Source organism: Drosophila obscura, unplaced genomic scaffold (assembly GCF_018151105.1).
Source record: "Drosophila obscura isolate BZ-5 IFL unplaced genomic scaffold, ASM1815110v1 contig_186, whole genome shotgun sequence".
NCBI classification, from domain to species: Eukaryota; Metazoa; Arthropoda; class Insecta; order Diptera; family Drosophilidae; genus Drosophila; species Drosophila obscura.
Window position 1 is genome coordinate 6,565,248 of NW_024542774.1, and position 521,766 is coordinate 7,087,013.

At 46.1% G+C, this 521,766-nt stretch overlaps 73 protein-coding genes, 3 long non-coding RNA genes and 3 other non-coding genes across 137 annotated transcripts; 42 read left to right on the forward strand and 37 right to left on the reverse strand.

The window, feature by feature from the left end:
• Positions 1-4,146: 4,146 nt before the first annotated feature.
• On the forward strand, positions 4,147-5,737 carry LOC111074025. The gene is made up of 5 exons (XM_022366646.2): positions 4,147-4,360; positions 4,425-4,505; positions 4,566-4,964; positions 5,020-5,327; positions 5,397-5,737. Exons 1-5 carry the CDS (start codon positions 4,287-4,289, stop codon positions 5,651-5,653), a joined length of 1,119 nt encoding a protein of 372 aa, XP_022222338.2. The 5' UTR covers positions 4,147-4,286; the 3' UTR covers positions 5,654-5,737.
• On the reverse strand, positions 5,685-6,265 carry LOC111074026. The gene is made up of 3 exons (XM_022366647.2): positions 6,038-6,265; positions 5,891-5,971; positions 5,685-5,814 (listed from the first exon to the last, which is right to left on the reverse strand). Exons 1-3 carry the CDS (start codon positions 6,138-6,140, stop codon positions 5,786-5,788), a joined length of 213 nt encoding a protein of 70 aa, XP_022222339.1. The 5' UTR covers positions 6,141-6,265; the 3' UTR covers positions 5,685-5,785.
• Positions 6,266-15,073: 8,808 nt separating this feature from the next.
• On the reverse strand, positions 15,074-16,877 carry LOC111074028 (facilitated trehalose transporter Tret1-like). Its single transcript, XM_022366649.2, has 4 exons — positions 16,731-16,877; positions 15,770-16,672; positions 15,431-15,716; positions 15,074-15,368 (listed from the first exon to the last, which is right to left on the reverse strand). The coding sequence occupies exons 1-4, from the start codon at positions 16,785-16,787 to the stop codon at positions 15,226-15,228; spliced, it is 1,389 nt and encodes a 462-aa protein (XP_022222341.1). The 5' UTR covers positions 16,788-16,877; the 3' UTR covers positions 15,074-15,225.
• Positions 16,878-17,985: 1,108 nt separating this feature from the next.
• On the forward strand, positions 17,986-19,475 carry LOC111074022 (glycerol-3-phosphate dehydrogenase [NAD(+)], cytoplasmic). The gene is made up of 6 exons (XM_022366644.2): positions 17,986-18,281; positions 18,336-18,731; positions 18,788-18,971; positions 19,028-19,181; positions 19,240-19,332; positions 19,392-19,475. Exons 1-6 carry the CDS (start codon positions 18,057-18,059, stop codon positions 19,420-19,422), a joined length of 1,083 nt encoding a protein of 360 aa, XP_022222336.1. The 5' UTR covers positions 17,986-18,056; the 3' UTR covers positions 19,423-19,475.
• A 543-nt stretch (positions 19,476-20,018) lies between these two features.
• Positions 20,019-21,682, forward strand: LOC111074023. The gene is made up of 3 exons (XR_002607774.2): positions 20,019-20,448; positions 20,523-21,105; positions 21,168-21,682. It is a non-coding gene; the product is annotated as an uncharacterized LOC111074023 (long non-coding RNA).
• A 674-nt stretch (positions 21,683-22,356) lies between these two features.
• Positions 22,357-24,642, forward strand: LOC111074021 (kinesin-like protein Klp59C). The gene has a single exon (XM_022366643.2). The coding sequence runs from the start codon at positions 22,553-22,555 to the stop codon at positions 24,530-24,532; it is 1,980 nt and encodes a 659-aa protein (XP_022222335.2). The 5' UTR covers positions 22,357-22,552; the 3' UTR covers positions 24,533-24,642.
• Positions 24,643-44,062: 19,420 nt separating this feature from the next.
• LOC111074067 (putative gustatory receptor 59d) lies at positions 44,063-45,304 on the forward strand. Its single transcript, XM_022366699.2, has 2 exons — positions 44,063-45,091; positions 45,152-45,304. Exons 1-2 carry the CDS (start codon positions 44,063-44,065, stop codon positions 45,302-45,304), a joined length of 1,182 nt encoding a protein of 393 aa, XP_022222391.2.
• Positions 45,305-45,450: 146 nt separating this feature from the next.
• Positions 45,451-46,685, forward strand: LOC111074046 (putative gustatory receptor 59c). The gene is made up of 2 exons (XM_041593177.1): positions 45,451-46,476; positions 46,533-46,685. Exons 1-2 carry the CDS (start codon positions 45,451-45,453, stop codon positions 46,683-46,685), a joined length of 1,179 nt encoding a protein of 392 aa, XP_041449111.1.
• A 7,875-nt stretch (positions 46,686-54,560) lies between these two features.
• LOC111074048 (paired mesoderm homeobox protein 2A) lies at positions 54,561-58,655 on the forward strand. The gene is made up of 3 exons (XM_022366671.2): positions 54,561-55,081; positions 57,744-57,937; positions 58,142-58,655. The coding sequence occupies exons 1-3, from the start codon at positions 54,814-54,816 to the stop codon at positions 58,478-58,480; spliced, it is 801 nt and encodes a 266-aa protein (XP_022222363.2). The 5' UTR covers positions 54,561-54,813; the 3' UTR covers positions 58,481-58,655.
• Positions 58,656-63,553: 4,898 nt separating this feature from the next.
• Positions 63,554-63,951, forward strand: LOC111074024 (glycine-rich RNA-binding protein 1). Its single transcript, XM_022366645.2, has one exon. It carries the CDS (start codon positions 63,600-63,602, stop codon positions 63,864-63,866), a length of 267 nt encoding a protein of 88 aa, XP_022222337.1. The 5' UTR covers positions 63,554-63,599; the 3' UTR covers positions 63,867-63,951.
• A 2,577-nt stretch (positions 63,952-66,528) lies between these two features.
• Positions 66,529-68,186, reverse strand: LOC111074031 (putative gustatory receptor 59b). Its single transcript, XM_041593050.1, has 3 exons — positions 68,007-68,186; positions 66,877-67,936; positions 66,529-66,812 (listed from the first exon to the last, which is right to left on the reverse strand). The coding sequence occupies exons 2-3, from the start codon at positions 67,810-67,812 to the stop codon at positions 66,633-66,635; spliced, it is 1,116 nt and encodes a 371-aa protein (XP_041448984.1). The 5' UTR covers positions 67,813-67,936; positions 68,007-68,186; the 3' UTR covers positions 66,529-66,632.
• LOC121404147 (putative gustatory receptor 59b) lies at positions 68,157-69,955 on the reverse strand. Its single transcript, XM_041593178.1, has 3 exons — positions 69,642-69,955; positions 68,369-69,011; positions 68,157-68,312 (listed from the first exon to the last, which is right to left on the reverse strand). The coding sequence occupies exons 1-3, from the start codon at positions 69,953-69,955 to the stop codon at positions 68,157-68,159; spliced, it is 1,113 nt and encodes a 370-aa protein (XP_041449112.1).
• LOC121404119 (putative gustatory receptor 59b) lies at positions 69,483-71,453 on the reverse strand. Its single transcript, XM_041592946.1, has 3 exons — positions 70,512-71,453; positions 70,150-70,455; positions 69,483-70,079 (listed from the first exon to the last, which is right to left on the reverse strand). Exons 1-2 carry the CDS (start codon positions 71,442-71,444, stop codon positions 70,300-70,302), a joined length of 1,089 nt encoding a protein of 362 aa, XP_041448880.1. The 5' UTR covers positions 71,445-71,453; the 3' UTR covers positions 69,483-70,079; positions 70,150-70,299.
• A 158-nt stretch (positions 71,454-71,611) lies between these two features.
• On the reverse strand, positions 71,612-73,622 carry LOC111074030 (putative gustatory receptor 59b). The gene is made up of 3 exons (XM_022366650.2): positions 73,040-73,622; positions 71,861-72,948; positions 71,612-71,796 (listed from the first exon to the last, which is right to left on the reverse strand). Exons 2-3 carry the CDS (start codon positions 72,803-72,805, stop codon positions 71,620-71,622), a joined length of 1,122 nt encoding a protein of 373 aa, XP_022222342.2. The 5' UTR covers positions 72,806-72,948; positions 73,040-73,622; the 3' UTR covers positions 71,612-71,619.
• Positions 73,623-73,805: 183 nt separating this feature from the next.
• LOC111074034 (protein arginine N-methyltransferase 7) lies at positions 73,806-76,323 on the forward strand. The gene is made up of 3 exons (XM_022366655.2): positions 73,806-75,692; positions 75,753-75,904; positions 75,968-76,323. The coding sequence occupies exons 1-3, from the start codon at positions 73,977-73,979 to the stop codon at positions 76,230-76,232; spliced, it is 2,133 nt and encodes a 710-aa protein (XP_022222347.2). The 5' UTR covers positions 73,806-73,976; the 3' UTR covers positions 76,233-76,323.
• On the reverse strand, positions 76,235-77,918 carry LOC111074035 (tektin-B1). The gene is made up of 3 exons (XM_022366656.2): positions 77,551-77,918; positions 77,058-77,489; positions 76,235-76,998 (listed from the first exon to the last, which is right to left on the reverse strand). Exons 1-3 carry the CDS (start codon positions 77,760-77,762, stop codon positions 76,341-76,343), a joined length of 1,302 nt encoding a protein of 433 aa, XP_022222348.1. The 5' UTR covers positions 77,763-77,918; the 3' UTR covers positions 76,235-76,340.
• An 881-nt stretch (positions 77,919-78,799) lies between these two features.
• LOC111074019 (rRNA 2'-O-methyltransferase fibrillarin) lies at positions 78,800-80,522 on the forward strand. Its single transcript, XM_022366640.2, has 3 exons — positions 78,800-78,919; positions 79,046-79,494; positions 79,764-80,522. The coding sequence occupies exons 1-3, from the start codon at positions 78,907-78,909 to the stop codon at positions 80,343-80,345; spliced, it is 1,044 nt and encodes a 347-aa protein (XP_022222332.2). The 5' UTR covers positions 78,800-78,906; the 3' UTR covers positions 80,346-80,522.
• Positions 80,523-80,618: 96 nt separating this feature from the next.
• Trnas-uga lies at positions 80,619-80,700 on the reverse strand. Its single transcript has one exon. It is a non-coding gene; the product is annotated as a tRNA-Ser (tRNA).
• A 376-nt stretch (positions 80,701-81,076) lies between these two features.
• On the forward strand, positions 81,077-81,158 carry Trnas-uga. The gene has a single exon. It is a non-coding gene; the product is annotated as a tRNA-Ser (tRNA).
• Positions 81,159-81,189: 31 nt separating this feature from the next.
• LOC111074042 (transmembrane protein 53) lies at positions 81,190-85,796 on the reverse strand. 2 transcript variants are annotated; one of them, XM_022366665.2, is made up of 5 exons: positions 85,697-85,796; positions 84,899-85,089; positions 84,584-84,777; positions 82,158-82,439; positions 81,190-82,075 (listed from the first exon to the last, which is right to left on the reverse strand). In XM_022366665.2, exons 2-5 carry the CDS (start codon positions 85,014-85,016, stop codon positions 81,485-81,487), a joined length of 1,185 nt encoding a protein of 394 aa, XP_022222357.2. In that variant the 5' UTR covers positions 85,017-85,089; positions 85,697-85,796; the 3' UTR covers positions 81,190-81,484. The 2 variants fall into 2 exon arrangements, with proteins under 2 accessions (XP_022222357.2, XP_041448989.1); XM_041593055.1 differs by lacking the exons at positions 84,584-84,777; positions 84,899-85,089 and having other exon boundaries at positions 85,697-85,714.
• Positions 85,797-92,270: 6,474 nt separating this feature from the next.
• On the forward strand, positions 92,271-97,426 carry LOC111074045 (putative inorganic phosphate cotransporter). The gene is made up of 4 exons (XM_022366668.2): positions 92,271-92,637; positions 95,376-95,572; positions 95,633-96,709; positions 96,770-97,426. The coding sequence occupies exons 1-4, from the start codon at positions 92,589-92,591 to the stop codon at positions 96,947-96,949; spliced, it is 1,503 nt and encodes a 500-aa protein (XP_022222360.1). The 5' UTR covers positions 92,271-92,588; the 3' UTR covers positions 96,950-97,426.
• Positions 97,427-98,895: 1,469 nt separating this feature from the next.
• Positions 98,896-100,877, forward strand: LOC111074018 (putative inorganic phosphate cotransporter). The gene is made up of 4 exons (XM_022366639.2): positions 98,896-99,044; positions 99,111-99,247; positions 99,304-100,401; positions 100,455-100,877. Exons 1-4 carry the CDS (start codon positions 98,984-98,986, stop codon positions 100,644-100,646), a joined length of 1,488 nt encoding a protein of 495 aa, XP_022222331.2. The 5' UTR covers positions 98,896-98,983; the 3' UTR covers positions 100,647-100,877.
• LOC111074016 (flocculation protein FLO11) lies at positions 100,870-114,318 on the reverse strand. Its single transcript, XM_022366637.2, is given in 7 exon segments — positions 100,870-102,382; positions 102,444-102,754; positions 102,812-102,988; positions 103,055-106,231; positions 106,234-106,578; positions 108,987-109,020; positions 113,590-114,318. Coding segments are annotated over 6 exon segments (4,908 nt in total). The 5' UTR covers positions 108,990-109,020; positions 113,590-114,318; the 3' UTR covers positions 100,870-101,487.
• Positions 114,319-120,697: 6,379 nt separating this feature from the next.
• On the forward strand, positions 120,698-122,051 carry LOC111074015 (probable 3-hydroxyisobutyrate dehydrogenase, mitochondrial). The gene is made up of 2 exons (XM_022366635.2): positions 120,698-120,806; positions 120,873-122,051. The coding sequence occupies exon 2, from the start codon at positions 120,875-120,877 to the stop codon at positions 121,847-121,849; it is 975 nt and encodes a 324-aa protein (XP_022222327.2). The 5' UTR covers positions 120,698-120,806; positions 120,873-120,874; the 3' UTR covers positions 121,850-122,051.
• A 1,799-nt stretch (positions 122,052-123,850) lies between these two features.
• Positions 123,851-130,547, reverse strand: LOC111074044 (multiple C2 and transmembrane domain-containing protein). 3 transcript variants are annotated; one of them, XM_041592968.1, is made up of 12 exons: positions 130,383-130,547; positions 129,117-129,796; positions 128,776-128,827; positions 128,343-128,485; positions 127,506-127,700; positions 126,102-126,253; positions 125,513-126,028; positions 125,097-125,456; positions 124,915-125,034; positions 124,645-124,848; positions 124,365-124,572; positions 123,851-124,302 (listed from the first exon to the last, which is right to left on the reverse strand). In XM_041592968.1, exons 1-12 carry the CDS (start codon positions 130,474-130,476, stop codon positions 124,222-124,224), a joined length of 2,805 nt encoding a protein of 934 aa, XP_041448902.1. In that variant the 5' UTR covers positions 130,477-130,547; the 3' UTR covers positions 123,851-124,221. The 3 variants fall into 3 exon arrangements, with proteins under 3 accessions (XP_041448902.1, XP_041448901.1, XP_041448903.1); XM_041592967.1 differs by having other exon boundaries at positions 128,776-128,884; XM_041592969.1 differs by lacking the exons at positions 127,506-127,700; positions 128,343-128,485; positions 128,776-128,827; positions 129,117-129,796; positions 130,383-130,547 and adding an exon at positions 126,336-126,514.
• Trnal-aag lies at positions 128,103-128,184 on the reverse strand. The gene has a single exon. It is a non-coding gene; the product is annotated as a tRNA-Leu (tRNA).
• A 6,082-nt stretch (positions 130,548-136,629) lies between the features above and the next one.
• On the forward strand, positions 136,630-140,874 carry LOC111074063 (flocculation protein FLO11). 8 transcript variants are annotated; one of them, XM_022366693.2, is made up of 9 exons: positions 136,630-136,875; positions 138,194-138,429; positions 138,482-138,831; positions 138,894-139,145; positions 139,207-139,372; positions 139,784-139,888; positions 140,021-140,350; positions 140,457-140,531; positions 140,588-140,874. In XM_022366693.2, exons 2-9 carry the CDS (start codon positions 138,207-138,209, stop codon positions 140,779-140,781), a joined length of 1,695 nt encoding a protein of 564 aa, XP_022222385.2. In that variant the 5' UTR covers positions 136,630-136,875; positions 138,194-138,206; the 3' UTR covers positions 140,782-140,874. The 8 variants fall into 8 exon arrangements, with proteins under 8 accessions (XP_022222385.2, XP_041449222.1, XP_041449223.1 ...); XM_041593288.1 differs by having other exon boundaries at positions 139,787-139,888; XM_041593289.1 differs by having other exon boundaries at positions 136,631-136,875; positions 140,021-140,277; positions 140,588-140,680.
• LOC111074061 (probable cytochrome P450 12b2, mitochondrial) lies at positions 140,381-142,996 on the reverse strand. Its single transcript, XM_022366692.2, has 6 exons — positions 142,801-142,996; positions 142,559-142,682; positions 142,253-142,499; positions 142,068-142,184; positions 141,581-142,007; positions 140,381-141,520 (listed from the first exon to the last, which is right to left on the reverse strand). Exons 1-6 carry the CDS (start codon positions 142,900-142,902, stop codon positions 140,918-140,920), a joined length of 1,620 nt encoding a protein of 539 aa, XP_022222384.2. The 5' UTR covers positions 142,903-142,996; the 3' UTR covers positions 140,381-140,917.
• A 542-nt stretch (positions 142,997-143,538) lies between these two features.
• Positions 143,539-181,604, reverse strand: LOC111074058 (heparan sulfate glucosamine 3-O-sulfotransferase 6). The gene is made up of 7 exons (XM_041593294.1): positions 180,529-181,604; positions 166,013-166,043; positions 149,600-150,014; positions 149,265-149,480; positions 147,072-147,478; positions 146,485-146,678; positions 143,539-146,413 (listed from the first exon to the last, which is right to left on the reverse strand). The coding sequence occupies exons 1-7, from the start codon at positions 180,578-180,580 to the stop codon at positions 146,190-146,192; spliced, it is 1,539 nt and encodes a 512-aa protein (XP_041449228.1). The 5' UTR covers positions 180,581-181,604; the 3' UTR covers positions 143,539-146,189.
• On the forward strand, positions 153,765-154,749 carry LOC111074065 (elongation of very long chain fatty acids protein F). Its single transcript, XM_022366695.2, has 3 exons — positions 153,765-153,850; positions 153,913-154,097; positions 154,165-154,749. Exons 1-3 carry the CDS (start codon positions 153,805-153,807, stop codon positions 154,723-154,725), a joined length of 792 nt encoding a protein of 263 aa, XP_022222387.2. The 5' UTR covers positions 153,765-153,804; the 3' UTR covers positions 154,726-154,749.
• Positions 155,017-156,226, forward strand: LOC111074064 (elongation of very long chain fatty acids protein F). Its single transcript, XM_022366694.2, has 3 exons — positions 155,017-155,100; positions 155,162-155,346; positions 155,409-156,226. The coding sequence occupies exons 1-3, from the start codon at positions 155,067-155,069 to the stop codon at positions 156,030-156,032; spliced, it is 843 nt and encodes a 280-aa protein (XP_022222386.2). The 5' UTR covers positions 155,017-155,066; the 3' UTR covers positions 156,033-156,226.
• LOC111074066 (probable salivary secreted peptide) lies at positions 160,056-160,691 on the reverse strand. 2 transcript variants are annotated; one of them, XM_022366698.2, is made up of 2 exons: positions 160,501-160,691; positions 160,056-160,436 (listed from the first exon to the last, which is right to left on the reverse strand). In XM_022366698.2, exons 1-2 carry the CDS (start codon positions 160,687-160,689, stop codon positions 160,266-160,268), a joined length of 360 nt encoding a protein of 119 aa, XP_022222390.1. In that variant the 5' UTR covers positions 160,690-160,691; the 3' UTR covers positions 160,056-160,265. The 2 variants fall into 2 exon arrangements, with proteins under 2 accessions (XP_022222390.1, XP_022222389.1); XM_022366697.2 differs by having other exon boundaries at positions 160,056-160,439.
• On the forward strand, positions 168,941-171,203 carry LOC111074059 (sodium-dependent nutrient amino acid transporter 1). Of its 3 annotated transcripts, XM_022366686.2 has the most exons (7): positions 168,948-169,532; positions 169,596-169,970; positions 170,039-170,228; positions 170,285-170,567; positions 170,650-170,826; positions 170,895-170,995; positions 171,083-171,203. In XM_022366686.2, exons 1-7 carry the CDS (start codon positions 169,060-169,062, stop codon positions 171,152-171,154), a joined length of 1,671 nt encoding a protein of 556 aa, XP_022222378.1. In that variant the 5' UTR covers positions 168,948-169,059; the 3' UTR covers positions 171,155-171,203. The 3 variants fall into 3 exon arrangements, with proteins under 3 accessions (XP_022222380.1, XP_022222379.1, XP_022222378.1); XM_022366687.2 differs by lacking the exons at positions 170,895-170,995; positions 171,083-171,203 and having other exon boundaries at positions 168,942-169,532; positions 170,039-170,233; positions 170,325-170,567; positions 170,650-170,742; XM_022366688.2 differs by lacking the exons at positions 170,650-170,826; positions 170,895-170,995; positions 171,083-171,203 and having other exon boundaries at positions 168,941-169,532; positions 170,325-170,514.
• A 6,139-nt stretch (positions 181,605-187,743) lies between the features above and the next one.
• Positions 187,744-188,167, reverse strand: LOC111074033. The gene is made up of 2 exons (XR_002607775.2): positions 187,902-188,167; positions 187,744-187,845 (listed from the first exon to the last, which is right to left on the reverse strand). It is a non-coding gene; the product is annotated as an uncharacterized LOC111074033 (long non-coding RNA).
• Positions 188,168-188,850: 683 nt separating this feature from the next.
• On the forward strand, positions 188,851-191,521 carry LOC111074036 (vacuolar protein sorting-associated protein 51 homolog). Its single transcript, XM_022366657.2, has 6 exons — positions 188,851-188,995; positions 189,048-189,799; positions 189,862-190,498; positions 190,552-191,076; positions 191,128-191,240; positions 191,297-191,521. Exons 1-6 carry the CDS (start codon positions 188,915-188,917, stop codon positions 191,403-191,405), a joined length of 2,217 nt encoding a protein of 738 aa, XP_022222349.2. The 5' UTR covers positions 188,851-188,914; the 3' UTR covers positions 191,406-191,521.
• Positions 191,422-193,747, reverse strand: LOC111074037 (transcription factor grauzone). Its single transcript, XM_022366658.2, has 4 exons — positions 193,564-193,747; positions 192,600-193,498; positions 192,313-192,507; positions 191,422-192,247 (listed from the first exon to the last, which is right to left on the reverse strand). The coding sequence occupies exons 1-4, from the start codon at positions 193,678-193,680 to the stop codon at positions 191,542-191,544; spliced, it is 1,917 nt and encodes a 638-aa protein (XP_022222350.2). The 5' UTR covers positions 193,681-193,747; the 3' UTR covers positions 191,422-191,541.
• Positions 193,748-194,203: 456 nt separating this feature from the next.
• Positions 194,204-211,823, reverse strand: LOC111074068 (serine/threonine-protein kinase SIK3). Of its 5 annotated transcripts, none has more exons than XM_022366701.2 (12): positions 211,515-211,823; positions 207,767-208,540; positions 200,528-200,863; positions 200,205-200,460; positions 199,517-200,130; positions 199,174-199,450; positions 198,863-199,106; positions 198,603-198,772; positions 197,844-198,098; positions 197,507-197,671; positions 196,232-197,382; positions 194,204-196,165 (listed from the first exon to the last, which is right to left on the reverse strand). In XM_022366701.2, the coding sequence occupies exons 2-12, from the start codon at positions 207,968-207,970 to the stop codon at positions 195,392-195,394; spliced, it is 4,446 nt and encodes a 1,481-aa protein (XP_022222393.2). In that variant the 5' UTR covers positions 207,971-208,540; positions 211,515-211,823; the 3' UTR covers positions 194,204-195,391. The 5 variants fall into 5 exon arrangements, with proteins under 5 accessions (XP_022222393.2, XP_022222394.2, XP_022222392.2 ...); XM_022366702.2 differs by having other exon boundaries at positions 197,507-197,662; positions 211,407-211,823; XM_022366700.2 differs by having other exon boundaries at positions 211,407-211,823.
• On the reverse strand, positions 203,165-204,071 carry LOC111074072. Its single transcript, XM_022366708.2, has one exon. It carries the CDS (start codon positions 203,934-203,936, stop codon positions 203,286-203,288), a length of 651 nt encoding a protein of 216 aa, XP_022222400.2. The 5' UTR covers positions 203,937-204,071; the 3' UTR covers positions 203,165-203,285.
• LOC111074073 lies at positions 204,812-208,469 on the forward strand. 2 transcript variants are annotated; one of them, XR_002607776.2, is made up of 4 exons: positions 204,812-204,922; positions 205,580-205,709; positions 206,557-206,933; positions 206,990-208,469. It is a non-coding gene; the product is annotated as an uncharacterized LOC111074073 (long non-coding RNA). The 2 variants fall into 2 exon arrangements; XR_005967755.1 differs by lacking the exon at positions 204,812-204,922 and having other exon boundaries at positions 205,503-205,709.
• Positions 211,824-212,107: 284 nt separating the features above from the next.
• Positions 212,108-215,172, forward strand: LOC111074070. Its single transcript, XM_022366706.2, has one exon. The coding sequence runs from the start codon at positions 212,589-212,591 to the stop codon at positions 214,923-214,925; it is 2,337 nt and encodes a 778-aa protein (XP_022222398.2). The 5' UTR covers positions 212,108-212,588; the 3' UTR covers positions 214,926-215,172.
• Positions 215,173-215,214: 42 nt separating this feature from the next.
• Positions 215,215-218,605, forward strand: LOC111074069. The gene is made up of 3 exons (XM_022366704.2): positions 215,215-216,983; positions 217,058-217,349; positions 217,418-218,605. The coding sequence occupies exons 1-3, from the start codon at positions 215,445-215,447 to the stop codon at positions 218,602-218,604; spliced, it is 3,018 nt and encodes a 1,005-aa protein (XP_022222396.2). The 5' UTR covers positions 215,215-215,444; the 3' UTR covers position 218,605.
• A 62-nt stretch (positions 218,606-218,667) lies between these two features.
• On the forward strand, positions 218,668-221,488 carry LOC111074071. Its single transcript, XM_022366707.2, has 2 exons — positions 218,668-219,916; positions 219,978-221,488. The coding sequence occupies exons 1-2, from the start codon at positions 218,668-218,670 to the stop codon at positions 221,306-221,308; spliced, it is 2,580 nt and encodes an 859-aa protein (XP_022222399.2). The 3' UTR covers positions 221,309-221,488.
• A 3,289-nt stretch (positions 221,489-224,777) lies between these two features.
• On the forward strand, positions 224,778-225,368 carry LOC111081691 (phenoloxidase-activating factor 3-like). The gene is made up of 3 exons (XM_022377823.2): positions 224,778-224,994; positions 225,073-225,118; positions 225,182-225,368. The coding sequence occupies exons 1-3, from the start codon at positions 224,787-224,789 to the stop codon at positions 225,366-225,368; spliced, it is 441 nt and encodes a 146-aa protein (XP_022233515.2). The 5' UTR covers positions 224,778-224,786.
• Positions 225,369-225,425: 57 nt separating this feature from the next.
• Positions 225,426-225,849, forward strand: LOC121404133 (serine protease grass-like). The gene has a single exon (XM_041593077.1). It carries the CDS (start codon positions 225,428-225,430, stop codon positions 225,836-225,838), a length of 411 nt encoding a protein of 136 aa, XP_041449011.1. The 5' UTR covers positions 225,426-225,427; the 3' UTR covers positions 225,839-225,849.
• A 1,649-nt stretch (positions 225,850-227,498) lies between these two features.
• On the forward strand, positions 227,499-234,163 carry LOC111074057 (ETS homologous factor). The gene is made up of 2 exons (XM_022366682.2): positions 227,499-228,113; positions 233,323-234,163. Exon 2 carries the CDS (start codon positions 233,347-233,349, stop codon positions 233,896-233,898), a length of 552 nt encoding a protein of 183 aa, XP_022222374.1. The 5' UTR covers positions 227,499-228,113; positions 233,323-233,346; the 3' UTR covers positions 233,899-234,163.
• Positions 234,164-240,906: 6,743 nt separating this feature from the next.
• On the forward strand, positions 240,907-241,480 carry LOC111074014. The gene is made up of 2 exons (XM_022366634.2): positions 240,907-241,318; positions 241,388-241,480. The coding sequence occupies exons 1-2, from the start codon at positions 241,033-241,035 to the stop codon at positions 241,465-241,467; spliced, it is 366 nt and encodes a 121-aa protein (XP_022222326.1). The 5' UTR covers positions 240,907-241,032; the 3' UTR covers positions 241,468-241,480.
• LOC111074012 (UBX domain-containing protein 6) lies at positions 241,439-243,137 on the forward strand. Its single transcript, XM_022366631.2, has 4 exons — positions 241,439-241,526; positions 241,585-242,607; positions 242,673-242,821; positions 242,888-243,137. The coding sequence occupies exons 1-4, from the start codon at positions 241,470-241,472 to the stop codon at positions 243,000-243,002; spliced, it is 1,344 nt and encodes a 447-aa protein (XP_022222323.2). The 5' UTR covers positions 241,439-241,469; the 3' UTR covers positions 243,003-243,137.
• A 153-nt stretch (positions 243,138-243,290) lies between these two features.
• On the forward strand, positions 243,291-260,376 carry LOC111074013 (protein N-terminal asparagine amidohydrolase). Of its 2 annotated transcripts, XM_022366633.2 has the most exons (7): positions 248,294-248,752; positions 258,345-258,710; positions 258,800-258,982; positions 259,040-259,248; positions 259,327-259,488; positions 259,560-259,673; positions 260,038-260,376. In XM_022366633.2, the coding sequence occupies exons 2-7, from the start codon at positions 258,458-258,460 to the stop codon at positions 260,047-260,049; spliced, it is 933 nt and encodes a 310-aa protein (XP_022222325.1). In that variant the 5' UTR covers positions 248,294-248,752; positions 258,345-258,457; the 3' UTR covers positions 260,050-260,376. The 2 variants fall into 2 exon arrangements, with proteins under 2 accessions (XP_022222324.1, XP_022222325.1); XM_022366632.2 differs by lacking the exon at positions 248,294-248,752 and adding an exon at positions 243,291-243,400 and having other exon boundaries at positions 259,560-260,376.
• Positions 260,377-261,565: 1,189 nt separating this feature from the next.
• On the forward strand, positions 261,566-270,596 carry LOC111074011 (maternal protein tudor). Its single transcript, XM_022366629.2, has 9 exons — positions 261,566-262,086; positions 262,333-262,734; positions 262,802-263,320; positions 263,386-264,174; positions 264,240-265,279; positions 265,345-266,186; positions 266,256-266,487; positions 266,555-266,754; positions 266,815-270,596. Exons 2-9 carry the CDS (start codon positions 262,357-262,359, stop codon positions 270,330-270,332), a joined length of 7,518 nt encoding a protein of 2,505 aa, XP_022222321.2. The 5' UTR covers positions 261,566-262,086; positions 262,333-262,356; the 3' UTR covers positions 270,333-270,596.
• A 1,303-nt stretch (positions 270,597-271,899) lies between these two features.
• Positions 271,900-278,154, forward strand: LOC111074020 (asporin). Its single transcript, XM_022366641.2, has 7 exons — positions 271,900-272,211; positions 276,265-276,459; positions 276,724-276,867; positions 276,934-277,138; positions 277,204-277,389; positions 277,501-277,656; positions 277,721-278,154. Exons 2-7 carry the CDS (start codon positions 276,268-276,270, stop codon positions 277,873-277,875), a joined length of 1,038 nt encoding a protein of 345 aa, XP_022222333.1. The 5' UTR covers positions 271,900-272,211; positions 276,265-276,267; the 3' UTR covers positions 277,876-278,154.
• A 605-nt stretch (positions 278,155-278,759) lies between these two features.
• LOC111074053 lies at positions 278,760-290,866 on the forward strand. The gene is made up of 3 exons (XM_022366679.2): positions 278,760-278,850; positions 289,092-290,339; positions 290,409-290,866. Exons 1-3 carry the CDS (start codon positions 278,844-278,846, stop codon positions 290,474-290,476), a joined length of 1,323 nt encoding a protein of 440 aa, XP_022222371.2. The 5' UTR covers positions 278,760-278,843; the 3' UTR covers positions 290,477-290,866.
• LOC111074050 (glycogenin-1) lies at positions 278,761-289,085 on the forward strand. 3 transcript variants are annotated; one of them, XM_022366677.2, is made up of 6 exons: positions 278,761-278,850; positions 282,701-283,011; positions 283,072-283,361; positions 283,445-283,625; positions 286,285-286,486; positions 288,101-289,085. In XM_022366677.2, the coding sequence occupies exons 1-6, from the start codon at positions 278,844-278,846 to the stop codon at positions 288,589-288,591; spliced, it is 1,482 nt and encodes a 493-aa protein (XP_022222369.2). In that variant the 5' UTR covers positions 278,761-278,843; the 3' UTR covers positions 288,592-289,085. The 3 variants fall into 3 exon arrangements, with proteins under 3 accessions (XP_022222369.2, XP_022222365.2, XP_041449205.1); XM_022366673.2 differs by lacking the exon at positions 288,101-289,085 and adding an exon at positions 284,905-285,486 and having other exon boundaries at positions 286,285-287,739; XM_041593271.1 differs by lacking the exon at positions 288,101-289,085 and having other exon boundaries at positions 286,285-287,739.
• LOC111074052 (UDP-glycosyltransferase UGT5) lies at positions 290,768-293,033 on the reverse strand. The gene is given in 5 exon segments (XM_022366678.2): positions 290,768-291,492; positions 291,495-291,530; positions 291,596-292,261; positions 292,322-292,571; positions 292,923-293,033. Coding segments are annotated over 5 exon segments (1,581 nt in total). The 5' UTR covers positions 292,926-293,033; the 3' UTR covers positions 290,768-290,866.
• A 284-nt stretch (positions 293,034-293,317) lies between these two features.
• LOC111074054 (UDP-glycosyltransferase UGT4) lies at positions 293,318-295,549 on the reverse strand. The gene is made up of 6 exons (XM_022366680.2): positions 295,441-295,549; positions 295,113-295,214; positions 294,894-295,052; positions 294,371-294,832; positions 293,836-294,314; positions 293,318-293,776 (listed from the first exon to the last, which is right to left on the reverse strand). Exons 2-6 carry the CDS (start codon positions 295,210-295,212, stop codon positions 293,387-293,389), a joined length of 1,590 nt encoding a protein of 529 aa, XP_022222372.2. The 5' UTR covers positions 295,213-295,214; positions 295,441-295,549; the 3' UTR covers positions 293,318-293,386.
• Positions 295,550-296,315: 766 nt separating this feature from the next.
• Positions 296,316-331,588, reverse strand: LOC111074032 (apoptosis-stimulating of p53 protein 1). Of its 3 annotated transcripts, none has more exons than XM_041593015.1 (7): positions 301,715-302,024; positions 301,141-301,408; positions 300,229-300,449; positions 299,948-300,168; positions 297,750-299,917; positions 297,484-297,686; positions 296,316-297,365 (listed from the first exon to the last, which is right to left on the reverse strand). In XM_041593015.1, exons 1-7 carry the CDS (start codon positions 301,874-301,876, stop codon positions 297,321-297,323), a joined length of 3,288 nt encoding a protein of 1,095 aa, XP_041448949.1. In that variant the 5' UTR covers positions 301,877-302,024; the 3' UTR covers positions 296,316-297,320. The 3 variants fall into 3 exon arrangements, with proteins under 3 accessions (XP_041448949.1, XP_041448948.1, XP_041448950.1); XM_041593016.1 differs by lacking the exon at positions 301,715-302,024 and adding exons at positions 317,016-317,076; positions 331,193-331,588 and having other exon boundaries at positions 296,317-297,365; positions 297,750-300,168; XM_041593014.1 differs by having other exon boundaries at positions 297,750-300,168; positions 301,715-302,134.
• Positions 331,589-337,009: 5,421 nt separating this feature from the next.
• Positions 337,010-360,714, forward strand: LOC111079301 (GTP-binding protein RAD). Of its 4 annotated transcripts, none has more exons than XM_041592775.1 (11): positions 337,010-337,645; positions 345,726-346,251; positions 350,634-350,790; positions 351,381-351,497; positions 355,433-355,750; positions 355,811-355,899; positions 358,006-358,186; positions 358,368-358,501; positions 358,742-358,846; positions 359,463-359,652; positions 359,711-360,714. In XM_041592775.1, the coding sequence occupies exons 2-10, from the start codon at positions 346,039-346,041 to the stop codon at positions 359,607-359,609; spliced, it is 1,461 nt and encodes a 486-aa protein (XP_041448709.1). In that variant the 5' UTR covers positions 337,010-337,645; positions 345,726-346,038; the 3' UTR covers positions 359,610-359,652; positions 359,711-360,714. The 4 variants fall into 4 exon arrangements, with proteins under 4 accessions (XP_041448709.1, XP_041448710.1, XP_022230116.2 ...); XM_041592776.1 differs by having other exon boundaries at positions 359,463-359,638; XM_022374424.2 differs by having other exon boundaries at positions 359,463-360,714.
• LOC111079302 lies at positions 346,667-348,034 on the reverse strand. Its single transcript, XM_022374426.2, has one exon. The coding sequence runs from the start codon at positions 347,974-347,976 to the stop codon at positions 346,945-346,947; it is 1,032 nt and encodes a 343-aa protein (XP_022230118.2). The 5' UTR covers positions 347,977-348,034; the 3' UTR covers positions 346,667-346,944.
• Positions 360,715-360,718: 4 nt separating the features above from the next.
• LOC111079303 lies at positions 360,719-361,336 on the reverse strand. 2 transcript variants are annotated; one of them, XM_022374427.2, is made up of 2 exons: positions 361,241-361,336; positions 360,719-361,177 (listed from the first exon to the last, which is right to left on the reverse strand). In XM_022374427.2, exons 1-2 carry the CDS (start codon positions 361,253-361,255, stop codon positions 360,851-360,853), a joined length of 342 nt encoding a protein of 113 aa, XP_022230119.2. In that variant the 5' UTR covers positions 361,256-361,336; the 3' UTR covers positions 360,719-360,850. The 2 variants fall into 2 exon arrangements, with proteins under 2 accessions (XP_022230119.2, XP_022230120.2); XM_022374428.2 differs by having other exon boundaries at positions 360,719-361,174; positions 361,241-361,326.
• Positions 361,337-363,075: 1,739 nt separating this feature from the next.
• LOC111079300 (glucose-6-phosphate exchanger SLC37A2) lies at positions 363,076-366,189 on the forward strand. Of its 4 annotated transcripts, none has more exons than XM_022374419.2 (8): positions 363,076-363,160; positions 363,836-364,052; positions 364,111-364,271; positions 364,328-364,893; positions 365,020-365,055; positions 365,178-365,394; positions 365,459-365,607; positions 365,675-366,189. In XM_022374419.2, the coding sequence occupies exons 2-8, from the start codon at positions 363,919-363,921 to the stop codon at positions 366,044-366,046; spliced, it is 1,635 nt and encodes a 544-aa protein (XP_022230111.1). In that variant the 5' UTR covers positions 363,076-363,160; positions 363,836-363,918; the 3' UTR covers positions 366,047-366,189. The 4 variants fall into 4 exon arrangements, with proteins under 4 accessions (XP_022230111.1, XP_022230112.1, XP_022230114.1 ...); XM_022374420.2 differs by lacking the exon at positions 363,076-363,160 and adding an exon at positions 363,173-363,772; XM_022374422.2 differs by lacking the exons at positions 363,076-363,160; positions 365,020-365,055 and having other exon boundaries at positions 363,173-364,052; positions 364,328-364,875.
• On the reverse strand, positions 366,062-371,331 carry LOC111079299 (probable multidrug resistance-associated protein lethal(2)03659). Its single transcript, XM_022374417.2, has 5 exons — positions 371,239-371,331; positions 370,492-370,722; positions 368,042-370,434; positions 367,025-367,973; positions 366,062-366,955 (listed from the first exon to the last, which is right to left on the reverse strand). The coding sequence occupies exons 1-5, from the start codon at positions 371,319-371,321 to the stop codon at positions 366,652-366,654; spliced, it is 3,960 nt and encodes a 1,319-aa protein (XP_022230109.2). The 5' UTR covers positions 371,322-371,331; the 3' UTR covers positions 366,062-366,651.
• Positions 371,332-372,080: 749 nt separating this feature from the next.
• Positions 372,081-373,061, reverse strand: LOC111082056 (ceramide-1-phosphate transfer protein). Its single transcript, XM_022378232.2, has 3 exons — positions 372,793-373,061; positions 372,511-372,728; positions 372,081-372,440 (listed from the first exon to the last, which is right to left on the reverse strand). Exons 1-3 carry the CDS (start codon positions 372,939-372,941, stop codon positions 372,145-372,147), a joined length of 663 nt encoding a protein of 220 aa, XP_022233924.1. The 5' UTR covers positions 372,942-373,061; the 3' UTR covers positions 372,081-372,144.
• Positions 372,962-374,250, reverse strand: LOC111079304 (SAGA-associated factor 29). The gene is made up of 4 exons (XM_022374429.2): positions 374,188-374,250; positions 373,897-374,125; positions 373,669-373,826; positions 372,962-373,602 (listed from the first exon to the last, which is right to left on the reverse strand). Exons 1-4 carry the CDS (start codon positions 374,224-374,226, stop codon positions 373,159-373,161), a joined length of 870 nt encoding a protein of 289 aa, XP_022230121.1. The 5' UTR covers positions 374,227-374,250; the 3' UTR covers positions 372,962-373,158.
• Positions 374,251-374,432: 182 nt separating this feature from the next.
• Positions 374,433-375,011, forward strand: LOC111079316 (60S ribosomal protein L29). Its single transcript, XM_022374463.2, has 3 exons — positions 374,433-374,450; positions 374,636-374,743; positions 374,813-375,011. Exons 2-3 carry the CDS (start codon positions 374,642-374,644, stop codon positions 374,939-374,941), a joined length of 231 nt encoding a protein of 76 aa, XP_022230155.1. The 5' UTR covers positions 374,433-374,450; positions 374,636-374,641; the 3' UTR covers positions 374,942-375,011.
• LOC111079315 (queuosine salvage protein) lies at positions 374,986-376,199 on the reverse strand. The gene is made up of 2 exons (XM_022374461.2): positions 375,869-376,199; positions 374,986-375,819 (listed from the first exon to the last, which is right to left on the reverse strand). The coding sequence occupies exons 1-2, from the start codon at positions 376,128-376,130 to the stop codon at positions 375,047-375,049; spliced, it is 1,035 nt and encodes a 344-aa protein (XP_022230153.2). The 5' UTR covers positions 376,131-376,199; the 3' UTR covers positions 374,986-375,046.
• Positions 376,200-376,663: 464 nt separating this feature from the next.
• On the forward strand, positions 376,664-392,023 carry LOC111079313 (kinase D-interacting substrate of 220 kDa). Of its 25 annotated transcripts, none has more exons than XM_022374454.2 (12): positions 376,664-377,232; positions 385,099-385,233; positions 385,298-385,495; positions 385,561-388,328; positions 388,390-388,568; positions 388,634-388,881; positions 388,942-389,112; positions 389,175-389,399; positions 389,546-389,575; positions 389,727-390,105; positions 391,119-391,409; positions 391,472-392,023. In XM_022374454.2, the coding sequence occupies exons 2-12, from the start codon at positions 385,123-385,125 to the stop codon at positions 391,657-391,659; spliced, it is 4,788 nt and encodes a 1,595-aa protein (XP_022230146.2). In that variant the 5' UTR covers positions 376,664-377,232; positions 385,099-385,122; the 3' UTR covers positions 391,660-392,023. The 25 variants fall into 25 exon arrangements, with proteins under 25 accessions (XP_022230146.2, XP_041449120.1, XP_041449126.1 ...); XM_041593186.1 differs by lacking the exon at positions 376,664-377,232 and adding an exon at positions 378,066-378,088; XM_041593185.1 differs by lacking the exon at positions 376,664-377,232 and adding an exon at positions 378,281-378,391.
• Positions 391,831-394,051, reverse strand: LOC111082202 (protein panoramix). Its single transcript, XM_022378382.2, has one exon. The coding sequence runs from the start codon at positions 393,969-393,971 to the stop codon at positions 392,040-392,042; it is 1,932 nt and encodes a 643-aa protein (XP_022234074.2). The 5' UTR covers positions 393,972-394,051; the 3' UTR covers positions 391,831-392,039.
• A 1,700-nt stretch (positions 394,052-395,751) lies between these two features.
• On the forward strand, positions 395,752-401,564 carry LOC111079317 (glycogen debranching enzyme). 2 transcript variants are annotated; one of them, XM_022374465.2, is made up of 8 exons: positions 395,752-395,922; positions 396,333-396,673; positions 396,743-397,100; positions 397,168-398,571; positions 398,632-399,487; positions 399,551-399,728; positions 399,792-399,961; positions 400,032-401,564. In XM_022374465.2, the coding sequence occupies exons 1-8, from the start codon at positions 395,857-395,859 to the stop codon at positions 401,351-401,353; spliced, it is 4,695 nt and encodes a 1,564-aa protein (XP_022230157.2). In that variant the 5' UTR covers positions 395,752-395,856; the 3' UTR covers positions 401,354-401,564. The 2 variants fall into 2 exon arrangements, with proteins under 2 accessions (XP_022230157.2, XP_022230158.2); XM_022374466.2 differs by lacking the exon at positions 395,752-395,922 and adding an exon at positions 396,132-396,226.
• Positions 401,415-402,154, reverse strand: LOC111079319. The gene is made up of 2 exons (XM_022374468.2): positions 401,955-402,154; positions 401,415-401,893 (listed from the first exon to the last, which is right to left on the reverse strand). Exons 1-2 carry the CDS (start codon positions 402,051-402,053, stop codon positions 401,597-401,599), a joined length of 396 nt encoding a protein of 131 aa, XP_022230160.2. The 5' UTR covers positions 402,054-402,154; the 3' UTR covers positions 401,415-401,596.
• A 110-nt stretch (positions 402,155-402,264) lies between these two features.
• LOC111079318 (putative sodium-coupled neutral amino acid transporter 10) lies at positions 402,265-405,450 on the reverse strand. Its single transcript, XM_022374467.2, has 5 exons — positions 405,146-405,450; positions 404,310-405,051; positions 404,102-404,250; positions 403,902-404,038; positions 402,265-403,839 (listed from the first exon to the last, which is right to left on the reverse strand). Exons 2-5 carry the CDS (start codon positions 404,921-404,923, stop codon positions 402,265-402,267), a joined length of 2,475 nt encoding a protein of 824 aa, XP_022230159.2. The 5' UTR covers positions 404,924-405,051; positions 405,146-405,450.
• A 361-nt stretch (positions 405,451-405,811) lies between these two features.
• Positions 405,812-406,756, forward strand: LOC111079310 (40S ribosomal protein S15). Its single transcript, XM_022374439.2, has 4 exons — positions 405,812-405,921; positions 406,116-406,204; positions 406,269-406,491; positions 406,560-406,756. The coding sequence occupies exons 1-4, from the start codon at positions 405,913-405,915 to the stop codon at positions 406,683-406,685; spliced, it is 447 nt and encodes a 148-aa protein (XP_022230131.1). The 5' UTR covers positions 405,812-405,912; the 3' UTR covers positions 406,686-406,756.
• A 76-nt stretch (positions 406,757-406,832) lies between these two features.
• Positions 406,833-410,954, reverse strand: LOC111079309 (serine/threonine-protein kinase SBK1). 2 transcript variants are annotated; one of them, XM_022374438.2, is made up of 7 exons: positions 409,798-410,954; positions 408,899-409,160; positions 408,742-408,841; positions 408,490-408,672; positions 407,949-408,435; positions 407,517-407,874; positions 406,833-407,092 (listed from the first exon to the last, which is right to left on the reverse strand). In XM_022374438.2, exons 1-7 carry the CDS (start codon positions 409,852-409,854, stop codon positions 406,923-406,925), a joined length of 1,617 nt encoding a protein of 538 aa, XP_022230130.2. In that variant the 5' UTR covers positions 409,855-410,954; the 3' UTR covers positions 406,833-406,922. The 2 variants fall into 2 exon arrangements, with proteins under 2 accessions (XP_022230130.2, XP_022230129.2); XM_022374437.2 differs by having other exon boundaries at positions 407,076-407,874; positions 409,798-409,984; positions 410,720-410,954.
• An 814-nt stretch (positions 410,955-411,768) lies between these two features.
• Positions 411,769-418,840, forward strand: LOC111079306 (sodium-dependent dopamine transporter). Its single transcript, XM_022374432.2, has 8 exons — positions 411,769-412,060; positions 412,941-413,206; positions 415,848-415,982; positions 416,046-416,200; positions 416,278-416,465; positions 416,525-416,902; positions 416,976-417,213; positions 417,277-418,840. Exons 2-8 carry the CDS (start codon positions 413,026-413,028, stop codon positions 417,904-417,906), a joined length of 1,905 nt encoding a protein of 634 aa, XP_022230124.1. The 5' UTR covers positions 411,769-412,060; positions 412,941-413,025; the 3' UTR covers positions 417,907-418,840.
• Positions 418,841-420,706: 1,866 nt separating this feature from the next.
• Positions 420,707-424,614, reverse strand: LOC111079307 (gamma-1-syntrophin). Of its 2 annotated transcripts, none has more exons than XM_022374433.2 (9): positions 424,555-424,614; positions 422,818-422,882; positions 422,596-422,745; positions 422,254-422,539; positions 421,846-422,195; positions 421,619-421,777; positions 421,319-421,543; positions 421,055-421,258; positions 420,707-420,992 (listed from the first exon to the last, which is right to left on the reverse strand). In XM_022374433.2, the coding sequence occupies exons 2-9, from the start codon at positions 422,875-422,877 to the stop codon at positions 420,882-420,884; spliced, it is 1,545 nt and encodes a 514-aa protein (XP_022230125.2). In that variant the 5' UTR covers positions 422,878-422,882; positions 424,555-424,614; the 3' UTR covers positions 420,707-420,881. The 2 variants fall into 2 exon arrangements, with proteins under 2 accessions (XP_022230125.2, XP_022230126.2); XM_022374434.2 differs by lacking the exon at positions 424,555-424,614 and adding an exon at positions 423,229-423,344.
• Positions 424,615-436,120: 11,506 nt separating this feature from the next.
• Positions 436,121-438,157, reverse strand: LOC111079312 (cytosol aminopeptidase). The gene has a single exon (XM_022374442.2). The coding sequence runs from the start codon at positions 437,971-437,973 to the stop codon at positions 436,390-436,392; it is 1,584 nt and encodes a 527-aa protein (XP_022230134.2). The 5' UTR covers positions 437,974-438,157; the 3' UTR covers positions 436,121-436,389.
• Positions 438,158-439,479: 1,322 nt separating this feature from the next.
• Positions 439,480-474,858, reverse strand: LOC111073852 (semaphorin-2A). Of its 2 annotated transcripts, none has more exons than XM_041592958.1 (15): positions 474,593-474,858; positions 471,211-471,406; positions 448,385-448,472; positions 447,977-448,028; positions 446,088-446,156; positions 444,846-444,953; positions 444,395-444,532; positions 444,199-444,331; positions 443,688-444,044; positions 442,795-443,023; positions 441,785-442,121; positions 441,546-441,709; positions 441,326-441,478; positions 441,138-441,246; positions 439,480-440,687 (listed from the first exon to the last, which is right to left on the reverse strand). In XM_041592958.1, the coding sequence occupies exons 2-15, from the start codon at positions 471,302-471,304 to the stop codon at positions 440,616-440,618; spliced, it is 2,103 nt and encodes a 700-aa protein (XP_041448892.1). In that variant the 5' UTR covers positions 471,305-471,406; positions 474,593-474,858; the 3' UTR covers positions 439,480-440,615. The 2 variants fall into 2 exon arrangements, with proteins under 2 accessions (XP_041448892.1, XP_041448891.1); XM_041592957.1 differs by lacking the exons at positions 471,211-471,406; positions 474,593-474,858 and adding exons at positions 457,679-458,130; positions 458,823-458,920.
• A 948-nt stretch (positions 474,859-475,806) lies between these two features.
• LOC111073850 (nucleolar protein dao-5) lies at positions 475,807-478,332 on the forward strand. Its single transcript, XM_022366390.2, has 2 exons — positions 475,807-476,083; positions 476,149-478,332. Exons 1-2 carry the CDS (start codon positions 475,899-475,901, stop codon positions 478,232-478,234), a joined length of 2,271 nt encoding a protein of 756 aa, XP_022222082.2. The 5' UTR covers positions 475,807-475,898; the 3' UTR covers positions 478,235-478,332.
• A 3,832-nt stretch (positions 478,333-482,164) lies between these two features.
• Positions 482,165-483,992, reverse strand: LOC111073856 (cytosol aminopeptidase). The gene has a single exon (XM_022366396.2). It carries the CDS (start codon positions 483,869-483,871, stop codon positions 482,270-482,272), a length of 1,602 nt encoding a protein of 533 aa, XP_022222088.2. The 5' UTR covers positions 483,872-483,992; the 3' UTR covers positions 482,165-482,269.
• Positions 483,993-486,116: 2,124 nt separating this feature from the next.
• LOC111073860 (serine protease grass-like) lies at positions 486,117-487,184 on the reverse strand. The gene is made up of 3 exons (XM_022366400.2): positions 486,914-487,184; positions 486,703-486,851; positions 486,117-486,635 (listed from the first exon to the last, which is right to left on the reverse strand). Exons 1-3 carry the CDS (start codon positions 487,156-487,158, stop codon positions 486,226-486,228), a joined length of 804 nt encoding a protein of 267 aa, XP_022222092.2. The 5' UTR covers positions 487,159-487,184; the 3' UTR covers positions 486,117-486,225.
• Positions 487,185-487,931: 747 nt separating this feature from the next.
• On the forward strand, positions 487,932-488,646 carry LOC111073867 (protein G12). Its single transcript, XM_022366413.2, has 2 exons — positions 487,932-488,465; positions 488,533-488,646. Exons 1-2 carry the CDS (start codon positions 487,932-487,934, stop codon positions 488,644-488,646), a joined length of 648 nt encoding a protein of 215 aa, XP_022222105.2.
• Positions 488,647-521,766: the final 33,120 nt, after the last annotated feature.

Sequence of the window (521,766 nt, forward strand, 5' to 3'; positions counted from 1 at the left end):
GTTTTGCTTCAAGTTGAAACCATGCCACCAGCAAGCCCCCAATTTCAACCCTTAAATTTGTTGGCAGTGCAGTACTTTGCCATGGCTTAAGCCCCAAAACCCACAGGAGAAGCAAGGGAAAGCAAGAAAAGAAAACTAGGAAAAACCAACAAAGTTTGGAAACGTGAAATGTTTTTGTGCTTTTCCCTTTCATGCATTCCCAAGGCAAAGTGCAGAGGCAGCAACAGCAACAGCAACAACATTAACATCAGAAGTGGAAGCACAAGCAGAAGGCGAATGAGAAGCCCAAGGAGACGGTAAATTGTCCTTTTAACTTCTTTCTCAGCTGCAACGCACAGCTCCGCTCCGCTCCTACCGTACTTTCACTTTACCGCACAGCAGCTTAAGGAGACAATGGGGCCAAGAGTATCTCCGGGCTTCCTCATTAGACCAACTAAAAATAATTAACATCCATTACCCAGATGAAAACTTTAACAGGATTTTCTCATCCCATTTCTTGGGGCATAGCATGCATGTGCGTGCGAATGCATCGGGGCTAATTTGATTGAAAGTTTCTGATCAAGTTTGTTGCTGCAAAGTCTCCACACATGCGAGTACAAGTCTGCCGCAAATCTGAGGCCACATCAAAGCGCACCCCAGTAGGCAAAAGTTGATGCAAATATACAGAGTGTGCCGTATGCCCCCCCGCACCAAAACCATGACCAAACCGTACTGAAACCCAAATCCCAACCCAAACTCAGACCAAGCCCAACCAATCCATTCAAATGTAAGCACAGAGAGGGTCAGGTCTCTCCTCCTAGCAAGATAAATTTGTTTGTTCACATTTTCGGGGCTGCATTATTGGATATCTGGGCTCCAACTTAACTAATTTTAAAGTTTTCCAAATGAGAGATCTCTGTGTATGTGTGGCAAGTTCTGCAAAAGTTTAGAGCGCAACTGATTTGGCTGGGTGGGCTCTGGGCCCTGTCTTCGTCTTCATCTTCCTTCTGCTGCTTCTTCATGGAATTAGTTGCAATTCTCAGCATCTGGGCAAATTTTACATATACTTGGAGACAAAGAGAGAGAGAGAGAGAGAGAGTGACAGAGAGAGAGAGATGGAGCAGGAAATTGTCCACAGCTGCTTGCGGTGGGGCATCATCATCATCAGGGATGACACTTTAAAGTTTACAAGTATTTTCCGAAGCAGGTTCACGGCTTGGTTAACAATTTGGTTAGCAATTCCTAATGAAATTGCAAATATTTATTATTAAAGTTAAATATTTTTAAAGTTTCCCTAGATTCAACTTCCATAGTTTCACGGCAAATAATTTACAGTGAAAAAGTATTTTGTGTTCCATTTTCGAGATCAAATTATGCACGCGAAATGGTATATTTTTCGTTAATATTCAGATCTGGATATCAATCAGATATTCCTGCTCCGTTCAGGAGTATGGTATAGAATCATCCTTTATAATATTTGCGACAATCGCATTCTGTGTAACGGTCAATACCTCGTAGTTCAGATAAAGCGATTGCAGCTTAATTTGTGATCAATGTAATTTAACCAGAAATGATTCCTTGAGGGAACAATCAACTCTTCAAAGCTATGAAGTACCCTTCACTGGGTCCAAATCTCTGTAGAGCATTCGAACTTCGTTAGTCCCCCTCCATTTAGCCACCTGTTATCCCTTCTCGCTGCTGCTTTATGGCAGTCAAAAGTTCTTACGTGTAGTTCGCTTTTTTTGCTCGCTGTTCTCACTGGACCTGTTACACATGCTGCCAGGAATATTGCCAGCCAAGCTAACAAATCCACCCCAAAGGTTTTGTTTCTTTCGTTCAGCGGTTCTTCTTTCGCTGGTTCATGTTGTTGATTACACTTTGGTCGGTCATAAATTTGTATCAGGGAGAGTGAGAACAGAACGAAACTCATACAGAAAGTTTGGCTACCAAACTCCTGTTTACTCAACCCCAGGGTCCTGCAGCCATATAAAAAGAGTGAAGGCGGAAAAGTTGGCCAACTGCAATTGAGACTTGGAAGGAAGAAGCGAAGCACAGAGAAGACACTTTATTCGCTACATATTATTGAATTTACATTAACTGCTTGAAATACCAAAAAAAAATACATAATATATAACAATGGGGGTCTTTGTGTACCATTCACTGCTGCTGCCAGTATATACATACATAAGCCCTGTATGGGGCATTGGAAATATTTTGTACCGGCAGTCAAACGGGGGGCTTTGGTCTGCCATAGTTACGAATTCTTGTGAATTTTTTTTTATATATTTCTCCATGAAGACCCGCATTTCCCAGTTTTGTATTCAATTAAAACTCTGTTTCTCTCGTTTATTTATTAGCAGAGTTTGTGTTTAAGATTGGAAATATGCTGGAAAGTAAATGATGTAAGGGCTTTGGTTTAAGTTTGCTCATCTGGGGGTCTACCGAAATTTACCTCCACCTGGCATTGTCCTCTGCAACAAGCTCCTGACAGGCAGCTCAATTTTATGGTTTGCATTTTTGGGGTACTGGATCGTAAACTCGTGGCGGAATGGGCTATCGTGGATGAGTTTGGGTTCTGGCCCTAGTTGATATATGGACATTGCTTCGTTACGGGCTAGTACTTTTCCAATTTGATTTGGGAACGGTCGTAGCCGCTAACCCTTCTCCTCATGTGTCATAAACTCTGGGGGGAACCTTTCAATATTTACACAAGCGTATACAAGGCTACCGTCCCCCAAAATAAAGAGCTGACGTAGGCTCCCCTTTCGTTCCGTTTCGTCTAGACATCTCGGTCCACCCACTGGTCCACAATTAAACCGCAGCGAGGCGAGGAATGGAATCCGTTTCTATGCTGCTTGCGGATTGAATTAGGGATCAAACAACAAGTTGTACCCGTGGCATGCCCTCGATTTCGGTCAGGTGGAAAATCTAATTTACAGCAAAACCTTTAAGGACCCTAACCACAGGACAACCTACATGCGGGGTCGAGTGTCTGCAAAGTTATGGCCTAATCGATGGGCGAAAATGGGCCTCAGCGTGTGGGGCAATGTCATTGCAATTAGATGCTCTGTGTGCTCCGCTCCCCACTGCACAAGTAACTTTGCGGAGAGCCAACCCAAATGGGGGTAGGGTAGGGGTACATCCTTGGATATCAGTTACTGGGTCAGCAAACATCATCATGAAGGGGTAGACCATAAATCTCATGGCAACCGCAGTCGCTCGTACTACTGCAATCAGGAGCGGAATCCCAATCTGAATCAGAAATCAGCAAGCAGTGCCAACTTGTCAGGGCCAATAGATAGATAGTGGGAAACTGGAAATGGCGTCAAGGGCGCCATAAATGAGAATTTCCGTTTCATTTCCGCCCGGTTTTGTTTGTGTGCGGCAGCCCATCTGTGTTCAGAATCTCTCTGTGTGTGTGTACTTGGGGTGTGTGTGTGTGTGCGGTTCATTTGTGGCACATAATGAGCAGGGAATGCCAATGCCTGCCTCGTGCCAAACAGAAAATGTCCCGCCATTATGTAGGTTATATTGATTTTCATTTAAAGCAGCTCTCGGACCACCTCCTAATGGCATTTTCGGTTTGCCAGCAAAATGTTGGAGAATTTATGGCAACTTGACCTCGGGCCACTGCCACAGCAACCACAACCCTTCGACATTGCTTCCTATTTTCATTTCGGTTGCCTTTTCCCCCATTTGTCAGCATTAGAACACAATTAGGGCCGAAAATGATGCAGTCAAGTCAAGGGCATCTCCCATGAGCCATTGAAATGTGCCTGCAAATATGGATCATATTGATTTGGCTCCGCTGTAGAGCCTCGCATACAATTCAATTAAATGCAGCTTTGCTGGAACTAAAATTGTTCGACTAGGGGGATATTTATTGGATCGCCAAGAATATCTGGCAAACAGGATGCACACATCCAGAAGGAGAGAGGCAGAGACACATTTGCCTCGTAAATTTGTGTTGCTCCGACGCGATAAGCGTGAAAACATGTTGATACAGAGAAAAGTCGCTGGCGACAGTAAATTATGTCCCCTAAATGGAGCCAACACACAATGCTGGCCAAGATATATATGGAAATAATCGTGTGTCCATAAATTATGGCCAATCGCCAGGAAAAGGAATCGCCCGAATCGCTTTCCCATTGTCATTTCTGTCAATTGCTACAAAACCCTGTCAGAGACAATCAACACTAAATTCAGTCATACAAATAACTACTCATGGAAACAGTATACAAAGATATATAGGTACTCTTATTCACCCAAAAGACACGCATTAGGGAGCAACTGAAACACTTAAGAATATGTTCTGGGACAGCAGTCGAGTGGCTCTCGGCACGCGAAGACAGACGGCAGGGATGCCTGGCACGGAGAGCTCGTAAGCACAAGTCCAATCCAAGTCGATCAGTCATTTGTATCAACTATAAGCTTTTCTATTCAAGGAACGATGAAGATGTCTTCATGGATACCGAGGGAGAGGAGGGTGTTTCGTCAAGCACAAAAATACCGGCAAAGCTGACGAGGTAAGGAAAGTCTTGCATATGTCATAGAGCATGGCCACAGTGCCTTGGGACTCCCCGCAGGACCTCGATGCTGCTACTGGACTACATACATTTCAAGTCTGCACGGACCATCCAGCGCCACTGGCGAGGCTGCCTCTGCCGCGAGACACTGAAAAAGCGTAACAAAGCGGCCACTACCATACAGCGCTGGTGGCGTGGCTTCTCGGTGCGAAAGAACTTTTTCAAGACCGTAGAGAAGATGCTGCAGAAGCGGATCGAGATGCGCTACAACCAAGCGGCCACCAAGATTCAGGCGTTGTTCCGTGGCTGGTGGATTCGTCACACGGTCCACGATATGTACAGCCTGCGCCAGATGCAGGTCTGTGCGGCCGAGGACCTTCTCAACTGTGTGGCCTTCAAGCTGCACCATTTGCTTCGCACCTACTCGATACCCGGCGTCTACTCGCTGAAGGATACAACGTGAGTGTAGATGTACATTAATAGATCCCTTCCGAAACTCTGTATCCGTCCGCAGATGCTTGTCGCGCGTGGAGAAGCTGCTGGCGAGTCTCAACTTTCGTTTCCACAACGGTCGCGTGCGGGCGTACATGGCCAAACGGAGCGCTGATGCCCATGTGGAGCGGGATCACTTTAAAAAGAGCAAACACCGGACAGAAGTTCCGTTTACTGGTCCCAACTTCCAGATTGTTTGTGCGCCCCAATGTGAGGGGGCGCTGCGCATGTCCAAAGACATGGACCGACGAATGTACAAGATCATTGAGATGTACGACAAGGCCCAAAGGGATGCTCACGTTCAAAAGTTCCACCAGAGCATAGCCGGAAGTGAGTTGAAACACGGTATCACTAATTAATTTCTAAATTGTATGAGCATTCTCTTTTTTGCGATTGCAGAGAAACGTCTCAAGGTCTTGAAGGAGAAATTGAAGCTTCTTGAAAAGAATAAGCGGGACTTTTGTGGCGATGTCATTGCTAGCATGCGTCGCTGGAAGATACTGGGCGGCAGGCGGCTATCCGTCGACAATAATATCTTCCAGAATCCCCAGAATCTGGAGAAGTTCCTCCACGAGATATCCGACCTTGTCGAAGAGATCGAAAGCGTTTCCTGCCATTGCAAGCCACCAGCTCTGGACAAGATCGTTTGTCGCTAAATGATGCCCCAAAAAAAAAATAGCAAAGCAATTATACAAATTTTATATAAAGAGCTTTATTAGCTATAAAATTTAATCTGCCAAAGTTTTGTGTCACAGCATGATCCATGTTTTCTTCTCGGAACAAATCCTTTAGGCAAAAATGGCCCTAAAGCAATCAACTTTTTGTTGAACAGAAAATCGAATAATTAAATATTATGCCTCAGAGAATATTAGGGCTAGTTCTCGCACACTTACCAAATATATTGCCAAAGAAGCGAAGGAGTACTGATGGAAATGCTGGCCTATCCGGATTAATCAATCTCTCAGTCATTTCATCTATTTAAAAGAAGAATATCTCTGTATGATTTCTACTGAGAGAATTCTCAGATCGTCCCCCCTTACCAAGGTTCTCGCAATCCAAACGCTCATTGTTCATGTTAAGATTGTTTTCCCCGCCAATTGGTGGCGGTACGGTTTCCGCATCCCGAGCATCTGGATCTGCCATTTTGCTGTACTTAAAATTTAGCTCTCAAAAATATTATTACAAAATACAAAGAATTTGTTTTTATTATTTTTTTTTTTTGGATTTTCTAGAAACTTTGAACAGTCCTGGCTGATGGAGCTGGAAATACTGACTGAATTTGATTGAAAAGACAAATAGTTTTGCTAGGCCTGTTGGGATTTAATCAATTTATTTAAACATTTATTTACCTATAGACAAACATAAGCCCTTTGGCAATGAACCATCTACGGTTTTAAAATTGTACTTTTTGTTTCTGCAATGCCAAGCAGTATATGTATGTACATACATACATACATAAATATACATAAATGTATGTTTAGTGCTTTCGGGCTGTCTCCCCTAAGCTTTAACTCCAGTTCCACCTCTGCCACAGATGCGAATTACGAGCTTTGGCCACGATTTATGCTGAAAACTTTTCAGTACAGAGAAACATGTAAATGCTGAAAAGAAAAGCCAAATGTGAGTATGCTGTTAGGGGGGGACTTCTTTCTTTTCTTAGGGGCTTGTCCCTGAACAGGCATAAATTAAAAGGCCAGTTGCTGTTGCTTTTAATTAGGCACTGAGACTTGGCATTCTATACGTATGCCAGTGACTGTCCAAATAATTCTCTGGCTAGGACATCAAAACAGAGCCCCACTCACAATCACAGACACAGCTGGAGATTTTGTTAATTGTATTGCCTGCCTGCCTCATCATCATCAGCCTCCTCAGATATGCAATTAGAGGACAAACGAAAAATGTGTCCCGGTCAGGTCCTGTCATCGTCGCCGTGGGACAAACACATACATACGTATATATATTCGGATTTCTTAGAATATATGTACAAACGAAATTAACCATATTCATCAAGCGTACAACTAAATGCAGCATTTTTGGCCGCTAATGACGAGACGATGTCGTCGCCTTGAATGATACTCGTACTGCCACGGCGCCCCAGGCTCTTTATCACTCGGTTAATTACTTATGCTGATTCTCCCTCCTCTGGCTGCTGTGACCTGTGCCTCTGCATCCTTGTGGTTAACTGTGTCAACGAATTTCGGTTTAGTTTGCGGCTGTCATGTCTGGACTCTCGCTCGACATGCTTCCCAGGGCATAATTATAATGAAGCTCGTTGCTGGCCAGCAGGTAAGATGTCAGTTTTATTGTTGACTTAAATCTGTAATATTTTCCCAGGAGTTTTTTCTACTGAGCAACAAACTGGTGGAAACATCTCAACTGACCAACAACAAACTGGTTGAAATTTTGCTGAAGAGTACAGAAATTATTGCTGAAGCGGCAGTCAAAAATTAAATGTGGAAAAGTAGAAAGCAGAAAACGCTGAAGAGATAAATTTTGTTCAGATCGAATAATTTTTCTTCAGTATAATTATATAATTTCTACTTATATACAATATACATACACATCTATTACTTATACACGTAGTTACAAGATTAATATGAGTACTAAAAAAAAGAGTTCCACAGATGCTTCTTTCCACACTCATATCATTCAGATTTTTTTTCTTTTTTAAATATCTAAAAACAGAATAAAATTTAATAAAAAAAAAAATAAAAAAATCAGTATAAATTAAGCTTATTAAAAACTTTGGCAACAAAACTGTTCAACAAATTTGCCAAGCTCAAAAAGCGAAGAAGAAACTTTTCAATATTTTTTCCCCTCTGTTTTCTGTTTTTTCAGCTATGCGCAGAGGCTTTTGGCAAATCACAAGCTGATTTGCAAACATTTCTGTGGATGCTGTGCTTTGGGTTGGACGGGGGTAGTGCTAGCCATTGAAATGATGTAACCAAACGGAAATGGATTGGCCGAAACAAAAGTTGCATGGCCAACAAATTCACTTTCTGCTCAGTTTTAATGCATTGTGTGCGGCTCTTCGGGCCACAAAATTTATTCTTTTTTCCGCTACTTAATTAAATGTGTTAAGAGTAAAGTTGGCTTAAAAACGGGCCAAAACTTTTAGCTGGCCAAGATAGTTTTGACAGATTTCGAGGATGCTCTTTTTTTTTTTTGTACCGACTTACGAAGGACACAAGAGTGGGGCCGGCTAGGGATGACATTTAGCTTTGGCTTTGCATAATTTATAAACAGTTTCGTTTTCGTGTTTATTTTGTTGGTAAAATGTAGTGCAAAGTGGAGGCTTTTCCATGGTCCATTTAATGGTTTGCCTTCTAATGAGGTTACTTGGCAACTCTGGGGCGTTTGCATATGTCGTGTGTCTATTGCAGGACCCTTTTCATGGACGAACTCGTACGTGAGTGGGTGTGTGGCAGTAACCACACAACAAGGCGTCTCCAATGTTGCCTTTCAAATTAATTAGAAGTTTTGCGGTGGGGCCGAAGGCAATGTTGCAAAGTTGTATCTGCCCCTTCATTGACATCATCATTATCATCATCAGCAGCGTTTTTGATGGCAACCGACTAGGCCGCAAAATGGTTTTTGGCCAACAATGAAATCTGAGTTGTAATTGCCGACACACAAACATATAATTAACTTAATAATAAGATGAGCACAGATATGTATGTCTTTTGAGATTTTCTTGTGGGCTGGACTGCCATTTGGCTGCTGTTAACGGCATCTGTAATTGCCTTTGATATGCTGCGGAACACTTATTCGAGTGTACAATTTTCAATTAATGTTGGGAAAATGTTTGGTGAGAGGCGGGGTCGCCACACACAGATACTCGTCGCACTTGTACACTCCACCCACACCCTCGGTTGACTTTTGTTGAGCGGTGTAAAAGTTTTTTAATTTATTGGCCATAAATTCAACAACATTTTGCCATCATTGGCACCTGCCCTGAACAACAAAAGTATCGCAGGAAACACGGGAACATTAAGTATTTTTCTGCTTTCTAGATTGGACTGAAAAAAAAAGTTAATTACTCATGCAAACCCAAGGGACAGTTTTGGGTTGGTGAATAAAAACTGTTTTATGACTGTACTGTGAAAATTCATATGGAAAGTGCTGATGGACAGATCTCTGGAACCAACAGTAGAAAAAGCAATTGATGTGGTTTTGAATTTGTAGGAAAAGGGATTACAGTTTTTCCACTTTATAGATTTACGCACACGAATGCTGAAACTTTTCTAAATCTACTAAATATTACAATTTGTGCTGCTAGTGATGTACCGTCCCTGAAAAATAAATAAATATTTATAAGAGTTTCCAAGAAAATAGACAAAAAAATGCAAACTAATAAACAATGCCTTCGATGGGGTCATGGTCATCGTGGGGTAAAAAAGAGAAAGAAACATCGATAGAAAGGCCATAATGGAGCACAAGTAAGAGGAAAAAGGAGAAGCATCCCGGCGCGCAGAAGACAAAGAGCCACCGATTAACATTTATTGGGTCTGAACTTTAATTTGCCTTTTTGGCAGAGATCTCAGCTTAGGTTTCAGTTTCGCATTGGTCTCACCTCGCTGGCCTTTTGGCCATTTGACATTCGAACTGTTGTTAGATTTATGGGATTGCCAGCGTCGATTAGTTGGTCGTAAATCTCCACCGTTTGCTTATGGTCAGCATCGTGGCCGTTGAGCTGATTTGCCTGGTGACCCCAAACATGTGCATGTGTGTGTGTGTGTGGCGCAGGGATACGCATTGTCCGGCAGAGTTATCTCTCATCTCTCTTGCTTCACCCACAACCAATGCTATGGCTACAGTTCCAGCTCCTGCTCCTGCTCCTACGACAGCTTACAAATTTACGAGTCATGCCTGGAATAATTTTTCGACCAACCCTGTTTCGTTCTCCATCAATGCACCATTAACAGCTTAACTCATTTTAAATGAAATCTGCGTTAAGCACAATACAAATATCTGAATAGTAGCCAGAGAGGGAAAACGAACGAGAGAATGAAAGAGAGTTGGAGCAGAGCTACTGCAGGGCTCCTAATTTGCAAAGTTTTTCCGCTCTCTGAACTTTAACCCTGCCGCAGGTGTTAAAAATGATTTGCAAAATGTAAAACTTTTCGTTATAAATTCCCAGTCATATATAACTAACAAACAACAAAAAAAAAAAAAATGAGCCACGCTTCGCTAAAGAAGTTAAAATTGCTTAAGTTTTATGCACATTTTTGTTGGGAATTTGTTGTTGTTGTGAAATATGCAGAAAGTTGAATCAAACTAAAGGAAATCGCCCTGTCCTAAGTTGTATTTTGTAGTTTTCAAGGGAATTTTTAAAATAAATTCATAGTAAATATATCACATTAGTAAGAGTTAAGAGGGAAAGTAACTAGCAGTAACATTACAAAAAAAATAATATGATTTGAATAAACTTTCAGATGGATTGGATTCCTTTAGGTTCCATTTGAATCGTTTGTGGAAACAGATCAAGCAAGCGGGAAGGATATAGAAAAGCCATAACGGCACACGCTCACAATCCAACAAAGACGTGCCAAAAATAACGAATGAATGACCCTTTCTTTGACACAGAAATGGATAATTTTGGAAACTTTCTAAACAAAAGCAACACAATTCACGTGCAAAATATTTGCATTATTCCTGAGAGTCCTAACCGCCGCTCGGCATAAATCTTATCTGTCGTGGACCACGTGTACACGAGCCACATTACTGTGAATGTGCGAACGCCCACGCCATGGCATAGATACATAAATTTAGTGCACGAAATATTTAAAGTCTATTTGTTAGAGCAAACGTAAAGGTAAAACCAGCGGAAAAAAGCGCACACACGGTGCAGCGGAATAAACTCCGAAACCGCTCACACAAACACAGTTCCACCCGCGCGATGGGCACAAATGAGACCATAAGATACCCCCCGTTGGTGGGGGAAGAGAGGGAGGCGCTATGCTTGAGAGTGCATGTGGCTACCACAGACCTTTCTTGATTTATCTGAACTTTAGGACAATCCAGCACCGATAGGTAATTCCGTTTCTTCAATCTGCAAAACGTATTTGCACGAATTCAATGTACCCCGACTAATAAACGAGTACAGGGCATCAGAGAGGAACTAACATTGCCATAAATGGTGGATTGGTAGCGGGGGGAATGAGCGGGCAAAAGCAAACCTCAAAAGCGCCACCAACGATTTAACAACTGACTTCTTGGGAACTAAGCAAACATGCAAACGCATGCACGTGGGTGCCAAAGAGGAAACGTAAAGCAAAGAGCGGACAAGTGAGTGTGCGACGCGTCTAGTTATCCGCCAATTAGATACCCACTACTAAAATTGGATTATACCATATTTTTGGAATTTAGTACAATTTGTATACTATTTTGATATATATCGATACGTGTTAGATACTGGCTATGCAACTACGTACATATATCCATAAAGGTACGTAAATAAATTAAAGTTTTTAGTGCATTTCCAATTCATTTGCTTGTTGCACTCACTCGCACGAGTCAAGCATACTCACTGTGCTCTATGAGGTACATTGTATAAAGAGCAAAAGAGCATACTGCTGCATTTCACTCTCTTTTTGTGCTTTGTGAACATTCCTCTCTTTTCTCATGCAGTACTTACACATGCAGTCCACTTTGCTGTTTTTTTTTTATATTCAACAATTTATACATACATATATGTACATACCCGTATGTATGTATGTATATTGCAGAAATAGGTTTGCTCATTCAAACATTTAGCGAATTGAACAATTTAGAAGGGGCATGGCAGGGTAAGGGGTTAAAGAGTTGTCTGCGGCTTTGATTGATTAACATTTGCTTAGCTTAATATTTATGCAAATGGAGCTGTCCGAGCCGTGCAATGTGACCGTGATGTTATGAAAACAGTGCCTGCAAACAGTAAGTGGATGAAAGAGTTTCTGCACAGTGGGCCAGTGAGCCATAGAGGCAGCAAGAATCGAGTTTGATTAGTATGATTTTATTAAAATGTAATTTCTGGCATTTCTTCGTTTTCAACAAATTCAGAGAATATATAATCTTAATCCGTTTGATATCGATAGGATATTCCTGAGCATAGCGCTTTGTGGCATACTGCAAAATTATTTTGTAGGTGCTATCTGGCGCACACACAAAAAATTGGCATATTTATCCTCTCATGCAATATTGACGTTTTCCCTGGCTCAGGCCGAAGATTAACTGCAGACACTGTCTGCAGCCTGCCACACCATTTCCCGGCGGTTCTGCTCTACGGCCATATGCACGGCACGTATTCGAATTTGAATTATGGCTGCTGCGCCGCACAGCCATGGACGGGACACACACACATGCCAGAAGTCAGACGATGTCGGAGAGGAAAAAATAAATAAATATAAGAGTATAAGCCCCCCGACATTCGGGGGGCGAATATCTCGTATGAGCATTCCGCCATCCACCGAGTTTCATTCATTTCGTTTCTAGTGAGTGTCGTGGCTAAGAAATCCGCTTTGAGAAATCCTCACTGATACGCAAATTAGACAGAAACGGCCACGCCCACTAATCATGGAGCTAAGGCGTGCGTCAAGGCGGAAATTGCGAGCCGATTAAATTGGCAATCAACTGAAAAGGCATCAGAAGAGAGGAGGGAGCAGCAGCACTAGCAGCGGCAGCACCACTGCTGGTGGGTGTCGGTAGGATGATTTTCATCCAACGAAAGGACTGGCTGGCTGCCTCTGTCATCTTTTCTGCCAGCAAAATGGCATAATTACATGTAACTAGCCGAAAAAGTTTACATTTACGAGCCAGGGGGGGCTGTTACCTGGATATTTCCACCGTGTAGGGTGTGTGGAGTGTGGGACTAAGCCATCAACCAAGCGGGCGCTATTTATGTCGCCATCAACGTTGCGCAAAAAAGGAGACACACAGTGTAGCAGGAAAGAAGTAGGCGGGAACAGCAGGGCCGGAAAGGATGAGTGAGATTGAGAGTGTGGAAAGGGGGACGTCGGTGAGTTTTTTGAAAGGCAAATGGCTGTGTTGACACAGTTTCCCTGTTCCCCCAGCTGGTTTCTGAATCCCAACTGCCGTCATGGCCCACAGAAGAATATTCTCGAATGTTGCTTTATGCAAAATTACTACTAAAAAATGGCGGTAAAGTCCTTGAAATGATGGAATAGAGAAAACAGTGAGAATTTCAGGAATTTCCTGAATAATGCTAAAGATTTTAAAGAGAACCGAGAGAGAGGAGTACAGGAAAACTCTCCCAGAGATAAAGAGAAAAGTGTAAAGTGAGAAACTATCTTGAGCGAGTGAGCTGTGGAGAGGACCTCTTATTGACCACAAGGCAATCTGAGGAGTAACCAAACCAAGTTAAGTTCTTTGGGCTTACTTCTCTCTATTTTTTTCACTCCTACTATCAAGGCTATCCAGGCAGCTGCTGAGCATGAAAATAAGGATAAGGATGAACAGAAAAAGTAGCAATTGATGTTGACCTTTTCGCACTTTGACCGTTCTTGCTACCCGCCACAAAGTACGGGTAGGGGTGGCAGAGCGAACTCTCTGATTGCAATTGACCTCGAGAGTCCCGACTCGCCAACTCGTTTGCCCCCCCCCCCAGCTGACGGACAGGCAAACAGACGAAACGGCCAAGCTCATCCAGACACCATCTGGGCATATTTTAATTACCATTTAGGCAAACATTAAAAAAAACCAAAGGGAGGGAGAGAGAGAGATGGAAACCAAAGGAAACATTAAAAGCAAACTGCAGAGGCGCCATAGCCACTGCCCTGATCCTTGACCCTGGTCTGTCTGCTTTCAACTTTCCTACACAAATGGGGTGGATGCGGCAATGTTGTTGGAATATTAATTCGACTTTGGTTCATATTTGAGGAGCTTAATGAACTCGAATCCTGGAGAAATCTACTTAATCAGCCTCAAAGACTATACTCAATCAATGTAGGGCGTGGGGTTGGGGGCAGGGAAAGTAAAGTAAAGAAAACAAAACTTTTTTAGTGCCGCATCTTTTCTCTTTCTGTTTCTCTCCCTTGATATTTGTTTATTCTTTGAACTTCTCCAATTAAAAGTAAATATTGTGAGTAGTTTATCTTGATTTCATTCAGGCCGGGCCAAGCCCAAAACAAACCCGAACCCGTCAATGCCATGAGGTGCCGTGCAGTCTCTGAACACTGTTCTACCGACTCCCCGTTTGCATAGTTTGCCGTATCATCCACCTCCTCGACCAACTTTCTGCCATCGGACGACCGGGAACGACCTCCTCGCTTGCATTTCGCACGCAATCTGGGCAGCAGTAGTATATAGCTAAGGCTTCGCCATTTCCACTCTGAAAAGCTTTCGCTTTGTATCCGCATCTGTATCTGATTTCCACTTGAATCCAGCCAACTCCTCCGGCTCCAACTTTTGGCCGAAACTTTGCTTTGCGCGTAATTTAATGCCTTTAAAAGCGGCGACGATACCCCAAAGAACCTACCTTCCATTTAATGGTAGCTCTATTCTTTTCATCCTTCTGAAGCAGCAGTGAGTACCAGTACATCCATTTGGTGGAAATAGTTAGTCGAAAGTCTTGACATATGATGAAATTCTAAGAAAAAAGATTTATATAGTTTTAATTAAAGTTGCAGTGGCAGAAGCGTTGCACGATGCTCTGTCGAGAATCCTTAGAATATATATCCTTCGATTTCGGTACTCAAACAGAGCCATACAGTTTGTTCTACTTCAATCTAATTGTGTTAGCTCGAGAAAAAGTAAGTTATTTTCAAGTTAAAGCAAAGTGAGAGTGAAAACATTGTCTAAGCCAAAAGTTTAGCCACTATTTCGGCACATCTTCTCCCACACTTGTACAATTGCCTCGCAGACACTCGGAATCACGTTTGCAGCTAGCAAAAATATGGAATAATTTTATTTACGCCTCAACTTTGTAGCCACAAAATCATATGAGTAACTGCCACATAAAAGTGGGAAGAAGGTGAACCCAAGCTGCCGCCGTAAGGTGCAGAAACGGGAAAAGCATAAAGACTCGTGGTAAAAACTTTATGTGCACATCCCAGAGACGATTCCAAACAACTGCCAGAGTTAAGTTTACTTTATTTGGCAGCACAAAAAAAGGTGGAAAATTCCAGCAGCATTGAAATAATAAAAACCGAAATTAATGCTGAATGGGAAATTTTTCTGAATATATGTAGGTATGTAAGTATGTGTATGTATATGAATTTATTTTTGGCATCTATTCCTTCCCTCCAGTCAGCTCTGCCTCGATTTGCTCCAGGGACTTGCCCTTGGTTTCGGGCACAAAGAAAATGACAAATACCATGGCTATAATGCAGCACACACAATATACGGAAAAGGCGCCATAGCTATTGATCAGAGCTGAGGGAGAACACATTATACAACACATATATAGCACACTCATGATGCAAGAAAAGACTCACAGATCATGTCCACAAACGTTTTGGTGACTATAAAGGTGCACAGCCAATTAAAAGCGGTGGCCACAGAGGCAGCCGGAGCACGGACACTGGCTGGCATTATCTCGCCCATCATTAGCCAGGGAATGGGTCCGAAGCCCACGGAGAAGCCGAGCACATATAGCCCGGCGGCCAAGAGCGGCAGCCAGCCCACACCGGAGAGATCCCAGCCCTTGTGCTTGCCAAGAAAGTAAATGGCCAGCGTGAGCAAAGTGAAGATCATGGTCGTGTCGGAGATGTAGAGCAGGACCTGAAAGAAATTCAGTAGAAAGTTAAGAGAAAATCGGGCATCACAGATCTCACCTTGCGTCCAACTCGATCGATGACAGCTGTGGCTATTAGAGTGGCCACAAAGTTGACCACGCCCACAATGACCGTGGCAATGGCTGGCTCGATGGTGGAGCCGGCGTCCAAAAAGATCTGCTGAGTGTAGAAGATCACCACATTGATGCCGCTCATCTGCTGGAACAGCATCAGGCCGAGTGATATGAGAATGGGCTTGCGGTTGCGCTTCTTGAACATGTCCCCGTACGTGCTCTTGGCATTGGCAGTCTCGCCCTGGGTGCTGGCCAGCTCCTTCATCTCTCCATCGACGTCGGCGTTCTTGCCACGCAGCCAGGCGAGCGACTTTTGGGCTTGCTCGGTCTTGCCGCGCGACAACAGGTAGCGCGGTGTCTCCGGCACGAACAGCATCAGGATGATGAAGGGAATGCAGAAAATTGCACCAGCGAAGGCCAGAAGGTACCAGTTGAGGAAGGAACCAAAGGCGTAGCAGAGCAGCAGGCCCCCGTTTCCCAGCAGGGTTGGCATCAATCCCAGAGTTCCGCGCACCTTTGGATGCAATGTCTCGCCCAGATAGACGGGCAGGACCATGGTGGCCAAGCCCACGGCCAGGCCGCAGAAAGCGCGACCCGCCAGCACCATGCCGATAACCGTGGCAAAGCCGATCAGCAGCCAGCCAATAATGAACGGTGGAGCCGTGATCATAATTGTCCACTTCCGGCCAATATACATGATCAGTAGGCCGCCCAGAATGCCGCCCACAAGGCAGGCCAGCGGCATGAGGCCACCCACCCAGGACTCTTGCTGCGGAGTGATGAGGAACTTGCCATCCTTGCCCTTCATGGAGGGCAAGGCCGGAGAGGTGTAAGCACCACAGAAACCCGTGCAGAAGGAGCACAAGGATACGGACACGGCAACGAGCAGCTGCAGCACGAAACCGATGAGCTTTCCAAGTTGGTTATATTCTCAAAGACGCACGTACCTGTGTCCAGGTGAAGTATTTCGGTTTTTCTTCCTTGGCATCTTCCTTGGGCGGCATGTTGAAAGTCTGTCAGTGTTTGTGATACTATATAGGAGTTACTTCTGGAATGTTTGTGTCTGGTTTTGAAATGAGGGATTGAAATTGCTTTGAAAGTATTCCCAATGCAACTAGTATTCCCCCTAAAACAGAACATACAATTTTCGACCGAGAAATACAGCTAAAGATATGACCAGCAAATGGCCGTACACAATTTCGGAACGCTTGTGTGGCTGCTCTTTAAAGTGTTGCCGTGCATTTCCATTGCGACGGCCCACTTGACTGCAGCAACCTTGGTCCACTCCATTCGCATTCGCATTCGAGGGACGAGTTTCCATTGTTTTGTCTCCTCGCCATTGTTTTGAGTCGGGGCCTTCGTTTGGCCTTTGCCTCGGCGGCGGCTCATTAAAAATTCCATTTTCATTTTGCCCATCATCCATTTTGATTTCATAGTCGAGTGGATGGCGCTGGGTGGGCTTGGATTGGATTGGGTGGCACTCGCAGTCGTAGTATTTGGAATTGGATTGGCGGCCAGGACTATAAACTACGGTTCCCAGACTGCGCGACTGAGCGTCGCGCACAATTTTCAAGTGTTTGCTTTCTTTCACATTGATTTCGCTGAAACTTTCACTTTGGCTTTCGCCCTTTGGCATTTCAACGCTGGCAATTTCATATTTTTTATTTATACTATATTTCCCTCAGTTTTCTCCACTTACTGAGAACGCCAGCGTAATTAAAAAATAAATACGAGAATTATAAAAATTCCCGATATATATTTCGCCGCAAATATGAATGAACGCATGGATCTCCATGGATCCGGATGGGCCAACGAACTGGCCGCAGTGGTTCAGAACTGCGTAGTGCCGGAGGGAGATGGTGGCTGAAACAGTTGCCACAGTTAATTATTTGCCCGAACAGTTTGGCGAACGTGACGTATGCGTACTTTTTTTCACCCCACGAACGCTTCACTGATGAATTGTTTGCCCAGCACTCAATCAATATATGTATGCCAACCAACCATACATAGCATATGTAACAATCTGCGTACCACGTGCTATATGCGTGTGCCTCTCCCTATTTGCTCTCGTTTATCCATAAATATATTTATGCATTCACTTTTAAGGTCAACAAAGCTTACGCTTGGTTACCCATGGGTTTGAATAAAAATTAAACTACAAAACTGTTTAATTTGTACTTAACTACGAGGACATCATAGATACCTAAGACTCTAAAATCAATTTAATAACACAATAGTAATAAATCCAATTAGTACACTTTCCAGATTATAGAATGGCCGATAAGATAGCGACATGCATCATTGGATCTGGCAATTGGGCCACGACCATAGCCCGTAATGTCGGCAGGAATGTGGCCGCAATGTCGAACACAATGGAACCGAAGGTCTTCATGTATGTGTACGAGGAAATGGTCGACGGTCGAAAGCTTACAGACATCATCAACACTACCCACATAAATGTGAAGTACATGCCGGACTTTGAGCTGCCACCAAATATTGTAAGATCCAGTTGATCCATTAGAGTCTTCGATCTCGTAGAACTCTTTTTTCAGGTGGCTGTGGATGATATTGTGACTGCTGCTAGGGATTCCGATATTCTGATATTTGCCATACCCCCGACCTTCGTGAGCAGCTGCTGCAAGACCCTGTTGGGCAAGGTGAAGCCCACGGCCCATGCCGTCTCTCTGATCAAAGGATTCGAGCGGGGAGAAGATGGACAGATCATACTGATCTCTCAGATCATCATGCGCCAGTTGAAGGTTTCCTGCTCCGTTATGGTGGGCTGCAATTTGGCCCACGAGATAGCCAATGATAACTTTGCCGAAGGCACTGTGGGATGTCGGGATCAGAAGTACTACCGCGTGCTTCGTGACATTTTCAAGTCGCCCACGTTTCGAGTGGTGGTCACCGAAGATGCTGACTGTGTGGAGATCTGCTCTACTCTAAGGGTAAATAGGTTTGCTTCCTCAAATTGCTTTGACTTTGAATTATCCCATACGAGTAGAACATAATTGCATTTGCTGCCGGGTGCTCCGATGGCATGGAACTGAATGAGAACACCAAGGCGGGCATCATTCGTAGGGGCTTCCTGGAGATGCTGCAGTTTGTTGATGTCTTCTATCCGGGCTGTCGCATGGGCACCTTCTTTGAGGCATGCGGCATATCCGATCTGGTCACTAGCTGTTATGGTAATTGCTTTCCTTATGCAGAACCATAAATCAAGCTAAAGAAGTGTTCTCTTTAGCCAATCGTAACCGGAAGCTGGCCGAGGCCTTTGTGAGAACTGGAAAACCTCTGAGCGAACTCGAGCATATACTCATATCAGGCCACGAGCCCTTGGGTCCAGTCACTGCCGAATTGGTTCACATTATACTCAAGAAAAAGGGACTGGTGGATAAGTGCGTGCGCGAACCTTTTATTGTCATTTTGTGATGAGTTTCACCTCCTTGTTGACAGATTTCCACTATTCACAACTGTCTATAAGATCTGCATGGGAGATCTACCGCTGACGCGACTCGTGGAGTCGTTGTGTCAGGCCAGCGAGGACATGTAAGACATTCATATTCGTATTGGTGTTTAAGCCAAGCTAAATTTGTATTCCATTGCAGCTTCCATCCGCAACACACTTTCCAGCTTTGAAGGCTGTTTATCCGCATATGTTTCAGCCGTTTAAAATAAACCAAAATAGAACAGAACCAACAGCAATTTGCTTTATTGTTTTTTATTATTATGTGAAATGGGGCATATAAAGCCTTGGTTATATTTGCCCGGCGAATCCCGGCAAATGCAGAACTCAATATTCAAACAAAGCCCCTCGACATCTGCATTGTATTGTGCGTCTTTTCTTTCTGCAGTTCAAGTGTTCCTTTTGCGGAGAGTGCACTCCATTGAATGCACCAACGCTCCGAGCACTTGTTGGACTGTTCTGTTCTGATGACTCGTACAACGGAAATCACTTCAACCAGGGACTCGTTGCGGCTTTGTGTGTGTCCTGGCTGAATGGGAGGCAGAGTGGCGTTGCTTTCTTATTGTTTCTCGTTTCTCAACTATACATACACCAGTTTTTCCATTCTTCGTCTCGATATGGTATTGTACTGCAGTTGAAGTGCTCCCCAATCGAAATTGAGGAAATGGGAGCAACCACTGGAGGACTTGTCAAGCCACCCCTGCCCCAAAGCTAAGCCATATGTTTTTAGGGTTCAATCAACTCCAGACATTCGGTCTCCTATTGAATTTAAATCAAACTATCATAGAGAATTCAGTTGAGTTTAGATTTCAACCGAGCAACAGGAATATTCTAAAAATGTTCTCAAACGGATTCCACATTCTTTTGGGGTGCGCCGCTGTGATCTTCTGCATTTCCATCGTCTGGAAGATGACCGAACCGAAAAATGAAATCGATGTTATTGATTCAAATATGATACTGAAGAAGGCCAAGCACATAATGTGTGAGACTTTGAACTACTTTTGGGAGGATCAGTGTCCAAAGGCACCGGAAACCTGGTTCGAGCGCCACATCGTTGGAAAGTTTCGAATGCTGTTTTATAAGGAAAATTAATATTTTATTACAAGTCAATTCACAAATCCCCGAAAAATCTACAATCAACATTACACAAGGACAATTAAACAGAATAAAATCCTGATGCTCAACTCAACAAAGTCATAGTACATATCCCTAGATTAATCCACTGTTTGATTGTTATTCAATGCATTTTTTATGCAATTCATTTATTTTCTAGCTTTTCCAATTTCTGGCGGCATAATTAAATGGAAATGACAAAGGATTAGCGCGTGGTCTGATTGCATGCGGATCATATAAGGGGATTAGCAGAAATGTCAAAATTGCTCAATTTGATTATGCCACCGAACACCATTTAAGCCATGCTGATGGCCATGCTATTTTATTTGATTACATTGTTGCCGTCAGCTATAGCTATGCTATTATTTAATTGCTTTTTTTTCCAACTGCTAATAGATTTTGAATATACAAATAGCATAAATTAATAACTTAACAGCAAGAGGTTCTTAGAAGGAGGACTACAAAGGCTAAAAACGCACAGGTTCATGGTTGGACCAACAGAAATCCCACATTTCCCCTTAAACACAGCACTAAAAATTGTTTAATTTCTGACTTTCATTAAATATCTGACAAGTCAAATTTTAGTTTAAAATTCCCACTGAATATATTCTACGGCTAGAACATCAAGCCAGAGCACCAATTAAAATGTGCCCCATTATGCGTTGCCACTGACTGCCTGAAAGATACAAACTTTTAAATGGGAATAAAATTTTGCGCAGATTTATTTGAAATTTCATTTTCTAGTAAAAACTTGCAAATATTCCCCACATTCCAATTGCTTTATTAGTTCGTTTTACAATTTCAGTTTTGGGGCGGACACGGTGCAAATATGGAGCTTACGTGCGGCAGATGCAAGCAAATGCAAAATTGGTAGCTAAAAATGGAAATGAAATTCCACAAACTGTCTGGCTGTGGAGCGACGGTCCGGATTGCCGCTAGCTAAACAAATATGCCAGTGCCCGGGGCCAGGGCAAATAGAACTAGCCCGGAGCGCAGTCAGTCGGACATGGAAACCCGATGAAAATTTGCATATCAGACGGCAACCAGAGGTGCTACTCGTACCTTATTTGACCATTTATTGTTGCATTATAGGCTGGAGCTCTGGCCTAAAGCCTGGCTTTTGCCTCTTTCGTAGTTTCTTTTTTGCTGATAATTACACGGTAAATTTGGCAAAGTGTGACGCCAAATAGCAAACAAGATGCCAGTGAAGACGACTGAAACAAGTTGCACGTACATCTGTATGTGTATATGTATGTATTCGTGCCTACGCACACTGGCAGTGGCAGAAACAGATAGACGCACGCTTTGTGCCACAGTTACACCTTCCCCGAAATGAGACAGGGAATACAGAGAGCAAGAGAGAGACAGAGAGGGAGAGAGAGAGATAGAGCGAAGTGCAAGCACTTCAAAAAATAAATAACAATTTGGTACGTTACACACGTTTCGTCTCGGCTTATGCAAACGTATCTGTATCTTGTTCCCACTCTATCTCTACCACTGTATGTGTGTGTGTGTGTGCCTAAAAGAATACTACATTTCATTTCGTGTTGAACATGGCCAAAAGCCACCCCACCCCCCATCGCACCGCACCACACCAATCGCTGTGCAAACAGCACCCCAACGAATGGCAGTGGCAGTGGTGGCGCATTGTTGATTTGGTTATTGTGGCTGTCAGCTGTCTTGTTTGCCCTCAAATTGAACAAATAGCTTAAACAATCTCGGTATCGTAAAAGATTCCACCACTTAGCCCATATTTCCTATCTTACATATATTTGCCATTGTCTTACAAGGTCTTAAGTTATAGAACGTCCTAATCAGCATTGAGACTTATTTGTCACTCAATTTGCCACATCAGGTGGTCACCTTATAGCGAACTTAATTAAACAGAACCATCCGGAAACATGGAAACAACAATCTGTCACAAACAGACAGAATGTTGAAGGTAAAGGTGAGGGTGAGTATAACAAGTTGTGGGGTGGCCTTTTTCCTTCATCAACACTCTATCGAAATGTTAGTCGTATCCGTTTTTAAAATATTCGAAACACCTCCATTCCTAAAAAATTTAAATGTTCCATAGTTTTTATTAAATTAGCAGTATACTCACATATAAAATTCTGTTGTAGAAATCACAGACCAAGCCAGAAACATATCGTGCATCTCATCCCATTCGGAATCTCTTCTGGCGGCCACATGGATGTGCTCTCTATAACGCAGAAGGTGCTCGTACGCCGTACGGATGGACGGGTCCATCAGGCGAGTATCATCAAGCTGGATGGCGGCATCAACAACTCTGTGACCGTGGAGTGGCCCGAGGGCGATTGTACGCGAGGCAAGGAGATTGCACTGAGCCAGATTATCGAATTGAATCCGGATATCTTTGCGGTACAGCGAAAAGGGCACATGGCAGGAACAGGAACAGGAATGGTGTCCATTCCGCCCAGAGCTACCACAGTGAGCGCTACCAGAATGTGGAACATCCTGATGCAACGTCTGCCGGCTGGCAGCTCACCGATTTCCATGCGCCGTCTGAAGGTGGGAAGTGCCACGCCCAGGCAGCGGTCGCCCAGCCGGCAGGAGCGGCATCAGCAGCGGGAAGTTCGGGGCGGATCTGATCGATGTGACTCCAACTGGGACACTGCCAGGATGATTCGCTTTTATCGAATGCAGATGGAGAGCCGGCCGCTGGAGGATCTGGGCTTTCCGGGACCCCTCAAGCGGCACGGTATCGTGGTGTGTGTGCGAAAGCGCCCCCTTAGCCGGAAGGAGCTGGCCGAGCGCGAGCTGGACGTGATCAGCATGCCCCGTGCGGACATGCTGGTGGCGCACTCGCCGCGCCGGCACGTGAACCTTGTGCGATTCCTTGAGAACCACAACTTCCGCTTCGACTATACCTTCGACGAGGCCTGCTCGAACGCCACCGTCTACAACTACACTGCCCGCCCCCTGATCCGGCACATCTTCGAAGGCGGAATGGCCACGTGCTTCGCTTACGGCCAGACCGGGAGCGGCAAGACCCACACCATGGGGGGAGAGTTCACGGGAAAGCAGCAGAACGGAATGGACGGCATCTATGCGAGGGCGGCCGCCGATGTGTTCAGCACTTTGCAGGAGCCGTCGAATGCCAGCCTGGGACTGAAGGTGGCCTGCAGCTTTTTCGAGATCTACGGATCGCGGATCTACGACCTGTTGACACCGGGCAAGGAGCAGCTTCGCGTCCTCGAGGATGGCCACCAGCAGGTCCAGGTGGTGGGTCTCGCCGAGAGGCCAGCGTGCAGCACCGCCGATGTCCTGGCGCTTCTAGAGCTGGGCAACTGTGCACGCACCTCGGGCCAGACCTCGGCCAACTCCAAGTCCTCTCGCTCCCACGCCATATTCCAGATTGTTCTGCGTACCGTCGAGACGTACCGTCTGCATGGAAAGCTATCGCTGATCGATCTGGCGGGGAACGAGCGGGGGGCGGACAACTCCAGTGCGGATCGCAGGACCCGCCTGGAAGGCGCCGAGATCAACAAGTCCCTGCTGGTGCTCAAGGAGTGCATCAGGGCCCTGGGTCGCCAAGCGGCCCACATTCCATTTCGCGGCTGCAAGCTAACCCAGGTGCTGCGCGACTCCTTCATCGGAAAGAAGGTAAAGACCTGCATGATAGCGACGATCTCGCCGGGTCTGCGCTGCGTGGAGCACACACTGAACACCCTCCGCTATGCGGATCGGGTCAAGGAGCTCACGGCGCAGACCGTGTCCCCAAAGCGTTTGGTGCGATCCAATTCGTTGGAGGCTGCCACGTCCATGTCGGGTACCAGCCTGCCAATGAATTCCCTGCCGGATATCATCAGTCCGATCCATGCTTCGCAATCGCTGACCAATCTGGAATGGTTTGTCTCCTCCACATCCCTACGGGACGCGGAAAACCACTCGGGCCGAACGACCCGAACACGTCGATCCTTGGATATGGATACTCTGACCTACTGCCAAAATCCCAAAGAGAACAGAAGACCCGAACGGGAACAGTTTAATCCTCTTACTTTATCGGAACCGGTACTGGAACCGGTACTGGAATCGGTACTGGAACCGGAGGTGAACCGAAGGAACTTGGACGTATTCCAAAATGCCTCGGTGCTGATGGCCAAAGCCATGGACTTGGTCAACAAGTCCCATGGGCACGATCCATAAAACATGATTTCTACAACACACACAAATCCATCTATCTAATAATGGATCTGAATAAACAGTATCAATGGGAGTTCAATCTTTAAATAAGACTCGAATTTCTCTGAGAACCCTACATTAGAGTAGTTTTTTTTTGTTTACCTTTAAGGTATTTCCGTATTACCCACACTTTCGGCTACATTCTTCGTTGAGTTGTGCGCCAACCAATGCTGCAGCGTCTAAACCTACATACTGGTACGTTTCCATCAACATTTTCCCATGCTAAACTTGAACTAAGAGCAAATCTTTTCCGCATAGTTGCGCACTAAGCCAAAAACTTACTTTTTCCTTTGAGTTTTTCTCTTGGTCTTTTTCTTGTTTTTTGCGTACGCATATCTGCTTGGTGGAGACGGGAAGTGGCTCCTTTGACAGCTGTCAATATACAATATTGGGGATTATGTTGGTGCAAAGACACGTCTTACCACAAAGCTTTGTGTCAATATATTAAATTATGGCTTACTTCGGCTTTGCCCTAATTCCCAGCCTTCTCTCTCTCTCTCTCTCTCTCTTTCTCTGCCCACTTTCACTTTCATTTTCCTTTTTGGTTCTTTCTTTCTATATCTGCGTTGACTTTTTGGCTTTTTTTTCGCGTAAATCCCCTTCAGAAATGCCTAAGGGCACAATGAATATGGTTGAAACAGGCAAATTTGCTTTATTCCAAAACGTTTCACATTAATTGAAAAATTGAAAAAAGTATTTGAATAACAGTTTTCCGCATGAATTAAATTTAAAATCGATAATGGAGACAGAAAAACTTGACTTGAAATATATATACATATTAACTAAAATAGAAACTAGTTAAGAGCTACATATTTTGGGACTCTGCTGTGAGTTTTGATTTCGCACTCGATTCGTTGACAAATGTTTGGCATCTTCTGCGGCTGGCTGTCAACGATTTAATGTTTGCAATTTAATTTCAAGAGTCTGTCGGCTCTCGCATCGTTAATCAAAAGCGTCTTTAATCTTATGTCAAGTTATGTAAATAAACAATTACGAGCATTTATGTGTGCACACTCGCACACCCACACCCACACCGAGCACTGGCACACACAAGAGCACAAATTTTGCGGCTTAAAGTTAATTCATTTCGCAAGTGTTTACCTAACCCTGGCATTAAAACAGCTAGTGAGATGGCGTGCACGCCATACGCGCACGAATACGAATACAAATACGAACAGCTCCACATGGTCCTTTCTTATGTGCCATTAGCAGTGCTACCTAAATAAGTAAGTAAGCAAATTCGATAGGCATAGGCACATATATACTATGTGTGTGTATATATGGAGACACAAGAAAGGAGAAGACAGAGCAAACAAAACCGGAAGGAAGCGAGCTCAGAATCAGTCAAGTGCAAACATTTCAATTTGGGTAAACTGATAAGTCGCATTAATGTAAACTTAACGTGGGATAAACAGCGACCGCAAAAAAGGAACGATAACTCAAACACATCTCTTGATTGAAAGCTTTAAGCAGCCGTAAGACGCTGGTATCCTTCCGATGCCATCCACCCCACCCCCTACATATCGATTACTTTGCGTCTAATGCACTTTGCAACTCCAGGACTGCAAGGGTAGAGCTCTCTCTCCCCCTCTCTCTTTCTCTCTCTCGCAACTAGTTGAACTTTAACCGAAACTGTTTTCCACAAAAGTATCTGAGGAAAAACTTTGCTGGCGGCGGGTAGTACGAGCAGCGCAGTATTAATGGAAGGCAGGGAATAGCAGAGCTTCAGCTTGAATTGTGGGTGGAAATCGAGCTGCTCAGCTTGGGGGCGAAATATTAATAAAATATAGGAAACAAAATATCCAAGAAATAGCAAAGGCAAAGATAAAAATAAAAATATTTTAATGTTCAGGAATTAATTTTGTATGTACATTAAATTCATGCTGGATTTGCTCGCTGTAACCTTATTAACCGATAAAACATACATGTGGGAATCGAACATTGTTTCAACAAATAAAAATGTGTTCGAATGAGTGGCTTAAGCACTCCTTTGGCACTTCCCCTCCACTTCCGGCAATCCCTCATTTTGCTGGATGTACGAGTATGTATGTACATATATTTTCAATGATAATTGTCCTGCTCGGACTTTGTCGTTGTCATTGTCCGGCCAATAAATTGTTGGCAGCTGCATGTTTGTTAAGCCCCACCCAAAGCCCCCCCACCATAAGCTCTATCGGTTCTGTTTGCCTCCTGGCTATTGGTTGAGTGGGCAGCGGACACTGGACAACACTGAGTCATGTCCGTATCCTGTCTGGTCCTGTGCTGTCCCTTCTGTCGACGCTTCAACTGTTGTACTGAGCTCAGGGCGAGTTGTTTATGTTGCGAATTACGGTTTCAGTTAAAACAATTATTTTTTGAATGCGAGCTTATAAATAAGATTTTCGTCTTTTCGAATGCATTGCGCTGTGAAGAAATCAATTACGGAATGCATTTGTTTCAGCTTTAATTTGAAATTTAAAATTCCATTACTTGGTGAGCCATAAAAGGCCTCGCTTAAAGCCTCTTACAATAATTGAAATGTCCTTGTTTAAGCCCTTCCAGTGGCGTCTTCCTCATCCCTTAATCCACGGTAGGTGCCGTCGTCCAGCTGAGTCGGCAAAGGGGCGTTGCCTTTTGTCTTAACCCAAATTGTTCGCCATTAAGCCGTCAAGTGCTAAACATGCAAGCGATTCTCAATTCAGTTCTCCTTCGCTCTGCCTGTTTATTTCTCTCGTTCTTCTTCTCCCGTTCGCGTGCCACAGTATGGAAAACGTCAGAGAGAAATGTGCAAAGATAAAAACGAACTTTGCATATTTACAAACACTGTCAGACGTGGGTTAAAGTCCATTAAAAAATGGTGTGAGATGAACAGGCAACAGGGAAAAGAGTGTTCATGGAAAGGGTTTAATTTCAATTTTCATTTGCACATTTTTTCAATGCCCTTAGAGAGGGTATAGAGGCAACTTTATGAAATGGGTTACAAGCAGTTTGAAAAGTTATTCATTCCATTCTTAGGCTGATTAAATCCCATTCCATTGATATCCTTAGGTATCTTAAAGTACATCCTTTGATATCAAACAAGCATATATTCTTGATCGGATTATATGACAATGACAATGAGGATATTATCATTCCTCTGGCCATACAGCAAAGTGCAAATGTGAGAGAAATAAGAAGCGAAAGAGCAGCAAACTGTGACTGCTGTGCCACGGGGGCATGGCATGGCATGCCTGCAACAGCCACTATAGTCGCGGACTCGTATCGCCCCGAAGAACTTGACAAACATCAAGCTGGTTGCACTGCACTGCCACCATGTCCTTGCAAGCACACACACATACATACATGTCTGTGCATGCGTGCGCGCTAGTGTGCTTGTGTTTGTCACGCTAACCTCAAAATTGCCGCCAACAATTTAACAAGCAGACGTTGTGTGTGAAAAATATGTCAAACAGAAGGCGAAGGCGGTTGGTGGTGGCGGTGGTGATGTTGGTGGAATTTTGTTCCTCTCTTTTTTGGCCAGCTTTTATACGAAAATTGCGTTAGCACACAACACACACACAGACATGAGGCAGCAAGGACGCAAGGACACTCAGACATGTCCCCATAGTCGAATTACCAACATAAAAAGTGGCTAACAGACACACACACACACACACACACTTACTGACACGTCGACACCCATACTACACCCAGGGTAGGGCAAAAATTCTCCCAGCCACGTTTTGAATTATGCATGTCTGCCACACATGACTCGAATCCCTCGCTCCTCTTCTCTCTCTCCCTCTCTCACTCCCTCTCACTCTGTCCTACTCTGTGCCACGAAGAAAAATATACATATTCACCAAAAAATAAAATGACAAAAATATGCAAACGGGAGAAGGCCCAAACTATTCGTGGCACCAGATCCTGGAGTTGAACCAGAGTGGGGTTCAGCGAAGCAGGAAGGATGTGTTTGGATATTATGGTATCCCAACCTCATAATGACTGACTCCCAGACTCCTTTTCGGCATTCGACTGCGGCTCCAACTTTGATTGTCTATATGTCCAGAGGTAAGTGCAGCTAATGGACCTCGCTCTTGGCCCTCACAAGCCATAGAAGGAAGCTCATTACAAAGTCAATTAGGGGCACATCTCCGCAGGAGTATCTCAAACTGAAAATCTCATTTAGTTAGCATCATTTATGGGTCCCAAATGAGGAAGACTTGGTTCCAGCAAGTCCAAGGGATGGATCGATTTCCCAAACAAATCACTTTTCCAAGAGATCAAGTCCCATTCCATACGACTACATAAGTGAATAAATGATACAAATTGGTTACCAATCAATAGACAGTACGACTTTAACAAGCCCATTATGTCACATTTGATGGCCTAAGTACCCCCGCCACCCAGTTGCAAATACACTCCTACTTCTAGGACACAGAGGGAGGGCAGGGCAGTGGAAAAGCAGCAGTCAGAAAACAGTAATTAAATGGAAAACGCACTCAAAAAGTCAGCCGAGTCAAGGCACTCCTCTCCTGGCTTTGAGGCACAATCGCGTGACTTTGAGGTCGCCCCTACCCATCGAACACTCACCGAATATACCCACAAGCAGGTATACTCGAGCGCTGCTCAAGTATGAATTTCAGTGTGCGAGTATATTCTTGATTTCTTTTTATAATTTTAATTTGTAGCAACCTTGGCCCAAACGATGGCCTTGAGAGGGGCCTGTGTCTGGAACTTGAGTTGATTTTGTGCTTCCTGTTTGCTGTTGAATAATAAATTCAGTTATTGATTTCCTCCCCAAAAAATGAGCACGAAAATAAGCCAGAAAATTAAACTCAAACCGGAACCGGATGATGGGATGATGGGATGACGGGATGACGGCGCCCACAGACTGTGAAACTTTATAGACTCGTTTGGAGTGCTAAAAATGTACTGCCCATCTGGGAGGCTGCTAGAGTAAAGTTCTTTGGTTTACTTTATGATCTTTGCACTTGTTGTTTTCACTCCCTAAGAACAACATCATTTTGGCCAAACAACAATCAACTGCTGGCCATTCGCCACTGCCCCCCATTTAAGGGGATATTCATGTGTCAGTTGAGAGGAAAAGTGTTGGCAGGAAGGAAAACTTATTTTCCGTTTGTCAAAATGTAATAAAGTGCAAACAGCAGCAAAAAATAATCTGAACACATAGAACTAAGCAAAAGTTTTTCCTCTTTGTGCATACATACATGTACATCATATAGATGTATGTATGTGTTGGCTGGCTCTCCACAGAGACCCATTGTTTTATTACTGTTCACCCTTTCTTAGAGGGCGATGACTACTTGAACTTGGCATTGACATGGCGTGAACAGCACAAGTCCATGGGGGAAATTTTATCTTATCAACGGAAGAGCATAAAACTTTTCCTTCCCGACTTCTTCCAGTCTGTTGTATCGTTAAAGTGTCCACAGTCCGCAAGTACAATTAAAGCTATTATTATATGTTTAATTAAGCCAAAACTTTTGTATCTGGATTCGGTTTATGGATGAATCCAGGATAGATCCAAAAAAGGCATCTTCTGCCGGTTGCACAAAACTTTAAGAACTTTCTTTCTAATTTTGTTTGTTGTATTTTCCCATTGGGACAAATATCAATTTGGCCTTTAATTTAATACACTCCCTCCTAGACATACGCTTTGGTAATGATGGGCGTGGCAGTGTCTGGCTGCCGGCACTCCAAATACCCCAGATATGTATATAATATATACGATACACCCTCAAAAAAAAAAAACAGTATATTTCTTCAATTGATTTTGATTGTTTTCCCCCCAAGGGCAGGACCCCGAAGAAGGCAAAAATTGTATTGATTTATTTGTCGAAATTTTGCCTCTCTTTGGGGAAATTTCGTATATTTGAACTATAGTCTTTGTTAGTATATTGGTGTAGATATATGTATGTAGAAAGCCCGCAGCCAAGTTAAAAACTAAATATTTTTCCTCCATAGAGTTTTCCGTTATCCATTTTATTTCATTTCATTTTCGACAGACTGTGGTCCACGAAATGGGAAAACAAAATTGAAGGAAAGCTTTTGATGATAGCACGAATAGAAGATACCTCTGGTTCTATGGCTGCAGATGTCTACCTCTGGTAATCTACGAGGCTACAATATACCCTCTATTCTCAAAATAACGGGTATAACAATTTCACTCAGAAGCGAAAAGAAGCAAGTGGGTTGGCAAAGGTTAACAGCAACTTATGCAAATGCCTTATGCAACGAAGGATATCCCCCAATTCACGCTGTACCCCCTCCCTCCCCGTCCCAACGCTTTTCTCTCAGAGAATGAGAGAAGCCAAGTCAAATAGAAGAGCAAAATAAAGCGAACTTTTTGTTAGTTTGGTTTAAGTACCGTGGAAAAGGTTGTGGGGAGGGAGGTCAGTTCTGCTTGACTCTTCTCTCGGGCTGCCCCTGGCTGCCCTTTGTTTCCCAGGGAAATACACACAGAATGGCATTTTAGTTGGTTCAAATAACTCAAATGGCTGCAGACAAAAAGGAGAAAAATATTTCCCTCATTTGCATTTTACAAGAAGTTTTCCCAACGGCTGTTAAATGGTATGAGGGTGGTTCTTTGGCAGTGGGGAAAATATGGCTAACAGTTAACCACACATTCCTTAATCTCCCATCTGCTGCAATGAATCTTTGCGCCCTCTCCACTGTCTTTGCTCTTTTAAGTGCGAGAGTCGAGCCAATTTGTGGCCACTAATTCGGCATCTGAATAGTCACTTGAAAGAGAGCTGCTCAAAGAGAAAGCGAATTCTTTCAGGAAAATGAGGACCCCGAAGAGTGAGAGACCACTAGGAGAAGTGTACTCGTACTTTGGTAGACTTTTAACGATGTCATTGCAATAAACTTGAGGCTTCTCAACCTCATACTTCTTCGTATTCTTCCCATTCGTTCCACCATTTTCCAGACCCCCCATTCCACCCGCATTTCCTTTATCAATTACGCTACCATTTTTTTAATGATTTCGACTGCAGTTTTGTTTGGTTTGGGTCCAGCAGAATTCTTGGTTTCGTTCCCTTGCCCTGATTTTCTTTCTTTTCTTTCGTGCTTTTGCGCTTTTCTTTTGCTGACAAGTGCACATTTTTCTTGGCTCTAACCAGCCTTCTCTCCACTCTACCCCCACTCCCAGTTTTATTGCCCAAGAAAAGCGCAAACTTTATGCAGAAGCACAGGGCTCAAAGAAAAATAAAAAGTTTGAAGAAACAGGAAGCGGAAGGGAAATAAATATTTGTATTTTTTTTTTTTTTCATATAGAAAAAAGTTGCAGAATGCACTTTTTTGCTGTAAAATGTTCTTTGCCATTTTCCTCCCATTCCTCTTCTTATTGGATCTTCAAATAAGTTTGAGTTGAAAATTTTCCTAATAATTAGTTGGCAAATATTATTAATTATCTTCGTTTTAGGTCTGCACGAAAATTAATCGAACTAATTGCATGAATATTTTCTCTGGCAGCATTTAATTCTGACAATTTAAGAAGAGGAAGTCTTTTAAATCGTTTTTGTAGTACACTTTTAAATATGCATTGAAAACCATGAGTTCTGTTTCCTTTGATGTAGTCTTTCTATGAGACCTGTTCTCCTTTTCCCCCATTGCTCTCGGCTTCCTCTTTTTCCCCCAATTTCTTTCTCTTTTAGATTTATGTTCTAGTTTTTTCTCAAAGTCCTCATGGGGCTTATCGCATGGCGATGATCTGATATGATAAATCCCACCTCAAATATGAAACGTATTCAGGGAAAAGGACTTTGCGCTGCGTCTGACTTGAATACACATTGCCTGACTGTCCGTCTGTTTGACTGTATTTTTCTGAGTGTGTACAGTGTATGCCACTACGTATGCTTGTGTGTCTGTATGTGCAACTTGTTGCAAATGCTTATCAATTAATAAAAATCATTGCCTACTTTTCTGCGTTTTGGCTTCGTCCGCTTTGCCCGGCCTTCCTCGAGGGAATTTTTCGCCTTGGGTGTGCGAATACTCTAGTTAAACAAGGGTATAATGGCTTTTGGATAATCAGGTATATATATATAACAGACAATTACAGTCATAACTATGTTTAATATAAAACGTTTGAGTCCTTAACTATCTTTAACTTTACCTCGGCTAATAGAGTATTGCCCCAATCGGTTAGGTTCTTCTTCCTTCATTAACCATTCCCTCTACATTTGGAATTCTTATTTATGGTGAGCATTTGGCTTAATCCACCATCATTTATACCAATTTGCGGCCAAATAGTTGCCATATGTGAACCATCTGGGAGGCGCTTAGGCAGCGAGTAGGCGGCCTTAGAGGACCAGACCCAGAGCTTAAGCAACAGTCGGTGGTCTTTGATGAGGCGCCAGCTCTTAAGCGGAATTGTCAGTGATTTATGCCGAGATATTTACTGATTTCTATCCAGAGACTCCTTTCAGTGCCTTTTCGAAAGGTTTGTCAACAAAACTTGATACATTTTCAACTCATCTTTAATACGAGTAAGAATATATCCCATTAAAACGCTCCCTCATTTTTAATTTATGAACTTGACTTTCGGCATGATTGCTTTTCAATTAGCGCAAAACGAATAAAACAATAATGAATCTCATAAATCATACAATAATGAAACAAACGTGGAGAATTTAATACGTTGCCTATAATTGTATGGACATATTAAATAATTTCCGATTGTAAACTGCTGGCAAACACACAAAGGCCAACGGCCATAAATTATGGCAAAAAATTAAATATTACCGCAGAGAAGGTCAGCCATAGGTAACAACCGTTTTTAATTATCAAAGGAAAATTATAGAAAAAAAACGGTTAGGCTAATCATTCAATTAACTAAAAATTCATTTAAATTAAGTATTTACGAACATTTATGAAGTATTATCCAAATAACAAACAGAACCCATACGGGAAACAGGTAAATCAACTCATTTTGTTGGGCATTCGATTACGTAAAATGAAAATATTTTATGCGACAGCGCATACTTCCACCAAGTGTTTTCAGAGTAGAGTATACAAAACACATTGATTTTTGATGGATTTTCGTGTATTTTTTTGTATGGTTCACTGGGCGTGTGTGCTCTGATAGAAACTCCAATCGTATAGCTGACAAAAGATTTATAAAATAGAATAGAAACGCTGAAAGCTGGGGGAGAAAAATTAACTTTAAATTTTCGTCGAGATTCTGAAATGCAAATAAAGCGGCAGGGAAAGTGCTTAAAGGACTTTCAGCAACTAATTCACTTGGAGAGGTCGTAAAAAGGGGAAATGGAATAAATTAATAAGGCACACACAAAAACCCCAGATCTGACCAGCTGTTGTCCAGACTTCGAGGCCTTCGAGGCGTTTCCTTTCTTTTTCCGAGTGTCCCACTTGGAGTCCGGAGGCGTAATTAATAAAGTTATTACCAAGAGCGAAGGGACCAGAACCAGGACCATACTGTATACAGGATACAGCTTACATGTGGACACCATTAACTTGTTATTATGGTCGGTCTTCGCTTCTCTGTTCGCTCACAGGCCTACAGGTTGTGGAGTCCGACTTTATTGGCAAACTTATTAGTGCCCGTGGTTTTTGGGTAATTGGCAACTGCATTCGCCGCTTCGGTACACAGATAAACTCACGGACGAGTAGTGATTGCAATTTGTCAGAGCGTACACTTAACGGAGAACCATGTGAAGCTGTTCATGGATACGTTTTCGATGGGAAAGCTTTTGGATTTCTAGCTAATTTGGTTATTTCATTGACAGGATAGCATCCTGCAACAGCCTTTCATCTTCCGTTCATATTATGAGAAATTAGACTACTTATGAGAAGCTCAAAGAACACATTTTTTTTGGCTACAGTTCAAACATAAATTTCTAAACGGATTCGATAAGTTTATCCAAATTGAACCTAAATATTAGCTTGCCCAGTGCCTAAATTCTCAATCATTGTCTGAGAAAGCAGTGTGAGAACGTCACCCAAAAAATGCTTCCCAATAACAGTCCAATGATCATATTACGAATACAAGGAAAGCCACACACAAAAACACCCGCAGGCCATTCCACAACCAAGTCAATTTTTGAATATTTTTTCTATTGACGGCAATGGATATGGGTTGATCTACCCACACATGAATACGCTCAAAAAACCCACACAGATACACACACACACACATATGCATCTGTATGAGTATGTTCATTACAAGCGCCTACGCAAATGACATTTGTTCACTGACAAGCTAATAGAGCTTATTGAAAAATGATTGCATACTTTTCGGCGACACCAAATAGCACCACAAAAAGGGATGAGACACACCACACCAACACACGCACACACACGAATCTGTAGAGACAGTCAGAAGCTATATCTGCTATAATGATTTATGCTGCCACATTCCATTTATTGCACATAATTCGTGGTAAGCTCCCACTACCCAGTGTACAGGGCCAGCCCAGGTCCCCCTGAGGCATTCATTTATCTTAGCATTTGGTGAATAATCGAATACAATTTTTTAGTGTCGCTTAAATAATATTTATTTACAGTGAGCGCCAAAAGCATAGCATGGCACGTAGTTCACCTAGCCCAAAGCAGGCGAAGCAGGCGCCCGCCCACCCCACAAAGTGCTAATGTGAACGGTGAGCAGTGCGGTGGGGTGTGGCCACAGAGAGAGGTGGGTGCGTAGGTAGGCAGGCCAGGGGCCGAGGCAGACTTGTCGTTAACATATTGTGGCATATTTATTTTCTTTCATGCCGTCCACATTCACGTTGCACGTCAAATTCGCCAAGCTAGTCGACACAGAAAAAAAAAAACGCTTGGAGCAAGAGAGAGCAATAGAAAGTTGTAAAAGGATAGAACGAGACAGCATGAATGAGAGTAAAAGGAAGGAAAACAGTCGAAGTAAACGAATTCCTTTCGTACGTGCCTGACATTTCATTGTTTTCGTTGCGGAAGAGAGAGCTCCGTCGGAATGTGGTGCGGGGAAGAGGGCAGAGGCAAAAGGCAGGTGTGCATGGAAGGGGAAAGGTAGGTGGAAGGATGGCAAGTGCGGATCGGAGGTGGATTCCGGATTCCGGATGGCGGGACGGGACGGGACGGGACGGGACCCACGCACCATCATTGTCGGAGCAACCTTCAAATGTCGCCTCAAAACTGAGTCGATGTCGATACAAGTTTCGAAATTGTTGCCGTTCTCTGCAGTTTCCGATACTCTAACGGAATGTGAGGTATACTGGTATTTGAGGATTCCTCAACCCCTGGCTTCTTCAATCATTACAATATATTTTTGCGTGCGAGAGTTTCTAACCAGAGATCGTTACAAGTTTCTTCTTCCATCATTCCCAGTAAGGGTATGAGAACATTAAAGAATTTACCTTTCCAACCCGAAAATGTTGATGCCGCTCTCCATTTTCTTGTGCTGGTAGGGTTCTATGTGTGTTAATAATAATACTCAATGTGTGCATGTGTATCCATGTATACGTATCTTATTCGTCGCTATCGCAATGTAGCATGTCAATTTATTTGTCAAAGAGAAAAATAAGGCAGGTAAAATTGTAAGCGGAGCAAAGGAGAAAAAGCAATATCTAAAACATAAAACCGTCAAAGATACGACACGATGAAGACGCTGGAGAAAGGGGAAGAAAAAAAACAGACTTAGAGACATAGAATAGAGGGGATGAAGCCAAAGAGGAAGACGGAAAAGACGAATTCACAGAAGGAGGAAGAAAACAATGACAGCCTCAAGTTGTTTTCCATTGAGGTGGCGCTGTATGCGTGTGTGTCTCTGCATAACTATGTGCATGTATGTATGTATGTGTGGAAGTCTATACTTCGTTACGTCTGTGTAGCAGCTTTAAGCACTCGAGGGCGATGCCTGGCAGCAAAGGTAATCGATATTTATAGTTATGGAAATCGCAACAAGGCTGGCTAGAGAAAGAGCAAGAGACTGATGCGGAAAGGGATCAAAATAGAGTGAAAAAAGAGCAAAGAGAACGAGAAAACGGAAAAAGTGTTTTGGGGGAAATCGACCATTGGTTGAACATCACGTTTGTCCAAAGATAAGAAATAATATCGTACGTTGCCCTGAAAATATACACACTTTCACCCATTAAGTGTTGCCTGTTACCTTTCCTTCCCCAATATGTTTCTCCCTTCTATCTCAATTTTTAAAGCATAGCTTAAAGCCAATACACTCGCAGTGATGAGATACAGATGGAGGAAGAGTGTGGCTGTGCCCTAAAATTAATTTGTGGGAGCAAAAGTTGTGTCATGTCATAAACATGTTGGACAGTTCTATTAATAGCTTTGGCCGGGATATAAACAGTAGACAAGCGGTTAGATACATACTCGTACATACGTATGTATGTATGTACATCTGCAAGTGAGACATAAAACAGAATAATTGACGCATAACCTTTGCCTGAACTGAACAGACGAAGGAGGTGCCTGTGGTCTGGTTGGAGCTGTTTGTTTGGCTGATTGGATGATTCCCCTGATGGAAGAATACATATTTACAGCAACTTTTCACGACTGTCAAGCGAAGTATCTGAGCATATAATTTGGGCAACGAATAATGGGCAAGCATTCAAGGAAGAAAACAAATCAAAGTATACCAAATGATATTCTCTTATATCTCAAAAGGATATAAGCGCAATTCAATTATTCATTGCGTATGTTCGATGAGGACTATTAAATTTGAAGTAAGTTATGAAAATGGAACAACACTGTGCCCCTCTTCCTACCCCTTTGCCACTATACTCATACCACTAGCAAGAAATAATTGGTACTCTGCATTTTTATAAGCTCTTTCCGTACAATTGAGTGGATCACTTTACTCAGTGAACATTCTTCTTGTGAGTGCGCTCACTTAACGCATTTTTCTTTTCTCTCATGCTGCGCTGCATTATTGACAGCTTATTAAATTGATTTCATTTAGGACTTGGCAAACATGTCATGCTGCATCGTCATCATCGACATCACCATCAGCAGGAGCAGCATCAGGAGAAACATCAGGCCAACAGCAGAGCACGAACAAGTTTTGTCTTTGCAAAGGCTCCTCCCCCTTCCTCGAATAGGAGCTGAGCCCCAACCAGCCACCACGCTCTTTGTCAAGCAGTTGCTGACTTTTTATTGCGTGTCTCTCCATATCCACACAGTTCCGTTGCCACATCCCCCACCTTCCCTTAGCAGCGTGTGTGAGAGTGCCCCAAGTTAAGTGCTCATAAAATATTTGTAAATGTTTGAGCTGAAGCCAGAGAACGGGAGAAGAAAAAACTAACCGAGAACGTTTTAAAGCATACTTATGAGCCTCGTCGACTCGGGGGCCTGTCAATTTTCCTGAATCCTAATGCTGTCAATTAGGGCGTTCTAAATTGTTAAGCACTTCCCCAACACTCCGCCCAAAAACCATTCCACGAAAAACAATGATCCCATGAGCCGGCACAAAACTCACTTTCAAAACCAACTTGGCCACAAAAACCGTAAATTTGTTTCTCCTTTTTATTCATTCTGGATTATGGTTGAGGTGGTGCGTGTGTGCTGGTATACAGGGAATATATGTATATATATGCAGAAAGCTCTAGAGCAGAACTTTAACTTTTTTGGGGGGTGGGGCAAAGTATAAAACAAATTCATTAGCTCGACAGAGCACATCATCTATTTTTTGGTCTTCTCTCAAATATCACATCACAAAAGTTTCCCTACTAAAGGAAATAGTTAGTAAAGTGCATCAAAGAGAGGGTCGATTATGTTGTCGAGGGTGAAGGAAGGCGGTTGCAGGATATTAAAAAATGAAAAAAGAGCTAACAGATGTGGGAATCGTGGTGGCAAAACTTTAATTCAAATAGTTACATATATTTAAGGTATCTCGGCTAAGAAAAAATGATGATTTTGCTAGAAATCAGATTAAGATCTGACTCTAAGTCTCACATACAACTGAAAGCGCACCACTGAACCGAACCGTCAACACTAGCACCGCTAACAATCAAACATTCGATGACCTAAGGTCAATCGCATTGCCCAGTATAACGAGCTGACAACTGCAGATGGTTGCCTCTAATAAGCTTCCCATTACGGAAACCCATCAGAGCAAACTCTAGACCAGTGTGCAATTCCGGGGCCATCACCTGGTGCTGGATGGTAAGTGGGTGGATTGAAGGATGTGCACACGCTTGTGGACAGGAGAACTATTCAATCGGTACCAATCGCCAGACAAGCAAATTTCGTTAAAATCCCATCATAAAAACACAAGAAACACTCCGCAAATCCAAACACTGTAAAAATACAACATTTGGGTCACTTTTCTTTTCTCCTCGTTTATGTTTGTTTTTTTTTCCAGTAAACCCGTGCTTTTTTTTGGTCCATCGTGGGGTTTTGGTCTCAGTTTATTTTATGGCAGCTTTCAAAGTTTTTACTCATTGCCGTGGCTGTCGAGACTCATAGCGGTTCGGGATGGAAGGGTATGGATAGGGATGGCAGGGAGGTGATGGGACAGCTGGAGCCAAGAGCCACAAGCAAGTCTCTGCAAGGAGTTCCAGCTCCTGAGGTGGCAATAAAATAAATGGCAGCACTTTCGGTTTTACACACACACACCCGTACCCTGCTCTCTGCCCGTAACCTCGAAAAAAAAAAAAGGCAATTTGGAAAGGTGGAAACGTGGAAACGTGGAAAAGCGGAGTCTGCAATGGCCATATATCAAAAGGCGAAAGAGTAAAGCACATAAAACCAGCAAAACTAAACGAACGTGAGATGTAGAGAGAGATCGGACAGACTCTGAGAAAATGGTGGGGAGTTGGGAAATGGAAGATGGAGAGAGATTTGCTGGCAAGTTGGTTAGCGGCAAATATTTGTGGTATTTTCAGTTGGCCACTGAGTGGTTTATGACTTGTCCGCTCGCCTCCTCCGTTGCTTGGCTACCAAATCAGACACCACTCTGGGATATTTTGGACAAGCTCTTCACCTTGGGTGGGTCGCTCAGGTGAAACGCTTGAGATGAATGCTCCATCTCCATTGTTCAGAGAGTATTGACAATGTTGTTTAGTCAGAGAAAAGCAGAGTAAGGAGAAAATGTAATTTCGGAAGGGATTGCCAAAAGCTTTAAAGCAAATCCCTGCGAAAAAAAAGAGCCCTAAGGAAGCTGGTGACATGAAAAATGAATTGCAAGCCACCAACAAAAAAAAAAAGAAAAGGCAAGTTTTAATTTTACCAAGCACTGACACACACACAGAGAGCCAGAGACACATGTGGAGTCATCGTCTCGCCAGCGTAAAAATATGTGAAAAATGAACGGAAATGCCGCAACGACAGGGCGGAAATGAAAAATGCACACATGTATGTATGTATGTATGGTTGTATGGTTGTGTGCATGAATGAATGCCAGAAAAATGGCGGCCGCAGCACCCGACGAACTCAAATCAAAAACCAATGCGAAAGAGTGTGCGAAGCCAAGTCAGTCAATGGAAAAGTCAGCCCAGAAAGTACATTGTAATTAATGATGAGGCAGAAAGCAAAAGATGGAATCTCAATGTGAATATATAAATAGCATGTGGCGGAAGGGCAGGAAGCGGATGGAAGGGACTTCCAAAGAGACCAAAACCCATGTCGAAGCCACTTACAGAAAACCTTTATATATATATATACTCCTACACTTGAGCAGAGACAAGCCTCCAGGCACTGGCTCTTTGCAACCAACACCTTTCACTGAAGGCAATGGCTAGCAGAATTTTCAACATTTTCCGCATTCAATTTAATTGAAAATCCATGTTCACACATAGTTTATGGCTAAACAAAGCCTATTACATTAATTTCACACCACCACAAACCAGGTGGCAAGGTCAGAACTCGAACAGAATGGCTACCGAACGACAAAAGGGTTCCAATGCCCAGCAAAGACTGACAGACAAAATTCGAATCGAAAAACTCCCAACACACACACACACACACACATACAGACACAGGCAGACATCCGCCAACACCTACACAGATACTCGAAAGCCACTCAGTCAGGTGTTAAAACTAATTTACGACAATTTGACCAACAAACAACAAAAGTTTCCAGGAGGACGAGAAATAGAAAGAGTGGTCCGAGTGCTCCGCATATTTCACACGATGCCTGAAAAGGGTCCACAGAGCCACATCCTTCACACTGGCCACAAAAGCATCGCAAATCGAACAGAAGCCGTGTCCGGACAAAAACTCGAGGACAACTCGAGCCCAAGTCTAACCACAACTTGATCCTATTTGGCCTGTGAATTTTGCTTAACACTGACTGCCTTTCTTTGCTTTTTGCATTGCTTTAACCACAAAACATATGGACTTGAATACTGATTCATACTGATTCTATAGCCTTCATTTTTCTACACTAAAAGAGGAGATGTGTGTTTTAAAGGGAAATTAATCAGGCACACACACACAAAGGGATTAGGTCCACACAAATTATACAACAAAAAGTGCAATTCATTGTACTGAATTCTGTGGAGTCATTTTTGGATAATTAGCATGTAATTAAAGCAGACACGCCTCCAGGGGGAAAGAGCTTCGTGATAGGCTATGTGGTGTCGGCTAATGATGATGAAGTAACCAGTCAGCTAATGCATATAAAACTGCGAATACTCGTGTACGAGAATGCTTAACAGTGTTTTGATATCTGTATATTTTGGCCGAATTCACAAAACAACCTGAAAAACCTTGCAGGTTTTCTTCCTAGCAATATTTCCTAAAAGAATGAAAAAGGATTTGCATTCCAATATCCCCATTCAAAGGTAATTCTACTCAAAGCTGAACTAGTACCAAAGCAAAGATAAACTCTTTGATGATCTCCCAAGCAGGAACTCCAATCTCCAGTCAATGATTAACGAAATCTATGCCCATGCCCATATTCATTCATTTACCTTCATTCATTTAATGAATTACCAAAACCCAATTCAAACATTGCAAAGGGAAAAAAAAGGAAGGGAAACCAGCACAGAAGAGAAGAGTCCGTGGCAAAGGCAAATGGAAAGTCATTATGGTACACATTTGGCCTAATGAGATTTTTTTATGGCGCTGCCAGGGAGGGAAACCCGATGCTGAAGGGATAGCCACACGCAAACGTCTTCTTAATTATTCACAATGAACGAATATGCCAGTAAGGTGAGAAAAGTAGACATTTTGACACCTTTATAGCCCAATAAATTGGACCAGAAGCAAAGAACCAAGAGCCACGGGCACGCCAGTTCATTAGAAACTCACACGGGAGACTTTGATATCGCTCTTGATTACATTCAGCACCACCACTCAAGATGTCGAAGCCACTCGAACCCACCTCGAGAGATGGCAGCGGGGGGTGGAGCCCCCAGCCGACTAAGCTGTGGGCACGTAGAGTTTACAATTACCAAAGCTTTGGACTCGTTAGTGCCTGAATAGTTGTAAAAGCAACGGCCAGACAGAGGTCCTTCCACTGCATCCACCTACACAGGGGATTCGGGTAGCATGCCATTAGTGGGGGATCCTTGGTTTCCGCCATCGTAGTAGTCCCCTTCGATGTCGACGTCTGCTTATGAATAATGTTTTAATTTTCAGCCAAGCGAATTTGCCAACGTTCTTCCTTGGTGCTTGGTCCTCGGTCCTCGGTCGTCCTTCGGCCTTCGCTTAGGGGGCTCTCGGCACGCAATTGCATGTCAAGTGCATATGATTCCCGCACAGAGTCTACTGCCAGTCCCCTCACCACCACTCCACTACACTCGACTCGACTCCCGACTAATATGCGAAAATTATGGGTTGTAATGTAAGAGGCACTTTTGCTTCATTTTTTTTAATGACATCCAACAAACGCGACATGTTCCCTCACCCACACAAACAGCGACATTTTCCTTTACCCACCCCAAAAAACGGTGAAGTGTGTGTAGGATGCGGCTGATGGTGATTAGGAGGTAGTTTTGAGCACCAGCGCGAGGACAAACATTAGAAACTGTCGCCATTTATATTAATTAATATCGTCTGTTACAGGGAATACAACTTTCGAGATGACTTCGGCAACTTTAAGCGAATGACAGAGACTCGGGTGGCAGACAGCAAAGTTTGATAAATGTCAAGCAGGGAAGCTAGAGCTTTTCGAGGAAAATGTTTCAACTGTATACACATTGAACGTGGAATGTCTGAGAAATGCTTTAAAGTCTATAATAAATAATTACACTGGCTGGTATCTATGCATCATATGACTCTGCTCATGTTCCGATTCCCTGATATAATAACGGAACAATCCTTAATCAACGGGCGTGTATGCATTCTCATTCTCATTCTCATGCAATGCATTGCAATGGCTGATGCTCCCCGCAACTATGCAACACTTTCTGGTTGAGTGCTGCATTGGATTTCCATGCAATCAGAAACCATTTTGAGTCCGCATCCGTTTCCTGTTTTTGCATGACAGTCCCATTTGTGAGATGCGAGTGCGTGTGTATGGTTTTTTTTGGAATTTGATTTGTTGCCTAAATTCACAACATTTTTGACACCCGCCATGCGCGAAATTGCGTTGTTGTTGCAGTTGTCACATTTTTTCAAATTTTTTTTTTTTTTTTGTTTTTGCCATTTGACAGCATGACAAATGCAAAACTATAAAAATTCATTCGAATTTCCCAGCCTGGTGATGTGACCATAATAAATTGAAATTAAAGACCCGGTTGGCGGATGCTTTCGATGATATTTAAAGCCAGACACTGACACTGAGCGTCACTTGCATTTTTGGTTGGATGGCTCTTCGCACTTGGGCAAGACTCTTGAGACATCGCTGACATCAGCCACAGATGATGACCTGAGGGGCTTGCTCTCGCTTTCTTACGCTGTGTTTGACATGCACTTGAGAACGGGGAGTGACGAGTGCATGTCGAAGTTTCAGTTTCAGTTATGTATGCCTTTTAGAGGGTTATACCTATACCTCGCTGCTGTGCTGCTATGCTGCTAAAAATAAGTGTTGAGTAAACATTCTACGGGCATAGAATTTCGCTGGTGCAACATCAGCAGCATCCTCCCTATCCTCCCTCCCTATATCGTTGCTGACATCTTTGTCCTCTCGAAACAGGGCCATGTTTATCAAGCTATGTACTGTGGAATCAAACTGCAAACAAGAAGGCACCACAAGATGTTTAACACTCTGCACAGACATTCGCCCAGAGGGTAGGTCATGTGGGTACCACAATCCATTTGGGGTTGGGACAGTGCCATAGGGGGGAGTATAATGGAACCTATGGAAAAATAGTTTTTCAATGAAATGATATGCTGTCACGAAGTTGTCCTTATTTATTTTGTATGACTATAGCGTCGCATCGGGGCTACAATCATTACACCCAGATAAGCGTCTCCATTTGCCCAGCTACGCGTACTATCCAATGGATACCCCTAGGGCCGAGGCCTAAACTCATTCAATAAATTGACTGATTCCAGATAGTCAGCTTTCATCAGTTCCCCCTAATGCATCACAGCCAAACATCAGTTCATTAGGCTCCGCGCAAAAGGTCAGTGCCAGTCCCAACAAAACCAATTGCTTTTTAGTGTTTCGCAATGCCTGACATGGTGAAATGGTTTGTGCGCATCAGCTACGTGTATGGACGCCTAACCGGTATTCTCAACTTTGAGATCGATTTAAAGACGGGTAGAACGCGGATCACTAGAAAAGCCACCATCTATTCAGCATGTGCAAACGTGTGCTTGATGTCCTTACTGGCGCACCACTTTTGGCGAAGCAATGGCATGGCAGCGCTGTGGTCAAATGTCAGTTCGCTGCATGAAAGTGTCTTCATGCTTGTCTCTTGGATGCGCGTCTCCTGTGCGTTAGCGGCCATGGCAAGTCGCTGGCATCATCGTCGTCGGTACATGCGACTCATCAGCTCCTTTCGGTGCCTGTTCCTAAAGAATCCCGAGGTTATGCGGCTCTGTCGCCGTGGCTTCGTCTGCAAATGCTGTTTGGCCATTGTGGCCGAGAGCATGCAATTTCTGTTGGCCATCTTGATGATGTGGGATAAGCGGACGTTCTCATTGCTCCTTGGCATCTGGGGTGTGATGACCGTGACAGCAATCATCAATGTAATTATTACACAGTATTTCTTTGCCCTGGGGAATGCGCGGGGCCACTACATACTCATCAATCGGAAGCTTCGAGAGGTGCTCGCCGAGGCCCAGTCCCTGGGGCCCAAGCGTAACCGTCGAAACGGGGTCTTTGTCACGAAATGCTGCTTCCTGGCCGATCGATTGGATGAAATCGCCCAAACCCAATCCGAATTACAGGCGCTGATCGAGCGCATGTCGAAGATCTATGAGCTACAGGTCCTATGCCTGTGCATCACCTATTACCTGACCTCCGTGGCAAACGGCTACATATTGTTTAGCATCTACAAGTACAAAAACATGACACAGAACTGGTCCAAGCTGGGATTGCTGGCGGGCGCTGTTTTCTTTGTTTTTTACTACGCCGATTGCTTAATAAACGCCTACAATGTCTTCTACCTGGTGGAAGCCCATCAGGAGATGCACAAGCTTCTGGATCAGCGAAATCTCTTTCGGTGGGGTCTGGACGAGCGACTGGAGTCAGCTGTAAGTCCAGCCTTGAGTGCTGACACTAACCATCCTGTCCTGACCTTCGTTTGCTTTCAGTTTGATAGCTTCGAGCTGAGCCTGGCCCGAAAACCACTGAATCTTCAATGTTTTGGCCTCTTTCAATTGAATCGCTCCTCTGCATATGACGTGGGCAGTTCCATATTAATCAACTCTGTACTTCTCATCCAATACGATATGCAGAACTATTGAATAAACCATTTGTGTGCCCTCTGATGCAATTAATCGTCAGCCCATTATCCTGCACCCCTAGGGCATATGGGCATGGTATTGATTAGACTGCCTGCCAGGCCGCCATAGCTGTGACTCCTCCATCGAGTCGCCGTTAGTTGTGCGATATGGCTGACATCGTTTGGATAGTTCAGCGCTTTGTCTACCTCTATGGTCGAATCGTGGGAGTGTTCAACTTTGAAGTGGACTCTCGAACAGGCCGAGCGATGATTACCCGCAGGGCCACGATCCAGGCGCTGGTGCACAATATCTGTCTGATTGGTCTGCTGTTGTTCCAGCTCCTTCACGACGGTACATTATTGGCCCTGAACAGGGCCAAACACCTGGAGGAGTACGTGTTCCTGCTGGTGACTGCGGTGCGCCAATGGGCAGTTCTGTTCACGTTGGTCAGTCGATGGCGATACCGAAGCGAAATTCTGCGCATTTGGAATCGATTAGCCCGTACGATTCAAGAGAGGCCTGAAATGATACCGCTATATCGTCGTGAGATATTGCTTAAGTTTATATTCACCTTCATGTCGGACTCTATGCACATGATATTGGACCTGGGCGCGCTTCGCCAGAAGCTCAGTCCGGCTCTGGCCTTCAAGTTGATGGTCTGGTGCATGTACACATCCATATTCAATATGATCGTGGCCCAGTATTTCATAGCCATGCTGCAAGTCAAGGCTCACTATACAATGATTAAGCGGGAACTCCGTGAGCTGATGAGGGAGACCCAGACCCTCTGTGGCAGCACCAAACGTCGGGGCGGAGTGTTTATGACCAGATGCTGCGACTTGTCCGATCGGCTGGACAGGATAGCAGAGACACAGTCCGAGCTGAAGGCCCTGGTCGAAAGCATGTCGCAGATATTCCAGATACAGAGCTTCAGCATGACCATCGTCTACTATCTCTCCACCATGGGCACCATTTACTTCGCCTTCTGCACGCTTAGGTACAACACCTCCGGACTGGGCGCCACAAACTGGGGACTGCTGCTGATCGTCGTCTCCACCGTCTTCTTCTATGCGGACAACTTCATGACTATCTTTATTGGATTCACTGTACAGGATTCCAATGCAGAGATAATGAAAATACTGGAGGAGCGGACACTGTTTGGCGAGGAATTGGATGAACGCCTGGAGGCCTCGGTGGGTTTTTGGTTTTTTATCTGAAATTAACCTTAAAATGTAATTTCCCTTTGCAGTTTGAGAGCTTCCAACTGCAGCTGGCACAAGATCCTCTAGAATTCTCTGTTATGGGTCTCTTTAAGATGGAACGAGGCCGCGTTATGGCCATTTCAAACTCTCTTATAACCCATTCCATTCTACTGATTCAATGGGAACTGCAGAACAATTAAATCCTGCTAAAATCAAAACGTAAAATGGGATAGTTCGATGTTCGCACAATGTATGAGAGTGGAAGGAACGAATGTCCACTTCTGGGCTGGGCACTTTATCTGCATTTGAGAGAGTGATTGCACCAATGGAATGTGTAATTGTGGCCAAAGCAAAACCGATGGGATAATGGTCGTTTCATGCACTGCCCGAGGGGACAGATATCGGTCTCGCAGTAGTGGGTAATGGAAATTGGCTGGCCGGGGTTCCTTTGTATCGCCAATTGCCAGGCATTTATAAGTCGCCTGGAAACTTCGCCACAACTAGAACGATTCGACAGACAGTGACAAATCCAGTGACAGCATCAATGCTTTGTCGCAAGACGGGCAAAATAAACGAGCTTCCATTCAATTTGCCCTCGCAGTCCCATCCGCTTAGCATAAGTCGCAATTTAATCCGTCTCCCGACAGCCGGGGCACAATATGCAGCGCCAACATCGGGACAGGCAGCAAGAGAACGAGATGGACAGACAGACAGACAGACAGACAGACACATAGTCAGATACATAGATGGAGAAACGGATGGAACTAGAGCCATTTTAGCATAATGCATTGCCAGTTGCTGCTGCTGCTGCTGCTGCTACTCCTCTCCAAGCTCTCGACAGCTAAAACTAACAGCATCGGAGAGGAAACACTTGATGTGGGAATGCGAATGGAAATGGGAAATGGGAAGGATGGTTAGGTTAACAATGAAACATTCTTAGCATCAATGGAGTTTATCGATTGAACAGGAATCAAATTGGCATATTGCATGCACAGAATGCACAGAAGATGGCTGTGGCAATTGAAGTACATACAAATATATATATGTAGATAAATATATGCTTCAAATGGGTTTTATTCCATTAAGATATGTATGTAGACAGATCTTTTGGATATCCCCAGAATACAAGAGCTCCTTATTATACGCTCCTTCTGCTTCGAGGATATAAAAACCAAATCTTAGGACTGCTCAAATGTGGCCTCCAATGCAGATAATTTCGTAAAAAAAAGAAAGAAAGAAAAAAAATAACATTTTCGCGGCTCAGAGGAATCTGTATCCCGCCACAGCTAACACAATTCTCGGCTAACCATAACTTACAAAATATGCAAAGGAGGAGAGGCTCAAAAATTCATAGGAAATCCCACAGCAGCAGAGCACAGAGACAGCAGCAGCACCAGCACCAGCAGCAAAAGCAGCAGCGGAACAGCACGAAAAAATGAAAATTAAATTGAATTTTCAAACGCCACGCTCATAAATCCAAATGCCAACGCAAACGGAAATGCAGCCGAAAAAGGAAAAAATTTTGTAGTTTACTTTTGCCGCAGGCCAGGCCAGGCCCCAGTTACCAGCTTCCACAGCAGCGAAATTGTGCTCAAACATACTCGGAATCATAAATATTTGATTTTCTTACATTTTTACAACATCTCTCGGCGATGTCGGATGTCTGTCTGGCAGCAGAATCTGTGGCTGGGTCTCGGGCAAAATTGATAAGTTTTCAATGATTACGCTGCGAGATTGATATAATTTGTGTGCAATTTCGCAGCAATTGGCAAATGTCGCGTACGTGAGCCATAAGATGACATTTCGTTTGCCTTGAGACGAACTAAATTGACAATCAGAATTAAACTGGGAAATATTAAGTTTTCAGCGAAAAATATTTGATACCAGCCCCTCCACCGCATTTTCAAATAAAAAAGAATGTACATGAGCTATCCCTCAGAGTGCTCAAAACTAACTTTCGTAAGGGTTTTATCAAGAGGCTCAAGGTTAGTTCTTAATCTGTAATGATGTGCTCTATAAGGTGAGTAGGATTTCGCCACTTGGATGGGTTTTGAGCTCATGTGCTCATATGTTCTCACATGTTACGGGTCTCGTAAACACTCTTTATGGACTTTAAAATTTATGCTTTGTGTACACACTGCTGGTTGGATGCTTTCCTCGTACATTAATCGTATGCACTGTACTCGTATTTGTGGATATGTTGCGGTCTTTTTTGTTTTTGGCGTGTGAACTGCATTTTATGAATTTTTTATGGCTTTTAATGTACAGTGTACACTGTACACACACCTGGCGCCATCTAACGCTCACTTCGGGCAGCCCAACGACACTTGGGCGCATGGACATTCAGGGCAGGGACGGTGGTATTACGTATGGGCCATAAAAAGCAACAAGAAGATATAGGGAAAGAACAACACACCTTTTATATGGTCGCCCATAAAGCTGTGCGCCCCGAAATCTGCTCACGCTTCTGGACCGTATTTCATCTCGACCTGCTCTAATCCATCGCCGTGTGGCTTTTCGCCAAGGTATCCAAGGAATCCCTTGCATGAAATACGAGGTATCCCAAGGATCGCAGCAAAAAACTTTTCCCTTGATTTATGTCCTTCACTCTGTGTGTAACTTCGGGCTATGAGCAGCACACCCACTCATTAATTTTTGGGCCTGCATCCAGCGGAGTCGGTTATTGTGCGAGTACATGTATGGATGGCTTCATTCTGAACGGAGCTCGAAGTGAATTTTAAAATAATGAGCCTGTCTGCCTCTGTCCACTACAACTGGTGGTCGCAATCTTATTTATCAATGTGACAGCTGCACTGGCAATGCAGCTCTGAAGTGCAACTCAGCCGTGTGACGGGGCAGGACGGAGTCCACGGAAGAGATAAGCACAGATCCATTCATATTTTCATGGAATACCCTTCAAGAATAAGATTATTCTTTGATATTCGGATGAGTGTTGCGCAGACCAATATTTGAAGAGACTTCAAATCTTCTTCCTTTTTAGAAGTTCAACCATGATTTTTTCCAAAGACCTGCCTTTTCTTTAGAAGAAATAATAGCTTTACCTTCAAAAGAATCTATATCTGAGAGCTTCACGCCATTTTATACATTACGGTAATTCCATTTCCAGCCTTTGCTACGACACTTCTCCCTGCAAAACTTGGACCAAATCAAATGAAATGGATTGATTTAAGGCCTAACACAGCTAACATGTTTGCAAGGACAACAGTGACATCCACTAATGGGGCAGAGGGATAGAGAGATTGGTATGGCAACGGAATCACTTTCGCTGTTTTGTTTTGTTTTGTTTTCAATTTCCATTCGAGTTCGTTTGCCGAACTCCGTCCTTTTTGTCGTTGTGATAAGGCACTGGAAGCTCTAATTGCATCTGATTGCAGTGACAGTTTTTCCTACCAACTGACAGCTGCAGAAGACGGATGCAGAGGACGATGAGCAGCCCGTTCTGGGCTGGGCTGGGCTGGCTCTGAGTACCCGTACATCCGTTTCGCATCCGTTGATTTTCAATTCGCGTAATTTCTTTCTTGCTTGTTTGCTTGGAAGCACTGCAGAAGCACAGTGCAATGCTCATCCGGGTAAAATCGTGAGTGAAATTTAAATGGCGCTGACTGTGCAACTCACTGAGCGACAACTGTACAACGATAATACAATACAGCGGAGTGCTCGATTGAAAATGTTCAATCAACAAAATGTCATTTCTCACGAACAATTTGTCGAAAGTGATTCGCAAGAAATTATTGAAATTCGATGAGAGCTTATACGCGTACAGGAAACATCATTAAGACTGTTCCATTATGGTACATATTTCGACAACAGTTTTCATTCCTCGAAAATTAAAACAATTCTTTTTACTGCTTTACCTTTTAAGCTCGTTGCGCTGGCATCCAATTAGAGGTCTACGAAGCAATCCATTTTTCAGTTGCAAGCAATTTTTACCCATAAATTCGGGCCGAACGGAAGCGCACAGCACGTATGGATAATGTGGCAGAAGGAGGGCGGGGCATGTGGTTTAGTGACCACATTTTGTGGTATTTTTCGTCTTCTGTGGTTGGTTTTTTGATCCCTCTATCACACTCACTCTCTCTCTCTCTATGCTGCTGCATGCAACACGATAACATGATTACAATTCCTAGCACAAAGTTCATACCAACTGATGAACGAACACAGATACGAATCGGCAAGGTCCTGGAGGCATTCACTAGGACGAACGACCGAAAATACTAATTTAAATGCATTAAGCAGATGAAAAGTTGGGCAAACGAACGCAATGGCCCAGCCGAACAATTGGCAAACCATTTCGGGGCCAGTAATCTGTTTCAATCACAGCTGAATAAATATTCAATGGAGAGGCCGAGAAGTGAGTGAAGTGTGGACCAGAGAACAGAACAAAATTTCAATGTTTGGCATAAAAAAATGCATGAATTATGCAAACCATTTAAGAGGGAAACAAGAAGTAAAAATCGAAAATTACTCAACATTTTGGCGTTAGTCAAAGCTTTGAAAAATTGATGCCGCAAACTGACCCGACTTCCTTGCTGGGCATACGTTCTATGTTCGTCTTTGTGTAAGTGTCTAAATGGACATCTGACCGGGAATGCGGCCTGGAGGAGGGGAGGCCCGAAGCTCTCTCAACAAGGCTTTAAAAACTTGGCCCTTCTCCTGGCCACCCGACGCCACTTGCTACTCTGGGGTATAAGATATTCATGCATTTTGTATGGTGGCAGAGAGAAAAAATCGGAAGCTAGGGAAGCAGAAAGTGCACGTTACCAGGCCTATGTCATATTAAAAGTCAAGAAGCTTTTGCGTGCCGTAATTAATGTAAATCCCCCTTTACATTGCCATACCCTACCGACCGATTTTCAGCTCGGGAGTGACAAGTTGGTTGAAAAGTTTATAACGGGCAGCACAGCCATAATTATTTTTAGCTTTAGTTCCGATTCCAGTCCTCAAACTTTAGCACTGAGATAAATATTTTAGTATTTATATTGTGTCCGCCAGATAGTTGTCCCGAATAATAAACTATCATTAGAAGAACGAAAATCACCTAAGGGGTAACAAATCCTTAGATTAGAATACAAAACAATATTGAACCTCCGAACAGTACTCGCTACTAGGTATCACAATAGTCCACACCATTCAGCCTGCCATTCGGTGCTGCCCACCACAGAGCGCCTGTCAACCTTCTTCTCCTGTATGCACCCTGTAATTGATTTTCTGTTTACGCAATGGCCCTAAAAATTGGGCCGTGGGCAGCCGAAAATGTGTAGTAGGCGTGGCAAATCAGGCAAAAGTTACGCCTGTCTAATGCTTCCTGTTCTTTCTTTATATTATATTTCATTTGCCGTCAACTGTTGTGCCTGCTGATACCCACAGACATTCGTGGACGTCACACGACAAAACTAAGAACTAAAAGCATAATTGATAGATACCCTGTAAATGCTAGAGTTATTTCACCAGCGGCTCAAATTAAATGACTGAGATTAGTCAAACTTTGAAAATACTCTGAATACTTTAGCTATTTCAGTCGATTTCCTTTATTTCAACATGACCTGCTACGCTCGACCCTCTAGTGGGTACCACAAAAGTTCCCATACTATATACAACTTTTGTGATATTTTTGCCGGGCGGAAAGGAAGAGCGACGAGACTGAAGCTCAGAGAGAGCGACTTCTCCAGAGGGGCAGGAAGTCCGACAGAGCGGGGCACATGCCAACACTTGTTTTCTGTTAAGTGATTTAGGCAAAACTTTTGCACCCCTTGTAGCCCTTTGCGGAGCAACGCCCCCGCCCCAGCCCTCTCTCTGATACTGTCAGAGAGCGTGTGCCATTCGTGTCTGGCATTTTGGGCTTAGACGACACCCTTGACACAGACGAGGGACAGGGACAGGGACAGGAACAGGGACTGGGATGCATGACGGTGCTGTAGCTCTTTGATATTCCAATGGCTGGTTGTGCGGTTCGGTTCCGGTTCGACGTCGGTTTGGTAATATTCTGAAATACATCGGAAATGTTTTACAAAACTTTCGCGATGGCAGCAACAAAAAGAACAACATTTTAAACGGTTGCCACATAATCGCCGTCAAGTGAAATTCATTTTCTCGACAAACAACATGAACTTCAAAGGAACTTTGGCAAATCTCCTGCACTCAGAGCTGCTCAAAGGAAATTGAAATTGTTAAATGTGTGCTGGCAACTAGGAGAGCTGTCAGTCTGGTTAAGCCAATCTCATGAATGATGTACGACTGATGTACTATAGGTTGCAATTGCCTGAAAATATGGCAGTACACCAAACCATCAATGCCACATATGTATATACATATATGTATGTACTTACATATTTATCACATAATAATCGACATTACCTGAGCTCATCCTGGTCCCACTACGAGCCTGACAAGTTTAGTTACTTTCCCGCTATCTGACAACATTAAAACTGTCTCCTCAAATTCTGACTTGCCAGAAGAATTTCACCGGCAGAAAGTTTGCCCGGGTAACCATATTACACGGATAACACCCGCAGAACACCAGCACCACGCGAGAAATGCTTCGTGACAAAGAATTCCAACGAAAAGCGAAAGAATAAAGTGGTAGCAGAGCAGCAGTGCAGCAACTGCAAAGCGAGGGAAAATTGAGCCAGGGAAGAAAAACGTTTGCGGGTTACATAGAGTAAAGCGTAGCGAGTAGAGAAAACTTTGAAGTTTTATTAAAAATACACGCCGCAACATTCCTCAAGAACTTTTCGCACACGAAAACGTGAGATAATTTAGTAGAAGCGAACCGGACGAGTCTGAGTCCTGCTCCTGCTTCTGCTCCTGCTGCTGTAGCAGGTGGGGAACATAGCCGAAAACCAGCAGCGAAGTGTCAAGTAGTTTGGTTAAACTTTTGTGACAGCTCAATTTGGAAAGGAAAATGTATGTAAGCATTTTCTCCAAGCCCAACTAAAGTGAGAGTACGCCAACAATATTAGAATATTAATAGCGTGCTTATGCCTGGTCGACTAATGAGCATGAGTTTGGGTTTTTTTTTTGGGTAGTTGCGGGTTTAGTTAGGTCTAGAATAAAACCTTGTCATGAAAATAGTGGATTAAAGTCATACATTTTTCGTGATGGCATAGTTAAGGTCACAAACATTTGGAAAATTAACCAAACTGATTGGAATCATGACATGTATGTTTTAGAGCTCAATCCATGGTACATATTTATATTGAATATGCGTACATACGAGTACACCGCCATCGATAACTGGAAGCAAACAGATTGATTGACAGAAACGCAAAACCCGATGGAGACACCTATCGAGGTATAGACAACACGCAGCTGAACAATCCCAAGGATCCAGAGACATGCACTTAGCTAAGCAGTTCCATCCTGCCTTCCGACTGTCAGCATGGCATCCTTATCCATCCACTCGCCTCGGGCAAAATTAACAACATGTTGTGGTTATGGAAATTAGCTCTGGAAAGATGACAAACATTGTGCGTGCCAAGATTTATGCCCTGTTGTTGCACAAACTACTTCAGATGCACATCCTGTGCTCCTGAATGAGGGCACCAGAACCCGCACCAGCACCCGCACCAGCACCAGCACCAGCACCGAAACTGAAACTGGAGCAACGCCACAACACATGGTCGGTCGGTCGGTGGCTGTGTTGACAGCCAGGACAATGGGAGCTGTGTGGACAAACCCTTCGGCTAATTGGTATTTATTGCTACTTAAATGCCCAAAACTTGTTGCTACTTTTCACCTCGTATTTCAAACAATTTTCCACATACTCGTGCATCATACACCACCGACGATGCACCGGCAACGCCCCCAAAATGTCGGATACGCAATGGAAGAGAGCGAAAGGCAAGACACATCGACCAATGGTAGATCTGTGGCGGCTATAATTAGGCGCAGTCAGAACGAGAGCAAAGATCTAGCAGACATATGTTTCGTGTTCTTAAGATCTTGGGATCGTTGGATCGTTGAGCGAGGCCAGGCAAGGCGAGCGCACACTCTTTCGATTTTGAGGCTAATTTCAGTGGGCACACGACTTTGGCACGGTTTAGTATCGTCGCGACAATTATCGTAATTAACTCGTTTATGTGTTGTGTGCTAATCCAATTACCAAGTTCGCGCAGGATGCCCCCAATCTTGGCGAGCGCAAATACAGGAATTTAATTCAATCATCGCTCAATTGGCTCTGACAACTGAAGAATTCAGTTTGACCTTAAAATTCAATTGAATTCCCCTAACCAATATCAATCTGCAATTAGTCGAAAGTGTTTCTGCAAATTGATTGAAAAGTGAAAGTCCGAATTCCATTCGTTAGCCATGTTGAACTATCAGCCACAATTGCACTCGCTGCCCGTCGGCACAAACAGCAATTTCTACTACGGCCCGACGGGATCACATGCCCTGACATCCGCCGGTGAATCCTATCCATCGCACAATCTCGATGCTGAGGACAAACTCCACGACCGCGCTGGCACTGCCAGGGATCTGGACAAAATGCATCGATTCTCGGTGGATAATCTCATCGAACTGAAGCACGATGCCTATGCCAAGGGCAAGCTTTCCATGGAAATCAGTAACAATTACGGTGAGTCGAAGTTCTATATTGAGTTTCGGATACATAAAAGATCGGTGAAAGAAGTTCTGGTCATCTTTGTGTAATCTGCTTTTCAATAAAATAAATCTCTTGAGCTTATCTTTGTAAAATTTCTCCAGACGTAAACTCTGCGGGACTTCCACATAATGCACCTTAAACCGATTCATAGTTATGTTCGTTAAACTTTAAGTGGATGACATTTGCCACAATTCCCTCATGTTACCTATATATCTATGTAGATATGTGTGTGGCAAAGGTGTTTGCCGCAGAAATCCAGGCAGGTATTCTACTTGTGAGACTTAACGCGAGTGTTCGGCCTAATTCATAAATGATAAATTAATTTGCGCTGCCAGCTGAGAGGCTGTGACTTTATGACGTTAACCACACAAGTGCATAATCATAGCTACATATAAATGCATACATACATACATACATACATACATATATATCTTTATAAATATTCGTACTACTTGAATGTGTGGTTTTTTGGGCTGTGCTGTGCGTGCTGTGTGGACCACTCATGGATGACAATTAGGTGCCAGATGTGGGCGACATTTGCACATCTATGCCTCACAATGTCATCTTCATGCACTTTTTCAGCTGCGGTTGTGTGCACTCGTACACCTCCATGCAACCCACAATCAAAACTGTCAGCATATTGCCTGTTGTCATATTCAGCATGATATACACTGAAAACCTAGTGAAATTGCTCTTATGGAACACAAACTAAAAAAAAGCGCGAAACTCTTCCAATTTGTAACCAATTCTCATAAACTTTTTTCTTTCTTTTCCCTCACTCTGCTGGATGGTGTTCTCTTTCGTTTCTTTTTTGTTGTGGCAGAGGAAACATTTCCGAGCCGACAACACTTCAACATTGTCAACATGACAAAACGTAATCAAAGCTGACATGATATTCCCTCAGTGGCCGCATGCCTTTGAAGCGGTCCGAGGACGGATCCGGGTACGGGCAGGCTGTTCCCCTCCCACCGCACGACGGCAGTGGCAGCGGCAGCGGCCACGACTATAATTTCCAAGTGGAGCATATAAAACGCCAGGGCCCGATGTACCGATGTAACCATTCCCAGACGGAGCACGCACCCAGCGTTCTGTTCTGTTCGCTCTGCGTTTATTTTCGTCGCTCCATTGGATTTTAACATGATGCCGCTCTCATCCCTAGTTCAGTACCCCTCTCTCTACATACACATATGTAGTATATCTCCCAGGGAAATCTGATTGAGGTTTCCCTTTCGATTTGTTGGTTTTTTATTAAGCTGCAACTGTTTTTTATCGCTCGTTGGCAATTCAAATTAAAGATCTTCCTCCCATCGCTCACACTCCCCAGGGACATGGGTTGCTGCTGTGCATTTGTCTTTCGGTGGTTTTCACTTACTTGGTATGGTTTGGTTTGGTTCGGTGGAGTACTCCAGGCTGATCTACGATGCATTCCCAACTTTGTGGACAGCTTTGCTGACAAATTGAGACAAATGGCGTGGGTAGGAGCAGTACTCTGGATGTTGATGGGGACAGTCATGACGGTGGGCCACCCTGAAGCAAGAACAAGACCTGGCTGGCTACGAACTGGAAATCAGGAGAAATCAGCAGATTCGAAGAGAGTGAATAGATCCTAAGGTTTCCATAGATAGAAGAGAGTAAGGCCAAAGCATATACATATGTAGTATATGTAGTATATATTGTCCATGGAGACAAACGATTAATAAGCAATTATTATGAATTATCAATTTCTAAAATAGATCACTTCTATTGATTATCATTTCATTAACACTCTCTGGTCAGAAGAAAATGAATAGCCTTTAAAATCCGAATATATCCAACAATTTCAATTATCAAACGGAAAAATGTATGGCACATAAATAGTTTTCCATTATCTACAGCTTATATGTTAATTTTACTGTGCCAAATAATTATTCCTTTGAGGAATATGAACCGTTTCTGTATAAAGTCATGCCAGACGCTTGCATCGTGTGTCGGCGGCGCCTTGCCCAATTATAACCAGAATAGATTTTTTCAATAGAAAGAGAATTATATTTCGTAAAACGATTTCCAAAAGAAAGAAAATTCAATGGAAAATCAATTAACGGTAGCCCATAGAGAGCTAGAGAGCTAGAGAGCTCGCTTACGACCGCTTAATGTCACAATTTCACTTTAATTAATAGATCGTAAATTTGTTAGCTCTTGTTGGTTGGATTGTCGGGCAGGGACAGGCGCAGGGGCAGGAGACCAACGTGAAAATTAGTATACAGCTGTCCGCCGATGTCGTCAAAAGATATTTTATGGTTCATGCCATTTGTTTATGACCCCCACATCTCTCCCCATCCGACCATCCGCCCATCATTGCTATAGCTGCCCCCATGGCCGACAACGAACCCAGCACCCCCCAGCCAAAGGATCAAACGGAATGCAAAATTTTATGTGTTTTCGACAACCCATAAAAGTAACGAAATTTCTTGGCTGGGGCTGGGGCTGCTGCCAAATTAATTGATATCCGTTGGCACTTATCGATTATTTACGACGCGCCCCTGCATTCGTCCGTCCGTTAGCCGGATTTTGCATTCACCTCCAGCCCAAAACCCTAAACTAAATAAGAAAATTCATTCATTTAATGGCTTCTTGATTGCACTCCCTTCCGTTGCAGGCGGTGGCGGCCCCAGTGGTTGCACCAGCAATCTCTCGACGGGACACTCGAGGAAACCGCGACGGAATCGTACCACCTTCAGTTCTGCCCAGCTAACGGCCCTGGAGAAGGTGTTCGAGAGAACCCACTATCCGGATGCGTTTGTGCGCGAGGAGCTGGCCACCAAGGTGCATCTGAGCGAGGCACGAGTGCAGGTGAGAGAAACTGAAGAGAGCCCTAAGATTAGGCGACTTTTTAGCCATTTAGAGATTTGGCAATGCTATGGATAATGTCAAAGCCTAATAACCATTAGTAGACTATCAGACATCGCCATACTTTAAGTTTACTCTACCGATAGCCCCCCATCATTCATTGACTAGCTCTTTAGTACTAATAAAACTTTGAACACCTGCTTTTAGGTCTGGTTTCAGAATCGCCGTGCCAAATTCCGACGCAACGAACGTAGCGTGGGCGCCCGCCCGCTGCTGGACAATGCACCCCAACTGGTGCCAGCGCCCCTCAGCAATAACATGCACAAATATGCGAATTTGAGCCACCCACCGCCACCACCACCACCGCCCGGGGCATATGCCCTAAACTTTGCGCCGCTGGAGCTGCGCTCGTGCCAGAACTACACGAACTGCTACGCAGGATTCGGTGCGAATCCTTCGAACGGCAACGGAATGTGCTCCTTTTTTGGGGCCACCAACTATTGTGTGGCAGCCAACTATGCCAAGAATGCTTATCCGCCGCTGTGATGACGACAGCGATTACGATGGCAATGGCAGACGTTTAATGGGCCCCATGAGGTTACTTTGTGCACTCACATGTGTGTATTTCAATTAGCTAAATTGCATTAATGTTTAAAAATGTATTAAAAAATAACATATTCACCTACCTGACTAATATTTATATTTATACGATGCCAAATGAGATGTGACATACTGAAGAGAACTAAAATATACACATATAAAAGATTCTAAGAAACTGTTCGTTGATGTTTCCATTGGGGAATACTTTAAAGATATGAGTTTAGTTTTAATTAAGCTTTAGGAGCTGTTATGACTACTCCGGCTTAACCTCTCAATCCCTCGCGGAAATTCTGTTAATTGCAGGACACTTTAAAATTAATTATTCAGCAATTGTTATCGTCTATTATTGGCATTCCTTATTTATCGTGCATTAATATTGAATAGCCTGTTTCAAGCTTTAAGCACTCCACTTTAATTTGTACAGATATCCATATCATTCGTTGGTTTCAAGGCTACATTTTGACTGCACGCAATACCATCATCCTTTGTGCACTTTGGACGGAATTCCTCATCCTGTTGAGCTACAGGCAATTTACTCCTACTCAATATGCAAAAGTTTTCCATTTATTAAACTGTCAGTGGCGTATGTAATTGACATGGCTTATTTAATTATTTACTTAGTAATATGATTTAATTAAATATGTATATCCACAGGAACACACACACAAGACCGAGACCAACTCAAGGGTTATGTTCATATCTGTGTGTGTGTGTGTGTGTGTGTGTGCTTGTGATTTTTCACCCGCATGTGTTAATTTGTTTAATAAAACTTAATTAAAGTCAAAACAAATAAGCAGACGAGGAGCAACAGAGATACCACCCTCACCCACACAAACACAGACAATGGGCAAGGGAGAGAGTCAGGAAAACATTGTGGAAAAGCCACAAACGTTGGCATGGCGTAGCCGCAATCAAAGTAGATTAAGATTGCGGGCAAGCCGGTCTTTCGCCGCAATTAAAAAAGACAGATTGGCAGCACAAATAAAATACAGTACCATAGAATGAGCACTGCGTTGCATTGTGTAGCTCAAGGATCCAAGGAAAAATACTCAACACGAGCGCATTCCCAATAGTCATGGAGGAAAACTCAAAAGGACATCCAACAGAGGCAGCAAGTGGTGGCAGATTCCCATCCATTCCAGGCATCCAGTGGGAGATACCCATACCCACACCCACACCCATCCCCATCCATTGCTGCTAGATGGAAAAGGTTAACAAGTATGTAATATATTTAAATGCAAATAAAAATTCCCCTTTTATCCGCAGGCCAAACATGACAGAGCCAAACAAGCCGGGAGCGGTGAACAACAGTGGAAAATGCAAATTAACATTCGGAATGTGGAATCGTTTCTGAGACTAATTTGCATAAAGCGATGGGGGCACTCAGAGCGTAAAACATTTTTACAATATTTACCAAATTGCAATAATGTTTGAGGAGCAGGAAGAGCAGAAACAGCAGGAACGGGAGCGTTGGAAAAATGCGTTTTGTCCTTCTGCGATGCGGCAAATTGTTGCCGAGAAGGACGACATTTGCTGACAGGCAAACATGTTGCAGAAGTGCTTCGCTCCACAAAAGAGAACACACAAATTTATGGGCCAACACACACAGAAAGACGGCAGGAATGGAACACACACACACACACACTGTAGAGAGGAGCGTCCTGTCAAATCAAATGGCAAACGGAAATGCCAGAGCAATGAGTATGGAGCTATGTGAATATCTGCTCGGCTCCATTCTCCAGCAGCCTCAAAGATACGGCATTCATTGCATACAGCACTCACCTGAAGGACCAATTCGGAATATCTTGAATTGGACAGCCCAGTTGGTGTACATAAATCGAGGTAATATTTCAAAGAAACCAATTTTGGCTAGAGTTGATTAAACAGTTTTTTTTTAATCCTGCCCTTTCTAAAATTGTTAATTTCTTTTTTTGCTGAAGGTTCCTTTTGAAATTGGATTTACTTACCTTAACCAGAGTTTAGCCACAGCTAAATCCCTATGTATTCCTAGTAAATTCCTCCATTTATCACCTAACTAACCATATTTCAATATCAACATATAAACAAAATTTCCCTACAATGCCACGCGTTGGAATCTCCAGTGTCGTGCTCTATAATTAGGTGATAATTTTTGCCTCTGTTAAAAAGCAATTATTTATAAGGAGAGGAAACTAATGAATGAGAGCTCCGCACAGATGCTTCTACACGCATCCAATGGTAAGGTCCCCTCTCACAAATGTGGCACACACACATGACACAAGGGCAACATTGTCAGATGAAAGGGAAACGCGATGCGATCGTTGACACAGGGCCAGAGACGATGGAAGTGGAGATCTCAATGACAGCTTCTTAAGTTCCATGCCGACACAGGAAAAAGATTTGTGTACTGACAGCATCTTTAGGTTTGAGTACTGTCAAAATATGTCACAATTTGATGGATACATTTCATGGGGCATTTAAAAAGGGGGAATATTTATTTCATTCCTAGCGCCAATGCAGGACCACAACAATCAGAAACAGAGCCGCAGCAATTACCACCAGAATATTCGAACTAAGCGCCAATCCACAGCCCGTTTTGAGCTTATTCAAAACTATCTCTATATTGGCGAAATATAAGGCCGAAAATTTGTTGGGACCAACTCTTGTTTTTGTACAATGTTCGACCAGCTCGTCCACCATTCGGAATGCATAGTTCACACAAACCAGATGACTGTGCCCGATTACAATTATCCGTGTCATACCATTGGTATCGGTGCATTCGAATTCCTGCATGGACTTGATCCTGAGGCTCTGACAGAACATGACCTCCTTGCTACGAAAGACAGCAAGAAAGTCGTCGCGTTCGATCTCTGATTGAAATACCGCATAGGGCTCACCAATGGCAACCAGCCTGCCACCATATCGGATCAGTGCATCCGTCGGATAGCTGCCACTGCAGATTAAGTTCCACATTCCGGAGAGAATTTTATTGCAACGATATGTAATGGTGTCATAGTGGCTAACCAACATTCTGGAATCCTTCTTCATGTTTTGTCTATAAATTGTATGATTATCTACGTAGAATTTTAGTTTTTTAGTTAATCCAATGTCAAACTGTCGAGATATTTGAGAGGAGAATCGAGTATTGGAAATTATTGATTACACTAGCACCGCCGGACCGCCAGTGGGGCTATGGTTGGCCGACGACCAGGCCGCCAACAGAACGCGGGAACGCATTGAAAGAAAGCGCAGCAGAAGTTGATGCCAAACACTTTGTGATTTAGCTACCGTCTGGGAATATAACATTGAAAGAAAATGTGTGGGGTATTACGACAGGTTGTACATTTGGTACCGCGCGTTCCGCCATTGGCAGTTGGGCCCGCCGCCCAAAAGGTTTTTGTCCCAATTTAGGTTTGGTTAACGAATTTAGCCCAAGTCTCCCAAGAATGGCGTACCTAAACCGCCAAACGCACCTATACACAAAAAAATGAGGCCATTATCGCCCGGTTTAATGCAAACGTAAACCCCAACCGCCGCCAGCGGTAGCTGTAATCACAAAGTGGGGCACTAGCTGTACCAAAGCAAAGTCACAACCAGCGTAATCAGTATGGAAACCGCCTTGAAAAAAAAAAAAATCCAAAAACGAAAAAACCATTCTTAAAAATTTAAAGCCCCTACATCAGAAAGTCGGTTTGGATCCTGGGAAAAAAAGTCCATTGCGGTAGTGTTATTGATCTGGAAAATACCCGAAATCGAACCGAATTATACGCCATGATCTACCACAAGTTCAAAAGATTCGAGTCATTTTTATTAAAGTTTTCAGGTATAAGATGTGATTCACAGCAATGAGCTAATTTGAGAACGTCTAAAAGGGTGACAATCAATAAACTGATCATACAATAGGGAACAGGTTTATCAACCGGAATGGCTGGAATGGCAAACAAAAGCAATTCTCTATTTACAAAACGTCTTCAAACTTTCCAAGATGTTGAATTGGAATAGAATATAACCAGAAGATGAGTATACCAAGGTCAGGTTATTGACTTTACTAAAATTATTTTGAATATGTACACAATCGAAGGTGTTGATGTGGTTTCAGATGCTACAAATCAATTATAATTATTATTATATTTCAATTCGAATTGTATCATGTGTGAATCCCACTAAAAACCCACTCCAAAAAGTGGTTTTCAGAGAGTGAAGCGAAAAGCTAAAGAAAGATGACAACTTCGAGTATATATGGAAGAAAAGTGAAATCTTCGAGTAGATGAAACAGTAAATGCCATCTCCTGGGATACTCGTATATAATCAATCAGAAGATCCGACACTCATAAATATCATGTAAGCATGCAAAATACGTACATATTTGCCAATTTATTTAGTTAAACAAAATACAAATGATAGAAACACACGTAAACATTTAATATTTGCGCATAAAAATGCCATTATCCAGGCTAGACAATCAATTTCAAGGGATGTCGCTGTCCAAAATCGAAGCATTAGATGCCGAGAGCGATTCGAATAGAAACCTCATTAATGACCGGCTCGATTAGCATAATGTATAATAAATACAAATAAATACGATACAAAAGTGTGTGTTGCGTGTGACTAAGCCGAATGTGATAGCCGAAAAACAATGCCAAATGAAATTTTATACATATAATTATAACAGACAATATATCGCATACATATTTGTATTTTTATTTGTATTTGGATTTTATTGTACGCTAATACACAAGCTGCAGAACACAAAGCGAATCGGACCGAGTGATTCCCAAAATCCCACAATAAAAACGCGTGAATTTGTTTCTGTTTTGCCGAACGCTCTGGTAAAGGTTAGACCACAAACGGGTCCAATCACAGACCCCAGGGGGATTGATTACGCTCGCGCGGAGTTTGCCAAATCATATTTTGTTTTCGTTTTTGGCCGCTGTCTCACACCTGTCGCCTCTCGGCCAACTTCTCTCGGTCAGTCTCCAGAACCAGCCAAGCGGGTTGTTGAACCAAAAATCCGTTCATATAATAGGCCGTACAGCTCGGAGACAACGACAGTTTCAAACGCAAAGATCTAAGCTAAGCACGCAAAATGAAAGCAGCCATCGTGTTCGTAGTTGTTATTTTCGCGCTCCTTAGTGTCCTGGAGGCGATGCCGTCCCCTCAGTTTGGTGGCTACGGTGGCTATCCCGGCGGTTATGGTGGCTATGGAGGCTTTGGAGGCGGCGGATTTCCTGGTGGCTTTGGCGGATACGGCGGTGGATATCCCGGCGGCTATGGTGGTCAGCGTTTCGGCGGTGCCAGTGCCTCATCATCGGCATCTGCATCGGCCGGCGGCAATTACGGCTTCTACGGCTAAGGAGCTCTCCTTACTACCTTTAAAGTAAAATCAAATTATTATTTATGATTAATAAACAAAGTTTAGCCATTTCTGTAACTCCAAAGATGCTGTTGTTTTCTCCTTATGTAGTTTAAAGTATCTGAGAAATTCCCCTTCCGAATGGGTGTCAACTTTAGTGAACTTTTAGACCAATTGAAGAAGGGCTCAAAACTTTCACTTTGCCAAGTCCCCACATTCAAATGTCTCACAGCTGTGCCATCCATTCGGCTGAACTATACGACAAATAAGTCGCTGCAGCATCTCCTTCTCGGTTTCTCTATCTACTCGTGTACCTCTTTTCATTCTGAAGTGCTATGCCTTCTCCTGTGGCATCGAACTTGGTGCACCGACTTTGCGGCATCATTAAAAAGTTTTGAGCTGCCATCTTTAGGAGAGCTGTGCTTCAGCCGAGCTGACTTTTGGTCGCCATACACGTCCATTGGGCGCACACATCTCAAAAATGTGGCCTTCATATTGTTATTTTTTCCAATTTATGTCCTCCGGCACAGCGAACGAGAGGGCGACAGATAAAGAGTGATGGAGAGAGCCATGGCAGAGAAGACAAGAAATGCTGAATAGCAGAAGCTTCTCTCCCTGTTGGCGTTGACTCAAAGATGCATTGATGGCAAAGGCTGTAACTGCCACTGCCACTTGGTCTGGCTCTGTGTCTAGGTCTGGCCCGCGTCCTGCTCCGCGCCTGTGCTTGTGCCTGGCCTGCCACTAGCCATTCAATGTCGCGGCTCTGGCATTGATGTGTTCACGACGTGGTGGCATCCATTGTGTTGGGTCGCCCCATTGCACAATGCCCTGTGCATTCTTTGGCCCCCATTCAAGTGGCTCGTATGCAAGACATTGGCCACAGACTGATGCCGGCCATTGAAAAGCATAATATAATAACGCGTTTACGTCCTTTCAGCCATTTTTATGATGACCGGATCCGTGATGCTGTCCGAGGCTGTGCAATGGAAAAGCCCAGAGTAATGATGACCAGGCCAGACCAGGCTAGGATATGTGTCCGGCAGATATCTCCCATAAGGAATTTCATTTCAAGAAACAGTCAAACTCAGTAAGGAACTGTATAGTCACAAATAACTTCAGAAATATTTGCTGGAAATTGCACAGCTCTGAGCCAGCTATTTGATCCAATTTGAAAGCTCTTTGGCACTCCTGGTCATGCAACGAATACTCAATCGGAATTCATAAGCGATCGAAATGATTTCTGCCCAAATCAAACAATTTTCAAATCCATCCCGAAACGCCTGCTCGCATTGACAATGGCAAATCAAAGATTCTTTTGGCAACACGTAAAGGGCGGCACCGACAGCGCGCGCCCGGGATGGAAATGAAGTGCAAAATGTTCGCCTAAAATATGTCAATCGGAATGTAAGTCATTGCGTAATTTGCATTTTGAGCAAATCTGCTTCAATTGAATTTGTCAATTCCCCGCACTACGCCACTGCCACAGCCACTCACTCTGCCTGTGGCCCTGTGCCTGTCCCTGTCCCTGTCCCTTCCCGATTGTCATTCGATTGTTTCTGTTGCTGGCAACACGTGAGTTATGGCGATGATTTTGACAATTGCCGGAGCGGCGGGACACGCCCTCCTACCCGCCGGCGGAACGAGCAGCAGCCGCATCCGTTACGTGCATGTTTGTTGCTCGATTCGGGAAACAGAAACTGCGCTGGCATAATAAATCTTGCCCCTTGTTATCCAGCATAATTGTGTTGACGTGTCTCGATGCCAATTCAAATCATGTTAATATGTATCTCCACCGTACAGATACAGATTCATTCATCATTATACTTTAGATATGTTTTCTGTGTTTGCAAAATAATTCAATACTTTATTATAAACAGATTCCCTAAGAAAGGATTACATTTAAATACCAAGCAAAGTCGGATTATGCTTCTTTTTTTTTGGAAATTTAATTCGCTCATGGCTGAACAAGTTTTCACATCACCTTTAATCCGTATACAATCCGTATGTGTGCATGTCTGTATTTGTAGCCGCTTGTTTTTAAAATCAGATTTGTTTTATAAACCGATTGCAAAAGGAAATTGCATAACTCGACTATAAATTGCAGAGACAGAAGTGAAGCAGCGTTCGTTGTGCGAAACTTCGATACACGTTTTGCCGGGCGAAAGGAATTAGATTTGCATTCAGCATTCAGGGTTTTGTAAAAACCAAATTTATTGCGAAAATTATGTTTTGATTTATTTCATTTCATTTTATTTACGAGTATGCACCCCGATGCTCACCCTGGCAGTCACCTGCTGCCAGCTCCAGCTCCAGCTCCAGTAGCAGCAGCAGCAGCAGCTCAACTAAGTTGTGTACGGGTGCCAGAGAAGGGGGTTTCCGTGTTTATGACACAACTTTCATCACGTACGAGTACGTAGAGCAGATGTGCATACGCCAAAAAGTATGTGTGCAACAGCAGAACGTGATTTCGTTTTAAATTCATCTCTGAGTGCTGTCAAAGCAGAATTTATTTGCTGAACGCATTCATTTGGAAATTATCGAGCAGGAAATTATTGGCTCTTGCAGCGGCACACATTTTGCTCTGGTTGTTGTTCAAATATTGGCCGCAAGCGGTTCAAATGTGTGCATACCGAATACGGTTAAAAAAAGCCAGTACCTTGGCCCAGCCAAAACCAATGAAGAAGGTTGCCAGTGCTAGTTGCTATATTAGCTTAAGTTTAGGATGTAAAATAGAACATTAAATGAACCATAAAATAATATGAGTATTTATGCTTTTTGTTGCTTTTCGGCTTTGCCGGACATCATCAGATGGTACTGCAGGAGCACTACAGAGTGGCATAGGATAGCTGCCATCATGTCGAGCCACTGTTTTCGATTGGCTCGGAAGAGACCGCAAACCTTCCAATTAAGATGCATGCTGTTCTGGTAGATCACATACGAACTCAGCTGTAAATTAAATAGAAATTTTATAGGTGGTGTCAGAGGGGTCAGGATTGGTTTTTGGAAGTACCTCGTCGGACATGACGCCCTCGCTAACGGTGTCCTTTGGCATGCTCTGGTACTCAGTCACCAAATCACATATATAGTCCGTCATAAAAAAGTCCACCGTCCGTATGCAATAGAAAACACTAAAGTATTTAACAAATAGAGGACCTGGGTCAGTAACCGAGTACATAGCTGCTGTGTAGCTAGTGATCACAGAGAATGTAACATAGTCTAAGCGGGTGGCTAACATCTGGCAACCGCATATCCTGTTTATCTTGTGCGCTGTCCGGCTGAGGCTGGCGTGAATAGACCACAGACTACGCAGCTCCTCGGTGTACCCGGGTGTGAGCGGTGACCGTGTGGAGATGAGCTCCTCCAGTTGCTGGTTCACAAAATCAAATCCTCGTGCAATTTGCCAGAGCGACACAAAGTATAAGTGCGGGGACGAAATCAAAATAATATAGCCATAGTAAATTAGAATTGAGTCGAGCATCATGGAGTAGTCGTCTTCAAACAGAAAGATTTCCAGACAATAGCACAGGCACAGATACGACATAGTAAAGGTCTTCATATAGAACAGCCTCCGAAGCTTCGAGTTCGTCTTCTTTTGGGTTCGGCCCATCTCGCCGTTTAGTTTAACAATCAATTTGTGTAGCTCCATCAGCATGCTGTCCCGGTAGCCACGCCAGATCAAAGTGTGAACGATGACAGCATAGTTTACCGCATAAAGAACGTAAGGAGTAATCCACATGAATCGGGGCAGCCAGAAGCACAACGAAACTGAGTAAGCCAAACGTGAAAGTGGCAAAGGCAGCATTGTCACCGTGAAGACGTTGACGATCATCGCGTAAATCCTGGCTATTCGGGTTTGAATAAATCTATTATCGACCAGCCTGTAGGATGTCAAGCCAATGAGCATGGCGAACCATTGGAAGATATCCAGCTGCAAAAGTCTCCTCATTGTCCTGTCCCGTACGAACTGTTCTGTTTGGGCCTCCTCGTGCAACTGAATTGCTGCAATTCCCTCCAGTAGTGTGTATTATGTAGGAGCAATTAGCTAATTATAGTTATCTTACAATCAGTCGCTGAATTGATAAAAATAAACAGATTAACACGTTATGGCTATGTTGACGAAGCCAGTGGGGTTCCACTTACCTCCTGATATCCACCAATGTTAGAAAGCTTTCAGCAATTTCCAATCGTGCAAAATTATATTTTATAAAATTCTCTTAAGGTATTGGACGGTTTCAAGCAAATGTGAGAACAATACTTAATATTATAGAAAAGAACATTATCTCCTGTCTATTAATTTCTTATAACCAGATGGAACTGTAGGAGCATTATATAGTAATACAAAATGCTGCTAATCGTTTCGAACCATAGACTTCGATTCTCTTGATAGAGACCACAAGTCCGAAGCTGTAGCTTGCAGCTGCTCACATACGTCACATAGGAGTTGATCTGCGGTAAAGAATTCTCTATAAATAAATTCTCACAAATAAATTCAATCTGCATACCTCTTTCGACCAGTATTTCTCGGTCCAGGCATGTTTTGGTGAGCTCTGGTAGTGCATGGCCAAGTCGCTCACATGGTCGATCAAATACGAGTCCACGCAACGGATCCAATACGAGACGGCGCCAAACACTACCCATAAAACATTCGTATCAGCGTGGAAGCTAAAGAACGTTCCCCAGTAGGCATTGATAACGCCGAAAATAAAGTTATCGAAGCGAAATGCTAACATCTGGACCCCATAGATCTTGTTGATCCTGAGCACTGTTCTGGTCATGGCAGCATGAAGCGACCAAAGATTTCTTAGTTCCTTCAAATCAATGGGTGTGGATGCCATGATGTCGTCCAACCGTTGGTTGACAAAGTCAAAGCCACGGGCTATGTGCCAAAGTGCCAAAAAGTAGCCCATGGGCACAACTTCCAGGATGTTGAGAACATTACTCAGAAATATAATTTGAGCTGTTGTCTTCCAAGTCAATTCGGCGCCAGAGTGAAATTGGAATACGCAAATAGTCAAGCACATGAAAGCCGCCGTGAAGAATTTCAGGTAGAAGGGCAGTAGGAGGGAACGTTTGAGCCTCTGTTTTCCATTGCGCTTTTCCTCGCGCAGTAACTTGGTGAGTAGGGGCTGTACCTCCTTCAGGGCTCTGTCCCGAAAACCGCGCGATAATACCGAATAGAACACGACCGCATAAGCAACCAGGTATCGCACTTGAAAGGTAATCAAAATTAGCTTTGGATAGGACTGACCGTCCTGAAACCCATGCCGTGCCTCCCAAAGGAGTGGTAGAGTCAGCGCGAGGGTAGCAATATTCACGACCAGTGCATAGCATCTCGAGAAAAATGTCTGCTTGAAGGTTGAGTCCACGAATCGATTCGAAGTTATGCCAATAGCCAGAGCATAGCCGAAATATAATTGAATTAGCGAATCGGACATGACCGGGTGCTCTGTCCGCCAGTGTCAAAGCTCAACTGAGTTACCGTTGCTTATTTAGTTAACTAAAATAAAGTGCTCTGTGCGATGGTAGGCCTAGTGATGATGTTCAATTGATTCGTATCTGGAATTCGTAGCAATCACTAAGTGGATAAATAGAATCGTGTATTATTATTATTACAATTTGTATTGTTTTGCTATTGTAGCAGACATCGTCAGATGGAACTGCAGGAGCATTGCGGAGTGGCATATGATAGCTCCCATCATGCAGAGCCACTTTTTTCGATTGGTTCGATTGATGATGGCGTGAATAGACCACAGACTACGCAGCTCCTCGGTTTACCCGGGTGTGAGCGGTGCCCGTGTGGGAATGAGCTCCTCCAGTTGCTGGTCCTCCAGGATGACAGCATAGTTTACCGCATAAAGAACGTAAGGAGTAATCCACATGAATCGGGGCAGCCAGAAGCACAACGAAACTGAGTAAGCCAAACGTGAAAGTGGCAAAGGCAGCATTGTCACCGTGAAGACGTTGACGATCATCGCGTAAGTCCTGGCTATTCGGGTTTGAATAAATCTATTATCGACCAGCCTGTAGGATGTCAAGCCAATGAGCATGGCGAACCATTGGAAGATATCCAGCTGCAAAAGTCTCCTCATTGTCCTGTCCCGTACGAACTGTTCTGTTTGGGCCTCCTCGTGCAACTGAATTGCTGCAATTCCCTCCAGTAGTGTGTATTATGTAGGAGCAATTAGCTAATTATAGTTATCTTACAATCAGTCGCTGAATTGATAAAAATAAACAGATTAACACGTTATGGCTATGTTGACGAAGCCATTGGGGTCCCACTTACCTCCTGATATCCACCAATGTTAGAAAGCTTTCAGCAATTTCCAATCGTGCAAAATTATATTTTATAAAATTCTCTTAAGGTATTGGACGGTTTCAAGAAAATGTGAGAACAATACTTAATATTATAGAAAAGAACATTATCTCCTGTCTATTAATTTTTTATAACCAGATGGAACTGTAGGAGCATTATATAGTAATACAAAATGCTGCTAATCGTTTCGAACCATAGACTTCGATTCTCTTGATAGAGACCACAAGTCCGAAGCTGTAGCTTGCAGCTGCTCACATACGTCACATAGGAGTTGATCTGCGGTAAAGAATTCTCTATAAATAAATTCTCACAAATAAATTCAATCTGCATACCTCTTTCGACCAGTATTTCTCGGTCCAGGCATGTTTTGGTGAGCTCTGGTAGTGCATGGCCAAGTCGCTCACATGGTCGATCAAATACGAGTCCACGCAACGGATCCAATACGAGACGGAGCCAAACACTACCCATAAAAAATTCGTGTCGGCGTGGAAGCTGAAGAACGTTCCCCAGTAGGCATTGATAACGCCGAAAATAAAGTTATCGAAGCGAAATGCTAACATCTGGACCCCATAGATCTTGTTGATCCTGAGCACTGTTCTGGTCATGGCAGCATGAAGCGACCAAAGATTTCTTAGTTCCTTCAAATCAATGGGTGTGGATGCCATGATGTCGTCCAACCGTTGGTTGACAAAGTCAAAGCCACGGGCTATGTGCCAAAGGGCCAAAAAGTAGCCCATGGGCACAACTTCCAGGATGTTGAGAACATTACTCAGAAATATAATTCGAGCTGTTGTCTTCCAAGTCAATTCGACGCCAGAGCCAAATTGGAATACGAAAATAGTCAAGCACATGAAAGCCGCCGTGAAGAATTTCAGGTAGAAGGGCAGTAGGAGGGAACGTTTGAGCCTCCGTTTTCCATTGCGCTTTTCCTCGCGCAATAACTTGGTGAGTAGGGGCTGTACCTCCTTTAGGGCTCTGTCCCGAAAACCGCGCGACAATACCGAATAGAACACGACCGCATAAGCAACCAGGTAACGTACTTGAAAGGTAATCAAAATTAGCTTTGGATAGGACTGACCGTCCTGAAACCCATTCCGTGATTCCCAAAAGAGAGGTGGAGTCAGCACGAGGGTAGCGATATTCACGACCAGTGCATAGCATCTCGAGAAAAATGTCTGCTTGAAGGTTGAGTCCACGAATCGATTCGAAGTTATGCCAATAGCCAGAGCATAGCCGAAATATAATTGAATTAGCGAATCGGACATGACCAGGTGCTCTGTCCGCCAGTGTCGAAGCTCAACTGAATTCCCGTTGCGTATTTAGTTAACTAAAATAAAGTGCTCTGTTCGATGGTAGGTCTAGTGATGATGTTCAATTGATTCGTATCTGGAATTCGTAGCAATTAATCATTAAGTGGATAGATAGAATCGTGTATTATTATTATTTGTTTTGTTTTGCTATTGTAGCAGACATCGTCAGATGGAACTGCAGGAGCATTACGGAGTGGCATATGATAGCTCCCATCATGCTTAGCCACTGTTTTCGATTGGCTCGGAAGAGACCGCAAACCTTCAAATTAAGATGCATGCTGTTCTGGTAGATCACAAACGAACTCAGCTGTAAATTAAATGGAAATTTTATAGGTGGTGTCCGAGGGGTCAGGATTAGTTTTTGGAAGTACCTCGTCGGACATGACGCCCTCGCTAACGGTGTCCTTCGGCATGCTCTGGTACTCAGTCACCAAATCACATATATAGTCGGTGATAAAAAAGTCCACCGTCCGTATCCAATAGATTAGGCCTCCAAAACATTTTTGATATAAGTGCGTGGGTTGACTGCGCGAGTAAATCGCTCCAATGTAGCCATTGATTACAGTGAAGGTAATATAATCGAGACGGGAGGCTAACATCTGACGACCGTAGATCCTGTTTATCTTGTTCGCTGTCCGGCTGAGGATGGCGTGAATAGACCAGAGACAACGCAGCTCCTCGGTGTACCCGGGTGTGAGCGGTGCCCGTGTGGAGATGAGCTCCTCCAGTTGCTGGTTCACAAAATCATATCCTCGAGCAATTTGCCAGAGTGACACAAAGTATAAGTGTGTGGTGGCAATCAGGATGTTATAGCCATTGTTAATTAAAATGGCGCTCATCTTCATGGTAAAAGTAACGTTGTCGGTGAACAGGAACGTTCCCAAAAAATAGCTCAGGCATAGAAACGTCATAGTTAAGGTCTTTATATAGAACAGCCTCCGAAGCTTCGAATTGATCTGCTTTCCGGCTCGCCTACTCTCGCGGTTCAATTTAACAGTCAAATGGTGTAGCTCCATCAGTATGCTGTCCCGATGACAGCGCGAGAACAGAGTTTGGACGATGACCGCGTAATTCACCGCATAAAGGACGAAAGGAGTGATCCACATAAACTTCGGCAGCCAGACATCCACGGAAATAAATTTGGCCGCGCCTATAAGAGCCACAGGCAGCATTGTCACTGTGATGACGTTGGCGATCAACGTGTACACTCTGGTTAGCCGGGTTTGAATAAATCTATCATCGACCAGCCTGTAGGATGTCAAACCAATGAGAACGCCAAACCACAGGAAGATATCCAGCAGAAAAAGTCGCCGCATTGTCCTTTTCCGAATGAACTGTTCTATTTGGGCCTCCACGTGCAACTGGATTGCTGCAATTCCCTCCAGTAGGGTGTATTATGTAGGAACAATTAGCTAATTATTGTTTTGAAGATTCGAAGATTCCGATTATGAATTGATCACTTTCACACAAATATGAAGGTAAAGCAAAATAAATAAAAGGGTAGACGATCAAAACAAACAGATTAACACTTTATGGCTATGTTTACTTACCAAGCATGTGTGGCCTGTTTACCCTTGCAGGTATGCACATACATATGTACATATATATGAATAGTCAGGTAATTGATATATCCAACACCAGCAGAAAGCTAAAATGAACAGCTACCTGTTCTGCATATATACTCGATGCATTATGAAGCCGAACATCACTCGCATCAGGACGCCCGCCAAACCTACACCACGCAATGGATAGTTCTTTGTCGTATCTGCCCGTAAATCCCGCTTGTATAGTCCTATTTGTTCTAGGCATTGCAATTCTGGATTATATGGTTAATTGTTGGCTTGAACTTAACCGAAACACTGCTTCCATAGTGCCAACCGCCACTAATGGCAACAAAAACAGTTTCAACAGGTGTTTGGCAAGAACATGTGACGACGAGACTCCGATAGGACGCAATTGCGGCCTGAGACACCTTCAACTGCGCCATCGCGTCAAACTGATGGCAGGAGTTAAGCGGCGACTCGACCAGGACTTCTAAGATAACTTAAGAGTAATTTAAACATAAAATAGTATTAATCTTCATAATAAAATTGTACAAATACACCTCAATGACTCTATTTTGAATTTAACTATCGGGTTCATCGTAACGCTGTCATGCATGCGATATTTCGACATAGGCAGTGCTACCACATAGCTTGATTTTTAATGTAGATGGCATCGCTGAGAGAACAGCTGTTGCTAGTGCTGCCTATTTTTAAACGGAAAAAAGCTGTTGGACAAACGACAAAAACAGCTAAAAATTACAGAAAAAAATTAAAAAAAAAGGGTGTAGACCAATTTTATAGCAACAATTTATTTAGCAGTGTTTTTACATTTCCAGAGTTCCCGCATGGCGAACAATTTCTCACACAACTGGTCTTCAAAAACAGCCAGATTTGCGGGAAAAAAGCGGATTCGGCAGCACTGGCTGGTGCCTGTCGCGTTTTAATGTTCAAGAATTTGTTGAAAACATATTTATTGCCAATCCGTACAATGTCCTGCTTTTCCCACGTGATGAACCCCATTACGGGTGAGAATACTTGGCAGGAGCGCGCGGACGACTACGATTACCATCAGGAAGTGGCCAATGCCGGCTTCGGGGACATGCTGCACGACTGGGAGAGGAATCAAAAGTATTTCGCGGCACTAAGGAAAACCATAAAGGACATGCGTGCCGCAGGAAAGGAAGTACATGTCCTGGACATTGGCACCGGAACGGGCATACTCTCAATGATGGCCTTGAAAGCTGGGGCGGACTCCGTTACCGCCTGCGAGGCCTTTCTGCCCATGGCAAATTGTGCGGCCAAGATTTTGTCCGACAATGGAGTCGGCGACAAAGTGCAACTGATTCGAAAACGCTCAACGGACATTAAAATTGGTGCGGGCATGGACATGCCGCAGCGGGCGAATCTCCTGGTGGCCGAGCTGTTGGATACCGAGCTGATTGGGGAGGGCGCCATCGGCATCTACAATCATGCCCATGCCGAGCTGCTCACCGACGACGCTCTGTGCATACCGGCGCGCGCCAGGTGCTACGCGCAGGTGGCTCAGTCCCCGCTGGCCTCACAATGGAACAGCCTAAAGATTCTCCCAAATCTGGATGGTGAAGCCTTACTCCGACCACCAGAACAGCTAAAGAATTGCAATGGAGAGGCTGCTCTACATGATGTTCAGCTCTCGCAGCTGCCGCCCGGCACCTTCCGCCTGCTGACAGAGCCCATCGAGATCTTCCAGTTCGATTTCCAGCGCAAGGAGAAGAGAGAGAAGCAAAGGGAGAAACTGCTGCAACTGCAGTCGAGTCAGCCGGGTGCCGCGGAGTTGGTATTCTACTGGTGGGACATTCAACTGGACGATCAAGGGGAAATCCTGCTCAGCTGTGCTCCGTACTGGGCCCATCCGCAGCTCAAAGAGTTGGCTGCCAGCAAGGAGGACCGCTTACCTGTGGCCAATGTCGTCCCCTGGCGGGACCACTGGATGCAGGCCATCTATTACGTGCCAAAACCGCCGCAGCTTGTCACTGCTGGTCAGGCCTTCTACTTGAGCTGCCACCACGATGAGTACTCGCTCTGGTTCGATGCTCTGCTGGAGGCGCCCGCCAAAACTGTGCGTCGGCATACCTGCTCTTGCGACCTGCACATGACCTACTCCCGCAGCAGAATCGGTCAGCTAAATCAGGCCATACGCAACAAACGTTACCTGCGTTACCTGGAGGACAGCATTGTGCCCAAGCAATCAAATGTCCTGGTCCTGGGCAATGGCTGCCTGCTAGGTCTGGCTAGCGCGGCCCTTGGTGCAGCGTCGGTACAGCTCCATGAGCCACATCGATTCTCACGCCGCCTGATCGACTCAATTGTGCAGCACAACGAGCTGAAGAACGTTAAGTATGTTGAGGACGTTGGGCAACTGGAGGAAACTGAATTGGTCGCTCTGACCCATGTCTTTGCGGAACCCTACTTCCTCAATGCTATTCTGCCCTGGGATAACTTTTACTTTGGCACATTGCTGATGAAACTAAAGGATAAACTGCCAGAGAGTGTGGAGATTTCGCCATGTGAGGCGAGAATATTTGCCTTGCCCGTGGAGTTCTTGGATTTGTACAAGATTCGTGCTCCTGTGGGCAACTGCGAGGGGTTCGATCTGCGTCTCTTTGACGAAATGGTCGAGGTAAGTAGATAATTTTGAGTGTCTCCCCTAGAGACATTTCACGAATTTCATTGATTACAGAGGTCCGCTGAACAGGCAGTGTCCCATGTGGAGGCGCAACCATTGTGGGAATATCCCTGTCGCGCCCTGGCCGACCCGCAGCAGATTCTCAACGTGGACTTTGCCAACTTCAGTGCCGAACACAACCTCCAGGGCAGCATAGAGCTGACGCAGTAAGTCTTAGCCATTGAATCTCTGGTTATAATCAGGCCATTATCAATATATTCTTTTTGCAGGTCGGGCGTCTGCAATGGAATTGCCCTTTGGGTTGACTGGCACTTGGATAAAACCAACAATGCCAAGTCTATTGTGAGCACCGGTCCCAGCGAATCTGTAGTTCCCGGCGAGTTTGTCAAGTGGGATATGTTTGTGCGCCAGGGCGTGCACTTTCCAAGGAAACCCACCACCACCGATCTGTCCAGCAGTGCAGTGGAGTGGAGTATAGACTTCAAGCCATTGCTGGGACAGCTGAGCTTTGGCTTTTCCCAACAAAAGAGATGAACTGCTCAAGAAATTTCCATTTAATTCACATAAATTTGGACAAATAAACACAGAAACAAACTGGGAACAGATAGAAAACATTGAAATGGCTATGATCAGCTGAACATTTTATGTCTTTGGAATCTCATCCTCCATGCGTGTGAGCACAATGTTCCTGTCGGTCTGAGCACTCGGATTGGCCATCTTCAGGCCGAACTCGCCACCCTTGAGACGTTGACGCAAGTCGAGGGCCCGTATGTCAGTCATCAAGGAGTGTTGCTTATTCTCCAGATCCACATCGATCTTCTGGGCATGCTCCTCCATGAGGTTGTAATTGGCTTTGCTCTCGTCAATCTTGGCAATCAGACGACGCCGGATCTCACGGAGCTTCTCCACCTCCACACAGAGCATCTCGTGGGCCTGGTCCATGCACAGCTCCATGCCAGAGCGTTGGGCACGATTCTCCAGCCGAGTTTCGGCCAACTTCAGACCGTCGGACTTGTCACGCAGCGCCTGCTCCAGCGTCTTAATCTCACACACCGCCTGCTCCATTTCGTCCTTCATTTTCATCTTCTGCCACTCGAGCTCGTTGCGTGCCCGCTGCGTCTCGAAGATGCGCTTGCGAATGGTGTGCTCGGCTCGCTCCTGCTGCGACTGGAGCATGTTGCGGGCCTTCTCGCGGCACACGAACAAAGCCTCGCGAATGGCATAGGTGTCGGCCAGCTCATTCTCCGCCAGCTGCTTCATGTTCTTCACATGCTCCAACCAGGTCTCGTAGGAACAAGAGCTACAGGGAAAATCAACGGAAGTGCTTTACAAAAACCGAACGATTGATGGATTACTCACTTCTTTGGATTCCTGGTGGGATCCGGCTTGTACGATATGTTGGCGGCATTGCGGTCCAAGGCCAATTGTGAATTATCCAGCTCGACTGCCTCCAGTTTGTTGTCGATCTCCATGCCGATCTTGAAGCGCACCTCCTCCAGGCGCGTCAGCTTCTCCCATGCCTTCTGGCAGCGGTCGGCCAGTAGACGTTGATTGTTCTCCAATATTGCCAGCTCGTTCTTGATCTCCGTGTCGGCCTCATCGTAGGTCATCTCAGAGCCAAGACGGCCATCGCGCATGGTCAGGCACTCGGCAATCACCGATATGGGACCCGTCAGTGTCTCCAGCTCGCGTTCGGTTGCATTTTTCTCCTCCTGGAGCATGTAAATCTCACGCTCGATACGCTCAAACGTCTTCGCTATGATGTCGCGCCAACGAGTCAGCTCGGATATACTGAAACCGAGACAGCAGTCAAAGAGATACTTGGCCAGTAGAGCTACAACCCACTACTCACCGATCTGTCAGGCCCTCATTGGTCTCATAGTTGGCCCAGTCACCTTCGATCCTTGTCTCGTTCCGCAACGAACGCGAGGCGTGGCGTATGGCAAAGGCGTCCGATCGACGTGCATCTGCTACATTCCGCAACTGGCTGACGCGAGCATGCCAATCCGTCAGCGAGATATGCTGCAACGGCTTCTCCATTGTGACCACCGAATGGAAAGCCATGATGATAATTACAAATGTACGAATATGAAAAACAAATTAATTATTTATGTTTGTTTGAGTAAATTTTAGCTTTCAACAGGAACGTTCCACAACTTGGACTGAATTAAAGGAACGAGAATTTTCACATCGATTGAACAGATTTGGAAGTTTGTTTGGTTAAAGAAAACTAGATCTCCAAGGCGCCTGGGTCATTGTCAAGGACTACTCGGACTGTGTTTTGTATGGAAAGGTTTGAGGGCATTGGCATTAACATAGTAACCACAGCTCTATGTTCAGAATGAGTAGTACTATTTTTCTGGTTAACTATCAAATATAGCCGAATCTTAACGGATATTAATTCACATTTATATACTCTCTTTTCTTGATATGTAGTAAATGTATAGTTACCGTGTAGATACCATGTAAGAAAGGATATTTTTTAGTATCTTCTTTGTTTAAGCCTTATTTTATAATAGTAGTCCCTAAAATAAACCAGATTGTAGAAAATTGATTCATCTATATGATACAATAATATTTTGAGTTCTGAAAGTCCTAACTAGCTTGTAATATTAAAATCGGGGAATATGATTTTGATCAACAGGACAGGACGTTAACCCATTGAATACCAGGGCGTATTTAAATATTTCCACGAATATAATGAAACTTGAACGTGATGCACGCATTTCATGTGAAAGACATCATGCTCATGTTTTTTTTTTTAAGTAAAGAGGAATATTGAGCTACAAGGAGCCATTACATACAGTATTATTTTCCACTGTTTACAAGGCGTGTTCCCCCTTTTAAATAGAGGGGTGCTCAGTGGGTTAAGTATATTCTATATTTTATCAATATGTTCAATTATTTAAGTTGATATAAGGCGCACTTTGCTTATGTTGTGTTTCTTGGTATATTTCTTTCAAATATATGTGTTTAATAGTGAATTGTTAATTCAATTTTCTCTAAATTAATGTGAACTTGTCATATCGATAGTGAAAAATGCAGTCGATAGTGAGCCGATTCGATGTATCGATGGCTCCATCGGCGGTCTGGCAGCTCGCGAACACACGTGTTTTCTTTTGGTACAGCGTTTTGCTGGCCGCGTGTTCCTTCGAAGATTAAATTTTCGCTTAAGTTCTATTAAAAAGTTAAACTACAGCATTTAAAAATGGGAAAACCAGGTGAGGAAAACGGAAACTGCTACGCAGCAATGAAGGCAGTCTCTGAAACTAAGAAAAAACATGGAACTTAACCTCCTAGTGAGTGTGCATCTTGATGAAATGAGTTTTCCTTGTGTTTTTGTGCAGGTTTCAGTCCACGCGGTGGTGGTGAAGGCAGAGGAGGCGGAGGATTCCGTGGCCGAGGAGGTGGTGATCGTGGTGGTGGCGAGGGACGAGGAGGTGGCGGAGGATTCCGTGGCCGCGGAGGTGGTGATCGTGGTGGCGGCGGCTTCGGTGGACGCGGAGGTGGACGCGGCGGAGGCTTCGGTGGACGCGGCGGTGGTGATCGCGGTGGCGGCCGTGGACGCGGAGGCTTTGGTGGCCGAGGCGGTGGAGATCGTGGTCGCGGTGGTGGCGGACGCGGAGGAGGTGGTCGTGGCGGCGGAGCCGGTGGTTTCAAGGGTGGCAAAACAGTCACAATCGAGCCACATCGTCACGAGGGAGTCTTCATTGCTCGCGGCAAGGAAGATGCTCTGGTCACCCGCAACTTTGTACCTGGATCTGAAGTATACGGAGAGAAGCGCATTTCTGTCGAGGTTCGTTTTGACATCAAACATTTGCTCTAAGCCTAGATTCCAGCTGATGATGATGTTGTGCAGGGGTACAGAACATGGCATTATGTGGCCATGAGCGGCCATTGCGTTCACCGGGAGCTGTGTGCACTTCAGGTGCACGTGAAGCGGCTTCAGGTGCGCTTTGGTCGCTTAGAATAATGCACAACTGAGGCAAAATCTCTCAGCACCCAATAATTCTTAATATTCGTCTATGAACAGCTTTTCAAACCTTTTTCTTGCTTCCTTCACAGACCAATGGCGAGAAAATCGAGTACCGTGTGTGGAATCCCTTCCGCTCCAAGCTGGCTGCTGCCATTCTGGGTGGCGTCGAGAAGATTCACATGCCTCCTGGCTCGAAGGTCTTGTATCTGGGCGCAGCGTCTGGCACCACAGTTTCCCATGTGTCGGATGTAGTGGGGCCCGAGGGTCTAGTCTATGCCGTAGAGTTCTCACATCGTTCGGGTCGCGATCTGATCAATGTGGCCAAGAAACGCACCAACATCATACCCATCATCGAGGACGCTCGCCATCCCCACAAATACCGCATGCTGGTGGGCATGGTCGACACCATATTCGCAGACGTCGCCCAGCCCGATCAGGGCCGTATTGTGGCCCTGAACGCACAGCACTTCCTTAAGAACGGAGGACACTTTGTCATCTCGATTAAGGCATCCTGCATTGACTCGACGGCGCAGCCCGAGGCGGTATTTGCCGCCGAGGTCAAGAAGATGCAGGCGGACAAACTGAAGCCACAGGAACAGCTCACGCTGGAGCCGTACGAGCGTGATCACGCTGTTGTCGTGGGCGTCTACCGACCACCGGGCAAGCAGTGAACAGTGTTCAGGGGCGAATGTGGATAGATTTTAGGTTATAACTTCTTTTAATACAGACGTTTTGTATTAAGTTTCTTCTTATTAAATATAAACCATAGTTTTAAAGATAAATCAAAATGCAAACTATTTTTGTAGCAGACGTACAAATACATAACAGAATACAAGCCAACAAAACCACAACTATTTGATTGAGGTCGTTTAATGTAACTAAAAATGAAAATATTCAAAAATAAGGTATAGTAGTTAGGCAAAACAAAAAAGTCTGGGAATTGCCGCTGCGGACAGGATTCGAACCTGTGCGGGTAGAACCCAATGGATTTCAAGTCCATCTCCTTAACCACTCGGACACCGCAGCTGATATAAAATGTTGTGCCAGAATAGCTTCTTAGGTCCGGGCGCACTATTGCGCTACTGTGGGATATTTCAGCATGTCACATGTCCGAACATTGATAAAATGAAAGTATTATTAAAATATGTGTATCAAAAGTAATTTGTTAAGTAATCAACATAAAAAAGAAGTCAAATTTGCCCATTTGGGGTTATATCAAAATTACCTACTGTGTATCAGCCCTGGTACGTACTAGCGCCTAATTAGAACCCAATCCAGAACTAGTTCACGGTTAGTCTAGGTATTCTCCGCAGCGTCTTAGTTGGCGTTTTTGCCAAACGTTTCTCACAGGTGGCGCTTGGTGTTCCTATCAAATGGTACATTTGACACCGACATAAAATGTGCTGCGGTGTCCGAGTGGTTAAGGAGATGGACTTGAAATCCATTGGGTTCTACCCGCACAGGTTCGAATCCTGTCCGCAGCGGAAGCTAGAAATTCATTTTTTGTTTTGCATATTTTATCTGTAAGTTTACTTTATTTAGTTAAAAGATAATATAGAGAATAGAATTTTATATTTCGTTTCATGCAATTCACGATATTCTTCTCTTAGTCTACATATTCCGCTTGCATTACGGTTTTGATACCATTGCGGAAGGGCTCGAAGCCAAATATATTTATAAAGATCGGATTGGGGACAATTTTGTTTGTTTGTTAAACGTTAGATCTTAGAAACTAAAGTAAAATCATAATCGCATTGATTGTTGAATATCTTTTTAAATGTATATCACCGATTCGTCAGCCTTCAGAGGCTTACAACTTGGCGCGCTTGGGGACTCCAATGGCCTCGAGCACCCCACAGGCTTCCAGGTGCTGGAACAAGGTCTGCAGATACTCATCCCGATGCTTCATGAAGTGGGCCGCGTGCTGAGAGCGTTCCCAGCGCTTGAATGTAACCTTCACGTTGGCCCTCTCCCAGTTCTCGCGGACAGCTTGATTCGACGAAGGTGGTCCGATCGGATCGTTGTCAGAGACGAAGAACAGCGCCGGGGCCTTGAGCAGGGTGGAGTGGAACATTTGGCTGGAGCGCATATAGTGAATGGTGGCCTGGTTGTGGAATGTCTTCATGTGGTAAAGGGTGTAGTTCCTCAGCGCGCTCTGCATGCGTTCGTTCTTGGGGAAGATGGACTTGGGCACGCCTACGGGAATCTCGGTAATGTCGGCAGCACTGTCCCAAATTTGGCAAACGAAGCGCTCCAGCATACTGCCATAGCGATCCATATCGCGTGACATCTGCAACATAATCTCGCCCATCTGGTATGCTCCAACGGAGAAGCCATGCGTGACGATCGGTTCATACGATGCGTTGTTCTCGAGAAACTTCAGAGTCTCGGCGGCCACCACCTGAAATGGGTAATCGCATGCGTTAGTGACTAATTATGAATGTTGGCACAGGTGGAAACTGATTGGCTATAGATTTTCTTACCTGGGTTCCCTTTACGGGCCACAACAGCTGCCAGGGCGTAATGTGCACCACCATCACATCGAATCCCATTTCCGTGTAGATCTGGGCGTATTTCTTCAGATGCTTCTGCTTGGCCATCAGCCAGGCCATCATCAGAACCAAGGGATTGCCAGTCGGGTTCTTAAACGCCAGCGTCTTGGGATCCACTTCGATGTTCGTTTTGTTGCTAGTATATAGAGTCATGTTTTTGGTAATATCTTGCGAAGATATTTGCCGACGATTCTTCAACGGTGCCATGGCGCTCTGAAGAAAACACGGAATATATAATAGATTAGTCTTGGATATATTTTCTAAATTCTAAATGATTATGGCGCAATAGAGGAAATGGAAAGTTTTGGATGAGTCACAGATAAATACCGATATATATTTTTTTGCTTCTGTGCTTAGTACTTTATTATACCTTCAGGTCTAGACTCTATCGATAATGGTTGTTATGGGGTAATCTGTTTAGGTATTAAACCATAGTTTGGATAGGTCCAGTTGTGGGTTCAATCAATGCCCGATTAGATAGGAAATATAATTTTGGGGTAGACAGTATGGCCTGATCGGTTTGAGTCTTAATGAGAGATTATATTTGGCATGGGTTGGGACTGGGTAATGTACCTATATCCAAATATCGGGATTATTGATAAAGCTTTGCTTTTTCCGATGCTAGCAAAGCTGACCTTGATTTTGCCACACTACACTCTACACATGATAAGAGCTACATAGCTCTTGATAAACCGCAGGTGCTACCTCGTATTTATATAAACTGTAGCCGTTACTGGGGCGTGGTATGATTAGATGAGATCCAGATTTCATCGAGTGTTTATGACCGGCTGTATAGCTAAAGGACAGACAGACTTCAGAATTGACCGTTTCACTTGAATGAATGTTATGATTTACAATAATAGAGTTTTTGTAATTTACGATGCAGCCGATAATTATCTCTTCATTCAGCGTGTCATATCCGTATTAATGATTATTACCGAGTTATCAGGAGCTGCCGTAGTCAAACGTCAATTATCCGCTAATGCTGAATACTAAATGAAAAGGGAGCAATGGGTTTGGCTCGTTTTTCGACTCAGGGTTTTATTTTTTCTTTGGCTAAGACCTCTAAACCAACTGATAGCACCTGTATTCAAAGATAGCCAGACAAACCTAACGATAAGGAGTTGCAATTTAGATTAATGGAATCATTTCCAGCTCCGCTTTTTTCCGAATGGAAAAAACGAACTAACGAAGAAGAATAAAACATAAATTAAACATCAACGAACCAGACAACTGGACAGGAGAGGAGGAGAGAGCGAACGAGATACTTTCACTTTGGTTTGACATTTTGAACTTGAACTTTTGGTTCACGGCCACTCACACGTTTCAGACGTCGATAGACCTTTAAGTAATACGACCACTAATACGACCAACAACGTAATTCCAATTAGGAAATCCATTATGGAAACAAAGATGCCCAGGGCAGCAGGTGCAACGACGGACTAACTGGCACGATATATCCAGTGGGACGATCGTGGCATAGCTCGGCGGAGCTTACTTCCAATGGAAAATAGTTATTCGTGCTCATGTGTGTATAGTCCATGTGTACATATATAATAGGGATCCGAAAAGTCTGTGGCGTCGGCTTAAATTACATTGCGGCACTGGAAAGGGTAAAGTAGAATGGATCGACTACAAAATACCCAACCGAGAAAGCAACTCGTATAATTTGTAGAGAACATATTCTATTTTTATTCTAACACGATATACCCCTTCGTACATGGAGTGCCAGGTACAATCAGCGTGTGGCTTGGAACTCATAAGAGTGCCACATGCTTTGGGGGCTCAGGGCGAAAGCTTGGCATTGAGCGCCATTATGATGTGTGTATATCATGGAAAAAGCTGCCACTGCTGTTGCTCGCCCCAATTGAGCGTGTTTGATCGAAGCTTGACGGGCGAGGGTGGCTCAAAGAGTACTCCCAAGGATATGGGTTCAAGCAGACCATTTTGTATCGAAGCTATCAATCGAAATACTCCAATGCCAATTATTTTCTGGCTACTTCAAGCGTTAAATGGGACTCCACAAATTGCAGGCAATTAAAAAACCAATACAAAATGTTCCTAAAATAATATATACATACATAGCACCTAATCGGTATAACAAATCAGAGAAAACAGACAGAGAGAGAGAGATATAGAGAGCAGTCATATACAGGGTTCAAAGTACAGAGGAAATCATTTCATGCATGCAAATTCAAAAAGGAAAAGAACAGAACCGAACCGAAAGAACCCACACAATAAGAAGATAGATGCACGTTTATAGGCAAGCGGAGGGTGTGTTAGTGTGGTGGGGGGCAATTACAGGTTAAAGTTCAATTAAAAGCCAACAAGGTGCAATATATAATGGTAATGCTTACATGTGCCACCTGCGGCCCGCCGGTGCTCAAGCTCGAGAAATTGCGACATAGCGGCCGTTGGATCTCCCGGTACTCGGCCATTGGACGCAGCAGACCCTTGCTGCCGGTGGATACGGCGCCCCCGCACCCACTGAAGAAATTGTCTGCGTAGACATTCTCGTACGGGCCAGCGCCAGCGTTTCGGCTATTTTGTGCTGTGCATGAGGCGAATGGCGGATCGGGATGGGGACAGACAAATAAATATGTATAAATAAACGTGAGTTGAATGGTTTCATTTTCAGATAGAACTGCTGCCTTCCACATTCAAACATTTACCACCAAAGGAAAGGCCCACGGCTAGCGTTGCGGCTGTCCGGCCGGCAGCGAACGGTAGACTTATCGATTTTTTCGCTGCAGTTGCGTAAAATGCAGTGCGAAAGAAGTGAGCAGCCATGGCCGTGGAGTGAGAGGGGGATCAGATCAGATCGGCGTGTGAACAACTTGCACAAGAAGCGGTTGGACAGAAACTGTAAAAACAGGCACATTCAGATTTTCATATTCATTATAATACGTTTATGATGTGTATGTATAGTCGGGATACCCTTGCGGGGGGTAACATAATTTTGTAATGCACATAGAAAAGCCGCTTCAGCCCGATATAATAATCTATGTATATTTTGTACAACTATAGTCTGCCGTTCCCAAGAAGGCAGTTCAAGTATTTAACGAATACCAGAACGTATAACTATTTACAATGCATTTAACAAGTTCAATTTAGTTTTACTGATCGCCGAAACGGTAAGGGTATACTCGCATCGGCCTGCCGAAATTTTTCGTCCATGCATTTTCGTATTCATGTTTGGCAGACCAGACACAGACAATAACAGACATACACAGGCACAGGCTAATGCACACGAAACGAACTTTGTACCCTGTGTATTTGCGGCCGCTGGCTGCAGACGGGTTTTAATTTGTAAATTGATAAAAATTTCGTTTGTGCCCAACGACAAGGAGATTCTTGTCTTGATCGTGCCTCTTCGGGAATATACTCAAGTCTGTGCGTGTGCATGTTTTTAAATATGATGAACTTGTATATTAGTTAACAGCCAGAATCGATCGCGGTGCAAAACTTACGACTGCAGACGAGCTCTCCGTGTTTACGTTGAGATTTTAAATAAAAAAAATTATTTAATTCCGCCAGTGCCAAACAGCGTGACCGTAACAATAAAAAATACCAGAATTACTATTAAATACCATTTCAGTTTCGAGAAATACCATTGTAATACCATACCATAAACTTAACCCACTTTACACCCCTTTACTTAATAAGTTGAGCACCCTTTGTTATCCATGCTCCTTAGCTCTCCTCCTCTTCTTACACAACAAAAATTAACACCGACATCCTTCACTTGTAATGCGTAAAATATGTTAATGTTACATAAATTTCGTGGGAATATTAAAAAACCCACCTGGCCGACAATGGGTTAACGTTATATTTTATTGATTGAAATCGTATTCCATAATTTTGATATTCGGTTTAATATTACTAGCTAGTTGGCCCTCTCAGCCCTCAACAAATAGTTTTATCCAATAGATACATCAGTTTCCTACAGGATTAGCTAGTTTTCAGAACTCTTTTTCATTGGATAGTTTAAATAATAAGGTTCAAACAAAAACGGCCAAAGCATAAAACGTAAATGTTGACTAAATGTGACGTCAGTGTTGCTGGTCCACCAAGTTTTTTCTATGCGTATGTACTTTTGTATACCTCATTTCCCTTCATTGAAGTAAAATTTGTTGTTCCAAGCTGCTTTGAAACATTAATATTGCATTTTTCTTAGATTGACATGTTTTTTACCTATGAATGTATATATGTTTTGTGTTTTATAAATACATTAATCCCGGTTCTGATACCTATTATTGGTACCCGTGAGCTGCAAAATTCCGTTAATATCTTCAAAACAGAGACTGAGTAGTTTCTGCATTAATGGGAGCCCGAAATAACAAACAATATCTCTATTCTATAATATCCATTTTCCCAAGGTATGCAGATTGTTGCTCATTCCGTGCCAAACTTGCACAACAATGCTGCTAATTCATTTCCCCATGTTGCTGAAATTTTTCCCATACAAATCAAATCAAAATGGAGTTTGGCGGTCGTTTTGAAAAATAATTTGATATACCAAAAAAGATATTATTATACCGATATACATTTACATTTTTACATCGATAATTACATTTTTACATTGATGCAGCTTGACTTTTTTCTGGCCATCTGGCATCCCTGAAAATGGGTAGTACACCTATCTGGCATCTCTATAGTCACACACTGGTCACACTATGCGCGCGCAGTTCAAATCTATTAATATATTTTTTTATTAATATTTTTTTTGTATTTGTTCTTTGTTTGTGTTAATTAACCTGCAATGACCAGATACATCGATGTCCGTTTATTAATGTTTCTCTGTTTTTTATGTTTTAACTTCGACTGACGGACACGAAGTGTACCAATTAATTGGTACCGACAAAAGCTCACGAAGCCATCAATAAAGTTAAATTTGCTGCACGAAAATCGTTTTATGCGCCGCATTAAAGTTCGTCGAGATATTTTCTATCAGGTTCACTTAAGTTTTTCAAGGCCCAACAGACAAAAGGGTTTAGTATATTACTTTAATGTAGATCGTACGGGTATAGAGTATATGAAGTTAACAGTAATCATCTCGTATCTCAGATAGTGGGTTCACACTCACTGATCCGAGCTGGCAAATCAATTACTGCAATCACTTAATCCCCACTTTAAGCGTATCTGTTGCCACAAGAAAATGCCGTGCACATTTTATAGCTTCGAACTCGGCAGGCCAGGCAGAATGCTAGGGAAGGCGGAACCGGGAACTTGGGCACAAAATCTTGATAAGCAGAATTTGAATAAAACTTTTTCTTCTTTCAAGCACGCGATATGAACAAGGGCAGTGCTATATATACACATGTACATATATAACGAAGAATATATACATACTGCTCAGATTTGTACATACATATACTCGTAGTCGTCTGACAAGAATCCGAGCGAATTTGAGTCGCGCCAACAGAGATTTTAAATGAGTGTCCCCGACATGGAGTAGATTCCACTGTAAGCCGCTTCCATTACTCGGACACGTGCACTGGAATGTTCGAGCAAAACCCCCTCATTGGAGCTGGAGAGCTCCAAGAGCTCAAGATAATGAAATAAATCCATTAAGAAGCAATTTAGGAGGAGTTATTTATACGAAAATCAGAGATCTTATCAGACACTTGCCAGTGGCAAATCATAATAAAACTTAACAGCTCTCTGCTCAGTGCTATCAGTAAGAACAGTTACCATTTCGCTTGACTGCCAGTTACGGCCATCAGCCGATCATAATTTACTGAAATCTCAGAGGCTGAGTCGGAGTGAGAAATGCGTGATTATCGGGCGACTCAATGTGAGTCGACAGTTTTTGTCTTTGTTTATTTTAAGGTGAGTTAGCTTCTCCGATGATGAAATTTCTGCGCTCCACTCCCCCCAGCGGCTACCCTCTCCACGCTCAGTGAGCTGATCGGAGAGGGCAGTCGGGCAGGCAGGGCAGTCATTCGACTCCGTTCGCAGAAAATCAGCAATATCTTTTTGTGACTCGTTTTTGCCCCATACATTTATTCGCCTCCAGCAAGCAAGTCACTCACACAATCACACAGCAAATAAAGGCGAAGCAGGCAGAGCACATGGTTATCACGTGAACGTCGCGCCGAGTGCCCCAACTCGGGTGCCGTCGTGTGCGGGAAACGTGATCAAAGATCAAGAGAGAGAGAGAGAGTGGGAGCCGAGCGCCAGCGAAGCAAGCTCTGTACTTGGGGAGAACGAACACGTAACTGTATGCGTATGTGTGTGTGTGTGTGTGTGTGTGTGTGCATTGGATTGGGGCCTGTCTGACTGTGTACAAAAAGTCAAGCTGCAAAATGGCAACAAAAAATTAACACAGTGCGGCGCCTCGACCACTGTCTCTCTCTCTCTATCTCTCTCTTTATTTTGCTCCCCTCTTTCTCGCTCTCCCAATGATTTTTGCTCTCTCTCCTGCTCTCACTTGTGGTTGGGGCCTGCGGTGCCTGCCCCAGCGGAGGTTATCGCGTTAATCATTTCGCACTGTTAACGCAAATACTCAATGCTGTTTGTTGTTTTTCCACAAATGATATTTATATTCACCCCGGCTGCTCGCCCGCCCCCTGTCTCAGGGCACTCCTCCATCAAACTAAATATAATATGATAATGAATAGTTAATTACCATTTCACAACGAACTCCATTCTGTTTCAACCATTACTGGCAAGTCATGGAAAGATACCTGTATACATACATATGTACATACACATGTATGTTTGTAAATATGTATGGCGATTATGATCTTTGGATCTTCCCAGAACACGCTTTGGTATCCATCTGCTTTAGGGCCAAATGATGTCACACCTGGGGGTATGATAAATCAGAGCCCCCTCTGCAATGATAAGACTTACACAATCCCCTTTTTCTTTTTTTATGGTATGCCACCAAATCTTTCATTAGATAAGATTCTGCAGTCGCAGTGCGAAGCGCGCACGCAGATTTGTCGAGTGACTCAAGACAATCTTTTTCGACGGGATACGGGTGCAGGTCTTGGGATAACCTCCGGCGGAAATGGCTCTTCATGAGCGGACGATGATCGCACGTTGTCCAAATCAAGACGTTCTATTCTTAGTACGAGTAGCTGCAATTAAAACAGAATTATACGCGGAAAATATATATTAAAATATTTGTGTCGCATCTTCCTCATTGAATGCTTGCCAAGTGTCTGACCTACAGATAGACACCAGCATCGGCGGGGGTGCTAACCAAGTGACACGCCCACAGCCCTGTACACACCCACTCATCGATTCTCAGAGTTCGATAAAGTTTCCAGTGTTGATGATGATAATTGACATTCGATCGGACCACAATGCGGACAATTGGAGTTGATTGGACGCAATTCAATTACGCGCCCAGATGGTATCTCAAATATGCCATAGAAATTCACACAATTCCGCGCTGTAATGAGACGTTTGCCCAAACTCTTAGACGGCACACATATAAATTTTGATATATTTTCTAATTTGAATGCGCAACAATTGGCGGCGAGCAAGCGAACTGCGGATACTCTTATCAATTGGCTTTTATTGGGTGAACCAGATGCGAATCAAGTGGACAATCAGAATATAATAGCATGCGGCATTGTTGGATAACCAATAGAGCTTCGAGTATAGATATACCCTGCCACATAGGGTACAATCAAAAGGCAAATCTTAGACACACATTTGCCGAGCGCATTAAAAGGCTGTTGGCGCCAACACGCCTCAAACAATGTCCGTGCGGGGACATCATAATTAACACTGGAAAAAACCGCAGGCCAAAGGAGTCGAAATCGTATTCATTCTGCCCCAAAACGGGTGACAGCTACACCCTTGCACGGACCACAATTAGACCCGTTTAGAGCATTTCTGTTTGGTTACACCTGGCGTATACGTAACGACACACAAGTAACTCTCCACCGAGTGACAGACAGCTCGATGTTTGTGTGCCTCATAAGAACGAAATGATGCATTTTAATTCGACTAAAACTGGGCTTGAGTCGGAGAAGGGTGCGCCATATGGGAACAGACCCTCCCTCATGCCCTTACCACTCGCTCCTCCTCGCCTGCAGTGCACTGACGTCAAGCGGACTGGCGGAAGATCGCTCAACCGTTTGCCATTTGCCAGATAATAAGCCCTGTTCGTGTAACAGATTCGCCTTCATTCCCACTCGCAATCACATCAATCCATCAGGGGGATGGGCGTGTCGCCTGATTAGATTGCCATCGGCAGAAATACTATACAAATATGCTCTAAATATATTCCACTCATAAATCCAAAAGTGGCTCGAATCATTCATTTATAGCAAAAAAATGTCCCATTTGTGGAGATGGTTAATTCCTTAGCTGAAGATCCGGCATGATAAGCAAGTAATGGATTGGATTGGATTGGATTTTGCCACGGGAATGGGCTAATCATCGAGTGGGGGCCCGGTCTCGATAACAGACGTCTCGAGATTTGGCAGAACTCATTATTTACGGAACGGACAATGGATCACCCTGAACGTGCCTCCAAACGTGTGTGCCATGTGCCAAAATTGATTTGGTATTGAAGTCAAAGACGGAATCGGGTGGGGCCTTATCAAACTCCTGCTGTCGTCAGTGCTGCTCCCTGACAAAACCCCACTCCTGACTCTCCACACTCTCCCTCCCTGTATCACCGCCTATGTTTTTGTCGGAATCAGAATGAATTTGCAGAGTCCCGAAAGACCCAAAGGGGGTCAGTGGAGAAGGCAGCGGGCTCGCCTCGACTCATTTACTTAGCCGCGAATCAAAGTCTGAAATATCCCCCCACATACTGATAAGGCATAAATAATTTGTTTAAAACATTTCATTTTCAGCAAAGCGAGGCGAACGAAAAAGGTAAAGATAGGGAAATCCAATAACAAGTGAAATAATTAAGGAAAAATTTTGCTATACGGGGGTACCTACCTACATACTCGTATATACGCGTATCGCCCTGGATGGTTAAGGGGTTTGTGGGGTAGCAGAATCTGTCTGTCATGTTAAAATGAAAATTGCATTGATCAAAGGTGTGATGGTGTGGGTTTTATGTAAGTTAATGAACCCACAAGCACGCCATCGATCACACTCTGCATTGTAATGGATCGTCTCGAGGCTTTGTTATGTCATTTTGTAGAACAGAGAGTCTGAAGAGAAAGAGAGAGAGATCTCAACTATAGAGATTTGTATTGAGATGAGATCGATCTAGGCTTATCAGTGGACACAATGACCTCGACTGGGGTTTTTTGTGCCCTTATCGTCGGACATACAGAGACATCTACAAGTGTATAGTATTGGGAGATGATCTGCAGCAAGGATTCCATTTCATTCATGCCTATTCCCAGCCTTGTTAACTGGCAGAAACCAGATCTAGCCGCATCTCTAGCTCTCAGGCAGAAAGAGAGTGGTGAGAGAGAGAGATGGCCAGATAAATCTCAACTAACTGCACTTCTAGGCTGCAAGAGAGAGTGGTGCATCAGTCGAACACTGTGACTAATTTTACAGCACCCCGAGATGCCTGTGTTACAGAAACAATCGAATACTGAGAAACCAACAAGAGGAAAGTGGAAGAGCAGGAGGAGGAGGAGTAGGACGATGATGAAAAGGTGCAGTGGAGAGGAGAGGAATAGCAGGCAAAGAGTGTACTGATAACCGAACCCTGTCCATGTGTTGGTGTTGTTTACATACTCCCATATGTATGCCGGTTCCACCAGAGAGAAATCCACACCAACACCAGTGCCAATCCCAGAGAGAGAGAGAGAGAGAATGAGATTGTGGCGTGTGTGTGAGTGTGTGTGTTGGTGTGGGTTGGTTGCCAGCGTGTTCATTTTTACTGATAGCAGCGCGCCGTACAAAAACGGAATGGAATTCACGCGATACAGATACACATGCTTACACTCGGACTCTCTGAGACTGCCTCTATCTCGATCTCGATCTCTCTCGCACTCTCTCTCTCTCACTCTCTGTCCACCAAAAGAGTGCTGTGCTCGGGTCTCTGCTTTAGCCAGCGCTGACCGGCAGAGTTTCGATCATATTTATAAAAGAATCGACCGCCGTGAGCTATTCAAGCAGTCGCAATCCGCCCCGTTCGCCAGAACGTTCAAAAGATACACCCTACTGGGGATCCAACGCGTGCTCAGTTATACAGTCGTGGAAAACCGTCCGAAAAAGAGAGAGTATACTCGCGTCCCGTCTAAATACAATTCAAATAAATAAAGCCCACATGTGTGTTCCAACTTCATGACGGAACCGGAACACGTTGTGTGAAATATCAAAAAAAAAGAAATACTACAAAAAATTCCAGTGGGAACGTTCCAATTGAGGTTTAATTTTCTTTGAAAAATAACCGAGTATTTCTCAACCCGCGTCGCACACATGACCACCGCTTTGACAATGGTGAAAACAGGAGGTAAATACGCCAATGGTAAGTGCAATCCAACGAGATACCGACCCCATCGCCATTCCCATTGAGCTCTCCAAGCACGTGTCTTATATAAGTCGCTCGTGTGGCAAAAGCCTGGCATGTGCGGCGCCTGGCATGTTCCGAGCTCGGACAGCGGCCTGTTGCCGGAAATTGCTTAATTAGTTCTCTAACAGACGTGGAGATACTCATTCCATTCCCACACGATCTGATCTCTGTCGTGTTCGCTCCAAATAAGTTGCGGATTGCCATTTCCAGATACATTTCCATCTCTCGAATGCAGTCTGTCTCCCCGACGACTGGAAGCGTCGTTGCATGCGTTCGCATGAGATCAGAAATAATTATGCATTATGCAGTTCGAGTATATATAGTTGTGTATATGTACAGTCAGATATAGACGACCTCCACTGCAGCGATATACTGCATTCGCCATCCTTCGCACAAAAGAGTGCACGAGCCACTTCCCTCTCATTTCGCTCAACTCTAAAATATAATAATATAATTAAAATTAAAAAATTAAAAAATGTGTGATTTTTCCTCCATTAAATATTTACGTTTTTTTTTTGTTTTTTCTTTGGTTACGCTGCCAAACAAAATCGAATCACATTTTAGCACTTTCGAGTGATAAAAATAAACAAAAACGGAATGAAAAACCTTAAACGAAACGAAAAAAAAATGAAAAGAGAGAGAGAGAGAGAGGGAAAACTCAACGAGCGACAGTTTTCAGTATTTCTTTTTTTTTTAATTTTATTCTGAACTTTAAATAGAAATATATAATGTGACAAGACGGGGAACTGGTGAGGGAGCACTGGCGTGGCTCTTTAGTCAGCTGATAAGCTAATCCCAAAGACAAATTGACAGTTGTAAAGCGATTTCAAAAGAGTGACACGCTCTTTGCATGTGAGAGAACCGTCCGTGGTTGGCGTTGCTCGGCGTGAAGGAGGGAAGCGTAGCAGGGAGACATGGGGCCAGAGCTGTAACTAGTGATTATCTTATCGACTTAGGGGACTGAATTCTGCCTAACGCCCACCCACCCGCACCGCCTACCCGTATGGAAAGCTCTGTGGCGTTCCAGTTTTATCGGAGCACAGCCCGTTATCGGTTATCAATACTGCACACACACTTGACTTTACTGTTGTGTTTTTTGTTGTTGTTTTCTTGGTGTTGCGTTGTGTCCTCCGATTGTCCCACTAACGGACGCTAGGTACAGTCAGCCTCGCCTCGGCCCACTGGCAATCAATCAAAATACAAACACCCAGAGTATACTATATACTTACCCCTAATGGCATCCAATAAACACTCAAAGCAGAAACTCTTTTTTTCTATAGCTACTCATAAATGTTGATTGATTTGGTTTTGGTGTCGGTTCTTTTTTGGGTGTAGCAGAAAATTTAACTTTGGAGAATCAGAATATCACTCTCTTGTATAGTGTCCTCCCCCAGCCCAATAGCGTGCCGAGGGACAGGGGACAGACCAGACAAAAGATCTGTATATTAGCCATAAATTTGCTCGGCTACGCCTGCAGAAAATATGCCGCAAATACATAAATTCAAAAACGTGTCAGATAAAGCGTTTTCAGTGGTGCTCCTCACACGACCCGACTTGTCCACGAGTCATCGTCGCGTCCGGCACGAGAAACTGAATCAGTTTCATAAACAGAGATATAAAGAGAGAGAGAGAGAGAGGCATGAGGGAGCGGCAGAAGCAGCTAGAGCGAGAGCGAACATGCGCGGGAGTCTTCTCGATCGGGCGGGCAGCAAAGTTCGTTTCGGACGTCATTGAAACAATCATCCGTCCGTCCGTCCGTATGGGGGAAATTTTTGGAAGAGACAAGCAATTGTTAGTTTGGACTTTAAGCTGGGGCTCTGAATTGGCATCGGAATGGAGTTCCAACTGGAGTTCAATAGACCCAAGCGCCTTGTAAGGCCGCGTTGCAAGGTTGCACGGTTTGCTGTTGCACTGTTGCAAAATGTGTGCGTGGTGCGGCGTTTGTTTAAGCCATTTATGGTGGCTTAGAGTCGGGTTTAAAAATAGCCTACAAAAATCCGCGTAAGGTAGCGCAAGCCACCAATAAATAAACAGCCAAATCATGTTTTCTTTTGGGATGCGATGGCATGGGTGTTCGTTTTGGGCACGTGAGGATCGGGCGACTGCTGTTCGGCCTCAAACAGGTAGTGTGACAAGGCAGCAGCCAGCAGCCAGCAGCAGCAGCAGCCAGCAGAGACTACTCACTCGTATTGCGCTTTGGGCCACATGTACAGCACCGTACAGGCACATTCATGTTATGTATGGTGTATGTTGAATTTTGTGGGCTTACAACGACATGCATGCACAGGTCTCACAATATTCGCATCCACCTCTGTGCATAGTGGGCGTGTGTGTGCGTGTGAGCGAGAGTGAGCGTGTCTGTGCGTGCACGAACAAGATTTTGACATAGTCAAAGTGTTTTATAAATAAAACGCGCCCCACATACTTACACGGCTACCAGTTTTGGGAGCACCAAAGAGAACGGCAGTGAAAAGACAGAGAGCGAGAGAGACACAAAGAGAGAGAGGCGTCTATTGATAAAGCAAAGCTGCACACGTTTACACCTGTTGAGGCAGAGAGTGAGAAAGAGAGCAGAGCAGATGTCTGCGCAGGCGCATGTGCTTGATCAGAGTGAAGTTCATCCCTCCCATTCATCTTGTTCCAGGGTATATGTACCTCCGGCTAATCTATATTTCCAACACTTTTCCTTGCAGAGAAACTCATCGGCGTGAGGCATGTGCAATGCATCCTCTGCTTCTTCTGTCTGGCAATGTGCTACGCCTGGCGGGTGAACCTCAGCGTGGCTCTGGTGGCCATGTCCGAGCCGGAAGCTAGGAATGCCACTGCGAATGACACTTCCACCGCCATGCCAGACGATGACGACGACGATTTTGGCCTGTTCGAAGCTGAGGTAAGATCCCCAGAACCAGCCAAGCCCGACACTCGCTCACCCTCCTATTTCCGTTCGCAGACTTATCCGTTCAACGAGAGCCTGAAGTCGTACATGCTGAGCAGCTTCTTCTGGGGCTACATCGCCACTCAGGTGCCTGGCGGTTACATTGCCCAGCGGTATGGGGCCAAGATGCTGCTGCTCGCTGGTCTGGCCGCCGCCGCCGTCCTGACCATCATCTCGCCTCTGTCCGTCAAGCTGGGCGGCTGGATGGGCCTGTGTGCGGTTCGTTTCACGATGGGCCTTACCCAGGGTGCAGTGCACCCGGCCACGCATGCTCTGCTCTCCAAGTGGTCGCCGGCCAACGAGCGCGGCATGCTTGGCACCATCTGCTATTCGGGCGCCCAGTTCGGAACTGTGGTGATGCTGGCAACGAGTGGATACATGGCCGACTCCTTCATGGGCTGGCCGAGTATCTTCTACCTGGGCGGTGCCTGCGGATTCGTGTGGATCTTCTTCTGGTACGTGTTCGCTTCGAGCACGCCGGAGGAGCACCGCTTCATATCGCCGGAGGAGCTCAAGTTCATCGAGGAGTCGCGCAGCGATGGCAAGATGCAGTCGGCCGATAACCTGGCGCCTACTCCCTGGATACCCATCTTCACCTCGATGCCGTTCCTGTCGCTGATGGTGGTGCACTGCACCCACATGTTCGGCTTCTGGACGCTGCTCACCCAGATCCCTAGCTACATGAAGCACATCTACGGCATCGATATCAAGGAGAGCGCCCTGCTCTCCTCCCTGCCCTACACTGTGATGCTGCTGCTCAGCTTCTTCTTCGTCTGGCTGTCCAAGGTGCTGCAGAGGAACAAGTCGCTGTCGACTTCCTTCAACCGCAAGTTCTTCAACAGCATCGGCCACTGGATACCCATGTGCTCGCTCATCGCCCTGGGCTACGTGCCAAAGGAGGACAACCTGCTGGCCGTGGTTCTGCTGACCCTCACCGTGGGCATCAGTGCTGCGACCTACCTGGGCTTCCAGGTGAACCACATCGATCTGTCGCCCAACTATGCCGGCACCCTGATGGGCCTCACGAATGGGGCGGCCAACATCATGAGCGCCATTGCGCCCCTCGTTGTCGGTCAGATCGTCCAAGATCCGGTAAGTGCAATCTTTGCAGATGCTCCACGAGTTCCTTGCTAACTCTGATATCTTCCACAGACAAATGTGAATGAATGGCGTCTGGTGTTCTTCCTGGCGGCCGCCGGCTACTTCTTCGGCAACCTGCTCTTCGTGGTCTTTGGCCGAACGGAGGTGCAGTGGTGGGACTCGCCAGAGCAGACGGTGGACGATGTGGAGCAGGGAGTGCCGCTGTCGCCCAATGGCCAAAACAAACACTAGATCTGGATAGCCGCCACAGGATAGAGGGGCATGATTGAGTCATTGCTGTTGTTTCATAGTTTTTAGTCGTAGTCAATTAGTTAGGGACAATACCATAACGACGATCGCGTGCTTCCATTAGCGATATTATAAGATAATTGTTTAGTTCTAAGGCAGCGTAAATTATTGTTTGCAGTATTTTCCATAATGTACATAATCTAAAGCTTAAATCAAATTAAACTTGCAACATGAGAAAACGTTCAGTGTAAATAGGGAAGTGCCCACAGAACACAGGTGTAGTGTACGATGTGCATGTGCTGCTAAAAACTCTAGTAATTGTTATGTTTAGTGTTTAAGCTAGGACTAAACTGAAAACCAACTTGTGATGAACAAAAAGTGAACTAAAAAAGGCAAAAAAAAAAGAAGAAAAAAAAGCAATGAAGACATTCAAAGCCATTTAATAAAACAGCTCAAGTCAAAGCTGAAACCAAGTCAAAACGTACCGAAATTAATGTTGTTTCATTTAAATACTAAATCGAATTTGAATTGGGCGCCCACTATTAATAGAAGATGGATAGAAGATTGCCATGTGTGGCAACTCTAGCACCAAATGAACACTTGTATCGAACCACTAACCATTACAGGTAGAGGTGGAGAAAAATCGATGAAAACATCGATGCATCGATGTTTTTAAATTTTTTGGAATTTTGGAATGTTTTATGGCGACTATCGTTTTTTTTGCAAGGTAAGTAAAGTAAGGGAAGCGCAGAAGGTATGTGTAAAAATATATTTATAAATTGAATTATTAACTGTATTTAGATGTTTTCAGGTATTCAACTGGTGGTGTAGGCAAAGTCGGTGGATGTGTGGCAACATTGTGCGAGTCCGAAAGGTCTTTCAGCAAGGCTGGACAGATCATATCGGACCGTCGCACCAGACTTTTGTCAGCGAGCAATACAATTTCTTCGCTTCATATAAGTCAGCTTTTGTCAGCGAGCAATACAATATTTTCGTTTCATATCAATCAGCTTTTGTCAGCGAGCAACTATAAATTTTCGTTTCATATCAGTCAGCTTTTGTCAGCGAGCAATTATAATTTTTCTTTTCATATCAGTCAGCTTTTGTCAGCGAGCAATTGGAATTTTTTCGTTTCATATCAGTCAGCTTTTGTCAGCGAGCAATTATAATTTTTCTTTTCATATCAGTCAGCTTTTGTCAGCGAGCAATTGGAATTTTTTCGTTTCATATCAGTCAGCTTTTGTCAGCGAGCAATTAGAATTTTTTTTTTCATATCAGTCAGCTTTTGTCAATGAGCAATAAAAACATTTTTTATTTTTTTTTATTTTTATTACATTTTACATTTCTTCTAAGCTTTGACATTTTTTTATATTGTTCCTAAATTTGTTACATATTTCCTAAGCTAACAAATTTTTTTTTGACCCCCCTAAAGTATCGACAACATACAGTACATATATCAATTTATTGACAGATTTGCATAGTCGCAAGCACAATATGTAAATGTCAATTTCAAATAAATCAAACAATTAATATATTTTATTTTTATGAGCCGAACGCGGTCAATCCCAAAACCGAACGCGATCGGCCCCAGAGCCGAAGACCTGGGAACGTACGCTGAAAACTCAGTAGCGCCACTTTCGTTGGATGAACAATGGTTGAAATTGTTTTTGTATGCAATCGTTAGTACCTTCTTTGTTTAAACTGGTCTTTACAAGTAATCTAATAAATGGGAGTCATTAAAATAAACCAGATTTCAGGAAATTGATTCACCTATCTGATAAAATACTATGTCCAGTCGTTAAAGTCTTAACTATTTAGTAATATTAAACCGAATATGAAAATCGAGGAATATCAACGCATCTTGTAGTGTCTGGCAGTATATTTACGGTATATTTTGGTATATTTCGGAGGGTCATCTATCAGCTGTATTTACATTATTATTATTATTATTAGACGCCGCCAACACTCTTCCCTCCACCGCCAGCGTAGCATCTATTAACTTGGCTACGTGGATAGAATTGGACGGAAGTGCACAATATGGTGCTCGGCTGCTTCCCCTGTTGCAGCCGGACTGGCTACCAGCAAATAGGGAACACAGGCAATTTGGTGTGCCCTTTGTTTGAATCAGTTTATTCTCTTACGTTGCACATTTTTGTATTTTCAGGGCCACGATTCGGAGTGCGACATCTGCAATGCATTCTGGTCTTCTTTGGCCTGGCCGTGGCCTATTCGTTGCGCGTTAATCTCTCCGTGGCCATTGTGGCTATGACGGATCGAAATTCCAGCAACCCGGACTTTCCTGTGGGCAAAGCCATACATCATATGCTTCGATGATAATTCATTATTTTTATTTGCAGGAGTTCGAGTGGAACGAGAGCGTCAAGTCCTACCTGCTGAGCAGCTTCTTCTGGGGCTACGTCGTCACCCAGGTGCCGGGTGGCTATCTCTCGGCCATCTATGGGGCCAAGTATATGCTCTTCTTTGGAGTGCTTATATGTTCCTGCCTCGCCCTGCTGACGCCCTTTTGCGCCATTACGGGCGGCTGGAAGACGGTCGTCGTGCTGCGTGCCGTCCAGGGTCTCTGCCAGGGCGTCATTTTCCCCTCAACGCACACATTCCTCTCGAAATGGGCGCCAACCGAAGAGCGCGGTCGACTGGTCGGCTATAGTTACTCGGGCTCACAATTCGGCACTGTGGTAATGCTCTCGGTGAGCGGCTACATTGCGTCCTCCTCGCTGGGCTGGCCCAGCATCTTCTATGTTCCTGGCTGTGCCGGCATTTTGTGGTCGTTCGTGTGGTACTTGTACTGCTCAAGCACTCCGGCCCAGCACTCAACGATATCGCCGGCTGAGCGTCGCTACATCGAGTCGTCTGGCCAGGCACGCCGTCCGTCGGATGTAGGACGCGAGGTGACGCCACGGCCGCACACGCCCTGGCTACGCATTCTCACCTCGGGACCATTTCTGGTGCTCGTGCTGGCTCACTGCGCCAACAACTGGGGCTTCTGGACGCTGCTCACAGAGATTCCCACGTTCATGAAGAGCGTCCTGGGCATGGACATCAAGAGCAACGGCCCGCTGTCGGCTCTGCCCTACTTCGCCATGATACTGCTCACGTGCGTGTTCATCTGGCTATCGGATGCAATGAAGCAACGTGGCACAGTCCTGCCACTGGGTTTCTCCCGGAAGTTCTTTAATACGCTGGGCATGTGGCTGCCCATGCTCGCTCTGATCGGTCTGGGCTGCATCACCGAGGGCGAGGCAAATTTTCGGCTGGCCATTGCATTGCTCACCATGGCAGTGGCCACCAACTCGGCCACATATCTGGGCTTCCACGTCAATCACATCGATCTGGCGCCCAACTTTGCTGGTACTCTGATGGGCATCACGAACTGTGCAGCCAACTTTATGAGCATTCTGGCGCCGCTGATTGTGGGATTGATTGTCTGGGATGAGGTGAGTGCGATCCATTCGATTTCCCATGTGCACATGTAATCTTTCTCTTTCAGAGGAATCCTGCACAATGGCGAATCGTTTTCTTCTTCACCGCTTTCGTTTACTTTATGGGTAATCTGCTCTTCATGCTCTTCGGTCGGACCGATGTCCAAGAATGGAACACACCAACTAGAACGCCAACGGCCACCACTGCCGAAGAGCGTGAAGACGTTGCTGGGGACCGGGCGCCGCTAATAGAGGCTTGAGTCGAGGCGCAGAGTTGGGGGATTGGTTGAAAATTATGAAACTCATGTACCTTGATGGGGAAGTGCATTCCATGGAATTGATTGAACGCAACTAGCATCGTATTACTAGCTATACTATACAACACATGACTATACAGATATACATATACAAGGATATACAATAATCACAACATGTACAGATCATATACAAATCCGGAACATACTCGTTTAACGCACTTGGGTGTATTTTTCGTTGTTTTATTTTTTATTGGTATCTGGTATCTGTATTGGTATTTGTTAGTACACAATGTTGTATGGTACAAGACTTATGCTGGCTATGTGCTATCCTGACATTATGCTAACTCTATGATCTAAGCACTAAATTCTCTAAGCGGGATTACGATATACATATCCAGGGAAACACTCGCAAGGATCAGCAGGATAAGCCTAAAGAAGTTCTTTGATAGGAATAAGCATTTCAGGTGTGTAATTTCTAAGCCTCATTCCAAAGTGTCTTCTGCTAAATATTCATCTTATCCAAAGAACTTCTACAGCTTTCGGGCCTAATCTCCTCGTCAGTGCGAATGGGCGTCCATCCATCCATCGATCTGCTTATCCTTATGAACATATTTGTAGTTAAAGCTAATTAATTACATCTGGATACGGCTTGTGCTTCTGGTGAGGGATGAGGCGCTCTGCTGACTAGCGCCGCCCGTTAAGGTGGCTGCCTGTCCGTCCTCGCTCGTCCCTGCCCCTGCCCCTGGCCCTGGCACCTGGCCATACCGATCCGTATCCCGTCTGCCCTTATATACATGCAGAGTCCATGTCCACCGTGCTCTGCCGGAGGGGTGCTCAGCTCAGCTCAGTGCAGTTTGTGGTTGGCGGGCAGATCCTCGGACCGTATGCAGCGTCCGCGATAGCAGATCTCCGTCTCGGAGGTGACTTTGGTCGATGTGGATGTGGCATACACCACATGCTCCATGAGGTCCTTGTGGAAGTTGTCTTTGCTGCCCTCCGAAGCACCTTCTTCTGTTGCTGTGGTGGTGGCGGTGGTGGCTGTCGGCTCAGCGTCCGCTGGCGAGAGAGTCGTTTTGTCCGTGGACGTGGCTGGAGTGGTGCGCTTGATGCTCGTGTACTCCTGCCGACGCTTGCCCACGGCAGCCAGTGCAGCGTTCACCGCCTCGTCCTCGCTCTCTTCGATGGCAAACAGATCGTGCAGCTGTTTCTTCACCTCCGAGAAGAGGCTGGGCTGTGTCTCCAGGTCGCCATCCGCATCCGCAATCCCATCTACATCCACATCCGCAGCGGTATCCATGCGACGCGTGGCACTCTCCAGCGTCTCCATGGGCAGCGTCGATGCCATGGTTGCCTCCTCCAAGGCCCTGGCGGTGGTCACCTCATACTCCTCTGGCGTGGTGGGGGACGCAGCCGTGGTAGTGACTATCGCTTCTGCTGTCTCCGCCTCGGTGGCTGCTGGTGCCAGCGGTGTGGTGGTCTTCGGCTGCTGCTCCTCCTTCTCGCTGGTCGCCGCCTGCAGGGCATTGTACAGCTGTGGTCCCAGATTCTGGGACTCGGCCGTCTCGAAGTTTTCGCCATTGTCCGAGCCACTAGTCACACGGCTCTTCTTCCATTTGCCACGCCTGTTCAGCCTGCCAATGCTGGTGGTGGTGCTGCTGCTGTTGGGTGATTCTGTGGCCAGTTCCTCGGGCACCTTGCCCATCACCTCCTCAAGCAGCTCAGCAAAGGATTTCTCTGGCCTGTAAGGAAACGGGAATAAGTAACTGTATGGCCAAAGCCAAAGCAACAACAAAATCTCACTTCAGGTTGGGCGCCTTTAGGGTGGTGGTGCGTTGCGCCGCTGATCCGCCCAGATCCGCAGCTACGTTGAACTCGTACGTCTCCGGCTGCTCTGTGGGTCCCACAGTCACGATCTCTGGCTCGTTCTCAAAGCTGTGCGCCTCTGTCTTGTACTTGGGATTCAGTGGCTTGAAGCTGTTGGCATTGGCGTTGGTGTTGGCGTTGGCATTGTTGTTGCTGTTGCTGGATATATCCGAGGATGGCGACCACTGCGACTCCTGGCCCTCCAGCTGGAATGGCTGCTTATAGCGACGCCGCTGGGTGATGGGAGTCTGCTGAAGATTCAGACCTTACAGTTGCGGCTAAAATGGAGAGTACTTCGCACTTACCTCCTTTTCCTTGGGCTCTTGGTTGTAGCGGCTCAGCTTGCGGAGATTTGGCTTCTGGTTAGTAGCTGGCTCCTGGACTTCCTCTTCGGGTGCCGCAGTGGAGGAGGCGGGATGGCCTGGACGCCGCTGACGCTGACGCACCTTGACCACACGGCGAGGCGGCAGGCGAGATCGGATCTGAAAGGTATGAGGCACAGCATGAGGGGGAATTGCCATGGGAAAGTCTCTTCCTCAATTTCTTACGGAAGGACGCTCCTCCGAGGGCGTGGTGCTGGTCACTGGCGGCTCCGTTGTGGTGGTTGTCCTCAGCCTGGGATAGTTGCGGCGCACGAAGGGTGAGCGACGCGTTGTGGTCGTGGGCGCTGCCTCAGTGGTTGCCGGTGTGCTGGTCGTGGTGGTCGAGGGGGTTGTGGTCGCCAGGGTGGTGTAGATGGGACTCACCTCATTGCGGACAATGCCCTCGGTGGGCGTGAGATCCTCCTGATTGGGGAAGTAGCCCGGCCCGTAGTTGTCCTTGGAGAACTCCTGATAATGCTGGGCGATCTGCATGGGCTCCAGCAGGCTGTTGGGGAACCTCGAACCCTGCTCACTGGCGCTGTCGATGCTGTTGCTGGGCGTCACCGTGTACACCTGCTGGGACTCCGATGCCGGGCCTTCGGTGGTGGCCTGGAAGTCGTAGGAGCTGGGAATGGCCGTGGGACTGGTGGGCCGGCGTGAGGGTGCCGAGGAGGTGCCCTTGAACACCGGATAGTTCTGCTTGAGCACGTCCCGTTGGTAGTCCAGATCCTGGTCCTCGCGCTGGCCGTTCTTCGAGCCCTTCCTGGTCTTCACCTTCAGCGTGTGGCGCTCCTCGGTGGTGGGCCTGTAGCGGATGCGATTGGGATTGCGGATGAGCGGATTCCGGGCGCTGGTCGGTCGTCGGGTCGGTGTCGGTGTCGCCGCAGAGTCCTCTCCCTGGTCACCGCTGCCCGTGGTGGAGGCGGTTCCGGCTGCAGTGCCTCGGTTGCCATATGGTCGACGGATGCGATGCGGCACCTTTCCGCTTGACTCGGACTCGGAGTAGGACACGGACGAGGTGGTCACCACCTTGGACACGGCCGGTTTGCGGGTGCGCAGCAGTGGACGGCGAGTGGGACGCGTCTCTGGGTTCTCTGGCTCGCTCTGTGGCGTGATCGTTGTGCCCGGCTGGAGCTTGTCCTTCTCCTGCAGATTGTTGACCAGTCCGGGAATGTCCGGCGTCAGAGCCGGCAGCTCTGAGGGCACATGGTAGGGGTTCGGCTCGTAGTCCACGTTGCTGTTATCCAGAATCTCGTTCTGCACTTGGTTGTAGCTGGGCCTGTGGTTCAGCGGCGCCTGTGCCTGCTCCTGTGCCTGCTCCTGCTCCACTTGGTAGCCAACATCCGAGGTGGTCACGGGCACCGCTGCGGGCGTGTAGATGTTCACGCGATGCTTGCTCTTGATCCTCTGCGTCGTGGGCACCTCGTAGTCGGGTGCGCTGGGCGTGTACTGCACCTGCTCGAAGGCGGGCGGAATCGTGGTGAGCGGACGCTGGCGGAAGGCATCCTGCTGCCGGAAGTACTGCTTCATGCGGTTCTCCTCCTCCACTGTGGTGGCCGTCGGCGGACGCGTGGTCAGACGCGGCTGCTGCTCCTGGACGGGCTGCAGGTACTCGGGATACAGGTGGCCACTGGCGCCGGGGAATTCCACCTGCGGCCGGGTGCTATACGTGAAGAGGGGCTGTGTGGGCGCCGCCGTGGTGGAAGTGGTCGAGGACGTGGTCGATGTTGTGCTGGTGGAGGTGGAGCTAGTTGTGGTGGGCTTGTTGGTCAGCGACTTGAAGAAGTCATCGCCTCCGATCTGATTGAGCGTGTCGAAGGGGTTCTGCGTCTTGGTGGCTGGACGGTAGATGGGCTGCTGCTGCTGCTGATGCTCCACCTGCACGTTCTGGGGTCGCTTCTTCTTGTGGCGCTCCTGCTTGGCGGGAATCTTCGGAGAGCTCACCTCCTGGATGCCATCCTGCACGTAATAGTAGCTGAACTTGTTGCCGCGCACAGGAGCTCCCGATTTCTGCGATTGCTGTGCCTGCTGTGACTGTGCCTGATGTGCCTGTGCCTGCTGTGCCTGTGTCTGGGTGGTGGTCTCGAAAGGATTGCGCGTGCTGCTCACGGCTGCATACGGACGCTGCTGACGCTGTGGCGGTGGCTGAGTCTGCACCGGAACGGAGTCCTTGGCGCGGTTGACCACAATGGAACCCACATGCGGCTCGGGCAGCAGGATCTTGTTGAATCCGTTCGGTGTGCGATAGCTGAGCGGTGCCACAAAGAAGGAGACGTCGCTGAGGTCACGTGTCTGGGCCAGCTGCGACAAATACGGCAGATCAAACTTCACATAGCCATCGGGTATGGGCATGCCAGCGGGTCCCACAAAGATCTCCGGCGTCTGTTTCGTGGGCGAATCGATCACGGAAATGCTGTGGGCACTGCGCAGGGCAGCCACCACATCCGACTGCGAGGGCCGGGAGCTGGAGCGCAGCAGGAACATGGCCAGCGGTGGCTGGTGTGCCTTCGGCTTGGGCTTGGCGGTGGAGAACAGCGTCTGTGCCTGCGGCTGCGGCTGTGGCTGTGGCTGCTGCTGGGACAGGGACAGGGACTGGCCAAAGCTCTGGAAAATGCTGTGCGGCTGGCTGGTGGAGGTGGTGCTTGGTCGAGCGGTGGTTCCCGAGCTGAAGAAGTCGCTGTCCGCGTTGGGATCCTGCGTGTAGAACTGGTTGATCTGGTAGGGATTGACGGCAGGAAGTCCTGGATTCACATTGAACTTGTTAACCTCAAAGTTGGAGCTGGAAGAACTTGGCCTGGACTGGCCAGACTGCTGTCGCTGCTGGTTGTACAGCGTGTCGTAGGGCACGTACAGCAGCTGCACCTCCTGCTGCTGCTGCTGCTGCTGCTGACCTCCACTCGAGGCTGGAGCGGATGAGGGCGCCGCCTTATTCAGCCCAAAGATCGACTCTGGCTCGGGGTCGAGTGGAAATACCTGAGGCGTGACGCTCTGCAGCGAGGGCTGCGTCGGCTTGGCATGGGACTTGGGTGGCAGAATGTCCTGGATGTAGTTTTGCTGACGAAGCGGCTTGTTCAGCGGCTTCTGCGCCAGGGTATGGAACTCGGAGCCGAAGGGCTGTGCCTGCTGCTGGCCAAACAGCGAGGGGGGGCTGAACAGCGAGGATGGGGCCTGCAGACCGCCGCCAAAGGTGTGCTGGATCTGGTAGCCCGTCTGCAGAGTGGGCGGCGACTGTGCCTGACCCGCCTCGTTGCTGTGGAAGGGCATCTCGAACTTGAAGAACGACTGCGATGTGGGCTCCTGGCCGGAGTTCGTCTTCAGCGCTGGCGGTGGTCCCTGACGCAGAGGCAGCGCCTGTCCCTGTCCCTGTCCTGTCCATTCGAATACCTTGGGAACGGGTACGAGAAATCAAACTGTGATCCGGGGGATAGGCCTGGCTTGGTCAGATCGCCGAACCGGGCGCTGGGTGGAAACGTCTGCGAGTAGGTCAGCACTCGACCATTGCCGGAGCGATCCTTTCCGGCGCCGCTTCCGTCCAGCGGCTGGGCGAGTGGTATCCAGTCCAGGGAATCCGTATCGGAGGTGGGCGCATTCTCGAGCTGGCGCGACCACTTGGCTGACGATTCCTGGGCCCGGGCAAAGGTGGCGGCTGTGGCCAGTAGGCACAGCCAGGTGGCAGTAAGTTGCATGCCTCGCTTCATAGCTTCATATGACTAGTGGGAGAGATGTTGAATTGTGAATTAGTTGAGCTGCGGTATAGGACTCCAAGTCCAGCCACTAAGAACAATCCAATCCGTTAGAATGAAGCCCCACCAAAAGGTCAATAATTATGGGCTGTTTTTCCTATCGCTACGAATCTGGAACGCGCAATTAACCAAACAAACTCCCACCCACTAAGAACAGGTTACAAATCGCGGGCTGGTAGCTCTTAAAATTATCCAAGAGGTTTTCGCCAGAAGAAAAGGTCAATTGCAGCCAATTGCAGGTTGCAGCTGTGCCGAATCCAAAGGCAAAACTTTCAGAGTTCTCTCGATGAATTTTTAATGAGATCTTTTCTCATGGACCTAACAGAGGCGAAGCAGAGGCGAAACTGAGGCGAAACAGGAGGCGACCAGAGGGTGCAGAGAGCAGGGACTGGGACAGGGACTGTGTACCAGTCGGGCAAGGTCAGTGGGCGGCGTCGGGGAGCAGCACAGCTGCAGTGGCACCCTTAATTCAGATCGATTTGCATGCTAAAACAAACGCCATAAGCCCGACTCAAAACTCTGGCCAAGTGAAAGGTTTTCGGTTGGGATCTGGCTGGGATCTGTAAATCAAGCGCGATAATTGCTGACTGTGGAGCGGGGCATGGTCTTGGTCTTGACTGGAACTTGCTCTGAGCTGCAGCGGTATGGCAAGTGTAACTGTAAGCGCTGTTAACTGGTCGGCAAGCGGTCCATAACTGCCGGTCTGCCAATCCAGCCAGCCAAACAGCCAGCCAGCCAGCCAGCCAGCCAGCCAGCCAGCCATAATTGTGCACTTGTCTTCATTTGGCCAACGCGAGAAATTGCAATACTTAAAATGAAACGGCAATCGAAGCAAAGAGAGCGAGGGGGGAGGGTACACTCCTCCTAATGCAATGCCTCATTGAGTAGCCATGATCCATGATCAATGGAGATTTCCTCATTGGAAAATCATTTTGCATACGGAATATCAAATGAAATATATGGCAAATGGCATATGTCTGGGCCGGTACTAATTGCATCATCACCTTCCACCGCCCATCATCCGTTGCAGTCCGCGGAATATTGTCAAGGGGCGGCCGAAGATTCGCTCATGAACGAGCATATGAAAACGAAAGTGAGTCGCCACAGAGAGTCGCCACCAAACCTGACCAGCCACTGGCCACTGGCCACTGGCTTAAGTGAGTAAAACTGCTGTTACTGCTGTTCATTCCGATCACCGATCCCCGAGCACTTTCGTTTTCACTTTTCCATTGAATTAATCGCACATACTCGCCTCGCTCGTATGCCAGCCCCTGTTTGGTTTTTTTTTTTGTAGCTTGCACTCTCAACGGATGCCAGGCCCAAACTGTGCGCGTTCCAGCCACATTAAATGGGTTAAACGAAAGCAAAAGACGGCGAAAAGTAATGCAAAATATCGTAACAGCAACAAAAAACGGAACTTGCAACGCTGCTGCTGCTGCTGCTGCTTCTGTTGCACACAGGTCTACACAGGTGGCACAGTGAAAGAAGAAAGTTCATTGCATCGGCGGAGTTGCCTCCATCGTTCCGTCGGTTCCGAGGGGGAGATGATAGCAAAATAATAGAAATTAGACACACTTGCGGTCAATATTTCGGACTACGCTCCAGCAAACCAGTTATCCACAAAAAGATACAGATACACAAAGAAAGAGATACAAAACTCATGGTCACACCTCAGTGAATACCAAAGACTGGTGGAGAAAGAGACGTTGGGGGGGGGGGGGGCAGTGCACTTGAAAACCACTGCTGCTGCTGCTGCTGTTGTTGCCTCTTTTCATTGAAAGTGAAATGTGACAATGCCCTCTGGTAGGAGTATACGAACATAAAGGGGCGCAAGTACGACTATACATAGGATCTGCAGCTGAAGGTGAAGTTGGAGCTGGCACTGGCACTGGAACTGATAATTTCCCTTTCATTTTGCAGCAGACATCTGGCGGACTTTCGTTCGGATGCGGAGGAAGGGAAGCCACAGATTAATGGCATTTCAGGCGGGTTTTATCACTGACCAGAGACCACAAACCACAAGACTACAGCCGGATGTTAGCACCGAAAAAAGGTCTGGCTTAAGCGGATTACAAGTGCCGCCGCGTCGCTCGTTAAGATCGTTAGTACTCGTAGTTTGTCCGGGTTCAATCAGTGCCTGGGGATTAGCATGGATTAGCATCCGACGACTCCCTCTCGGTAACTGTCTCTGGCATTGACATTGTTTCATCGCTTTGCTGATCATTTGGGTGTGATTTAATTGGATTACCCGACTCGCTGTCTGTCTGAGAGCAGAGCCACACCCACTGAGCAGTGAACAGTGAACAGTGTGGAGTGTGGAGTGTAGAGTGAACACCCACTGAGCCGGAAGGTCATTCATTCCATTGTAAACTTACCATAAACAGCGGCAGCAGCAGCGTTGAGTGGTAGCTGCAAAATATACAAAAATAATATGGAATTAGTTGTTGGATAATTAAAAGGCAATAGATCTTCCACGTTGGGCTCGCAAGCCCAGGAGGAGAACTACCAGGTGGGGACGTTGTAAAGGGTTGCATTACTCTGTATGTTGCAATGCCATCTGCAAGACACATTTGTAGCTGCGAGTGGGACTGGGTCTGCTGTTGTTTCTGTAGAGCTGCTTTTAATTGCAGTTGGAGGCTGCAACGGCCACGCTCCGATGGCCGTAGCATAAACCACACACCAAGTACGTACACACACACACCCACTCGTCGTACTCTCCACTCACATTTTGGCAACGCCTGCGGATCTGCGGATACTAAGAGCCGAGGCTGCAGCTGAATTATTAGAGCACAGCACAGGGGAGCGCAGCAGCATGGCCAGCCAGCAAAAAGAAACACAAGCCAAGAGCTAGAGCCGAAGCCGAAGCCCAAGCCAAGAGGAATGTGCGTGACCTGAACAGTTCAATTGTGTGACTCAGTGTGCCGCCAGTGCCACGGACTGCCAATATTTCACAGAAATCTTTGCGCAACTGCAACGCACCAGCACCACGAATTGATGTCAAGCCAACACACGACTCAGGTTGTCTGTCTATCCTACTCGAAAGCTACAATACCAAATGAATTGCACAAGCTGCACATTAAATATTGACTGATTGTATCTCAGACAAATCTCAGCCGCCATCTCTCAGATACAGTTTTTCGAGACTACGATCCAGATACAGATACTGACTGCCAAATCGCAGATGCAAAGCCAATTAGTTTTGTCCAGCAGCAGCAGCAGCAGCAGCAGCTAACGATGAACCGCCATCGAAATTGATGGCGACGCATAAATTATGCCATACCAAATGCAGAGCCAATGAACTTTGCCTTGGTGGAGTGGTAGGGGGTGGTGAGGCAAGAAAGAAATGAAACGAAAGCGACAATGAAATGGGCCTTTTGTCGACTGGCAAAATCAAAATTGGCTCTTGGGGTGGGGGCGTGTCACCATTGCCAGCGATTGTTAGGCCTGCCGGAAAGAGTCAGAGCAGAGCACCAGAAAACGACATAGGAAAATGCCCATTTGTGTTGTCTGCTAATTCCTCAAATTTTATGCCGCAGCGACCCCGAAGAAATGTTTGAAATTATTAAACGAAATGTAAATTTCACGCAGCCAACGGCGACGAAAGAAATGAAAATGGAAATATAACTAAAAAAAAAGAAAAAAAAACAACAAACTTTCATTTCTCGCGCTCACTGCTTTCCAAATGAGGTAAGAGTCCATACCCGATGTCTATGTTGATGTCGATGTGGAGGTGGAATTGGACTTGAAGACTGAGTTGGAGGGCAGGCAGCACCTGTTCGGCAAACCAAGCCACTTGCCTCGGCGCCGCCTCTTGCGTAATCTCAAGAATTTATGCTAGGCATTTGAAAGCGAAAGTATTTCTTCGACGAATTCCGTTTGGCATGCAAGGGGCAGGGTGGAGGAGGCCGCAACACAAACCGGATGTGTTGTTGTGGGCGAGGGCATGGGGAGGGGAGCTCTTAATGGGAGCTACACGTTAAACAGTTTAAATTGTTTTAAATTTTTATCACTCAACGGAATCGAATGGCAACAATAACGACACTGCGGATTGTGCAAAAGATGCGCTCAGCTAATTACAAAACTGTTGTTTCCAAATGCCCCACCGTGAGCCGGGTGCGAGGGAATCCAGTGAAGAAGCCAGTGAGCCAGAGATAACTGGGAGCCCCCCCCCCCAAAACAATGTGACAATTTCGAAAGAGCTACTTACTCTATATAGGCAATGTACATACATGTGCATACCCCGTTGATATACGAGTGTGTGTGTGTGTGTGTGTGTGTATGTTTATATGGAAAACCATAAAGCAAGCTCTGACAAAACAAAGGCGCAGAGCGGCAGCCCCAATCGGAGTAGCAGCCGAAGAAAGCAAATTGTGGCACAGACAGACAGAAGCTGAGGAAATATCCCGTACTGGCAGACAAATGCATGTGGCTTGGGTCGGATCTGGTTTGTTGTTGGTCTCTCTCTGCTGAGTGCCAGGGCAAGGAGGCGGTACCAGGGCACCATTCTGGCCCCCAGACCTGCTGCTTGTGATGCAATCCAACGAGTGTATCCACATAAGACGCCGTCTAAACGCAGCCAAGATACATATGCACAGATGAACATTAGCAATCAATCCACATCCGTGACCAAGACAAGAGTGTGAGAAAAAATTCAGTAGGCCAAGACACTTCAACTTGTCTGGTCTCTCGGTCTCTCGATCTCTGGCGGAGGCCTGGTCTAGAAAAGCGGCAAACAAAACGAAAAGCCCCAGCAAATGGGGCTGACTAATCAACTGCTGCTGCTGCTGCAGCATCTCGGAGACCCAACTGCAACTGCAACAACTCACGACTTGAATGCAGCGGGGCCAGGCCATAAAACCGGGACTGAAATTGAATTTTATGTTGTTGTTTCCACATTGATCTGATATTGGCAGTAATTATTCACATTTGGTATACAGATCGTGTCAAATCTGCCATTATATGTATTACTTAAATCCCAATGAGAATAATGGCCAACTGAAGTATTTTTTAACCGGTGTACAAATATTTACTTAAGTCTTAAATTCCGACATTTCGTAGATTAATTATAAACGATGCCATTCTTCTAGCTCTGATGCAACTGGTTTTTATATATAGCTATAAATTGACAGACAAATCAGTAAATTCAAGAGGCAAACTAATGAACTATTTGGATCAGTGATCAGTGACTTAATTAACTTGAGCTGAAAATATTATAAACTAAAATTTAATCTTTCCTTCTTGTCTTTTGGAATTGTTAAAAAATTCAGAAATCCTGTGAGTATTTTGTGACACATTTTTATGCACAGCTTTTATGGTAAAAAGTTTCTACTACATTTATAGCCCTACCATTAGGCATATTATTCAATATATGCATGACCTTCCTACTGCTCAATAGCTGACACACACGCTTTGCTACAACACTCTCATTAAGTTCTGCCACGCACTCTGGCAAACGTAAAGAAAGCGAACTAATGAAGCAAGTTTGCGTCCTAAGTCTTTTGTTTAGCCAGTGCGAGAAAGTCGTAATCCCAAGGCAGTGCGAGAGGCGGCTCAGCGCTTGACAAATTGAACGTTTTGCGGTTGAGTAATTGAAAGACCAAAAAATACAGACAGGCAGGCGGAGGGATTGATAGATGGATGGACGGACGGGTAGGCCACACAGGCTGACTGGGGCTGGGACTGGGACTGGGGCTGGGGCCTGGCACGTGCTGAACCTTGGAAGCTTCTGCGGCTACGCAAAGACATTCGCACGTTTCACTTTCATTGGTTTTAAACAGTCGATGGGAATGAGGATGGCGATGGATATGGTGGTGAGGCGGAACGGAGGAGTGGAGGAGTGGAGGAGCAATGGCAAATAAACACATCAAGCGCCACATTAAGACACGACAATAAAGAAAAAGTGAGTCTGAGCGGTATTATATTTTCTTGACACTTTCGCGAGTTTTGTTTCTCTCTCTCTCTCTCTCTTTGTCTGCTTCTGCATCTCTTTTATTGGCACTGAAATTGGCCGATGAGGCGGCTACGTGATTTCTGTTTGCTGCCAAAGGCTATGATGGCCATGTGGATGGGGATGGGGATGTCGTCTCTGTGAACGCGCGGGGCAGGCAATGGCAATTGGCCGGCCGGCGATGCCCGCCGCCTTCGTTTATTGTAATTAGAAAGTATTTAATTTCGAAAACGCCGCCAGCTCGCATATAAAAATGTGTATACACACATAAATAAAATAGGTATATAAAAAAAAGAGCAAGAAACAAAAACAAAAATCAAACAAACGTGAACCTCCCTAGGTAATTGTAATTTCCCTTCTGTCTCACTGTTTGTGTGTGTTTGCTTTTACGAGTATCTTCAAATGACAAACCGCAGTAGAAACATCCACGAATAAGTGAAGACATTAGTTCCGTTAAGATCGGATGGCATCACAGATTGTGGAAAGAAATGCCTGCCCCTGCTGCCCTTGTAGCATCGTATGTAAATGGGTCCGATAAACAAGACTTTTCTTGTCGAAAATAAAAGTTTCACCTGGTGAAAATTGGGTTAATGAAGTGGAAGATGGAAAAGCAGCAAAAGCCCGAACCCAAGACATTTACATCTGGCCCCCCAAAGAATAGACACGCAGTGGGACAGGGCAGGGGTCTCATCTCTCCCAACTTATCTACCCGTTAATGAGGAAGTATGGCCATAAAACTTGACTCGACTTGTCTCGTCACTCTCTAGAGCATGGATAGACGGCTGGCTAGATGGCTGGACGGACGGACGGATGGTTGGGGCAGACCATAACTCTTTGGGCAAACAAATTGCATGCCAGTTAACGAGAGAAGTGAGCAAAAACAAAATGAAATTTCCAAATAATTAGAGCATGAAAAAATAAACAGCAAAATTGCCAACACATGTGTGTGCTTCTGTGTGAAGAGTGAAAAAAAAAAATAAATTTCTATTTGCCTTTTTTGGCAGTTAGACGTCCCGCACTTGGCCACTTACCGCTCTCCTTCCTGCGTCAGTCAGCGGGCAGCGCTTAGTGCTGGTGGTGGCTTCTCTTTCACTTTGCCAAAAACTCAATTACTGCTTTTAATTTATACTAATTTGCAGATCAGCAGCACCAGAGGGGAAACGCGAACGATATTAAATCAAAATATAAATCTGTTGAGCTTCTCCTTTCGCTGCCGCTTGAATTTCACTTTGAACAAACACTTTGATGGTAGCGTAGCCGAGGGACACGGAATGGCATCCGGCAGGAAGCGCACGCACTTTCAGTTAACGGAGGAGCAGTGCAAATGAATGTCGTTGGGCACCACTGTGTTACAGTTGCAGTTACAGTTTAAAGTTACAGTTTAAGTTCGGTTTCAGTTAGAGTTCGAGTTAAGTTTTTGCCGAATAGCTGGAGCTGCGCCGCGTCTGCATCGTTGGCATGCCGTTAACAGACTGAAGAAATGAAAAGCGTCTCTGGCCAAAGTAAGTAAGAGTGGTTCGTTGGTTCGTTGGTTCGTTGCTGGTTTTCTTTCAGGCAGCGCTGCCAGCTTCTGCGTCTGCGTCTGCGTCAGCGTCAACCACAATACGCTTTAAGCCAAAGTGGCTTTTACGAACATTTTTGTAGCTGTAGCTGTCGTAGCTGTTGCTGTAGCTTTTGGTCTGGTCCAGGCCAGCAGACTGTAGCGGGCCAATATGTGGTCTGGCCGTGTCTGGCGCCGCACTGTGGTCCGTTTGTGGCCAACACAAGGCAGCTCTGGCCGGCTCTGGCTCCACCGATCTCTCAAAAGATCCACCAACGATTTGTGGTGGATAATTGAAATTAACGGCGGCCCGCCAATTCAAATCAGTTATCTTTCGGCCATAAATGTCGTCTGGGCCATAGTGCTAGTGCTAGACTAGTACTAGTACTCGTATTTCTCGTTGTTGTGCTGCTGTTCCTTTTGGTGTGCCAGTTTTGCAATTTGCTGTGACAACTTTTTTGTGCTGTGCTGCTGGGAAAATCGATCCGCTTGCAAGTTGCAGGCGATCCGCGCTGCGCTCATGATTCATGTTACACCCCTCGGCAGCCATAACAGCTACAATTCCATAATTCTGACTCATTGCCATACTCGTACTCGTCTATGATCCGTGCATCAAGCTTTAATTGGCTTTTAGCCTCCGCTCCGCTCTCGCTCTGTGTCTGTGGGGGGACACTCAAGGTCGTCGTTGTAGTTGATTTCGTTGTTACACTAAATTCCATTATGAATTTAATTGAATTGTTTGTTTCGGTGTGTCTTTTCTTCGTCTTTTGATAGGGTATAGAGTAACAAACAAACTGTGGAATGAAGTCGAGTGTATAAACCGATTTGGTGTGGAAATTGATTAAATACCGAAGGTACACACATACATACATATGCACAAATAATGTACATGATCCACGATATGCCGTCCTTCGACGGATGCTATTGAAATCGTTAATTTTTTCATAGCCGCCTTTTCTTGTTCTTTTTCTTAGCCTGCTATCGACTATAATTATCGATGGTCAATATGTAGCGGTAGTATCATTTACCTTACTACCACATAACCAGCTGGGACCTGTGCCTTGCTTAAAGTTTATAGATTTTGTCAAAAGTTATTGAAAACTATTATTAAACCATTGCCCAGTGCCTTATGTGGCACAGTTATGCAGAGTCCAAGTGGCTTAAGTGGCAATCAATTCAAAACTAAGTGTATACACGCGTCGTTGGCAAAAGGCTTCCAGCCCTCCGTGGCGAGGGTCTGCAAGAATTTGGCCTTAAAAGGGGCCTTTGCTGATGGATATTTCTATCGAGCAATTAAAACATTCTCATTCCCAGCGGCGCACAGTTTCCGCTAAGCAAACAATTGTCTAAGTGAGACGTTTATGGATCGTGGAAATTGAGTTAATTAGCATAAGAGCTCACACAGCGAAACATTCATTCATCGGCGGACCATTATCCATTAGGTAACCCAAACAAGACGCGACTCTGTCTGTCAGTTTATTTGCTTTTTTTTTTTTGTTGCAGTTTCAATTTGCAATTTGCAATTGAGAGTGCATTGACAGCCTCGCATGGAGCAGGAGCCACAGCGACAGCGACAGCGCTAGTGGCAGTGGCAGTGGCTGTAGGAGCAGCTTCACCACAAATCCAATCAGTCAACTTGTCATAAAGCCTCACCTGCCCCCATGGGTAGGCGGTGAGTTATGTGCGGGCTGCGATGACGTATGAGGAAGGTTTTCACTTTTCAGCCTGAGTTATGTGATGAAGTTTTTGGCCATCAGACCCCTCGGGCCTGGAGAGCATTCAACCGTGACCAGCTCCAACATCCGCTGGCTGACAGCTTCTTTGGCACGGGGTGCGGCAACGACTAGAACAAAGCACTTTCACTTCTAGTGCCGCCACGGAGAATCAATCGGAATCAATTGAATGGAATTGAATCGGTAAAGAGCAATTAGTGTTAACCTTTTCACAGGTGGTGTCGCTCCGTTGCGATCCCACACGCCCAAGGCGGTGCCAAATGGCAAATGCAACATTAACAGCAACAAACAATGATTCGACCTTCAGCCACTCGCTTATGAATGACTTTTCCAAGGCTCTCTGCTTGTCTCTGTTTTTCCATACGTATGCGGAAAAGAGTAACGAGATTTGCATAAAATTTGAGTCAATCTGTTCGCTTTGGCCCAAAGTGTTCCCACAGCACCAAGTAGATCAACTTAATTGCGTCTGTTTATCTGATTTTGGTATAATTCAACCTTATTCATGGTAGAATCTTTTGTAGAGCAGAAGGAGGACAGGCAGGGCAGGTGGTGTGTTGAATTGGCAGCGATTGAGCAGCAGCTGGAGGATCGCAGCGCTGGCTGATGCAACATTGACAAGAAGACATAAATATCGGGCATTATGCAATTCAGTAGAGTGCACTCGCCAGTCGGGATTTGGCTCACAGGAGGCGTCCAGAGACGCGTGAGGAACTGAGAAAGAGGCTGATGCAGAGAGACATTTATCGATGCGTCGACGCATCGAGACGCCATTTGACTCCAGTTTAAGCGCACGAAACTAAGACAGCTTTTTGTTGCTGCCTCCGGGTGATGCCCAAAATGCCTGTCGCTGCCGCTGCCGCTGCCGTTACCGCTGCTGCTGCTGCTTGGCCATAAAACGCTTCCTGCTCCCGCTGCATTGGATGCATTGGCGCGGCATCTTAGTGCAGTGCTATGGTCAAAATGTGGTCGAAATCTAAACTGGATTGCAGCCAGTGCAGAGGAGAGCCTCTTGGTGCCTTTGTGCGCCCCAGCAGTAGTTTCCTTCCTTGTGTGTGGATTTGGGTTAGCTAAACATTTATCTGCCGCTCGGGCTGTTGCTTTTTATGTTGATGTTGATGCTGCTGATGGGAACGAGGGCAGGGGAAGAGTCGTGGATAGCAAAGGGTATGCTGACTTGAATGGGTGGTAGGTGACATGCATACATACATATATTGATTAAAGTGTAGGAGCTCCTGCTGCTGTTCCTTTTTTCTTGTGAAACCTTCCTTTTATTTGTACATCATTGAAAGAGTATCCAACATTTTGTTTACCTTTCGCTCTCCCATTTTCCATTTCTTGCTCTTCAGCCTGCAATTAATATTTTGTAATAGTGACCAAAAAGAAGAAAAAAGAAAACAAAAACAAATCCCAAACAAAAACAGAAACAACAAAAAACAAGGAGAGTGAGAAAAATTACGGCAAAAAAAAAGAAACATTTGCTTTAAACGGTCACATGGAATGTGTGTTTTGTCGGGCAGCAAATAATTTTACCACTTTCAAAAATGATTTTCAATTTCACTGCAACGGATCGAAACTATAGGCCACGGTGTCGGCAAATGGTGCCTAAGTGAAGAGACAGCAACAAACGAGTACATACATATACATACATATATGTATGTATTAATGCATAATAATTATGCATGCGGCGTATTAAAAAGCGCGAACCTTAGAAACGTTTCAGAAACCGAACGAAATCGAAAACAAATTCAATCCCATTGAAACAGACAGCGGGGAGGAGCGGCTATAATTTCACTTTCCTTTCCTTTCATTTCGTTTCGTTTCCCAAAACGGGCCTGCAGTGACTCCGACTGCATTTCAATTTTCCATGTGCCTTTCCATGCGATGTGCGGGTCTTTTTATTAATTTGGTTAGTTTTTCACATCCATTTTCATATGGTTTTGGAGTGGTCTCAGTCTCAGTCTCTTCAGCTGGCATGTTAATGTAGGTCCAAACGAGAGCGGACAGTGGAGAGCGAAAGCCCAGAGTCAGTTCAGTTACAGCGATAATTCAGGGAAATAATTAAAACTCCATGAAAGCGATTATCGGACAACAGTTTCACTGCCAAAAATTTCTTTGCTTAATGTAATTTCAATTACGTGCTGGCCGGAAATGAAGCGAAAACTGAAACGAAATCGAATGAATGCTCAGCCGAAAATGTCAGTAGTCGATCACGATGACACAATCAATCGTTGGCAAATAATTGTGTTCCGTTCCTGCGCAAAGTGTTCACTGAGTCACGGATCTACGTTGTGGCATGCAGATAGCTGCAACTTGACACTGCCGCCGTTGTAGAGACAATTGCGTGCAGAGAGTTCACCGGGGTTCAAGAAACCAACCGTTCGACAAGCCCATATTGTAGCTGTGTACAGTGCGTATTGCTAGTATAAGTCTATGGCATATTAGCCGAAACGCAGAAGCCTAACAGAGAAACCATTGTCCACCAGGAATCGATGAAGCAATCAAGGCTTACTTTTCGAGCTAGTTATCGCACAGTTACCTAATACCGCAGTGAATCAGTTATCCAACAGTGATCAGATCAAATATTTATTGTTTTGTGGCTTACGTAGGCCATTTCCTTACAATACTTACAATACTAGTCTTATTGTTTTGAAACGCACTGTAAAGTGTGTTAATAATGCAATTTTTGCGAGCAAATAAAATTCAATTTCAAGTTGAATTATTTCAGCGGCTTCAAGTGCATGCTGTTTTTTGTGGGTGCGCTGTTGACTCTGAGTGAAATCTGTGGGTTTTGACATGGAAATTAGTGGCAACAACAACAACAACAACTAACTGCGGGGAGAAATGCTTAATGTCTGCCTAATGAGCTTGGTACACCGCCGCGTATACTGAATGTACATACATTTACGAATGCCACAAAACATGAATGGACAGACGGACAGTGCCAAGCCCATCTCTGGGGCTCCTCCAAAAATACACTCCACTCTTCATGGTTGTAATTTCTGCGCTTTAATGCTTCACTTACGAGTACTTGTGGCTCTGCTTCTCCTGGTGGCTTTGGCTCTTCGAGCTGTAAACTGTACCCGTGAATTGTTTCATAGAGACGCGCTCGCGCTCTCACCGGGTCATTATTGTTCATATTCGTGTTAATCATACGCTGAATTGCACTTTATGGCGTTAGATAAGGTGTTTGCCATCGCCATGTGCCGTCACTTTGACAATTGACAAGCGCTTGATACTCGCTTATGTAAGGGAGCGTTGGCCAGAGAGAGAGACGATGATGTCCCCTATTTCAATTTGGCGTCATTGTTGCGTTCCCAATTCGTTCCACTCCCCAAATTGAAATTCACTTAACCAGGCCCGGCCAGCCAGCGGCTGCAGCCCACACGCGCCACCAGACGCTCTGTCCCAGATAAATCACAGAAATCATCTGTGGTTGGGGAGATGAAGATTCGATCTACCTCGGCGCTACCTCTTGCCCTCAGCGCGTTCTGCTGGGGTGAAATCGAGTCTGGTTTTCGGGCTGTTTTCTTTTGATAAAGCATAACGATGTTGGCTCCGGATTGCATAAGATCCAGGCCACGACAGGCCTGGCCGTAAATTGGCCGAGATTTTTGCGAAACGCAGCTCGAGTCGAGCAGTTGCAATTTCATGCATGCCGATTTTTATGTGAAGAAAAACAACAACATTAAAATAAGCAGCAAGAGCAGCAGCAACAGCAGCAGCAACAGCAACAAGCCTTATGACCATTGTACAGTTTGGGTGAAAAAGATACCTTCGACAATTGAAGTTCGAAGAGTTGTGATAAAAATAGCCCAAGAAAACAAAATGCGAAACATCAAATGGTTCACTGTGGGATCAAGCACGAGTATTGGCAATGCTCCAAGGCAGAAGAGTAGTGCGAAAAACCCCTATTCAATATAAAAAGTGACTTTTGCAAGACGAATCTTTATCACCCTTGAAACCAATTGATTTAAAGATTTCTTTGGGTATAAGTTACCAAAGTATGGGTATAAGTTAGGAAATTCGAGGATAACTTTCTTTATTAAATGGAGTAACTAATTTACAATTATCACAGTTCCTTCCTCTATCTCTAACAGAATGGATTATTAATTGAAAATCCATTTAAAACCCTCGGAGTTCAGTTAAGTCAAATAAATGTCTGACCAAGCTGTAAAACTCAGTTTGGGAGAGAGTAAATTAAAACAAAAAGTTTTGAAACTTCGCTTGCGAATTTAGTTATGCACGATAATTCACGCAATTGAAGCGATTCCCCCCAGTTGTCATTCAACCAATGCAAAAGGTGGCCGGTGACCGGTGACGAAAGGTCGTTAAGGGGAATGCAGCAAGGCACACTACCTAAGATCGAATTCAAGAACAGCCGCAAAGCTTTATGCAATAAATTAATTTTAAAAAAATTAAACAGCGTAAAAGCTTACCGTTTGAGAGTCACTGTGCCAAGCAGACACACCCACTCGGAGCGCGCTGAACGGACAATCCCCCAGCCATGTTGAAGGTCAACGAAAGTAAACGAAATGGAAAGTTTTTATAGCCTATGCTGATAAACAAAACAACGGCACGTGTCGCCCCATAAGAACAACAATTATAGCACACCGATGGAATGACCAGGGCAAACCCAAAGAGCTTTTTCCGACAGCACTGGAATAAAAGTGCTTGCCAAACGAGAGAGCTACATAAAGAGAGAGAGATATAAAGAGAGACGTCAGCATGCGAGAGAACCTGCTTTGATCTAGCAGAGTTGTCGGGTGGCCAACAGCTCGCGCTGTCCGTGGAATCGCCTGTTTAGATGGACAACTTTCGAGGGGATTCGACAACCCAGTCGCCGCTGCTGGAACGACGTTGAATTACGTGACTTCCTGGCGGTGCCGCTGCTGGTGGCCAGAACAGTGTGCTTTAGGTGGTCCGATCGTTCACAGTTTTAGTTTTACCCTAAAGACAGAGACTTCTTTTGCTACAGGTGGGTGAGATTCTGCGAAGAGGAAGCTTCGACCGGTTACATAACATTTTCGTTCTGCTCCTCCAGCCATGTCGCTTCGTGTGGTGTCCCCTTCCCTGCTCAATGCCTGGAGCCAGACTCTGGTGCGTGCCATGTCCACCCAGGGCGGCAGCAAGAACATCGGCTTCGTGGGCCTCGGCAACATGGGTGCCAACATGGCAAGCAACCTGATCAAGGCCGGCCACAAGCTGCATGTGTTCGACATCTCGAAGCCAGCCTGCGAAGGACTGGCGGCCAAGGGAGCCACCGTCTACGCCAAGACCTCGGAGCTTGCCAAGAACTCTGACTTTGTCATCACCATGCTGCCCAATAACGCCATTGTGGACAAATCGTACGAGGAGATGATTGCCGATGGCGTCAACAAGGACACAATCTTCATCGACTCCTCCACCATTGCGCCGGAGCTGGTGAAGACTCTGCAGAAGCGCATCAGCGCCAAGGGAGCCCGCTTTATCGATGCCCCCGTCTCCGGAGGAGTTCCTGGCGCCGAGCAGGCCACCCTCACCTTCATGGTGGGCGGCACCGATGCCGAGTACAACGCCGTTAAGGCTGTGCTGGAGTGCATGGGCAAGCGCATCACCCACTGCGGCGTCTACGGCATGGGACAGGCCGCCAAGCTCTGCAACAACATGATGCTGGCCATCTCCATGATTGGTGTGTCCGAGGCTATGAATCTGGCCGTGCGCCAGGGCCTCGATGCCAAGGTTTTTGCCGAGATCATCAACTCCTCCACTGGCCGCTGCTGGGCCTCTGAGATCTATAACCCCGTGCCCGGCATTTGCCCCACGGCCCCTGCCAACAAGGACTATGCCGGTGGATTCTCCTCCGCTCTGATCACCAAGGATCTGGGTCTGGCCTCTGGAGTGGCCAACAGCTCGAATACACCCATTCCACTGGGTTCGCTGGCCCACAAGATCTATACCTCGCTGTGCACCCAGGGTCTGGGAAACAAGGACTTCTCCGTGGTGTACGACCAAATGAAGAAGGAGAAGTTCAGCGTTTAAGTTACTTAAGAGACTTCAACTGATATCGACGATGAATCCGCATCCGTATCCAACACAAACCAGTCCTGCATTTATTTAGCACTAAGTTACTGCGGTCCTAGGGCTTCCCTATTTCCAATTACGACTGTGCAATTACTTTTTCTGTGTATCCGCGTACATATGTATGTATGTACCTATATTAAAGATGTATTCGTTTAACGTATTGTATGGAGGAAAAATTCTCATCGGTTGCGTAATCGCTGGCTGTGGGCTGGTCTGACAATCGTCTGTCAAGTGGAACCCCGAGTGCGCTGATAAGCCTTGTCAAACAGCTGTCGGATTTATTTTTATTGCCATTTTTCAAGACCCCAGCAAATAGAATTTACGAACGAAACCTTATCACAGCTTCCACATGGCGCGACCGCTTTCGCATTGATAAAGTTTTACAGGTAAACGACCAAAACATCGGCACCCCACCACATAAAGATTAACATATCAAGGCATGAGAAAGCTTACAGCTTAAGTCCCACTATTCGGGCAGTTGGATAAAAGTGGAACTAATGCCGAGAAATATTAACTGCGTAGCATAAAAGCTTTTAGTTTTAGAGCCATTGGGCCTACTTTGACCAGTTGACACACCCCCAGTACCCGTCTTGACGGTCCCCCAACGAAAGTAAATGATTTGTTCCTCTATGTGTATTTGAGCATGTATTTCACTTGGAGCTGAATCAGTAGAGTGCGTAGATTCAAATTAAAGAGCAGCAACACACTCCAAGAAATAAATTATAAACATCTGGATTGATCAGACCATAAAAGCACACTGGAATGCCAGCGCGTGTAGGGAGAGTGAGAGAACCTGTTGTGGAATATTGAGAGAGCTGTCGAAGCTCAAATGCTCTCCCAAGTAATTTGATTTCTTTCTTTCGAATAGCTCGACTGCTCCCCGTACCACTGGAATGTTATCAAAACATGGTGGAGCGACGAGCGCGTATAATGTTTTGCAATTCGAACAGTTTTAGAACTATTGTATTACAGCAATAGCAACAGCAATAGCAATAGTTCTACTATTGTATTACAGCAACAGTACTCTGAAGAGAAAAATGTTCGTACATACATATGTTGAGCGAAATCCAAAAATATGTTTTATTATTTTTGCCGTCGTAGATGTTGTATACATATATTGAAAAATAACAAACTTAACTTAGGTGCTAATTAATTAATCAATTAATTGAGTTTGGTATGCATGTATGTATGTATATATAAAAAACGTTTGTTGTTGCTCTTCCTGCGGGGTATAAAATAGTTGAACTATCTAAAATTTATCAAATCGATCGATCGGAGTGGATTATAATTGCAATTAGTTTCAATTGTTACACACATATCGTGTTTATGGCTGGGCCGGGGCGGGGGCCTTGACGAGCTGATTATCCTAGACATATTATTCATATAAATATAAGAAAATGTTTTGAACAATTTGCTTCGAGTGAAATAATTACAATAAACTTTAGTAAGGTCTTGTTTAGGTATTTATGTATGTATGTATGTATGTATATATATAAAAGGTATTTGTAAAGGTATATCAAGAAGAAGCATCCTTAAACGAGTCGAGTGCAATTGATTTCGAAATGGATTCTAGGGAGATTTGAGTGCGGGAAGGATCCTCCCTCTGTCAGGGCAGGGGGTTAAGTCACATAAGTAAGTAAGCCTAAGTTGCAAAATTCTTGGAAAATATCACAAATTGAAATACGAGTACACAATAAATAATTCGGATTCGCGCAAAAGGAATCTGGTTGTTAGCATTCTGAGTGTTTCTTGGTAAATATTCGAATATTTGTATCTTTTAAAGAGTGAGAGAGAGCGAGAGAGAGAGAGATAGAGAGAGAGAGAGTGGTGTTGGTTACCTTAGGTACTTGGAATATCTAATCTAATTCTTATCTGCTTGTGTATATACAATATCTTTCTGTGTAAATAGTTTTAGTTTGCATATCCACATATATGTACATATGTGAACCTATATATATATATTCATATTCATATTCATATAATGCTAAGAAAATAAGTGAAGCAAACTTTGTGCTGCTTAATTGAGTCAAGTTTTAGTTGCATTGTGTATAGTTTCGTGGATGGGATGTCTGTCTGAGTGTGGAACTTTCGTGTCTTGGTGCTGCCCTCTTCTCCTTAACTAACTAACAAACTAACTCTCCTAACTTTGGTGTCTAATTACTTTCGCCGTGGCTCAGACTGAGGCTCTTGGCCTGGCCAAACTTCTGCTTCAGTTGGCTGGTATTGGCCCGGAAGCGCTGCATCAGCTGCTGCCTGCCGCCTCCCCCAATCATCGCGCTGGACTGCAGCGGCGCTGCCATCGCCATTGCCGCATCAGCGCTGGTTATGGACTATGAGCCCTTGAGCTTTTTCTTTGGATTGTTGCGGGTCTGATCGGTGGGCGCCGAGGGTGGTAGCTCTCGATATTGATTCTGTGTGCGGGGAATTATCATTAGTTCAATGGCGGCAATTAATATGCTCGAAAGTTACTCACAATCTCCTCGTTGTCGGGCACACGGGATAGGAAATCCAGAAGCTCGTTGTTGGGTATGGTGTTGGGGCGCAGCAGGCGACGCGAGAACTTCATTAGGCCCCAGAAGAGCAGGAGCCAGCGCAGCGGCACAAAATGAAGCACCAGAATGGCGCCCAGCAGCAGGACGACGGCCAACCAGGTCAGCTCGGGGACGGAAAAGTTGAATGTGCTGAAGTATATAGGAAATCATTATACATAGAGAAGTATGTATACGAGTATCACGGGTTGGGAGAGTCCTTACTTAATGGTGCTCTCAGCCAGCGAGGCCAGATAGCCAATGGTGTTCTGTACGGTCTGTGAGACTTCTTGAATGGCCTGGAGTCGCTCCTTGATCGACTTTTTCTCCTCTTTCTCCTTGTCATCTTCGTCGTCCTCATCGTACTCGTAGTCATAGTGCCCCGCCGAGGGGTCTGTTGTGCCCGTGATCATGCGAATCAGCCACTTTCTGGGGGGGGGGAGAAGCGAAATAAGATCCTGAAACTTGTATCTCATAGAAAAGACCTCCACTTACTTGAGTATAATGAGCAGTAGGACCAAAGGAACTGTCTCCAGATCGCCATAGACACAGCCCACAATCCAAAAGACAAAGGCGATGCTGGAACGCACAGGAGACTCCCACTCAAAGCAGCTCCTACACCAGAGGAAAGAGACTAATTAGAAGAGCAGTTCTCTATGGGGTCAGTAGCCACTTACTGCACATAGCGAGCTGCATCCAGGATGTCCATGATGATCTCCTTGAGACGGTTGACGTTACGCAGAAAGAGCTGCCTCTTAAATTTGGCCTCCTGCTGGATGAGTTTCTCCTCCTTTGGCTGGAGGGCGCGGCAAACTGCTCGGATCTCGCTCCATACGACAATCAGCTCCAGCTGGATTTGGGGGGAGTTCCCCTTGGCCCGGACACAGAGATTCTTGTCCTTCAGGGTGTACCAGCGCTTGACGCCGCTCTTGATGCGCAGCAGTGGAATGACGAGCTTGCCGAGGAACTCGACGCGGTGATCGCGATCCTCGTCGAAGACTGTGACCTCTAGAACCTGTGTGATGTCCTTGACATTGCTGGGGAAGAGTAATCAATAAGCTGGAGACCAGAATGAAGCATCGATTGCTCTTACAAGGTGAAGATTTTGTTCCAGTTTGGCGTAAGGGTCTTGTACTCCGTCTGGGTCTGCAGCCGGGCATTTCCCAGCTCGAGAACGCAAAAGGGATCCGACTTGCCGCCAATATCCGCCGCAGCCAGCCCCGTGGCACCAAACACCTTCACCGTGAGGTGACCCACATCCCTCAGGTTCTGCAGGCAGCGTAGGAAGCGATAGCGATCTCTTAGCAGCTGGACCTCGCGCGGATCCTCCTTGAAGGCCTTCAGGTCGCTGATCGTCTCCAAGGCCGTGGTGCCGCTGATGGTGAGCATGAGGTGCACTTCGCCGGAGCAATCCTCCAGCGGCTTCCATATCCCGTGCGTTGTCTCGCGCTGGAACACACTCAAGTCGATGACGGCCTTGCCGTAGAGTGTGTTGCGATTCCACAGAGCCAGCTCCAGGTTCTGGTCCTCGTCGAACAGGTGCAGATCGAACTGTTCCAGCCAGCGCTCCGTCCAGGAAGACTTGCTCTTGTACTTCTCGTTGCCCAATCTGTGTCAGAGGGGAAGATTAAAGTATGCTTTAAGGGGGGATGTGTATTACTTCCAAAGTGGATCGTGCTCACCTGAACCTGAAGTGCGTTTCGATCAGCTTGCTGCCGTCTTCAGCCAGCGGCAGATCTTTGGCCCTCACCAGCAAAATGGTGACCACTGAGCTCCAGATCTGCGACTTCAGACGCTTCGATGACTCGGCCAGTTTGGAGTTGCGCTGAAAGTGCTGCAACAATTCAACCAATTAGCTTCAAATTGTGACACCGATCCTCACTCCCCTTCCCCATGTAACCCTCCCGAATAGGCACCTCCATCAGCTCGTCGCAGCCCTGCTCCAGTTGTTCACACAGCTCCTCATGCTGCCGCCTCACATGCTTGAGCAACATACGCGGCGCCCGCTTACATCCAGGCCAATTGTTGCCCAGCATTACCCACAAACAAATCCACAGACAACCGAAAAGGGAAAACAGAAAACACAAAACCGAAACCGAAACCGAAAAACAAAACTTAAAGCCGAACTTTGCTTTCGACGCTCCAACAGTGACTAAAGCCAGTGACAAAGGTCTTGCGCTGGAGCCAGAGCGATTGCGAGGAAAATACCCTCATAGGTTAAAGGGTATGCTGGACTAGACGATGCTTAAGGCATATGCACACATGGCTGAATATTGGGGAATGTCTCTGCCCACTGCATAATAATAATATTTGGATGGAGCATACATCTCACTCAGAGCCTACCCACAACGTCTGTCTACCAATAGCAACAAACAAAGGGTATCAACGCATCTACTCTCACTCTGTTTACGTCTCCGCCTTCGTATTTTCCCACTTTGTCATATGTTTGCTTTGGCATCGCCTTCATTACCTCCCTAGATAACATGCAATGGCAATTGTCAGTCGCTCATGCTGAAGCTTTGTTCAGCCGAAGCCGACTCAGCGCTCGATCGGGCGCTTTGTCTGCCGCTCTCCCGCACTTGCACTCAAAACTGCCCAAGTCACGATGAGTGTGTCAATGAAAGAGTGGGAGAGTGAAGAGGGGGGAAGTCGCTCACGGGGTAGATTCGGACTAGTCAGTTCAGGGCACTTAGTTCCGGTTTCGGCTCAGTCGAGCAGCAGAGATAAAGCTCCATAAATATTTGCATTAGTTGGGGCGGCCTCTCACCCCGACCTCACCCCAGACCTAGGTCTATAAATTTCAGTTTGAGTTGGCCCATAAATAAAGTTCGGCGGCAAGCGAATATGAATGCTTATAAATAAACGTCTTCACACACACAGTCCAAAAGAGTCAAAAGATCGACTTATGGGTGGGTGGGGTGCCGAGGGGCAATTAAATGCGCCACCACACAAAAGGTAGCAAGGAAATCGCTTTGTCGAATGGAAAGGAAAAACCCACCGACAGAACGGCTGATTGATGGCCCAGTCAAACGTTTCCGTACCCTCGACAATGGAATTGAATGGAGGGATTTATGAGTGCCACTCACCATTTCCTTGTCCTCCTGGCTACGCGGCCAGAGCGTCAAATTGATGAGTATTTCGCCCATGGCCCGCTCCCCGTGGCCGCTCGTATCGCACAGCTGCAGGTGGATGTCCTCGGCCTTGCCCAGCTCCAGTTGGGTGAGATCCAGCTTGGCCGAGCCCATGAAATCGTCCTGCAGGCCCCAATCGTAGTCAAAAACCTAAACGCCGAGTGGAAGGGATACAGAGCCAAAGCGGAAATTGATTTCGATTAGTACGAAAGAGCTTCAGATTTTTGAGGGTAGCGCCAAATTGATTTGGTGTTCGGTTTGCCCTGAGTTCGGCTGAGAGTCTCTAAGGGACTATAAATTCCTAATGTGAACATGAAATTTAATCAACGAGTTCCTCTTGCCAAGATATGGCAATGGAAACTTGTGGATGTAATTGATTTGATTTGCTTTGACTGCAAGGCAATGGAGAAATAAAGTGCACATAAAATACGAAAAATAATTAAGAACTAAAAAATTTAATTGTTTTTAATAAGTAAACAGGGTTTATTTAAATGGTCATAAATATTGGTTAAGATGGAACAAAAACTTCAATAAAAACAGACATTATTGTTCTGGCAGCGGTGGGATTCGAACCCACGCCTCCGAGGAGACTGGTGCCTTAAACCAGCGCCTTAGACCGCTCGGCCACGCTACCCCGACGAAATTAGCCAAGAACAGCAAATGGCTGAACGTTTTATGGATACCCCATATCTATTTAAGGAACCAAAAATCAGCTAAGTGAAATAGCATGTCTGAATTCCCACCGTGTGAAAATTGGTGAGAAACTTTTGGGTTAAGTGTTTGCTGTCTCACCTTCACGATAATCGGCTGAAAAGGGTCCTCGACGGGAACAATGAATACCTCGTCCCACACGGGATTCAGGTCACGGTGTATGGTGCGCGACTTGTGCAGCAGTCGGCCGCCAACCTTGAACTTTACATAAGGATCACTCAGTCCTGGCACAGGGCGAGAGACAAAGGAAAATTAATTTTACAGCAGTTGGTGCAGCGTGTCAAGTGCTTGATTAAACATAAAGAACAGATGCTGCTACACTCGGAGAAATGATTATGAATCCTGGAAATTTCTCAACAGTGCCGAAATTTCTCTCTGCAAAAATGTTCAAATGCAATTATAATTTCTCAAATTCAGAAATATTTCATCGAGTGTAGGGCAGTATGGGAGTGGGGAGGAGGGGTCTTGCTGAGGTATGTTGGCAGGAGCGTCACTGGGGGTTCTGTCCGCTCACCATTCTTGTCCATGGCCACCAGGTCGCTGCCGGATTTGAGATGGACGCGCAGCTGAAAGAAGACGAATTGACGTAATTGAGCGTCCCGCTTGCGACGAAGCTCTTCGGCCTGCCAATCGACAATCGGTAATCGGTAAGCGATCGACGATCGATGATCGATGACAGTTGCAGAGGTTAGAGATGTGCAGCAGAGCAAGACGTAGAAGAAGCGAAAATGGAAATTGCGGATTTTCCGAGTTAGTGCCAGAGTTTTGGAAAAACAGAAACAAAAAACTTAACCAAAGGAAAGCCAATTGGAAGCGAGAGCAAACAAGCCAGAAGCAGAAGCAATCGTCACTCACCTGCAGGGCCTCCAGCTGCTGCTGCGGTGTCAGCTCCACGGGCTTGCAGGCGGCGCCGTTGGCGTTTTCCGGCTGCTCATCGATGCGCCCCTCCATGGAGCCGCCGAAACGCTGGATGACCTGCGCCATCTTGGCCGTGGCTCGGAACTCGCGGGCCAGCGGCGACCCGCCGATAGTTGTGGCCCGGTGGCGAGGACTCTGCGTCACGGAGCTGCTCTCCGAGCTGTAGTCCGCCGCATAGTCCGTGCTCTCCTCGAGGAAGTCGCTCGGCGACTTGCGACCGAGGCGGTCTTTGCTCTTGGTGCGGCTCCAGCGGTGCCGCAGATTGTTGAAAAATCCGTGCGTCTTCTGCAGCACGCCCACGCCACTGGCGACGCCCCCACCAGCCAGCTGCTGGGAAATGGCGCTTTTGGCCCGCTTCGGCGATATGTGCGGCGATTCGTTGCTGTGGCAATCGTGTCCGTTCAACTCCGAGGCGGACTTGCTCAGATGCTTACCCAGACGCTGCTGCAGCTGCGGCGACCCGTGCGGTGAGATGTGACGTGGCGGCGTAGCACTGGCATCGATACCTGCCAGATGACTGCTGAAAGGTGGTTGCTGAAGGTGCTGCTCCGACTCCTCCTCCGACTGCGGTGTCTGGTGCTGCTGCTCCTCGACTCGGTCAGCGTAGTGGATGCGTGCTGGGGGGTGGGAGTGAAGGATAGGTGTTTTATTTTAGCAGGCACGCAACTTTGGCAATCGATTTAACAACAATCGAGCGACCGGTGATAAGCAATCGAACCGAACAGGCCACACATGCCACACCAACTGACTGACTGACATAGAGACACTGACACTGCCCCAGAAGAGTCACCCATGACATCATTTTGTTTATGCGATTGTCTCAATTATAAAATGTACTTTCAGCGAAATGATACATTCCATTTTCCGATGCTGTCAGCGGAGCAAGAGAGAGATGCTGGCCAAGACGTGACACGAATGTGGATCTTGGATCTCCCTCTGAAAGGCAAACACTGGATTGAAAAGTATTAACCTTTATTCGTTAGGGTATCCAGCTATTTCCATAGTCTTTTATACATAATATGTACTGTATCTCTATATTTTTTGCTGATCTAATTGCGCTCATCTCCAGTCCCCACACACATATATTTTGACAGGCAGTTGGAACATCTCAAGCACTTGGAATAAATGGAAGAATTCTCTCCGCTTTACGTGCTTCTATATTTCGGTGTTTTTCAGTATGTATCTATTGGCCTCTGCTTTTACCTGGTACTGGAACTATTTTATTTATTCTGTGGCACAACGCGAAAGTTGGTTGCTGCTTTGAGGACTTCTTCAGCCTGAGATGCAGCGGTTGCATGGCATGGACTCTGGGCAATTCAGATGAATAAGTGATTGGATGCACTTCGGGCTTGCCCTTGGCACTGGCTATTGTTAGATTAAACCCAGTGTTAGAGTAGCAAAAGGTCCAGGGATCAACACTAGAAAGTGCTCACAGTTTTCAATTTTTCAATTTTTAATTGTGATTGAACTTTTACTGAATATTTTCACGGACTCCGGGGAATTGTGCGTGTGGCTGTAAGCGAGGCGAAACCGAGTGAACTGCACTATGGCAGTGCCCCTAGAAGACTGCTTCGGTTTCGGGTCGGTTTCGGTGGCTGCCTCTGTTTGTGCCACTGTTTTCTGGTGCTTTTCCTCCCCCTTTCCCCATTTCGCAAACTGAAACTTTTGCTCTCCTTTGGCATTTGTTATTGTTAACGGTGGCGCACACGGACATCGCTTTTCCTACATTGTAAATGCAAGTTTGTGTGTGTGTGTGGCATTGAACTGAGAGGGTGGGTAGGAGGTCGTTGAGTGGGTGGTTATGTGGGTGGTTATGGCCGGCCACTGTGGCTGAGGCGGCGGCATTGCCCTTTTGCATTATTAATGCTCTGCGATGCTGGCGCGTTGATGCAGCATCTTTTTTTTTATTTTCCCTCAGATGGCGCACAAATTGGAAAAGCATCCCAACGATGGCGTCATAAAATGCAAATGTATATGTCACTAAGAGTATGTGTGTGTGTGTGTGTTGGTGTGTTAAGCCGCAAAGCTTTACGCAGCCGAAAAAAAGAGCTTTGCATTTTTGGTGTATTTTTTCTTAGTTTTTGTTGTGAAGTTTATGCAGAGAATTTTATGCACTTTTACTTTAATGAATGAAATGGAAGGAATTACATATAAAATGCCAGAGGGACACAGACATAAAGAGAGAGAGAGAGACATTAACGATCCCCTTTGGGCTTAAGCAACTGCCAAGGACACAACCTTTTGCACTGGCAGTTGTGCAACCAAACGAATCCTTTGCATATCATTTCAATTAATTTAATGTAAGCCCGAGTCCGGATCTGGAAACTGCAGATGGTTGTCCCAACCGCATTCCCCGCCCCTCTGTGGTGAGGTGCGGCCCAATACCACACCCAATGAACTACAAGTACAATAATTCGGAGTGTTTGGGGGCTGGCCCCGCGGGCACGACATGACTGGCGCATAATACTCCCAGGAGCACTTAAGTGTTGCATATTTGCCAGCCATCAATTTGCCCCATACACCTCACATATGTTTCATCAACTTTTTGTTGTTCTTTTTACCTCCAATTATCTCTCCCACTCTTCTTGAATAAAAGTTGTGCTGTGCCTAATAGTTGGGACGTCAGTGTGTGGCTGACTGTGTACGTGAAAAGTATTGCATACTTATCGGCGGCTGCCTCTTCTGCAGGCCTCTCGCTTCTTTCACTTTCGCTCATCTATTTCCCTCTTTCTATCAAATACTTTAAGTTTCCCTTTGCCAATCTCTTGGCAATGCAATTAGCAAACTTTTCTCCGTGCCCTCCAAAGTTTTCAGGCCATAAACTTGCGAGTGCGAAGGCAATTTTCTTCACAAATTATTACACATACGCCATGCGGCCATTACCAAGTGCCTGAGAGCCACTTTTTGTTGGCCTAATGATAGCAGTGACGGCCACGTGCATTTGTCACTAGTAAAACGCGTTTTTATGGCTGAAGTAAAGAAATTTTATGTCCTTAATGGGGGAATTGTGAATGGGGGCGGCTCGCTGCGCATAGGCAGAAATACCTTTAATGCCATATCATGCCCGATTCCATAGATAAAATTGGTCAGGCTAATCGCGTAATAGGAAATGGAACATTGGCCATCAATTATAGATTTAACCGAAGGCCAAACACACACGAAATGTGTTCTATATCAGAGAACTTTAGTCAATAAATCAAGCTCGAGGCCAATCATCAATTATTTAGACATGGGTCAGCAAGTGTCATATACTGCTGGCACAGTCTCTCTTTCTATATTTCCTCCTCGCCCTTTCTACCTCTCGCTCTGTCTCGCTCTCTGCGCTCACCTGTTGACATTCTTGCTGTTCTATTTCCGTGCGACAAGCTAAAGTGTGCATACTACCTCTCTTTCTTCCGCCACCTGCATCTCTCTTTCACTCACTTTGTAGGCACTTTATAAGCCCTTTGTGTGCCTCAAGTCTGTTGCTTGCTGTTTGGCTTATTGGCCCTTTGCAATGGCAATGTGACGTCATTCCTGGCTGGCTTTTCACCCTCATTTCCCTGCCGTGGCAACAGAAATTGGCGTCCTGCTGGTTGTCTGGCACCCCCGCCAGGCGGAGCTCTGCTTCTGTTGCTGCTACCGTGGCCCGACTGTAGTTAGCTGTGGCTCGGATTATCATGTTTACTCAACACGCAACGAACCACAGCCGAACGCAAGTCTGTCCGACCTTATCACAGCCCCAATGCCTAATCGTTTGTCGTGGTTTTGGGTCTAGCTCAACGAGCAGTTCTGCACAGGGCACTGAGGTGAGAATAAACATTTTCATTGTATTCCCATGATTGTGCTTAACCAACAAAGAAACGATTATTCAGCTGCGACCAAGACGCGTGCACACCATATGGATCACCCATTCATAATTAGCACATTTCGATGCCGTGCCCGCCATGTCTCGCGATGCTCTCGGATAAACGCCCAAAAACAAAACATCTAAAGGGAAATTTGAAATTCTTACCCCCAAACAGGTTTTTGGGCTAGATAATATTTTCTCGATTTTCTTGCAACTTTGAATAATTCATGAAAATTCTTTTCGACATATAAACAAGATATATGTATGTATGTATGTATATTTTGCGTGTTTGTGTTTATTTTGCTATCAGCCCCCAGATGTCGATTTTGGAAATTGTTTTTTTTCGTACTGCCTTCCTTCATTGAATTATGCATGGATTATTCATGCGAATTTTTCAGACTATTCCATGTCCTTGAAGCTCTTGAAAATGCAGGAGAATTGCAGGGCCATACCCTGGGCGGTGGGGATATTATGGGTGGTACGTTGCTTGCGGTTGATGGACTTATCTCATTTGACAGCCCATAAATGCTGGCGTCAGACTGCTCTTTCATTAACTGTCGAGCTAACGATCAAATTAAAGTAAATTACGCCTTACTACTGATGGCCAGGCTTACGCTGATGCCTCATAAGAGCCTGTAAAGCAGGGATTACTCGCTGTATGTGTGAGTGTGTATTTGTGTGTGCTTGGGCGGTAGGTTTGGGTGGCAGGGTGGTAATAAGAGTGCTACAATAATGTGCTGCCCCGAAGCTTTCGTTTTAATTAACTGGGCTACCTTTCTGCCGGGGCCGCGCACTTTTTGGGGTCAAGTAATTACAACTTGCCAGCAAACAAGAGAAAGCCTGACAGAGAGTTTTGTAGCAAGTGGAAACTGTCACTGCAGTTGGAAAGGCGCTCTCCCGTGTCATCTGTTCCAACATTATTCCCAGCTGCGTTTGTGCCAGTTTCCCCATTCAATTTATGGCTTTTTCAGTTCAATGTGCAAACACTTAATGTTTGGCAATTTGCAGATGGGCGGCTGCCATTTCAATCAAGAGTTGTTCGAGAAAATATATACAGAAACAGTGGCACACGGAGACACAGGGACAGGGCGGTAGATACCTCGTGGCCCTCATTGGCGACAGTGGGCTCTCCCTCACCCTCTCCGTCGGTGGTCTGCTTTCACAGCCATGATGTTGATTTGTAAAATGGCCGCATTAATAAGGGTGAAATTAGAATGGGGGGGAGGGTGAGGAAGCATAGGAGAAGAGCGCGAAATGAGCGCCAAGCGATAATTAAAAACAATATCAAGCCAAATAGCACGCGACATCTAGACAGGACAGAAGCAGAGCAAGCAATGTGTTGGCTATTCATTTAGCCATGCCAACTGCCATCAAGTGCTCCGCCATGCTCTGCTCTGCGTGTCTATATATATGTACATACATATTTATATGCACATGTATGTGTGTGGGGTTTTGTGTGTGTGTTAACCGGAAGCGCAGCGGCATGCAAAGGCGCCATAACTGCCATGACGAACAGCAGCAATGGGCCAAGCGAATGGCCCCGCGAATTTTTGCCAAGAACCTGTGCGTGCGGGGGTCAGAGGCCATTCGTCCCAGGCTAACCCGTTGCCTGACATGGCGCCAAAAACATAGCGAGGTGTGTCAGAAAACTAAAGCAGCTGTGTATCAAATATATTCCATGTGCAGAACGAACTATAATAACGGCCAGTTCTCTAGGGTAATTGCAATCTAAGTGTACAACTAAACCGTAGATTTCTTGGCTGGTCTTGCATATTGTATTTAAGTATCGATACATGTAACCATGGTAAATATTTTTGTATCCAAGGAAAAGTCAAAGTTGAGTATTTCGAAGACCACATAGATCTTCGCCGGCGGGCAGTTCTTTGAAGTCAAAATCTCTCTTTATCTTTCATCGCCCGGCAACAGAGGATGAGCTTTCAATGTTGTATATTTGAGGACCTAATAGCTCTATTAACCTCTTTCATTTCACTACAGAAATACCCCCCACAAGAACATCTCAATCCCCCCTCGGATGTGGTGGGCACAATTTATGCGCAAACTAATTTAGACAAAGCCGCACTCGGTCCGAATAAAAATAGCACGGGCAAATTGAGCTGTGCCTGTGCTGCCACAAAAACCGCTCCGCTCAGCAGTTGGAGTGGCGCAGCAACAGCAGCATTGTGGCAGCATCAAAGGGAGTCACGTTGGGGCCCAAAGGATGAGGGATAACTAATTGTGTACGTGTGTGTGTGTGGAAGGAGCGCTGCTTAAAAATACACACAGCAGCAGCTGTCACGGCTGTCGCCGTTCGGAATACCTGGCATTCCCGCTCCCCTAATGGCCAGGTGGCAAGTCAGTGCTGCAGCAATCCCCACTACCCTCTACACTGTAGCCAAATGATGGCTTATCAATAGGTTAAGCAACACTTACACATCCTGTCACATCCGTGCCAGAGAGCGGCCTGAAGAGGAAGTCAACCAGTGTGTGTGTGTGTGTGACAGTGCCTGGCGGTGGTGTGTGTTTGAGGTCACCAAGGCGAATGCATTAAAATTTTGGTGCCAGAGACGTCGCGTCCTTCGCTGCTCGCTGGCTCTTTAGGTTTCTCATCGCATTTTGGGCTTTTATTTGTATGCTCCTGCTCCTGCTCCTGCTCTCTTTCTCCTTCTCCTTCACCCTCTTTTATTTTTCTATGGTCCGGCCTGGTTATGCTTTCAATGGTATTTCCATTTGCGGTTTAGGCCAAATTTTTTTTCTACTACACTGCACTGCACTCGATTAAACTCGTTTTAAAACACACACGCAAGATGAATGGTCCGGGCGGGGGCGGGCGGACTGCGAGGTCGTTCCAGGACTCTGCGTACGGAATGGAGGAAACTCTTTCACAGAACGCGCGTTTGCCTTCACTGAATGGCGCGTCCGCGACTTCGTTGTTCCATCCGAATTTGTGGAGAGATTTTGCGCAAATGAATGCATGGCGAGAGCTTTTGGACGCTAGCTGTGTGAGCTTTCGGCTGAGTGAGCGCCTTTGTTGGGTGGGGTGGGGAGGTGAGGGTAGGGCAGGCAGAGAGGTGTACTCTGGCACTTCAAATAGGATAAACAAGCCAAAGGTAAACACGATTGTCAACAACTCGATTACTTGTTAAAGCTAAGCTTTTACATAATGAAAAATAGCCAAGCAATTTTCAAGCAGTTCTTAGTACAATTAATCAAATTAAAACATGCCCCCAAACTATCGCTGGGCCCTTTCAACAGCTGCAAAAGCAAAATATGCCGACGAGAGTGCGTAGGGAGAGGGAGCATGGTAGAAGAGGCTGCAGGCAGAGATCACACTCTCCGGCGATAGATAACGCGAACTAGCCTGGGCCGAACACGAAGCTGAGGCTGTGCCAATCAATGTTAGATTTATATAGGGTGATGCATTGTCGGCGAGCAGTCGGATGCATTGGTATGTTTGTATTTTTCGCACTCTCCGTATGTCTGCACGTAGCGACAGTCGCATGCACAAAACCTATTTCAAACCATTGTGAGAGCACTTTCTTACCTTTTATTAACAGACCTTGCACTGATCCCTCGGCCGCATCAGCCTCGAACGAAGCGCCAGCGCACACGATTTCAGCACCGTTGCTCAATCACTCGGGAGTTTTTCAGCCGCTTGGAACGTGTGCTCTTTGGCCATCAGATTGGATGCTGATTTGGAAAGTGTTCTCCAAAGTGCTTTTTGTGTTGTAAATCAGTTACATTGCCAATCAAAAACCAACCATTTTGTGAATACTGAAGACTTGCGGCTGGTTCGAAAGTCGCTTACATCGCACAACGAGAAAAAACTCATCAAGAGCAACTTCAACAGGGGAAAAAGAAAAGAGACCGGTAAGTAGGAATGCATGTTCTAGTCGGTCCCTGCGCTTTGTTCGCTGCTTCTTCGCCGTGCGCCATTGCACGGAAACTACCGTTATCAGTGTGTAGGCGGGGTCAACGTCGCAGTTAGTTTGCAGTTCTTCGCTCTATCTGCCAGTCCTCCTCCCACTCCTCTCTGCACCATCTTCTTCGACACATCGTGCTGAAATCGCGTTACACTGTACAGCTCAGTGCTGGACCTTACGTACGGTACGTGTGTTCTGAGCGTAAGTATGTGGATTTTTGCATTTTTCGATACACTTTGATCCCAAGAAACAAATTTTTGATAATTTTATTATTTTTGCTGTTTGATTGTATTTTATTTCGCGTACTTTCTGGGCGATGCAATAAGCGCTATAAATATAAAATAAATCATTGTGAATGCTTGTGTAATTGTATTTTATGGACCAGATTTCTTTCTTTCATATGCGAATTGATGAGATTATTTACTATGAATGATTGGACCAAAAATAAAAAACATAATATATGTAGTATTAGTGTGATTAAAATGATATCAACTAAAAACAATATCACAGATACACGTGGTATAATAGATGCAATGTTTGCAAGTACTGGGAGATTTCCTCTTGAACATCATATATGTACATACATATGTACATATGTATACAAATGGAACTAATGATAACCTCGCTTATTATGACCATAGCTTCCTCCAGCACATAATCAGAACTACTCATAACCTCCCACACCATTGACTTAGAAACATCCACCCAAGCACGTCTCACGGCCGCAATCGATGCTACAAACTATTCTAAGCGATTCCATCTACTTCCAAGCGGAATCGTACAAAGTTCACATTTTCTAATTTTATAATACTTTATTTGTTTTGATTTGTTTTATTTTTTCGTACATTTTTGTTGCTTTTGTTAATTTTTTGTCGTTAGTCATGGCGGTGGAAGGCATAAAGTACTCGTAATATAGCTCTAATATAAGTTTCGCCAGACGGCAGCAACAAAAGCGCTAAGTCGGGTCTCAAAAGTGGAAAAGTGCGATGTGCCGATTGGGGGCGATAAGCGCATCCACTTTCAGTTCCACGGACAGACGACGGAACTGTCCCAAGTCTATTAGAAATCCGGGGCGCTAGGTATTCGGTTTGCTCGGCTGGTTATCACGCGGAACGAAAGCGATCTCAGGGCCCGATTTTGTACCTTAACGATACTAGAGTAATTTGCGAAAATCTGTTGCGCCATAAACTGGAATATATGACAAAATATAATCAGAAAAAAAAAGTAAAAGTTAATGAAATAATATGTCTATTAATCACACACAGTCGCAGCATCAACATGGCGCAGGAGACAGAGGCAGCAGGGGGTGTCAAGGGTCAGCCCCGAGACCATATCGACGAGGATGAAGTCACGGAACTGCAGCAGGCACGCAGCTTTTACGACGGAGTGCGGGAGAAGGCCGAGCGCTTTGCCAGCACGCGCTTTGGTCAGTTTGTCATCGAACGTGCAGATCGAGCACTTCGGATGATCGAGGACACGGCCAAGTGGAGTCTGCCGCAGGGTAAGAAGTGCATGCTGCTAATAGCCAATCATAAATAACTGAAAATTCGCAGAAAAATCTGCTGATCCTTTGCAACGTCCGCTGCCGTGGGGTCCGTTCTTGTTGCTGATCATTATGCTGCGTCTCACCCGCATGTGGTTGTCGGTGGGCGCATTGATGATCGGCAACAGCCCCATCTCCCCCTCGGATATGGTCTACTTCATTCAAACCAGACGCCGGAAGTTAAGGGCAATTCGATTGCACGGTCAAAAGGTGATGCGGCAGCGCCAGCAAGAAGTGTCCTATGGCAGTGGCAAGGGCTTGACCTACAAGCTAACTCAGTGGTTTTCCCGGGCTATTTGCCGCCCTGGAGTTCAGAGGGCCAACAGCGGGCGACTCTTCCAGGTGCGCAACATGGAGCAGGTGAGTCCAGGAGTGCTACCAGAAACAGAGGTAAAGAAAGTAACTGCTTTTTCCATTCGCAGACTACACAGACCAGTCCGGCTGTGATGAAGCGTCCGCGAGAGGAGGAGGCGAACGCTGATGGTGATGCTGATGCCGACCACAATCTTACCATCGATCAAATGCTGGCCAAATATGCCCAGGAGAACTCGGAAGATGACTCTGACTTCGTGCCCAATCCCGATGAGGAGGAGGAAAGCAGCGACGGCACCAGCTCCGAGTCCAACACCAGCGAGGAGATCAGCAGCGATGAGGCAAAGGAAATTGGCAGTCAGGTGTGATATCACATATCCATTGAATAGTCCTGAATTTCCCTTGAACATTGATTCTTCCCAGGCCGCTCCAAAGCCCCCAACTTTGGTGGTGGAAAACGGTGTCCACAAGGCAGGGCCCAACGAGAGGAAAGACAAGGAAATGGAGTTGGCAAAGGAAAATGACAAGGGAAAGCTGAGCGCCACGACAACCAGCAACGGCGGCCACGACAAGGAGCAGGCGGAAGTTGGTAATGGACATTAAACTGTTATTAAGACGCTCGTGCGTAGCCCCCTAAGTCTAGGTTAACACCAGTATCGAGTATCGATTAAGCGTAGATGAAACTTAACTTGAAACGTTGTCATGAAATACAATACAATAACGATACCAACACACAATACTCCCGAGATCGATTCAGTCATTGCTAGTGCCATGTCCCAGGGGATTCTCCCCATAGATTTTGGCCATAACCATCAATCCATCCATCCATACGTCATTCCGTCCAGCTTTGCAGTATACGAAAATTTCAAAATTTACCTTAAGCGTTTTGTGAGTTTGGCCTTGACTTTCCGTTAGCTTCCTGATACCCTGACCTCGTATCTTTCTCTCTCTCTCTCTTTCTCTGTCTCTCTCTCTGTTCGTCTATGAATGATCTTTCCAGCAGGTGGGGCCAGGCTGGTGGAAGAGGACAAGTGGAAGTCCTCGCCAGGACACATGAGTGCTGCCATGACTAAAATGAAGTTCTACAACAACACGGCAGCTGCAGGTAACTCACGAGCTACTCGCTCCCCCTTGATCGCACCTGAAACCGAGTTGATCGCGTGCTCCCAATTAACATTTTAACGTTAGTATTTTGTCTCTGCTTCTGTTACTCCGTGCATGTGTTCAAAACCAACAGCCGGCACTGAAGCTGCAGCTCCATCCGAAATCGAAACCGAACCAGAACCAGAACCCGAACAAGAACCCGAAACCGAATCCAATCCCACACCTGATCCTCAATCCCAATCCCACGATGAGTCAGATGATGACGGCAGCAGCACGAGCAGCAGCAAAACCGGATGCACAGTCTACCAACGGGAGATCGCATCCAAAGAGACCCAGCCAGATACCCAAACCGAACAGACCAGTGACGTTGCTGCCACACTAACTACCCAAGTATCCAACTATCCCACAATCGACACACTAACTCCAGCAACTTCTTCCGAAGATATATTCTATAGTCCAATTGGTTTGTCCCTAGAAATTTCTCAAATTCACAAATTTTGTCCTTTATATATGTATATGTCTATGTATGTATATAATCATATTGACTGTAAATATTGTTGCCGTTTCAGGATCACCCACCTTATTTAATACTAGCCTAGGAACTCAGGCTCTGCTGAAGAGTGCCAGCATTCAATCTGTCTTGGGTAAGGCGTAGGCGTATCTTTTGCCTATCCCCTGACTAATCTGTTGCTCTGATCAGAACACTCCACTCCCACCTTTCAACTGGAAGATGCACCCTCTGAGCCATCCTCCCATCAGCCAGAATCCGAGATAGCCGCATCGCAGCAGAAGCTGCCACATCAGCAAGAACATCAACAGCAGCAGCAACAGCAGCAGCAGCAGCGACAGAACAACTTTACCCACCAACGCTATCGCGGACGTAACCGACGCTAGGCGATGATGCATTCTAGCTACCTATATACTTTTCCTTACTTTTTTATATTCCCATATTGTTAGTGAATACTGCGAGTAAATCTATGAACTCAATCGACTCAGTCTGTACTTGAGCATAGGCAAAATATCACAAGGATTAGCAAACACCTTCGACCGGCTCGAGCTTGAAGCGGATGTCGCCGCAGGGCGACAGGATGATGGTGCTCTCGTACTGAAGGGGAGTGTCGGGCAGCCAGCTGACTTGGTAGCGACGCAGCAGACGCACCAGAAGAGTCTCTATCTCCAGCTCGGCGATGCGCTTGCCGATGCAGGTGCGCGGTCCAAAACCGAAGGGCAGGTACACAAACGGATTGCGGGTTCGAGCCTCTGGACAGGCCAGGACATCGCCAGCCATGTCTGATTTGAGCCAACGCTCGGGCATGAATTCGGCACTCTGGGCAAAATACTCATCGCTGTTGGATAGCTCCAGGACGCCCATTAGAACGCCCGTGCCCCGGGGCACCTGGTAGCCAGAGAGCACCAAATCTTTGGTTGTGATGCGAAAGTTGCCAGGCGTTATTGACGTGATGCGTAGCCCCTCCTTGATGCAGGCCCGCAGATAAGGCATGTTCTTGGTGCTCTCGTCGGTCAGCGAGTCCTTGGAATCGGGCAGGATGCGGAGCAGTTCTCGGCGCAGCTGCGCTTGTTTTGACGGATTGCACGCCAAGTGATAGAGAATCGTGACAAAGGCGGAGGAGGTCTGGAATGATTCGAGCTTTGCCATTAAGAAATCTTTAAAGAGAATATCATTCCAACCAACCGTATCGATACCGGCCATCAGCATGTCCATGACCATCACTACGGCCACCTGCTTGTTGAGTAACAACAACTGCTCCAAGACGCATTTGGTCTTGCGGCCGTCGTCGATCTCAAAGCGTTGAATGGCCTCTTCGATGTAGTTGGTGGTGATCTCTGTGATGTCGTCGTAAGTCTTGAGGAACCGCCTGAAGCCCCGCGTCTTGTAGTAGGGCCAGATCGAGGGTTGCACATCGTACTGGAAGCTGTAGTTGAAGAAGTCGCTCATATGCTCGGCCAGGCGAGCGGCATTCGGATCTGGATGATCGCTGAGCAGTCCCATGCGCGTGTTTAAGGCCACAAAACTGATGGACTCAAAGGCCCAGTTCTTTAGCTGATCATGAAAGTCAGTCTGGAGCAAGTGGGTTTCCGGATCTCTCTGGCTTTCCAGTCTGCAAAGTGTACAACTACGTATGAAAGATTCTTATGATTTTCTCGGATTCTATTCGTACTTTTCGATGAACTCCCGCGCTATCTGATCCAGCTGCGGCAGATTCTGTCGGACGTTCTGCACCTTCATGAGCACAGGGTTCACCTTGTTACGGATGTCTGCCCAGGCCTTGCCCTGTCTTAAAATGGATAAGAGGAAGAAGAAAAGTGATACTCAAGTCTACTGGACTTCATGCTGAAGACTCACTCAGACACAAGGCCACCAATGCCACCAAAGACATCCGGTCGCTTCACTTTGCGGTAGTAGCTGAAGCTCTCCAGGCCGATGCGTATGGGCCAAACGCCCTCGTTGCGGTATGTCAACTCAAAGTCCTCTGGATTATACGTGAAGACAACATCTGCTTTGCCCATCAGGCCTGGCAGGCGATAGATATCCCCGTACATCTCTCTCAGGCGACGGTTCATCTGAATGAGGTTTGTGTTGTGCAGTTTGCCTGGTGGAGAATAATCACTTACAAGGGTTAGGGAATAAATGAAATATTCTGAGTCTTACCTCCTGGCAAAAAGTAGGATAGCATGCGCCAGCCATTGGGTCCAGGTAATTCCCCATAGGCCCTCGCCTGCTGCCATCTCTCATCGGTGCGTGGCGGCGACGTATCTAGCAGTTCCAAGTGGGTCTGTTCATAAGAAAATCTTTCTTCAGTGTTTGTAAACAATTAACGCTCTCTGAAAGCTCGCCAAACTTTCGCTCTTGTTCTTTATTTATCTATCTTTCTCGCTCGCCCACTCACTCACCTGCTGACCAAGTGTCCCACCCAGTGACAGGTTCCTGGCCTTAAACAGCTGATGGGCTAAACTTTGGCGCCGGACTGTTTTCATGCTAGTTTTCCACATCATTAAACGAATGCAACTAGTTTATAATATTTAGAGTCCAATTATAACAGGAGATAGCTGCATCGGGGTGCAACCGTTGACAAGCAAGCAAAAATTGAAACTGAATCACAGGCCAAACGACAAGCATTACATTAGACTTCAATTGAGCTTTCGCTCTGTCAATTTGTTTGCGGGCCAGTGAAAGCTTTTCATACCCAATAACCGTAAAGCTGGCGGGTATATCCGTTCGAAGAATGAAAAGCGTTATGGTAAGCCCATAGCTTGATTAAAATTCTGCCCGAGCCCTACACTATGGCGTCAAATGTATTTTCTTGTAGCCATTGTAGATGTATATTACATGAATTCTCGTAAGCTTGTCATGTCAAATGTAGTATACCAAAATCTACCTTTGCTGTTACATGTAATGTGAGAAATTGTCAGGCTAAAAATCCGACGGAAGTTTTAAGTTGTTTTGTTTCGACAGACGATCCCTGAAACCATTAACTATAAGAATCTTTGAAAGTCTTCCATTCTGTTTGAATTACATTTATTTATTGCATGCGGTAAAATGTTCCATAGCTTAAAATGTGGTTTGTTGGTTTTCTTACAATTTTGTTGAATTTATTTACGGTCTTGGTTGTTTTCATTTCGGAGATTCTATTTTTTTTTTGTTTTTTTTTTTTAATACTTTTTGTATTTATGTACATTGAAAATTTTGAATAAGTTGCAAAGAGTTGAGTTATAGTTAGAGTTAAAGTTAAAGAAATATAGTTGATTTTTAAGGTACATTATAGTTTTTGAGTTTTGCACGTTCAATTTAAGTAGACAATACATCAATAATATCAAGATATGTATCAATATCAATGGAGGATCTAGAGTTGAGTTAAACTTTTGATATGTATTTGGTATGCAATTGGCGTAGTTCAAGTTTAAGTTCGAGGACAAAATGCAACTACAAATCGCTCTTTAGTTATACTTGTATTTACGATATATATATATATATATATATATATATATATATAATTTTACTCTAATTAATATACTTTGAAAATGGAAATGGTTGAGATTTCCATTCTGTTTTCTGGTTAAGGTTTTCTTCATATGCGTTTCTTCTCTGTATAAAAATATAAACAAATTAGAAATGTTCGTTGTCTTTGCTGTAATATTTGGTTTTGCTTGGTTTGGTTTTTCAGAATCGAGTGTAAATAATTCGTAACAAACAAATATGAGTAAAACATTATGCGGAGGACCTTCAGTCTTGCTTTGAATTGATATTGCTTGGTTAGTTTCATTCCCTTCGTGGTTCCTTTGTCATTGAGAGATCAGCATGTGGTGGAGGGAGTAGGGGGTACATTTACATATCGTATTTAAGGAAATGTCTGTAAAAACAAGGCTTATACATCTCATAGTCTATTTCCTGTTTAGTACTGCTATTAAGCGCTAGTCGAGTTCTGTGCTGAAGATCCCTTAACACTGGTACACCAAACCAAAGGGGGGAGGTAAGGTACCTCTATTCATATGTCATATATCTGGGTAATAAAAGGAAATTGGATTACCATGTAGAGTGTTATCCTAATTAGTTCACATTGAGTTTGATATGCATACGAAATGTTTAAACATTAGCTAAACCGCTGATATGTATGTGTATAGTATAGGGTTATCTATAGGTAGAGTTCGCTCTTTAGGAATACAAAATAATCTGATCTGGCTAAAAATGCATTAAAAAACTATCCGTAATAAACTTACGCACTATGTGGGTGCAGTTTACTCATCTATAAAGATTTCTCTTTCTATTCTTGTTTTTTTTTTTTTATCTTCTTTGGTTTAGGTTTTAGGCAGTGCATCTTTAATCTAGGTTAAGGACATATGTATGTATGTATGTATGTATTTTGCTAAAAGTTTGTCTAAGACGATTCCATGACACATCGCGCGCTAAAAACTAGATCAAAATCAAAATCATTTACAATCAATTTAATGCCTACAACTTACAAGCTACGATATGTTTGTATATAATAATAATATATCTGTATATTGTATATGTATAAATATTTCTTGTGTATATTTGCGCTGACTGATTGCAGCTGATATGTTTCGATTTCATGGTTGGTTTAGCTACCGATATGTAACATGGCATAGAAATGGCAATAGTTCAATTATGTATATATGCATATGTGCAGCACCGCTGATATGCTGGTATGCTGTATGAATGTATATGTTTTACTCTGTATAGATATATAGATGATATGTTTAGTTTTGTGGTTGTTTCCATATGCACACATTTAATTCAGCCGACTGTTAGTCTAAATACATTTTTAATTTCCTCAAAGTGGCTCTTGCCACCTCACCTCATATCTTAATTTCCATCTCTCTTTATCTCACTCTCTCTCTCTCTCTCTTTCTTTCTATCTCTTTCGGTTGCAATCATTTTCAATTTGCTCTATGCTTATATGCTATAAAATCACATTTAGTTGCTTAATTAATTTTTATGCTCTCAGACACTTGTACACACACTCGCCACACACTCATATGATTGTGAAAGAGAGAGAGAGAGGAGAGGGAGAGACGTACACACATAAACGGACGTACAAAACGGGTAACCTTCGAACATCATGTAGATATTGCTTTTATTTCGCTATATATAGATGCTATATAATCTATATATGTACATATGTATGTATATGGGCTTCAGATATGTATGTGCTTCTCTGTGGGCCAGACCATATACGAGAACGGGGGTACTGGTACCATTCACATTTTCATGGCCTGCTGCACATCGAAATGCGTACGGTACACTATATTTTCCCTGTTTTTTTTTCCCCCGTTCTTGTTCTTTTTCTCATTTCCTTTCTCTAGTGCGAAGGCGAATTTGCATGCGTTGGGGTCGATGTGTGGGACAGGGCGGAATTGAAACTGGTGGGTTGCGGGAAATGGGAATGCAATTTTTCAATACGCGCGCATAATTGAACTGTCAGAGCTGGGTGGCTGGCTGACTGGCTGACTGGCTGGATGCCCAGGCCCGGCAATGGTAGACCTGGGAACTCGTACCCGGCCAAGCTGAAATATTTCGCGAAACTCCATGAAAATATACAACGTGTAAACTGTGCCATGCATTTCCTCCTTTTTTCATGCTGCCGCTGCCGCTTCTGCTGCCTGTAATTAAAATTGCTGCACCAGGTGTACATAGGATTGACCACTGGATGGCAGATTTATCTGCTGGGATGGCATGGCGACGATGCACTTCGCACTGCACACAAAGGTAGAGTAGAGTGCCCCACAGTCCATGTTTCTCAGCTGTGATGCGCCTTCAGCGCCTACTCCTCGGGCCAGCCGAGATCCTCGCCCACCAGCTCGTAGAAGCGTTGGTTGTATTCGGCAAAGAATCTGCGCAGCCTGGAGACGACCACGGGATCCACATGCGGATGCTTTCGGCCCTTGGTCTCGCGCAGGCAGCGGTCTCCATTGTCGTAGCGCAGGCAGTAGAATCCCTTGGTCTCGTTAAAGTAGAAGTGTTCGCTCTTCACACGATGCTCGATGCCTGGCAAATACATTGAATTCCATTGAATTGCATTCCAATAGAATTCCACGGAATGTGAGAGGATTACTCACCTAAGAACGCCTCGATGCGCCTCAGCTGGGAGACTGGATCCTCGATGAGCCGGTCCCCGTTCACCACCAGCAGCTGTTCGCGCGGAAAGACCTCCAGCCAGCGGTGCAGATGGACATGGTACATGGATATGCTGAGCGGTCGATAAGCCTCGTTAACGGTGCCATTGGGAAATATGGCCAGCTCCTCAAAGGACCTGCAAGATGGGTAAGCAGGGAGAGGGGAAGAGGGGGCTTTAAACTTTTCTCACGGACAAACCGAAAAAGAAGGATGGCAAATTGAATCGCCAACAGCTGCAAATGAGCAGCCCCCTGCCTCGGTCCACAGTCCACAGTCCTTTTTGCCAGTTAAACAGAGTCCTGCTCCGCCATTGCCCCTCTCTCTTTTCGTCTCTTTGCACAAGAAGCAACTTTCCACTGCAGAGCGACAGGGATGGGGTGAGCCAAGCGCAAGAGTCGTCGCATTTTGGGGCAACTTTCATTTGCAGTTTGCATTTGAATTGCATGCCAAGCAGCCCCGAGATGGGTGCAAGGATGGCACTGGCTGTGGGAATGCGTCTCAGACTGAAACTGGGTTTCATTTCACTTACTTGGCTGCCATTTGAGCGGCACTTGCCATCGGCGATGGTGTTGTCGTGGTCATCGTTCCGCCAGTTCCCGCTCCAGCTCCTGCTGCTGCCTGCCGCCTGCCCGCGACGCTTAACTTTGTCTTTGTCTCTTTGGCGCCCGCCCCGCTGCCACCGACCAGGGCATTGTCATAGCCATGGGCCGCCTGCAGCTTGGCATACAGCAGCGACTGTGATGGCATCTTGGGAGGAGGCTGGGCGGCAGCCGCGAAGGCGCCACTGCCGGAGCTCTCGCGCTCGGCCAGCGGCAGGATGGCAGTGGCCGCATGGCTGCGCAGCTGTGTGTAGTCCGAGATGGCCCTGGTCACTGGCTCGCGGACAATCAGCAGCAGCTTGATGCTCGCGTTCATGGCCCGCACACGCTCCGGCACCTGCAATTTCGACATTAATGAATTTAGAGGAACTGCCCAATGGAGGGAACTAATTAAAAGGGAGATTGTCTCTCCCTGGGGTCGCCCTACGTAGCGAAAAAAACATTTCTGACCCAATTAAAGAGCATCAGAATGTTAGCTGCCCGTCTATCCCTCTGTCTAACTTTTGCCAAAATATTCTCACAGCCTAAAAGGTTATTTAAATGAAGGCCACCCTTTACTCAATAGCATACAACCGTAGCCGGCCGCAACGTAACGATGGATCTTTGCGGTCGATACGTCTCCTCAATGGGTACTTTATTTTGCTGCATAGTGTAGCAGGCTGCCGTCCTGGCAGGCGCACCCCTGCTGCTGCACTTCCGCAACCAGTGTGCTGTGAACAATTTAATTAAGCTGAAAAATATTGCCCTACAATGAAAGGCAGGGGAGGCAGGCAGGCAGGCAGGCAAAGAGGCATGCCCCAACGACAGCACAGGCCCAGGCCCAGGCCGTCACCCTCCCTTAAAGTCCTTGAATCTGGCACGTTGAACGTTGAGTATAAATAGGCTCCAAAATGGGCGAAACGAGCCGAGTAAATAAACTTAATCAATTTCAATACAAGCCACCGCCAATGGGGGGCACAGGCATCCCAGGCCGTGCAACAAGTTCCAAAGTTGTTGTCGTTCTTTCAGAATTATTCACGTTGATGAACCATTTACCGTGTCCTCTGGTGGGAATTTCGTATTCCCTTTTAATCTTTAATGCGGGCAAAATGCATTTGAAGCGGCCCACAAATGAAAAGCGCACGAAAACTGTCATACGGAAATGCGTGCGCTGCAGCACCTGGGGGAGAAAACAGATCCTGAGCCTGAGGCCAAAGTACGCCCCGGGGAAATAGATTATTTATGGCAGGGGAGGCAAGGGATGCGGCAGGGAGATATCCACCGTCGAGAAGCGGAAGCTAATTTGACGTTTTCCGCAGAGTTTTCAAGGGGAGAAGAGCATTAGTTGACGTGCCCCAGATGCATCCGCTCTCAATAAATATTAATAAGAGCATTAATGAAGATTTATCCAACGCACTCTCTCCACTTTGGCACTGACGACGTGCAACCTGCTGCTGCTCCTGCTGCTGCTGCATAACAAATTGAAATGGTGCATCAACCGACGAAGAGACACTCGCACACTGACGCACGCACACGGCAGTAAAAAAGGAAAATTGAAACGGAACTCTGGATAAAATATTGCCCTGCCAGTGCCAGTGCCAGGGACACCGACACCGACACCACCCCCATCCACCGCTGGAGTGCTCTCTGCAAGTGACACATGCAAGTTCCGGCTCGTAGCGAAATTGCATCAGGCAAACCCAATTTTGTGACACTCTGCGGGCACAGCAGCAGCAGCAGCAGCACCAGCAACAGCAGCGGAAACATCGGAAGCAGAAACAACAAAAACTATAATAAAAGTTGGCCAAAGAGCGATTCCACTTGGGCGTTAGACGGAGCCGTTTGCCAAATGAATTTCCGCTCAGGGGGGCCCCCGACATGGCCACGGAAATTGGCTGGAACATGGTCGAGCGTTTCATTTTAATTTGATAGATGGATGGACAGACAGACGCCCATCGTAGAGGAAGAGCAGCGCCAGGAAAAGGCGACGGGTCAATGCTGGCAGGCAGTTAATTAATAATTACGGTAGGATGACAGTTAGGCCCAGGTCCAATGCAGCACACACCTAATTGGCAATTAGAGATCAAAGGGAATCCCTTGGAAAAAGGGAAAGCCCGCACCCACAGACAGGGCAGAGCACTCACCTCTGGCGACACAAAGTAGCTGGGACTCTTCTCGATGGTTATCTGGCCGCGGAAGGAGTGCGGCATCTTCTTGCGATACCATTCCAGGCCCTTCAGGTAGTTCTCGTCCCGATCGAAAAAGTGCACCTCGCCGCCGGCCTTCTGGATGCGCGGATGCAGATACAGCATCTCCAGCAGGGCCCTCGTTCCGCACTTTCGTACACCAATTATAAGGGCCTGGGTCCAGTCGGAAGCGAAAGGGGAAATCAAATGAAATGCACATGAAAATCCAAATTCCATTGGCAGCAATTAGTACGAGACACACACACACGGGTGGGTAGAGGTCTGGGACTCACCTGCGGCAGACGACGACTGGTTTTGGGGAAGTGCACACGACTGGAGGGAAAGACCATGGGATGGCTAAGCTGGTTCGCGTTGGGCACTGGCTTCACAAACGCAGGCAAATGGTTGGATGACGCGGAGAAGGTGGAGGAGGAGAAGGAGGAGCCACTGGCAGCTGAAGATCCGGATAGGGCTGATGCGGAGGCGGAGGCTGCCAGCGAGAGGCGATGCCTTTCGTGAACAGCCTGGGCCGCTTGGATGTTGTACACGGCACTGTCGTAGAGCACGTGGAAGGTGAGGAACAGTGAGATCAGCATGACCGTGAGGAAGACGACGGCCAGCTTTGGACGGGAGACGCCCACCACCAGGATGCAGTCCGTGTGCGAGGCGTCAGGACCCACCGGACGCATCGCCGATTTCGGTAGCCATCTGTAAGTGGAAAGTAAATGAGTTTGGATTTAGTTTTCCATCAAGGCAAGTGCTTCCAAGCAGTAACCCTATCGCTATCCGCGTACTCTGTGTCGCCTGGTAATTAGATTGCCATTCCAACGCTGCTGAGTAATTAACGTTGGGGCACAGCTAACACGAAACCCCCTCTACCTGATCCCCGCCCCTTTTGGCGTTGCGAAATTAGCAAGACGACACTTTGCCGTGTTCTGGCACTCGTCCCCAGCCCCAGCCCCGGCCCCGGCCCCAGTCCCATTCACGTTCTCGTGCACGTCCGGCAGCGCTTAAGCGAATTCCATTATAAACGTTTCCGCTTAGACCGCAACAAACACTGGCAGCATTATTATGAGCAGCATACTGCCGACACATCTGGCAGCAGGAGTAGCAGCAGCAGCAAAAGCAGGCGGAGCAGGTGAGGAGAAGAGGCCACGGAGCAGGAGCGGAGCTATCCTGTGCCACAGGCAGCACTAGGCGTATACATAACGTTTGCCTAATGGATGACTTCATTTGCAGCATGCCGCAGCTGTGCAGCAGAGCCAGAAGGCAGCGTGCAGGGGCATTAGCAGGTGACAGAAGGAGCTGCTGCTGCTGCTGCTGGTGTATCTGGTGCCGTCAGTCTGCAGCTAAGTGCATTTTTATATACAAAGGAGGGAGGTGTGGTGGCGGGGGGTAGTGAAGAGCAATGGATAGGAAAGGCTAGAATATGTGTGGCAACAGGCAGTTTCCTCACCAGGACCCTTCCACACCCCACACCACGCCCCTCTATCACCACTTGTTCGAGTTTCGCATGCGACACCTCGTTAAAAGTAACGACACACTGTGCCACAGGCCCGCAAGGAGTCGTGGCGAGGCGAGTCGAGTCGAGTCGAGTCACTTCACTCGACGGCACCGTTTGTGGCGCACGTTGCAACCTCAAAGCGGGACCAACTGACTTCTGCCACAGCTCTCCTCCCCACCATACACTCGCTGTGCCCATTTGACGTCAGACCACCCCACTTGCTTCCTCTCGGCGCCTTGTCGACATGCTTTAAGTCCGCCATTTCTTTATGCCCTGTTGTTTTTTCTCCGTTCGAAGGAAGCAGCAGCAGGAGCAGCAGTATAAGAAGTAAAGGGTGGCAGCAGCAATGGCAGCTGCAGTAACAAGCAGCAGTCGTCTGGGGCTGCGACTGGCCTCGTTTCACGCCCCATAGGGCTTCGGCCGCCTGCCACTTGACTGCGATCTGCATAAACGCAGCACCGCCCCGGCCGCCCTCTTTCGGCTGCAGCTGCTGCCAGCCACTGCTGTCACACTCTTTCTTTGGTGGAGGGGTGTTGTGGCAGGCTTTAAGCTTAAGCGTTAAGCTTTAAAGGCAACGCCGGGCCGGCTCTGTTCCCCCTAATCCTGACAAAACTGGCAAAAGTCTCCTTTCTTTCCTTCCTGTGTTAAGCGCTTTGCTTGCTCTCCATTTGTCCCTCTTTCACTGGGGATTTAACCTTCCCTGCCGACATTCCCTCTTAAGTTCTTTGAGCAAATATTTATAATATTCTGATTCATTTTTTTTTCTTTGGGGAAGCTTCAAAAGCATGAAAATCGAATCGAGCAAATGTTGTCCCGTTAAAGTTAATGCAATTTTCATTTGGCGTTGTTAAAATGTAAATTTTATTAAACCATCCAGACGTGCCACAGAGGCCATCCACCATTCCTCAACGCCGCATGCCCCCATGGGAGAGGGACAGTTTGACCTTTTTGTTTTTTTGTGTGTTTCCTCTCCTTATCGGAAAAAAACCGAATTGAACCCTAGCCTCCGCGCCAAAAGGGAGCCTCCCTAAATGATTTGTTGGCCCTACTCGTACTCACAGGATATCCAGCGGCAATTTGACGGAGCAATCGCGCAGTGTCGCCTGGTGAGGATTTGTGTGCTGATGAGGATGCTGCTGCTGTGGATGTGAGTGTGCTGCTGCTGCTGCTGTTGATGCTGTCTCTGGTGGTATTGCTGTGGGTGGTTGCCACCTCCGACGCCGTAGTGCTGATGGTGGTGGTGGTGGTGGGGATGCTGCAGCAACTGCTGATACTCGTGGTGTCCCTGCGCCTGCGGGTCCCCATCCTGTCTGGGCAGATGCTGTGGCTGCTGCTGCTGCTGCTGAAGGGATTGCTGCTCGTTGCTGCTGCTGCCCGCACGTCTTTTGGCCGCAGTCATCAGTGAGGCAGCGGTGTACCGGCGAGTACGTTCAATGGAGCCCAAATGATAGCCGCTCTTGGCTGTTGCAGCAACTAATTGGCCAGTGCTGGTGCTCCACTCAATTGCAGCGGACAGGCAGCATGCAGCATGGATGGGGGCATGGATTTATGGGCCACCCACCGCCACGCCCACTGGGCAATCGCCCTACTTTGACTCTTTTTCTCGGACTCCCTGCTGTAGCTCGTGTTCTGGCTTTTATGCGCTTTAATTAAATTCCAGCAGATTGCTGAAGAATTTGTAATCGGAGTTTCGCCTGTTACTCGCTCACCGATGCGAGCGATTGACCAGCAGCAGTGGGCAGTGACTGGGCGACATAGAGCGCCTCATTTCCGTCAGGACACACAAAAGGGAGCGTTCGCGTTCACATCACCATCACCACCACCAGTAAAATCATCATCATCATCAACAACATGAACATCCCTTGGACAACATTCCAGTTTGACCTTTTTGTTGTTCCGTAATTAGATTTGTTGCTGCTGCTGTCGTCCTTCGTTTCTGCCTCCAACTTTGGTGTTTGTTCTGTAAAGGCAGCTGCAGCAGAAGTTTCTCTTGGCTCTGGCTGTGCTTTTGTATCTGTTATTGCCTGTAAGGTTGTTGCTTTTGTTGCTTGACGCCATTGTCTGGTGTTTGCTGTGGTTCCCAAAAGAAAGCGAAAGCCACGAGCCTCAAATCAGCTGCAAAGCAAAACAGAAGAGACATAGACGAGAAATTGATTATAAAAGACAAGGTTGTACGACGTAACAAAATCAATATGATTTGCATAAAATTCTAATTAGGAACCAATCGATTTAGCTCAACAATTTAGGGGCAGCGGCAGCCCACAGTCATCCATGGGCTGCGGATCATGGATCACGGCTTTGGGGAAACAAAATTAATCGTATGGATATTGAAAGTGAAACTCCGTTGGCAATACAAACTGCAGAATCAGCAAGGAAACAATTTCACTTTCAATATAATACATTAAATATACATAGGTATCAAAACTGGAAATTTAAAAACAAATCTCTGAACAAAATATTTGATTTAAATTAAGCATTCCCAAGTGTAGTGCGGAGGTACACACAATACTCTACTCTGGTGTAGAACAAACTGGAGCATAAAATACTTTAATCTAGGGACAACTTTTCTGCCAAGAAGTTCCCCCAAATTTAGTTGAATGCCCAATGTAAAAGCAGACCATCCGACCTGACCTAGGGATAAGGCAGGCAGACGCAAAACCCCCCCAAAGTGGAATTAGAATTTTCCAATTTGTAAGTCAAATCGAGAGAACGTGTGTGTTTGTCTGTCTTTCTGTATGTCTGTTTGGTTGTGCTATGCTCTGCCATGTTCAGTGCCTGAGAGTTGGTTTGAGTTGAGCTCAGTAGACAGGCGAACGGGGAATAAGTAATCAGCGCTCTTTAACTTGGTGTAGTGCCCCACTACCATTATGGATACTCGTACCATGCGCCTGCTCGAGTACATTGCGTGGCCTGCCTATGGGGTATAAAAAGCAGGGTTCGATAGTTGTGTATCCAGTACTCGGTGGGGTTTCGCCTTTCGTAAACAGCGGCACCATGAACTCCAGCACTATTTTGGATTATTTTCGGACACTGCCACCGGGTAAGCGGATGCGGCAGTGGCAGCAGCCCTTTCATCTCATACGCCCCGCCCATTCTCTGCAGATCCGGTGAAGTTGCCCTTGCTCAGCTCCCCGCTGCAGGTTCTGCTGATCGTGCTGGCATATCTGGCCATTGTCCTTAAGCTGGGCCGGGACTTCATGGCCAACAGGAAGCCGTACAATGTGCGGAGAGCGATGCTGGTGTACAACCTCTGCCAGATCCTGATGAACGCTGGGCTGTTCGGCACTGTAGGTTAATGGCCGGGGCCAGTTCTCAGACGTATCTAAAACCCTTCTAACCCATGAACTCTCTCAGGGCGTCTACTACATAATCGTCCGAAGAATCTACGATATGCGATGCATGAACATGCTGCCACTGGATCATCCAGAAAAGAGCAAGGAGCACCTGGTCGTCTACGCGTATTTCCTAAACAAGCTACTCGACATGGCCGACACCGTGTTCTTTTTGCTGCGCAAGAGCTACAAGCAGATCACCGTGCTCCATGTCTACCACCACGCCCTGATGGTCCAGGGTCCGCCCCTTGTCAGCTACTTCTTCGGGATGGGGGGCCAGTACACCATGATGGGCTTCCTCAATTCCTTCGTCCATGTCGTCATGTACACCTACTACTTTGTGGCGGCCCTGTATCCGGAGATCAAGGGCAAGTTGTGGTGGAAGCAGTACATCACCAAGCTGCAGCTGGTGCAGTTCGTCCTCCTGTTCCTGCAGGCTATGCTGGTGCTGTGCCTGAATCCGGCATGCACCTTCCCACGCGGCCTGCAGTACTTGCAGCTGGCGGTCTCCACCTCAATGATGGTCATGTTCGGCAACTTCTACTACCACACCTACATCAAAGCCAAGACCAAACAGCAATAATCACCAATAAAGTTCACTACACTACACTAGATCCATTCCATGCTATTTTGCATCTGCTTTAGTCTAGTTTTGGTTTTAGTTGAAGTTCTTGTTCTTGTTTGGGTTCCCCAGCTGTATTCCCTCTTTGGGTAGCTGGTTCTCTCACTCTCTGCTTCTCTCTCCAAAACTCTCACTCTCACTGCCGCTCTTTGTCGCTCTGAAATGTAGGACAGAGAGCGCAGTTCAAAGATTTGAATAATACATTATTTGATTCGATTAACTTTACAAATTCAGAACCGAATGCCTTTCAGTGGCTTTGAAACAGTCACCAGTCGCCATTCGGCCGACAATCAACGATAGCGATGACGCTCGGTATTTTCGATATACCTCAAGGAGGTGAGAGATCTTTTGTGTGCTAGATTCACTCACTAATCGCCGCTTGGGCACCAATCCACAGATCCAAATCCCATCCTCCTGGCCGGTTCGCCATGGCCAATGATCATCATTCTGGCGTTCTACCTGCTCTTTGTCCTCAAGCTGGGAAAGATATACATGAGGAACCGGAAACCGTACGATCTGAAGCGGTTGCTGATGTTCTACAATCTCGGCCAGGTGGTCTACAACGGCCTCTACTTCGGAGTTGTGAGTAGCGTCTGACATGGGTCTCGCATCAGCGTATTGATCTGACTTTCTGCTTGGCTTAGGTCTTCTACTACCTGTTCATCGAGGGAATCTGCAACCTGCGCTGCATGGAGAGCTTCCCGCCCGGCCATAAGCACCGGCAGCTGGTGCGGGTGGTGCACACCGCTTACCTTATGAACAAGGTGGTGGATCTGCTGGACACCGTGTTCTTTGTGCTGCGAAAGAGCTACAAGCAGGTCAGCTTCCTACACATCTACCACCACGTTTTCATGGCCTTCGGCGGCTATGTGGTGACCCGCATCTACGGCACCGGCGGACACTTCAACTCCGTCGGTCTGCTCAACACGTTCGTGCACACGGTCATGTACTTCTACTACTTCCTGTCCTCGCAGTATCCCGGCGTGAAGGGCAGCATCTGGTGGAAGAAGTATATCACGCTGACGCAGCTTGTCCAGTTTGTGCTGCTCTTCAGCTACTCCTTCTACGTGCGCTTCTTCTCCCCGAACTGTGCCGTTCCGCACAGCCAGCTCTATGTGACCATGTTCCAGGGCATCGTCTTCATGTATCTGTTCGGCAAGTTCTATATCCAAGCATATGTGCGGCCTCCTCCTGTCCAGTCCCAGCCCCAGTCCCAGTCCCAGTCCAGCCCCGAGTCCATGCAGAAGCAGAAGCAGAAGCGGTTGTAACCAGCGCAATGTTTACTCGAATACACCCTGTTCATTATAGCAATATATGCGCATACCGATCAGACCATTCGATGAGCATGCAACTGGCAGCTGGCAACGACCCCAAGTAGGCTTTAATTTCTGGACTTTCGACACTTTTGCAGAATAAATAAAAATAATGCTAATGGAAAATACCATATGCTATCATCCCACTATTGAATCAATCTTTTCCCCGGAACAAACTCGTCTAATGGCATCATAGTCGGTGATCAAATTCCCTTTCCCTGCGACAGAGGAGTCAAGCCAATATTGGCACTAAATATTTGTACTATTTTCGATTCAGAATGGGAATATAGCGCACGTGTGGCAGCCGATTAGATGCCACTCATTCATATGCATGAGGCTGCCACTTGAATGTCTTGTAATTGCTGGCATACAATGAAGCGGATCCAGTGAGGTGCTTGAACTAGATGCAGGAACACCTTCGGCCTCAGGCGCTTCCCTGAGCAATTGTGTTAATTTGCCGGCGTTTAATTCAACAAAAACCTCATTCTTGGAAAATTATCTTAGGTAAAATTTCGTACATTGCATTCGTTTCCGTTTCCCTGGGTTCAATCTTATGAAGATCTTCCACAATGGAGTCCCTTTGAATTGTTTCAACATATGTATTTCCATATATAATTAAATTTAAATCTTGGTAAGTCGTTCTACATGTCTCTCCCGATGTTGAACTAGAAATGATCAGATATGTCTTGTCGAATTCCAGCTAAGACTCAAAGCTTCAGCTCCAGCTTCAGAGTGGATTGGGGTTTCACGGAAAGTATTTGTACAGATGTATTGTACATTTAACGAGCATATATACATATGTATGTACAATATATACCCAATGCTCATCAACTTTGAAAAGACAAAGATGCGAACGGTTATCCGGTGAGTGCACCGTAAAGCAGTGCCGTTTAAGCATCGACAGAGTGGAAAACTGGATGCCGGAAAAACAACTTGGGGCAATCAGCCATACTCCTTGCCTTTGCACGCATCTACACCCGCCCAACCCGACACCCTGCGCCAGCCTGGTGAACCTGGTGAATGTTGCTTTTGCTCGTTTGTTAGCACGTTGGAAAAGCTTCACTTGATAAGCATAAGAAATGCAGGCAAGAACAGGAAACTAGCTCGCTGCAACAGTGTGCCTGTGTCGGTGTGCTTGTGCAACGACTGGCTGCACATAACAAGGTTCTAACGTATCGTGTCCCAGTACCATCCTTTCGGTTTCATATGCCCCATCCCCTTAGCGATGGTGGCGCCATAACTGTAGCTTAAGTCCGTGTGGCACGAGTTAAACTTAAGACGGAAATTTTCCGCGCACATACATATGTATGTGTGTATCTATCTATGGTGTGTCCCCAGTCCGATGTATCCATCCCACATAAGACCCTCTGTGTGGCATCCAAGATTCACTTGTAGCAACTGCATTTACTGCCTGGGAAAAACGAAAACAATTGCCGCAAATATGGCAAGTGGCAATTGAAAAACAAAAGTCTCTGGCTGGATACACGAGATGCTGGACCAAAAATCCGTTTGCTGGCTGCTTTCACACTTTCACAACGATGCCAGAGAAACAGCAGAAGCCCCAGCACAAAAGGCCACTGAGGACAAGGCCAGGGCAGGAAAAACACTGGTAAAGAAAACGAAAATGGTGCCAAAACCCAACGGGAAGGAGAAAATGCAGCAGCAGTAAAATGAAAAAAAAAAACAACGCACAAAATTGGCTGGGAAATGAACGAGACGACGCGTCGTCTCCCTTTTGTGCTTTTTTTACAAGGGAGAAATTACGGGGGACGGCAGCCGATGACTTGGCCTGGCTATGTCACAGGCAGGTCTGAGACCGACAAAGTCAAATGCAAATCACGCCCGAGACCCTCAAGTGGACAAAGACTGAATAAAGAAAAGGTAAGGGTGACAGAAGGTTGGTAATTCGCTCAGTTAATCCTATGACAGACACAGATGTGCGAAACAATTTCCAATTAATTGCACATACAAATGATCCATGACAGCACATTAATTGATCCAAAGCCCTAAACATACGTTCTGTCATCTCTAAACATGTATATAAATTGTGTTTAATTAGAACTGGTCTTCAATTCCGACTCAGTGAGCAAACGTAAAGCAAATGATACATGCGGACACTAGAGATATCAGAAATTATATGGCAAAAGGCCAAGGATTCAAGGAATAGTGGCATACATAACAAAAACAGACAGGGACTGGCTGCCTGGCAACTTTCCCATAATTTACACTTTATCGAACAATAACAAACAACCTGCATAATATATGGCTCCACACTGCTGCTCCCCAATGGCAGCAGCACCACCCGCAAAGGGATACCTGACTGAAGACGGTAGACTAAAGGGGACGGCAATGCTCTCCCACTGACTGGTGTTTTGAGGTTACCAGCAGCAGTGGTATCCTCCTGCAAGTACCATGAAAGCGCACACTCTTTCCCTTTCGCTCTCCCGCTCTCTCTTGTACGAGTATTATGCAAAATGTACGTCAATCAGAGCTGCCACAACTGCATTTAACATCATGTTGCACATCGAGACCAGAAGGCAATGTCAAATCCTGAGCACCTGTTAGCCCACAAATACATATTTGTTGTTTTGATCCCTGCGAAGCTTGCAGGCAATTTACATTTTAGATTTCACCTCAAAGGCCATTCCATCCATAAAAGAATCAAGCAAATGGCGTATCTATGGGATGTGGCATCTCTTCTTCGCTTCGGTCGTTTGGGGAATATGGCACAATAAAATTTTAATTCGTAACGATTGATGGTTGCCCCAAGAACCACCCACTGCCACAGGGCACCGTGCATTGCAACACGCATCAATGGATGCCCGGGGATGCTTTTGCTCTTGCACAGGCATCCATTCAATACATTAAATTTTATAGCCCAGCTAATTTGCATATGTAAGAGTATATACGTGTATATACCATACATAAGGATACGAGTATATACGATACGATACGATACAAAATGTGTGTTGTGTGCCACACATTGATTGGATTTATTTGACTTTCACTGAGGGTAGCCACAGAACACAGGGAAAATGGTAAGGTCGGTCGTGTGTGAGGGTGAGAGGCGAGTCTAAGTGCCTGACATTTGCTAAATGGCAAAAGCACACCGCCTACCAGCCACCTGGCACGTGGAACCTACCACCCCACACCCCACCCCGTCTCACTGCCGATTACATACTGACTGTTGTAGGGACACTCGTAATATTTTCACCCCATTTTGGGGCGAACCAAAAATTGCAGTCGCCTCGTTAGTACCTGAATGGCAAGTGTAATTACAGGCCCAACCATCAACCCATAACCTTAGTCGTTCCAATCGAATCGAATCTAATGACTATAACCTTTAAAGTTTGGCCTGCACTGACCTTGGCCGCAAACACACAGTTTTAAGGGGGCTCTATATAGGTTGGCAGTCGATTAATAATTTGTGGCTCTACAGTTCTGTTATGTGGCACTTTCTGTGGCAAGCAATCCCATTCTAAATCAATTTTCTGTTTAATATTTAGAGCTATAGGTAGTTTGATAAGCGTTAAGGATAGACAAGAGAAATGGCGGTCAATGTCATGAGTGGAGAATCAAACGCTCTGAGGACTGGAACACGCCACTGGCTAAATACCCAAAAGAGACATTGAAAGAATACAGTATGGCTCCATCTATAGTTCTGATTCTGCAGTTCGTGTTGATTTGGCATTCCCTTATCCCTTTCTAATACTTGTTCCAGCTGCAAGTCTCACTTCACTTTCAGTTTTAATCTATTTATATTTAAAGCCCAATTTAAAGTTGGTTTCGGTTTTCATGTTGAACAGTCATTAAACAACTGAACAACAACACTCACAAAATCCATGCTGTAAATTGCTTTCCTATAATGTGGCTATCCCCTTTCACACAATTCACACAATCTACTAAATTGATATGCATCTGCATTCGTTTCTGTATCCGTTACACTTGCCAATTGAAAATAAGCTGCAGTTCATTTAACTCTTGTACATTGTATATATTTAAATGTTGTATTGGATAAGCCGACATGAAATTAGAGTCATTCGAGGGCACCAACTGACTAAACAAACCCTTTGGCAGTTTGGCAGTATAAATGTTGGATAAATATTGACAGGCCATAAACAAACAATCAAAACAATCCGAGTGGAGCTGCAATACGTGCATAGTTAAAAGTATCCATTAAATGCCGGATTAAAGGCCATAGAAATCCACGATGAAGCTGAAGCCTTTGCCCCGCTGACTCTTAAAGTGAATCTTCGCATAGGTGGACTGCGGGCCGCCTTCCTGCAAATAGGCATAGCCGCCCTGCCCGTCGCGGATCTGGTCGGTGATCACGATTTGGGTAATGATTCTCGCCAGTTTCTGCTTTTAAAAGTAAGTTATAATTAATATCTGGTTAGATCCCATGACTGAGGGACAATCTTACATTCTGATTGAAGGTATAATCTCTTGTGACAACTCTCAGAAACGAGGACTTCATCGAGATGATCTCCCGCCGAATATGCGTGTCCCGGAAGGAGCGTGTACCCCAAGTGACACTATGGCTAGGACCACGGCCCGCCGCTTGGCAGAGAGCTGTCAGAGATATCAGCACGAGAAAGATGTAGACCCTCATTTGGAAAGTGAATGAGGAAATGATGAGCGGATTTGGGGCTTTTATAGGTGAAATCATAATGCTAAAAATATACCGCCATTGTCTCCAGACAGCTGTACAGGCGGTACAGAGAACAGACCCAATTTCAACCTTCTTCCTATTCAAAAGAATTGCACGAACCTTTTAATGCGAGTCTCGAACATTCCCCCCAACCGAACTGCTCACACTCTCCCATTCTCTCTGTAGAAATACTTTCTCAAAGACCACTCCATTCGAGAGAGAAGGCTTGAGACTTTTGTTTCGACATGGGTTTCGGTTTCAGTCGCCATTCCACTGGGTGTCTCTTCTTGCGGTTGGCTGCTTTAAATACCATTGGGGCTGCGTCGTGTGGGTGTCTGGTTACTCTCCTCTCCCGTCAATGTTAAGCTTTAAGGCAAATATTTATTTAATTTTAACATCCCACCCACAGTCGCCCTGTGCCCAGATCCAATTTGCTCAAGTACAAAGAACCGACTCGAGGAGAGACCCTGTCGCGTATATTGTTGAAATTTTATTGTGCAAACATGAGTAGCACAGTGTATGAGTGTGCGATTGTCTCTCTGTATGTGTGTGCGCGTCTATGTATATGTTTTATGGTTGCCACGTTGGTTTTTTCTGCACAAAAAAAACGCACACAGCAACAGCAGTGGAAATAGCAAAAACAAAATGGCCAAGGAACCGCACCATACCGTTGTTAAGTGCCTCTCTCCCCCAATCACTCTCTCATACGATATCTAGATGTATTTTTGTGTTTGTGTGCTTACCACAAAAAAATATACAAATAAAAAGACGATTCATTGGCAAACAAATCAGCAAAAATGTGAATTCGGGTGAACAATAAACTGCAGCTAGCTGTAGGCGGCAGGCAGCAGGTGGCAGGCAGCAAGGAAATAGAATCAGTAATAAATTTTTTTTTGTGGTATTTTCAAAGTTTTTTTAATAAAACATATCTGTACAAAATGGTTTGTATATGTATTCTCACTTCTGCCTCCAATCCTTTCACCATGCGAGTCCTTTAAGTCTGTAAATATTCATTCTGCTCTGACATGGTACGACATGTAAAATACAATACGTTTTTCTGAGTGAAGTTACATACGTATTCAATTTAATGGATATATTCTACGCTCTATCCATACTTACTACCCATCATCAAATATTTGTTTTGCCATAATGTTTTTTTAAGCTACCTAAATTTAAATAAGAAAATATCTTTAAACTCTTTTGTATAGCCGATATTCAAGCTTTGTTTTTGTTTTAATTTAATGACTATCTTGAAATATCCCATGAGATACGAAATAATTGAATTAAAAATCGATCCGTTACATCATGTAAATGACCAAAAAACATTGTGTTTTTGCATGTTTATCATTATTTCCTTTTATCAAATTTCATGTGCATGAAACCCCTGAAAATTTCTGAATTGTCGCGTTGTGGGGCAGCACTTGAAGCTGAAAGCGCTTTAAGTAATTTTAATTAAAACAAATGGCACTCGAAATAAAACACGCACATCAAACAGCCAGAGGGGGCGTTACATGGGTGGTTCCTGGTGGGACGGAGGGTGTGGTGGCTGAATGAAACAGACATAGCGTGTAATTACGCCCGACATATACCGTGGGAGAGGGGGGGATGGGTGAGGTCGGGTCGGATCCTTGTTTGTGCAGGAATCAAGTGGTGGTGCTGCTGCTGCTGCTGTTGACACTGCACGGCAGCGACATTCGCACTGCCACTACGCTCAGCCCGCATTGTGGTGGAAACCAACAGAGCAGAGAGAGAGAGAGAAAGATAGATCTCTGGCACCATGCTCTTCATTCGTGACAAGCTGGAGAGAAAGCAAACATGAGAGGCGAAGGACACAGGCAGCGACGAACAGCACACAAACTTCCGAACAACTTCATTTTCGGTGTTGTTGTTGAGTGTTTCCAGAGTACAAAGGGTATGTTGTGCACAGCAGCAGAAGGAAGCAGCCCCATCTAGAATTCAGCATTCAACAAATCAAATTTGTATATTTCGTGCCTACTGAACACCATTAGGATTCTTGTACAATTGGAGGGTATCCCATTGTCGTATCACACTACTTCTTCGACTTCGTCCAGGTTGTGTTGTTCAAATTGATGGTGGTTGCTCGCTGGTGTTGGTACTGTGGATATTGTCAGAGTGGGTGTTATTGTTCTCGTGGCACTTCTCGCGCTTGAATCGTGCCTCCAGCTTGCAACACAATCAAAAGACCCAGACATTAACCATCCCATTCCGCTTAACCCCTATTTGCTTCGATGCCAGAAAGCCGAACCCAATTGTAATTAGACTAGAAAGCTTTCCAGGGTCAAGGGAAGTGGATGGATATTCCCCAAAATTACATTTAATCATTGTTATTTTAGGCACTCTGTCCCCTGTCCCCCGTCTAGTCGGATTGAGTGTTTCGCTGACCTTTTCGCTGCCTTTAAACCCATTCCTACCCAAAATCCCTGGATGACACAAAAGCCAAACCACAAATCCACGTTCATATATCCAGGGTGGCATGCTCGTAAGTACATTTGATAAAAACCCACTTAGTGTGGCATTTCGGACTTAGCCAAAGCCCAACGAAATCTCCACCAACAAATCTTCCACATTCTCATCCATAACCCATTTAGGTGCTGGGTGCTGCTTCTGTGGTATGGATTCGTGGTGCTGTTGCTGCTGCTGTTGCCAGCGTTTAACACTTTGCGCTTGCCACACTTTTTGACAATATCAAACTTGAGTGGCACACAGATGACAGCAGGAGCGGGGGAGCACTGGCAGTAACAGTGGCAATGGCAGCTGCTGGCTTGGGCGGCAAATAAATAACGTTTAAAGCGTAAATATGGTAAACGACGTTAACGGGCGTCGCCCTCAAGTGTCAGTTGGCGGCTGTCAAAGCCACAAGAGGCCATGGACACCCCCACAACCGACTCCGCTCTCCTTAAGCTCCGTCTCTAGACAGCCGTCCTCTTTCCTCAGCCCCCCTTTTCACAGTACAGTTTCGCCAAATTCTGAAAATATTTCCATTATGATTTTCCTTCCTTACGAAATAATTCTGGCAAAATTCTAAAATATAGTTATACGAATTTGTTAGCTTTATTTAAGATATTACCAACAGAATGGCACAATATATTTCTCAGAAAATGTATGCTTTACTCTTCTCTTTGTATTTTGTATATTCTCTTCTTGGAACTTAATTGACAATGAAATTGTTTCTTCTCTTGTACTGTTTAGAAAATTCCATGAAAAATATTTCCTTCAATTTCAATATTATAAGGGAAAAGAAAAATTACTCCCCCAATGAGTTGTGACTATGAAAAATACAAATACAATAATTTAAAATTATTTAGCAACGTCTATTCTCTCAGTGTAGCATGTTTTTCTCTTCGTTTTCCGCCTGGCCACCAAAATTGACAATGAGATTGCGCATACGCCGCTTGGCCCCAAAATGTTCCACTCGCAATTACGTTGCCGAAATGTCGAGTCTTATTAAAACCACACTTGTTGAAGGGGGTGGAGATGAGGATGGGGATGGGGCTACCGGAAAGAAGTGGGTGACACAAAATCCTTCGCTGTCAGCTTGAATTGAGGTTTGGTTCGCCGGCTGCCAAAGACATTTTCAATGAATGCGAAATTCCCTTTCGGTCTGCAAGTGCGAGTGGAAATCACAGAGCTATAAAATTATTTCTTGGCATGCAAATTGCATCTCGGCCAGAGCCACAGTCATAGCCACAAGCCACGGGTCGGGGGACGGGAAGGACCGTTGCTTTTCCTTTTGGCTGCGCTGTCCACAGCGGATTGCAGATAAGCCCCGAACCAAATGGATTTTCATGGATTGCCAAGCCAAGTTTCCTTCCATTTGGCGGACAACGAGAAATAGTTTTCATATTTAATTGCACCGAGGGGGCAGCGAAGCAGCAACCCACAACGAACATGTGGCCAAATAGCGATGCCAAAGTGCAGGCCAAGTGCCACAGTAAATTACATCAAAGGAATGAAAATTTCTCAACTTGCAATTGAAATTTGTTTGCCAACTCAAACACGAACACGGTCTTAGGGAGGCCGTGGTTCTTCCGGCTGTGGACGGGGTCTGTTTGCCCTCAAAAGTTAGTCGAAATTAGACGTGGCAAGCAAGTAATGGAGACACCCGAAAGGAAATTCTTATTATTTGCATAAATTCCACACACACAAAGCCCCCGACAAGTGACAGGCCCAACGAGAATGGGGCGCCCAGGAGTTGAACGAAAGAAATGCAAATTGTGATGGAAAATTTAAATGTCAGTCAACAATTCAGTTGTTAAACTCGCATTACACACAGTGACAGGCGCTGGAACAGGCGCTGGCTTTGGTTATACAATTGTTGCTGTGGTCGTACTGTTGCCATGTGGTCCAGGACCCGAACACAGTCATTTGCTCGAGCTTGGGGCTCTCTGTTTTAGATGCTGCGCTTAATCGAAAAGCGTGCGTGACAGATGGAGTGAGTGAGCAGAGCACTGGCGGTGGGGCGACTAGCTTATCATTCCTGGAAAGGAAAAAAAAATTAAAGAGAAAGGAAAAGAAAAAGAAAAATAAAAGAAAACTTTCCTCACACACTGCCAGCGAAACTTTTCACAGAAGCAGCAGCAGCAGCAGAAGATTTTGGTTCTGCCATTTGATGGCAATTTAAAGTTTTTCCCACCCTTCCCCTTCTTTTTGGTCGGATCGGATCGGGTGTGCCGAAATAAAAGTTTTGTGTGTGGCACAAGTTTGTGGCAATTGTGCGAATCCTTTCTGCCGCTGCTGCATGCAGCATAATCGATTCGCTCTTGCCTTTTTCATTTTAATAACTTTTTCACGACTACCGACCGGCACTGCAAAAATTACGTGCGGCAAGTGCAAGAGCAGCAAACAACTAACAACCCAACAAACAGCCAACAAACAAGCGGCCGCCATCGACAACAATGGCAACAAAGGAAGGCACTAAAGCTGCACCATAGCAAGGTAGAGGAAGCTGGGCAGCTGGGCACACAAATTGCAAACTGGGTTAAACACTTGGCAAGAGTTTCCGCCAGAGTTTCCACCTGAGCTTCTTCCCTTGACATTTCGCCGGAGTGCAACTTTGTTGCTGTTTCGCAATGCATTCAAGTGGTATGTTTCCTTGGCCATAATTGAGGCACGCGCTAAGCGCAGCGCAGCGGGGAGCAAGGCAAGAAGTGATTTCTGGTCGAAAACCCTTTTGAATGCATGTTACAGTTGGATCCAATTACTGGGTGCCACGTAGTCGAGCCATAACACATTCCATGCAATTATTGCTGCAACTTCCACTCACCCAGAAGTTAATTTCCGCTTGGGCGCCGCAACTGAAACGAGAGAATGCGCAGGGAGAATAGTTTATAATTAATATTAACGCATTTTCGTTTCAATAATGAATGGAGCTAATTTATTTACAACATGCCAACCGCAAGAGCTGGCTCCTCCTCCCCGGGGGATAGTGTCCGTGGGAGATGGGGTTTTTCGGGCAGTTTCGTGGTATGGTGCATGGGGACCCGGTTTTGTGTGGCAGGTGGAAACGTAAAAGTTTCATTTTGTGAGTGCTGTCGCAGCCAACGCGTTTTAATTCAATTGAAAATGATTAAAAATTAATTCAAAATTAAATGTACGCTCAATAAAATTGTAGTTAAAAATGGGAAAAATGGGAAAAATGGGAATAATGTCGAATGAAAAGAAGGTGGAGGCTGAGAGAGAAAGAGAGAGAGATGGAGAGATTATTGACAAATCGTGACAGTTTTGCGGGGCTAGACTCTCTAGACAGAGGGCGAAAAAGAGTGAGCAAAAGTTGATTGGATGGCAAATGTCGAAACTCAAACGAAAGAACGCACACACGCACACACGCGCACTCACATACAGCACATGGATGTATCGCTGTATGCGTGCGTGTGGAAGCGGAAACGGAAGTTGTTACAAAGTCTGTTGAAATCAATTTGAAAAGTAAACTTGTTACGTGGAAAACCCGAAACAAGAGAATGAACCGAAACAAAGAGAGGGCAAAAGGAGAAGCAAAGTGACGGCGAGCCGGGAAAAAAGGAAAACTAATTGCAGTGCGCTCACTTTTTTCTGCTTGTTAATGGGCCTGCAAACGAGCTTCAAGTTTTTACCTCCTCCTATTGATTCCTACACACACACACACACACAGCCATGTGCCTGTACGTGTGTGTGCATGTGTGTACAAGTGTTCCATTTTGTGGCACCAGCAAAGTTTTTGCCTCATTTCGCTGGCATTGTTTGTGCACTCTCAAAAATCTGCGTGTGGCAGGGGCACGGCACAGCCCTTTCGCAGCTGCAATTAAAGTTAGTTGAGAACCGCTGTAGCCCCCCAAATACCCACACACCCAGTGTTGTACTGCACTTTAATTAACCCAACTCCAGGACTCCATTCTGCAGTCTCCCTTCCTAGTTTCCCTACTTTTCCCAGCTAATGGCAATTTATGGGCGATAATTTATGGTCTGAGTACATAAAAACAAGTGGGGAAAAATATAGCCAGAACAAAAGAGCCAAAAAGAGAGTGGGAGTACTCTCGGTGAATGGCAGTAAATGGTAAATGCTGCTGCTAATAGAGAGAGAATCGCTCGGAACTTATTCTAACCGTAACGTGATCTAGAAAAGGGTTTAGGGTCTAGAAGCTATTTCTACGACCCTAGTCGGTTGATTAAAACCCAAGATATAGTGATCAGAAAAATATGTGGATGCTATGCAACGGCTTGGAAAAGGCTTGTTGTGTGACTTCATTTGGCAGCCCAATTTTTGACAAAAATGTCAGGAAAGAATAAGTACGTTGGGGAAACGGTATTGAAAATGTAAAACCAAATAATACTCGATCAAAGGAAAATGTACATCCCATTGCCTAAATCACTTTTTGCAGCATGTGAGGGAGGTGCATAAATATACATAGCGTAGAATAAGCCAAATGGAAATGGAAATCCGAATGCAGACTGCCATTTGGTATTCAATGGGAATTTAGAGAACTGAAATCGATTACGTTTGTAGCCGACTAAAGCCCCTCCATCAAAAGCGTATCAGGCATGAAAATTTGCATTCGACTTAATTACTGGAGATTGCTAGTGCGATTGCGATTGCCTGCAATTGCAACAGCCACATCTAAGCCCATGACCATGCCACCATAGTGGAGGACCACCCGTCGGCAATCAGCATTCAGCATCAAAGGCATTTAATTGCCATAAATCTGCAAAAGTTGTTAAAAACCCATTTAAAATTGTCACCATAATGGAACTGCTCAATGGAACGCTCAACTGTTGGCTCACTGGCATTTATCCAACTATCTGCCACAAGCCATCCGCTACATTCCACTCAACCTCTGGCGGGCCCAATGTACGTCTTGGTTCAGCTAAGGAGCTTGGCCTGTAACTGGCAGCGTGTTTCCTGCTTCCTGCTTCTGTTCTCCTGTTTCTGGCTTCAGTTAAAGGCTGCAACTGCAGCTTTCGTGCTTGGATGTTAATTAGAAAACTCTTGCAAATTATTAAAAACTTTCCGAGCTGTCAGACAGACAGGAGACAGAGACGGAGAGGTGGATAAAGTGAGAGAGTAATAACTGAAAGAGTTGCCAGCTTAGTGAGAAATTTCGTGACAGAACTTGCTAGATGTTTTTGCTGCTGACTTTATAAAATATCTTTCGCTTTGAGAAGAGATTGGCTGCAGCAAAGAAAAAAAAAAGATGAGCAAATATGCGTGTACATGGCGGAGGTGAAACTACTGTATGAACTACAAGAACTGTGAGGTTAAAATACATTAATTAACTTGGAACTCTTGCACTTTGTTGGATAATTGTTGAAGTGCTGAATTTAGAGGGAATTCTAGTGGAACCCCATTAAGATATTAATTTTATACATCTGTGGTTTCTTTTTACTATTTGTAGCTTTTAGTTTTCTTAATGCGCAATGTAACAGGTTTCCGCATTTCACAATTTGTGAATCTTCGCAGCCCTTGCAATGCGGAATACTTCTACGGAATTCTACGCGACCAATGAACATGATATCTCAGAAACGAGTAGATCCCATCTCAAGTGTCTCGATCTCAGTCTCAGTCTCGGTCTAACTGACATCTATGCACCGCTCACTTAGCACCTTTTATTAGTGCCAATTAAGAATGATTTCAAGCTATTTTTTAGATGAGATTACAGCCGCAGTCTGCCACGAACCAGATAAGCGATCAACGGAGAATCTGTGGCGTGTGGGTCTGACATTGGGCTGGCTGTAGATGTCGCACTGTTCTGGGGGGTATCCACGTATCCGAACATCTCGACTGCGGTTAGTAAGTCGCGCGACCTCTAAGCGCACAGTTCAACCGAAACGTATCTGGAGATGGAATCGACGAAACCAAAGAAGCCAACAGAGCAGTGGGACAATGGCCTTGAGTTTCTCTTCTCGTGCATCTCCCTGTCCGTGGGTTTGGGCAACATCTGGCGGTTCCCGTACATTGCCTTCCAGAACGGCGGCGGCACCTTCGTCATACCGTATCTGATTGTCCTGCTGGTGATTGGCCGTCCCGTGTATTATCTGGAGATAGCCTTGGGCCAGTTCACTGGCCGCGGAGTGGTCAAGGCCTTCGATATGGCACCCCTGCTCAAGGGCGTGGCAGTTGGACAGGTGCTGGCCACGGGTGCATCGATTACCTACTACTCGAGCATCATGGCCCTGACCCTGAGGTTCCTGGTGGCGTCCTTTGGCTCGGAGCTGCCCTGGAGTCGGTGCTGGGAGAACTGGGGCAGTGATTGCCATGACGGCAGCATCGTCAATGCCACAGGAAAGATGTCGCCAGCACAGCTGTACTTTGAGTGAGTTCTGGAAGTATTCTATATCGATCGAGGGTGTTAACCCTTTTGCTTCACTTTCTTCAGACGTGAGATCCTCCACGAGGTGCCCAACATTGACAACGGTCTGGGCATGCCCAACTGGGATTTGGTCGGTTGCCTGGTCGTGTCCTGGCTCGTCATTGAAGCAGTGCTGATACGTGGCATCAAGAGCAGTGGAAAGGCCGCCTACTTCCTGGGCGTATTCCCCTATGTGGTGCTCCTCGTTCTACTCATACGAGCTGTTACCCTGCCCGGTGCCATCGATGGCATCATTTACTTCTTCAAGCCGCAGTGGCGGCAGCTGCTCGATCCGCTGGTGTGGTATGCGGCCGTCACACAGGTTTTCTTCTCGCTGGCCATCTGCTTTGGAACCGTGATCACCTATGCGAGTTACAACAACTTTAACAGGAATGTCTACAAGTGAGTTATCTTGCGGGGGAAGTCCCTGATTCATGACCCAATCCTCCCTCTATTATCGCTAACCGCAGGGACATTGTAATCATCACCACCATGGACACTTGCTCCTCGATCATCGCCGGCTGCATTACCTTTGGGATATTGGGGAATCTGGCCAAGGAGACGGGCATCTCAGATATTGGCAGCGTGGTGAAGGGCGGGGCCGGTCTGGCCTTCATCTCGTATCCGGAGGCCATCGCCCGCTTTGAGTATGGGCCACAGGTAAGGTATTGCGAGCTGCCTGCCCCTTGGGCGCCCTAAAGCGCAACTACCTAAAGATGTTCGCGGTCCTCTTCTTCCTCATGCTCTTTGTCCTAGGCATCGGCAGCACCGTGGGCATGGGCACCTGCATCCTGCGCGTCTTCCGGGATCAGTTTGGGCCACGTTCGACGCCCACGTGGGTCCTGTCCAGCTGCCTGACTATTGTGGGTTTGGGTGTCAGCATCGTTTACATGACGCCGGGCGGACAATTCATTCTCAATCTGGTGGACTTCTATGGCGTGTCCTTTACAGCCCTGATCCTGGCTATTGGTGAACTGGTGGCCGTTGCCTGGATCTATGGTGAGTCCCCTCCCGCCCCACCACTCGTGCGAATTCTTTGAGTGGCTGCTGCTGCTCTCGTTCTAAGCACGTATCCTCTTAGGCGTCCATCGCTTCTGTGCGGACATCAAGTTAATGATGGGCATCGAGACGGGCTGGTACTGGCGCCTCTGCTGGTCCTACATCACGCCGGGCCTGATGGCTGCTGTCCTCTTCTACATGCTCTTCGACATGTCGCTCCTCACATATAAGGGCGTGCCCTATCCAGCGTTAGCTCATGGTAAGTAACGATTGAAGCCCAGCCCCAGCCCCAGCTCCCTCTCACTGCTCTCGTTTTTTTTCCCTCAGTTTTTGGCTGCTGTTTGGCCGCATTGGGGCTGCTACAATTGCCAGGCTGGGCATGCTATGCCCTCTACAGGCAACGCAACAGTCCCGGCAGCTTCTGGCAGGTATGTTGCGGTGGACGATTGAGGAGCCATCTCGAACGCTCGTGCAGCCCATCCAAAACCCTTTAACCCCTTATATTTGCTCTGTAGAAACTACGTGCCGCCTGCCAGCCATCGGACGCTTGGGGACCGGCCAATGCACAGTTGGATGTCAGCAGCTAGCAAATTAGCTTTGCCCCTCGCCTCACGCTGCGTATACGTAATGCAGCAGCATTACCAGCATTACTTCCCATCCAGGGCTTCATTGTGTATTTGTTATGAAAAATACAGAAAATGTGGATAATAAAATTAAAAAATAATGTAAAACAAAAACAAAAGTTTGCGAATTTTTATTCTGTGAGTAGATTAAATCATTTTTGCAGGATGCAATTGTCGGTGGTGCTGCTGCTGTAGCTTCAAGCACTTTTAATTACCTCAGGGCATGGCTCCAGTGGGATTGCAAATGGGGCGTGGCTATTGCACTATACATGCACACATACATATACAAACAAAAGCTGTGTGTGTGTGCTTTAAAGTTTGTGTTAGTCTGTTTGGAATGCCAGACATGTCAGCAATGCGGAACTGCGCAAATATTAAACGGAAACAACAGGCATAAAGTTGCCAGATTGGTGTCGAAGCTCCCAATACCCTGTTAATTGAGAACCAGTTGCCTGGTTGCGTTGCATATCCTCTTGTAGGTCGTAAATACCCAAAATTCAAAGGCTAAAACCAGCAGCAGTTTAGACAAAAAGCGTAAAAGCGGGATGAAATGGTGGCATGGTGATGGAGAAAGCTGGAGAGCGTGTGCTTAAATAAAACATTCTCTGTGGACTGTGTTGGTCGACATATTCATTTGGCGGGGTACACAGCAGAGAGAGGTCATGAAAGGGGGCGAACGGACTGCATAGAACAGTAAGGGGAGAGGAGAGCGGGGCAGCAACTCGGTTGAGTGGCAAATCAAAATGGCTGGCATGTGACAAAGTTGAGAAGTAAATATGCAGCAGAATAGAACATAAAAAAAAAGAGGAAGGAGTGTGCCACAATGTTGGCACTTCCTCTCTTCACTCCCCACTCCACTCTTCAGCACGCTGCCTTCCATCCTCACTTCTCTTTCTGTTGTCTGTTGCACTGCTTTTTCCAACGTATGACAGCGCAATTATTTACATGTACACGAATTTATTTCCATCCGGGTGTGTGTGTGTGTGTGTGTGTGTGTCTCAATGTGTGCGTGTGAGTTGTCAAAAAAAAAGTGACAGTGTTTAATTTTGGTTCATCCCCTAACCACCTAGGACCTCCCATTCCCACCGAACAGAAATTGAAGTGTATGTTGACTTTGACTGACGTGTCGTTAGCGCTGAAGAGGTTTCTTTTGCTGTTGTTGTTGTTGTTGTTGTTTAAGGGCGCGGGGCAGCACTTTGCGTGTGTGTGGCACATCCGCAGCTGCACAGCGACAGAGCGACACACACATGTCACAGAGACAAACAACTTTCTTTCACGTTCTTTCGTTGTTCGTTGTTCGTTGTTCGTTGCTGTAACGATGCGCGTAAATCTTGACATACTTTCACCGCTAGATGAGCAGCAGCTGCGAAGGTGGAAAGGGGCTGGTTGGGTGGTAGGTGACAAGGGCCACTCACACATTCCACGAGCATTATTAGCCATGCCATACCCTCTGTCCTGCCGCCTCTCAAGACAGTGAACGCTGCAAAGTGGACTAACATTTTGTTGCAGCTGCAACCACACACACACTTAAGTATCTGGCCACACACTGGCCAGGCGAATGCAAATCTTCCCCTGAAGTGGGATCCAGATAATCCTCATCAGCCGCACCATCATCATCAAATCCAAACTTCAGTTAGACACCAGAGGAGCACTCGGCCCCATGGCTAGAAGATGTTTTTCCAACTCTGATGAGCACACAGAAACACTCTGCTGGATAGCAGATACTTTCACTCACTCACTCACTAACACACACACACTCACATGCACGTCAGACATACATGCATACACTTGTGTGACGGAAGCAGCTGCCTGCCTGCCAGCCAGCTCCTAGTTCTGCTCCATGCACCATGCACACTCTTGAGGCAAGCTTCAAGAGCATTTCACTGGATATGCCTGTAGAACGCCATCTCTCCCAATCCCATCCCGGATGCTACGCGTATAAGCTCTTCCTTATTATAAATATCAGCTGAAATAGAGAAAAATGCGCTTCCTTCTTGCATGTCGCAACTGTCAGCGGCAGGCCCTTGCGTTTTATATAGTAAAACGCAGCAACGGCAACAGCAGCGGTGGTATATACATATAATAAAAAAACATCCCAGAGAATCAATGACTCAAAACGTTTATCCCTTGTATATCCACTTGTTCCTGCTCCTTCGCGGGTTTGTGTGGCCACCCTGGCGTATACTTAATGCGCCGTAATGCTGCCACAAGTTGTGCACTTTCCCAGGCCCAGTGCCTGTGCTGTCACTTGACTGAAATCTAATTGAGAGAAAAACAAAAAAATACAAAAACGGAACCGTATCATAATGGATCGTTACCCAACATCAGGCCCCATATTGTGTGCCCCCCATTGATACGAGTATGCCTTCAACAACTCGTTGGAGTTGATTGTTTTTTTGGTTTTTTGGGGCGATGGTAGCGGCAATTACCTAATGAATCGATAGACTACCCTTCTACTACCACATGTATGCACCAACGCCGTCTAGACAGCATAAATTTACTTATTTATATCTGGATTGTTGTGGAAGGCTGTGTAGGGGGTGTATGTGGGTGGGGGTGGTTGGTAAATTACTAATTCATCTGGAGGCATTGTCTTGGGTAATTTATGTCATTTGCGAGCATTTGCCGCTTATCAAAGTCACAATAAATTAAAAGTGAAATGATCAGTCATGCCGCCCACCACTACTCCCCTCTTTCCATTCTACCTCTGCCTCTCCACCCATTTCCTTCTGCCAGGCAAAGCCAATTACGCTTATTACATAATTCAGCAGCAGCGGCGCCAGCAGAAACAGCGGGGCATCCATGGAGCCATCCATGAGGCAAAGCAGCTGCCCACGCATCCAACAGATGAGAAAAATATACAAGATACGGAAAAGGTAGAAAGAGAGAGAGACAGAGGGGGCAAAGAGAGCCAGGGACAGAGCGAGAGAGATAACCTGGAAGGAAAACCACGTTGGTGTGGCTAGGGGGAGAGCTCCCATCATAAAGGAAAGTCAAGTCAAACAATTAAGAAGACCCCGTCGATGGACTAAAAGCCTTAACAGCAATGTCTCCTCCCACCATCAACCAATCTGCCAGAGTCCTTCCTCTGGCCACTCCCAGACACTCCCAGTTTGGGTCCAGTCCACAGACCTCTTGCTCCTCTCTCAAATGGGGCACAAAAATGTGTCTGTTGCCCCGAAATTCAAGTTTCATTAGAGCAAGGAACTGTATGTGTGTGTGTGTGTGTGTGTGTGCACAGGAGCTTGGTCTGTTATCAGAAGGTAAGAGGAAGAAGGTTTAAGGCAGAAGCTAGGAGAGGAGCCTGCTATCCAGCTGACAACATAATGCGAATGTCGAAACAATATTTTCCATGTCTGCTAATGTGTTGGATCCGGGATACACGGATACGTGCACGTTCATACATATATGTGCGTGCCACAAAGAGAGACAGGGACACCAACAGCGCCAGAGAAAGAGAAACAGATAGGAAGAGATAGAGAGAGAGAGGAGGGTGTAAAGAATGCGGCGAGACAGTGGAATCCTATTAAGAAGTTTTCTATCGCAAATTAAAATCTAAATACGCAAACAAAATGATGGTGACGTCTGCGCCACGGGTTGGCCACGATGTTGCGGCAGCCCCATTCAACCGAAAGAAAGCACATCTACACTGCGAGAAATGGAAAATGGAAAAATACCCCACTACGATTCGCATGTGTGGGCAAATGCTAATTTATAGCAAGGAATAAATAAAGGGGGAAAATTATGTGAAATTATTTGAAATTCAAATATGAGGCATAAAAGAAACGAGCATTATCCTCTGCCATTTCTCGCCGTGTATTCAGCACAGACATCAAGAAAATAAGTATTAGCGCGCATAAAGGTATTCACGAAACCCCAGACAACATCCATACTCCCTCCCGCCCTGCCTCTTCCCCCTACCCGAGCACTCCAATTCAGAGCCACGCCTCGTATTTCCCTTTTATTTGTGTGCTGTCTGCTTACAGTTTGAATTATAAGCTAGCGAAAATTTAATAAAGGCTGCTCCCCCGAGCACCGTTCCAGAGACAGAACAGGGAGAGGAGGGCAAATGGGCCAGTGGGCCTGTGGGTGGGTTGATCTGCCACACACCCCCACAACAGCAAGAGAAGGAAACAAAAAACAGAATAAAAAGACAGACTATGACAATGTCAAAGAGTTTGGTGCACGCAACGGGGGCGTGGCCACCGACCACCTGCGACAACAACAGCAGCAACAACAATTGTTAGCAAAAGTTCTGGCCTGGCAAATGGCAAAACTTTTCGCAGTGTGGCCCCCCGCCCGATCTCTGGCTCTCACTTCTGTTATTTTGTTTTGTCCTTGCAACAACTTTAAGCCTTTATTAAATTGTGTGTCCAAAGTCAACAGCGTCAGCAGAGGCAACAACAATGGCGGAAACAGAAACAGAAACAGCAACACAAACTGGCGTCAGAAAGAGTGCCAGAGACACAGAGACAGAGACAAAGACAGAAGCGACAGCAACCAGAATTGACAGCAAAACAAACGATTGTCATTGTCAAGTGTGTGCGTCAACCTTTGAACCCATCCCAGGGCCGCCTTTTTCTGTGTCAGAGAAACCCCACTTCGTAGTTCCTCCCATCACCCCCCTTCCCTGTGGGAAATAGATGTCAAGCAGTTTTCCCTTCCGTCAGTCTCAACCCGTAGACCCCTCTTTAGTCAGTCGGTTTAAATTGAATTGTTAATTCGGTACAAAAACCTTTTCCCTTTTCGCCTTTGTCTCTCTCACTCTCTCTTTGTGTCCCTTTATTCGATTCTCTGTGTGTGTGTGTGTCTATGCCTCCCCTCGTTCTATCTCTGCCTCTTTTTGTCCCTTTCTTTGATTCCCATCAATGCGATTTCCGTTGAGGGCTCAACCTCACTGTTCAAGGGGCTAAAAATATATATTTATGTTGAACCCTTTTTGTGGCAGCTTTTGTTTTTCGCTTTTGTTGCGTTATGCAAACATTCGACTGCCTGTGACAATACGACAGGAAGCATCCACCATCCCCACCGCCTGCCACCCTCCGCCACCCGCTTTCCCCGTCGTGTATAGCCCATTGTCAATGGGAGATACACCATACACCTGCACTAGATGGCGACTAAAGTGCCTGTTCGTGGCTGTGCCAGTCGATGACATTATCTTTTTGTTCACCCGATATTTGCATATTCCGCACGGCCAAAGTCCAGCTCCTGCTTTTGCTCCTGCTCGTGCTCCCGTTCCCACTCCATATTCGAATCCTGCAACAGTTCGCCTCGAACAATCCGCATTGTTTGCCTTCCGCTGCTCGATTCACCAGACTATCTCCATCCATACCCCTGGCCACCCCTCCCTCCTATGTTATCTTCACTCAATTGTTGCCCGAGCATAAATCAAGCGCAAAGCACAAATATTTTTCAAGTGACAACAAATATATAATGACGGAGCACCTGAATGGATGATGGTGGCTGAAACTGTGGCTCTTTGTTGACTTTGGCCCCGGACACATTGCCACCGCAGCCCAGCACCCTTTCCTTGCTTACGCTTCAGCAACTGCTGCAGTTGGGATACTCTAACTGGTACGGGGGCAATATCTCTAATAAGATCTATTGGTGAACTCCATTGGAAGTTAGGGAATCTGATATAAAAAATTATCATAATCATTGGTTCTGCTGGGCTCATTCATAGCTAGATTTCTAGTGTTTCCCCATCTTATATCCCCATGTATATCGCATATTTCTGATTAATTTCTAGTATATTACTGTTATATTTCTGGTATATTTTTGGTATGTCTCAGCAGAGCATTTGAGATTCAGTGTCCCCGCTATATTTCCGGCCAGTGTAGTGCTCCACTTTCCGACGTTGCGACGCTGCGACGCTGCGGCTTGCGCTTTGCTGATTTCGTTTTGATTACGGCAAATTGTTTTTAGTTGCCTCCGCCTTGTGGTTCCATCCATTCCTTGCTCCACTCCCCTCCCCTCCATTCCGTTCCTTTCCGTTTTGTGATTTGTTTTGTGGCCAAGTTTATATTGCGGCATTTGTGCAGTTTCCGCGACTCCGTTGATTTGCATTTATAGCCGCGGTAATCACGGGTCAAGTCCCAAATTAGATTTACCCAAGCTCCCAACTTCCAGTATCCGCTCCAGCCAGAGGCATGCCCCCCCAGGCCTGACCTTAACTCAAATGTAAGCATTGACAAACAAGTTCTCGGCAAAATGGGAATTGCGTGCGGACCACCGGACCGCACCGCACCGCATTAAATATTGATGAATGTCTTTCTATTTGTTCAATAATTTCGGTAACTTAATGCAATATGAATGGCTCCACAATGTACACTATTAAAGGAGGCCAGAGGCGTGGTGATCAGGATCATTAGCCAGAGCAAAGTTTGTTTCCAATTTAGTTTTGGGTTGGGACTCCTCCGTTAATGCATTTTTCCGCCACTGCTTCGTTATTTTTTGGTTCTATTTTCGGTTTTCGCTCTTTGCCAGCCAAAGGCGTTAATTAACAAGTTTTCCGATGCGCAACTTTTTAATGAAATTAATGTACCCCACGGGCACGGTGTGTATGGGTATCCCTGTGTAGAGTGCAACTTCAACTCCAGACAGCAGACATGCCACTGAGACGCTTCTAATGAGCACAGTGCACCGTACAACTGGGGTTAGGGGGAATGCAACTCTTCTAGTTGGGTAATGCTGGAAGAACCAGCGATCCATTAGTTTCTGGGCGTGGCTTTAACAGCGATCAACTCTGGATAACGCTAATAATGCGTAACGGCTCCGCATTTATGTCATGTTAGGTTCCAAGGCCAAGCTACCAGCCACCAGCCACCTGCCACCTGCCACGGCCTGGCTGACACGCACACATGCCAGGCCACTCCCGAAGGCGCCCATCCCCCCATACCCACTTTCCCAATACACACATGGATGGAGTTTGGCCGCGTTTCGATTAAACAAACCCCCTCAAATATGCAGTGACATTGAGGCAAAGGCAAGAGAAAGGTTACTGCTGTGTGTGTACGTGCGAGCTAGGGGGGAGCTATGTGGCAAGGGGTGCATACACAATGATATATTGCAGTCAGCTGGATATTCGGTATCCCTTTTGCAGCATACAAAGCATGTCTCTCTGACAGGATATCAAATAGAATAGAACCACTCCCCGATTGCATTCAGGCTCAAGGCAACACCAAAGCCATGTCAAGAGAACCCAGTAAAGTACAGTCACCATAAAACAGATTTAAAATTCAACAGATTAATGCGAGTTGGAGCCACTTTGACTTTGTTTTATTCCCAAACAAGAACAAAACATGTTTCATCAAACCTTTAAACGTACAGTCAAAAAGTGAGAGTTGGCTTGAAGGAAAGAATAAATAAATAATGACTCCCCTCAATTGCATTCTGTCAATCGATTGATGAACGAATGATTCGTACAATTGAGAGTACAGTCTGAACAAAACAGCTTCCAACTGCTGATGTTTGCAGTTGCACAACCGTAGCGCTTGAATGGAGACGTACGACTACTTAATTAGGCGACAGAGAATGAAGGAAGGAGAGTAGGAAGATTGCATAAGCCTGACTGGGACATATACCTTTGGGTATATAGAAAATAGACATAGATATATAGAGACACGTATGAACAAAGGGAACAGAGTTTCGGCTGTTGACAGTTTTTCGTCACTGTTGAAAATGTCAACGCGACGCAGACAACATTCCCGGCACCAAACTGACGCTCAAGGATATGCAAACATATACACACACACACACGCACATACACAGAGACACAGCCCTCACACGTTTGCAGTTGCTTGCGTAACGTAAAAATAGCCTTGAACTGCAGCCGTGCGCTTTCAATGGATTTGCATGCCACCCACACACACCCAGACCATCGTCCAACTCGCTCGCTCGCTCACTCGCTCCCTCGCAAACGGCGCTCAAGGTCACGCGATGCCTACAACCACAAATGGGACGACAGTTGCGAGGTTGCCTCTCCTCTCCCGCACTGCCATTACGTAAAGCTCCTTGTGTGGCAAATGTCATCCCAGATCCATCTAATTGCCATTTGAGCTGCAGCAACTGTGAGAGTGCCACAGCTCCGAAACTAGCACCACAATTGCATTAGTGGTCAGAAAATCTTATCGAAAGTTGGGTCCGCTTCATGCAACATGCGAAGAATAAAACGTAGGGAGAGAGAGAGAGAGAGAGGAAGCAAGAGAGTCTACGAAAGAGCAGAAACAAAAGGAAAATGAAATGCGAACAAAGAAATTCGAGTTGAAATCGAGTCGAAAAACGGTCAGCAAGAGCAGGCTAGAGGGTCGCTCTAACCGTTGGGATAGCGGGAGCAGGCTAGAGAAATGGGGGGGGGAAATCTGGTAATAGCTGTTAATATCATTAATTCCCATTTTCCACGACTTGGAAGTTGGGGAAATCTGAATGAGAGACCCTAATGAATATTTATATTTATTTATTTGCTTTCGCAATGGCATCGAGGCTCCGGCTAGGACTGTGGCTCTGGCAGCCCTCGCTAGTCGTGAAAACGTGCAACTGGCGATGGCGATGGCGTTGGCCATTTAATGTCCCTTCCGCTGACTGCTGCTGCTCTCAGCCCACTCTTTTGGCTTACTCTCCATTTTGGCTTATTCCTGGCATATCCTTACCATTTGGTTATGCTGGCAGCTCTTTCATTTTGCTCTTTTCTCTGCCGTCGCCATCGCCGTTGCCATCGCCATCGCCATTGCCATAGCCTGCGTCTCCATCTCCGCCTTCTCCGACATCGTCATCGTGTGCAAGTTGGCCATAAAAATGGAGTAACATTTATGACCCACATCAGGCGGCACACACACACACATACACCTAGTGAAAGGGGGAGAGCGGAGACCTTCTGTGTGGATATGGATGAGCATTAGGGAGCCCAGGGGCATGGCCAAGGGTTGGCGAGGTTTCTGGTGGAGGGAGGGGGCGCCTGAAAGCGCAACATTCACAGGGATATTTTATTTTACTGCTATTCCATTTGGCATTTCGCGCTCTCCCCTCATCTCTCCCTCACTCCCTCTCTCTCTGTGTCTTTTCTGCTCTGCTGTCCTTTTGTTATTGCTCCTTTCGGCATTTCGACGTTTACTTTTCGACTCGCAGCGCGTATCCTTGAGCAGGTTGATTCCACCTACACATTCTTCCTCCCCAGACCTCTTCTCACGTTATTCGTGAACGATTTCGCTGCGCTTTCAACCCATTCTCCTTACACTCTGCCCCCCCACGAACCTTTCATTTGAACGAAACCATTTTTCAAGGTTAAATATGCGTATCAGATTTTTCGGCATGGCCTTTGCAAGCATTTCCGGTACACTTACCCTTTGTTCTGCCTTTGATGCTGCCGCGTACTGCTGTTGCACACATGTCCATCGGCACATGTCGATGCCTGCTCAAGATGCTGCTGGTGTTTGCACCTCCTCCTTCTCCTCCTCCTTCTCCTCCTCCTGCTCTTTCACCACCTGCTACCCCTTGAATGGGCTGCCTCGCACACTGACCCACTTTGCTTTGTTTTGCGTGTTTATCTTTGCTCAGGTTGCCGCTACTGCTCCTGCTGCTGCTGCTGGTGCTGCATCGTCGGCGGCTGCTGTTGCCGCCTGTTTTTGTTGCATGCCTTTCTTTGCTCTGCTTCTCTTTAGTTCCTCGTTCGCTGTTGTTGTTTTTGTTTCTAGTATGACCGACTTTTGGAAACAGCCAAAGAAGCACGCACACACAGTCTCACTCACTCACTCACTCACTCACTCACTAGCACAGTGTACCTGGCAGAGTGACCAGGCCATCAGCAGCAGCAGTGGAATTCAGTCAAGGAATGTGTTTCTCTCAGCTGCAAAGTAGGCAATGCAAAATTTACGAGGATTTCTGTTGCTCCTCCACACCCCTTCCTAAGCTTCCTATGCACTTCGTTTTTGGGTAGCTAATTCCGTTACTTTCACTTTGTTAGGCTTTCGACGTTTGGCCGTGTGGCGTGTGCGTGTGTGTCGTAGTGTTTGTATTGGAGACACACGTGTGCGTTTGGTGTGCGTGTGTATCTGTGCGTCGTCAGTTTACGTTTAGCGGCATTGATTTTTCCTCCAAGGAAAACTCCGCTTTAATTTCGCCTCAATTTGATTCGATTCGATTTGATTTCTATATTCGTATTATTTTTCGCCCGATTGCCTATGCACCGTTTCACGTGGATTTTGAAGCACTTTTCGATACGTTTTGCTTTAGTTCGAGTTTTGCGCGCGCGTGCTCCAACATTTTTGCCCGCTCGATTTGTGTACAGGTGTGTATGTGCGCGTATATGTTCGTGTTTGTATATGTGTGTGTGTGTGTGTAGCAATGTAATATAGATATAAGAAAATAGCTTGGCAGCAAAGAATCCCCGACTGGCGCAGCGTAGGTCTGCTCGCCACGACACTTCACACACTTCTGAAGGCAGCAAAGAGCCGCCACACGGTTATTTATGAGAGTTACTCTCGGGTGCCGCTCTCTGCTGCAAGCTCTTTTGCACTTTGCCGCGCTCACTGCTCTCGCAGTCTCCTGTCTCCTGCTTTCTCTCGCTATTCAAACAACAAGCGGCGCCAGAATGTCTACGCATAAATAATACGCACGCTAAAAGCTACGCTCCAAGGAAGAGTGGTGGCAGGGAAGAGCAAGTAAAACTCTCATCTCAATGCAAAGTAAACTTCAGGAGGCAGCTGGGTGTTGGGTGAAAGAGACACCGCACATATAATGGGCCACAACCACCATGGCAAGTACCTTCAAATGGTAGGGCATAGAGTAGAGCAGGGAAAGTGAATTGAGATATGGAATCCATTGTCAATATCTGCATAAGACATTAAATATGAATTAATTAATTAAAATATAAATTTATCATGTTCTTATTCAACTTATTATCTTTCTCCCATTCTGTTACACTCAGTCGGATATGCCCTGCATCTCCTACACGCGTATACGTCATCATAACGGTAAACAAAACTTGCATGTGAGAAATTCCCATGGAGCCCATGGAGCTTTGGCTCGTTGTTGTTGCTGCTGGAACATGCGCAGTGTTTCATTGTCACTCTCCTACTCTCCTACTCTCTCGCTCCCTCTCTCTTTCTCACACACTCTCTTTCTTTGGGCACTGCGCAGCTTCGTTGATTGCTCTTACCTTTCCATTCCTCTGTTGTGGCTGCTGCTCTTGCATTCAAAGCACGTGAATTTTTGTGTTTACTTTTTAATTTTCTTCTAGTTCTCTGTCTCAGTCTCTGCTGTCGTCGCTGCTGCTGCTGCTGCTGTTGCTGTTGCTGTTGCCTCTGCTACTGCTCTGCGCCTGGCACTCGCCTCCCCCGCTTGCCCTTTGTTGTTCTTTATCGCATGTGGGCTTTTGTTTTCCTTTTACGTTTCTTCGACTGTTTTGTTTTGTTTTGTTTCATTCATACCATGCTGTTGTGCGGGTTGGCTGTGGGGCTGCAAACTATGCAAACTACTTCCCTTTTGCGATCGACACTGGGATTGCAGCAGTATGTGTGCTTCTGGGCTAGCATCCATATAGTACATGTGTTAGTCTGTGTGTTTGTGTGTGTCAGAGAGAGATTTGTATGGAAATTGGCGCAAAATATGCCCCAAAAACCAGTTCAAGTCCCCAGTCGGTTATAGTGTGCTGCGGTGCCTTTTATGCTGCATTCAGATTCACATAGAAGCTGCATACCGTAGGCACATACATATGTACATATGCTAACGGAGCAAAGGAAGCCCATTCCGTTTTCCACTTTCGCCAGCATTCCTTACACTGAGCGAAAGACTGGAATTACTCATTAAAATCGTAGACCAAATGTATCGAAAGGAGAACATGGCACTCCAACAATACCTCTGTATGCAGCGCACATACTTCAGCGGATCTGGTTGTTGGAACAGCAGAAATTTGTGTCGGCTAAAGCATTTTGCCTGTTTGGTTGGCGTACTGTTAAATCATGCATGCTGATTGTCATGTGGCCTCGAGAATGCCATAAGCATGGCAGCAGCGGCAGCAGCAGCAGCAATCATATTCGATTTCGTGCACATTTGTAGCTTTGTTTCGCATTTCTGACATGTCCAAAACTGGGAAGAACACCGTTCCACTAGCGGAAGGGATGCAAATGATGTCCGAGGGTATGGCCATTGATATTCACAATTTCTCTGTGTTCCGTTACATTCTGCTCCCCCACTTTAACAGCTCCCTTTGGGCCTCCCTGGCCAAAATCAACAGCAGCAACAACAACAATAGGAATTTTGATTTTCACAAACGGAGTGCAGAATCAACAAGATGGGATGGGGGAAACACAGCAACGGTTATTCTCAATGCCCCGATGTCTCCTCTGCCGCTAGACTAAAACTACCAATATTTCCATGAGTAATTGCCCCCGTGTCTGCCCATTCCCAAAAAGCACTATATACCTACACCACTATCATCATCAGCTGTATTTGTTGTCAGTTTCGGTGGGGATTTTCATTTAGCCAGAAAATCCCTAGACCCAACCCCAAGCCCAGGGCCAAGTTGCACCGTGCAGGTAAACTGTTGATTTCATGTGAAATGGTGGTTGCCGTGTATGTGCGTATACCTCCCTTGTTCCTGCTCTCCGTTCGCCATCCCTATGTCCATACCAGTCCCTTCTGTTAGCTGTTTGGGTATGGACATGTGTGCGCAAGCGGCGGCCTTTGGTTGCATCAGCATTACACTTTGAAGCTGGACACCAAAAATCTCAATCCATTTGCACACAAAGAGAGGGTAACTTTTTGCAGAAAAGTCAAAGAAACTGCAATTTCTATGGCCGCGTAAGAGGATTAAAATTGTAAGCCAGTTTTAGTCCCTAGATGCCCAGTAAACTTCAACACTAAACAAGAAATAAATACGCTGAAAAGAGTGCTATAAAAACGAAAAGCACGTGAAGAGAGTGAAATGGGAAGCGAGATATTTAGGACCTGTCATATGCACAAATGAGAAACGCATGCATGACGCACAAAAGGCCATCAATTTCAGTTGCCTGTCTGGGCTATTTCTGTCAACAATTCAGGGCTGGCTGGCTGACAGATTCCCATACTTTTATCGAACCGGAAAATGAACTTAATCACCGCTGTCTGTTCTAAATTCAGCCACAAATATGCTGATTATTGGACCATAAACTCTTAATTTTCCAGCTGGGAATTGCGTTTTTCAGTTGTTGTTTGTCTGCGGTTTCGATTGATGGCAAAACCACAAATTGTAATAAACTCATTGAAGTCCAATTTGGGGGGTAACTTTAATTTCAATATACATTGTCGAATTTTGCATGTTATTATTTACTAATCTGCGAACTAAACCTCAAACTAAGGTTGAATCACCAATCAAAATTGGTGGAAATTCTCCGGCTTGTGGTTGGAAACGCGCACAAATTTGATTGGTACATGGAAAAGATGGAAATTCGTGAGAATATTATGAAAGTGTTTGTATCGTAGCATACTACTCGTATTATAGCTCTTGTATTTCACCAAATCAAACCAAAATGTTCAAAATTTTACACGAATTTCTCCAAAGAATCCCCCAAAGTCCACAGCACGTAGTCGGGAGACTTTCAGCTCTCTCCCTCTATAGGTGTGTGGTGGGGCCCACCTACACACATTTCACTTGGTGCTTTTTCTCTCTCGGGGCGAAATTAATGTCAATTTTTGTGCTTGATTTATGGCATCGCATTTGTTCTTGAGGGATCCGATCCGCGCTTGGCCTGGCTTCATTTGAATTCAATTGCTGGCCAGGAGGGCAGAGCAGAGCGCTGATTTTGTCGCTGGAAGTGTCGGTCGGGGCAGGTCGAGAGTGGCACGTGACCCGGTAACCTCAAAGGAACAGCAGCCCAAAGATACAGCTGCCAAAGGGCAATAAAAAATTGACAACGCCAACGCCAACAGACAGCAAGCAATGGATGGGGGATGGGGATGTGTATAGGGGATGGCAGCCTCATTTTACATTTTACATTTGGGATGCACAAGGGTGGGTGGGCTGTAAAAGCCACTCTGAGTTGCAGCTGTCCATCAGTTGACACGGCCAAAGGATGTGGCATCCAGCAAGTGCTCTGCCACTGGCTTCTTTGAGCTGCATTTGCATCGTTACCCGCCTATCCGCACGCTCTCCTCCGTCCCGCGAAAACACCTGCGGCCAGCACTTTGGCTTTATTAAAGCACCCCCTGGCGGCTGGCAGCCACAACACACACAGGCAGCACAACTCCGTGATTGGCAGGAGGGGGGAGAGTTAGCAGCAGGAGCAAAAGCGTCAGGAATTTGGTCTGAAAGGCCGGAAGCTTTTTGCGTGCAGATTTATGGCATGCCCCAAACCAATGTTCAGCGGGGAATACTACGGGTATAGCTACATACACATATACGAGAGTACATGTACATAAATGCTCTGCATTTTTTTTATGTTGCAAATGCACTGAAATTGCATTTTGCTTTGGCAACTGTCGACACTTGACAATATTATCGCCGAATTTAAAGTGCTCCATAAAAAGTTTTATATACGATAAAACCACGAATGACTGAGCTTGTTATTATTTGTAGGAACTCTGGAGCAAGAATTTTCCATCACATTGAACAGGATCCATTTGCCTACTGCTGTCAGCAATTCGGATGAAAAATCGGTCTTGCTTAAAGTGTTAATGGTATGCTACTCGGATCTGGAACAATCGTACGAGTAAAGTGAGTAAAATGCCTACCAATCATGCAAGTGCCACTTACGTTTCTGTTCTCCGTTTGAGCCGGCACTTTGCCGAAAAACCTGCCTCCTCCCCTTTGACCCAACTTGGCTTAAAGTTATGTGTGTTATGGCTCTCCACTTGTTTGCCTTTCATTTGCTGTCCACTCACGCAGCCTCACTTGACGGCCACTCGCCAGTAATCCCTGACAGCCAAAAGCAGCAGCTTGCCACCTTGCCACCATGCTGCATGCACCAGCCGGGAGCCCTCGTCCACCCAATGCCGTGCACATAATCCGTTTAAAATGAGCACTGCTGGGCTGGCTGTGCTCTAGTTTACGGTGCTCCTGTCTTCCGAGTGCACTGAAATTAATTTAACGACTTGGCGCACTTCAAAACTGCACAAAGAGATGTGTTGGAGGAGGCGGAGGAGGAGGAGGCGCATGGGGCAAGCTATTCCTGTCGCGCACAGTGAACTGAAAAGGGAAAGGGACAGGTGACGAGGACGACGTGGACAATGGTAACTTGACCTTGACACGTTCGACGTTTCAAGCCTGTCCGTAAGCCCATCCGCCATCCCCTGGTCGTGTGTAATTTACGTATTCTACTTTTTTGTGACTTTCTCCCGTCTTACGTAAATTCAATTTTCAGTTGGATGAAAGCAAAGTTCCCGCTACACGTGTGTTTGGATTAGGGTATCCTTGGGCCTGCAGGCATGCAGTGGCGTTCTCCGAAGCGGAAGAACCTGGTGGAGGCGAGCAGCGTGTGACTTGCTCAATCTGCCCAGCACAACTTGAAATTAAATTCCGGACCAGATGGGACCGGGACCGAGAGCCTGTGCTCCAACTTTATTTTTCCGAAAGGTCAAAATGTTAATGTATTTGAAATGAGCCCAAAAGCAGCCGCAAAAGGTACATGACGCGGGGGTAGGAACGGCTCCGCAACTCTGATGCGAGATAGAGCACAGAAACTTTCTCCGCACCGCCTGTCTGCCCGCCAGCCAGGAATGGAAGTGGCAAAACTTGTCCATGTTCATTCAACTTGACATAGCCGCCAGCGACCAGAGACCTTCTTCCCCCGCCAACATATAAAAAAAGAGAAAGTCAATGAAACAAGCAAGTAAGGCTACCTACCTTGGTTAAGCAGAGCCTGGGATACCCTTGCAGATGGATTGATCCGAAAATAATAATAAAATTCGGAAACCTCTGACAGCTATACATATCTATTGTTTCTCACTGACTTAAACGTATACTGAATTCCATAATAATGTATAATGTATATGCTCTTAGATAGGGCACAGTATACCAATCTGTCTGTGGCGCCTCTTACAAGTGGCCCAAGGACGCATATGCCCAACTCCTGGCCAGGGCCATGGAATGTCTAATGTGATTTGCCACACTCAAACATACATACATATGTACATACAACAGACTAGACCTCCCTAAGCAACAAAAAGAAAAGAAAGAGAACAAAAATCCTTAGGGGCTTCCACGTTTCAGCTTTCAGCATCAAGAGCCATCGAGACAACATTCTCTTCGGGCTATGCTTATCTGCGAGTGGTGTTAAATATATTGAACAAAAAAAACAAATTCAATGGAGACCATAAAACACCGAAAAACTATCAAAACCTTTGAGAGTTTCATTAGTCAAATGTGCCACAGATTTTGTTTTTTTTTTTTGGGGCGGCAGGGAGTGTGTTAACATTTTTGGTTTCAGTATGATATCACTGAAATCTCTGTAGTTGCTGAAGCAATTCGGCTATTGCTGATCAAGAATAAACGATTCGTTTTGGCTATTACATACTACATCTAGACCACTCTAATATACCCTTTAGTTTTGGAGTACAGGGTAAAACAATAAAAACAATGAGGATCCACGTTTCCATTTTATTCAAGATAGACACAGGGGGATATGGTTATTAGCCCTGATTGGGATCCAATATGCACAGCATTGTCACTGGATCTGTCACACAATCTGCAAGTTTGTTCATTAATTATAATTATTATCCGACGTAGACGTAAATTACCCACCCCCAGCCACAGCCACGGCCCAGACAGCCAGCATCAGTGTCAGAGCAGACAGTAGCGAAATGTCCATGTTGTTCAAGCTTTGAAATACGTTTGTCTGTTCTTATCAGTAGAATTGTGAAATTAAAATATTTACAGCTGCTTTAGAAAACTTAAACTGCAGGCTCACACTGAACGTTCAGAGAGATTGGAATCGAACTGTGCTCAAGCGACACGTACATACATATGTATGCACATACACAATATTATTTGATTTGAATAGGGTGAAGTGCTAGTCTAGATCTCCCGAGCCACCTAATTTGATTACCGATTTCCCAAGAGAACCTTCGTTTTACTGAAATTGAATAATTGAATAACAATTTTTGAACAAGCTAGTTGCAAATAATCTATGTTAACAATGTAAATAAATTGTTTTAATATTAAAAGTAATTGAAATTTAAATTTAAATTCAATTGAATTCACGCGCCGATAACATGCAATCAGCTTATCACAAGAACGGAACACTAGCCAACACTGGACTTTTGATATTAATTATAATATACATTAGCATGAACAGGTAGAAAAACAAACAATCCCATAAACAGGAGTTCTAAAAACTAGTCACTCTTGTATAAAATTTATTGATCAAATGGATAAAATTATTTGTTTAGGGCTGAAAGGGCTTACTAGCTGGTAATATTAAACTGAATATCAAAATCATGGAATACGAATTCAATCAATAATATAGAACGTTATCCCATTGTCGACCAGCGGGGTATTTAATATTTCCACGAAATGTATGTAGCTTTAACATATTTTAAGCATTCCATGTGACAGATGTGGGTGGTCATTTTTGTTTTTTAAGTAAGGAGAAGGATGAAGCTACAAGGAGCCTCTACAAACAGTATTATTTTCCGCGGTTTAACAAAGGGTGCTCAACTTTTTAAATATAGGGGTGTTAAGTGGGTTAAGTCTCGTTTTATCGCCGGATTGCCCTTTTATGATATTTAATTGTATTTATTTTTTGCCGCTGCACAATGGGTGAAAGCAATGCCAGTCCATTTGACATGGACAGCTCCAGTTTCGATGCGGAAAAATATCTGGAGAGACTCCTGAAGGTGAGCAATCTGGCTGGCGAACAGGTCCAACCCCTACAATACCTTCTTTTAGGACTGTTCGCTGAGACAAATCATGGACACGGAGGCGGCTGTTGTGAAGGACACCCAGACCCTGCACTCGGACATGCAGACGCTGGTGTATGAGAACTACAACAAGTTCATCTCAGCGACGGACACGATACGAAAAATGAAGGATGACTTCAAGCAGATGGAGTCGGACGTGAATCTTCTGATGACAAAGATGCAGTCAATCACCACGTTTAGCGAACAGATCACGGGCACGCTGCAGGGCACTCGCTCCCAGCTGTGCCGCCTCTCCGAGAAACACTCGCTGCTGAAGCGTCTCCAGTTCCTCTCCACACTGCCAGCCAAGCTGAAGGGCCTGATCGAGGAGCAGAACTACGCCCAGGCGGTGCAGGACTACCTGCACGCTCAGAAGGTGTTTGCCCAATACGGCAGACAGCCCTCCTTCGATGGCATCCAAAAGGACTGCGATGCCATCATGGCGGATCTGAAGGAGACGCTGCGCCAGGACTTTCAGCGGGCCGGCAATACGGCCCAGTCGCTGACGGAGATCGGGGAACTGCTCCTGCAGCTGGACGAGAAAACGTCGGACCTGGCCAGCGAGATGCTCACCTGTGCCGGCAAGCGGCTGCACGAACAGATAGTCATGCTGCAGGACCAAACGGAGCGCGATATGCTAGAGTTCGTGGACATGGGCATCGATGGCTTCCTCAATGACCTGGCCCTCGTGGTGACCTCCTACTTTGACATGTTCGTGGCCAAGCACTACGAGAATGAACGGTAAACTGTCAGGGCCTCAAATTTTCACTGCTCCGAACCTAATCATCTGCGCTCCCCCACAGCGACGACTTCCAGGAGAATGCTCTGCTCGAGCTCAATATCTTCCTCAACCAGAACATCGACAAGTATCTGACGCTAGTTCAGGACCGCGTCGAGTCGGACATTGGCTATGGCGACACGCAGGTCATGCTGCGTGCCTTGGACCGCCTGCATCGCCGTCTTCAGGCCATGCGCAACATCTGCCGAGGCCTGGCGGTGCAACGCAATACGGTGGACATCATAATTGGTGCCGCCCACCAGCTGTGTGACGCCCACGCCAAGAACCTGAAGGATCACTTCGCCGATAGCCTGAGTGCTGTGCGTCTTTCTTTGGTGTCGGCAAAGAGTGATGTGGCCACCGGGCTGAACCTGTCGGATCTGATCAGCAACCTGTACGTTGCCATGGTGGAGAAGATCAAGGGTGTGCTCCAGGACTTGCTTATCTTTCTGCGCACCGATTGGTCCTTCAACATCAAGGCCGAGCACAAGGGCGCCCTCTGTGTGGAGGGCATTCGGGAGAACCTTCTCATAGGCTTCCTGCGCCACATCTGCAAGGTGATGTGCAGCTTTGGCGATGCTTCCAGCTCCAGTCCGCCGAATCTGCTCCTAGTGCTGTCCAAGACCTGCCTGGAACTGGAGCAGCAAGGTGTCCACATACTGGTAAGCATCCCAGAAGCGATTCCTGGATTCCTAATCTCGTCTCCGTTTTGCAGATTGCTCTGGTAGATGACCTCTATGAAATCGACTCGGAGAACAGTGCGACCCTCACACACGAGACTGAGATCTGTGCGGAGATGCGCGAGACGGCCCAGGCCCTCCTTGACGCCTACGTTCGCCTCCAAGGCGCAAACATCTCCCAGATGCTGCGCAAGAGCGTCGAGACTCGCGACTGGCTCAACTGCCTCGAGCCGCGTTCCGTGCGGGCGGTGATGAAGCGAGTGGTGGAGGAGCTGGGCAGCATCGAGACGGTGGTGGCCAGTCTGTACGAGGGAACGGGAAATCCCACAGGCTTTCGCACAACGGCCAGCAGCGACTCCAGCCGCAAGACCTACTTCAGCAACTTCACAGCCTCGAAGCCGCAGTATCGCTCCAATTGGTCCAACTACACGCCCTCGCAGCTGGAGTCCAACTATGTGTCGAACATACATCGGCTGTTCTCGGAGCGAGTGGACATCTTCACATCGGTGGAGTTTACCAAGGCTTCCATTGTGATGGGCATCATCAAGATTGGCCTTAAAGTGAGTGCTCCTGTCGTGATTTGCAGCGTTTAATCAATGAAACCCTTGCAGACGCTGCTGGAGTGCGTGCGTCTGAGGACATTCAGCAAGTACGGGCTGCAGCAGATCCAAGTGGATGCCCACTACCTGCAAATGAACCTCTGGCGCTTTGTCAGCGATGAGAAGTGAGTGCGTCGTCAGTTACAGAATAGATAGTTCATCAATCTCCTCCCCCACACAGCCTGGTGAACTTTTTGCTGGACGAACTCCTCGGCTCGGCTGTTCAACGCTGCCTGGAATCGGTGCTGATGGAGCCCAATGCTGTGGAAATCATTTGCGAGCGCGGTTAGTACCAGTTTGTCCCCGGTTATCAAGAACATTCCATTTCAAATCTCCGTCTATTTTGTTACTCGCTGCTAGCCTAAGGATCTTACAAATAAACCTATACCTACATAATTCAAACAGACGAACAGATCGAATCAATCTTCAGTCTGCCGCTTGTGGACTAAGGCACAGGGTGAACTCAATGCCCTCGGCCTTGAGGTCCTCGTCGGTGGCGGTCAGCAGAATGTTGTGTGTTTCGCTCTCGCCCTCGTCCCCTTCCGTTGAGATTGTGATAATGTGCTGCCCAGACCCAGGCCCAGGCCCATCCTCGGTGGTGGCCATTCGGCTCTCAGTGCGTGCCTTGCGCGCCTCCTCGAACTCCTTGGGATGAGCCTTCTTGCGATGGGTGTGCTTGTTGGCATTCGAGTTGAATGTCTTGGGGCAGTGAGGACACTTGTAGAGGACCTCCCCCGTATGCATGGCCATGTGCTCCTTGAGGGTGATGGCCTTCTTGAATGCCTTGTTGCACACACTGCACTCGTGCTTGCGATCCGACAAATGCACATATCGCTGATGGCTCAGCATGGCGCTCCGGTTGGGCGACACCTTGCCACACACCTTGCACGTGCGCACCTCTTCGGAGGAGCCCTTGTGTCGACGCACATGCTTCTTCAGGCTATGCCTGTTCTTGTGCCAGGATCCACAGATGTCGCACTGTACCTTCGGCTCTGAGACACCCGAGTGCTCCAGTTGATGCCGCTTAAAGGCCGCTCGTCCGCGTATCACCTGAGCGCAGATGTCGCACATTGTGCCATAGTTGCTGTGCACCATTTTTACGTGGGTACTGAGCAGGGAGTCGTTGGGAAACCTTTAAGAATGGAAGAAATCCAATTAAAATGAGGGACATCCGAGTGCGCTTGACTAACAACTAACCGTCTGTCGCAAATGCCGCACGGTATTGTGCGCTCCTTGTGGATGATGCGATGCTGTTCCAGCAAATACTGCTTCGTGTAGCGCTTCGGACACTGCTCACACATAAAGACCTTCACATCGTCGGGCTGGTGCTTCAGCAGCTCGTGATTCCGCAGGCACTGCTTGTCCGCAAAAGTCTTGTCGCACTCAGTGCACCTGAAATTTGTTTATAGGGTATTTCTTGTTAATGGGCATTCTCTTTTGGGTGAGTTAAATTTCAGATTGCTGGCCTCCACTTTACCACTCACTTGAACTTCTCGGGATCTAGGTGTCGGTCAATGTGGTCCGTGAGTGCCGAGCGCTTGTAGAACTTCTTGTGGCAGCAGATGGCATAGCCCTTGCGGTGGTGCACCTGCAGCATGTGCTTGCAGAGCAGCAGAAAGGTCGCGTGGCCCTGGTGGCAGATGTCGCAGGTGAGGCGCATGTGGCCAGCGATCTTCTGATCGATATCCAGCATGGACTTTTTATAGTCTACGTAACGTTTGGTTTTCATTGAATGTTCCTCGGATTTGCGACTTCGCATTCGTCGCTTGGCGGCGGCAGCTGAAGTATTCACAGGTTTCGGTTCGCTGTCTGTGACTGCTTGAGATTCCGGATCTGTTTCTAAGAGCTCTATATGTGCTGTTTGATGGGATTTTATTCTGGCTGTTGAGCGCGTTTCCCGACGTTCTTCTACAGCAATCAGTGGCACATTCTTGAGATCCACTTCCTCTTGCTTCTCTGCAAGAGATGCCTGCTGGTCATCAGTGGTGTCCTGCTGACACAGTACCTGGTTAAGGAACTGCTCATTGCTGAAGGAGGCATCGCTGTCGCAGTCCTGGTGGCCCACGTCCATTTCCTGTTGGAAGAGCAGCTCCTCCGCCCCATCAGACAACTGATGTGGCTTCTCCGACTCCTCAAGTAACTGGCTTAGCGCTTCCTTTTCATCAGGCAACTGGTGCATCTCCTCTGCCTCATCGGGAAGCTGGTTTGGCTCCTCCTCACTCTCTGGCTGTCCGCTATTGGCCTTTTCCCCCACATTCAGGGAGAAGCGTTCAGTGAGCAGCCGATGCGCCTTCTCCACGGCCACATAGAACTCGTGGAATTGGCTCACTTGGTTCCAGCAGTCCACGCAAATCACCGTCGATATGGGATCATCGTTTTTTGGCTGCAAATGTTGGCAAATAATGCAATTAAATTATAGATTCGAATCCTGCCCTGCACGAAACGCACCTCGAACCAAAAGTATTTCGACAGCACTGTGGCCACGTTCAGAGTGAGGCCGATGCTCTCGAATATCTGGATGGTGTCCGTGTCGCTGACGCTGTTTAGGCACAATCGGCAAATCATCCTTTCAGCTTACTTCAGCTTTAATTAATTCAAAAAAAGTTCTCCAGTAATTTATTTGTTTGTTGAATTTTATCAGTGTGACCGCGGATTTATCGACAAAATATACCGTCGGAACCTCAAAAATATACCGAAATATACCTTCTCATTAGCATAATATACCGTAAATATACCGAGTCAGTAACAACCTCTTGTTTTGAAAATAGATAATGTTCTTAACCGTATCTGTTAAAATGATACCGTTGTATAACTTCAGTATACCTTTAATTCAATGTCGACTTGAAAATATCCCGAGCAGTTAACATCAACGGTCACCCTGCTAGTGATGTAAAATAGCCTGCAAAATCCTCGATGACACCACTATCGATACCGTCGATATTTTTCTAGTTGAGAAGGGGCTAATCAGCAAAAGCGCGTGGCATTTGAATTTCTGCAACCAACTAACAAAAACCATTATTGTTGTTATATTCTGTTTTATGACACTTATGCACCCAAAATCGAAATAAAATAAACTTTATATGTTTCGAAGAATTGGTAATTTATTTAAGATAAAGTTGAACTATTTATGTAATTTGATAATCGCATATAACTAGATGATTTCGTATTTATTTTGTATTTTTGTTTCTGTTTTCGTCTACTCGCGTCTCCTATCGGTTTAAATTAATTAATTACATTTAAAATCACAGCAGTCTTTCATTAAAAAATAGATTACTCAATGTGTCGGGGATGTCTAATTAATATGTATATGTAGTGACGCATTTGAGGGCACGACGCCACCCACAATCTCTCTCTCTAATCGTAAGATCGCTTAAAACAAACGAACAAACTTGAATTTTTCACTACAGAAATGATAAGAAAAATTGTTTAAATTGTAACGGAATCGAGAGCTTATCGCCTATAATGCATAACATTTAGAAGACAGAACTAACTACACATTTGTAAAATAACCATATGTACATATATGTATATGTATATTGTATGTGGATTAAGATGTACCTACGTATCTTTGTTGAACTAAACGCTTTTTACGCTTACGAATTGCACAAGAATTGAACATAAAATTAATTGATATATACGCATTAAGTATGCATGTATGTATATATCGCTAGAATCTACATATCTATATCATATTTATAGCTAGTACGAACATTTGTTGCCTTTGTATGAAAATTGTTGCTACTGGAATGCATTTTACTTGCTCTTGTTGTCGCTTGGTTGGTTGGTTGCTTGCTTGCTTAAGAACTTCTCGCCATACCTCTATACTCGAAATACACTTTCGTTCTAAAATATATGTGCATAAATTCTATAATGTTAATATGTGTTGAATGGTGGGAGGGGGTTTGGGGGGCGTATTTTCATCAGATTAGCAATAGAAAAAAGTTTCTAAAGATTGATATTCATTAATTTTGATTATGATACTACGGCTAGAAGATTTCAAAAGGGGTTTAAATTTGAATTTGCATAATACAAATGTAGCTATAGACGTATTTACAGAAATACAGAATTCGACTCCTCTGGATTGCTTAAGTTCTTCACACACACACACACACATACTAGGATAAGCATACATATACAGATATTTATAGATATAGATATATCGTACATATCGACTTAAATCACAGCTACGCAGAGTTTAGGCAAGGCGAGTAGTCATTTAGTACGTAGGTAGCTATGAGGGGGGAGGGAAGGCAGGGTACATTTATTGAGGAGGTGCTCAGCCGGCCACCTGCTGCATGGTGATCGTACTGATCAGCTGCTGGCAAATCTTGCCGTACTCGAATTGATCGCCAGAGATGCGACGCAGCTTGATGCCTTTGCCGGCTCCGTGGTGGTCCCGGCTGCGTCCCTCGCACACCTGCAGCTCGATCTGCAGGCCGCCGGAATACTCCAGGCTGAGATTGGTGGTGTTCTCGCTGTAGCCGGAGGCGGAGGCCAGAGGCTGTCCTGATGGCTCACAGGCCGGATGCGAGTTGGAGGCATTCGAGGCGCTGCTGTGCCGTGACTCGGCCCCACTGTCCTCCGAACTGATGCTGCCCTTGTGCAGCACAAATCCCTTGGGCGGCATGGTCGAGTCAATGGTTTGCTTCACCATCTCAAGGATGCGGGTGGAATCCAGGTTGCAGCACTCGTGCGGCAGCGGCACCTCGTAGCACATCTCATCCGACATCCGGCGCGAGTCGCACATCGAGTCCGGCGTGAGGTGGCCGCACTCCGTGTGGTCCCCCATCTCGGAATGTGAGTCGGACTTGAAGCCCGAGCTGGCCGACGGCTCCTGGCAGGGCGACAGATTATTCGAGTCGTTGCTGAGGGAATCGTCCGAAAACCCCAGCGACTTATCGCTCCCCCGTCGACACTGAGCCTCGGCATGGGAGTTCGAACTGGTGGCCGTCACATGGTTGCTGCTGGGTTCGCAGTCCAGGCTCGCCTTGCGTCCGATTCCACGCGTAATGGAGGGCATATCGCTGCTGGGTTCGGTAATGATCAAGCCCTGCAAGAAAGGTAAGAGGAGAGGGTTAGACTATCCATGAGACTTCTGAAGGAATCTTCCACACACCTGCAGGGACATGACGGGCGTGTGTGGCTCCAAAGAGTCCTCGCTGTCGCGACTATTGTCGGATGAGAGGGCCACCAAGGTGATCTCGCTCCCCTGGACATCGGTTAGGCAAATCTGAGGCGTGATCCCGCCTGTGCAGCCGGCATAGGGCATTCCCGTCGTGATCGTGTGACACATCTGACCGTTGCCATTCTCCTCCTGGATGATGCACAGATTGGGCGAGGCAGGGGGCGTGGGCACGACACGCACTGGCTGCGCTGGCGATAGATTCAACGGCTTCAGGTCGTAGTACAGGGCCGTGGGTATAAACCAGTTGGGCGTAGCATAGTCCGACGGCTGCTCGACCTGGATTCCGCCGCAGACATCCATTGAAAGATCCAGCGGCTGATTGGCAGCCGCAGCAGCAGTTGCTCCTTCGCTTGCCGCTGATGTGCCGCGTGTGATGGAGCCACCGCCACTGCCTGTGGTGAGGACCGAGATGCCCTTGGTGATCTGATGCATCGGCGAAGAGGGTCCCCCAGCACTGCACACAGGCGATAGCACCGCGGGCACACAGGGCAGGTAGGGATTGGGCGAGCAGCTGCCGCTGAAGCTGCTGTTGCTGTACACAGGCGACTGGCAGCCACTGCTCGAGTTGGAATTGCTGGCCCCCAGGTTGATGCTGCTGAACGGTCCCACGAGCTGGTTCTGGTGCTGCGGCTGCAGGGGCAGGGTCATGGCCGGCGGATACTGTGGATAGCCGCCCATCGGCTGTCCGAACATCTGTTTGGCGGAGGTCAGCGAGGCATTCACCACTGCGGCGTGGGGCATACTAATCGGGGATACGCTGAAGCTGTGCATCGGCTGGAACTGCTGCTGCTGCTGCAGCTGCTGCAGGTGCAGTATGTGGCTCTGGTCCAGATGTCCGCCACTGACAGCCGCCGCACTGACATGGGCATGGGCCGAGAGTCCAAGCAGGGGCGCCAGATCGAGGGGCACCACATGCGATGAGATTATCTTGTTGGCGATTTCGTAGCTCACACGCTGCTCCTTAACCAGGCGATCCAGTGCCGGCAGCAGTCCCTTGATCGCATCCGGCGGAATGGCAATGTCATGGCCACGTCGCAGAGCCAGTTGCATGCCCATCCCTGGCTTCCCATGTATGGGGGAACCTGTGGAGTCGGCGGCGAAACAGGTAAAGAATTATTCAAAGTCTCAAGTCTATTTGGAATTTGGGGGGCGGTGGGAGCTCAAAGCTGGGGGGCGAGCGAATTTTGTTCTCGTTCTCTCTCTTACCTGGCAGACTGATCGAATTTTCTAAAAGCGGCGGACTGGGTGCAACCAAAAAGTTTCTCTGTGCAATACCTTTCTGCAGGGATTGGCATTCCTGGAGGGGCCCTTGGAACTGGCTCTTCGATCCCTCCGAGGCCCGACGCACCGGACTGTAGCGTCCTATTGTCGCTAAATGGAAAGCGCAGCAGCAATTGAACGGAATAGGAGACAAGAAAAAAGGGAAACAAATCATGAGCCACACGAATAAACATCATCCAGGCGTCTGGTGTATGGTTCGCTCTCTGTCGTTTATGGTTTGGTATCCTGGCAGGAAAAACGAAAAGGAAATCATAAGACTTACCACCCTCCTGCACGGTGGGCAGCTTCGAGTGGACAACGCGATGGATGCGACGATTGTTGGCTGCAACCAAGGGCACTGAGCCACAAGCGGATGCCACCAGCGGCAGGGAATGCGGCGGGGACACGCCCTTGGCCATGGCCAGGCCGACTCCATAGTTGCCATTCGGCGGGGATTGACTGAGAGATTTGAGTGTGGGCGGCAGATAGTCGCGATTCATGCGAGACTCGACCTCGCGTATTAGCTCGGGATGAATCACTATCGATCGATCGGCGTGTGGGGATTTTTTTTTTTTTTGGGATCAGTCAAGCAGCAGGGCCAGCAGCAGCAGCAGCGTAGGCAGCAGTGCGTGGTTTTGTTGTTGTTGGTGTGCATTAGCAGGCGACACAAAATTCAAATCAAATGCAACAAAAACCAAAAAATGTTTACATAAAACGAAAGAGGGAGAGGAAAAAAAATATTTAACCATAAGTTTAATGAAATTATAAATAAAAATTATTAAATTAATAAAATATACGAAATGGCTGCCAATTAAGCATAAAATAAAGCAAAACTTAAAGCCATGCAGTTTCCCTTTCTAATATATTCCTCTTATTCTTGGTATTTCCTTAAGGGTAGTTCTGATCTGATCAGATCAGATCACAGGTTTTACTTCAAGAATCTCTTTACTACAAATTCTCTTAATTGTCATTCTTGGGAACCCTCTCATTTTGTTTATATTTAAATTCATTTTCTTATGATTGCACATCTCCATTTACGCACCTGGCGGCCGCTCGGTGACCGTAAGCAGACCCGTTCGTCGTTGTCGCATGTTCGAGGAGGATGCTGGTGCCTGGGAGGAGCCTTGCCCCGTGCCGGGTCCATGCGTAACAGAGAGATCATCAGTGCAGCCCACGGTATGACGCTTAACACCGCCACGCTTCTGCATGTAGCTGTGTATGGGATCAGAGAGAGAGAGAGAGAGAGAGAGAGAAAACTTGTTAGGCCCTAATCATAAATAAAGGGGAAAAGAGATACCGCACCTTTGGAGCTCCTCGTTGCAGTCACCCGTGACGTTCTCTGGACAGCAATGCATCTGAACCGTTGCTTGCTCGCTGAGCGGCGAAAGCTCCTGGGGTATATTGGGATCTGGCCCACAATTGGGATTGATGTAGTAGCCGGCCGTGTCCATTTGCTGGCCCTGGGTTGGACCGCCAACAGTGCCACTGGCAGGGTAATAGATGTGCAGATTGGCTCCGCCATCCGAGGCGCGACGTCCAAAGGAACCTACAGATGTAGGAACATATTGCATCAAGGTGGATATCCAGGTGGATGGGTGGGTGGGAGGACTTACTGGCACCCATGACAACAGGCGGCTTCAGCAGATGCTGATCTTTGATGGTGAGGTTGTGCAGCGGCTGGTTCTGCAGCATGGGCAGATTCACGGGATAGTAGGGCATGGCCTGAGCGGGATCGTTGCATTGCGGCGGGCACTTAAAGTCGATGGGCGGCACGTGGGGATTGGCCAGGGCCTGCTCGTGGGCCACATCCCCCGGTCCCACGGTATGGCGTCGTGTGTTGGCCCCGTTAACGATTGTGTTGGCACACAAATGATGCTGGTTTACAGGAGGCTGCAGGATAGAGTAATTCGTTAGTTAATAAACCAAAAGAAACTGAATGGACCATTGAGAACCCACCTCATTGGGTCGCGCCAGGCATTCGAGTTCAAAGTCACCGAACTTCTCCAGATCAACGGCCACATCGGTCCAGCCAAAGCCCAGGGCCGAGCTGGAGGAGGCATTCGCACTGCTCAGCGGACTGAGGCGTTCGAGGGATTCCTGCTTAATGGGCTCGACCGACCGATCCACCACGCCCGTCGTGATGCTCGTCTTGCGGGACCTCGAGTAGGCGAGGCTGGCGTGGTGCTGCAGTCTTTGGTTTTCGCGTCGCTTCTGCTGCAGCCTGTCCTGCAGCAGGTTGTATATGGCATAGATGTTGTCGAAGCGCTTTTCGTGCACCGACAGGGCGATCATGTCCGCGGTCAGGCCGGGCAGCTGCAGCATGTGCGTCATCACCACCGAGTCCAGCTGCGGCGGCGAAGAGTCGACCACGCTGCTCAGCGACGAGCTCGATGCGGAGTTGGACATGGAGCCTCCGGCGAAGGGAAGCGCTGTGCCCTCGCTGCCTCCTCGTTCCTCCTCATGCAGCTCGGACTGCCACTCGCTGAGCCAACGATGCTTGATGATCTGTCTGATGGTGTAGCGACGATCCGGTTCCACCACCAGCATGTTGCGGATGAGGTGCTCGCATTCTGCAAAGAATTATAGAGGGTGTTAGCTATGCATAACTATTTGGTTGAATTTGTTTCTGTGGCTGTTATCTCACCCTGTGACATGAAGAAGGGTATGCGGAACTTTCCCAACACCACCCGACTCTTTAGCTCCAGTATGGTCTTCCCATCGAAAGGCAGGGCACCGCAGACCAGGGCGTACAGAACAACGCCCAGACTCCAGATATCCGACTTGGGTCCGTCATACTCGAGGCCTTGGAATACCTCGGGGGCGGCATAGGGCGGGGATCCGCACCAGGTTCGCAGTGTGGCCCCCTCCTCGTAGTGATTGCTGAAGCCAAAGTCGGCGAGCTGCAAATGCAGGCAATGTGTGAACCACCAATCCGAAGGCAGGACAATGGCCTGGGGGTTCGCTCACCTTGATGTTCATGTCCTTGTCGAGCAGTACATTCTCGGCCTTGAGATCGCGATGCACCACCCCACGGAGATGGCAATAGTGGACCGCCGAGATGAGCTGCATGAAGACGCGTGCCGCCTCCGGCTCCTTCATCCGTCCATTGGCCACAAGATGGTCGAAGATCTCCCCATTGGGCGCATACTCAGTCACCAGGTAGATCATCGACTGCGACTCCATCACCTCGTACAGACGCGTGATGTGCGGATGCCGCAGTGACTTCAGTATGGAGATCTCCCGGAACGTCTTGCTCAGATACTCCTCGTTGAGGCATGTCTTGTCGATGATCTTTATGGCTACCTGCAAGGGAACAACAGAGGGCATACAATTAGTCAACTACTACATATATACCGTTCTTTTCTTCATTCGATCTTTGTTAAATGTTTGCGGTCTTTTGTTTGTGTTTGTTTGTCGTTCGCTGCGTTCGGGCGAAGGTTAACGAACGTTGTCAGAGCACACCGAAGAGATCCGCAAAGAGAGAGAGCAAGCAGAGAAGGAGCAGAGCGCACTTGCTTGCAGAGAGGCAGCAGCATCGAAATTTAAGATGAGTGGGTTGCCAGCCGAAAGTTACGAAGAAGGAAGAGGAAAAAACGCGTCTCGCTTGAATTATGCACAGTGGGAACAAAGCTATTTTTGGTTGATAAAATTTATAAGGACTTTTACCTTATCCAAGAAAACTTTCCATTTTCTATTAATATTATAAAAAGAGACTTTCAAAGAGACTTTGGGCAGATACTAAATATTGGCTTGCTGGGGGTATTTGGTTCATTTCAATTACATTGGCTAAATTTACTTCGTAACAAGGTCAGTCCATTTGTTTTCCATTTTAATATCAAATGAAGTAAATTGGATCAATTAGTTCCACTGTGCGTCGTTCAGCTGCTACCACTGGTGGTGGGGGGTGGTTCAGGTTCAGGTGGGTAGGTGGGTAGGTGGCCGCACAGTCTGCAGCAACAGCAGAGCACCCCATACATGGTGCGCGTGTTCGGATACCGGTGTACATCTGTGTGTGTAGCGGTGTGGTACCGGAGCAGCGAGGAGAGCAGAGAGGCAGATTATAAAGCGCAAAGTGAGACAACACAAAACATTCTTTGCTCACGACTTTTGTCCGCTGACTCTGACGCTGCCGCTGCTGCTGCTGCTGACTGTTTATTTGCTTTTGTGTATTCGCAAAACATTTAAAAAATTTAACACAATGTTTAATAATTAACAACAAAAGTGAGCGCACGTTCGTTTTACGCTGCTTTCCGCCTTGTGTTTTTTTTTTTTCTTTTATCAGGTGAGGTATTTATACTCTTTTGAGTGCTGCTCTCTCGATCTCAAAGCAATTGAAGCACATTAGCCAAGCATTGGAAGACCAGAGCGTTCAATGCCCAATGCATCACCTTATCTAAATAAAGCTTGTTTAGCTTTGACTCTCTCTCTCTCTGCTGTTATCTTCCCCTCTTTCTCAAGCTCTTCGGCTGAATGACAATGGCAGCATCATCAGGCACCGGTTGGTTTTCTCTCAACTTTAAAACAAATTCGTTTTGTGGATTCCGTTTGCTCTGCGTTTTTTATTTATATTATTTTTTATTCGTTTTCTACAATTTCTGTTTCGCGCCATTCAAATACCAAATACCAAGCAATAAATAAAATTTAATCAAAATTGACATACAATTTCATTCGTTATAGTTTTTTCTGCATCTCGACTTTGAGAACTTGAGACAAATGCAGGAACTTGCATATGTTCGTTTGTTGCAACGCCGTAATACGCGTAACAGCCAGCGGTGGGAGAGGAGAGCGAAATGAGTTTGACACCGTACATAATTTCATGAAAAAAAAAAAAAAAACAACAACATCAACAAGAGCATAACAAACTGATACGAAATTGATTGTACGCCCTAGAGAAATTCCAGTGCCACGTGAGCAGAGACCCTGCCGCAGCCAGCGCCCAAGTTGAACTTCAGTTCTACCACTATAGGGCGCAGATATGGGTGGATGGGGGCGGGGAAGGAAATGCCACATTGCCACGTGCCGTTTGACCTTTCGTTGCGTCGCAGGCAAACGCGATGAACCTTAAGCCTTTGCTCGCAAATGAGACATTTCAAAATAATCGCCGCTACAACAAGCACAGCACAGAGCGATGGCGAAAACGACAACGACATGCCCAGGCCCAATGTCGCCTCCCTCCATTAAGGAATCCTTCAGCTGAAGGCAAAATATCGCCTCAAAAGGTTCTTTGGTTCTATTGATTTCAAGGAAAAGGCATTGCAAGCCCAGCCAAGGTCTGAAATGTTGATTACGAGCGTCGACGTCGACGGACACTGAAAGGAATAAAGGCCACATTGAAATTTATAACGAATTTCATGAATTGTTCGCTATATCCTGAATTTCAATGAATCGTTGTTTAATCTAATTTGCTGAACTTTTACTTCGAACTTCTAAAACCATAACTAAGGAAGCTATCCGATGGCAGGTTAGGAATTTACAAAACTAAGATAGATCGTTCCACATACGACTGATGAGTGACTGGACTCCAACATATTCCATATTCCTTTATGCAGTACTGCAGCACAGATAAGTAATTCTCCTTAAATTATACTCCGATTGTGAGTTCATCGAATTTATTTTTATGTATGTACATACATATGTGTATATTTCCTTGGAAAGCTTTTATCAATCGTCTACATTTATTAATCATAATTTATATCCAACTTTCTTTCGTTAGACTCTGAGGGTTCTATAGGCTGCCCCTCCATATGAACTTGTTCTCGCGCTCCAACTTCTGGTACTCCTCTCGCAGCGTCTCCAGTTCCTTCGAATTCTTCGCACTCAACCGCTCCAGCTGGCCGTTCAGGCCAACGATTCGCTCTCTCAGGGCGTTGACCGTGTACATGCTGAGACGCTCCGGCCGGAAGACGTCCTCTTTCATGGCGCTGACATAGTGCCACATGTCCTGCAGCTCGTTGCGCTTGGTGGAGCGATATACCTGCATTTTCTCGTCCAGCTCGAGCTGCAGGCGCTCAATCTCATTGATCAGGATGGTGAGGGCTGCAGCGGAGGAGCTTCCTGGCCTCTGCCTGGTAGCGTTCCCCTGGGAAGGGGGTCCGTATCCATCAGTGCCTTCGGGACTAGGCTCGTCTTCTGGGCTATCCTGGAAATTGCTGACATTCAGCCTGACTTGATGGCATTCGAGGTACTTTTGCTGAGCCTTGAGGCGCGTCAGTTCACACATAATCGCAGTGGGTGTCGCCTTCGGGGTCCTAGACGGTGCTGGCGCTGGGGCTGGGGCTTTGGTTTGTGTTCTCCGTCGGAGTGGCTTCTCGGGAGGCTTCGCTTTGGGTGTGGGTGGCTTTGCTTCCTCGTCCATTATTACAATTTCCATTGGCATTGTCTATCGGGGGGCTTCACCGGCATGTGACTGCCACAAAATGTTGCACAACGTTTGGGCGGGTCCTTGCAACTTTTGCACTCTAGTTCTTATTGTCGCTGTTTACGCGTGGTAATCAAACGAGTTGCCAGCGCACCCGCCACACCCCACCCCACTCTCTACCCCTTCTTCAAAGTCTCTGACTCAAGCAACACGGCCCCCTGTTGCACGCCCCTGCCACCATACACGTGTTTAATCGATATGCGACCTCTTTTCTTCAGGCTGCTGCAATTGTTACTCTCTCACCTAACAGGTAATCTCCTTCTCCTGCTCTCTTCGGCTGCAGAGGTCAATACACTTTATGTGGCCCCTAGTAGGAAATTTAAAAATTTTCAATTTAATTTGCAAGTAGTCCGACAGCACAATGGAAATAGGAAAATCGATTATAAAATTCACAATTTCCCCGACATGGCCTACTTAATTGCAAGTGAAAATGGGTTAAGGGGTTGCGGTGTTTGTGTGGGCGGACGGTGAGAGCTATCAGAAAAGAGCTTTGGATTTCAATAGAGATTCGGGAGCTGGGAAATACGTACATACATTACATACATATTTATGTAGTGCATGAAATAATTTAAATTAAAAAAGAAACCTCTGTTCCGAAGCACTAGTTACCCTTCAAATAAATCGTTCCTAGTGCTCAGCTTGACGAATATACCAATATGTACATATTTACTTTCTATGGCAAATAAATGGATCTCTGTATAAAAGTAGAGGAAGACAGATAATAGTTTTTAAAGAAACGGAAAACCGGTCAAGAATTTCTGTATACCTATGTATATGAATTTCCTTATCTGCATTACAAACTTCTATTCAAAATTCTAGTAACCTCTGGCAAGGGTATCACAAACGAAAGAACAGTTTTTATAGAATAAAAACATCTCTCACACACACACTGCTGATGCAGAGAGGGAGTGAAGGACAAACAATCAGATCATCGGACAAACAGCGTGAGAGACAGACAGAGAGAGAGAGAGGGGGAGAGAGAGACAGTGAGCAAACACACGTGACTGATTTGGCGAATCCACTTTGTTGGGGGCTTCTTTAATGTTTTTTGTTGCTGCTGCTGAGGCTTCAGGCTATTCTTCTCGGTACAAAAAAAAACCGAAAAGAAGAAGCACTTGATAACAGTTTCGGTTATCATAATGCCAATGTGTGTTTTTGAAAACAAAATAGTGAATTATGGAAGGAAGGGGAAGAGTGGAGTCAACAACAAAACTCAGACAATAAAGGGATGGGGGGAGGGGCAAGAAAAAATGGAAGAGAGACAGATTGGGCGACATTGGCGGCCTTAGATTTAGTGCGCATGATTTTTTGGGTTTCGTAAATACACAACAGCGAAAAGAAAAATCAAGCATAAAAAACCGCAGACAGACAGTCGAAAAGCGAATAACAAAAAGCCGCGAAAGAGTTAATGAAAAGGTAAATAAAGATTTTTAAGCGATTGCTATTCACCTCGCCTGCTCTTCTTCTTATTCTCTCTCTTTCGCTCTCTCTCTCTCTCTCTGTCTGACGCTTGTTAGAATGTTTTTTCGGTCTGCTGGCCAAAGAGTCAACGCTCAGACGACGACGGCAGCTTAAATATTAAATATTTACCCATACCATAGCGAAAGATCAATCAGCAGCACAAGGAGAGGCGCCCAAAGAGTGGGAGTGGAGCGGAGTGCGCTGCATGACTGCTCAATCATGATTGCATCAATTGGAGCATTAAAACAGTTGCCAAGGAAACCGCCGACCGTAAGACCGATAATTGCATTAAATTAAACTTTTTACCCAATTAAACTGCAATCAAATTTAATCAAAAAAAAAAAAAAAAACGACACGTGAAAGTGATTAAGAGTGAGAGAGGCAAAGAGAGGCACAACAGTTAGTCCCGTGTTGTACCCCATTGATCCCCTGGGTCTGTGAAGCAACAATTCTGGGTTCCTAATGATGAAATCATTTAAACTAGGTTATGGTTTGATTTTATGATACACGGCAAGCACTTCTCCATAAGTACACATGTCATCCATATTCTTATCGATCCATTTTGTGGTTCTTTCGGATTACATTGTACATGTGTATGTATCTATGTATATATTGTATATTGATGCATGTGTTGGATGCCGTTTTCCACTGATTGTAGTTCATTATTGGCAAATACGTTTAAGTGAGATAAGCCAGAGCTATATACATACATATATGTATGTATGTATACATAATACACACTGCCCTACTGATTGGCCATGCAAAAAAAAAAGAAGAAAAGTTATTTTAAATGTATCTTGAAGCTCTAATCAAAATACAGTTATTTGGCTACCAAATCATACTAACGGAAGGAAGGGATTGGGATTTTCAATAGTGCGGAAAAAGAAGAAAATTAAAGCTTTCCCTTTCCTTCTTGTTTGTTTGATTTCCCCATTTTTGTATAAATTTTCTGTAAATGACAAAAACAGCGATAATTGCTTAGATCGATAAGGATGGGCACGTGTTCAGTGCAGAATCCTCAACGTTGTCAATTATGCAAAAAAAAAATTATTTCGTTTATTTGTTTTTTTCCATTTTAGTTCTCCACTGATCTCACTTCTTACCTCACACCCCTCAGCTGATGGTCTTTCTGCCGCCCTCGCTCTGTACATTGTCACGTTTAATGATTAAAGAGACTCGCCGTGTTGATACCCTGTATTTATGTTGCTGATTGGATGTATGAGAGAACGAGTTGAAGAGCCAAAGATGGATCATTTACATATGTATGTATATACATATGTTGGACTTTTGTAAGATTAGTACCCAAACAAGTAAGTGGGAAAAGGGGCATCTAAAGCTCGCATTCCTTTGTGGGTTGTGTGTTTGTGTGTGATTGGTTGACACTCCCAATTATCAGAAGTGTCACAGTTGCTGCTGTTAGCACTTCCCCTGATGCAATGCACCTACTCTTCCCCTCCACCGCATCGATAGGTGACTTAACATGGGGAACTGCAGGTGAGTCGCAGTCTTCCTTCAAGTAAAACGTCTACTATAGCGCGGTTTTTCGGAAGGGATCGGGACTCACATCAGCTTTGATTAACTTTATGGCAGGAAATTCTCAAAAACCAGATTAACACAAAAACAGTAAGCGATATGTAAATTCAAATGACAAATCGCAAAGAAACAAAAGGCAACAAAAGGCGAAATTCAATTACTTCCTGAAGAGACAGAACAGAACCTTTTGGGAGGGAGAGCTGCTTGGAGGAGGAGCATCGCCAACTCGATGGAAAGAGAAGGCAATACACAATGCCTTACAACTGCGATTCCAATTAGCATCTGTCGATGCTGCCACCTGCCACCTGCCGCCTACCCCGACCCAATACCGCCAACCCAAAACCCCCCTGAAGCCGACCCACCGACATTGTCAATTGAAAGCAAACAACAGCCCAAACAATCGAAAAATCAACCGAAAGCCGAAACGAAACTCCCGATTGTCAATAAATTGTGTAAATAATTGCTCTACACATATTCACGCGGCAATAAACAATTTAATCAAAGAGTAATCATCAAAATCAATTTCAGTCAGCGGAAATCGCAATCAAAAATCATCCCACCATTTCGGAAACTATTGATGGAAGGGATGTATGTGTGGAGACCCCAAAAAGTATACGGAATGTACATAGTACATAATCGATAACTGAAGCTATTTGAGAATTAACCATAATCAAAGATGATCCTGATCAAGATCGATGCTATAATCGATGAAAATTGGGGGGATAACCTTAATTGGCAGCCCATAAATCGACAGAAATCGAGTGCTTAAAAGGCATTCCAGGACTCGCACTCACCTTTGTCTTGGTCACAATGTTGGTGGCCAGCTTCACCACAGCGAAGTTTCCCTTCCCGATGGTCTTCTCCAGTTCGTAGTAGCCGACGCGCAGGAGCTTGTCCACGGATATCTTGCTGGTCGATGGCACTTTGTAGTTTTGTGGCGTAGACACTACTGCTGGAACTGCGACTGATGGTGCTGCTTGTGTCGGTGTGGAGGCCATCTCTAAGACTGGCTTTCTCTCTCTGTGTTGTGGCTGGGAGCTCGGATTTGGGGTAGGGGGAGGGAATAGCGTTACTCGATCCCGCTTCCGTAATTGGCCTGTCGTCCACGCAGGAAATTCACTTAAACTGCATTTTCTTTTGTCATCGCTTTGGACATGGAGTCGGTCTGTCACATTCAATGCCTGCTGGCGGCGCTCTCACACAGATACACATGCACACAAATACGGACGCGGGTCGGGGGAGAGAGCAGCAGCGCCGCCAGCAACAACAAGAACAGACACTAAATTCTCTCTCCTCTCTGGCTTCCGCACGAAAAACTTTAATTGAATTGTTGCATTAACCACACTCTGCGGCTGCTCCAACGGATGCTCACCAGTGGGCAGTGGGCCATGCCCTTCCTGTGTGGGCGCTGGGGCACGTGTTGCAGGTACACACTTTTCTTCCTTTTTTTTTATTTTCAATTAAATTTATTTATCCAATTATTTTGTTGTTTCCACTTATTTTTTAATTTTATTGCACTTTATTTTTGCCAGATAAATTGCTTTTTACATTTCGGTGCACTTTATCGCCTTCGTTCAGGATAGGTGGCAAAGAGAAAACATAATTAATAAAGAGTTAATACACATGTCTACGCTCCTAACCTTGGTGTTGTATATGTATGTATTTTGTTTTTCTTTTATCAGCTACAAATGTGTGTGTGTGTACATATATGCGTGGAGTAAGGCAAACACCAAAGATAGTAAAATGAAAACAAGTACGATCGCTGCATCGCAGAATTACGACCCGACCATTAGATGCCCTCTCAACAGATATGTAGATCTAAATGATTGTCTGAACAAATACCAAATCAAAAACAATAATGTCTCTAAAAGTTTAAGCCTTAAACAGCATATACCCTCCACCTCTACAAGTATAGGGTGTAATAAGCGCACGAGCCCACCCGTTATCTATTCGAACAGAAATCTCAAAGAACACAAAAGTCAATCCCATGAAATATTCTTCTTCTACCACTACGCTGCCAGCAGCGATTACTTATGGCGAGCAGTGTAAAAGCCAAGTAAGTAAATGGTATTTAGAGGTAGAAGAGTAGAAGACAGACGAAACCAGTGTCTTATGGCTGGTTTTTCTGTAAGCCGATCGCCAAGCGAAGAAGAGTCTTCCCGTCAGAGAGGGAGAGGCGAGAACACGCTCAATGGGTTAATGTACAGCATCAAGGTCGTATGGGGACCAGACTCATGCACATACTACATACATATGTACATACATGCATAGTCGCAAAGGACAGAGAAAAAACAGAGAGAAGCAGTCAAAAAATACTTATTAAAATCAATTTAGAGCAAAAAGCAAGTGAAGAAGAGGAAGACAGACACCATGATCAAACATTAACCAAACACAGACACACACACACACACGAATGCCAGGCACAAGCACTCAAACACTCTTAATAGGCATAAACAAATGCCGTTGCTTCTTCTTATTCTCATATTTTGTGGGTGCGAAAAGAGCAACGGCAGCTGGACAACAATGCATTATTCGCATATCATCATCTCACTCCTGCACACACACACCCACAGTTCACACCCAATTGGCACTTTTTTTCGCTTCTTCTAACAGAAGGTTTTGGATGTTGCTCTTCTCGTTTATTAGCATTTATCACTCGTCAAAACAGTTGTAGTGATAATAAACCAGCAGAAAAGATAGGATTTCAAATTACCGAAGGGATGCGGCGGGACATTAACCGTAACCCGTAACCGCAGCAGTCAAAAGTCAAAGCTGAATGAACTTCCACAATGGAAGCGAAACTGGAACTGAAGCTGGGGCCTCCATTCCAGCCATCTCTTCCAACGCACACGCGGCACAGGGAGACTTTCTGACCAAAGAGACGGAGAGAGAGAGAGAGCGACGGCACATATTGAAAGTGGCTTCTAGTGGCCTGGTAAAAGACGTCACCGGGTTAAAGGTGCTTCCGCAATCACCTCTCAAGTGGGTCGTGGGATGGGACCATGTACCTAATAATCTGACCCGCACTGTGGCGTACTCTGCGTATCTATAAATTCGTGAGCTGATAAGTCGCCGCTCATGGATTGCGTGCCCTCTTCTACCAACAACAAAAAGCGAAAATGATTTTAAAAAGCGAGAAGTAAAATAAATGAGCCAGCAAGCTCAAAGAGAAGGAAGAACGCACGAAAAACAACAACAAACAAAGGCTAGAGAACAGAGGCTTGGATCAAGACGTATTGAAATGAGGTGGTGATGCCTTCCCAGAGAGCTCTCACAATAGTTGCCCATTCTGTCACAGTTTCGGTACACAAAGATCGCCCAGCACCTTGTACAAATACACCTTGGCTTGGACTTACACAGCAGCCCCAGCGCCAGACAGACAACAACGTAAGAGTGGGGAACGCCAACGACAGAGAAAAGCAAACCAAGCGAGAGACAAGCAGCCCCATCGATTGCCAAAGGCTAGACAGGGAGAGAGGTGGAAACTCGGTAGTTGAGTTTCTGTGTATGCTCGGGTGTTTTAGCGGGGGCGCAGCAACAGTTTCATAGGGCAGCAGAGACGTGACAGGTAGACCTGTGCAGGGTGCTAAGTGAGAGGGGGTCAAGATGTCAAGGAAATATGCCAGAAAACAATAGCAAAAATTACAATATGAAAAGGCCCGATGACAATTACACACCAACACAAAGACAAACACACGCTCCCAGTGGATGGCTGTGTGTGTGCATGTGAGAGGGCGAAAACGAAACGAAAACTTGTCGAGGTCGAGCATATTCACACACAGACACAGTGAAGCAATCATCATATGAACACACGCAAGCACACATGAACTCAGGGGGCCAGAGAAAGCACCTGCAATTGATAACGGAGCGAAATGGGAAAAACAACTAAAGCGCACGGTGTCCAATAAGACCATTCAACACATCAATTGGCTCATTTTTACGTTTTGCTGGATGTGGAGTTGCCATGACGTTAACACAACAGAGCGCACACTCACACTCCCCCACACACACACACACACACACACACAAGTCCCAAGCATCGGAAAACGTCACGGCTTCCAGAGTGAGAAAAATCGTACGCACAGCTTTACCTTTTTACGACGAAGGTAAAACTTGCCGCAATACACATAATTGCCATTCATGAATATGTCTCTGCTTCCGCATCTTGCTTGCTAGAGGTGAGAACGTGACACACACGCAGCCCACCAAGTCACATGCGTCAATTCAACCAACTGGTGTAATGTGTAAATTTTTGAGATACTTTTCCGATCGTGTCACGCGCTCATCTCAGAGGGTTAGTTGCTCCAAGCACACACACACAAACACTTGCGCAGGGAACATGTAAAACTGTGGTTGTTGTTGTTCTGCCTCTTTCTTCAGCCTCCGACACCATCAACAACAATCACAAAAGCTGGTCAAATACAAAAAACACACTTGTAAATTTATTTAATCTCCGCCTAGACACTCCATTTCGTTGCTTTTCATATGCCTGGCTTCCCGCTTACACTTTACGATTTCTATCTATCTTTTATTTTGTTTTACTTGATTTTCGTTTTTCTCTGCTTTTGCGTCGGCTGCTGCTGGCAAGATTTCTTTTCACGTCGACTTTATATTATTTTTCTTATCACTTGTGCTTTTGTCGCTGCTTTTTGGCTCTTTTCTTGTTGTAGTTGTCGCCTCTGCACTGAACTTGAACGCGTGGGCGTAGCGTGCGCCTCGTATTTTTGCATTAACACATATATTTTATATTATCAAGTGGCGATTGCCTTTCGGCTATTGGAATTTTTCATGCTTATTCGACTTTCGAGCAATCGGTGGAGCACACCTGCTCACAAAAAAAACACAAATCAGTGTGACCCTAGCACAACAAACCCGCGTAATCCCAAATCCAGTGATTTGGGAAGAAATCGTATACCAAACTCAGTCACACTAAGGGGCGAGAGAGCTCATTTCTACGTTCGTGAGAGAGCGAGAGCGCTCGATAACTTTTGAGACAACTCTGGCGGTTCGACCGACACCTAAAAACGTCAAGTCCATCGTTTTACAGTACTAGAATCACAAATTTATAAGCAATGCAGGAATATGGAATTAGATCCAATTAAATTGTATTAGTCCTAGCTCAGAAAATGGGTTAATTTGCCGCCGCCATTTCTAACGTTCTCTACATTTCCTGCGCACACTGGAACACGCACTGCGTCCGGAGAGGAGTCAAGGAATCATACTGGAAGTGGCCTGGAAGTGCGCTACTAATGAATGAAACTTCCAATTGGACCACCGACTTCCTGAATGAAAAGATGCCGGGAAATCTACTACAGCAGAGCGAGAATGGAGGGATGGGATAGATAGGGATGCGAAAAGGAATACAAAAACGTACCATCGCGTGACGTCAGTTGAAAGTTTTCCGTGCGTCTTTGGGGAGGCTGCGCGTTTCCGTGTTTAGGTGGGGGCGTTAGTAGTGGGGAGTTTTATTTTCGTTCACTGTCACAGTTTTTCCCATATTAATTATCCTTCAAAAAATTTTCAAGTAGCAATTTTCATAGCAAAAGTACAAAATCTAGCAAACAAAAATACAACCAAAATCCATAGTCAAATCCACCCCAGATCCCCGACCACAAAATGGTGAGGCGCAAGGTTGTCGGCGTCGGGAAGCAGCTTTCTCTTCCTGCCTACCAGCAACTGATGTCGCAGGGCAGTAGCTTTCGTGCCCCCGCACGGCAGCCGCAGCAGGTCGCATCGATGGCCGATTACTGGCATAACATGTGCTGGAGCAAGTTGTCGGGCGCCGTGCCACGCATGGCTGTGGTGGCAACACCGGAACCGAGCAGTCGCCGTCTGACCCGGCTGCGTCGCCAGCTGATGTGGTCACCCACGGAGATTGTGAACGTGCCACAGCCCAAGAGCATGCGCATGGTTCAGGCCAACTATGTGAGGCAGCAGCAACAGCAACAGCAGCATGCCCCAGCGCAGCTTCAGCTAGGTTATCCGCCGACGTGGGGCGGAGCTCAGTGGGAGGCACCCAGGCTCAGTCATCCTCCTGTCGCCACCAATTGTAGGCCAATGAAATCCTCATCTTGGGGAGACTACCAGATAGGTGCAGCCATGGCCCAGCAGCACCAAAACTCTGCCAGCTCTCTGAACATCATCGAGTGTCCTGGCTGCCAGTCGGAGGTTCCTGTGTGCTACTTCGAGACGGAGTCCTCTCGTTTCGCAGCGGCCGCCAGTCGCATTGAGCAGCAGCAAGAGGAGTTACATCAGAAGCAGTTGCAGCTGCAGAAACTGCAGGAGTTCCACCTGTCGCCCCAGCCGTCACAGGTGAACACCCCCGTGGGTATACTAAAGAACGCAGAGCGTCCGGAGGGGGGCCAGAACGTACCCACCGAGTTGCATGCCAAGAAAATGAAGCGGGTGACAATCCATGCGATGAATGGAATGGATGGCAAGCTTCACGAGCGGGTGCTGGCTCCTGGCAAGCCAAACCCGTTAGCTAAGCCTGGTGGGAATAGGCGTATCAGCCAGCAGAAGAAGGAACCGCAGAGAGATCAGCCCCAAGGATATCAGCGGAAACATCAGCCCGCCCATGAGCAACATCCACCAGCGTCAGTGAAGTTGCCACAGCAACAACAGAGTCCTTGTACCTTTAATTTCGGGAAATTCGTCAACAATTTTATAGATTCCTACGATCATCGGAGTTCAGTTTCGGAAGGGACGGATTCCGATTCGGGATCGTTTATACTTGAGCCACCAAATGCGGGGGATACAGCGGTCAAGCCCAAGAAAAGCTCCAAGGTAAGCTCGAAAGCAGGATCGAAAGCAGGATCCCTCAATAGGGAGCCACCACGACCCCCAGAGTGGCCTAAGGTGGAGAGAATCCTAAGTAAAACCGAGCCAGAGAAATCCAAGCGAAAGGGAAAGAGGTCGTCCAGACTACTGGGCGACCACCATGGTGCCGACTCCGGCACCAGCACCAGCACCCTCACCAAAGAGAAAAGCAGGGACACACTCAGGACTCCAAAACCCTGCGTAGAGAGTGCCAGGCGAAGCAGATTAGTGCCCAAGACCCCACACCATAGCCAGACCTCCCTAAAGCCCGAGCAGGCGGAATGCCCAGCAAGGGAAAAGCGCTCCAGCCTGGATGTTCACGAAGGTATCAGCGGCCAAGCACCCGATTCGGTGGGCAAGAAGGACCGTATCCGTAAGGTGAATATCAATCAACTGCTGCAAAACCCGGAGCTGCAGGATGGCAGCGTCGTTTGGCAGTCCCTTATGCAGCTGGTGGGTCAGATGTGTAGTCCCCTGGAGGAGGAGGAGGATGACCAGCCGGAGAGTGAGACATGCGAAGAGCAACGCATGATGGCGGGTTACGGCTCCGATCTACGCCAAAAGAAGAAAATGAAGAAAAAGAAGCAATACTCCGTCTATCTGATGGTCAACTCTGACGATGATAATGATGATCAGGAGTACAGCACGCCGAAGTTGGAAACGGAGTCACCAGATATCCTGGCTGCGAGCCACAGCCACAACCAGATCTCGTGTGAGAGCCACAACCCCAACCAGACTCTGGACGAGAGCCACAACCATAACCAGCAAGATGACTACGCCAATCATTGCTACAGACTCTTTCAGGAGGAGCAATGCAAGCCTATGCGCCGCAAGCGGAAGCGGCGTTCAGTCAGCCGCATCAAGGAGCTCGCCTACCCATATCCCATGCCCCCACCTAACCAAGTCCTGCGCCGACCCCTGCACTGGCCGAAGCCGGATATGTCCAAGCCCCAGACGCGTCTGCAGCGCCCCCGATCGACAGCCAAGCCGCCCGCCCAGAAACGACGCCAGCGATCCATCAGCACGGTCCAGCAGCAGCTGCATGCCCAGCGACAGTGGGAAAAGATTCCGCTGGCCACTGCAAGTTGCATGATGTACCCCATGATGAACAGTGCGATGCGACACCATTTCTAGGAATCAGAAGCTGGGCATCCTTGCTGCATCGTCATTGTGTGGCGTTTTTGTATCGTAGAGCGAGTATGCGTCCATTTGTTATGTCCAAGACAGACCATAGACAAAGTCCAAGTCATTGATTTGCATGCTCCCCCTTGGGACGAAACTGTGCCCCAGGCTTTTTGTCTATGGCCTGATTCTGGAGGAGATTCCAGAAATTTGTAGTGAAATAAAGGCCCAAAGTATGCCCCATAGCAACTCCCCACCCATAGAGCAGATAAGCTCTCCCTTTACTGTCAGTTTGCAGAGACTCATTCATTTTTTGTTCACTTTACACAACAGCTCCTACAAATTCACAGTCCCATTGAATTGGATGATGAACGGGTGTATCACGGGTGTAACAGCAGCCAGAAGACAAATGCAATGGTAGTCTTGGGGCGTCTCTCCACCTCCACCTAATAGCAGCCAGAACGAGTCGTGTGGCAAGAGCACAGGCAGCCAGGAATATCCCTCTGGAATACAGCAGCAAAAACTTTCGCAATGGCATCTAAATCCGAACTCAATGATCGCAGCTATTGTCTGTTGAGCCTGTCCTGGATGCTGAGCCATCAGCCTCGCCTTGAAGGCGGCAACAACGAGTACTATCGGGGACAACACTGGTCTCATCGGTCGCCACAATTCCAGCAGCAGGTGGAGCAGGAGCCTGGGTGCGTTACGTGTCCTTTCTACACAAATGCGTCTGATTTGGGGCTTGGACCAGCCCTTGCGAAACTACCTCCACACAATGCATACGCCATGGATAACAACAGGATCAGAAGCACCGAACCCAACAATCAGCAACCGTGTTCTTGCTACCCGTGCACCGCGACAATAGAGGATGATCCACGCGTCGACGCGCCGCCTCCTACAGAGACGGCTCCTACAGGCCACATGGAAAATAGCGAGGAGTACAACTGGATCGAAGGCAGTGAGCCAATGGAGCAGCAATCGCCTGCGGAGAAAGATGCCACAGGGAGGAAAAGCCAGGACAACGACGCGAAGGGCAAGTCCCATTACATGGAGTATCGCCAGTTCAAAGGCACTTCGAAAACGAAGCCCAGCAGAGAGATCAAGTCGGGTACGGGGATCAGACGCAGAGACGGCAACGATCCGCTCTACTTTGATCCCCTCAACTACAGGTCCACGAGCAAGAAGAGAAAAAGGAAAGTTGTTAAAATCAGTGTACCTGCCGCGACACCCGTCCAGAAGTGCCAATGCACCAAGGCGGCCATCCCCACCCCCACCACAAAACGGAATACCCCCGAGCACAAAAAGGGCTATGTGTGCTCCGACCGATGTCCGCGATGTCGGAGCCGTAGCCGTAGCCGAGATAATCGTTCTCCTCCGCCAGTAGCTGTGCGGACCAAAGCCCGATCCCGCCGCCCGTTTGCAGTTCGCTCCCAACGGTCAGTGGCCGCCAGTGGAAAGTCTGCAGGGAAATCTGCTTGCTCCTGCTCGACATCGAAAGGGAATCCCTCGAAGAGGCGGCCAACGGATTACATTGCCACAAAGCCAATTAAGAAGATACTGAAGAGGAATCCCCTGGCCGTATGCCAGGCCAGCTCTCAAATGGACGACATTCTGCCCCACGAGGAGTATTTCGAGAAGTACGAGCAAAACTGGACAAACAGGCACAAGCACAAACGATCAGCCAGGTGTGGGGGGGGCATACACGGCAGGAATCCCTTGGCCGTGTGCCGTCCATGCTCTGAACAGCTGGAGGAATACACCGATAATAACGGCTATCCAGATGAGACTAGGGCCAGGAAATTTCAGTACCAGGCCTCCGACGAGACGATGATGGAGTGGCAGGAGAACATTCATCACTACGGCTATCCGGAGAACGGGACAGAGGCGCACAGCAGCTGGTCCAACAAGGAGAGAACCACCAAGACATGTCCCGTTTGCGACCAACTGGGATGTGCGCCGCCAAAGCCAAAGCGGGCCTGCATCCGCCTGGTCTGCCGCGTGCAACCCAAGCGACCGACTGCAGGGAGTGCCGCATATGGAAAACTGGTCATTCTGCCGAATGCCCAAACGGTAAGCCCCAAGCATTGGGAGATTCCCTCAGCGTCTTCCCTCAGCTATCAGCTTTTCGTTCTTCCCCCCACTAGAAAAAGCCAACGACCATTTATAGATCTTTGGGACCGCCGTATCCTATACGACGGGTGCGCCGATCACGCAAGAGCAGCCATTTTCCGGCAGTGCCACAACCCTGCCTCCTACGCATTTGCTATGAAACACCTGGGCCCAGGACCCGGACGCTACGTTGTAAGGGCGGAAGAAACGAATCAGCCGGAGTGCCCAGAAATCGCAGCAGAACCCGAACCAGGCCGACAACCGTTGCTGAGGCACCGTACATGCTGCCTCAAAGGCATCAGCATAGTACCTCTGTCCCAAGGCAAAGTGAGTTCGTACCAGCCATGGCACCGATTGAATCTCTGTCAGCTTTTCGGTCTCGTTTCTCTCCACAGCTTTGGCACCGGAGCGACGCGAGCCCTCGGCTCACCGACAATCCAATCAGGGACGAAGTGGCGCTGCTAGTCCAAGTCGTTTGCCTCAGAGCCAGCCGAAGGCACTACGATTCCCTCAGCAGCCGCTGGTACAGGCACAGCCACAGGCACAGCCACTGGCACAGCCACAGGCACAGTTACAGTCACAGCCACAGCCACAGGCACGATACTCCCAGCAGCCACAGGCACAGGCACATCGTGCCCAACAGCAACGACAATATGCCAGTCCGAATCACCTTGAAAGCCGAGTGCTACCCACTTCAGTCAATCAATCGTTTCCCGGTTTTGTACGTCCGATCCCAGTAGATCCCAGATCCGAACTAGCCCGAACCTTCCCACCGAGCACACCCATCCCGTCGAAGCCACAACGACTCACAAGTCAACCAGCAAAAGAGAAGCCTCTTTCTAGCTGGCCACAGAATCCTGAAGCAACTTATACCAGGCCACCAAATCAAGCGCGAAGCCCCAACAGGCCACAACATCCAGAAGCAGCATACAGTCGGCAACAAGATGATGATCGAGCCGCCAGCAATCCACAAAATCAGGGTGCAGCTCTTATGTGGCCACCAGCAAACGTGAATCGTGCTGCCAGCAAGCCACAGTACCAGGAGGCAGGTCCTAGGAGGACACAAAATGAAGATCAAGCTACCGCCAGGCCACAACATCGCGAGCCAGCAGCTCCACCCAGTCCACAAAATGAAGATCGACGTGACAGCAGGCCGCCACCACATCATGAGGCAATCTTGCCACGCACGCAAAACCCAAGGGCCGCCCAACGGCCACAATCAATGCAGCCGTCAACACGAGCACCAGCCGAGGAGGCTGTCCCTGTTCCCGAGAATAGGGGACCGGCTGCCTTCTATCGCGGCAGCTTTTTGACAGTCCGCGAGTCGCTGGAGCATCTGAACGAGAGCAGCCGGGGACCCGTGTATCGCAGGGAACCGATTAGCCATTTGCGAGCCAACACCCGACGCGGCTTGGTGCTGAATCCCGACTCCGAGTCGCTGCTCGCCACGACGAGGTGGCCGGGAATGCTGCAAAGCTACCAGGGGTACATCTTCGGCGGCCCCAACATCAAGAGTCCGGGCGGATGGAGCTGGCGCCGGCTGTTTGGCAGCTACATGAAGAAGTGGAAATCCAAAACCTAGCAGCCACGGGAGTCGGGAGCTACGCGTCAAACGACAAACAGTTGCCGCATACAAAATTCACAAATGGAACCTTTCGGAAACGACAAAAATATGGGCCACTCCTGGGACTTCCTCAGCCCCCGCAATGAAGAAGTCGACGAATGCACCCAGACGGACTCCTCCAGGACGCAGGACGTCGACAGTGCCTCGGATGATCCTCGGTCATCGGCCGGGAATGAATCGGCCAATGCACAAGCAACGCCGAAAAAGGGCTGCCTCAAGGGCAGCCCCCCCGAGTCCGGCAACGAGCGCATCTTTGTCCTCCGGAACTGCAATCAGTGCAAGGATTACACCGTGTCGCCCTGTGGCAGGTGCAAGTGTCCCCGCAAGACAAGCGCCTGCATGGGGAATTGCAAAGGCACGGACGACACTGCCGACAGCTGTCCCCTGCGCCAGAGTGCGCCGGCTGAAGCACAGCGTCGGCGCGCAGGCGGCACCTGCCCGCTCTGCCAGAGCCGCAACGGAGACGATCAGGGCGTCGACGGGCTGTGTGGCGGACTGTGCAAGGAGTGCAACTCCAGGATCCATGACGCCATGGGAAAGTACTTTTCGCAGCGTGGAGAGACGGCACCCTATTATCAGACACCAGCGCAGTCGCTGTATCAGCCGTATTCGGCCCAGGTATTTGGGTATCCCTCGTTTCCCTATTCAGTCACCCCACTGCCAATGCCCCTGCCGCCGGTGCAGCAGGCATGGGGCTGTCGCAAGTCAAAGTCACCGCCAACAGAATGTGATATGCGTCAGCCATCGGGGAATAACTGCGAATGTCCGCGTCCGTCTGGACTGCGGCCGTCCCAACAGAGTGGACAACTGGCGCCACAACTGGCGCCACAACAGGCGCCACAACAGACGATACAAGTGGCGCCACAGCAGGCGCCACAGCAGCAAGCTGGACAATGGGTGCCGATTAACAGCGGCCCGTCGTGGTCGCCGCAGCAGCCACAGCAGCAGGCCCAGCAGCAGGTACAGCAGATATTGGCTGACCCCAATAGTGCGGCGCCACTGAACATCATTGTGCTGCAGGACTGTGACAATAATGCGCTCATCGATCAGCTCACCACGGCCATCTCCCGGAGCGGGGGTCATGGCCAGGAGCCGGGCCAGGGGCATGCGACTCTTGGGCCTCCGCCACCAGGATACAGCAACTACAACAGCTACAACAATCCGCTCAGCGGATACATTGACTACGAGATGGTGGACTTCAATCGAGGCAGCCAGCAGCAGTACAATAGGAACATGGACTACGATGATGGCTACAGCATGGACATGGATGGTGAGTGACATGCCCCCACACAGAAGGACTTCACCCTCTCTGTCTGTCCATCTGTTTGTAGGCTACATGGATGGGAGCCGCAGCTCATGCGACATGGGCTCCTGTCCAGCCAAAGCGCCTGCCCCAGGATCCTGCGCATGTAAATCCCGCACCTGCACCTGTCAATGCTGCCCCAACGAGTGTAAAACAGGCGGCGGCGGTGGCGGGAATGGCGAGAATAAATGCTGCAATTGCGATTGCAATTGCCCCTCCTGCGAGTGCAAGTCGAAACAGACGGAATGTGACGCCACCTGCGGGGCTGATTGCGCCCGAAAGTGTTGCAAAACTGATCTGTCCGCCCTACTCAAACAGGCCCTGGAGATCTTCATAGGGCTCTCGGAGGAACCGAAGAAGAAGAAAAAACACCGGCCATACTCCAGCTACAGCAAGAAGAAAGGACCCTCCAATGCGGACTACATTAAGATCAAAAGAGGCAAGAACCGCCAGAGAGTGGCCTCTGGCTCCGCCACCATGGTGCAGAATCAGGCCAGCAAAGACGATTTCGCACTGAGCCGTGCCACATCGGAGTTCAACGGCCCGCACACCGCCAATCATACAGCCTTGCCGACTCCCGCACAGAGCACCATGCCATCCCCGTCGCAAACCCACACGCACACTCCACGTGAAAGTCTGCATGAACTGGGCAGGAGTAGGTCGTCCAACTATCTAGCCCATGGCAGCGAGGCGGCACCTTTCTTCCTGCCCAACTGCGAGAAGAATCGCTGCAAGCACGACTGCGTGGGCCGGTGCAGCAAGCCGCCCCACAACTGCAGCAAGGGCTGCAAATCGCACTGCAAAGGACCCTGCCACAAGCGCGGCGGCGGAGATGCCACCAGCAAGCGGCGTGAGCGCGACGCGGCCGTCAAGAACGCGCGCTGCTTCCAGTGCAATGCGGGCAAGGTCGTGGACAGCGGACGGAAGTGGCAGAAGGTGGACACGGATGACATTCAGAATGAAAGACCCAACACCAGCAAACCAAATAAATCTGCAGCGGGCTGTGCCGGTTGTATGGGCGGCTCGGCGCGCAAGCTGGGCGGCGCTGGCAATGTCCGGTACAAGATCGGACTCCTCGGCCTCAGCCCCATCGCCCATTATCGGCCGGGAATGCTGCAGTTCCCAGTCAACTATCTGCTCACCGGCGCCGATACGCGACGGAGTCTGGTGCGCACGGCTGCCGGGGTGACGCTCCACCAGAGTCCCTACGTGGACCTAACCGAGGGCAGAAAAGTGCAGCCGCCAAAGAAAAATCGAAAGAGATCGAAGGATCGCCGTCGGGCCGCAAAGAAGTGGCAGACAGTTCCATCGCTGCCTCCGGCAAAATATGCATTATCCGGGATCGAGAAACGTGACTGATAAAAACCCTCACCCCACCCCCACCCCACCCCAACCCTCCCCAGCCCGATCCCATAATGCATAATTTCCCTCAGACGCGACAGTGGCTTATAGTTTTACACTCAAAATTTTGAATATTTTCTACCCATTTCCTTTTTGGGATCACTCACATTGGCAATAAACCGGCAAAATTCAAACTAATTCAAGGGGTCAGGGTCTGATCTTCCTGTTCCTTCCTTGCTCCTTCTTCCGGCTTCCAGCGTCCGTGTTCCGTCTCTCGCTGTTGTTTCCGCTTCCTGTGGCCCAGATTAGCCTCAACCCGCTTAGAGAGCGGTGCAAATCAAACAGGGACACAGAGCTGGGACAAACAATTAACGCCGCAGGCGTTTCCTCATCGACTTGCACCGAAAGTCACTAATCACCGACAATATTTTGGGGAGTTGTACCTGTCCGTGAGCGGAGGGGACGTGAGCGGACAATGAGCGGACTCGCTTCCTGTGCTGCTGCTGCTGCCTTTCACACTGAATCGAAATGAGACTCTAATTTGGTGTGCCCCCTCCTGCTGCTGCTGCTGCTGTTGCCACTGGCTCCTGGCCACATGTCCTGCAGAGAGGCTGTCGAGGCTGAAGGGACAAGCGGAAAATGTTAATTGCTGTGCACGCACTTTTCCTCGCACACACACAGCAGGACATCCTTTTCCTTGTTTTTGTGTTGTGTTGGTGCCTCTGTTTGTGTACAGAGAACGCGCCTTTCCTTCGCTTCCGCTCATCAGCAGCAGCAGCAGCAGCAACAGCAGCAGCGGCAGCAACAGCAACAGCAACAGATGATACCCGTCCCGGGTCCTGGGCAACGCTCCTGTGGCAGAATATTAATCCCATGTGTTGTATGCGAAGGCAGGAAATGCAATTGTCTGGTCTCAAATATTTGCCAAATGCATCGAGCGATCCAACGGATGCGAGCATTTACGGTCTCTCGATGGCATCTAAGCATTGTTGTAATTGTGTTTGCCAAAATGTATCTGTCAGTTGTTTAGTTTGCATGATAAAGGCATTTGCGGATTGTGTTTGTCTTTTGACCTATCTATTTTGTATTTTCCAGATTATGTCAAATGCATCTGTCGGATGCGAGAATCGCAGCATTCATTGAATATAAATCTGTGTTTGTCGGCTACGATTAACTGATGCTATAAATTAATTCTTTACCGTATTAATTTCTGAAATTGGTGGGGAACATGCATCTATCGGATTTATTTATTTATCATTTGTTAGCTTCTGTTTCCCTTTGGCATATAATTAGGTATATAAACAAATATTTAGTTTAACCCCTCGAGTAATCCCGTAATTTCGTAACTCCCTGCCAGCATCCACTTCCGTGCCTACCTACAATCATTCCACAATCCCACAAGAGATCTGTTTAAGTAGTTTAACTAACAAAAAGCCGTCGCCTCATTTGAGATTTCCCTCCAGAGACAATTCACTGAGCTTGTGGTGTGGTGGTGGTGTTTGTCTATGCCGATTGTTCTGGGTCATGTTTTGTGGGTTTACTTTACTTTACTTTACTGTACTGCTGCTGTGCTGCTGCCCCCGAATGCCTGGAATGGATGGTGCATAAACCATTTACGTGACACGTTTTGTAAGTTCTCATTGTTGCCGCCCCGTTAATCAGATTCACGGAGCATTTCTTCACCGTCGTCGTCGTCGTCGTCGTCTTCGTTGTCGTTCTCTTTATGTACTTTCATTGTTATCACTGGGAAATGCCTTAATCCGAATTTATGAAACGAAAGCGGAAGTCTGCTGCGGCTTGTTGTTATTTTCTCTATTGTCTTCTACGCTCCGGTGCTCGGATCTGTCTCTGCCTCTGCCCTGCCCTGCCCTGCCCTGCCTTGCCTTGCCCTGCCTCCTGGTATACGTATGTATACCCATCTTCTGCTGTATGCTGTGTGGCATTTCGGATGCGATCTTTACGAGCGGCTCTCTTCTTTTTTTTTCTCAGCTTTTTTTTATTTACGGTTACTTCATTTGGGATTTTATTATTATTTTTTCCGATTGATTTAGGCGTTTTGCGGAACAGCCAATGAGTGAGGGAGAGAGACAGCGAATAATACGATTTCAGTGGAGAGAGAGAAAACCCAGGAAAGATCGACAGCTGTTCCGCCTCCCTGGCAGACGAAATTCTACGAAGAGGAGGGCAAAACGTTGAAAACTTTATGACGGAAGATGCCACACAATCTGTTTATTGATTTATAGTCTGGGGAAAGTGCCAATAAAACGCCGAGCACGAACCAGAAGCTGCCTAGGATTATTTTAGTATGTTGGTATGTGTGTCTGTCTGGAGCGGGGAAATCCCCCAAATGCGATCGTTAAATTTACTTCGCTCTGCACCACCACCACCACCACCAGCAGCACCAGCACCGCCACTACGCTCACCACTCCCTCTATCCCTCTGTCCCTCTGTCTCTTTGGTGCTCTTTTTGTATATTTTTGTTGATCTTTAATGACTTTTGGGGTACGTGAAACATGTCCAGAGGATATTTCGAATATATTTACAGACCTCTGGCTCGTAAATCGTTTAGTCTACTTCGAGGGGCGCTGCATCGATGCTCTATAAATAGTTGGCGAGACCAACCCCAAGGAATGGGTATCCAAAAGTAGACAGATATTTTTGGGAATTTAATATATTTTCAAGGCACACGCTGCATCCCATCCCAAAGAGTTCCTCCAGCTGCAATATCTCAGCCATCCGCCAGATGTATGTAAAGTGTAAAGTGTAAATTAACCATCGCCTCTGATCGCTTCACGTGACGGGGATTACTTCCCTTCCCTTGGTGCAACTCTATTTATGCGCAAACACGAACCTAATTGAAAAACAACAAAAACTAAGCAAATAGTCGAGGAGCATTCCTCACCGGGCATTCCTTTGGGCAATTATCATACGAACCGAACACACAGCAATTACCTCACAGAGTCACGTACGAGGTCCGTTCGTGGGGACCTAAGAAAACATCCTCTCTCCTTTTTGGCAATTCTCATTGCACATCCTGTCCGAGGCGATTCTTATCGAGAGATGTGTGTGTGTGTGTGTGTGTAGATTCAAATGCCGATTCCTGCCCAGACAATAGATGCATATACACTCGGAGAATGCAATTGGATGCATGGCAGCTGCTAGGCATACGTATGTGGACGGGATAAGCCTGGGATTAGAGCCAGCGTAGCTGCATTTGTATCTGTGTTTATCCTCTGTCCTCGAAATCAATTAGTTACAAAAATGGAGCACACGCAGGATGCACTCTATTTATTTTTATGTAGACGCATGTCAGCTGAACATGACACCGCCTCTAAGGGGAAGCTCATAATGTGCTAAGGTTATCTGGTGCTTTCGATTTTGTAGGTTCTCAGAACATATTAAACCATTCAGTAGAATTGATATTCGCAAAATGCACATACATAAAAAGCTCATTTTTTCGCATCGATTCCACCAGTCTCATTCTTGTTCCACCGCGATGAAGCACGCAGGGACTTTGATGCTAGTTTTAGTGGCATGCCACGTTTATGGATCACTGCGATTGCTCGAACCTAGCTGCAGTTCAAAGAGGATGAGCCGCTTCAGAACGATAGGTGGCGAGGATGCTGAACTGTTCTCGACACCATGGATGTCATATCTGCATAGAAATGGGAAATTTATTTGCGCCGGATCACTAATCACTTATCGTTTGTATTTTTTTGAATATTTAACTGAAGCCTGCATTTATTTAATTATTTATTTTTTCATTTATTCATTCATTTCAGGCTTCGTTCTCACTGCTGCGCATTGTATAAGATATCGGGATCATATGTAAATTCTATCTTTTGGATACACCCACAATAGATACCTTAATCGCTTTTCTTTTGGCCGCAGAGTGGTGCGACTGGGCGAATACGATGCCAGGACCCAGACAGATTGCCGGCAACAAGGTTGTGCTCGGTTTGAAGACTTTGACGTCGAGTCCTTCCATCCGCATCCTTACTACACGACTATCTTTCACTTTGATATAGCTCTCATTAAACTCTCAAGGAATGTGGTGGCGCAAAGTATACCCCAATGAATGTCTATATCCTATATCATGCTCGTATATTGAAACCCATTTTTCTTGTAGGAAACATCATGCCGATCTGTCTGCTGTTGGACACCACTCACACATGGCAGCGTTATGTAGACTCCATTGAACAGTTTTCTGTGGCCGGCTGGGGCAAGACCGAAACGGATTTGATAAGCCCCGTTCTCCAGACTGCAAATGTCTCGCAGATCGAACGATTCAGCTGCCGGGCTGACATTGGCTATGATGTCAATCAGAGGCACATCTGTGCGGGGGATCCTGCTCGCCATTCGTGTGCGGGCGACTCTGGGGGCCCATTGGTTGCCACAGTAAGCTATGAACTTGTCGCCTATAACGTTCAGTTCGCGATTGTCAGCTATGGCGAGATCCCATGCAAGGGCGTCAGTGTATTCACGAATGTTAGAAACTATATTCCGTGGATCGTAGAGACCATAAACAATGCAAATTATGTGGCATAAGAAACATATGAATGAAATATACATATAAACTACACATGGGTGGAACTGCAACATTTCATATCTTTCTTATCTTCTTATTGAATGCACGGCAGCTGCTGGACATCCTATGGGGACAGGATGAGCCAGTAACGGCATGCTTATCCTCTGCCTGGAAGCAGTCCTAAGCATTGCAATTAGAAATGATTAGAGCGACGCCGAAATCAATTAGGTACAAAATAAAAAGGCGCTGGCGCACACGCAGGAAAAACTCAATTTATTTGCCCGAAGATCGACAACCGCTGATAAACAAGCCATTAGATGCACTTGAGATCGCAACAGGACACCGCTTCAAAGGTGGAGGCTGCCACAGCTGTGCTGCAATTCGAGTGCAGGACCATCTTGAGTGCAGCGCTGCGTTGCCTGTCCTCACGTATGCGCGTGCCCGTCGTGGGCGTTATCCTGGAACTCGATCGATTCGATGCCATTTCCAAAGAAGTACTGTCGTAACCCGAGTCATCATCTCACTTCACGCTTTGCCTATGACATGCGAGGGGCCAAAGGATTCAGGGTATACACGCACTTGACAGCCAGGTCACATGTTCATGTCTGGCCGCAGACCATATGCTACGATCTGCTGCGATCCTCGGAGGACCTCGCCTTGGCATGCGTGTCAGACTGCTTCGATCCTGCGGCTGTCACTCCGAAAAAGAGAGGAAGCCGCCAGGCCTGGAATCATTTACATTGAAATGCTTTCAATGCGTGGCAGGAAAAAGGATTTCCTGTAATTACTCCGAGTCCAGGGAAGCGCAATGATCGTTGGCTGCGTAATTAGTCAGCGGGGAAAATTCGTCCAAAAATTAATGAATCAGTGAGCGCATGAATAAGTGAGTATGAGTAGATAGATGAGTGTACGAGTGCATTATTAATATGTGCACAGTGCCTATGTATACAGTGCACGCTCGAAAGAAGGTTGAGGGAACATTCTAAAGAAACAGAGGAGCGTTAAATTTAATTTTGAGATATTCCTAAATTATATTGCAGGCATAATTGAAAGTAATTCCATTCGCCCTATTCCCTATTCCTGTACACATGTTTCGGTTTTTGGTAACGAAGTGTAAAATGATAAATTGATGGAAAATGTTAATGGAAATTTGGAATAAATTGGGTGACAAGTCAAAGGTCCACCACGAAGAGTTGTCTGCTAATGGGGGAAACATGGGTATTTGAAGTTGAAAGCTAATAAACAATCGATGACAGCAGCACAGGGTTGGTGAGCATGAAAGGGATAATCCACTCTCACACTGAATTTCCATATTGACTCCCTTTGTCAGCCCACATTTCCGATGCACAACCCCATCCTGTGGACCCTATTCGATCTCTGGAACCTTTTCATTCACCTCCGACCTCAGAAATGTTGACTCAATCAGCTTAGCAGTCGGAGACAGAAATGCGGGTCGAGCATCGTGCTGGCTGCCAGATACCAAAAGATCTACTAATATGTCCACAGCTGGCGGGCCAAAACAGCTGGGAGACACACACAGAGCGCGAGAGAGAGAGAGAGAGAGAGAGAGCAAACCTAAAGTGAGAGCAAGAGAGGGTTGCTTGCGCACAGAGAGAGAGAGAGACGAAACCGAGGCAACAAAACTCGCTGCACAGGCACGATCGCTATCAGTCGAAAACGTTGAGTGCGCGCGAACAGAACGTAGATACACAATACAGATACACAACAAAGTACGAGACGAGCGAGCGCATTACTCATCCGCCAGATACGAAGATACTCGTAGCCTCACACACTGCGTTGCATTGCAGTTTGGCAAACTGGATTTACCACCCAAAAATCAAAACCACAATTCGTGTTAAGTGAAAAACGAAGCAAATTGCAGCAGCAGCAGCAACAACAACAAAAGAAAAAAAAACCTTTCAAAACTCAAGCCAAAAGCGAATTAGAAAAAGTAGTTCAAAGCGTGCAAAATACGTTACTTGCTGCAAAAGTTGTGAAACGTATCCGAGAGATACAATACGAAACGCAGAGAGAGAGAGAGAGAGAGCGCTGGAAGCGAAAGCCAAAACAAGCGACAAAAAGTGCAATTTCTAAAAATATACACATACATACACATATCAAACATATACAAATTCCAAGCAGGAAGTTTCCATCAACCAAACAGATAACTCAAATATATACATATATAAAAAATAATAATCTCGCTAATTCCAATACAAAAAAAAACGCCACAAGCGAAGCAGATTTCCAAAACAAACTATTGTTGGATTAACCACACGTTCATTTTCGATCAAGGTAAGTTGGGTTTACATATTTTTAGGCAGAGTCAAGCTTCGTTTATGGCCCTCGTTAGCACTCCAACCCAATCCAAAAACAAAACAGAAAACAGAAAATACCCAAAAATCGATTTGAAGGTTCAATCCATTAGCCAGCATGTTGTTGGTGGCTTGCTGGCTTGCATTCAAAACTGAACAAAAAGCGATCTTGGGTCGGGACTTTGCCTAATTGACCTCTAAAGATGTGCTCCTAGGGCCCTGGGACAAATATTCAAAATATTCAAAGTTAATGGAAATTTGAAATGATTTTGGGGATTAGTACAAATAAGTTAAGGTCAACACTAAAGGTTAATGGAAGGTCTTAAATTGAAGGTCTGTGAGGCCACGAACTAGTTAAGATTTGAAACACTTTCTTTTAGGCTGAAAATCTACAGCTAATGATCAGAAGTCTGTCTAGGAGATTTCTCTGAAAATGCAGCAACATAATGATGCTCTCGTACAAGTTAAGACCCATCTTAGGGGTTTACTCAAAGTTAAGCTGCTTTAGTCTTTATTTCAAGCCAAAACATTTGTAGTAGCAAAACAAAAAATCCCTCTCTATCCAGAACGGTTTGGCATTAAGAGCTGTAGAGAAAGAGAATGAAGAGAGAACCGTTGAGAAGCGAGAATAACCGCAACGAGGCAGACACCACCACTACCAGTGCCCCACACACAACAGCAAAGCGACACTTAAAATGCCAAGACGGCAGCTGCAAAAGAAATTTTTGTGGCCAAGTCGATAAAGATGCATTCAGCTCGATTGTTACCCTCTTCTGTGGCTCTGCGGCTCTCCGGCACTCGACTCCGTTCTGTTCTGCTTCTGCTCCTTATTGAATGCGCGCGCATGCGCAAAGGATGTGCGCAGAGGGATGGGGATGGAGTCCTACAAAGAAAGGGAGGGTGTGCAGGGAACCACACAGCCACACTCACACATTGCCTGTAATCTTTGCAGCTGCAGGACAGAGCGAATGTGCACCTGGTCCCGCAGCTCGAACCGCCTTAATTAATTTCCCAGCTGACTCACTCACCTTTGCTGCCAGCTCCAGTCCAGTCCCGAAAGGAAATGACAAACCGCTGACTGACTTGAACGCCTTCCCTCTATGACCGTCTTATCAGGCGTCTGTTTCCCCCTCTGGGGGCTGACTTCCTGCTGCATGCCTCACTTCACCTTGACACGTGCGAGGCGTGAACGCCAGTCGCAGTCGCAGTCCCTCCTCTAATTTACCCGTACGTACTCACCCACTAAACAACTTGCAAGACTCCGCGAGGCTATTCCGAGATGCATTTGGCGCCATTTGGCTGTACATGCGAGTATTCTGTTGAACGCATCAGCGACAACAAGACCGAAAGTCGTCACACATCCGTCCATCACGACAACGCACTGGGGGCCAGCCACTGCTGAGCTGTGGCACTGATGGGGAAATGATGAATGGGAGACAAGCGACGGGGACTGTCAGTATGCAGACGTCGGGCAGACGGCGATCCCGATGCCGATGCCGATCCCGCCGCCAAAACCGCAAACGCAGACGCAGCCGCCTCAATGGCGTTACATGATTTGTAATATCAGCAAACATACGTCACAACAGCAACAGCAACAAGAACAGCAGGCAGCAGCAGCAGCAGCAGCAACAGCAACATGTGCATAAATGGAATCCGGTTGGGTTGCTTGACTGCGACTGCGACTGTGGCTGTGGCTGTGGCTGAGCAAAAATGTTTATTTTTAACAATATTCAGCAGATTATCATCTGTCGTCTGCTGTTTTTGCATCGCATGTTTTGCTGGCTACACTCCGACTACACTCCGATGAATGAACGAGTTTGTTGCCTTGAAATCTAGCCAAGAAAACAGACAGCAATATTTTGCATTTAATCATGTTTACAGCGCATTTACACGAATTATAAACAGAACGATAATTATCCGACAAGAGATGTAAACTTTTCTATTAGAATGCAATTTTATTCGGCAGTTTTGGGGATGGCTTGAGCAAACCTAAGCAAAGTACAATTTAAAAGTAAATCTCCATTTAATTTGAATTTAAATTAAAGAGGAAGGTCTCCCATGCCATTTGTGGAGATGATAAACGTGTAAATAATAAGCAAATTATGTCAGCCTCCATGATAAATCTACCACCAAGAATCTGTTTGAGAAAGCGGAAATGCGAGATGTGGGAGCGGATGGGGGAAAAGGAGATTGAAATGGAATGGGACATATGAGAGTATACCCGTCGTAAACACCCGCCGACAGAACCGAACAGAACAGAACCGAGCAGAGCAGGGCAGGGCAGGACAGAGCAGAGCAGAGCAGACAAGACACAAAACCGACACAAAAATACACATATATTTGTGGATAGCAAATTACGCACTTAAAGTGCTCGCCAAAGCCAAATGACAGGAAACGCGTCATTTTTACGAACTTCAAATTACGATTTTTTTTTTATTTTACGTTTCGTTTGTCTTTTGCACACTCAAAAGACGGCATGTCTCCAGGTCCCAAGTGTACATATGTACATACATATGTATGTATGTTTTGTGTGGTTGTTTGTTTAGTAGCTGCCACTAAGTAGCAACGCAAGACAGAGACAGAAGACAGAGACGAAGACGGAGACAGAGGTAATGGTGCAAAGTGCAAAGATCCAAAAAGAGCTCACAGAGAGAAACGCCCCTTAAGCTATGAGTATATTTCGTGAATGTAATTAAAACTGGCGCAAGTATCGCACATTTCCTCATTTATCTGCAATTGTCTGTGTGTGTGTGTTTGTGTGTGTCAGCATTTCCTTGGAAAAAAGAGACAGACAGAGAGAGAGAGAGACCAACAGGGTGCGAGGGTAAACTGCATCCTGTGTGCGCAGGCGGAGGCGGATATGCGAGCATTGCACAGACGATTCATTCCACTTCCTGTCATTGACTTTGTCAACGGACAAAGCGAACACCAAATAGTAACAGAAAACCATTTCCCTTTCCATCGAGCCCCCCACCCCCAAACAAGACGACGAAGCGTGAAAATGCGACGCGTGCTCAACACGAGTTCTCCTCGATCAGGCGAATGTCATTGCCACGATGCCATGTGCTGGCAGTGCCAGTGCCGCTGCTGCTGCTGTTCCTGCCACAACGTATCAATCACTTTGAGCCGGGAAAGCGAGTCATTTGTGGGTGAACGATTCCCGTGTTCGAATCACGCAACGGAAGCCCCGCCGACAGATCTATTTGTCTCGACTCATTTGGCATTTGATGATGAATAATCGTAGTCATAGTCATCGTCATCCCACCTACAAGCTTTTCACACGCTTTTCCTTTGACTTTGCTGACCCGAATCGTGGGAGTGGGAACTTCAAATTTCCTTCTGGTGCTGTGCGGATGTTTGTGCCAGCCCCCCAACACTTTTCCTCTCTGGAATTTGAATTGGAAATCGAAATAATGAAATTCGTAGACACAGTGTTCGCCTGCTGTGTGGACCGCCCCTGAAGTTCTGCAATAGTTGGAGGTATTTCTGCTGCGGGGGGCACCTCTACCTATCGTCTAATGGTGTCGCTTGGAATAGTTTACGGCATCCGCTCTAGTGAGTCACAAATCGGTTGATAAGCGTGGGTCGTAATGGTGGAGCAATTGGCCCCATCTTAGGGTTCGATTGGGGGTGCTCTGGTGCTGGGTGCATTCTAATGTTTAGCATATACCTTTGGGTCCAGAACAAACAATCAAACAAGAGACCAAACAACAAGTGGCATTCGTTGCCCATTCCAAAGCGATGTGTGTGGTTCTGAAAACTCTTTCCATGTTCCATGTTCTATTGATTCAGTAGTTCATTTGTTTACCCCTACCCCATCGCCCCATGGCATCCAGAATTTCGTGGGAATTGTAGCGCCCCTCCATGGCCACTGCTGCTGGCAACGAACTGTGTAATTAAAACTGATTCCCTCAACAGCGAGGCGACTCCTTTACGCACTTCCTTGGACGGAAGCGAAGCTCGCATGGGTATTCCGGAAAACTATTAAAAGGTTCTCCCCCCTTCTCTGTCAGCTGCTCCCCGCAGAACGAGCCCTTAAATCTCGGCGCTCGGAGCTGGGAGCCCGGCGGCGGCTTCCGCTCTCTTGGCTTCCCCTTTTCCATTCCCCTTGCTCATTCCCATTCCCATTTCCACTTCCATTCGCATTCGCATTGACACCTTTTATGCCGTCGGCGGATGTTTCGCTTGTTGTTTTTGCCCATTCCCTTGCCGATTCAAAATCTGATTCCGAATTAAAAGTCTCTCTCTCTTTCGCTCTCTCTAGCTCTTTGTTTTGCTCGCCTCTTTCGCAGCTGCCAATTGGGAGGGTAATTATTTCCGTTTCGTTCCGTTCTGTCTACGTTCTGTTTGTAATCGCAATCGCAGTCGTTTCTCTGCCTGCGTTTCTATGTCAGATCCGTCCGCCTCTCTCGCCCCTATCCGCTCTCTATCTCTCTCTGTCCCGGTAGCAGCAGAATGTGACCGACCGCTGATCGATATGACAGCAGCGCTGGGTAATGATTATTCAGCGCTTCCTTTCGCGTGCGACCCGCCGCCACGATGCGGATGACGCCCATTTCTGCCATCCGCCAACAAGGTCAGATTTAATAACAAAATATTATATCAAACAGAGAGAGAGAGAGAGAGGGAGGGGGGAAGCAACAAAGTTGTTCCATGGCGAACTTTGGATGCTCTAAGTGGGGTGGAGTGGAGTGGAGATTAAGTAAACCCCCCAATGATTCATTTGCGACACAGTGGAGGGTCCAGGAGGGTCCACTTAACGTATGAGTAATATTATATTTCCCGTAATCCGGAAGCTAAAGGGTATACTGCCCTCGGCAAGGCAAACGAAAGGATCTCCGATATTTAATTATAGATCGAATGTTTCTTCGCTCACAGAATCTATTTTTATATATTTTTTCTATAGTTTTCGCTGTTCCAATCAGCTGCGAGGGTATCTCCTAGTCGTCAGTGCTTAATTCTTTTTTTTCGTGCTAGTATTTGTATTTATATTTTCGCTGGCATTGCGATTAAAACAATTGCCAGCTCGTGAAAGCATTTCCGTCACCCAGCCCCATATGCATTGACCCCCTTTCCGCTGACAAGTACCGCCCAATTCCCCTGACGCCACTGCCCCGCCCCCGCCCCTCCCTGAGTCACTGAGTCACTTCCATTAATCACAAAAATTCTACTTTTTCTTTCACTTGCAGACAAGAACCCGACATTTAATCAACATGCAAGTGGAGGCCAGCTATCCAAAGTATGCCGGACGTGTCCCGCCCCTGGATCTCTCCCAGGTGAATGCCGCCCAGGAGCTGTGGGCCGCCGTCGGCAGTGGGACGCCAACAACGCCATCGTCGAAGCGTCACCAGCATCATCACCACCACCATCATCATCCCTACCACCACGTGCTGGACAAGTGTCGCGGCGGTGTGTCGCTGCTGGGCTCCGACGACCACAACAACAACCGATTGACCATGACGGGATCGGGTGACGACCTCATGATGAGCCCCACGACCAGCCTGCTGCATCCCATGGGATCGGATGGCCTGCCGCTGGATCCCCGCGACTGGACGCGGGCCGATGTGTGGAAGTGGCTGATCAACATGGCCGTCTCCGAGGGCCTGGAGGTGACGCCCGAGCTGCCACAGAAGTTCCCCATGAACGGCAAGGCCCTGTGCCTGATGAGCTTGGACATGTACCTGTGCCGTGTGCCTGTCGGCGGCAAGATGCTCTACCGTGACTTCCGCGTACGCCTGGCCCGCGCCATGGCTGTGCTCTCCTAGGGCTCTGCCTTCACCCCCCCTCCTCACTGGTTGTAAATACTCTAGGGTTCACACATAGTCTAGCTTTAGTTTAGTTTAGCTGTAACGCCTAGTCGCTAGTGCTCTTCTTGTTTAAGTCTTAGCCATTAAATCTGCATTTCGATGTTGTCAATGAAGTGGGCTCTGGTTCTCTGCCTCGATTTGAGCAGAATCTGGAGCGGAGACGGAAGCGGAAGCGGAGTTCAAATGCTGTCCTATTAGTTGATTAAGTTCGCATCTGATGAAAATATAAAATGAAATTTTATAAATGAAAACGTGCGCTTGGCTGGTCTTTGATATTGCTGGGAAATTTCATTTCAGTGGATCATTTCCATGATGGAAAACTAAAGCGAAAGATATGCAGATCTATGGATCGAATTTCCAGTGCTTTGAGCACAAATGTAGTTTATTTTAGTCTCTGAGATCTCTTTCGGCTCTCCTTGTCCCACGGAGAACACTTAGCGAGCGATACCAAAAAGATTCCTAAAAGATCTTCGCTGTGCTTTATGTTCTGTTTATGTCTTTCACAATTCCCCCCTCAGAAGACGCGCATTGACAAGTGAAATACGTTTGCCCAATTAGCACATCATTAACATTCACTTAGGTTGGGTTGGATGTATCGAAAGGGGGGAAACACACAGATACAGACGCGTACACGTACACAGACAAGTGCAATAGACTCTTTGTTATTGTTGGCCAGAAGTTAATGCCAACATTTGTTTAGGCCTAGGCCATACATAGATCACATCACCCCGAAAGTGTTTATTTTCTGAAGACCCCTTTTTCCGTGTGTGTCTGTGTGTGTGATTAATGGTGGATGGTGGACGGGGCTAAATGGAGTTGCTTCATAGAAAATAGAAGGGGGAAAGGGGCAGCAGAACATCATTAAAGTGGGCGGAGATCTGTCACCTATCTAACCATTCAATTTCATCTTTTTTTTAGAGCCATAATTCCCATTTTAGCTGTCATTTCAGTAGCAGTGGCATTTGCAAAAAAAAAAAAAAACAAATAAAAATTAAAAAAAAAAAAACAGCGGAACAATTATGACAATAACGGATAACGATAATCAGCATCGGTAGTCAAATAGAACCCGGATGGATGGCTAGATAGATGGAAAGAAAGATCTGTACATACATGCATATACAGACAGAGAATGAGAGTGTGAGAGAGGCGCGTATACAAATTCAAAGCGCTCCATCCGCCCGTGCATCCGCTCATTTCATTTAGGTTTTTCTTTCTGTATTGTGTCTTCTATGAATGAACAGCCATACACAGATACACACATAGATCCATAGATACGCAGATACAGATACGTGGTGCACGTTGCTCTTCCTGCTACAGCTACTGCTGTTGCTGCTGTTGCTGCTGCTGCTGCCACTGCTGCTGTTGACGCGCTCCATGTGGCTCATTGTCGCTGGATTTTTTGTAAGTTTGCATTTAGTGCAGTTTGGCTCTGTTTTCGGGAGCATCCGGGATGTAGTTAAAGGTAAAGGAAGTGAGACAAATGAGCCCCGACCTCAACAGTCCACACAGACCCAGACCCAGACCCAGACCCGAACTGTTCGGCCGCTTATCTTGTAAAACAGATGTCGCAACCTGACACATGCCACAAAAGAAGAGGCACAGGCACAGAGCGACGCGGGCATGGATGGCATGGGGCAGTTCTGAGCATGTCCAGCAGCTGACGCTTCAGAGGAATCTGCAACCGGGAAGGGACACACCAGGAATTTCAACTGCAATTGCAACAGTTGTAACTTCATTTCGGCTGAATGTCTCCAGATTCTTCACAACTGAGGGGAGAACTTTCAACTGAATGCTAGGGCGACCTTCTGCCAGTAAAGAGGAGTAACCACAGGGGAGGATGGAACGAAAGACGATGTGGCAAACACAGTTGAGCAGCAGTGCAGCTCAGTGGCTCCTGTCAGACTCTGATGACTCTGATGGTGATCCAACAGAAAGGACTGTGTGTGGCTCTATCTTCCGAATGCGGCCAGCCACCACAACTAATATCTTTGATCAAACACTCGTACCAATCAAATATTGATTCATAATCTCTCCATCTTTATGTGGCAAAGGCCAGGGACAAAGACAGGGGCAGGGGCAGGGGCGAATGGTCTAAGCAAAACAAACCGGCAAATCAAATAAATCATATAAAGACCGGGAAAATTGAGGAAATGCCGCTTATGTAAAGTAGAATATCCGCTGACAGACGACGACGACGACGACGACTGGCGATCGGCGATCGGCGACCCGAGCGACCCAAAGCCGACGAACGGAAGACGAGGTGCGAAAACAATAAAAAACGGACGGAACGGAAGTGGACGCGAACGCTGACGCTGAAGCGGAAGCGAACGGAGAACGGAGAACGGAGGTGACGGTTCCGTCTATCGCTCTGCTCTGCGGCTTTCTCAACCGCACACCAAACACACAAACACAGACACACACAACACAACGATTCCAGCGATTGCAGCTACCGGGCTTCGGCTTCACCTTCTGCCATGCCCTGCCATGCCCTGTGCCCTGCCTTTTGTGGCCTTTGCCAATTTGTCGAAATGCTTTTCCGCTTTTCCGGCTTGTTTGCTCTCGTCCGTTGCCTTGTCTTGCGGCTGGCTACCCGTAATTGAATTTCGTTTCGAAGGAAATGACTAAACCAAAAATCTCTTTCACTCTCCTCAAGTGGTATGACTCGACGAGGGAGACTCGCCCGCCCCTCCAACTTATCGAATGGGTGGGGGTAGGAAAAGGGGTGTGGGTTCAGTCTTCGATTGTGCAATTGAAACACTCCAGAGCAACGGAAAGAACTTCAGCTTGGTTCTCTTTTAATTAGTTCATTGGCTGCAGTCGTAGGGCGCGATATTTCCCACGAAACTCTGGTGGGGTAAACAAATGAAATGAATCAACAAAATATGGAAAGAGTTTCCAGAGCCACACACAATGCTCTGGGATGGGAATGGGATGGGTATCGTATCGTATCGTATCGGGCATGGGGGGAATGCCACTTGTTGTTGGCTGTCTGTGGAGTTGGATTTCTTGTTTGTTTGTTTGTTCTGTGTCCGCATAGAAATGCTAAACATGTGGCTGGATCAACATTAGAATGGACCCTGCACCAGAGCAGGTTGAATCGAACCCTAAGATGGGGCTAATGCTCCAACGAAAGCCCTCATAACGACCCACGCTTATCAGCCGAATAAAAGGTGACTCACTGCAGCGGATGCCATAAACTATTCCAAGCGACACCATTAGACGATAGGTGGAGGTAGAGGTGGGAGATCGAAGCCCCCGGCGGTAGAATGACCCATAAGCAATACCCCCAACTATTGCAGAACTTCAGGCGGTCCACACAGCAGGCGAACCACATAATTGTGCTTCGTCTACGAATTTCATTATTTCGATTTCAATTTCAATTCAAAGAGGGTTTTGGGGATGGGATGGGATGGGGGATTGAGCATGTTGAGCATGGCATGGCCCACCCGTGAGGCACACATCTTGGCAACTTCCGCCCAGCGTTAGGAGGCAGGAGGAGGAATCTTGGCACTCTGCGTGGCAGCGAATTCAAGAGCACTTGATGTTCCGTGAATTGGAATTGTGCCTTGGATTTTTTTTCGTTTCGTTTTGTTTTCTTTTGGTTCTCACTCCCACGCTCTGGAAACTCTCGGCTTTGGCCCATGAGAGAAGGAAAAGCTGTGTGAAAAGTGTATTTCTCGTTTTGTTTTTTGAGGGAAATGCCGAGACGGCAGAGACAGAGACATAGGCAGAGACAAAGACAAAACTGTCATTGCCAGCAGACCCACACACAGATACACAGACAGATACAGATGGGAGAATGTTATGCATAGAGCAGAGAGTGTGGTCTGGTTGCCACACACCAGAAGAAGTTCATGGGAACGAACTTTGCGGCCACTCCAGGCGTAAGTCAAGTGTGAAGGGAGTGAGGGGACGTCCCGTCCATGAGAATGGAATCGAGAGAGCAGAAAATGGTATGGGATTACAGCGTGGGCCCAGCAAGTGCAGCCATCTAATAGAGTGCACACAGTACCACAGCACCACAAACCCATGCCATGAATGCGACAATTAAAGAGTTCCCTCTTTCATTCATGAATCGCTTCTTGGACAAACGCGCTCCCCTTCCTCGCATTTCGCTGCTTCCTTCCCCTCCCCCTCCCACACCCAATCACAATCACAATCCCAATTACTTACTTATGCAAGGCAACGCAACTGTGTGGGCGTGTCATCACTTTCAATTTTGTGGCCAATTTGAGTGACACTTTCTGCCTGTTTGTCACGCCGCTTGCGTAGCCCCAGACTCTGGCTACAGGCGGGCGGGGGGACATGGGGAGCGTGGAGGACTGTGGCGCAGGCAGCAGGCTCGTTGCCAAGGAAACCTAGAAGAAGCCACTTTGTGTCTGGTCGTTGTCTGCAACGGCGTCTGCCTCGCTTCCGTTTCCTGCGCATAAATTTTAATGAGAAGAGCAGGTTACCCCCCCCACCCACCGTCCACACTCCACCCTCCTTCTGCTTACCCCGCTGCTTCTGCTCCTTCAATCAAAATACTATCAACTGAAGAAACCAAAGAAAATACAAAACAACAAGCAGCATAATAAAAAACCCTTTGAGAGTCGTTTTCAATGTCTCTTACCTTGACTTTCGAGTGGGGCCTGGCCTACACATGCACAAAGTCAGGGCTATGTTGGCCAAGCCAGCCATTTGGCTTAACCAGTTAACCAGTTTTGGCCGAAAGGAGAAAACAAAAGAAAAGCCGAGGCAACAGCCAAATGCTTGGATGAGGCTTTTACTGGCTTTCCCAACCATGAAATTTGCAATAGCAAAAAAACGCGTGGCGGAATGTGGGGTGCAAAGTGTGCTCGACAGGTGGTTTACCCTGTGTCCAAAAAGTCTTTTTGAGACGTCCCCACAAGAAGTCAATTATAATAGCATCGAACAGAGTTATACGAATGCAATCAAATGAAATCACAGCTCAAATTTGGTTATTTCTACTCGCTTATGATCCTTCAAGACTTGCTGCAACCCAATATACCCGAAGGAAGTCTAGGACTCTCACTGGGGCTCTCTCTCACTGTGGCGCTGTCGCTCTACGTGGCCACAGTGGCCACACACATACACATAAACACATAAACACACACATTATGCCTTCAGCTGGCAATCGAAACTAGTTTTTCAGGTTCGGCGCACGGCCAGCGACCAGCGACCAGCGACCATTCTCGGCTGATAACAACAATTGCATTGCTGTGGCAGCAGCGACGTGGTGGCGCATGCGCACAAGCCGTGCGCATACTTTGGCTTCTTGGGTGCAGAGACAGAGTCAAGAGACCTCCTGCTCCGCACCGTTCGTCTCGTGTGCGCTCGCTCTTGAGAAACATTTGCGGAATTTTAATTGCGCAAAAAACTGAGAAGCAGACTGCAATTGCAACTGATGCCACGGGCAGGAGGATGACGGGGGTAGGAGGATGACGGGGGAGCATGACGTTGAATGATGGTTTGAAGAGGGCAGGAGGAGGCAGGAGTGTGGCTGGCCGAGTGAGAAGTGAGAACATATCGCGTGATTGTGATAGATATAATGGCGACGGAGCAGAGCTGGGAGCAGATCTTGGGCCCGATAGCATATAACCATAACCATGATACGGGGACGTCTGCAATGCCTAACTCTAGCACATTCACCAGCCACGCCTCTGGGATCGCTGATTGCGACGAGACCAAGCTGATGATGATGATGGTAATCATGATGATGGCGATGGCAAACAGAAACCAACGGAGCAGAGCAGCGCATTCCAGACGGAATCAGGGATGAGGAGAGTATATCTTACACGCTGCTCGAATTATAAGTCGTCGACATTTTGTACTTGCCACAGAGATACACAGACTCCTCGTACACCGAGTAGAACGCGCACACACACACACAGCCAACATGAGACAGCATAAATAAACCAAAGCGAAATAGAATAGACATTTGTATCTGTTTTTGTGTCTGACACTCCCCACGGCCCCTCCCCTTTTGGGTGGTTGTGGGCTGGTGGTGGTGTAATTGAAGTTGCAGAAAGAAAAGCAAAACAGAATAAGAAATGTATCTTGAGGTCTCAGCGTGGCCAGTGGAGCGCGAGGCATGGATGGCGGCATACGGAAGCCATAAGCTGCAAGAGATTTCTCTTTGGCCCCTGCTCGTGTTTCGGCACTTCTGCTGGCTGTTGAACCCGCCGCATCACTGGAGCGTGATCTGACCTGGCTCTGGATCTGGATCTGGCTCCCATGCAGTCAGTCATCATCCCGTCTGCGGACAAATCACTTGCCCTGCCCTGCCCTGCCATGCCTTGCCCTCAAAACGTGTTCAAGGATGAGATCAATAATCAATCGCCTGGCGCAAAGTGGAGATGCGAAAACGAAGAGGAAACCGACAAGAAATCGACCAAAATTACAGGAAGCAAAAGCACTTGCCGAAATGACCGAAAATCATTCAATTACGCCCAGCAGCGGACGGGCGACAGCTGGCCCTGCATAAATAATGGGCGTGTCGTTCCCAATAATTACGCAACCAGGCCGGATTAAGCGGAATTCAATAAGGTCAACGGCAAAGGCGCAGATTTATGAGCGGAAGCGAGGGCCCAGCAAGGACACAGTGAAGGAGGTCAACCCTCAAGGCGCTATATTAGACTCTACTTACTCCCTCACCCAGCGACATTCAAATTCAACTTTGGCGGCAAGATATGTGATTGGTCATTTTACAACACTAGAAAATTCAAATAAATTACTTTTATGGGCAGCACTTTTTTAGAGATGGTATTAATAGCCGGATACCTATCGATTACATATCGTATAGATTCGAGCACTGAAGTGATATATAAATGCCAAACTATATGAAAAATTCACTTATATAGACCAGATATTTAATATTATTCATGTTTATTCATACTCTCAACATATCAGTCTCAAAATAATATAAAATAATTCATAGTTTGGTTTTGTATCCATATTTTTTAAGTTACTATCGATAGCGCCCTCGATGGTTTGACACCTCTAATTAAAGAAAAAAAAAGCAAGAAAAAACAAACAAAGGCCGCAAAAAGTAATTGAGATAGATAGCTGCATAAAAGGTTCGGCTAGCCAATGAGTATCAACTTATATATACAAGCCCTGAACACGACTCTGCAGACCATCGCAACCCAAGTGGAGGTATTCGCTGGAGTTGCTCTGAAAGCAGCCGTCAACGTTCGCGGGGAGCTGGAGAATCTGACCGAAGACTGGCACTGGCAGAATAGCCTCATCGAGTTTACCGATCTGCAGGCCACGTTGCTAAAGGTATTGCTGGTGCTGTTGGCGGGAACGTGTGTCCTGATCGCCTGGTCCTGGTCCGTCTACGGTCAAGTCATCACCGAGAAATTCGTCAGGCCAAGTAAGGGACAAAGCAACTCAAAATTCGAGCATGTCGCTCTAATAGATAATCTACTTGGTTATGCTTAAGGTACGCTCAAGGAAATCGAAGAGCTTAAATTATCTGTGGCCAAATTGAAGTTGCCCAAGGAACACTCTCCCCGAATATAGACATGTCGAAGATCAAGAAGTTCTTTTCGAGGAAGAAGGAGGAGGCAGCGGCGTTCAAAGTAGGTTCATTCACTCCATTTAAGAACCCTCCTAACAGAACAGTAATTTGCTCTCCAGGTTAAACTAATGGGCAGCTCGATGGGCGAGGGCCACAAATTGAACACCCCCAAGCCTGAGGCACCTTCGAGCAGCAAATCTCGGGGTCGTAAGTACGAAGCTTATGTCCCTCCCAAGCGCAACGAGCTGAGCAATGAAGCACGCGCCGCAGCGGCAGCCGCGCTCTCACGCATCGACAAGAAGACTTCGCGGGAGTTCAACACCTCGCTGTCGGCAGTGAAGGCTCAGGCCAAGCGAGAGCTCGAGGCTGAGCGTCGCCAGAAGGAAGAGGCGTCTGCCACTGCAGAGGTGTCTGCATCAACAACCAGCACCTCATCCGGCGGGGACAACAGGAACCTGGCCTGCGAAGGTGTCTTCTTCCGCTGCCCGTTGGTCAGCGATGAGATTCTACCGAAAAGGGATTGGAAGGTGAAGATCAAGGAGTTCCTGTACCAGCAGTTGGAGGAGGGCGATCGCGGTCTCACCGCCTGCCTGATCATCCACAATTGCAATGTGAAGGAGAAGGCCGACGAATGCATAGCCACACTTGTTCGGTATCTGGAGAATCTAATCACGAACCCGACCGATGAAAAGTTCTTGAAAATACGCATGTCGAACAAGATCTTCAGCGAGAAAGTGCGTTACGTGGAGGGTGCATTGGATGTTTTGTATGCTGCTGGCTTTAGCGAGGTCCAAATCGACGGCGAGCCATTCCTCCTCTGGACCAGGGAACAGACTGAACAAGATCTCGACTTGCCCACCCTAGTTGACGCTCTGAAGAATTCTGAGTGTATTCCCCTGGAACTGGATCGCAATTTGAAAGTGCTGTTGCCCTCACAGGCACGGCGCGTTGTTCTACCCAATGATTTCTATCGCCTCGCCCCAGAGGAGATCAAGAAGGAGCAGCAGCTGCGCTCCGATGCCATACAACAGGCCCAGATGTTGAGGACAAAGGCCATGCGGGAACGCGAGGAGCAGCGCACTATGCGCATGTACCGCTACGCCTTGGTTAGGGTAAAATTTCCCAATGGCCTCTTCATACAAGTGAGTCACTAAGCAGATGATGAAATCGAGTGAAAGCCTAATGTAATCCCATTAATCATTTCCAGGGCACTTTCAATGTGTACGAGAAAATATCCGATATATTTGAATTTGTACAAGCTTGCCTGGCGGACGAGACACTCGAATTTAATCTGGTGGCCACCAGCGAGGGCAAGTTCGGTGAAGAAGACATGGATAAGACCTTATTCGACTGCAAGTGAGTGAATTTTTGGTCTTGGCACTTCCATGGTGAAATATCTATAATATCCCTGTGTTTCTTCAGACTCATTCCTAATTCTCTGCTGCTGTTCTGCACCGAAGCATCCTCGTCCGATGGGAATACCGGGGACGTCAACTACTTGAAGGAGGAGCTCTTCATGCTGGTTCAGTCTATGTAGGGAGGCCCGTCTTCGTTTGATCATTGAGCGGCTGTTTTTGAGTTGTGCCCAGTAACTTATATAATTTATCAAGCTGTTGTTATATTTATTACTTTCACATTTATTATTCAAAATCAAATATAAGCACACTTTCAAATAAACCGCGCATACAAGAATATGTCCAACAGCTGTTTTTAGTATATTTCGGATTTTCAGTATTTGCTGGTATTTTCAGACGAGCTGCAACAAAGTGCATAACGCGTCTTAAAATATACCTGAAAATATCGATATATTATTGTTTTGATTTTAGTGCAAATATAAATAACAACAAATTGCAGCTGACAAATAAAAATTAGCCAAAATAATAGTAAAATATGAGCTTTAACAACAAATTGTGAACCATTTGGTGCTATGTTAATGTAAGTAATTCTCCATTAAAAGCCCAAATATAGCGAGCAACAAAAAAGAGCGGGTTAGCCATGCTCTCCAATTGTTATTTTGCCCATTTGATGAAATGTTTAATGATTGCCTAAAAAGAAGAGTTTCTGGGTGGTGTGGTGGCTTATGATTTCAAGCAATAAATAGTCTTTAAATAGCCACAAAACAGATATATTCCAGCTGGCTGCATAGCCATACCAAATTCCCCGTGCTGCTATGCGGTCTCTGCTGGTGGATGATGTGATATGATGAGTGGGCTTGTGGCAGGCATATTATTTTGTAATTTACAGCTGTGGACATGCCCATTATCGAATTATTGGTCCCACATTCCGTGTGTGTCTGTAATTTGTGCGGGATGAACTGCTAATTAGGCACTGCCCATCGCCCTCCGACGATGATGAAGGGCTGTCGCTGTCACAGTCGTGCTACTGTTGAGCAAACCAGTTTCCCCTGAATTCGGGATGTGGGTGAGAGCTGCCACTGCAACTGCAGCTGAAGTTGGGTCAGAGTAGGGGGAGGGGCTGGATGCATGCATGGGCTGGATCTGAAGCTGGAGGAGTGGCAGGGGCCACTGGGCCTCCAACAAACAAACAGTTGAATTTAATGAACCAATTTTGCAGTGTCTATCAGAGCGGCATCAGAAACGGTAATCCACAGAACAGCCATGAGGAGATGCAGCAAAAGTAGGACTCGGAGGCGGCGGTGGAGTGCACCATTACTAGGCCCCAGCCAGAGGCACTGGCAATTTGGTGTAAATCTCGCTTGATCTTGGGAAAAAGTAAATAGAAAAGCACCAAAATCAAAACTTAATGAATCTTTGCTGATCTTCTGGGGCTTAGGCCCGGGCCCAGGGCTTAAATTAAAGCCAACCATCGCGGCAAATCGAAACTTGACTCGACACGCAGGCAGCGAGTCTGGGAAGGGGATGGAGGCAGGATAGAGTCCCAACCGCCAAGCCAAAGCCATCGCATAAATTGGCCTGCGCCGAGGCAAAAGATTTCATTGTTGCCCATTGCTTATTATGGCTCGGGATCGGATCTAGGCCTTCATTAAACGGCTGGGGCAGCAACTGTAGCTGTAGCTGTGGCATGGTCTGGGCCTGGGCCTGGGCCAGTGTCTGTGTCTGGCTCTGCTCCGGGGAGCGAGTGCGTGAGATATGCATTATTTATCTAGCGAAATTTTTCTCATTGCTTGGGCAACTTGTTGCTGGATGAGCTGGGGATCCACCGGCCACTTCCTGGTTGCCTGGCGGCCACAGCTGCATCATAGCTACATCCATGATAGCGAAATTCCCAAAATGATACGAATAGTTTGTTTCTGTCGGAAGATTAAGAGGGGGAGAAATATTTGGGACATCCTTAGCTGTAGCCGGGGGTTGGAGGCTGTAACCTGCAACCTGCACGTGCCTGGCTCCGCTCAGCTCCGGGCCTGACCTGCTGTGGCCGTAGCCGTGGCCAGGGCCTGCCTGATTGAACGATTGAAAGATCATCACCCGCGAGAAGCGACTGCGAGCAGGATAATGATGATGATGAGGTGCAAATTGCTGCTGCCATGAAATTGCAAATCAACTTTCTGACTCCCGATTGCATTTCATTCTAAATTGTTTACTCAACCCAGCAGCCACATCTCAGGCTCCATCTCTCGGCTTCAGCAACAGCTTCAGCAACAGCTTCAGCTCCAGCAGCATTTGTAAAAATTGCAAATCGAATTTGCCAATTGCTGGGATGCCTCTCCGCTGGCTGATTTGTTTCTGTGGTTGCCACGAACCAACCACACAACAGAAACTCCAACTACAATTTTGAGCACGCCCTTTAACAAGCATTTAGCTTGGGCCGACAAGCTCGTGACCCGCTGCCTTGCTCCCAGTACCAGGACCAGCACCCATCACCAGCAGCAAAGTCAGAGCCAGAGCCAGAGCCAGAAAGAACCCTCCCAATCGGCTGGCAAGTTTATGACTGAGCTCGAAATTGAAGTTGAAATCGGTTAGCGGTGGGTTCCCTTTTCCATTCGTTTTTATCGCTCCACGCAAGCGCCCTGCATTTACATATTTTTGCCTGCATTTGAACTCTGATCTGGTGGCCAGGGGAAGCAGATCGGATCCGATCCGAACCGTGCCGTACCTGAAACGGGATCCGTAACAGAAACATCACCAGAACTAGCTGTAGTGGAATCGCAGGCAGCTGTGCTCCAAGCGGAAATACTTCCCCTGTGACGAGGAAAACAAACAAATAACTATAATTAAGGCTTTTTGCTTTAATTAACACTTTTGAACTCGAGCAATGGCTGTTTATAGAAGCAGCCAAAGGAAGTCGAACATGAGATACCCTCTCAACAAAAACGATGATCTTTGGAGGAGGAAGAAGCTCTCCCTTTGGCCAAAGCCAAAGAATCAGTAACGGAATGGAAAGCGGGGGAAACAGCATAAAAATATAGGAAATAAAACAAATCCCACCATTACGAGTTATGTTGTACATAATGGAAATGAACTCTAAAATCAATAAGTTTCCATCATTGCCATAAGATCGGCATGGTACTGCTTCCCCCAAGTGTATCCCAATTTGCAATCCAATAAGAACTTCCGGTCCATTCGGCGAGTGTTTCATGAATGAAAATCTTGTCGCTCCCCCACCCGACCACAAGTCCATGTCGCGGTCCATCGCTGGCGTTCGTCACGCTCATTGCCAATTAGTGCAATCAACTGGCTGGAGCGGCGGATGGGGCAGGGTGCCATAGGGTTGGGTTTGCTCAGGCCTCCGCCTAGACAATTGCTTTGGAAATCTTACAGAGTTCACACAACATGATAAGATTAATTGACTGGGTCTCCCTCCGATCGGGAGCACCCTGCGTAGAGATCAGAACTTAAAAAGGGAATGGTTTTTGTTTTAAAGATGGCATAAAATACATTCAATATTGAAATAGTTCCTTCAGATTGGATTTATCAAATTAAGCACAAAATGCAGGAGCTTCCTTGCTCCCAACTGTTCGCATTGCAGAAGCCATGCCCGAGTAGGATACTCGACTCCAGTTTAGCTGATAACGGTTTTTGATTGTTGTTATTGTCGTTGCACTGCTTCAAAATTAAAAATGTCTCCCCACCGCTGCTTTAAAGTGCCAGCAATCCAGTTAAATTATTTCGAAATTCATGTGGGGATTTAATAAACTATCTCTATCTATCTATCGATTGGCTTGCCCAATTTACAAGTGTACCCCCTCAACCGAGTGGTGGGGGTTATATCTCCTCCCATTGATATAACAGCGTGCAGTCAATTTGAAATACATTTGCAATTTGTCAAATTTTGGTAGCCGTTGCCAAGATAAATTAATTTCGGCATCGATTTGATCGCTTGTCTCTGGTCATTTTGCATGTACCATGGACCTGCTGCTGGATGGGGGGGAATTCTCAGGGGTAGGCGAGGGACCATGTTAGCCACAAGCCAACATGGCTTTGCTCATTGTAAATGTGCTTTAATGACCACCGGTCAGCAAATCTCATTTTTTGTCGTCGCTTGGACGCCGAGAGACCGCATGCTGGCTCACACACACATTACCAGAGAGAGAGAGAGAGAGAGAGAGAGACACACAGCGATAGAGTGTGCGAAAGACAGAGAGATAGTCGGGTTTGGCAAACATCTCTTGTACCTGCAAACGTTCATCCCCGCCCCCTGTCCACCTTGCATCAGCATCTCTGGCCAAAATAATGACCAGTGTCCACATGGTGCAAAATTAGACATATTTTCTTCTTACTTGGGGGCATCGCAGCAGCAGCATCTCCCTCTGCTTACCCCACCCCACCCCATCGCATCGCATCACTCACTGTGTGGCTCCTTCGGTTCACCTTTTGCATTTTCAACACCAAAAAGTTTTACATTCGGATTTTCCGCAACTGCTGAGAAAAATGACATTACAAATTGGGGGACATTTGTCTAATTAAATCCCTGCCTGCTCCAATAACGAGAGCTTAGATTACAATCTCACAGCGGTGCGTAATGGCTTTTGTGCTTGCTGGGAGAGAGTGGGGTGGGGTGGGTGAAGGGGTATCGGGATAGCCAGTAAGAGGTTGCAATTTCTGGCAAATCGAGATTGGAATTGAGGCAAAGGTAGTAGTAGTAGTAGAACGAGAGAGAGAGATGGAAATTGTGGGTATGGGCTTGCTCCAGTTGGACGCCATACCATACCCAGGAAACGCTTTGAAAACTAAATAAAATTCTCTCATTTATTACAAAAAATAACTGCAAAATGCAAGCCCAAAATAATTTCATCAATAATTTCTACTAATTTCACATCTGTCAGAAGTAGTACACCCTAAAATTAGTTCAACCTTCCCATCTGAGCAGTCGCTGTTCCCTTGCTATCCATTGTTTATGGAAGAGACCCTCGAGTGTCCAGCATTTGAGTGGCAGACAAGATAGGGGCAAGCACGAGCTGCATTTGTTGTACATAAAACGCTGGCCACTGACCAATTAGAGGAGCAAGCGAGTCCAGCCAACGGAGAGGGACCACAAGCTGCAACAACACACAGTGGCACGAGCAACCGTGGACCTGCATATAATAGAATTAAACTAAAATCAAATAATCATCAGAGACTGCTTTCACTCAATTCCCCCAGTCGACTCGCACTCGCACTCCACTCAAATGGGATTGACTCGACTCGTCTCGACTCGGGCCGACTTCTCCACTCAACTGATAAGAACACGTGTTGCTTCAGTCGCCATCTCGTTCGCACCGCCTGGTGCTGGGGCCCCAAAGAGTTGCCAGAGACCGGAGCCGAAGTCTAAGCCAAAGCCAAAACACGATGTGGCAACCACGACACGAGACCACATCGTCGTCGCATCGCTGTAGCGTCGCAACGGGGTCCAATTAGGTGGCCGGCAGCAAATCATGCGCTCTCTGTCTCGCCTCAACAGGCTGTCCTAAGGCCCTGGCGCTGGCGCTGCTCTCCTCTGTTTCGCCTCTGACGACGCCCGTCCACTCGAATCTTCGACTTCGACTTGGACTCGGGCTCAGACCCCGTCTCAGTCTCAGTTTCATTCTCAAGTCCGGTTTTTCAGGGGAACGACGTACAGCGCGTACCGCTTCGCGCTATTTTCAGTGCCAGTTTTTAGTGTGTGTCCCCCTCAGACAAATATCTCGAGAGTGTATTTATGTAGGAAAACTACAATAAAAACCCACAAAAAAAAAAGGAGAAATTAAAAAACAAAAAATTTATACACTCTAAAACAAATGGGAAAAAAAGCCGTCGGCTAAGTGAAAATTGTGTGAGAAAATTAACAATTTGAGTAGAAATATCAGCGCCAGATCCGTATTCCGAGTGCAGTGAATGATAACGATTCAGTGTAAGTTCTTTAAAAGATAACACTTCCCATAGAACATCATTCCCGTCCAGATGTAGTTCCCTTTCCATTTATAAACTAAAATGAAAGTGAGTTGGGAGTCTATTGCCGTCCATTCTATGATCTGATTTCTGAAACATTTAGCTCTGTAGCGCGTCGAACAAAAAATCATGCTCCTTATCGCACGGAGGAATGCTCGGAGATCGTTAAAATTTATGTGATGCTTGAGGAACCGAACAGAACAGAGCAGAACAGATCCGAGCTGCGCGGCAAGCTGATAAGCTTCAGATTATTTTTCAGAAATATGTATCAGAAATCTATATTGTGCTGAATGCCCATTCAGCAGGGGAGGCAGCTATTGCTAGCTAGCTACCCCTGGCCGGGCGGGGGCTTTCCCATCTTATCTGCGTTGATTTTCCGCTTTTCTTTCCCAAGTGCCTCGAAATTAATAACTTTTGTCGAAAGAGTTGGCAGCAAGCACAGAGAGTCGCTGGCACAGCGAAATCATGTTCGAGTGATTAAATTAATTAATGATATAGACACTGCGCAATAGTGTCCACGCAACCGAAGGCCGCAGAAGGAGGATCGGATCTACCGTCAGCGGTCAGACGGCTGCAGTCTGCAGTCTGTGGGTCCTGCAGCGAGCAACGCCACATGATGCGGATCGGCGGATCGTTGGATGGGTTCTGCAGAGGCGAGCAGATCGTTGTCTTAACTTGTCGTACACGATGTCTTATACGTGTAGCAACAATTTATTTCGCTGGCCAATGCATCGATCCAAACGAAATCGATGATCATGGCAGCGCTTGAGTCTGTCTTGGTCTTGGTCGCGGTCTCAGCTTGGGTCTGTGGTTCTTTTACTATCCTTGGCGATCAATCAAGCCATGCTGCTAGATGATCAATATTAGCCGGTCTAAAAATAATATGAGCCCTGGACTATCTTTATCGTTGATTGCGGATCGCTGGGAGGAGGATTCGATTGCTTGTGGCAGCTGAAATCTAAAAGAAATTCATTTATTAAACTGATAATAGCGAACTTTATTCGCATTTGTTTTGGTTTTTGATTTGTTCGTAGAATTGAAATGTATATAATCATCCATAGATTATAGTATATCAAAACTGATAATTCCTGTATATATGTATGTATATACAGTCGAAGTATGAGTCAGTTCTGTCAGATCTGTTTGGTTTTCAGAGTCTGCGATTGTCTGAACATCTCATTCGGTTTGGCTCTTTGGTGGGTTGGGATTTTACGACTTGTGTAATTAGTTTTTCTTTCGAAGATCTTTTATGGCGCTAACAGACGCTTGTCTGTCTATCCCTTGCTCCATCCAACTCTCTCTTTGCTCCATTTTATGTCCCAAAAACAAGAAGATGCCATTAAAAATTGGAGTAACTGTTTTTTTTTTTTGTTTTCCCCCACTAATATGTGTGTCCAAAGTGCTAATTGAAGGCAACTCCGACGCTGACTCCAAACCCAACTCTATGCGACAGCAACTCTCACAGCAGCCAGTCAGCCAGAGGCTGCCTCTTCATCCGAGTCAAGGGTTAAAGTTCACTTAGTTTTGTGTGTGATTTTGTTAATAGTCAAGCAAAAGATGGAGATGGAGATACAGTTGGATCCACAGATGAGGCTGTGGCTGTTGCTGTTGCTGGCGGCTCTGACTGACGACAAGTGCCTACACCTCTTTCGAGTAAACTGTCAAAGTGTAGACTCTGTTGCCCAACCATGTTTACAGCCTTCGATGTTGAATTAATTAAACTAACTCTGGGAGGGACAACCTCTGTTTTAGTGGAAGCCAGCACCCCTCTGACTGACAGACAGCTGCTGGGGGGAGGGAGGGGGAATGCACCTCAATTTGTCCGAGAGTACTCTTTGAAATTGGTCAGTGTAACCTGAGGACAATGACTTGGACAGGCTTTGGTCCTGGCCTCTCTCCGTCAGTTTTCCTATGCACAAGCACAAGAAAAGGACTTAATTGCTGCCATCGATTCTTGGGAGGAGTTGAAAGGTTGCAGTTGCAGCCACAGAAAAGACCTTCGCAAGGACTTGAGCCACAGTGGAACCCGAACCCTACGAAGGAGAAGCCACACGATGTGTATGCAGTCGCTTGGAAATGCCATGTTCACTAATCTATTTCAATTTCATAGCCATCAATGTTTGGCAAATACATTTTAATTTCCTCCTGCAGCTCCGTTGGGGGTCAGAGATGTTCTAAAGCTTCCGAGCGCCCCCATTCCCATCCCCATCCCCATGGATGGACATTGTGGGTCTCTGTCTATTGATTGGAATATTCATTGAATAGTTTTTAAGCTGATTTATATGCTATTGTGGGAGCTTGTGTGTGTGGCTGCTGTCGATTTAATAAATATTTAATTTCAACTCTGCCTGTCTGACTCCTGCTGCTGCTGCCTCTGCGAATGGCCTCTTAAATCCACACATAAAAGATTCAATCAACAGAAAGGGGAGTCAAGGGATTTGGAGGAGCAGCCAGAGCAGGATGATGATGATGTTGCTGGTGCCTTCATTCAGGTATTAATAATAATAACGAACAACGAATGGATTATTCTGAGCTGCTGAGACATCGTAATTTGCAAAATGTGCAATCGCTTCCTATAAATCAAGGCACAGACACAGAGTGTAAGAGTGAGTGAGAGAGAGAGAGAGAGAGGGCACATCCTAACCACAAGAGCTCGCTGCGGAAATCTATTCAGATCCCATCATGAAGGGGGAGCTCGAGCCCGAGCGATGAATGCCAAAGTATATATATATATATTTCACCTGGCCGAATCATAAAAGTTCTTTTGTCAGTCTCCGTCGCCTTGTGCACCCAATAGAAAACCAAAGAGAGCTGCAGCGACGTCAACTGCTATCAATCTCAGGTGAAATGGAGCTGCGTCCGTCCGCCAGCCATTAGATGATCCCAAACCCAGTCACAGCATACCCTGCTCCAGCCAAGCCAAGCCAGCCATGCCATGCCAAGCCATCCAATCCCAGCCAGTTCCTGGCCCGCCGCTCAAAGGAAAGCGCCCGTCGCAATAGATCGCACATTGCAGATAGAGGCGTGCCTGCCACTCCAACTCCACTGCATCGTTGAGAGACCAGTCCATGGCGAAGAATGAATACTCTATGGAAAAGCAGACAACGGGGATTTAAAGTGGGGAGAGATTCCGTAGATAAATGAATGATTCCACGAGTGTGAAGTGTTCATATATCAATCCTACAGATAGGAGAACTTAGATACTAGTGGGTACTGGAACAGATTGAAGCGGAGACAGTTTCAGGAGTTAAACATTGAGACCTCACACAAGGCTGTCCACAAGTCCTATGCTACGCAAACGATTGTAGGGTATACAAAAGACAAAGCCAAACAATGCGCTGCAATTTCTGGCCACAAAGGATGAACGCAGCGCGTATGCGGAGCAGTGTGGAGTCGGATCTGAGTCGGCTACGAGTAGAGTCGGGGACAGAGCAGACTGGGCCAGAGACGGAGCTGCGACTGAAGCTGGAGTCGCACATTCGGCGAGCGCCTTCAGCAGTTGTTATAAATTATAGTGCCGCATGCGGAATGAATGCCCAAGATCAAACCGGTGGGCACACACGCTCACGCGGGCGGGGGAGCAGGGCCGATTGGGCGGCTGGGCGGCTATAAAAACAAACCTCCGCCCCCGCACGTAGCCAGTTCTGGTTGTGGCTCGTTGCCTGTTGCGCTGCCAGTGCCACAAAATATTTAACAGTGTACCGCTATAAAATTTGGTATTCCAAGACGGGACCAAGATGCCGCCATAGCCTCAGCCACAGCCACAGCCACAGTCGCTGCCTTGCTCCGCCGGTGCAGTGGTGCAGCGGTGCAGTGGTTGTGCTGCCATTACCATTACCACGTTGTAGGCATGTTGTAAATGCCAGCCGATTGCTGTGGACTTTTGTCGTTTGTGGCCTGTTGTTTGTGGCAGTTGCTCTGTGTGTGTTTGTGTTTGTGTCTTTTGGCCATAAAAACAGAAATGAGCCCACAGAAAACATGGCGAATTGCGCTAGCAGAAATTCTCCACCGTCGGCGCATCAGACAACCCCCACCACTGTGGATAATTCTTGGTTCTAATTCTCATGAAATGGGGTAAATATTTCAGCAAGTTAAAAGAAAGATTTTTTGAGGGTTTTGATTTGATAAAAAAAATATAGAAGACAAAAACAAAATACATATCGTGTGTGTGATCGAGGCTGGACCCAAGCTCGGGCCGGAAAGAGTAAAAACAAAATACATGTCGTGTGCGTAAGGAGGCATATTTTCGTTGATTCATATAACGAGTATATCTCCAGTTTAGAGTTCAGAACTGCCCCAGTGCTAATGCTTCTACCAATGCTGATTCAGTGTAATAACCAAATTGCGTTGACAAATTGACTATGGGTAGAGCTCTATATAAAGCGCAATATCGGCAGATTCGGCATGCACGCTCGTGGCTACTCACATAAGTACAAATGACAGCAAGTTTCACAGAAATCAACAGCAGATAAAGGGTTAATTTCGCAGCTCGAATAGTGGGCTCGTAAAAGTCAAACAAGTTTAACGGAGAGTAAGTCAGACTTTGGTTTTTTGCATTTGCGAGAGGTTATTTGATGAGCGAGAGGAGAGGCAGGCAACTGCAGGCAAATGGAGGCAACTGCACAGCCACAGCCCACGCGGTGCCGGAGGAGAGGACAAACAAAGTGCCGCAGTTGTCAAGCGGCGCACCGTCAACAGAAACAACTACTCGTACTACAGAAAGAGACCCGTCTCCGTCTCTGACTCTTGCTCTTGCTCTGGCTCTGGCTCTGTCTCTGTCTCTGTGCTATGCTAATTACTGGACATGACGGCAGCGCAACGATTTTGGAATAGCAGGCAGGCCCCAATCCCCATCCCATTCCATGTGAACAAAAGGCGCAAACGTTTACGCACACTCCGAGTGGCAGTCGCCGTCGCAGTCCCGACTCGCATTTGCATTTGCATAAGCAGCCATAAAAAAGAAATAGGGGACAACGAGCAGCCAGAGGAAGAGTCGGAGGCAACTTAGCAGATACTACACGACAGCAACAGCCGATCCGGAGACTCTGTTATGGGACCTACGACTCAGTGAGAATTCCCCTTTCTTGGCGTCTTGTCTCTTTGGTGTGAAGAGAAATTTCCTTTTTGGTGGGATCTTTGAAATGTTTGTATGTGCAAATGGGTAATATGCATGTCCTGGCTGTTGTAATTGCTGGCCCTGTGATCTGGAAACTATTCAGATCTGATTCAAATACTCCTTTAATCCTTTCTAATCGTTCATCTTTATCTGCTTCCTCTCTTGGGATAGTAGAAAAGGATTGCTTTGTTGTTTATTTCATCCTCTACGATCATTATGCTGTCCAAAGTTCTTTTTAGTTTTCTGACACTCCGTCAAATGATTGACAGCAAAGTGGCTCCAGTTATTTCTCTGAATTTCTAATTGAATGAGCCGATGACAGTACGTGTATAATGAACCCCACTACATATGGGCCCCAGCATCATTAATCATTAACTGGATGAAATGGAATTATGCGAAGAAGAGGCGGAGAGGTGGCAGCAGAATGGAATTGCTGATTTGAAAACGCCAGGGAGCACGACGAGCAGCAATTCTAATTAGAGCTATTCAACAGATCTCCTCCAACTGCAGACTCGTCGGTGTCGTCGGTCAGCTCTGGTCTCTCCATATACGATACGGGAGTACGATGGAGTACACTGGCATCAGCCGCTGAATGGAGTCTGGTCTAGACCCAGAAAAAAGTAATACAACACGACAAAACATGTCCACAAAAATGTCAACTTGCATTCGGTTTGTTTCTTCTGGCTGATTTTGGCATCCCAAAACGTTGTAACCGCCAGAGAGGAACACGAATCCGACTGGGGACCGGGGACCGGCAACTGGGGACCAGGGTCTAGAGCTCCATCCCTCTGTCGATGTAAACTTTCGTTTTTCGCTTTTTGTGACCATTTTTGGGTAGCCGAGAAGGGGGTGATGTGATGAAGCACTGAAGTTTGGCCACAGACTCACGATATTTGCGTGCCAGAGCGAAATTGTGTGGAAGTCAATTGGCAGTCACGTTCAGTTGCCCTGGACCTGGTCCACAGCCAAACTTCCTCTCCATTCGGGCCAAATTAAATTGTCAGTGCAGTGCAGGAGAAGCCATTGGCAATGGCTGTTTACTGTGGCTGTAGCTGTAGCTGCAGGAAGAACTCGCCTCATAGAGTTATCTTTCGATTAACAAACGATTGAAATTAATTTTCCAATATTTCCGCATCCCCCGTCGACATTTTATGGCCATGAAATGTGTGGAAAACAATGACAACTGCAACAACTGCCCACAATTGTAGTCACAAATGCAGCCACAGCAGCAGCAGAGGCAACCACAGCAGCAGCAGCAGCCACAGCCACTGACAGCAACAACAGCAACTGAAGGAGGACCAAGCGAAAATCACGAACCCGGAAGAGGGCTTTAACGTCGAAGGAGGCTTCAGCTTTAGCCAGATCCAACTGTCTCCCGCTCCCTGTACCTTCTCTGTGTCACATGTTGCTGTTGCTGTTGCTGTTGCTTGCTGCTTGTTTCTGTTGCTGTTGCTGTTGCCGTTTGCCGTTGCTTTACTCTTTACTGCCTGCAATTTCTTCATTTCGGCCGCCCACCGAAGCCGAAATTTCTGTTGAAGATCAACCCAGAACCGGTCGTCATTGTTGCTGTTATCATACCCTTATAGAGGGTATTTTATCTCTGGCCAGCAGCTTCGCACGAAACCTTTTAGATCTAGATTACTCGAATCAAATAATTGTGGGCCACAGATCTTCTTTGGTCCGCAAAAACCCCACAAAACTGAAGAGTCGAAAGCTAATACATGTCACCACAAACCAACTGCAATTGAACCGAAATCAAGCCACAATTTCTACTTGAATTTCTGCAAGATATTCGTTGTAGATCGTTCTGGATCCGTTTATTGTAGCCGTTTATCCACAATCCTTTTAAATTATACCAAAATCGCATGGAAAGAGAATTCAAAGCTTTGGCTTGTGAAATCTTGACTTCATTTCTTGTTTTCGTGCTGAAATTTGTTCGCGCTTGTTGACAATTGTGTCGTGTAAGGGCTGCCCTCGACGGCCAGAAGAATTTGAAATGTGCAGCAAGCGTGTTGCAGCCAGAAATGGACAGCAACCGAAACGGAGACAAAGACCGGGACATGGACACTTTTGGAGTCGAGCCAACGGCAGCCAAACGATGGACTCCAGGGTGTAAATTACATTACAAGGAGAGCCGAGAAGCCGAGAAGCCTAGACGAACTTCTTTGACTGTAAGTGTCCGTGTCTGTCCGTTCAAAGTGGAAGCTGCTGCAGCTTGCAGTTGCTGCCGTAGCCGTTGCACTCGTCAAAATTGCCATCAATCATTCTGCCGCTGCTGTTGCTGCTGCTGCTGTAGCTGTGTCTGGCCTCAAGAATGCCGGACAAGTAGAAAAATGGAACCTGTTTGGCCTGGCACTGGCTATCAGTGTTAAATCTACAAGATCATTTTCCCTACAAACCCATAATTTGTGATTGTTACACGGCCCGTACCGAACTGAACCGAAACGAAACGTAACGAGGTCCGAGAGCCAGGCCAGTCGTCGTACTCTTAATAGACTCGTCGCCAGCCTAATGAATTGAAACGTTTCTGATGGCCTTGTTGGCCACGTCCACGTCGCCGGCTGCCATCGACTGCACTTTGGGGACTGCACTTTGGTTCTGTTCTTTCCCCCAGCAAATACATATATTCTCTTCGCTGACTGACTGCGAGAGTAGTGCCTCCAGTCCATCAGGTTTTTGGGCCTATCAATTGGAGGGAATCTCGCACGAAGTGACTGACTGGCAAGACCGCCCGTAAAGCCAGAGTCAACGAATAGTTTTAGGTCTTTTGATTAGTAATCAGTAGGGAAACTCGGTCATCCGCAGCCTCACCTATATATGATGCTGGTATATAGCGATCTCCTTTGAGATCGTCTGGCTCCACAAACAATTTCCATTCTCCGTTCTCCTTTGGCTCCGGTTCGTGGTTAGCTCTTTGGCTGTGGCTGTGCCTGTGCCTGCGCCTATCGCCAACTGTCATCATTTTCAAATTATTTCTCGTTGAATATCTAATCAAGATTCATGCATGATCGCGGCTAAATTGCTTCCAGGCAAGACCAAGACACATAGACGGCCACAGCATAACAATTGCCGGCGGATGGGGGGACCCTGAACCTGGTCCTGGTTTTGGTTTTGGTTTTTGGTTCTGGTCCAGGGTCTAGGCAATCCAACATCCACCAGGGAACGAACGTGCACAACATTTGCGCAGAGGAGGAGCTCGCTTCTCCAGCCTTTTGCTGTTTGATTTTTCCACAAACTTTTCCATTGTTTTCCGCCCCGAGCATCTCGAGCAGGTTAATAGTGTTGTTTTCTGGCTGGGGGATTTTAAAAGGCTTTTATTTTTGTTTATTTTTATTTTTGGTAGTAACCCAACGACGAATTCTGCATCTGAAATTAGCTCTGACAATTGTTCGAGACAACTTTTCGCCCATGTAATCGCTTATGTCTCTCGACTGTTGTTGATTCAGTCATACTCGTATATGGGCATACTTGAACTTTAGCTTGACTTTATTTTTCTTAATTGAAACTAGCCAGAGTCTGTAGGTAAATAATTCAATTACACACGAGGCTCTGACTCAGCGCGATTCCCCCCATATTCCATGGCCCATTCCATGCCCAAGGAGAATGCAGTTGCAGTGTGGCGCGTAGCCACAGGGTGCCGAGTGCTGAGTGCCTCTATGTTCGTCCAAGTATTATTAAATTATATGAAATTCGTTGTTCATTTGGTGGTTAATTCGCTGTCGCTGCCACTTAATTGTTATTAACTTTCGTGTGACATTTGTGACTTCTCCCAACGCCGCTCCACAAAGTGTTGTGTGCCTCAATTGACGCCCATATGGGGTGGTGTCGTGCCGTATCACTCGTAAATTGATGACCCAAAATGGCCTTCTAATTGTTTTATTAGATTTCCACAGGCCACACGAGCCAGCAGCAGCAAGTCGCTCGCTGGCTTGTGCCTGCTGGAATCCCTTTTTGGGGCAACGCCTCTGCCCAGCTGGCCAGGGGACCAATTTCAGGGGAGTCCATTGTTGCGCGCACCAGCAGGAAGGGAGGAAATCGAATCAGCAGATATACAAACACTCAGCCGCAGGGCCCCAGACTTTTGACATTTTTATTTGTGTGCCAGAGAACCTGTAAAATTTACGAGCCAACTGCTGGAGGAAGGATTGGTGGAGGAGCAGCAGTGACCAGTAACCATATTTTTTAGCACCGCCGCATGAAATTATTATCAAACATGCAAATCTTCTCCTCCTGCTCCTGCTCTTGCTCTGAGCTCTTGCACCGTGTGGTTGCGGGCATCGTAAATTGATTTTTATGCTGCTTCTGTTGCAGCCCCTGCCAGCGCCTCCCGGGTAATATGTAGTAGGAGTCAGTCCGTTCTCTCTTCCATTGGGTTCTAAGTCAAAATATTCAGTTTCACATAATTTCATTCTGCATTCTGTTCTGCCGTCCGTTCCAGTCGCCTGCTACTTGTCTTGTTGAAGACAAAAGCCACGCCGCCACGTAATTGAAATTGAAGCCCGGCCAAAGCTCGGGAGGAACAGGAGACAGAGAGAGAGATAGAGAGCCAGGATGGTCTTAGTGCTGAATGGCGTGCTGCAGGATGATTGCCCGATGGACACCAATAGCCTGTTCCTGCAGCATCCCGTATACAGAGATTATGCCCAGCAGTTGCACTCGATACAGGCCAAGTCCGTGGGTCCCGTGGGCCTACTCTATGTCGGGCAGCGGGAGCTGGCCGCCTCTGCCCCGCACGACAAGAACGTCAACATCATTGGCGCCGACGATGCCACCACCTGTATTATTGTCGTCGTGAGACACTCGGGTATGTTGCATCCATAAATTGGCTTCGTTTGCCTCGTTAACCCTGCTTACCTTCTCATCTGACCTAACGCATAACGCATTCCCTTGCAGGATCTGGGGCCGTGGCTTTGGCCCACTTTGATGGAAGCGGTGTGGACGAGGCTGTCTGCACCATGGTCTCTCGGGTGCAGGAGCTGGCCCTGGGCTATCCCGAAGGACGCATCGAGTTGCAGTTGATTGGTGGCTATCGGGACTCGAAGGGCTACGGCGAGGATGTCTTCTATAGCATTATGCGTGAGTGGAAGTGCCATCAGCGGCAAGTGGCAGGCTCTAAAGGCAATATCCTTCCAGAATCATTCCACAATCATCACCTCGAGATCGATTTGACGCAGGCCTGCGTGGGCGAGCTGAACACCATGCTGCGCGGCGAGATCAACTGCCCCATCATTTATGGGGTGGGCGTGAACATCAAGACTGGTGAGATCTTTCCGGCCAGCTTCCCAGACCGAGGCCCCGACCGGGAGCTGCGCGATGCACGTATCTTCATGGGTGCGCAGTCGGTAAGCGATTCGAATCGGAATAGAAATCCCCGCGCAGTTGTCACCTGACCAACCAACTACTCTCCACTGGCGTTTCAGGTTCTGGATGTGTACGACTCCACGCTGGGAATGCTGCGCATCGGGCCCTTCAACTATGATCCACTGCGCGGCGCCGACTTGTGGCTATCGCAGACGGATGAGTTTCTGCTGCAGCATTTGTCCTCCAGCCCCGATGTGGAGCCGCCACACTTTGCGCCCCAGGTGCGTGCTTGCGTGTGCTGCTGCCCCCCCGCTGGGAGTGAGGCGATCTAATTGCTTTTTGCTCATTTCAGACGCGTGCCACCATCAAATTCATACAGGAGAACCAGTTTCCCGCTGTCACCGTCTTCAGGGACAATCGACCACGCTACTTTCGGCGCGACGATGCCACGGGGTGCTGGGCTCTGGTTAGATATTAAAGCTTAATTTAGTGCTTAGTTGTTACACAAGTAGTTGAAACGCGTCATGGACAGTTGTCGCAGATGTCGGAATGTATAAATTGGTGCATGTGTTAATCGTCGTTACCATTTGCAGTGCTGCCACCCCACCACCTGCTACCCTCCGCATATAATTTCCACTTGATTGTGGCCGCTCTGCTCTGCTTACTTTTGTTTGAATTTAATCCTTGAGTTAATTGTATTTGGCTGTATTTGTAACCGATATTGATAATCCATGCAGTACCACACAATTATTTATAACTCAATTAGATTAGCAATTGCGATGAGTGGAACATTGCTTGTTGTATCTCAAATAATCTCTCTCTTCAATTAGATTCAAGAGTGAGTTCGGATGTGAGGACCCTTTGGGACGCGCCTTAGAAATGGATCTGAACGTAAAAACGAAACTTATTAATATACCTATGTATGTATGTAATATGTGTATATGCTGCATATGTATGTATGTGTGAGAAAATAGTATATGCATATGACCACAATTAACAAATCTTATTAATATTTAAAAGAGATTCTTAGCAAAATATATATACGAAATGCATACACAACATTTGTAAACGAAACAATTTCAAATGCAATCATTTTTAGTTGTAACTGTAAACTGTAATCAAAAGTGTACGAAATATAGAAATGGCTTGGCTATACATACATAAACTACGAAAGTATATAATTTGTTTTAATTGAAAAAATCGGAATTAAAGCTGGGTAAATTGAGTAATTTGATTTGAATTCATATTCAAACTGCCAGTTGGTATTTTAAAGCAAATAGTTAGTATTTTTCGGGAAGACTTGTAGAAAGGCGAGCCCGACAGCCCTGAAGACAAACTATCGTTGGATATCATCGAATGTTACTATCGATGTTTTTCCAGCTCTGTAGCTCCGAAAATACCAAAAATACCAAACTATATCATCAGTATATTAGTGGTGACACCTGTTCAATTATAACCACACATTTCTTCAGTGATGACACCTGGTTCAATTTTAACCACACATTTTTCTTCAGTGATGACACCTGGTTCAATTTTAACCACACATTTTTCTTCAGTGATGACACCTGGTTCAATTTTAACCACACATTATGTGGAGGACTCTGGAGACTCTGGAGACAGATCTGAAGAGGCCGGAGGATTTATCCTTGAAAGCTCTGGATTTTGTGACGTCACACCTCAAACTTTTATCCTTGCGTCGCAATTCAAAGTTTAACTTCAAGTTCTTCTTCTTCCTATTTGTGGAAAATTTGTATTCTTCTTCCTATTTGTGGAAAATTTATCTTCTTCTTCTTGTTTGCCTACTTTTTTTGTTAGGGCTGCCAGATCGGTTCAAGGCGAAACGGGTAGAAAAACGAGTCTGGCAACGCCACAAAAACGACGTCACATTCATTTTATGTTGTTTTTGTTTGAACCTTAATATGTAAATAATCCAATAAAAAGGACTTCTGAAAACTTGCCAATCTTGTAGAAAATTTATGGGCTGAGAGGTAGTTGTCCCTAGTAATATAAACGGAATACCAAATTCGAGGAATATCAACGTTGAATGTTTTGAAAAAAACAGTCGATACTATCGTGATAGTATCGGACTCAAATAATTATTAAATAACCATTGAAACCTTTTAGGAACTTGTCCATTGTAAAAATTAGATGTCACCTGTCGATTTGTTTACAAATGTGTCTTCGTATTTTATAGCAGCCAATCCAAACATATCAAAAGCGCAACGACTGTAGCTCGATACTATCATGATAGTCGCAAAACCGTCGATAGTAGAGGCTAGCAGTAAAATATCGATACTATCGATAGTGCCCTCGATGGTTTGACACCTCTACCGGATGGTATTTTATCGTTATCGGTCGTTCGTCGTTGTCAAGTGGGGCAAAGTTGGTTGTTTTTTCTGCTTAAATTCTATTTCGCGTTGATTAATTGCTTTTTCTAATGATATAACTACAACGAATCACACTAAACATAGTTTGCGCTTGCAGAGCAGGCATTTTACGAGGACGAAAAGAAATTCAAAAGACTGAAACCATTCAATCGCTGCACCTGCTCCACAGACGGAACGGGTGTGCATCGCGATTTCTAATCACTCGCAAGAGACTTTCTTCCACAACAAGCAACAAGAAGAGCGCCCCAGCCCCTGCAAAGCAACAGTAACCGCAGCCATACATATACAGAAGTGTGCCGTGCCACTTTTAAACCTTAAACGCCGTCCAATTAAATAACCAGAGCACTGAATCGCCGTAGAACTTGCGATATTACCTTTCAAAGAGAAATAGAGAAGTGGGGTGAAGAGGCACCTCGGGCCACCTGGCTGGCGGGCGGCATAGGGCAGGGCGTTATTTCATAGTTTCGCTTTGGACAACGACGACGACAAGACGTAAGTTTGGAATTTTTTAAATTACGTTTTCTGTTTTTTTTTATTGCATGGATTGCTGACAAGTTTGCGACTCACACACACGCACAGTTAGGTTTTAGAGCTGCCAAGTTGTGCCGAATTCGACATAACGGTGCATTCCCTGCGTGTTTTCTATAAAAGAAGCATTTTTGCGACATTGTCTGTGTGTGTGTGTGTTCGGCATTTTAAAAAATTGTTTTATTCAGCTGCTTTATTTATCGTTTCCAGCGAACAAATCCAATAGTTGAGACAATGAATGGACAGCCACATATTGGCGGAGGCAGCACCTCGAAATTTAACCTGCATATTACGCATCTCGATCACGTTGGCCCCTATCTAAAGGTCTATGGCCAGATCAATCGCGATGCTGCATTATTGATCACCAAGCGCATCGAGCATGTGCTGCCCACATGCTTTGCCATCGAGCCCACATGGTCCATCGAGCGGGAGCAGGCTCTACTCACCCCCGGCACAGTGTGTGTGTTCAAGCAGACAAACGGGGCCGCTCCCGGGGACTCGGAGTACATGCGAGCGCGTGTGATGAACGCCACTCTGGATGGGAACAAGCGTATGCGCGTCGAGATAGAGTATCTCGATTACGGCTTCAAACGAACTGTGAGCAGCCACGACGTGAGTACCACCGATCGACTAGCACCGCTTTGAGCAGAATATCTAATGCGCATTTCCCTACTTCCAGTTAATGTTCCTCAAGCAGCCGAAGCTTCTTCAGAATCTTCCCGTTCTCTGCTCACAGTACATTGTCCTTGGCATCTGCGCCGAATGGGACAAAAGCGACCTGGCGACAGTGCATGAATTGATTGTCAACCAGACCGTCCAGCTTACCATCGATCCAACCCAGATCTGTGGCCAGTCCTTTGCCAGTGTGCGCTGGAAGGACTTCGATTTGACTGAGTTTCTTGTGCAACAGAAACATATCGGTGCTCCGGTGTCCACTCAACTGATGCTCGATCATTGCAAGAAGCTGTGGAAGGATTCTCCGCAGTCGCCAGTTATGGAGTACAACAACAACAACATAATAAGTTTGGGCAGCGCCTCAAAAACCCCCACGGATGTGGCACGTGAGCAGCTGGCTGCCCGGCGATCCCTGTCCGCTCGCCTCGAGATGCAACGCGTCGTTACCGCGACCCCCTCGAGTGTGTTGAATCCAGGTGCCGCTGACTACGCTCCCAAGCAGCAGCAACCTTTAGCTAATTTGGTAAGACTAATTTTTCCCGCCAAAAAACAATCTGAAGATATTCAATACTTTTGTGACCATTGCAGACAAATGTGATACCACCTCAAGCCCTGGTCAATACTCAAAAGCCCAACTATGAGGCGAGCAATCCCTTTAACGTGCCCAAAGCCGACCCCAAGCAACAGGTCTATAACTACTACAATGTGCGCATGAACAAGCCCGCACCCAAGGCCGTAATTCTGCAGCCGTTTCTGCCGTCACCACACGCAATTGGTAGCTACGCCCCGATGACTTATGCGCCGGCACGCTTCACACCGCCACCGGCGAGTGTACAACGGCCAGCAACACAGCAACGCACCATTCCGGCATTCAGGACCACCAGCCTGACACTGGGCCTGACCTATGACGTGCACGTGAGCTATGTGGAGAACGGGCCGCATCTATTCTGGGTGCAGCTGAAGAGCGCCGTCAAAGAGCTGGATGCCATGATGGAGCAGATTGAGCGTATGCGTCTGCAGCCACTCCCCCAGGCACCGGAGGTGGGCTCTGCTTGCGTGGCCCGCTTCTCTCAGGATGGAAATTGCTATCGTGCCTTGGTGAGCTCCATAAAGGAGCAGCGTTTCCGGGTGGTCTACGTGGACTACGGAAACTCGGAAGTGTTGCCATCGAAAGATGTGTACCAAATACCCTCGGAGCTGTTGCAGATCAAGCCTTTTGCCTTCCGCTTTGCCCTGGCCGGAATCAAGGAGATCGAACCCATTGACGAGAGCATGAAGCGGATCTTTAAGAGTTCGGCTCTGTATATGGACTTCCAACTGACGGTGCAGCCGCCAGAGAGTGTGGGCTCCATGCAGACTTGCCATCTGAGCTTTAGAGTGAGTCGGATCGAAGGGATTTGTTCATCAATGAATCACAACTAACGAGAGATTCTCCATTTCAGGGCAACAATATACTCTCAGAGCTGAAGCAGCAGAAGAACTCGCTGCAGGAATACGCAAAGGCGGACCATTTGTTGAACGACGACGAAGTGGAGATCCGCTACATTGACTCGCCCAGCAACTTCTATGTGCAGAAGGTGGCCAATATCGGAGAGTTTCAAGTGCTGATGGATAACATGTTCACGTACTACAACATAAACCAGAACGTCCCTGACAATCTCACCCTGGGTGCCCCCTGCATCGTAAAATGTGATCAGGAGTGGTATCGTGCAGAAATCCTGCGCGTCGATGACTCCGTAATTGTGCGGCACGTGGACTTTGGCTACGAGCAGACGGTAAAGCGCCATCTGATCGGGCATATTGCCAAGGAGCATTTAAAGATGCCGCGCCAGGCCATCAAGTGCTGCCTGAAGGGCTTCGAGCACAGCGAGCTGGGGCAGGATAAAATCACCGACCAGTTCGAAATGCTGGCCGAAGAGTCGAACATCCGACGCCGCACCTTCAATGTGCGCGTCTTTCGCATCGAGCCCGACGGCCTAAATGTTGTGAATCTTCTCGCCAAGAACCTGAACGTCATGAAGAAGCTCTACAAGCTGTCCATGCCCTTTGACAAGTACCTTTCGCTGGAGAAGGGCCAATTCAATGGCAACACCACTCGAGCCGAGTCTGTTGTCTCCTCCGAACTAGACAAGGATCTAATTCTCAACTCCACCAGCATCGTGGAGAGTGAGGATCGCTCACACCAAGAGCAGCAGCAGCTGCAGCAGCAGCAACCTCCGCCACAGCAACTGCAGGCAATCCGAGGCAAGGGCTCCAGTGACTGGGACAAGCGCAGCTCAGCGTCAGCCAATTCCAGGGACAGCAAGCATCCCCAGCAGCTGCAGAAAATCGAACGTAACCTAGACTCCAGCTTTGACAGTCAGAGCGTAGGCAGCTATAACAGTGGGGGTAGCTCGCCCCGCAAGGGCAGCCGACAGAACGGACGCAGTCAGACGCAGTCGCCGCGGCTGCTGAATGGAAATCCAGAGGCAAATAAAAACACGTAAGTAGTAGAGCTTGGCTATCATGACTCTTCGTCGCATCATTAATTCTTTGTATCGTTGGCAGACGCTTCAGCAACAGTCGGTCGCCGCGCAAGGAGCCGCAGTCTCCGTCTCAGCAGCAGCGCAATCAACCAAATCAGCGTTCACAGAATGCCCCTCAGGGCTTTGCCCAGAAGCCTCAACGACAAAAGTCCACTTTGGATGGAGGCAGCATCGGCTCCAAGCGCTCCAGCGGTGTGGAGAGTGATGCGAGCTCAGCCAACGAATTGGCAGTTGCTGCCAAGCCTGAAAAGTATGTGACCCTGGACAGGGCATACAACCTGCAGGACATGAAAATCACTGGAAAGGAGGCCGCCAGCTTATCCTGGTGGGTCTCGCCTTTTCAGTTTTACATTGTGCCAAAGTCGGCAGCAGCCAAATACGACGGTCTGCTGCGCGAAATGAGACAATTCTACCGCCAAAAGCCCCACCAGCCACTCCAGCTAAAGGTCGGCTCTACGGTGGTGGTGCGTCAGCGCAAGGAAAATGCTATTTTCCGGGCCACAGTCAGCGCTTGCAATCACATGATGCGCAAGTATCGCGTCTTCTGTGTGGACACGGGCAGCCTGATCACCGTCACCTCCGAGGATGTGTGGCAGCTGGAGCAGCGCTTCGCCGATGCCCCCTGCCTGGCCCATCGCTGCAGCTTCCACAGCGTCGTGACCAACTACGACCACTTGTACATTGTGGATAACATGAAAAAGTTTGTGCCGGAAAATGCCAGACTCGAGTGCGAGTTCCTAGCCAAGCAGAAGATAAGCAACACAACAAACAGCAGCTGCTCCTACATTGTCAATATATTTTCGAACGGAGCTTCGCTCAGGGATATGCTGGTCAAGGAGAAGTTCCTCTCCGAAGTGGCGCCAGGTAGGTCCCTACTACCATTGCCCCATTGAGTACTGAACCTTATTATCCTATTATTCATTGCTCTTCCAGAGGTGCGTGTGAGTCTGCTGGCTGGTCAGCAGGTGCGCGGAAAGTTTACCTCCGTTCGGGATATGACCAACTTCAAGATACAGTTCGACTACTGCCACGATGTGAGCTTCCTCTGCAGCTACGATGACGCCAAATTCGTCAAGTCCAACCCCGATATGGCCAGGCGATTCAAGGAGTACTACGAGGGCAAGTCATATGCCTTCAATGTGAAGCACGTCTGTGAGAATAATATGTAAGTGGTTGTCGATCGATTGTCGAGCCAGAATCTAACGTATGCTTCTATCCATACTTCTGTGCAGTATTCATCTGCGTCCCGTGATGCCGCTATTCAAGGAAGACCGCAAATCCTTCGTCTGCAGCTATCCCGTGGTTCTGAGCAACTTCAAAGCGCTCGTCGTCTACGCCGCCAAGCCATACCGCGTCTTTGTACAGCCCCTGGCCATCAAATCGGCGATGCAGACGCTGCTCGATGATATGTTCGAGTTCTACGAGGCCAAAGGTAAGTTATTACCACAAAGAACTCGAACATTATCCCTCAACTTGGACATTTTCTCTCCAGGTGAATCGCTGAACAAGTACAAACCGGGACAGATCTGTGCAGCCCGGGGATCGGATGAGAACTGGTACAGAGCACGTATCGTCGCCAACGATATGAACGTGCCACGCACCGAGGTTTTCTACATTGACTATGGCAACACGGAGGAGCTGAATCGCCAGGATATCAAGGCACTGGACGACAGGTTCTATGCGAACTCCAGTGGATTCGCTGTAGAGATCAATCTACCCCTGGGACGACCCAGCAATGAGGGAAAACTAAAGAGCCGTCTAGCCGAGCTGCTGGAGGAGAAGGTGGTCACCATCCAGCCAATTGAGGTTCGACGTAATCACATCATTGGCGATGTCATCATGGGTGACAACCAGAGCGTGGCAGAGCGACTAAAGGCAGAAAAACTTGTAGCCTCCCATCTGGATCTTGACTACATGCGCAAGCAGTTGGACAAGGGCAAGAGTCCTACCTATGAGTACATTGAGACCGTGGACCTAACCATGGATGATGAGGAGGACAAGCGCAGCAGCAAGTCCAGCTCGACAAATACCTCGCCAAAGGCCAAAAAGCCACATACCGAGAAGGAGCCAAGGAAGATAAAGCCAGTGGAGCCGACTGCAGTTCCTGTGGCACCAATTGTGGCAGAACCATTCCCTGCATCTCCTGAACCATTGCCAGTATCTAAGCCTACCTCCCCGGCACCAGCAAGCCAGCCAGAGGAGCCAGCCAATGCGGCGGTGCAAGCCGAGGAGCCAACACAGCCGGTTGCACAACCGCAGGAGGACCCCTACCAGGGTATGGAGACGGTTGTGCTCAGCCACTGCGACAATCCTGCCCACTTCTTTGTGCACCCCGTCGATCAGTTGGAGAAGCTGCATCGAATGCAGGAGAACCTGCAGATTGTGTCGCCTTCACTGCCCCCGCTGGAGAATGTCGTCGACGGAGCCGATTGCGTTTCCCTCTACTCCGTGGACAAGTGCTGGTATCGCGCCAAGATCATTGATGCCGAGCTAATGGTCCTGCAGTTCATTGACTTCGGGAACACCGATTGCGTCTCGGATACCACGGACATCAAGCAGAGCATGTTTGGCCACGTAGATCCCTTCTGCCTGCCCTGTGCCCTGCCCATCGGCCCCAAGAGCACACTAGACTGGGTGGATGCGGCAAATGGCATCTTCAACGAGTCGTACACCAAGATACTGCGCTACGAGTATCTCACCCAAGGAGACCACAAAACGATCAGCTATGTCCAGCTGTACATCGATGGCGAGAACGTGGCCAAGAAGCTGATTGCCGACGGCTACGCCAAGCCCCTGGAGTATGTGGCCAGCGGCTGTACCTGCTACATCTCGCACGTGAATAGTATCTGCGACTTCTACATCCAGCTGGAGCGCGACTCGAAGGCCCTGGAGCTGATCGAGATGTATTTGCGCGACAACGAGAAAACCCTCGAACCCTTGGAACGCTTCGAGAAGGGCAGCATCGTTGCAGCTCTCTTCGAGGACGATGAGCTGTGGTATCGTGCCGAACTTCTCAAACAGCTGCCCGACTCCCGCTACGAAGTGCTGTTCATTGACTACGGCAACACTTCGACCACCACCAAGTGCCTGAAGGTCTCCGAGGAGATCGCCAAACTGCCCAGCCTCTCCAAGAAATGTTCGCTGCAGCTGCCCGAGACGCACACTGGCTGGTCCGAAGGGGCTGAAGCCAAGTTTGCAGAGCTTACCGGCGAGGGGGAGCTGGTCTTTACAACGCAGCTACTGAAGCCAGGCGCGAATCATGTCACCATCCATCTTATGCTCGACGAGGAGAACATCATTGACCGTCTGCTGCCGCTGTGCCCGAAAAAGGAGCCCAAGGCGGCCGCCAGCAAGGAACCGCTGGCAGAAGCTAGTGCCGGTTCCGCTGCCATCACCAAAGCCACCGTCACCCAAGTGGACAGCGTTTCCCAAATATACCTGCAGTTTGCCGAGAAGAATGCCCTGGCAGATAGCATTTGTGCAAAGCTTAACGCAGGTAAATTGCATCCAAAGAAGGACGAGGGACACGTGGACGATTTGTGCGTGGTTCAGTGTGAAGATGACTTTTATCGCGCTCGAATCCTGGAGCTGCTGGACGAAAAATATCGTGTCATTCTAGTCGACTTCGGCATGGTTACAGAGGTCGACACGCTGTACGAGACCCCCGATGAGTTTGTCACGATTCCACCCCTGGCTGAGCCGTACAGTCTCGAGCCTTGCGCCGACTTCGAAAAGAACAAATCCCTGACCATAGAATCCCTGAACGATCTCTTGGAGAGCAGCGATGGCATTGTGTTCGTAGAGATTCTCAAAAAGACAGCCAGTCCGCCCATAGTCCGGCTGACTATCAAAGACAAGAACAGCCTGGACATATTCGAGCAGCTGAAGAAGCTCGTGGAGGCGAAGCTGAAGCACATCCAGAAAGAGAACGAAAACTCCGAGTGCATAATTTCGCACGGCAACTCGCCCAGAAGCTTCTACGTTCAGTTGAAGAGAAACTCTTCCGATTTGGATCTGGTTGTGAAGTCGTTGCAGGGCCTAAAGAAGGAGCAACTGAAGAGGTTGCAACTGGATGCTGCTGCGGCGAAGGGGGCAATGGGAGTGGCCTACTCGGAGGAGGATGCCTGCTACTATCGCTGCTTGATCAAGTCCGTACTGAAAGAAAACGACTTTGTGGTGTTCCTCGTTGACTATGGAATTACCATGGGAGCCACGGAGATCTTCCAGCTGCCCCGGGAGATGGTCGATGTTCCACCGCTGGCCCTGCACTGCCAGCTGAGTGAAATACCAGCGGATGTGCCCGATACCAAGCTGGAGGAGGCATTCGCCGCACTGCTCGAGCAACACTTTGGCGAGGTCTACCAAATAACCACGCAGCCGAATGAGGACGATACGAAGCCCCACTTGGCCAAGCTGCGCATCAACTACAAAGACTTTGCCCAGGAGCTGGCCAGCACAGTAGCCGGGGTCCAGAAACCGCTTCAGGTGGAGCTGCACAACTGCGTTGTTGTCCAGTACGACGATCCCACATCCTTTTACGTGCAAATGGAGGTGGATGTGCCGGCGCTGGAACAGATGACTGACAAGCTGCTCGACGCCGACCAAGAGCTGCCCGTCTTCACTGACCTGAAAGTGGGAGCCATGTGCGTGGCCCAGTTCCCAGAGGACGAGGTCTTCTATCGTGCCCAGATCGTCAAGGTCCTGGACGAGGGCAAGTGCGAGGTGCACTTCATCGATTTTGGCAACAATGCGGTCACCGACAAGTTCCGCCAGGTGCCCGAGGAACTGGCCAAGCCAGCGCGCTACAGCAAGCACTGCGAGCTGGAGAGCGCCACCATTGCCAAGTGCAATGTGGCCGACCTGCAGAGCTTCATCGACACGCGCTTCTCCGAGACATTCCAGGTGGAGATTCTGGCCACCAAGGGCGCCGACAGCTGCACCCATGTCGTGAGGCTGTTCTACCAGAGCACCAGCATCAGCGAGAAGCTACGTCTGCAGGAGAGTCAGTGAGCCCCAGTCGGATATTGATTCGCTTTGCTGAAGCATACGATGTAATTTAATGTATTAACTAATTTAGATGAACGAGTCAAACTTATTCAAGTAGAGGGAGCTCACGATTTTGTTTAGCCAAGATGCTTCATTGATTTTTCATGGAAAACCAAAATGAATGCTAATTTTGTTTCAAATATTCAATGAATCAACACACACACACATACGAAAGTTATCCAACAAAAAACAAAAGAAAACGAAAAAAAAAAAACGAAAAAACACCTCAAAAAATTTATAAAAAACAAACGAAAAATATTTTGAAAAAAATCTAAAAAAAAAAGTGAAAGTTAGAAAAAATTAAAACTAACGAAAGAATGTTAGCTGCGCTGCAGGATGCATTCAGAACGATTTAAGTTTATATTGCTCAACCATTTGTAACAAACATTTTACATTATCAACGAAAGAAGAAGTGGAGTGGAGCAGGGAGAAGGAAAATCCCCTGATAATTATTTATTTTGTTTCCCTTAAAACTCAATTTTAACCACAACTTGTGGGACTTTACTTTATTCTTTACTCAATTAACCAACTGAAAAATCGCCAGACTTCATTTCAAAATATTTTTATTGGATTATATTATCCTTTTCAACTATTAAATTGATAAAATGAATACATTATGAAAATCGAAGACTTAAACAAGCTACTGGTAACCAGAGTAAAACAAAAACAAAACTAATGGAATGTGGGTTTATGTATTAAAACCTTTAATCACATGTCGTATTTTTCTACCATTTCTTTTTCATGTTGTAAACAAAATTATTAAAATCAAGCAAATAAATCGCGATTGAAAGCAATTTTGGTTTTGTGCATTACCTGTGTATTTCTTACCTGCGCTGATCGCAGGTAGCAATTGGCGGTTTGGCCGGGGTTCTAGTTCTGGCACATATGTATGGATTAGTGGTTCCATGGAAATGCATTTGTGGAATATCAGTGCGTTTCTCGCATGTCCGATCATGCGGCCAAGACATTAGTCTGTCAGAGGTAGTCTCGCCTCGATAAGAACGGAATTAAGGTGTCTGTCTGCACCCATTTATGACATGGGTTAAGCTCTCATTTTCGTTATCATTCATCAAGATATGTACCTAGTGTCGAGTATACAAATATGACTATATTTCCTGCTGTCCAACGTGGATGCTTCATTAATAAAGGCATCGGTCCCTCCTCCCGTTTTAGCGATGCGATTAGCGTTGAATTGCTAATTGGATGAGTGGCTGACCAAAACCACAAATCTCAACAGAATATACATACAACAATATCAAGCTGTCAAAACCCCAAAAAAAAACATTTCAATCTCAACCGTTATCAGAAAACGCATTCAGCGAGAGAGAGAAAGAGAGAGAGATCCGCTCTCTTGAGTTTTCACTTTGAGATTTTCCCTTTCATTACGGACGGTCTACGTGGTTGTCTCTGTGTGCGTGCTTTATCAGAGTTTTTCGCTGTGGCTCGTGTGCTCGTCTCGTCCCCGCCGTACGGCCACATAACGGATCGGTTCGGATCGGTTTGGTTCGGAGCGAGCGATCTGCGCTGCGATCGTTTCAATTCTATGTCTGCGGTTGAATTGAACGGTTCCGGTTGACTCTGTTGCTCCGTAACGGTCGCTATATCTTTTTTTCTCACTCTCTTGTCACCACGTAAATAATATCATATTTTGTGCTAATTGAAAATCATCACAAATTAAACGAAACAAAATCTGTATACAAAAACTGATTATATGTACATATTGCTTGTGGAAAGATATGGCAATGAGTGAAGTGAAAAAATGATCCTGCTCAAGGATAACCCACGCACGCATTAAATGGGATTATAATACCTGAAAATTTGGATTACCTAAGCTGCAAGAAAAGTAAGAACCATATAGTTGTTGTTGTTTTCCACTCAGAATAGAGGTCTGGCAAGGGGTTATCATCTACTACTACTGCAGTAGTACATAATAGTATTCGTCTCTCGTAGATTGCACAACAGCTGCGCAGCGCCAAGCTCTTGGGGTACTCGTACATTAGATTTTCTAATCAGGAAACTTAGCATTGACACAGCAAGCGAGTAGCAACCCGGCTCTGCTTTTGTTGAGCTACACGAAGATAGTCTGTCTCCCGAGCAGCATAATGCCATAGAGCCGCAGTTAAATTGGTTTCAATTAGGGGGAGAATAAGCAGATTAGCTGGGGAGGGTCCAGACTTCATACAGAAAGAATTGTTCTAGAGGGAACGAAGACGATGACTGTTTTGTGTGTACAGTAATTAACTCTCTGGAAGCACAACGACCAAAAACACCTGCTTATCAACCAGAAACAAGGTGTAGACTAATCTTTACAATCAGTACTCTACAATGAGAAAGAAATGGGAATATCAGTTGATGAACCTGATACTTATATACACATTAAACTTCTGTAAAAGTAACAAATGCAGCCATGAAACAATGTGTTCCAGGAACAACCCTAAGGTAATACGATCTTTGGCTTTGGAATACCGAAACCCCACTCTAAATGCCATCACTGTAGCCAGACACTGGGAGAGTTACTCCGAGTGCGCCCTCCAGTTGCATAGGGCTCCACTCCACTCAACTTTCAATAAGCGATGGAACCGAATGGACTGTTTTGTTTCTGTTCGTATAGTTATTTTCCGTCTCGGGGGAATGCTTTCTTGATTGTATTTAATTGAAATAAATGAACAACGTTCTTTTTTTTATTGCTCCACCATTCTTGTTGTCGATGTTATTGTTGTTGGTGCCATTTCAATTAAGTATTTTTTTTTTTTGTTCTTGGCATCGCTGTTATAATTTGGAAAGACCTTTACAGCCAAGACCCGAGATAACAGGAACACTTGACGTGCTCCGATAAGTTTCACTTTTTATTTCGTCAATACGAGCGTTACTCAATGCTCTTTCCGGAGAACGGAGGAGGTAACCGAGTTAGTTTGAGTACTCCGGACATGCCACAAATTCGAATGATGTTTCATCACAGAATCAGAGAAAAGTCCAAACAAATAAATCTTTATCGCAGGCCTGAGAAATGAGTATAAATCTTCAGCCCTCCGGCACACACACCTGTTGAGGGGAGCATGGCGGCGCCCTGCAGAAGCACTCTGAACAGAGATATAGATATGCCATATACATATGTATCATCGTGAGACGCCCACAATGTGTGACAGGGACTATCAGAAGAGCACATAAATCCATTCACAAATGTTTAGAATGTTATTAAAATATTTGAAACTAATTTAGAGTTTTTTCGTGCCTCCCATTTTTTAGGGGATTCTCGATTTTGTGTTGCCTCTCGTTATCCCCCCATAATCGCTTGGGCATCGCTCGAGGCAGATAAATAATTTCTCGGATTCATATTTATCATACGAGGATCGGGACAGGCTGCAGTCCGTTGGCCGACAGTTGTCGGGCGGTGGAAGTTGCCATGGACCGATCCAATCCGATCCGATTCAATACGTAACCCATTTCTGCCACCCCATTGGCATTTCCTATTGTTTGTCTGCTTTGTGGCAGCAGCCCCTTGATTGAGCCTAATATATAAATAAATATGGGAACAAATGCGGCCAAAGTGGAAAGCATAAATTCTGACCCACACCACCTACAACAATGCCAGCCGTAGGGCTGGGCTAGGGATTCATTCGGAGACCTCTTTTACGGCGTATGCCTGGAGTGGAGTGGATCTCCATTTGCTGCCCCTAGATCATCGTTGGCATTAGCCCTTTTTATGGCCAATTCCATTGAATTTGATTTCGATTTCGAGCCCCCCACAAGAATGTGATATTAAAAACCGACACGAAAAATTACGGCAGGGGCATAGAAGTTGTTCGATTTGAATCCGTCCCATTCCATAGTTTGTGCCATAAGTTTGCAGTTGGCTGCCACTGTTTATATCTGTATCTTCCTCTGGCCGCTGGTGGGGCTGTTGTATCTTTTGGGGCTTCTTTCTGGTTAATTTTAATTTAAATATATGAAATATATTTATAGCCATTGTTGCGGTTGCTGTCAGTCCCAAAAAGTGTGGAAATAGCTTCAATATTTGTTGTTCATATTTTCGGCTTCTTCTTCTTTTTGGCGATTCGACGGGCTCTAATGACAGAGGTACCCCACTCCCCACACTCCCACACTCTCCTACACTCGCGCACTGGGTGGGAAAAGTATGCCGTGCCGCAGACCTGCGGCCAGCACTGCCCGGACGCATATTGCTCTCAAGTGGAGCGCAAGAATTTTTGGTCAAAGGCCAACCCAAGTCATCAAACGAAAATTGGGAAATAATGGAGAATTATGACTATCTTGTACTATATGCGGCCCATGAATCATTTCTGTCCAGTGGTGAACACCCTTAGTATGACCCAACTGATTCTTACTAACTTTAAAATTGATTGGCCTGTCTTTGTTTCGTTCTGTTAATGGTAAAAACACCCCGATCTTATCGGCCAGATGGGGCTTTGTTGGCTTATTCTGCCACTTGGACGGGCCTTAGGTGATTTGCCAATATTAATGGGGATGGAACATGGTCATTCATCATTTATTGGTCTGAACAAACAGAACTTTAACTGAAGGCTGATGATTTTTGCAAACGTTGACAGACCTTCGGTTTTCCGTGTAGTACTACTCCCAACTTCAGCTGATGCAGCGTGAATGTCACAGGGCGCCGCCTACCGACCCTCGCCTCAGCCTTAGCCTAAGCATTTGCCAATCCAAAATTACAATACTCAAGACATTACTCATAAGGCTCGGATATCATTTAAAATTTTCACAAAGTAAATCACGCAACTGCATGTGATATGGGTTCCGTTGGATGGCTGGAGTTGGGGTCCGAAACGTGCGATTTCCCAAGTGCATTTCAATGGGGCGTGACAGAGGCATCCACAATGGGCCGAATGCTCATTCCGAGTGGTTTTACATGCCCAGATCATATAAAGATATATAGAAATACATACATATACATATGCGAATCAGTTCTGTTCTATTCTGTTCTATTCTGGCCATTAATCAATTATTGTTTGCCACTTTTCCTTTTGGCGAATTGAAGGCAAGTGCCTCGGATCGGTTGTTTGTGGTTGTGTGATGTTGTTTCCGACACATTATGGCCTGGGCATAAAAGCATTCTAATGGAATATCTATATACACACTATATATGATTTATGGTTACCCTTGTTCTGTTTGATGTTGAATTAAAAGATATACACTACATACACCCCAGTGATAAGATACAAGAAAAGAGACACCGCAGGCACGTTTCGAAGACTCTTTCAGCTCTGATGTACATTCATATGTATGTGTCTTTGGCCCTGTGAGTCAGTTCTAATTTTGATTTGGCTAACATGATTACAGTTTTCAGCTGTTTCCGCCGCCCGAATGCGGAATCATCTTTTGTCCCAGCTGCAATCGAGCTTGAATGCAGGCCGCCCCAAAACGACACTGATTGCAGGCCTGGCCGTGGCGTATACGTAATACGAGTATGCACATCACACATACGGCGGGAGACAACAGCTGACCTACGCTTCAGATCTGTGCTTTGTTCTGCTGTTGTCTCCATTTATCTGTGGGTGGGTGGGTTACATTTGACAGGTGCGGGAGATGCGCTTGATTGAATGCTTTCAGCCCCCCCGAACCAAACGAAACTAATCCAAATCCAAAGCAAAAAACAACCCAGACCCAGACCCCCAGTACGGCATTGATCTTGTAATTCGTTAATTCGAAAATAAACGTTTTGACGCGCCCATATCCAAATGTATATTCGTTTTCGCATTGGGTGTAATTTACTATTTTAGTTTCAATCAACAAAATAAACAAGTTAGCGCCGAGATTTATGAATGGAATGGGCAATGGCCCGTGGGGGAAGCTGGGAAGTGACCTTTCATTTAAATGGCTCCAGTTCCGATCGATCTATATACAAACATTCTTCTCTTTGCAGAGCATGGAACTGCACTGGCTGCTGCCCCTGATCGTCTGCCTGTACAGTCTGCGGGCCCTGCCCCTGCCGGCCTCCGGATTCGTCATTCAGGATGAGCGGAAGTGCAAGTACGCACGGATCGAGTCGCTGCTGCGCATCCGCTGCTACGACATGGACCTCAAAGAGGTACCCCAGAATCTCAAGACCTCGGTGGAGGTGAGTAACAGTCTCTCGGGGGTCAATCGGGCTGCGATCCGTAACTTAATTCGTCATCGACCTCGCTGCGGTCCCCCGCCCATTTAGCCTCAATTGAGCTTAATTAAAGCATAAAGAAGTTGGGGCTGCACAAACATAACTAAATTATACACATATGTATATGTATATATATCTATGGGAACATGCCTAGTTCCAGTTCCATATAGATTCCCATTCACATTCATGGCTTTCGAGTGTCATTAAATGATTTGGCAATTTGTGTAGGTTCTGGATCTATCGTACAATCGCATTAGGAAGCTGAAAAGTGGCTCGTTCCAGAGGTACACAGACATCAGGTATCTGATGCTCTATGAGAATATGATCTTATCGGTGGAGCCGGGCACCTTTGAGCCGCTCACCTCGCTCCAGGTAACAACGCCATCCAATTAATCAGCGAAATGCCATTACCACCGATATCTCCTATATATATCTCAGGAAGTGGATCTGTCTAATAATGGCCTCACCACGATTCCCATGGAGCTGTTCACACTGCCCAAGCTGAGAAATCTTTATATAGACAGCAACGAACTGACACATCTGGGCCTGGAGACGCTGCAGAAGCCCATCACGGCTCCCCTCGAGTATCTGAACGTGGCCAATTGTGAGCTGCAAGACCTCCCCGATCTGGGCGTACTGCCAAGTGAGTCAACCAGTGTCCCCACAAGACATCGGTCCGATATTTCACACTTATTACTCTCCCCGCAGAACTTTGGCAGCTGAACGCCTCCATGAATCCTTTGACCAACTTCCACATCGACGGACTGGCCAACTTGTGCCATCTGCGGGTCATGGATCTGAGCAAGACGCAGCTCAGTCCGTGCAGCTGCCAGCAAGTCACCAATCATATCATGATGCTCGGCGCCAATCCAAAGTTCGTCCCCGTTTGCATGGGTAAGGCGGTGCAGCCGCAGTCGCAGCCGCAGCTGCTAATTTTGGCACATGACCAACTTCTTTTTCACATTTCCATTTCCACATTTCGAATTTTTCACTTTCCATATTCAGAGGCGCTCAGCATAGACTCGTGTCCACTGCCCTACAATCGGACGATACACTCGGAGACATTCCGCAGTTGCCTGACGACTGTGGACCTGGCCGTGTCGCGTAGCCTCTGGCTCTTTGCGGCCGGCTGCTTTGGCGGCGTCTGTTTCGTGCTACTGAGTGAGTAGATTCGGGAAAACTCGAGTGAATCTCATTCTAATGTCATCCCCTTCTTTCCCGACAGTTGTTCTGTGGTGCGTGAGCAGGTGCCGCAAAAGACGGGCCAAGCGACGGATGAGCCAAGCCCAAAAGCGCAAGCCTTTTGTGATCTCGCCCAGAAATGCCAATAACCGCCTACCGGAGGACGAACCTCTTCACTGTGATACTGCCAGACCCTAGCGAAATAGTTTATTAGTTAGTTAGCTAGTTTTAGTGGCCAGTTATTTATTACACCTAGCCTATAGTGTAGTGTAGCCATAAGACCGTAGATAATATACTACAGATCGAATTGCCATGAACCATTTACCAAAAACCACCAAAACACACGCACTACTAAGAGAAATGCCTTGCTCAAATGCCACCGCAGTAGTTTCTAGCTAGTATTACTTATAACATAGGAATTTAATCTTTCAAATGAAACGACTTTTATAACAAACGACAATACCACTTTTAAAAACCCAGTGCTGCGAAAGTTATTTTTCTTTACCAATTTACGCAGCGCCATCTGGTGTATTTTCTTACAATTGACATAAATGTGCGCTTAGAAACCTGGCGTGCTTTTGATGCACTACCTTCCAGGGTTGCATTTGAAAATCATCAAAACATCAGCTGTTCGGGATTCAAAATGTGCGCGCCCATAAAACAGTGCTGGTAAGTGTTAAAACCCCCCCCAGAGCGCCAATCGTGATTTTCTTTTGCTGTGATATTCGCACCTCTTCGCTCTCATGGCTGATCCAGTAATATATGTATAGCCGGCATGCCAGCCAAAGAAGCAGAGATGAAATCGAAGCAAGCGAAATGCAAAATAATTTTCCCCCTGCCTTATACACACACACACACACACTATGCGAAGAGATCTCCCGCCGGCTTTTGTGGTTGCCTTCTGCCTGCCGTCGACTGCGTCCCCGTTTTCGTCACTCTACATGGCATTTATTGCCCACCGCAGCCCCACGGCCGATTCATTCTCTCGCCATCGCTCGCCCCAAACGGAACGCAAACGCTCCCCCTAGTTCGACACTGACTCGCTCTCGGCCGCCGTGTGATAGCATAACGGGCACGCCCCACCCACCCCCGTACAGAAATAAAAAGGACTCGCCGTCGCGTGTGCTTTAATTTAACGAATTTAATCAAAAAGAAATCCTAACAAAATGAGCAGTAAGTTTCCAAATGCACTACTCCCAACGCAACCGTTGATACGGACGTAGAGTGAAGCAGCCACCAGCAAAATGCAAATGCGAAAAAAAGAAAAGAAAAAAGAAAGTGTGTGTGTGTGTGTTTATATGCATGGCATGGCTCCAGCTCCAAACTCCAACTCCAGAAAGAGCCTGCCCCAAGTGGAAGCTCCTTGCTCTTCCCTGCATTCGTTTCTATTAATTCTACAACTACAGTTAAGCCTCGCCTCGCTGCAACTCTCACATTTCATAACATTTCGCTTGGAAGATAAGAGCGCGACCAGAATGGGCATAATATTCGTGTTTCATATTTTTCGTAGAGCATAAAGAAACGGCAGCAGCAGCTCTGTGCGAGTTTTCTGCTGGCTGGCTAGTAAATTGCGGCGACGACGACCTTTACTGACCTTCAATGGCAAGCATTTGCCTACCTACCTCTACCTACCCGCAGACTGTGTCCCTCTCGCGCTCTTACGCTGTGCAGAGCATTTCGATTACTATTTTAAAAAGCGCATCAAAAGCCTCAATTTGTTTGTTTATAAAAAGTATGCGGAATGCTGCTTTAGACAAAACTGCTGACAACTGATAAGCGTTATGGCAGCGGGAGCTAGAAAGCACCGCTAAGCGAGAGAGAGTGAGAGAGACCAGGAGAGAGAAGCGCTTGATAGTTATGCTTAGAGCTGCTTCTGCTAATCGGTGATGGAGAGAGGGAGGCTAAGTTGATTTGTTGTGACTTGATTGTCGCCGTATATTGATTTTTTGTTGCTCCACTTTTGGCTCTGCTCTTGTGACCCAGTAGCGCCAGGCAGCTTCAAATCAGCTTTATCAGCATGATTTCCGCATCCCCTCACATCCACATCCACATCGAAGTACAAATCAAAATCCCATTGAGATTATTGATATGCATTCGCCTTGGCATTTTCACACGCATTCGCTTACGTACGTTGATCATGTTTGAAGATGCACTAAACACACTATGTATACACATGATCCTATACGTGTGTATATATAAATTATAGATGTTTTTCTATTTATAATATGCTATATGTATCGCTCGGAATTATGGCTGGCGACAGGCGCTAAAAAGTTTTGTGCGCTCGAAAATATCTATACATACATATGTATGTATGTATATAATTCTCGAAAAATCTTTTCACACGAGAACGAATAATTCCTTGTCTCGCCCACTATTGGATTCTGTCTGGGCTATACGTTCGTAGAATATTTCCAAAATCCATTAAATCTGCATGAGTTTATGCCCGCATTTATCATCAGCCTCTGCAGCTGTGTATTTCTGGGTTTTCGCCCATGGGGGATATAAAAGGAATCTCCAGCAGCAGCCACCGCTGAGGCGCCTGTACCACTGCATCGCCTACCCGCAGATGCCGCAGAGGCAGAAGATGACTATGAGGCTGTGGCTGTTGTTGTTGTTGTTGTCGCGCTACAATTTCATTTCATTTCACATTTAGCCGGCTATTTTTAGTGGTCTGCTCTTTCGGCATCGGCATCGGCGGACAGATACACAGATACACACCGCATCCATGTGTTCCCGCAGAACTTGTTTCTCGCCTTGCACTCGCCAATTTGTGCGTTGGTGTCGCCTCGCCGGTCGCCCATTCCTCATTCTTCGTTTCCCATTCCCCCCCACTGCACCCAATGTGGCCTTTCCGTGGATTGGCAAACGGGTTTCGGTGCGCTGGGATGTGTGGGCATAGGCATGGGCGGAGCAGGTCTGGGCCACTCAAGGTCTCTGGTCTGTCATTCACATAATTTCCGACGCCATTCATGGATGGAGCCTTGCGCTAATCTGATAGATGATACTCCCCATTATGCCCCAATAAGCACTCGCTCAACCTAGACCCCAGCAACCCCCGTAAGTACCCGCACTCGGAAGGCGACCTTTTTACGCTCTCGCTTTTGACTGGGTCGTTTATCAGCTCTATTGTGCTACAGGTATACTTACTGAGCGCATGATAAAAGAGCGCACTTTCTGTTTGAAGAGAGAGAGCGAGCTTTCGGCCAGAGCGCAGCTTTAGCTCTCTACACTGGACACAATTTTTAGGATTTTCCCAGAATTAGCTGTCGAACAACGTGCTAATTTATCTATATCTAAGTTCATGTTTAAGTATATTTTTAAGGAAAATGTCGCGTCGCCATTCCGTTTGACAGGTTTCAACAGTCTCAACAGTTGTGGAGGTCTAAATTTAGATCTAATTTAGACCGAGTGTTGTTTGTTTGTTTTATTTTATCTAAATCGCCCGATTTATGGGACAGAGTGAAATTCCTTTTGATCGTTATGTCTTATTGTCTTGTGAATCTTTTTGCCACTGTGGTTTCTTTTTTGTTTCTTGTCACATCCGGTAAGTCAGAAGTTATTAAAAACCATTCTCGTTTCGGACCAGAGTAAATGATTTCATTTTTATTTTAGGCACTACGAATCATGAGAAAAGAAAGCATAAGCCCACACTCTTACACATACACACAGCACACATACACACAAACACAAAAACATAAGTTGTATATAGAAGAAGATATAGATGGAGGGGCAGACTCCTCGAACGAACCTCATCTCCAGCTACAGTTCTAAAGTCTCTGTTATCCAACTGTATCCGTATCCGTATCCGCATCTGCAACTGCATCCTCATCCGTGTCCGCATCCGCATCCGTACGGATGCGTGTCCGTAGCAGCGAGAAGGTAGTTTTTGTAATCCATTCACTTTTTGTATTCCAAGCTTTCTAGGCCGCTTCTAAAACCAATGTAAACAGAGCTCTCTAATCTGACATTTAACCCCACTAAAGTTAGTCCCACCAAATGTACAAAGATTATACATGCATACATACATATATACTACACCATTTATATATGTAAAAGTATCTACAAATTATCTCTGATTTTGTAGCACTTAATACCAAAAACAATAATGTTCGAAATTGAAATTGTCAATAATCTAAATTGGAAATAAAACTTTAATTAATTGGTATCTCTTTTTTAACTCTAATGAATTTTTAATTTTCAACACAACAAGAATGCATGGATTAATTGCCATAAAATTTAACACGATTTCTGGACGATAACCAGAAGAAATGGAAGGGATTCCAAATGAATAAAATGTTGGGGAATTAATAAATAATCCTTAACTAACCAAACCGGAAGAGATCAAACAGTTGATCAACCCCACAAACAATCTGTAAAAATTTAGCCAAAATCTAACCCTGTAAAAACTAATTCCCCATAAAATCAGGAGGGGAATATATCTAGGAAATCGCACCCACACTCATTTACATATACATATCTCGGATATAAATTATCATATTCTATATATAGCTTTCGCCCAACTAAATGCCAACTACGCAAAATTCTAATTGCCCGTCCAACGATGCCGATGCCGATGCGCCTGAAATATGTTCTGCTCGATTTTCCCCAGTTCTTTATGATTTGTTCTCAACTTCTCTACTTTTTATTTTACGCTTTGCAGTTGTTGCTTCTCTAACAAAAGCAAATTAAAATTCGCTGCATGTGGAAGCCGCGTGCCCCGCCCACTGTTGACGCAGATGGGGATTTGCACACATCGGCAGATACTACATCTGTATGGGATCTCTGTGCTTTTCCATATGGCAAAAGAATTCTTGTTTATTTATAACCCATAACGTGGATGCTCCCCGTTTTTATTATTCGCCAAATTCGAAATATGTAAAACCTTAAAAAAATGAAGCTGCTCTGAAACGTGCATTGCAACTGCAATCGTGCCTTTAACTGACCGCACCACACACCACACACACTTCCGGATATCCGTTTCTAAAACCTTTCCATTCGATTCGTCCACTCTCCTCCACAGAGTTCGCTTGGGTGACGCTGACGACAAATGACACGTACTCCCTGGGTGCCCTGGTGTTGGCCCATTCCCTGAAGCGGGCCGGGACCGCTCACCAGCTGGCCGTGCTGGTGACGCCCACCGTGTCGGAGGCGATGCGCGACAGACTGAAGGACGTGTACAATGTTGTGCAAGAGGTGAATGTGCTGGACTCACAGGATGCGGCTAATCTGGCCCTGCTCTCCCGCCCGGAGCTGGGCGTGACCTTCACAAAGCTGCACTGCTGGCGTCTGGTGCAGTTCGAGAAGTGTGTCTTCCTCGATGCTGATACCTTGGTAAGATCTACATACAGTATACTCCCAGTGCTGCTCTTTAACTTAATGTCTTCCTTGAAGGTCCTGCAAAATGTCGACGAGCTCTTTGAGCGCGAGGAACTCTCGGCTGCTCCGGATGTCAGCTGGCCCGATTGCTTCAACTCCGGCGTCTTCGTGTTCAGACCCAGCCTGGATACCTTCGGCAAGATCACAGAGTTCGCCATACAGAACGGAAGCTTCGATGGCGGCGACCAGGGCCTGCTGAATCAGTTCTTCGCGGATTGGGCGACGGCGGACATTAAGAAGCATTTGCCATTCGTCTACAATGTGACGGCCTATGCCTCGTACTGCTATCTGCCCGCCTTCAAACAGTAAGTCGAGCATCCGCATCTCATCCAATCCCACACCAGAAGGATCAGTGGTTAATCCTCTGCCTTGTCCTCCTCCCTTTCAGGTTCAGAGATAAGATTAAGATTTTGCATTTCGCCGGCAAGCTGAAGCCCTGGCTGATTCAGTTCAACTCTGAGACGAAGACGGCGGCTGTGTCCTCGGACTATGCCCACGCCCAGGACCTTATCCAGCTCTGGTGGAACATCTTCTGTGATACCGTCATCGAGTCCCTGTCCAGCAAAATGGTAAGCGATCTCTATTGACCCCCTCTTTATCTATCTATCTGTATACTCCCCGCCGCGCTCGTTCGAATTTCCAGCTTCCTTGCTGTGACTCTCAATGTCTCTATTGTTTGAACCGAACCAAATGATAACTAAAACCCAAAGCTAACACCAGAATCTGTATTGTTCTAACCCAATGTATTGCCCCGTCCCCACTTTGCCTCGTACCTCTATCCGCTAACCGCAAGCAAACGCAAGGAACTGTTGCTAGTGATAAGCCCGAGGGAGCCCAAGCAGTCCAAGGGTTCAATCCAGAGGTAAGAAGATCTGTAATAGCCGAAAGCACTCTGCACCCTCGAGAGTCGTAGATATGCAATTAGTACAGCAATTCCCCCAAAGAGCACCAATCCATGTGTAAATATCAATTATCTCTTTGTATATTTTTCCAATATTTATTTATTGATCCATCCCAAGTATTGTAAATAACCCGCCAAATATTTCTCAGATTCGGTCTACTATTTGCTATTTATTGCCGATAGCTGACCTCGTTTTCTCCCTCTCTCTATTTAATCTCTTGTTCCTCTTTTGTTCCACTTTAAAGAGCTGTTCTTTGTCGTCTCTTCTGTTTCGGGGGTTTACTTTCGGTTTTCGGATTTTCGATTTTCTGTTGATTTTTATTCAATTAGCAGCCACGCCCCAGAGCAACCTCTTTTTCGGACAGACAGACTCTCTCGATTGGGGTTTCTTTTCACATATATATTTTTTTGTATATATTTTGTATTCTTTGTAATATATGTTCCACTGTACTGTGTGTGTGTGTGTGTGTGTGTAATTGTTTTAGTGTGCTCTTTTCGTTTCTGTTTTTCTAATTTGCATCCATTTTGGCCGAAAGCCAGGGAAATGTTTCGGTCTACGCCATCGATGGTTGGAAATGATTCAGGGATGGGTGGGTGTGGTATGGCGGTGGTGTCGTGTCGTGTCGCGTTTGGGGGTGCCAGAAATCTCTCTTGAATCATTATAGATCCTCCTATATCCCATCCATGCAAACAAACAAACATACACACACACACACAATTCTTTCGTTCCACTCTTTCCCTTGTGATTGTCTTTGTCTCTTACCTTGTCTTTGTTTTTTCTTTATTTTTTTCAAATTGATTTACTTTTGATTTACTTTTATTTTCCAACTCTTACTTTCCTATGTTTTGCGCATTCTGTAAATTCTGTAAATTGCCATAAATAATACCCGGATCGCTATACTCTATAAACCCGTATCGTATCTCTAACATCGCATTCGATTCGCCAGTGCCTTTGCTTAAATCTAACGCACTCGCAAGGTCCCTCCGGGGCGGACCATCGAGCAACGGATGGGCAGCACGAGTACTACCGGCAGCAGCAGCAGTTGCATCACCTCTTGCACGTCCGCGAATACCGCGATCCCTGGGCAGATTACTACGAGAATCTGGAGCGGAGGCAAGAGAGCCCCGAGCCGGAGCATGAGAGTCACCACAGCCACCATGAGCAGGACAATGAGCATGCAAACGATGAGTGGACAGCACCCGATGCATGCCCACAACCACCGTCACCACCCACCACTCCTCCTATACCCACTGCCAACAATGCCACTGCCAATGAAAATGCCAATCCAAATGGCCATGCAACTGCCGAAGAGCTCACGTCCAAGGATGTGAATTCCAATAAACTGAATGCACGCCCAACCCCACCAGAACATGCCACGTTCACGCCCAAAGCCACTGCCACGCCCACAGCCACTGCCACAGCCACAGCCACTGCCACGCCCTCGCCTCATCATTCCGAGCATAGGCAGAGAGTAAGAAAGAGTACGAAAAAAGCGCAGCCAGAAGTTGCAGTCGGCGTGCAGCCTGAGGTAAAGGCAATCAATCTCTCTGGCCTCTGACCCCGCACCTGAACACCCTCCAACCACCAAACTCCTGACCCCTGCATCGGATAGTGGTGTCCTAGTGCCTGTTCTAGTGCTAGTGATAATGTAATCTCATGGTTTCGTGCTGTCCATTCACTGTTTTGCATACGAATTGTCATTGTCATTGTTCTGCATCGTCTGTCCCCCGTGCTGCGCCCTTTGTCCACTGTTAGGTGTTCAGTTCTTCATGTGGTGTCTGTGCTCCGCCTGGGGTTGAGTGCATCTGTTGATTTATTATGCTGCACTCGCCCGGGTTGAAAATACATTGAACACAAACAGCAATTCATACGGCCGCCATCATCATCAGTGGAAGCAGCAGAAGCCATCTCATCCTTGTGTTGCATGCCATCTCCAGCACTCTCCCTCTAGCATCTCCTCCATTCTGCATAGTAATCCACTACAAGGTCGCCCGGACATGAGCTGCAGCCATAAGCAAAAGCAAAAGCAACAGCAACAGCAGCAGCAGCAGGAGCCGCACCCGCAATGCATCATGATTTATGCCTTGAGTAGCATTCTGTTCTCATATTAATCATACGCCCTGTGTACCGTACCGTGAACCCAACTAACATTTCAATGTTTTGTCGCCTTTCTAATAAATGTTTAAGTTGTAACCGCACTGAATGCATGCATGCTACGCCTGTCCCAGCACTCCAGCAACCCACCCCCGCCCTGCACACCTATCCACCCCTACCAAGAGCAATGTCAAAGCAAAGCCCCCACTCACGTTCCATTGCCTACTTTCAGGCTGGTCTGGCTGGTGCCCTGTCGCAGCTGCAGATCGGAGTGCAGCGGTCGCCCGAACAGGAGGCATACGAGAGTCTGATGCGGCGCCAGTGCTGGGAGTCCGGACAGATCGACTACACGGGCGCCGACTCGTTCGACAACATCTGGAAGAAGATCTCGCAGACGCTGGACAAGAAGCCGGAGAAGGAGGCCGAGGAAACCGGTAGTTCATCTTAAGAAAAAACAAAAACAGAACAAAACCTACACGTAGAACAGAACAAAACACAGCAGAACAAACGCAGAAACCGTTCGTTACTCGTCGTTTTGTTGCCACTTTTTTGTTACGCACACACAGTCAAACACTCACACAGATACCCCCCACCCATCCAAACGCACACACACACACCCACTCTCTCACACACACTTGAAGAGAGGCAGCGCCAGCGGCAGAGTGCTGTCAATTTTAAGGGGCAAAACTCTAATTGAAATTTAAGGTTTCATGAGGATGTTGAAGCGCCCTTCTGGGCCAAAAATGTTGTCGAGCGAATACTTCCGAGTGTCATAAATGCAATTTTTATTTGCCCCCCACCAACACTCACACACATACATCCACTCACAGTTACACTCATCCACGCTCCGCGTGGCAGCAGGGCATGGCATCTTGTTAGGGAAAGTGAGGCGGAAAAAATGAAAAATACGCACAGAAATTTTAATTAAGTTTTCAAATTAAACTTTTTGTACTCACTCGTGTGGCTGCTGCTGCTCTCGACAGCAGCCATTTGGCACTTGGCCACACCACGCTCTAGCCGCCCTCTGCCCCTTCTGCTCGCATAAATACACGCCCACAAAACTTGGCCCCGCCACAAACTTTTACACTTCATTGTATTTTAATTGAAAATGTTGTACTTTTGCCAGTACTCGTACTCGTGATCCGTACTCGTGCTCGGTACGTGTGTTTACCAATTTATGGCGGTGACTGTTCATCTGCATCCACAAATTCATTGTAGCATAAAGTCCCACCCCGCCCACTCCCTTTGTGGTCTATCCCGCATTGCCCTCGTCCCCCTAAACATATGTAGATAGATTTGTTTTCAATATGAATAAAAATCATGCAAAAGTGTGTATAAAATAAATTTAGAATAAAATAAATCTCCAAAAACTGAACTCTTGTGGCAGTTGTGTCTCTGTCTGAATCTATAACTATATCTGTGTGTGTGTGTGTGTGCCTTCGTTCTGTGCACCCTTTCCCCTGCCCCAATTTCAGTTCGAAAATATTTGTTTCGAGTGTTTTGTTTTTGCAGTGGAATACTAATCTATATTTTCTATCCATCTATCTACATATATACTCGTACCATTTATGTTATAATTTACTTTGGAATATTGTCGTAATATTTATTCAAGAACCACAAAGAAAAACCCAACAACAAAAACTACAACACAAACAACTTGTGAAATTTGTGGAATTCTGTTTTTAAATGTGCATTTTTATTTTAGCCTTAAGTTGTGTCCATTCAGTCAGTCAGTCAGCCAATCGATCAATCGGCTCGCCACTGAGAGTTTATTTTTCTGCATTTGTCACTTTTCAGTTGTTTACTTTTAAGTCTTTGGGAAGTGCACCACTGCACCACATCCATCTGTGCCACCATCCATCCATCCATCCATCCATTTATATCCATCCATCCACCACAGAATCGTAGCTGTAAGAGCCAGCACCTCAGCAGATCCATGCGCCATGCGCCACCATCCATGCCACTCTCATTGCATCTCACTGTCCCTGTAGATAAATCAAAAGGAAATGAGATCGAATTGCCGCCCTAACACTAACCACATTTTCCAGATAACGATACTGACACTGATAATGATTGCGATAATGCTAACACACTAAGCTTAAATCAATTGCTAACCGAAACCGCAAACAAACTGCTGCTGTATCCAGCCGTGCCGCAAAGGACCTCCGACAAGACTCAAGGGAAGCCCAGCTCGAGTGGCAGGGTGCAGCCGGTGCCGGTGCCGGTGTCGGTGTCCGTGCCGGAGCCTGACCAACCGCCTCGCCCCAGTCCCCGCACAAAGGCCCCAACAAACAAACTTGCAACAAACGCTGAGAGACCTGCTTCCGGCTCCGTCACTGTCTCCACACAGCATCCCCAGCCACAGATGCGACAGCAGTCACAAGGACAGTCTCTGGCCAAGCCCCAGCCGCAACCACAGCCATCGCAGACATCAGAGACGTCGAGCCAGCAGCACATAACCCTGCAGCAGCAGCAGCATCAGCAGCCTGGCAACAGTGGCAAGGCCAGCCGCCAGCGGGCGGTGCGTAAGTTTAAATAGCAATTACTGAACCTGCTGATGCACTACAGCTGCCTGCCGCACCTGGCGTGCGGGCCCAGGCGGCTGGAACTGCATTTGGATCCCGAGCCCCAGCCCGTGCACGTCTAACCAGGAAACAGAGCCCCCACCCCAACGATAAGAAACGGAATACTCATGCAACGAATGGAATGGAATGGAATCGAATCGAATCGAAAGGAATGCAATCGAATGCTGTATAAATTGCTTACTAATCGCCAGGCTGCCTTAAGTAGGAAACCAACTGCAATATCGTAGAATTACCCTAGGAAAACTTAGTGATAGGAAAACTAATAATAGACGTAAGGCCTCGAGTGCTTTGGATACGCAGATGCAGCGAAACTAACCCTAACACTTGATACACACACACATACGCACACTCGATCTTAGGAGTGGAATGAATGAGTCAATGGTTGCGTAGACACTATACACAGACACTAGTCCACACCACCCTCTAATCCATCCCCATGAAACCACCAACACAGAGCAACTGACTTCCGCGGACATTGAGGATGGTAAGGTGGAGTTCGACAGGGCGACTGGCGCCAGCACCAAGTACAAGCTGATCGAGGGCGGATATGAGATGATCACCACCACGCCCCAGCCGAATGGTACCGTGAAGACGCAGGTGCGAACCTTCTGGGACCCCAAGCCGGTCAGCCAGGAGGATCTGTTGAAGGAGCAGCAGAACAAGAAGCTCGTCCAGAAGCGGCTGGGCAAGGAGGTACGCATCGATGAGCGCACCACCATGCTGACCCGCGCCATCGAGGGCGGCTACGAGGAGGTCTACACCACCATCAACGAGGATGGCACCAGGAGCATGCGCACCAAAACCTTCTACGATTCGGTGCCCACGGAGGTGAATGAGAACACCAGCACGAAGGTGAACAAGAGCAAGAAGAATGTGACCCGCAAGTCGTCGGTTGACTCTACCGATTCCACGGAGTCCTCTCGCCGCGTCGTCCAGAAGGTGCAGCAGCAGCAGAAGAATGTGGTCCAGAACTCCAGCGACCAGCAGTCCAACTATCGCGAGGACACAACCATCGAGAGGCGCGTATCCGTCACTCAGAACATCGAGATCACGGAAAATAATCGCACGGTGCGCAAGAACTCGCTGCAGGAGCAGAACATCAAGGCCATCACCTCCTCCACCTCTTCCAGCGACAAGAAGCAGAAGAAAAAGGCCAAGTCCTCGGCCCCACCACCGCCGGCGGACTTTGTGCAGAACGACACCACGACCGTGGCCTCAAGGCGCGTGCCCGGCGGTCTGGAGTATACCTATAACACGCAGCTGGAGTCCGGCAAGACCATCACTACGTCAAAGACCGTCTACGAGGAGGAGGAAGTGGAGCTAACCGAGGAGGAGATCAGGCAGTACAAGAAGACGCTGAAGGACGCCGAGAAGCACAAGAACGTGACCTCCACCAAGAAGCTCAAGTCCGAGTCGGGCACCAAGAAGATTGTGCCCTCGGAGAATCCCGGGGATGTCACCACCGTTGAGACGATCAAGATCGAGGGCGGCACCGAATACCACTACACCACCGTCACCGCTGAGGGCATCGTTAAGAAGGCCGTCAAGACGGTGTTCGATCCCGTGCCCAGCGCCAAAGTGAATCCCGATGACACCGACGAAGAGGAGATTATCGAGGAATACGAGGAGGAGATTATCGAGCCCGGAGAGAAGAATGTGAAGACCATCGAGACGGTCCGGCAGTTGCCCACCAAATTCGAAGGTACGTCAATTGTTAATCCTCAACCCTGAGAACTGATCTTACATTCTACTTTTCTCTTTGGCTTGGCAGAGGAAGTGACCATCACCCACGAGAAGAAGGAGAAGAAGGTAAAGAAGTCCATGGTCATAAGCCATTAGAGATCGCGCACGAACACAAACACAACACGACACACTCACACACACACACACACACACAAACATTTACACACACTTACACAAAGATGCTTCTGTATGATCCCCAACGAAAGGCTGTACCGATCGAAGCCCCGACCAGATCCCTCGATCCCTAGATCCCCAAGCTAATTCTCGTGACATATTTCAGCATCCGGTTCAGTTAGTTGGAAGCGGTCTTTGTACGCTTCTCGCCAGCTTCCTTCTCAATTATTTAGCCAGCCATCTGTTGCCCTAGAAATGTATTACAAAATTATCCAAAATTAACTATTCATTTAATTATTGCAATATAAAAAATATCTAACATAATTGTAATCCCATCTGTTTCTAAAAATAAAAAACAAGTTTTGGTTCGAATTAGTTCCGCTTGGCCTTCTTCTTTGGCACCTTCTTCGATTTGGAGCCGCGGCACAGACAGCACAGGGCAAGGATGGGCAGCAGAACGATGGCCAGGGCCAGGCCTACGATGTCCAGAAGGTAGAACTGATACCAGGGCAGCTCCACGCCAGAGGCCACCAAGTGTGGGGCTCCGCGGTGTTCAATTACGTACTCGATCCAGTACATGGCCGTGTCCATGGCACTCAGGGGTCGATCTCGGAAGACGCGCGACGCTCGTTGCATGTTCGTTCTGTACTTGGGATTCTGGATGAGTTCGGTGAGCGAGAGTCGCAGCTGGTCCTCGGAGACCGTGCGATAGTCCAGGCCCAGCGCATAGCCCGCCTTCTTGCCTTGGTTGATGTTCAGGTGCTGATCGCAATAGACAGGCATTCCCAGCATCGGCACCCCGTTGTAAACTGCTTCCTGCGTGCCGAAGAGGCCGCCGTGGGCGATGAATACCTTCACATTGGGATGCGCCAGTATGTCTCCCTGCGGCATCCAACTTTGCACCTTCACATTGGCCGGCAGATTGGGCAGCGTCTCATCCTCGAACTTCCACAGAACCCGCTGCTTCAGGCTTCCGAAGACGTTAAGAAAGATCTTAGCTTCTCGGGCGGGAGATCGGCACTGCGAACCTGGGAACCTGAGCGGAGATCGAAGCAGAACAATTAGCTTGAGCTCATGGACAGGACTGCAACGTCCACTCACCGAGGCTGAAGTAGATGGCTCCGTCGGTGGCGCCATCGAGGAACTCCTGCAAATGCTTGGGCAACGGTTTGGCTGGCTGAATGTGCAGTCCGCCCACGGCAACCATGTTGAAGGAGGTGGGTCTGGTCGTGGACAGCGGCATGTAGTTGTTCAGCAGGATGGCGGATATGTTTCGCTCCAGTTCGTTGATGGTCGGAACCCTGTCCAGCAGCCGGGAGAAGTGCTTTCTCAGAACGGCGTCCTGCTGGGGATAGTAGGAGAACTTCCTGATGAGATCTTCGGTTCCAGAGATGATCACATTCCCGATGCGCTCCCACAGCGACATGCGGTCCGTGTAGGGCATAAAAGCGTGGGGCACATAGGACCATGGCGAGACGATGCCCACCATCTGGCTGAAGTAGTTGGCGTACCCAAAGGTCGAGACGGTGATGATGGGGATCTGATAGAGATGCCCCAGAATGAGGGCGCCCTCGTTATAGAACTGCTCGGCCAGCAGCAGATCGTACTTCCCGACTTTGTCCTTGGCATTCACCATCTCCTGTATCTGCGGCTGATCGAAGGCAAAGTCTGTGCTGTGGCTACCCATCACCATCATCAGCCGGACGAACGTCAGATTTGGCACATCGGTCATCTCCAAAATGGTATTCGTTTTGGTCATTTCCTTGACTAAGATGACAGATAAACGCACACTATTACAGCTGTTCAACCAACAAAGAGTCGACTTACTCTCTGGCCAAAAATTGTACTGTGCAATCAGAACCTCCTTGTAGTTGGGACCCAAGTTCTCCTTAGCCAGGGAGAAGGGCGTGATGAAGGTGACCTCGTGTCCACGCTGCACCAGCTCCCGAACGATCGCATTCGTCATCATGAAGTGGCTCTTGCCGGGAAAGAAGAAGGCAGCCAGGATGCGGGATCCAGCACCCAGGTCCAGCTGCTGCAGAGCCACCAGAGTGAGCAGCAGGATGCATTTGAGTTGCTGGAAGGCAGAACAAGAACAAGTGCCACAGTTTGTGTGGCATTCAGTCAAAGTCAATGACCTACTTTAAGATATTTTCTCGCATAGTTTGCTTAGCACTTGATCGGACAAATTATCTTATCTGTCAGCTGTTGATAGTCCGGCTAATTAAAAATTTCCACTGGGTCACTGATAAGAGCAAACCACCTACTTTCGCAGGTACTACCAAAACTTTCCCTGGGCAGAAAAAACATGTTTTTATTGCCGTTTACCATCAGCTTCTCGGAGCTTCCAATACGCTTAATTAACCTTTCTGGTGAAATAGTTTGCAAATAAACTTGAAAGACCTTTCACTAGTTCTAATCAACAAACCATTTTGCGTTCCCCTGTTTGCTGTTCACTTCACTGCGCTATCAACAATCAACAACCGAATCACTAGACGATTCTCCGACGACTGAGAACGTGTTCTGAATGGGATGCGTAGGTAGGTAGGGCTGATGTCGATACGTATAGGGCCTCGAACGACATCGTTTTATTATTATTAGATTAGGTATGGGGCGATCGGCTAATTTCGAACATGTTAGGGATCATGTTAACAGTATTTCCTACTACTGTTCCTCTTGTTTAGCTGCTCGAGCTGCGTGTCACGGAAACAAGCACAGCCCGCGCCCATCTCTAAACGAGGCGAAAGTTTCTGAAACGAAACGACGATCGCTGCTCGTGCGGTAAACGAGCGGTTCAATTGATGAGAAGCGAAAAAAAAGAATAATAATTAACAGACTGCTGAAAAATTCGAGTTGTATTTTGAATGTATTAATAAGTAATAAATCAGTGGATCAGTGTGCTTTGGCTTTTCTGTGCTTCTTGTCGCTCCCCATCAGCAGGCGGATGGCCAGAAGGGCGGCCAGCACAGCGGCCAAACTAATGGCTGCCACAAAGGCCATCACGTCCAGCAGGTAGAACTGGAACCAGTTGAGATCCAGGCCGGCGGACCGCATGTGTGGTGCTCCCCTGTGACGGATGACGTACTCGATCCAGTAGACGGCGCTCTTGCGCGGCTCCTGGGGACGATCCCGGAAGATGCTCGAGACGCGACGAATGTTCTCCTTGTAGGTGACATTGTGGACCAGCTGTAGCAGGGAGTGCTCAAGAATTTCACGGGTGATGGACTGAAAGTGCAGGCTAATGGCATAGCCGCCCAGCACGGCCTTGTTCATGTTGAGATGCTGCCATCAGAGAGAAGAAAAATTAGCATTGAGTGACACTTCGTGGCCCACGAGCCTACCTGATCGCAGTAGAAGGGAATGCCCAGCATGGGTACGGCGTAGTGGACTCCTTCCTGTGTGCCAAACAGCCCACCGTGCGTGATAAACACCTTCACCTGGGGATGAGCCAAGATGTCCGCCTGTGGCAGCCATTTACGTACCATTACGTTGGGCGGCAGCTGGCGGAGGCTTTCGTCCTCGAACTTCCACAGCACTCGCTGCTTGAGGGAGCCGAATACCTGTAGGAACAGCTGCAGCATCTCCTGGGGCATGTCCTTGCTCTGGACGTTGCTGCCCAGGCTGAAGAAGATGGCCCCCTCGCTGGCCCCGTCCAAAAAGGCTTGCATGTCCGCGGGCAGGGCCTTGGGGGGATAGATGTGCATCCCGCCCACAGGCACCATGGCATCCACAGTGGGCCGGGCCGTGGTAAGCGGTGCGTGACTGTTGAGCAGCATCACAGAGATCTCTCTCTCCATCTGCCTGACCCTGGGCACCTCGCCTGCAAGCAGATATTAAATGGTTTCCCGTTTCGCTTATACTCGAGTCCACACTCACCCAGTACGGGGCCAAAGAACTCCCTTGACACGGCATCCATTTTGGGGAAGTAGCTGAGCAGGCGATCCAGGTCCTCGTAGAGCGAGGCGTACGAGTTCTTCACCCGCTCCAGGAAGCTCATTCGATCGGTGAACGGCATGAAGCCGTGCGGCACAAAGGACCAGGGCGTGATCAGGCCCATCATCTGGCTCATGTGGTTCTCGTAGCCCAGCGTGCTGGTCGTGACCACGGGTACCTTATAGATGTGCGCCAGGGCGAGGAATGCCTCCTGGTAGAACTGCTCGGCCAGCAGGAGATCGAAGACTCCTTCCGTCTGCTTGGCATGAATCAGAGCCTGAACCTTGGGCTGGCGCAGGGCGTGCTCTGTGGTCTTCAGCCCGATGATCTCCAGCATCTTCAGGAAATCATAGTTTGTCATGCGCGTCAGCTCAAACAAGTGCTGGGCTCCAAAGTTCAGCTTAACTGCGGATGGATGAAATAGATAACATGACGAGAAAATTCCTTTGTGTGAGTCTGCACTCACCATCGTGCCAGAAGTCGTAGACGGGCTCGATCAGAATCTCCGTGTAGTTGCTGCCCAGCTGCTCCTTCTGCAGCGAGAAGGCAGTTATCATGGTCACCCGGTGGCCGCTCTCAACCAGCTCCCTCATCAGGGCCGTGTGCATCATGTAATGCGATTTGCCTGCCACCCAAAATATGCACTAAATGAATAGTTATTCCTTTCGTTTTGAATCTCGCATACCTGGAAATGCATAGACTGCTAGTATCTTGGATCCCACCACATGCCTGGGCTGCGGGAGGAGAGCCAGCAGCAGCCAACAGCAGAGCAGCAAAATGTTCATCGCTTAAATTCGAATGGAAATTTTGTATATTAATTGGATGTGCAAGTCATTAAGTGGAAGGCTGTTGCAATTGTTTGTAAGGCACTAATTGTTTACTTCTGATAAGAATTCAGTAATCTTCTTTAATGTACGACTCAAAATGTGATCACTACGTAATCAGTGATGATTATAGACATTCTGTTAGACTTAGTTAATGTGTCGCGTGCTTGGACTAATTTTTAGACGAACCTGTGGAGAACTGTAGTTCGTCAGCGCTGGATGAATCGGCTATGTGAAAGTCTGAGCGAAGACTGAGTCTGAGATCCGCATCGATTGTTGTTGATGTCCCTACTGCGATTCATTAGAATACGACTGTTCTACGAAACGGGTTTCGTTCGCGTATAAGAGAGATATGCCAACGGCAATCAATTTATTTTAAATTCATGTTCTCAATTTTATCCGGGAACGTATTGTGTCTAGGGCTGGGGAGGGGAAGGCATCGCTTCCAACACACAATAATAAATCACTTGGAATAAGATGTCTATGGCTGCGTCGTTTAATATTTGGTTTCGAAATATTTGACAGACAGTCATAAGAGTCAATTAGTATTGCTATTTTTATGTGGTGTGGGTAATATACGTACGTAATAAACTCATCTGTATACTTCACAGCATCACCCAATGTTTTATATATCTTGACGAGGCATATAATTTCGTGATGCCGGGACTCCTGCTTATCGATTGGCACGCGACATATATTTTTGATGATGTTTGCAACAAAATGAGATTTTAATGCCGATCGACAGTCTGGATCCTCCAGATCCCAAGCAAGTAGGTTCTTAACCGATATGGACCTATTTGCCCGAGACATAGCGCGATTCCCATGAAGGGCATGGCCTAGAAGTATGCCACAGTTTCCCAATAAATCGAACCCCAAAAGATACTTCATCAATTTTGCCAGACATATTTTTCTCTCAGCCTGAAAGCTGTACTGTTTTTTGTGGCTTACCTTTCTCTGAAGATTGTTTGATAGTGCGCGCAGCTGCGGTGCGGTCCCCATAAAGTAAACAAAACACAGCATACATATACATACGTACTTATGTAAGCTTTCTTAATCGTTTTATTTTTAAATTTCAAACGTAGTTGCATTTCAATCTGTGTGTTTGAATTTTCCTTTTGTTAATCAATATAATATTAGTTATAATTAAGTTAAGCTAAATTAATTAGTATACATATCTATAATGCAATTACGCGACAACGAATCATTTTTATGTAATTTACATCAGCATTTAGTATTCGATAAAAATGGATTAAATTAAAATTCTTGTCTCTATACAAAAATCACATTCGATTCGTCATATACTCGTACACGTATTCGTTATCCTCCTTGTGGTTATCTAGTTTCTCTACGCTATCTGTTATCTATGCTTAAATGTTGCTCTTTTTGTGTGAACTTTGTTCAAGTCCAATTTAATGTTTAAGTACTAGCTTGATATACATATGCAATTACGCAACACTCCTTCGCCTCCTGCCCAAGGACGAAGATGAAACATGCGTGTGTGTGTGTGGCAAGAAATTTTATGAATTTCCATTTTCAATTTGAACTTTTATGGAGAAAGTTCTGGTGGCTAGCGGGCGGGCAACTATTAGTCTAGGCCTTAAATCTAACGAGCGAAGAAGGGCGGGTGGGGGCTTTAGTGAAATTTAATTTGCTTTTGTACGTATTAAGGGGGGTCGGGAGGGGGTAGGCCAAAGCCGACCTAATTGGGGCCAGTCGTCGTGATAAATACTCGTAGCCGGAGAATGGCGCTGGCATTGCAGTCGGTTGCACGTACACACATGTACCATACCATATGGGTGAGCATATGGTTGAGTGGTTGCTTGGCTCCGCCTTCTGTTTCTCCTTACTTTCCCCTTGATCTTCTCCGTATCCTTTGTGTTGCTTTTCCCAAACAAAAAAGTTAACAAAAAGAAACATGGGGAGCTGTGATAAATAATTCCCCAGCTGACTGACTCTCTGCGGTGGCACGTGCTCAGAATCCCGCCTCATCCCTAGATGTACTTGGAGATGTAGCGCTTCTGTATGAGTCGGCCAGCCTTGCGCTTCAGTATGGTGAAGCGTATTAACTGCTAATCGCCGTAGTGCGGCGACTGCGGCGGCACACGTGGGTACAACTGTGGATGGGATGGGATGGAAGCGGGAGTTTATCCGGTTAGTTGGTTACATCATTTCGGGCTAGGGAGAGGGAGAGGGAGAGGCAGGGGCAGAGGTCTTTATCAATTTTGTACTTACACCCAAGAGGTTTCGCGGCACGTATCCCTCCTCGCCAATGGCATTCCTGGCCCACCACCACTCGTTCTCCGCATCGTCGCCTTTCCGCAACACGATCAGCGGCTCGTTGACGCGGAAGGATAGCTCGTCGCCGTTCTGGGCCTCGTAGGAGAACACGGCATAGACGTCGCCATTGTGCAGGATGCCCAGCTTCTCCTGGATGCCTGTAAGGTAGAGGGAGTTACGCTTGCATCTGGGACTGGGGCCATTTGCATCCTTTTACTTACTGTACAGATACTCTGAGCAGCCATCGAAGCCCTCTTCATCCTCCTCGCACTTCTCCGCGGGCGTCTCGTGGTCGGACAGGGTCGAGGCAAACAGGCAGGCTCCGCTTTCCACCAGGAACTTGACCATCGACAGGTTGTTGCAGCTGGCCGCACAGTGCAGCGGCGTCCAGCCATCCGAGTCCTGGGCATTCACGTCGCAGCCAAACTCCACCAGAAACCTGAACAGATGAATGGGGGACGGGACAGATGAATGAAGGGAGCGGCAGGCGGCGCAGATTGAAGGTTTCCACTTACTTACGATGTCAAAGTGCCCGGCACAGATGGCATTGTGCAGCGCTGTGATTCCCTCGTCGTTGGCCGCACTGGGATTGGCCACCTGCTTCGCCGTCTTCTTCACCAGCTCCAGCTCGCCCTCGAGGCTGGCGTCCAGCAGCAGGGCCAATGGATCGAAGCTGACGCGTCGCCCCAGCTTCGGTTTGCCTCCCGTCCGCTCCTTGATGTTGCTCGTGGTGCCGGCTGCGGTGGGTGCTGGTGCCACAGGTGTCTCCTGCTCCGCCTTTGTGGGGACGACACGGTCTGGCTCATCCACGCTCGACTCACTGCTGGGTGAGTGCTGGAGCGAGGGATCGGGCGAAGATTTAGCTGATTCCGGGGGTGGTCTGGATGGCTCCGACTTCCTCTGGGACAGCAGTGGCTGTTTCGGCTGGCCGACATTGGTTCCCGTGCCCGTTTGGCTGGACTTGAGCCGCGGCTGCTCGAACAGCGGCTGCTTGCGGATGGTCAGAGGCTTGGCCTTGATGGGCAGATTGTCGTTGATGTTCAGCGACTGCAGGCCGAAGGTGGCCTGCACCTGTGCTTGTGCTTGCGCCTGCCCCTGACTCTGGGACTTGGCCACAGTCGGCGGAGGGACGGAAGTCGGGCTGGCACTTGCCTCTGCAGGGGATGACGACGACTGCTCCGTGGGCGACATCTTGCTGGGCTTGGGCGGCAGGGCTGGGCGTGGATCGGCCAACACCACATTGGGCGCCACACGGTTCACCTTTGGACTGTAGGTGATCATCTTGGGAATGGAGCTGCCACTGCCACTGGCACCGCCACTGCTGCTGCTGCCGCTCACCGAATTGGGAGCTACACTGCTGATGGGCTTGCGGGGCGGCACCGTCAGATTGGTGACCTGCACCTGAAGCGGCTTGGCGGCATTGGACACGGCCAGGGCCACCGACTTGCTGATGGCGCCAAGGGGCATGCTGTGCACCGTCAACTGCTGCTGGTTGCTGCGCTCCGATAGCGTCTCGCTGGTCACCGCAATCTCGTTCTTCTTGTGGTGCTGCTGCTGCTGCTGCTGCTGCTGGTGGTGTCCTGGATCTGCCTGGCTCTCCTTGGTGACCTGCTGGTTGAGTTTATTGATCAGCGCTGAGGCGGAGCTGGTGCTTCCGCTGCTGGAGATGCTCTTGGGTATTTTGCTGGCATTCGTGGGGGCAGGTGGGGTCACTGTGGATGCAGCTGCTTCGGCCGCAGCTTGTGCTTGAGCTGCTGCTGCAGCGGCTGCCGCTTCCCTGTCCCGCTTCTTGGGCCCCACTTCTGCATAGATATGGGTGGTGCTGTCCATGGCCTCCGTTTGGGCTTGCTTCCGCAGCTCTGCCCCCGTTTTGGCCTGAACTGCGACTGGAATTGGCACTGCAGTCAGCAGCTTTTTGGCCAGCTTCGATTCATCGCTCTCGCTGCTGGAGTTGGCGCCAGGCACTGAAACTGGAACGGGGACGGGAACGGGAACGGGCACGGAACCGGCAAAGAATCCCCCACCACTGACCTGGCCCAGTTTCATGTGGGTCAAGTCCTGAATGAGCTGATTCTGTTGGTTGGTGTTGGCCGTGGCCGCTGCATGCTTTAGCATATTGCCGCCGCTCAAATAGCTGGCGGTGCTCGTGATGGTGGACTTCTGTGGCGTGTGGATGAAGGGTTCCACGGCGGCCACATTGCCTCGGGCCCGTCCGGCGGCGGCAGCAGCCGCGGCAGCCGCCAGTTGATTGACCTGCTTCTGCAGCAGCTGCTGCTTGAGGGCTGCCACTCCGCCGTGCTTGGAGGACGGGTTCGAGACGGGCACGGGGACATGAAGTGGCTGCTGGTGTTTCTGCTGCTGCGTTGGATGCTGCTGTGGATGCTGCTGCGTATGCTGTTTCTGCTGCTGCTGTTGCTGCTGTTGCTGTTGTTGCTGTTGCAACTGTTGATGCTGCTGCTGGTGCTGTTGCATATGCTGTTGCTGCTGGTGATGAGTGTTCGCCTGCTTCTTGCGCTGGAGGCGCGTCTGCAGTTCGTAGATTCGTTGATCCACGGACCGTAGCTCCGCCTGGCGCTGCTGCAATGCCTCGCGTTGCATGTGCAGTCGTGCATCCTGTTGCAGGGACAACTGATTGCGATACTGCAGACAAATTGCAACGAAATGAGTTCTGTTTCAGCCCCAATCTCTTGCCGCACTCACCATTAACTCCCTTCGCAGTTTCTCCAGCTCACGGGATGCCTGTGGGGGCAGAGCCTGTGCGACGCCATTGCCCGTAGCGGACGTCAGCAGATTCACCGGACAGCGGCGATCCCGCCTCAGTTCCTCCAGCTGCCGTGTCAGGGCCTCCACTTTGGCGACGGCCAGGCTCAGTTCCTTCTCCTTTTCGCTGAACAGGGCCCGAATCGAGTCCAAGTCGTTGCCTGAATGGAGAGGCAAACGTTTTTTGGGTGGTTAAAGAGGTGGTCCTCGAATCAACATATCATCTCTGCAGCCCCCTGCACACGCCCCCTGCTAATCCTTAACTATTTTATAATCGCTTGCCGCCTACTGCTGCTGCTGCTGCTGCTGTCGGTCCTTGCTGTGTTGCCGTGTTATCCTTTTGGGGGCTCTGTTCGCTGTCTAAACTAATTAGAGCCACAACTGGGCGAAACCTCATTAACATAGTGCTCATGTGTGCCTTGTGTGTGTTTGTGTGGTGTGTGTGCTTGTGGGCTTTGCCAACGCCAACGGCAACATCTTCTTGGCCATGCTCAAGAGGCCCCCCGCCTCCTGCCGCCCACTGGCAATCATAAAGGACAACAAAGTGGCACACATACATAAATTAAATACCGCACACACGCAAAAGGATTGGAGTGGAGTGGCATCCAGTTGGGGCAGGGGGCGAGCATGGGCATTGGCATGCCACTAGTCAACATGGCTTTAACACATGTTAATTCAGCTGCCCCACACCGACAACCATCTGTCCTTCCCCCACCCCATCTGGCTCCGTGCTCAACTCAATTGGAATCATCGCTGAAGAGCTGACACAAGTGGACGGATGGCTGGCTGGATGGCTGGATGGATGATGTTTTACCGTTTTTCAAGGGTCGGGGCAAGTTGCAGGATACTCACTCAGGGTTACGTTGTAGGTCTTCTGCAAATCCACTTGACCCCGCAACGCACGAAGGCGTCGTAGCTTGGACTCCTGCGCCTCTACGCGCTCCCTTAGGCGTCGCAGTCGCTCGCCCTCCGCACTGGCCACGGCACTGCGCACCTCCTGGGACTTGAGGAAGCGCAGCCGCTGCTCCTTGGTGGCCAGCAGCTGGTGCTGGCTGTCGATCTGCTGCTGCTGTCTCAAGGCCATCGCCCTCAGTTCGGCTGATGTCAGCCTGCTGGGCACCTGTAATCAGAGATCAGAGATCACAGATAAGAGATGGGGACATCAGATGTGATGTGGCAAATGAAATTTTACAATTTATAATCGGCCGCAAACTTAAACACAAAGTCAAAGCAAAAGTAAAAGAAAAACTGAATGTTGTCAACGCCCATGCCCATGCCCATGCCCATGCCAATGTCCTTGTAGGCCATAAATCAAGTTATGCTTTAAGCTAATTTTCGGCTTTTTATTGGATTTGGGGCCTCCACTTCACACCACTCCACACCACTACACACTGGAGCTGTCCTTTGGTCCTTTGCGGATACTCACGTTCACGTTTGCGTTCACCATGGCGTTCATCTTGGGCTCGCAGGTCACCACCTGCGTGGGACTGGGCCAGCTCTTGCCGCTCGACCTTGGGGCGGGCATCATTGAGGCGGGCGGCATCTTGGGCAGATTCCCGGAAACGGGTCGACACACGCAGGTCAGCATTCTTGATGGGTTTTCTGTCTTGATTTTGCACCTCTTGGAGTTTTTGATTTATTGGAATTTTCGTGGCACTTTTGCCCGCTTTTTATATTTTCTTAAGTTCGTTTTTGTTTCGTTTCTCTCTGGATTTTACTTGGAAATTGCATTCACTGCAGAGTCCTGTCCTTGCACTGCACAGCAGGAGGCCAAATATGTATGGGTGTATGGGTTATTTCATTTATTGTTCAAGTAAATTTATAGCAATGGTGGACTGCCCGTACCCTCTCCTTGCTCCTCTATCACTCCCTCACTTAGTGCTTTTTCTTGGCTTCCAGCACCAGCAGCAGCAGCAGTAGCAGCAGCAGCAGCAGCTGGCGCGCAGAAGGAAGCCTCTGACTCTGTCGTTGTACACGTTAATGGATTTTCAATTCAGTGCCTGATTGAAAGCATACTTTGTACGAGAGTGTATGTATGTATTTGTGTGTGTGTGTGTCTGGGTAGTGTTTACCGAGCTCCCAGTGTGTTTTCGTTGTTGGGTTGTCATTGGCAACAGGGGCAGACCCGAACCCGTGCCGTGCCGTGCCGCACAGCGAACAGCCGTGACAATAATAGTGCTCGACATGCAATGCATGGTGGAGGAGGAGAAGTTGGCTACCAGAAGAACCCCCAGAACCAGTTAAAGTCATAGTTTGCGTGTGCTTAATCGCTGGCACTTGCCATTACATAAACCACTCGAAAGAGCAGAGAGAGAGAAATACAGTGCCAGAAACTATGGAAAGCTGATCTCTAGCCCTGCTGCTAGCCCCATTCAACAGACAATAAAGCGCCATGATGAGGACTAGCTTGGGCCTTGGCCATGGCCATGTCCAGGTCCTTGTCCATGTACGACTGTACGACTGTACGCACATTCGCGTAGCATCTATCCACTACCATGACCAACAACTCAATTGGCTTTCGGACGACCCGTCATCAACGTTCAGTGCCCGAACCATTGATGATGATGGGGATGATGTGGATGGGGGAGGGGTATGCGGTTGGCATATGGGAGAGAAAGCGAAGCCGGCAATGGATTGCCTCTGACAAAGCAGATACAATTTTTAAGCTCAAAAGCTGATCAGGGATTCGGAGGAGGAGGAAGAGTAATGCTCACGACCGCTCGCCCTCTGCCACTTTAGAATTGATTGCCACTTTTTCTGGGTCACAAAAATAACAAGCATATGTCCTCGGACAGTGCGTTGCAAGAGCATACAAAACTGCACCAAAGAAACGGAGAGCCATGAACAGTGACATCAAATAGTATCCGTTAAGGGCCCCTAAGCATGTCTCATACTTTATTTATGGCAAGTGTAAATGGCAGATCTAGCATCGTGCAGCCGCTCATCCATTCTTTCAAACTTTCCGACTTTACTTGTCAGATATTCCCTTCCAATTATTCCCTTAATCATAATATCCCTTCAAGTTCTGCACAAAACTTCTCCATAAGCTACTCAACTTTCCAGCCAACTATTTCCACAAGTTCGTACTTCGTTAATGAATTAATCTACTTGCCACTAACGATGCCATCTGTGAAAATATTTGCTCCAAAAAAAAAGTGAACTTTTCAGCTCCTGTTCGCATCAGAAAGCGAAGGAGACTGAAACTTGTCGAATGTGCATTGAGACCAGCGAAGCGGGAAAACCAAAGCCAAAACCAAACGAGGAGGAGCCGGGTGCCCTGGTGCCATGGTGCTGGAGCTATGAATGTAACCATCCAGCGATTTCAGTGCTGCGGCTGCCAGGACGTGGAGAAGGACGAGGACGAGCACCAAATTTTCGAGGAATATTTTCCAATTAACAAAGTTTGTCATAATAACTCGCTCGCTCGCTCGCTTGCGATGGAATCTTTAGCATGTAACGAGCAATGTGGTTCACTCTGCCAAACCCCCCAAAACCCTTCTGTAACCCAGGCAACACCGCACCGCCTCTTTATCCTTTCTATTTACATTTTGGCAAACATGTATGGGAGCTGACAAAGCTTAGCAGCTCCTGCAGGACCACTACCTGGAGCCACACAGAGTCCTTCTATCGGGCCGCCGTTAAAGCAATTTCAAGTATTTTCGTTGGCGCAGCTCAACACAGCAGCAACCAGCAAAATCGCAAAAAGGATAAGAGGTATGGCAATGGGTAACGAAAAGGATATTGGGTAAAAGCAGCAAGAACGCAACTATTTATGTTGCAGAAGTGTGGTGGAATGGATAGGGCTGGTAGGTGGTAGGTGGCAACCAATATAATTGTACATTGAAAGATGTCCGGGGGACGCTTAGCGCCCCTGCCATTGTACTAGTATGAATGTTGATGTTGCCTCTGGTTTTTTGTTGCTGCTGCTGCTGCTGCTGCCTCTTGTCGCGTAGCGGTGCTGTGGCGGAGCAACAAGCGTAAGTATTATTGATTTTAGCCTTCCCTTTTTTTAGTGGTTGTAAAAGGGCTGGAGTGGGTGCTGGAGGCGTTCTGGGGACATCGGACATTGCGTGCGGGCACGTTTATTGCTAATTTTTTCCTTTCCTTTTTTTTGCTGTTGTTTTTTTGTTCCACTTTGTCGGCGGCGCCTCCTTCCCTTCTCCCTTTCTTGCTTTTACTTCCTTTTCTGTTAGCCATTACTCCCGCTCTTTCCACCCCCTCTTTGCAGCTCATGCTCCATCCTGTAATGCCTCTTGGACTGTTCGCATTTTTTTTTCCAATGTCCTCGCTGCACATTTTCAAATCGATTACAAACAGGATATGCACTGCGGAAGCGTGTTTGATGGCAGTGGCTGCCACGGCCCCGATTAGAGTGGATGCATGGCGATGGCCCGTCCACTCATTCACTCACCGTCATGGCCACACATCCTGTTTCTGATCCTGTCACGGATTGGATTGCCCTGCGCCGCCTTAGCCATCGCCTTTTGTGGCCATTTTGTATTTTAATTAATTCCTGAAAGTTTTGCCTACCAGAATGTCCGCAACTTTGGCAATTTGTGTGCAGCGATGAGAGACGAGTGGGGACAGAGCACAGGATGATGGCGACAACGGTACAAGGACACACCTGCACACAGGACACACATTTCTATACACTTTCTATTGGACCACACACACATACATATACATATATACATATACATTTGTATGCACATATGTACATATACCCATATGATGGTAAGTGCGGAAAGGATCCTTCTGCTTTTGCTGGCCGAAAATCAAGACCCTCACTTTCGTGATATAGTTACTAGAGCAGACATTAGTGGCACTCTCTGTGGGTCCTGCCACACACCACATACCAGTTCCACTTGCTGCTGCTTGCTGCTGCTTCCGTCAAACGGTTTGTTCCAAGTGGTTTCAGTTGCGAGTGGCTTTTGGCTTTGCAAAAAGTTTTGCACCACTCATGTCAGGACAGCAGCAGGTTTCGTCCAGGCGGAGGAGGAGGAGGAGCAGCTTCTGAGGGCCAAGGGTCTCAACAACAAACTGCGGCTCAAGTCGTAGCTCACGCGAGGCTACACTTCTCATTCTGCCTCTTATTTTCTGGTGACGCCTCTGCTGATTTGGGTGTGGGTGTGGGGGGAAATATTTTGACGCTCTGCTGATGTCCGGCAGAATGATGTCTGCATGTCCGGATACTGCGGTGGGCTTGTGCTGCTGTTGCTGCGGTTGCGGTTCCCTGTCTTTCGGTTCGTTTTTGGGTCTTTGGTTTCCAGGAAGGAAAGGCAGAAGGCACCACCACCCACCAGCCACCCATACAGCAGCCACACGCACTGTAATACCCATTGACCCTCATTGAGAAGGAGCAAAAAAAAAAGGCAAGAGCGGGGAACGGGCAGGGAAAGCCAGATTCCGTGTCGAGTTGTTTTTTTTTTTCTTTTTTTGTATATTCCTCCCATTTCGTGGCAAATGCTTAACACTCAACAAAGTTGAGAGTTGAAGCAATTTTCCGCAAGGGTAATTAAAGCAGTGGGAGAGTGGAATGGCAGGGGCGATTCGGCGCGGGCTGTGGCAGGGGCTGAGGGGAGTCCTTTACACGTGAGCAGACTCTCCGCTCTGACCTGTTTCAAATGGCCGAGAAATTCTACGAAATCCGCACAAAGCGTACGTTCAATGTCGGGCAATTGAATACGAAATCGAGAGGAGTATTCGAACAGGGGATACCCCTCAAATAGAGGAGGTATGATGTGCAAAAGTAAGAAACAAGATGGGAACACAAGAAAAAAAATCATATAAACATGTACCACAATGTCCTGTGCAGAAACCAGAACCATATATCAGAGAGCAAATTAGAGAATATCCAAACAATTAATGGATATCCCCCAATCTCCCTTCTCTCTTCTCGCTTCCTTCCTGTCTCAGAAAATGTTGCAAAATACACAATTTCCATAGAATTAAAAAAGAATGCAGCAAAATTGCAATGATTTTTCGGTAAAGCATAAATTATTCGTACTTTTTGCTGCCCCATTCAACGGACATACATACATATGTACATATGAATGGTATGCATGGGAACCCTCCTCCGCGCAATGAAATATTCAAAAATTCGATTGAATTAACATCGACAAATCCCATTGGCACCGCATCCGCGGAACCTGAAAGCCTCGTCCGCCATGCCTAATAAATAAAATCAGCTTATTGGCATTGCAAATATTTTGCGTTAATTAAGTGAAACACTGAAAAAATGGTACTCAAAAAACTGGAGCGATATGTGGCAAGGACAATGGCAGTATGTGGGCTGGTAGCAGGTTACAGGTGGTAGGTGGGCTGATGGATAAGTAGATAAATGGAGAATTCTATTAAAGTGGAGACTGTCGCTTTTAATGCACCTCACTGTCTGGCAAACTTAATTGTATTTGCAAATTTAATTTGAAATTTAATTTTAATTCTTTATTGAATGCCATCCACACCTCATCCCGTTTCATGGCAGGCTCATCCCTGCCTTAATAATTGCTGATGAAAAAATCATAAAATAAATAAATAAAAAGCCAAATTAAAACATCAAATTTACACGGTGCACGGGCGCTCTCTTTTTTCGCTCTCCTCTTGAATTGATTTAATGCAGGCATAACAGTAAAAAACAAGCACAATAAAAGAATAAATAAATAAAAGATGGCAGTGAAGTGATGGTTGAGGGGGGGTGGGTATTAAGAGAGAAGGAAGCCCACTAAGAGAGAGAGAGAGAGAGATGGTGATTCCAAGGGGTGGGGCGGGCGGCACTTGTGTCCGTGTGAGCATTAAAAATGTACGCTCATTTTTTAAGCGCAGATTATGGTCGGTATGGTCAGCGCAATGCCACCATGCCCCCATGGCCCCATGGCACAACCAACCCATCCATCCATCCATCCTTCTTTCTCTCCCTTCTCGTCGCTGCGCAAATTGTGGCAATAATTCAGAGAATTTTATTTAAATTTTCACCGTAACAAACAAAGTAATTTCCCTTGCAAAAAGTAACCAGGGGCAACGCTCGATTGTCTGAAGGTCCTGCAGTCGTGTAGTCCTTTGACCGGGTGGCAAATAATAGTTCAATTTCTCAGGGCATTCATTATTCAGTGACACACAGCCCCGCCCCGCGTTCTGGACATAGTTTGCGTCCTTCCTTCGTGCCCCTCTCGCACCCCGTCTGGAAGACGAGGACGGGACGGCCTATTAGCCTGCATATTTAAGTGACGGCCAGGCTGTGCTCCGTTCCTGCCATTGAAATGACTTTTAAAACTTTTTACTCTTGTAATTATTATAAATAAATGAAACGCAATTTGGTGGCAGTCCGCAGTCCCCTGCCCGACTCTCTTTCTTTCTATCTCTGTCTGCTACAACATTTGCTTAGCTGCCACACTTGCCGCACCACCTCTCCCTCCCACTCTTTTCATTTCTGTTGCTCAAATGTCCTTCAAGTGTACAAGTGTGTGTGTGTGTGTGTGTGTGTTTGTGGGATTGTATCTGTGTCCTGTTTGTGTCTGTTTATTATTAACTTGAATGACGACCCACAAAATTTTGTTCATTTCCAGAGCTGTCCGATGGTTAAGAGACACGAGCGGGGGCTGTCCAGAGAAAGGCAAGAGATTGGAATCCTTTCTACAGCAGCAGCAGCCAGCAGCCAGCAGCAGCAGCAAAACAGCGGTCAACAAGCAGACACATGTGTGTGCCACACACATCATCTCCCACTCTTACTCCCCTCTCTCTCTCTCCCCCGATCCCCAGCAATTATTCAAATGTCCCTCATCAGATGTTGACATTTATGTGCCTCAAAGCTAAATAATACGAGTATGCAATAATATTAATATTTCTGTATGGTTTTTATCGTATTTTATTTATTGGTTGGCAGAGTATGAGAGAGTGTGGGGGGGGAGGCCCGAGAGTGGGCGTAGTGAGGAGGGGGCATAACGAGCCAAACAGATTTTCATTTTGCATAAATTAAACAAAATTTAATGCTCTAGTGATTCTGCATATCCCTTACTCGTTCACTCTCTCTCTCTCTCTCTCTATCTCTCTTTTAAGTCTCTCTCTCTTTTTGGTTTATCTTCTTTTTAGTTAATGAAATTGAAAAGTTTTAAATTTGCCATCTATCTGCAGGAGACGGGCTTTGATGACTTTTCATTAAATTACGCTTTTCCGCATTCAGTTCCACTGACAAACATAGAAACTGAGAAGGAGATAGAGAGATAGACAGATAGAGATAGAAAGAGAGAGATAGATAGAGAGAGTGAGAGAGGGGGGTAGTGTGGAGTAAGTGATGCTACAAAGATGAGCGGAAATAAAGTTATAAAAGCTAAATTTTCTATTTTCCATTTCCGTCCACTTCTGTTTTGCAGCAGCAGCAACTTCCCTTCGAGGGAATCGTTGCAGCAGCAAGAAACCGTAATTTGTGGCAACTATTTCTTAGATTCCCATGGCATTGAACTGGGGGGTTGGGGTGGTCTTACTTGACGCTCGGGGAATGCCAATTACTTGGCAAATCTGCCCTCCATAGACCACACTCTAATTGTCTCTGTCTGTGCCTCCCGCCTCTCTGTGTTTGGGGCTGGGGAGCGTGTGACAATCAAAACTATTTGTGTAATATACATACATATACATATGTACATCGAAGTAAATCTATGTTGTGTGTGTGTGTGGCCCCCCCAACAATCAGGGAACATGATATGCCACCGCATAACACACAACACACACAGCATCGTGGATGGTGTTGCTCTGTTGTTCTAAACGTTTTCATTGGAACCACAATTGGAACCACATTCCATCGAACATCAAACACAGCTGCAGGGGAGGGGGACGGGGGAGCAGGAGATGGCAGAGATAGGGACTGACAGGCAGGGGGTGTGGGTATGGGTGTGGGTGGGTTTGATATTGAACTCTTTTTAGCTGCGTTGCCCTCGAGGCAGCATTTGGTAGCAACATCAGGGCAACATTGACTGTAATTTGAAATCAATCAATAACTAAGAGGAGGCATGCCACACCAACAAACAGTACGCGTAGCAGGAGATGACCCGCAGGCCCGCATCTAGCCAATCCGCTCCTGCTTCCCTGCTGCCCCCGCCACTCTTCTGACTGCTTAATACTTATTTAATCAAGTTAATGTAGTTAAATCAGCTTAAGCAAATATTCCCCAGCTCCCGAAGCAGCTGCTGTGTGGAGGTGGCTGCTGCTGCTGCTGCTGTCGAACACAATGGGCCAAGATAAAGCCTTGGGGCACCCTCTTCTTCTATGCAAACTACTTTCCTACACATAGCCACACACTTCTACACTTATATAACTAATACAGATAAAAAGGGCATTCATTACAAAAGACCAAAGCGAGAAAAGTTTTTCATCGACGAGAGCATCAGAGATTTGCGACATCAGCGCACAAGGATCGCAAGAAGAGGTGGCCGAGAGGGGGCTGGGGTGGTTGAGAAGGTCAGTGGAGAGCCTGGCATTGGCTCACCGACCACACACACACAGGCTGGAAGTCATTAATATTAAGTAATCGTGAAGGATAGGATAGCTGCTCTCTCTCTCTCTCTCTCTCTCTCTGGTGTATAATACGTACTGATGCCGCACCTCAGTGTCCACTACTTCCCACTGCCACTCCGACCCCATCGCTGGAAGACAACCTGTGTGCCATTTGCCATTGAAGTTCGTGAACCCCGCCGCCTGCTGCCCATTGACCAAGAGTTAACCATGAGTGTTGACTGAGGTCGTAAATTCCCACGCTCCCCATGCAGCTCCACTCCTCCCACTCTCAGCACAGAACAGTTATGAAGTGCCATTGGGGGACACTAGAGCGTGGCTGGGCCGTGACTGCACGCCCCCTTTCAATGTCTCACAATGGACAGATTAGCAAAGAGGGCTCGGAGCAGAGCAAATGGACTTCTGGCCGCCAGAAGGAGAGCCAACAGCAACAGCAACAGATCCCAGCGGCAAAGGGAGACCAGCCACAACGTAGGCTTGGAAAAGTAATCCCAAAGAATGCACAGTGGGGGCAAATGAGGCGCCCATTAATGGTGCATGATGGAAATCTGTGGTCCAGCAATGGGATTTCACGATTGGACAAGTTCGTGGACAAAGGATAAGATCTGTAATTCAATCAGGCAAGGGAAAAACAAATGGATATAGCAATTGGAGTATGATAAGTGGATAATAATGCCATATGGATACGAGAATGGTTGCAATGTAGAAGAGAAACATGCAAGTGCTGGGAATACCATTTGAAAGTGGACGCCATTCATGATAGATTCATCTAAGAAATTCACACTAATCGAGAGGGAACCATCTAAAATATATTACGATGGCATAACAAATCGATTAGTGGAATCCAGCGCGATCCAGAATCATCTTTTCTCTCTGCCTTTGCACATTCTGGACACTTCTTGGGGCCATCCGCATAAAGCAAAAGTTTTCCGTCTCAACGCCGGACGACCCTTCTGGGAAATTTACCTGCGCTCCTAATAGGCTTTTCTTATGTGTATGGAGCCGCCCACAAAAAATGGGTTGAATTTACGACCATAAGATAATGTTGTGCCCCAAAAAGAAAAAAAAGAAAATAGGTGGAAGGGTGAAGGGTGAAGGAAGAAGCCCCTTGTAAATCCAGCGAATGTGGCAGGCATTTAGCCTAATTTCTGGCGCCTTACTCACACTCGAAGGTAGGTCGTCTGTGCCCCATGCCTCATGCCCCATGCCACTCTACCATTCACTCTTGTATATCCCTTGACCGAAATGCAAATTAAATCAGCTTTTCGGGGGTTCACATTCCTAGAAGCTTTAATTGCACATTAAGCTTAATTAACAAATTCATGGGTGGAGAGACGTGGTCGCCAATGGCCCGTGCTGGATAGGATGTGTTGTGTTGTGTTGGCCATGGCCAAGAGGAGGAGCATGAAGATGATGATAATGGCCAGCACGAACTCCGCAAACTTTGGGTTGCTCCCTTTCTGAAGGGCGGAAGGGTGCAGGCGGAGCTGTAACAGTTTTTACACATTTGATTAAAATGTTGTCCTGCTTCGGTCTCTTTCTCTCTCTCTCTTTCTCAGCTCTGTTCTTTTTTGTGGCACTTGTGGCAGTGTAAATCGAGTTTGTGGCAGCTTAGGGCAACTTTAGCTGGACACTTGGACACACGGATGTTGCACACTTTACAAATTAAAACGCCACAAACTATTTGTGATAGTAAGAGGCTGTGCGGGTTGAGGCGTTAAGGGGAGGCTGGGGCCTCTGTCATCTTCATTAAAAATGTGCCACAGAGTCACAAATGGGATTAAGCCAAACAGAATCATAATTCAATGGGGCAGGGATCCACACAGAAATAGAGAGGGGCAGTGGGAGAGCGGTTGCAGTTGCAGAACTACGTGAACTACTTCATCCGCAGCCCATCACCCTCCTCCACCACCTCTCCGCTTTACTCCTAGCAAACAAAAGCCGCCTGGCCTTGGCTTTATCCACTAATGCCTCCCCTCCCCCGACGAGGCAAAGAAAGCGTCTAGAGGGGGCGTGCAACGGGGCGTATGAGCGTTAAATAAGTATCTGCGGCTAGGCGGCGCTCATTAAGCGAATTCAGGGCAGACAGGAATGAGAGGGGGTTATGGGATGGTTGGTTGTATGGCCACTGCTGGGAGCAGTCACCTTTTTTCCGACGGTAGGCGATAGACGTCACTTGAGGCTGAGGTTGCAAGATGCAACAAATCCGCACAAATTGCACAAATCGCCCTGTGAGATCAGAGCAGAAGGGTGGTAGAGTGGGAGAGAGGGGGCTGCTGTCGTCGTCATGCGACGTTATTGATTTAAATGTCATAGACACCCAAAAGTAGAACACAGAGTGAGAGAAAGAGAAAAGCGACACGGAGAAAGAGACACATCGAAACACGTCAAGTGGCACATCCGAAAGATACTTTGAATGCTTTTTGAGATAGCCCGCAGCGGAAGCTAAAAGCCAAGAAAAACAAACACGATCCCTCCCAACACACACACACACACACACACACACACCTGTGCCCCGCCCCGCCCCGCCCGCTCTTGTCACCACCCGCAAAGGTGCGTCCGTGTGTGTTTGGGTCTTGTCTCACATTAATGTCTCTCTGCGTGTAGTTGTGTTTGTGTAATATGCCACACACGTAGACAACTATTAACTAAAACAGACAGACACACACATATTAGGCGCTACTGATGGCACGAGCCGCCACACTCTTTGGGGGCCATGGAGTGCTGATTGGGAGAGTGGGCGAGGGGGTACACAGTGCTCCCTTGTCATTTGTAACAGATGCGGGGGCCAGCCACACAATTGACTTCGCCAGTTACCCAGCTCTCTGCGCCCCTGCTGCCCTGCGCCACACCCACGACAAGTAATTGGAGAAACAGTCAGCGGGTATGGTTGCCGGCTGTCACCCGAATAAAAAAAAAACCGCCAAATGTTGAACGTTCAAGGGTCCCCGCATCTGATCTGATCTCTCTCTCATTCCAGTATCGCTCCCTCTTGTCTCTTCCCTTTTTTTTTTGTGTCGTAATTGCGGCCACAGATAAGCGCTTTATTACCGATTCACTGGCTTTTATCGCATTTTAATAACTCACGATACAAAAATGCGCCAAAATACGAGGGAGGCCTCAAAAACACAGACGACACGACCAGACCACGTTGCCGCCGTTACGTTACGTTACGTTAAGTCACGCGCTACGTTTGCGTTGCGTTGCGTTGCTTTTACCGGAAACTGTCGAACTGCCGCGTCCGCCAGCCAATGCACAACTGAAATGGAAACCGAAAAGCAGCAGCAGTGGCAGTGGCAGCCGTGGCAAAATTGTCAGCAGCAACACCAAAGAACGCAGAGCCAGAAGGCAGAATTGCCGCTGCTTTCAATGGCCAAAACGAACGAACCAAACCAGCGCTAACGAAGTTCGTTAGGCAGCAAACGAAGCCGGAGCCGAAGCCAAAGGACGAAGGGAAACAATGAAATAACGAAGGCAAAACCGAAGCAATGCAGCTGTCGTGTGTGGGTGGTGGGTGTCTTGTCGTGCCTTTTGCACGACTTGCATGCCCACCATACGGAAGTCTGCATGCTTGTGCCCCCCCCTCCCCACCCACTAAAATGTAAGGACAAGTAATGCACGCGGCGTGCCTCTGCCTAAAGTGTGTGCGTGAGGAGTAGAATGCAACTGAATATCTCTCGGCTATTATTATCAGGCCCATAACGATATCAGAATTACAATGTACACACACACATACATATTTATATTTAAGATGCTTTTGCTGCTAAAGCTCTCAAAATTGAAATTTAATTAATTCCTAATTGGATTTTAGTCAATAGTCTCTCCAATTTCATTGCATATCCTTGAGAGTTTCCTCTCTTTTGTTTTGGGGCTATACCCTTGACTTTTGGCGACACAACTTGAGGCCTTCGAACCCCACTGTGCACTGTGCACTGTGCACTGTGCCATGGCATCGCATCGCATTGCCATGGTTTGACTTGTCATTCGGCTGCGCAAATTAGCTGCCATAATACTTCATCCATCCATCCATCCCCTTTCACGCCCAAGCCGGGGTTAGCCTGTCTTTTTTTCTCTCATTATGCGTGGGGAAGTGGGTGTGTTAGCTAGTTTCGGCCAAGTCCTGTCCTGTATGTGTGCGTGGGTGCGTGTGCAGCAAATCATTGCCGACTTTTGTGCGCAAATATTTACGACAACTGGCAGCTGCTGCTCCTGCTGGTGGTTGCTGCTGCTCAGCGTCCTCCCCCATCCAATGAGTGGACCAAGAGACAAAAGCACACAACAAAAACTTCTAACAACGACAACAACCTGTCACGCCAGCTGAGGTACGGGCATGGTTACGGCTACGGGCACGGGCACGGGCACGGGCACGGGCGCAGGCATTCATACATGGAGGGCGCCTCCTAACAATGTGTACCCTCCTGCAGAGAGAGGAGACAATGTCACAGGCAGCAAGCAGCGGGCAGGTCAGCAGGAGCTCCACATGAGCTGACACTGGCAGTTAAACAGAGGACCACGGACAACGGCCCACGGGCTCCTCCGTAATGGCCTCTAAACAAAAGGCGTGTTTGGTTTTTTTTTTTCGGCCAAGAGCGTGCAAGTACGTGTTTTTGCTGGTGTGAGTGTGTGTGTGTGTGTGTGTGTTGGGAACATTTGTCTTTTTGCAAATTAATTTATAAAAGCAATTGACATTGAGCCGAAATGTAAATATGCCACTGAGAATGGCAATGGCATATGCTGCTCCTACTCCGCCACTACGGCTCTACCTCTGTCCCCTGTCTTGCATTAAAAATTCAAGTCCCACTCGGAGTCGCATCTGTGTGCGTGATGCTCCCTGGGTGGGTTCACCCTTCTCACTTTATCTCTGTGTGTATGTTTGTCTTTTGCCCCTGGCCCCCATGGCCTGGCGTCGCCTGGCATTTAACTGTACGAGTATGTCCCTCCAGCAGCAACAGCAGCAGCAACAAAATGTTGAGAAATGCCAAGCTGACGTTGCACTTAAGAAAATGGGCCAACACAAATATTGCTGAAGGTTGGGATATCCTGCGGCTGTTCGTCCCTCGTCTACGGAGTAAGCCACGCCATTTCCAATGCATGCATTGGATGTACATACATACATACATATGTATGTACATGGGTACATTCGTCTAGTAATTGGCCATATACGATATGAGCCGCCCCGCAGCAGTAGACAACGTTTACCATATTGGCCAAAAGGGAGATGTATGTTGGCTTCAATTCAATAATTGATTAAATTGTGTAATTGTGGGGAAATGGATGGAAATGGATGGAAATGGAGTAATGGTTAGATCATGAAGATGCATCTATCAAAGGTGTTGCCACTGAATTAAGCTTCTGCTGCGGAGAGATAGGGAGTTTCTAGCTCAGAGCTGTCCACTGTAAATTGATAATTACTATAATTGAATAAAGAATTCCCCCAAAATGGATACTCTGCTCTGGAAAGAGAAGCAATTACCCCCGTAGTCTCTGCTGTGGTATGTTTTCCGCAGATATACAAAAGACAGAAAGAGACAGAAAGAGACACACACACACACACTTTCTGCCCAACAAGATTTATCCACAAATTTTGATAATCTACCAAAGAAAACATCCAGCACCCCCTTCAAAAAAAGGTCAATTCCACCCCCCCACAAATATTTTCAAAGAGAGAGAAAGAAAAAGGAATTCTTAATTCCATTCCGCTTTAAACTTTCCTAAACGGTTATTAACTTTACAATGTGTTTGCCTTCCTCCCGCCTCCTGCCTCCTGCTTCTGTGTCGTGTGTCGTGTGTCCTGTCCCGCCGCAGAAAGTAATGGTTAGAAGAGAGCAACTTTATTACTGAAATACAGTCATAGCCATTCGTATGTTTACACCACAAAAATGTTATGGCACAGATGGTGGAAGGGTGCGGGGCGTTCGAGGCATGCTACAAAGTGGCAAAAACAACAACGTTGCCGTTGACTTACAAACTGATTTGCAATTTTATAAAGAGCTTGGCTTGCACACAAAGGACATGAATGGTAAAGCAGGCTGGGAAGGGGAAGGGGAAGGGGGAGGGACAGTGGCATGCACCAAAAGCAACGACAAAACGAAACAAAAGCCAAACAAAACTTTTTTTGTTCAGGATATCCTCTGCTCATCATCGGCGGCCAAAACTGCTGACTGACTTGACTTGGCTGTGAAGTTTTTTGTTTTTTTTTTGGGGACAAGGCCTATTTTTGTCACTCGCTCTTCCTCTCTCTGTCTCTCTGTCTCCCTCGAACTGACTCTTTGGGTGACCTTTTTTGGCCAAGCAAAAACTGTAAAACTCATTTACATAACAATTACCGCTTGACATGGCGATGCTCTGACAAGCACTCGACTTCCTTTGGACCTTCTCCTTCGTCCACACCAAACCACTCCCAACCAAACACCAGCCCCTCCCCTGTCCGCTAACTGAAAGCAAAACTCCACTTTTGGGGCACTACTTTGAAGTCCCTACCCTCACCATCACCCTCACCGTACACTTAACACCCAACTATTGTTTGTCGTTGCTTTGGAGATCCCTCACATGTCCCTCCCCTTCAGTCTGTCAGTGTTCCCTCTCTTATTATTTCTGTCTGTCTCTATTCCATCTCTTTCTTTCTGTCTCTGTTCCCCGCCTTATTATTTCTCTCTGTCTGTCTGTCTCTATTCGCTCTCTTTCTTTCTGTCTCTGTTCGCTATCTTTCTCCTATCGTCTATTTCTTCTCTCTACTTCTCTTTGGTGACGCCACCTGCCGCCACTTGCGGGACTGACATTTTATTTAGATGGCTTTGCATTTCCAACTTTTTCACACTAACTCTCTTCCCCGCTCTCTCCCTCTTAGTCTCTCTTTCTCTCATTTTAACAAGCGCCAACTGCGTGCAACTACTCTTGCAACACTGGCCCCACCAGTAGACCCTATTCCGCTCCCCCACGGTAGCCCCATACCATCCCATGGCCCACCACTTTACTTTCATTATGTGTCCGTTGCATTGGGGTAGCTTATTCGCACATATTCTCCCCTCGACTCGTACTCCTGGACTCGAATGTTGGCAATGCTGTTCCGGTAGATTATGTGACAGTTCAGATGGGATTCAGAGGTGGATATGGCTTGTAGGTCTGCACAGATATATGTACATGGGGCTCGAGTAGGTCTGTTTGTGTGTCTCTTGATTCTTCCTTAATCTACGAGAAGGATGGCACTGATTAGCCAAAGCACTTACAATTTCATCCAAAGTGTTCGTCGGCTCCTTCATACCATGACGTTAGAGACTCTCATCCAATCTGTGGAGAAAGAAGGCAAACAAATGTAGAGAGAAGGCGGCAATCAGCAAACAGAACAAACAAATAATCATTAGATATAGATATGCAGCAGAGGCAGCAGGTGCACAGCCCTTCCACCTCCACCATCTGTGTGTGTGTGTGTGTGTTTAGCAAAGAAAAAATTATAATATTGTATTTTCAACAATTTTTTGTATGGCTTCCTTCTGGATTTGGTTTATTCCCTTTAGATACCCTTTCAAGTGTAGAGGTAGTATAATCCATATTCTCTATACGCCATCTATTCTATATTTAGCTTTATTTCTGCATTTACCAATATTCAGGAAGTTTTAATCCTATTATATCTTTTCTTAACAGAAAGCCTTTCAATGTCTTCCTACCACATATCCAATATTGCTATAAGAATGAGTTTCAATTTAGTATAATATATTCTTTAAGCATAGTGTATGACAATAGTCGCTCCTCGGTGGAATCATTCTATAGAATTGGACCCAAAGGAAGTGTGGCGATGCTTGTGGTCGGAACTGTGTCTCTCTCTCCGTCTCTTACTGTGTCTGTGTGTGTGAGTGTGGGGCTGCTAACAATGCTAACCCACTGGGGTCCCCCTGTCCCCAGCCTCTCCACCTCCTTACACACACAACAGAAGACTCCACATGTGTGTGTCACATACAAAAGGCAGCCTTATCAATTTCAAGCATTTTTGCCGTAAAAATATTAACAAAATAAACGAAAATTATTTGCCCTTACTTTAGGAAATGAAATGAGAAATTCTGGGAGACATTTTCAATGGTCCCCTTATTTTGTGGATACCCCCTCTATGGGGGGTAGCTATCCCCTAAACGGAGGCAGAAATACACTCTTTTTATTTGACTTATTTAGTTCAACAAAGAGAGAGGGCGAGAGAGAGCCGAGGAGTTCATTATTATTAAAATGAGTCCACACACACAGTGGGAACAGTGGCAGTGGCAGGCAGTATCTTTTGCCAGTCCCTATATCATTTGCATTTTCCACCCTGCCACCCACTTCCTAGACATTTGGTGTGCTGCTCTTCTGCTTTTTTAAGTTGATTGCCACATAAATTTCATGTAATCTAATTAAATTTGAATTGTCGTCGTCTTCGACGTTGTTTTAGCTCCCCGCCCACTCTGCCAATACCGCCCCCTCTCTGTCACTCCCCAGTGGAGTGTGGAATCCGATCCGTAGCCTGATATAGTCGCAACTTTGAAACGACGATAAGCTAATCAAATTAATTCAACTTAGAAAAACTTGTGGCAAACGAATTTGCAACAAATTAATGTTATTTCATGGCTGCTTAAACCTGACACTGCGGTGGCATCCACATTCCCCTCCACTCCATCCCCCTTGTGGCAAAACTCACTTCAAAGTAATTCATTTCTGATTGGAAGTTTCCTGTCAGCAATTTTACTTTTTTCCTCCCCACCGCTCCTTCGCTCACTCACTCGCTGGCCTTTCACTTCTCGTTTTTCACTTTCCACTTTTTATGCATGTGTGTGTGTGTGTGTGTGTGTGGAAAAACTTTTCAGCCTGGCTTAAAGTATGGCCCAGCCCCCCTGGTGAGGCGTTTTTGGATATGCGTGGAACAAGTTATTCGGGATATTGCATGCCCCCTGCTCTATCCAAACCAATAAACTCGGAAAATTCACTGCTGCCAGTCGGGCGGGGGAGGAAGGGGATGCATTTTTTCTAGCTTGTTGATCGAAATCCCAGGAGGGAGCTCTTGAAAGTCAAGCAGCAAACAGATCGCAATCCCCATAGCCCTTTTGTGTTGTTATCCTGATATTATTACCCGCATTTTGTTGCTCCTTGGAGTATCCTTTTTCTTGATGATTTGTAAACTTTGTCGTAAACCAAAGCCGACATCGCCTGGGATGCAATCTAATCTCTCTTTCTTTCTCCAAAAGTTAAACTTCTGTCTATTGGTTAAAGGCATTTGATTGATTTTTTGGTCTCCATTCAGCGGCACTGAGTGGGTGGGTGGTTGCCACACTGCAGGTGTAGAGGGAAGTGGCAGCGGCTTTCCATTCACTTGGCAATTTACTCGAATGCAGTTTGCATGTTTGATGACAGCTCCAAACGGTTCGGCATCCCACTTGTATCCCTCTGTATCGCTGCCTTCTCTTCCATCGAATGCCACAATATAGCCAAAAAAAAACACACTTTTTTTTGGCATCACACCTTACCTCCTCCACCTCCCCTCTCACTCCCTCTGACACCTTCGTGCTGCTGCTCGACTTGCCACTAACAGCGCCATAAACAGAACGTGGCCGTGCCAAACGTGTCAAATGCACAAAAATCCAAATTCTCACACAACTTTCATGCAAAATGGAAATGCATATAAAAATATATATCTACATAGATATACATACATACATGCTCGTATATTTTCATGTTTAAAAAGCAAATTGCCACCAATATTGCCTTCAATAGAAAGCAACACCCACAATCCATTTGATCAGGGAACATGCCACAGGAACGAATACTTTAAAGTGTGTTTAATTCAGAGTTAATGCATCAAAATATATTTTAGCAATTAAGCATCTAATTTGCACAGACCAAAAGTCAAATACACAATAATTATGAATAATTATGGAGACTACCACACAAAAAATCTGCGCAAATATTTATCATAATAATTCCAATGGCAATATTCGATGTGACATTGTTGCGCAGGCCACCCAAATGCGAGAGACAGATGCAACAGATTTCAATGGAATAATTGGTTTGATACAAAACAGTACGCGTCCGTAGTTGCCTGATGATCTACTTGTCCTTCCATTGGGATGTACTCGCTGATATATGTATATGTATATGTATATCGTATGTGCATCGCCATATTTACTCCACATGCAACAGCACGGATGTGTGGACGGGGTGTGGTGAGATGAAAGGCTTTTCGTAAGGGTGAAAATCAATGGAACATACTCATTAAATTTGTTTTAATTATTTGTCGCAGGATTGGGGAATACGCTTCTATAAACAATTCCATCCGATTGGATGTGGGATATGGGATATGTGGAAATCTACCGCGTTGGGGTGCTTATTATTCGTGCTTTTTTGTTGGTTTTGTGGGTTTCCATATTCAGATTTAGTTTCGTTTTACCATTGCTGTGTGCGACTTTTACACTTATTTGCGACACTCCAAGCGTGTGGCGGGGGAGGAATCGGAGTCACAGCGTATTAAATTTCCACTTCCGTTGCATCGTATTACGTTTTTGCAAATATAAATTAATCAAAAATGTGCACAACAAATGCAATTCTAATGCAAATTAATGTTACACTTCCAACTGTGTGGAAAACTTAATTGGAAAATGTTTTCTCCGCCGTATGGACGGCTGTCACTATTCTTATTGCTCAATTATTGTCGTTACGCTGTTTTGTGTGGGTTGGGATATTTATGCCAAAATGCCAGAAGGGTTTGTCCCCACACCACCGCACCAAAGTTTTCGCCATAGTCGATGGAAAACACATGCACACGCATTGCTTTGGGGGGGCGTGAAAATAACACCTGCAGGCAACAAACTGATTACCATTGTTGTGACTATGCTTGGACGAGCCTCCGTACAAAAGCATCTTCGAGCTAGAAGAGGCTCCAACTATCCTATCGAAGAGGGTTCCATCCTCGCCCCGTCTACGAAATTGATGTCTTATCTCACGGAAGCAGCACCACTCAGCACACTGGCTTCATTTTCGATCAGCTAATTGCACGCTTGGACAGCTATAAATGCATCAACCATTGTATGGTCACACTCTTGGAGTCCATGCCTCCTTCATCCAATGAGAACGCAGCAGGAACGCATAGGCCCTGTCGTTAACTAAAGGATATCGGCAAGGGTTGCAACCATCCGCTGCGCAGCGATGGATGTGCTACCATCTTTTTGGGCACGACGTTTCCTTCGCTCATATTAATTAAACATTTTGTTATCGCAGGGAAGCAGCCGCCATGCAGGCCATTCAGAACCAGAAATACCTTAGACCTGAAGCTGCACTTTGGCCACATTTTCGATCAGCTTATTGCACGCTTGGACAACTATAAATGCATTATCCACTGTATGGTCATAGCCTTTGTGCCTACGCCTCCTTCATCTAATAGTAACAAAAGGATGTGTGCAGGAGTTTCACCCATCCGCTGCCCAACGATTTAGTATAAATACAGGCCGTCACCTGATGACAGGGCATCAGTTTCAAATTAGACTCCGAGATTTCAAGACGTGCCACAGGCAAGTGCCAGTGCCATAGCTCAGGAACAAATAAAATCAGTATCTGCACACTAGCAAATTAATCAAAATACATAATAATAAAAAATAACCAGTGGAAAGCCCATAGCTAGAACCCAGGCGCTTTTATACTGCTCCCATGCTACTGGCTAATTTTTATCTATGCCGTTATATTGGTGGCAGTATAGACGCTTCTGGGGCCAAACATCGTTTCCCTTTGTCTGCTTCTAGTGTAGAGAGAGAAGAGAGAGGCTCCTAAACTCTCCTGGCAAGTGTCTCCTTATATACAACCATAATTTGTATATAAATATATAATAATAAAAAGAGTGAGCAATAAAACATTTAATCCAGTGTTACCATTAACCAAGTGTCGCGTCATTATAATGGAATTATGTGGAAAACCCATAGCTAGAACCCAGGCGCTTTTATACTGCTCCCGTCGGCCCGCCCCCCCCCCCGGCTACCCTGGTGGCAGTATAGCGCTTCTGGGGCCAAACTCGTTCCCTTTGTCTGCTTCTAGGGGGGGGCCCCCCCCCCCCCGCCTCGCCCTTACCCTCCCAGGCTCGCCCCACTGCTCCCTGGTGGCCGCCGGGCCACCGCCGCCCGGGGGGGGCCCCCCCCCCCCAATAAAAAAGCCCCCCCCCCCTGGCTACTGGTGGCGTAGACGCCGGGCCAAACTCGTCCCGTCCGGGGGGAGAGAGGCTCCTAAACTCTCCTGGCAAGTGTCTCCTTATATACAACCATAATTTGTATATAAATATATAATAATAAAAAGAGTGAGCAATAAAACATTTAATCCAGTGTTACCATTAACCAAGTGATCAGCGTCATTTATAAATGGAATTATGTGGAAAACCCATAGCTAGAACCCAGGCGCTTTTATACTGCTCCCATGCTACTGGCTAATTTTTATCTATGCCGTTATATTGGTGGCAGTATAGACGCTTCTGGGGCCAAACATCGTTTCCCTTTGTCTGCTTCTAGTGTAGGGAGAGAAGAGAGAGGCTCCTAAACTCTCCGGGCAAGTGTCTCCTTATATACAACCATAATTTGTATATAAATATATAATAATAAAAAGAGTGAGCAATAAAACATTTAATCCAGTGTTACCATTAACCAGGAGATCAGCGTCGTTTATAAATGGAAATATGTGGAAAGCCCATAGCTAGACCACCGTCGCTTTAATGCTAGTCCCATGAATCCGGTTATTCCCAGATCATGGAATCATGGAACTGAATGACAAACAACGAACACCAAAGCATATGCGTGTGCTTCATAAGGGTATGCCCTCAAAGATGCCTTGCTCTAGAATTAACAGTGTCCGAAAGCCAGGTACTATTCAACTTGTTTTGTTAATTCTGACCACAAAACTGTGCCGTCTAGCACATCAATTTTCGTTGGTTTGTGTGTTTATTTATGTGTGTCAGTCGATTTGTATGTGCCAAATTGTGGATACCATGCCAGTACTTGAACAGGGCGCGTGGAAACAAGTCAGTGGGTGAAACTGTTTTGTGTGTTTGATTTTGCAAACAGCGCATCTCTACGCTCGTATTTGTTGGGGTAGCACATATAAAAGCACGTTCGATGCACACTCCCGATAAAGCATTGCCTTATAATAAGTGCTACTTATCAACAGAGAGAAAAAAACAGTATCTGTATCTGCAGCTGCTATCTCTGGGGCTGGTATCTGTATCTGGTATTTGTGGCTGGCATCTGTATCTGTATCTAGTATCTGGTTATCTGTTGCTTTACGCTTGGACAAACAACAATCCAAGCATCGCTCTGCGGTTCATTCTGTGGGGCCCCATCTCAATTATTTGCGTGTTGAGCGAGCGGTTAATACAACACAATGTCGGGGTGGGGGAGTGGTTGGGGCATGTGTTGTAGCATGCCACACTCTTCCATATGGTTTGGTAATTATCTCGAAAGTGAAAACGATTTCTGTCTAGCTCTCTGGGTGGGTGGGTCGTCAGGCATCCTGCAAATTATGGCAGACTGACATTCTGAATGGATTCTTCCGACCGCCTTCAAAAGGGTGGGGCGGGGATGAAGTGTCAGACGGGGTCATAAATCAATATGCCCATTGACAGCTTTGTCAATGAATCAACGGATGATTGAATGAGCCATACGCTCAGAACAACCGCCATGCCTCTCTTACCGCTCATCACGGCGTATACGCAACGCCTGGCTTACCTCGGAGAAGGTCATCAATAAGTGGCCCAACCCCTCCCTCACCCTCCCCTGCACCCGCATCAGTGTAGCACCCCCTTAAGCAGCGCTTTTCTGATTCAACGCGCCCCGAATTTGTAAAGACTTTTCCAGCTTTTCTTTTGCACAAATTTTGTGGCAATTTGTTCAATTACTCCCGACTCCAGGCATCGATTTGCTTTATTAAAAAAACACCCAACAAAGCGATGATGTCTGGGTGGAAAACTACAAGTGCTTTCCACAACTGCCAGGCCTGTCATCGTGGTGGGAGGGTAGGTTCGGGAAGCCCATCATCATTCGGTACTATGCTCATTTCGTTGGGCCAGCAAATCCAGCGGAAAAACATTTTCAATTTAATTAAACACAAACAAAAGGAGCCAAAAAATGTTGTATTTTTTTTTGTTGGGTAAACTTTTTATGTACTTTAGGGGGCCGGCACAAGGGGGTGGGTGATAATAGGGGGGGCAAGAGTATAATGATGGAATGAAAGGATGATTCTTGCCCTAAAAATGTTGCTGGCAATCTGCAAAATAATTACGCAAAAATTGTTTGCCGAATAAAATGTAATTCTTGCAAAGTTTTCATAGCAGAATGATGGAAAATTGTAGTTGTCCCTCGAGTGAAGAAAAAACAATCGTAGCTGTGTTGTGTGTGAAGCTGGAATATGCATAGAAGCCTCTGAGGGTCATTACAGCCACAAAAACAACACAAAGCTTATGTAATTTGTGGCAACTTTAGCTGGTGAAAATACTAAAATATTTTCTTAGGTAAAATTCAATTAAAATGCAGAAAACGACCGTAGAAGCGTTCTCAATACTTCTACCCTGATTTTTCTTTTCCACGGAAAAACGGAAGCAAAATGGAAGAGGCAAGGAAGCTGCGCTTTTCGTCTTTACTCTTTAAATAGAAGGTTCCTTACCTTAAGCATATTTCCTCTTCTAAGTATAGTTTATTCCATTCCTTCGTATAACAATTTCTCGTTTAACCGTAATTGATTCCACCCCCCTCAGTGATTCCCAACTTAATTCCTGCTCTGGATTCAACAGTGAATTATGATCCTCTCTAATGGGCTTGTCGCTAAATGGCGCACACTAGAAATAGTCAAGGAGATAAGTAGACGTACGCGTAGATGTAGACCCACCTCAATATGCCACCCCTCCCTCAACAGCCCACACCTATCCCACTCCACCGCTTGACGCACCTACAATCCCAACATTAGCTGACAATAAAATATGTAAATGGCTGCCAAAATAAATCGCAGCCACTTCAGACACGACAGATATAGACGGGAGCGACGTTTAAGTGGCGAATGACGGCGAGGGGGGAGGGTGTGTTAGTCAGTTGTGGGAGGAAACCTCGAGCGACATTTTCGTAATGCGAAAAGGTAACAGACGGAAATCCATCAGTCCATAACGAAAATGCACCGTTGTATATATCCCTTCCCCTACCTGTCACTGCCCCTTCCTATCAACCACACACACACAAACATAACGTTCTACCGCACCCACTGCCCCGCAAAAGTACCAGCCAATACCCAGCATGCCCCGGGCCCCTAGGCATGATGAGTTGCGATTACACACATAAATACGCAATTCGCTTAAGTACGCAACGGGAGAGAGGAGAGAGAAAAAGCCGAGCGGGTTGGCTGTGTGTGGCACTTCCGTCGTCGGCTACCACTTGCGCGCTCCCCTTCACACACGCATAAATATTTGCAATTCAATGTTAAAGAGAGAGAGAGAGAGATAGGCACACACACACACACACACATTGGGAAGACAACAATGGGAATTGATGAAGCGTGAAGGATTTTGGAGGCAATTTTCCAGAAGAGGATTCTGCTTGCATATCATCACCCTGCACAGCATACGCACAGGCACAGATTAGCCACCAGTGGCAGCGGTGGCAGGGGCAGAGTGGGCGGCTGGGTCAGAGGTTGGGTTAGAATTGAGTTTGGGGCTTTAGGTCGGACAATGGTATCATATGTGAACATCATTGAACGCACTCTCTATGTAGGGAGGGGGGAGGCAGAGACACAGAGGGTGACGCACATGGAACCTAAACGGATTTAATGTCCTTTCCTTCCGCTTTCCATGGGCATCACCCTTTCCTTTCTCTCTCTCTCTCTCCCTTTCACACTGTTTGTCCTTTAGGGATCCTCCTTCAAATTTTTTTTAAATAACAATTTAATTTTAATTATATTTAAATTGGCTGCTCAATAATTGATAACGATGCGCAATCACGATTCAATGAGCAGGGAATTACATTATGTATGAGGGGCGTGGGAAGGACACTGTCCACTTGCCAAAGGAGCATTTTCATGGGCAGTGTGTTTTGTGTGTTTGTCCATAGAGACCTCACCATAATACGCATTGATTAAACAATGCTTCAGTCTATGGAAATCGTTTATTTTTTCGGGAATTCTACCTGAACATCAAATTAAAAGAAGAACTTTAGCAAGGACAATCATACATACATACATATGTACATATCGATGAAAGCTTTTCAGCAACGAGATTCAACGAGTTTCTGAAAAGTTGTAAACTCATAAAAAAGTGAAGGGGACTTCAGCAGGATTGATAAAAGGAGCCACTCTTGCTGAACAGAACCTACAGTTCATGTAGCTTTTTGGGAAACCAATCGTGTAGTTTTCCAAAGTTCATGGACTCTTTTATTTCGCTTCATTTCCTTCCAAAAGCATAATAGTAAAATACAAAACTAGAGCAAATTTAAAGGGTGAACAAAAAATTGAGTAAAAAAAAAATTTGCCAAAAATATCAAAAGTCAATAAAGAGGAAGGAATTCGAACTAAACAAAAAAACGCATACACACAATTGCGTAAAAATAACTAAAATTGGTTTGTCAGTGGCGTAAGATGAATTTCCAGCCAAAGGCTGCCCGGAGGTGGCGGATGCCGCAGCATACAACAAAAAGTAGGCGTGGCAGTAAGATAAAACTCTTTTGTAAGCGTGCGGGATAGCCGTGTCACTGGGTAATCCAACAACAACAACAACAGAACTTTGATTCTACGACGCAAACAAATAATAGAGCAGCCAAAGAGAGAGGAGGAGATTTGCATGGCTAGAGGCGGACAGGCTGCTGCTGCGGGGGGTCCGGGAGGAGCTTGAATGTGTGTGTCAAATAAACATATTTGGCCCACATTACCTTCCGCCTTCCATCCATCCCCGTTCGGATCGTCCTTGGAAGGAAGGCATAAAATATCTGCAAAGCGCATTTAAGCCGCGCGCCACACAATAAAAATAAATAAAAGGGAAAAGACGAACAAAAAAGCACAGAAACCAAAGGTGGAACAATTTTCGTGTAGAATGATGGCGCCGGCGGAAGGGGCAGTGGCAGTGGGAGCTGGATATGTCGAGGGAGGCAGACAGGTAAAAGAGAAAGGCAAAGACATAATAATAATAAATATTCAGTTCAGTTTCAGTTTTCAGGTGCTCTATTTTAATGGATACCGTGTAGGATTATAGAGGGACGGTAGGAAAAGATCCTTCCACAGGTCATCTTCAAATGTACCATAGTAAAGAACAGTTTTAAGAATTTAATAAAAGAGCTAATTAACTTTTTGGTCAACATTTAAATTGATACATACAAAAATCATTATCACCCCAAAGAAACTATTCAAAGTAATCATAATTCTAAGGAATACTCCAGGAATGAAAGTATTTAAGGACTGTCACTAGGAATAATTTTCTATATGTTTCTGCTTGTAATTACTATTGGGTCAATTACAGGATAAATCTACAGCCGCTTCACTCTCCTTCAATTCCAATTTTGTAGGAGAAGCTCATGAATGGAACTGCGATGTGAATGAATAAAAAGCGAACTAAAGCGGGGCAAAAAAGGCTTCCACCGCCCCCACATGTGATGGTGGAGATGGAAACTGCAGCCTGCCGGCAACTGTTTTGCTCTGTGGCTGTGTGTAGGAGACAGAGGATGAAACAGAGAAGAAAGCACACAGAAGGTGAAAGTGAATAGGGGTGCAGATGAGGCAGAGAATGGGGCGGATGAGGATGAGAAGCAGTGTTGGGGGCAAGTAAGTAAACCAAATCCGAATAAACAGGGATTTGCATTCATAAAATATATCGCATGTGAGCAGAGCATTCTTTCTCCCTCTCTCATTCTCTTGTTCGCTCTACCCTCAGGTACGGGCTAGGCACAAATGGAGGTCATGATTCTGTGTGCGTGAGCGTGGTGTGTGTGTGTGTGACCCTCTGAGCAAGTGTGCGTGTGTATATGTGTGTTTGTGCAAATTATGCAAATCGCAAGCATGAAAAACAAATATTAAACTTTTCATGGAAGAAAAAAAAAAAGAAATTAAATAAAAATTTTACAAAAGACATAAAAACCAAACGGTTGCGTTTCAACCAGCCTTTAGCCTTCAACCCACCCCACCCACGCACACACATGGGTGGGCCTGCAGGAGGGTTGGGCTGCATGACAAACAGGCAGCCGCAAAATGCGGGAAATGGATCCACAGTTTGAGGCAAGAGATATGAGAGGAAAGCAGCCAGAAAACATATGTACGAGTATGTATGTATGTACATAAATCTGTATATCTAGCCGAGTCCCGCGTAATGATTGTACTTACATATGTATGCATGACCTCCCATTACCCCACTTCCAGGCCCTCTCTCTAGCGACTCCCCACAAAAGTTGTCAACTCAAACAAGAAGTGAAGGCGCTAGGTTTCGGGAATATACGCATTTGATACCCTTCAGATCCCTCCTACGATAAGGGTATGAAAACAAACAAATAGAAATTCGAGACTACTTTTATTTTTGTAAAAAACTTGCGTGCCTCCCTCAGGGGGAGTGTCGCCTGAGAGGAGGTTGTTTTTAAACGAGAGGTGCTCTAACCAGTGGTGGTCTCAGGGGTTTCGGAGCGTAGCGGTTAGGGTGCGCTGGGTGCGGTTGTCTGCACGTGTGTCTGGGCCTTGTGCTCCAAAGAGCAACTAGTTGTAGACCAGGCCCAAACCAAATTCATTTTGTTGTGGCCAAAAAAAATAAACCGAGAGGGAGCGAGCGACAGGCAAAAATATGTGTAAACACGCAGATTGTTTGTGCCACCCAACTGTCCCCACACGCCCCGCTGCACTCTGGAGTCGCCGTCGCCCCCTAACTATCCAACTTCCTCTTGCTTCCTCTCCTCTCTCTCTCTCTCTTGGAGACAAGCCGCGCTAAATAAAATCTCGCACGCTTCGTTTGGATATGAGAAAAACAACTTCCCTCTAGGCCCCCCTTTCTTACCCGCACTTTCTCTCCAACTCTTTCGGTGACGCTTCAGTAAAATGTCAAACAATTTCACAAAAAACTAAAAAAAATAGGTTTGACAACATTCGCGTCTGGCGGCCGCCCAGAGACATGTTTCAAAAACTCAAATTGTTGGCGGTTGCACGTGCCACGCCTGTCACAAAATAGAGTTTCGTTTTAGTTGGGTTTTCAACTGTGAATTTTCCATTTCCACGAAGGACTTCAGCCTCAGCATCAGCATGTGCAGACGGATGCAGATGTTTTAAAATGAAATAATTTGTTTTCAGCAATTATTTGTTACAGTTTTTTTTTAATAAACGACATGAGAAATTGTATAAGAAGAATTCCAATATCTAAAAGAAAAATTCTAACGGCGAAAAATATTAATTTCTATAGCTAAATGTTGGGTATCGTTTCACACGTGCATGATTTGAGCCCCACTTATTTATTTCTCACAAAGCGCCAGCAATTCGAGTAAATTGCCTGTCAATCAACTCCAGAGTTCATTAAACGTGCCTCTCTCTCTCTCTCTCTCTCTCTTCCTCTTTCCAAGCGCCGCTTTTGACGTCATAAGCGGTGCACACGCACTCACTCGCCCCAAAACGGAGAGTGATAAATGTTTGAAACAAAAGTGTTACTGACCTCACATTACATGTAAAAAACGTGCAGGTTTCCCCCTCAGTCTTACTCCTTCTTTTTTTCGGGTGTCCAAGCGCCAACGAGCAGGACAGAGATATAGGCAGAGCGAGAAAGATGGCAGCAGGCTTAAGTAAAGGGAAAGGAGAAACGAACCGCACACACACACACACACACAAATACACTCTTTCAGGCTCGGCTCAAAGTTCGTCGGTTGTCCGCTTTTGTGGTGGCTTCACTTTTCACACTTTTCGTTTTCGTTATGTTGTTATGCCTCTCTTGGAATTTCTAAACAAACAAAACCAGCAAATAAAAACTAAGAGAGAGAGAGCGAGAACAGGAGAGAGACGACTATGGGTGCATTCCAGGTGCTGCCAACGCAAACCGAAGCAGCAGCAGCAGCAACGAACGCTGGAATGCAGGCACCAAAAACAACAACAACAACAACAACAACAATAGCAACGTCACAGGCTTGCATTTACAGCAACAAAAACTTGCCATGTTGCTTTTTTTACAGCAAGGTTGATGGAAGGGCGGGGAGTGGGAGTGGGGGGACCGAACATGTTTAAGCGCGATCGCTAGAGAGAGAGGGAGAGCAGGGACAGACAGTTGCTGACTGGCTTTTCAATTGGAAATGGAGTGTATGGGGTGGGGGAGGGGGAATGGGAATGGGAGTGGAGGATTGGTTAACTGGAGTGGGGAATGACCACTGGGGAGAGCTGTGCTGTCGTCTGTGTGTGGGTTTTTGGGGATGCTTTTGTGTGTTCGGGATTGTTGAAATGCTAAACCGGAATGTGGCTCATTCAGTGAAAAGACCATAATAACGATCATCATCATGAAGTTGAATGACGATCAGCAGCATCGAAAGCCGAGTTTGGGGCAGCATCGTCGACGACGTCGTAACTTGAGGCCGGCAATCTATGCGCTGTGGTTGTTGTTGTTGTTTCTCTCTTTGGCAATTTTCTCTCCCTCTCTCTCTCTCTCGCTATCTCTGGTAGTTGTTGTTGCTTGTTTTTCTGGTTTTGGCATTCATTCGCGCTCAATTGCGCCAGATTTGCGTTTTTTTATGCTGCTGCGGCTGCGGCTGCTGCCGATCGAGTCCACGCTTCATTTCAGGCAAGCTCTGGTTGTTGTTGCTGGTGTTGTTGTTGTTATTGCTGTGGCAGACAGCGCTCCAAACCAAAAATGTCGCCAATGGATCAGAGCTGAAGTCAGAGCGGTTGGAAGAGGGAGGTTGGGCGGGAAGAACAGTGTAGAGAGAAGAGTGGGGTAGCGTAGAGAGTCTAGAGCAATGAGTGCTGCACAGCGTGTACAGTTGCAGCATCACATTGGAGGCCAGGTTGGCAGTCCTCCTCCTGCTGCTGCTGCTCCTTCTCCTGCCCCACCTCCTTCCTCTTGCTCTTCTTTATTTTCCCAAGAAAATTCCCACAAAGTCAAAGGCAGTGGCGCTGGCGGCGGAGCAGGAGGGGTCGCTTGGGTAATGGCGTGTAGAAAAAGAATCACGTTTATACCGTTTTGTACTGATTTCTTACCTCTTCCCCATCATCATCATCATCATTTTCTGCCTCTTCTTTCACCTTCTATGCCGCAACTTCTCTTTCTCTTCTTGTCATGGCTTTTCAAGTGCAATTTCTGTTGCAGTGCATTTCTTTCACACACACACACGCAGGCAGAGTGAGAGAGAGATATACACGAACACATGCACAAACGTTCATTAAATATTTTCGTTGTTGAATAATTTTCCCAAAAAAAAAAATACTTCAAGTTCGCCCTCACCTTGTCTGCACCTTGCGCTGCTCCAATGATTTTGCTGCTTGTAGTTGCTGCTGCTGCTGCTGTTTAATTGCACTTTTAAGTGAATTAATCACCTTTCATGCTACCTCTTTTGTTGCTGCCTCTTTTGATGGCCTTTTTGTATCACGCAACTATTATTTTGCATACACTCTTTTTCAACGGGGGTTTTGCCTTTCTTTCATTCAATTCCCAGAGCTGCTGCTTCTTTTTTTGCTTTTGTAATTAATTGAATACACACAGACACACTGATACACGCGCGTGTAGAAGAGAGGTAAGGTACGCACAAACAGACACACACACACACACACAGAGAGACACCTGGAACAAACGCGCGGACTCGGATTATTCTTCGGGAAAACACGTCGGTCGACAGGTAAGCCGCGTGAGCAACTGAGACGCCGACCTGGCCATGGCTTCGCTTTGGGCCACGATCGCGTCTATCTACATATACTCGTCTTGCGTCTGTATAGCGATCTCTTTCTAGCAGCGGCATGCAGCAGACGTCTCTCTTGCACCTGTGCAATTGGGCCTTGGCGATCGACCAGAAATACGTTACAAAGCACCGTTTGAATTTTACCTGTGACGCGCACCTCAACCCAAGAGAGTAGAGAGAGAGCAAACAACTGGGAGAGTTGTTGGGAGAGGAGAGTAAGAGCGTTGAGCGTTGGGAGAGCAAGGTGAGAGCGCTGTTTACCTGTCGCCATTATATCTTCTCTCGTTGCGATTGTCGCTGCTGCCCCGCTGCGGCCGTTTATCTTTCCAGACGAAATTAGCTGCTACCAAACAATTGTACGAGCGTTTTTCTGTGTGTGGGTGTAGGAGTGGGAATAGGAGTGTTGCCATGGTGCATGTGTTTGCATAAAAAATCGAACTGCAGCCATGACATTAAGAAACCTCCAATACCACTCTGCTTGGGAAACGAAGACAAACTAAAAGCTTGCACGACGAAATTCAAATTCAAATGTCGAGAGGCCGTTGCTGGCGCTGCCAGAGGGACGCGATCCGGGCTGCCACACCATAGTCTGAAGTGCCGCCACCTATCGGACGAATAAGGAAGCTCTACATATTAGTCCCTAAGAAAATACACTGATGGCGCTGTAGTAAAATTTAGAATGTTTCATACCGGCAAGCTTTTGCCAGAGTGACAGCAATATTAAATATAATATAATATATATATGAACATATATAATATAATAATAATAATATAATATAATTGTCTTTCTGTGCCAATTGTGGGCCGGGCCGACTTGGATGGGATATGGCTGGGCTCCCTGTGGTCGGAGGTTCTTGTTCTTAAGGTGTTCTTATCATGGATTAAGATTAAGAATGAAAAAGGGGCCATATAACCTGGTAAATCGTTATGACCAGCAAGTTGAAGCATCAAGGGTACTCCGCTCAGGTCAAAGCAAACTCTCTTTATCATAATCATCATCGCCCCTCACCTCCTGCTTAATTCATTTTTCCGCCTCTGGAAAGTTGCATAAATCTCTGAAATTACCCAAACACTCGAAAAGCTTAACGCAGTCAGTTGAGTAATGCTGCAAATTTTGCACGGGGTGTGGTACGAAGGGGGTGGGAAAGCGTGGTGGCAGAACGAGGAAGAAAAGTTAACCGCAGAGCGAAAAATTTCGGCAACGAAGAAAACGTCATAAAAACGATTTTACAACCGAATAAGCAACCGCAAAAACGGAATGACAACGTCTGGCTTTTCCATTTACACTTTTCCCATTTTCATCCTCTTTAATTCACGCCCTTGGTTCACCTCTTCGAAACGGAAATGAAGCCGACGAAGCGGCTGAAACAAAAAAGCGAGAAACCAAAACCAATCCTGGGGCCGAAACGAAACTGGCAATACCTATGGCTGATCGTGGGGGGAGGGATATTCTGCTTGATGGATTTCGACTGGTGTGCTTCCTGCCCCAATGGGGAGCAGAGGAGTAGGGTATCCGTCTCGCCATTTTGTCTCTGTGGACACACCAAAAGCCAAAGGCTTTTTTATGGCCTATCAACGAACGTCTAATGCCGGCAATTAAAATAAACGGCAACAAAGCGAAAGCCTGCCTGAGGCAAAGCTTCGGCTTCCTCTTCCCCTCCTCCAAGGCATGCTAAGATCTTAGCGAGAGAGAGAGCGTCCTTGCCAAGGGGGCGTGCTACCAACGCCTTCCAGCTGCTAGAAAATGTGCGTTTAATGAAATTTTTATTCAATCAGAGCGCAGCAACTTTTATGGCAGCACAGACACTGACTGAAAGGGGAAATTTGTCTGAAAGGCGGGTAGGAACCTGTTGAGTCTGAGTTTATGATAAAGTGGCCTCTTTCACTGGCATTCCACGTCCATCCCTCTGCCCAGCCCCCATGGCGGTGTGCGAAGTATTTTGCTTTTACAGCCTCAATTTATCTTCCACTCTCTGAGCCACGAAACGCGTCGAGTGGGGCCATGGAGGGATTTCGCTTGCCCGAGTTGATGTTTGTTCAGTTTGGGTCATAGAAATTGACAGAGTTAAAGGATACAGACAGATGGCAGTGCAAGCCGAGAGAGCAATAGTACCCCAAAAAGGGTGATGTATGATAAAGTGATTTAATTGGGACAAGAATGTTGAAAGAATTTACATCATTCACTTTGCAATCAATCATTACCATGAATGATATGTACATGCAGCATATACAAAAATAAACCGATTTTCTGAGGATTTTCGGATGGTATTAGAACTGCAAACAAACACAATCGTAACACCAAATATACAAATTCTAATATCTAAATTTAAAGAGCCCAAATGCAAAAACCTTCCTCCTTTCTTCCTTTTCTTTTGCTCATTTCCTATGGAAAGTTGGGAAACAAACTCATGAATATCATTAGCAATAGAATTAGACGTAGCTTCCTCTTCTAACACCCCACTTACACGGGTATTCCCCGCCTTTCGAAAACTACTATACTTTTCCTAAGCCCTCAGACTGCCTTCGGATGTAATTAAGCATTTGCGGTGTGAAAATAGACTCAAAGGAAGCCAGGCAAACCACAGCAGACAGACAATCTCCTAGGCGGACAGGTGTACGCATTTCATTTGCATAGATTAGCCAGATTAAAGAGGCAGCTGGTATTCCCGTGGCCAGTTGCCACCAAAAGTTGTACGCATCTCAATCCAACACATTTTTTGGTTAATTAAAAAGTTTTTCCAAAATAAATTTACATAAATTTCATTTGCGCTGAAATCCGTGCAAATGAATTTCCTTTTAATTAAGCAACACCTGAGGGTCCTTCTGCCTTCCGCTCTTTCTTAATTCCTTTCAGCCAGGAGCAACAATTGGCAAAAGCTTAGCGCTTGAAAAAAAAAATGAAACAGAGCGAAACAGCTTTAAGTCAGCGGGAAAACCTTTTTGGCGGGTTACTGTTACCCCAGTGGTTTCCCTTTTGCTATCTGCCAAATATTGATCGGATTGGTGAAAAGGCGGCAAGCCGCACGATGTTGAAGGTGATGGTGATGGAGGGATATGGGTGTGGGTTTGGGCATGCCGCTGAGTGGTAAAAGGTGAGTTGGTGTGGCGCTGTCTATACAAATTTGAGTTTTTTGCCCGTGGCCAGGGGCCCAAGTGGGTCAAGTAAATCAATTGACAGCTGAACCGAACTTGAGCGAGGACAACGCCAATCTTTGTATGTGTATGAGAGAGACTATATGCAGATGTGTGAGTGTGAGTACGAGTATCTGTGTGCCGTCACCTGGTTTGCTTCTATAAATAAATCATGGCTTATGATAACATGCCACACAAATACAGAAACTGACACACAAATGACGATTAGATACAGGACGAACCACAAAGGAAACAACAGCAAAAACACCCACAAACACTTCAAATCCCAGACAGTATTTGACTTTATTCAAGGATTCTTCAGCCACATATGCTCCATTCCATCTACCTTTGGTACTCACTCTTTCGACGCTTTTTATGGCCCTTATGCTCGCCAAGTGGAAGGGTATATGAGCAGTAGAGAGAATTTCTGATCCCCCAAATGTAATAAACTGGACCTTGGATACTTTAAGATCATGAGGATGCTAGTTTTGGGTGTCTAATTTTTCGATTTCAACACAGTGAAACCTTTGATTACATTATTTTCTAAACGTACCTAAAACTGTTTAATTTAAAAAGCAATAAAGAAATAAATTCCGAGTACTGGGCATCGTATAGTCGATAGTCTGACGCTGGCACTCACTCTCTCCCGCTGCTCGTTCAATCATCATAAAACTTGACATATTGTAACGTCACCGAAGAGAAAATGTTTATTTTGAAAGCGTTACGTTACGTTGGTGCCACGTCCCATGACGTCGTTGGAATGATGGGTGGATGTTTGCATTGAGCGAGAGATTGTTTGCGGTCTCCGACAGTTTTTGGGCAGTGGGACTGAAGATTAATTGCATTTTGCAGGTGTTGCAAAATCACGAGTTGCTTTTGCTTTTGCTCTTGCTGTTTGCTCGTTGCATTTGCCAAATACATTTGGCCATTTATGTAATTACCAATCGAAATGCGGTGGGAGACCATTTTAGTTGAAGAGAAATTATAAAGCAAATAGGTCAGAGCTCATGCACTGTGCAAAAAAGATGACAGCTGTAATGAATTTTCTGGAAATGATTGTTGATGCTATTCTTTCGGAATCACTGAAATAAAAGTATAAAGGATCAATCTCCTGATGTATCGCTTGATCGAAAATTATTCTTGTTTCTCTGTTCATTTTAAAGGAATATTCTTTAATTTGAATAGCGTTTGGTACTTATCGTTTTTCCTCAGTGTTCATACCCAATTGCAATCTTCTCATGTGAATAATAAGCACACTCAATGCAAAATCATTCATCAGCAGAATAATATGCTAAAGATGTATAGATATGAATATTCACATTCGAATATAATATATAACTAGCACATGAGCAATGGGTAAAACCTTCCATTCATTTTCACGGATCGACACATTAATAAAATGCCAAAATAATGCTCGTCACAAGTTCTAGATATTGTGTGCGGCTGCTGCTGCTGTCAGCCATCGTGCTCATAAAAGAGGGTCATACAGAACGGACAATGACAACGGAATGGGAAATACATCCATAAACACCAAAACACAATAGAGAGAGAGAGAGTAAAACATCAGCAAAGCAAAGGAAAAAGAAAAACAGAAACACAGAAATTAAGTAAATCTTTGGCGTTTAGAAACGTTTGATGCCCCTGGATAATCCTTACAGATTAACAGATGACATCCGTAAATTCAAAAGATAAAAACGATATTATCAATCGACACATCTGATCCTGATCAGGAATACTCATACGTATATACCAGAGTCTATTCTTTATTCAATTTTGCATCAGTTTGGAGCCCAACTGAAATACCCTTCTCTTGGAAAATAGGGTATATCTGGTACATGGCCCAAAAAACGAAAAGCTGTAAATGTTGCAATCCCCCAAAGCGCCTTCTATTGCCTCCCTCCCACAAAGGCTCCCCTCTCTCTCTCTCTCTCCTCTCTCCCTCTCCTTTCTTCTGCTCCATTGAGGCTGGGCAATGGGAAACGAAACGAAATGAACTCAGCAAACACCCACAATGGAGGAGGAGACACTGAAGATAAACAAGGCAAAGTCGTAAAGAAAAAATACAAACAAATCAAATGGCCGAAAAGGAGGGCAGAGAGAGCGACAGAGCAAGAGAGAGAGTGCACGTAAAAGCTCTCAATGACGTTGCAAAGCTTTTCCATGTCGTCACAGGCGAAAGCACCGCAACGAAAGCCGAAAGGAAAACAGAAAGCCGACACGATTCGAATCGCATCAAACACTCGACGGCTTTGGCACGGATCGGACGGGAAATCAAGCTGCTGCCACGACGACAGCGCGATACGGCAAGAGTTTCACGAGAATTTGATTTTTGGAAAACGTCAGATTTTGGAAAATCCCCAAAAAGATTACAAAACTATATAAAAATATAAATACCAATGCATAAATAAATATATACATAAATATTTCAAAATACAACAAGTGGAAAAGATCTAAAATAAATTGTACAGACTGTGTTACGTTTCGGCTTCACTTCATTTTTCTATAAATAACCGAAAAAATATAGTGGAAAGAAAGTGAACAAGTGCAAAAATTAGGTATCTCTCTACCTAAATATATATTACATATACATATACATAGATATCTAGTATCTATATAAAACGTGTGCCGCCTTTTTTTATACAAATTATCGATCAAATACATAAGTTCCCCAACGTCAGGCATATCGCAACAGCATAAAAACTCTTCTAATTGCGGGGTTTTTTTTGGTGAATGTTCGGATGGATATGCCCATAGTATTGACCAACGAAACGAGGACATTGCCATTTGTGGCTCATTAGAGGACACCGACGCGTTGGCAGAAGCCAGAAGGGGCATTTCCCCTGGATGAGGTGCCAACTGGTGAAAGAAAGGTATGTTTTGATTAATTTAATCGCCTAATTGCAGTGTCGTGACCCATATAGATACTACAGAGCATGATATATACATACTCTGTATACCTATGTGAGCCGCAGGGCATTTAAGGAGTAATTCTTTCATCGCCTGCGTCTGGATGGGCGGTGTCGTGAGCTTTGGCACTTTCCACATTTCCTGTCACTCTTCGATTTGTTTACTGTTACCCCACCTTTGGCTCCCCAATTCCCACTTCCATTGCCCTTCATTATCCTGTGTATGGGGATGGATAATCATTCGAAATCGTTCCTTTCTCGCTACTCATCGTAAAAGGAGCAGAAATCACTCATTCGCCCCAGTAGCCGGGACCGGGATCTCTCCCATTGCCCATTGCCGGGGCATTAAATATTCAGTGCTGGTAAGTTGGCAGCCTCCTAACGTTTATGGGACTGTATTTCCCTGATGGGTAGGGTTCCCGCGCGAAATGGCCTCGTTTTGGAAAGGGATTATTTGAGAGCGAATCCTTTAGGGTGCCATAAAGCATTTGTTGTGCTCTCTGCGGGAAATGGGTAAATACCAATCAATTCGAGGAATGTAACAAAAGATAAATGGATCTAAACAATGCAGGCGGAGAATGCAAGAACAAGCATATAAAATTAAGAACAATTTAATCAGAAGTCAGAGGGTTTGGATCTGTTGTAAAAAGGGAACAAATGTAGGTACATTTATTTCCAAAAAACAAGTGAAGATAATTGTTAGAAAATGTAGAAACCCCAATTCTCATATTAATGCTAATTTTATGCAAAAAGTATGAGAGTTAGTGATTACATTTAAATGCTTATTTACAGAGCCTTTTACCATACCAATTCATCCTGTAATTCTCAGTATAATTGAAATTAGACCCTAAAAACGGGATATTCGAGAAACAAAGTTCTACCACTAATTGGGACAACGGCGGATGGCATTTTCCGCTTGAACCATTCTGGTAAGACCGAATGAGATAATATCAAATAGCTTTCCACTGGCAATCAGCAAAAATAAGCAAAAAAGAGCGAGCAATGGGAACCAGTCATAGCTGGCAATCAGGAGCGATACAAATCGCCACAGCAATTCCCCAGCGCTCTGGTTCCTAATCAGGAGAGGACATGCCACAGATAGACAATGGGAGTCCCCTTTAATACCACTCCATTCCACCCACTGCTGCCCCAAACCCGACTACAACCACAACCACAGCAATGGAAATGGAAATGGGGAAAATATTTTTGCTGCAGTGCGGCACTTGGTTTTCAATCCACTGATTTTTCCAACTCGCCCCTTCCAACCCTGCTCCCTATCAGTCCCTGCAATTGTTTTCCTGTTTGCCAATTAAACTAAAATGTCTCGACGCGTCTGTGTTGTCGTCTGACACGCGACTTTTTGACCACGCCCCCTCCACGCACACATACGAACATACACTCTCTATATATCAGAGAGACAGTGGCAGACCAGACAGGGCGAATGCTCCTATGGCAAATCAAATTGCCAACAAATTCCATTAGAGTTTCCGAGGACGGTGGAAATTTAGATGGAGAGTCTCCTGGTCATAACCAAATTCGTAGCTGGCTTTCAAGCCAAATGGATTGTTCAGATTTCCTTTGTGATGCATCCAACGAAATTTCTAAATTCAATTAAAATATGCAACGAGGCCAGAAGGAGAACTAAGTGGAGAAACACCAGGAGCCAAGGCCTAAAAGCCACTTCCTTGTTGTTGTTTGTACCTGAAAACAGTCCGAAGAAGGGCAGCGGGATGTGCAATGGGAGGAAGGAGGTAGGCTGAAGGGTGGGAGTTAGATGAGCAGGTGGTGAAGGGGAGTAGATAGAACAGGAGGATTAGGTAGAACCCACAGCGATGGGGATCTGACATGTCAAAGGGTTGAGCACGGTACATACTGGTCGCGCCACCTCCAGCGCCACCACTTAGCCCCAAAAAAAATTTGTTGTAGTTGACACTGCCGACCCCCAGCCAACAACTGGGGGCGCGTAGAACATGGCATGCCTCGTGTTCTGTTCCTTTGAACCAACAATGTTTGGCCAAGGGAGGATGGAGACCAGGCAAAACGTGACAGAGCCCACTGCCAGTGCCAGTGCCAGTGACAATTGAGACTGGAGAGTAGAGTGGCCTGGATGTGGATGTGGATGGTAGTGGAGCGGTCTGTATCGTAGTGTAGTGCATGGCAGTAAAGTGGAGCACATTTCCTTTCCGGTGCTCCAAGCTAAAACTTTACATACACCAGACACCAGACACCAAACTAACGATAATATTTATGCACACACTTAAAGAGCTTCCAGCAGTCCAAAAACCGAATTGCAAACCGAAACCTAAAACCAAACGCAAACCAAACAAACAAACTGTTCAAATGCAAATAAAAGTCACTGCTGGCACAACTTTGCAGTCATTTTTCCCATTTCCCACTGCACTGGTCGGTGCCTTCTGTACCTTTCGGACTCAGCTCTGTTTGATGGACACTACAGAATCTCTGCTTCTCTGCAGAATTTTCCCATCCTTTGAACATAATTGGTCAACATTTTGCATCCAAGCAGCCAATCATCCAAACAGAATGACAAACAGAAGCATAGAAATCAGAATGTCAGAAGGAGGAACTGGGCTTTCATTCGGGCATAAAAGAGGTTGGTTGGAAAACGAAAGAGCGAGCACTCATTCCTATAGCTTAGAGTTTCAGATTAATGCTAATATCTTGAAGCGGCAATGGCTTTTACGCAACATATTCTAGAAACGCAGCCCATCCTATGATAAATTTCCTCTTTTTCCACTCTTTTAATTATATTCAAGTCAATTTCCCCCACTTAACAGCCAGATCTAACAAAAGAAAAAGAAAATTCCCAAAACAGAAAATCCAATCCCCGAATAAATTCGAACAAAGCCCGGAACGAGTATGTGAAATCAAATGCAGTCCAATTAGGGAGTGGGCAGGATCCATAAAGAAGTGGCGGGTCCTTGCCCCGACCAGCAGCATTGCGACAAAGGAAAATCGTAAATTTCATCAATTTATTTTGAGACCAAATTGGTGCTCTACCAGAGACACAATATGCTCGAATACCATAAGACATTCCATCGACAGTTAATTATGATGTGGCACAATGTGGCACACAGAGACAGTCACACATCAAAGAGGAATGCTTTGGCTGGATATATAGCGGAGGGCAGCGGCTGTCAGCAGGAGCTTTATTTATACTGTCACTAACTAAATGAAGTGAATTTTGTGTAAACATCTGCGCCCAAAGACTCCACCATGCGACTGTTTTCGACTTTGCGTTGATTTTAATCTAAATTGAGAATAAGAGGCGATTTCGAGGCCCCCAAAGTACGGCACTTGGGGTAAACAGCCGCCAAAGGTGGAGCACACTCCAATACAGAGAGAGAGAGAGAGCAAATACATATAGATACACCCACCTCACACACATACATATGTGTCATAATCATCGTAAAAGACGTGAAGTTTAAACTAAACAGACAGCCATTTTCCCGCCAATTCCCCATCCAAAAGGAAAGAGGACGACATTGGAGCCAGAAAGAGGGCAGACAGAGAAAACATTAAGCCCCATAATCTGCCCTTGAGCTCGATTTTGTGCAACGATTTGGAAAATCTTTCACAAAAATAAATTTCACAACAGATTGGCCACGTACCCGCTTGTCTGCTCCATTCCCGTGGCTCTTCCTTATTATCCTTCTGCCTTATGGCAAGCATATTATCATCGATTTATTGAACATTAAACAAACATACAAAGTCTAGGGGATATTTTCCGCAGACAAAAGTATATTTTTTTTCATATTAATTCCACAATAAGTTATGTCAAACATATGGAAAATCCAAGACACTTGTCAAGTGATTTTCCCCAAAAGATCAACTAAAATGCTATAAAAAGTATATATATATAGATTGTTGATCTGCCCTAACAAGCGAATTTCATCATAAGTCGCACAAATATTTAAAAACATTTTCTCTATACAAATTCTTGGGCCGCTGACTGTCGTTTGTCTGAGAGAAATGCAAGATAATTTATTTAATCATTTGAATTTGTTTTCATTTGAGAACAGAGAAGAGAAAAACAAAACAGCACGAAAGCAAATTTCATGTTGACTCTACAAAATGTTGGCCCATTATTTGTTATAGCAGCCTCAAAGACAACGTGGCGTATGCATAATAAAAAGCTGTCATTTTCATTTAGAGCTCATTTTCGTTGGCACGCTGCTCAGATTGTTGTGGGGCAGCAAAACAGGATGATTATGATGGGAACTACACCGGGAACTCTGAGCAGCAAGTGTTCCCAACGGAAAAGCGGACGAGGGGAAACAGATGTGTATAGCCCTGACCTTAAAGCAACCTGTGGCCCCGCATTGGCCCACACTTTAATTTTACAGCAACAGGTGTGTGTGCGGCGGCTGACATTTGGCCATGAAAATATACAAATGGCCACACAGATGATGTTCAAAGGGAAACCTTAAACAAACGCCTTCCACATCCAATGACAACGACATCTACTGACACATGAGCATCGCGCTGTTGATGGATATGGGGCAGAAGCATGTCCATGAACATGGGGACATGGTCAAGGACATGTTCAAAGGCAGCCGCTGGCACAGCAAACAAACTGAAAACATATTGAAGGCGGGGCCAGGGCCCCAGGCCAGATTTAAGGATCATGAGTCTGAAACGTTTCCGAGAAACCAATGCTTTAGCTGCCAGATAAGCAGAGCAAATGATTTTACTCTCAGAAAAAAGATTGAAATCCTTTAGAAGAACAATTACTTTACCAGAAAAATAAGAAGAGTTTGCCTCCGTCGGGTTCGTAAACGGCTTTAAGTGGACAGAAGATGAATCACTTTCACACCACTACACAAACATTTATCAGAACAATTGTTCTGATATTGATAAGGAGAACTAAAAACTTTAAGAAGCATACGAATTTCCATAGAGTCCATAGCCTCATAGGCTGAACTTTTTAGATCAGATATATTTTCGTTAATTTCTGTATTGAATGTTTTTGACAAGGGAAACAATAACAAAATCTACATATCAACTGCATATTTTGTTTGTTAAAAAATCTTGTATAAACATTGAACAGAAACAACATTGAATGGAAACCGAACTGAAGAGGGTGGGGGGAACCTCTATTTTCTGTCCATTTAAATCAATTCTGATTTCAGTTTCCACACTCAACGTCCTCTTCTCCTGTGCCCACCCAGTGCTTCATCTCTTTTTTTTTGCCATTCAGGTGACATTCAAGCATTGAATACTCTGCCCCTATATCCGTTCCCTCTCATGCGGGTTCCATTCAAAGACCATCAGGCCATACCGGCCGTACCTCGTACATGCGGTATCTGTTGACACTTTATCGAGTTTTTTTTTTTTTTGTGCATGTGGGGTGAGGTTTATTGGTAACCCATGGTCGGTAAACCATCGGGAACCCCTGGCAATCCAACGCACTTTAGGCCACATTTCTGCGATAGCTTAAGTTGCCTGTAACCAGGCACAGCTGTCCTCATCTGCGGACATGGACATGTACGAGCACATCCAATGGGTGGCCTGATTAACTGACTTTCCGACGCAAAACAAGAGCTGTGACAAAAATTCAAGCAAATACATTTGAGTTGGCGTCGAATTTATGTTAATAACTAGCAACAGGCGCGGCTCCAATGATAACGGGGTGGGAATTTTTGGGGAAAATGTGGGAAAACTTTACCATATACGAGTATGTATGAGGCCATAAAATGGAATGACCTCTGGTTGTCTCTGTACATATAGTACTTGTCCCATACAAATTCCAATGAACATTAATTGCAATGTCTAAAGACAACATGCCACTGGATTCCTACGCCTCTATTGATGTGTGCATATACGTCCTGTGGCCAATTAGGAGGGAACCTCAGGACAGCACACACACAAACGCACACAAGGATAGAAGGATCCGAGGATTGCTGCTGCTGTTGTTAGTAAAAGCCCTGCGGCATCAATTGAATGCAAACAAGGCGACGTAGGACAGGGCTCAGACCAGGCCACAAAGAGGTACTGCCACGGGGACCAGGACCACGACGACTTCATCGTCATGTGGCATGAAGTTTCATGCACGACTGGATGGGTCAGCAGTACCCTTTTTGCTTTTGGGATTTTTCTTTTCTGGTCTGCTTTGCTGTGTCTTGGTAATGCATCGCTTCACAAAACGGTGGCAAATCAAGCATGAAAGTTTGCCTTTTCCTTTTCCCAGGGATCCTTGGTTGCCTTTAAGCAGGTTAAAGTCAAAGTAGGGGACAAATTTCTGCCTAATCAGTCGTTTTCGGGGGTTGACTGGGAAAATTTCAAACTCGTACATTTAACTTGGGAAAAGCTCTCACGACCAAGTCGTTTCTGCCAGTGCAGCTCAAGCTGTCGTCGCATATGGGGCCACGTGAAACATTTTTTCAGTTTATGTATTTATTCTTCCTTCGTCCTTTTGCATTATTTACTTTCGAGGGGGACTTGGCCCAATTCCTTTGTTTCCTTTGGCCAGAAGAAGCGTCAACGCTTTCGTAACACTTTCGTATGAGAAATCCTCCCCCGGCTTCAAGGGTATCAACGGCTGTGCGAAAATAATGCGCGTTATTAATTATTTATACTTCAATCATTCACAAAAGTTAATTACGCTCCAGTGAGGGAGAGAAACTTAGAACGAGCGCTATTCCGCACCACTTAAGGGAACTGCAAGTTCTTCAAGTCATCGGCAGGCGACAGACCAAGGAAAATCGTTTTAAACTGCACCTAAGTGCCCACAGAGAGAGGGGGAGGGAACACAGGAGAGGCTTGATTAGATTATGCCACAGATGCCGCAGGGGCACACAGGAAGAGGGAGCAAATGATGCATGTCTAAGTAGCGCGCAGGACGACTAAATGGATTACAAATATGCTTTGATTGGCCCGATGCCCTGCCGTCCCATCAGATCCGTTCCACGCCACTCTACAGCAGCTTTCGTCTGACCCTAAGGCAAATTCAATTTCATTTTCCTTCTAAGCCATGGCTTAGGACCGCTAAGAAGTTTATTTGAATTCGCCTTCGCCTTGCTCATTCTACTGCTCTCATGCAAATGGAAATTTGTGTCAATTAGGGGCTGCAGTCTCTCCTGCGGAATGAAGTGAAGTGGAGCATCTTGTAGGAGCTCTCGTTCTCCAACCCGCCAAAAGATGCCAGCAGAAAGTTGCCACATTCCATTTCAGCATTCCAAATCGAAGTTTATTTACGTTTCGAATGGGGAAATCAAAACGAAGATGATGCAAGATCTAAATAAATGTATTTTTAGTTTATGAGAACTACGCGATTAACCACAACAGACACTTTAGAGATCAAGGGATACCGAAAGCAAGCAAAGGTGAAAAAGAGGTCGAAAGGCATCAGCTGATTGTGGATTATAAGAAAATGAATTCTAACAAAATTAATAACTCAATCGAAGCCCAAAATGAAAACACCCATCGTTATAGTACCCTCCCCATGTCACACATACATCACTGCCAGATTATCCCTTGCCCCCCTCCAATGCCAAATCTCACCAAACAAATCGAATTCCCAAGCGGTTGAACCCCTTTGATGGATTTTAGATTTGTTTGTGGCAATTTGTTGGGCACGGAACACGACGTCCACTGCAAAGGAGAGTTGTTGGATTTTGGTTGGATGGCTGACTGGCTGGCTGGCTGGCTGACTGGCTGCCTGGCTGACCCAGTTTTCATGAGACGAAAATAACACGGCTCGGGGTAGCAGAGAAATGCTACCTCATGTTTTAATGGCCAGTGCGGCCAGTGCTGGCGAAATGAAAAATCACATAGCAAATTATGCAGCATGTTGTTACAAATACTCGTACATAAATATTTCTGTAGTCAGTGCCACTTTTACTATTTTTTGCAGCTATGCGATTTTTTTCGGTTTCGATTTTTGGGTTATTTCTGTAAAAGCGCAACAACATTTGTCACGAGCGAGCGAGCGAGAAAACTATTTTAGATATTTGTAGATTTTGATTTGAAATTTTATTTAAATGTTTTGTTCATTCGTTTTGCGCTTTCCACCATTTATTTGCAGAGCACCAAACAAACAAATAAAACATTAATCACCACAAAAACACCATCCAAATCTCAGATTATGAGACATGCAACAGACAAAAGAAAAGAAAAGAACATCAAGAACATCAGAACATCAAGAACAACCAGAACCACAGCACGAACCACCACGAAATGCTTAAAGCACGAAAATAGAAAATTCTAGATTTGGCAAATTAGAATTTCATTTCACCAAGGCGAAAGGCAAAGCGACGCGAGGCGAGTCGAGCCAATAGCCTAACCACAGAATTTCCCCCGAGAAAAGCCAGAGTGCCGAGCCACAAACAATAGACAATATGGTGGACGACATCTCTCCCATGCACTATCGCATGCAGAAGAAGACACGCAGCGCCTCCATTTGCGCCACGGGGGCCAGCATTGAGACGGTCATCCATGGCCTGCCCACCGCCTCGGGCAGCGCCACGCCGGAGGGCGGCACGCCCGGCTACCGACGACGCCGGCCGGCCACACGCTCCCAAAGTGCTCGCATCACATCGGGTGCCAGATCGGTGAGTACACCAATAGTATAGATATATCTAGCCATACATACATACAGATATAGATATATATATATCCATTGAACACGTAAATTAAGCATTTGCTTCTGCCTGTCACTTGCTTCTGTTGCTTGCAGAATGTCTGCCCCGCGTACGCGTAGGACATGAATTGATTTTATATTTAAATGAATATTTAAGTAGCTGCACGTTTCTCACTTCACGCATTCATACCTACATATAAAGAGCATTGTCATGTAGTCCTCGAGTTGCGGAGCGCAACAGAGGAAAGATTTCTCATCTAATATTAGGAACATATTCACATTCGCATCCACAGCAGAATCTTTACCATCGGTTCCAAAAATTTTCTGGTTAATAAAAGCTTCAATGGAAACATTTTACAGCGAAGTTTATGCTGCCCTTTTCAGTCTCGGAGTCAAATGAAATGAGCTAAAAACTTAAGATACTCGTACAAGTAATTTAATGAAATCTAATTGAAAACCAGGCTGATCGCCTCCTGGCATTTTGTGGTCTTGGCAACGATAGAACAGATCGAGTGTAACGGAGGTGGAAAGATGTAACATTGTAAGGCTTATAGTTTGACTTTTGTAGCTTCTGCATACTATATGGAGCACAACCAGCAATGTGTCAATGAATTACGCAAAATCTGAGCTCGCATTTGTATCGGAATTGTTGGAGCAAAGATTATTAGGATTGACTGAGGGCCTTTTGCACTTGATGGACCAGCATGCGAGTGTGGCGCTCGCTCATTAACTGCTCCTCGAACTGCGAACTGAGGGGAATGGACAGCAGTTTGCCAGCCATATGTGGAACCACATCTGGGGGGGATACCTCAGCGACCTGGGACGGCACCGACACCGGCACAGGCTTTTCCTTGGAGCCTCTTATCTGAGAGGCCCTGGCCGTCATCCTGGACACTCGTTGGTTACAACGTGCACGCTTTGCTTGCTCCATGGCCTCCTTTTTCACGGCTGAATTGTCAATGTTGGTGTACACACGGGTCTCCGGACACTTGGGCGGCATGCGAAGACATTGGCAGTAGCTGAGATTGTACATGAAATATTCCTCGAAGTCCTCGTTGGTCTGCAGCAGCTTCTGGTAGTACTCCAGACTCTCCAGATCCATGGGATCCAGCTGCCCTGCGGCGCAGTCCAGCTTCAGATGCAAGCTGAAAAAGTAGTTGAACAGCTCGTCCACCAGATCCATGAAGAACGTAATGGGCTTGTGAAAGGCATCGCCCAGAATGAAGGGCGTCTCCTCCTCGAGATTCAGTTTGCTGCACTCGCGCCGGAAGGTCAGGACATACGACCGCATCGACTCAATGCCCCACCACTGGCTCTTGTTGGAGCTGATGATGACTTGGTAGTGAATGAAGTACTTTTGGATAATCTCCTCCTTCGGCTCCACGGCGTACAGCTGCGTGCACTTACAGTTCGCGTCCATCTCCATGGCGATCCTGTAGCGCTGTATGAGTCCCCACAGCGTCGAGGCCGCTATCCGCTGCAGTTCCATCTCCTTCTTAAAGGTCGCGAAAATGTAGCGATACTTCTTCTCCACCGAGAGCAAAACACTCAGCACTTTTGCCTCCACGCTTTCATCCATGGTGACCACCTTGTTCACGGCCCTATGGACACCGCTCTCGGTGGTTGTGAGCCGCGAATGGGTGCACGGAGTCACCGGAATGGTTATCACATGCGGAGCCCTAATATTTTTCTCCATTTTTGTTTGTTATATGGGGGTTTCTGTCTATCCAAATGATTGACATCCAAACAGTGTGAAGTTACATTCAATGCTATGGCTCCTTCCTGCTGATGACTCTATACAGCTTCATCCAGTCTCTCGGCGAGTGTCGACAGCTAGCAAGAGTGTGAATTGAATTATATCGTGGCCAAATTCAATTTCTGTAGCTGCCAGACAAAAGGCACCGCCACGTGGCATACGTTGCGTATGAGTGTCGTGGAGCAGGCGTCCGTCCCTTCCTGGCGCTGGATCCCGCCACTGGTTCCTCGCAGTATTGTTAGTAAGCAAACGAGGCAACAGAAAGCAACGCTTGTGCAATGTGTGCCACCATCGCATCAAAGTCCGTGCTAAAAATGTAGCTCCTGTCGCTTCTGATGCGCCCCAAGCTGGTAATTTATATAGAAAAAAGTTTACAAGTCAGCGACGCTGCCACACATGCTTCACGTTTTCAGCTTCAGCTTCTGCTCCCGCTCCTGCCTCTACAGCTTTCGCCCTCTGCGACTGATGATGCCACAACTTACGCGGCATGAAGGCGTTCCTGTGTTTACTGTGGGCGTGGCTGTAATGAGTTCGCAGCTAAAGAAAAAAAAGCAAAGACTGCGAACCAAAATGACTTTTGTTTATAAAGAAGGAATCACGCACACACACACACAGGACACAGAGAGAAAAATAAAAGCCATCCAACAGACGTAGTCGCGAAAAACTTTTGAGCAGCACTGTCGATGTCGATGCTGATAAGTTGGGACAGAACTCGCGTGGCATAGTACTCGCTTTTGATGCAGAGACGGACAAAGTGTAATGAGCTGATGAAGCGACAAAGACAGCGACAACTAAAACTCAAACAGAGAGCACGAATTGAAAAGGCTATTTTCGCTGCTCCGAGAATTTGCTATGAGCTTTGGAAAGTACAAGTACAAAGTATTTAAATAATAGTCGACGAAAATAACAGCCAGGCAGATGGCAGCCGCAGGAACGTAAACATTTTGCACTGAAAACAAACTTTTTGCTTACAAAAATTGCACCAAAAGATCGGTTCGAGTGTGTCCACATTTTGCACACATAACACACAACGTTTTTCATTTAATTTGAAGGGAAATGAGCTTCAGTGTGTCCCTGCTTTTTAAATATTCCGCTAGCTTATTGGTATTATTACCCAGCGGCAATTAAAAGAAGAAATTATCAGTTCTTTTCCGAAGAACTAATTGGGGATTAGGTTGGCACAAATTGAAGACAAGACAAGACACATAGCAGGGCGAAACGCTATGCAGGAAGCAATTAATTTCGCCGAACAACAGGGCGAGACTCCATCTGAGCGTGGACAAGCTGCATCCGGATGGATCAGCAGACACACCACCGACTACCGCATACAAATACATACATACGAGTATATAAATGTGTATACTGCTCTTCGTCCACGAACTGCTACGTGCTTATACTCGTATGTTTGCATGGCGGGGCAGTAATATTTGATTAAGACAAAAAAGTAGACCATGCAAAGGAAAGAAGAGCAATTACTGGTCACGAGAGACGACCCATGAAATGTAAGTAAAGTAAATGTATGGTGGCATGCAGTCCGCGCCATGACCATAAAAAGCGCAAAGAGCGGCCACTAAATAAACAAGAAACGTTTACACTGACAGCTCGCCTAATGGCCCAGACACCCACCCACCCTCTTGGCTGTTGGCTGTTGGCTGTGTGGATTTGGCGGCTTTTGCCAGCACCGGCTGACTAAACTCTCGACGTGCCCCAAATCCATGGCCACTTGACAGCCAGTGCCACGTAACAAACGCTTCCGGCATTTCATCGTAGGGAGGCCCGGAATGGGATTACATGATGTGTGGGCCAAGGAAACCGGAAGCCGGCAACAAAGTTGGACATTTTGCATGCGGTTATAAATATCCCCCCCACTTCCCCCGCATACTGGACCACAGAGAAACCGAGCCAAGAAGCTGGTCGGGGCTGTCGGACAGGTGCTGAAATTAGTTTTCGCTCACACCCCGAGAACTGACGCACACTTCTGGATGGGAGGACCCATCGTCAGCACGTTTCCGACCGCTGCCGTGGCAGTCAACGTGACAAGTACTTGGACGTTGCTTGAAGGATTTGGGATCCACCCCCCCCCAAGGCACATGCTGCGGCAGGAAAACTTTTAAGGCAAGCGAAACAAGTGCTCGGCTGATTGCAACTCGAGTGGGTGGAGGGGACTGTACCGGACCGCACTCATTCAGAGCGTTTAACCTTGACATTTGTGTGGAAGTCCCTTGAACGGCTTTGATCACAGACCACAGTCACAGTCGCCGCCAATGGTCGCTGCGAGGCTGCGCCATGTGGCAAGTCAGCCGATAAATTATGGCATTTGCCAGCAAAGTGTGGCGGTGGGGGGGAGGTAGGCAGCTCGCAGGACTTGGGGGAGACGATGTTGTCTACAAAGGACAAGCAAATGCAATTTGATTTGTGTTGGACAGACGAGAAGTGCAATTTAATTTCTCACTCACTGGCAAGGTCACATCCTGCTGCAGTCCATAAATCAAACCGATTGCCTTGGGGATCTGTGCGACAAATGTATAGACAGACGGAGTGATGGATGGGATATCATGGTTAAGTTGTTTAACAAAGTTCCCCTTTGCCTTTTGCAGGTTCGCCAGCGCACCAAGGCCCAGCAGCAGCAGCAACAGCAACAGCAGCACACGCTCCAGGAGGCGCGATCCTATTGCAACAGTGAGCCGCGTCTCAGCGAGACGGAGACGCCACCGCAGCGACGCAAGCTTTCGCAACGTCGGCCACAGCCACACGGTGAGAGGGGAACATATATATTTTTGGGGTAGTTGTAGTTGTAGTCCCTTTAATGGCAAAACAGAGCCATCAACAAGCTGCGCAACAAATTAGCCAAGTGCCGGGCTCTGATGTTTTATGCGGCATAAACTAAGCTCTCAGCCAAATTGCTCGCCGCACGACGCTGAAAAATTGACCATAAATGGTTTAGTGGCCAACAGCGGGTGAGCCAAAAGACTTTAAGTTCGTTTCAGAGATGCCAATTTTGGCCTATATCCACGTTTCAGGGACCAGTGACCAGTGACCAGTGCCCAGTGCTTTCCGCTTTTATGTATAGTGCTTGCCAATAACGGGAATTCAATTAGCGTGGCGGCCGCCTCTTGTCGTTCATTGAACCACCATTGTTGACCCAGTTTTTCCGAGCGGCAATTGAGCAACGTATCCTCCTGCCTTCTGCCACATAAGTGCACTCTGTTTGCTGTCAGGCTCTTCCCACGCGAAAGCTTTTCGAAACTGAAACCTGCCACTGAATTAATTAGCTGCAAATAGTTGATGCAATTTAATGTTGAAGCAAGTTTTGCTTAATTTAATATCCTGATTTGCGATTGCAGGACACAGAAAATCGAACGCCTTCCTGGACGTGCCCACCATGAATATGCATCACCTGCGCGTCAACGATGACGACGAGGATGTGGACAGACTGCGCACATTCAGCGCATCCAAAGGAGGTGAGTAGAACCGAGACTCCAGGACCCCACAGCTCGACAAAGGTCTCGGTGGACCATTTTATTAATTTTGAAATTGAAACTCAACAAAAGCCTTGGGGGACCCAGATGACTGGGATTACACATGATCCCAACAATGCGGACAGGACTGAGTCGCAGGCTCAAGGAACAGCGAACAGGATATGTGTATGCCAGAAGGCATAAAATTATAGTTTTGCTCCCAGACACGCAGCGTAGCAATCCTTATTGAAATCTTAAAAGGTTGTTACACAATGATGTTAAGGAGATATCAGTGACACTAAATGCCACTCCAAATAGAATATGAATACCCCAAGGCACCCACACACACACACACCCCATACATATGGAAACTCACTCATACAACCACGCTGAGACATGTGTAGTTTTCCCCATTATGGCCTGCCTGTCTGTGTGTGTGTGTGCCCTGTTTGTGCTTTTCCTTTTTTCGATGGCTTTTGTATTCTATATTTGTGTCACGTTATTATTACACATACGCACTGTGGGCTGCGTATTGTGCAAAGTTTGCCCTTAAAGGCAGGCGAATTTCTTCTAAGGAAACTTCAATTTGTTTGCCTGGAGATCTCTTGGCCATCTCGGGTCATCTTAAGTCCACCTTATAATAATAATTAGTTCAATTATTTAAAATAGCTCCACACAAAGCCTGAAAGAAGTTTTGGAAATGTAATCAATTACTGAATAAATATAGTTATGGATGCACTCACTCTCCAATGAATTAAATAATAGGATTAGAACTGATAACAAACAAGTTCTTTCCATCAAAGTTGTGGAAATTGCTGCACAAATCCAATTGGAGAAGTTCAGTTCAACATCAGTTTGGTCTGAGCTGAGCTCAGCTGAGCTTTCGGCTTCAGAATTGGTCGCTATGCAGCCCACTATCAAGAAGACATATAGTTTGCTTTGCACCCCACCCCCTCCCACTCCACCGACTGTTTGCATGCACAAAGTCATGGGGCAGACCTTAAGTACGTGTTTAAGCCCACCCAGACAGGCTCGGAACACGAACTGCCAGAAGCGAGCACGGAACACAGAGCACAGAGCTCAGAATAGGGAACTATGCAAGCACTTGAACAGACATGACAGCAAACAGAGGACATGTCCACGTTTTAGCTACAGAAGGTGTCATAACTTAGTCATGAGGCAGAGCAGATCCCTGGGAGTTTCACGAGAGAAGTGTACAAAATATGATAACTAAAGTCGAGCGGAGGAAAGTTCCCCATTTTGCATGCATGTCAAGAGAACGGCCATTGGCGGCCGGAGCATTGCCATCAAGGAGTATCAGAATTTCTCTCTACTGGGTTGGTTATTTCCCTTCAACTCCCAGCCAACTGTCATGGATGAGCAGGGACTGGAACTAGGACTGGCACTCGTACTGGCACTGGGAAATTCAAAAGGGCAAGGGAAACACTCTGAAACGCACTGCATATTAAAATTCAATGAAGTGTCTGTGTTTGCTCAACTAAATTGCTTTCAAATACAAGCCAAATGCCTTGTAAGGGAAGCTGTCTTGTGGTTGTGCCATACCCGAGTCATGTGCGCTCATTTAATTAATACGCTCATGATGATGGGCCAAAGGAGAGAGCCGCAATTGGTAGCTCTGGCCATCATCCGTCAATTATATTTACGGTTTGGACGAGTGGTAAATGCAAAGTGGAGAAGGCTCCCAGAGAGTGGAGAGTGTGTGATAAATTGAAACGCCCAAAACGAGTGTCAGTCACCGATGGCAGCCAATGAAGCACCATGAATGAAATTTTCATTTAAAAATCAACCAGCCACCAACAGACAATGGTCCTGAGTGTCCTTTGGTCCTGTGTGAGGGTTTGGTAGGGGCCTGTAAATCGAATCATAATTGAATGCTGCACCATCGCGTCGAATGGATTATAAGCCAAATGTGGCTGATGCCAATTGTCGAATGCTTTTGGCCAAATGCTCACCATTCGATTTGGTATTTATAGAAGTGAGAGTTTTTGTTTAGACAATTTATAACCTTGAAGGCGGTTAATCATACACATATTGTTTGTGCGAGTATATGTATATGTATCCCAGCAGCATATGCAACATCTCGTGCCACACTCGCCCCACTCTAAATCAATCGACAAATAAAATATTCAGTTTATTTGCTTAAATGGTTATTCTTTATTCAAACAAAGAGAGAATTTTCGAAGCAAACGAGGAGGTGCAGAAGACGTTGAACCAACATCAAAGAAAAAGGAGAGTACAACATTTCCATACACGTATGAGGGATGTTAGCAAAAATGGTGAGCTGAACTGAACATTAGTGCACACATTAGTCAGCTGGAACCATGGAAATATCTGGAATTGCTAACTAAATTACAGTCTACAAGCTAAAAATAAACATGAACATTGCACAAATATTTGAACAAAATGTAAACTAAATCGCAATTTTTATCGCTGCCCGTTTGCACCTTTTTCAAATGAATTATTTCCCACGCGCGTCCCGCCGCCTCCACCCACCCCCCAGCCAAAAAAAGACTGTATAATATTTGGCCACCCAAAACAGTTTTATGGCTTTCCAATGATGACGGCTCACCCAGACGGCAGAGCCATGTAGAAGCGAACGAGAAGTGGGCAGGGGGGGGAACGAATTGAAAATTTCGTACGTAGTATGTAAATGTTTAGAATCGTTTTGGCAATTAATTCAATTTGCAACATTAACGACCGCAGATGAGCAACGAGTGAACGCCAGCGAATAGTGAAAGATCTCTGATGAAGATCTATGTATCGTATATGCAATATATACTGACATGTATCGGTTCGTGGCACGGCTGAATGCAATAAGGCAGGCCATAATCTATTTATGACATTTCAAATGTACAATACACAGCACACCATGTACGTACAGACACTCGTACATACACATACACGTACATATGTTGGCAAACAAAAACAGCACAGATCCAATACGAACAGATCCGAAAATGGTGCCAGACCACGGCATACCCGTACATTATTTATGCACATACACATGTAGATTGATACAGATTGATACAGACACATGTATCTGCCTGTGGGGGAATACAATTGACAATGACCGCTGGTTTTTGACTTTTGTCAGTCGTTGGGTAATACCTTGCCATAGGCATTGTCTGTGATGGAACGATAATCATATGGCTTAATGTTGATATTAACGGGAATTTATTTGTCTTAACTGGGGTTCATCAACCCCACGTACCCTTTAACATTACACTTTTTGCGTACCATATTTCAATCCGGTTACAGTGCCGTGAAGACTAATTTAACTAAGACTGCGACGAACCCGAATGATCATTATTTCCTTGAAACTCTCCGTCCACGGGTTAATATAGCCATCAAGCCTTGGCCCAATTGTATATGTAAATTGAAATGTCTTTTTAATTACTTTATTATATGGGAAATACAATTTTCGCCCGACATTTCCGATAAATATTCTTTTTATTTTCTTGTGTAAATATTCGAAAAGGCCAATATTTATGTTCAACAATTTTGCTGCAGGAAACATGGGCTTTAATTTTAAATTTTCAATGAAAAATAAAATCCCTAACTGGCGGTAGTCGGGGGCAGACAAAAAGGGGAGAGGTGGAGTGGGTTAACATGGGATTGCAAAAGCCACAGATGCGAGACACAAAAGACAGATTAACTATTGTGGCAGGAAACTGTAATTTCTGCCTGAGCTACGTGGCGTATGCGTAACGTGGTATGGGGCCTTGCACAAGTTGCACATACGCCCTAACGTGCGCGACGCCGGCAGGCAGGTGGACGAACAATGGCGGAATATGCATTTGGAATACGAAATGGGTGACGTTTTCCCGTTTATTTTGGCACATTTTCCTCTCGTTTTTCATTCTGATGTGCGACTCTCTCACTCTCTCGCTTTCTCTTTGTCCTCTCGCCCGCATCAGGCATCATTAATCGCGGCGACTCGTTCCGACGTCGACGGTCGCGCAGCAACAGCCTGGCTCCATCCAGCCCCATGCACGCCCGCAACGGTGGCGGCGGTCTGGGTGGCAACGCGGGCGGTGGCAGCAGCCAGGGCCTGGGCTCCGGCTACAATGGCGGCAGCAGCAGCAACGGATTTGGACACGGACAGAATGCCCAGGAAAATCACCAGCCGGTGGAGTTCTATCGCGTGGAGATGCTGGGATCGGCGGGCGTGGGCAAGCAGGCCCTGGTCTCACAGTTCCGCACCTCGGACTGCATCAATGCCTACGATGGCCCAGGTCAGTAGTTGGACGATTACTCAATTGAAATCCAAGCTAAGTGTACATTATCCCTTGCAGACTGCGATGAGGCCGAGCAGAACATCTCCATCATCTTGAATGGCACCGAGTCGGAGCTCAAGTTCCTCACTGGCAACCCGGAGAGCAAGGTGAATAGTCATTTGTCAAACGGACAGAACACACACCCTCCCTCCCACACGCACACAAAGCCAACAAACAGCTTTAGTCGTTTGTGTTTTGTAATTGTCGTTGAATATTTCACCATTAACTCGGCTCCGACCGCAAACCGAGTAGGGATGAGCCTGTGGCTAAGGCTGTCACTGCCGACGGCAAGACAAATGAGTCCAGTCCGTCCAGACAGCTGAGATTTGCCCCAGACTCCGAGTGCGATTTGCCAACTAGATGAGCATAAACTGCACAAAGTGAATTAATTTCAAATGCAAAATGAGTTCGTGAAATGCGTGGACGAGGAGCAGCTTACCCTTACCTGCCCCCAAGCACCACGCGAAACTGCAAGAGGAAATTGTTAAACAAGTTAAAATGCTAAATTCCACTGTGAACTATTAAGTACCCCCTACTACATCTCTACTACTCCATTCAGCTGCACAAACACATCATACCCCTGTATACCTAGTAGAAACCAAAACGTTGAGAGAAAACTATGCAGTGCAGGACTCCGGAGGCAGAAAGGAGCCGTGTCTGAACTGCGGCTAATTACGGACAAGTGCCGGGAATGCTGTTGGATGGTTATTTCGTTGAAATCATTTAAGGAATTCGTTGAAAATCCTGCCGGGCAGCAACAGCAAATTTCTGAGCAATTTCCAGCAGCAAGAAAAAGGAGAAAAGAGTCGAAAGAGAACGCGGAATAGCACGCGGAATAGCAGAAAAAAAACGAAAGAAATAATATAAATACAATATGAGTGCGCAACTGTGCAATCGAAATGCCAAATTGCTGGACAAATGCCAAATGCTGCCTCTGTCTGCGCTGCCGGGTGGCGGCTAACAATATAAATGAACGCGTTGATGATAATTATAATCGCTGATGACGATTGCCATGATGGTGATGATGATTGCAATGTCGAGTCGTTGACAAAACAAAAGGAAACGGACACAATTTATCCATTCTGGAATGCGAGAGAACAGAGCCGCCAGCGAATTAAAGGCGCCCCAGCATGGCTGCCAAAAGTTGGGTAAAAAACAAATAACAAATTGCTTAAGGTTTGACCTTAGACCCCACTCTCCACCGAAACATACTTCAAACGTGTACGAACCGCGGCAGCCGCCAGCGGCGAGGTGCAAAATGAACAAAGGTCGGATGTGCCTGGCGTGGTTTTATGAGCCACAAACGGATGCCAGTACGTAAGGCACCAAGGCACCAGAGCGCCAAAAAGAAAGGAAACTTGCCAACGTCATCAGGCCACAAAATGTGGGGAGTTCCAGCAAGAAGGCATGAAGAAATAGAGTCCTATAGAAGAGAATGAGAAGCAGAGCCATATTTCATTCCGTATTTTTCTGCTGATTAAAAAGAGAGAGAAAGAGACTCAAACATGTTGTCATTTTTTGTGAAAAAAACATAATCGTTTTGAGGACACTTCTAGCTACGGGTGCCACTACAAAAAGTATCAAATACTTCAATGCTTCGATGATTGAACATTGCAGAGTATTCCACTCGAACTTCGATGCTGAGTGCTACCTCCTACCTTTAGAGAGGTATATGAAAGTACGAACAGCTAGATCCCAAGAGCAACGTCAAGGGCCTTATAAAATAAACATAAGTAAAACATTTTTTTGCATTTAAATAAATAGAAACTTCAGACATTTGTAAAATACTTTTGATACTGCTCATTAGATACGTTAATGTAGGGGTCCGGGCCTGATAAAAGTAACATCATTAAAAGTCTGGCCAAGTCTGGGCGGCTTCTTTTTTGTCCTCACCTTGTTACGGCCATGCCAAGTGGCCATAATTTTAATTTTTACGAGCAAACAAAAGCGAACAAGGAGTAAAAGGAGCAGTTGGAAAAGAAGGACTCCCCCACACACTGCTGCTCTCGCTCTGAGGCGGCTGCCTGCACTTGACGGGGCGCAGTTGAGAACTTTTAATTTCACTCCGGCTAACTGCAATAAAACATGGCACGGCATTAAATATTTTCAGCAGACACGAACCGAATGGCCGCCCCAGGGCCCTTAGAATGTTGTAAACTTGTTGAGTTTTGTGTTTTAATTTGGATTCTCTTTCGTCTTCATCCGTTTTGCAGGACGAACTGGAAGAGGCGGATGCATTTCTGGTGGTCTACTCTTGCATTGACAAGGAGTCCTTCACGAGGGCCAAGCAGATACTATCGCGACTGCAAGACATGGACTTGCACCGCCATCGCCCCATCATTCTCGTGGCCAACAAAATTGATTTGGCCCGCTCACGCGCCGTCTCTGCCCAGGGTAAGTAGCAATTAGCCCCAGTAAGGGGCACAACCCACAGCCCACGGACTACGCCAATTGCATTCATTTGCATCGTCAATTAAGTGGCGTGACCGGGCATCATGGTTATGCATGGAGTGCCTCCTTCATGTCCTAGTCCTCGTCCACGTCCTTATCCGCATCCTTGATTTGTGTTCCGCAGATGGAAAATGTCTAGCCTGTGCGTTCGGAGCCAAGTTTATCGAGGTCTCGGTGGGCATCAATCACAATTGCGACGAGCTGCTGGCTGGAACCCTCACCCAGATACGCCTCAAGAAGGACCAGAATATGTTGCAGGTATGTATGGAAGGAGACTCAATGTTTAGTCCCCCCCCACCACCTACCGCCCCGAAAACCACACCCCTTTGATGGATAGAACTAGCTATAGATCCAGTATCGGTTGCAGTAAAAGTTAGCTGGTTGGTTGTTCATCTGCTCCATCTACTACTTCTCTTCTCAACCATCCCCAACTGCCCACTCTGAAAGTTTGTTCCATGTGTAATACTTTGTATCTATCTGTATGTAATCTATGTCCAGCTGAATCCGAAAAAAGCAAAAGATAAATATAAAATTAAAGATAACAAGAACGTAGAGACTGTAGAAACTGATCAATTTCTGACTGATCTTAAGGCCGACGATGGGGTAAGTAGAACAGAAGCTCCTCTCCGATCAGTTTACCCCCGTTTCAAGTTTAACTTCAACGTCCCGACCAAATGCAATCAATGTACTCCAACCCAACTCCAACTCCAAATCTTTCCCCACATTCAAGTAAAGCATGATATATTAGTATCTAGGTTAAAAACTTCTTGTGTCTATGTTTGTTTGTACCCATATACATATATATATATATAGTATATGCATATCCTGTCCTGTCCTTGCCAATAGCCACAAAACAGCACAAAATTTTTGTAAATTTGGCAACAAGGAAATGTGTCAAGTGTAAAACCAACGAGTGTATTTCTAGACAACTGCCAAACTGTTGTGCTCTTGTGTTTGTTTGTTTGTTTCGTTGTTTGTAATATATTATCTAGTGCCCTGAGCCAGCCCCAGAATCCACATAAAGCACATGAAAAATGGAAAATCCAATTGGCGCCTGCAAAGGAATAACTCTATAATGGATGCGAACCAACACAAAAACATTTCAATCGAGTGGCAAGAAAATGTAAAATAATGTCCAGAAAGAATCCCCTTTTTGCTTGCCACTCTCCTGCCTTTCATAAAGTTGCAATTGTATGGCTAACATTTAATTGACTTACAGGGCCATCGGGACGGCAGCTCTCCGGCACATTGGTACAAGAGCCGCAGCGTTATGTTGGCCAGCATGAAGGCCCGACAGATGCTCACCTGGATACTGGGCAAGGAGGACTCCAAGTTCAAGCACTGCGAGAATCTGCAAGTGCTATAAGCCCGAGGCAAAACAAAACAAAAATTAATGTAAGCCTACATAGGTATGTGTGTGAACTGTATTGATATGTGAATATGTGTATAACCCAAACCCCAAAGCAGATGGCTTTATCCCGCCCAATATGTAAACAGGTTTCGATAGTTCGAAGCAGGCAAATCACCCTCTCTGTCCCGCCCCCCAGCCACTGTCCAGATGTAAGCCACAATTCGCGTTAACAATTTACAATTTCTGATGTGTAACCTAAGCCTGATAATCAAACAACAACAATTAAATCAAATTTAATGCTAATCAAAATCAATCGATCGGCGATTGAGATAGAATATTAAGCAGAGCAACTTAATGGAACCAAGCGAAGCAGCAACAAAGAACAACAAAATATTTACTATACTACTTACCATGTACTTAACTAGCAACTTAAATAACTTTTCTAAGCTATGAGCATGTTAGAGGGGATATTTTTCAATAGCTGACTAGCAGAAATGGAATGTACGTACTATTTACAAGGAATACGGAGAATACGATGTAGGAAAAGTGTTCCCCATACCAAATATTGGTTATAAATGTTAAGCCAATGCTTTCTATAAGATTTATATGTGTATGAATATATATGTGTATCTATCTAATCATATAGCTCAGTATCCGTTGCATTATCTTGAGTTTCTAATACATAAGGGGAGTCTTACAGGGTCTTGAATCAAAAGATAGTTGTCTTCATTGCGCTTGAAATGATTTGAAACACAACAAATAATAATAATAATAACCATTTATGGGTGTCCATCTTATATGCATAGATATAGAATTCAATATTCTTTGTGTCTTCCCTAGTCCAATATGTATGTGTGTGTAAGTGTATCTATATGTTAGGGATTCATAGATGTATGTATATCCTCCTTAAAAATGCATTGCAATGTATGGAATTGGAATGTCATCCACTGAGACGGACACGAACAGAAAATTTGTAAATGTGCTCGATGTGGAAACTTGGGGGAAAAAGCCACAATAATTATATATTGGAAAGTAAATAGATTTGTGTGTGTATATATGCATATTGGCATAGGTTCCGTGTATGTACCATGTATGTATGAAGTATAAAGTATAATAAATAAATATTTAAATGTTTAACAATATAAATTACTTAACTATTTTATTTCTCATGCTCGATGTGTAAAAAAATGGAATGAAAATGCGAAATATTATTGGGAAATGAGGCTAAATGTATCTTATAAACTAGCTTGCAAGGTTTATCCAAACTGCTGCTGAGGATTACCGACTTGCTTGGCCACCTGCGAACGATAGCGGAAGAGTGGGCGGAACACATTAATCTCCGCCAGCTCCATGTCATCGTCCGCCTCCTCGTAGGCAAGCTCATCCAGTGCTCTTCTAAGACGGCTTAATGTCCGCTCATATCTGTACAGATTGTCGAGGGCTTCGCTGGAGATGATTGGTTGTGCTTCCGCTTCTGTGGCAGCACTCAGTCTTTGCATCTGTTGCGTGGGTGTTAGGCGGTCTTGGGGATAGGCACACACCATATTGAAGGCGGCAAAGCAGGCAATAAACCGAAAGATCTGCTATTGGTGGGGTTAAGCTCCATTAAATGGATGTGACTTTGAGGTTTACTCTGCTCCACTAACCTTATTTGACAGCATTTTGTAAGGGTTTTCTGTTCAGGGTTTGTATTACCTGGTTCTAGCCCGACTGTTGGTTAAGTGTGGCTTCAGTTGTTTTGGCATCGCCATTTATACAATTGGCAAACTATTTTTCCCAGTTCAGCTTGCGGTGATTATCACCTCGAGTAGTTCTAATTTATCGCCTTGATTTTCACATGTAAGGCTTGCTGCAGTGTGTGCCTGGGCTGGGACCAATTAGCGTGTTGGCGCTGAAAATAAGAGCATTTTCCGCCCTGAATCGAAACTGGAGGAAGTCGGATCATGTGCACACGGGCAAATGTGTTTTCCTAAGCTGCGTTAATGTCAACAAAATCGCCACTGACTAATACTTATTTTCCCATCTGGTCGCGTGTCTCATCACATTATGAACTCATGATCTCAGGAACAGTAATTCCCGGTAGCCAAGCTCGGCATCTAATTGAAATAGTAAATCCAATGGCGAGTGGTGGTATCCAAATATTAAAGATTGTGGCACTTGCATTCAAAATCAATATTATGGCGTTTTTAAGTAAATATATTTCAAATTCAAATAAGTAACTGAAAGTTAGACAATCGCATATCGATAGCTTCATACCTGCACGTTTTCTGGGTGAATGGCAATGTGACAAATAGTGCTGCCCTTTTTTGTTTAAACCATATTCTATAAGCAATCAAATAAGTGGAAGTATTTAATGTTAATCAATCTTGTAGAAAATTATATGGTCTATCGGATAAAGTTATATGTTTAGTGCTGAGAGAATTAGCTAGCTTATAACATTAAATCGAATATCAAAATTGAGGAATATGATTTTCAGCAGTGTATTTACGGTATACTTTGAAAATGAGAATTCGGTATATTTCTGGGGTATTTTTGCGCTCATATTTTAAACGCAAAAACGAGATTCATTGTTGCGTCATTCCATACGCGTTCCCGTATGATACATTTGATTTGTATGGGAAAAATTTCAGCAACATGGGGAAATGAAGTAGCAGCATTGTTGTGCAACTTTGGCACGGAATGAGCAACAATCTGCATACCTTGGGAAAATGGATATTATGGACTTGAGATATTGTTTGAATTTTCAGGCTCCAATTAATGCAAAAACTACTCAGTCTCTGTTCTAAAGATTTTAACAAAGTTTTGCAGCTCACGACTACCAATAATAGGTATCAGAACCGGGATAAATGTATTTATAACACACAAACATGTGCATTAATATGTAAAAAACATGTCAATCTAGGATAAAATCATAAATAATGTTTCAATGGAGCTTGGAACGAAACATTTAACACCAATTAAAAGAAATAAGGTATACAAAAGTACATACGCATAGAAGATACTTTGTTGACCAGCAACACTGACGTAACATTTAGTCAATATTTAAGTTTTATGCTTTGGCCGTTTTTGTTTGAACCTTAATATGTAAACAATCCAATGAAAAAGAGTTCTAAAAACTAACCAATCCTGAACAAAAGTTATGTATCTATCGGATAAAATTATTTGTTTACGGCTGACAGTGCCAAATAGCTAGTAATATTAAACGGAATATTAAAATCGAGTAATATCAACGTTGAATGTTTTGAAAAAAACAATCGATACTATCGTAATAGTATCGGGCTCAAATAATTTTTAAAAAACCATTGAAACCTTTTAGGAACTTTTCCATTGTAAAAATTAAATGCCACCTGTCGATTTTTTTACAAATTTGTCTTCGTATTTTATAGCAGCCAATCGAAACATATCAAAAGCGCAACGACTGTAGCTCGATACTATCATGATAGTTGAGAAACTGTCGATAGTAGAGGCATCAGTAAAATATCGATACTATCGATAGTGCCCTCGATGGTTTGACACCTCTAATTTGTTTAGTTAAGAAGTTTGAATAGTTTAATGTTTGTTCAACGGTAAATATTAACGACAATCTTAGTTGTTAAACGTGGCTTTGTCAATCCAAACCAATCTGTCAAAAATCAGTCCAGGGGCTGTCAACAAACCCAATCGAAATAACAGCAGCAGGTCGACGTCGACCCACGGATACCCTTAAATTGTGTGACAGATAACAACAACTATTGTTGCGCTAGTATAAAAACTTCCATTGTGCAAGATAAATCTATGCAGTTACCAAGCGTACAGCAAGATGATAATGCTGAGGAATATAATAAACTTGTAGTTTGCGGTGTCTGTTATCTGTTAGAAACACAATAGACCCGACCGACTCCCGAACTCTAGCTAACTGCGTTTCTGAAATTCGCCAACTCAGCAAAATTTGAGTACCGAGCGGAAGCACATTTACAATTGCGATACTGGAGACATTTAGAATGACTTGGGCTGTCATTGTTTGAGCGATTGTTGGTGGGTCGGCCAAACGACGACGCAAACAAGACACACTATACATACATACATATGTGGCTCCGTTTGCGATAAAAGAAATATAAAACTCGCTCTTCACCCGAAACTCTATGGCCTCCGGAAAAAACCACAAAAGGCCAACCCACTCTACCTGCCGACAGCTGCCCGTTGAGTCACCCAACTACCTGTTGATCCCAGCTTGCGATTGTTCGCACTCTCTGTTTTTGTAGGTAGCTTTTAGAACGAAGACATCACGTCGCCCTGTTCGCTGGACGTGTGCAGCTGCTTTTCCACACAACGGCTGTGCCAGTCGATGCGACTAACACTGGGAGGCGGACGAACGCGCAAAATGAGCAACAACTACAACGACATACCCTTCGGCATACGGATAGTGCAGAAATTGTCGCGACAATGCTGCCCCCGCCTGCACGCCCGCCGAGATCTACTGTAAGTATTCCGCGCTGTCCGAAGAGGTGAAAAGATTTAAAAGGATTCTATTTTCCAGCTACAAGGTGTCCATTTTTGTGCTGACTTTCCTTGCCTATGCCTGCTATCACATGTGCCGGAAGCCGATTTCGGTGGTCAAATCGGTGCTCCAGGGTAACTGTTCATCTGCACAGGCTGCCCAGCTGCACGAAGGCCAGGACTGTGGCTATGCTCCTTTTGGTAGGTTTGTTGCATTGATTTTATGCCCGAATAACACCCCCTTGTATCAACCACAGATGGCCCCGATGCCAACAAACTGTTCAGCATGCTGGACTCGGCGTTTCTCTTCATGTACGCCATTGCCATGTTCGCGTCTGGATTTGTGGCGGAGCGCGTTTCTCTGCGCTACTTCCTGTCGATGGGCATGATCCTCACTGGCGTGTTTACGTACATGTTTGGCATTGCCCGCACCTCCAACATACACAGTCTCTGGTACTTCATCCTCGTCCAGATCTTTGCAGGCATATTCCAGACCACGGGCTGGCCAGGCGTGGTCACGCTGGTGGGTCGCTGGTTTGGCAAATCGAAGCGCGGCCTCATCTTCGGCATTTGGAACAGTCACACATCCATTGGCAACATATTGGGCACCTTGATAGCTGCGCATTATCTGGAAAGCGATTGGGCCATGTCCTTTGTCGTGCCTGGCATAATCATTGGCGCCGTTGGCTTTCTGCTCTTCCTGTTCCTGGTGGATCAGCCCGAGATTGTGGGCTGCTCTGCGGCAAGCGTGAGCGAGCGTCACGTTACCAACGACTCGGACGAGGAGAACGACGACGAGGAACAGGTGCGCCACAACGCTGCCGTAAGTATTCGCTTTCGGCAATGATGGCTAATCCAAGCGAGAACAAATGGGCCTCGGATTGTCCCTATTTTTTGGTGAATTTAATTTCTTAAGTGTATCCATGTTCGCGTGTTTGCTCGGCTGTAGTTGGTGGTCAGGTCTGGGTATGGCATTCCAGAAACCGTAAGTGCATGGATTCAATGTTTGCTTTCCCTATTGACTGCTTCGCTTCTGTAATTTTTGCATGCTTTGCCCCACGAATCTCCACGAATCAATCGAAAGTGTAATCTCTCTTACTTTTGCAGGAAATCAGCTACAGATCGACGCCAACGGAGCGCACACCAATCCTGGCTCGTTCTCAGTCGCAGAGCCATCAGAGGGAGCACGGAGCCGGTCGTCCCATCAGTCTCATCGATGCTCTATATATACCCGGCGTTGTGGAGTTCTCGTTGTGTTTGTTCTTCACCAAGCTGGTCAGCTACACCTTCATGTACTGGCTGCCCTTGTACATACAGTCTTCCAGTGAGTATAAAGACTTCCTCTGGGCAATTGAAAAGTTAATTAATAAACTTATATATTATGGCAGGCACATTGAGTCCCACGCTGTCCGCTGATCTGTCCACGCTCTTCGATGTGGGTGGCATTTTCGGGGCCATAGCTGCGGGCTACATATCCGATCTCACTGGAATGTCGGCCACCATCTGCACGGGCATGCTCTTCATAGCCTCCCCCATTGTAAGTCTCTGCATGAACAGGCCCATTCAGTATTGTGTAATGACGAGTAATTTCCATTTCCCTTCAGCTTCTGTTGTATCAACAGTACGGCGCATTGTCGGTGTCGATCAGCGTGCTGCTGCTCATTGTGGTCGGCATCTTTGTGAACGGGCCGTATGCATTGATCACGACATCGGTGAGCGCAGAACTGGGCCAGCACAGCTCCTTGGAGGGTAATGCAAATGCTCTGGCCACTGTGACGGCCATCATCGATGGCACTGGTTCGATTGGTGCAGCTGTGGGGCCACTGCTGGCGGGGCTGATCTCAACCACAGGCTGGCAGAATGTCTTTCATATGCTGATCATAGCCGACATCATTGCCATGCTGCTGCTGGGTCGACTAGTCGTTAAGGAGTTTGCCTCGCTGCGCAGATCCCCGACGCGCATTCGCATCGAATAACAGGAGGCGGACCTCGAGTCTGATGTTGATTTGTCTGACCATATTTATTACATATTTTGATAACCACCGTTCTGTGTACATAGTGCATTGTATAGCATTCATAAAGAAGAAGCGTTCCGTTTCCATTCGAGAGCGTGCGAGTATCAGAGCCGATCTGATTTTAGTTTTATCCTACCCATTATAGTACATGTCGTCGTATCACTAATGTTATTTTAAATGTATGTATTCGTTTAACCAGCCGGAATGTTAACCATTATCCTAAGCTATCTTTCAAGTTTACACTTTTGATATATTGCGTACAAATACTATACATATATACTATACGATATACGATATATACTATATATATATTTTGTAATCTTGTGTGTGTGCGTATGTGCCAGAGTCTCTTCGTTTTAGGTGCCGAACTATCATTAGTTATAGCGTAATTCTACTGCTATGTAAATACAGTTTATCCGTACACTTTTCGTACATCAATAAAAACGGAAGGACCGTCCGCCCCCACGGCTGGCAGTCCACTTTCTGAACTTAATGTCTTTTTCTGGTCACTGCCGGACGGACTCGCTGTTTGCTTGAGTTCCTCTTTCGCCTGGCATCACCCATGCTCATTCGACCAATCTTTCATCGACTTCTGTGAGTGTACCATCTTTGTTCCTGCGGACGTAGCTTTCGGCGGCAATCCTCTTCAGATACTTCACGGTGGCTGCATCATTTTGACTGACGAGCTTGAGCAGAGCACCCCCGGGACGCTGCAGCAGCTTGTGCGGTGCCCCGAACTCAACAATCTGGCCAGCATCCATTACCAGGACGCTGTCGTTGTCCATCACCGTATGCAGTCTATGAGCAATCGTTAGGACTGTGCAGCGGGCAAACTTTGTCTGAATTGTCTCTTGGATCAGGCCATCCGTCCTACAGGAAGAGCGAAAAGGAATAAAAGTTAATCAGGGAACCAAGGACATTTGAAAAGAAGCTGCTTACTCGGTGTCCACATTGGCCGTTGCCTCATCCATAACGAGAACCCGATTCTGTCGGAGTATGGCACGAGCCAGGCACACCAGCTGCCTCTGGCCCATGCTGAAATTGGAGCCACCATCCTGCATGCGACAGGCCAGACCTCCCTCCAGACTGGACACATATTTCTTCAGCTTCACGTCATCCAAGGCACTCCACATCGCCTCGTCGCTCTTCTCGCCAAACGGATCGAGGTTGAAGCGCAGTGTGCCCGAGAACAGAACGGGATCCTGGGGTATAATCGATATGCGACTTCGCAGATCGTGCAGACCCAACTGGGCAATGTCCTGGCCATCGATCTCGATGGTGCCCTCATTGACAGCCAGTCGAAACAGGGCCTGAATGATGGAGGACTTTCCCGCTCCCGTGCGTCCCACAATGCCGATCTTCTCCATGGGCTGCGATTCAAAGTTCAGGCCTCGAAGTATGTCCTCGTCTTCGGGGGAGTAACGCATGCGCAGCTCCCGGAAACGAAGATGACCCGCCTGTGGCCATTCCGGCGAAAGTTTCACACTCGCAGGCGTCTCCAGTGGTGGCTCCGACGGCATCTGTGCGTACTCCAGCACCCGCTCCACACTGGTCATATTGTTCTCCATCTCCGCCGTCTGCCGCATGCCCCACTGGCACATAATCACCAGAGTCATTGACTGTGTGATGGCCAGGCCCACATCGCCACTGTAGAACGTCTGGTTAATCACCAGGAAACTGAAGGTGACGGCCAGGATGTAGACCACACAGATGAGATCCGTCCAGAAGGAGAAGGCCCGATTGGCGCTCACGTAGAGGAACAGGGCCGAGGAGTTTGTGTTCTGGTGTCCATAAAAGGTCTGCTCCAGCTGCGGCATGGCGTCCATCGATCGTATGGTGGTATGGCCATGGAACGTTTGATTCGTATGGGAGTAGATGGGACTCCGAGCTGGATTGGCAGGGGGAAAAGAAACGTGAGCTAGGGGCGCTGCATTCGGAATAGAATATCGAACTTACTCATGCTCTCGATGCGCTTCAGGCTGCGACTGGCTCCCATGTAGAGGGACCGGCAGAGGTACAGGAGCAGCGCCATTACGGCAGCTGGGATGAGCAGCCAATAGTTGGCAATGGCCACAATCACCACAACGGCCACCACATCCACCAGGAACTGGAGGCAATCCATCATGGCCTGCGGCAGGGACACATCCACATTCTGTATGTCGCTGGAGAAGCGGTTGAGCACGCGACCCGAGGGATTCACATTGAAGAAGTGCATCCAGGCACGTATGATGCCCTGGTAGAGCTGATCGTGCAGCCGCAGGGAGATGCGCAGACACATGAAGAAGAAGCCAAAGGTGCGCAGCAGGTACAGGGCGAGGGTGCACAGCAGCAGGACAGTGTACCAGGTGACCATCTTGGTACGCGTGGCCTCGTACTCGTTCACGGAGTCGTAGCTGCGATCCTCCTCCCAGGTGGCCCAGCGCGAGATGAAGATATCCATGGCCGCCTGGCAGCCGCGGGCGAGTATGAACATGGCCAGCACCAGGCACACGAGGAACGGAGCACCCAGGGCCCGGAAGTAGGACTTGTATGTTTCGTAGCTCACGGCTCCCTGAAGCTGACGCTCGGCGTGTGCATCCTCATCCTGTTCGGTGCTGTTCGCGTCAGCTTCGTTGCTTTTGGTCGACAGCTTGGAGGTCCTGTCCACCTGGCTGAGCACTCGCTTCACCTGCTGCTTGTCCGACTCGATGGCTTCCAGATCGAGGGCCGCATGGTGGCTGATCACATCCTTCAGCTGGTCGTAGCTGCCCTGCTGCGTGAGGCAGCCCGATTCCAGCAGCAGCAGGTGGTCCACATGCTTCAGCAGCTGCACATGGTGGGTGACCAGGATGCGCATCTTTCCACTGAGCAGCCTATTGAAGCACTTGTCCATCAGCAGCTTGCCCACCTGGGCATCCACTGCCGCCAGGGGATCGTCGAACAGGTAGATGTCCGCCTGTCGATAGACAGCCCTTGCCAGGGCAATCCTGGCCTTCTGTCCTCCACTCAGGCTGATGCCTCGCTCCCCCACAACGGTGGCATCGCCACGTGGCAGCAGCTCCAGGTCCCGCTCCAGCTGGCATGCATGGATCACCGAACGGTAGCGCTGCTCGTCGTAGGGCTCCACAAAGAGTATGTTCTCGCGGATGCTGCCCTGGAAAACCCACGGCTGCTGGGCGGCATAGCTGATCCGTCCGTGAATCTCCACCCGTCCCTCCATCAGCTCGATTTCGCCCAGAATGGCGTGGAGGAGCGTGCTCTTGCCGGATCCCACGTTGCCAACGATGCCCACAAACTGATCCGACTTGGCATCGAAGGAGATGCCGTGGATGTGCGTCCTCCGGCGTTGCTTCGTGCTGGGCTTCTCCCAACTGGCGCTGACATTCTTGAAGCTAAGGGATTTCACCTCGCTCTTCACGCAGTGCAGGCGGCCTCTCTTCATGGGTTTCTCCTTCTCCGACTGCGTCTCCAGCTGCAGTCCGGGATTGTCCTGGCAGCAGCCCTCCTCTGTGGGCTTTTCAGTCTGCTGCAGGAAGTCGACGACGCGGCCAGCACTCACCAGAGTCTGGGCCCAGGTGGTAATGGCCATGGGCCAGTAGTGGAGCAGGGAATCGTTCAGGAGACTGTAGTAGGAGGAGAGTATGAACACCTTCTTGGCGGTGACGACATCGCCCACATAGACATAGGCGATGAGGCTGAGGAAGAGCGATATCTTCGAGATCATGTTGGTGCACTGCAGCGCCGCGTAGATACTCATTGATCCCCGGATAGCCTTAACCTCCAGCTGCCTCACGGCGGCAATCAGTCGCCCAAAGGTCTTCTCCCAGGCATACATCTTGATCACCTGAATGGCGCTGATGATCTCATTCATCAGCTTGACGCGCTCATCGCGATGTTTGGCCGACTGCGATCGGAAGTGGGCGGCTGCCTTGGCCGCCCATGCCTGTAGGGGTATCAGGACCACAATGAAGGCAATGCCAATGAGGGATGTCCAGCCAATCTGGCGGTACATGATGTACCCAAAGATGCAGGCCTCCACGGGCCCCTTCCACAGATCGTGAAAGAAGTAGAAGGTAAGATCGAACTGCGACAGATCGATGGACATCACGGAGATGGCCTGGGCGCCCAGACCCTCACCACTGCTGGCCGAGGCGCGCAGACACTTCCTGTAGACGAGACCGGCGCAGGCCAGGCGTATCCGTGTGCCCACCGCAAACACGTAGAACATGAATGGGTGAAATACCAAGGAGGTGATGAGCGAGCACAGCACGATGCCCGTGGCATACAAATAGGCGCTCTCCTTGCTGATGGTCGTCTGTCCCTGGGCAAAGTACGAGATAAGGCCGCCCAGCAGCAAAGGCTGAAAGGAACTGCAACGAGATATCCATTGCAAAAGCATTCTTTGTGGTTTAATTTGCATTGCTCACTGTATGGCTATCTCCAGCGCTGAGTAGAGCACACAAATGGGCACAAACTGCCAGCCATAGACCCGGAAGATCAGGCACATAAGGCTGGGGCTTTTCTTTCGCGACTCCTGCTCCCAGTGGGGCTGCAGATGCCTGGTCAGTGATTCACTGTCGAAGCTCGGCAGATGCTCGTACAGCTCGTTGGCATCCAACTGCTCGCGTCTTCCCTTGGCGAACACATTGCCCATCCACCTGGCAGAAAGGAGTAGGTAGGAGAAAACCAAACTGATAAGTCATATGCTACGGGAATATCTAATCAATTTATCATCGATGGGGGACTTAAGGATGACAGGCACCATGAGCCCTAGCATTACTACGTGCCTATCAACAGGAATGATGATACATATAGGCGATATTTGTACTACATATTCTTGAATTATTTAAGATCGGTAAACCAATTTGAGGCACACTTTCGGGGGCACTGATTTATTTACTCGTATAATTCACTTGATTGGTTATTATGGATCCTGCCACAGGGCCGAGGCCGAATATCTTAACTATTCAGGCACTATACCACTTGAGAGCTTATCACAAACACTCACAACTTGTATCACAACAAGCAAATCAAACGATCCACGCGCTCACTGGTTGACCATGGCCATGTCTATGACTGTCAGATATAATAGCTTCCGGCTAGGGATTTACACTTGTCCACAGAACACAAAACAACAAAGGAGAGCGGCGAGCGGAGAACTAAAGGTAACTCACAGGAATAACCACTTGGATATAATATTTGCTTTTAGGAAGGGATTTGTCGCCCGTTTAGGGTTCGTCTGCTTGGATGCATCCATTGTTCGACGGTTGACGGAGTACAAGTGAACCACTTCTGGCCATGACAGCTCTTTTAAATGCTCCCCAGACTGTGTCGGGAGCTGTGACGTCTGCCTGCTGATTGCTGTGGCCGGTGGAGCCACCATCTTATAAGCTTTTGCACTAGGCACAACGTGCGACAAGCGATAAAGTGGGCAACCCACTTGGCTAGTTCTCTGGCTGCCGGCTAGCTCTTTGATAGTCGTAGAGTGATAGTGACTAAGACGTAATCGATGGCCAGGTTGGTCTGCAATTATGATGTCCGCCATTGCAGCAGAGTGCAGCAGTTTTTGGGCTTTCTCTATAAATCTTCAGGGGATTCTGTGTGAGATCTGGATAAAGGCCTTTTTTATTGGCCATTGTTTTGGCACACGGTGTGATAATTCCAGAACGCACAGCCATAGCCCCAAATGTGGCCTTTATGATGGATCTCATTACCGGCGGGAGACACACACACAAAATTATTCTTATCTTATCGAGCACAATTATTATGCTACTACTATTAGTTTTGGGCCAGACACGAAACTAGATGTTTGGCCAGCAGTTCAATAGACCCAGATAACACCAGTTTGGTAGTTCATTCATGACTAAACCTTTATGATCTTCAACTACAAGTACAGGAGGTATAAAAGCAATGATACACGATACACAGAACGTGCCACAGGCCACAGGGGATAAGGCACATTAATGGCTAATACGGATTTGGCTTTTTGCTTAATGCTAAAATGCACAAACATGAATTAGGCTACAACGAACACTTGTAATTTACGATATATATGTATATACAGAAAATTTGGATAAACTTTAAGGCAAATTGTGGAGATCGTGCAACGTGTAGAGCTGTTCCGTGCGGTCGTAGACCTTCCGGGTGTTCCCAAGCATTTCCGGCAGCAACGCAATGGCACTGGGCACATCCTGGCAGACGCGAGTGAGCAGATCTCCACGTGATGGCATCGCATACATGGCCAGGCGGGCGCCCTTTCTTATTAAAAATGCATGATGCTTACCAAGTGTGTCGTCATAGGCCGCTCTGCACACGCCCGAAGTTTTCTCCTCGTTCTGCAGATCTTGCAGGCGCTTCAGAAACTCGTAGAAAAACTCTAGATAAGAGAACAAAGACAATCAGCAAATGTGGCAAAAGTTTAGAGCAACAAAAGCTAGCCAACCAACCAAGGCCACGATGGAGACGCAGCAGAGTGCGGCTACCCGACACATAGCCTTTTGAGGACAGCAGATTAGCGTCCCTCTCATAAACCAGCATTGCATTAAAGGTCTCGAAATACTTTTGCTCCTCGGTATCAGTCTTTCGTAGCTCGTACAGAATATCTATTTTTTCGCGAACATCGCTGCTCACGAAGCCAAAGATGCTGCCCATAAGCTGGAAGAACCTGCAATCGACACAACAAAGGTAAGAGTTGATGTTCCAAGGCGTTCCCTCCAGGCTATTCTTACTTCATAATTTCTTCGTAGGCCGCCAGGTAGGCGTCCAAGAGGACGTCATCTTCTCCGAGGAGACTGCTGGCGAACAGCTCGGCCACTTTTTCAATATCGAAGCACTCTGAATTTGCATTGACAGTCTCTATCGAACCATTTACAGACATTTTCCAGTTTCTTATTGGACTTTATTGATGAGAATTTGAACCGATATCTGATAACAGTCAAAACAGCTGATGGTCACGTCACAAGAATTTTGAGTGCTATTCACAGTCCTATCGATAATTTCGTGACTGTGAACTGGTCAAAATATGCGGAAATTCGAATTACAGAAACATTAAATTTAAATTAATATTTATTTATATAGTTATGAATTATTGACATCTATGCCGATGAGAGATTACCACTGCCGCTGCTGGCGCCTTTCTTTGTGGGCCGATAAGCAATGACATAGCGCTGGGCTACGGGCAGGGGCTCTGCATAGCCATTCATATAGGAAGAGTCCTCGAAGAGCACATCATACTCTTCTGTGGCAGTGGCAGGCAGGCGGTGTACAATGGCCTTGTAGAAACAGGTCGTTTGTGGATACAAAGCCATCACTACAGTGTCCTTGGGAAACAGAGCGTGACCATCGGTCTCCGGATTGGCACGCATCAGGGGCAGCGGAATAACTTTCCTTTTGCTGAGAACATGCCGGTCCTTTTGCTCTTCATCAATATCAATCACATCGTACTTATTTTGTCGTTGCAAAAACTGAACCACCTCCGCCAGTATCCAGTTCTCCTCTTCATCGATGCCTTTTGCCAAAGCAGCTACGTTGTCGCCCACCTTTCGGGAGAGAGCAGACAATATCCTTGTAAGTCATTCCCATCTCAACAAAAGACTGGCACTCACCTTGGCCACATAGTTTCCCTCAGCTGGAATAGCTCCGCACAAGGCTGGAGCCCGTTCGCCTGGCTTGCTCACAAAAAGAGGCAAAGTTTGGGCAGATAGTTGCACCATTTTCATGAGGGCTCCTCGACGAATGGCTTCTTTGTTGCCAGCATTGCGAGCTGTGTGAAAGGATAAGACAAAAGCAGGATATTTTATCAAGAGCGCAGTTTCACCTTAGCTTCAACTCACCCTGAATGCGACGTTCGTTGCGAATGCTCCGAATTTCGTGGATTTTGGCGAGAGCGGCTCGGATGGTGGCCTCCTCCTGCGAGGTCTCCAACATGCTGGCCTTAAGCAGGGGTTTCACCTTTGCATTGTTTGTCTGAAGCGACCGCACCAGAGTGGAGATGGAGTTCTCTGCCCGGCGGCGCTCCTCATCAACAATGTGAATCTGCTGCTGAATATCTTTCAAGCGATCCTACGGGACAAGCACAAAGTAAATGTAACTACTCCCTGTCATTCATCATCATCTTGGCTTACCTGAATCTGTTGAGCTGCACTCTCTGCAGTTAGCGGCATTTTTTGTTGTTTAAAATTTTGCAAATTTTTGGAAGCAATCGAAAATAATGAAATTATCAATGAAATAATGAAACGAGTTATCGGTATCAATGAAACTATCAATGAAAAAATGAGTGACTATCGCATACCACACATCGATCAAAAGACTATCGATAGTTTATTTTCATTGTTGTTGACAGCAAAATCCTCTTCTTCCTCTTCTTTTCCGCTGAAGTGTCAAAAACGTAGGTCGCAAAGGAAATTATTTTCAATAAAAAATCCGGCAAATTGTTGATTTTCGCAACAAATCGACGAAATCTAGAAGTGTTAATGTGTTACCCGTGCTTTAAACTATTTGTAATGTGGAATATTTTCTGTTTTCATGCTACGCCCACCCTTGGATGTTCGGATATTCGCTATGCAAAAATAGTTTGAGATGGCCAAGTCAAAGAATCACACAAACCACAACCAGAACAAGAAGGCCCATCGCAATGGCATCAAGCGCCCCATGCGTAAGCGCCACGAGTCCACCATGGGCGTAAGTAGACAGAATTAATATACTCTATATGAGTGCACATATGCTAACCCGGCTTCTCTTTGTGAACAGATGGATGTCAAGTTCCTGATCAACCAGCGGTACGCCCGCAAGGGTAATCTGTCGCGCGAGGAGTCCGTGAAGAAGTTCAACGAACGCATCGCCGCACAGCAGGGCAAGCCCAAGCCCATTACTTTGTAGATTCCAGACAGCATCCGATCTTGGTTAGAAGAGAGCTCGTTGTTTAATTAAAGGAAATCAATTTAACGTATCCGCCAAAATGTTTATTCGTGGTCAAGCTTATGGTTAATAGTAAATGCTCAAGACCTTGTGGAATGGGATATGTTCCAAGTCTGCCTGGTACTGGCGTCTGTAGTCCCAGAGATACTGGTCAATGACAACAGAATTGACGCATGGCGAGATCTCTGAATGGTCTTGCTTCAGGGCTTTCATCACTTCATCCCTGACCTGCTCGATTATGTATATCGAAGCGCCGCGTATCTCCACCTCCATGGGATCGCCGTTCTCCAGAATTGTATCTGCTTTGAGCACCTCTAGCAATTCTGGCGTGTACTCCAAGCTGCCGAAGTGCACCAGCACCTGTGGAATGCGGTAGTCGGCAAACATGGTGATCTGATCAATGTCGTGGAAGAAGCCTAGGCCTTTGCCTCTGTAGCAGGACCAGATATCGCCGACAAGTATCTGAGCCCGTTTCAGGATGGAAACGCGCTTTCCCGCAAAGTCTGCCTGGTCCCGGAAACAGGGGAACTCCTCCACAATCAGCTCCAGCAGACGCACCGCCGACTTGTCGGCTGCCTTGATCACATTTTCAAATCGGCCATCGTACTTCTTTAGCAGACAGTTGCCCACTTCGTGAAGACAGTCGATACGTTTCTGGATGAGCGGAATCTTGGTCTCGCCATCGTCAGACCGGAATATGTGCTCCACCGTCTTCATGTCGATCTGAGAGTAGAACTTGGCACTCGTCACATTTACGCCTTCACCGATAGCTCTTTTAATGGCGGCACAGAGGGCAAAGTATCCGGTGTAGCCATTGACCTTGTATTTCGTATAGTTATCTATGAAAAGATCGGTTAGATTGCTTAGAGATCAGTTCATGTGACTCACTCGGTGTCCAGAAGCAAAAGTTCAGGGTATCAAGGACGAAAACCCAGTCGGCGGCACCTGTATAAGCTTCAGGCTTGCTGTCTTCCGGATTTGGATGCAGCTCATGCTGCGAAAAATTATCCACGCATATGCGTTTACTGTGGAGGCCCTCTAGAATTTCCTTGGAAAGCTTTTCGATGCCTTCAGGCACCACTCGCAGGTGCTTGGCATGCTTTACGATGTGATCTCCAGACTCTCGTGGACTTAGGCTCTTGCTTATCATCTTGGTAATCCTAATAAACCTTGAAAGTATAGTGACCGCGTTATTTTTATTATATTTATTTGTAATTTATCGATATAGCGATATCATTAGTGATGAACGAACTTAACCCTCATTACGCCCTCCCAACCATGTAATACAGGCACACACAATGACAAAACTGGAAGTTAAACCACGCGGAAAATAGAGTACAAAATTTGTTTGTGAATTCATTGCATTAGCTAGCTCTATTCCAAATATAATTGTATTCTATTGGCTAATGTTAAGAAATTTATTTTATTGGATTGCTTTTAAAATACGGTTTAAGCATAAAAGACAATTTCATTGACATGATTGCTACATATCAGCAACATATTTATACAGTTTGGAAATTTTGTATTTGCTATGTTTCTTAATTTGATTAAAGATTAATCTTCAGCTTGATTTTGAATTTAAAAAATAGAGCGAAATGACCGATAAATTTACAATCGATAGCAGCGAATCTGTGATTTCCATCGCTGTACAGCACTACCATTTAATTTTTTTTTAAAAAAAAAAACAAGCCAGCAGCAGCTGACGTCGGTGTCGCGATATAATGTCCCAAAATACTAATTAAATGGCTTAAGCTGGTTCTAGAACCAAAGAAAGCATCCTGTGAGATTGTGTAATACTCCCTGTCCATGTATTTGTCTAGTATTTACTAACCCAAGAGTGCAAATTCGTTATCAAAACACACACAAAAGTCGTGCCGTGAAGGAGTCGTTTTTTTAATCAAATTATTAGTTATTCGTGATATCTTGTTTAACCTAATATAAGTTTGTGAATGCATTGAAAAAGTATATGAAGATATCACTCGCAAACGTACTATTTAAGCGCCCAAAAAGTTCTTTGTGCTGTGAGCAAATATTTTATCGACGTTTCAGTTTGGCAGCCACCAACACACACATACAGACACTTCTCTGCACTACACACACACATATGTAAGTGCGCTGAAGATACAGATACACGTGCGCTCAGCTGTGCCCCCCACCAAATGTCGACTGTTTTCATTCAAGTCTGATCCTGCACAAAACACGACTCTTTAAGACTGAGACAACGACACACTGCAACGAGATTCATTCAACAGGTGAGCCCGCTTGCTTAGCGTGGACTGAGCATAAGTAAGAATTCATCCCGTAAAGATCTCCAGTACTCGCCGTAATGGTTATTATGCTTAAATAATATTTCGTATATTTCGTTTGTTTGTAGACACGAACACTCTGGTAATTATTATAGACAGATTTGCAGTAGTGTGTTGTCGCCCAAAGTGCTAATTAATATGTACACTCAACCACTTAGATCTGTAGAATCATTCAGTCAGACTCTTGATTAGTTCGATAGAATACATACATATGTATATCCACCCATATTGTTCTTGAATTCCACATATGTACATATATTTGAATATGTCTGTGTGTATATTAAGTAGTTTTACATAAATATATTTAGAGACCTAGAACTTGCAGCATCATCTACCGTACACCCACACAGGCACGTATTTATTTTTATAATATTCTCGGGACTATTCCAATTTGTGGCTTCTACTAGATTTTGTCATTATTTGCCAATTAAATGGGTTCTCTATATATTTTATACAGGAAATAGGAAATAGGTGTTTCCCTCCGTCGACTATAACAATAGCCTTCTTACTTGCTTCATTTGTAATCTGTCATAATTGAAGTGTATATTAATATCGTAATGCACAGCGGTATCTGCAGCAAGAAATTCTTTATCTTTCCCGTTATCGTCCACTTCACCCAAAAGGCTGGCAGTAAGCTTGACACTCGACTCCAAGCAATCGAAATATAATATCTTTCATTGCATTCCCTTCTCGATCATCATTAAGTTGAATGCTCATCAGCTGTCATCAGGTGTTAATTTGTGCTGATTATATTCACATCTATAATTTTCCATGTCAAGCAATGGAATCTAAATCACTAAAGGTAATTGAAATCTTCTTAATTCACTGTATCGCAAATCTATGCTAATTTGCCTGATAAACGATGTCAAATCAGACGCTGGCCCATGGTTGAACACCTTTGCTTGGGTCTCAGTTTGTTTTCATATCGGGTCGACACTTGACGCATAATCTTCTCCAGAACAATCCCATCAGCATAAGGTAAAAAATTACATTGTAAAGTGCTTGCAACATGGTGGAGAGAGTTCCGGTGTACTCCATTTCGCATTTTATGGAAAAGCGTTCGAGTGGCTCATCAAATGGCGAGGGCCACCTATCTAATGAACAAGTGAGTCGAATGAAACCAAAGGAGTACTTCGATTTCAAAGGTGTACGATCGAACTAATCGAAGATTTCCACGCGGGCATACAATTGATCTTTAACTCGTTCAAGGGAGCATGCATATTGATTGGAATCAAAAAATGTTTATCCTCTCAAAAGAGCGTCATTTGAGAGATCATAATCCCACTAAATGTAATTAACTTCGCATAAGATATGAGGGTACTTAGTTACCTCTCTCCATTATCTGTGATTAGATTCCATTTGTGCATATTTCACCAGAAAGGGTATGAAACACTCCGGCATGCCCAAGCTCAATCAGGTCTTAGCTTTTGTTTTCATTTTTATATTACTTACCCCACATTCCCATATCACGTGTCCCACACATACTCATATGTTCCCACGAACACACACACATCCAAATTGTTTGATAAACGCCGTTATTTTTTTTGGGTTGCAATTTCTCATTTTTATCAAAAAACAAAATAAAACAAAAAGTGAAGGAGAGTTGAGCCCCGCAGAGTGCGAGAGAGGGTGTGTGAGTGTGTGCGAAAGTTGTTGCTTTTTCTCTCTTTCTGCGCCATCGGTTACAGTTAGTTTTCCAGCAGAGTGCGCCGCGTGCGCTCCACTCACCGACTAATCGCCGCTTTTATATTTGAAATAGATTATAGTCGGGCAATTTGCATTTTTCGAAAGCTAAACAATATACTACATGTTTACCTATACACATACCCGTAAGCCGTAATCACCGACGAGTCAGAATTGTTCCGGGGAGATGCTCCTCAGTGCTGTGGTGTCTCTATCTCCGTCTGGGCCCCAAAACGGAAAACGATAGGCGCGAGTAAATATTTGGCCCGGGGCTTAAGTCCAGTGACACGCTGTAAACTGATAATAAAAGTGTACTAAAACAGTTACACATTCGCCTGAAATTGGAGGTGGTTCGAGGTTACCAATAGAGAGAGGGAGAGAGAGAGAGACCAGTATGAAGCGCACACCCAAATTGCACGAGGTAGGGCGGGCCTACTCGGAGATGTCGCCCCTCAATCCGGACTCTCCACCTGCAGCAGCGGTGGCCAGTACCAGCGGCTACGGCAGCATTTTCCCCTTCGGCCTGCTGCGTGGCTCCTTTGGTCGCGGCGGCAATGCTGCTGTTCAGGTGGGTGAAAAAGTAAAGCTTAATCGTCTGTTCTATATGGTATATGGGGGGGAGACTGCCTTATCGGCATTCCCACTACAGACCAGACAGATGTATGTACTGTACATACATATGTATGTATGCCTGAAATGAGATTGTTTTACCGATAAGTAAGCAGACGGCGGGGCATATGTTATGGTATGGTTTTGCTAATTTTTTTTTATCGTGTCGACTAGCTTAGTCGCCTCGAATCGTACATACCCTTCAACAAACATACGTCATAGCTCTACATGACACGTATGTACTTACCATAGCTTTATGGCCTGCAGCCTTAAAGTATGCTGCAATAAAAAGGTTTATACTTTTTATTACCGACCAAAATGGCGGCAATATTCAAAAACAGCAGAAAATCCGAAAGGTAAATGTTAATTGATCAATGCTAAAGGGTGAGGTTTCCTTTAGACTAAGTTAGATATTATCGGAAACTATTTCCTTATTGGATTACTCCTAGGCAATATCTAAATATATATTCCTATTGAATACGAAAATTATATTCCCATTCCGATTCTGGGCATCCTTTCCGGTTTCAGTCCGATTCTATTTGACTTTTTGGGGTGAAGGAAATAAAAAGAAAAGGTAATTAGCCGTACAGTGAATTTTTCCATTGTCTTTTGTTTATTAGGAAGCAGCTACAGCAATATCTTTGTGGGTGGTGTTCCTTTTAGTATCCGCAGCTTATCAAAATAGGTTTTATCGGTGCTGTTTGCTCAATTAATGAAAACTAAATAGAATATGGCGGATCGGATCGTTTGGGGGCATCATTTATATGATGCTCCACCATTCTGTGCGCAGGCAGTTCATTGAAGGCGCCTTTGCCAAGCAGTCGATGCGCAGCTTCGGGAATTAATAAACTGAATAACATACAAACATACATATTCGCGTATATACATATATATATATACATATATAAATATATATATTTATCTATTCAATCGATATCGAAATCGGCCTTCAAAACGGAACTGAACGGCGAAAGTTTGGCGAAAATGTTCAAGGCCCGCTTAAAGACGAGTCCCAGCGGCGGGGGTGAGGTGTGTGTTCCATCATCTAACCATCTATCTATATATCTATCTATCTATTTATCTGTTGTATGACAATTAAGAAAGCAAGTAAGAACTTTATAGGCCTGCTGGCGCCCTATCTAACACGACAGCCGACAGCTGATGACAGCCCCCTGACATGTGACAGAGAAAGCCCCCAAGAAAATTATAGAAACAATCTTTTAGCAATGTTATCTATTCGCCCCTTTTTTGTGTTGTAGGAAATATGTATGCATAGATCGATACAGAATGTTATAAAGCGTGTTCCAGTGGAAAAAAACTAGAAAATAACGGAATCTATAGGATAGATATACATATATGTAGGAATCTTGCATCAGTCAATCAATTTGGATTCATTAAGAGGGAATGACTCTCAATGTGGTTGTTACCCCAATCAATATTTCAGACGTTCTTCGATCAAAATCAATTGGAAGCTAAACTGCTATATAACGCAAAGCTTTCAACACGTAAATAATGATCTACTTAACCTTCGTAGATGCATACACACCCATCCTAGGATACAGCCACCCCATGAGATAAGCACCCACCCACCCCCATTTATTTCAACATCTTCCGAGTGTGATAGAGCGTAAACCACCGCGTCATGGAGAAAGATGGGAGAGCACATAAGCCTCCAAAGAAGAAGGTCGCTTCGATATTGAGTGGAATCGAAGAAATACCAGATCCAGATCCAGACCCCAATACAAAACCAACGACAACCAGTGAAGGGACAAGGGGCACAAGTCCGCGTCCCCAGGCGAGTGGCGGAACCATTGCGGCTCTGGTGAGCGGTTTGCACCACACGGGGGCACGTGACATCCAGTCGCTGCATCAGCCACTGCTCGAGTGCGAGGAGCGGGCGCTGGCCATCAAGAATCACCTCAGGGTGCATCGCCAGGGCCATGGCACTGAGGCATCGCCCCACGATTCCATGTCGCGATTTATAGTCGATATCGAGGAGGAGCCATCGGATTCGTCGCAGAGTACCGGAGTGCAGGAACACCAGGAGCATGAGCATACCGGTGGTGGTGGTGGTGGTGCTGGCGGTGGCGGTGGCGGACCGAGTTCCTTGCGTCGCTTCAGCCACTTCAATCTGGCACTGCGTCGTTTCTCCCACATCCCACATGTCCATGTAAATGTAAATGCACACCGATCCTTGCATTCTTCTTGTTCCCCTTGTTCTTGTAACGTTTGTTTGCTGCTCTTCTGCTTTTGACCCTAACCCCGACTCCGTGTACATAATGCAAATACTTATACCCATGCAATCCCCCCCACATAATAAGCAGAATAAGCACAGAGAGAGAGAGAGATGTTCGTTCCCCCTGGAAAACCAGTATATATCGGATCTAAAAATAAACTTCTTGCTGCTTGCTGCAGCTTATGGCCTTACTAAAAAGAATGAAGAGCCCACTCACTAATGCTGCAAGAATGGTCTGTTCTTCTGTCTGTTTCTTCTGCCTTTGCTTTGTTCTGTTTGCTTTCCTTTCCTCGGAAGTCAGTGGCTCATGAGGCTGATTACTGCGTGCTCAACGAGGCTGCCTCTCGACTTGAGGGCCCCCATTAAGTGACACGCGATTCGATTGGATTCTATTAATGCTCGTCGGTCGAGTCCAAAATAAACTAACTCAATCGCTCATTAAGTGTCTCCGTGATATCAAAAAACTGTCCATCTCTGTCGCGGTTCTCAAGTGTCGCCAAAGGAGTGTTCCGTGCGGGCGGGGAGGAGGAGTGTGTTCAATAACCTAATGGAAGCCATAAACTGTAAAGAACATTGATGTAATTAGTTGGAAGTACATTTCACTCGAATGCGGATGGCTGGTCGGTCATCGGTTGGCCTTCTGAGCATAAATTAAAGTGAAACTTTTTATGCAAGGCAGTGTAAAGAGTAAACAGCATTGGCACTCCAGCAGTCGCAGTCCGAGACTCTTTGAGACTTAGACCACAAAAAAAAAAACAAAAAAACCTGCCACTGACCACTGACAGTCGCTGCCTGGTCAATCAGTTGTGGTGCAACGCTCGTGGCAGCTGCAGCAGCAGCAGCGGGTCAACAAATAATAATACCAAAATTGGCAAACACGTTCCCCTGAATGTGCGAGTGCGAGTGGTTTTTCTGGCCAATTACATATATTCGACACGAAACGGCATTACCATAGAGCGTAGCGCACGCAGCGCACCTTCCCTGACTGCCACCCCATGGGCTGATTACAGTGGGACTACTGGCAGATGACTACTTTTTTGCGTGCGAAACCCATTTTAACAGCAGAGGAAGAAGCAGCAAAGCAGCAACAGCAGCAGCAGCAGCAGTAGATGATAAGCGTCCCCCCCCACACACGACACGCGTCAGACGAGACCCGACCAGGGAGCTACTAAGGCGGCAGCAAATTGCTCTGGCACTGACACTGGCACTGGCACCGCCTGCATTCGATACGCTTCGCATTCTCCAAGAAACGCTCAAGAAAACCTAAACGCTCGCTCCGCACAGAATTACAGATGCACGGAATCACAGGAATTAATTAATTGCCAATTCAATTAATGAAGCGGCAAAAAGAGAAAGAAAATTCGCAAATATTATGCACATACTAGTATCTAGCAGTATCCAGTAACTGGTTGCACTTGATTAAAGATCTCGCGAGTGATAAATAATATTGCAGTACTTTGTTTTTTTCTTCTCAATTGTGATTTGTGTGATATTGTGACAAATGAAGAGAAGAATTTCCATGTTTGTGCAGTCGCTGGTTTTATCAGCTTGACGCAGCACGTACCGTACCGTACTCTCCGCTCGTACATCGCGACCAAACAGAGCAAATTAATAATTAAATAAACTAAACCAAATAAATCAGTTGAAATCAGACAAAAGCAATCATGAAACTATCCAAAAGCTTCGATGAACTGATTTTGAGTGCCTCGCGGTTGAGCCTGAATAATCTGCGATCGCCAGGCAAGAAGAAATCTAAAAATGTAAAGTATACTCGTACCTAAAACAGTAAATAATACCCATAGATAATAGAGCATATTGGTTGAAGCTAATTGCAAATTTGAAAACAAAAAACAAAATTCCCTAGCAATAAAATAATTGAAAGTGCTACAAAATATTAACATAATAATTCAACAATCCATAATAAAAGCAGAATGGATTCTGTGTGCATTCCTGATAATACGATACCTGATTAAGACATTCTTAACATATCTTTGAGAGTACCAAAGAATATCTAAACTGCCACCATTAATACACTTTCAAGCTATTGAATCCGAGATTTTCCATCAATCATGAGCAAATAATTGGATCAATATTAATGGGTACCTAGTGATATATTTACCCAATCGGCTGTTGTCTGTCTAAACATTGCTATGCCTGAATGCATTCTAACACCTTCTCGACTGAGACCAAAATCAAGGCAAATCTCAAGCTAAAAATGAAACCTCACTTGATGTTAAATGATACAGACTCTGCAGATCTACAGAACAGTTTACACATATTTGTTTAATCGAACATTTCAGCACTCATTAAAATTGAAAAGATGTTGACAAATATGAGGAATGAAATGAAATAAATAAATGCGAAGCCACTGCAGTGCGTGAGTGGTGGTAAATGGCATTTGTTCAAATAACAAATACGACAATCTGTGACATTATCACAACTACCTGTCTAGATCTACATACCCCCAGATGGGGGTATCTATTTGCTGCGAGGCTTATGGGGATCAAATGATGGCTAGGGACTTACGTATGGCACGTATGGCACCGGATAACGGGAAGGGCGGTGTGTGTGTGTGTGTGTGTTGTTGGGTTAGCGAAAAAGGGTTTACCCAAAAGTTATTTATAAATGCATATTACCCGTGGAAAGAAATCTTTTACACAGCCCCACGGCACCCAATCGTTTATAAACTTTCATTGGAATACTGATTTCTTGGAGAACTGTAAATTTCACACTGGATTCTTTTTATAACCATCACTTATTTATGACCTCAAAAGTATCAACGAGTGAATCATCGCCTTTTGTGGATAACTTTTAACCAATCAACAACATTATTTATGCGGCAATGGGAATTTGCTTGGCTCCCATTACTGATGCTCTCCCCGAGACGAGAGCCGCACTAGCGTATGATGCAAAATAAAATCCCCGACAATCGAGTTTAGCTGATTAGCTGGTTCTTTCTCTGTCGTTGTTCGCCAAATGTACCCCCAAAATCTCTCCCAAAATCGTAACTCTGTTTAAGCATGCAAAATGTTGTAAAATTCTGAATTAATACCGAGGATTACTAAGAATTCGCCCCCTACCCTACTGATTGCTGTGTTTTATTACCACACCAATTACAAATTATAGTTGGTTTCCCTTCCCCGAAAACAATTTAATAATACAAATAGCCCAACAAAATTCGAGTTTTTGCATGATGTTCGTTTTGTTTCAGTTCTGTTCTAATTGATATCCTAATATAGAACCCAATCGAACCGGTAGTAACACTTTATATCCTTCATATGCAGAACATAAATCGCTACGGAGAATCCATGGGTTCGCTGGGACATCGCGCCTTGCTGCAGTACATCGATAATAATGATCTATCCGGTCTGCGCGCCATCCTTGACAGCCGGCACCTGAACATCGATGATCGGGATGAGGTGAGAGAGAGAGAGAGAGAGTCCCTCGAAAACCACAGAGTATTTATTAATTATTCCCTTGCAGAATGCCACCACCGTGCTGATGGTTGTGGCCGGACGGGGTCTCACAGCATTCGTTCGGGAATTTCTGGCACGCGGCGCCGATTTCCAGGCCGAGGATCTGGACAACTGGACAGCTCTGCTGTGTGCCTCCCGCAATGGACACTTTGATGTCGTCCAACTCCTACTGGATCATGGCGCTGAGGTCGAGCATCGCGATATGGTAAGAAATCAGCCTTCACCCTTCGGTCACCAGAGCCAGCTAATCCTCAAATGCTTTCCACGCAGGGTGGCTGGACGAGTCTGATGTGGGCCGCCTATCGGGGGCACACGGAACTGGTGCGGCTGCTGCTGGAAAAGGGGGCCGATGGCAATGCGCATGGCAATTACCACTTGGGCGCCCTGCTCTGGGCAGCGGGACGGGGCTTCAAGGACATTGTGGAGCTGCTGGTGCAGCGCGGGGCCAAGGTGAATGTCGGCGACAAGTACGGAACGACGGCCCTCGTCTGGGCCTGTCGAAGGGGCAACGTGGAGATCGTGGACACTCTGCTGAAGGCCGGTGCCAATGTGGACACCGCGGGCATGTATTCGTGGACCCCACTGCTGGTGGCAGCCGCCGGCGGACACACGGACTGCGTGAGTTCCATTCTGGAGAAGAAGCCGAATGTGAATGCTCTGGATAAGGATGGAATGACGGCCCTGTGCATCGCCAGTCGTGAGGGATTCCAGGATATTGCTGCCTCCCTCATAGCAGCCGGCGCCTACATAAATATACAGGATCGCGGTGCGGACACGCCCCTCATTCATGCCGTAAAGGCCGGCCATCGCACCGTTGCTGAGGCACTGCTGAAGAAGCACGCGGATGTGGATATCCAGGGCAAGGACCGCAAGACGGCCATCTACACGGCCGTGGAAAAGGGCCACATTCAGATCGTTAAGCTGCTGCTCTCCACAAACCCCGACCTGGAGTCGTCCACCAAAGACGGCGACACACCGCTCATGCGGGCGGTGCGCAATCGCAATCTGGAGATCGTCCACATGCTGCTCGACCGCAAGGCCAAGGTGACGGCCGCCGATAAGCGGGGCGACACCTGCCTGCACATAGCCATGCGGGCGCGCAGCAAGGCGATTGTAGAGGCGCTGCTGCGCAACCCCAAGCACAGCCAGCTCCTGTATCGGGCGAACAAGGCGGGCGAGACGCCCTACAACATCGACACCCTGCACCAGAAGACGATACTCGGCCAGGTGTTTGGCGCCAGGCGTCTCAACACCAACGAGGACTCCGAGGGCATGCTGGGATACGAGCTGTACTCCTCGGCCCTGGCGGATGTGCTCAGCGAGCCCACGCTAACGACGCCCATCACCGTCGGCCTCTACGCCAAGTGGGGCAGCGGCAAGAGTTTCCTGCTCAACAAATTGCGCGATGAGATGAACAACTTTGCCAAACAGTGGGCCGAGCCGCCCGCCAAGACCAGCGGCCTTCTGTTCATCGTGTCGCTGCACCTGGCGCTGCTCATTGGCATCATTGTGGGTCTGAGCACCTGGTCCACTGTCTGGGGCGTGTCAATCGCCGCGGGCTTCATGCTGATGGCATACCTCATGCTGGCGGCTGTGAAGTATTGCAACTACCAGATGGACATGCTGTGGGCCTACTCTGTGCAGCATGGCCTGGAGAAGAGGATGACGCGGCTGCGCCTCATCCTGCAGGTGGCATTCTGCCACCCGCCTGGCCCCCAATCCGACTCCCAGGCCAAGCCGGTGCGCTTCCACTTTGCGGAGGCGAACAGCGCATCGCCGACAGGCGATGGCGCGGTGGCCCATATGCTGGCGGCCCTCCTGGGGGCCATGGAGTCGCACTACGGGTGGCTGGCCACCCGCCTGTATCGCGCCTTCCGTCCCAAGTGCCTCAAGTTGGACGTGGGCTGGCGCTGGCGGCGCATGTGCTGCATTCCCATCGTCCTGATCTTCGAGCTGGCGCTGATCACCCTGGTGACGGGAATCGCCCTTATGGTGGCCTACTTCACGTACGCCAATGAAAAGGAGCGGGAGCAGATCCAGGTGGTGCTCTATGTGGTGGCCGCCATTCTGGGCACGCTCATCTGCACGCACCTGCACGTCCTGGCCAAGGTATGCGTTGCCCTATTCACCTCCCACATCCGGCTGCTGAAGCGAGCGGTGCACGCCAGCGAAACGGCACCCCTGACGATGCTCGGGGCCGAGGTGTCGGTGATGACGGACATGGTCAAGTGCCTGGATTCGTTCACAAATCAGCAGAGCCGCCTGGTGGGCGTCATTGATGCCCTCGACTCGTGCGACACGGAGCGCATCCTCACCCTGCTGAACGCCGTCCAGACGCTGCTCTCCTCGCCGAACCGTCCCTTTGTGCTGCTCATCTCGGTGGATCCCCATGTGATTGCCAAGGCGGCGGAGGCCAACAGCCGACGCCTGTTCACCGAAGGTGGCATCGGGGGCCACGACTTCCTGCGGAATCTCGTACACCTGCCCGTCTACCTGCAGAACTCTGGACTGCGGAAGGTGCAGCGGGCCCAGATGACGGCGCTTCTATTCAAGCGGAGCGGCGGTGGCAGCGAATACCAGAACGACGATGGACCCACACTGGGGCACTCTGTGTCCGCGCGACGTCTGTCCAATGCCTCGGAGATAATTTCCAGCCAGGAGAAGCTGCGTGGCCCGGCAAGGGCTGGCGGGGGCAAGAAGCTGCGTCTCTCCGAGTCGGTGGCCAGCTCGACGGGCTCCAATCTGCATCGCCTGGGTCAGAATCCCCAGGGTGTGCTCGATCTGTCGCGAATTGTGCTCACAGATGACTACTTCAGTGATGTGAATCCGCGCAGCATCCGGCGTCTGATGAACGTCATCTACATCACGGTGCGGCTGCTGAAGGCCTTCCAGATTGACTTTAGCTGGTACCGCCTCAGCTCGTGGATCAACCTGACGGAACAGTGGCCCCTGAGGGCCAGCATGATAGTGCTCCATCACGACCAGTTCATGGACACCAATGCGGATGAGAATGTCTCCCTGCAGAGCGTATACGAGAAGTGAGTGCTACTCTATGAATCCTTCCTCCTTATTTTTGTTATCTGTTCCCCATCCCGGTAGACTGCGTCCCAAGCTTGCGTATTTGCGAGAGGCTGCTCCGCTTCTGGAGCTGGATAGGGATGAGCGGAAGCTGGATGCCTTTCTGCAGCTCCACAAATCGGATTTACTTGTGGCGGATCTGCGCATCTTTCTGCCCTTCACCATAAATCTGGATCCTTACTTAAGGAAGGTTCTCAAGGGTAAGTGGCACACTCAATGATTGGTATCGCTGAACTGAATCTGAACTAAATCTCTCCTCCCACAGAGGATCAGCAAACGATTGAGGATGAGGGCTCGCTTGTAATCCAAACCAGACCGAGCGTATACAATCAAATGCGCCAACAGCCGGTGCCCACCACATATGTGCCTTCGCCACAGCCACAGCCACATGCCTATCCGCCCTATCAAATGTTCCAAAACGATTTTGTGCCCAACGAGATGCGATCGAGGAACCTCAGCTCCAGCACGGAGCCCGTATCGCCGCTGATTGCCTCGCCCAGCGATTCCTTTGGCGTGAGTGGGGGCAGCGGGCTGAGACCGGCGAATGGGAATAACGTTTCAATTCCATTACAGGAGGACATATTGCAGACGAGGCTCTCGGATCTGACAGTGGAGGGTGTCGTCAGCCTGCTGGAGCGCATTGATGACATGAAGCCAGCCATGCTCAAGCTGGCGCCGGTGCTCCGTGATAATGCCATCAATGGACGCGTGCTGAAGCACTGCGATATGCCAGATCTCAAATCGGTAGACAGAGCCCCTTCCAAGTGGCGGTTCTTCGATCCTGTTTCATGGCTGATTTCTTGCAGGTTTTGGGCCTAAGCTTTGGCCACTGGGAGCTGTTTCGCCTGCTGATCACAACGCTGAGGGATTGCGAGCGACAGCCGAGGAAGCAGCATCGCCCGCAGCCACAGGTACCCGCTGTGGAGGCGCCGCCAGTGAGTGTGCCCATGATCAAGGACGTGACCGATGCCCTGATGCCGCCCCGCGAGTCTTTGTCGCGCAAGAACTCTGCCAGTCATATGGAGAAGCAGGTAAGAGGAGGGAGGGCCAACTGCAGAACTGCAGAACTTTGGGGACATCTGTGCTAGACCATAGATGTGCCGCGATTCGCTCTAACTCATGTGCTTTGATCTATTCTTATTCCGACCATTCTCTAATTAACCAAAACGAAATGCAGTCGAAAGTGCACGACTACGAGTATCTCCAGGTAAAGCAGACACAACGACACCACAACAGACTGATTCAAAATTCCAACCATTGCTTGCCTCCATGACACTCCCCTACTCCAACTCCAACTCCAGCTGCTGCTGTATCTACTCCATTAAAGTCACTCTCTCTCTCTCTGCTTGTTCACACAGGTCACACTGGAGGAGCAAATGATTTGCGGCACTTTGCAAACGCTCAACGAGGAGGCGTACGAGGACGTGGCCAGCAGTGAGCGACCCAGTCCCACAGGTGAGATGTTAGCTACAGCCTCACAACTGCAATTGGCACCCATACGCGAGTCCTCCGAGTTCGGCTCACCTTCCGACGAGCTTATGCTGACCACCATCCTGCAGCACCATGCCAAGAGTCAGAACAACAACAACAACAACACGAACGCGGTGCCGGGCTCATATTTGCATGCTGATTACAATCGTAGTGCCAGTGCCAATTCCCTCCAGAGTCTTGGGGCGATTGTGGGCCCCTCCCTGTCCGCTGGTGATGGCGGCCGCGGCAGCTGCGGCAATGGGAACGGTAACGACTATTGCGGTAGCACGTTCGATCTTGTGCAAGTAGAATCTGGCGGTGGTGGTATCTATGATATGCATCGTGCTGCGGCACGACAAATTTCGATCAGCAGCGAGCGGCTAACGCTTAACGAGCCCAGCTCTCTGCCCCTGGTGGTGGTCATACCCAATGGCTCCTCGGGGGAGCAGCACTACGACGATACAAAGCTGTGAGAGGTCCAGCCATTCCCATCGTCTGCAAACTGAAACTATGTAAAATGCATGCGAAATAATACGGGAGATTGCGGGGCCCTTAACTTAACTAATAGTCTGACAATGGAAAAAAAACCATTTTAAAATTGGACCAAATGTCAATTGTCAATCCAGTACGAGACCAAAGCAGAACAGACCAAAATCATATATCATCTAGATATCATTCTTTAAAGCCCTGTTTGATTTACTTTTAATTTTGGCTTGGCTTCGATCTGGACAGTATTATCGTATTATCTACATATATCTATAAACATATCTATCTAAAGGACTAAAATTTGAGTTGTGCGACGATTACTAATTCATTCCAATTGTTATATACCAACACGATTAGTTTAGTTTGATTAATTATTGGCCACAAGAAATTTAAAATTGTGAACAACCAGCCAACCCACACACACCCACACTCCCCCACACACACACACACACAACCCACTAATAACTAACCCGAATTAAGCGAAAGCCAAGCCTTCACCCCGCCCGGAGACACCCACCAGCGAAAATATCAAATAAATGATAATCTTATGAACAACTCTCTACCACTTGCATTTTATTCAGCTTTCCCCATATCTGTGTGTGTGTTTATTTACCGCCTCTTAACCTCTTTGTTCCATTCTATGTTCGATGTTCCAAATATTTACTTCTTATAATGGTGGTGCTATAATGTGGTACTGCAGCTGCCACAGCGTGTGGCAGTGGATCGATCATCCCTGATATCCCCTGATAAACCACCTTACCTTACCCTATCCGTATCCGTATATGATCTTTTAGAGCATGACACACCCACTGGTTGTGGGCCTGCAATGACGACAGCATTGCTAACCTCAGCCTCGGCCATGTACACGCATCATCAGCAGCAACAGCAGCAGCAGCAGGCGCAGCCATCGGTTCGCGATTCCATACTGAAGCAGCAGGGCAGTGTCAAGGGTGACAAGCGCGTATCGATTCAACAAACATCAAGCAATAACAACAATAACAACAACGTCAAGGCTGCAACGAATGTTGAATATGTATCCGAGGGAGCAGGAAGCAAAGTGCGACTAGCCACAAAGCCGCCAGCAGGTAAATATCGGTCGATAAAATAGAATCTGCCAAATAACAATCCAATTATCGTTGCATTTAAGGACCGCGACCCGCCTCGCTGATTATCACCAGGAACGATTCCAACTCACAGTTCCAGCTGCTACGCTCCTCCTCAGTGGACTATGACGATGTGGAGGCGCAAGAGCACAGGACTACCATACGGACAACACTGCTGGAGCAACAGGAGGAGGATGAGGCGGCACCGTTCGTGTTTACAGCGCGCAAATGATACAATCTGATAATAGCAGCCTGATGGCAAGCCAATTTAGGTTTAGGGCCAGTCTTAAATAAGCTAACTAACTAGCTAATTACTACTAAATGGAGTTGGCTGGAACTCGAGAGTTGTGGCTAACCCAAAATAGATTTACAACTTCTAGCAAAAGACAATTGTTTGCATTACTTCTTGTTATATTTGTGTGTTTATTTATGTGTATTGTATTTATTAATTGTAAATCGATGGGAAAGTAGGAGAAAATAGTGAGAGAATCTGCATATGGAATACATACAGAACAACAAACAGTACTTCAATGTTATATATATTTTTTGGTTTCTCTATGTACGAATTACGAATTATACAAAGAATGAAATGAGAATCAATGCACAATTTTGTCATTTGCGTGAATAAACATCGCGATGGACATCCAGAGCAGGTTGCAGCGCCTTGTAGAGTCTGTTGGCCATTTCGGGTGTTGGCGTGTTGCGGATGAGCTCTTGCAGTGCAAACATCACATTCGTTTGGGCCGTCGTCAAAAAGGTCATGTCAAAGTCGGGATTTTGCCAGAAGGCCCCTCTTAGCTGGCCCTGCAGCTGGGCCTGAGTGCCAACGCTTTGCGTGTGAAGTCTGAGGTCCGTTTGGGTCGAGGAATTTATGTAGAGGGCCGCAGAGTCGGATTCCTCCGGTTCGGATGGTGCATTGAAGAGCTGTTCCTGCTTCAGTTTGAGTATGCGCTGGCTGGGCTGTGTCTTAAGCCGAGCCTGCTTCAGATGATCCACATCGTAAGACAGCAGCCGGAGCAAATCCCTGGTACTATTGGGCACCGTTTCTAGCCCCCATTTAGCCAAATCAATCCTGGTTCCCGGCGCCGAATTGAACTCATAAACCACATTGTAGTTGTTGCATATCGGCGAGGGATTCTCGAAGACTTCTTGACTCATGAAGGAGCTGCTTTTGGGCACTTTGTGTATGGTATTCACCATAAGGAACTCTTCTTCCTGGGCGTTTGTTCTCTTCTGCTCAAACAGCTCGAGCACCTTCATGGCCCGATTCACGGCCAAGTTGCACTTCTCCCGTTTTGTCAGCTTTTCTGGTGCAGGCTTCGCCGCCACAGGAACGGCCTCGCTCTGTTCCTGCTGGAACAACTTCTCGTGATTCACAACCTTGATCTGCCTCTCGTCGTCTCGAACATAGATCCACTCCTCGTCAAAATCTGCACCCACAGCGGGCATCGGCTCCGGTTTGATTGTGGCAACGCGCGGCAGGCCATAAGAGGCCGTTACTCTTATCGTGGGATCACGACTACCTCTGACTTCACTGTGATTATCCTCGCGTGGGCGTCTATTGTCCATTTGATAATCCTCGCGGGGGCGTTTATTATCCCTGTAATGATCGTCGCGGTGGCGTTTACTGTCTCTTTGTTTATCCTCATGATCGCGTCTATTGTCGCTTTGTTTAGTCTCATGATCGCGTCTATTGTCGCCTTGATTATTGTCGCGTGGGCGCTTCTCCCTTTGATTGTCCTCGTGTTGACGTCTACTGTCCATTAGATTGTCTTCACGATGGCGTCTATTGTCCCTTGTACTGTCCTCGTGCTGGCGTCTATTGTCCCTTTGATGCTCTTCGCTTGTTCGTCTACTTTCCCGTGAGGTGCGCTTATTTTCCTTTTGATTTTCATCGATCGAACTGTTGCTTCCAGATTTACCCCTCTTGCGCTTGTGCTTTCGCTTTCTCTTCTTATGCTTATCCTTCAGCTCTTGCATGTCGTCCAACTCTTGCAACTCCTTCTGACGCGCTAGGCGGGTCGCTTCAAGTTCTTCTATGCTATCAGTACAGTCTGGCTCTTCCACCTTCGGAGCTGGCGCTTGGGGCGGTTCCAAGTCCATGTCGTTCATTTCCTCCCTTTTGCAAAAAACACTTGGAATACCATCCATAGCTGGGTTGCTGGCGGTGCCTCCAAGTTCGTATTCCTCCAATTTTGGAATGTCCCGCAATATATCGTCCAGGGATTCAGCATTTTCTGGTTCTGCCTTGACAACTGGAGCCTCCGGCTCTGCGTTGGCAGCATTGGTTGGACTATTTGGCATTGTAAGGTCACTTCGTGGAGTACGTGGAATGGAGGGGACCTCGACATCGTCGTTGTCGCTTTCCCATCCATGCCCACTGCCACCGGCCCCGAAGACGCGGTGGTCTGGGGAAGCAATCACATCAGTGCGAAGCGGCGTATCGTCGTTCTCGCCGAGTTGTCGTAGCGGCGTGCTCGCGTTGTCGTCCAGATGACTCCCATCTTCACTTTTTATTTCAACTTCAAGCTCAGGTCCTTCCATTTTTTATAGAATACTAAAAATAAAATTTTTCATCGCAGCAGGTCTCGTCTATTCCGAACTTAACCCACTTAACCCCCCTCTATTTAAACAGGAAAATAAATTCTCCTTCTTCTTGTATAATTTCCTTTTATTCACAAAAACAAATTACGATATCTTCAACCTGAACTGCGTATTTATTTTTCAAGTTTCATAGTTTTCTCAGGAATATTTAAACACATATTTCGAAAAAGGGTAAACGTTTTTTTTTTTTCGAAAATCGATTCTGATTTTCGGGAACCCACCCGCACAGAAAGCAGCACAGTGAGAACAAAATATTATGTAATATCAAGGTTTTTTTTTTGGGAAAATATCATTTACTTGATAAAACTACGAATAAATTCATTTTTAATTTTGAATATATATAACAACCCTAAAAACGATAAGCGATAAGCGATACCGACAAAAATACCGACAATCTCTGGCATGCTGGGTGGGAAGAAAAGGTGCACTTTGCTAGTGTATCGATGCTATCGGTATAAATTTTAGTTAATTTAGTATAATTAACATGAAATGTATTTTGAAACACTAATCGCTTCATGACACCGATTAGCCAGTTCGTATTGATGCGCAATACGTGTATAAACATCGCATGTTTTGATAAGAAGATGCACTCCCAATCCCACCCACACACATACGTACATGCGCATAGCTGTAAACATTTACCAGCTGTTTTTTGTTTATCATTCTATCTCGTTCCATCTTTCTCCCATAAGGGTCACCTTGAGCTTAATAAAATCGAATCAGAGCGAGCAAATTGCTGAAGACTTTTTGCTGGTAATGTAAAAGTTCTGTCCGTAGTTTCGTTACAACGCACGCACAAAAGTAACAAAATTTTTCAAATTAAAATTCTGTGATAAATATAATTCAAGCGGGGAATATAACAATACATCTGCATTGTATAGATAAAGAAATTGCCCAATTGTGAATGCTTATTATAATAGTGTCAGATTAATAGTTCAGCAGAGACAGTGCTATGCTGTTTGACTCGTACTTTGTTTAATCTCCATGATTAAAGATACAAGAAATAGAATAATGCCATCTACCGGCAAACAAGTGCACTTGAATTCCTTGACCCACATACGAACCTGCATATGCACACACATATGCATGCACTCATACACATATGTGTGTATATGCATGTTGAGTTAAAAATAATATTATTCCCTGACCTCCTAATAAAATTTCAATGTTGATAAGGCTGCTCTTTAATTGAGCTCTAGCAACACCCAAACACGTTGGCGCCACATGTCAATAATGCAATGCATCCAATCACCCTTGCACCCATGGGCGTAGGGTTTGCATTTGGATTCGCTCAGCTCCACTTGAGTACCCCCTGCCGCAGACGCCCCACCCCACAGTGTCGTATACTAGAAATGCAGATCATGATTATGAAATGTTTTCTTCATGCTTGATTCGAGATTACACATCGGTGGCGTTGCTAACATTCCTTGACGCTTCAGTAGCGCAGACGGCAGCCGGCGTCAAAGACGAGTAACAAAAAAATATTCAATTTGCAGCAGCAACTGGTGCAATGGTGATAGAAGGGTTCTACAGGAGCGTCCTTCGCTACGTGTACGCACTGCTCCAGATCTTGATGCGTTATCAGGTCTTTCGCTGGCTCATCGAGTTGGTGGATGTGCAAGCGGTTGATAAGGTACATCGCAAAAATGCTCTGTTACAACAAAGAGGAGGAGGAGGAGAAGAAGAAGAACAGGCCGGAGAACAAAAAGAAGAAGAGAAAGTACAGCAAAAGCAGCAGCTGCAGCAGCAGCAGCCGAATGAAGCAACAGTTGTCGCCGGCAAAACAACGAAACCAAAACCAGAATCAGTCGTCGCGATTAGTGCAATGGGAAATGCAGGCAGTGCTACTATTCGTGAGCACGTATCAAATCGAACCACCCGCCACAGTGAGGTATTATCGCTAATGCGGATTGTAATTGGCTGCTGCACTCACCCACTACCCCGTGTACATCCCATAACTACATATGTGTGTTCTATCTAATCTGGAAGCTAGCATAGACCAAATCTAAGGTCTCAGATCCCAGGTCCAGTTGCCAATATAAGGCACGACATGCTCCCGTCGATGCTGCAGTCTGTGCCGTGTGCTCCTTGTGTGTTAGTTACAGTTACTAAAAGTGTCTCGACTAATCAAACAGAATTCTACTGCAAAAATTCTACTTGCACTGTGGTGGTGTTTTAACAAATTGCCTTTGTGTGTGCGTCACCGATTACAATTTACATACATACATACATACATATGTATAATAGATGTGATAAGCCTGGTAGATTATATAATCGAAGTTGAATTCCTGATTCCCGCAGATGAGTACCATGGGCAAAGATACGGAAACGCACAGCATACCCATAAGTGAAGGACAGGACGCGGAGCATGTGCTGTACCGCCTGAAGCGTGGCTCCCAGCTGGCCGTGCACCCGGACGCCTCGTTGCTGGGAAAGAAGATCGTCCTGTACACCAACTATCCCGCCGAGGGGCAGAAGTTCGTGCGCACCGACTACCGTGTGCTGGGATGGCAGCTGCAGAATGGCAAACAGATCACGACTGTCATGCATCCGGAGGCTCATGTGGTGGACACGGATATCAACAGTCAGCTGCAGCTGAAAATGTCCGGGACATTTCACTTCTACTTCCGCTATGCTGAGCGGTAAGCCAGTTGACTATCCATCACCCATCTATCCATCCAGTATTCATTTGAAACTGTTTCTGATTACAGCGCAGACACCGGAAGTGCAGGTGCGGATGGCGCTCTCTATGTGCAGGTGGAGCCCACCCTCCATGTGGGACCGCCGGGGGCACAGAAGACAATACCCTTGGACTCGGTGCGCTGCCAGACGGTGCTGACCAAGCTGTTGGGACCGCTCAGCAGCTGGGAGCCAAAGTTGCGCGTGGCCAAGGAGGCCGGCTACAATTTAATTCACTTTACGCCCATCCAGGAGCTGGGTGGCTCGCGCTCCGCCTACTCGCTGCGCGATCAGCTGAAGGTCAACTCAAGCTTCGCCAACAAGAAGGGCGACAGGGTAACCTTCGAGGACGTGGAGAAGGTCATCAAGAAGTGTCGCCAGGAGTGGGGCGTAAGCAAATGCAGCATCCTTAAATGTGACTTTCCTCCATCTCAGTCTGGGCTCTTGTTCGTTTCAGTTGGCCTCCATCTGCGACATTGTGCTGAATCACACGGCGAACGAGTCTGAATGGCTGCTTCAGCATCCCGATGCCACCTACTCGTGCGCCTCGTGTCCGTATCTGCGGCCAGCCTTCCTGCTGGACGCCGCCCTGGCACAGTGCGGAGCCGACATCGCTGCCGGCAGCCTGGAGCATGTGGGCGTGCCTCTGATCATCGATCAGGAGTGCCATTTGGAAGCTTTAAAGTACCAGGTGCATAACGCCTACCTATCCAAGGTCAATATACACGAGCTGTATCAGTGCGATGTGATGCAGTATGTGAACAGCTTCATGGCTCAGGTGCGCACTCGCGAGCCGCCGAAGAACGTGGCCAACGAGTCCCGCTTCCAGGAGATCCAGCTGATACAGGACCCAGCGTATCGACGCTTGGGTAGCACCATCAATTTCGAGCTGGCGCTGGAGATCTTTAATGCTTTCCATGGCGACTGTTTCGATGAGGAGTCACGCTTCCGCAAGTGCGCCGAGACCCTGCGCCACCACCTGGACGGTCTCAACGATCGCGTGCGTGACGAGATCCAAGGATATCTGAACTACGCCATCGACAACTGCCTGGCCGCCATACGTTACGAGCGCGTGCAGGGCGACGGGCCCAGAGTGCGAGAAATATCCGAGAAGTACTCTGTCTTCATGACGTACTTCACGCACACGGGCACCCTGGGCAAGACGCTGCTTGAGATCGAGGCCGATATGTACACCAAGGCTGGGGACTTCTTAATGGCCCACAACGGCTGGGTCATGGGCTCCAGCGATCCGTTGCGTGACTTTGCCGAGGAGCAGCCGGGACGTGCCAATGTCTACCTCAAGCGAGAGCTCATTGCCTGGGGCGACAGCGTGAAGCTGCGCTTTGGCAAGCGGCCGGAGGACAGTCCCTACCTGTGGCGGCACATGACCGAGTACGTGGAGATGACGGCCCGCATCTTTGACGGAGTCCGGCTGGACAACTGCCATTCGACCCCGCTGCACGTGGCCGAGTACCTGCTGGATGCGGCGCGTAAGATCAATCCCGAGCTGTATGTGGTGGCCGAGCTGTTCACCAACTCCGATGCCACCGACAATGTGTTTGTCAATCGCCTGGGCATCACCTCGCTGATTCGCGAGGCTCTCTCGGCCTGGGACTCGCACGAACAGGGGCGCCTGGTCTTTCGGTATGGCGGCGGAGCTGTCGGTGGCTTCTACCCGAATCCCACGCGCCACGAGGCGTCCAGCGTTGCGCACGCCCTGTTCATGGACCTCACGCACGACAATCCATCGGCCGTGGAGAAGCGCTCCGTATACGATCTGATACCCTCGTCTGCTCTAGTCTCCATGGCCTGCTGTGCCACCGGCAGCAATCGTGGCTACGACGAACTGGTGCCGCATCATGTGAGTCCAAATCATGGAATGAGTGGAGTGAACCATAGAAATTAATCATATTTTTCGCAGATCCATGTCGTTGACGAGCAGCGTTTATACCAGGAATGGGGCAAGGGCGTCGACTCCAAGTCGGGCATTATGGGAGCCAAGCGAGCGTTGAATCTGCTGCACGGACAGCTGGCCGAGGAGGGATTCACCCAGGTGTATGTGGACCAAATGAACCCCGATGTGGTGGCCGTTACCCGGCATTCACCAATCACCCATCAGTCGGTCATTCTGGTGGCTCACACGGCCTTCGGGTATCCGAATCCGAATGCCGGACCCACTGGCCTCCAGCCGTTGCGCTTTGACGGCGTCCTGGACGAGATAATCGTGGAAGCAAGCCTGACCATGAAGAGCGACAAGCCCTTCGATCGTCCGGCTCCCTTTAAGAAGGATCCGAATGTGTTGAACGGCTTAACCCAGTTCGAATTGAGCCTGCAGGAGCACATACCGCTCAGCAAGTCGACAGTCTTTCAGACCCATGCCAATGTGGATGGCAACAACACGGAGCTGAAATTTGTCAACCTTCGGCCTGGCACAGTGGTGGCCATTCGGGTATCCATGCATCCCGGACCCCGCACCAGCTTCGTCAAGCTGCAGAAGCTGACAAATGCCCTGCGCCTGGGATCGGGCGATGAATGGTCACAGCTGCAGGCCATCGTAACCAAACTGGATCTGGTGGCGCTCAGCGCCGCGCTCTTCCAATGTGACGACGAGGAACGGGACCAGGGCATGGGTGGCTCCGCCTACGATATACCCAACTTTGGGCGCATTGTCTACTGCGGCCTCCAGGGCTTTGTTTCCCTGCTGACGGAAATATCGCCACACAATGATCTGGGCCACCCACTGTGTGGTAATTTACGCGACGGCAACTGGATGATGGGTAACTACTATACGGGCCAACGAATACGCTTCGCTTTGATTAATATGTGGTTTCCCCTTGTAGATTACATTGCCGATCGCCTGACCAATTTCGAGGACTTGAAGCCGCTCTCCGTGTGGCTGAAGGCCGCCTTCGAGCCTCTGAAGAATATACCACGCTACCTCATACCCTGCTACTTTGATGCCATTGTCAGCGGGGTCTACAACGTGCTGCTCAATCAGGTCAACGAACTGATGCCAGAGTATGTCTGACCATCGATTTATGTATGCCTCTTGTACTGCTATTTCCTATATTCTATCCACAGTTTCATAAAGAATGGCCACAGTTTCACACAGTCCCTGGCCCTCTCCACATTGCAGTTCCTTTCCGTCTGCAAGTCTGCAAATCTGCCCGGCTTCAGTCATGCCATCAATCCACCAAAACCACCAAAGCAATGCGTTACCCTCTCTGCCGGCCTGCCGCATTTCTCCACGGGTAAGACTTGTGACCGCGTGTGTACTCGTATGTGCCCATGCAACTGACATCCTCTGCATACTTTCCGCAGGTTACATGCGCTGCTGGGGCCGTGACACCTTCATTGCCCTGCGTGGATCGATGTTGCTAACTGGGCGCTTCAACGAAGCTCGCTACATTATTATTGGATTCGCCCAGACTCTGAGACATGGTCTCATACCCAATCTATTGGACAGCGGCAGCAATCCGCGCTACAACTGCCGCGATGCAGTCTGGTGGTGGATGTACTGCATCAGGCAGTACGTGGAGGAGGATCCCAAGGGTAGCGAGATACTCAAGGACAAGGTGTCGCGCCTCTTTCCCTACGACGATGCCGCTGCACATGCCCCAGGGGCATTCGATCAGTTGCTGTTAGATGTGATGCAGGAGGCGTTGCAGGTGCACTTCCAGGGCCTGCAGTATCGCGAACGTAACGCTGGCCATGAGATAGATGAGCACATGGTGGACCAGGGATTCAACAATCACATTGGAGTGCATCCAGAAACTGGCTTTGTGTTTGGCGGCAACAACTGTAACGCCGGCACGTGGATGGACAAGATGGGCTCGTCCCAGAAGGCCGGCAACAAGGGGCGGCCGAGCACCCCCCGCGATGGATCCGCTGTGGAGCTGGTTGGCCTCCAATATTCCGTGCTGCGCTTCATGCAGGGCCTGGCCGAAAAGGAGGCCATCCCGTATACGGGTGTGGAGCGCAAGGGGCCGTCGGGCGAGGTGACAAAGTGGAGCTACAAGGAGTGGGCAGATCGCATCAAGGAAAACTTCGATCGCCATTTCTTTGTCCCGGAGTCGGAGACATGTTCCTTGGCCAACAAGAGGTTCATCTATAAGGACAGCTACGGCGCCACCCAGAGCTGGACCGACTATCAGCTGCGTTGTAACTTCCCCATCACCCTGACCATCGCCCCGGAGCTGTGCAATCCGCAGAACGCCTGGCGGGCCCTGGAGCTGGCCAAGCAGTACCTGCTTGGACCCCTGGGCATGAAGACACTGGATCCAGAGGACTGGAACTACAGGGCCAACTATGATAACTCCAACGATTCGACGGACTGCACCGTGGCCCATGGCGCCAACTACCACCAAGGACCCGAATGGATATGGCCCATTGGCTTCTACCTGCGGGCGCGTCTCATCTTTGCCAAAAAGTGCGGCCACCTGGACGAGACCATTGCCGAGACCTGGGCCATTCTGCGGGCCCATCTACGAGAGATACAGACCTCCCATTGGCGTGGCCTGCCCGAGCTAACCAACGACAATGGCTCCTATTGCGGCGACTCGTGCCGCACCCAGGCCTGGAGCGTGGCCGCCATTCTCGAGGTTCTCAACGATCTGCACTCCCTAGGAGCGGACGTGGCTTAGAGCTCTCTTCACGCTAAACCTCGCTACCTGCAAGCACATATACATACTCATACTCAAGCTGTTAGTTGCTACCAAAACTGTTATTAGTGTTACATTTGATAATTATGCGCGAGAATTCAGAATGTCGCGAGATGCGTTGCCAGATCCCGAGCACTGTGGATCGTCCTTTCTTTATCTCCATTCTATTAAAGTTGCAATTGTTTTTAATCTATGGCAGGCCTTGTATTTCACTTGCTTTGCGGCTTAGGAGAAGTAGCTGTCGCGGCACACGCGCATGCACGACATCTGTGGCGGATCGATCAGGCCGCTGTTGTTACGCGGAATGTCGCGTTCATCATTGAACTGCCAGATAATCTCTGACTGGCTCCCTGTCTTTGCCATATCTGCCATGTTGGGTTGCGCAAAATGCTCTCTTCCAGGAGGCTCTGGCACTTGGCCTTCCCTATTTGGCGTCATGGGCTTCGCAGGAGGCTCTGGCCGTGGGCTTTTGATTGGGATTCCATTTGAACTTGTCGTCCGCTTACAAGTATCTTCATCAAGCTGAAAATGCGCTTTTCTCGCATCAATGCAATCCGTTTAAGGATGTCTGCTAGCTACTCACCTTGATGCATTTTCCAAGCACGCGGTATGCAGCACACTGGGTCAATTCATAGGCTTTTTGGAGCACAAGTCGCTGGACAACATCCAAGAATAAAGACATTTTGGACGGACAAATTTTGGGCTATTTCTGTGAAGAAAGTTTTTGGCAGCAACTGACTGATTAATTTGGCAAGGCCCTCTGACATTTCTATTTGAATTTAATATTAGTTTAAGGCTTCTTTCTGCTGGCTCTACACTTTTCCCTTACAAACTAAATAAATATGTTAAAAGTTTATGTACATAAAGCTTTCCATAACTTGTACGAATACACGCTAAGTGTGCTGCGGGGTTTGGGTTCTGTTGGGACTGAGTTCGTAGGATTCGTTCACAACAGTTGTGCTGGTGGTGTTGGTCTCTTCATCTTCATCTTTGATGGACTTGAGATCACGTCCTATGCTCTCCAATTGCAAATGTAAGCCTGCGGCGGCCAGATTGCTGCTCAACTCGTTTAGCTTGGGCTGGCGGAGACAGTTCTCGTTGTCGGCCACCTCCCGTTTGATCCTGGCCAGAGGCTGATCTGTCGGCTCGCTGGGCGTCCTCAGGTTCAGCAGCTCGCGGCGTATCGCCTCCACGTTATCATCGATGTTGGTCTTGTGTAGCGCAGAGTCGTTGGCTGAGTTATTGTTTGCCTTTGGCTGCGTCGTATTCAGCAGCAGGGCGGCCAGTGGAATTGGCAATCGTTTAATCAGGGCTGCTGTGTCTATACTGGTGTTCTTGAGCAGTTCCCCTGTTTTGTAGGAGAGCGGCTCGAAGACACCAGCATGGGCCTCCTTCTCGTCGCGCAGATGAGTATTTTCCGTGAGAATTTCGATTAACGAAGCCTTGGGCTTGGGTTCCTTGGCAATAATTTCATCCTTCTTTGATTCCTTAGTTGTCTTGCCGTCATCCGGCAATTCCTGCACATCAGGGGATGGCTGGCCAAGAGGCTTCTGCTTGGCCAGCTCCTCATTCAGCTCATCTACGGTTCGTTCCAGCAGTTTCTTAGTCTCTTTCAGTTCATTCTGCGTCTTGAGCAGTTCGTCGGCATTGGCTTTGCTTTCCTTTTGCTCCTCCGCCGCAACATCCTCCTCCTTCTTGATGGCGGCTCCGTCTATCGTATTACTCGCTGATAGCTTTGTCGGCTCGTCTTTGGTCGCTGCCGACGGCTCTGCAACGGCAATGAAACGATTTTGCTTGGGCTTGACAGCTGTCAAATTATTGGGAATACTATTTTCCGGCCTTGGGTCGGGTGGGTTCAATACTTCTGCTTCCGGAATCTTTTTGGCCTCAGTCAACACTTCTTCATTTTCGTGAACTACATGAGCCTCATCAATGGGCAGTGGGGGCATCGGTGGGTTGTCTGACGAAGAGCTAAGGACAGCCTTTGGCTTCTCGAGTATCTTCCCTCCAATGATGTCCATACTTGGATCCGGTTTCTGAGTCTCCAGTTTTTCCAACAGCAAACTCTTCTCATTCTCGGTGGGATTTTTGGCCAAGTGCTTTGGCAACTCGCCAACAGCTAGCGGCGATAGGGGCGTCACCATTTGAACGACATTCAGCTCGGGGCCAGAGCTTTTCTCATCAATGGCATTCAAATTGGCATAGGTGCCCAATATCATCAGGAGGAAGCCGCTTACAAAGATAAACTGTGCCAGTGTGCGTTCCATCGACTCCTTTTTGATGATTTTGCGGAAACTGGAAGCAGGAAACATAATGCAAATGGCCACGCCAATGGTGGAGCCCACCAAGCCAATGATCAGCTCAACGGACGGTATAACCAGCGCCACGCAGAGCGAGAAGACAACGATAAAGATCGTAATGAGGCGAAATCGTTGCTCCGGTATGTAACTGCTGCTCTCCGTGTGACCCTGCAAGCAGAATATTGATAAATGATTGATCTGCCGAACCAAATATAGCCTTACGAATTTACTTTTCGATAGAGCAACGAGTAGATGCTGGCCCTGCACGGAAATATAACCAATGGAAAGCTGAAGGCAATCGACAGCACGAAGCCAATTTTGATAATGTCACTGCCAAAGGAGGTGGACAAGTTCATCAAGATGTTACCTGGAAATGGAGCGAGAAATAAGTCGAGATATTTACTCAAGAGTCTTTATCTGTATGCTTTACCCGAAAAGGTGTGGGTGCAAAACGCCACATAGCCAAAGAAGCCGACGGCAATGTAAACAAGCGTACAGATCCAAGTGGCGTTGCGAACGACCCCGTTTAACTTGTCAAGACTCTGGTTATTGATACTCTCGAATACCTCAAACAGCTGCCTTCAGATTGAATAAATATTTAACGATATTCATACGCAAATATTGAACAATTTACGTACATTTGGCAGGATAGCGCCATGCTGAAGATGGGCAGGCATTGGAGAACGCCCGCTGGCTCCCAGTAGACAACCTTCTCCGTCCAGTCATTCGCCGATATGTGGTTCTGCGCTTCGAGCACGATCTTCAGCATGAGGCAGACGTAGAAGCCAATGGAAGCGGTGCACACGGCCGATAAGCTATCCACGTTCCGCAGCATGCCCAGTGGCACAATACAGACCACGGTCACCACTATCATCACCAGGGATCGCAGGTGCATGTGTTCCGCCACATTCAGAGTGAAGAGTTTGGCAATTATCTGGGGGCCGAGATCTCCGACCACTACGAAATAAGTGATGCACGTACCAATTAGATACCCGATGATGCACAGCTCGACCAGCAGTTTGCCGGAAGCGCCGAAAGCGTGAAGGCCGAGCAGCTCGAAACTCTTGCGACGTGTCAGCAGTGAGGTTTTTATCAAGTAGTGGCAGCACACACGGGTTATGACATTGCTCAGCAACAGGAGAATGATGGAGAGCACGATGCCGCACTTCTGGAAACAGAAGGGCATCGCCAAGATTCCAACACCAATGATGCTGTTGGCCAGCGTCATGACATGAGCCGAGTGTGCTAACATTTTATGGAGCCGTTAGGTTCAGCCGGGGGCGCGTCACTTTCCCCTTGATGATGAGGCAACCGAGCCAAGTTGTGTGTTGGCCTATTTCTAGAACTGGTTTTGCGGGCGGCTTGACTTCGCGGCTTTGACTGCGTATGCAAAAAAACCAAAAGCAATTGTCAGATAGTTAGATACACCCACACAACGCGTGGACGCAGGTGGGTTGTATTGATAACAACCTACCGTGTAACAATCAGATAAGAGTTGTGGCGTCGTACCCAGTAGTAGATATAAGGAAGTTAAGTGCACTTGTGTAAGCAACAACAAGCAAAATAATACCGCGGCAAAGTCGCGACGGCGGCGGCGACGATGGTACAGGCGTAGGTGCTTACATTGAGCCAGTGCGTGTTGTTTAGCAAACATTGGTTATTAATACACAGGCGGTCATAGTAGCGAAAGCCAGGTCGCGGTCTTGAGCATTTTTACGGCCGCTCGAGAGTTTTAAAACATATTTTTGGTAACGTCATCATTGTTTTTGTTTTTAGTGATGGGCGATACTTAATAAGCACCATATATACTTATAAGCGCAAATTGTGAATCATCGCTGCATACAGATTTTTTTGTGCGATAACATCAATCAAAGGTATCGGGAACACAAAAAATATGCATGAATAGGTAAAAACAATGTCATATTAGCTTGGAACAAAAAATTTAACATTAATTAAAGGAAAGAAGGTATAAAAATTCGCTGGAACCCTGGTTACCCTGATCGAATATCAAAATTGATGAATATGATTTTCCTGAGAGATGGTATATTTTGGTATATTTCTGCGGCACAGACGGTATATTTGATCTTTAAGTCCGCGGTCACACTCTTTCTTCGGTATATTTTAAAAATAAGATGGTATGTTTTGGTATATTTATGAGGGTCAGACGGTATATTTTATTGATAAGTCCGCGGTCACACTCTTTCTTCCCCCTTTCCGGTTCCGAAAAACCTCAACGTCAAGATGGCCGATGTAAATTTTTAATAGAAATCCAAATAAATATTAGCCATCCGTGCATGAAATGAATTACATTATGTGTTATACGTTCCGAGGAATATTCCGTGCATGGATGCTAATATTATTTTGGCATTTTTCGGTTGAACTTAGCCAAAGAACTGAGCCAAACTAACTTCTGTGTTTATTCTCTCGTTCATTCCACCAAACAGCAAGTCGATGACACTCTTAAGAAGAAGCGTACCTTCAAGAAGTTCACCTACCGCGGTGTGGACTTGGACCAACTGTTGGACATGCCCAAGTGAGTATTCCCCGCCTGCAAATGGATTTGCGGTCACTAATGTTCACTTTCGTTTCGTGTGCAGCAACCAGCTGGTCGAGCTGATGCACAGCCGTGCCCGCAGGCGTTTCTCCCGCGGCCTGAAGCGTAAGCCAATGGCTCTGATCAAGAAGCTGCGCAAGGCCAAGAAGGAGGCGCCCCCAAATGAGAAGCCCGAGATTGTCAAGACCCACTTGAGGAACATGATCATTGTACCCGAGATGACCGGCTCCATCATTGGCGTGTACAACGGCAAGGACTTCGGCCAGGTAAGCCAGTGTCAACCGAACAATTATTTCCAGAGGTACTACAATGAAAATGTGTTTTATGTTCGCAGGTTGAGGTTAAGCCTGAGATGATCGGCCACTATTTGGGCGAATTCGCGCTGACCTACAAGCCCGTCAAGCACGGTAGACCCGGTATTGGTGCCACCCACAGCTCCCGTTTTATTCCTCTGAAGTAAGCGTTGCCCGTGTTGGGTTGGCTGCTTTCTTTTGGATTTTCATGCGAAATAAAGGAAACGTAGTTTCATAAGAACTCGTGTCGCGTTTCTATGCAGCCGGATCCGGTTAATCCAGAAAGTAAATCTTGAGAACAAGAAACCTTAAGAAATGTACATTATCTATTTATTGGAACTTGTTAATCAGTTGCTATATGTATGCATGGAGTCATATCCCGTCACCACTAGGCCGGATCACTGCTATCTGCGCAGGCGCCGGGCGATGTTGTTGCTGCTGCTGCTGGTGACCGCTGCGCGATCGTACGCCGTGTCTTTCATGTGGGAGTCTTCCAAGCGCTGGTGCTGAGGATTCCTAGGGCTCTTCCTGCTCATCTCACTCACGTCGGCCGATCCGTAGGCACTGTCTTTAACTTGAGAAGCATATGGAACATTAGAAAACTTGGATGGACGGACACCGCATAGTTGTGAAAGTTCGGCAAGGATGATTGGAGGCGATTAGTATGGCGGCCAGCGGGAGTCATCGCCTAAAGAAGGAACTGTCATTGGGGGCATAGGCGGTGGTCTGGAAATGCTGGGTCAGCTGCTGCAGGCTACTGCTCTGGTTATTGCTGCCGAAAGCGGGATAAGCAGCGGTGGCGATGGAGGACTTTAGAATGCTCCTGGTCGAGCTGCGAGTGCCAACGGCGATGGAGTTCTTGGCAGCGGGGGATGGACGGTTGTTATTCGCTGGACTGGCCGCAGACGCGTTCACATCGAATGTGGTTAGCAGGAGGCCGCTGCTCTGCGTGCGATTTAGAAAGCCATCGCTGCGCTGTATTCTCGGATCAGCCTCACCTAGTCGATTCAGCTCCGTCTCCATGGAGGTGTACATGGTCAGGTTGCTAGCAAGCAGATCCTGCCTGGAGCCCAGTGTCAGCAGGCTGTCTGCATTGTTCAGAGTGGAGGCTGTGCTGTAGTTGGAGGGACTGGCGGACTTGGAATATTGCATGGGCACTTGGCCCATTTCGCTGGGACCCTGTTGCAGGGCCCCCGTCCGTGGATCGAAGTGCTTCTGTGTGGCGTCTTTCAAGGTGCTCTTGACCTCCTTGGGGCTCTGTTCCAGCGGTTTGCGCAGCGAGGAGATGTGGCCGGGCAGCGGCTCTCGGGAAACTGATGATGAGGGCGATGCCGAGTTTGTCTCCTCGTTCTCCTCCTGGAACGCGAGAGATCAGAAGAGATTATACACTGCCTGGTAAATATTTTGAGAACATATTTTGACTCCCTTACCTCATCTTCCTCTGTGATGATGGACGACTCTATCCAGTCTTTGATGCGATTCTTCTTCTGCTGGCGATCGACATTCGTCTCGATCCCGCAGTCGGCCAATGTGTAGAGCAGTCGGTTCTTCTCATCGGGGCTGCTGTGAAAGGAGTACATGGATGGGCACAGCTCGTCCGTCTCGTACTCGGCCATATCCTTCTGAGCCGTCTTGGCCAGCCAGCGATCGTCGAGGAACTTTGTTACATCCGCCAGACTCTTGGGACGGTTCGACATTCGCGCGAAGAACCGCTTAAACATGCGCTGGGCATTGGAGGTGAGCAGCTTGAAGAGTCGAGGCGTGCGCCGCAGTGGCATCATCATGAGACCCCCCTGCCAGGCCGAGTATCGCACATAGCGGGGATCATCCGAGGCTGCCTTCTGCCAAGGCAGACAGCCGGTCAGGCAGACAAAGATCACAATGCCGAACTGCCAAACATCATGGCTAGGATCGGCTCTGAAAGGGAGACGATTCTCAGCTATGACGGAGTGCATCTTGGACCAGACTTACTTGTAGCTGCCCTCGGGCTTGATTTCTAATACTTCTGGGGGGCTGTAGGGCAGCCACTCGTTCCGCCGCTCCACGCTGGCGCCCGTCGGGAAGGACTCGCCGAAATCACACAATTTGATGCGTTGAAAGTCCGCTCGGTAGATGAGCACATTATCCAACTTGATGTCCCGATGCACTATGTCTCTGCGGGGGGGAAAGTAAACTCAGCCAGATGAGCCAGCACATCGCCGGAATAGAGAGGGTGACACTCACTTTGAATGCATGTAGTCTATGGCGGAAGCCAGCTGCTTGGCCACGCGCTTGCTGTACACCTCGCCCACGCCCGTATCCGTCACATTCGATGTGAGATCCCCTAAAAGCAGAGCATATGCATATAGGAACCACGTCTGGATCATTAATTGGCTCATACCTAGCGGCGCATATTCCTGGGTGAATACATAGAAACCGGCCGTCTCGAATGCCACATCATACGTGGTCACAATATGCCGATGCACGCCCAAATGGAGTCCGTAGTGAAACTCCCGATAGAAGTCGCGCAGCGTCACATACGGTTTGGGTACCGCCTTGAGTACCATTTCTGTCTGGGATCCGCGGTGCTCCACCAGAAGTATCTTGCCGAACCATCCTTCACCCACAATTTGTATTATATCAAATTCGTCCACAAGCTGGATCTATACATAGAAATCAAATTAAAATAGCTATAGTTTGTACATTTATTATACTCAGAGCATAGTTATGTGGATACAAAGAGAAGGAACTTTTGCTAGATGTTGTCTAAATTCTTCTAGGAATTACCAGAGGAATATGGCTTTCATCTATAATGGATTCTCCAGAAGTGCAACTGAGTCACAACGGTAAACATCTCTATGTAAATTCTCAGTTTAGACCAGCCGCAACCTCAGCCTATTTAAAAGAGCATGTGCCATGTGCCTAGACCCATTAAACATTACTACTGTATTCGCGAGCGAGACGATTCGATGCGCTGCCTATTGCTGTTTGTGTTTAATGATCAGAAATTTAATCGTTAACATGGCATTTTGCCTGTTGTGTTGTAGACGATTTCCCGGGGAAGAGATTGTTGGCAATTGGCCAATCATAACGATCAACCGTACCGAACCAGCCGAACTGGGCCAAGTCGAACTCATAATACCTTTCTATATCTATTTGTTTATTTGGGAAAATATCATAATATAAAATTGGCTAATAAGATGTGCGGCAATCGCATAGATAAACATTAAATAGATATTTGATAAAGCAATTGCTAGAATTTAACATAATTTATGGATACTTCCGCTTACGTCCGCTTACCTTCTCCAACTCGAATTCCCGGATCTTGTGAATGTTTCCGCGTGGTTTCTTTGACATTTTGCCTGTTTACATAGGACCTTTTGGGTTGAAAATATTTGTCTCGAACCAAAGTATCTCACTTCACATCACTTGCGCTGCTTAGATTCAATCCCTGATTCAATTTGAAATCTAGCGATTCGGTTCGAAGCTTTAACCACAAAAAGACAATAAAAGCGGCCCGTGCACGCATATATATTTATGCACATACGCTTATGTGTATCTACAGGGGTATGTGCTCGCGTGTATATAGATACATATTTACATTTTGTAAATATTTATAGCGACAGCAGCAGAAACAGCGCCGAAGGAAAACATTTCTATATCTGTTGGTTGGATTCCTCCTTTATACGCGGCGCTAGTAGTACTCGTATCCGTATTTATGTGCGTTGTCCGTTGTCCGTTGTCCGCTGTTTCTGGCTACAGCCAAAGTAAATTACGAGATGAATTGTTCAGTTTGCTGCGTTTTACTTCCTGGTAGATCTGATAGGGCCGCGGACGCTCGAGCACTTTGTAAACGTTCCGTGAATGGACTTTCGCTAAGGGGACGAAGGGGACTGCTGCTGCAGTTGTGTTAGTGGAAATTCACCAAACAATAATCTCCGACACACTGTGTATGTATGTAGATATATGTATGTATGTATCTTTCTAGATATGTATCCACACGCAATACGGAATTTTGAGATCTCTCGCCCCGACCAGATTTTAGAACCAGGCCGCCTTCTGTTCTCCTCACAGCGACCGATCTATACACTCGATCGCTCACTCACTCTCCCGGCTTCGGTGTTCCGTTTTGATGTTTGCTTTCTCTTTGATTTTCCGCTTTATGCATAATATCAACAGCTAAATTAAAAATAATGCTCGCCTCTCCCTCTTATATAAAAACCTTTGCAAAATTATATGGATTTTCAGCCCAAAAAAATTCGGCTCAAATGTAACCAACAGCGCGAACTCTACCGACTCGCGAATCTACACAGAATGCCACTTGGAGGCGCCTGAAAAGCGTTAACTTTGGAGTCCATATGCACACAGATATGACCATACATATGTGTGTATATATGTATATTTAATGTTGCACTGTTGTTCCCGCGTATGATTCTGCATCCGACATAGACGATAGTCCGTTGCCAACTGCTCTCTGAATTAAATTTAAAATAAGATATTCTGAGCACTCTGTACACGAGCGTTTTCGAAACACATATGTAGAAAGCAAAATGTTTTCGAAATACATATGTTTGAGAGGAGGCAGACACGAGACACGACACGGAGAGAACCAGAGAATGTGGGAGAGCCGCACAAGAAGAAAGTTTTAACAGTGGCAGGCGCTGTTCAAAGTAACAGTAATTTCATCTATCTAAATAAATCATGCTTAATATATAGATATTTCTTGTAATTTAAGGTGTTACAACAATTGATGCTATATAGTGCGAAATTATTTCTCCCACTCCATGGCACCAGCCACGCTTAACATGGCACTGTTAAGAGCTTCACTTCCGTGAAGCAGCATCCTCGCTGTACAGAAACAAAAGGCACGACACCAACTCACGCTTCCACACACAGAACGCAGGCACTACATACATAAGTATGTAAGTATGTACACACGCATATGTATATCTATGGAATCCCGTGCACACAGTCATAGGTCGCAGTGGTATATGTAAGGCAACTCTAATTGGTCACTTCCGTTCCGGTGCCGACAACGTTTCCTTGGCGCATGCGACATTCGTTCGCTTTTCAACTTCGACATCGCTGTTGCTGCGCTTGACACACACACACACACACCATCAAAGCTATGCCACTGCTGTGTCCATGTGTGTGTGTGTGTGTTTGGGAAGAGGGCACAGAGAATGCAGCAGCAGCAGCACCACCACCATCAGCCAACGGTTAACCACTTGTCGCGCGGGCCCTATAAAAGGCGCTGCTGGCCAGCAGCCTCTTGCATACATTCGAATGTCACCGAAAGCGCCACAACTGCGGACAATTTCTGGTCGCGACTCGCTTTGAATTTTCCAACAGCCCTCAATAGCACCCGTTCGATGGTCATCTAAGAAGAATTCCCAGCCACAATTGTCCCAGCAAATGAATGTGAAGTGAATTTTGAGTTTGAGCTTGTGTGGCATTATCTGTGGAGCTTCTTGAACAGTATTTCCGATATTTTTTAAAGAACTCACGGATTCCTCTACCATGGATTGGTGCAGCTGTACGATTTGAGTGTGATAAATATAAGGTAAGTTGTGCACAAAAGTGTTTAAAATTGTGCATATTATTATTCCAAAATATATATCCGACATATCAGAAGTTTCGCAAGTGCAATCATCATTATAAAAAGTGATCTAGCTCTTAAAGTCAGAGAAATTACCTTACCGTACACGCATTAACACTACAATATGAATTGAAATCGTAATAAGTTGAGCGTTGAGCGTGGAGCAGTTGAATAACTAGAATAACTGGAAATGATCTGAATAAATTAATGTAACGCTATCCGATTGTGGGATTACATACCCCAGCTAATACTCTCGTTAGAAAATGCTTCAGATGTGCGATAACTCTTTCTGAAACTGTAACAGAGGCCTCAACGAAACCTAGGAATCAGAGCTAATTGTGGTTTCCTTTTAATAAAGCAAAGATCTCCAGCTGTGGCCACTGAGTACGCATTCTGCATTCCGTTTAATTTGATCAAAAGTCTGACCAATTAAAGTCGGTGGGTGGGGGAGGAAAGGAAAGGAAACAAGTGCATCGGCTTAATTGTGTGTGGTTTTATTACATCTGATGCCAGCTGATGCCAAGAGTGTGACCCGCACAGGCACAAGCGCTCTCTGTGCGAGATTTGCGGCTGGTCAAGTGTTTGTTTGGGCATGCCACCTGTCGTATACGTAACACGAGCACGAGTATGAGTATGAGTAGGCCAACGAGTTTGAGCTCTTCAAGGGCTAGGTGAGAGCACATGTCGTTGGCAAACAGGTTTCGAGTGGTATGGACACCCACTCAGGCGGACACTCAACCAAATATCCAAACCATGCATTCCCGAAGAGCAGATGAGAGCGAGGGAGTTGAACTTATGTAAAGTTCAAGGAGTAATACGTACTTTTTGGGGATATAATTTGCAGGATTCGCAGTGCGGCGGCGGGAACTATAGCGTCGTCGACATCGAGACGTTTTGGGCAAAGGACACGACGGGATATATAGTCGCAGATGTCACCAACGGGACATGCAGCAAAGACGCCAACGCCACACGATAACGATAACACTAGCATCAGCGAAGAGCGCGAGGAATGGAGCGGAAAGGTGGATTTTTTATTATCGGTTATTGGATTCGCCGTCGATTTAGCAAACGTCTGGAGATTTCCCTATTTGTGCTACAAAAATGGAGGTGGTAAGTACCTAACTATCTATCTATCTATCTATCTTTAAAGCCTTCTCAGCCTTCCCATAGCTATAGCCCTTCTGCCCTTCTGGCTGTGGCCAATTAGAGGAATAAAGACATTGGCGTGAATTGCTCATGCTGAGTGAAAATAATTTATATGGCTTTACACATCATTGAGCGCCCCACGGAACCCAACACTTTCCGCTGCCGCTGCCACTCCCACTCCCACTCCCACTTCCATTCCCCTTTATGTCCCCCTCCGGCCTTGTTAACACTTTGTCAAAGTGGTGCGAAGTGCTGTCAGAGTGGGCTCTGGCATGTGGGTAGAGGAGGGAAGTGGTAGCGTATAAGAGCGCACTTCCTTTGTCAAATTGCAGGAGGGGGGATAATGTGGTAAAGGACTCAAACATATACGAGTACACATTCAGGTTCTCTTTTCCTGATCCTCGTCGTCAACGCCATCATTCAAAACAATTCCAAAAGTTAAGTGCTTTTGTATGACAACTAAATCTGGCAGTCATAATCGCATTTGGCCTTCTTACCCTCTCTCATATGTATGTACATACCTTTCCGCACTGCCCTCTCCGCTCTGCGCTCCATATCCAGGCAATATGTCAGTCGTCCCCGCCCTCATATGTATGTGGAGTGCTATGCTCTCTAGGCTTTTGTTGTCGGGGCACTCACACGCACCGCATTGTGGGAAATTCATGTGCGAAACATGTCTCCATCTCCATCTCCATTTTCATTTTCCCATGCTCTGATTGCGGCACTTTCCCGTTGATGCGATAAGAATGGATGGGCTTTCCTTTCCCTTGACTTTTCTATAGTTATTACTATTTTATGATTTTCTTTTCCGGGCTCCCCCCCCCCACACCCATCGTGCTGCCTTTAAAATCATAATAATAAATTGTTATATTTATACGCTTCATTGCGTTCAATCAGTGGCAGCTTTCGTTTAAGTCCCGTTTAATGTCCCTTGCCCCATGGACGTTGCCACAGCCACAGCCACCATCGCGCTCAGGTTGCGATTATTACCACAGCTTAGTGAGTATTATTTATTCTCTTGCCATTCTCTTACTTGCAATCCCAATGAAGCTGCAGCAACAGTGGCAGCAACAGGCTGTGGCAGCTGACATGGGGAGGCCAAGAGGCCAGCAGTGGTTTAAGTATGTTCAGCCTTTTGAAACTGTGCAAGAAAACTCGAACCATTTCGTTTAAAAGTTTAATGTTGTGGATCTAGGGAAGTCAGCAATATTCAACAAATTTCCTAAGTCCTTTTCTTAAAATATTCTTGGGGATACTGGGATATTTTAATTCTACTTGCAAAAATGTATTTCATACGATCCATAAAAATCTGATAGTTAAGATAAAGAAAATATCATTTTAGAAATTTGTGGTAAATATAAGTAAAAGGGATTGATTATGCATTTAAATATTGAAGTTTGTATTCTGAAATGTTCTGTCTGGTCTTTTTCTGAGCCATGAACATGGTAAAACTCTTCAAATATTGTAGCCCGACAAGCTTGATAAATCCTAAATGATAATCAAACCATGGCCAGCAGGCACAGACCCACATAAATCTATTCAGTTCCAATCAGGATATGGAAACGGAAACGAATTAGGGACGGCTACGAGTACGTATATTTTAGCCAGTGTCCTTGTCGAGCTGTTGGAAACGGCGGAAATGCACTTGAAGCGGCGGAAATTATGGCTTCAACAACAGAGATGCCTTGCTTTTATTTTAGAACTTTTTTTTGTTTTACATAGTTGACAGGATGGAAGGAAAATTCGATGCTGGCAGCGTTCCTTTGTAGAGCAACCCTACCACACACTCATACATATAGGATGTATATGTATATTCGACTATGTATATCACCATTGATATATATGTGTATGTATGTATGTAGATATATAATAACCGTAGACGACGTTGTCGGCCACTTTGCCTGCTAATAGACATAATCAAATCATAAAGACATCATCCCCTGTCACTCGACAAAGTATCGATGGCACTCTACCAATTGTCAGAGCCCTGCCTGCGATGGTGGGTCTGGGTCTGGGGGTTGGGTGGATAGGTCGATGGGGTCGATGGGGGCGATGGTGCGAGTCAATGGGGTGGTGGTGTTGCCGGAGGTGACGGAGATGGCTGCACGAGACAGCCAAGCCGTGCAACATTCTCCTACCCCTGTCCCGGACGCTGTTAATGTTTTTAAAATGTCCTTAGAGTGGCACTTGTAAAACAATTTGATTTTGTGTACGAACGAACACCCATAATAGCATGGGTCCATGGCAATATACATACCTACATATGTATGTGTTTAATGCCCAGCAGAAGGGCGAACAATGTAGAGGCTGTGACACGGGTCAGTCTCTGCTCATACATACATACGTGCGGCTTATGCAATCATTATCATATTAAAATACAAAAAAAAACGTTGTGACATTAAAGTTGCTGGTGCCAGAGAGGGGGGGCAAGTGTTTCCCCCCTTTAGGTTAGCTATCGATGCTGGGACCCCCCCAACTGTCAGTCGAACGTATTTTGATAGCTCATAAAGCTCACTTTCTGGTATGCTTAGAGCAGCGATGACTTTGACTTTGACTTTTTGCATTTCCCATTCATATGTTAATGGCTCGAACGAACTCTTTTCAGGCGCTTTTCTTGTGCCCTATGGCATCATGTTGGTGGTCGGAGGCATACCGCTGTTCTACATGGAACTGGCACTCGGCCAGCACATCCGTAAGGGGGCCATCACCTGCTGGGGTCGCGTAGTGCCGCTCTTCAAAGGTAAGTACAGGGCCTGACCCCTGGATAACTCTATGGAATCATCCCATATTTATGTATATACAGGCATCGGCTATGCGGTGGTGCTGATAGCGTTCTATGTGGACTTCTACTACAATGTGATCATTGCCTGGTCGTTGCGTTTCTTTTTTGCATCCTTCACCAGCACATTGCCTTGGACGTCGTGCAATAACGTTTGGAATACTCCAAACTGCAGGCCGGTAAGAATAGCCATAGAATTCTTTTACAAAGATCCTTCCTTGGGTATAAACATGTCAATGTCCCGCCTCTCTATTAGTTTGAGAGCCAAAATGCTTCACGCGTCCCGCTGATAGGAAATGTGAGTGACTTTTATACCCTGAACAATCAGAGCCTGCTCTACGGCAACGAGTCCTATGCCAATGGTTCGTTCACGAGTCTGGAGACAGTGCCGGTGCCAGTTGGCCATCAGGACGGCTTTCAGTCAGCCGCCTCCGAGTACTTCAAGTGAGTAGTAGTACTGGGGACCCAGTTGCATGATATATCAATTTACAATCTCCCCTCAGCCGCTACATTCTGGAGCTGAATCAGAGCGAGGGCATCCACGACCTGGGCGCCATTAAGTGGGACATGGCACTGTGCCTGTTGATTGTCTATCTGATCTGCTACTTCTCTCTGTGGAAGGGCATCAGCACGTCGGGCAAGGTTGTGTGGTTCACGGCACTGTTCCCCTACGCGGTGCTGCTCATCCTTTTGATCAGGGGACTCACGCTCCCCGGTTCGTTTCTGGGCATCCAGTACTATCTCACGCCCAACTTCAGTGCCATCTACAAGGCTGAGGTGTGGGTCGATGCCGCCACTCAGGTGTTCTTCTCCTTGGGCCCTGGTTTTGGGGTGCTATTAGCCTATGCCTCGTACAACAAGTACCACAACAATGTGTACAAGTAAGTGGAAATTCGAAGGGGGGTCGGAATCGGGATATGCATTAACCTTACCCTATGCTTTATTCTTCCACAGAGATGCTCTGCTAACTAGCTTCATCAACTCGGCCACCAGTTTCATTGCCGGGTTTGTGATATTCTCCGTTTTGGGTTACATGGCCCATACGCTGGGCGTACGGATCGAGGATGTGGCCACTGAGGGTCCCGGCCTGGTGTTTGTCGTCTATCCGGCGGCCATTGCCACCATGCCGGCCAGCACTTTTTGGGCTCTGATATTCTTCATGATGCTGCTCACGCTGGGACTCGATAGTTCGGTAAGAGGATTACCCCTTAATATAGACTCAAATAGTGCTCATGGCTCATCCATTCGTTTACAGTTTGGCGGATCGGAGGCCATTATCACCGCGCTGAGCGATGAATTCCCCAAGATACGCAAGAACCGTGAGCTGTTCGTGGCCGCGCTGTTCTCGCTGTACTTTGTGGTGGGTCTGGCCAGCTGCACCCAGGGCGGCTTCTACTTCTTCCATCTGCTGGACCGCTATGCCGCCGGCTACTCCATTTTGGTGGCCGTGTTCTTCGAGGCGATCGCAGTGTCGTGGATCTATGGGACCAACCGTTTCAGCGAGGACATACGCGACATGATTGGCTTCCCTCCGGGCCTCTACTGGCAGGTTTGCTGGCGCTTTGTGGCGCCCATCTTTCTGCTGTTCATCACGGTGTACGGACTGATGGGCTACGAGCCGCTGACCTATGGCGACTATGTCTATCCGAGCTGGGCCAATGCGCTGGGCTGGTGCATAGCCGGATCCTCGGTGGTCATGATTCCGGCGGTGGCCATTTTCAAGCTGCTTACCACGCCGGGCAGCCTGCGACAGCGCCTGACCATACTAACCACGCCGTGGCGCGACCAGCAGTCGATGGCAATGGTGCTGAATGGGGTCACCACCGAGGTGACCCTGGTGCGACTCACCGACACGGACACTGCCAAGGAACCGGTCGACGTCTGAGTTAGGCCCATGGCTCGTTTTCAAGTTTACTACGTCTAGACTTGGGAATTTACCAACAACTCCTGTTCACGTACTTTGTTGCATTGAGATAAAAAAGGAGAGAGACCCACAACCACACAGTTAGGATTTGTTTCATCGTTAGCCAATCGGTCGGTCCTAGAGGCATAGCTCTGGGCCTGCCACTTGCAAATTTCGCATACAACGTACTTAGGTTTCGGCACAAAAAAAAACCAAAAGAGCAATGCAACAGCAAAAGCAATAACAGAAGCTGCTCCAAACCATAAGTCTTATGTTAAGAGTAGATTGTAGTTTGTCTGGTTAATGCCAGCTACATACACATACACATATATATGCACATATATATATATATATATACAATGCTGTGTAGATAATACCAATAACAATACGAGAAGCACGCCTAATTGTCGTCTCATCCAATCCCCAATAGTTCGAGTATTCGAAAACCTGCAGCAATGCCAAGGGAATTCAGGACACGATCCCTGCTCAGCTCTCAGCAGATTGGGCACAAGATCTGTACATACACAAAACAGTAGATGATGTAAAAGCTTTAAACACATTAGAGAACGGATATCTCATCGAACTGAAGCAATCGCTGCCACAGTGGAAACGCAAAATCCCTTCAAACAGCCATGATGGGATTTTGTGTTGATTGATTTCCAGTAGTACCGTCCCCCACCCCCACCATTGAATGCCCCCCCCCCAACAACTACAATTGATCGTTTAAAGCAGCCATTTTAAACGATCAATTGAATGTTAGTACGAGTACCATTACCATTTCAATGTTCAGTTCTGTATATATAGATTTATGATATGTTATTGGTTTGATTTGAAAGATTCGTCACACTGAAGCAGAACTGCCAGCCATTGGTTTTGCTTCAATTTGTTGAAATAAATTATTAAACTTTCAGTTACTGAAATTACCGAAAAGTGTGTTCAATTCTGGGTGTTTGGGGAGTGTGCAACAAAAGTCTTTAATTTAATACTCCGCACATTAAGACATTCAAGGACCGTTTCTAGTTTAGATATTTTGGGGCTTTTATTTCAATTTGAATGCATTTCATTTTTGTTGTACAATTAATTTAGCTTAGTAACGCGTGAATGTAAAGAGGTAACCGTAACAGAACCAACTCAAATGGTGGCTTTATGGATGACATTCAATCAAGCAGCGCAGTTCTTGCTAAACAAACAAAAAATCCAACTCTTTCTCTGAGAATTGAGGCAATTGGGTAAATATTATCGTTTATATATGTATGTATGTATGTATGTATGTATGTATGAATGATGGGTATTCCGTACAGCATTATGTAAGCCTTGGCATTAAAAATATACCTACATATGCATGTATGTATGTGTACGATTAGTTTTTGGGTTAAGGTAGATCTGGATCTGGTCTGCCCAGTACGAGTATTTGATATTGACGGTATTTTGCGGTGTAATGCGGATTACGAATGTAATGTTGGTCGGGTTTGGTTTGATTTAAGTTTAGGTTTAATGTGCATCTATTTCGATATTGTTTGATTTTGCTGTTCTTTACGTAGATACTTCGGTTATGGCATAGTTTTTTGTGTAGGATATAGATTCGGATTCTAACCCAATTGGAGCTAAGCAGCATACATATGTACAATAAATACTTTTGATTCTGATTATTCAGACGCGACTGTGGTCTGGATCGGCATATACATATACATATATATATATATATATTTGTGGTGTACATATAATAGATATACTCGTATATATTAATGCGGCTATATGTTTGGGCATTGTTGAGTGTGTCTGTCTGTGAGTGTTTTGTGCTTGTCGATGATTCGCTAACTAATTCGTAAATATATCGTATCTGTTGTGCAATAACGCTTAAAATCATTAAATATGTATATATGGTATGGATATGCCATAAGCAACATACATACGTATGTGGTTCCATTACAATCTTCTCGCTGAAAGACACTTTCTGAATTGACAAATGCGCTAAGTGAGTGTCGGATGGATTATTCACTTAGCTGGCTTTTGAATAGATCTACTCGTAATCGTATTCTCGTATTCGTATAACAGTTATAAAATCTACATAATTCGTATTACTGTCTGTGCATTGAGATTTGTTCGGTGGATGTTATATACTGTATATATTATATATTGTATACATATATATTATGATATCTGCTATTACTTATTGTTTTATTTTGTTTCTATGTTTTATTTTGTAGAAAATAACATTCAATCAATTGTTAAAGCATTCGTTTGTTTTTTCGAAAATTAAATTTTCATTTAGAGCGCACATAAAAATTGAATTTTCTTCGATTTCGATTCGATTTGTTTAGAATTTTTGAAAAAGTATTTCTAGAGATAAAGCCTTTGAGGCTCCATTGGAGAACCTTCTTTGAAGAAAGAAAGATGACGCAAGGATATCCGAATTATGCATTTTACTGCAAAAAAGATTCCCATCTATCAGAGCAGAATTACATATCTAAGAACCTGCGCCAACTTCAACTCCATTAGTTGGTGTCTGTCTTGCCTACATCTCTACAAGGTTCTGACAAAACTCTGCGTGACTTATTAGGTAATTAATTCAACTATAAAGGCTAGATATGGAAAATAAAATCAACTTCTATTCAATTGTCAAGTATGAAGTCTACGCAATAGGAAAAATGCCTAAAGTAATTGCCTTATGTTTGCTTAAAAGTTACTGTAATGCACCAAGAGATTTCACTTTCAGTTTTATCAGCGCCATAAGTATATCCATATTCATATTCATATTCAATATCCAATTACAATCATTCCAATCAACACATTTACGGGTACTTGTTTATAAGAAGTACATTCCCACATTCCGACCTTCCGACATTCGGACATTGTGTATATGATACTTAGTCCAACACTCATATTCGAATCATTTGCTATGCACTTTACGAATATATATATCCATGTGAATTATCTTTTGTTCCGCGATCGAGCGCTTAGGTCTGCTGAATTGAGCTCAAGAATGCGGGATCCACTGAGGCCACTTTGGCTGTGAGGAACGCATGCATGCAGAAGAGCAGACTCTGCAGCACTTGGCACTCCAACTCCTGTTGATGATCAGGAGGATCAGATGTATTCGATTGTGATGGGAAGACAAGTGGTGACTCACCTTGGTTTCGATTGCCCGACTATCGTGATCCTGAAAGTGAAGCTTCAACTTGGACTTGCCATCGTCACTGGAGCCCCTCAGTTGGGAGAACTTGTAGTGCCAGACCACAGCAGACTCGGCGCCCTCGGTGAGTGAGAATCCGGCCTGCCAGTCCAGGGTGAGTCCGCCGCTCTTTCCATGATGCGACACAGCAAAGGTCTTGCGCTGAAGCACAGATTAAAGATAAAGTAAATGGAAACAAATAAATTCTGTGGATGTACTTACACCCAGTTTGATAACACTGGTCACGATGGCCGCATTCCAGCTGTTCTCGATGCGCAGCAACTCCTGGCGAGTCTCCACGCTCAGATAGCGAGGCTCGTGACCCGAACTCTGCAGCAGAAAGCAGTGCTGGCGACTGTCCACAGTCTCCGATTCCTTGACAATTCGAAACATGGTCTGATACACCTTGTAGACCACCAAAGCCTTACTGATTCCAGCCACATTCAACTGGAATTCGCGGTGTACAAATGTTAAGGTGTTAAAGTACATTATAATACGTATAAGGTGCAGTGGGGCACTCACTGGTGGGGTTTCGAACAGCATCACTTCGGTGCCTTTGAGCAATAGAAATCTGGGCTTGTAGCTCTGCCAGGATATATTGTTGTTGATGACTCCCTCGTTCACCCAGCCCATGTACTCGATGCGCTCGCCCACCGCAAAGTTTCGATTGTAGAGCTTCATCTGTAGATTAGAGGCAAAGATTTGGAGGCAGGTTTCCTTTAGGGTGGTTTCCTTTAGGGGCCACTCACCTGTAGATGCGTCAGTCCTACCACATTGTCGGTGATCAGCTTGAGCCATTGACTGAGTATGGCCAATTCATCGCAGTGAATGACGCCCGTGGTGACGCCGTTCAGGCCGCGCACCTCAAAGGCATTGGGTCGCAGCTTGTCGGTTCCGTAAATGTATCTCGTCACGTAGGCCATCATCAGGGGCACTGCCACCACATCAGTCCAGCGCTTTTCCGGCTCGGAGCAAATGGACATGGGACGACTGCAGCTGCGGCTGATCGTTCCACTATTAACGGATGATTTGTAGCCCTCGTCAGCCTTCAGTTCGGCACAGGTGGCATCGTTGTCCGAGTCAGGTGTATCTTTGGTTACTACATAAAGAGGGAGGGATATGGTACATCAAGTATACGTCTTAATTGATCGACTTACATTGCTTCTGCAGAAAAGGCGTGGCAGCCCGATAGTGCTTCACTGTGAGGACGACAATATCCCCGGCGTTCCTCAATATATTGACCGCATCGTCATGGGGACAGGCCGTGATATATTCGCCATTCACCTTGATGATGGCATCGCCCACAAATAACTGACCCGTGATGTCCGCCGCCTGCTCTTTGTAGATCCGCGATATTAATATGGGCAGCTTATGCTCGGCTCCACCTTTTATGCTCAGTCCCAGGCCACTCTGCTTCTGGCGCGTGATCTGCACCATTCGTTCCTGTATGCATGTAATCGAATATGTTTAACTGCTATCATCTGCTATCATCAGCTCACCTTTGATTCCATGGGCGGTCCATTCGGATGGCAGCTGCTTGGCGTTACGATTTCTAACTTTTGCAGCGAAAGCAGCTCCATTGTGAGGTTGAGTCGCAGTGGTTCCGGTCTGCTTTTGCCATCGCTGACATGGACCATACCAGTGCGTACCTATGAGGAATATACATATACATATATATAAGTGAGCTAAGTGATTTTAACAGGTAATTGTGTTTGGCATACCTTGAGGTTTTGATCGAGCTTTTCTTCTATTGGCGTAGCCATTGTGTCAGAGAGCTTCATATTTTCTAAAGTATATCAAAGCAGAGAAAATGTCATATTCATATTTGTCGAATGAGTTTTGACAGGCGAAACGAAAGCCCAGACAAAGGCAACAGCCATGGGTCAATAAATTGGCAAGGCTGGCATCGAAACGTTGTCTGGATAGCGATGTGCTGGTTATTATTAGATATGATAGCCCACAACAGACGGGCCAATCAACATGCCCCATGCCCCAGTAAGCAGACTGGGATTCTTGTTGTTGGAGTGGCCATGGCAATGGGCGTTGCAAGAAGTGTAATCAAATTGTTGGCCCTTTATCGATTGGACAACCCACCACATGCAGCCGAAGCATTTCCATGCCTATTAACTTACACTGCGCCGTTCTCTCCAGTGTATAGTGGACAGCAGTAGATAGTTCAAGGTGAACTATGCAATTGCGTTAATTAAATTACACTTGCAATTAGAATCAATTAGGCGCACTCAGACACCAGCCGTACTTGGATATCTCGCGGCAAGAAATGATCCCCAAGACAGATATTCGATGGAAATACCTATGAACAGAGAACAGAAATACATTGTATATTCTGGGAAAGTGTGGGCATGGCATATGTTTTCCATTAAGAGTGGAAAACAAATATGCAACCGGAAAACTATGATATGAGTGAAAACACATTGAAGTGCGGCCCCCAGCCCCCCCGGCGGCTGCTGTTGAGTGCCGAAGTGTGGCCACAACTGTTCGTCAGGAATGGGGAACCACAAATAGGTATTGCGGATAACCACTTGTGCTCCGTAAATAGTGATTGTGGTCGGAGGGAGGTTGGCTGCTTAAGACTTGTGCAGATGGTGCATGCCACAGTTTGATTTAGACTTCAATGATTTCAGAGCAGCCATAAGAGAGTTCTACCCATCAACCCCTTCTATGCATCGGATGGGTTTCTTCTAAGCGTCAAAGCTATGATAAATATTGGAATTCAGTGTAGGACTTCCAGAAATAGTAAAATTTTTAGGCAACAGTCGAGATAATTCCACGACTAGCCAGGTCTGGGAGAGAGCCTGTTAAGGCTCAAATTTTCATGAGGTTCCATGCATCATGCGCTTCGAGCCAAGTGAATAAATTGTCAGGCAGCAGACCTACACGAACCCACAAAACGCTTCCCCAAACTCCCCACACAGATGCCGTGTTGTCCAGGGCTACCTTTGATTATGGCTAAATTACATGTGTGTGTGCCTCGCTCGGGGTTTCCGTTGCCCCTTGGCATGCGTGCTTGCAAACCGTAAAACAGTAAAGTTGGGCACAAGTCAAAGTAGCAGCAAAGGGACTGTCAGAGAGGTACTCAGACCTAGAGGGAGAGAGGAAGAGAAAGGTAGAGAGAGGAGAGTTATGTTCTTTTCGAACCAAACAAGCGAACATGTTCGCTCGTGTCTCGAGAATCAGCTGTGCTTGCAAAAAAGAGCAGCAGGAGGCGAAACCTTTCGGGCGCTGTTTGCTTGAAGTTTCAGCGATTGAACTGCACACGCACATGAACCCACAGTCCCCACACACACACACACACACAAACAGATATGTACATCCATACATATATATATTCGATACTGTTTGCCAGAGGGAAAATGTTCATTATTATTTAATGTTTGCTAAACATTATCCCCGCCCCACAATTGAGATAGGGTCGTTTGGCTGTCTCAAGGGATTATTACCTTTATATATTGACAGAAGTAGTTACACATACACATACATATACATATACTGTATATTATATATTATTCGTTGTTATTGTTATTTTTGGCGTGGCTAAATCGTTTTTTTATATATAAAATGCAGAGCTCTGTACACACGCGTTCCGAGAAATCGCGTTTTGAATTGGGTCACATTTTCGCTGAAGTTGCACAAGTCTCGCACGCTGCGATTCAATTTTGATATTTGATTTCAAGAAGTGGCTTGAACCCGTTCGTGGCCTGGCCGCACGATTTGTCCGAATCGGAACTCATAAAAGTATGCTAAATTTCCGTTGTTTGTCACAGTTTTGCCCACTTCACCAGAAATGTATATGTATTGGGTATGCGGGGCATACGGGGTGAACGGATGGGGAGTACTATGGGTCGTCGCCGCTGCCTTCCTGCGTTCGAAAGCACAACGTTCCCAAAGGCTGTACGGGAGCGAACTGAGAGCACGGCACGGCTCCGCTATAAACATGTTGAAAGCGGTACGGAACTTTCTCTCACCCCCCACCAGCTCCAGAATTCGAAAGCTTTCGTGCAGCCTTCTGCAGGCCCCCATATGTTGGAGTCGAGGCTCCAGAACAGAGAGCTTTAGTGCTTGCAGGCACCCCCACCACCCCCATTGGGGTAGGTAAGCAATCGAACTTTCAATATATTTAGTAATGAATGAACAGCGCTTTCTGCCAAAAGTCGGAAGTATAGGGTAGGTGGCGCTGGCATGGAATTAAATGGTTAGTTCCATTAGAAAGCAATGCATTGCTTGTTGGCGGCACTGTGAAATCGTAAGAATCATGTCATGTAAAATTCTTGTAATATAGTGTAATACGAAGAGGAGTGCTTGGAATCGAAATAAGTCGCAGCATACTCTTCGTCGCTGGCCTTAAAGCGGAAGCAGCGGGGTGGTAAAATCATTTGAGTGGAATACATGTAAAATTTGAAAATTGTACATTTAATTTGACATTACATTACATTCTACATGTGTAGAATACATGTAAAATTTGAAAATCGTACATTTAATTTGTGTAAAATACATGTAAAATTTGAATTTTTTTTTTTGTTTTTATGGTGTACGTTTTTTTTGCAGTATTTCTGTTCTGTTTTTCAAGTAAAATTTTTGTAATTTTCATATGGTATTTTTTCAACATTTAATAGGAAAAAAAACAACAAATAAGCTTTAATTAAAAGCTCAATTAAAAGCTCTTCTTAAATTTTTACCAGTTAAAAATTTAATTAATGCCAGCTAAATTTAAAAAAAATCAAAACAATTTTAAAATGTAATTTTTACTGTAAAACTGTGGAAAAAAAGATTTGTTTAAGAAAAAAATAAGAAAGTCCGTGCACGCTTCCCTTCCTCGTCAATATTGTACATAAATAAAATATTTCTTTAAAAATTGTCGCATAAAATTTTAAATTTATTTTCATCATAAATATTTGCTTTAGCGAGTAATTGCTGAGAATTTTGGAGAGTTTATTAACAATATAAGGGCAACAATACGGGTAACGTAATGTAATTGGTTTTTTTTAATTCCGTCATTTGAAATGGCAGTGATGTAGCATACATCATTATATTGGCCATATGAGTCGCTAGCAATCGGCCCAGCATTTCGAACTTGCTTGAGTCAATACGGTTTATTTGTAATGGTGGTCTGCCGGCAGTCGCGAAGTATTTTTGTATCATTTTCTGTATGCCATCCACCTCCGTTTTATTGCTTGGGTTTGTCGGCGTTCCTTTAAATATAACTGACCAATTGTCTGCTGTAAAATTCAGCTCGTACAACTTCTGAACTGTGACATCCGTCTTGAGTACGGATGAAGGAATATTCCGCTGATGAAAGATAGGCAGCTTAGAGAATAAACGATAAGCCCTGGAATCAACTTATCGTACATTCAAGGAGGTTTGAAAACCTGTAAACCTGTACAATAATAGTATAAAAATGAAGAGATTGATGTAATTATATCCCAATTAATTATGTAATGTAATGTAATTATATCCCAATTACATCAATCTCTTCATTTTTATACTATTATTGTATAGGTTTACAGGTTTTTATCCTCCTTGCCGATCTATCGCTGATATAAGATAATACCCGATTGGTTGCTTGCTTAATAAACAGGCGACAAAAAGGTGATCTAATGTCACCTCCATCTTCCAAAATTAGGGTAAATACTTGAGTTGAACAGGCTTTCTAAAGATTTAGAGTTTATAAAGCTGTTGCTCCACCTGCAAGTAATGCCTGCCATCTTGAGCCCTATTTCAAGTTCGAGCTGAACGAAATGCTCGTTAAATGTTAATTAGAACGCTGAATCAGCTGTGTTAGCTCATTAAAAGTTTTGCGTACCCATTTTCGTTGTTATTGTTAGCCAAAATGGGGCCATGGCAGGCCAAGCGAGGTCCAGGACCGACCTTTGGCTCCCCTTAGCTCCCCTTGGCTCAGTGATAAGCTCGTGGAACAAACGTCATTCGAATACAATGGCTGAGGGCAAAGTTAATTAATGTATTAGCCCAGGTAGAGACCGATGGCTCACACTTTGGCAGGTGCCCCAAGCTACCAATCAACAAGCAGTAGAGAAATCTGGCTAATAACAGTAGGGAACGTGCATTTGCATTCGTCCTTGAGGTTGAGGGGCCGAGCTGAGATACAGATACTACAGTTGGCCCGACACAATTGAAACATTACAGTGCCAATGTAATCCTTTGGATTTTGGCCCAGCCTGCTGCAACACGAACCCAGCTATCTAGGGGCCATGTCCATGCCAATCACTGCAGTCCTGGAAAGTTTATTGCGGTGATGGAATGTCGAGGAGAGGTCACACAATGGCAGAGAGTGTTCAGTGTATGAGGAGTGGATGGGTCAGGTGCATTGGATCATTCTAGTCCCCCACTTGTCGCTACCACTCAGCGCAATCAGTCGGGGCTTAAGACATTGGTGGCGACTCCAACAACAGTGGCAAATAGGAAAAGTAACAGCAACATTGTCGGCATTATTGACAAAAGTTTTCCGTTTGTTTTTGGCAACCACCTCTCCACTCTCTGTCTTCGCGTCTCCCTGTCTGTGGCTGAGGGAAATCCCTCTCTTTCACATTGACTGAGGAAAAGCCCCATCGGTTTCTCTGTGACTGAGGAATATCCCTCTCTTGCTCTGTGGCTAAGGCACACCATGAGCGAGCAAGGAGCGAGCCGAGCACATTTTTGTTAGCTGATTGAAATTAGTTGATGCATAAAAAAGTTTGTTTGCCAACAATTTCGTTCGAAAATATTTCGGCTCTAAAGTAAAATTATGACTGCTTTGCATATTTTTCGGTTTCCAATGTAAAACTTTAGACCCGAAGCCAGCTTATTGGCATTGGCAAATGTCGGGAATTTATGGCCTGTGCAAATGTTGGTTTACCATCTCCATCTCCATCTCAGCCAAGTGCCATAACTGTAGGATGGATATTGGGCCATGGCCCCGACTCAATTGGGGGATTCTACTTATGCGGATTCCGATAATTGCATTAGCCGATTCCCCTGTTGATTCTGGTTGAAGTGGTTACATTGTTAGTGCGATTACTAGCAGCAGAGTAATTCTTTAAACAGAAAGTAATTGAATAATTATGTTATTCTGTGGCTCGATGAACCTCACAGATTTCCGTCTGACAGCTGCCACGACATCAAACTTCACATCTGAAAGATACAGCTTACGTGTCTGGGAGTGTGTGTCTGTGTGCCTGTGTGCCTGAGCGCCTCAAGGATACACAAGGATGGCTACTAAGAAGCAACACAAAAATGTAATTAAGCCTGATGGCTGGTTCCTAGCACCTTCGGTGCATTAGCAAATCAATTGAGTTAGAGACCGGCCAACGGACACCAGCGGCAGTCTCGGATCGTAAGCCATCTCCATTTTCATATAAGGAGCACTGAGTATGTATGCATGTATGAGTATGTATTCCGATTGATTGGATAGTTGTCACCTGCAGGATAATCCATTTTAATGCAGTTTCACGCACCGCTTCCTGCAGAGCTGAGCCAGCAAACAAATCACACAAACAAGCAGAAACAGGATGATTCCAAGGAGGAGACTGCACACATAGAACCAACTGGGGATGGGATGCAGACAACGCATGCCACACGCCACACGCCAGGCGACAATTTCCGTTATTTCTGGCGAGCTTTCTATCCAGGATTTTTTCCAAGCCCCCCCCACGCCAGCCCTAGCACCAGCTCCAGCTCCAGAGCCAGATTCACGGCACGGAAAATGCTTTCAATTTAGCAACGAGCACGATTCGGTCGAATGCATGGCAATCAAAATGCGGTTAGTTGCGTGTGGCAGCAGCAAAAACAGCCCAAGTAGGATTGGGAGTGAGCCGTGAGGCGTGGGGCGTGGGGCTGCCGCAACAACCGTGGTAACAGCGCTCACAACACAGCGACAACAGTAGCAACAACATTCGGATGAGCAAAAAAAAAAAATGACAATTGTCAACAATTTTAATTTTCATATGCACGCAACAACAGCCACAGGAAAAGCAACCAGGATTAACATACGACTCCGCCCCCGCCCAAAAAGCCAATGAAGGCACACTCCACTCGCAGTTTGTTTGCATTTGTATTGCTAATAAAGAGTGGACAGCAGCACGCCCCAACGGCAACACGGAGCAGTAGTGAGCGGACATATTGGGTTGGGGTTGGGGTTAGGTGTGTGTGTGTGTGTGTGTGTGTCTGTGGGCTGATTGCAGGATCAACAGCGGTTGCAGAAATTCGTTTTGTGTTTACAGTTGCGGTCAAACTATTAGCTGTCGTTGATGCAACATATCGGTTAGTATACCGGCAATAGCTGCACTCATAACGTCTAAAATATTTTTATCTTAGTGCAACTTAACGTTGGTATGGATGTGTTAGGCAAACTCGATACGAACTTAATTCATAAAATTATAAAATTGCTCTCACAGTAGCATTCAGATAACTTGCAATGACTGTACTCCTACAACGATTAGTATGCCTCTCCAGAAACTGGAGTAAACTTCGACTAGGATTATATTAATACATATATTGCGCGCACATTGATTTACGATCTCCATTGCTGCAGTGGCTATAAAAACGATATTATTACACCCCGTGCATCCATCATCCATTCCATCCATTGATTTACGCACTCTGCCACTCTTAAATAGCATTTTGGGCTTCAGCTTGCAGCCGGGCAAAGCTTATAAATTAATTAAAAAATCAGTATAAATACATAAATCAATTACCCGCCTCAATAGGACCCTCCCAACCGCCTCCCTCTATCCATCTGTAAGGCTGCACTCTTCAGCGCTAGCTTTGGCGCCGGGCAATTACTTTGCCGGGAGCTCCACAGGCCGCAGCGACAAAGGGCAAGGGGCCCAGAGAGATGATGAAGAAGCAGAAGAAGGATGCGAAGGACTGAAGCGATAAAAACGGCAACATGGCGTTCAAAGTGCACAAAATGGCGGTAATTCGCGCTTTGTTGCTGCGCGGCAGCAACACCAACAACTACAAAAACTAAAAATACAGCTACAGCATAAACTACAACTACAACCATAACCACAAGAGTAAAAGGAACCAGAACCAGAATAAAAGTGTAATTTTAAGAGTCGAAGGTGTACATACCCTAGAAAATTAATTATGTGCAGAAAAATATACGTGGAAAAATCTATTAAAAGTACAGAGGGCATACAGAGGGTATCAGCCTCAGAGAGTGAACAAAAAAAAGTGAGAAAGCACGAAAAGAGGCAACAAGAACGCTGCTAATAAGAGCGCGGGCGATGGCAAGCGCTGCACTTGCCGAAGAAAATATATTGTTCAGCTTAATTTCGTCTCCTTGCCAGCCCCCCCCCACAGCTACTGCATCCTCTGATTTTCTTTCCTGGGTTAAGTTTTTACTGGTCTACCGCTTTTCCTGGGCCAAAGAGCGAGCAAGAAAAGCGTGAATAGCTCAGAAAATGTGATGCAAGGATGTCTTTTCCAGTCCCTCTTGTACTCTGACCCGCTGCGGTATGTCATTAATGATTTCCTTTCAGGCGGCCAATGCAATTATGTACTTTTTCCCCATAGAACAGAGACCAGGAGCCATGAGCCAGGAGTTAGTTAAAGTTAGCATAAAGTTCCCCCTTATTGTCAGGGATTTCAACATTATCATTCCCCACGAATGATTACTCCAGCTAAACAGATGCGAGTGGCATGTACATATACTTTGATGCGACAAAGAGAACACAATTTCATTAAATATTGCTAATCAAATAATGCTGCCAAAGGGACCAGCACACATTACCAGTTGCAAACATTAGCCGCACATGCAAGTAAAACTTCAGCATCAACGTCATATTTCATGTGAGAGAACTTTTTCCATTGGCCAGTTAAGTGTGTGGGGGTGTGTGTGGGGGGTGTGTGTGGGGGGTGTGTGTGGGCGGTGTGAGTTTCCTGCAAATGGAAAACTAACTTTTTTCATTCGACCATGAAAAATTATGAAGTACATGAAGTGAGGGCGCTGCAGTGTGGCATCCTTTTGAGTGATCTTGTTGGCAGCCGCACTCGTACATCAACCTGAGTGCTGACCACTTGCTGCATGCGTAATGAAAGCGGTACACCAAAAGGCATTCCAACTTAATGTTTCGGATGTGGAGTGGCAAATGCTGCTGTTAGTACTCGTAGTTGAATTTGTGATTAATTTTCGTGTGCTGTCCTTGTGCTACCGCTGGAACTTCTTTCGGTAGAAAGTTTAAAAGAACTTCCCCTGGATATCTGTAACCCTGTACTATCTCTCTCGAGATCAATAGCATTGTCAGATTAGAAACACCAACTTGCCAGGCTAGCATTGCCTCCTCTAAAAACACACAATATTTCTGGATCTGTACCAGTGAGCTCTTCTGAGTTAGCTTAGCCTCAATTTTTCAATTACTCGGGCCTCTGCAAAAGTAATGACCGAAACTGAAGGCAGAAACTGAAGGCAGAAACAGAACAGAAACAGAAACAGTAACACCAACTGGCAAATGGAAAATTTTGTGCTTAATTTCATTTCCGTTTAGGTGCCATTCCGAATGCCATTCCGTTCGAGGCAAGGAAACGAAGGAGAGAAGTCGTCTGTCCTGCGTCCATTCCATACTGCGCAACAATGAAGCTCTTGGGTAACGGTAAATTTCATTTTAAAAGCATTTTCATTTACATTTTGTCCATTTGATTTTGCCATTGAAATTTCGAGAGCGAGAAACTTTTTCTTCGTGCAGCACAGCAGCAGCAGCAGCAGCAGCAGAGGTTGGAATTTTATTGTTTTACCATTATTACAGGTGTGTGCCTGCGCCAGGCGCTGTATGGGTGTATGTGTGCCTGAGTACCCCCAAAACAGTTTTACGACCCAAACGTTGGGCACTGGGCACCGACCGGCACCGGCTTCGAGTGCAGACCGTGATGGAGCCCAACAGCCGGAATGGAGCTGGCCTCACTAATCCGTTTGGATTTTTAGTGGCGGCCAAATTTTAACGACGCATCTTTGGAATTTGTTTAAGAAATCTATAAGGAAGCAACACATTTCGTTATTGCTGCTGCTCCAGGTCCTGTTTAAGCGCCTGTTTCAACTCCTGCCCCATGTTGTGGGCTTCCATGCTCTCCTGCCTTTGTGATGTTTCACATTGTCTGTATGTGGGGCTGCTCCTGGGTGCAGGCATTGTTTGTTTTTCCTTGGCTTCCTCTTGTTTGTTGCCTCCTCCATTGGGTTTTTATGCGCGACGCTGGTTGAACGCTTCGCTGCTTTGATTTGCCTTGCTTAGCCCTGGCCCTCTAACTCCACTGACCCCTCTGACCTTTATCTTGGCCCGGGCCAGCGGACGGTACTCAGGCCAGTTCCTTGGCCAGGCCAGGCCAGGCCAGGACAGAAAAGTGGCAGTGGCTGTGAAAGAGGCAGCCCACTCGTGCGCACTTCGTGCTACAAAGCAACAAATCGAGTTTGCGAATAAATGAAATTACTTTTCGGTCTAATGACCATCATCTGCTGATTTTATTAGATTTGTTTCCTTTTGCTCTGTGTTTGTTTACTGCTTCTGCTGCTGCTGCTGTTCCTCTTCCTCTTCCATCGCCAGCTCCCTTCGCTCCTGTTTTGGTTCTTGTTTCTCGTCATCCTGCTGCTGCTGCTGCTGGTGCTCCTGCATCATTGAGCTGCCTGCAAACCTGACTAACTGGGGAGCAAACTTTAAATGACTTTTGTGCCCAATCGCTGTAAGCAAAATGTTTGATAAGAAGTCGAGTATTCGGGAGTGGTATACCATGTCATATTACAGTGGGAGATCTTTGGGTGAGCAGGTGACTTGGGGGCAACGGTGGTGTCTCGTAAACAGCTCTCAAATGGTTGAGTTATGGCAATTTAGGTTTGCATTTATTTATTTACATCTCAATAGACAAGGTTGAATCATTAATTTGTACTTACATTAAACTGAACGCAAACAGAATGACCGTTTAAAAATAACAGAAACTGCTTGAGCAATCGTAACAACAACAAACTTCGGCTCGAAGATATCAGACCGAAGTTACCAGGCGATCTGTTATGTTAATGATGGTGTCAGCTCTGCCGATCTCTACAGCGCGCTGCTAAACTCATTCTGTGCGCATTAAACATGCTGTTAAATAACATAAAAGTTGCCATTTAACATTTCTGATCGCCTGATACCTTGGGCCGAAAAATTGTGTGGGTTTCTTGTACTTCTGCAGCTTGTTGTTATTTTTGTGATTGGTGGGTTCTGTTGTTATACTGCTGCGCTACCTATATATTTACTATTTTTACTGGCAGACTAAAGCTAATCGCCACAGATCGGCGGCTGTTCGCTCAAGAGAGCTTTCACTGTACCAGAAGCCAATGAAAACATGCCTGCCAAGTTTTCGTTTTGTGCTTGCCATATTTCTCGCTTGCCATTTGAATAAGGATTTTCCCTTCCTCCATTTAGGGGATGCGATGCTCCTTCTCCTGGTTGTGTGGGTTCTTCCTGGCACCTGTTGTTATTGTTTGTAGTGCTGTTCCTGTTCCTCTTGCTGAAGCTGTAGCTGTGTTCCTGCTGTGCTCCCTCGTTTCTTGGGCTTTGCTGCTCGCCCCTTAAGCTGACATTTCATTTTTATGAAACATCTTATTTTTCTAATTTGCAACAGCAGGTGTCGCCATTTTCTGCAATTTTCTGTTTATATGAGAAAAGACCTTCCTACTTTCCCATCTCTTTCTCTCTGCTTTGGGCTGCTTCCCCCCAAAAATCGTTCGCTTTACCCTGCTGTGTGTGTGTGTGTTCCTTGGCTGGAGCGGGTGTAAATTCAGTTTACTGTAAAATTTAATAGAAAGTGAATTTTTTCCCTAGAATATGGGGGGATAAGCACGAGGCCACATTGTGTGTGTGGGGTGTGTGTGTGCGTATGTGCATGTGTGCAAATTGGGGTCTTTTGTTTATAGTGTTTCACATGTTTGCATATAAAGTGAAAATTCTTGTAAAGCATGCTGTAAAAATACGTTTAATAAGCTACAAGACGGCTACCCCTCACGCAGTACTTTGCCGAATGTGTGAGTGTGTTTCGGTTGGTAGATGGTGGGTGGGGTGGGTCTGTGTGAGAAGGGAATCCTTACCGTCCTGACGTCTTTATTAATTCATAAAACGACAAAACGCCAGGTGTCGCTGACGATATGTCTGCGCGCCCAGCGACTCACTGAAGCTGAGGCATTTTTATGCGCTTAAAAGTCAAGCAACGAAATTTTGGAATTTTCTCCCAAATTACCAATAAAAACAATACCAGAGAAAAACAAACAAACGGAGCTACTTGCATATGTATGCAGGGTGAAATTCTCTCGTCGAAAGTGAGGGGTTGCGGGCGGGGTCTGGCAACCTACCTAGTATAATTCGTTATCTCTGGGGCGTATCAAAATCACGCTTGATTTACTTTTTCGAGCCATTTAACAAATAAGCAATAAAATCCGTGCATTTCCTTAGTCCGTGTCCAAGTTTCCCCCTCCCCCACCCAAGCCGCCACATGCTCCACAGCGTATCGTTCTGTTACCCCACGCCCCACCACCCACGGACAGCCTTTTCTGTGTTGTCTTGAGCAAATTGCCGTTTTGTCTTCAAATGAGACGTTTATGTTTTTTAATTTTTTTCTTGTTCTCGGGTAATGGCCAATGTCAATGGGTTCAGCGAAAGGCAATCAGGGCAACAGAATCCTCAGATGAGGGGAATGGCTGTGGAGCTCAGTCAAGAACGAAGAAACTTGAAATGGTATCAATGAGGGAATTGGCAAGAAAATGGAAGAAAATGGGCTACTAATTATAGAGAATATCCAAGTAGGTTTATTTCTATGCGTCAAGCAACCACCGATTTAACATTCATTCACCATGTATTGAATTTAATCCCTAATTAAATCCCTCTAGAGTCCGCAAATAGCCGGGATCTTATGCATTTCCTCTACGCAATCAGCACTTCAAATACCAAATCTGGGCATGAATACAAAAGCAGGTGGAAAGCAGATGAAGGGAAAGCACAAATCCCTAAATTAGCATTAGCTAATCAAGGTAACCAAATGGCAGTCAGGCAGGTTGGTCGGGCAACTGGAGGGCAGGCAGGCGGGAAATCTTTAAACAAATATTAATTTGTGTGCATTTGTGCGTAAGTGCAAGGGTCCGACCGTAGTCAGCCAGAGGCTATTTGTACGAGTATTATGTATAATCAAGAAGTATGCCATTTGACATTCGAAGGCAAAATTAAATTTGACTGCACATCGTTGTAGGTACAGGTACAACCATCCACACGCACAGACCACAACACAAAAAGACAGAGAGAGAGAGCAAACAAGCCACATTTACCAACATTTGCCAACTGCAGTTACGTTGCTTCCAGTCAAATGGGATTCATCGTTCACGTAGTAGACCAGGACCAGGACCCCGGACCAGCAGGAGCACCTGGAGCTGAAGCTGGCAGCGCAACTGTAGCTGTAGCTGCAGCTGAAACCTGGAATCCGAGACCAATTAAATATTGAGAGAAACATTTGCCATTTCGTGCTCCGTTTGTAATTAGCCGTAACGTGCTGCAGGAGCAAAAGATAAATATGTACATATGTACATACTTGCAAGATTGAATGTGCATATGTACGGGAATGTATGGTAAAGTCAGCGTCATAATGCTATTTACCTAATGCCATTGATTGGCATCCCACACCAACTTGACTTCAAAGCAATTTTCGTGTCACTCCCAACCAAAATGTAAATGTTTTATAGTCAACATAATCACATCGAACATCAAAGGACCCAAATCCGCACAGCTGCCAGCACAGGCAGCCGACAATCAATCGAATTGCGGAAAATCAGGCAATATTTATACGAACATATACGAGGGCCGCATTCAATTGGAAATCAAATTTTGATTTGGCAGGTAAGTTGGCTGAAGCGAGCTAAGTTCCAAATTGGAAAGGGGCGGGAAAACCCTACTGCTGTGTGGATGGGAAAACAGTTTCAGTTCATCAATCTATACATAGATGCAGTTAAATTGTGGCAAACGAATACGAGCTACGTTGCATTGGAATCGATAGGAAGGGTGATCCATCCAACAAATGCATTTATTGGGAATAAATATTGATATTGAACAACAATTGATGTTTCAAGTTAAATTATTACAACATGTGTTTGATAAGATTATAGCCAAAATTTAGACTAGAACTGGTAGCAGGCCAGGTAATGAATTGGGAGTGGGGCGTCCGGTCAACCGGCGCTTGAGCGGGTACGGCAGTGGGTTGGGTTGGATCTAACATTGATGTTTAAAGCCAAATTACAACAATGTGTTCTAGAACATGCGATCAAAAAGCTTGGACTAAGACTGGGAGCAGGCAAGCTGGTACAGGAACTGGATGACTGTGCGTGTGGGGCGGCCGGTCATCTGGTTCTTCAGCAAGTAGGGCAGTGGGTTGGTTGTGGTCAGCATGCCTGTGCCACGGTTGTCCAGATGGGCCCAGTCAACGCATGGGACCAGGCTGCGCAGAATGGCGGCGGCCAGGCAGGAGGTGGCCGGTCCACGGCCACAGTTGCTCAGATCGTAGGTGGTGTTCTTGGTGACGATCTGGTGGTAGTACTTGAAGAGCGGGAAGCGCCAGATCCGATCGCCAGTTATGCCGCCAGCCTTGCGGAACTCCTTGTGCACAAAGTCGGACGTAGTCCACAGCCCAGTTGCCCCGCCGCCGAGTCCGTAGTTAACGCCTTGGGCCACCGTACCGATGTCAACGATCATTTTGGGCTTGTGCGTGGCCTGGCCGTAAAGCAGGGGATCGGCCATCACCACAACGGGCGCCTTGCCCACATCCTTGACGCCCATGGTGATGCCGTTCAGCAGGGTCACCACATCGCCGCACTTGACCGCCATGCCGGAGGGCATGTGCTCGCAGAGTGGGATGATCGCCGAGATGTTCATCGGCAGCGAGAGGGCGGAAGCGGCGCGGAGCACGCCCACACACACGGCAGCTCCAGCCAACGCGCCGCGGTACTGGTCCATGCCCGTCTTCTTCTTGAGGCAGAGGCCGCCACTGTTGAAGGTCAAGCCGAGGCCCAGCAGCAGCACGGACTTCTCTTCCGGAGCAGTGCCGCAGTAAGCGCACTCGAGCATCAGGGGCGGCTCGCAGGAACCCTTGGCGATCATCAAGAAGGAGGAGATGCCCATGTCCTCGATCCAGTCCATGGAGCGCACCTCCACAGTAACGCCGCAGGGGCACAGGGCATCGACGGCGGCCTGGGCGAACACGGACGGGGTCATCATGTTCGCTGGCATATCGGAGAGGCGACGGGCCAGATTCTGGGACTCGGCCTTGAACAAGCCACGGGTCCAAGCCTCGCGGTCCCCCTTGCCGTACATGTCCAGCTTGGGTGTCCGTGTGCGGTTCTTCTTCCTCTTGTTCATGTTGAAGCGCCAAACGGCCAAGGAGGCGCCCTCGGCGGCCTGCTCTGGATAGCCCATGCCATCCACATACACCTCGTGCATTCCCTGCAGCTGCAGGGCGCGTGCGCCAGCACCGGCGGCCACACGGACATTCTCCATGCCCATATCCAATTCCTCCTCCTCGTCGAAGGCGGCATCGTAGTCACCGAGACCTACGACGGCAATCGCCTGGAATTCGCCCTCGATGCCGCTAAACAGCAGACCCTTGCCCGGGCTGCCGTCCATGTTACGCTCACGGATCCACTGCACCACCTTACCGCCCACCGAGTCGTCCAGGGTGACGGCACTCTCCGTGATCTTTGCCGGCTTGTCGCTGTCCCTTTTGTAGACGCCGACGACCACGCCCTTGGGCTTCTTGCACTTGGTCGCATACGTTCGAAGGCAGTGCGCGACCACGCGGATGGGTTTTTTGTACGTGAGCAACCGGCTGGCCGAACGCAACAGAAATAGATCGCGAAATGAAGGCATTTTCGAAACGCGTTTTAAATAAACCAAAATTTAAAAACGGAACTAAAAATAAAACGTTGAATTTGGCTAACTAGAAATTTTGTTGGGCGACGCTACAGATTTTACGTGATACGAAAAATTTACAATAAAATTTGTATTTATGTTACGGTATACGTTGTGTTCCGTTCGACAGTCTCTACTGAATAGTTATGCTGGCATCGGCCCCCTATTGAGAAGTCAGAAATCTAAACCAAGAACTGCTAGGATCAGGCATAAAACACATTATGTTTGCTTGTACAGAAAGTTACAGAAATGAAGAGGCTTAGGGAAAGTTGCAGGGAAGTATAGGGGGGGCTGGGGGCTAGGATACAATGGTCCCATTCATTCCATGATGCTTTTGCTTACAATCTCTAAGACAGTCGTTATTAAGCCGTATCTCAAAGATCCACCACCTCCATCATGGTCCTGCTCTGGATTTATAATAAATACCCTTGGCGAGAGCGCATCACTAAAGTACTCGTACATATAATAGTGACAACAAGAAGGAGGAAAAAGGTGGAAAAAAATGTATATGAATTTCAATTAAGTAGTCAACGGGACTGGGCCTGGGCCTGGGACCGGACCGCGCCTGGCCTGGACAAGTGCACAGCGATAATGGCAGCGAATGGAAATAATTAATTTTCCAAACCAGTGGGCCATCGCTAATTAAGCTTAATTTTTGGTGTTGCATAACTAATTAAGGTGGGAACAGCGCAGCCGTAGGAGCAGCGGCAGATACTATGCCAGGATACTGGTATTGGAATAGGAATTATGTAAAATTGCTGCACTTTAATTCCACTTTGTCTGCGGGCAGACAATCTGTAATTGAAAAGTATGCTCTTGCTTATCTTTCGAATTCAATTAAGTGTCGCATAAGCGCTGGAATATGCAAAATCTGTCCAGGGCCACTCCTCTGCTCAGACGAATGTTTGCCTGCTGGCTTTGGGCAAGGTGAACGAAAACTAAATTGGAAATTTGCTTATTTCTCGCCTTTACGCTTGACCTGACCCAAAGGGCAGGCCAAAACACACACACGAACAAACTTTGTTCACATTGTCCACCCACCCCATGCACACAGATGAAAGGATAGGGCCGTTCGTACTGTTAGTTTTGTCCTTCGGCCAGCTTCCTGCTGAATGTTGTAAAATATTTGCCCAAGTTGAATAGTGCAAAGTATTTGATTTAGACTTAACATTTGTCTATGCGCATTCGTCTGGAATTATGCAATGTGTTCGTAGATAAGAACAATTGCAATGAAAATGAAATTATTATGCATTTTCATTTGACTGCTATTTGCCAGGTATTTTGCAGCCTCCCCACTCATCATCCATCAATCAATACATTCATTTAACGTGTGGGGGGTATTATTCTTTATCATTACATTCAATTTTGCGGTAGTCGGAATGCTGATTCAGAATTCAATTTAAGTTATTTCCATCCTCCATCCTCCTTAATATAACCGCCATCAAATAACAGATTCTAATATAATTTTTGATAATTTTTTATTAAAACGTATTTTTGTTACAACTAAACGCTTAAAAACTAAAGATTTTTGTTCGCAAATTACCTTAAGTACATTAATTATGTCTGAATAAATTTGTAGAAGACTAAAAATCAAAAAATTCGTATCTTATTTTGTTTTTGGGGGGCAAGATGGAAGGAAGGAAGGTAAAATGAAAATGTTCACAGGAGTACACATACACATACAATACACAGGCATATAATTCGATGTAATCTTAAGTTTTGTTCAATGCGATTATTACGTTATGTTGTAAGTATTTCATTTATATGTATAAGCTATGGACTGATTCGATTCGATTTGAGTTTAAATATTTTGATGCACATTAGGCGAGTATTGCTTGTGATTTCGAGGCTTACATAGAGATATATAACTATAACTTTTGAATTGTCATCGTATTCGTATTCGCAATTGCAATCTGTGTGTGTACAACTTTTATGTTTAAATATGGTTTACTTTAGATTGTATTTTGTATTGTGATTATTTTGCAATTGGGCAGTTCATAAATTTATCAAAACTTAACATCACATTGCTTCTTCGATTACATTAGAGGTTTGGTTTCCATATGCGTTTGAAAAATTCTGTATCTGTACTAAATCGATCGATTACTATGGTTATACGAGTACATATACGAGAGTACGAGTAATGCTTAAAAATGCTCAATGCTCAATGCTCCGTTTGTGCGTATGCGCGGCAATTGTTTTGTAGCTAACTATGGGCTGTATTTATGTATTTATATGTACTATAATTTATATTAAATGTCTTGTGTAGAGTGTGGGTTTTGCTGACGAAATGCACTCAATGGAAGTTGATACGATTAATACCCGCTATAGTCTAAGCCTAAGTCGAGTGCATTGTAAATGCCTCTGTAAATGCATTAATTATTAGGAAGTGTTTTTTTCATGTTTGTGTTCATTTCTGAATTGAATATATGTCTATGATGATGTGCTGATGATACGGTGAAAGTCCTTGTGTGTTGCAATTGTATGCGTGTGTGCGTGGCATATTATAATCCTCTCCGGCTGCGGCGGCATTCGATTTACTAAAACTGTTTGGACGATATGCTCGATGGCGGCATATTGAGTATGAAACTTTCCTCATGATATCAGACATTGGGCTTGCGGAAGATCTCATTCGGATGCTGATTGCTGCTAAAGTTCTGTCGCGTCGAGCATTGCTATTACGGATAGAACAAGGGTAAAGTAACAATTAGATGTGTGGTTTTGTCATGGATATACATATGTAGGTATATTGATTTTTGATTGCTTCCAATAGGTGAAACGATGGGGTGGACCCTAAGTGATTGCATTTTAATTACATTTCCAATGCATCTCCCACCCAAGAAGGCAATTATCATGCATTTGGGTCACACACCACCGACACCCCGACACCACAGGTGGGGTGGTTTGGTATGTTCGGTGGTGTGTTCGATAATGATAACTTAACTACCTTACACCGTTTTTTTATTTTCCCTTCGTTTTTGTGATTTGACGTCGTTTGGACATGGCCCGAGGGCTATTAAAATAATTGCCACTGAAATCATTTATTATGGCATGTGTCTGCCTCGGACCATAAACCTGTCGCCCCGAGTCCACAACCATGCGGGGGGTGTCTCATTATCACTTACCGCTTGCTTCTTTTCCCAGGACTTCATGGCCGTCTTGTACTTTTCAAACTCGTGACACCAATCCGAGTAGATTTTCTGATAGTCATTGCTCTTGTTCGGCGGAGTGCATCTGTGCCAAACGGCGAGGGGGAAACACAAAAAAATGAGATTATAATGAGCGCATAATTACGAAAATGCCCTCTACTTACCTGTGGGCATCCACTGTGATGTTGTAGCTGCAGAGCAGGGAGCCACCCAAATGGCAGTCGTAGCGTCCGCCATCGGCCTCATTCACTGACACCACAACCAGTCCCCGTTCCGTCGTCTCAATGTACTTTGTGGGTGAATAATGGATCTCATAGCTGCAAATCGTAGAAGTCATCAAGTCAGTAGTCAAAAAAAAAAACCACAATAAATCGAAAGTCTTACCGTCCCTTGTCCTTGGAGTGATGATACCAGGTCACCTGTTCGTTCTTCAGTACCTCGGGGATTTTGACAAAGCATCCCAGATGCACGCTCTGGCCGTAGGTCACCACAATCTTCTTCTTTAGGACACTCGAGTCACAAATGTCGCTCGTCTCATTGGCCACATCCTGTGGGAGGGGGGGATGTCAGATGTCAGAATCACATGTCATTTGATTTCGGGCCACACTCCCCCCGCGACTCACCTGCAGCAGATCCAGCTCGTAGGGACGGCACGTATTGGCCTCCTTGTCCCAGCCGCAGTACGGATCACGGACACACCGGAAGCAATTGTCGTAACGACGATTGCACATGGCCAAATCGATTTGCTTGATGCGGTGATCGGTGCCGATGTAGAGGCTCTTACGTGTCTGACTGATTTCCATCACCTGAATGGCCTCATTGGGGGCCACCTCAAAAATGTCCAGCAGCTTGGAGAGCGACTCCCCGTTCCGGTAATACTGCACGATTTTGTAAATGCGACCCAGATTGGTGCCCACATAGTAAACAATGTATTCCTGGTTGAGTATATCGATTTTAATTCTGCAACAACAAAAAAATACATATTGAACAGGAGTTTTAATCTGGTTGATTACTCCCAAGCTACACCCTTCTATATTGCATGTAAATAGTTCACTTTTTAAGCAGCTTATTTACTTATGAGCTTTTCCTTTATGAGTCCCAAAAGTGGACTCCTCTCCTCGTGTGATTAAGTGATTATTAACTGAAATTTAAACATTCTAAAAAGCGCTTTAAACTTGAATCATCCTTGTGGCTTGTGCTGGCAGGAATGGAAAGTGGAAATAGGCCGAGGTATATAAATATGAAAGTGTTGGCACCTGTTAAACCATTCAACGCTTTCTTTGCTTCACCTTTCACTTTTTGCTAGAACATTTTTCTAATAAAATTTAGAAAATTCTTAAGACATTTAATTTAAGACATAAATTCTCTCTCAAGCATTTCTTTCATAGCAATCGAATGTGAATCGTAATTGTGTCAAAAAGTGTATAATCTATAAGATCTGTTAATTGATAGTATAAATAATGTTTCAGATTCTAAATTCTAAATTTTATTTCTATAAATTTGTTTTAATCAATGGGAAATCGAATTTCTAGCAGCTCTCACATTTCTCGACGACTTATTTTACTCTGAACATCAAACGTTCTGGGGCACATCCCCACCAAAAACTCTGAGGAATATTTGTGGCATTACTCACTTGTCGACGACGAGCTTGGTGAAGACCAAATCCCTTTTATAATAGACAGGATTGTTGTGCTCATGATTTACGGCTTTGTCCATGAGCGGATGGGATCTGATGAAATTCAGTACTGTATCTGGCAGATTTGATGTATCGTTGACGCAAGTACCGGGCCTGGGCTCGGGCACACGTGAATTGAGGACCGGCAGCCATGCGGAATTCGATGAGGATTGCTCCTTAAATTTACCTGTGCGGAAAAAGTGAGCAAAAAAAAAAAAAAAACAATTGTACAAATACATATAGTGGGATATATATATTGGAAGGGGCCGTGGGAGCGCTGCAATTGAAGATTTAAATCTACGACGAGCAAAGGTGTCAGCTGTGCCCCGCTTGCCACTAAGCTGTCAGTGGAGGCAGTGGGGCCACCCATCTACATGTATGTATGTGTATGTGTGGCAATAATCCATTCAAATGGATTTTCTAATGCGATTTATGTTGCGCACACGGCAAAAGGATCCACACGAAGGGGGAGAGCGCCGCCGAGACTCGAGTCGATTCGACTCCACTGAAATTACAAAACACTCAACGAAGAGGGAAATGGCATCGCAGTCGGAGTAGAGGCAGAGGCAGGGGCAGCGGCAGGGGGCGACGGCGGGTACGTGGGACATATATGAAACAAATGTGTAGATTGCAAAATAAAATTTGCCAATAAGTTGCATTTGTCGTTTTCCATTTCCATTTGCATTCTGGAAAGCAATCCCCTTTTGCAGTTGCCGGACAGACAAATGGACAATGGAGAAAATTGCACGTCAATGCAAGGCGAAACGTTGACAGGATCGCCATCGCCATCTCTCCCCACAGTTAAGCAGATTTCCAGATAACCAAATCCCGATTCCGTTACGAGAGCTTACCATTGAAGGCAGCTTGAATCTCGTTAATGTGAAAACTGCAGACGGCCGATCCAATCAGGCCATTGGTGCTGGTCGTGAAGGTGGCATAGAAGCGGGTCTTGTCCGATGGCAGCTGGTACACCGACTGGATCTCGTTGAAGTAGAATGGGAACTCCCCGGAGATGCTGCAGTTGAGACGGGCCTTCAGATATGTGGCCCAGTTGTGGGCCAGCAGATTCTTGCCACCGACATCCTTCTTGCAGACACGAGCGATGCGCGAGTACACGGCCTTTCCACAGTTGATATACTCCACGGCCGTTTCCCGGAAAAAGAAATACACGTAGTCGCCAATGTCAAAGGATCCCACAAAATTAGGTTCTATAAAGGGTAAGAAAAGAAACGGAAAATATGGTTAGAGAAAGATTTCGATTTGTGTGTTTGTTCGCTGGAAATTACAAATAAATTCTTGGACGCTGATCGAAAAAAAAATAAATGAATGAATTGTGAGTAAAACTGTGAGTGATATACTTACTGTCCAACCATTTGGAATCGTATTTCAAAGTCCTCTTAAATTTATACTCCAACCGCTTGGCCGATGTATTGTATAGATCTGTGCGGAAGATGACGGTATCCGCTTTGGTGAACTCCGCATTGGTGCCCGAGTACTGCAGATAAAGATGAAGAAGAATGCAACTCTAAATTTTCCGACAAGAGTTTTGCACACTTACCAGTCCCGGCAGACCACCCGGATTACCATTCTCCACATAAATGGCCGTTGAATTGTCCAAGGGATCGTAGGGACACTTGGCAATGCCCAAGCCCACACCAATCACATACTCGGAGCGGGGCAAATGAGTTAAATTCGACTGAGGGGAAAATAAATGAGATAAAATGTATCTTTTGGCGGTGGCTGTGTGTGTCTGTGTTTGCAGTAGATGGCCTTTGGATTAGATGTTTTATCTATGCATGAATAGACCACGCTTCAGTCTATCGGTAGATTGCTCTCCAGGAGCAACTGTTGATTGCCATCTAAAGGCAACTGTCAGAGGCAATACTTTGCCATTCACTCAACGGCTTCCACTCTTAGCTCATGAATGGGGAATTGCTCTTGGCTTTTGGCTTCTTCTATCCATCCATCCAGCCATCGACTGCGTGTGTGTGTGTGTGTGTGCAACTTACATAGATAACGTAATCCTTGGGATTGTGGGCATTGGTGCCGCACACATAGAGCCTATCGCCCTGCTCCATTGACTGTATGACGCGCACGTGATTTTTGCAATCGAAAACCTGCAAAAAGATATCGATTATAGTACCTCAGAGAAGTATCCGCTATATCTAGTCGACATAGAGGAAGGCAATTTGACAATGTTGTGGGTTTTAGGGGGGGTGGTATAGGGTTGGAGAATTTCCAATTTATTGTGCCGTGGCATCATCTGTTTTGGCACACAATCGCAGCAATGTCAAAATTGTTGCATCGCCCCCGTGTGCGTGAGTGCAGCGAATTTTGTGGCAAGAACGGAGCGCACAAATTGCAATAGCACGCGTCGCTGCCGAAGCTAAATCAATTGGCAACAATGCAACGCGAATGGGGACACCAGAAGAGGCACCACTGGGAGGCATTAGAGGAGGTGCCACAAGGGGGCCAGCAGCAGCGGCAACAATGGCAAGTGGCATCCCTGCTGAAATTACTGCCACAGAGATGTACAGAGAGAGAGAGAGGGAGAAAGAGAGAGACCTAGCACAGCAGCTTTATGATGACTTAAGCAGGATTCCAATGTGTGTGTGTGTGTGTGTGTGCTACTGCTGCTGGCACTCCTGGCACTGCCACTGCCACGAATAACTTGAAATTGATTTCAAATGAAAGGATTTGCTGTCACATTATAAACGAGTTGCAACAGCAGCAGCAGCAGCAGCAGCTAAAGCAGAGTCCGCCCCCCACACATTGCACAAGTCCATGGAATTTCTTCTTTGGCTTTAAAATAGAAAAATCGAGTTACGGCAAAATATCTTCACACGGGTATGTGATTTCTATAATGCATCTCAATAGTTTTGTTGCTTCAGTGCTTTACAAAAGTGTACAAATTATCGTTGGGGGACTGGCGACTGCTGTTGTCGATAACTGACCCAATTCTTAAAGGATTATAGATTGAAATTGGTTATTTGTTGAGTTGATAATCATTTTTAGGGAATGAACTCAATTCGTAATCCGTATTTATAGATATTTGCACATTCGACCACATTTATCGCGTACAAATTTCGACACATTTTTTTTTACGAATAATATTCATTCGGGCAGGTGAATCTGTTGCTTATGGAACTGTGCTATAAGTTAACTTTAGCGCCAGATGAAACTTCAACTATTAAACGCTTCTGTAAGAGACTTTAATGGGGACTCTTGGGTGTCACTAGGCCCATACATACCTGACTCTTTCCCTTGGATACACAACTGACAACATCATCGCGTGTGGGCTCCAGGTTGATCACATCGCGCTGTAATTAGAGGCATAAAAATAAAGATATAATACTCGTATGTACAGGTAAATAATCAAAAAGTTCTAGAGCAACCGAAATGTAGTTCAATCGGCAGACATTAGCCATTAGTTAAGAGCTCACGTGCAATCAATTCAAAAATTCAATTTCCCCTCCAAATGAATGAAAAATATACACATACTCGTATATTGCAAAGTGTGGCGGCAGACTGGGGGCTGGCTGTGCTCCTTTGCCGTATGGCATACATGTGGCATAAACTACAACTAGCACCAGTCCGTGGCACCTTCAGAAATGCTTTCAACTAAATTTATTTATAAATCACGTAATGTTACCACCCCCCCACAGCACACACTCACACGAAATATATTCACGCACCAGCCTCCTAGGACTAACCGTCAGAGCATCCTGCAAACCGAACGAGCCACCCATTTACCCAAGGAACCACTACCCACACCAAACCACCCACCCACCTAAGAGGCAGGCAGTCACAGCAGAGCGTTCATATAAAACCAAAATCATGTATTATTTAGTTGAATTTGCATTTGGCGCATAAAGCAGGAGCAGAGCAGCGCAGCGTTCGGGCCGAAGGAGCAGCAGCAACAGCACCAGTGGATGGGTAGGAGGAACAGAATGGCGGCACAGGTGCAGGAGCAGGAGCAGGAGAGGTGGGAAGGAGCCTGAGATGAAGTCTGAAGCAGCAACAGGAGAGCCCTCGCGTATAGGCCAAAAAAGAAAAAACCAAATGATGCCCCTGGCGAGGGGTATTCGCACTTAACCGCATAAAATATATTGACGTATCCGCATGGATGGGGAAGATCCTTTGCCTTCCTCCTGTAAGAATATATAACCTCTTAGAGTTTTACGAGTCCGAAATGGTGCGGAGCGAGCGGTATACCAGTCAGGTGTGTCTTGTCTCTGGCTCATAAAACAAACTTTTGTAAGTCATAAATTCATAAACAGCCCGAAAAACATATACACATTGTACATATGTACGTAAGCAGGGGCGCACATCGCACTTCCTGTAATCGAATTGCCACCGGAAAATGTTGTGGCAAGTTTCGTGGCACACACAATTTCTCTCTCTCTCTGATTTTGATCTGATCTCCGGGCAACGCATAAACCTGTGTGGAAGCCTGGGAATACAACAGCGACAGAGAGAGAGAACATAATGCCATGGACAAGAGTGCATATTAAATATGTTTTTTAGTCCCTTTTTTTTCTGGGCGGCCTTTTTGTGTGGGTTAAACTAAAAGAAACATGGTTGTTGGTTGTTGTGTGCTGTCGCTTGGGGAATCGAAGATTTGTGGAGATGTTCTCGTTCTCTCTTTTTGTCGTCATTTGAAGTGCGCCTAAAAGGCTGCTAAGCCTGTGCATTGTGTTGACAACGTTTAGATGTGACGCTTTATGGCCACAAAAGGCTGCAGCAAGGCAGCTTAGCGGCCATTTGGAAACTATGGTAATACACACAGATACACTCCTCTCAGAGGCACTCACACACACACAACACACACACACACAGACAGTTACCGGGATTGAGTAGAGTGGCGCATAATGAATCCGCCAAACCCCAAAAGTTGTTGTTGTTGTTTTGCCTAAAAGCTTGTCCCGATTCTGGGGGGCTTGCCACCCGCTCCCAACTGTCACAATAGATTTGTGGCTTGACCCCAGCCACCAGCTGGCCACCTTTGGGAGGAACATCAACCCCACCCCCGCCCGCTTGGTGCTGCTCTAGGATTATCATATTTAATGTATATTTTACTCCGATTGTGTATCCGCAAAAGAAAAACAAATAATGGTTAGCATTTAGCTGCTGTACTTACATCACAATAGGATGAGGAGATATTCTGCAAGTTCAAACGGAATACGCGATCCCTGGAAAAGACAAAAGAATTAATAAAAAAAAAAAACGGGAAAAGTTGAAAGGAAAAATTGTTAGTTGCTAAAAATATGTCATAGATTATGTTTCCAGCTCTAATGGGAATACAGTGCGTTTCAATGATGTAAGGCGCAGATCACATAAGTCTTAATCGCCTCCTTCCAAAATTTCTCAATAAGTTTAAAGAACTTAAAGACACATTTTGAGCTTTAAATCACAAATATATCGGATTAATAATCGATAAGTATAGCTTTATCGATATATCGATACGACAGCTTTAAATTCAACCATAAAACGCACTGTAGTAATAATTTTCAGGAATTTCAATTGCTGTTTCTAGTTAAATACTTACATGGCTCCCACATAGAGCGAATCCCGATCCTCGTTCATATGGAATGTGCGATAATACAGTCTGCCGCATGTGAACTCCCGCACATGATCTGCAATAGAGCAAAAATCAGAGAGAGAGAGAAAGTGAGACAGTTAGAATGAAGAAAATTGGAAAACATTTCCGTTAAGTAAATTCAATATTTGCAAAAGAAATTTTGCTTAAGTGAAACGACAACAGACAGCACACAGAGGGGAGAAAGGCCCTTGGTAGCACGGTCTGCAGATAGTGTCAACAAAGTTTTTCATTCCGGGAAAAATACTCAAGGCAGGACCGGAGAGAGAGGGTCAGCACTGTGTGAACAGGACCACAGACAAAACATTGCCAGAGAGTTGCAGATACTGTGGACGTCCATAGATATCCCATTTCAATCAAATGACATTTTTGGATAACATTTTCTTGTGTTTATTTAGATTCAAGTTTTTCCGCAAAGCAAAGCGGAAAATAAGCAAGCAGGAAGCCCAGTACTCGGTCCCCTCTCCGAAAAAGAAAAGCCCATTAATTATGAGTATTGTACGAGTATTATGTTAATTTCAATGACGTCGCTATGTCTGGGCGGGAGGGCAGGATGTGTGTGTGCGTGTGTGTCCAAAATGCTGAACAAACAATTATTTAATTAAACTAATTTATATTTCTCATCCGCCCCATCCACCCATCGATTGGCTGTCACTCATCAGTGCTCTCTGATATAGTATTTCTTAAGCAATTAATAACTGCTCATGAGATGAGATGAAATGTCTTTGGGTAAAGTGTCAAATGTCTAAGAAAGGAATATGGATGACCCCCTCGACAAACCACACACCCATCACACATTCCACCCTGCCGGACAATGGCCAAAAGTTTGACAGAGAGATCAGAAATGCGCAGGACCTCCTCCGAACCCCGACAACAGTCATCCGATTTATGCACTCATGCTCCCTCCTCTGCTCAACAATGGAATATGTAAATACCGAAAGGAAAGCCACCCAACCAGTCCGCAGGCATGGCAAGTGGGTGGGCAAACCCGGGAAACACAACTGTAGCTATTTTTGATTTCCGATTTCCCAGTGAATATTTTTGTGTGCGGCATAAGCAGAGGAAAAGGGGAAGGAAAGCCATAGGCCAGGGGACAGGACAGGGAACAACTACAATAGAAGTTCAGTCCACGGAACATGTCCTGTCCCCCTCACCCCACCACCCCACACCCGTGCGTGTATATGCCATGTTTGTGCATGGATTCGTATAGAATGTCCATGTCCTTGCCAAACAGGAAGTCGACTTGTGTACGCTTGAAATGCTTTTGTACATATTTTTATTGTACTCGTACTGGAAATTCCTGTCGAACTTTTCCTTTTCCTCCTCGCTGGTTATTCCTTCATTTCTGCCAAACTTTGCGCAGATTTTCATACCACATGAATATTTAAAGGAAATTTATTTAGGAATAAAACACACACACACACACACACACACACACACAAACAAAACAACATCATAAACTATATGGAATATGCCCGTTGGAATATACTTATGGCGGCGGGCCGCCAGCAAATAATTGCAAGCAATTCAGAAATTGGTAATCCACAAGTCAATTCGTAGTGTTCCATGGTAAATGGTTTGAATCTCTGCCTGTCCCCAACGAACAGAAAGCCATTGGTTTATGGAGTCGTGCGGACTGGGCCAAAGGCCACTACCAATTGTCATCGGCAGCCAGTAAAAACATATTGCCACAATTTCATGACTGGATTAAGCCCATAAAAATATGCTAAATATTAACATAAAATTGATGGCCCAAAGGATGTGCTTCTCTGGTTATTTTATGTGTCAGACGATTGGCGAAAAGGGACATCGCATATCGAGAGAGGGTTGTTCAAAGTTAAAGATTACATCCGGCATTCAATTTTTGTAACTCTTAAACGTTCAAAGTATAATTTCACTATAAACACTGGTTAGAGGGTTTTTTTGAAAGGAAACCAATGAAGGAATCGTGCAAAAGTCTTTAAGATACTCCTTTTTACACACATTCAATGGATAGCATAGATTCTGCCGGAATCTGGCCTTTCCATCCAGATATTAATATTCAAATTAATGGTTTTCCATTGATTCTGACACTGTTTGGAAGTTACGCGATGTGGCGTGGGACCAAGTGCTGGCGAATATTAAATTTTGGTAGTCCCCAATGAAGGCTTAAAGGCTCGCATTGTTCCTACTCTTGCTTATCTTAAAGGAACATTTTTCCTTATATTTGTGCCTACATATACTTTTTTCTCCAATTGTAAATTATTAAGGTATACTCAAACCTCCTCCCACAAAAAAAAAGAAAGTGCCTGTTAAAATCCTTTCAAAATTTCCCATTTACTCTTCAAAGTCTTGAACTTTATTTGGTTTTAATCCAGAGTCCAATCAAAATCAAATTGCATTTACGAGCTGCCTTTGAGAATAAAGCCAGCAGAAGAAAAAAAAACAAGAAAAAAAAAACGCCAAATTTTATATTCGTTTTTTTTTTGTTTGGCAATTTTCTTTATTTTTGTTGTTGTTGGGAGGGGGGTGAGTGCTTATGCGTATAAGCATTTATGACTCTCAAACCTCGAGCCGATTCTCCGTATCCTCATATGGATATGTCAATAATTTTTATGCTCTTCATAAATATGCGTTTTACGAGCAGCCTCCAGTCTCCTTGCCACCCGCCATCAGCCTCCCACGTGTCAGTAGAACCGCGGGGGCAAATGTCGTTAAATCAATTTCTTCAGGAGAGAAAATGACATTTTCTCAAAAAGAAAAAAATCCCGTTATTATCAAATCAAATGGAGAGACGGTGAGGCTGCAGCGGGGAGCGGCTTACGCCGAATTGCAATGAACATATTGTAAATTTAATGTCCTGCCACCCACTCATACCATTGGGTGGACTGTGCCTCCGGGGCCACACACATGCACAGATGTGCGCCAGGACACCCTGTCAGTTGCAGGTACAGAGCCCTGGCCCTGGTCCTGGCCTGACATTATTCACCTTTGAAATGTCACCATAAACTTGGACCCCAAATGATGACAGCATCTCAAGGGTTGCGTCCCGTTTACCGCTACATTTACATTCGTACATCTCATACATACATACATACATACATACATATGTGTGGCATCAAATGAGGAAATTCATGATTTAAGGAGAGCTATAAGGTATGTAAATGTGGCATCAAATGAGGCCAGGCATCAACTGAGTAGGCGGTAGCGTTGGCAATAAACCTTTAAATTTCCTTCTCTTAATTATCATTTTAAGCAGAGTGTCGTAGAAAGCAAATATAAAAGGAATACATTTATTTCAATATCAGAAAATATCTACATAGCTTTCCAAGAACTTCTGCAAGTATTAATTTTTTGCACTTAATTTTTCCAATGATGCGCAGATAAATCTCTTGAATTATACGCAAATGTTGCCACTGCACTTCTCTGTTAAATATTTGTGTTTTTGGGAAATAAATCAAGTGTAGGCTCCTGCTGTGGCTTTACTGTATATTCCCAACAATTTCCCTGCTTTTGCTTTGGAATTTCCCTTCTTGCTAATTATAAGAACTTGTGGTTTTCCGTTCTTTGCCCCTTTCCTCACAGACAGCACACAACGTGCAACACCATCTAAGCACTCCAAAAGCCTGTACGTCTAGACGTCTACACCTGTGCCCCAAGCTTCTCTGTCCCACCATGGAAGAGGCAAAAGCTCACCCAAAAGTGGATACCATTTCATTTGCACAACACAACAATTCACCCCCACTCGAGGGGTGGGGGTCGGTGGTAGTCTCCTTCCGATTCTCTGCGTATGTGTGTATTTAATTGAAGCGCATATGCATGGTAAATATACTTATTGTCCTCACTGTACTCTGACTGCCCCCCAGGCTTTGGCTTTTGCTTTAATTTTCACTGCAGTGCGAAGCGGAGGAGCCTCCAGTTGGTGTTGCAAAATATTTTCAACTCAATTTAGTTCACTTTATTGCAGCAGCAGCAGAAGCCGCAGCAGCAGCAGTAGTGGCATGGCTCTGTGGCAGTGGCTGTGGCAAGAGTTCATTTTGTGTTGCAAAATGCTAAAAATGATACAAAAAAAGGAACTAAAATAACACGGCACGAGCAGCGCACTGCACTCGTAAAAAAGCATCAAAAGAGCAGTCAAAACAGCACTAGACAGGACACGAGAGGACCAAAAACAGCAGCAAGAGGTGGAGCATGCCCCTGGACAGTGCCCCAAACAAAATGCGGATGCGGTAAATGTTTCACTTTTGAGTGTTTCGAGAGGGTGTGTGTGTGTGTGTGCGTGTTTGTGTGTGTGCATTGGCGGTGCAGAGTGCTGCAGAGTGGGTTTTAGTGCAGCTCCATTTGATGATCTCCTTCATGTGTGAGGAGTGGTGCGGCATAAACGGTTGCAATAGTAGCTCCCATTTTAATACCCCAAAAAAAGTCGTGGCCCCATAGAACTATGGTTTCTTTTATGTTTTAAAGATACTTTAATAAAAGATACCTGCACCACATGGTAAACATGGCTATGTGTATATTTCCCATAGAAGCAGTAAGACGGAGAAATCGATTGAGAAGCAGTGACAAATGACATCGTCATGCACACGACATGTATTTACTTTTTGTATATTATTCTTGGGTCTTGCTTGTGCCCACCCGTGTGATCTAAAGGGTACACAAAAATATTCGTTACCCGAAAGCTAAAGGGTAGTTCCGTTTGGTAGCCATGTTTGTGGCAGGTTAAACATTCTGTGGCCACTGTTTTGCAACTGTTACAACACATTGAAATGCAAGTGTGTGGCTGTGCAAAATTGTGTAGTTAAGCGTCGGATGTTAGCATAAGGAGTATGCAAATTATGGTCTTTAGAATTAAGTTAAGACTTAAGTCAATTACGGACACACACACACACATCAACGCAAAGACTGTGGCAGACACAAGCTTGCACGAAAACTTAATTCAATTTCACCTTAAAATGGATGGCATAAATGGAAATTAACATTAGTTGCGTTTGTTTGTGTCAATTTTGGATGGTGATTGAATTAGACGCAAAATGACAAAATCTGTGGCATAAATGCATTTACAGTTGATTGATTGCATTCTGTCACACCCACAAACACACAGGCAGTTGTTGCCTGTTAATTGCTTTTGCAATCTCTCTCTCTCCCTCCCTCCTCTCTCTTTCTATCGGTTTCCTCTAGAGCTTCCTCCCCCTACCCCAACATTCAGAATCAAGCGATAAGTTGGACTTCCTCTTCGTTAATCAGCAGAAAAACGGAGGAGCAACCCCGGGACTCCGGGTTCTTATCGAATCGAATGTTATATAACTTGTATTTGCAAGTGTTCTTGTTGCAACATTCGGATAGGAGATTGCGGCGGCAAGTAGTGGACAAAGTCGGGCAAAAGTTGCATGCTGCTTTGAGGGGGGAAAAGTCCGATGTGGAACGTGATTTTCTTTCCGTTTGATGCTCAACTAAAACTTGGAAAGAGAGTCGACTCTTTAAAGTTTAAACATACTTTTAATGATGTTGCCACCTGCCACCTGGCACCTGGCACTTGTGTTCTCTCACGCTCTATCTCTCTGTGCCACTGACACAGCAGCGTTATTAAGCCACACCCCCATCCATGGAGAGGTGTCGACAGGCCATGGCATTGCATTGAAATTCAATTTCGTTTCCATTGTGATAAGAGCTGCGCTAACATGATTTGGGTGGGCCTCCAGGCACAGTTTTCACAGTTTCCAGGGCCCTCAAGGGACAGAATTAAAAGCAGGGAAAATTCCAGGACCAGGACGATGATTCTACATAACAGCAAACGGGTGGGGCTTAATGCAGGAGTGAATCTGTGGCACACAAACTGTGAAACAGCCTTTGACATGGGCTGCATGATGATGAAAAGTCCGTAATGGAAGTGATTGGAGAGGAAGCGATTGGCCACCGAATACGCCATTTCAATTATCGCTTTTCTCATTTCGCTTGTGGGTCAGTCGTCCAGTGCGAGACTGCGACAGTTTGACATGCACAACAAATGACAGAACACGCGGTTGGACTGTGCTTAAAAAAATACTTTTACTCGAAAGCCTGTCAACTACTTTACAGTTCGGACAATAGTTTTCCATTCTCTGATTGCATTATCGAAAAATTTAAATTTATATAGCGAAATAGTCACAGAAATCGCTTTAAGGAAGACCAAACTGTACAGTTTTCGGATTTAGCACACACAATATTACAGTTTTTTTTTGCACAGACAACATCGACAGCAATCCATTTTCAACTGTATTGCAGTACGGTTTATTTAAAACTTTAAGTATTTCAAGTTTCGTCATCAGCGGAACCATAATACAGTTTACGAGGACAACAAAAGGTCATCGAAGAATCTGAAACTATTTAGTTTTATAAGCATTGAAAACTCATTACTCCTAACTCATAATTTACTAAATTTTTTAGTTAATTTAACCTTTAATAGAAGTGATTTTAGAGTTAATGTTAAACCATTTCGGCGTCAGTTCATCTAAAACTGTATTCCGTTCGTTCCGATTCTCTTTTACGTTCCTGTAGGAACTACAGTTAGACAAGCATTTGTACATCATCCTTGTTTTGTCTACCTGCCGATCGGCCGAGTCAATTCTTGGACTGTCCCTCATAATGAAGTCATTCACACATCATTCAACCAGCAGGCAGGCAAAGAAAGGAGATGAAAAAACGAGATAACAATCAGAAAAGAAGTGGGAATCACATCGGAACAGAAGAACGAGAGAAGAAGCAGACACAGACAATGCCATATAAAAATAGAACAGAGCGAAAGAGTGGGAAGAGGAGTGGCCGCAAAAAAAAACATCTGTCAAACCGCTGACTCAACAAATGAAGTGGTGGGAGAGAGAGAGAGAGCGAGAGAGGGAGCCCAATACCTTTCCCTCTTTCTAACCGCTGCACCAAAGAGAGACATAAATTTCGTATTCATTCCCCAAACGAGGAAATGCAATTAATTTATTTTAAATCAATAAAACAAACGCTTTTTTTCATGCACATTTCTTTTCGGTGGATAAACAAAATATAAATTTACCAAATCTACTGGGGAATTTATGGTTGACATTTTAGAGTATATTTTTGTTGTTGTTGTGTGTGTGCGTGTTTTGTGGTTTTGGCTGGCATTTAATTTATAGTTGCTTGAGGATCATCGCTTCAGGGGGACATGGGGAAGTAAGTGCATCTGGTGCAGTCCTTTGCTTTAATTTGCACTATGCTGGTCCCTCTCCAACACATTCCAATCGATCCTTATTCCTCCTATACACACACACAAACACACACGCACACCCTTGCTATGGTATTCTTGAAAAGTATGCGCAAAACAACAGTTTGAACGCTTCTCTAATCGCCTCACGTTTCCTTTGGGGCAAGTGCTTAGCTATTGAGTTTACAGTGCAACATGCGGCCAAGGACCAAAGTTGTTGTCGGCACGTGAAGTTTTATGCTGCACTTATACACTGCCTCCAGAAGGAACAGCAGCAATCGAGAGGCAGGGGCAGGAGGGAGTACCCATTCCTGACCAGCATTCTGAAACGTGAACTATTAGAAAATGTTTACGGGTCTATGGTCCGATGTTCATGCAGCACAACACAAGGACTTGCTTGCCACACAAAATGGGATTTAAATATTTTATACAACATTTTATCTCTCTCTATCTTCTGTCCGCCCTTTAAGCCTTTCCCCACAATGTTGGGATTCTTTTTTCTTGTATGCGCAAGGTATCACTCTTAACGGCAAAATTTCATTAAAACTGTACTACACGATCTATGGGCGGGTGTTCTCTGTTTCAATTTTTCTCTTTCTCTCTCATACTGGACTCACACTGGACAGACGGCACAAAGTCTCACACCTCATCATCGTTAAGCTATGAGAGGTGTGGACTCGCCATTGTAGTGAAAATCAATTTCGCGAGAAACTTTTAATTTTGAAAAGTGTCGCTGACATGATTTGGGTGGCTCAGTTTCCAAGCTCGCCTGGTCTCGCATGATACGCAGTGCTGCACACTACAGCAAAGAGGTTGGACTCAATGAAGGAGGCACAAAGTAAAATGGCCTTTATTTTTTACTGCCTGCATAATGACTGATCCCTGCTCCCTTTAGCTCTACTACAAAGAAAACCACTCGGTGGAGCTTCCCATACGATATGTTCTCTATCAGTTTTGTTGATTCACAGCCCCAAAAAAAGAGAACGATGATGTCTAGAAATGTCTATGTTTCGCCATCTTCCTGCCCCTCTTTAAGCCTTTTCCCCATATTTCATGATTCTTTTGTTTTATGCGGAATTCATTGAACTCTGGGTAGAACTTTTCAATCAAAAAACGTCAAAATGATGAATTATTTTTGGCCAAAAGATTATTAAGCAAACCAAACATGTTTCACCCTCAGAACATGCCACAAGAAAATACCAAAAAAACAATAGACAGAAGACAAGAGAACAGCTTCAGATTTCTCATGGCTAAAATTTGAATAAATTTAATGACTTAATGACTCAATAAACTGGTCAAGCATCAATCCAGAGAAGACCAAAGCTTGTGGTGGCTAGGCTGGCAAATTTTGACTTTAAAATTATGTATTAATATTCATTTGGGTGAGAGCATTAAGGAGTCTATCATATATCATTCAGGGACTTATCTGTGCGGGATTATGGGGATGCATATGTGCTTAAAATATGATTACATTATTGGTATTTGTTTAAATGGGAAATATGCATATCAATAGCCACCACACGCAATTTTACAACCATTCGAATAATATTCAACATCGAATGCATTAATATGCAAATTATGAGTAATACGGCTGCAAGCCAACAACAAAAGGGACAAAAAAGCAGTAGTTGCATTCGTATTCGAATCGAATCAAAGAGAAATACAATAAATAACAAAAATACAAAGAACAGGCGAGAGAATATTATGGCAAATAAATTACAAATTGTTTTTGCCACAGAAATTGAAAAATAATATTTGTCGCTGTTCAGAAAAAAACGCCATATCTGTACATGAATTGAATGCTTTATTTTTTGATGGTTTCGGTATCATCTTTTTTTACGGCCCCTCCCACAATACCCACAGTACCCGCAGTACCTATAGCCTATAGGCTTTGGCATGATGTTTGTAACTCCTAGACGCAGTTCTACCTCATTTATTCTTAAAGATAATCTAATAAAACCGTGCTTTATTCTCTTCTATTGAGAATCAGGTGATGGGTATATCTGTACTTTGGTGCGACATTCGAAATGGCATTGAAATGGGGTTCGGATTTTTACCTCTGTTGTGCTTTCCATGGCCGTTGGGCTGATCATTGCCGGCGCAGCAGGGACGCTCGTAGTAGAAATTCCAGGTGTTCTCGTAGTCGGCGGCCGTCTCGCTCACACTGCTGGTCAGTAGTGCCGCCAGCAGTGGGGTCAGAAGAAGGAGTGGCAGCATGGCTTGGCTCCCTCCACAGAAAACCTCAATTGGGGATTATTGGGTGGTGAGAGCGGGAGAGCAAGGGCTGACACTGCTTGTTGATTTTACCGTTAGTGCACGGAAGAGCAGCCGAAAAAAGCGACTCTCGTTTTTATGCGAATAACTGTTAACGCACTTAGGTTGTATTATTTTTACACACTTTTGCGGCAATTTCGATTGAATTGGTTTCACTGCCGTTGCGGGCAGCAATAGCGCGGGGATCGCAAATGGATTTTAAAACGAATTTCTGGTTGCCATGCTTCCCGGGGGGCTGTGGGCGGATGATAGGGTACGAATTTCGTTTGGATTAATTATGTATACATTGCACTCTCACACATGCAAAGTAATGCATTTTTACAGTTTGTCGCGCGGCGTGTGTGTGTATTCAATTTTCAATTCGATTCGACAATTGATCGAATATGTTCGATGAGGCTCAAGCGAAACAGCAACAGAAACAGGTTTATGCCCACGCAGGAGAAAAGGAGAAAGAAAACTCCCAACAGAAAAAACGAGAGAGAATTCTTTAACTCGCGCTTCTTTTACCATATGTGGGAGCGGGCGAGCGATACAAGAAACACCAGAGCGAAACGGTAAACAAGAGCCACGCCGAGACAATGGTTTAATAATAAAATGGCAATAAAAGCATTGTTCCACTTTGTTCTGCACAAACTTTGTTTAATTAATGATTAATCTGCAAATATTGCTCCACGCATTGCTCTGCGAGAGGGTAGAGACTCAGTGCAGGTCAGATTTGCATTCACTTGCACTCGCACGCACACATACACAGAGAAGTACCATCGCCTATCTATTCATGTGTAACGCAATGTTAAATGGCACCAAAAATGCCAGAGATACACACTTAGAGTTTCTTTTGCAGATATTTGAATTGAATATTGAACACACAAATGCACACCCACCCCAAGCCATTGAGAACACTTGAATTTTTATTAACAAACAAAGTACCGTGCACGAGAATTCGATTTCAATGTAACAAAAAAACAGCGGAAATAAAACAAAAGAAGACGACGCGGTAAACCAGCACTTTAACAGCGGTTTGTTGCTTCGTTTGTATCACATTCCAGCGAGCCAACGCATTCATGTTAAGCGCGATCAGTGTTATCCAAAACGCAGCCGTGAGAAATGCGCTAGGGCGAAATATAAAACACTAACGCGTTCAAGAGGCGATCGAATGAATTTATCGGTTGATTGTGAGTGCAAAACCCGTTAGTTATCTGGTGGCGTCGTTGTTTTCAATTTTACCGCAAACTCGTGCAGAAAATGTGATTTTGATTAATTTCGGCCCGCCGACGGCTTTTGTTGTGGACAATTTTGGAAATAGCTAAACATTTGCTTAGCTAAGCAAGGCTCACATCACAGGTAAGTGCACAGACAGACAAGAGATTCGTTCCCCAGGGCGGCAATTAAACCCAGTTTGACTGTCTCTGGGTGCACTTGGGACTTGGGTGTTGTTTGTTGCAGACACTGACAACGTCGTCTGTTTCCGTGTCTTGTCTGCGCTTGTGGCAGAATAGAATACCAAAATATTTAATTAAAAAGCAAGTTGGTTATGTTTCCATTCGAAATGTGCCTCTCTTCTTTCGTGTCTTTGAACCTCTCTGCCCCGCTCTCACACACAGTCGGGATATTTGCAATTGTCAATGGTTGTCGGTGAAGGGGGTGTGGCGGACAGGCAGGTCGGGATCTTGTGTGCGAAACCTGTGTTTCGTCTCTTCATGCCACTGTCTGTTGTCTGCCTCTAGCCTCCTCTCTCTCTCTCTCTCTCTCCCTTTCTCTTACTGTGTTTGTCTGCTAATGAGTTTTCACAGTAGCCCCCCCTCGACACCCGCACTCTACAGAATCCAAGCACTTGCAGCGTGTTTGTTTCTCGTTCCATGATACTGTTGAAAATTTTGACACATGTTGAGCACACACACAGACACACGCTTCGACTTTGCCGAATGTTCGCCTTCCAAGGTATATTAAATGGAAGGTAACGCATTAAGGGTTTTGCCACCCTCTATTCCTTGATCTGTTTGTGTCACACGGCAATAGGCAATAGTTTTTATTGTTGTTGTGGGTGCTTTGAAACCTTGCTGCGTGTCAGTCGGACTGCCTTACCTTGCCAAAAAAGAAAACCTTGCCGCCCACTCTCGCACACATTCACTCGCCCACATGATCTCGTTGTTATTGTTGTTTCTGCTTTTGTAGATGCTTTGATGTTTTCGTTTCCTTTTTTTTTGGGTGGTAGAGCCTTTCAAGTGCAGCATCAGCAGCAGCAGCAACAGCAACGTTGTCATTGTCGTTTGTTTTCGAAAACGTTTCTTTCACACAATGTCAACTTTCAACAAAGGACTTTAATTAAGTCCTTAATGACAGCTTAATTTAGCGCACTTTGCACAACGCGTATGCTTTGACACGTACACAAACAATGGCACAACACACACACACAACCACGAATATAAAATGGCAGCCCCCTTGTAACGACAGACAATGTTGTTAGTTGTGTTTAGTTTTTCTTGCCCTCCGACTTTCGCCCTTCCACACCGCTACATCTCGGAGCATAATTGGGAATGGTTTTTTAATACTTTAAGCTTTCTGAGAGAGAGGAAACAAAAAATAGTATGTTAAATATCAGGCAAGGAAGTCTAAGAGAGCGCTATAGACTTTAGTAAGTGCAGCACAAACTGTCAAACCCTTCATTTTATATACCTTGACGACAAAAGTGAGAGAGAGAGAGAGAGAGAGTGTCGTAAAGCGTGGGAAAATCCAGAAAAGAGTCCTTAAATAGCATTTTCATTATGCCAAATAAAACATGAAAACTTGTTTAACCGCAAACATTGTTGTTATTGTCCTTTTGGCCCTGTCAGCAGCCAGCAGTCGGCCAACAGCCAAACAACCAAACAACTTTCCATGCATTATATAGAAAAAGTTGGACAAATAACCAGCACAAACAACAACTACAACTACAGCTATAGCACAGTAGGGGGGGGGGCAGAAGGCAAAAAGCGATAAAAACCATTTGTTGTCCTGTTCTTTGGCCTGTTAGCCTGTTGTTGTGTTGGTTCGCTTTTGTTATGTGCAAGTTGGCTTGCTCAAGTTACTTCCACAAAGATTTCAATGCACTTTTCTTCTGCCACCACCACCCAACTGGTTCGCAGGGACAGGAAAGCCAAGCGAATGGCAAGAACCAGTGCTACTGACCAACAACAAGAGGGATTTGACTTCTGGAAACTGTCAGTGCAAGCAAATGGCACTAAATATTAAGTTTGCCGTTGAAACTTGACCAACAAAAAAAAAAAAAGAAGAAATAAATGTAAGTAAACTGTCGCCCAGGCAACATAGCACCGAACTAGATGGACAGCCTCAGGTCTCAGGAGTCGAAGGATTTGATACCCTTGGAGACACATATACATATATAGAGTCATGATAAATCTCCTTCTCTATGTTCCAAAAATCTGCTTAAGTGCATAATATACTCTGGTAGGGTAGGGCATACAATCTAGGACCGAAAACTTGGCCGGCCAGTACTAATGAAAGCTTTTCTACAAGTGCAACAAAAATAGTGTGTATAGGTGTGTGTGTGTGTTGTTCGTGTGAGCGTGTGTTGTGTGGCTAAAAGTTTTTGCCCTCTTGGCTCTCGACCACAGAATTTCTCATGAGTTTGGGGCCTGTGGCAGCGGCGGCGACTCCACTTGTTTCAAGTTCAATTAATTTTAAGTGCGGCACCAATTGTGTGTTGCACATTGTTGTTCCTGTGCTCCTGTGCTCCTTTGCTCCTTGCTCCATTGTTTTGTTTGCATTTATGTTCCAAATACAACTTTTGCCTGACATGCAACGTTAGCGCCTGTGTTTATGCCATAAATAATGCAACATATTTTGCATAATGACAAGCTCTCGCAAAAACCACAAAAGCAGTGTAATAATTGCATGTATTTGCATTGCATACTAGATGCGTGTGCCAGTGTGGGGTTAAGTATTGAATAGGAAACGAAACTGTAGTTAAAGCAGAGCCCTTGACGATCCTCAAAGTCAATACATTAGTGCGAGTACACATCAAGTATGCAGTGAATCTTGAAGATCGGCCTCATGCATGAATGACAGAGATTTTTGGTGTGGTGTGGCGTCGCGACGCCTGTCACAGCAACCAGCTTAAGAAACAATGCGATAACAACAAAAGTCACAAGAAAAACGCCAACAAAACACACACACACACACACACACAGCTGTATGCCGTAGATAAGCAAATCTTGTCTAGCCAGAAAAATAATGGGGGGGCAGGAGAGAGAGAGAGGGAGAGAGTCCGGAGGACAGACATCCGACTAGTCAGGAAGTCGTCGTCCTCGTCGTTGTTGTCGGGTCGGGGTTGGCAGAGCATCAAACGTCTAACTCGTCTGCAAACAAAACTTGAGTACAGTTGACTCTTTTCCTCCGCTCTTCCCTGCTCTTCTTCCCCACCCAACTCTCTGTCTAGCCTCCATCTGTGTGCGGAGCATAATTAAAAAAGCATTTTCGAGGGGAATACCAACTACTTTCGGATTTATATTGTGTCACTCAATGGGACCGACCGGCGACTACTGCGACTCTGAAAATGCAAATGCGAATGCAGCAGACGGTGTAAAATTCGTTGCATTTGCAATTTTGAAGAAACAAAGCGGAACACGAACGCGAAATCGTTCACAGCAGAAACCTTTTGAATGCATGCAACAGACTAGAAGCAGACTAGTGCAGCGGCCGCCCAAAAATTTAAAAGCTTTAAAGTGTTAAACACACCCACTGAATCCTTTGCCACAAACACACACAGCAATGTCACTAGCAGCTTGGGCAGTGCGAAAATGTATCCACAATAAGAGTGCTCAATTGTGTGCTCGACTATGTGAGTACCTTTAAAAACTAACAAAATATTAATACAAAATTAGAGGCAAAACAGATGGAAATTTAATTTGAATATTGGTAGCAAAAATACAGTGAACATAGTCTATTTATCTGTGAATAATTTTCCATAATTAGTGTGTCTGGATAGGCCTCCTTACCCTGTTAATTATTAGAGTGCCAGGTAAACGTAGAGCAGAACAGAAAAAAAAATACGATTAATTTTATCATTTAGCTACGGCGGCGACCACAGCAAAGCTTTCAGTTCTGCTGGGTCCAGAAACCGCAGAGAAAGCCGCATGTCATCAGAGCAAAAACCTGGACTAAAAACTTTGGCCTGTGCAACGTTTTCTCTTGCTGCTCGCAACATTCAACATTCTCTGCCTCTGCCTCTGTGCCCCCTACTCGACGCCTTCTCTTTGTTAACATCAGAAACAGAACCGAAACCCACAACGAATAACAGACACATAGGTTTTTCAGAGAGGAGAGGAATTCGCTTTTGGGGTGTCCTGGTGCTGGTGCTGCTCTGTTGGTCCTTGTTCTACGCACCGAAGGCATAAATCAGGGAAACGAAGAAGAATTTTTTAATTCCAACTGTCAAAGTCTCGACATCAGAAAAGCTGAGGCCTGTCGATGAGGCCCACAGTTGCACGTAGAACGTTGCACGTCGAAAGGTTGCAACATGCTGAGGCCCACAGTTCTGTTATGTGTGGCAGAGATGTATCTATAGATGGATGGGTTTATTCCGTTGATTGCCTCTTGTTTGTCACGGATTTGAGGAATTCTCTGGAGCAGCAACCGAAACAGGAGCCCTGGCCTCCTTGTCAACAGTTGGGATAATTGAATTTTGCAAAAGCTTCAACTGCAGCATGCAGCATACAGCATACAGCATACATCGTGCAGCATGCAACATCAAGGGAAATGGCAACGGCAACTACTGGAAAATGTCAGATTTAATAATTTATCAGTGTCGCAAGTTTATTGAAATAGATTTCCGCTCTTGCGAGACATTTGCATTTCCTGTTTCCGTTATGTCATTGTGGCATGGTTCCTGCTGCTATGCTGCCATGCTGCCGTTGAGCTGCTGCTGCTGATGTTGCATGTTGTATGGTTGCATTTATGCAAATATATATATTGCAGCATGCATACTCAAGTTTATTACATTTTCCAAATCATACTATGGGGGGCATGCATGGCCACTGGCCACTGTGCCCCTAATTGATTGTGCTGTATTCTGTCTTCCAGCTCTCTCTCTCTCTCTCTCTCTCTCTCACTCTTCATTTATGTAATTCCCCTTTCATTATGTCAGATTTCAGCAAAAGTTAAACATTTCTCGAGAGTTAAATTTAGTTTTGAGATATTTGCATATTTGAGATGCTCTTGAAAGGATAACCATTGACCATTGTCTGTGCTGCCAATGCCAATGCCCATGCCCATGCCATCTTCCGCCATTTCCTATTCCATTCCGATGCCATGGCCATGCCCCATTCCTCTCATTAGCAGAAGAGGCGAAAGTCTGAAAATTATGAAACGACTTTGTTTTCGGTGGAGTAGCGGCTCTATTCCTTTCAGACTTTCAGGGCATTATTAATTGCACAAACACAAATACGAAGTGCAAACACAGATTCCTCCGCCTTGAATCGAAAGTCGCAGACGCAGGAGCAGCAGTGGCACGAAAGAAGGAGGAGGAGCAGCAGCAGCAGCAGCAGCGACTGTTATTGTTACTTCTGTCTGATTGTTCCATTGTACAAACAATGGATTGCTCCCTTTGTTGCCCATCATTAAGTAAGTAGGCTTACTAAGTTGCAACCGAGAGTTGTAGGAAGACCAGGTTTCTGAATATTTGTTAAAAATTAAGCGCATTAAAATTGGTTCGATGTGGGTGGAGAGCAGACTAATGATGAAAAAAACAACAAGCAGTTTATTGCATTTCAACAGGAGATATTAAGCAGAATTAGCATGAAAGGGTACTGCATTTGCAACTGCACAACATACGGGTATAAACTGATTGAAAACAGCAGAAATAAGAAAAAGTATTAATGGAAATATATATTCACTGCATTGTCGACTGTTTGCTTAATCCGACTTTACTGCTTGATAGCAGGAGAATCGAGTGCAAAACGGGGAAACGAACTGCTTGCTCTCGATAGTCAAGTGCAAATAAGCAGTAGATGGGGGTTGGGTTGCATGTTAAGTGTTATCAATTTACAGTCACCTGATTTACAGTCACACAGTTTGCTGGGACAACAAAAAGTGCAGAGAACTTGCTGTTGCTGTTGAAAACGTAACGAAGCAGTGACGAGGGCACGCAGAGATGAAGAAGGGCACTCTGCGCTGGACTATTGGCCACTTGACGTTTACGTTTAACAGAAGCTCTTCTTCGCCATGCCCCAATGCATCCTACGGAAGTACATTTGTATGTACATGCATGCATCCTTCATATAATTTGAACGATTTCAGCTTCAGTTTTCAAGTTTTTCAGTTGAAGTTGGAGTTGAAATTGGAATTGCCACTTGGGAGTGTATATCCACATGCCACATGCCACATGCAATTGACGTGCTAAGTAACTGTGTGTATCTCCTCTGGGCAACCTCCAGCTTCCCCGTGTACGTGTCTCTGGCTCATTTGCCTTTTGCCCAGCTCTCTTTTCGCTTTTTGCGCTACTCTAATTCTGCAATGCTCTGCATCCGCACATCTATCTCAGCCTCCTGGAGTATCTTCTAATGCTTCTGCCGCCCCATGTTGTATGTGTCTCCGTCTCCTCTAACGTTGCTGTCTCTCAACCGAATAGACATACAGATACAGTATCTCCTCATGTGTGTGCGAGTGTTGTTTGCTCTGGTGTTGATTCCCAAAAGTATTTTGTATGTTCTGTTCTATTGTTGTTGCCTGAGCTTCTTGCCCAACAATTTCCATCAAACTGTCTGGATGGGTCTCCTCACTTACTCCTCTTGAACTGTATTCCTGCTCTTTATTTCTGTTTATTTGCTATATTTGCTGCCAGGACATGACTGAAAAGTTTTCCCACAGAGCTACTGAGAGAGGGAGAGCGAGAGAGTGCACTCTTGTTTTGGAGCCAAGCCCAGGATACAGTTGGATCTTAGATCTTAGGTCTGAGACCCTCTTTATCCCACTATGCATAATTATAAGACAAAATCCATAATAATTATCATACCATGTGCCATAGCCCGCAAGGCATTTTCCCCAAAGTTCAAATTGAAATCCACTCCAGGGAAAAAGGGGAATTGGAGGGGTTCTCTTTGAAGTGCCACGACAGGCTGGAGCCACAGGAACAGGAACAGGAACTGTGAAATGCTTGTACAAAAGTTGTTGTTTTGTTGTTTCTACGGGAAATTTTCATCATCTGCCTGCGGGCATTACACAAATGACTCATTAAATCTTTTTATTAATTTTTTTGTTTGACAAATTTTTGCAGAAAAACACTTTGGCTCTATGCAAACGCGCGCGCGACGCTTTCAATTTATTTCCCTACACGGGACAGATGTCAGGGACAATTTGCAGGACTGTGGCTATGGTTTGAGTATGGTGAGGGGAAGGCGCAGGAGCATGAGCAGGAGCATGAGCAGGAGTCGTGGTTATGGTCCAGGGGACTCCTCTCCGTGCCATAATAAAACGCTCACTAACACAATTAAACGGTCTTCGGTGGGGGTAAAAAATGAATGTTAAGCAAACATGACAAGGCTTTTAAGCCACAGCTCTTGCACCAGTTCCCGCTTCTGTTTTGCCTGCTTCTCCACCCTGGTTGGTCCATGGGGTTGACTAACATTCTGTGCTCTGTGGTGGGAAATGGGAGGGGAGGGTAAAACTGGTGCACTTACTGTCACTTTTCGTATGCAAAGCGCTCTACGTCTGGCCTTAATTTAATAACATGTAACATTTTGCCAGGATCACAGTACCCTCCCCACAGCCCCTTACCCCGTTGGGCTACAAAGTGCCCAATTAGAGGAGTCTGCTATGAAATGGGTAACCTCTCTACATGTGCTATGTATCTTTCACTCTTTCATGGGGATTTTTTTACAGTCACTGCATTTTGCAATAAATATCCCAAAATTGCAATTGCCAAACACAAACACAAGCACACACACACATGCACCATACATGTACATGGTTTCAAACCGATTTGGCAAGCATTTTTTGGCTTTTGCGGAAGTTTGGCGAGAAATCGTTGACAAGCGACAAAACACTTGACAGCGTCAGCAGAGTACCCCCAAAAAAGGAGTGACATAGAGCGAGAGAGAGGGAGAAAAAGAGCGAAAAAGGGTGTAAGAGCAGGAAGAGAAAAGGATGGAACAGGGAGAAAAGCATTAGAAAATAGCAGAAGCAACAAAACAAAAAATTCTACAAATAAAATCACAGCTTGGAACAACAGCAAAAAACAAAAACCAAAGAAACCTTGGGGCTGATCTAGTAGCACATACCCTAGAAAGCACATACCCTACAGTTTCAAGAGATACAACTTTCAGTAGAACAAAATTCAACTAAGTTGTGGAAACTAAAAAACATCTATAATTACTTCAACAAAGTTTTTAAGATTTCAACTTTAGAGGACTTTATATTTTTGGCGTCAGCATAAATCGCTATTTGGAAATTATTCGTCAACTTATTTGAAGGCCAACATAATGTCTATAATTGAATATAATTATTTTGCTTTATCTGTAAGACAAGACTTATTTTAAAATTGAGTTAGAAGCCCTTTCTCTTTTACAAGTCTACAAAACAAATACTCTCCATTCGCCAGGGTATGGAACACGTTTGAAATTTTGTGTGCCGCAAGCAAACCTGAGTGCAAAAAAAAAAAGGGAAAGAAAAATAGAAGGTGGACGCCAAAAGAAAACAAACCAAAAATGTGTAAATGTGCAATCAAATGAAAGAAAACCAATAATCGAAAAATGCCAATGCAGCGTGCACAAAACACACACACACACACACAGAGAGGGTGTAGTGTGGGGGTAAATTGGTGGAAATGGAGGAGAGATAAAAGGTGGAAGCTGGGGAATTATTGGCTCCGTTGCAGAAGCAGTGCCTTGTGCTTTGGAGGGTGTGTGGATTGTGGGAAGGCAAGTAAAATGCACTAAATAAAACATGAAATTGCAAAAGAAACAAAAAAAAAAGAAAGAATGAAAATTCGAATATGTGAGAGGCACATGGATGTCAGGTGTCTCATGCCCTCCCAACTCCCTCCCCCGACCCTCTATACATATCGCTTCAGCTCTAAAGAATTTACGGCTATAAATTGTTGTCGCACTGAAAGTATAGGAATAGACAGAGCAACAAAAAAAAAAGAGGCAATAGTCGAGTGCCTCGACAGTGGGATACCCAGTATTACCCACTTTACCATATTCGATTGCTGTTTCTAATAACAGACTCCGAGATGTACATGATATGTACTATGATATGATATACCCTCGCTCACTACGGGTACAGGGTACAAGGAGAGAGTATTCGTAGACTCTAAAGACGACATGGTTGCGGCTGCGTCTGCGTCTGCCTCCTCGGGGAATAATTGTGCACAAACAATAAATCAACTTGAGGAGCGGAAAATGGCAAACAAAAGGATTTTTTCAATTTGCGAACCAAAACACACACAAAATAAATGATAATGGCTCTAAGCGAGAACTATTGTTGTGGGGGGGAGGTGGTAAAGAGGTGGGCGAGTGGGTTTGGGACGGGACGGGGACATAACCGCAAGCCGGAAGTCGGAAGCTGGAAGCCAAAATGTCAAAATGCAAAATATTAATCATCATTATTTCAATCAACATTTATTAACATGGACTTTGCATTAGCACATAATGTATTTCTGACCTTTTGTCAACCCCCAAAACAAGCAGAGAAGTGCTGTGGAGAGGCTGTCGCATCCTTTGGTCCTTTCACAAGAGAATACATATAAAGGGAAACCACATTGACAATACTGCTGCTGCTGCTGCTCCTGCTGCCTGCCTGCCACAAGGGTCAAAGCCAAGGCTGTGTCGAGAGTCCCAGTGTCAGGAGAGGCCATGACCGATGCCGTTTGTCTTTTCACAGAGTCTGTTGCTGAGGAAGGGAATGCGATGGATATGTCCCCCCTGTCCGCTGTCCCCTGCCACTGTGTGTGTGTCTGTGTCTCCCTTTTTGTCATTTGAGCAGAGCGCCAACCCCTAAAAAGAGCCCCCAACCCAAAAACTTGTGGCCCTCCTTTTGGAGTCATTTCAAACTCGATTTCAGTCATTTGTCTTTTGTTATATTAATAATTCCCTTTTATTATTGCCAACATGATAATAAGCTGTCTGCTACGGGCACTCATTCTCCCCATCTCCCCATCTCTCTCTCTGAATATCGTAATCATCGCAAACATTTTCCATTATCCCCTCGTCACATTCCCCATTTCCCATTCCTTTTTCCACAGCAGCGCGCAAAAGGTGCGCTATGGCTCACCTTTTTTCCGTACTCCTCATTAATAATAATATAACGGAACACGGTGCAAAGGCGGCGGGTGGGGACGGGATGGACCACATTGGTTGTCTCATTCTCTCAGGCGTCGCTGTACCCTTCATCGTTCAAGTGCCGTTGCATTGTGTCCATCCATTCACTAAAACAAAGCTCTCTCTTACTCTCTCTCTCTCGCTCTGTTCCCTTTTCAGATTGCTCTCTTCTAGTCATTAATTTTCATTTGTTTTGGTTTTATTTTCAAGAGAATTTTTTTTACGAAAATCATCTTGAGTCCTCCTCTGCATCAAATTGTCCCCGCTTTTGTAATAGATCATTAATAAATAACGAATAAAAAAGAATAACACAAATGCCGTGAGCGGGGGAAAGTAATATTAATGCAGTCAAGTGAGTTATTCACTAATTTGATAGATAACCGCAAAAGTTGTTAGCCCAAAAGAAGAAGACGAGTGCTTACACTCGTATAACATGTTGCATAAAGAAAGCGCTGCACAAAGAAAGTTTTAATGAAAACTTTCGTTGCTCCATGGAGCGAGGAGTGTGCAGTGCAGTGGAGTGTGTGCCAGGCAGCACTTGAGAGGATGTCATCCTCAGAAAGTTTGCGAGTGTGTGTGTGTTTGGGCTTTGATTCGATTAGCTCTCGAGTGCTCTCGACACTAAACACTACACTACACAACACAACACCACACGGACAATGTTGTTTTCATTCAAATCAAAACCACGAACCAAGAAACCACAAAATATTATCAAGTGCCTGTGGGATACGAGGGCAAAGAATGGGTTTCTCTAACTTGATTTGCAATTATTATTGTTTAACAAGAAGCATAAGCCGACACTTATCCCCACCCACACACACAACACACACACACTTGATCCTGCGCCTGCTGCTGCTGTTCTTTATACAATACGAAGCCCTACCGCACGAACAATTCTGAATCAAAGATACACAGGATACAGAGATGCAGATACATGCTCGCATTTCCATGCGTGTGTAAGCTTTAGAAGCAAAGAAATTTTCAAATATTTGAGACAATCCCAGACAATTGTTGATTTCACTGGAAGGGAGACCCAGCGCAAGAGGGGGGAGGGGCCATAAATCCAATGACAGAGCCAGCATCCAGCATCAAGGATGCTGGAGCCCAGAACCAATGTCATCTTATTTTAGGCAAATGATAAATTGACAAATTTATTTGGGTCACAGTCAGGGCACATTCATCATCATTTGCAGGAGATTTTCCATCCATCGGGCCACAGGGAAAATTGAAAATTTTACTTTCTATATCCAGCAGTATTTTGGGTATCCTCGATTGCCAAGGATATTTGTAACAGGCAGAAGGAAGGACAATAAGAAAACACCTAAAAAATGCTCTGTGTGCTGACTCTTTTTCTCTTCCGTTGTGGCCCTGCAGTGGGGGACAGAACTTCATCTGTTTTGTCCATCATTATGTGTGAGTTTTTTTAATTCCAGGTACTGCCACAGTCGTAAGATATGGTAATACTAATGCTACTGCTGATGCTGCTGGTGCTGTGATGCTGCTGTTGTTGTCTACTTATAATGGAGTGGCTTTCTGGCCAACTGACGGACAGTTTTGGCCAAAATGCTAATACAGTTATAATGAGCTTTAAGCCAATTGGATTGTATGTCCATGATTTGGGTTGAATGCGAAGTGAGATCCTAAAATGTGGCTTGAAGTCTCATTCGGACATTTGCATAATTAAAATTGATGCTCCTTACTAGGAGCTAGGCAGGGTTTTGCTTGCCTTCGAGAACTCCTGTCCATTGTTTATTTATAATCCGTGCAACTAGTTCGCTGATTGAGTTGCCATCCCAGCATTGAGGAGCGCATAAATTTGCATTATTGATTGCGACATACTCTCTGTGTGTTCTCTGTGTGTTCTGTGTGTTCTGTATGTTCGGTCTGTGTGTGTATGCAGCGTTCTTCGTGTTGCGATTTCTTTCTGCATAATGCAGCAGAAGAACAAGACTTTAATCAGGTGTGCAGAACGGGAATTAGAGATATACCCTATAGAAACTTACCTGGCGATAGCTCCTCGGTCATGGCACATATCTGTCGAGTGGAGAGTGCCAGCAGGAGGCAGGCACCCAGCAGCAGGCATTCGGCGGCAAACATTTCGATCGAGAATTGTATGAACACTTTTGGCAGTGAGCTTTTAGAAGAGACGGCAGTGGATTGGCAGTGACTGGCCCGCTCTCCTTGGGAGAATTGTCAGTTCTGAAATGAAACATAAAATGAAATTAATAATGTACTTTTTATTAAGCTCCAAGTCTCTAGTGCAAAACTCTCTATCCCAGGGCTGCCACATTGGGGATATATTGTGCGCAATTTGCCAGCGGAATCATTAAGATTTGCCAGGCATCGACGGGCCACGACTCTGACGCACATTATTCACTGGGCGGCAGCGCCGCAAAGTATGCAACGTCATGCGGTATGGTGAAGGATCTCCACGAGGGCGAGTGCTCCGCCACCGATGGCTGACGGGCTCTGATGGGTGCTCTGTCGAATGGGGCGGGGGCGGGAGGAGGTGGCACATTGAGCCACACGTCAAACACATTCATCACGAGTGCCAGAGTGACAGATGGTAAATGCGCGCGAGCCTACAGCCTCGTTTGTTCATGGCCTCTGGCCTACAGCCCAGCCCAGCCTAGCCCAGCCGCCTGTCCTGTCCTGCTCCCTGGTCCAGTTTTTACGCCGGTTTGCCCCACCCTATTTTTCTCTCCTGTCATATGGCGCAAAGGACAAAAAGAACAAATGGAAATTTTTCCAATTATTGCAGACAGCAGCAGCAGCGGCAGCAACATCATCGCAGTCCTGCACTCCTGCAGAAGCGCAAAAAGGAACATTCAACGCTTTAAAGTGTGACAATTCTCATATTTCATTCATGCTCTCAGGTCTCAATGCCTCCAATGCCCCATGCCACATGTCGCATGCCGCATGCCTCAGATTCTGATTTATCAATAACTAATTGCAGAATTTTGAGTGACGCGTCGCTCGAGCGACCTCGTCGCCAGTTGATCAAAAACCCATTCTGTCAGCATCACATGGCCACGAATCCAATATAACAGTGCAAATACATGTACATATGCACGCTACATACGCACATACATACGCGATACACTTAGAGCATATTCGGAAAGTAGTGCAATATGTGGGATAGGTAGGATAGAGGGTCAGAGTGGGTCACATCTGTGGATGACATGATTTTGGCATTAAACTGAAAGTCATATTTCGGGCTGGGCTCCTCTCTTCTTTTCTTTTTGATTATTTTTGATACATTTTATTTTTATTTTGGACTGACAGCAGCTGTTGAATAATTACATACACATGAGGATAGACGGTTAGAGGGTGTACGGTGCCTGGCATAGCCATAAGAGTCGTTTTGGGGAATCTTAGAAGAAGAATATTTATCCAGAAATATAGGATATATCTTCTGAAAATAATCGGAAACCGATGGAAATGTTTTTCAATCATATTCTGAAAATATTTGTGAATATATATTATTGAATATCGTTTCTTTTAGTGAATTATTTTTATTTTTATCAAATAAGAATAACTAAATTTATGATATTGAATTAAAAAAGATATTCAGACTTTACTAGGGTTACGGCCATTTACATATATGTACGAAACGCACTGTATAATGGTCGCCATATGGCAGCATATGACCCAAGACACGGGGCTCGCTGCTGCTTGGCTCCATCAACACTTTCAATTTCAAAAGGAAACTTTTGGGATCCACGCCACAAGCACTGAAGGGTGGAGGGGGGTGGGTTGTGTGTGTGTGTGTGTGTGTGTACAGTGAAGGAAGGATTGTGAGCGTGAATGGGCTGAGGGTCCTTGCTTTACGAGGTCCTGTTAACCGCGCGGGTATTTACACTAAGTCTAATGAAATGTTTAACAAGCACTTTGCTCTGCGCAAATCCCAATGACCCATAATATTAGCATAAAATCACTTGGCAAAGCCAAAAAGGGAGAAGAACCTACCTCGCTGCCACCCCCTGTGCTGCCCGGTGCCACCCTATGCCACCCTATACCCTTCCCTATGCCATCTCTCCCATTCGCTTCATAAATAAGTAGTTTTAGGTGTATGTGTGTGTGTGTGTGTGGTGTGGCATGGTGCTACTTGCTAGTCCGCTTGCGTGGCAAGACACGGCCCAATGCGGCGGTGGGGCCTCGGAACGGGAAAATTTTCATTTAAATTGCACACTTTAAAAGTTGCTCCTCCAAAAGGGGTGGCTGCTCCTGCTTCTGCAGAGTGGGGGCCAAAAGGCTTAACAAAGCGGCCAATCCAAGTCCCTGGCCTATGGCCTATGGCTATGCGATGGGTATGTATGTACATTGTACATATATATGTACATACGAACATATATATTCCATGGCATTACGCTGCATATAAATTTTTTATGTTGGTCCAATGTTTTATTTGTTTCTGGGCGCCACACCGCGCCACGGCGCTCCTTTTGCTGTTCCGCCTCTGCCGCAACCAAAAATAAATTACATTAAAATTCTAAGCCATCAACCAGCAACAGCAGCTTTGGAAATTTATTTTTCCACATTATTCGCAACAAACTCTATTTATTTCCAAGGGATGCGAGTGGAAACCAAATGGGGGTTTCTATCCGGCAGCGAAGTTATACAACCATCATTCGAGTCAATTAGTAGATTTGTACAATTTAGTTTTGTGGTCTAAGGGAATTTTGATGAGTTTCATTTCATATTACGTTATACCCCAACAGTGAGGCTTAGCGCTGGTAATACGTGTAGTTGCTGTGGCAGCTGCACGAATGTTGATCTCCAATTTGTTAGAACATTGTTGGGGTTTATTTTCGATGCCATATTTGGGGAGTTTGCTCCTTTATTTATGGTTTTTGGTACTAGTATTACGTAGTATTATTTTATAGAGATTTTGAACCAATTTAAATTAGGTTTTATTTTTTAATAAATGCATATACATACATATGTACATAAATTTGAGACAACATATGGTCCTGGCATTTAATGGTCATTCGTATATTTTTTGGTGTAATTGATTCTCATATCGGCAATGTTTATTTTCGTTTTGCCAAAATGTAATATACGTGAATTTTATGCATCTAAAGATAGTTTTACATATTTTATATGTTCTGTAAATTGCCCATCTACATCTTTCTTTTCCTCTACACCTTTATACATAGTTTCATTTCCAAAGAACAAGCCCGAGGATTTGCCACATGACACATCTTGCACAGGTATTCCTTTGACTTTTCCAATGCCTTAGGATTTCATACACAGAGTCACATGTTTGTATACAGACACACACACACACAGACTCACAGGCACAATCACACCCACATATCGTGCATTCAACGTCACAGAAATCCCCCACAATTGCAACCATTACCCCATTTTTGTGTAACTTACCTAAAATTAAATCAGTTTTAGCATACGCATACAGAATGTTCAGTTAACGATTAAATTATTGTTAAGTTTTTAGTTTGCACGAAGGGAAAAAAATGTAAACACAGATACAAACACACGCGCACTCCACTCACGGGGGACACCACACACACACACTCGTCGCAGGACTCTGCTCTGCGGAATTACTATTACGCCTCGTCCATAGACCGGAGTCCACTCACAAACATTGTCCACACATGTTCCTTTTTATGCCTAATTGTTGAAATTGCACTTAACTTTTTAACGAATTTATGTTGCAAAAAAACAAAAATACACGAAAAATGTACAGATGCACAAAAAATTACTGACAGACAGACGAAGGCGCGCTCTGCTCTCTCTCTCTTGCTCTAGCGCTCTCTCTCTTGCCCAGTGTTCCATTTCATTCATTTGCGCTCTCTCCCTGCGTTCCATTGCCGCGTATGTCCTTTGAAATCAACATCTGGCAGCACAAATGTAGGGGAGAGCAACGCAAGAGGGTCGACGGGAGCTGTCAAAGTGACAGCTGTAGCGTTGCCACAGCGCAGAAGCAGAACTGTGTTTTGCCTCATTTCGTTTCCATTTCGTTTCGTTTTGCCAGTGGCCTGGAACCTGGCACTTTTGGCAAGGGTTGCTTTCAAGGCTCTCTCCTCTCACGCTCATCTTCCCCTCCCCTATTGCTACTCTTTGCCGCTCATTGCTGCGTGAGAGACGGGGGGAGAGCGACAACGACAATTACCTGGAGAATTGGCATTAGCCCATTTTCGTTGCGTTATAAATTGCGTTTGTCACTTTGCGAACATTTACTGGCTTCTCTCCTGACTCCTTGCTCCTGACTGTTGATGTTGATGATGATGATGCTCCCGCTCCCCATACGTCTGCTGCTGCTGCTTGTGATTTTACATTTCCCTTCGATTCGTACCTCCGTATTCCAAGGATCCCCATTCTAGCAATTACATTTAACTTTCGTGCGTCTGCTGGCATGGAATTGATTTTCGATTTTATTGTCAGTTAGATGATGATGCTGCTTGGTCTAGTGGGTCCTTGAAGCTCTGATTTAATTGAAACTGCATGAATATGCAATTTTATCAGGCTATAAATTGAAGAATGCTTTGCTTCATGCCTTTCACCTTTTCCCTCCCAACTCACTCACACAGTTGGCTCCCCCTACTCGAGCTACATTTTCCCCCATCACTCCCCTTTTGATCATTCAAAAAGTATCACACATCAGATATATATAAATATATATATTCTCCACAAATTATATTTTATATTAAGAATAAACCAAATAGAGATGGTAATTTGGAAGCAGTTTGTAAACTGCATTAAGAAGGGCACCGGCCAGAAAAACGGCGGAGGAGGCAAGAATAAGGTACCGACACCAAAACTGATCAATATGTCGGATATACTGCAGCGAGTGCCGCCCAATCAGCTGCCACAGTTCCAGATGTTCAAGAAAAGAAATGAAAAGTACAGAGCGTAAGATATAGCTATACCTAGCGATCCATAGATGCCATATATACGTAATCCTCAATCCCCCACAGGCGCGTTGGCAAATATCCCGATTCCATGCCGAAAATCGACTGGGAATACTATCGCAAGAATGTGCGGCCAGAGTTCGTCAGTTGGGTGACACAATTCGAGCAGAAATACGATAAGCTTGATACCCTGTTCGTGAATCGGCACGTGATGCTGAGCAGTCGGCGATACTTCGAGGAGGTCAACAAGGAGGCGGAGGATATGCAGCGGGAGATCTGTGAGTACAAGGAGGAGTCGGACAAGCGCATCAAGGTGCTCAACGAACAGCTGGACGTCCTGAAGGCCATGATGCCCTACGAGCAGATGACCATGGAGGAGTTCTGCCTTCACCGGCCACACTTGGCCCCCGATTTCATAAACAAGCCCACATTCTGGCCGCACACACCCGAGGAGCAGACGCCAGGGCCCTCTGATCCAACGGCCATGCATCCGGAAGAGCCAGAAGAGCCGCCAAAGCCACCGTCCAAGCCACCTGCGCCCACTGCTGCGGCAGCCACAGATGCCAAACCGACGGAGGCCAAGAAACCCGCCGAATCAAGTCCATCCCCAAAGAAGGAAGAACCTTCAAAGGCTGTTGAGGAAATGACAGAGAAAGGCGCGGAGATGGCCAAAGAGTTGGCAATAAAGGCGCAACAGTTTCTCACTTTCGCCATAGCAAAGATCTCACAGATGGTGAAACAGGTGCAGGGAGCGGCAGCGTCCGCCAGAGCTGCCAAAGCGGCAGCGAAGGCCAAACCGAAACCAACAGAAGTCACAGCGAAGCCATCGGAAGGATCAGCATTGGCCAAGTCCAAAGCAAAATCCAAATCAGAAGACGAAGACGATGATCACTACCATCGTCGGGAGCACTCGCCGAACATTTGCACACAGACCATTATCCGGGGCGACGCAACGCAGTTGAATCCCGATGTGAAGGCAAAGCATACGCATCTCAGCATCGACGGGGATGACGATGAGGATGATTTGCCAGAGGAAAAGCGTAAGAGGTGCACGGAAATGGAATGCAAACGCAAGAACAAGGAAAAGCAGGCTGACAACTGCGACGATGACGATGACGACGACGACAATGATATCCCATGCAAGTATCAGAAAAAACGAGAGATTTCCGAATGTGAAGCTTACTGTCAGTCGCGGGACAAAGAGGAATCCCCGGCAAAGGACTGCGCGGAGCAGCAGAAATGTGAGGCTGAGGAATCGGACAACGAATGTGAAATGGAATCAACGAAAAAGAAGGAAAAAAAGGTACAATTCGAAGATGCAGCCAATGCAGATTTTTCCGTTTCAATTACCACCTGTGAGCCTGTTCAGAAGAGCGGAGAAATCGACAAAAAAGGGACAAGGGATCCATGCAAACCTCAGGAAAAGGCCTCCCTAAGCCAGATGCCGGATGGCGGAAACTCAAGCCAAGGCATGTGGATGGGCCAGAAAGGCATTGACATAATGAGCTCCGATCAGCATCCAAAAGAGCCCAAGGAACCACCGAATATGGGGGCTACGGATGTTTCCGTCAAACAGAAGAGTAATTGGTACAAAGATACAAAGGAATTGGAGACAGAAGAGCCCAAAGACAAAGGAGCGAAAGCTAAAGCCAGAGATGCAGTTGCGCCTGGCGATCCAAAAGAGGTGCAGGAATCTCCAATCACTGTCTATCCGCGAATGGAGATTGCAGCAAAAGCAAAGAAATCCAAGCCTGAACCACCGCCAGTGGCGGTCGAAAAGGAGACCACAGATGACATGGCCAAACGGGTCTTTGACATGGCCACAGATGCCGCCTCAATGCTCAGCGAAGCCACCATCTCCGTAGAGGAGGCCAAGAAGTTGAAGAGTCATCGCATCGAGACCCTGGAGGCCGCCTATCGATCCGCCCACAAGCAGGCGAATCGGGCTCTGGCCGAGGCCTTCAAGGCCGTGGAAGCGGCCAAAAAGTTGGCCAAGAGATCGCGCAGCTCAAGCGAATCGCAGTTCCGGGATCACGATGCCCAGGCGATGGCCGAGAAGCATGCACTGCTGGCCAAGATGTTGGTCAATCGTGCGGTGGCCCTGAAGAAGGAAATCGCCAAGGTTCTCGAGAAACTGAAGCCCCAAGAGTGATCCCAGTCCCCTCCAATCAAGAGTTTATTCCACAATTTAAGCAATGTTTTGCTTTTTTGTTTTCGATGTTTAGTTTCTATTAAATTTTCTGCAGCATTTCCCTTTCGTTTCGTTTGTGGCTCAAATGCTAATTTTCACTACCATTTTGCTGACCAAAAGCTTCAGATACGAAACGCTTTTTCTGGCGGCTGTTGAAAACTTTTCTATTTCGAATTAGCCAACAAAATGTGTTCCTTTGTGCGTGTGTGCCGTTTTCCTGTGTGTGTGTGTGTGTGTAGCATTCGTAGATTGCATAATTATGCAAATTTTTGTTGTTCTTGCACCCTCTACATGTTGCAGAGCAGGGTATATCGGGGACGTATTTTGTATTTGTATTTGTATTTTGTATTTGCCATCCTAGCGTGACAAGCATATAAATACTTATAAATTAAGGCGCTAGTCACAACAATTCTAATAGTTATTAACACATAAAAAGTAGTTTGTATTATATATTTTAAATTTTATTAATTCTCTTTCGTTCTCTTCACTAGAATATAAAATGAAAATTGAAGAGGAATGCCAAAAAGTGGGAAGTGGCGGACAAGTCTTCAAAGGAACTATGTAAGTACCGAGTAATAACATAATTAAGATGAACAGATTTTCCTTTATCTCTCTCTCTATAATATTGATCAAGAGTCGATGTTAATTTTGCCCACAAAAAAAAAAACAAAGGGTAAGCCGGCAGTCGAGACGCTTAAAGACATAAAGCATTTCGTTTCTGTTTTTGGTCTTTGGATTTCAAAGTAGCGATCCGAAAAGTGCTGCCTACTTTTTCCGTCGCAGTTTTCGCAATCAACGCACATTTGCATAATTAGTGTGTGCGTGTGCAGTTGTTTGTTAGTGTGTGTGTGTTGGTGTGTAGGTGCGTGCTTAATTCCCGTTTGATAGTTTGTTATAAGCTTTAAGCCTTGTAAGCATTCCTTTTGTTCACCGAAAATTGAAAATCCCCGCTAATGTGCAGACATTGTAAATATTTTCCACTAAAATCCGGCTTGGCTTTTATTTATGTGTATTCATTTATATATGTATTTGTAAACTTTAGCAGCCATATAAATTCAATTTGAAAGCCCCTTTTGGGCTGGGTTGGGGTGCCGCAGCGTCCTTTTGTCTGCTGCTGGCGCTGGCCGTGGCCCTGGCCCTGGCCCTTTGTGGAGCCTTTCATTGTGCAAGTGTATACAAACACCTTATCGCTTAATCGATTACGTAGGTGACAAAAGCATTTTGTTCAAACGCAAGGAGGCTACACCCTGCCAAGGGTCTAATGTACCCTTTGGGGACACCTTTTCACAGCGCAATTTGCATATTTATTTAGAATTTGAAACTGATTTCAGGCCCTCGAACGCGGCGGCAGTCGATTAAGCTTGAAAGGATTATTCATGAGCTACAAAGTGCGCGGCGAAACACACACAAAATTTGCTTTAAGCCAAAGAGCCGAACATTCCGAACATCCAATGGAATTGGCCATTTGGCAACAGTATGCTTTTCCGCCTCAACATTTCTTTGATAGTTTTGCCCTGTGCCCTGCCGTTCTGGTTGACAATTTCCCGCTGGCTTCTTGTTGCGGAAATATAAAATATTGCGCTTATGTTTATTGTTTTTCCCCTCCCCGTCCCTTGTCGGTGGCAATTCCCAGATGGAAATAGATTCTTTTTGGCAAGTGCTTTCCTCCGCACTGCCTGTTGGCATTGACCCAAACATAATTAAAATTTATAAACCCCATCCCCCCGGCCACTGAAAACTCAAAGCAAATACGATTTTCCCTTAGTTTTATGGCCATGTGTGTGTGTGTGTGTGTGTGGTGGGTTTTTATGGGTTTTAGCTTGGCTTTTAATAGCGCCCAATGGCCAGAAGCTGCCCTAATTAGCGGCATTTAACTAAGCCTCATGTTTTGGGGCCGACGTGATCCTGATTACAAGTGGAGTCGTACTCCTAGAGGGTCCTGCAGGACACACCTGGAGCCAGGACTGCCGCGGACAGCGGGTGGAACATTGAAAATGTAAATTTTCACAGCATGGAAGCAGCAACAGCGAGGAACCCAAGAGCTTGATTACTCAAGTCCTGGGAGCTCCTACATTTAGCCTGGTCCTGTTACTGTTTCTGTCCTGTGATCCTGGCGCGTGTCCCCACAAACACACACACACACACACACTTAACGACGTAGTTAGCGTTAGTTAACGTATGTACGTGATATCGTTAAGTTTCGGTATAACGTTACCCGTAGACCACGCGGCGCCCTGCGGCATAATAAGTGTCTTATTAGTTATGCCAATGGAGGAACCATCTCCCCCCCCACCACTACCCCCTGGACACACACATTCGGTGGAGACACTTTTACCATTTCGCTGGGCCCTGGCACAGGCCAAAACCCAAGGTTCGTTCTCCCAGGACTCGGTTTCGAATTCAGATTCGGTCGCTGTGTTGCCTCATCCACTGGCCGAAAAATTCTGTTTGCTTAGGAGCGCGCTCCGTCTGTTCCAACTGTTGCCTTGAATTTCAATTTTGTTTTTTGGGGTCCAACGTACGTCTATGCCTCTATGTCTCATCTTATATCTCCGCTTATTGTGGCACATTCGCTTCAATTAGCAGATATCTCTACTGCTGCTGCTGCTGTTGCTACTGCTGCTGTGGCTGCCACTCGTTCTACTGCCAATTACTGCCCATCGATGGGTTGTAATTAATTCAAAGCAAACACTTGAGGGCCATCTTCTAGCACGTCGAATTTGAGGCCGCAATGAAAAGTCTTGAGCGGCTGAAACCACCGCTGTAAAACGTGTCTTAAGTTCTTCTTTCGTTCGATCTCTTTCTTCCACCTTCGGTGGAAAAGGCAAAGTGTAAGAGCTGCAAAAGGAGGATTTTCTTCGAAGGCAGGTCCTAAAATAATAATAAAAAAAAAAAATACGGAAAATCTATTGCCACAGTTGGAAAGAAGATAAAATTAACGGCCGTCTGTCGGAAGAGCGAAATGAAAATTAAATTCCAAACAGCCGTTGGGCCTTTGGGATGGGTTCGTTGGGTGAGGGGGGGTTTGGTTCGCTGGACAAACTTTGGGGGTTGGTTGGGATGGGCTCTGCCTGTCCAGGTAATCGGCAACGTGTAGTATTTACTTTTAGCGCAGCTTGTTTATTTTTTAATTTCCTTCCAATTAAGCAACAAACAAGAGCGACCGAAAGCGAAACTGAGACTCGAGAACGATTCCCGAACTCTGAGGCAGGCAGGCAGGCAGGACCCTGCTCTGTGCCTTCCGCGGACTCTTGCAGCGAAGCTCTTGAGGCTGTGGGCCACACGAAGCAGAAAGGACAGAAAAAAACACACATAAAACAGAAAAGAAAATTCAATCAATTCGCTCAAACCTAAAAACATGCTGGAAAATTCATTAAAAATCGTTAACTTTTGCTTAGTTTTTCTTGGATTTTTATTGCGGCTCTGGCAGGCATTTTTTGTGCGATAATGACATTATTAAGCAATGACACAAGTGACAGTCGGATGGATATATTTAAAATTAAGATAGTTTTCGTGTGCTGGGACTTAAAACTTTATAGCAGCCAATTAAGAAACCTTATATAAAGAGAAATCTCCTGTCACGCGCACATCACTAGCTCTTTTAAGTGCTCGCCTGTGGCCTGTGGCCTTTGGCAGGAGGCAGGAGGCCATTACCTATGCAAAACATGTGCGCATAAATAAAGAATGTGACTCAACATTTGTAGGCATCACATCCACATTCACATTCACATCCACATCTACATATCCACATGTTGGGGCACGTATACTCGGTGGCATTATTTGCTTGCAGCAATTAGCAACTCTACCGAAATTCCCTTTTCGAGGCATTAATTAGGCTGCAGGACCAGGACGAGCTTCCTGCGAGCACTTAGAGAGAACGATAAACATGGCTTTAAAAGCTCTAAACTATATTCTTAAAGCAAAACAAAGTGCGAGTATTTACAGAGAATTTCAGGGAATTGGTATCAGTTGAGGTAAAATAAAAGGATCCTCCTATCAGGCCGAAGGACATTTGCAGGCTAATTGGTAGAGGAATTGGACGAGAGTGCGTGTGGGGCGTCCGCTCATGCGGTCCTTGAGAAGATACGGCGGCACCCCGTCCTTGGCCAGCATCCCCGTGCCGTGGGTATCGAGATGCACCCAATCGCTGCACGGCACCATCTCGTGGAGGACGGCGGCGGCCAGACAGGACGACGCTGGTCCCCGTCCCTTGTTGCACATGTCAAATGTGCCGAATTTCGTGACCAAATGCTTGAAGTACTTCCACAGTGGCAGGCGCCACAGGCGGTCGCCCGAGTAGCCGCCGGCCTTCTGGAACTGCTTCCACAGAAAGGAGTTGTTCGTCCACAATCCAGTGGCCGAGCCGCCCAATCCTTTGGTGACGCCCGTCGCCAGCGATCCCACATCGATGACAAGCCGCGGCTTGAACGTCGCCTGGCCGTAAAGCAGGGGATCGGCCAGCATCACTGTGCCGGCGATATTGGGATCCATGACGCGCATCGTCCGGCCGTTGAGCAGTGTGATAACATCGCCTGGTTTCACGGCCATTCCCGAGGGCAGGTTCTCGCAGAGCGGCAGCACCGCCGACAGATTGATGGGCAGCGAGAGGGCGGAGGCCGCACGGATGGTGGCCACCACCAGGGCGGCTCCGGAGACGGTACCGCGGTACTCGTCCATGCCCCTCTTAGGCTTCAGGCAAAAGCCACCGCTGTGGAAGGTCAGTCCCTGGCCGAGCAGCAGGACGGGCTTGTCCTCCGGGGCGGTGCCGCAGTAGCTGATCTCCAGCAGGACAGGGGGCTCGCAGGAGCCCTTGGCAATCGCCAGGAAGGAAGCGATGCCCTTATCCTCGATCCAGTCCAAGGAACGCACCTCCACGGTAACGCCGCAGGGGCAAAGGGCATCGACGGCGGCCTGGGCGAAGATCAGTGGAGTCATCTGGTTGGCCGGCGTGTCACTAAGACGCCGCGCAAGGTTCTGCGACTCGGCCTTGAACAGTCCCCGCGACCAGCCAGCCACGTCCGACGATTGGTACAGCTCCAGCTTCGGGATGTGGGTGCGATCGCGCTTGCGACGGTTCATGTTGTAGCGCCAAACGGCCATGGCCGAACCCTCGGCTGCTTGCTCCGCATAGTCCATGGCATCCACGTGGACCTCACTGCAGCCCTGGAGCTGCAGGGCGCGGGCGCCAGTGGCGGCGCACACGCGCACATTCTCCATGCCCTCGTCGATGACCTCCTCGTGATTGTAGCCGGCCCCCTCTCTGCCCAGCCCCACCACCGCCAGGCAGTTGAAGTCCGTGCCGATGTTGTGGAACAGTCGTCCCATCCCCAGCTCCCCCTCGAGACCCGTCTCGCGAATCAGCTCAGTCAATTTTCCGCTGGCCAGACGATCCAACTCATCGCCGCCCGCCGAAAGCTTCGGCGGATGATCGCCCTCCTTCTCGTACAGACCCACGGCGACGCCTCGCATCTCTCCGCATTTGGTGCGCACCTGCAGGTAGCGCAGGCTCTCTGGCCCGGTCCGAGATAGTGCCCCATGGAAGCGGAGCAGTCCCAACGCAGAGCGACGTAAGCCACCGAAGAAGTGTAGTCGAGACATTCTGGAAATTTTGAGAACGATTCCAAAAAAGAATCACAAAATTATTGTGGCAATCAAATTATATGTGGGTGTGTGTGTGTGTGTGTGAGTCTCCGTTGCGAAGGAATGAGAATACTGAGAATACAACACAGACAACACATTTGACCCAGTGCACTACGATTAAGAAGAAAACCAACAGAATTGTATGTGTTGCTACGATTATTCACACGAAAAAGTGCTCATGAGGGCGTCTCTTTCAGAGGCTCACAAAGTTTCCGCTGGAGTTTCCGTATCTGAAAGCTTTTGGAAAGGCATGCCATGGAGTACGCGCATTCTAGAGTCCTCCAATGCATTCCACTGGAATCATCGATGACACTCTGAGGAGTGGCATAATTTCAACCGATAACCGCTGGAAAAACCGGAGAAACTTTTATTGAAAATTGTTGACAATTAAGCAATTTATTTACCATAGAATACGCACATGGCACACATACAAATGTACTTGACTATGTATGTGGGACGTGGCTACACTTAAAACTTTGTACCGTGATTAAATTTGCAATTATAAACGGCAACGGCAGGCGGCCGCAACAACAAGTGCACTTGCCACCATGTCACACATAATGAAAAAAAAGTGAATTGGGCAAGGGGAAAAAGCTGGAAAAGTATATAAAAATTGCAACCAAGCCGCAGACGAAACACGTAAAAGCAATAAAGCAATAAATTGCCCAATTTGAAGCACTATTGTAGCCAATAATTTGCACAGCCACTTGCCCACATGCCCAACGCCAATGGGGCATGGTTCGGTGGCATATATGTAGAAGGCAGGCAATGCATTGCCATCTTCCATTCGCCATCCCGACATCCCGCCATCCCGCCATCCGCCACGCACCACACATATAATTTGCAACAAAAATATTCACATTTGTCAATGTCGCGTGATTGATGTGGTCGAACGCATTTCCGCCGTGCAGACAGGAGTCCCACAGAGAGAGAGAGAGAGAGAAGAGAGGAGAAAGAGAAGCGTAAAAAACAGCCAATATACAGATATAAATACAACAATATATACATACATACGTGCAATAAGTAGGCGGTACAAAAAAAAATACACACACAACGTTTATGTTTTTTTTTTTGGCAAAAAAGGATGCTGTATGTTTCTCCAGAAGGATGCGGATGCTCTGGCAATGGATCTGTCTGTGGAGTTCTCGTTGGCCCTGGCAACTGTGTGTGTGTTGGCGACATTACGCGATTTTACGCATGATTTCAAATTAATGACAGCGGCGCCTGGAATTCCCCCACTCCACGGCCGCGGCCGCGGCCACGCATCCAATCCATCCACATCCATCCACACACCTTTAAGAAAAACCTTTAACAATGCCCACCGCTCTTGCAGGATGTTTAATTTCCTAAATGCATAAATCTCTACTAATACGCCACCACAAACAACACACCAGCACACCAACACACCAACGCAACAAAAGCAGCAGCAAATCTAAATCTAAAACGCGAACCAACAGTTGTTGTTGCTACCCTGGACAAGAGAGTGCAACCCACTGTTGACCAGAAGTTTGTCTCTTTCTATTTATTTGTGTTTCCTTCAGGCTAGGCAAAGCATAGGAGCGATCCACATCATCAGTTGGCATTAACCATTAGAATGTCCCACAGCAACTATCGCTTCTCTAGGGTACATATCACTTCGGTTCGACTTGTTCTTATTGTTTTACTATGGCTAGTGCCGTTGTTGGTGTGCGTGCAACATCCGAAACTCATAAACAAACTTCAAACGACATTTCCCGCACAGTGCGGGACAATGGCCAAAAAAGGTAGGCAAAAAATGGTTTTTGCAGCTTATTACGCACGGCTACCAATGGTCCTGGAAATGGTCCTGTGAATGTCCTGGGCAACCGCAGCAATTCAGCATCATATGTGGCCGGGTGGCGCGGCCGTGTGTGTGGCTCTGTGTGGCGACTCCTGGATACAATGGGTGTGTGTGTGTGTGTGGCTGTGTGTGGCTGTGTGTGGCAGGCGGAAGATGACAACGGCCTAGCTTTGGGTCCTCACACACACACACGAAAAGCTTTCGTTTCGATTTCCGTTTTTTTGGTCCTCGAATTCCCGATTCGCAGGGAAGAACTGAAAGATCTTGCCACAGAATATAGCCGATTATATGGGCAAATTTATTGCTTCCTTTTTGACTTTTGCCAGAGGATTTGTAAACATGGAGATTTAAAGAAATGCAATAGAAATGGATACGGATAGGGAAATCTTTTATTGAAAGTGTGTTAATTTGATTGATTATCTTTTGTGTTTCTATGCTCCACAAATTTTCTGCAAGTCGGCATTCATATTTCTTTAGAGTTTTCTGCCATTTTTCAGACTAGATTCGCTTGCTCAATGGTGTAATGTATCCATGGCGTGAATTGCAAGACATTCGTAAAGACACTCACACCATTGCAGGGTTTTGGGCCATAGCTCACAATCCCAAATTGTGTGTAAAAGCTCGCCCCTTTATAAACCATGATGGTGCCCAATGGTCCACCAGAGTCTCCGGTGCAGGCATGGGTTCCGATACTCCCGGCACAGATATGCAACCTATTCACCTGGTAGCCGTAGCTTTGGAGGCAGGCGGTTCGATCGATTTGGGTCAGACTGGCTGTCTGCAGCACGGAGGGTATCTGTCCGTTTTCCATTGTGCCCCATCCGGTTAGAGTGAACTCCCGAAAGTTATCTACCTTCTGCTGTAGACTCCAGTTCAGCAGTATGCAGATCGGTCGGATAAAATCTAAAGCAAGAGAGGAATTCTTTCTACATAGAGTTCCATGTAGAGAAATGTGATGGTATTCTCACACCTGTATAAATGACGTAACTTTGCAGTTTGATCAAAGCAATATCGTAGCTATCAAACGTCCTATAATTTGGGTGAATGTAGGTAGATTCAACGGGGTAATCCTGATGCGGTGTCCACCACCTTGTGTCGAAATCTCCCAGCCGGACAGTCCTGCAAACGAGTGAAATATAAAAAAATATGTCGCTTAGATATGTCGCTTGGGAAGTACACACAAGTACACATTGGGTTTATAGCAATGCGCGGCGGTAAGAACAAATCGCTGAGTGATTAGCGATCCGCCGCAAAAGAATTGTCCCATTCCGTAAATTTGCGCCATCCATGGGTGGGATACTGGTGCTGCATCCTGGCCCCCGAATATCATTGGTCGGCTTGATGTCGTGGTACCGCAATCCTGTTCGAGAAGCTGTCCATTTCCGCCAAGGAAAAGGCAAGTGGCCACCAACATCAGAGCAATCATCAGAGCGTTCTTTATTTGCGGAGTAAACAAATGTGACTGATGGCTGGAGGTTCCTCTGTTCTCCTCAATGTTTTTCTTATCGGCAGAATCTTCAAATGTTTATTGATTTAATTAGCGCAGAGGCTTGCATATATTTTCTATGGAACTTGGCCTTAAATTTGGGTTTTAATCAAATGTTAGTCGCATGTTTTGTGAGCTCTAAAGTGCAGTGAGTGGCTTAGGGTCACGCATTCTCATTCTCTCTAGCTCCCTAGCTCTCTGTCTCTATCTCTCTGGTGACTCATAAATCAGACTTCAGACTCCATAAATCACGCAATTGAATTCTAATTTTTGGGGCAGACAACATAACATCAAGTGCGTGGGCGGTTGTGTGTAAGGAGGAGGGTACTCTCTGGGAGATGGAATCAATCATTGTTTTTAATGCACAAATGGGGAGCAATAAAATTGAGCTTTGTGGGCCCAGACAAAAGAATTTATCACTTGATTTATACACGGAGTGCGCAGCATACTCCTCCGATTTATTGCGCACTTTATGGAATGCTGGGAACAGTGGCAGACTCATCCGTGGACTGCTAAACTGTTCCCAGTACGCAATGGTGAAAGCAAAAGTAATAGTTTTCGATCATTCGGCAATCAATTAGCACCTTCCCCACCCTCACTTCCCTCATTCAAAGGCAAATATTGTCCCATCTTTGGGACACACGGCACTCGTATATAAAAGTGTCAACTAGCAAGCAGAGACGTCTTCAAACTCGATCTTCAAGCCCTCAACAATGGCTTTCTTTGGCCACGTTCCGATTGCTATCTTTTTGCTTGGTGTAATCTTTAGTTGCGCCCCAACCTTTGCCGATTTACGTGCAGATCTGCGGGATTTTGTGGCTATTGCGCCGCGTCGACGCATCGGTTATATAGCCGCCAGATACTATATCTTCGATCCGAGATTCCGCCAGGCCGTGGGATTTTTGCGCAGCGATGAATTCCTAAAGACTTGGCAGGAGGTGCGTGCTGCTCCTGATGTGGCAGCACTCATCGATTACCTCAACGAATACGGATCGGGCTATGAGGTGACCAGCCTTGTGGACAATCTCCCCCAGCGACTGCGCAACTTTCAGCTGTCGCGCACTGTGCCCGTGGAGATGATGCTGCACCGTGATCTAACCACATTCCTACGCGAAGCGGTTCAAACTCTGCCACGGGCCAAGGTCTATGCTCTGATGTCGCAAAAGGTGCGTCAGGGCGGAGATTTCGCCAAATTCTACAAGGCCCTCAGGGACAAGCAGTTCAAGACTCTGGTGGACAGAGCAAGGGTATGTTCTGACAAGGGATTTGGATTTCTACAAAGGGCAATTAATGACTGAACTATATTTATCTCAGAATTCCAGTGACCTGCTAGCTCCACTGAAAAGATTGAAAGCAGAGAACATCAATGTCGATGAGATTATTCAAATATTGTTTGAAATAATCAATTGGGGTCCCCAGAATCCATAGATGTAATCGAAATTCAACTTAATTACAGTTTTTCTCACTATTTTGATTGTTTTGCACTGTAAAATGGGTGCATGACTCAAGACGGGCATGTAGTCCGCCAGAAACGCTTGGGCTGAAAACAGTTGGGGGAATACTAAGGCGAGAAATGAAAATTTCTGTGGAATCGAATTTTTTGGGCATTGCTTATCTGTTGGTTATGTTTTTTTGTTGCCAATACCCCCGCTCAGGTCTAAAGATTATCGTTTCCGTTTTCAATAATGAATATTCGATTTCTGGCAGTTCCAAGAGCGCAATCTTGACGTTGGACTATCAATTTATTTGCTGGAATTGTGCGGACCTCTGATCGTTGCTCGAGTAAATGTTTAGCCAGGGACAATGTGCTCTATCTCCCTATCTATCTCTATATATCCCCCTGCATTAATTTTCCCCATGTTTTACCTATCGTGCGGCACACTGCACAGAACTGCTGTCACTACAATGTGGAAAATCAGCAAGAAGGCAAATTTCTGTGTGGAAAATGCTGGCACACACACACACGCACAATATGCACTCATTAGTGCAACATGGCATGGTGCAGTGTGATTGCTGATGGTAGGAGGAATGGTGCATGTAGAAAATCCTCATTGATTTGGAGCCCACACTCTCCCACGGAGGAGCAGAACTCTCTCTATCTCTCTCTCTATCGCTTTCTATGGCGCCTGAAAAGTCTCTCTGTCTCCGTGTTAAATGTCAGCCATGGAGGCGGCAACATGCAACATGAATGACTTTATTCAGTGCTCGGCAGAGCTCTGAAGCATCGCAGCATAATTTGCCGACATCGACATAGTTTTTATGGCTGGCAGTTTGCGCTTGCCGCCAGTTTATTTGCCACAAAATGCGGCCATATAAGCGTTGCCAAGTTTATTTTGGAAAGAAGCAAATTGCTGTCACTGTTGCTGAATATGCAACAAAAGTTGTTGCACTTGCAACGCCCACATACTCGTACATACTCGTACTACAGCCAAGCTAAGCTAGACCAAGTCAAGTCAAGCCAAGCCAAGCCGATCCGTGCCCCACCCACATCATTTTGGTGCAATTTTTTGGCTGACGCTGACGCTGATGCTGCTGATGCAGAGGCGGTGAATGGGAACGAATGAATGGGTGGCCGTTGCCGTTGCCTCAGCTGGTGGCATGCGACTGGTTTGTTGCTGCTGCTGTTTCTCCATTTTGCTTGACATTAATTTTATGCCATGTTTTCGTTGCTTTTGCTTTTGCTGTTGCTTGCTGTGCGCGCTTAAATTGTCGCATTTGTCTTGCCGCTGACTGCTGCTGCTGCTGCTGTTTCTGCTGCTGCCGTTTCTGCTGCAGCGTGTGGCATAAAGTTTTGTGTAATCCTTTCAATTTGTTGCATACTTTTAGGCGGAAATTAAAATAACAAGCGCAACGTGGTAGCGCGACTCCTGCCCCGCTTTCTGGCTTCCTTTCGGTGCTTTCTGCTTTCTGCTTCGCCTGGTTTTAGTTTTTGGGGTCTCCGAAAGTTTTGTCGTACACGTGTTCTACATCCATGCCACACACACACACACACACACCGTGTCAGTGGCAGTGCAACAGAGTTCATCAATTAGTAACTTAGACAATGTTGCTCAGGTTTCGTATTTCGGGCATTCCTTTAGATTTCCATATTTCACATTTCAGATTTCTCCTTCTCAAAGTCACTCCTTCTCCATCCTCCCTTATGGATAGTTGAAGGATACCATACTGCTGGCAATTTACGCTACGAATGAATTCTGTAATGAATTTTGCAAAATAGTTAAATTGAATTCTATGCTCCTGGCTGCTGGCTGCTGGCTGGCTGGCTGGCTGGCTCCATGCACAACAACTGCTGCCATTCAGCCAACTGCTGCCTGCTGCTGCTGTTGCTGCTGCTCGTTTTCCATCTGCTGCTGCTGCTACTGTTGTTGTCATTTGGCATCAAGTAAAAGTAAATAATTGCTGCTTAAAATGCTTGTCAGGAGACGGTACCATTTTCTGGTACTTCTTACCTAACCTCCAACGTATTTTGTTTTCATGCTTGGGCCAGCACAGAGCCCTTTGGCCTTTTTTTTTGTGTGTGTGTGTGTGTGTGTGGGAGTGGGTGGCCAGAATTTTTGAGTGGCAGCAGCAGTAGTCCATTTATTCTTTTTGATACCTCGCATTCTCGTTGGAGAAAAAGTGTATGCCGGTAGAGAGCTAGAGAAAATAATAAAATTGTTGTAAATACCTTGACAATTGCTGGGTATATTCCAGTTGGAATGTTCATTTGATGTTCCATCTTTCGTCCCTTTCTCTTGGCTCTGTTCGGTTGCAGACTCGTTACCGCCTTAACTGCAATATCAGTTACAGAACCCAGAACCCAAAACTCTAGAGCTGCTCTCTACTTCAAAGTTGATGCCTGCCACTGCCTCTGATGATGCTGCTGCTGCTGCCTTTGGCTGTTTGCTTCAGTCGTTCCCCATTCTGGTATCTTTTGGGCTGCTCCTATCCTTCTGCTGGTTATATTTCGACCAGATTGTCTGTATTTGCGGTTTGTGCGTACGTGACATGGATGCATCTACCGCTATAGAGGGATGTATGGATCGGTTCGCCAGAGTTTTGTAGTTCGGCAGGCGGCATGAGATGACTGCTTGCTTAACAATTAGTTTTAAACTGCCAGTTGGGCGCTCAGTGAGTGCTGCTGCTGTTGCTACTGCTGCAGGCCATATCCTCGAATCATTCAGAGATGCCTTGTAATCCGTACTTGTGTCTCATACTCATTAGGGCGCTGCTACTCCTCTGGCAGAAAGCACCGCCCCGGTGGAGCGATGGCTCCCAAATCATTGGGGTCGTATGTGTGTGCCCCACACCTATGTATTACTGAGAGGAAAAAATCAAAAGGAAGTCAGAGAGAGGGAGAGGCGTATGCGGAATTACAACAGTAAAAGAAGGAGGGAAAAATCAACAACAGGAACAACAAGAACAACAATCAATGTTGTCCCGTAATCAATTAACGATTTAACGTTCCGTTCGTTGTGTGTGTGTGTGTCTGGTCAACGATTCTCTCTGTCTCCCTCTCCCACGCTCCCTCTTTGTCTATCTCCCCGTCAGCATTTGGCGCCACCTCCACCTCCACCATCACAAATTCTGTTTTATGTGTGTGTGTGGGGAAAGAGTGCTGCATGAACACGTCATTGTGGCAGGGCTTTTTTTTTGGGGAATGTTGCTGTCATTCCACAAGCAGACGAAGAAGGTCTTAAGCTCTTTAATTGCGCCATCATCTTATTAATCATATTCAGTGACGGCAGCCCTGTTTTGGGTGCCAAAGTATTTGCTGTTTTCCACTGGTCAATGCCAATTCCTTAGCTCTTTCCAGTTGTGCTGCATTGATAGAAGGAAAAGCTAAGTGAAATTCCATAATCTGCGAATCGGTTTGATTTTTAATCGAATCCTGGCAACCCTGTTCGGTGTGTAAAAGTATTTTGTTGGGGGGGGGGGTCTAATGTGATTACTCCTGTCATTAATTCGTCGCTACAGCGCCACATCCAATGCCCTTCCGTAGCCATTAAATTGACCGCCGGACTCTCTCTCTCTCTCCCTCTGATTTCCCTCATGCATGTACGAGCACTCGTATAATGTTTGTGTGTGTGCTTGTCGGTGTGCGTGTCTGTGTGCATTTAACTGCACGTTTTCAAACTTTGACCCGCGCTTTATTCTGTTGGCCAGCCAAGGGTCGTGTCTCCCGCTCGGCTTTGGGGTCTTCTCTGCGGGTATGCGAGTGTGTGTATTGGGTACGGGCGGGTCGGGGGTTTGTTGATTGGTTATTGACTTTTAACAGAAAAATTGATGTAATGCAATTAGTTTTACAGCTAAACCGTTTGATGATTGTACCAAACGGGGAAAGCGGAACGTAACGTTTGTGCCAAACGAGCACTTTGTCGGCGTCCAACAAGAGAGGGAGAGAGAGAGAGAGAAGAGTAGAGAGCTGTTTAATGCATGTGTTGGGGTGTTGTGGTGTTGTGGTGGTGAGGTTTTGGGGCTGGTGACCTCCTAAAACGGCTGCAGATACATTCAATAGATGTATACACGGGGATCTGCATAGATTTATCCCGGATTGTTCTTTGTCCATTTAATGCTATAATCAGTAATAAATGAATCTGATTATTTGATAATATGTATATTCCATGTTCCCATGTACATTCTCTTCTCATTCGCTTCTCTTCTACCGAAAACTCTGTGTATTCCTGTCATTCATGCTTGGCCTTTTGCCAGTCGCCCATCGGTTTCCACTTGACTCGTAAACCCTATACACATCTACAATAGCGCCATGGAAAATCTAAGCTGCAGTCAAATGATGGAGCCACCTTGCCGGTCAAATACTGCAACAGCGAAAATTATCAATTAGCCTGGAGGCCGGCCCGGCTATCAATTACACGCATGTGCATCGAAATTGAACCATAACGCGGAGGAATATGCAACGAGTGGCAGCAGAATGCCAGAAATCGAAATACCTCCACCCCCCCAATATGCGCACAAATGAAGTGAAACAGAAAGGAAAGGGGATGGCGGTGAGGGTGGGGGTGGGGGTGTTGGTCTGGCAGCACGAGCCACCGATGGGGTGTGGGGCAGGCAGAACTAAGGGTAGTTGAAATTTATTACAGTTGTGCGAAACAAAGCGTACAATTTTTGCAGCTTAATTGAAAAATATAAATTGTTGCCACATGTACGAGCATGTACGAGTATGTGTATCTGCATCGTGTGTGTGTGTGTGTGTGTGTGTGTGTGTGTGTGGATCGGAAGTAAAGTCAAAAGCAGAACAAGAACATTAATAACGCTGCCAAACGGAAATAATAAAAGCCATTTTAACGATGACGCCAAATATAAAATCAAGAGAAATTGTAGTCGTACATAAAAATGGCTCAATATTGTGGCACCATTTGCGACTGCCAGTCATGACTGTAACTGTTAAATGTGACTGTCAAGGCAGCTGCAATATCAGCCAATCAGGCAAGTACTGGTCCTAGCCACCCTTCTTTCCTCCACTCCATTGGGCTCTCGAGAAAGCGAAATCTTTTGGGGCACGCCACTCTCTGATCCTGTTATCATGGGGTTATCCTAGCAGTAATTTGCAAGCGGAAAAACGACAATCAATGCGGGTCAATATTTGTCAACTGCAAACAGCAGCAGAACAGCATGCGGAAGGTGAAAAGAAGGCACAGAAACACACCCACACACACACATCCACACACACAGCCAAACACAGTCACTGCCAAAAGGCAATGGAAGACACAAGCATTCACACAGAAAAAAAGTCAAGTGCAAACAGCAAAAGGGAAAAAAGGACAACACAAGAAAAAAAAATGCGACATGCAGGTGGCATAAATGGAAAAAAAAGACACAAATACCACACCCACACACAAGCACAGCACAGAGAGATAGTGAGATAGAGGGGAAAGGCGCACCTATACATGCACAATTATCACTGGGTCCTTTGATGATGAGCTTCCTGCACATCAAAAGCCAAAAATAGAGCAACTAAAAGGCAGGCAAAAGGCCAAGAGGCAGGAGCAGGAGGAGAGAAAGGATGCATGGGCGAACAGGTGGAAGGTTGGCCATTGGATCGTTGGATGTTCGCTGGACAAGGCCAAAAAGGATTCAAAATGGGTAAAAACGTAACGAACAAACAACGTGCTCCGATGTCAGCCACACAAATTTCATTGCTCCTCCACCCTTCCCACCTTCACCGCCCCCTTCTCCGGTGTTTGATTGAAGCTGCGCCACTGATAGACAGCAGCAGAAAGCACTTCGGGCACCCGCAAAAGCCCTTGAAACCCCAAAAACATACACAGATACACACACACACACACACATGCGGAGGAGTATACATGTGCTGAAACATTTCGTGGGAGGGGCTTCGTTTGGCTAAAGCAAACACACCTTGACTTTTGGTCAGAGATATTCTGATTTGTTTGTGTTTCTACTTTTCGAGCTTAACAAATTAAGCGCTCAATCTGTAGGCCACCGACCATACAACAACAACAACAACAAAAAAGAGCTTCAAAAGAAAAGGACAGAGAAAGCCAGAGACCCGAGACCAGAGACCAGAGAAAGAGCAAAATTATCAACAGCAAAAAATACAAAAAAAAAATATACTACAATGAAAGTAGCAGTTAAAGACAGAACAGAGGAACAATAAATACAGGAAAAATATAGGAAAAATCAAGGAGAACGAAGCATAAAATACACTTAAATATAGAGCGTTTCATTATGATTAATCTCTGGAAAATAAGTCTTTGATTATCATTTAATTCCTTTACCCAGTGTACTGTACACACGGGAAAAACTTCTGCCAAAATCCATAACGAAACACAATCAAAAGAAATATTTTTGCTACCCCAGAGAAAAATGAAAAAAAAACACAAAAAAAAATAGCAGCATTTTAGATGACGACAGAAGTCAACTCTTCGTTAGTTCTGTTCTGTTTGTTATGGTGTTCCCACACCCGTACCCACACCCACACCCACACCGTCACCACACCACCAGGCCCCCCTGCGTGTGTTGTCGTCGTTTCCCATTTGTTTACATTTTCCAGGTGCTGCGGGTGCGGGTGCGGGTGTGGCCGGAGGGTTTTCGAGTATGTGTTGGCTCCTCGTTAGAGCTGTCGGCCCTTACTCCGCGCTTCATTGTCGAGCGTTTCGTTTTGCTAGTTTTGATGAATTTATTGGCTAAACATGTTTATTATTTACTCGCAAATCACACAGCAAATTTGACAGTTTTAAGCGCTGACATGTGTACGAAAAGCGAGGAGAAGTGAGAAAAGAAAAAAAGAGAACAGAGAAGTTGTATGGTGTATTTACACTTTCAGATGGTATTGTGGTTATTGGCAGATATTTGTTGCTCTTCTGAATGAATGTACAAACTAGTTCTGGTTTTGCTGCGCTCAATATTATTCTTAATCCCTTACAGGTACTCAGGAAACTCAGAACAGCGAGAACCATCAATCAAATATTAATTAACGTTTAGTAAAAATCATTAGCTGAAAAGTTAGTTTGTTTCTAACGATAAAACGTTCCGATATTCCAGTATATGTATGTAATGTACATAATGGATATTCAAAGTGTGTCTTATGTTTCTGTTCTCTAAATAAATATTTTCTTATTTTTGTTGGAGTTTCCTTGACTAATGGTTATCCTCCCCCCTACCCCAAAAAGTCCACGAAACGAAACTCATTTGCTTTGGCATTTGCCTTGATCCGTCTACCAAATCAATCTGCTACAAAGATGTTTCTCCCCACCCCCAGTAGAAAGTGTTCTCCCACTTTCGGCATGCTGTTGCTGTTGGCAATGGCAGGGGGGGAGAGCTGTGAGCGTTGTTAATATTTTAAGCTGCGTAATTAATTTAAAACCTTGTAATTAATAAATAACACCAACGTGTAGTGGGCGTTGCGGCCGTGTGGCAACAGAACCAGAAGCGACGCATCGCATCGCGTTGCTTCTCGTTGGTGGCAGCAACAGAAACAGAAACAGATAAGCGGTAATCATTAACGCTGCGGCCAGTGGGGTGGAGGCGGCTGTTTAATGGATTTTACTGGATTTGCCTGCGGGCAGAGTGTATTGTTGCTTCTTCCCGGACGGATGTCCTCCCAGGCAGGGGCAGGACGGCGAGGGTGTTGCAACAATTGTGCGTGCTTATGCGAGTATCCGCTTTTAGCTGTCACTAATTAAATTCGATCCGTATTTAGGGCAAACCCGTCATAGTCGTATTAGAGCGTTTCCATGTACTGCCAAGGGAATTTTCGTATCGTTTCATGGCCACAGCATTTCAGTGTGCGAATTTGAAGTCAATTACTTTTCAGTCATCTGGCTAAGTGTTATTAATTTATTAGAAATTCAATGGACTTTTTAAAGGCCATTTGTAGTTTAATACTCGTATTTATTTTGTGGTTGCTTCTGTTTGATTTTAGCGATAGTTCTAGCATAGTCGATAGACGATTTTATGCAGCTTAAATCTCAGATTTAGTCTTACAATGATTGCTAGTAGTTTCAAATATGCATTTTCTATGCACGCCATTGATTTTGTATAAAGAGATGCTATCTATAGCATGTGTATCTTTCTTTAAACAAGTGCCGCCATTGACTGGACATTTGCGTGGCAACATCATTGATATGGCAATTGTTCTATTTGCTGGCCCAAAGCACACACACTGTATCCGGGACGCAGACACACAAATACACACACACTCGCACGCACTCATTCGCTTGTTCACTCACTCCATATCCCGATCATCATCAATCACGGCGGCACGGCCAACCATATACACAGTCCCAAGAGCAGGTCGGAGGCCCCAAGCCCATTTCCATTCCACGGCTGACAGTGCACTTTTTTTTTTTTTTTTTTCTGTGGCGAGGGCTGAGGGATAGAATAGACGGACGGACGGACGGACGGGCGCTGCCTGGTGCCACTATAATTGGCAATTCATGCAGGAAACAGGCCATTATGCTGCTGTTAACTTATTAGCTGGCCATGAAAATGCCTGCCCCTTCGATCGGTGTCTGGTGGTGGTGGTGCTGCTGCTGCTGCTCCTTCTGCTCCTTCTGCTGCTGCGTCACTCCGGTGACGGAGCTGTCACCTTTACGAGTGGTGGCTCTCCACAGGAGGCCGGAAGTGTGAGCATTTGCTGTTTTATCGAATATAATTACCTTTTGAACAGCTTGCCCCTTCAACTGTTATCCGTTTCCATTCCCCCCCCAACCCCCCAAATTATCCAATCCAATATTTGGTGCTAAGTCTTTTGGTTTGCCTGCGGCCTGCTTTTAGGAGTATGCTTGTGTTTCTGTGATTGTGTCTCTGTGAGCATTTGTGGGTGTGCATCTGCGAGCTAATAATAAGCAGCATAATTGCAAATGCAGGTGCAACAGGAGAGCACTCGCTGTTGCAACAAGGGAGCCTCAGGCCACGGCATAAGTACATGTATTTGGCTACCCATTAGAGTGCATCGTGTCAGAGTGTAGAGCCTAGCCTCCCCCAACCAATTTGGGGTCCCCTTATTCTAAAGATACAAATACTGTTATGTATCTGCCCGAGGCATCTTCGTGTTTATGACGCCATTAAGCGGCATTGAGCAAACGCAGAGCTTGCAAGTGTACGTACAACATCTTAAGGATCCACCCGACTAACTCCCTCATCAGAGCCAGCAAAATGCCAGGGCATGTGCTTTAAATTTGGCGGCAGGATGCAGTAGCGAGTTTTGTGGAGGGGGAAGGGTAGCAGTTCAAACACTATAAAAATTATGCGTGTCATAAATCCAACGGATGAGATTTGCATTTGTATCTCCCTGCCGCTCCACCAAAAGTCGTTATCCCATCAAAACTTGAGCGGGGATGGGGGAAGGGGCGTGGCATAGAGGGTGCCATAATAATTTTCGCCTAATAATGATGCGCGTTATGGCTTGACGACAACAGAAGAACCTGCCACACGCGGCTGCTCCTCAGCGTGCGTGCCTTCTCCTCCGTCTCCTCCTTCTCTAGCGTTTCGAAGCCATAATTTTGCATGTCGCTGCCATGAGATTGCAGGGGGAAACAAATGACGCCACTCTACACACACACACACACACACACACACACACAACACTCTCTCTCTCTCTCCCCTTCTCTGTATGATGCGTGTGTGTGTGTGTGTGCAACAAACTCAATCATAATCTGAGGCCAATGGCATTACCCTTGCTAGGGAGCAAAGCTGTGTGTTGGTTGTCCTTGTCGCTATCATTGTCATGACAACTTTCATCGGAGGCAACGAGAACGCATTGCAATAACTTTTCGTTTTCTGGGATGCCACTTCTGGCTGCGGCTGCTGCTGTTGCTGCTGCTTCCTGTTCAGAGCTCTGTTTAGCTCTTCAGATGTGTCTGAATCTTCATCTGGCTGCACAGTTGATAATCAGTGGCATTGGCATCATAAACATCTCCAGCAGGAAGTAGATAAGACACTCTCCCATGTACGCCCTTAGTCCTCTCAGTGACTTAACATGGCCTCTTAATGTCCTAGATGGTGGAGTGTCTGTGCATAAAAAGTGGGAATATCTTACAATGTTTAGCACGAAACACACACAGAAGATACTGCACACACACACTAAAACACACACACACAGACTCGCTGAGGCATCATCTTGTTTTGGTCTAACGCATGGCAAATTAGCCATCTGATTGGGCCCAAAATGCAGCCATGAATAATTTATGTCATGGCCTATGCCTTTGCCCATTTATCCACCCACAAAAAGTGGGCACGGAGACAGAGAAAGAGAAAGAGAGAGAGAAAGGGGCATAATTGCCGATAAATGTCTGACAATTTCAAGAAGCTGAAACATTCAAGTCTTTGTTTTAGCCACAGAAACACACACACACACATATCCGCAAGGACATCCATCTATATACGAGTAAGCCATCTGAAGGAGGGAGGGAAGGAGCACTTTGTGCATTTCCCGTCCAGAGCATGTTGACAAGAAATTGCATAATTATGGCTTGCCCGGACAGGCGGTTAGATCAACTCAACCGCAAGTGCTGGACTCTGAGGGTGGAACCTAAACGGGGCTAGGCCACAGGGAAGGAATAGCTACCAAATGCAGGTGGCTGTGGCCTCTAGCATGGGATAGCCAGTGGCCAGTTGCAGCCCAGAAATTTGGCCACAGGGCAGCTGCAGAATATTGAGAGCATCAGTAGCTAAACCACAGAGTCATGGCAGAGCCACTGCTGGAAGCATCAGCATCTCGGTGGCAGCCAGCAGGTGCAAAAAAGGCAGCAGGAGCCATCAGGAAAACGGACCAGCTCCGGTCTGTGCATATGCATAAGCGGGAAAGGACACTGCGGTGAGAGCAGCATCAGCATCAGGAGCAGGAACAGAAGCAGAAGCCGCAGCAGCGGAAGGCAAAGGAAAGCTTAACAACCGGACGGGGACACGGACACGGACAGGGACAGGGCCAGAGACACGGGCCAAAGTTGCACAATTGAATTGCATAACATGAATAGAAATGAATTGGCAGGCTCTCTAGCTGGAATCAAGAGCTGATCCTTGTGGCTCTCCAATGGAACTTGTTGCCTCCCTTCTCCTAGCCTCCAGCCCCCAGCCGCCAGCCCTTATCCTCGTGTGGTGTGCGGATGCGGTGGTGCTCTGTGGCAACCTTTTCTGATGATGCACTTTTGTCACAATTTTCTGTGGCACTCAGATATTTGCATGTGCCTCGACCCCAAAAAACGCAAGCCTTAAAGCCAGACTTTAAAGGAGAAAGCACGAATGAAATTCCTGGGGCAGCCCAGAGCAATTTTCACACTCGATTAGCTGCATTTGTGCACGTGCCACACCACACACACCAGACTCAAATAATGCACAACAACAACAGCAGCAGCAGCACCCGAAGAAGAAAAAACAGAGGGAAAATTACAATAAACGTTTGGATTTTCATTAAAAGCCATACACACACACAAACACAGGCACAGGCCCGGCCAGAGGGGAATCCGGTGTCGAAGAAAACGTTGCCTACTTTGCAGCGCTCGCAACAAAATGGAAAGTTAAGCACTTGAGACAGCGACAAAGCGCAGAGGTTCACTCGCACTGCGGCGGCGTTTGGCCACCCCTTTTGGCAAAATCACACAATAAGGGTAACCACACCACACCCCCCCATATGGCTATGCTCCCTTTGTTGTGCTCAATTCTTTCTTTTATTTCTGCACACAATAATGAAAATGTTGTTGTTTGTTAAATTCCAACAGCCGTTGCTAGAACACGCTTGGGCGCTCTCGCACAACACACACACACAGACTCACACACTTAAGCACACACATATACATATGCACAGATACATTGCATTACTTCCGCCTGAATGGTAATAATTTTAAAATCAATACAATTCAATAAAGTTTTATTACTGACGCTAACAGCAAACAAGGGATGCTGCCATGGACCATGGATCCATGGATCCACGAATCAAGTGGATGTAAATGCTTTTGGGGAATTGTTAACGATTGAAGTCCGCTTAACCCGCTATTGCCCAAGTGGCTAAGGGTTAACGCTGGAGCTTCCAGCTGTTGGCAGGGCCAGGGGCAGGGCAATTCCACCTGCAGATGCTCCATTTCGGTGGCAATTAGAATACGTTTTAAAAGCAAATTGCCAGTGAACTTGCGCGTCAAAGACCAACGCCCATTTGTATGCAAATTCTTGGGGAGGTATTCATCCTGGTCAGGGGAGCGGAGGCGACTGTCATCTGTCTGTCGTTCCTGCTCTTCCCGCGGATGAATCAAAGTCATAACGTGGCTGAGGCATGCCTCTCATCCTCATCCCGAACGACACGCATCGTTATGCACAGCGGCAGCGGATGACTGTTATTAAAATCAGTTGTGCCCCATCGCCGTCGCGAGTCCAGGCACAGACAGACAGGATGCCCTGTCGTGGCACAGCTGTGTCTGTGGCGCTTCTTCAGCTTCATTATGAATAGTGGGGTGGTGGGTGGTGGGTGGGGTTCAACGCATTCGCTTAATGTCTTAATTTTGCACTCATCCAAGTGAAAAATTAAAATGGTTTCGCTCCTTTGTTCGGCGCGTTCTTGGCTGCAGCTCATCCGCATCCTCTTGGCAACATCCGCGACAGCAGGTGAACTAGAGGCCAGGTCCTGGGCCCCTGAATTATGGACCCTGGTCATAAGTCCAATGTCTGCCTTGTTTAAATATTAATAAAGCTCCAGAGTGGGAGAGTGGCCTTAGCCGCTGCCACAAATTGTTAAATTGAAGCTAATAAAATTTGGCTATTACGCTCGCTCGCTGGCTCGCTTGCTCGCTGGCCAGTGTCCATTTTATGGCCGACAAATTTCATGGCGATTAAGTGTGATGGCAGGGCATGCATCAGCTACTCTCTCCTGCCATCTCCCTCCCATCCACAAAAACCAGTTTGGCTTCATTGCGTAATTGTGGCGGCCAAAGAACAATGGAAGCTCGCAGATATTTAAAATGAACCAAAAAGAAAAAAAATTAAATGATGAACAGAACTGGGAATAAAAAATAAAGTAAAAATTAAAGCCCGCAAAATGCAAATGTGCGGTGGCTTCTATGGGAGGATTCTGTCCGGGGGGTTTTGGGGCCTGAGATGGGGAATTGGCTCAGCGAAGCGTTTGTGCAAATTATGGTTTAACACCTCATTGAACCCGGTCCGTCGGGCAGGCGGGGCGAAAAGCGTGAAGAGCCCCGCAGGAAGAGCGATGCGATGCGATGCTACGCGATACGAAGCCAAGCTGCGAAAATTTGAATTTGAATATAAAATTCATATTCAAATGAGTTTTCAAAGACTGTGTGTGTGTGTATGTGTTTGTGAGGCACCAAACGGGGAATAGAGTTAATTATATATAAATTATGGCTTATTGTTTCCATTTCGGCCTTAACCAAAATATGCAAATTGTCCGGCATAAAGCGCAATTTAATTGAAGAAGGAAAGAGAAAGACAGAAACAGACACAGAGAGAGCCACACACTTTAACGAGCGCGCATCAGAATAAGATCAAAGCAGTGGAAAGCAGTATAGCAGAGGCCCGCGATGGAGAAATTAAATTGTAAGGTGGAAAAAGCAGTGCATAATTTGATAAAGCATGATCATAGCCGTGAAAGCGATTCAAAAAAAAAAAAAAAACAATCAAAGGCCGTGCTGCAGACCAGTCGTACCAGAGAGAACATGCATCTACATGTATGCATAGGTGCATGTTTATTTTTAGATCCAAGTGCAACTATATACTATACTCAGAGACTTTTTCTCTTGGTGTGTTGAAGCCTCAAGGGATTTAGAGCAGCGACAATACCGGAAGCCTCATTACTCACATTCACAACAATTGGTTGCGGCTGCTGTGCATATGTAAAACCTAATTACAACTAATTAGTATTTGCACAAGTGACAACCTTTGACCCAATGCAAACAAATACGCGACAGAAGCAGCAGCAGCACATAGCAACAACAATCTGGGTGTGAGATGTGTGCAGCGGTCAGCAGTCAACAAGCCAAACAAAACACGGCCGAAACGGAAGTAGTGGGCAGCCATGCCCAAATGCAAATAAACAAAACGCTTTCATTAGAAAATTTCATTACACCAAATCGAACATTTGCGAACATTGCCACACACAAACACACACCCACACCCATAGACATTGCGCACTCTTATACTCATATATGTATATGTATATATATATATGTACATTCGTAGGCTCACTTCCACACTCCCCACACACACACACACACAAATGCAAATACAATCAGTGCCAATGCAAACAAATAAATGCACAAAGGGGCATCGCATGTTGCAGCAGCAGCAGCTGTTGGAGCTGCCCCAAAATGCATCAGTTCATTAAAATGCCAGTGCTCCATGCAGCACCTCTCTCTGTCTCTGTCTCTCGTGGGTGTCTCGTCCTTTGGTGCTGCACACTATCCTCGGCTCCCCTCTCCGAAAAACGCAATTTAATAACGACAAATGAGCAACGCATATGCAACGCTCCATCATTGGGTTCGACTTTGGCCCAATGTGGGTGTGTGAATTCTAGGCCTTTCTGTCGACACACCACCCACCCTACCCCCCTGTGATATGTTTGTGTCAAATTTCATGGCCCAAAGGGGCATATGCAATGAAATCTACAGGCAACGCACTGCGTCGTAGTGTGGTATTTGCTTAGGCCTCCGTCGAAAAGTTGATCCAATTTCTGATGCATTACAGTGTGCGCTCGATAAACGGAAACGAAAGCATCGCGTGGATGGCGATCACCAGTCAGGGAAAATCGGATTTTTAACCCATTTGTGGACAGTCTATGAATAAGAGAATTTATCTACAATTTCAAAGATTAGTAGAACTCGGTGTTCCCTTTACCGGGTTAGCGGGACCCGTACAAGTCAATTTATTAATGCACCCACAAGCACACGCACACACAAACATCACAGAGGAACTGACTGCATGGGCAGAGGCAAATGCATAGGAAGATGCAGGCTGAGGATTTAACTATAGGGAAACCCAATGCAAACGCAAGGGAATGAGGGAACTCAGGACATTAAAGAGAGCAGAATAATGGCAACAGGGAACGGATGGATGATGCCCGACTGCAGCAGAGTAGAACCGAATATCCCTTGAGAGATTGTTTCAGATTGGAAACCGATTTAACGAGGATTTTGATGAATGTGTTTCGACTTGAATTGAATATTTCATTGGGCGGAAAAGTGGCCGCAAATATTTCAACACTCGATTAAAATTGTATCACAAATAATTGCAGCTCATTTAAAGGCTCTCTCTACCCCCATTTCTCTCTCTCTTTGATATTCGCATTTAATGCGTTTTTGTGGTAATGCCAGCAAATTAAGAGAAAATTACATGTCCAGAGATATTGATACTCTCCCCACCTCGAATGCGGCACTGCTGTTCGCACTTAAAATTGCATCGAATTATATGTATGTATATGTATGTATGTATGTATAATTATTGCTGTAATTTCATTAAGAAATGTACGCAAATTGCACATTAAATTCTGTAAATATTAATAAACGAATGCGAGCTGCGTTTATGGCTATCAGATTCCGAAAAAAAAGCAGCCCCTAGGAATAAATGAGCAATCAGTACGGAGGAGAATATATCCATAATTTCAATAGTGGAACTTAATAAATCGCTTTCCATGATTTTTGTCGTCAGCTAAAGCAGTGTTTCTGATATTCTCTTGTTTGAGTTCACTAACTGAGCTTCGATTAAAATCAGCAATTATATTGATTGATTTTGCAGTATACCATTGATATTTGAAGCGATATTTTAATTGTATACTTGCTCGAAATTGCACAATAAACCCAATGAATATATACATTTCTACAAGCCTTTGTTCAAGATGCTGGCCCTCTCACAATAGTTCAATAATTTTAGCATTAATTGAACAGAATTCAATGTAGATAGCCTCTAATACATATATTGCTCGTGTGGCACTTGCACTTGTGGTGTTCTCTTTTGGGTGAAACTCAAGTTGCATGCAACTAATGAAAGGTAATCCCCAAGTGACCTCAACTACAAACCATTCGAGCTTTAAATGCTTGTTAGAATCGTTTCACGCACTCTCTCAGACATAAATATGTATATGTGTCGTATAGTACAAAATACGTACATATAGATTATTTTGCATAGCAAAGCACATTGGTGTTTTTACAACTATTTGGAATTCTAGGCAGAAGCAGCAGCAGCAGCAACAACAACAACAAGAGGCAGAGGGGCGGTGGAGACTGTAGGGACCGAGGAGCAGTAGATAACGCCCTCCTTTTTTCAACACTTTGCAAAAAGTTTAAATATAAATTAAAAAGTTTTCTCATTTTTTGTTGTTGCAGCGTTATTGTTGTTGCTGCTTTTATTTGGTATGTATTTTATGTTCATGCAAAGTGAAAAGTTTTTGCCGGACGACATCGAACCCCGGATAACCCCGAGCTAAAGAGGCTTTTGGGCAGTGGCGGGGGGCTCTCTCTTTGGGTGATGCTGCTGCTGCGCTTAATGCCGCGCAACTGTTTAGGCCATTTAATCCCTTACCAATTTCCGCTTTTAAATCTCTTTTTTATGAGCCCCCCCACCCCTCCGCCAACCAATGAAATTTGTGTGCGGGGAGGGCGCTTCACTTATTAGGATGACCAACAATTTATGCAATTCTTAGGAATGCCGCCCGTCCATTCGTCTTTTTGTACATTTCTGGTATTTGCAATAGATTATTGCTGTCAGATGAAGTTGTCCTTTGGCAAAATTAATTGCATCCCTTTTTGGCCAAAATAGGGAGTCAGAGAGAGAGAGAGGGAGACGGCAGAAGTTGTGGTCCTATGACCACAGGCAGACTCTTGGCCCAAACGGATGGCAGCGGGAGGATGAGGATGATGCCATTGTTGTAATATTTTTGTTTGTAAAATGTGGTCAAACTTTGGGCTGCCATAAAGGCGCAAACATCTTTCTGTGTGTGGGGTTTGTTTGTGTTTACTTGTGTGTATTTTCAGCTGGGGCTAGCCGCAAACATCTGACTGTAATGCGTTTGCATTTGCTGCGTGCAATGCTCAAAGCCCAAGCTTCTGCTTTGCCCCCACCCACCCCAGAAATGTAGACCATTCTGCATATGCGACTGCCAGAGGTGCACTCTGCTTCCCCTCCCTAACACAAGTATGTACATATGTATGTCCACCCACGTTTCGTTTGGGGCTCCAAGCTGTGATCGCCCTGCTGGCACCATGTTGCAACATGAAAGGCAATGCTTTTGGACTGCCTTGCGGCTTGCTTGCGGCACTCAACGTGTTTTCTGTGCCGCTCGCTTCTCGATTTGCAGGCAAAAATCAGAGCGAAATACTTTCCTGTTCGTTGGGAGCACGTTTGTGGTCAAAATATTAGTGGTGCGCCATGGAATGTAAAGTCATTGGCATTTACTACAGAGAGGGCGCAGTTCAGCCAAATATACATACATATGTGTGTAGAACTTGCATATTTATTTACATACATAAATATGTACATATAGATATGTATGTACGCTTATTGCTACTAAAGACAGAACGGGAGAGAAATAAAAAAATAACTTTCTGCCGGTTAATATTTGTTTCTGCGGGCCGCTCCCCGCCCTCTTTAATAACTTCTATCCTCCCACTAGCCCCCTTAATTTATGTGTTACCGACCTATAAAACTATAAATTATAATTTATGTAATTATTCTTTTCTCCCTCATTACAGTGAAGTCAGTCATCCACCGGCTCTTGTATGAAAACGTGAGTAAAACGAAGCACTCCTATTTTCTTGCCCTTTGCTGTAGCTGCTATACGATTTTGTGAGTTGAATGTGCACTAAATGTAATCTTTGACTGCGGCCATGCATACATACATCTCTCTACTCTCTGTCCGCTCCTTTGCAACGGCTTACTTTTGGGGCTCTCACCCGCGTCCTGAGCCGGAAAATGTGGTTGAGAGCAAAAGGAAATTAAGTTCAATAAAAAGGAGCATTCGTAATTTATTGGGGTTTCACTTGGACCCAAACTTTCTACAGCCAAGATTAAAGTCCCCCCACATTGGGGCTTGCGTTCAGATAAAGTTATCATTTTGTCAACTTTCGTGCAGGAGTAATATGCAATTTAATTAAGCTGCAACCAAAGTTAAGCTGCTGCTGCTGCTGCTGCTTCTGCTGCTGCGAATCGTGTCAAGTAGAGTGAATCCCTATTCATTCAGTCATTCATTTGCTGCTCATTCATTTTGCATTCGCATAATTGCATTTCTTGGACAATTAATTCCCTTTTCTATTGCCCATTTCGTTGTAATTTAATTGCAAATTACTTCCCCTCTTGTGCAAAGGGAGAGAGAGAGAGAGAAAGAAAAAGAAACGTATTTGTAGACGTAATTGTAGCTTCATTTGTGCCGTTTGCCTGGACACAAGTTTTGCAACCAAATTACAAAAGTTTCACGCAGCAGTAAATTCTGGAAAATTGCATGTGAGCCTGTAACTCCAATTGCAACTTCAATGGCAAATGCAACTGCAACTTTCGGTGGCAACTGCAACTTTCGGTGGCCACACGCAAAATTTATTATTAAAATTCACTTCACTCCCCATTTTCTTCCCACCATAGCAGACCGAAGACGATGGAAAGCCACTTGAGCATAACATTGAATCTCATTTGACAATTCTCTTGCTCTATTTGCTTTGTGATTCTTTCATTTTTATTGTACCCTGGATACCCTTGAAGGAGGTAATTGCTCTTTTCATCGCATGTTGTACATTTGTATATATGTACGTATGTGTTCATATATTTATCTATCTATTTTGCCTAGTTAAATCGCTTCACAAATCTTTCCCTTGGAGAAACTTTCTTGTGCTTTCAATGGCTCTGTAAGGGTATCACAAGTAGCTCCTTCTTGCTTGCGCGGCTTGTGTTTTACATAATTCCAAAGCAAAGTAACTCCAACGAAGCGGAACGCTGTGGCAGCGGCAGGAACTGGCGACTGATGGCGAGGTGGCGACGTGGCGAGGAGGAGGTCCAGTGTCGTTGTCCGTCGCTGGTCAGCTGTGTGACACGAATCAAACAAAAGCGTAAACTTTGCACAGAGCAAATGAAAAGCGGAAAAGACAGAGAGTGTTTCCACGGTGGCGTGGGGGGCGATGTAGGGGGTGGTGCAGTGCTTACATTGCCAACAAAGTAGAAAATCCCTAAGAATAACACAAAATTCTCTGCTCTTTCTCTCGTTCTGTCGTCCTGTGCTTCGATTATCCTGCTATGTCTTTCGGTGATTGTGGCACCTGCAAAAATGTACATAGTAGAGAGACAAAGACAGACAGAGAGAGAGAGAGAGAGAGAGGGCGACAAAGTGACAGAGAGGGCATATGGCACAGACAAAGTAAACGCCCGAAGCTGCAGCTTCAACATCCTCCACACCGGATCCTCGTGCTGGTATTGGTGGTGCTGCTGCTCCTGCTGCTTCATCAGTGGCAATTGTTTAGCTTCGCTTTTTTTTTTTTGGCCATTCCATTGGATTCATTTGAAATTTATGCAAATTAAGTGTGGAGCGAAAAACGGGGCCATGCTGCAGTTGCAGTTGCATAATCCCCCCCTCCGAAACTCCGAGGCGAAAAAGGATTTACACTTTTGCTTTTCCCAGATAATTATCTTAATTGCAATTTTCGTAGCTGCCTCCCCATGGCATGGGCATGGGCATGGCTTTCGCTGTGGCCCAAAATTTACAATTTAATTAAAGCTGCACAAACCAATTAGTCTTCTTCCGGCTGGAGTGTACGAGTGCCGATTACTATGTGTACCCACTGTACGTACCATAGTTAGCATAACAAATTAAATGGCAATTAATTTGGCAAACGTTTTCCAAACATTAATAAATGCCGGGCCCCACCATTCATTATTTCATTCGAGTACCTGCAAAGTTTCCCCTCCCTACATTTTCCTGCTGCAGGGTTACTGCTGATGCTGCTGCTGCTGCATCATTTTTCAAGCGGAGGCAAATGAAAGCACTTAATCTTGCTCCCTGAACTTTGCCACAAAACTCAACTCGAAACTAAACTCGAACCTCGAACTGGAACTTCCAGCGAGGCCAAAGCAAACACACTCTCTTTCGTCTCTCTCTCTCTTCCTGGCTCGCTGGCTCTAGATCTGCACTCTTGTAATTTTAATCAATTCATCTTAATTTCGTTTGAAGTGCACATTAACCTAATGGACAGACAGACAGACAGACAGACAGACGGAGGGACAGACCTCCGAGGAGCAGGAGATGGACCCTGCACACCTCCATTGGGCGCTGTCCGGCGGAGAGAGAGTCCGGCGGGTTGAGGCCCTATTAAAATGTTATCTTCCACTTTCCCCAGCAGCAGTTGGACGGATGCTGGTGGATGAAATATAAATACCGAATACATATATCTCTCTGGTGGAGCCTTGGCCTTGTCTGCGGTCTATTCGGGGGAGGTGCTTGGGGATAGAAGCAAGCGCCTAAGTGGGGTCGAAGGTGATGTTTCATTTTCACATTTCCCATTTATCTTGTTTAGTCGAGTAGACGCCTCAAGGCGTCTCGTTGGGTCTCGTTGGTCTTGTGCCTTTCAAGATGTACAACATACATCTAGAGTGCAACTATCTCCTTTTCTTTGTGATTTTGCATCAGTTTTTCTCTCCCTCTCTCTCTCCCTGCCTATCTCTGTTATAGCAGATACTTATGTAGCTGCAGTATGTATTATGCGAATGCATAACACATTTTCGCCATCAATTAATGAATTGATAAGTCAATTGGTTAGAATTATGGGAGGCATGTTCTCTCTTAGATTTCTTCCTTCTGTGGCTCTTTTTGCCTATGTGAATCCCTACTAATGAGGACCCTACAATCCTTATCCTTCACAATCTCATTGATATATATCCTTAATTCTGCTTCCGTTCCGGTATTGGGAATATGGAAATTGCGGATGCATTTGTAAGCAATAACAAATCATTTTTTGATTAACTCATGCGTGTCAATTTGACGTAAATCAAATATTATTCCAGCATACACACATTCGTACAGTGAGTGCTACACACACACAGACAGATAGACAGACAGACAGATGCAGAGGAAAAGCTAAAAGAAAAGTAAGGAAAACCCCATTGCATGCCAGGGAAATTGCAGTCAACAACTAAAGAAGCATTTCTCAGCCTTCTCTTTTTTTTTGCAAAGTATTTGCCTTTCGTCTGAGACTCCGAATCTCGAATCGAAGGAACTCCTCAAAGATGTATGCAAACGCAAATGCAAATGCAGCATAAACAAAATTCAGCATACTTACGACGTATTCGTAGATGGAAAATGTATTTTTCCGCTTCATTGGAATAAAAAATATACATATTTTTGTGCTGAGTAGAGAGGATGCTGCAGCATTGACAACGATTTCTCAGATGAAGAGGTGGTTCATCTATCCATCCACTCTGTGTGATCCACTAGGAAACGAAACGATTAAGATGGAGGGACGACCCTTTAAGGCCACGAATCACTGAATTTCCGCCTGAGATTGTGTTCCGTTTTTACGATTTTCGGGGATCAAATTAAATATGCCCACTGATTAGATTGTGAAGACAACAGAAAGTGGCAGAAAGTTGGGCCAAGAGCAAGCGAGCAGCAGTCAGGGCAGCCAGTACAACGTCAAATCTAAATGAGGTTATAATTAAAAAAGTTTTCTTATTTGCTGTGGAGCTGTAGATGGAGCAGCTACTTCTGCTTCTCATGCCACTGTTGCTGCTGCAAATGAAGAAACAAGTAATTCGCCTAATAACGAGCTTATATAATTAGCTCATAAACAACAACACAGCAGCAAGTCCGTACGGCACCAGCAATTGCAGCCAAAAAAAAACCAAAAAAATAAAAATCAAGGCAAAGCAAAAGAAAACAAAACCCAACGAAAATTAAGGAAAAAAAACAACAAGAACAGCAGCAGATAGAAAATTGTACAAGTCAAAACGTAATGAAAAAGTTCTGGCAGCGAAAAAAGTTTGAGGAAATTTTGAAGGTAAGCTGGAAAAACGGCAGAGAAACCTGTCGCCTGTCCTTTGCACAAAAGTTCCGCAATGCCCACACACAGCTAGCCATTTCTTTAGATATATGTACATATATGTATGTATGTGCACTTGGATGGCAGGGTAGCTTTGTGTGTGCGTGTGTGTGATTTGATAATTCCTACATCGTTAGTTAAGGAAACCAACTTCCAACGAAATTATCAAATTGAAATTGCATGGAAAATGCAGTGAAAAAAAAAGAAATTCTAAAAAAAAACGTATAAAGGGAAACAGATGGAAGCCAATTAGAAAAGGAAGTTGCAAAGCAATGCGAAAGGATACGAAAGCACCTAAATGTTCCAGAAATAATTGGAGCAGATTCCTTGCGAAATAACTGAGAAACGACATAAAATTCATACCCAAAAGTAGTAACTGAAAATCGATTCTCGGTTCGTTTGTTCGGCGGATAGTTGACATGTGGTCATGTCCAACCGCAGGTACAGCTTTTGGAACATAATTAACCACTGCAGAGGGGGTCCGTTATGCTCGTTACAGTCTTCTACATATACTCGTTCTGTGCCACGGGGTCTGCAATGATTTGAAATGACTCGTACCGACGACGACGACCGTCTGATGTGTCCGCTCCTGGAACCGCAGGCTGTGCTGTGTGCTGCGGCCGGCAACACTTCCGCTGACATTTCAATTACCTTCACCACTTAATAACAGAGTCGGGGACAGAGGACAGTGTCCAAGCAGAAAGAGAGGAAACGAACAATGGCATTTGGCATGTGTGACAGACTGCGACCCGGAAGGGCGGAGGGTTTGAGGCTAGCCTCATGGAGAGTAGCAATTTTTTGATTAATGTGTCTGCTACAAATTGCAAAAAACGACCAAAATCTACTGAGTAGAATGGGGCCTAGGGCCAGACAATACGAGTACGTGTGCTACCAAATGCAAAACTCATCCGCATTCGCTATCGCATCCGCCTCCTGCTGTGTGCGCGACGAAATGAATTAAGCTTGGCTACTAATGTGGCAACACCCTGAAAACTACACAGATCTGTGGCCATCTGACTGCCCGACTGCCACTTTGTTCTATTTGAATACGGACCATTTTGTTGCATATCATGCAGTATCTCAGTACACTGAGAGAAATCGGTTTATGAAAAGCTGGTCTATTAAATACTGATATTTTAGAAGATTTTTGATTTTCTCTTGGCTAAAAGGGTATTATTTTCTTAGTATAAATGGTTTTCTCTTGATTTCGAGACTATTTTTTTGATTTAAGAAAAGATTTCTAACGTTTTCCAATAGTAAGATTGTAGATTTCCCTCAAATACATAATTTTTACCTCTCACAGTTTTGGTAGAGCGGCAGTCAAAATCATTTTCTAATTAAATTAAAAACCCAACGGAAACTTTTTGGGGGAAAAAAAAACAATATTTCGTCTACGGCTTTGGCGAAAAACTTTAAAATTCAATTAAAAATTATGCGGGTGCCAAGTCGGAGACTGATTTCGTGCGTCTCAGTGGGTGGGGGGGCAGGCCATGTGGTATAAGCCGACGGACTGGTCGCAAGCAAAGGAGAGGAGAACATTAAAAAGACTCTGACTCTTCCTGCAGCTCCTCGCTCTGTGGCTCTGTGTGTGGCTCTACCCATTACTGTCTCCTTCCAGTAATTCTGTGCGAAATTTTACTAAAAATTACTGCCAAAGAAAATTTGCACATAATTTGATTAAAAAGTTACACGCATTTGTTGCTGTGGCGTCAACGTCAACGTCTGCGTCAGCAGCAACTTTGTAGCAGGAAAAATTAAAAGTGCTGCGGCTGGTGCGGCACTTGCGGCATATGCAGCCTTGCATTATGGTACAGTGAATGCTGCGTTGAAGGTTATCTCCCGTGAGCTCCTTTGAGCTTTCATTTTATGAAAGTTCGACCCTGGGCTGTGGGAAAATTATTCTAATTAATGAATACACCTAAGAGCTTTCACTGTACCTACCTTTCCCCTAACTCAGAAGCGAGCGGAGAGTGAGTGCTGCGGCTTTAACGCTTGAAAACTTTCGTAAAGAATACTTTTAGAAATGATTTTCGTGAGGAGATCTGTGAATGGCACAGCTTACAGCAGGGAGGGGCTCTGCTCTTATTAATTTCCATCAGCATGGTGTGTGGCAACTCTTCAAGTCAGCTTAAGAACACACAAATAATTTTTGAACTGGGATATCACAGTGTAAGCATTCATTGTGGGTATCCCAACGGAGCTTCTTCATCAGCTCTGTCTGCTGACAAAAAAGTGGCAACTCTGACAAGAAGGATCTGTCAGGAAAACGGCGAAACTGTGCTCTCTCTCTTTCTCTCTCCAAAAGAAAAAAAATAATAAGAGCTGCTAACTTTTTTCTAGCTAATCAAATATTTGCAGCCGTCCAGAGTGAGATGGATAGAGTGAGAGAGCGAGAGAGAGGGGTGTAGCGAAGTAGCGATGACAGAAGGCATTCGTGCGAAGTACAGTCGAGGACTCTGAATCCTTTTAGGCACGTGTGTGTCTGTCTGTCTGTGTGTGCAGAGTACCGTTAATATGACAGAAACACCATGCCCAAGCGTGCGTGTGTTTTCGAGTGTGTGTGTGCGACATGCAAAATCTTGTTTGTCAAGTGCCACGTCACAGGCGACGGCAACGGCAACAGCAACGGCAGCGACCCCCAAAAAATGAGTAACAAAAGTGAATGTGGATGTGGATGCTGCTGCCACTGTCACACTGCCTGCCAAACACTGGCAGCTGGCAGCTGGCTGTGTGTGTGTGTGTAGGGTTGAAGTGCGTTTTTTAATTGAAAATTATTACGGAAAAGTTGTAAGTCCCTGGCATTAAGCGGGGGTAAAGAGAGATACAGAGTTACGACTCCACACACACTCCACACTCCTGTGATTATTAGAGGGGCCAAAGGTGGTCGTCCGCATATTCATGCAACGGATTGATGTTGTTTAATTAAATTAAACCACGACAGTGGCGCCATGGCCCTGTCTGCCCCAAAAACCCCTCTGCTCGAGCCCCTGACCCAACGCTGGCTCTGCTCTCTTTGTTGTGGCATAAAGGCGTTATTAATATGCTTATGTGCTGCAGAATGGGTCATGTGGGGGTCAAAGAGATAGAGACAGAGAGAGAGAGGGAGAGAGAGAAGGAGAAGGAGAGAGAGAGAGAGGAAGCAAGGGGTTGCATTTCCCCATCAGGTGCTCAACATAATGCCACACATTAAATTTTAAGTGTCAATGGCGCCGCTTCTTTGTTGTGTCCTTCATTATGATAATGCTGCAAACCATAAAAGTGCTCAACTTTTTGGTATTTCTCGGCCCATAAAAGCATGCAAAGGGATTGAATCTTATCTTTATACTGCGAGAAAGACCCACAGCAAAGTCCACTATTATGTATGTTTTTCGTACCTTTTCCAGAGTTATTCTGGCAGAGCATTCGCAGAATGTATGGTGCACATATTGTAGTATGCCCCTTTTATGCAGAATCGTGCGAGAAACATATGGATATCCATATGGATATGTAGATATGTACCTTACATTAGTAGATTTAGGCCATGGTTCTTGTTGTCTTTTAAAGTAACAATCGTTATACAAACTTTGGTGCTCTCCAGCTTTTCCTTTCATTTGTAGTTACAAGTGAGTTTTCATTCAGGAAGAACTTAACTACCGAATCGAATCGTTGATATAATTACATTTTACGTTTCTGTGTCAGAATCGTATTTCAGGGCGTCTGCATGATCCTAGCAACAGTACTCCATAGCTAAGAGGCAACCAAATAGTTGCATGGAAACGAACTTAGAACTTAAATCAGAATATACCAGGGTGGAGCTTTCACTGTTCTCCCCTTTATTCGATTCATTGTTGCTTCCCTCTCGAACGTTGCGTCTATTTGTTTATTTATTTATTTGCTTCTCCCTTTGTTTGTTTGTTTGTTTGTTTGTCTATTTTGATTCATTTTATTTGGAGTCCTCTTCCTTCGTCGTCGTTTGGTTTGTCGAGGGTTAGATATTGCTTTGTCGAGAAGCAAAACCCAGAACCCAAAACCCACATTGAAACCCAGATCTAGATCCTGAAGCGAGTCTCAGAGAAGTACATACGTATGTACGACATGTAGTTGGTTTACTGGCATGGCTTACAGCTATTTTTATTTAATTTTTGTCTCTGGCTGAGATACTCTCCCTCATCCACCACCCCAACCCTCTCTTCCGAGAGCTTTGTATTTGTTCATGAAAATTGCAGTTTCTATGATATTTTCTCGCATTCCCCTCTGTCACTGCGACAAAGGTATTTAACAATAATTTTCAATTTCTATGCCAAGCTTATTTGTTTTTTCTGTTGTAACTCAAGAATTTCATGTCACCAGGCAGCCAAGACTGCTTGAACGACTCTCCAGAAAGCTTCTTATAAGTTTTAAATACCGCTCTCCTCTCGCAGACACAGATTTTACTTTTGGTCAAAACTTTTTAATTAGCTCTCGATCTTGAAAAAACAAAATAAAAATAAAAAAAACAGAGCCAACATTTTTAATTATAGGATGAAAACTTTGCACCCAAAGAAAAACTTGTTTCAAAGGAAAGTTTCTACCGTGCAAAAATAAATGTCAAACAGATCGGAGTAAGCTTCTCATACATATATGTATGAAGGGATTGTTTTTGCCGTGCACCATAGCACTAGAGCTATGTGTGTAAACCGTTCTTTTAGGCATAATGGTGCAATTGGCAGCATTCTCACGTTCACAAATGGCGCTCATTAAATTGCAAATTTAAATTTAATTAGTTATTTATGCAATTTTGATATTTGCACAGGTCGGTTTTCTATGTATTTCTGGTTCTGTTGTTGCACTCTGCGAATGTATTGCCATGTAAATTTCATCACGATTCGTTATGCAATTGAGTGGCTGCTGCTCTTGTTGTTTTTTTTATTTTTTTTGTTGTTATTTTATAGGTTTGATTATTATTTCATTTTCCATTAATATTCAGAGGCTATTAAATGCAGTTATGCATATACAAAATTTGTGCTGCATTTGTGATTTCTTTTTTGTGTGTATACGATTATGTAGTTTTTGTCTGTTTGAAATAAATATTTGATTGCACATTTGTCACACATTGACCTGACTTACACGACTGGAATAATTTCTGCACATAAATATTAATGAGTTTCGCTACACTTTATACAAACTTAGGGCTCATTTAAATGTCATTAGCACAGGGTAAGGGTTATACGGTGGATAGCAGATCGTGTCATGTTGTTTCAGTTAAACAGCGGATCAATTCCAATTCCAAAATGTTCGCATTTTGTTGTGTGTGTTGAGTGGAATGGGAATTTCTAGATTTAGATTTAAGTGTTTGTTCAAGCAGTGCAATACGCGTACCAGACCCTACTTGCACATCCTTCTGGATTGTTTGTATGCTCGCCTGAGGCTTTCGCTCATGTGACATTCAGTTTATAGAGCTGAAGAGCCGTAAGAGCTTATTTTGGTGTTATATTCAATGGAATTCACACTATCCATTCATTAAATGGGAATTAAGTTCCATTAGCGGTCAATAAATCCTTCAGCATTCAATGGCATACCGACACTAGTTGCCTCTCCCTGTAGCTAATTGATTATCACCCAGGGCCTCCATTAATTTGAATTTCCCGGAAATTCCTCAAGTTAATCATAGAATTTTGAATCAAATCGTATTAAAGCAACCGTACCGTCTCCCCCCATACGCCACCCACATACTCTGCCTACTTATGCCGCTTCCACGCTTGTCATGTGAAAATTTGTTTGCGAATTTGTAAATAATTCCAAATTCATTCACTCGATTTTGTTGTTGTCGTTGCTGTGCTTCGCTTCCAAGCTTTTTCTATAGGCTACGCATCAAGTTGATTTATTTTCGTGGAAACTTTCTTCATTCTACGGGCCTGACGGTCGTAAAATGATTTACATAAGGATAATAGATGAAAAATAAATTGATTTTAAATCAGACGACACAGAGGGAGAGAGCAGGAGCGAGAGTGGGAGAGAGTAAGAGCAAACGACACTGTCAGGGTGGACGAGAGTTTCCTCTCGTTCTATGGCTGTCGCATTTGTATGCAAATACGCGTGAAAAAAAAAAAAAATAAATACACAGACAAAAAATAACAAAAGGCAAGTTAACGAGTATTCAAAAACGAGATTAAAATAGGAGTGCCGCTCTGTGGAGAGTGCCGTGCCGCATGCTGTGATTTATACCCATCCGCTTCAACGCCACAATGCGTGCCCCATCCTCAGCTTCAGCTGTGCTCATGTCACAGCGGTTGCAGTTGAAGAAGAGAGAGTACAAAATTCGTCAGGGACGGCGAAGCTCTTAAGATATTATTAACATGTTGTTGCACACTGGCCGAAAAATTGTTTTGTACAGAGGGGGCAGAGTGGGCGGACCTTGACTTGGGAGGCACAACCATGGTTACATTCTGTTAATCTTTGGCCAAAAGCTTTTTGCACCGACCTCTGCCTGATTCACTCGCTCCGTTTGAAAAATATGGAAATTGCTCATGTCTCAGCCCAGTCCGTGTCCTGTGGCTGCCTCTGCTGTTGCAGGCCTCTTTTGGGGCCGCCACAGCCACCCAGCACCAATCCACCTGCTGTTGCGGTTTTTGTGACATACCGCATCAATCTATCGCCATTTTCTGTCTCTCGATGTTCGCTTCAGTTCGGTTCGCTTTTCGTTTGTGTTCCCCCCTCGATCGTGTCCCATGCTGATGCTGCCAGTGGCCGCAAATTGAATAGATTGCTAGGTGGAGTGGTCCCCAGAACCAGGACCAGGACTAGGACCAGAGTACCAAAGCCAAAAGAGTGCCGGGTACTCGGAACTGGAGTAGAACTGCAGAATTTTGGCCTCGAATTTTGCATACATAAATATTTATGAATTTATTAAAAGTGAACCACACACACACACACAGGCAGGCAGGCATCCCTGGCATCCTGGGGGCTGACTGGATGGATGAATGCATAAGTCAGGCGTTGCATGTGGAGAGTGGAGTGTGGAGAGTGGAAATTGGGCTGGAAAATGGCTGGGGGGCAAGCGAAAGCCTGCAGTTGGTCCAAAAAGGCAGCATGGCGGGACCACCGTGCCATCAGCAGCAACGCCTGCACACATGCCACCGACACGGGGCACAGGCACAGGCACAGATACAGGAGACCGCACCGGCAGCAGCAGGAGCCAGCAGTCAGCAGCCGCCTCTCCATGTACAACGAAATGTTGGGTACATTTTTGTGAAAATTTGCACCACATAGCGGCATCAACGGCCGCCATTCCCTTGGGCAAACCTTTACAGGACCAAAAAGAGAACAAAAAGTGCACAAACTGCCGCGTTTCGTTTGGCTCTTGCAGTGGGTAGGCTAGGGTATGTGGGGTCCATTCATTTGCACCAGTACAAGGCTATCGCATATTTGTGGCAGGAAACATGGCTGAGGCAGGGACTGCGGGATGTGGGGTGAACGAGATTGTCAAGTTTTTGAATGCCTCAGTGGCTCAGCGGCTGTCGCTGTCGTTCAAACTGTGGCCATGGTTGCGGGTCCAGACCAAGGGCCTCTCCCACCCTACCCTCTGCCCATTGCCCTTTGGCCCCGATGTACACGCATAATGCATGAAGTTGTCATTATCAGGGCCAATTCAATTGAGAATTTTCGTGTCTAATTCAGCAGAGGGACGAGGAGGCGACGCACAGGCACACCAGAGGAGCAACAAAAGAAACCAAAAATTTTGCATAATTGAAAATTTTGCAGTGGCAAAAATGGGACTACACGTGGAGGCCACTCCCACGAACGGTTGATTGCCAAACAATTTTGTTGACCATTGACACACGGGTGGCAGATGGGGCAGATGTGGCAGGGGCTGCCACTTGATTATACGAGTACGAGCATTTTGTACCTTGCTGCCTGCCACATCACATGCCTCACGCTCTGCCTGCGAGTATGTGTGTGGGTGTGGCAAAGTAATTTAAACTTCATGTCAAATTCAGCCAAGTCATTCAATTTCAATGTCGATGCATAATTTTGGGCGAACATTGTGGCTGCTGCCACTTGAGGGGAGGGCACGCCTTGCCACGTAATTACCTGAGGCCCAGTAATTGCCAAAAAGGAGCATGGCAGGACCAGGGACAAGGGTCCTCCTCTAGGCCCAGCAGCACCAGCAGCAGCAGCACAATGATGTGTAGTTTTTGTTCCTTCTTATCCCTCAAAAGCATTCGTTCCCTTGCCATTCCCTTCCATTTCTCTCCTGACCCTCTCTACATTCGCATTTGACTTGAACGCAATTTATGCAAATTTGTTGGGGGAACAGAAGACAACGTCAACGTTAACGGGAACGGCAACGGCAACGATGGGCGCACATGGCAATCAGTAAAATGTGTGTGTTGACAGCAGGGACTTCCCCATTCCCATCCATTGCCTGTTATCCGCTTTGGACGGATTCCAATTCTCCCGACACGTCCAGCCTTGGCATCACTTTAACAAGGCACAAGCCGCATTCAGAAAATCCGCTTGATTAGCATAAACGCATTAAAAATATGCCCACACGAGTTCGAGTTTTCGGGTGGGGCGGTTTTCCACTACCAAGTGGAGCAGAAGGAGGAGGCGGAATTTATGGATTATAATGTTTGTTCTGACATCCAGCGATGGTAGCGGGAAAAATGAATTTTCAATTGCCCCAAAAACCATGTGGCATGCTCATACTGCTGAGCTAAGCTGATCTTTTGTCAATGGCACATTATACACTGGCAGAAATACCCAACAGAAGCAGCAGGGTAACTCAGTATCGTCGGAGAATGTATGAGAATATATCCACAATGAACCGATGGATGGATAGATATTATTTTGAAGTTCATGCCCCAACAGCGCCCACCAAGAACGTGGCAAGGCTTTGCAGGAATGTTCATAGTCTGCGACGCGCATTTAATATGCAAATTTTTCTATTGATTTATATTTAATCGCTTCTAAGTGCAACGACAGCAGCCCCAACCCCAGTACCAGTCCCTACCCCCCCAGACACCAGCTGCAACCAGATGATGCCATCAGAAAGGAAGTGGTGATGGGTAGAGGGATGCTGCATGCAATCATAAATAAACAGCACGCATCCAGAATAAATATGTAAATAACGGGAGGGAAAAAAAATTACACAAAAGGGGCCACCACATTCCATCTCCCTCCCTCCCTCTCAGTGTGTGTGTGTGTGTGTGTCCCTGCCAGGGCTGTCATCGTTATTTAACATTTTTCCCTTGAAGCTGCATCGTCTGTTGCATCCATCACTCACTCACTTAGCGGCGCCTTCGACTCGAACAGCCAAACCTACTACAAGTACCCATTCTCCTGCACTTTTCGTGCCACAAATTACGTTGCAAGCGCTGATGAGCTCGGTGCATTGCATACTTTGCGCCGCCTCTGCTCGCCCTGGCCCACGAATCTGTATTTGTCTTTTGGTGCACCATCAGTTATTTGTCTCGCGTGTGGCATTGTTTATCTTGCCTCAGTTTGAAGTGGCACAAAGCTCAGTGTCGCTCAGTGCCTCCGCGTCTCGTGTTGCTCTTTGCCGTTGTCTTAATGTGCGGGTAAATGCGACGAAATTAAGTTAACTGACAACATTAACGCGCACTTGCAGCGCGGTTGGAAAACTTTTCCACGCTAACTAGATTTTCGAAGCGGGGGAAAAAAAACTCTATTCCATCTACAACATTGAATTATGATGCCATCAAAAGGATTTTAAATCAATTTGAGTCAGGGACAAGCCTAAGCCATGGGGCACAGTGCGTATGCGCAATCAGGGGGGAATAAATGAGGAGGAAATGCGCCTCTTGAGACGCCTCAATGTAGGTGCAGGTGGATGTGCCCAGTCGCCCTGTGCTGGAGTAGGGAGTGAATGGTGGTGCCTACTCCAAAGCTGAGTTGGAAACGCATGAAAGGAGGTGTGAAACTGTGTGGCAAAGGGCAGTAAGTAGCTGATATGATTAGAAGGTACAGGATGTACAGCCGTGGAAATGATTAGCACGACCACTACTTACCTCTTCGGTGTGTGTGTGTGTGTGTGTGTGTGGCACTATCTACCACGTTGCCACTTGAACGCATCAAAGGGGCACTTTGATCCGTTCGTAAACAGTAATACCACGAGCATGCGTGTGTGTGTGTGTGTGTATGTGTGAGCGGCATCTTGTGGTCAGCTAAGCAATGGATATGGGGAGGGACACCAGGCAGGTACACCAATCTGAGGGTGCACAACATTTGACGTTTGCATTCGGCCATTACGGCCGGGATGCACTGCTAATGCACTGATTATTTGGTTGCACACAACCAAGGCAGAGTGAAGATGGGGCGGCAGATGTAGCGGTGCCTTGGCAACCAACTTCCACCTACGACTACGAGTATATCCAATAATTAAACAATCCACCCCAGAGCAACGGTTGCACCACCCCACTGGAATTTAATTGAATTGAAGTGAATGGTGAACCAGACATTGAGGATTTAGTAGGGGAGCACAATCAGCAGCAGGAGCAGGAGCAGGGTAGCTTCAAGCTTCAAGTGTGTGGCATGCTGCACTTTAAATGGAATTGCAGGCAGCTTCTATCACCTCTTTTTTTTTTGTTGCTGCCTCTGGTTTGCCTCTGGAAACAAATCAATTTATGCCTCACAAACGTTTGAACAATTTCTGATTCGAATTCTGTTACGGTTTCTGTTTCTGTTGCTTTTTCGCTTTGTGCAATTGACGGGTCAATAATTAAGGCCCTGTCTTGCCACTGCCACAGCCAACAGCCACTAGCTGCTCCCCTGGCCACATGGAAAAAAAAATGATTGCTCTTTCTGTAGCTCCGAATGCGTTTGGGTTGGTATTTGGGTTGGGGTTGGCGATAGGGGATAGGGGGTTCTGGACGTTCTTATGACGTTATCGTTGCAAAGTCAATTTCCTTGTTGATTTAAGTTTCAAAGCCACTGACAAAGATGCCACGCAGATGGCTGCCTACCCCATCGCATGAGGCATGAGGTGTTGTTCCCCTGCAAACTGGATTAAATTTCGTTTAAAATGTAAATGGAAAAGAGCCTGATGGACAGACAGCGTCGTTTGGGGCTTGTCTTTTGGGTTGTGTGAATCATATCC

What these genes read in the sequence shown, in the direction of transcription:
- LOC111074025 (XM_022366646.2), top strand. Translation starts at nt 4,287, where the DNA reads ATGTTCTGGGACAGCAGTCGAGTGGCTCTCGGCACGCGAAGACAGACG. An exon ending in ATGCCTGGCACGGAGAGCTC is followed by an intron (nt 4,361 to 4,424) that starts GTAAGCACAAGT and finishes TTTCTATTCAAG; the next exon opens with GAACGATGAAGATGTCTTCA. An exon ending in TACTCGCTGAAGGATACAAC is followed by an intron (nt 4,965 to 5,019) that starts GTGAGTGTAGAT and finishes ATCCGTCCGCAG; the next exon opens with ATGCTTGTCGCGCGTGGAGA.
- LOC111074026 (XM_022366647.2), bottom strand. Translation starts at nt 6,140, where the DNA reads ATGGCAGATCCAGATGCTCGGGATGCGGAAACCGTACCGCCACCAATT. An exon ending in TTTGGATTGCGAGAACCTTG is followed by an intron (nt 5,972 to 6,037) that starts GTAAGGGGGGAC and finishes TCTTTTAAATAG; the next exon opens with ATGAAATGACTGAGAGATTG. An exon ending in CTTCTTTGGCAATATATTTG is followed by an intron (nt 5,815 to 5,890) that starts GTAAGTGTGCGA and finishes TTCAACAAAAAG; the next exon opens with TTGATTGCTTTAGGGCCATT.
- LOC111074028 (XM_022366649.2), bottom strand. Translation starts at nt 16,787, where the DNA reads ATGCCGCCCAAGGAAGATGCCAAGGAAGAAAAACCGAAATACTTCACC. An exon ending in AATACTTCACCTGGACACAG is followed by an intron (nt 16,673 to 16,730) that starts GTACGTGCGTCT and finishes TTCGTGCTGCAG; the next exon opens with CTGCTCGTTGCCGTGTCCGT. An exon ending in TCGATCGAGTTGGACGCAAG is followed by an intron (nt 15,717 to 15,769) that starts GTGAGATCTGTG and finishes AATTTCTTTCAG; the next exon opens with GTCCTGCTCTACATCTCCGA.
- LOC111074022 (XM_022366644.2), top strand. Translation starts at nt 18,057, where the DNA reads ATGGCCGATAAGATAGCGACATGCATCATTGGATCTGGCAATTGGGCC. An exon ending in TCTGGTCACTAGCTGTTATG is followed by an intron (nt 18,972 to 19,027) that starts GTAATTGCTTTC and finishes TGTTCTCTTTAG; the next exon opens with CCAATCGTAACCGGAAGCTG. An exon ending in TGTCAGGCCAGCGAGGACAT is followed by an intron (nt 19,333 to 19,391) that starts GTAAGACATTCA and finishes ATTCCATTGCAG; the next exon opens with CTTCCATCCGCAACACACTT.
- LOC111074021 (XM_022366643.2), top strand. Translation starts at nt 22,553, where the DNA reads ATGGATGTGCTCTCTATAACGCAGAAGGTGCTCGTACGCCGTACGGAT.
- LOC111074067 (XM_022366699.2), top strand. Translation starts at nt 44,063, where the DNA reads ATGCCTGACATGGTGAAATGGTTTGTGCGCATCAGCTACGTGTATGGA. An exon ending in ACGAGCGACTGGAGTCAGCT is followed by an intron (nt 45,092 to 45,151) that starts GTAAGTCCAGCC and finishes GTTTGCTTTCAG; the next exon opens with TTTGATAGCTTCGAGCTGAG.
- LOC111074046 (XM_041593177.1), top strand. Translation starts at nt 45,451, where the DNA reads ATGGCTGACATCGTTTGGATAGTTCAGCGCTTTGTCTACCTCTATGGT. An exon ending in ATGAACGCCTGGAGGCCTCG is followed by an intron (nt 46,477 to 46,532) that starts GTGGGTTTTTGG and finishes TTCCCTTTGCAG; the next exon opens with TTTGAGAGCTTCCAACTGCA.
- LOC111074048 (XM_022366671.2), top strand. Translation starts at nt 54,814, where the DNA reads ATGTTGAACTATCAGCCACAATTGCACTCGCTGCCCGTCGGCACAAAC. An exon ending in GGAAATCAGTAACAATTACG is followed by an intron (nt 55,082 to 57,743) that starts GTGAGTCGAAGT and finishes CTTCCGTTGCAG; the next exon opens with GCGGTGGCGGCCCCAGTGGT. An exon ending in TGAGCGAGGCACGAGTGCAG is followed by an intron (nt 57,938 to 58,141) that starts GTGAGAGAAACT and finishes ACCTGCTTTTAG; the next exon opens with GTCTGGTTTCAGAATCGCCG.
- LOC111074024 (XM_022366645.2), top strand. Translation starts at nt 63,600, where the DNA reads ATGAAAGCAGCCATCGTGTTCGTAGTTGTTATTTTCGCGCTCCTTAGT.
- LOC111074031 (XM_041593050.1), bottom strand. Translation starts at nt 67,812, where the DNA reads ATGAGGAGACTTTTGCAGCTGGATATCTTCCAATGGTTCGCCATGCTC. An exon ending in AGGGCGTCATGTCCGACGAG is followed by an intron (nt 66,813 to 66,876) that starts GTACTTCCAAAA and finishes TTTAATTTACAG; the next exon opens with CTGAGTTCGTATGTGATCTA.
- LOC121404147 (XM_041593178.1), bottom strand. Translation starts at nt 69,955, where the DNA reads ATGAGGAGACTTTTGCAGCTGGATATCTTCCAATGGTTCGCCATGCTC. An exon ending in CGGGCACCGCTCACACCCGG is followed by an intron (nt 69,012 to 69,641) that starts GTAAACCGAGGA and finishes TTTTCGGGACAG; the next exon opens with AGCCCTGAAGGAGGTACAGC. An exon ending in AGAAATACTGGTCGAAAGAG is followed by an intron (nt 68,313 to 68,368) that starts GTATGCAGATTG and finishes TCTTTACCGCAG; the next exon opens with ATCAACTCCTATGTGACGTA.
- LOC121404119 (XM_041592946.1), bottom strand. Translation starts at nt 71,444, where the DNA reads ATGTCCGATTCGCTAATTCAATTATATTTCGGCTATGCTCTGGCTATT. An exon ending in AGAAATACTGGTCGAAAGAG is followed by an intron (nt 70,456 to 70,511) that starts GTATGCAGATTG and finishes TCTTTACCGCAG; the next exon opens with ATCAACTCCTATGTGACGTA.
- LOC111074030 (XM_022366650.2), bottom strand. Translation starts at nt 72,805, where the DNA reads ATGCGGCGACTTTTTCTGCTGGATATCTTCCTGTGGTTTGGCGTTCTC. An exon ending in AGGGCGTCATGTCCGACGAG is followed by an intron (nt 71,797 to 71,860) that starts GTACTTCCAAAA and finishes TTTAATTTACAG; the next exon opens with CTGAGTTCGTTTGTGATCTA.
- LOC111074034 (XM_022366655.2), top strand. Translation starts at nt 73,977, where the DNA reads ATGTTCAAGAATTTGTTGAAAACATATTTATTGCCAATCCGTACAATG. An exon ending in TCTTTGACGAAATGGTCGAG is followed by an intron (nt 75,693 to 75,752) that starts GTAAGTAGATAA and finishes CATTGATTACAG; the next exon opens with AGGTCCGCTGAACAGGCAGT. An exon ending in GGCAGCATAGAGCTGACGCA is followed by an intron (nt 75,905 to 75,967) that starts GTAAGTCTTAGC and finishes TTCTTTTTGCAG; the next exon opens with GTCGGGCGTCTGCAATGGAA.
- LOC111074035 (XM_022366656.2), bottom strand. Translation starts at nt 77,762, where the DNA reads ATGGCTTTCCATTCGGTGGTCACAATGGAGAAGCCGTTGCAGCATATC. An exon ending in AATGAGGGCCTGACAGATCG is followed by an intron (nt 77,490 to 77,550) that starts GTGAGTAGTGGG and finishes TCTCGGTTTCAG; the next exon opens with TATATCCGAGCTGACTCGTT. An exon ending in CCCACCAGGAATCCAAAGAA is followed by an intron (nt 76,999 to 77,057) that starts GTGAGTAATCCA and finishes TTTTCCCTGTAG; the next exon opens with CTCTTGTTCCTACGAGACCT.
- LOC111074019 (XM_022366640.2), top strand. An exon ending in AGAAGCGCATTTCTGTCGAG is followed by an intron (nt 79,495 to 79,763) that starts GTTCGTTTTGAC and finishes CTTCCTTCACAG; the next exon opens with ACCAATGGCGAGAAAATCGA.
- LOC111074042 (XM_022366665.2), bottom strand. Translation starts at nt 85,016, where the DNA reads ATGGCTGCTCACTTCTTTCGCACTGCATTTTACGCAACTGCAGCGAAA. An exon ending in GCGGGCCGCAGGTGGCACAT is followed by an intron (nt 82,440 to 84,583) that starts GTAAGCATTACC and finishes TGTTTTCTTCAG; the next exon opens with AGCGCCATGGCACCGTTGAA. An exon ending in GGCCCGTAAAGGGAACCCAG is followed by an intron (nt 82,076 to 82,157) that starts GTAAGAAAATCT and finishes TACCCATTTCAG; the next exon opens with GTGGTGGCCGCCGAGACTCT.
- LOC111074045 (XM_022366668.2), top strand. Translation starts at nt 92,589, where the DNA reads ATGACCACCGCTTTGACAATGGTGAAAACAGGAGGTAAATACGCCAAT. An exon ending in AGGAGGTAAATACGCCAATG is followed by an intron (nt 92,638 to 95,375) that starts GTAAGTGCAATC and finishes TTTTCCTTGCAG; the next exon opens with AGAAACTCATCGGCGTGAGG. An exon ending in TTGGCCTGTTCGAAGCTGAG is followed by an intron (nt 95,573 to 95,632) that starts GTAAGATCCCCA and finishes TTCCGTTCGCAG; the next exon opens with ACTTATCCGTTCAACGAGAG.
- LOC111074018 (XM_022366639.2), top strand. Translation starts at nt 98,984, where the DNA reads ATGGTGCTCGGCTGCTTCCCCTGTTGCAGCCGGACTGGCTACCAGCAA. An exon ending in CCAGCAAATAGGGAACACAG is followed by an intron (nt 99,045 to 99,110) that starts GCAATTTGGTGT and finishes TTGTATTTTCAG; the next exon opens with GGCCACGATTCGGAGTGCGA. An exon ending in GATTGATTGTCTGGGATGAG is followed by an intron (nt 100,402 to 100,454) that starts GTGAGTGCGATC and finishes TTTCTCTTTCAG; the next exon opens with AGGAATCCTGCACAATGGCG.
- LOC111074015 (XM_022366635.2), top strand. Translation starts at nt 120,875, where the DNA reads ATGTCGCTTCGTGTGGTGTCCCCTTCCCTGCTCAATGCCTGGAGCCAG.
- LOC111074044 (XM_041592967.1), bottom strand. Translation starts at nt 130,476, where the DNA reads ATGCAACCGCTGCATCTCAGGCTGAAGAAGTCCTCAAAGCAGCAACCA. An exon ending in TGGAACAAAATCTTCACCTT is followed by an intron (nt 125,457 to 125,512) that starts GTAAGAGCAATC and finishes ACTCTTCCCCAG; the next exon opens with CAATGTCAAGGACATCACAC. An exon ending in TGCCCGACAACGAGGAGATT is followed by an intron (nt 124,303 to 124,364) that starts GTGAGTAACTTT and finishes CCCCGCACACAG; the next exon opens with AATCAATATCGAGAGCTACC.
- LOC111074063 (XM_022366693.2), top strand. Translation starts at nt 138,207, where the DNA reads ATGGCGCAGGAGACAGAGGCAGCAGGGGGTGTCAAGGGTCAGCCCCGA. An exon ending in CAAAGGAAATTGGCAGTCAG is followed by an intron (nt 139,146 to 139,206) that starts GTGTGATATCAC and finishes GATTCTTCCCAG; the next exon opens with GCCGCTCCAAAGCCCCCAAC. An exon ending in CAAGGAGCAGGCGGAAGTTG is followed by an intron (nt 139,373 to 139,783) that starts GTAATGGACATT and finishes TGATCTTTCCAG; the next exon opens with CAGGTGGGGCCAGGCTGGTG.
- LOC111074061 (XM_022366692.2), bottom strand. Translation starts at nt 142,902, where the DNA reads ATGATGTGGAAAACTAGCATGAAAACAGTCCGGCGCCAAAGTTTAGCC. An exon ending in ATCCTACTTTTTGCCAGGAG is followed by an intron (nt 142,500 to 142,558) that starts GTAAGACTCAGA and finishes ATTCTCCACCAG; the next exon opens with GCAAACTGCACAACACAAAC. An exon ending in ATTGGTGGCCTTGTGTCTGA is followed by an intron (nt 142,185 to 142,252) that starts GTGAGTCTTCAG and finishes ATCCATTTTAAG; the next exon opens with ACAGGGCAAGGCCTGGGCAG.
- LOC111074065 (XM_022366695.2), top strand. Translation starts at nt 153,805, where the DNA reads ATGAACTCCAGCACTATTTTGGATTATTTTCGGACACTGCCACCGG. An exon ending in TTTTCGGACACTGCCACCGG is followed by an intron (nt 153,851 to 153,912) that starts GTAAGCGGATGC and finishes CATTCTCTGCAG; the next exon opens with ATCCGGTGAAGTTGCCCTTG. An exon ending in ACGCTGGGCTGTTCGGCACT is followed by an intron (nt 154,098 to 154,164) that starts GTAGGTTAATGG and finishes GAACTCTCTCAG; the next exon opens with GGCGTCTACTACATAATCGT.
- LOC111074064 (XM_022366694.2), top strand. Translation starts at nt 155,067, where the DNA reads ATGACGCTCGGTATTTTCGATATACCTCAAGGAG. An exon ending in TTTCGATATACCTCAAGGAG is followed by an intron (nt 155,101 to 155,161) that starts GTGAGAGATCTT and finishes ACCAATCCACAG; the next exon opens with ATCCAAATCCCATCCTCCTG. An exon ending in ACGGCCTCTACTTCGGAGTT is followed by an intron (nt 155,347 to 155,408) that starts GTGAGTAGCGTC and finishes TGCTTGGCTTAG; the next exon opens with GTCTTCTACTACCTGTTCAT.
- LOC111074066 (XM_022366697.2), bottom strand. Translation starts at nt 160,689, where the DNA reads ATGAGGGTCTACATCTTTCTCGTGCTGATATCTCTGACAGCTCTCTGC. An exon ending in ATTATACCTTCAATCAGAAT is followed by an intron (nt 160,440 to 160,500) that starts GTAAGATTGTCC and finishes TACTTTTAAAAG; the next exon opens with CAGAAACTGGCGAGAATCAT.
- LOC111074059 (XM_022366686.2), top strand. Translation starts at nt 169,060, where the DNA reads ATGGAATCGACGAAACCAAAGAAGCCAACAGAGCAGTGGGACAATGGC. An exon ending in TTTAACAGGAATGTCTACAA is followed by an intron (nt 169,971 to 170,038) that starts GTGAGTTATCTT and finishes CGCTAACCGCAG; the next exon opens with GGACATTGTAATCATCACCA. An exon ending in GCTTTGAGTATGGGCCACAG is followed by an intron (nt 170,229 to 170,284) that starts GTAAGGTATTGC and finishes AACTACCTAAAG; the next exon opens with ATGTTCGCGGTCCTCTTCTT.
- LOC111074058 (XM_041593294.1), bottom strand. Translation starts at nt 180,580, where the DNA reads ATGGACATGTGTGCAACAGCAGTACGCGGCAGCATCAAAGGCAGAACA. An exon ending in GCTACTTTGTGTCGCCAGAG is followed by an intron (nt 147,479 to 149,264) that starts GTGAGTGCTCTG and finishes TCGAAATTGCAG; the next exon opens with GTGCCGGAGCGTGTGCGGGC. An exon ending in GCCGCTCAAATGGCAGCCAA is followed by an intron (nt 146,679 to 147,071) that starts GTAAGTGAAATG and finishes CCCATCTTGCAG; the next exon opens with GTCCTTTGAGGAGCTGGCCA.
- LOC111074036 (XM_022366657.2), top strand. Translation starts at nt 188,915, where the DNA reads ATGGGTGAAAGCAATGCCAGTCCATTTGACATGGACAGCTCCAGTTTC. An exon ending in ATCTGGAGAGACTCCTGAAG is followed by an intron (nt 188,996 to 189,047) that starts GTGAGCAATCTG and finishes ACCTTCTTTTAG; the next exon opens with GACTGTTCGCTGAGACAAAT. An exon ending in AAGCACTACGAGAATGAACG is followed by an intron (nt 189,800 to 189,861) that starts GTAAACTGTCAG and finishes GCTCCCCCACAG; the next exon opens with CGACGACTTCCAGGAGAATG.
- LOC111074037 (XM_022366658.2), bottom strand. Translation starts at nt 193,680, where the DNA reads ATGATTTGCCGATTGTGCCTAAACAGCGTCAGCGACACGGACACCATC. An exon ending in CTAGATCCCGAGAAGTTCAA is followed by an intron (nt 192,508 to 192,599) that starts GTGAGTGGTAAA and finishes AACAAATTTCAG; the next exon opens with GTGCACTGAGTGCGACAAGA. An exon ending in TGCGGCATTTGCGACAGACG is followed by an intron (nt 192,248 to 192,312) that starts GTTAGTTGTTAG and finishes CCATTCTTAAAG; the next exon opens with GTTTCCCAACGACTCCCTGC.
- LOC111074072 (XM_022366708.2), bottom strand. Translation starts at nt 203,936, where the DNA reads ATGCCAATGGAAATTGTAATAATGGACGAGGAAGCAAAGCCACCCACA.
- LOC111074068 (XM_022366701.2), bottom strand. Translation starts at nt 207,970, where the DNA reads ATGGCCTCCACACCGACACAAGCAGCACCATCAGTCGCAGTTCCAGCA. An exon ending in GCCTGGCGCGACCCAATGAG is followed by an intron (nt 199,451 to 199,516) that starts GTGGGTTCTCAA and finishes TCTATCCTGCAG; the next exon opens with CCTCCTGTAAACCAGCATCA. An exon ending in TGCAACGAGGAGCTCCAAAG is followed by an intron (nt 198,773 to 198,862) that starts GTGCGGTATCTC and finishes TCCCATACACAG; the next exon opens with CTACATGCAGAAGCGTGGCG.
- LOC111074070 (XM_022366706.2), top strand. Translation starts at nt 212,589, where the DNA reads ATGGTGAGGCGCAAGGTTGTCGGCGTCGGGAAGCAGCTTTCTCTTCCT.
- LOC111074069 (XM_022366704.2), top strand. Translation starts at nt 215,445, where the DNA reads ATGGCATCTAAATCCGAACTCAATGATCGCAGCTATTGTCTGTTGAGC. An exon ending in TTCTGCCGAATGCCCAAACG is followed by an intron (nt 216,984 to 217,057) that starts GTAAGCCCCAAG and finishes TCCCCCCACTAG; the next exon opens with AAAAAGCCAACGACCATTTA. An exon ending in TACCTCTGTCCCAAGGCAAA is followed by an intron (nt 217,350 to 217,417) that starts GTGAGTTCGTAC and finishes TTCTCTCCACAG; the next exon opens with CTTTGGCACCGGAGCGACGC.
- LOC111074071 (XM_022366707.2), top strand. Translation starts at nt 218,668, where the DNA reads ATGGAACCTTTCGGAAACGACAAAAATATGGGCCACTCCTGGGACTTC. An exon ending in CTACAGCATGGACATGGATG is followed by an intron (nt 219,917 to 219,977) that starts GTGAGTGACATG and finishes ATCTGTTTGTAG; the next exon opens with GCTACATGGATGGGAGCCGC.
- LOC111081691 (XM_022377823.2), top strand. Translation starts at nt 224,787, where the DNA reads ATGAAGCACGCAGGGACTTTGATGCTAGTTTTAGTGGCATGCCACGTT. An exon ending in CGGATCACTAATCACTTATC is followed by an intron (nt 224,995 to 225,072) that starts GTTTGTATTTTT and finishes CATTCATTTCAG; the next exon opens with GCTTCGTTCTCACTGCTGCG. An exon ending in ATAAGATATCGGGATCATAT is followed by an intron (nt 225,119 to 225,181) that starts GTAAATTCTATC and finishes TTTTGGCCGCAG; the next exon opens with AGTGGTGCGACTGGGCGAAT.
- LOC121404133 (XM_041593077.1), top strand. Translation starts at nt 225,428, where the DNA reads ATGCCGATCTGTCTGCTGTTGGACACCACTCACACATGGCAGCGTTAT.
- LOC111074057 (XM_022366682.2), top strand. Translation starts at nt 233,347, where the DNA reads ATGCAAGTGGAGGCCAGCTATCCAAAGTATGCCGGACGTGTCCCGCCC.
- LOC111074014 (XM_022366634.2), top strand. Translation starts at nt 241,033, where the DNA reads ATGAGTATCAACTTATATATACAAGCCCTGAACACGACTCTGCAGACC. An exon ending in CGAGAAATTCGTCAGGCCAA is followed by an intron (nt 241,319 to 241,387) that starts GTAAGGGACAAA and finishes GTTATGCTTAAG; the next exon opens with GTACGCTCAAGGAAATCGAA.
- LOC111074012 (XM_022366631.2), top strand. Translation starts at nt 241,470, where the DNA reads ATGTCGAAGATCAAGAAGTTCTTTTCGAGGAAGAAGGAGGAGGCAGCG. An exon ending in AGGAGGCAGCGGCGTTCAAA is followed by an intron (nt 241,527 to 241,584) that starts GTAGGTTCATTC and finishes TTTGCTCTCCAG; the next exon opens with GTTAAACTAATGGGCAGCTC. An exon ending in AAGACCTTATTCGACTGCAA is followed by an intron (nt 242,822 to 242,887) that starts GTGAGTGAATTT and finishes GTGTTTCTTCAG; the next exon opens with ACTCATTCCTAATTCTCTGC.
- LOC111074013 (XM_022366632.2), top strand. Translation starts at nt 258,458, where the DNA reads ATGGTCTTAGTGCTGAATGGCGTGCTGCAGGATGATTGCCCGATGGAC. An exon ending in TGTCGTCGTGAGACACTCGG is followed by an intron (nt 258,711 to 258,799) that starts GTATGTTGCATC and finishes ATTCCCTTGCAG; the next exon opens with GATCTGGGGCCGTGGCTTTG. An exon ending in CGCCACACTTTGCGCCCCAG is followed by an intron (nt 259,489 to 259,559) that starts GTGCGTGCTTGC and finishes TGCTCATTTCAG; the next exon opens with ACGCGTGCCACCATCAAATT.
- LOC111074011 (XM_022366629.2), top strand. Translation starts at nt 262,357, where the DNA reads ATGAATGGACAGCCACATATTGGCGGAGGCAGCACCTCGAAATTTAAC. An exon ending in AGCAACCTTTAGCTAATTTG is followed by an intron (nt 263,321 to 263,385) that starts GTAAGACTAATT and finishes TGACCATTGCAG; the next exon opens with ACAAATGTGATACCACCTCA. An exon ending in CCTCTCCGAAGTGGCGCCAG is followed by an intron (nt 266,187 to 266,255) that starts GTAGGTCCCTAC and finishes TTGCTCTTCCAG; the next exon opens with AGGTGCGTGTGAGTCTGCTG.
- LOC111074020 (XM_022366641.2), top strand. Translation starts at nt 276,268, where the DNA reads ATGGAACTGCACTGGCTGCTGCCCCTGATCGTCTGCCTGTACAGTCTG. An exon ending in CGATCTGGGCGTACTGCCAA is followed by an intron (nt 277,139 to 277,203) that starts GTGAGTCAACCA and finishes CTCTCCCCGCAG; the next exon opens with AACTTTGGCAGCTGAACGCC. An exon ending in CGTCTGTTTCGTGCTACTGA is followed by an intron (nt 277,657 to 277,720) that starts GTGAGTAGATTC and finishes CTTTCCCGACAG; the next exon opens with TTGTTCTGTGGTGCGTGAGC.
- LOC111074050 (XM_022366673.2), top strand. An exon ending in TCCTCGATGCTGATACCTTG is followed by an intron (nt 283,012 to 283,071) that starts GTAAGATCTACA and finishes TCTTCCTTGAAG; the next exon opens with GTCCTGCAAAATGTCGACGA. An exon ending in TATCTGCCCGCCTTCAAACA is followed by an intron (nt 283,362 to 283,444) that starts GTAAGTCGAGCA and finishes CCTCCCTTTCAG; the next exon opens with GTTCAGAGATAAGATTAAGA.
- LOC111074053 (XM_022366679.2), top strand. An exon ending in GTTGCCCACCAAATTCGAAG is followed by an intron (nt 290,340 to 290,408) that starts GTACGTCAATTG and finishes TTGGCTTGGCAG; the next exon opens with AGGAAGTGACCATCACCCAC.
- LOC111074054 (XM_022366680.2), bottom strand. Translation starts at nt 295,212, where the DNA reads ATGAACATTTTGCTGCTCTGCTGTTGGCTGCTGCTGGCTCTCCTCCCG. An exon ending in AGCAGTCTATGCATTTCCAG is followed by an intron (nt 295,053 to 295,112) that starts GTATGCGAGATT and finishes TTTGGGTGGCAG; the next exon opens with GCAAATCGCATTACATGATG. An exon ending in TTCCCTTCTACTGCGATCAG is followed by an intron (nt 293,777 to 293,835) that starts GTAGGCTCGTGG and finishes CTCTGATGGCAG; the next exon opens with CATCTCAACATGAACAAGGC.
- LOC111074032 (XM_041593014.1), bottom strand. Translation starts at nt 301,876, where the DNA reads ATGCTGACCTGCGTGTGTCGACCCGTTTCCGGGAATCTGCCCAAGATG. An exon ending in TGGTGAACGCAAACGTGAAC is followed by an intron (nt 301,409 to 301,714) that starts GTGAGTATCCGC and finishes CTCTGATTACAG; the next exon opens with GTGCCCAGCAGGCTGACATC. An exon ending in AACTGCGAAGGGAGTTAATG is followed by an intron (nt 300,169 to 300,228) that starts GTGAGTGCGGCA and finishes ATTTGTCTGCAG; the next exon opens with TATCGCAATCAGTTGTCCCT.
- LOC111079301 (XM_022374424.2), top strand. Translation starts at nt 346,039, where the DNA reads ATGGTGGACGACATCTCTCCCATGCACTATCGCATGCAGAAGAAGACA. An exon ending in CAATGCCTACGATGGCCCAG is followed by an intron (nt 355,751 to 355,810) that starts GTCAGTAGTTGG and finishes TATCCCTTGCAG; the next exon opens with ACTGCGATGAGGCCGAGCAG. An exon ending in ATCTTAAGGCCGACGATGGG is followed by an intron (nt 358,847 to 359,462) that starts GTAAGTAGAACA and finishes ATTGACTTACAG; the next exon opens with GGCCATCGGGACGGCAGCTC.
- LOC111079302 (XM_022374426.2), bottom strand. Translation starts at nt 347,976, where the DNA reads ATGGAGAAAAATATTAGGGCTCCGCATGTGATAACCATTCCGGTGACT.
- LOC111079300 (XM_022374419.2), top strand. Translation starts at nt 363,919, where the DNA reads ATGCGACTAACACTGGGAGGCGGACGAACGCGCAAAATGAGCAACAAC. An exon ending in CACGCCCGCCGAGATCTACT is followed by an intron (nt 364,053 to 364,110) that starts GTAAGTATTCCG and finishes TCTATTTTCCAG; the next exon opens with CTACAAGGTGTCCATTTTTG. An exon ending in GGTATGGCATTCCAGAAACC is followed by an intron (nt 365,056 to 365,177) that starts GTAAGTGCATGG and finishes TTACTTTTGCAG; the next exon opens with GAAATCAGCTACAGATCGAC.
- LOC111079299 (XM_022374417.2), bottom strand. Translation starts at nt 371,321, where the DNA reads ATGGATGCATCCAAGCAGACGAACCCTAAACGGGCGACAAATCCCTTC. An exon ending in ATATCCAAGTGGTTATTCCT is followed by an intron (nt 370,723 to 371,238) that starts GTGAGTTACCTT and finishes CCTTTCTGCCAG; the next exon opens with GTGGATGGGCAATGTGTTCG. An exon ending in GAAGCGCATCGAGAGCATGA is followed by an intron (nt 367,974 to 368,041) that starts GTAAGTTCGATA and finishes CTGCCAATCCAG; the next exon opens with CTCGGAGTCCCATCTACTCC.
- LOC111082056 (XM_022378232.2), bottom strand. Translation starts at nt 372,941, where the DNA reads ATGTCTGTAAATGGTTCGATAGAGACTGTCAATGCAAATTCAGAGTGC. An exon ending in GCCTACGAAGAAATTATGAA is followed by an intron (nt 372,729 to 372,792) that starts GTAAGAATAGCC and finishes TGTCGATTGCAG; the next exon opens with GTTCTTCCAGCTTATGGGCA. An exon ending in GCGTCTCCATCGTGGCCTTG is followed by an intron (nt 372,441 to 372,510) that starts GTTGGTTGGCTA and finishes TCTCTTATCTAG; the next exon opens with AGTTTTTCTACGAGTTTCTG.
- LOC111079304 (XM_022374429.2), bottom strand. Translation starts at nt 374,226, where the DNA reads ATGCCGCTAACTGCAGAGAGTGCAGCTCAACAGATTCAG. An exon ending in GTGCAGCTCAACAGATTCAG is followed by an intron (nt 374,126 to 374,187) that starts GTAAGCCAAGAT and finishes CTTGTCCCGTAG; the next exon opens with GATCGCTTGAAAGATATTCA. An exon ending in AGGGAAACTATGTGGCCAAG is followed by an intron (nt 373,603 to 373,668) that starts GTGAGTGCCAGT and finishes CTCTCCCGAAAG; the next exon opens with GTGGGCGACAACGTAGCTGC.
- LOC111079316 (XM_022374463.2), top strand. Translation starts at nt 374,642, where the DNA reads ATGGCCAAGTCAAAGAATCACACAAACCACAACCAGAACAAGAAGGCC. An exon ending in GCCACGAGTCCACCATGGGC is followed by an intron (nt 374,744 to 374,812) that starts GTAAGTAGACAG and finishes CTTTGTGAACAG; the next exon opens with ATGGATGTCAAGTTCCTGAT.
- LOC111079315 (XM_022374461.2), bottom strand. Translation starts at nt 376,130, where the DNA reads ATGATAAGCAAGAGCCTAAGTCCACGAGAGTCTGGAGATCACATCGTA. An exon ending in CTTTTGCTTCTGGACACCGA is followed by an intron (nt 375,820 to 375,868) that starts GTGAGTCACATG and finishes ATCTTTTCATAG; the next exon opens with ATAACTATACGAAATACAAG.
- LOC111079313 (XM_022374443.2), top strand. Translation starts at nt 381,221, where the DNA reads ATGGAGAAAGATGGGAGAGCACATAAGCCTCCAAAGAAGAAGGTCGCT. An exon ending in AGGTCGAGCATCGCGATATG is followed by an intron (nt 385,496 to 385,560) that starts GTAAGAAATCAG and finishes CTTTCCACGCAG; the next exon opens with GGTGGCTGGACGAGTCTGAT. An exon ending in ACGACTACGAGTATCTCCAG is followed by an intron (nt 389,576 to 389,726) that starts GTAAAGCAGACA and finishes TTGTTCACACAG; the next exon opens with GTCACACTGGAGGAGCAAAT.
- LOC111082202 (XM_022378382.2), bottom strand. Translation starts at nt 393,971, where the DNA reads ATGGAAGGACCTGAGCTTGAAGTTGAAATAAAAAGTGAAGATGGGAGT.
- LOC111079317 (XM_022374465.2), top strand. Translation starts at nt 395,857, where the DNA reads ATGGGAAATGCAGGCAGTGCTACTATTCGTGAGCACGTATCAAATCGA. An exon ending in ACGAACTGGTGCCGCATCAT is followed by an intron (nt 398,572 to 398,631) that starts GTGAGTCCAAAT and finishes TATTTTTCGCAG; the next exon opens with ATCCATGTCGTTGACGAGCA. An exon ending in CGACGGCAACTGGATGATGG is followed by an intron (nt 399,488 to 399,550) that starts GTAACTACTATA and finishes TTCCCCTTGTAG; the next exon opens with ATTACATTGCCGATCGCCTG.
- LOC111079319 (XM_022374468.2), bottom strand. Translation starts at nt 402,053, where the DNA reads ATGTCTTTATTCTTGGATGTTGTCCAGCGACTTGTGCTCCAAAAAGCC. An exon ending in TGCTTGGAAAATGCATCAAG is followed by an intron (nt 401,894 to 401,954) that starts GTGAGTAGCTAG and finishes GCGCATTTTCAG; the next exon opens with CTTGATGAAGATACTTGTAA.
- LOC111079318 (XM_022374467.2), bottom strand. Translation starts at nt 404,923, where the DNA reads ATGTTAGCACACTCGGCTCATGTCATGACGCTGGCCAACAGCATCATT. An exon ending in TTGCACCCACACCTTTTCGG is followed by an intron (nt 404,039 to 404,101) that starts GTAAAGCATACA and finishes CTCCATTTCCAG; the next exon opens with GTAACATCTTGATGAACTTG. An exon ending in ACTCGTTGCTCTATCGAAAA is followed by an intron (nt 403,840 to 403,901) that starts GTAAATTCGTAA and finishes TTCTGCTTGCAG; the next exon opens with GGTCACACGGAGAGCAGCAG.
- LOC111079310 (XM_022374439.2), top strand. An exon ending in CAACTGTTGGACATGCCCAA is followed by an intron (nt 406,205 to 406,268) that starts GTGAGTATTCCC and finishes TTTCGTGTGCAG; the next exon opens with CAACCAGCTGGTCGAGCTGA. An exon ending in ACGGCAAGGACTTCGGCCAG is followed by an intron (nt 406,492 to 406,559) that starts GTAAGCCAGTGT and finishes TTATGTTCGCAG; the next exon opens with GTTGAGGTTAAGCCTGAGAT.
- LOC111079309 (XM_022374437.2), bottom strand. Translation starts at nt 409,854, where the DNA reads ATGTCAAAGAAACCACGCGGAAACATTCACAAGATCCGGGAATTCGAG. An exon ending in ATAGACTACATGCATTCAAA is followed by an intron (nt 408,673 to 408,741) that starts GTGAGTGTCACC and finishes TCCCCCCCGCAG; the next exon opens with AGACATAGTGCATCGGGACA. An exon ending in TCATCACAGAGGAAGATGAG is followed by an intron (nt 407,875 to 407,948) that starts GTAAGGGAGTCA and finishes CTCGCGTTCCAG; the next exon opens with GAGGAGAACGAGGAGACAAA.
- LOC111079306 (XM_022374432.2), top strand. Translation starts at nt 413,026, where the DNA reads ATGTCACCAACGGGACATGCAGCAAAGACGCCAACGCCACACGATAAC. An exon ending in CGTAGTGCCGCTCTTCAAAG is followed by an intron (nt 415,983 to 416,045) that starts GTAAGTACAGGG and finishes ATGTATATACAG; the next exon opens with GCATCGGCTATGCGGTGGTG. An exon ending in CGCTGGGACTCGATAGTTCG is followed by an intron (nt 417,214 to 417,276) that starts GTAAGAGGATTA and finishes ATTCGTTTACAG; the next exon opens with TTTGGCGGATCGGAGGCCAT.
- LOC111079307 (XM_022374433.2), bottom strand. Translation starts at nt 422,877, where the DNA reads ATGAAGCTCTCTGACACAATGGCTACGCCAATAGAAGAAAAGCTCGAT. An exon ending in AGCTCGATCAAAACCTCAAG is followed by an intron (nt 422,746 to 422,817) that starts GTATGCCAAACA and finishes TATTCCTCATAG; the next exon opens with GTACGCACTGGTATGGTCCA. An exon ending in TAGGACTGACGCATCTACAG is followed by an intron (nt 421,778 to 421,845) that starts GTGAGTGGCCCC and finishes TCTAATCTACAG; the next exon opens with ATGAAGCTCTACAATCGAAA.
- LOC111079312 (XM_022374442.2), bottom strand. Translation starts at nt 437,973, where the DNA reads ATGCCTTCATTTCGCGATCTATTTCTGTTGCGTTCGGCCAGCCGGTTG.
- LOC111073852 (XM_041592957.1), bottom strand. Translation starts at nt 457,838, where the DNA reads ATGCTGCCACTCCTTCTTCTGACCCCACTGCTGGCGGCACTACTGACC. An exon ending in GATTCAAGCTGCCTTCAATG is followed by an intron (nt 443,024 to 443,687) that starts GTAAGCTCTCGT and finishes TTTTCCGCACAG; the next exon opens with GTAAATTTAAGGAGCAATCC. An exon ending in ACGAGCTGGATCTGCTGCAG is followed by an intron (nt 441,710 to 441,784) that starts GTGAGTCGCGGG and finishes CCCCTCCCACAG; the next exon opens with GATGTGGCCAATGAGACGAG.
- LOC111073850 (XM_022366390.2), top strand. Translation starts at nt 475,899, where the DNA reads ATGGTAATTTGGAAGCAGTTTGTAAACTGCATTAAGAAGGGCACCGGC. An exon ending in AGAAATGAAAAGTACAGAGC is followed by an intron (nt 476,084 to 476,148) that starts GTAAGATATAGC and finishes AATCCCCCACAG; the next exon opens with GCGCGTTGGCAAATATCCCG.
- LOC111073856 (XM_022366396.2), bottom strand. Translation starts at nt 483,871, where the DNA reads ATGTCTCGACTACACTTCTTCGGTGGCTTACGTCGCTCTGCGTTGGGA.
- LOC111073860 (XM_022366400.2), bottom strand. Translation starts at nt 487,158, where the DNA reads ATGATTGCTCTGATGTTGGTGGCCACTTGCCTTTTCCTTGGCGGAAAT. An exon ending in TATAAACCCAATGTGTACTT is followed by an intron (nt 486,852 to 486,913) that starts GTGTGTACTTCC and finishes ACTCGTTTGCAG; the next exon opens with GACTGTCCGGCTGGGAGATT. An exon ending in AAGTTACGTCATTTATACAG is followed by an intron (nt 486,636 to 486,702) that starts GTGTGAGAATAC and finishes CTCTTGCTTTAG; the next exon opens with ATTTTATCCGACCGATCTGC.
- LOC111073867 (XM_022366413.2), top strand. Translation starts at nt 487,932, where the DNA reads ATGGCTTTCTTTGGCCACGTTCCGATTGCTATCTTTTTGCTTGGTGTA. An exon ending in CTCTGGTGGACAGAGCAAGG is followed by an intron (nt 488,466 to 488,532) that starts GTATGTTCTGAC and finishes TATTTATCTCAG; the next exon opens with AATTCCAGTGACCTGCTAGC.